The 485,644-nt window shown below is 42.0% G+C and overlaps 3 protein-coding genes, 2 long non-coding RNA genes, 2 other non-coding genes and 1 pseudogene across 26 annotated transcripts; 3 read left to right on the forward strand and 5 right to left on the reverse strand.

The window, feature by feature from the left end:
* Positions 1–70,991: 70,991 nt before the first annotated feature.
* On the reverse strand, positions 70,992–138,625 carry LOC105465201 (glutamine--fructose-6-phosphate transaminase 1). 3 transcript variants are annotated; one of them, XM_011713476.3, is made up of 21 exons: positions 138,436–138,625; positions 134,430–134,507; positions 125,178–125,285; positions 120,911–121,018; positions 113,889–114,014; positions 109,517–109,575; positions 108,267–108,401; positions 106,423–106,484; positions 104,395–104,474; positions 104,164–104,217; positions 99,339–99,444; positions 97,159–97,322; positions 94,876–94,971; positions 91,115–91,212; positions 87,485–87,605; positions 86,946–87,103; positions 79,093–79,207; positions 78,719–78,846; positions 77,685–77,852; positions 76,365–76,526; positions 70,992–75,706 (listed from the first exon to the last, which is right to left on the reverse strand). In XM_011713476.3, the coding sequence occupies exons 1-21, from the start codon at positions 138,440–138,442 to the stop codon at positions 75,662–75,664; spliced, it is 2,178 nt and encodes a 725-aa protein (XP_011711778.1). In that variant the 5' UTR covers positions 138,443–138,625; the 3' UTR covers positions 70,992–75,661. The 3 variants fall into 3 exon arrangements, with proteins under 3 accessions (XP_011711778.1, XP_011711780.1, XP_011711779.1); XM_011713478.3 differs by lacking the exon at positions 134,430–134,507; XM_011713477.3 differs by lacking the exon at positions 104,164–104,217.
* A 9,462-nt stretch (positions 138,626–148,087) lies between these two features.
* Positions 148,088–191,617, reverse strand: LOC105465440 (NFU1 iron-sulfur cluster scaffold). Of its 6 annotated transcripts, none has more exons than XM_071076841.1 (8): positions 191,352–191,504; positions 185,345–185,448; positions 178,671–178,806; positions 174,372–174,438; positions 170,255–170,369; positions 160,400–160,460; positions 152,682–152,856; positions 148,088–148,281 (listed from the first exon to the last, which is right to left on the reverse strand). In XM_071076841.1, the coding sequence occupies exons 1-8, from the start codon at positions 191,411–191,413 to the stop codon at positions 148,237–148,239; spliced, it is 765 nt and encodes a 254-aa protein (XP_070932942.1). In that variant the 5' UTR covers positions 191,414–191,504; the 3' UTR covers positions 148,088–148,236. The 6 variants fall into 6 exon arrangements, with proteins under 6 accessions (XP_070932942.1, XP_070932945.1, XP_070932943.1 ...); XM_071076844.1 differs by having other exon boundaries at positions 191,264–191,397; XM_071076842.1 differs by lacking the exon at positions 191,352–191,504 and adding an exon at positions 191,210–191,319.
* Positions 191,618–197,778: 6,161 nt separating this feature from the next.
* LOC139357888 (uncharacterized) lies at positions 197,779–204,356 on the forward strand. The gene is made up of 4 exons (XR_011611838.1): positions 197,779–197,951; positions 199,351–199,409; positions 200,363–200,461; positions 204,282–204,356. It is a non-coding gene; the product is annotated as an uncharacterized lncRNA (long non-coding RNA).
* A 5,188-nt stretch (positions 204,357–209,544) lies between these two features.
* LOC105465203 (AP2 associated kinase 1) lies at positions 209,545–432,734 on the reverse strand. Of its 13 annotated transcripts, none has more exons than XM_071076849.1 (22): positions 432,402–432,734; positions 393,470–393,868; positions 310,248–310,366; positions 294,987–295,095; positions 293,086–293,228; positions 285,262–285,383; positions 283,528–283,609; positions 282,912–283,044; positions 280,049–280,152; positions 277,879–277,958; positions 273,682–273,836; positions 271,479–271,771; positions 267,083–267,358; positions 261,863–262,095; positions 260,011–260,168; positions 258,176–258,280; positions 248,177–248,272; positions 234,427–234,528; positions 232,557–232,658; positions 230,767–230,877; positions 228,696–228,806; positions 209,545–218,062 (listed from the first exon to the last, which is right to left on the reverse strand). In XM_071076849.1, exons 2-22 carry the CDS (start codon positions 393,630–393,632, stop codon positions 216,936–216,938), a joined length of 3,924 nt encoding a protein of 1,307 aa, XP_070932950.1. In that variant the 5' UTR covers positions 393,633–393,868; positions 432,402–432,734; the 3' UTR covers positions 209,545–216,935. The 13 variants fall into 13 exon arrangements, with proteins under 13 accessions (XP_070932950.1, XP_070932951.1, XP_070932952.1 ...); XM_071076850.1 differs by lacking the exon at positions 432,402–432,734 and adding an exon at positions 404,408–404,502; XM_071076851.1 differs by lacking the exon at positions 432,402–432,734 and adding an exon at positions 394,169–394,327 and having other exon boundaries at positions 261,863–262,092.
* On the reverse strand, positions 272,895–273,026 carry LOC112423734 (small nucleolar RNA SNORA36 family). Its single transcript, XR_003014295.2, has one exon. It is a non-coding gene; the product is annotated as a small nucleolar RNA SNORA36 family (small nucleolar RNA).
* On the forward strand, positions 349,369–350,958 carry LOC105465202 (UDP-GalNAc:beta-1,3-N-acetylgalactosaminyltransferase 1-like; annotated as a pseudogene).
* LOC112423741 (small nucleolar RNA U13) lies at positions 425,228–425,331 on the forward strand. Its single transcript, XR_003014302.1, has one exon. It is a non-coding gene; the product is annotated as a small nucleolar RNA U13 (small nucleolar RNA).
* Positions 432,735–456,610: 23,876 nt separating the features above from the next.
* Positions 456,611–468,475, reverse strand: LOC139357710 (uncharacterized). The gene is made up of 3 exons (XR_011611314.1): positions 468,401–468,475; positions 460,085–460,209; positions 456,611–456,699 (listed from the first exon to the last, which is right to left on the reverse strand). It is a non-coding gene; the product is annotated as an uncharacterized lncRNA (long non-coding RNA).
* Between the last annotated feature and the right edge of the window lie 17,169 nt (positions 468,476–485,644).

A 485,644-nucleotide genomic window follows, 5' to 3' on the forward strand; every position in this document is an offset into this window, starting at 1 on the left:
TACAACAGGACACCTGTAAATGTAAAAGACTGGTGTGGAATTAATGATAATCTGCATTTCCAGCCAAGCTCCTGTGGAGATATTCCATGCAAACCTAAAGTGTGGTTCATAAATAAGATGAGCAGAAGCATCCACATTCATCTGACATTGCAGGAAGGGGCTTCTCCAGGCTGGGGTGGACTGTTCAATTCTTCTCCTTCTAAATGGTGGCCAAGATGGTGGGTCTCAAACCTCAGGTGAATAAATCTATCCCTAAGGGGAGTAATGTGGGTCTCAGTCATCTCTCCAGGAAGAGAAATTCTTTTTCCTACTTCAGTCAAATGGGCATTGTAAGCATTTGCCACAAATAATCCTTTCTGATACCATACACTAGATTGCCTTCCCCACTCTGGGCAGAACTGGGTGTTATGAGCATTTCTGGCCATTGTCAGTGCCTGTGTTATATCTGACCCCAGTGATGTAATCACTACAAGAAATAAGACTGCAGAGCTCCAGGAGATTTTGATTCCACCTCCTATACTTGTCAGACACTTTCACTTGCCCCATGAAAGCTTCCTCAACAAATGCTCACTCTCAGCAGACCCTGGCCACTCTACGTGTTACTTCTGTGACTGTTGGTTTTCAGTGCATTCTAATGTTTAAATCAGCGTTTTTATAAGCTCCTTTAACATTTGCTTTTATGAGCTCCTTAAAAGAGAATTATCTCTATTTAATCTTGGACCATTAGTAAAAACAAAAAGTGATCCTATCACTATGTCTCAGTGTGATTAATTTTTTTAAAAAAATTTAACTTCCTTAGCAATTTAGGAATAGGGAGGAAAAAAGCAACATCATTAACCTGATAAAATGTATCTACACGAACCTACAGGAAATGTACTTAACATAAAATATTTTTAAATATTACCTTTAAAGTAAAAAAGAAGGCTGGGCGTGGTGGCTCATGCCTGTAATCCCAGCACTTTGGGAGGCCAAGGCAGGCGGATCACAAGGTCAGGAGATCGAGACCACAGTGAAACCCCATCTCTACTAAAAATACAAAAAATTAGCTGGGCACAGTGGCGGGCACCTATAGTCCCAGTTACTCGGGAGGCTGAAGCAGGAGAATGGCGTGAACCCAGGAGGCGGAGGTTGCAGTGAGCCGAGATCACACCACTGCACTCCAGCCTGGGTGACAGAGCGAGACTTGTCTCAAAAAATAAAAAAGAAAATAAAAAGGAAAAAGATTTCAACCATCACTATTATTGTCTACCTTTGGTCCTAGCCAGTGCAATAAAACAAACAAAATGAAAAAGTAATTATAATGATCAGGAAGAAAAAAACTGATTATTTGAAGTAAATATAATTTACTACCTAAAAATTCCATGGAATCAACTTAAAAATTCTTAGAACTAATAAGAGAGTTGAGGCCGGGCGCGGTGGCTCAAGCCTGTAATCCCAGCACTTTGGGAGGCCGAGACGGGCGGATCACGAGGTCAGGAGATCGAGACCATCCTGGCTAACACGGTGAAACCCCGTCTCTACTAAAAAATACAAAAATCTAGCCGGGCGAGGTGGCGAGCGCCTGTAGTCCCAGCTACTCAGGAGGCTGAGGCAGGAGAATGGCGTGAACCCGAGAGGCGGAGGTTGCAGTGAGCTGAGATCCAGCCACTGCAGTCCAGCCTGGGTAACAGAGCGAGACTCCGTCTCAAAAAAAAAAAAAAAAAAAAAAAAAAAAAAAAAATAAGAGAGTTGGCCAGGTACATGGTAAACACTATCAATGATCAGTTAGGAAACAAGAAAAAATTATTCATTCATAATAGAAAAAATTATATGTGTGTATGTGTATGTATAAATTAACCAGAAATTAACTATAAATAAACCTAACAAAAAATGTGCAAAACTTATGGAAAGACAATTATAAAACTTCAATGAAATATTCTTAATAAATGGAGAACTATACTACATTCTTGGAATGTAGTATAGTTCATTCTTGGAATGTAGTATAGTTCACTCTTTTCCATTCATGGAAAGAGTTAATATTGAAAAGAAGTCAGTTCTCTCTCAAACTCAACTCGTGTCAATTTAAAAAAAAAAAAAAAACCGCTAGGAAGATGTTTACTTTCAAATACCGATTCTAAGTTTTAATTAGAAAAGGAAATGGACAACTATAGTTAATATATGGTGATAGAACAGTTTTCAGAAACAGACCTGTAAATAAATGGAAGTTTAGTTTATCATAATAGCATTTCCAAAACTAATTCTTTAATAAACGACTACGTAATTGGGAAAAACAAGATGAAATTCCTATCTCTGCTACATACAAAAATAAATTCCAAATGGATTAAATAAAAGCAAATGCATGCCAAGTTTTCTTGCTTCTAATTAACAGTGACAGTGTCCCTTAGCAACACTGTCTTATGAATGGAAGTTTCTTATAATCTTGCCAATCAGACAGATCTCATCTCCCAGAAAAGAGTGGAGAGAGAAGTGGAAGGGCTGAAAGGAATTGTCTTCTAAATGAGGCAGGAATAAGGAGAAAAAAGAAAAAGGGTCCTTCCACTGCCCACTCTCTGAGACTACAGTGGAACGTACATTACTGTAACCTCTCCACTAACAATCTCACGCAGAGGGTGCCTCTCACATAGTAATCAGTGAAAAAACTATAAGTAGTTATAAGTAGTTAATGAGTAAATGAACTTATAAATGAAGAATCTCAATGTTTCCAAATGCTTAAGCAAATCAACAATAGACATGGAAGCTGTGTATGGGACAATGTTTTCTTTCAGGAGCCAAAGGTAATAAACAAATTCCCCTTCTCTTATTGCCTTTGTGGAAATATTCCAAGTGCTGACTCTCACCGGGTGATATTGAATGAATCCCTCTGAAAATTCATTAGCTTTGTCAATTTACTGGATTACTTTTCAACGCATACACATTCTTCCGCAATCTTTGTCTGTTGAGGTTAAGTCCCTTTTGCATTTGGCTTGAAAGGAAAAATAAGAGTCAATGCCAGGAACTTGGGGTAGTTGCCAGAAGAAAAACAGTGCCAGCCCTGGCAGTCGTCAGAAGACTGAACTCCAGTTTATCTCATCTGTTTATCAAGTGTCCTGTCACAGGACCGGATCCCCTGCCATTCTCTGAATGCGTAGAGCAAGACTCAATGGTTGGGTTATGGTTCACTGAGGAAACAGTAAGATTCCAGAATCAAGAGTCAGGCTGTTGTGATACCTATTAATGTGTCCATAAACAAGGCAGCTGTTGATCTGTAGATTTATGTTCTGATATTTCACAACTGCCAGAAAGGGCTTTGTTCAGTCTATGAGAAGGAGGTTTCCTCTCTTCTGCCCACTGAGCATGTGATCTGTTAATTCAGTCACAACTACTGCTGGCATTACTCATAGACTATAGAAACTGATGCTCACTTTCTTTTTTCTTTTTTTTTTTAATTAATAGATTTTATTCTTTAGAACAGTTTTAGGTTTACAGAAAAATTGAGGACATCATGCAGAGAGTTCCCTTATATTCCCTCTTCCCTGCACACAGTTTTTCCTATTGCTAACATCTTCCATTGGTGTAGTACATTTGTTACAATTGATGAATGAAAACTGACACTTTTTTTTTTTTTTTTTTTTTTTTTTTTTGAGACAGGGTCTTGTTCTGTCACCCAGGCTGGAGTGCAGTGGCACAATCATGGCTCACTGTAACCTCAACCTCCTGGACTCAAGCATCCTCCCACCTCAGCCTCCCAAGTAGCTAGGACCACAGGCACGTAGCACCACACCTGGCTAATTATTGTATCATTTTTTTGTAGAGAAGGGGTTCGCCATGCTACCCAGGCTGATCTTGAACTCCTGGGATCGAGCAATCTGTCCACCTCAGCCTCCCAAAGTGCTAGGATTACAGGCATGAACCACCACACCCAGCCCACATTATTATTTACTAATGTTCATAGTTTAGTACATTAGAGTTCATTCTTTGTGTTGTACAGTTCTATGGGTTTTGACATATGCACACACATCCATGTATCATACAGAGTACTTCCACTGCCCTAAGTATCCCCTGCACTTCACCTATTCATCCATCCTCCTCCTCGCCCACAAACCCTGTAAACCCCTAATCTTCTTTTTTCAGACAAGGTCTTGCTCTGTCACCCAGGCTGGAGTGCAGTGGCCCAATCATGGCTCCCTGCAGCCTCAACCTCCTGGGCTTAAACAATCCTCCCATCTCAGCCTCCCAAGGAGCTTGGGGCCACAGACGCACACTGCCACGCCCAGCTAATTTTTTTAATTTTTATTTTTGGTAGAGACGGGGTCTTGTTATGTTGCCCAGACAGATCTCAAACTCCTGAGCTCAAGAGATCCTTTTGTGTCAGCCTCCATGACTTTTTTTAATGCCTCCATAATTGGCAATTTCCAGAATGCAATATAGCCGGAATCATTCAGTACATACAATTATTGAGTTGGCCTCTTTCACTTAGCAGTATGCATTTAAGTTTCCTTTATGCCTTTTCATTGCTTCATATTCCATTTTTTTTAAATTACTGAATATTTAATTATCTGGATGTATCACAGCTTGTTCACCCAGCCACCTACTAAGGAATACTAAAGCCTACTTTCTAACTGCTTTGAACAGCCCATAGAGAGGAATCAGTGGGGAGGTTTGTGTTTTCAATAAAGTATTCTAAGGTTTTTTATGTGTGTATAAGATACGGGTGGTGAGAGGCGAGTAATGCACGTCATTCATTTTCCCAGCACCAAAACAAAACCTCTTAAGCATTTTAATTCCCTTCTAGTCATTTTATGTATATTAATTTTAACATTGAAATTATACTATAAACGCAAGTTTCTACCTTGTATTTTTTTACTTAATATTATAAAAATATATAGGGAGAGTGTAGGTATTTTGCTCTGATCCCCTCTTCAAGGTATTTTCCCCTGCTACCCACCCCCAGCTGCTGGGAATAGCAGCTACTGGCAGCTCACAGCTGCCTCCCTCACTAGGACTCACTCTTGGCCTTAGCCAAGGTTATGCCCCTCCCAGGGTGGGCCCATGGCCAGTGACCAGCTAGTGCTTAACACAAAGGCTTGGCGGCCCCCTTTCCCCAAACTGGGGAATACTCAGAAGAGCCATGCCAGCTCCAGAGGTCAGCTGAAGCTTCCATTGTAACTGTATTGCAAATCAGCTTCTCCTTCCACTCAATCTTTCTTTCTTTAATTCTAATCTCTTGAGAGCATTTCCTAATACAGCTCACCAACTGGGTCTGTTCCCAGGGATCGAATACAGTTGTTACCAGAAATAGTCCTTAGAAGCAGACTCTTTCATTGAATTATAGATCACTTACAGCAATTACTTCGGCAATGGGGACCCCATCACCTGTGGTAGGTGGGGGATGGATAGCCCTTAGAATCCTGTGGTGGTGCAGTTGTTAAAACTTTCACAGGTGGTGAACTGGGATGGGATACCAGTAGAAGGAGATGCACTCGCTGGTGCAATGTATCTGGTATTCAAAAGGTATAAGAGATGGTAAATATAAAGGCTATGGAATTTGACGGCCATTGCTATGACTTGATTCATTGAAGAAAGATACGACAGACTCAGGGTAATTAATCATCAATTCAAGGAAAAATATGAAAATTAGAAGGTCTCTTAGGAAGCATTTAAGGAAACCTCAACCTCCTACAGGTGGAGGGCAGCAGAGCAGAGATCCAGCTAAGGACTTAATCATAAGAGTAGTGGAGCTTCTGGCTGGACGTGGTGGCTCATGCCTGTAATTTCAGTACTTTGGGAGGCTGAGGCAGGGGATCATTTGAGGTCAGGAGTTTGAGACCAGCCTGGTCAATATAGTGAAACCCCAACTCTAGCCAGGCATGGTGGTGTGCACCTAAAATCCCAGCTACTCGGGAGGCTGAGGCAGGAGAATCGCTTGAACCCAAGAGGTGGAGTTTGCAGTGAGCCGAGATCACACCACTGCAATCCAGCCTGGGAAACAGAGACTCCATCTCAAAAAAAAAAAAAAAAAAAAAAAGAGTGAAGCTTCAGAGAGAGTTGAATTCCCAACACCAGCAGGTCTCCTGTGTCAAATTTGGGGCCCTACTAAGGAAGCAGTGGGACCCTGATTCCCCTACATTTGTTGGGACTACAAAAGAAGCCTACTCCCATTTGTTAGAAGATACTGCCTTGGAAGTCTTAGCTAGAGCAATCAGACAAGAGGAAAGAAATAAAAGGCATGCAAATTGGAAAGGAAGAAATCAAATTATCCTTGTTGCAGATGATATGATCTTATGTTTGGAGAAACCTAAAGACTCCACCAAAAAACTATTGGAGCTGGTAAACAAATTCAGTAAAGTTGCAGGATACAAAATCAACATACAAAAATCCATAGTATTTCTACTTCTCAACAGTGAATAATATGAAAAAGAAATCAAGAAAGTAATCCCATTTGCACTAGCTACGAATAAAACATCTAAGAATTAATCAAACAAGTGAAAGATCTCTACAATGAAAACTATAAAATATTAATGAAGGAAATTAATGAAAGAAAGATGGCACCAAAAAACGGAGAGATATTCCATGTTTATGGATTGGAAGAATCAATATTTTTTAAATGTCCATGCTGCCCAATACAATCTACAGATTCAATGCAATCCCCATCAATATACCAATGACATCTTTCACAACGATAGGAAAAAACAACCCTAACATTTATGGAAGCACAAAAGACCCAGAATACCAAACTCTCCAGAGCAAAAATAACAAACCTGGAGGAATCACATTATCTGACTTCAAATTATACTATAGAGCTATAGTAACCAAAACACCATGGTACTGGCATAAAAACAGATACATAGACCAATGAAACAGAACAGAGAACTCAGAAACAAATCCATATATCTACAGTAAACTCATTTTTAACAACGATACCAAGAACATACATTGGGGAAAGGACAGTCTTCTATAAATGGAGCTGGGGAAACTGGATTTCCATATGCAGAACAATGAAACTAGACCTCTATCTCTCACCATATACAAAAATAAAATCAAAATGACTTCAAGAATTTAAGTTGTCAAACTATGAAACTACTAAAGAAAACATTGGGGAAACTCTCCAGAATATTGGACTGGGCAAAGATTTCTTGAACAATATCCTACAAGCACAGGCAACCAAAGCAAAAACAGACAAATGGGAACACATCATGTTAAAAAGCTTCTGCAAGGCAAAGGAAACAATTAGCAAAGTGAAGAGACAATCCACAGAATGGGAGAAAATATTTGCCAGCCATCCAGCTGACAAGGGATTAATAATCAGAATATATAAGCAGCTCAAACAACTCTATAGGAAAAAAATCTAATAATCCAATTAAAAACATCTGAATTGACACTTCCCAAAAGAAGACATACAAATGGCAAACAGGCATATGAAAAAGTGCTCAACATCACTGATCATCAGAGAAATGCAAATCAAAACTACAATGAGATGTCATCTCACTCCAGTTAAAATGGCTTTTATCCAAAACACAGACAACAAATTCTGCCAAGGACGTGGTGGGAATTGACGTTGTTGGTAGGAATGTAAACTAGTACAACCACTATGGAGAACAGTTTGGAGGTTCCCCAAAAAACTGAAAATAGAATTATCATAAGATCCAGCAATCCCACTGCTAGATATCCACCCAAAAGAAAGGCAATTAGTATATCAAAGAGATATGTGCACTCCCATGTTTTTGCAGCACTATTTTCAATAGCCAAGATTTGGAAGCAACCTAAGTGTCCATCAACAAGCAAGTGGATAAGAAAAATGTGGTACATATACACAATGAAATACTATTCAGCCATAAAAAAGAAAGAGATTCTGTCCTTTGCAACAACATGCATGGAACTGGAAGTCATTATGTTAAGTGAAATAAGCCAGGCACAAAAAGACAAACTGCATGTTCTCACTTATTTTGGGGAGTTAAAAAGAAAAACAATTGAACTCATAGAGACAGCAGAAAGATTATCAGAGGCTGGGAAGGGTAGTTGGTGGGAGGGAGTAAGTGGGAAGGGTTAATGAGTACAAAAATATAGTTAGACAGAATGAATAATATCTAATATTTGACAGCACAGCAGGGTGTGTGGTCAATAATTCACTGTACATTTTAAATAAGAGTATAATTGGATTGTATGTAACACAAAGGAATGATAAATGCTGGAGGTGATGGATACCCCATTTACCCTGATGTAATTATTACACATTATATGCCTGTATCGAAATATCTTGTGTACTCCATAAATATATATATATATAACTACTATGTATCCACAAAAATTAAAATTTTTTTAATTTAAATTTTTTTTAAAAGATAATGTTTCCTTTTCTGCTTGAAAATCATGCAGAGCCGGGCGCGGTGGCTCCAGCACTTTGGGAGGCCGAGACGGGCGGATCACAAGGTCAGGAGATCCAGACCATCCTGGCTAACCCGGTGAAACCCCGGTCTCTACTAAAAAATACAAAAAAAAAACTAGCCAGGCGAGGTGGCGGGCACCTGTAGTCCCAGCTACTCGGGAGGCTGAAGCAGGAGAATGGCATAAACCCGGGAGGCAGAGCTTGCAGTGAGCTGAGATCTGGCCACTGCACTCCAGCCTGGGCGACAGAGCGAGACTCCGTCTCAAAAAAAAAAAAAAAAAAAGAAAAGAAAAGAAAATCATGCAGAAACCTCAGATGAGGCAATTGCCTTGCAGACAATGCTTGCCCCTCTTGGGATCGACCGCCACCTACCATCATGACAACCAGACCAATCACAAGGGTGGAATCCCAACACGGTTCAACTGGCAAAGTGCTGCTAAAGGAAGAAAGAATCGGCACACCAGAGGAGCTATAGGACATGGCTATCATGTTCCAAAAGGAGCCAGGAGCATGTGCCTGGATCTGAACCCCAAGAAACCTGGATCAACGGGGAGTAGGCGAACATAACGTTGAATGAAGGAGTTTGTCAATGTGGGAACACTTTCCTGAGACAAATGACTTTACACTCTGGCAAGGACCCTGGGAGAAGGTACTAATATGCCAGGATGGATTTTGGAAGCTTGGAAACAGTAATGACCTACCCTAAGTGGATTAGAAAAGCCAGAATTTCTATGGTAGATGGAGGAAGAAGGGATCAAAAGGCTTGGGGAAGTAGGTGCGGCTTAATGTTATACTAGTAAGACAGGAAAACCCACTGACTGACTATGCTCTCTAGTAGGTCCAGAGGTACTCCAGTGACCAGAACAGTAAAAAATGCACTGGTAAGGGAACACCAGCATTGCTGAGAAGCTCAGTGGGGCTGTCCTCTGTAGGCCAGGGTTGATGGTAAGAGAAGCTGCTGTAGAAATAGGATCTCTGATAGTAATAAGAAGTATAGAATCCCAACATGTTAGAGTCCGAATGGAGGTACTTACCCATCAGAAGTAATATGGGTACAATTATCGTAAGACCACAGTAACAAGTGGGGGACCCAACCCATAGAAGGTATGGAGATGGTTAACCAGACACAGGGTCCCTAGGGGCAAGATAGATGGGCAGCCAACAAAGGAGTTGTTTAAACAATCAAAGGAACCAAAGATGGATGAGGAAGCTGAGGACAGCCACCCCAATAAACAAAATCACAATCTGTTGCCCAGTTTCTGGATCTAGCAAGTTCTCAGACCAGAAATTCACTGATGAAGGAGAGACCATTTTCTATAAGAATAAGTCTTGCCACACCATGACAACTGTATCTAGTAATAATTCCTCAGCCTTTCCCCAAAGACCATCTATTTGGTACTCACAAAATGGGGAAGGAGGATTTTCCAGACTTTTTGAGGATTGTCAGAATTAAGGTACAAATTGACATTGATAACCAGAGACCCAAGGCATCACAGATTATAGACCCTTGTTCGAGAAGGGACATATGGGGGCTAGGTTAAGTAAATGGAGTCTTGACCCAGGTTCACACTGGGAAATGAAGAGAAAGAGTACAAAGAGAGAAATTTTACAGCTGGGCCTCCGGGGGTGCCATCACATATTGGTAGGACTGTGATGGGGACGTGAGCCGCAAAACCAGCAAAGTTTTTATTAGGGATTTTAGAAGGAGAGGGGATGTAGGAACAGGGAGTAGGTCACAGGATCACATGCTTCAAAGGGCAATAAAAGATCACAAGGCAGAGGGCAGAGCAAGATCACAAGGCAAGGATGAAATTATAATTACTGATGAGGGTCCATGTCCCACTGGGCATGCATTGTCTTGATAAACATCTTAACAGGAAACAGGGTTCGAGAGCAGACAACCCGTCTGACTAGAATTTACCAGGCTGGAATTTCCCAATCCTAGTAAGCCTGAGGGCACTGCAGGAGACCAGGGCGTATTTCATCCATTATATCAACCGCATAAGACAGACACTCCCAGAGCGGCCATTCATAGAGCTCCCCCAAGGAATGCATTCCTTCCCCAGGGTTATTCCTTGCTGGGAAAAGAATTCAGTGATTTTTCTCCTAGTCGCTTTCTGCAAGAAGAAAAATATGGCTCTATTCTGCCCGACCCAGCAGGCAGTCAGATCTTATGGTTATCTTTCCTTGTTCCCTCAGAATAGCTGTTATTCTGTTCTTTTTCAGGGTGCACCGATTTCATATTGTTCAAACACACATTTTACAAACAATTTGTACAGTTAACGCAATCATCACAGGGTCCTGAGATGACATACATCCTCAGCTTACGAAGATGTCAGGATTAAGAGATTCAAGACAGGCATAGGAAATTATAAAAGTATTAATTTGGGGAACTAATAAATGTTCATGAAATCTTCATAATTTTTGTTCAGAGATTGCAGTAAAGACAGGAGTAAGAAATTACAGAAGTATTAATTTTGGGAACTAATAAATGTCCATGAAATCTTCACAATTTATGTTCTTCTGCCGCAGCTTTAGCCGGTCCCTCCATTTGGGGTCCCTGACTTCCTGCAACAAACTTCTGTGTTAAAATATAAGAATAAAACTTCACAACAATAACAAGATTAGAAAGGGGGATGGTCAGTAAATCATTAAGCATGATAAAGTCTTTGCCTTGGTTATAGAGACAAGATAAAATACCAAGTAACTTTGAAATATTAAAATAATTTAAACTCATCTTTAAAAATTAAGGTACTCATTAAAAGAATAGCAATATAATTATAGCTTTCAAATTGGCAAAGAAAAAAAGAAAGAGAATATAGATAATTTTATGAGTCTAATAGCAGACAGGAAAAAAGGCAGGGAAGTAGTTAAAAAAAAAAAAAAAAAAAAAGATGGACTATTTCTAGCTGGAGATGCTAGCATTTCTTAATCTCCCCTGAGGCTAAGGTTTGCATGCAAGTGAGGTTACACATCATTTATACCAGTTGAAGAGTGAGAAGATAGAAGACAGCGGCCATGTTCCTGCAAACTCGTTGGCTGTCTTCACTAACACACAGAGTTGTGGCAATGGCAGGCTTGACTTCAGCAGTTATTCTATGTCTGTTCTCCAGCTTCTTGGGTCCTGAGAGGAAATTGGTACAGCAAGGGTGGTTTCTTGATTTTGGCACAGCCAAGATGGTAGCCTTAAAATATTGGTCTTCTGTTGAGTCAGTTCTATATTCCTCAAGGAATCATTCTCGAAAATGCCTAGAATCAACTCTTTCAGCCAGGCCAACAATCTTAGAGCATCTAATTCTCTATGCTCTAGCTCTTTCTGTTTAAGAGCACCTAGAACAGACTCAGTGTCCTTAACAAAACCCTAAGAGATAAATGTGAGAGGAAGTAGCTTCCAAGAAGATATGAAAGCCGTAAGTTTGTAATGTACCTAAATATCATACACTTGAAATATGTACAGCAAAAACAGAGAATTTCAAGGAGAAATTGTCAAACCCAAAATGATCAGAAATTTTAAACTTATTTCTATTAGAAATAGATAAGCAATATGAAAATTATTAGGGTATAGAAATTTCAAATAACACAAATAAGTAAGCCTGGTGTAATAGAGCTGCATGGAATCACACAATTAACAAATAGAGAATAAGCATTTGTTTTCTTTTTTTTTTCAAGAATATGTAATTTTCTTTTTTTCTTTTTTTCTTTTTTTGAGACAGAGTCTTGCTCTGTCACCCAGGCTGGAGTGGCAGTGGTGTAGTGGTGGCTTACTGCAGCCTCTACCTCCCAGGTTCAAGGAATTCTCCTGCCTCAGCCTCCTGAGTAGCTGAGACTACAGGCGCGCACCACCATGCTTGGCTAATTTTTTGTATTTTTAGTAGAGATGGAGTTTCACCATGTTGGCCAGGGCGGTCTCAATCTCCTGACCTCATGATCTGCCCGCCTCTGCCTCCCAAAGTACTGGGATTACAGGCATAGCTACCATGCCCAGCCAAGAATATGTAGAATATTTATTAAAATCTGCCACATTCTAGATGTCAAAAAAATTCTCAACCAATTTCATAACAGACAGTGCAACCTGGCTATAGTGCAGTTAAGTCATAAATTAACAATAAAATAATGTTTTTAAAATTTATGCTTGGAAAAATTTAAATAAATTCCTAAATAGTTAAAGGATGAGAGGAGGAAACTACAAAATACTGTACTGAGAAATTATCAAAGAACCACACATCCAAACTTATGAGATGAAGTGAATTTGTAGCATTAAATCCATTTATTATAAAACATAAATGATTTAAAATGAATGAGTTAAACATTCAAGTCAAGAATCTATGAAAAGAAAAAACAGTAAACTTGTTATGAGTAAACTAATAGCATAAAAAGTATTACTAAACAGTGAAGACCAGAAATAAATAAATATTGAACTTAAAAAAGTACAGGCCGGGCGTGATGGTTCATGCCTGTAATCCTAGCACTTTGGGAGGCCGAGGTGGGTGGATTACCTGAAGTCAGGAGTTCAAGACCAGCCTGGCCAACATGGTAAAACCCTGTCTCTACTGAAAATACAAAAAAAAAAAAAAAAAAATTAGCCGGGTGCAGTGGTGCCTGCCTCTAATCCCAGCTACTCAGGAGGCTGAGGCTGGAGAATCGCTTGACCGGGAGGTGGAGGTTGCAGTGAGCCAAGATCGCACCATTGCACTCCAGCCTGGGTGACAGAAAGAGACTTTGTCTCAAAAAATAAAATAAAATAAAATAATTGAGTAAATCTAAGGAGAGTTTTAGGAAGAAAACAATAAAGATGGGGACAGAAATTGATGAATAAGAAAACAATAAAGTCCATGCACAAAAACCAAAAACTGGCTCTTTAAAAAAATTGTTAAAATGGTCAAACCTCTAGCAAGAACAAACATGAATAAAGAGAAAATGTACAAATAAAAATATTAGGCTCTAAAAAGGAGATATACCTATAGAAACAGCAGAATTGTTTTAATTACATAAAAACATTTTAAAACCAATGCAAATAAATTTGAATACTTAGGTAAAAGGGAAATTTTCTTATAAAAATATTAACTAGCGAAAATCGCTCTGCATAGGAAACCTTTAAAAAGTGATTAAATAAATTAAATAGAGGCTGGGTGCAGTGGCTCACGCCTGTAATCCCAGCACTTTGGGAGGCCAAGGTGGTGGAACACTTGAGGTCAGGAGTTCAAGACCAGCCAGGCCAACATCATGAAACCCGTCTCTACTGAAAATACAAAAATTAGCCGGGCATGATGGCGGGCACCTATAGTCCCAGCTACTTGGAAAGCTGAGGCGCAAGAATCACTTGAACCCCGGAGGCAGAGGCTGCAGTGAGCTGAGGTCGCGCCACTGCACTCTTTCTCTAAAATAAATTAAATCAGCAATCAAAATATCTTCCCTGCCCTCACAAAAATCAGTCCCTCAACTCCAGTTATCAGGTTTGGAAAAAAAAAAAAACACACACACACACACACTGAATAGATTTAAGTTGGAGAACAACAAAAAATATGCTTTGTAAACTCTACATTGCTGAAGACAGAATATTCCAGTACCTTGAAAGTAACAACCCTTCTTCCTCCCCTCTTCTACCTTCCTACCTTTTCTTCTAGATTTTACCATTTATGGACATATCCCTAAGTAATACATTTTTCAATATTGCATTTAATTTGAAATTTCAGTGAACGGAATCACACTGTCAGTATTCTTTGCAACTTGCTTCATCCCCTTAACACAGCATTCATAAGAAACAGCCATGTTTTGTTATCACAGAATGAATATAATATTCATTACTACTAAATTAATAAAACATAATTTATTTCTGCATTCTCTTCTCAATGAGCATTTGGGTTATTTCTAATTCAAACAATGTTGTGGTTTGCAATGTTGTACCTGTCTCCTAGAATGTCTCTAGAGCAGTACTATCTGAAAGAAAAACAAGGTGATTCACATGTGAGAGCCACATATGTAATTTTAAATTTTATTTCAGCTACATTAAAAAGTATGAGACAAAATTGATTTTAACGCTATATTTTATTTAAACCAATATATCCAAAATATTATCATTTTAACTTATAATCAATATTTTTAAATGAATGTAAATATTTTTAATTTTTTCATAATCTTAAAAATTCACTAAGTATTTATACTTTCATCACATGTCAGTGCAGTCTAGACATATTTCATGGACTCAATAACCACATGTGGCTAGTGGCTACTGCATTACACAACATAATAGTTGAGTATATGCCAAAAACTAGGACTGCTGGGTCATAACATATGCACGTTTTCAACATCAATCAATAATGACCTTTTTTTGTTTCAGTTATGGTACCAATTTACACTTTGACCAGAAGCTTTTAAGAGTTCCTGTTATTCCATACCCAATACCCATGTCAACATGCCAGACCCATTAATTTTTACCAATCTTTTGGGTACATACTAACAATTCATTGTAGCTATAGTTCAAATGTTCATTTCTCTGGTTCCTCATGAGTTGTACAATCTCTTTGAGTGGTGCCTGGCTCTCTGTGTACCCCCTCTACGCCACCATGCCTGTCAACTGTTCCACCCATTTTCCTATTGGGTTGTTCATCATTTTCATATCAATTTTTAAGGGCGTTTATATATTCTGGATACTAATCTTTTCACTGTTACAAGTGCTGCACATATTTTCTCCTATTCTGTAATTTCTCTTTCCACTGTCTTTAAGATACCACTGATAATGATATCTCTTTATTTTAATGTAATCAAATGTATTAATCTTTTTCCATATGAATTGTGGATTTTCTTTTTAAAAAATCATTTTCTACCCCAAGATTGTAAAGAAATTCTTCTGTATTTTCTCCTAAAGTCTTTCTACGATTCTAGATTGACAGTTATTTTCTCTCATAATATTGAAGATTTTATTCCATTGTCTACTGAATACCATTTTGCTGTGGAAAAGTGAACTGTGGGTATTGTAGTTCCTTTGTATTAATCCATCTTTACTCTCTGGTTATTTTTAGACCTTTCTATGATTTTAGTGTTCTTCGGTTTCACTATGAAGGATGAATTTGTTTGTAGTGTTGTAAATTCATCGGACTCCCTGAATCTGAAGTATGCATGAATGTTTCACCAATTAGGAAAAATTCTCAGTTATTATGAATTCAAAAATTGCTGATCCTCTCCTCTCCTTCTAGAACTCCAATCAGATATATGTTAGACCTTCACGCTCCATCATCCATGTCTCTTAACCTTTCATATTTCTACTCTTTGCCTCTCTACATGCATTTAGGAAAGTTTCTTCAGCTCTATATTCCTATTCATAGATTTATCCCCTCTAATTAGCTTTCTCTTTAAGCCATCATGACAGCTCATGTCCCAAAGTGAGACTGTGCTGAGGCAGAGGGAGGAGAAAGCCTGAATTTAAAGGAGGCAGAATCAATGAAGCTGGGGAATGATGTTGTGGACTGAGTGAGCTATGTGAGGGAAAATGTCCAATAATGGGGTGCAGGCAGATGCACCCACCAATAGCTGGTGCTCATCAGTGTCATCAGAATTACAAAGATATGCCAACTACAAACAATAGATTAACAGAAGCTCTTGGAGAAACAATACTCTGTACAATAGAGTGGCCTGAGCAAGCATAAGAGTCCAAGCTGCCCAGTTTTATATATTAACTTCAAGTTGGGAAACGAAAGAGCAAATAAATCAGCTGCAATGTGAACTCATTTGATGTATTCAGATTTGTTAAAATTCTACCAATATGTATTGGTATAAACCCTCTAGAACTGCGCTGTTCAATGCAATAGTCACTAGCCACATGTGACTACTCTAGTGAAAATATATGAAATGTAAAATTTGGTCCCCAGTCACACTAGCCACATTTTGAGTTCTCAGTAGCCACATGTGGGTAATAGCTAATGACTACTGTAGTACACAGCATGGATATAGAACACGTTGATCTTTGCAGGAAGTTCTAGAATTCTGCAGAAAAGATTGAACATCACTGCTATAGAAGCTGAAGAGCTCATTATTGATGAAGACAGTTGTAATTTTTTATTTTGTAGTCTTTGACTCATAGAAAAAAATCAGGCAAAACATAAGAAATAGCCTCATAACATGAGAAATAGCCTCAATAAAACCCAGACATTCCACTTCCTGCTGGGTTCAATACCCGGAGAGTGCCTTGTGCCAAATTGGGAGAGATTCCTCAAAAAACAGGAGTAGAAAGAGCATAGGGATTGTTGCAAACATTGTGGAGAAGCTCCTGAAATTCCTCTGTCCTCTGACTTTGACTTCGTGGTTGACCCGCATTTTCCACCACCCTCCACCCCACCTCTGCAGTGTGGAAAATATTGTTCATATTTCATTCATTATACAGAATGGTTTGGCAAGAATAAGACTTGACCAAGACGAACTTTTAATAATAAAGCCTGTAATAATATCCAAGGAAATGAGCAAATTGACCTAACCATCCAAATAAGGAACTCAAGGAGTTAGAGCTTTGAGTTATAAACTGGAAGGAAATTGTGAGACACTGAGCTTGCAGGGCCTATAATCCCTTCACGTCGGAGTTGACCAAGGCTGATTGCTCAATGTAAGGTTAAGTTAACACTGTCTGCAATCTCCAATGGATATCCTAAATAAACTCAAGTAGACTCAGAAAAAGTAGAGTTTGATATCATTTATGCAACATTTAAAAGCATGCAATGCAGTCTAGACAATTATGTTATTATGCAAAACAATGCCAGAGATTGTTTTTTAATACAGTATATTCAATAAAAATAAAAACACTTGCGTGGTAATAAACGTCAGCTTCCAACAGTGGTGAGCTTTAAAGAGAGAGGAGGGAAGACATCAGGAAGGGAGCCAGCTTCAACTGTGTATGTTAATATTTCATTTTCTTTAAAAAAAAAAAAACCAAATGCAGGGATGGCTACATGTTACAATAGTCTTACAGGACTATTTATAGGTACAGAGGTGTCCGTTACGTTTTTGTTTTTGTTTTTGTTTTTTAAAGACAGGGTTTCACTCTGTTGCCCAGGCTGGTCTTGAACTCATGGGCTCAAGCAATCCTCCCACCCCACCCTCCTGAGTAGCTGGGACTACAGGCAGACAACACCACGCCCGATTCTAGTTACATTATTCTTTGAATGTTTCTGTTTGTTTAAAAAATTTTCTGGCAAAAGAAAAGTTAAATAAAACAAATTCCACTTCTCCCCGTTAGTATTTGTATGATATTCAGCTTCCTTTTTTTCTTGTTGCAAACAGGTCTAATCTAGTACCTGCTAGACGGGCAGTCAAGAGAAGTTCAGAAGAGGAACTGTGCCGCACACAGAAGACAGCCACAAACCACTCAACGCACCCTCAGGGAGTCAGCCCACTGGAGGGCGCTCGCTGGTGAGCCCGGGGCACAGGGATATGTGGTGGTGCAGACCAGCCAATGGGACATGTGGTGCGCAGTCGCCACGCTTTGCTCTAAAGTATGAGGCCAGAGGTGGTCCATTTTCCTTGAGACTGGAACAGATTAGAGCAATGAAGCTGGGTCCTGGTGTTCCAGTTAAAACAGAAAGAGGGTTTGGATCTGTAAGCCTCTCTGCTTATTTTGGCTGGCCAGGCTTCCTATTTCCACATCTGTTCACAGGTCAGGGGAAGCAAAATATGTGGATGTAAATGTTTGCAGTGGTTCTAACACATCAGCACTTCAGGAAGCCAGATTCCGCCCTGCAGATCTATATGGGCTGACCGCCACCTGCAGGGACAGGCAGTCCGCCTGAGCGGACCAGAAATTGCTGAGAGAAGAGAGGTGAGTTGGGAATGGTTCCTGCCTTTTCCTCATCCACCTTCTATGGCACCTTTGGTCACTCAACTCAATCAAGTATCTTCTCTTCACTCCAACACTTCTGAACGCTACCCTCCTTGCCACCCCTTATCTTCTGTTATCCCTAAAGTCATCATATCTGGGAAGATTCCTGTCTCTATCACTGCCTCACGACTGGCCTCCTCCTCCAGCCCTTCAGGGACCTCTCCCCGAGTCCTCAGTCTCACGTTCCACAGCCCCAGAGGCATTACTGGAATCCTCCCAACTCCTCCCCCACCCACACCCCTCCGCCCCTCCTCAACGATACCATCAACCAAGTTCTCAGGCACAGCACTCAAACATTCTCATGCTTTCCAGGACTCTGAGCTTGACTCTTTCCATAATACATATTCTCGTCATATCCATGCCTATGATTTCAGTTTTCTTTATGAGCCAGTGACTTCTGAATCTGTACCTCCAACACAGATGTCTTCTCAGCATCCCAGACACATCCTCCCAACCAGTTCTGGGCATGACTACCTGGAGAGTGTGCAGTCACTTCAGTTGCACCATGCTCAACACTGAGTCATTCTCTTTCTCCTCTCCAAACATGCTCATCTTGCATTCTCAAATTTAGCAAACTACCAGTGGCTCAGCCACCTAATCCTGACCCTAATTTTCTCCTAACTCCTACATTCAGTCGGTGACCATGTTCTGTTGATTTGACCTCTGACATAACTCAATGACCTCTTCCATTGCTGCCCTTTCCACTTCTACATTCAGGAGCCGTCATCTATTGCTGGTACATAGAATAATCCTTCCCTAACTTGCTCTCCGCACTCCCTGACTCTGGTCTAACACTCTCTCAAGTGGTGGCTCCGGAGTTATGGCTGTAAAACGAAGCACTGATCATTTTATTCACCTACCTTAAAGCCTGTGTGCAGGAACAAACCCAAACTCCTTACTAAAACACTTATTATCTTTCCCTAATCACCAAAGAAATGCTAATGAAAACCACCATGAGGTATCACGTCACCCCACTCAAAATGGATTTCATAAAAAAGACAAGGAATAACAGATGCTGGCAAGGATATGGAGAAAGGGGAACCCTCATACACTCTTGGTGAGAATGTAAATTGTTACTCTCTATGGAAAACAGTATGGAGGTTCCTCAAAAAGCTAAAAATAGAACTACCATATGATCCAGAAATCTCACTACTGGGTATATATGCAAAAGAAAGGAAATCAATATATTGAAGAGATACCTGGACTCCCATGTTTATTGCAGCACTACTCACAAAAACCAAAATATTGAATCAACCTAAGTGCTCATCAGGGAATGAATGGATAAAGAAAATGTGTATTATTCGTCCATAAAAATGAACAGGACATGAGATCTTATATTTGCAGCAACATGGATAAAACTGGAGATTGTTATGTTAAATGACATAAGCCAGGCATGGAAAGACAAATATCACATGTTTTCACTCATATTTGGAAGCTAAAAAAGTGAATATCATGAAGATGAAGAGTAGAATGATGGTTAGCAGAATCCAAGAAATGTAGAGAAGTGGGGAGGGATGAAGAGAGGTTGATTGATGTGTACAAAAATATAGTTAGATAGAAGAAGTAAGACCTGGTGTGAACACTATTTCAAAACAGAAGAGAATAATTTAAATGTTCCCTGCATAAATAAAACATAAATGTTTAAGATAATGAATATCCCAATTACCCTGATTTGAAAATTAAACATTATATGAATGAATCAAAATATCACATGTCCCCAAATACGTGCACCTATTATGTGTCAAAAAATAAAATGAAATAAATAAGACCGTATCACTTAACCCCTGACAAAAACAATGAACTCTAAGCCAGACTGCCAGGGATCAAATCCCAGCTTCCTGGCTTATTAACTAAGGGACCTTAAGGTCATGTAAGTCTGTGCCTCATTTTCCCCATCTATAAATATAAATAGTGATTGCACAGGTATGATGTGTTGGCTGCCATTATTAACTCTCCAGTCTCACTTCTCACCATTCCTCCACAAGTACCCTATGCTCTGTCCCTAAAATCACCAAGTTCTGTCATGACTACACACTGAAGTACTTGCTGGCTCATTTGCCTGGAATGCCTACCTTCCCCCTTGTAAGCCTGGATAACTCTAATTTAAAGCTTAAATATTACTTTCCCTGTGAAACCTTCCCTGATTTCTCCAATTCTGGTATATCTCTATCATACCACTCATAGTAAAATCCTATTATTTAGTCTCTACCCAACCCCCACCTTCCTGACAGGAAGGAACCATGACTTACTCATCTTTGTTTTTCCAGCACTTTGCACAAAACCATATACGTAGTAGATTCATGGTAGCTAATAGCATGAATAACTTAAAGTGGGGAACCTGGGCCTCAAAAATACAAATTGACTAGCTAACTCTTCTCAATACTTTTCCAATCTTCCATATAACAGCAGTGCCACAGCTAGAAAGAATGACAGGACGTAAAAATGCATTGAACTATATAACTAGAACCCAGAGCTGTCAAGGAATGCAACCAAGATCTTTCCATTACACCTGTTGAAACTAACAGAGTTTCTAATTCAAGATAGCACACTGCCTTGCAAGATCACATTAAAATGACAGTAAAAATATCTAAAAGTCCATCACCAGAAAGAAAGTGGGAGTAGTCACCAAGGGACAACAGATTTCAATAAATTTCTGAAAATAAAAAACAATACCTAAGGAGCTGACAAAAGATGAAACAAGGTAGAAGATGCTGGAGCCTATAAGACTGATGAGTGGGGGTAGGGGGCAGCTACAGAGGAAGACCCCTGTCCTGAACAGCCCCGGGGAGACTCCCAACTCAGAAATGCCAGGTGCTAGGGTGGGAGTGGGATGAAGGGCTGAAAACAAAGAGATCAATGAAAGTCTATATGTAGAGCAGTCGTCTTCAATGCATCTCCTACCTCCACCATGCACAGAATTCCTAGCAGGCTGGTGTACTGTAATAACCACCTCCCTACTCCAAACAAAGCACAAGGTTCTTCTCTTTGGGAGGGGTAAAACTGGGAAAAGCTATAGCAGCCAGTGTAGGGCATTTGGAGTTTTCTTGCTAAGGTTCAACTTCCTGCCCACTGTCCTTAAAGGAAAGCCTACATGTTGACAAGCTCCGCTTCCACACACAGATTCACAATCACCTTTTCCTATTGCCTTATTCTCAAATATAACCAAACAACTAAAACCTCATTAGACACTTGAGGGAAGCCTATACTATGAAATAGAAAGACCAATGCAAACAACCAGAAATGGGTAATTCAAAGGCAGAAGAGAAGGAGATCTCTAACTAATGTACTCAGAGAGATTTGAGACAATGTCACACAAAATAATAACAAAAGACTATTAATCTAAGAAACAATCTAAGAAAAGAGAAAAAAATCATCAGAATGATTGAAAAATAATGTTTGGAAAATTTTCCGTCAGGCAGAACAAAAGAAAATCTTAATTTAAAAAAATATATATAACACAGGGCTGGGTGCTGTGGCTCACGCCTGTAACCCCAGCACTTTGGGAGGCCAAGGCAGGCAGATCACAAGGTCAGGAGTTTGAGACCAGCCTGGCCAATATGGTGAAACCTCATCTCTCATAAAAATACAAAAATACATTAGCTGGGCGTGGTAGTGGGCACCTGTAGTCCCAGCTACTCAGGAGGCTGAGGTGGGAGAATCGCTTGAACCCAGGAGGTGGAGGTAGCAGTGAGCCAAAATCACACCACTGCCTGGGCAACAGAGCAAAACTCCATCTAAATATACATACACATATATATGTGTGTGTGTGTGTGTGTGTGTGTATATATGTATGTATATATATGTGTGTGTGTATATATATACACACATATATATATGTATATATATACACACACACATATATATATGTGTATATACACACACACACACACACACACACATATATGACAAAAAGAACCAATCCAGAAATTTTGACTGGTAAAAAGTCCCAAAGGAAAAGGAGAATATAGGAAAAAGGAGAATTGTTTTTAAAATAGTACTCCAAATCCCCAAGTTGAAAGACACAAGTCTTTAGACTGAAGAATCAACCAAGTACACTGCACAAGAGAATGGATAGAGGAAGACTGATAGCTAGACAGATAGACAGATAGACAGACATATTGTGAAATTTGAAGATCCCCCCAAGGATAAAGAGAAAATGCTAAAAGCATCCAAAAAAGGTTTTAAAAAGTTGCCTACAGGAGAACAAGAACTAGATTGGTATGAGATCTCTCAACAGAAATCTTTGATTCTAAAAAGCGGTGGAACAAAGCCTTCAAACTCCTGAGAAAAAAAATCAGTATCAACTTAGAATTGTGTACCGAGCCAAACTATCAATCAAGCATAAAATCAGGACAAAGACATTTTCAGACCTGGAAGGAATGAAAAATTTACTACCTTTTAATGAATACGCTTGATGATATAGTCCAGCAAAATAAGGCAATTCAAAAAGAAAGGATAAGACACAGGACCCAGGAAGCAATAGATCCAATGCAGGGGGTTAAACTTCCAACCTCCACCTCCCAGGCTCAGGGGATCCTCCCACCTCAGCCTCCTGAGTAGCTAGGTGCACACCAGCACACCCAGCAAGTTTATTTTTGTAGTGATTGAGTCTCACTATGTTGCCCAGACTGGTCTCAAACTCCTGGGTTCGAGTGAATTCAAAGGAAACTCTAAGGAATTCAAAAAACTGAAAGGAATGTTTAAAGGCATAAACTCACAAAGAAAAAGAGATGACAGGATATCAAGGGTAGGAGAAAGAAAAAGATGAAAATATTCCAAAATTGATTGTGGTGGTGGCTGCACAACTCTCTGAATATACTAAAAGCTACTGAGTTGCACATCTTAAATGAATAAATTGTATAGTCTATAAATTATATGTCAACAAATCTGTTTCAAGAAAAGACGAGAGGCCGGGCGCGGTGGCTCAAGCCTGTAATCCCAGCACTTTGGGAGGCCGAGACGGGCGGATCACGAGGTCAGGAGATCGAGACCATCCTGGTTAATACGGTGAAACCCCATCTCTACTAAAAAGTACAAAAAACTAGCCGGGCGAGGTGGCAGGCGCCTGTAGTCCCAGCTACTTGGGAGGCTGAGGCAGGAGAATGGCGTGAACCCGGGAGGCGGAGCTTGCAGTGAGCTGAGATCCGGCCACTGCACTCCAGCCTGGGCGACAGAGCGAGACTCCGTCTCAAAAAAAAACAAAAAAAAAAAACAAGAAAAGACGAGAATGTGAGATGAGAAAATAGCAACAAAATTTCAGAAATTTAATGACAGATGGACGAGTGATAAATAACCGGAGACCCCCCCAAAAAAAAACCTGAATTCCAAGCTCACCGTAGAGAAAGCCTCAATGAAGCATCATTTACACCTTGGAGGAAACAAAAGATATGGAATCCAGGGACCTTGGGAAATAGGAGTGAGAGAGGGGGGAAGATAGGAGGTTGACAAATTAAGAATCAGTGAAACCCTCGAATGCCCTCCTCCATGCCACACAACGGGACAGCTACCAGTGGTGTTTTTGTCATCACATTAACATAAACAGAAACACTGCATAAACCAAGATATCTGTAACTCTATGTGAGAAGGATGAGGGATGGGAAGTGCATATTTAGTATGGTGGGGGCCAAGGCAGTTAGATAGAAGAAAGTTAAAGCCTCGTCTTTTTTTAATGGGAAGTCAATAGTAAATGCCTAAAACTAAGTAATGAAGAAATAGCATTGCAAACAAATCATTTAGCAATATGGAAGAAAACATCACACTGCTTGAAAGTGATGGCCTTCAGGAAGTGAGACAGTGGTGGCGGTTGGAAGAGGGGAGGCAGAAGACTGCTTTTTTTTTTTTGCTTTTTTTTTTTTTTTTTTTTTGGAAACAGTCTCACTCTGTGCCCAGGTTGGAGTGCAGTGGCGCAATCTCGGCTCACTATAACCTCCGTCTCCTGGGTTCAAGCGATTCTCCTGCCTCAGCCTCCCAAGTAGCCGGGATTACAGGCATGCACCACCACACCCAGCTCATTTTCGTATGTTTAGTAGAGACAGGGTTTCACCATGTTGGCCAGGCTGGTCTCAAACTCCTGACCTCAAGCGATCCACCTGCCTTGGCCTCCCAAAGTGCTGGGACTACAGGCGTGAACCACCATGCCCAGCCTCCCCCTCCTTTTCTAACAGCTTGAGATATAATTTTTTTAGTATACTGCAGCATATATTTCATGAAAATATGATGTCAGCAAAGTGGAAGAAAGAACATCAACATTTTTGAGTGTATGTCAACACAGACAATATGTAAAGAAACAAGAATTTTTCTGTATATGTGACTTTATAGACCAAAGACAGTACTCTGTGTTATTCTAAGAGCAGTGACTATTTGGATAGTAACTGTTGTGATCAATAATTAATGCCACATGTCTATCCATTTAGGGATTATGTGTCTTCTCAAAGCCCTCGCAAATTGCTTTATCTGCCTTATAGGACTGAAATCACCACATCACATTTTTCATATTGCTGAAAAATGTCCAGCTCTGTATTGAGATATAATTTACATACTGTAAAGTTCACCCATTTAAAGTGTACAACTCAATGGGTTTTAGTATATTCACAGAGCTGTGTAACGAACACCATAGTCTAATTTTAGATCATTTCATCCTCTGATAAGAAATGTGATACTGCTGTTTTAATAACAAGCCTTGTAAGGCATGGTAAAATAAAATAAAATAAAAACTAAATTAAAAGAAAGAAACCATTAAGAGTGGTTTCCTGTAGGAAGGAGAACATGGGGTGTTTGGTGATGACATGAGAAATGGAGGTTTTCATTGTTGGCCTTTCTGTAATATTTTATGCTTCTTTAAAAACCATTTATGTGTGCTGTTTTGATTTTATAGTTTTCTTTAAAAGTTATAAAAATTCCTTAAACACAAACTTAATGGAAAGTCAGGGATTAAATTAGTGGCAGTGTTTGCCAAAGCCCTTTGGAAGTTGAAAGCGCTCTGCAGATTTGAGGAACTGTTGTCATTCCAGGATCACAGCAGAATTGGGTGGGGAAGAGATCACACAAGGTCAGCAACTTGGGAACTGGGACAGGGCCACATAACACCTGCTGGAAGGTGGCCACCAGCTGAGACGATGGGGCTGTCCCCACAACAAAGACCCCTTTTTGGCGATCCCTGGGACTCAGGGGCCAGTGAGCCTGTCTTTGGGGAAGATAAGGCAGAGGGCCAAACCTCAGGACACGTGAGTGTGGCATGTCCATGACCAGAGACCAAGGCCAGGTTTGTGACATGACAAGGTATCAATGATCTAAGTATTAATAGAAAGAGAACTGTGGCATCATCTCACCCAGAACCATCTCTCCCCAAATAGCAGGTTCCACTTTTCTTGAGATTAGGTCCATTTTATGTTTTACATTTTCCTTTACTTTTCAGAAAAATGGCCCCAAGTGGGACTGCCTTTTTTTAATTCCAAGGAACACCACCGGCCACATCAGCACTGTTCTTGCCTCTGCCTCCAAGCTCTGTTTCTCATCTGACTGCCGAGAGAATTTGCTGTTGCTCTGCCAGCAAAATGTCTCTGGGAAGAAAGGAATGGAAAATGTGAGGAAATTTCCTTCCAAAATCTTAAAGAATCCTCGCTCAGCATAACCAGTGAGAATCAGCTGCGCAATAAACCACACCAGAAAAAAAGGAAAAGGCAATTATAATTCCTCAGTGCCTGGTGCCCATTCAGATTTACAGCAGGACCTCTCTTCATGGATCCCCAAAAAGGTTACCATGTTGAGGGAGGGCTTCCCAAATGGGACCGAAGACATGAATCTCTTAGGCGAGGACCCTCACTGGGGAGTCCTGACACCCTGGAACCTGAATAAGGAATTTGAAGACTTGGACTTGGGGCTGGAAATGGTAAGGCTGTTCTCAACCTTCAGACCCTGATATGCCTGCCCAGTCATGACCATCTCTCACTTGTCCCTGGTATAAACCCCACCACCACCTGTTCCCAGGCCGTCAGCGGCACAGTCTTTAGGAACCCGCCAGGGGTATAACAAATACACCCCAGCAAAGCTTGTCTGTTTTTGTTGCTTTGTTGTTGTGTTTTTGTTTTTTGAGATAGGGTCTCACCCTGTCACCCAGGTTGGAGTGCAGTGGCACAATCAAGGCTTACTGTAGCCTCGACCTCCTGGGCTCAAACAATCCTCCCACTTCAGCCTCCTGAGTAGCTGAATACAGGCATGCACCACCATGCCTAACTTTTTTTGTTTCATTAACAATCATTCATTCTTTTATTTAATTTTTTATTATACTTTAAGTTCTAGGGTACATGTGTACAACATGCAGGTTTGTTACATATGTATACATGTGCTGTACCCATTAACTCGTCATTCACATTAGGTATTTTTCTCCTAATGCTATTCCTCTCCCCTCCCTGCACTGCACAACAGGTCCTGGTGTGTGATGTTCCCCACCCTGTGTCCAAGTGTTCTCATTGTTCATTTCCCAGCTATGAGTGAGAACATGCAGTGTTTGGTTTTCGGTCCTTGCAATAGTTTGCTCAGAATGATGGTTTCCAGCTTCATCCATGTCGCTACAAAGGACATGAACTCATCCTTTTTTATGGCTGCATAGTATTCCATGGTGTATATGTGCCACATTTTCTTAATCCAGTCTATTATTGATGGACATTTGGGTTGGTTCCAAGTCTTTGCTATTGTGAATAGTGCCACAATAAACATACGTGTGCATGTGTGCCTTTATACTAGCATGATTTATACTCCTTTGGGCATATACCCAGTAATGGGATCGCTGGGTCAAATGGTATTTCTAGTTCTAGATCCTTGAAGAATCACCACACTGTCTTCCACAATGGTTGAACTAGTTTACATCCCACCAACAGCGTAAAAGTGTTCCTATTTCTCCACATCCTCTCCAGCATCTGTTGTTTCCTGACTTTAATGATTGCCATTTTAACTGGTATGAGATGGTATCTCATTGTGGTTTTGATTTGCATCTCTCTGATGGCCAGTGATGATGAGCATTTTTTCGTGTGTCTGTCGGCTGCATAAATGTTTTCTTTTGAGAAGTGTCTTTTCATATCCTTTGCCCACTTTTTGATGGAGTTGATTTTTTCTTGTAAATTTGTTTAAGTTCTTTGTAGATTCTGGGTATTAGCCCTTTGTTAGATGAGTAGATTGCAAACATTTTCTCCCATTCTGTAGGTTGCCTGTTCACTCTGATGGTAGTTTCTTTTGCTGTGCAGAAGCTCTTTAGTTTAATTAGATCCCATTTGTCTATTTGGGCTTTTGTTGCCATTGCTTTTGGTGTTTTAGTCATGAAGTCCTTGCCCATGCCTAGGTCCTTCTGGTATTGCCTAGGTTTTCATGGTTTTAGGTCTAACATTTAAGTCATGCCTAACTAATTTTTAAATTTTTTGTAGAGACATGGTCTCACTATGTTACCCAGGCTGGTCTCAAACTCCAGTCTCGAACTCCTGAGCTCAAGCAATCCTCCCACCTCAGCCTCCCAAAGTGCTAGGACTATAGGCATGAGCCACTGCACCTGACCTGCATTATTTTTTTAACCAGGACAACCAAGTAAAAGCTGTTATGAGAATGGGACATAGGAGAGGTAGATTTTGACTGGGAGGAAATTAAAACCCAATAAGAGACCTTACAAGGAGGGCAGCCCTGATAAGGAAACGTGGAACCCTGCTTTAGGCAATACTAAGTGGAAGAAATAACTGAAGGAAATGGAACTTAAGCAATCCAATGTGGTAAATAACCAATAGAAAAGAGAAAATGATGCAATGACTGGCAGCTCATTTTTTCTTTATTTCGTTTCATTCATTCACAGCCATTTTACTTGGAAATAAGAAAATGTATATGCGATATAAATATGCAAGTGAAGTACTGAGGACGATTTTCAGAATCTTGTTTGTAGATAATTACACCCAGGTGAGCCTCTTCTCCTGAATGTCACCTTGAATTATAAATGCCTCTCTCTCTTCTATCCTCTTAGGCAATGAAGATACATGGTGCAGAAGTTTTGAAATCAGCCATATCTGGCTGAAAGTCCTGAATCTGCCACTGAGTGGCTGTGTGACCTTAGGAAAGTCCCTCCACCTCTCTAAGTTCAGTTTCTCCATCTGATTCATTGTAATGAGAGCTAACACTTTCCTGATCATTTTCTAGGTACCGATGTTGTAAACCATCTACATCGATCAACTCTTTTCAACCTCATGACAAACTAATGTATATTGTTAAGGGTTGAATGGTATTCCCAAACATTTGCATGTTGAAATGCTAACCCCCAGTAGCATAGAATGTGGCCTTATTTGGAAATAGGATTGTTGTGGAAGTAATTAGGTCATTTAAGATGACATTTTACTGGAATATGATGAGCCCCTAATCCAACATGACAGGTATTCTTACAAAAACGGGAAATTTAGGCTGGGCGCAGTGGCTTATGCCTGTAATCCCAGCACTTTGGAGGCTAAGGCAGGCAGATCATGAGGTCAGGAATTTGAGACCAGCCTGGACAATATGGTGAAACCCTGTCTCTACTAAAAACACAAAAATTAGCCAGGTGTGGTGGTGTACACCTGTGATCCCAGCTACTCAGGAGGCTGAGGCAGGAGAATTTCTTGAACCCGGGAGGCAGAGGTTGCAGTGAGCTGAGATCATGCCACTGCACTCCAGCCCGGGCGACAGAGCAAAACTCTGTCTCAGAAAAACTAAAATAAAATTTAAAAATTTTTTTAAAAAAGGAAATTTGTACACGAGACACACACATAGGGAGAATGCCACGTAAAGATTGAAACTATTTTGCCACAAGCCAAGAACTCCCAGAAGGTAGGAGAGAGGCAGGAAACAGGTGTTTCCCTGGGGCCTTCAGAGGGAGCACAACCCTGCTGACACCCTGATCTTGGACTTCCAGCCTGCAGAGCTGGGACAATAAATTCCTGTTGGTTAAGCCACTTGGTCTGTGGTACTTTGTTATGGTAGCCCTAGCAAATACATACAGTCATGCATGGTATAACAGCATTTCCATCAGTGCAAATCATATGTTCAATGATGGTCCCATAGATAAACAGTACTGTATTTTTACCATACCTTTTCTATGTTTAGATATGTTTGGATAAATACCTACCATTGTGCTATAACTGCCTACAGGATTCAGCACAGTAACATGTTGTACAGGTTTGTAGTCTGGGCATAATAGACTATACCCAATAGCCTAGACGTGTAGTGGGCTATAGCCACTAGGTTTGTATAAGTACACTTCTTGATGTGCATGCAATGGCAAAACCGCCTAATGACACATTTCTCAAAACATATCCCCTTTATTAAGCAACCTGTGACTATATATATAGTCAGCACTCCATTTCCACAGTTCCACATTTGCAGATTTAATTAACCATAAATCAAGCATTCAGAAAAACAAAACAATAAAAAATACAAATTTGAAAAACTATACAGTATAGCAAGTACTTACATAGCATGTACATTATATTAGGTATTATAAGTAATCTAGAAATGATTTAAAGTATAAGTGAGGATGTGCATAGGTTTTAAGCAAATACTAAGCCTCTTTTTTTTAATTTGAGAGAGAACCTCCTCTGTTGCCCAGGCTGGAGTGCAGTGGCACAATCTCAACTCACTGCAACCTCCACCTGCTGGGCTCAAGTGACCCTCTCTGCCTCAGGCTGCCAAGTACCTGGGATGCCAGGTGCTCACCACCACACCTGGCTAATGTTTGTATGTTTAGTAGAGATGAGGTTTTGCCATGTTGCCCAGACTGGTCTTGAATTCCTTGGCTCAATTGATCCAACTGCCTCAGCCTCCTGAAGTGTTGGGATTACAGGTTTGAGCCACTGTGCCTGGCCTAAGCCATTTTATATAAGGGACTTAAGCACTGATAGACTTTGATATCCATGGAAGATCCTGGAACCAATCCCCCCATAGATACTGAGGGACGACTGTATGTATATGTGTGTTACTACATTTCCGTTTTACAGATAAGAAAAAACCCAAGAACTTAAGGTCACACAGTAAGTAAGTGAGCTGAGAATTAAACATGATCAAAACCTTTACCTTAACCCTTACATTACATGGTAGTGGTACTTCACTTGGTAGGATTGTCATAAAGACCAAGTGAGATAATTCATGCAAAATGTTTAGCTCTGTGACTAGTACATATTAAGCACTCAACACATTCTACTATTGTTTGTTGTGGTGGTTCTATATCCAGAATTATACATTTAATATTCATCACAAATTCTGCAATTGAGGTTGTATTATTCCTATATTATAGATTTTTAAAAAGTAAGACTCAGAATTAATGACATGACTGGGATTTCAAAGCAAGTTCTTGCTCCAAAGAACTGTCTTGTTCCAAATCCAAAGTAAACCACCCCTATTTTCTATTTATTAATCTCCTTCTAATTCTATTCTAGAAAAGAATTTCAATCTGCCCTTGTTGAAAAAATTCCAGACAAGCTAGATTGTGGTGGTTCTTTTGGAGGATTATGATGAGAGACAGGTGAAGAGGACCCCACCCCTGAGATGAAATGGGTCTGGCAGGCCTCGAAGCTGCTTGGATCTCTGCAGGTCTAAGTACTAGTTTACGTGAATTATAATAGAGTTAGGCCTGGCTAGAGGACCCTACCAGAGGATATAAACTAAAACCCATTATGCTACTAAAAATAAACTACCAGAATTGAGTCAGAGAAAAATCTCTCCATTAAACAGGGCTTGATGAAATTCTCACAAAAGTTCAACTCAAGACCCAAAAGACACAAGCAATGAGAAAAAGATAAACAAATTTGACTCAAATAGAATTTTTAAAATATTTTTAAGCAGAGGAAACTCTAAGGCATCATAGGCAAATGCAGCCTGGGAGTTGGCATTCGCAGTGAGTATGACTGACAAAGAAGTGGTATCCGGAAAACGTTTTTAAAGCTCTACAAGTCAGTAAAAATAAGAAAAACGGCTCATCAGGAAAAACTGGGCCCAGATGTTCAGGCCTCCACCATAAGATCACAGGAGGGTTTGCATTTCACATCCTGTTTCTCAAGAAATAGGGCCTACGCTTCTGTATTAGTCCTTTTTCACACTGCTATAAAGATACTACTCAAGACTGCGTAATTTGTAAAGGAAAGAGGTTTTTAATTGACTCACGGTTCCACTTGGCTGGGGAGGCCTCATGAAACTTATAATCATGGCGAAAAGGGAAGCAAGCGTGTCTTACATGGCAGCAGGGGAGAGAGATAGTGTGAGAGTGCAAGAAAAGCTACCATTTATAAAACCATCAGATCTCATGAAAACTCACTATCACGAGAACAGCATGGAGGAAACCACCCCCATAATCCAATCACTTCCCTCCCTCCACACATGGGGATTACAATTAGAGATGAGATTTGGGTGGGGACACAGAGCCAAACCTTATCACCGAGCAATCTGCTCCTAGGTGTACATACCCTAACCCTCCAGGAGACATGAATCAGAATGTTCCCTGCAGCATTATTTGCAATAGTAAGCAATAAAAACACCTAGATGGATAAACAAATGGTGGCATATTCATAAAAATGAACTAGAGATAGTGATATCTGCATGGATAAATCTCATAAATATTCAATTTAAAAAAGCAAATGGCATTTATTATATCATTTACATTATATAAAGTTTACAAAGATACAAAACAATGTTATATATTGTTTAGAGCTAACAGGATACGTAATCAATCTATGAATATATACAGAAACATGGTAACACCAACCTCAAACTAGATGGGAGGGCAGGTAATGGGATGGGGAGGGGATACAAGGAGTTTTAAATGCATTGTTTTAAATACCTTAAGCTAGATGGTGGGTGCATCGGTATCCATTAAATTATTCTCTAGGCTGGGTGCAGTGGCTTATGCCTGCAATCCCAGCACTTTGGGAGGCCAAGGCGAGCAGATCACTTGAGGTCAGGAGTTCGAGACCAGCCTGGCAAACATGGTGAAACCCCGTCTCTACTAAAAATACAAAAATTAGCCAGGTGTGGTGGCATGTGCCTGTAATCCCAGCTACTCAGGAGGCTGAGGCAGGAGAATCCCTCGAACCCAGGAGGCAGAGGTTGCAGTGAGCCAAGATTATGCCACTGTACTCCAGTCTGGGCAACAGAGCAAGACTCCATCTCAAAAAAAAAAAAAAGGCCGGGGGCAGTGGCTCACGCTTGTAATCCCAGCACTTTGGGAGACAGAGGCGGGCGGATCGCAAGGTCAGGAGATCAAGGCCATCTTGGCTAACACGGTGAAACCCCGTTTCTACTAAAAATACAAAAAAATTAGCCAGGCATGGTGGCAGGCGCCTGTAGTCCCAGCTACTCAAGAGGCTGAGGCAGGAGAATGGTGTGAACCCAGGAGGCGGAGCTTGCAGTGAGCCAAGATCACACCACCGCACTCCAGCCTGGGCAACAGAGCAAGACTCCGTCTCAAAAAAAATAAAAATTAAAAAAAAAATAAATTATTCTCCAAACTTTTAGTAAGTCTGAAATTTCTCATAATTAAAAAAATGTAAAAACTTTTCTAATGAGAATTGTAGGGCCAGAGGCACAGAGGGTTCCGGGGGAAACAATGTTCAATAAACGGCAAGCAGCACCTTTTTCCTGTGTCAAGTCTATTGGTCCTGCCAGGTGCCAGGAGCTGGAGGGTGATGAAAATGTTCAGACTCATCGCTGCCCTCAGACTGCTTGTGATCTAACTGGATAAGAATAAAATCAGTGGCAATGCCAGTCAAGAGTGAAGCAACAAGGCCACAACAATATATGGCAGTTGCTCACCAGTCACCAGCCCACAGGAGCAGAGGCTCCTGGGACATCTGGCCACAGAGAAGTCAACACAACTGGCCCCTAAGCTGCAAGCTTCTTGAAGACATTTGAGTCCCTGTTCCCTCCCTACCCACATCTCCTTACCTTTTATGATTGGTTACATTTTTTGTTTTGTTTTGTTTTGTTTTAGAGACGGAGTCTCGCTATGTTGCCCAGGCTGGTCTCAAACTCCTGGGCTCAAGCAATCCTCTCTCATCAACCTCCCGAGTAGCCAGGATTATAGGCACATGCCGTGCTGTTGGGGAAATTTTAATTTTTTATTTTTTATTACGATATATTTCAAGCATATGAAAAGGCACAGATGTAATGAACACCCAAGGACATCCTAGACAACAGATGTTAACATCATTTGCATTTGTTTCAGATATATTTTATAATATATCAACATAGATGAAGCAAATCCTCACACCCTGACCCCAAGTCTTCCCCTTCCTTCCCACTCCGAAGGGAACCACTGTCCTAACACTATTTATCTCTCCCATGCATACTTTTGGATCTATAAACACAGAATATTGTAAGACAATGTAGTAAAACAATGGATTTCACACTTTTTACCACACTCAATCCATGAAAGCATTTTATACGTTGACCCTGTAAACATGCACGTGCGCACACACACACACGTGTGTGCATATACGTAGACATATATACCTGTGTATGTGAGCACATATGTAATCTGAAACAAAATTTTCATGAAATAACACTCTTAACTACTTGCAGTACGTTCCGATATTTTTTCTTTTTCTTTTCTTTTTTTTTTTTTTTTTTTTTTTTGGAGACGGAGCCTTACTCTGTAGGCCAAACTGGAGTGCAGTGGTGCAATCTCGGCTCACTGCAACCTCCGTCTTCCAGGCTCAAGTGATTCTCGTGCCTCACCCTCCCGAGCAGCTGTGACTACAGGCACACACCACCACAACCAGTTAATTTTTTGTATTTTAGCAGAGATGAGGCTTCACTATGTTGCCCACGGTAAGTGCTGGGATTACAGGCATGAGCCACCGCGCCTGGCACTTTTATTTTTTTTCTTTTTGAGACAGAGTCTCGCTCTGTCATCCAGGCTGGAGTGCGGTGGCGTGATCTTGGCTCACTGCAAGCTCCGCCGCCTGGGTTCATGTCATTCTCCTGCCTCAGCCTCTCGAGTAGCTGGGACTACAGGCACCAGCCACCATGCCTGGCTTTTTTTTTAGTAGAGACAGGGTTTCACCATGTTAGCCAGGATGGTCTCGATCTCCTGACCTCGTGATCCGCCTGCCTCGGTCTCCCAAAGTGCCATCGTGCCCGGCCCTTTTATTATTATTATTGTTTTTTTTTTTTTTTTAAGATAGTCTCACTCTGTTGCCTAGGCTAGAGTACAGTGGCATGATCTCAGCTCACTGCAACCTCCACTTCCTGGGTTCAAGCAATTCTCCTGCCTCAGCCTCCCCAGTAGTTGGGATTACTGGCATACCCCACTACTCCCAGCTAATTTTTGTATTTTTAGTAAAGACAGGGTTTCACCATGTTGTCCAGGCTGGTCTCAAACTCCTGACCTCGAGCAATCCACCTGCCTCAGCCTCCTGAGTAGCTGGGATTACAGGTGTGAGCCACCACACCCGGCCTGATATTTTCTTTCTATTCTAATTTTATTTTATGATGTTGGCAGAAACCTACTAAATTGATTTCATAAAATACAGATAATTAACTTTTTTTTTTTTTTTTTGAGACGGAGTCTCACTCTGTCACCCAGGCTGGAATGCAGTGGCACGATCTCAGCTCACTGCCACCTCTGCCTCCCAGGCTCAAGCGATTCTCCTGCCTCAGCCTCCTGAGCAGCTGGGATGACAGGCAAGTGCCACCATGCCCAGCTAATTTTTTGCATTTTTAGTAAAGGCAGGGTTTCACCATGTTATCTAGGCTGGTCTCAAACTCCTGACCTCAGGTGATACACCCGCCTTGCAAAGTGCTGGGGTTACAGGCGTGAGCCAACATGCCTGGCCCATAATTAACAATTTGAATGAAAAATAGTTTTCCATTATAATCCTATTTTACAGCTTATTCTTTCACTCCTAATATTTTGAGAAACATCCATTTTGAACATGGAGATCTAGTTCGTTCATTTTAGCATATGCATGATACTTAATATTTTATTCTCTTATTTATGGATAATTAGATTATTTATATTTCACATATTTTCACTATGCCAAGATGTCCTACAGTGAATTTTCTTGCACATAAATACAGAAGTTTTTCTAGAATACATACCTGGAGTGAAGTTATTTGAGTTAAAGCTTGTACCTCTTCAACAGTAGTAAATAACTGTTAAATTTCCCAAGAAATTGGGGTATGAATTTACATTGCCTTCAGCACTAACAAAAAGTATTTCCCCCATCTTAACCATCACTTAGTGCTATTAGACCTTTTTTTTTTTTTTTTTTTTTTTTTTGAGACGCAGTCTTGCTCTGTCACCCAGGCTGGAGTGCGGTGGTGCAATCTCAGCTCACTGCAGCCTCTGCCTTCTGGGCTCAAGCTATTCTTGTGCCTCAGTCTCCCAAGTAGCTATGAGTACAGGCAGGCCCCACCATGCCTGGCTAATTTTTGTTTTGTTTTGTTTTGTTTTGTTTTGTTTTGTTTTCAAGACAGGGTCTTACTCTGTCGCCCAGGCTAGAGTACAGTGGTGCGATCTCAGCTCACTGCAAGCTCCGCCTCCCAGCTTCAAGTGATTCTCCTGCCTCAGCCTCCTGAGTAGCTGGGATTACAGGTGCCAGCCACCATACCTGGCTAATTTTGTATTTTTAGTAGAGATAGGGTTTCACCATGTTGGCCAGGCTGGTCTCAAACTCCTGACCTCAAGCGATCAGCCCGCCTTGGCCTCCCCAAGTGCTGGGATCACAGGCATGAGCCACCGCACCCAGCCGTTGCTTTAAATTTTTGTCAATCTGATAGTGGGAAATGTTTTTTTCTTTTATTTTGCATTTCCCTCCTTACTAACAAAGTAAGCTGCTTTTCATGTGGCTATTGCCCCCTCAATCTTTTCTTTGAATTGCCCATTGGATTGCCTGTATCTTTAGCATTAATTTTTAGGAGTTTCAATATATTCTGCACACTGATTTTTATTAGCTATATATACTGCAAGTATCTTCCCATTTCATGAAGTCAAATTTATCAAATTTCTTTTTTGCCTGTGCTGTCCAGTTTAAAACATTTTCCATATCCTGAAGTTATAATTAGTCTATATTTTCTTAACATTTTAAAATTTTACATTCTATACTTAGATTTTAATCCAGCTGGAATTGTGTATGTATGCATGTACACACGTGTGTATGTATAGTGAGGTGGGAATCCTATTTTTTTTTCATAGTTTATTGGTCAAGACCAATTTATTAAATATTCTTTCTTCATGCTGCTTTGAATGCTCCTTTTGTCATAAACCAAATTCTTAATATACGTAAGTCTTTTTCTACACTCTCCAGTCTGTCCCACTGGTAGCTTTTCCTATTTCTATGCCAATATTACACTGTTTAAGTTTCTACAGCTTGTAAAATGTTTTGAAATCTGAGAGGGCATATTTCTTATTACCAGCATTATCATGATTAAGATTTTTGAGATTTATTACTGTTTCCTCTTTTATATGAATTTTTGGACCTATTTTGTCAAGTTCTGTGAAAAATTCTTGGGCATTTTTGTTGGAATTGAATTAACTTTGATTTGGACAAAAACTGACATTTTATGTATCAAGACTTTTTATCCATGAATATATTTTGTCTCCCAACTACCTGGTCTTGTTTTATGTCTTTCAAAAAATTGTTTTCATCTTTTCTTTAAAGGTCTTATCCTCATATTTCTTTCTAGAAGTTCATAGTGTTTTCATTGTATTTTTTATTGCTCTATAATAGACGTGCATATTGTTTTTGTTGTTGCTATTGTTATTTTAAATGTTAGTCATAGGGACTAACAAGAAAGTGGACTCTACAGTCTCTACAGCAACACGGGAGTGGAGGAGGCAAAGTTCACTCTGACTCATCATGTTGAGGGTGACTGATCATCAGGCACATTTAGTACCAAAGTTCTCGAACATAGATGCTTGAATGTACATCCTGCACGATTTCCTTGTAATGTTCTTTTTCCATCCCATGACTCTACTCAAATTCTCCATTCACTATCTCCCAAGGACCCTACTGGTACAGTATTCTCAGTTCCTTCCATTATCATGTTGTTATAATAGAAATGTTATTTTTGTATCCTGGGTAACCCAGTTTGGGGTCTGCATTGTTTTTCCTTCATGATAATCCTAATGCTAGCTGGCGTATTTTATAAGGCAATATCAACTGTACTAAGTTCAGTGGGCTGAAATATGCAAGAACAAGATGTAAGCATTCTGTTTCCTCTTTCCAAGGCCTATATTTTGGAGTTTTTTACTTTGAGTTGCTTTTTTTAGTGGCTGGTGGAGGCGTTGCTGAATTGTTGGTGTTGTGTGTTTGTGTTTTATTTTGGTGACAACCTGTTACCCTCAATTTTAGTCTACTTATTTCTAAAATCTGAACATAAACACAAATATGTTTTATTGTCAATGTTACTCCCATTCCTTTTCATAATGTATTATTATTTCATTGTGACTTTTTTGTTTTTTATTTATTTGTTGAAACAGAGTCTTGCTCTGTTGCCCAGGCTGGAGTGCAGTGGCACAATCACAGCTCCTTACAGCCTTGACCTCCTGGGCTCATGTGACCCTCCCATGTCAGCCTACTGAGTAGCTGGGACTACAGGTGTATACCACAACACCAGCTAGTTTTTTATTTTTTGTAGAGACGGGGCCTCCATATGTCACCCAGACTGGTCTCCAACTCTTGGGCTCAATTGATCCTCCTGCCTCCTGCCTCAATCTCCCAAAGTGCTGGGATTATAGGTGTGAGCCACCACACCCAGCCTTTGTATCTCTTTAATCATTTAAACATCCCTGTCTTTGATGGTCTCTTTCAAAATGTTTTTCTATGATCCAGAGTTTGGGGTTGCTGACCTCCCTACAAGTGTCTGAAAACTCTTGTTTACGGTGGGTCTATCAGATATATTGTAATTTTTTACTGAAAGCTCATCTTCAACTGAGTTTGATTTTTCAATGGAAATGTTTTATGACCGGAGTGATTTTCCATCTATGTCAGCATGTATCCTCAGCAGTAACATTCATGGGCCCACTCTTCACATGCATCTCTTATTTTATGATGCTGGTAACTGAGAGACAGTATAAATTCAGTCTTGAAACCTCTCAAAGCATAAGCTTGGGATTTTACTTTCTCACAAAAGGATTTTATTTTTTCACCCAGAACCTAAGCACAAGCAAACTTTCTTGGCATCTTCCCGATTCAATGGGTGGATTTTTTGTCCTAGTCCCTCTTTCCCTAGGAGTTCAGTCCTGCAATTGCTCCAGCTTTTCGCTTTCTTGTTTAGGCTCGTGCATGGCACTAGCCCAAGCCTCTGATTCTCATCTCTGCGTGGACCTTACGCCAGCCTAATAACAGCACAGACAGACACATCCACACCCCAGGTCTGCTGTGGTGCTGCTCATCACTTCCAGCTATGTTTTTCCATTCCCTCTTCAGTCCCAGCAATTGGACTAATTTGGTTTCCTTTCATCCCGCATTTCTGTGTGTTTGGAGTAGGAGGGTTCCACATCAATCTGCTCCTCTCCAGCCCCCTTTTCCTCCTCAGAGGCCCTGAAAACCAACCGGGCCTTAAAACCTCTGATAGAAACCAGAATCAGATGCCTGTGGGGTCTAGGGTAAACCCTGCCTGCAGAAAGTATCTCCAGAATTTGGCTGAAATCTTTCTGGGAAGAAGAGACTGGGCTTGTTTGATTATTAACTGGACAATTTCTTGCTTAACAATTACCTTTCTGTTCTTGTGCTGAAACAGAACCAGAAAGCTTCTTCCCTGCCAATTTCAGGGATGAGATCATCTTTTGCAAGGCCCTTGGAGAGACATTAAGTCAGGGATCTTTTGCAAAAGAAATGCATGTGGCATGTGAGATTTGAAAGAACTATGGGTCCTTTCCTTGACAAACAAACCCAATGGGGTTTTGTTGTTGTTGTTTTGGGTAGGAAGCTTCCCAGTTTTTTGTTTGTTTCTGCTTTTAAATAAAAATAGTGATGAGCCAGGGAGATTGGCCCTTTGTGGAGGGAACATGTACCTACATGGGTGCAGGCTGAAGAGTCACAGCTGAATACTCTGGCAGTATTTGAAATTGTTTCTTTCAAACAGGATTGGTGTACAAAGTCAAGAGGAAAGTCAGCAAGTATCTCGAGAAAGGACAGTCATGGAAAACAGAGCCCAGATTTTAAAATCCATGAGGGAGACACACACCTCACAGACTCTAAGTAATGGCTTTCTTCCACATAGACATGAATGTTTAAAGACCAGCGAACACCACCCCTATGCACTCAGGCCTAAGCTTAATCAACCCAAGGCTAAGTGTGCAGAAATCTTAATAGAATTCCTGGCTTTAGATTTACTGACATCTTCCCTCCATGGTCTTGCGCCAAGGAAAAGTTTGGGTAGTCTGTTATCCACACCTTGGTGTGAATTTAACCCAATGTATTATTTGTCCAAAGATGTTGTCTTTGAAGATTATAATCTCAGTGAGATAAAGATTTGCCTAAAATTATATAGTGCAGAGCAAGACCCTTCAACTCCGAATCCCAAGTTCTTTCCTTAGGGAAAACGGGATGGAGCCTCTTCACTGGGCTATGAGGTCCAGCCAAGCCTGCAGTCTCATGCTTTCTCAGACTATGGGTATGACTGCTCTGAGCAAGCAGTGATGATAAACGCGCCCAGGGTCCATTTCTGCCACCTCAGCCTCTGAATTCACGTCTCCCACAAGTCACTTCTTTCCTCTAATGGACTTCTACTTCATGATAAAATGTTTTTAGGGAACCATTAGCCAATTCCTTGCTATCCCTTAGGGATCTTTCAGCATCCCGGGGAAACAACCAAAGGAATTTTCCTCAAACAATTTCATTCACATCAGTCCAAATCCCAATGTACTAAACTCTCAGCAGGGTGTTAATCTCACTAAGAGATTCTGTAAAGTTGCTGGAACCCCGTCCACAATTTCTGCTGACGGGTAGGTCTGTGGGCCCATGTTTGTAACGCATGACCCCACTTCATCCTGAGGTCAGCCAGAGCCAACAGTCAAACCACATGAGGATTCACGTGCTTCATCCCTCACCAGATACCAGTTAGGAACAGATGAGGGCCGACAGAGAGATCCTGGAGGACAAGTAATGACCCCACAAAGGCAAAGACCCTCACAATTACAATGCATTTGGTGTTGACTGCTGCCACAGAAGTGGTTGTGAGGGTAGAGGGAACGAGCAAATGCATGAAGGGCAGCCACATGGTGAGAGCAATTAGGAACCATGTAACATGGTGTCTTAGTCTGTTTGGGCTGCTGTAACAAAATACCACAAGCTGGGTAATTTATGAACAACAGAAAATGTATTGCTCACGGTTCTGGAGGCTGAGAGGTCCAAGACTGTGGCACCAGCAGACTCAGTGTCTGGTGAGGGCTCTCCATGTCAAAGACGGCACCTTGTTGCTGCGTCCTCACGTGGTGGAATGGGCGAGGCAGCTCCCTTCAGCCTCTTTTATAATGCCTCTAACCCCAATCATGAGGGCTCTGACCTCATGACCTAATCACTTTCCAAAAGGCCCACCTGTTAATACTATCACATTGGAGATTAGCATCCAACGCATGATTTTTAGGGGCATATCAACATTCAGGTCATAGCACATGGAAAAGGCCGCCTGGCTTACCTCACTTTCCATTTTTCTCCAGATACTTCTTTTTTATTTTATTTTTGAAATAGCATCTCTCATTCTTCACCTAGGCTGGAGTGCAGTGGTGCAATCACAGCTTATTTGCAACCTTGACCTCCCGGGCTCAGGTGGTCCTCCTACCTCAGCCTCCCAAGTAGCAGAAACTACAGGTGCATGCCACCATGCTCAGCTAATTTTTTGTATTTTTAGTAGACATGGTGTTTCACCATGTTGCCCAGGCTGGTCTTGAACTCCTAGACTCAAGCAATCCACCCACCTCGACCTCCTAAACTGCTGGGATTATAGGCATGAACCACCATGCCTGGCCTTCTCCAGATATTCCTGATTTTCCTCCTTTTAACAGCTAAACTTACCACACCTGCCCTTTGCCCCTTCACTCGCAGGTGGAGATCTGCCTCCTCCATCAGTGAAAAGATGATCACCCAAGAGGAGATCAGCTGGTGCCCTTCCCTGTGCCAAGTCCTTGTTTCATCACTCGCTATCCCTTCCTTCTCATCTGCTATAAAGAAAACATGCCTCCTCCTTTCCAAAGCTGAGTCTTCCATGTCTTGTGTTGATCCTGAGGCCTTGGAACTCTGGGATTCTTCATCCATCATCCACTCTCCCTCTTTTGCATCTTCAATCTCTCCATCTCTGACAGGGCCTTCCTCTCTGCCTGCAAACGTACTCCAGGGTCTCCAATCCCAAATCCCTTTCCTCAATCCCAGTGTTCACTCTGGCTACTGCCTGGCTTCCCTCATTCTCTTCATAGTCCAACTTTTTGGAGGAGTCGTCTAATACTTTCTCAAGCCTCATTCATCTCTCAGTTCACTATGCCCATCATATCGGAAATATTTTGAGAATTGCCCTTGGGAAACAGAGCTCTCAACTGCAAAATCGGATGTCCTAGTTCCAATTCCTTCTCTTGCAACATCTAGCATTGTCGACCATGTCCTCTCTATTGGTCATTGCCAAACACAACACAGATGGCACATACAAGCTGGTTGCTCTGCCCAAACCAGCCCATACCTCTATAAACAGTCCCCTCACTAACAAGGAATGGTGCAGTATAGAAGGGCCAGTAACAGAGAAAAGCTACCAGCACCAGAGAGAGGGAGCTATGTTGAGAAGAACTCCCACTCCAACAAGCTGGGGCCTGCATTGGAGGGTAAGGGTCAGGGAAATACACACCCCAACCCACTCGTTTCCTTCCAACACCCTCCTGCAGGGCTCCCCATTGGCTTGAACCCAACCAGAGTCCAGAAGGTGAGAGAGGCATTGCTGACAGCTCTAAAGGTGCTCCCCCCAGGCTGCCCAGCACAGTGAGAAGAGCTGGGAGTGGCAGATCTCGAGGTAAGCAGGAGGAAGCAGCATGCCCCACTCTTCCTACTGATTCTTCTCGCTTGGTTTTTGTCACACTGACTCTTCTGGAAAAATCAGAGTGCCTCAAATGCAACACATCCAAAATAAAACTCATCTCCTCCCCTCACACTTTCGCCCACATTTCCAATCTCCACTAACGGCAGGCACCTGTACTTCTTCACAGCCTTGACAGCCTTGCATTAGAGACATCTCCTGGGAGTTTGTTAGAAATGGGGACTCTCAGGCCCTACCCAGATCTACCGGATCAGAATCTGCATTCTAATACCACACTCGGGGGCTCATGCACGCGTTAAAATCTGGAAGTGTTAGTTAAAGTACATTTCACAACCACTTCTCCTTTCCTTTTCACATTGTGTTAGCACATGCCAAAGTCAGAGGCTTAATATTAAAACAAAAAGAAGTGTCAGGCACAGTGGCTCACGCCTGTAATCCCAGCACTTTGGGATGCCGAGGTGGGTGGATCACCTGAGGTCGGGGGTTTGAGACCAGCCTGACCAACATGGAGAAACCCCATCTCTACTAAAAATACAAAATTAGCTGGGCGTGGTGGCACATGCCTGTTAATTCCAGCTACTCAGGAGGCTGAGGCAGGAGAATCGCTTGAATCCAGGAGGCCGAGATCGCACCATTGCACTCCAGCCTGGGCAACAAGAGCAAAACTCCGTCTCAAAAAAAAAAAAAACCAGAAAGAATTACATTAATGGGGGCCTTGTGGAATCCTCCATAACCCCCATTTATTGCTTTGGACTTTGTCAGAGGATGCTGCTTTAAGGATTGTGTGCTTGTGGACTTGACTTTGTGCCTTCTTATTGTTTTATGAAATCCATACCTATCCCCTTGTTCCTTCTTGCCTTTACCCTTGGAGGATCATGAAAGGCACCTAGATTGCCCTTTTTGTGTAAAAAATAAAAGACTATGTTGAATATTCAAAATGAGAAGCCCATCATTTGAAAATGTTTCAGATGACATTTGCCATGTAGAAATACGTCACCCAGTTCAATCGTGTCAGGATTTGTATCTGTCCAAGTGTCAGTTTCCTCATCTACAAAACGGGGAAACCACAGTAACTCCTTTATAAGTGTCTATAAGGATTAAATGTGGCAAAATATGTAAAATATGCCCTCCAAATGGACAATGTTCAAATATTCATTGAATAAAAAAAGGAAGGTATTTAACACATCTGAGGTCAGGTGCGGTGGCTCATGCCTGTAATCCCAGCACTTTAGGAGGCCAAGGCAGGTGGATCACCTGAGGTCAGGCGTTCAAGACCACCTGGCCAACGTGGTGAAACCCAGTCTCTACTAAAAATAAAAAAATTAGCCAGGAGGTGGAGGTTACAATGAGCAGAGACTGCGCCACTGCACTCTAGCCTGAGAAACAGAGTGAGACTCCGTCTCAAAAAAATTAAATAAAATATCTGAGCTTCAGTTTACTCAAATGTAAAATGAAGACTATAATTCCAAGTTCAGTAAATGTTCATTCTTATACTCTCCCGCAGCCCACACACATGCTCACACACGTACATACACGCACGCTCATGTGTGGACACACACACAGGCATGCACACAGGCGCACACATGAGCACAAGCACGCACATACACATGCATGCACACAATCAAAACCACATGCACATACACCACGCACAGAACAGCAGGAACTCTAGCTGCTTTCCCCTGATGTCTCCTGCCCGGCTGCCTGCCCTCTGGAATCACTCTCCTGGATGGCCGCAGAGCCTCCACCCAACACAGCCACCGCTCTCCAGGTACCTCCCCTCCAACCCTCTTTCCACACCAGCCACAGTGAGCTTTCTAAAATACAACCCTGACTGTTTCATGCTTGCTTGAAACCCTCACACTGCAGCTGGGCCAAACCCATTCTACACCCCCATATGCATTATGTCTCCTGCCTGGTCCCCCCTCCTCTGAGCACCCACAGTAGGGGACACAAACCTCTGATGTCACCCTGTCTTTCTCCCTTTAGACTGCAAGCGCTGCTCCAGGGCAAGGACCTGCCACATCTGATTTTGTGGTTTCAGTGTCCACTACCCCAAAGGCCAGAGCACAGCCAGGGCTCCAGAAACGCTGTTGCTAAATGCTGGTTACAGCAGAGCATGAGAGGTGCTGCCCTCCCACCCACCCAGTCAACGCAGCCCCAGGATCCCCAGAGCGCACAAGAGACACGAATTCTACCAGAAGGACCTCATCGCCTCCTGTTCCCAATGGCAAAGTGAGCACCCGGACATTTTAGGCCTTGTCCTGTGAGTTTGGAACAGCAGCGCCGAGCACAGAATACACGGTGTGGTCCTCTCCAGATGCCGGCTCCTCTGTCTGCAGCAGCCCTTGAATGCCCCACCCAGAACTCCCTTGTTCAACCCTCCAGCCGTGCCTGTGCGGGGAGGCTCCTGAGCGATGCCCGACCCCTCCCTGCTGATCCCACACACATTTTCCTTCTCCTTCCTTCAAAGCAAAAAAACAACTGCCCTTTCCAAAAGTCAGGAATGCAGGGTGAGGGCGGGGGTTGCTTGACTGGAAATAAAGATCTAGACTCCCTTTCCATAGACTGAGCACGGCCGCATAAGCAGCACCTCCTGGGCACCCCACAGAGAGTAGGTCTGACCAAGATGCCACGTAGGTACCAGCATCACAGTGCCCCATGAGTGAATGGTCAAAGAGAGTGAAATGAGTAGAGGTGGACGTGAGTCAAAGCAGGCTCTATCTATCACTGCTGCCTGCAGGAAGAGGCCACAGCCTGTCCTCTCCATCTGCCTCCTCTATGACAGGTCCCATCAATGCAAATGCTGTAACACCAACATCGAATTTACATTTACCTAGAGTAAGCCTGCAGTGGCCTGACACTGTGCAAGAGAATTGGGAGAGGGATAGAGGGAGGCTCCAAACATGAGGCCTGACCAGGTTTCTGCCCTCAAGTATCTGTGAGCTCTACCCAGGACTGTGCAGCAAAGTGGAGCTGAAAGAATTAGACAACAAGGCTTTCCCTGGCGAGGCTTCTGTCTCACTGCAGGCGGGGCGTAAGGCCCACATGAGGGCAATGAAGATCCCTATGAGGCAAGATGGAACCAGGAGCCAGACTGCAAGCCGCAGACGCTGCCTGCTCGCGAACTTCAGAGGAGAAAGGGAAGTCAGGCAGGAGGAGCCAGGAAGGTTCATGAAGGCGCACCTGCAAGGATGGATGGGCTGGTAGGATGCGCTTTTCAGATGGGGGACAGCACATGCAAAGACACAGAAGTGTGATTTGTCATGTGTGTCTGCAGGAAAGACAGACTGTCCCCATGGACATGGACGCTTGCTCATGGCATTGGTTAGGACTTATTTTGACTGATGATTCACTTTGAAATCAGCCCTGCCAGGGCTCCATGTGGCTTAGGAGCCTGGATAGGGTAAGTCGTCTTCCTTGCCCAGCCGTGTAAACAAACCACAGAGCAAGGCCAAACCACCAGGGCGAGTCAGAGCAAGGAGAGGGAAGGCAGCCGTAAGAACCACTGCGCTTTTCCTCTTCAGAGGCCAAGGAGAAACCCTGACCCTTCACACACATGCGCAACTTCACCATCTGTTTCTGAAAATGCTGAAATCAACACAAGTGGGAAAGACAGCTACCGGGAAAGGCAGGGGGAACTGCGCAGACCTGTGTCTGCTTATTTCTCCACCTCCTAACCTCTGTTGATTTGACTGATTGACCAAAGTTCCCTGCAAGATGAAATATCCAAAGCCAAAAAGAACTCAGTGTCTATTTAGCAAGTGTGGTGGGAAGCTTCTAAAATGACTACCAGTAACCCCCAGCTCCTGGTATTTGTGCCCTGGTTAGTCTCCTCCCCTTGATGGGGGCTAGACCTATGGACCTGCTTCTGATCAAGAGAATACAGCAAAATCGTGCTTGGGGTGTAAAAGACTGACCACCCTCCCGCTCACACTCTCTCTGGCCCCTCCAGTGTGCCTGCTCTGGCTGCTACTGTGAGCTGCCCTACAGAGAGGCCCCCACGGCAGGGAACTGAGGTGGCCTCTGGCCAACAGTCAGCGATGAGCTGATTCTCTCCAACACTCAGCGAGTGCACTTGAAGGAGGATCCTGCCCTGGAGAGCCTTGAGATGACTGCAGCCCTGGCTGAGGCTTCAATTGCAGCTTGTGAGACCCTGAGCCAGAGAACTCTGTCAAGTCATTCTGTATTCCTAACCCACAGACACTGTGAGATAATAAATGTTATTTTGAACCACTAAGTTTCAGCGGAATTTGTTATGCAGCAAGAGATAACAAATACCTTTGAATCAGGTTTTCGGGTCTAATCAACAAGATCTTGTGTGTGCCTGAGCTAATGGCTTACGGTTGATAGGATCAGAAATGTCCCCAAATCTCAGTCTCTTCCCCATCTTCATTGTTAATTAGCATGTCTTCTAGTGAGTTATATTTTTATTTTTATTTTTATTTTTATTTGAGACAGGGTCTTGTTCTGTCTCCCAGGCTGAAGTGCAGTAGTGCAATCAGGGCTCACTGCAGCCTTGACTTGACTCCCTGAGCTCAAGTGATCCTCTCGCTTCAGCCTCCCAGCAGCTGGGACCACAAGCGCACATTACCACGCCTGGCTAATGTTTATATTTTTTGTAGAGACAGGGTCTCCCTCTATTGCCCAGGCTGCTCTTGAATTCCTGGCCTCAAGTGATGCTCCAGAGTTGGCCTCTTGAAATGCTGGAATTACAGGCATGAGCCACCTTGCCTGGCCAAGAACTGCTTTATATTTTGTTTGTAGACGTGCCGGGTGAAGCAGAAATTTCTACATGACACCAGACGTTTTCACATGTAGGCAGACACTACAAGTCCCTTTGGAGTAAATCTTTCTCCTCACAGGAATCAGCGGACTCACAGTCCTAGGCTGGGGTCAGAGTCAACAACAGCTGACCAGGAAGGATGCTGGTTCATATGTCCTCCCCCAGGGAAGCTCCTGGTCCTGAGGAAGGGTGTGACAGAACCCTGGGTGCTTGACAAGGCTTTCCCCACCCTGAGACTCCTTGACAGGCAGTGTTCTGGAAAAGGGTAGAGCAGCGTGACCTTGTCCCAAGGGCAGAGCCCAACCTCTTGTCCCAAATCTGGCAACATGGACAGGATGGTCTTCCCCCAAGATCAAAGCAGGAAAAGACACCAAGGACTCTGAAAAGGAACTTAGGAGGGAAAGAGAAAGGAGGTGTTTTGTTTGTTTTTGGAAGGGCGGGGGATGATGATCTGGACTTGATAAGGAAGCCGAGGGTGGTGGAGAAGCCTGGGCCCCCTGGACCTGGGGCTGAGACCAGAACCTTCCAAGACCCTCCCATTCCAGAGGGACGTGGAGCTCTGGGCACTCCCGTCTTGGCAAGGTGTGAGGCTTTGCAGGCCAGTGACAAAGCTTGTGAATGTGACCTCAGAGAGGTAACACATAGAGCCCAGCATGGGACTTCATGAGTTCAGTTCTAGGCATAGAGCTTAAGGTGACATCCAAGCCAAATGTCCAATGCTTGAACAAACAAGCCTTGTAAGTATGAGGGTTCAAAACTGAAGATAAGGAGTTTTTTATTATGGTAACATACACATAACATAAAATTTACCATTTTAAGTCAGACAGGGTGGCAGATAGTTCCAATTACTCAGGAGGCTGAGGTGGGAAGATTGCTTAAGCCCAGGAGTTCGAGACTAGCCTGGGCAATATAGTGAGATTCCAGAGACCCTGTCTCAAAAAAAAAAATACCATTTTAACCACTTTTAAGTGTATAGTTCAGTAGTGTTAGTATATTCACACTATTGTGCAACCGTCACTACCATCCACCTCCAGAACTCTTCATCTTGCCAAACTGAAAAGTCTGTCTGTACTCATTAAACAATAACTCCCCATTCCCCCTCTCTCCAGCCCCTGGTAACCTCTCTTCTACCTTCTACTTTATTCTCTATGAATTTGCCTGTTCTAGATACCTCGTATAAGTGAAATCATACAATATTTGTCCTTGACAGACACAATATCTGTCTGACTTGTTTCATTTAGTATGATGTCTTCAAGGATCATTCATGTCGTACCATGTGTCAGAACTTCATTGCTTTTTCAGGCCGGGTGCGATGGCTCACACTTGTAATCCCCGCACTTTGCATTCATGTCGTACCATGTGTCAGAACTTCATTGCTTTTTCAGGCCGGGTGCGATGGCTCACACTTGTAATCCCCGCACTTTGGGAGGTCGAGGCGGGAGGATCACCTGAGGTCAGGAGTTCAAGACCAGCCTGGCCAACATAGTGAAACCTTGTCTCTACTAAAAATACAAAAATTAGCCAGGCATGGTGGCGGTCACCTGTAGTCCCAGCTACACGGAGGCTGAGGCAGGTGAATTGCTTGAACCCAGAAGGCGGAGGTTGCAGTGAGCCAAGATGCCATTGCATTGTGCCATTGCACTCCAGCCTGGGCAACAGAGCAAAAACTCCGTCTCAAAAGAAACAAACAAACAAAAAACACTTCTATTCCATTGCATGCATACACACCTTTTGTTTATCCATACATCTGTTAATGGACATTTGGGTGGTTTCCACTTTCTGGCTATTATGAATAATGCTTCTATGAACATGGGTGCACAAATGTTTATTCAAGTCCCTGCTGTCAATTCCTTGGGGTATATACCGAGAAGTGGAATTGCCAGATCCTATGGTAATACTATGTTTAATTTTGGGTGAATCGCCAGACTGCTTTTCATACACACTGCACCATTTTACATTCCCACCAGCAATGCACAAGAATTCCAAATTCTCCACATCTATACACTTGTTTTGAGTTTACTTAAAAGAATGGCCATCTTAAGGAGTGTGAAGTGGTTTTTATTTGCATTTCCCCAGTGATTAGTGACGTTTAGTATTGTTTCATGTGCTTATTGGCCATTTGTATAAAAGATATGGATTTTTTTGAGTTGTCAGCAGATAGATGCCAATTAAAGTCATGGGTGGCACCCATGGCTGCTTTCCCATCCACTTATTACCTTCTCCTTCTTTCTTATTAACATCACGACCCCTGATTTTGTTTTGGTCTGCACTGTGCCCAGCTAAATGACTCATTTCGTATGACACTCTTGTACCTAGGGCAGGCCACAGGACCTGGTTGTGAAACGGGGGTGGAAGGCACCAGGAGGCCTCCTGAGATAACCTTTACAAAATGTAACAGACTCAGTCGGCACCCTACCTTTGCCTCCTGCCCTTTTCCCTTTTTCTTCCTCCTGCCTGGAATGTAGATGTGATGCCTGAGGATGTGGCAGCCATCTTGCACCACAGGGAAAATAGCCACACATTAAAGATGGCAAAGCAGAATACAGAAGGGGCCTAATGAGCCCTGGACTTGGCTAGCCTGGAGACTCCCTGCTCCATTAGAAATTAACCTCCTATTTGTACTGGCCACTATTTGCTTGGTTTCTGTTACATGCAGCTAAACACAATCCTAACTGGTTTATCCTAGAAGTGGATCTGCTCAGAATAAGCATAGGGAGTGGAAGGAGAAAATAACATGAGAGTGCTCTGTGAAATGCTGAGAGATAATACAAGGCAGAAAAGGGCCCAGTGTGGTGGCTCACACCTGTAACCCCAGCACTTTGGAAGGCTGAGGTGGGCGGATCACTTGAGGTCAGGAGTTCGAGACCAGCCTGACCAATATAGTGAAACCCCGTCTGTACTAAAAATACAAAAAAAAAAAAAAAATTAGCCAGGCTAATTACAGGTGGGTGCCTATAATCCCAGCTACGCAGGAGGCTGAGGTAGGAGAATTGCTTGAACCCAGGAGGCAGAGGTTGCAGTGAGCTGAGATCGTGCCATTGCACTCCAGCCTATGCAACAAGAGCAAAACTCCATCTCAAAAAAATAAATAAAGGAAGGAAGGAAGAAGAAGGCAGAAAAGGAGTCATTCATAGCAGGGGCTGACTATGAGCAACTATAATTAATGTGGAAAACATTACAGGCTATAAAAGCAAATAAATGAAGGACACAGAGTATTCCAGGAGAGAGTGTCAACATTGATGGGGGCCAGCCCCTCCACACCTGTGGGTGTTTCTCGTCAGGTGGAACAAGAGACTGAGAAAAGAAAGAGACACAGAGACCAAGTATAGAGAAAGAAAAGTGGGCCCAGTGGACTGGTGCTCAGCATATGGAGGACCCACGTTGGCACCAGAGGACCCACGCCGGCACCATCTCCGAGTTTCCTCAGTATTTATTGATCATCATCTCTACCATCTCAGAGAGGGGGATATGGCAGGACAATAGGGTAATAGTGGGGAGAGGGTCAGCAGGAGAACATGTGAACAAATGTCTCTGTGTCATAAACAAGGTTAAGAAAAGGTGCTGTGCTTTCATGTGCACACACATAAACATCTTGGTACATTAAAGAGCAGTACTAGTCTCACCTGCAGCCTTAAGGTGGTTTTCTCCTATCTCAGTAAATAGAACATACACCGAGACATTCCATTGCCCAGGGATGAGCAGGAGACAGATGCCTTCCTCTATCTCAGCTGCAAAGAGGCCTTCCTCTTTTACTAATCCTCCTCAGCACAGACCCTTTACGGGTGTCGGGATGGGGGATGGTCAGGTCTTTCCCTTTCCATGAGGCCATATCTCAGACTATCACATGGGGAGAAACCTTGGACAATATCTGGCTTTCCTAGGCAGAGGTCCCTGTGGCCTTCTACAGTGTATTGTGTCCCTGGGTACTTGAGATTAGAGAGTGGTGTTGAGTTTTAACAAGCATATTGCCTTCAAGCACTTGTTTAACAATGCACATCCTGCATAGCCCTAAATCCATTAAACCTTGAGTCAACACAGCACATGTCTCTATGAGCACAGGGTTGGGGCTAGGGTTACAGATTAAAAGCATCTCAAGGCAGAAGAATTTTTCTTAATAGAGATCAAAATGGAGTCTCTTATGTCTACTTCTTTCTACATAGACACAGTAACAGTCTGATCTCTCTTTCTTTTCACCACAAACCTGCTGGAAGCTATAGAGACAGCCAGTAGGGGAGGCTCTGAAAAGAATGAATTCAACCAAAGGAGACCACTAGTCTCAGAAGAGTGTCAGGAAAGATCTGTACTGCCTAGGGTTGAGGGGTGAATGGGAGTGAGGAAAAAGGGAAAAGAGTTTAAGGAAGAGGAAGGGCAGGTGCTAACAAGGAGTGTGCAGCATGTACAGTCAAAGGAGGTGTTTTTTTAAATGAGAAGCCCATGACATGCTGATGGATAGAATCCAGAAGAGAGGCAGAGGCTGACAATTTAGCAGATAACACAGAACTGTCTCCTTCCACAACAATAGAATCCCCTGGCTTTTAAGTGGGCATTTAGTTAACCAACTAGAATCTACATTACCCAGCCTGCCATACAGCTAGGTTGCTCATGTGACTTATTTTGAGCCAATGATATCTCAGCAAAAGTTAGGTGTGCAATTTCAAAGCTATTTCCTTGAAGACATCTGCTATGGACACATCCTCTCCCTTCCTGTTGGCTGGGAAATTGCAGCAACTGCTTTTGACCTTCAGATTTTAAGCAGACAAATTGTACTGTATGAAAATAATACCTTTTTCATTGAGATGGGGTTTCACTATGTTGCACAGGCTAGTCTCCAACTTCTAGCCTCAAGTGATCCTCCTACTTTGGCCTCCCAAACTGAAAATAATATCTACATAAAAAATAATTAAAATGAAATAGTGATCCTTCATTTATAACAATAAGGAAAGAAAAGAGTGGTTGCCATTTTTCAAGATCTATTTTGTAAAATAAAAAGCTGGGAAATTTTTATGAATCCCCAATTTTTTCCAAAATTTTCAGGGCTGAGAAATTAACAAGTCTGAGAACCATTGTATTCATTATCTATAGCTGTATAACAAATTATTCCCAAATTTTGCAGTTGAAAATAGTAAACATTTATTTTCTCACAATTCCTGTGAGTCAAGACTCTGAACTGGTGTAGCTGGGTTCCTTGGGCTCAGGGTCTCTGATGAGACTACAATTGACTGGGATGTGGTCTCATCTGAAGGCTCACCTGAGGGAGGAGGGCTCACTTCCAAGCCCTTCATGTGGTTGTTGGCAGAATTCAGTTCTTTACAGGCTATTGAAACAAAGAACTCAGCTCCTTGCCTCATGAGTCTCTCCACAGGGCAGCTCACAACACAGTAACCAGCTTCCAGCAGAGTGAGCAGGTCAAAGAGCAGGAAGGGGCAAGCAAGATGGAAGACAGGGTCTTTTTAGTGGCCTACAGTGTCTCCTGCTGCCTGCTTCCTCCTCCCAGATGCAGGAGGGCCAGGTTTGGCAGGGTGGTGAGCCTTCTCCAGTGTGACAGGAGAAAAGGAGAGGCTAGGAGCCACCATGCCTCTTTGTGTAGGTGAGTTAATGGGAAGCTGAGGAATGGTGGACTGCTGGCTTTCATTTTCACCCCAAATTAGGGCAGCCACCCAGAATTGAGGGCAGGCAGTTGTGGAAGGGGGTGGTAGGAGATTTGAGAGGAATGGGGAGCTTTCAAATAGTAGGGTGGAGAACAGGAGACAGATGAGAGGAGAGAAAGCCATGGAAAGTGATGCTCTAGCTTGGACCCAAACCTGGAGAATTTTTAAACTCTGCATAAGCTGTACTTCAAGGATCCAGCAGTTTATGTCCATATGAGTTGATGCCTAAATTCACCCCAGAGTCAGATTTGCCCTTTTCTAGGAAAGCCATCTTGAGTGAAGCCAATGCCCACGTTATCCCTGAAGGTAACTGTGAAGCCTCCAGGAATCTGAACGCAGATGTTCCAGGCAGACATGAGCGCTGCCTGATCCAAGGGTGGGTGGAGGGAGGGAATGGACTGTGCTCCTGACATCCCCTGTGCCCAGCTGATACCCAAGTGTGTTGATAGCAGCGGTGGCTCTGTGGAGCCTGCAGGGCCCAGCGTGGGGCTGTCGCTGAGGATGGAGCTACTGTCCCTCTCCCTGTCCACAACTGGATGAACCCCACTGTCAAGTGTCCTAGACACAGACAGACCAAGGCACAGAAATGAGAGGATCTGAGTCCCGGGCTGTAGGAAAAAGGAATTTCCTCTTCTCTTTGGGCCTGGGGACAAAGTAAAGGCTGTCCCAAAGGTGAATGGAAGTCCTCATCCTCTCTCCTGAATATAGAGAGGCAGACAGAGCCCTCTCTCTGGGGGGGAGACGATGGCAGCCACAACTCTGTGGGAGTCCCCATCTCCCCAAGGATGATCCTATGGCCCTAGCAGACAACACGCTGGGAGGTGGATTGCCCCGCACTGCCCTGTGCTTGTCCAAGCCTCCAGGATGGTCCTGCTAAATATTTCAGCCTGATCTCAGCTGTGTTACAGGACTTTGGAGAAAAGCCTACTCATCCCCTTGCCCAGAATACCAGAAGGGACAGCAGTGTCCCTCTTCCGGCCCAGGGCAACCACGTGCTGACACGATGCAGAGGCCAGAGTCCAGAGCCCAGGACCACACATTACCAGTTCTTCTAAGACAGCAGGCTGAGGCAGGCCTGGGGAGTCGAGGCATACTGGAGCAGGGGGTGGGGCGGGGGAGGTTGGAGGTGAGGGTCCTGCGTGGGCAGGGGGCATGTGAAGTGGATTGAAATCGGAGCTTATATTAGCAGGTGACTGCTGAGGGTCACATGTACTGGTCAAGTAATTACAAGCTGGTCAGGCACTGGGGTGGGCGATGAGGGGGGCAGTCTAGACTGAGGCATGGCCAACCCATTTGTGCCTGCAGTTTTGTGTGACTGGGAGACCCCACTGGCATCTCCTAGCGCAGCTCCTTTCAGATAGCTCTGCAGCCAGACCTCAGACAAGCTGCCAGTGCGGGTTAGAGGGAGATGTGGCCACCTGAGAGGCTGCGCGGCTTCCCTTTCTCCACCAGGGCCATCGCTCCTGGAGCAAGAAGCCGGCATAAGTGAGACCTCGAGTTCCAAAGCGACCTCAACACCAAGGAATTCCGCCCTGTTTTGAATAGCCAGAACCAACTTCCAAATCAATGCAAAATCCACTCACCTAGGGGCCTCGTCTTAGCTTAGCCCTTGTCACCCCCAGCCCGGGACCCTGAGGTGACAGCAGCTCACCTCAGAGACGCCAACATTCTTTTCTGGTCCCTAATGCGCTGTGGACAGGGAAACAACCCAGCCTCGCTGACCTCAGCCATCTTCCTGTGCCAAAAAAGGGAAAGGAGCCAAAAGGAAGAGAGGCGGGAGAGACCGCATTTTAAGGAGAAAGATATTTACAGATAGGCTCCCTCTCCTGCCTTCAACCCCTGAACTATAAAGCCTTGAAACGTTGCAATCTGCAATCAAATGTCAGACACAAAACCTTCCGGCTGGAGGTGCAGCCGTGCCAGCTTCCTGAATTCTCTCCTCAAAGTCGGCTGCGTGGGGATTTAAACTCATTTAAACTGGTGGGCCTGGGACAGGCTGTATCCACCAAAAACCAGGAAAGGGAGCGGGCGCGGGGCGTGCACCGCTGTAGGAGGGCTCTATGTGTGTGAATCCAGGCTCCGGGTCCGCACGCCCACCTGGGGCGGTGGTCCAGCCGCCAGGAACCCGCTTCCCAGCCGCTCCCCCTCACGCAGGAAGCCGGGACTCTGGGCCCAGCTCTCCCGGACCACGGCCACGTCCTGGTTCCAGCTACGGTGGCAGAAAGAAGCCACAGAAACCCAAAGGACAGGAGGGGAAACTGAGCTTTCCGCGTGGGTGCGGCTGCCCTTGACACCCGCTTGGGGGCTCCGCAGGGCGAGGCAGGGTGGCCCGGCGCTGAGGGTGGAAGCGTGAACCTCCCAGCAGAGCGAGCGGGGAGAGGCCGTCCGGAGAAATGCCCCGCTGGCCCGACTGTGGCCCTCGAGAAAGACGCCTGTCCCGTGAGCACCGCCCCTTCTGTGGTCTCCAGACGCCCCCCTGGGATCACTGCGCGCCTCTGCAGCTTCCCCACTCCCGGTCCCAGAGCCACGCCCGGGTGTGCGGCTGACACAAGATACCTCAAGGCCGGAGCCCCTCTGCGACCCCTGCTTCCGAGGGCAGGGCCCCGGGCGCCTGCAGCCTCTTCCGCACCGAGCTCGGCGGGTGCGGGTCTGGAGGCGGGTCTGGGGCTCCTGGCATAGGTGGAAGTGGTGGCAGGTAGGAGGCGCTGACGGGACACTACTGTCCCTGCCTTCCAGACAGCGTCCCGGGACGACTGTGCCGCCAGGGCCTAGAAAAGTGCCTGAAGCCCAGGGGCCGCTCTCTGAGGGAGAGGGTGCCGATCTGGGAGAGATCAGAGAGCGGGCAGAGGAACTTGGAGGGGACCATCCCAGAGTGGGGGTTGCCCACAGGGTGTCCCTTGGGTCCTGCCCTAGACTGCGCTGGATAGGATTCTGCACACCCCACATTCCAGCTTCCCAAGGCCATTGACGCCCTGTGTTTGCAGGCATGGCGCGCCCCGCAGAGCGAGAAATGTAAGGAAGGGCACAGGGCCAGGACGCGTGGCCACCTCTTACTGCGCTTCCTCCCGACTCCCGCGGGCTTCGCCGCGTCTGTGCTCGTTCAGGCTGGGAAGGCGCTGCCCCCGTGTGGCCGCTGCCCGTCTCCGCAAGGCTGTCGTGCGGGGCGCTCCTCCGCTGTGACCAGCGCCTCTCTGTTCGTTTGTGTGACCCCATCTCCGGCTCACACCCACCTGGGGTGGATATGGCGCGGGGGTGGAGGTCACAATAACACCACAAAGTAGCATTTTTCTGGTTCGGCTCCACCTGGAGAACTTTGGGTTCTGCGGACCCCCAAAATTCCAACCAATTAAAGAGTAGTTCAGAAATTCCAGGAGTCTGGGCCACTGTGGCGGTCACCATCTTCTCCTGCTGAGGGGCTGAGGAGCCCATTGCTGTCCCTCTCTTCCCAGTGCTCTCAGTGCTGAACTCCAGCATGCCCCTGTGGAAGGCCCCGCCACGAAGCCTGGCTGCTCCACGCTCCCTGGCTCGGGCATCCTCAAATCCCTCTTCCTCTCTGGCAGTCAGTGGTTTCTTTACATCAACTGGGGGCCCCTCAGCCCCCTCCTGCGGAGGGCCCCCAAGGTTAGACTCTCCGATGAAGACCCCGCTCCATTTACACGGTGGTTTTGTTTTACATTTTTAAGCAACAGTTCTCTCAGATATTATTATCATTATTATTATTATTAACAGAGAAAACATCACGTGGGTATAAAAGAAAAGGCAGAGAATGAGGACTAGACCCCAGCTCTGGTGTGCTCCAAGCAGCGCTGTGCCCCCGGGGGTCTCTTGGGTGACTCTGTTTAACAGGGGATCACCTGTTGAAATAGATGCCTGTGGTGTTCATGGCAGGGGACATGAGGATCTTTTAGTGCAGAAGAAAGTTTTAGTGGAAAGGAGATGGTGGAGCAGTGAATGAGAGGGTGACCCTGTGGTATGTGGTCCCAGCCCCACTCAGCGCAAGAACTGAGCCTGGTAGTACCTCAGGAGTAGCGGCTGTGGGGTGACCAGCTTGCGGGGCAAGGCCATGGGCCCTGAGGAGAGGGCACAACAGGTGCAGATGATTGCTAACCCAGACCAGCAAAAGACGTAATGGGCTTGTACCCAAACACACACGCAAACTCCTAGAAACTTTGAGAAATGCCTGTGGCATTTGGAGTGGTGGAGGAGGACACCAACGTCCTGTCGTTATGAAGGATCCCAAAGCTGGGGGAATGAAGCCAACATATGGACCCACAGATTGGCTGCTGCTGGCGATAGTCAGAGGTCATGGGGATTCTGTCTGGGATCACTGGAGTCCTGATGCTCTGTCTACCTACATCATGCACATGTGACACCCTTGGAGTAGAACCAGTTTATTCACAGGGTAACCCTGGCAGTGGCATCCAAAGAGAATTCTGGAGCTTGCAGCTAGGAGGGACCCTCAGTACTCCCTGCTGGCTCTGGAGACCCCAGAGGGCAGTGAGGGGACAACAACTGAGAGGCCCTCCTGGGCTGCTCTGAGCTCCTGGGCAGGTCTAGAGAGGTGGCTGGATGTTCCAGAGGGAGGAAAAGGTGAGTGACTTTGCCCAAGCTGGCTGGCATTTCTCATCACTCTATGTTCCTAGAGAAAGGATGCCTGAGAACACTCAAACTCCTTAGGTCAGACCCAACGTATCTGAACAGACAGAGTCTTCCTAGAGACTCTGGGGAAACTATGGAGTGGGGGGTCACAGGAACTATATCAGATGTGCCAGAATCTGGGATACAGGCACACAAGCTGGGTCGGTGATTCCTGAAGCCAGGTTACCCCAGCCTTTCCAGTGACACGATCCAGTCATAAGTCCCCTTTTGTGCTTCAGTTCCATAGAGTAGGGTTTTTGTTACCCATAACCAGAGGAGTCCTCTCACAACGCAGGATTTGTTAAGTCTTCCCACATAATTAGATATGGGCTAACAGGAAGTGGACATCTCAGGCAGTGGTAATCTGAAGGCTGCGGTGCTACTCAGAGAGGTGTGGTAGGTGCTGTGCAGGTTGTATTGGGAGTGTGAACTGAATTATCGTGGCAGTGTCTACTTCTGAATGCTGGGTGTGGCTGGCCCAGGAGACTCTGGACCCAGGAAAAGCCTGTTTTGCATTTTCTCCTACAGGTTGATCTCTCTCACAAACACTGAGTACCTCTCACCCCGCACTTCAAGATACCAGCACTTAACACTTAATTCTAGTGTATTGGGTGCCTGAAAACAGCCACATGCAATAATAAGACTCTCCCCAGTTCCAAATGGCATGAACTAGCTACACACAAAGAGAGGGAAGAGGCCCCTGTGGATTGAGGATTATTAAATATGAAGTATGTTTGTCAGGAAAAAAACCTTTGTTTATATAAACAGTAGAAGCGCCGCCATGGTAACCCTGTTGGGTTTGCTCTGCAGCCCATAAAGGCCTCAGAGCCAAATTACCACCTCCTTTTTCATTGCTAGCCTACATTTTTTAAAAAACATCTCCAGCCAAAATTCCATGATCTGCCTGCTTGGTTTCCAGGCTCAGAAAATATCATTTAAAAAGGACTTGGGAACCAGTTAGAACTGCTGCCAATGCTTCTAAATGAAAGCTCATTTCTCTCACACACACTCTCACACACAAAGACGCATTTTGTTTGCCAAACTACAGTATGCTTTTCCTTTTTTATGTAACCCAAGTTTCCTTGGGCCTCCCAAGCCTGCAGGGCCGATGAAATGACACTAACATGTGACCCACAGGAACCAGATCCCATGGGCTCCAGGTGTTTCTCCCACTTGCTTGCAAGGGCCTTGGCTCCTAGGAGGTCTCTGAGTCCTCTGGGTCGTATGCCTGGACATGGCCCTGAACAAATCCACTGCCAGACACAGGGCGGCTTGTCTCTGCAGCAGGGCCCAATAGGGCCCGCGTCACCTCTGTACTGTACCTGGAAGTCAGGGCACTTGATGATGGGTGAGGAGGGTGCTTCGAGGAGAACCCTTCACCTCCTTGTGCTACACTCAAGAAACACGCCCCAAACCAGGCGCTGTGCCCACTGCCTCACAGGCATTGTCAGCAGATGATCTTAGCGTTTACTCACATGCCCCTGCCATCCAAAGATCCCAGCCACAGACCGCAGGGCTGGTCCCAGTGGTGGCAGGTGGCCCTTCTCAGCGTTAAGCTTCCTCCTGTGGCTGAGGGCAAACTCATCATTTCAGCCCTGCAGGAATCTCCTCAGGCCCTCACCCCAGGAAGTCTTTTGGGTGGCCAGGCAGCCCCATTCTGACATGTCCAAGCATGTCTATTTCCACTTAGCCTCAAGTGGGATCCCTTCTCCATCCTCTCCATCCGAGACAGCCCATTCGAGAAGGCAGGCGGGAGAGCCACCCTCTCCGTGTGGCCGCCTGAGGCTGCCGAGAAGCCAAGCTGGGCCCGAGCTCTGGGGGAAAGGATTGCTCCACTCCAAGGGAAAACTAAATTGACATCAGATTATTTTCCTACATCTTTTCCCACTTTTTAATATTTGCCACATTGCATTCCACATTCCAATCTCCAAAAGGATGGGAGCGTTAATAATATAAAAGAAAGAAGTGAAATTAACTGGACTGTAGAACTTTTATTATTTTCAAGCATATAAAGCATGAGATTTATGGCTGAGCATAAAGCATGGCTTTGACTTGAAATGTTCTCCTAGAGATACATTAGGGAAACAGCCTGATAGGGAAGCAGACCTGCGGAGATACAGTGATGTTGCAATAAGCCAAGGTAAAGTTATTTACTGAGTTTGGTCAGTTTTGGTATTTCTCTGCTTCTCTTACTTGGCTTGCCATAGTTTTGCTTACTTTTCAACGTTTTTAAAGTTCTTCATTTAATAGAGAATTAGTAATGCTGTCTCTGTCTCTTGATTTTCTGCTTCCCATTCACATTTCTGATGAGTAAAACACCTTCCACATGTTACAGGTGTTACATATGTTCCATATATTACAGCATTAAAAGCCCTTTTATAGACATTCTTTCAGTGAATACGTGTGTAAGATCTTCATTTGCTTTTTTACACCTCAACTCAGGCTTCAATTCACACATTTCCAACTCAACCCAGGGTAGATGGGGAATCAAAGCGACTTTTAGATAAGGGCAAACTGGCTTATTCTGGTGTTTCAATCCAAACATAACACTGAGAAAATGACGTCTCTCTCTTTAGCTCTAGCACCAATTGAGGAGCAGGGAAAGAGAAGCTAAATAAAATTTTAGCATAAGTCCGGACTTTTACATCATTACTTTCTTCAAAGTGTTATAAATATATGAGCAACTATGTGCAAGGTACTTTTGCCTGTATTATTCCACTGAGATCCAGGTCTGCACGAGCACACAGTGCTCCCTCCCATACCAAGGTTCGAACAATAGATTTCAGTGGTTCTGTCCATGTATATAAAGAGAAAGTGGTTCCTAAACAAATTTCAATGAACATTTCCCCCTCCAGGAAGACAGAGAGTCGTGGCTACTGCACACTCTTGCCTAAGGTTGTACAATGGACGCAATAAAACTATGAGATCTAAAGACGATGTTTCGGCCAGGTGTGGTGGCTCTCACCTGTAATCCTAGCACTTTGGGAGGCCGAGGCAGAGGGATTGCCTGAGCTCAGGAGTTCGAGACCAGCCTGGCCAACATGGTGAAACTCTGTCTCTACTAAAAATACAAAAAAAAATTAGCCAGGCGTGGTGGCAGGCACCTGAAATCACAGGTACTTGGGAGGCTGAGGCATAAGAATCGCTTGAACCAGGGAGGTGGAGGTTTCAGTGAGCCAAGATCACGCCACTGCACTTCAGCCTGAGTGACAGAGCGAGACCCTGTCTCAAAAACAAAAACAAAAAAAACCCCTACCTCTTAGCAAACCAAGAAGAAGAAGAAGAAAAAAAAAAGTTCTTAACCTGATAAAGAGTATCTACAAAAGTCTACAGTAAATATAATGATAAAATGCTGAAAGCTTTCCTTTGAGATCAGGGACAAAACAAAGATGTTTCCATTACCATTTCAGTTCAAACTGTAATGGATGCCCTAGGCAGCACTGTGGAGCAATTTTTTTTTTTTTTTTTTTTTTTTGAGATGGAGTCTCACTGTGTCTCCCAGGCTGGAGTGCAGTGGCATGATCTGGGCTCACTGCAAGCTCCGCCTCCCGGGTTCATGCCATTCTCCCGCCTCAGCCTCCCAAGTAGCTGGGACTACAGGCGCCCGCCACCACGCCCAGCTAGTTTTTTGTATTTTTAGTAGAGACGGGGTTTCACCATGTTAGCCAGGATAGTCTCGATCTCCTGACCTCGTGATCCACCCGCCTCGGCCTCCCAAAGTGTTGGGATTACAGGCTAGAGCCACCGCGCCCGGCCAAGGAGCAATTTTTTAAAAGTACATAAAGATTAGAAGAAAATAAACAAGTGTGCTGTTATTCACAGGTAATATGAGTATATACCTAGAAAAATCCATTAGAATTAACAAGTAAGTTTAGCAAAGTTGCAGCAAACAAAAATCAGCATGCCAAATTTCATTGGATTTTCTATAACAGCAACAAACAGCTTTTAAAAATAATTTTAAGAACAACAGAAAATATCAAATACCTAGGAATAAATACAACAAAAGATGTGCAAAGTCTCTGAATTGTTTCCTGTGGCTGCTGAAACAAGTTACCACAAACTTGGTGACCTAAAAACAACAGAGATTTATTCTTTCACAGTTGTTCTGGAGGCCAGAAGTCCAAAGTCAGTATCACGGAGTGGATGCTGGTAGGGCCGCACTCCCTATGGAGGCTCTACAGGAAAAAGCTCTTTCTTGTCCCTTCCAGCTTCTGGTGGCTGCTGGCATTCCTTGGCTTGTGGCTGCATCCCTCCAGTTTCTACCTCTGTGGTTAATTGCTTTCTCCTTTTTGTGTCAAATCTCCTTCTGCCTCCCTCTTACAATGATACCTACAGGGCCCCACCCAAATAATCCAGGAAAATCTCCCCATCCCAAGATCCTTAACTCAATCACATCTGCAAATACTCTTTTCCATATAAGGTAACATTTACAAGGTCCCAGCATTAGGACCTGATATCTTTGGAAGTCATTATTTAGTCTACTACAGACTCGATGGATAAAAATTATAGAAATGTAGAGTCATTAATGAGATATATAAGCAGAGATGTGCTCAAACCATACGCGCAGCCTGGAAGGCTCAACATTGTAAAACTGCCAATTCTCCCCATATTCATCTATAAAATTAAGGTAATTCCAATAAAAACCTCAGCAGTTGTGTAACTTGACAAGCTGCTTCTAAAATCCTTATATAAATTGAAAAGAAAAAGAATAGCCAAGATATTCTTGAAGAAAAACAATAAGCAAAGGAGGGTTGCCCTACCAGATATCAAGACTTCTTATAAAGCTACATAATGGAGAGAGTGTTGAATTGGTATAGAGATAAATAGCCCATGGAAACAAACCCACTTATCAACACTTGATATGAGAGGTGACATTGCAGAGAAATTGGGAAAGGATGGGTTTTTTGATAAACATGCTGGGAAATAGGATATCTTCATTAAAAAAAAAAAAAAAAAAGCCTTGTTTTTGTTTTTGTTTTTTTCTTTTTGAGACTGACTCGCTCTGTCGCCCAGGCTGGAGTGCAATGGCATGATCTTCGCTCACTGCAACCTCTGCCTCTCAGGTTCAAGCGATTCTTGTGCCTCAGTCTCCTGAGTAGCTAGGATTACCCGCACCCACCACTGTGCCTGGCTAATTTTTGTATTTTTAATAGAAGACAGGGTTTTGCAGTGTTGGCCAGGCTGGTCTCAAACTCCTGACCTCAAGAGATCTATCCACCTTGGCCTCCCAAAGTGCTGGGATTACAGGCATGAGCTACCATGCCCGGCCAAAAAAACACAAACAAACAAAGAAAAACAAACAAAAAAGGTAAAATGAATTCCTACATCATATCAAACTTAAAATCCATTTCAGGTGAACTAAAAATCCAAGGATGAAAGGAAAAGCTATAAGGGTTTTAGAAAACAATACAGGAGAATGTGTTTAAAACCTAGGAAAGATTCCTTGAACAAGTTACATAAAAACACAAATCATGAAGGGAAAATAGGTGATCAATCTGACTATATTAAAGTTAAGGATTTCTATACAATACCAAAAAAAGAATGAAAAGACAGGTCACAAAGTGGAGAACATATTTGCAATACACAACAAAGAACTAGAATTCAGAATATGTAAAAAATCCCTCCAAGTTAAAAAGTAAACAATAAATCGGGCGACAGAGCAAGACTCCGTCTCAAAAAAAAACAAAAACAAAAAAAACAATAAATCATCCAATTTTTAAAAACTGATTTTAAAAAGATTTGATTAGATTTATCACAAAAAAAAGCAGTCAATACACATATGAGAAAATGCTCAAATCATTAATAATCAAGGAAATATAGGCCGGGTGTGGTGGCTCACGCCTGTAATCCCAGCACTTTGGGAGGCTGAGGTGGGCAGATCACGAGGTCAGGAGATCGAGACCATCCTGGCTAACATGGTGAAACCCTGTCTCTACTAAGAATACAAAAAATCAGCTGGCCGTGGTGGTGCTCACCTGTAGTCTCAGCTACTTGGGAGGCTGAGGCAGAAGAATCGCTTGAACCTGGGAGGCGGAGGTTGCAGTGAGCTGAGATCGTGCCACTGCACTCCAGCCTGGGTGACAGAGCGAGACTCCTCTCCAAAAAAAAAAAGGAAATATAAATTAAAATCATAATGAGAGACAAGGATGTATTCATCTGGCAAAAGTTTTAAATGCAAATTGAAACTTTTATCATTTTATGGTAACAATTTTTGTCTCTAGTAATGCTTTTTTAAACTTTTTGTTTGAGACAAGGTCTTGCTCTGTTACCCAGGCTGGAGTGCAGGGGTACAATCATAGCTCACTGTAAACTTAAGCTCCTGGCACAAGTGATCCTTCTACCTCAGCCTCCTGAGTAGCTGGGACCACAGATGCACCACCACACCCACTTAAGGGTTTTGGGTTTTTGTTTGTTTTGTAGACATGGGGAACTCACTATGTGGCCCAGGCTGGTACAAACTCCTGGGCTCAAGCGATCCTCCTGCCTCAGCATCCCAAAGTGCTTGGATTACAGGCACGAGCCACTATATCCAGTCTCAAACTGTTTTTATTGTGGTAAAATATATATAACATAGAATTTGCCATTTTAACCATTCTTCAGTGTACAATTCAGTGGCATCAATTACATTCACAATGTGCAATGATCACCACTATTCATTTTCAAAAGTTTTCATCACCCAGCATGGTAACTGTATCTATTAAGCAATAACTCCCCATTTTTTCCTCCTTCCAGCCTCTGGTAACCTCTAATTTACTGTCCCTATGAATTTGCCTATTGTAGGTATTTTATATAAATGGAATTATATTTGTTATTTAATGTCTGGCTTATTTCGCTTATGTTTTCAAGGTTCGGCTATGATTTGGAGTGTATCAGGACTTCACTCCTTTTTATGACTCAGTAGTATTCCATGGTGTGTACGTATCGCATTTCGTTTACTCATTCATTGTTGGACACTTGGATTGTTTCCACCTTTTGGCTGTTGTAAGTAATTCTGATACAAACATTGGTGTACAAATACCTAAGTTTCTCTTTTCAGTTCTATTGGGTATACACCTAGGAGTGGAACTGCTGGTTCGTATGGTAATTCCATGTTTAACTTCTTGAGAAGCTACCAAACTTTTCCATGGAAGATGCACTATTTTCAAATAAATCATTTTCACTTACAGCCTATCTCATCATATTCATGTAGCTCACCATCTTTCCTTGGTTTGGGATTTGCCTGGTGTACCTTTTTCTAGCCTTTCACATTCAACTTTTCTGTGTCCCTGTGTTTCAGATGTCTTCTATACTTGTTGTGATTATTACAAATGTACATGGATTTTCTAAATTCCATTTTTTTCTTCTGTCACTTTGGAAACTATATTCTCTAGTTATAATCTTTTAGTTTTCATAAAAGTTTAAATATCCATATTTAACTTCACAAAGTCACAAGTTATCTTTATCCTCTTGCCACATCATAAAAAGAGCCTTATTAACTCTGCTCATCTACTCCTAAGTTACAATATTATTGTCCAGCATTTTAGTTCATTATGGATTGTTTTATAGCTCCTAAAACATTACTGTTTTACAGTTAGTGCTTTAGACTTACCCTCATTTAAAAGTGTTTTCTTTTGTTTTCCTCACCATTCTTTATTAAAGAGCTGGGATCTTGCTATGTTGCTCAGGCTGGAGTGCAGTGGCTATTCACAGGCATGACCATAGTGCACTACAGCCTTGAACTCACTGCCTTAAGTGATCCTTCTGCCTCAGCCTCCTGAGTAAGTGGGACCACAGGTATGTGCCACCACACCCAGTCACCATTCATTATGTTGCATCTTAAGCCTTTGTGGGATCATTTTCCATCACCTTAGCATTTATCTTTGGAAGATTTTAGTGAGAGTCCCAGTTTTTATTCATCAGATAACACATTTTCCCATCAGTCTTCAAATTCAGTTTCATGAATTATTTTTTCAGCACTTTGAAATAGTTCCATTGTCCTTGTTTCCACTGGTGCAGTTGGGAAATAAGCTGTCCGTTTAATAATTGACTTTTTGTGGGTAGTCTTATCTCTCTGGCTGCTTTTTAGATCTCTTCATCTTTTGTGTTCAGTTTCAAAACAATGTGTTTAAGAATGCAATTTCCTTTAATCAGCTTAAGATTTGTGAAGCACTCTAAATTCTAGGATTTGCCTTTAATCTGGCCTAGAAAATTCTCTAAAAAGTAAAGAAGCTTTGACTTTTCTCATTTTCTATCACTCTCTATAGTAAATGCTGCATTCTGGATTATTTCTTCAGACCTATCTTTTTGTTCACTAATTCTCTCTTCAGCTGGGCCTAATCTGTTCATCCATTCTAATTTCAATTGTTATATTTCATTCTCAGTCCTTCCTCACATCTGCCTTGTCTTTCTTTATTGTCTTATACCTTTGTCATATATTTGATTCCTCTTATTGCTTCTGATACAGTCAGCCCATTGTATCCATGGGTTCTACATCCATGGACTCAACCAACCATGGATCCAAAATATTTGTTTAAAAAAATATAAAATTACAACAATAAAAAATAATACCAATTTTTAAATACAGTACAACTATTTACATAGCATGTACATTGCACTGGGTGTTCTGTTTTGTTTAGAGACAGGGTCTTGTTCTGCCATCCAGGCTGGAGTGCAATGACATAATCATAACTCACTGCAACCTTCAACTCCTAGGCTCAAACAATTCTCCTGTCCCAGCCCCCTGAGTAGGTAGGACTACAGGCACAAGCCACTGTGCCTAATTTTTTTATTTTAGTTTTTCTAGAGATGGTGTCTCATTACGTTGCCCAGGCTAGTCTCAAGCTCCTGGACTCCAACAATCCTCCTGCCTCAGCCTCCCACAGCACTGGCGTTGCAGGTGTGAGCCACTATGCCTGGCTATATCAGGTATTATAAGTAATCTACAGATTGTAGAGATGGAAATAAAGCTTCCCTTCTTTCCTCTCTGAAGGTTTGCTGAAACGAGCTGATGACAGATTAACAGGAGAAAAGGCATACAAATTTCATACACACATGGACATGGGAATCCCACAAATATGAGACTCAAAGCAAGGACACATGGCTGAAACTCAAACACCCTCTTTATAAGGAAGAGGAAAAGGTTTCATCTTTATAAGGAAGAGGTCTCATCATGCTACTCAGATGGCATGCAGTTTAAAACTTATTAATTGAAGCCATGCTTGTAATCCCCTAGGACTTTGGGAGGCCAAGGCGGGAGAATTGCATTCCCGTAAGTATTCCAAGACATAATAGCTCAAAATCCAAAATCATACACATGGGAGATAAGATACTACAAATGATAGGATCAAATTTGCCAAGACTGCAAACATTTTAGGCAGTCCTCCCGCCTAAATGCCTCCCACCTCATGGGGAGCTGTAGGCAATTTTGGAAGGGTAGTAAATAATTTCTAGGGGAAATGAATCAACCTGGGAGGCAGACATTATCTTATAAATGATTATCTTAGAAAACTGAATATGATCAGCAAATTACAGGAAGGTGAGGGGTGGAACTACATTGTGAACAAAGGTTGCCTTATGCAAATAGTCTTTCAGGTAAACTCTCAAAGCTGCTCTCAGAATAGATGAAAAGTCTATCTGGGCATGATGACAACTTTTAGTCTCTTTCTCTTCTCCACTGGTTTATCTTTCCTGATTATAAGACTCCTAGAAAGAGGGCTCTTAAGACAATTGCATTTCTTTGGAAGTAGTTTCCTTAGTCAGATAAAGAGATTCTAGAGAGTCTCTTCTTTTGAGTGGGGGAGAATTGCCTGAGGCCAGGAGTTTGAAACCAGCCTAGGCAGACATAGCAAGACCCCATCTCTACATAAAGGAAAAAAATCAGGTGTGGTGGCATTCACCTGTAGTCCCAGCTATTCAGGAGGCTGAGGCGAGAGGACTGCCTGAAATGTTTGCAGTCTTGGCAAATTTGATCCTATCATTTGTAGTATCTTATCTCCCATGTGTATGATTTTGGATTTTGAGCTATTATGTCTTGGAATACTATTGGGAATGCAATCCTCCTGCCTTGGCCTCCCAAAGTCCTAGGGGATTACAAGCATGGCTTCAATTAATAAGTTTTAAACTGCATGCCATCTGAGTAGCATGATGAAACCTTGAGCTGTCCCACCCAGGACATAAAACACCCCTATGTCCAGTGTCTCTACCCTTATACACTACCTGTCCATTAATCACTTAGTAGCTATCCTGGTTATCAGATCAAAAAAAAAAAAAAGTATAAATATAAATAGGGATTGGTACTATCTGTAGTTTCAGGTATCCACTGGGGGTCTTGGAATATATCCCTTGTGCACAAGAGGGGATGACTGTATATAAGACTTTTACATCAAGAGAGGTTGTGATTGAGAGGAATAATATCACACAGAAATGGACAGAGTAATTTGTGTAACTTCTTATCTCCTCTTCTTGGGAAGAGGGTGAGTGTGTCTTCATTTCAAAAGGGATAGCTGCTGCATGACAGGCAGAATCATGATAGTCTTTTTTTTGAGTCGGAGTCTCGCTGTCGCCTAGGCTGGAGTGCAGTGGCGCAATCTCCACTCACTGCAAGCTCTGCCTCCCGCGTTCATGCCATTCTCCTGCCTCAGCCCCCCAAGTAGCTGGGACTACAGGGGCCCGCCACCATGCCCGGCTAATTTTTTGTGATTTTTAGTAGAGATGGGTTATTGCCATGTTTTTCTTTGGAAATTTAAACATGAGTTCAAGGGTGAGTCTAGATGTGTGTTGCAAAGGGTGAACTGTGCTGGACAATGTCTGCTGAATATTCTGTACTAATAAAAAATTAGCTGCATGTACTGGAGCATACCTGTGGTCCCAACAACTTGGAAGGCTGAAGTGGGAGGATAGCTTGGAGCCTAGGAGGTCAAGGCTGCAGTGAGCTATGATCATGCCACTGCCTTCCAGCCTAGGCAACTGGGAGAGACCCTTTCTCAAAATAATAATAATAAAAATCAGCAGTATCTTCTCATAGAACTAGGAATACACAAACTAATTTATACAAATCTGTCCCTGCTGAGAAGACACAAATCATTTAAATTCCCAGTGTCATGTCAGCAAAGTCAATTCTGTATTCAAAGGCCAGCTTATTTTCACCACTTCAAGCAACAAAAAAATACTACATATATGAAAAAATTTCTAAATTAGTTTTTTTTTTTTTTTTTTTTTTTTTTGAGATGGAGTCTCACGCTGTTGCCCAGGCTGAAGTGCAGTGGCGCGATCTCGGCTCACTGCAAGCTCCGCCTCCCGGGTTCCCGCCATTCTCCTGCCTCAGCCTCCTGAGTAGCTGGGACTACAGGCGCCCGCCACCGCGCCCGGCTAATTTTTTGTATTTTTAGTAGAGACGGGGTTTCACTGTGGTCTCGATCTCCTGACCTTGTGATCCGCCCACCTCGGCCTCCCAAAGTGCTGGGATTACAGGCTTGAGCCACCGCGCCCGGCCTAAATTAGTTTTTTTCAAACAAAGAAATGCTCTAAACTTTAGTTACACCACATGGGTCCAAGTTAACAACCAAGAACAAAAGATAGAAATCCTACAAAGATTCCCGACACTTCCTAGGTTTCTGCATAGCAGCAATGAAAGGAAATTAATAATAAATATTGGATTTACATTTTATTCAAAGAATACAAAATTAAGAAAGAGCTCAAATTCAAAGCAAATATGCTTGATATTTCAAAACAATTCTACATACAAAGTACAATAGGAAAAAAACCAAAAGGCCCCATAAATTAGAGTGGCTAGACACATTCAAGTCTAGCAGAAAGAAACTTGGAATTTAATGCAATGTTATTTCTCTTGCCTAGAAGCTAAAGCCTTAATTGTCTCAGGTATCTTCCACCTCCTTATGGGCATTACTTGAAGACAACAATGGAGCAAGCTTTTTAATGAACTTGCCATAGTAAAAAACCAATAACAGACGCCACACTGGAAAGAGGACAACAATGTAACCTAAAAGGGAGCTACTGGCAGAAATAAAAACTAGTAATACTGATAACATCTAGACCTTTGCAGATGTTTAGAGTACTGTACAATCTTAAATTATTATTTATCAACCTTTGGGTCTCACAAATTAAGAATGTACTAGGTAAGAATCAAGGAGTTATACCCAGTTCACAATACTGTTTCCTTCACTTGCCCTTTAGATATAAAGGATCTGGAATTCTCAATGAGTGTTACATGGTTTGGGAATTCTGGAAATTTTCCTTCCATGACCTCCCTATACTTATCTCCATTTCGAAATACACAAAGCTGAGTGCCAGAGGCAAAAATTAATTCCTAAAGATCCAAAGAGTATACAATACTTGTCAAATCTGGTATGTCTGGGCAGGACGCGGTGGCTCACGCCTGTAATCCCAGCACTTGGGGAGGCTGAGGCGGGCAGATCACCTGAGGTCAGGAGTTCGAGACAAGCCTGGCCAACATGGTGAAACCCCGTCTCCACTAAAAGTACAAAAATTAGCTGGGCACGGTGGCACGCGCCTGCAGTCCCAGCTACTCCGGAGGTTGAGACAGAAGACTCACGTGAACCTGGAGGGAGACAGAGAGAGACCAAAGACTGGGCTGAATTCTACAAGCAGACAAAATAGCACATCTATCCATTCAAATCACCCTGGCATAACTGTCTCCTGAAAAACATAGCAAGTACTATAACCACTAGGGATGGACTCTAGCCTGCTGTTCATAAAAGGATTCTGTAAGGGAATCTTTGCTCTATAATGAACAGACTGCTAGATATTACAGAAACTTTAGATTGTCTTGCTACTCACTGACCTTAATATTATCCTTCTTTTGGCCATCAAATTGCCTTTTTTTTTTTTTTTTTTTTTTTGAGACGGAGTCTCGCTCTGTCGCCCAGGCTGGAGTGCAGTGGCGCGATCTCGGCTCACTGCAAGCTCCGCCTCCCGGGTTCACGCCATTCTCCTGCCTCAGCCTCCCGAGTAGCTGGGACTACAGGCGCCCACAACCGCGCCCGGCTAATTTTTTTTTTGTATTTTTAGTAGAGACGGGGTTTCACCGTGGTCTCGATCTCCTGACCTTGTGATCCGCCCGCCTCGGCCTCCCAAAGTGCTGGGATTACAGGCGTGAGCCACCGCGCCCGGCTTATTATCCTTCTTTTGCAACTATTAATTCACTTAAAAATTTTAATCATTGCATACCCTGTAAGCTTCCTATAAACAACATGTTATTGCAAAATGTTTAAAAAGATGTGAGAAAATATCTGTGGAGTGTGGTATCAGAAAAGGCAGAGCCCTTGTTTTAGCTAATGATTCTTTCCCAAACTGGGAGGTTGGGGTAGAGACATGTGGCTTTTGGTAATACATAGGCAGTGATTTCTTACTCTTAAAATCAACAGTAATGAATAAAGTTTTGACATGAGAAATGTTTACAACTAAAATAGACATTGACTACATTCTTAGTACAATTTTTAACATAACTACAAATGTGTATACGCTTCAAATATTAGCAAATTGCTTCAAAATGAAATTCTAAGTAAGTTTTTGGTAATTTATTCACAGTTCAGGCTTACTCACTGGACTTAACAAGACATGAAGAAGAAATGACCAACTGGCTCAGTAAACTAAACATTCATTTCAAAAAACACAAAACTGAAACAAAGCAAAGATTATTCTAAAATTTCCACCTCTCAAGAAGTGTAATTTAAACAAATACCAAAAGCTTTATTTAAGCAAAAACATATTCAATCACAGAACATTCGAAAAGCTAACAGGATCATTTCTACATTCATTCTGAAAACAGTGTAGTAAGAAAGGTAATTTGAGAATTTCCAAAGATGTTCTCGCTAGCCACTATTTATGGTATATAACATAACATTTTGATATCAAGCTATTACAGACTTAAAAGTTAATATGGCATAATTTTACAATCGTGCTTTCACTATGATTTTTATTTTAACCCTGGATATTATCAGTTTGAAGCTAATATTATCAGTCCTATTGGTTGTCACTGTCACAGATCTGAAGATATGTTTAAATTCATCAAGCTAGGAAGATACCAAAATATTAACAATCTTTAAGTATAGTGAGAAAAAACTGATTTAAGTGCTAACATTTCTAAACTTGAGACTCTAACAGTAAAAACAAAGCAATCTGAAACCTGTTTCCATGGGTAAAACACTCTGCCTGGTATTCTTGTACACAAAATTTACTAAATATGTGAATATCATAAAAAGAAAATAACATTCCCTTCAATTTCTTTGGCCTTCACAAATTCAATGTGACTATGATCCTTCTCAATAATACTTTCAATGACATTGTGCTTCTTTAGAAAAAAATCACTTAAGTTGTAGCGTACAATAGTTTACATTAGTTCTTTTGTTGCTATGGTATATCCTAATTTTTTTAAAAGGGAGGAAAAAACCCAAAGAACTTCTTAAAATGTTTGTTAAAGCAAACATTTCAGTTGGTTTCCTTTCTTTGAAGAAGAATAGAAATAAATGTCAGAGGAGTATTACTAAGGAGCCAAAAACAAAACAAAACAAACAAGCAAAACAAAAACAAAAACAAAAAAAACTCCTTTCCTCCCATCCTCAGAACTAACTCAGAACAAGAGATCTGTATTCAAAAAGATAAAACAATCTCACCTCAGAAACTACCTCCTATGAAACCTAAGAGAGAAAACCTGTAATAGCTCTCTTAACCAACAGCCCCATCTCCACATCACCAAGCACCAGTTCTCTTTGGGTAGTAGTAATGCTTGTTTTTCATCTTTGCATATTAAGGAGTGTTGTTTACAGATTTATGGGTCATTTGTAGCTTACTTTGCAAATACCTTTCACTTCTTATGAAACACAATATGCCCCCAAACATGGACCATTATTCAAGCAGACAAAATCACTCACTCACAGCACTTTAACAACCCACCTCCACTCCATCTTCCCATTCTCTCACCCTATGCCTTCCAATGAACCTAGTCGTTGCTAGTGATGAGTCCACCTGGAGACAAACACTGCTTTAAAGATGATGTAATTTTCAATGCCTACCACAGTGACTTTCTCATAATAGGTATTAATAAACACTTGTTGACATAGTTATAATAAGCTAAAAATAGTTAACATTAATTTTTCCCTTTATCTTTTATTCTTACGGCATAGAATTTTTTTTAAAAGATTGAAAAACTGATTCCAATGTAATAATCATTTACTGGGCCACATGCTAGATGACAGACATGCCTCCCTGCCTAAAAAGGGCTCAGAGGGTAAGGAATTCTCAGTTATACATGAGTGAATTAAAACTTTAAATGTAGTACAAAAAAGAACTTTTTATATGAAGGATTCTTTATGTAGAGTATCTTTTTTGAAAAATCAGATTTTCTTATTCTATATTACACTGGTTTTAACTGGGCATGGTCACTTTAGTAGTGTGCCTCATTACAATGTCTCTTTTATGTTAAGAACTTATAAAAGCATTTAAAAATCACTACTCAAACGGGATAGAGAGTAAGAAGACAGGAGAGAAGGAGAAACCATGTTTTTTGTTTTGAGTCAGGAGGGTCTCACTCTGTCACTCAAGCTGAAGCACAGTGGCGCAATCACAGCTCACAGTAGCCTCAAACTCCCAGGCTCAAGTGATCCTCCTACTTAAGCCTCCCAAGTTGCTCAGACTACAGGTGCAAGCCACCATGCCAAGCCAATTTAAAAAAAAAATTTTTTTTTTTTTTTTTGAGACAGTCTTGCTCTGTTGCCAGGCTGGAGTGCAGTGGCGCGATCTCACCTCACTGCGACCTCCATCTCCTGGGTTCAAACGATTCTCCTGCCTCAGTCTCCCAAGTAGCTGGGACTACAGGCACGTGCCACCACACCCAGCTAATTTTTGTATTTTTAGTAAAGACAGGGTTTCACCATGTGGGCCAGGATGGTCTCGATCTCTTGACCTCGTGATCTGTCTGCCTCGGCCTCCCAAAGTACTGGGATTACAGGTGTGAGCCACAGCATCCGGCCAAAAATATTTTTGTAGAGACCAGGTCTCACCATGTTGCCCAGGCTATTCTCAAACTTGAGCTCAAGCAATCCTCCCACCTCAGCCTCCCAAAGTGGAGACTGGTATTACAGGCTGAGCCTCTGCATCCGGCAGAGAATCCATGTTTGTCTGGAAAATATCACTTCTTTGTTCTTAATTTTGGTTTTCGATATTCAGTTTAGAACTTACCCTAGCTTTCAGTAAGTGTGTGTGTGTGTGTGTGTACACATGTGCTTCATAGAAAGACACACAGAGAGGGAGACAGAGATTATGCACGCTAATGATTGATTTCACACATTAGTTTTAACTTAGAATGCTGAATCAAACTTTAAACTATAAGAAATGCTACAAACCCACATGAATCATGTTTGTAAAATGTTAATATACCAATCATAAGAAATGATACTCGCGCCTGTAATCCCAGCTACTCGGGAGGCTGAGGCAGGAGAATGGCGTAAACCTGGGAGGCGGAGCTTGCAGTGAGCCGAGATTGCGCCACTGCACTCCAGCCTGGGCGACAGAGCGAGACTCCATCTCAAAAAAAAAAAAAAAAAAGAAATGATAATATACACACACTAGCTGACTTACACAAAATAATCTTAGAAACAATTAAAGTAGATTAACATAGCTATAATAGCTATATATATATATATATAATGTAAATAGTGACCCTATTTTATTCTTAAAAAGATCAGGTTTCTAGTCACCATGTATGAAAGTCCTTCCAAATTACCTCAAAATATAACAAATCTTTCTCTAACCCTAATACACAAGCAGAATTCTATGCTTCTCTGGCAACAACAATAACTATTAGAAAATCTTAACCTCACCAAGAAGTTCAAATGAGAAAAGAAAGGAAGGAAAAGACTTAGCTTACTTAAATAATTGTGCTAAATAGCTTACCTTCACAATTTAAAAGTAAAAAACTTTGAAAAAGAAGGACTTCACCAAAAACAGACACACTCTCCTATAGCCTTGAAGATCTGGCCAGAAAAGCTCCATGAAGAAATCATTACTCATAATTTTGGGGGTATCAAATAATAATATTCTACTTTAAATATTTTAATCCAAATTGTCAACTTCCATTTCTGACACCTATAAGCTGAACATACCCCAGTATCACTTTATTTATATCTTCTTTATTCCTAAATATATTTCAGGGGTAGAGCACGGAAAATACAGAGAGAAAAATACCTAGAATGTAATACTAAATTTGGTGGCTATCAGTGTAAAGCATACATACCTTTTTCTGAGCTTAGCCTACCACATATACTGGAAATGATGAGGTCAACGACCTGCAAATCTTCCAAACAATCACAAATAACTTCCAAACTGGCACTAAGGGACTAGTTTTACGCAACAATGCAGTCAAGGGAAGTTAAAATTAACTATAGGAAATTCTTCCTTGTGACAAAGTTTAAGAGAATACTGAATATATCAATATTAATTTAATAGCAGCTCTGTGTTGTGATTTTAAAGAACAAGATAAAATATGTCATTTAGCAGTCATTTAAAAAATAAAAGACTACAGATACAAGGAAATGAAAACCATTTTTAGGAGATGAAAACACAAAGAAGTAGGATACCCAACATGTACACATCCCATCTTCAAATTTAAAATCATATTGTCAGTTGTCCAAAGCAGCTCAAATTTAAAGTTTGTGCTACAAAATTGTGCAAATATGTTAAGGATTGGAGACCCACCAATGCACTACTATAATATTTTGCTTCCTAAATTTCTTCCACCTACAGGTAATAGACAACAAGTCTGAGAAACTAAGGCTAACCAAACTTAGATATAAATCCTACCAAGAAAATTTTTCAGTTTTAAGTTTTACGGTTTGATTTAAAAACAAAACAGAAACAAATTTCAAAATAAATCACATCTTATCTTTATATAACTTGGCAAAACCTTCCCTAACTGTCCAAGTATGAGCATACAATGCCACTGGCTTTAGATACTCCAATTAAATGCACTACTCTTTCATTGGTCTGAATGAAGCATGGTGAAACAAGCACAAATTTTTAGAAACATACTGTCTTCTCACATTGAAGTGGAGGGTCCAGAAATGCAACACCCAGCATTCTTTAAAGAAAATAATAGCTAAAATCTTTCTGATACAGATTCCAATAGATTCCATCATTCAAAGTCCTCCACAAATTACTGGAAAATGTAAGAGGTAACTTCACAAAAATCACATATTGAGTGGAATAATTATAACTGATATATAAATAAGGATTTACTAAAAAAGGCTTCAAGGGGTGATATTTTAAATCAAGGTTTTAAATACAAAAGGTGTCTTGTGTTGCTTAATTGTACAGTTTCGTACATTTTGTACAGATATTCTTCACTCTACAGTCACAGATTTGGCAAGATTCCGTGGGAAATCAACCTGCAAAAAAAAAAAAAAAAGCAAGATTTGAGGGATTATACAGACTGGGGAAGGGGGGTTGCTATAAGCAAATTATTTTTGTTTATAAAAACAGAAAACAATACAATCATTAACCATCTTTATTACAGACTACAAATAATTAGATTAGAAAATATAATCACATAATGTGTCCTGAAAAAAACTGAAATTGGTAAGGAAAAAGCATGCTAAAGCTGCCAGTTCACACAGAAAGAGCTACTGTGGTCCTCTACAGAAGTAGTAGCCCTCACAGGGGTCAGTAAAAACAAAAGCACAATGTTTTGGTTGCCACAATGTCTGAGAAACCAGGAACGCTAAAAAGTCTTCAATGTGTGGGACAGTTCCAAACAAAAAAGAACAGTCTTGCCAAATGCCAACAGCTGCCCTATTAAGAGGCATGGGTTATATTAAGAAAACAGGTGGAGACTACCCAAGGTGAGTCACAATCTTGGAGGTGAACCCCAAGTTCCTTCAAGTTCTATGGGTAAGAAGATGTGATGTAACCTACAAATTGGGCCATGAAAATATAACAGGTGACAGATATTTCTCAAACACTATTGTTAAAATTTTAGGAGAAAAAAATCAGAATGTATCCAGGTAAAAAACCATCCCAAGATTTCTGCAGCGGTAGATGACTTACATCATAGCCTCTCAGCACAGCAAGGTGGAAAGCCAGCAGCTGTAAAGGGATCACGCTGAGAATGCCCTGCAAGCAGTCTACCGAGTGGGGCACCTTGATTGTTCTTTTTGTATTCTTAATGGTCTCAGTATCCTCCTTATCACAAATTACCACAGGCCGCCCCTAGGAAAGAAAATCACACACATACACAACATCACTGGTAGGCAAAGGCAGGGCTATAGCTTATGAATGTGCAAAAACTGCACTGCATAATCCACATGAAGCCTCACTGACAGACTTCTTTAAATTCCTATGTAACAAATCTGAGTGTTATTACTTATAGTCGAGGAAACAGAAGCTTTATGGGATCCAGTAATTTGTTTAAACTCATGCAACTAAGAAATACCAGGCTTAGTACTTGATTGCAGGTTTGCCTAACTTCAAAGCTCAAGTTCATTACCACCACATTGTGCTTAGGGAATAGTATCTGTTAGAATTTATATATAAAGCCAACTGATGTGAAGAAAACTCCATTATATAATATTAAAATAAAACCTAGATGTTAGGTTTCCCCTGAAATATATCACGTGTGTTTTTTTTTAATTTATTTTATTTACTTTTTTAGAGACAGGGTCTCACTCCTGGACTCAAGTGATCCTCCTGCCCCAGTCCCCAGAGTAGCTGGGACTACAGTCATGTGCAGCTGCACCCAGCTGAAATATATATTTAAAAATATTTTTAAATACATTTTTAAATGTTTTAAAAGTATTAAATTAAAAAGGAGCAGCATATGTTAACTGAAAGAAGACAGGATGTGGAGACCAAGACCTCAGTTCTGGTCTTGGTTCTGCTCAATATGAGATCTATGACCTTGTTCTTCTCAAAACTCTAAGTATCTGGGTCGGGAGTGGTGGTTCATGTCTGCAATCCCAGCACTTCGGGGGGCTGAGGCAGGTGGATCACTTGAAGTCAGCAGTTCAACACCAGCCTGGCCAACACGAAACCCCATCTCTACAAAAACACAAAATTAGCCAGGCATGGTGGAGTTTGCCTGTAATCCCAGCTACTCAGGAGGCTGAGGCAGGAGAATCACCTGAACCCAGGAGGCAGACGTTGCAGCGAGCCAAGATTATGCCACTGCACTCCAGGCTGGGTGACAGAGCAAGACTTCATCTCAAAAAAAAAAACTCTAAGTATCTGAATCCTCACAAGTAAACCTCAAAGGCTGTATTCCAAAGTAAATGAGTTAACACGTGTAAATATGTTTTGTAAGTCATTCAAATAAGCTAGCGTAACTCCCCTCTTTGATCCCCAAGGTGTTCTCACAGTCCCCCGACTCACCTGCCGAGCAACCACTTGCTGAAGAGCATTCTGACACTTGGCGTAAGTGTGATCTCTCATGATGATCATGATCACAGGCATCAATTTATCCACCAAAGCCAGAGGGCCATGTTTCAGTTCACCAGCAAGGATGCCTTCAGAGTGCATGTAAGTAATTTCTTTGATTTTCTAATCAAAGGAAAGAACCAAATTGGTCTTCAGTCCACTTTTCAAAAATCCATGTTTAAGTAAATATTACACAAAGCATCTGATATGTCAAGTCACCGTCTATTTATCCAAAAGTATTAAAGGACCACTGATCTATAAATATATCTAACAAGTTAATAGATCGCTATTTCCATATTATCAACAAGTAATTTGAAGTTTTAAAGCTCCACAAGGACTTTTTAAAGATTTTAGATTATCATGAACATATTCATATTTCTGGGTAACTTTTCTTTCTTTTTTTTTTTTTTTTAAAGACAGAGTCTCGTTCTATCGCCCAGGCTGGAGTACAGTGGTATGATCTCAGCTCACTGCAACCTCCACCTCCTAGGTTCAAGTGATCTTCCCGCCTCAGCCACCCAAGTAGCTGGGATTACAGGCATGTGCTACCACATCCAGCTAATGTTTTTGTATTATTAGTAGAGATGGGGTTTCACCATGTTGGCCAGGCCGGTCTCGAACTTCTGACTTCAAGTGACCTACCTGCCACGTCCTCCCAAAGTGCTGGGATTATAGATGTGAGCCACTGTGCCCAGCCTGACCTCAATTAAATTTCTTATCTACAGAATTTAATCCTTATTCATATTTGAACAAATTAACCCAAGTTACTTGCTAAATCCAAGTTTATCATGCTAAAATGTACTCTTTTTGATTTTCACTTCTGAACAGAGTTCTCTGTTGCACTTTCTCAAAGTAAACAGACCACAATGCATAAATATAGAAGCATTTTTAAAAATTCTACCTGTTTCATTCATTTAATGTAAAAGTATGACTATGTGTCAGGTCTGCAAGTCAATGGACTGATATTAATTAGAAATGAGAAAACTTACCAGTGCCCCTTCAAGACAAGTAGCATAATGATAGCCTCGTCCCATTATCAGAACTGACTTCTGATGATAAAGCTCTGTTGCTAGTTTCTGAATTTCATCATCCATGCTCAGTACTTCCTTAATCAAATCTAAGAAGTAATATTAGCAAAAAAAGGACAATAAACCAAACAAATAAAATAACAATATATTGGTAACAACCAACAAAAGACCAGTGTTTCTATTCCTCTGTGCTATCAATCAGTATGGGGTTTTTTTAATACATCAGAGCAAAAGTAGAAAGATCTTATTGACTTGCTTCAAGGATAAGAAGAGAATTTTACCTATTACCCACTCCCTTAGGACAACAAAAGTATAATATATGAGTATCTTTGTACCAGGCAGCCGTTTCAATCCAAGCATGATCTCTTTGCGTCTTTCCTGCATGGAGATCCGATCATCACACATCATAAGGGCGAACATCACAAGGGATACAAACTGGCTGGTATAAGCCTGAAACATCACAAAAAAGCAAGACAATTAGTTGCAGCCGCATCTTAAGAATTTAGAACTTTTAATTTTAAAAAGCTGAAAATAAAATTCCCATTGGTTTTATGGTATACATTCTCTATCTTTTAAAACTACGTTAGGGCCAAGCACGGTGGCTCACGCCTGTAATCTCAGCACTTTGGAAGGTTGGGTGGGTGGATCGCTTGAGCTTAGGAGTTCGAGACCAGCCTGGGCAACATAGCAAAACCCTGTCTCTAAAAAAAAATTTAAAAATTAGCTGGGTGTGGTGGTGCACACCTGTGGTCCCAGCTACTCAGGAGGATCACTTGAGCCCAGGAGGCAGAGATTGCAGTGAGCCAGGATCGCACCACAGCACTGCAGCCTGCGACAGAGGGAGGCCCTGTCTCCAAAAACAAAAATAAAATAAAAAAATAAATGTAACTACCTTAGTAACAGTGAACTGAGTCAGTACTTAGGAAATCACTATTCTCCTTTTCTGAATTTTGAACAAATGACATAACCTTTATTTCTTAGATACAAAAGCCAAACGCCTTATAAATCCATTGAATGCTTATAAAATTCCTAATATCCCTAAGAAAGGAAGGAAAAGATGAGTAAATCAGCATGTGCCTAACCAAATTTAGTTTTTGGTGTAAGTCAAAAGGCAAGTACTTGATAAACTCTCCTTGGAGTACTTGCACTGGTATTGTTGGATTTTTTTTTTTAATTGCTTTTTGATTTTCACCTTTGCCTATTGGCTGTTCCTCACTCCCAGTTTTATTTTTTAAGTTTGGCATCAAAAAAAAAAAAAAGGAAAGAAAGTACAATTGTTGAAAAGTAAAATTATCTTTACTCTCATCTGTTAATATAATTACATTAATAATATGCTATTAATAACACTTGTGAATACTGCCTTAAAGTTTTTACTGTTTTTCTTTTTCTTTACATAGTTAAGAAAATTAATTACTAGCAGGTACAATTTTATAACTTGCTTTCACTCGTAAATAATAGTACAAGTGTATTCCCAAAACTGAACTGTCAAGTTACATTATAACCTTGATCAGTTTTCATCTCTTTAGGCCTCAGATACCCCATCTGTTAAATGCACCTGACACTTATAAGATTATCATGACAATTAAATGAGACAAATGTAACACATTCAGTTCTGTATAATGCCTGGATATACAGGCTCAAAATGTACTATAAATTTTATTGATGACAGCTTGAACTAAAAGACAATTATTTTCTTAGGATACAGAATTGTACATATTTTAAAACTCACAATCCTACTGCCAACACTATTTTCATTCTTCCTAACTTTATGTGAATGTGAGATGTGCCTGGTTTGTCAAGTACTGTGAAATGTTGAGAATTATCTCTTTAGCAAATTTTTACCATTTTGACTGCTGGACAATGAACCTTCAGTACTATTTTAACATACATATCTTGAATCCTAAAACTAAGCTCTTTTTTCATGTTTGTTGACCATTTATATTTTCTCTTTTGACAACTGACTTTGTTGTTCCTCACCTGTTTTTCAACTTGAGTTTTTTTCAAATTGGTTTTAAGAAGGTAGTTATTGTTATGTCTCAAATATTTTTTCTCATCATGGACTGACCTTTTATATTGGTGTTGACATAATTTTTAGACTCAGATAATCCTTCCATATCCTAACATAAGCTAAGTATTATTAAATTTTCTTACTTCTGTTGTTTTCATTGTTCCTTTTTTTTAGTCTGTTTGAAATTAATTTTAGCGCAAGTTGAAGGAACACTAATTCTATCCCGAGATACGTCATTTCTTTACAATCTTTCCATTTAAAAATATAGTATTTTCTTCAATTTGTGCTAGGAATTTAATGCAATTTACCTCTATTTATCACTTTGGCCACACGCTCTAAATTTTTACCTCTATTATTCATTGTTTACTTTTTTCTAGTAAGTCTTTTTTTTGCGGGCGGGGGGGACACAGTTGTGCTCTTGTTGCCCAGGCTGGATTGCAATGGCGTGATCTTGGTTCACTGCAACCTCAGCCTCCTGGGTTCAAGTGATTCTCCTGCCTCAGCCATCCCAAGTAGCTGGGATTACAGGCACCCGCCATGATGCCCAGCTAATTTTCTTGTATTTTTTTAGTAGAGACAGGGTTTCACTATGTTGGCCAGGCTGGTCTTGAACTCCTGTCCTCGAGTGATCCGTCCACCTTGGCCTCCCAAAGTGCTGGGATTACAAGCGTGAGCCACCACGCCTGGCCTCTAGTAAGTTTTTCTTTTTTTTTTTTTTTTTTTTTTTTGAGACGGAGTCTTGCTCTGTCGCCCAGGCTGGAGTGCAGTGGCCGGATCTCAGCTCACTGCAAGCTCCGCCTCCCGGGTTTACGCCATTCTCCTGCCTCAGCCTCCCGAGTAGCTGGGACTACAGGCGCCCGCCACCTCGCCCGGCTAGTTTTTTTGTACTATTTAGTAGAGACGGGGTTTCACCGTGTTCGCCAGGATGGTCTCGATCTCGTGACCTCGTGATCCGCCCGTCTCGGCCTCCCAAAGTGCTGGGATTACAGGCTTGAGCCACCGCGCCCGGCCTAGTAAATTTTTCTTAATGGTAGTTCTGATTTTTTTTTAACCAATAGTTATTAAGAAAAACATTTTTATGTTTCAGATATTTGAGGTTTTTACTTACATCTCTTTTATTAAAACAGTAGGTTATTGTGCTGTTATCAGTTACAGTGTTTTACTTTTAGCTTCAGGAAATTTATTCTAAGGGGTGTGTGTGTGTGTGCGCGCGCGCATGCGCGTGCACATGGATTATATGCTGAATTTCTATTACTCTTCTCTTGATAAGGGATTAGTCCATTAGTGATTTCCTGGCATGATGTGGATAATGAGACTCCCTCTATAATAAAATCACAGTCTGGTAACTCCCTATCATCCCAATAGTTAAATGAGACTCCCTGTTTCCTCTTGCTGGACTTCCCAGCCTCCAGCTGCTCACATGGTCCTCCACAACTGCCTCCCTGTACACCTATTATATTCTACCAGCAGATTCTAATCTTTTCCCATAATACTAAAGTGAATTTGAAGTCCTCCACCTCCAAGACTAATGAGCACATCTATACTCTAAATTCCAGTCTCTTCCAGTCTACTTCTTCCTACTGTGGTTTACTTTCAATAAATCAACTAATCACAAAATATACTACCAGGTCAGAGGTATCTTGGACCCCTGGGATACTTAAACTGTTTCCAATCCAAACTGATCAGATAATGAGTATTCCAGTTCCTGTAGCCCATAACTAAAAATGTTATTCTACAAACTAGTGTTTATTTGTTTGAACTGAAACCATCTGAACACTAGTTTTTAAGTACAAATATTAAACAGAGCAACTTTAATCCATATGTTTTTCCATTGCATTGCTATTACAGTTTAATTTCTAATTTCAATTTCATATTTTTAATTTCATCAATACATACTAGGAAACCAATTATGAGGAAAAAGAAGCTATACCCTACATTTAGAATCTACTGAGGTTTCAAAGAGTTTACCAGGAAAATGCTGACTCTGAAATGTTAAACTTGGTTTTTCTTTTTGTTCAGCCAAAAACAAAGTTACATTTTTATTTTTTTTAAATCAACAAAAGTCAGCACTTTGGTGAAATTCTAAACACCTGCAATAACATATAAAAACTGCTGAACCTACCATTTATACCCATCAATTACTCCAGAGGTATCAAATTATCCATGGTCTGACACTATGAGAAACTCAGTAAGATCCCTCTAATCCTGACAGTTTTTCAGGCAAAGTTGAGAATTTATAAGCAAGATCACAGAATTCTACTAGCTCCATCACTGGGCCCACGGATTAGGATCAATAATTAACTATTTGGCCAGGCGCGGTGGCTCACGCCTGCAATCCCGGCACTTTGGGAGGCCAAGGTGGGTGGATCACGAGGTCAGGAGTTTGAGACCAGATTGGCCAACATGGTGACACCCAGTCTCTACTAAAACTACAAAAATTAGCCGGGTGTGGTGGCGGGTACCTGTAATCCCAGCTACTCAAGAGGCTGAGGCAGGAGAATCGCTTGAAACCGGAGGGCAGAAGTTACAGTGAGCAGAGATCACACCACTGCACTCCAGCCTGGGCAACAAGAGCAAAACTCCATCTCAAAATAACAATAATAATCATAGTAATAATAATCAACTTTTTTCAACATCCATTAACATAAAAACTTTTATTTGCCATCTGGAATGGTCTGTGACTAAATAACCCAAAACGTATTGTAAGTAGCTAAACCCAAAATGTCTAAGACAGTTGAATAAAATTACTTTAGAACCCAAGAAAAATGAAAGTAATACTAAATTGCCATACTTACTAAATTTTTTAAGAGTCATTTTTGAAAAAAATTAAAGTCTGTACTAAAAAGACGCTAATTTGTCTTATACATGTGGTAACCATTGCGGGTAATGGGTGAAAAGTACATAAGACTTCTCCGTACTATCTTTGCAACTTCCTGTATAGTTATTTTAAAATAAAAAGATATTTTTTAAAAATGCAGTAAGAACGAACTACTGACACAAATAACAACACGAACAAATCTCAAAAACTTTAGGCTCAGCTGGTCCAACAGCAGAGGGTCATCAGAACTCATTAGCGTTACTAAAGTTGGTATACAATACCTCACTGCTAAATTTAACTGGTTTTATTTAAAAAACAAACTTCGGGCTAAATGAAAGAAGCTAGACATACAAAACGTGTTATACAACTCCATTTACAAGAATTTTCTGGAAAATGCCACAATACAGCAAGAGAAAACAGTAGTTCCTGAGTATGAGGCTGGAGGGTAGGCGTGAGGATTGACTATAAAGAAACACAAAGGAATATTTCAGGTGATCATCTTCTAAAACTGGATTGTGATAACAGTTGCACAGCCAAATGAATTCACTAAAACTGTACACTTAAAATTGGTGAATATGCTATGGTAGAAGCTAGATGGTGGGTATACCAATGCTAATGTATTATTATTTTTTTTAAGATAGGGTCTCACTCTGTCATCCAAGCTAGAGTGTAGTGGTATGCTCATGGCTCACTGCAGCCTCAAACTCCTGGGCACAAGGGATCCTCCTGCCTCAGCCTCCTGAATAGCTGGGACTACAGGCATGCACCACCATGCCCTGCTAATTTTTGAATTTTTTATAGAGATGAGGTCTCACTATGTTGCCCAGGCTGGTCTTGAACTCTTGGCCTCAAGTTGTCCTCCCACTTCAGCCACCCAAAGTGCCAGGATAACAGGTGTCTCATAAACAAAGGAATGAGAAATATAAAATATATATATTTCCCTTGGCAGCTCACAATTCCAGAAAAGATTAAGTCAATGGCATCCATCCAATCAAACAATCCCATACCCCACATACACCACGTTGTAGCCCTTGTTTCACAATCTGTTATAAATAAAGAGGCTCTGAGATTCCAATCCCCTAATCAAATCGTTAAGTGCTACTAAAGGTGGCTGTCATTTACTCAGCAACAGGATGGAAACCCAAGTACAAACATGTAACACATTTTAATTACCACATGGAGAAAATTCAAGTTTTAGCACTCTGTAAATTATAGTGTTAGCAATATCAAAATACCCAAGAAATAAAAATCTCACTCAAGAGTTTTTATGCCTATAACACCAGCACTTTGGGAGGCGAAGGCAGGCAGATCATTTGAACCCAAGAGTTAGAGACTGGCCTGGGCAACATGGTAAAATTCCGTCTCTACAAAAAAATACAAAAATTAGCCAGGCATGGGTGGTGGCCTGTACCTGTAGTTCCAGCTACTCAGGAGGCTGAGGTGGGAGGATTGCCTGAGGCTGGGAAGGCCCAGGCTGCAGTAAGTCATGACTGCACCACTGCACTCTATCTACCCTGGATGACAGAGAGGAGAGACCCTGTTTCAAAAAAAAAGGGCCAGATACAGTGGCTCATGCCTGTAATTCCAGCACTTTGGGAGGTCGAGGCAGGCAGAGCACTTGAGGTCAGAAGTTCGAGACAAGCCTGGCCAACACAGTGAAACCCCATCTCTACTAAAAATACAAAAATTAGCCAGGTGTGGTGGCAGGTGCCTATAATCCCAGCTACCTGGGAGGCTGAGGCAGAAGAATCGTTTGAACCGAGGAGGTGGGGGTTGCAGTGAGCTGAGATCGCGCCACTGCACTCCAGCCTAGCCAACAGATTGAGACTCCATCTCCAAAAAAAAAGGAAAAGAAAAGAAGAATTTTTATGTAAGAATCACAAACTTTCTACAAAAAATTCTCTATGAGAATCTTTGAGGGAAAAACTCAAATGCGGTTATGCACACCTTAACATTGTCTTCCACAATTCTTTAATTAAACTCAAATCCACCAATACCCCAACATCTTATTAGATAATCAGCAAGAAATATCAAACTTAAGCAGAAAAATACTGAGAAAACAAAAATGTGAAATCATAAAAAGTAACACATTGGGCAACATAGAAAGACCCGGTCTTTAAAAAACAAAAAACAAAAAACAAAAAAAACTAGCCACACACAGTGGTGCATCTGTAGTTCCAGCCACTCAGGAGGCTGAGGCAGAGATCACTTGAGCCCATGAATCTGAGGCTGCAGGGAGCTATGATTCCTGTCACTGCACTCCAGCCCCAGCCTGGGTGACAAAACAAGACCCTGTCTCTAAATAACAAACAAACCTAAAACCGCCAAAAACACCTGTGGAGGGATAACATCTCTTATATTTATACAACTTTCTAAGATTTCCTATTTTTATTAGCCTCCTAAATTTATGCATATTCCAATTCCAAAGAGCAAAGTAGTCTTACTAGGCTTTCAAAAAACAAGACAGCACCTTTAAACCTCCCCAGAGCAATATCTAAAGAGAAACAGATACTGTCATACAATACTCATTAAAAAAATTTTTTTTAATTGCCAAATTTTAATTTTTTTTTTTTTTTTTAGATGGACTCTCGCTCTGTCACCCAGGCTGGAGTGCAGTGGCATGATCTCGGTTCACTGCAACCTCCACCTCCCAGGGTCAAGTGATTCTCCTGCCTCAGCCTCCCGGGTATGCTGGGATTACAGGCACGTACTACCACACCTGGCTAATTTTTGTATTTTTAGTAGAGACGGGGTTTCACCATGTTGGCCAGGCTGGTCTTGAACTCCTGAGCTCAAGTGATCTGCCCAGCTCAGCCTCCCAAAGTGCTGGGATTACAGGCGTGAGCCACCGTGCCCGGCACTTGCCAAATTGTATACCAAAGGTGTATTCCTCCTTACAAATTTTCAGAGGTAGTATGTACATTTTTACATTATTTATTAGAAACCATAAATAGGTAAATAAAAATTCCAAAAATGGTTCAAGTGGATGTTTCTAATTTGTTACTTTTCGAATTCCAGACTATACTTCATAAAAGAAGAGGATGTTATATACTTGTTATGTATCTTACTGTGCCTAGCAGGAGGGCAGTAAGTGATAGACAAGGATAGCCAGCAGAGACCTTTTCAAAATGGACTTACATTATATACATAAGTCCCTTTTAAACTCTAAGATTAGGAGGAGGGAGAGAATGACAAGTCTTTTATCTAACTGACCCTTAAGTCCTACAGTATTTACAATGATTAGTAAAATGTGTGAGTTCTGTAACTGTTAAAAAAAATAAGACACAGACTAGTCTATAGACTAGTCTGCTTCACTGACACTATGATTAAATAATCATCAGAGAAATGAGTCAAGAATTTACCTTTGTACTGGCCACACCAATCTCAGGACCAGCATTAATGTGAACTCCACAATCTGTCTCCCGTGATATAGAACTGCCAACTGTGTTTGTGATCCCCACAGTTAAAGCTCCTCTCTCCTTACAGTACCGAAGACCCATCAAGGTATCTGCTGTCTCACCTGTGCAAAAAGTAGGACAAGCATAACACATACAGAACAGTTTTAGCATATGCTGTTTCTTAGCAGCAAAAACAAATTGACCACACTTTCAACAATATTACTTGTTTTAAATAAAATACAAAACATCCATTTAATAAATTTATAAAACTTTAATATGGGCTTGTCAGCATCTCCCTTCTGTCACTGAAAATCCAGCTCTTTGAACATAAAAGGTGTTCATTTTTACTAATTCATAAAGAATTATGTAATATTAAAATAAATCTGTGTTCGTCAAGTCATCTGCAATGCCAGTTTATCTTTAAATATCAGCTTTTGCCAAGATATGCTAGAATTATGAAAAGAATCACTTTCCTTCCCTTTAAGTCTTTAAAATTAACACACCTGATTGACTAAGGAAAAAGCAAACATCATCTCGAAAGACTGGTGTGTTTCTGTCCAGGAAGTCACTTGCTAGTTCCACCATCACGGGCAACTCAGTCAGCTCCTCAAGAACTTGACGTGTCTGCAGAGAAAAGATTACTTGGTCACAGAAGTTTCCTTCAAATACTCTTTCATTGGACTTCTTTGGATTCAATGTATAGTTTTTGCTTTTTCTGATTACAAAAATGACATGTTAGAAAATAAAAACAACCTAGATTAAAATATTTTTTAAAAAAATCAAAATCCTACCAATTGAGATAAGCACAGCTAACATTTTACCATCAGTCTCTTTAAACAACTATGTATACATTCCTTTTTTTTTTTTTTTTGAGACGGAGTCTCAGCTCACTGCAACCTCAGCCTCCTGTGTTCAAGCGATTCTCCTGCCTCAGCCTCCTGAGTAGCTGGGACTACAGGCGTACGCCACCACACCCAGCTTAGTAGAGATAGGGTTTCACCATGTTGGCCAGGATGGTCTCGATCTCCTGACCTCATGATCTGTCCACCTCGGCCTCCCAAACTGCTGGGATTACAGGCGTCAGCCACCGCTCCTGGCCACATACATTCATATAAAGAAACATACTCATACATATAAAACATTGTGAGAAGTGGAAAGGGCATGGTTCTGAGTCAGCTTGTATGTTATCTCTAACTACCCAATTCCTAATCTTTAAAATGAAAATTCATGTAATACCCATGTCAGCGAGGGTTTTCAAATCAGATAACAGATGTACAAATATAGAGAGAAAAATTAAACACTTTAAAAATACAATGTATTCATAAATAGGACCATTTCCCAAAAGTAGTCAATATATTTTAGAAATCTTGTTTAAGAAGGCTATTTTCAACCTTTGTGGGATGGGGTAGAGGGAATGAAGTAGGGAGCAGTATTCCTCTGTGCAAAAGGTAGCTTAACCTTCATTTCAGTAAATTTCCATTCTAATTATTTTTACACTAAACATCAGAAAATCAAAAACAACAGAAAAATTAACTTTTAGGCAGCAAAAACTTTAAGCTCAACCAATGTATACATTTAGTGTTGCTTTAATTCTAACTCTAGAGCTCACCTATCCTGACAGCCTTTCACCAGCCTCTTCAGGCAAGTGGTCCTGCCCATCTCTCACCCATCTCAGCTTTCCTCCTTCTCAGCAATAAAGAACTTAAAGGTGCCATTATTTCATAGCCCTTTAACTTGAGCTTGCCCGCAAATTTGAGCAGAATCGTTTTATCTGGTTCCCCAAAAAATATTAAATAACTTTGATTTGGCATTTTTTAACAATATTACATCATGTAAAGAAAGTCATTGAAGATAAAATGCTCCTTTTATTGTTCTTTTCCACTAATATATTTTATTCATTATACATTAAGTTACTGACACTAAAATGCTAAATGTTTTCCTACAAATAAATGTAAACCAAACCTTTTCACCCAGTTTATAATATAAATGTTACACTGGAATCATATTCTTCAAAATAAAAAGATGGGGAAAGAACAGAGAAAGATAGAAATCTGGAGGCTTACCAGATATTTAAAAGTAATAAACCCCAAAAAAGTAATCTCAAGATTTATCTGTGCTAATTAATAGTTTATTCTTTTAGTTGGGGCAACTTTTTTTTTTTTTTGGCTAAAGATGGGGTCTTGGTTTGTTGCTCAGGCTGGAGTGTAGTAGCTATTCAGAGGTATAATTATAGGGCACTGTAGCCTCGAATTCCTGGTCTCAAGTGATCCTCCTGCCTCAGCTTCTGAGTAGCTGGAACTACAGGCACACAACACTGCACCCAGCTGCAAACAATTTTTTATAAATACACAAAATGACATATTTCCATCACAATAGAGTAACTTAATGCTATAAATTCCACTGAATGCAACTACAAAACCTAGAGAAAATTAAAATTTTGAAAAGCATACTAAGTAGGCCATACTTAAATCATTTATGCCTAGTGTTCCATCATTGGAACACTAAGCTTGTGGGAGTTATTTATATCCTACTACTCAAGGTCATGGCCAAAGTCTGATTTTTCACAAACAAATTTTGCAACCTCTGGCATAAATGGGTTAAGAATGACTAGAGTGTAGTCAGTTATTATTCAGGACAGAGAGAGATACTAAAAAAAAAAACATGCAAATGTGTCATGAAACAACAACAAAAATGTAAAACAGGATAAAATAAATGTTACTATTTTGTCTGATAAACCACAGGGGGATTTCTAATGTTTGTTAACTATAGTAGTCTTGGTATCCACAAAACAACAAAAAATCTTAGAGAATGCTAACAGAGCATATAACTGCTGCCCCAAAATTGTCTTAGCATTAGATGAAGCATTTAATTAAATTTGCTATTTCTGAATAGAGGGCTCATTCAGTAATAGATCTAAGCCACCAGTAACGTGTTTACGTCTTTCTTCTTCCCGTGTTCAAAATATTTTTTTTTTTTTGAGACAGGGCCTGGTTTTGTCCCCCAGGTTGGAGTGCAGCAGTGCAGTCTAGGCTCACAGCCTCACCTTCTCGACTCAAGCGATCCTCCTGCCTCAGCCTCCCAAGTAGCTAGGAGTACAGGGAGTTGCCACCACACCCCGGTAATCTTTTTTTTTTTTTGGGTAGAGACAGGGTCTCGCTATGTTACCCAGGCTCAAACTCCTGGTGTCAAGTAATCCTCCCACTTTGCCCTTCCAAAGCACTGGGATTATAGGTGTGAGCCACTGCACCTGGACAAAACAATCACTTTTTCAGACCTCTACCCTTCAATATTACATAGACTTTCTGTTTAGGACCATATAATTTTAGGGGAGGAGGGGAGGAGGTATATGGTGTAGTCTTTGAAAAGAGCAAAGTTTGTTGAGATGCAAGGGCAGGTGACCGGATAGTTTCACTCACTGCTTAAATAAATGGCTCCTAATAAATATTTATGACTCAGCAAATAAAAAAATTATGTCGTGAACTTTGGAAATCAATCCTAAAAGCAGAAATTGAATGTAAAGGCCTTCTGTTTATAAGAGTTGACATCAGCAGCACGTAAACTCTCTCCTTCTAAGGAAACTACATGTGGAAATACCCTCATATACCTATGCTTCTGCACTGACAATACACGTTTTTGATACTGAATTTCAGCTTCTAAAAGAACAATTTAAAGAATAAAATCTGATTTAAAAAAAAAAAAGGCAGACTGCCTTTCTTTGCAGTAATGTGCCCACAAAGTAAAACTGCATTGAGGTTTACACATGATATAGGCCATCTGTCTAGGGCAAGTGAACAACGCTAAGCAAAACCCAATGACTGCTCTTATATATATAGGCAAGCTCCCTAGGCTACAAGTCTAGGACAGCACGGAAAACTTTTCCCGTCTTGGCCTTTCATGAAGTCTGTTGCAGAAGGTCTATCTGTGTATCTAGGGACCTTTTCTACAGATCTTCCATTGATAAATAATTCCAAGCAGCTGGTAAATTTCTCCCCTTACCTTCTGTTTTTATCACAAAAGTGAAAAGATAACACATTAACAAACGATAGTTTTACATAGTATGTTATTAGAGCTACTACTTGGTCTATAGATATTCTCTAATATTCAACATAATTAAAACTTTAAAAAGCACTTACTGCTACACCAGCATGGTAACTTGTGCCACAAGCAATAAGAATCAAACGCCGGCATCTCTGGATCTCCTTTATGTGATCCTTCAAACCACCCAAATTCACTGAAATAAAAGTTTGTGTATATAATTATTTAGCAAAGAACCATGTGAACTAGGCAATCGCATTTTATGAGTATCCACTGCCAATATGATAAAGAATATGGCTGTTTTAAAGAATATTCCTCTTGGAAAGCACAGTTCTCTGTAATTTTGAAAAGTAAATTAAATAAGTCACAACTTAACTGGGCCCCCCAAACTTGTAACTGACCTTACTCACCTCTCTACATCCCCACACAATTACAGTATTTATTACATTCTACCTTAGTCAGTCATTTTTACGTTCTTCTCTTTGAAAGTTATCTTAAAGGCAAAAGTAGAGGGACACAGAAAACAGACCATTAGATGTTGAGGGCTGGAGCTGGAGGAGGCGTTGACAACAATAGGGTGCGAGGAAATTTTTGGAGTGACAGAACTGTTCTACATCTTGACTTTGTAGAGGTTATAATTATGACTATGTTGTAGAGGTTTGTCAAACTTAGAGTTTTATACTAGGAATGATGAATTTTATTATATCTAATTATGTCTCAATAAACCTGTCTGGGAAAAACATGATCTCAGTTACGTTTATTTCCCCTCTGGTGCCCAGAAAGGTGCTCTGTAGAGTAACAGAAACCCACTCTCTCTCAGTCTTTGCCATCCTCATTCCCCTAATGCTTCAGTCAAAATGCTTGATTGTTCTGATCCCTCCACATTTATCTTCAAACCTAACATCTCTCCCTGGACAACAGCAATATTCTCCAATTCTCTCTTCTGTTCTCCACCTCCTGGAGTCTGCTCTCCATATGCTACCAGAAGGATCTTTTACAGTGATCCTTTAAAAACATAAAGACCCTCCAATGAAGTCTGTCCTCTTTTTCGTTTTCAGTTTCTATAGCTATTTATATGTTGTTCTCCATGTGTCTTGTCCAGAAATCCTTCCACACAGGCTAGTTTTCTACCTGTGAGAAATTCCCATTCAACATTCATTCAACTGCTCAACTAAAATTCCCTAAGCACCCTCCAAGTAAATACAGTGGTCAAGGCACTGAGAGCTTCTGGACTCAAACAGTTCCAAATCTGGCTGAGGAGAATGACAGGTACCTCCTCGTGGGCCTCATCCTGCTGCTCTCTCTGAACCATTTTCAGTCTGTCTACTCTGCCCCTGCTCTCTTCAACTCCCCCTTTTTTTTTTTTTTTTTTTTGAGACAGAGTCTTGCTCTGTAGCCCAGGCTGGAGTGCAGTGGTGCAGTATCGGCTCACTGCAACCTCCGCTTCCCAAGTTCAAGCGATTCTCCAGCCTCGGCCTCCTTAGTAGCTGGGATTACAGGCGCAAGCCACCATGCCCAGCTCATTTTTTTCTATTTTTAGTAGAGAGGGTTTCACCATGTTGGGTAGGCTGGTCTTGGACTCCCGACCTTGTGATCCACCCACCTTGGCCTACCAAAGTGCTGGGATTACAGGTGTCAGCCACCGTGCCCAGCCAGCCCATCTTCTTTTTTATCTTAGTTATACTATAAAACCAAGGTACGTGTTTTACTTTTTATCTTTTGAATAATTATATGTTCTCCTTTTTGAATTTCAATAATGAAAGAAGGTATGTTTCTCTATTTTTAAAAATTAGCAAGTAGGAAACAAAACCAAACAAAATAAAAAGTATTACTAGCTTCCCAAATAATTTATAATCAAATCCAAACTACTTACTTTGGCCTTCAAGTCCCATACGACCTGTCTCCTGCTTACTCTGACCTAATACCCTAGCACATCCCCTCTCACTCAGGCCACACCAGCCAGACTGGCCTTTTCTTGCTGTTCCTGCACTAGACCAAGCCTGTTTGCGTACCTCTGCCTACAGTGTTTTCCACAGACCTTGGCATTAATTACAAATGTCTGGGAAGAAAGGAAACAACAGTAAAGGGCTTGATCAGGGTCAATCAAAGGCAAAGACTCAACATAAAAGCAAAGAAAAAAAAAAAAAAGGCAGACCAACTACCAGAAAGACCTGTACTGCAGATGATGACAAAGAATGACATGGATGTAAGCCAGTGAGATTAGCTGGCCACAGTGTTTCCTTAATATTAGTCCTAGAAATATCTGGTGGCTAAGGAGAGTTGGGATAGTTCTGAAAGGAGCTGTCCAAAGCTCTAAATTTGATGCTTTTGAGAAAAGCCTGATCCCTGTTGAGATGAGGTAGGCCATCACTACAGGCAAAAGAAAGAATGCCTGATGGACAGGGGAGGGGATGGAGAGCACTTAGAACAATGTATACATGGGAACTAGTTTGGTTCAATAAATGACTAACAATGTGACCTTTGGCAAACTGAAAGCCTCAATCTCCTCATCCTAACAACAAAAAAGATGACAGCTATCCTGTTTTATTATAGAACTTTTATGTACATAATACAGATATAAGCACTCTTTATGTATTTATTTATTTTTTGAGACAGGTCTTTCAACCAGGCTGCAGTGCAGTGCTGGAGTCAGAGCTCACTGCAGCCTCAATCTACAGGGCTCAAGCAATCCTCCCACCTCAGGCTCTTCAGTAGCCAGGGCTATAGGCACCCACCACCACACCCAGCTAATTTTTTAAAAAATTTTTAGTAAAAACGAGGTCAGGCTGGTCTAGAACTCCTAAGCTCAAGCAATCCTCCCGCTTTGAGTGCCCAAAGTGCTGGGATTACAGGCATGAGCCACTGCATCCAGCCAAAAGTACTTTTTAAAACCGTGAACTTCCCAAAGTTTGTCTCATTTTCTCATTTTCTTCCCCTATAAATCTTTTTCCTGGCCTCATTTCCATAAGTACCATAAAAGAATTTACTGCTGTTCTCCCAGTTCCTCTAGCTCAACCATCTTCAACAACCCTCTCTGTCTACAGAGGCAGATACGATTCCTCTGGTGGTGGATGCCTGTAATCCCAGCTACTTGGGAGGCTGAGGCAGGAGAATCGCTTGAACCCGGGAGGTGACAGCTGTGGTGAGCCAAGATGGCACCACTGCACTCCAGCCTGGGCAACAATAGCGAAACTCCATCCTAAAAAAAAAAAAAACAAAAAAACAAAGGTGTTGTACTCTCACCTTTACCTTAAAAATGCAGGAGGGTACAGGATATCCAAAGGCATCATGCAAACACCTGAAAGACCTCTGGGGAAGTTCACACTTTTACTTACTTATACACTCAGAAAGGAAACCTAGACTAGGCAGATACATGTAAGCTGCCCAGCAACGGGATCAGGTCTCATTCTTCTTAGAATTCACAGTACCTAGGACAGTCCCTGGTACACAATGGGTGATCTACACATAAAATTTACCATTTTAACTATTTTTAAATGTACAATTCAGTGGCATTAAGCACATTCACATTATTGTGCAACCATCACTACAATCCATCTCTGTAATTTCATCATCCCACAACTGAAACTCTGTACCCTTTAAATAGTAACTCCCCATTTCCCCTCCCCACAGCCCCTGGTAACCATTAATCTACTTTCTGTTTCTGAGAATCTGACTATTCTAGATATCTCATATAGGTAGAATAATACACTAAAGAACTTTTTCCAAGATGGCTGGGCTCCACTGACGGCTGACAGCTGTAGCTGTTCTACATGGCTATTAAGGGCAATGAACTTTCAGGTTGTTAATGGCACCTCCTACAAGAGACACTGAAATAATAAAATAATTCATATGTAATTACCAGTATAGTCATCAAAGTTGACTCTTCCTCTCATTGTGTTCACGACAGACTCTGGCTGCTCAAATATTTCCTTCTGCATAAATGAACTGAAGTTGCCTACAGTAAGAGAAATCACATAATTAGAACAAAAACAAATCAAAGAATAAGAAAAGATTTGTAAACAACCAAAAGTCCCCCTCCTTTAATAAAATCTTGGTAAATAAAATATAACAAAAGGTCATGCAATAGAAAACTTATTTATACATGACTGCCTAAAAGATTGGGTGAATATATTTTACTCTATGTGGAAAAAAGTAAGAGTACAAGTCACTTTTAATTAACTACATACTTGAAATGTGCAGTTAAAACAAAACAAGTGAAAGAGACAAGCCTTTTTTTTTTGAGACGGAGTCTCGCTCTATCACCCAGGCTGAAGTGGAGTGGCGCAATCTAGGCTCACTGCAATCTCTGCTTCCTGGATTCAACTGATTCCCCTGCCTCAGCCTCCTGAGTAACTGGGACTATAGGCGCGTGTCATTACGCCAGGCTGATTTTTTGTATTTTTAGTAGAGACAGGGTTTCACCATACTGACCAGGCTGGTCTTGAACTCCTGACCTCATGATCCGCCCACCTCAGCCTCCCAAAGTGCTGGGATTACAGGCGTGAGCCACCGCACCAGGTCAAATGAGACAAGCTTTAAGTTTTGGAGTATAACCTACATTCAAACTGCGGTTCTATCCTTTACTATCTAAGCTGGGGAAATTATTAATCTATAAAATAAGAGACCAGTTACTTCACAGTATGGATTGCAGTATGGATTAATAAAGCAAGAAATCTGACATATATGTAGAGTCATGCAATAAATGTTATTTCTTATTTTTACTTTTTTTTTGAGACAGGGTCTCACTCTGTCACCCAGACTGAAGTGAAGTGGCAAAATCACCGCTCACTGCAGCCTCAATCTCCCGGGCTCAAGTAATCCTCACACCTCAGCCACCTTAGTAGCTGGGACCACAGGCACACACTATCATGCCCGGCTCATGGTTTTGTTTTGTTTTGTTTTGTTTGAGACAGAGTCTCACTCTGTCACCCAGGCTGGAGTGCAGTGGCACAATCTCACCTCACTGCAACCTCTGCCTCCCAGGTTCAAAAGATTCTCCCACCTCAGGCTCCCCAGTTGCTGGGACTACAGGTACGTGTCACCATGATCATAATTTTTTTTGTATTTTCAGTTGAAACAGGGTTTTGCTATGTTGCTGAGGCTGGTCTTGAACTCCTGAGCTCAGGCAATCTGCCTGCTTCGGCCTCCCAAAGTACTAGGATTACAGGTATGAGCCACTGCACCCGACCTTTTTTTTTTTTAATTTTTAGTAGAGACAGGATCTCACTATGTTGCCCAGGCTGGTCTCAAACTCCTGAGCTCAAGTGATCCTCCTACCTTGGCCTCCCTAAGAGTTGAGATAACAGGCATCAGCCACTGTGCCTGGCCAATGTTAGTTTCTATTCCTACCACAATCCCATCAGTATAATAATAATTATAATACTTAACAGAAGCAAATATTACATACGACTAAGTGTGTCAGACACTGTTTTAAGGACTTTATATATAGTAGCTTCTTTTTTTTTTGAGACAGAGTTTCGCCCTTGTTGCCCAGGCTGGAGCACAATGGCGCAATCTCGGCTCACTGAAACCTCTGCCTCCGGGGTTTCAGCCATTCTCCTGCCTCAGCCTCCCGAGTAGCTGGGATTACAGGCATGTGCCACCACACCCGGCTAATTTTGTATTTTTTAGTAGAGTTGGGGTTTCTCCACGTTGGCAAGGCCAGACTGGTCTCAAACTCCCCACCTCAGGTGATCCGCCCACCTCGGCCTCCCAAAGTGCTAAGATTACAGGTGTGAGCCACTGCACCCAGCCATATAGTAGCTTCTTAATCCTCAAAACAACCTTAATGAGTTAGGCTCTATTATCCTCATGTTATATATAAGAAAACTAAAGCACAAAGAGAATAAAAAGGAACAGAACATGAACTATATTTATGTTTCTAAAGTATCTTTAAAGTATCAAGTGTTAATAATCTTTTTTATAATGTTAGAAACAAATCATTAATTAGTTTGAAGATGATTGTAAAAACAGCAGATAATTTCTCTAAAGAATCATCCCTTTTCCTAGGGTTGTCCTTTGCCTAATCATGTGGAAGATTCCACTCACACCATTCATTACTAGATTCAATATGCTAGGAAAAGAAGTAGAATATATTCTTTCCATTAAGGACAGCAAGCTATAACATGACAAAAACTTTTACCCTTCATGATCTGCTGGAGTTCCATCTGGAGTGTTTGCACAGCTCGTCCAGGGTGATCTCCTGCAGTTCGTTTAATTCGATGGATAGAAAGACGTCCATCCACTACTGCTGCAACATCATCATCTTCTAGAAAGATGACGCGATTGGTGTGTTCTATGACAGCACTATAACATTTTCAAGGAGATATTACAATCAATAACCAAGGATCATCTCTATAAATGAAACTATCATTTGGATACAAGAACCAAATTTCAATATAAACTCTATCACTCTGCAGTATCTCGGAGAATTTTCTGGTTACTAATGCCATCCCCTACAGGAAAGTATGGGGAAGGTGGTCATTGTGGACAAAAAATAAAAGGATCTCTGCATAGTAACCTAAACCAAATAGATTAGACCAGAAAGCATGGTTGTTTCCTCCTCATTCTATCCACTACCAAGTCCTGAAATTTTAACTTCCAAATACTCTCAAAGCTTCTATATCCACCACCAGACAAATTCAAGCTCCCATCAGTTCTTTGGCTGGACCACTGCAGCAATCTCCCAATTAGTCCACCCACTTTGTCTCTGATCTCTCTCCATCCATTCTCCATTTCTGCCAAAACTGATATCAAAGGCAACAACTCCAATGAAGATTTCTCCTTCACTCAACAAACCATTTGACAGCTTCCCTTTGGCTCTTAGAAAGACAACAAACTGGCCGAGACAGGCAGATCACGAGGTCAGGAGATCGAGACCATCCTGGCTAACGCGGTGAAACCCCGCTTCTACTAAAAAATACAAAAAACTAGCCGGGCGAGGTGGCGGGCGCCCGTAGTCCCAGCTACTCGGGAGGCTGAGGCAGGAGAATGGCGTAAACCCGGGAGGCGGAGCTTGCAGTGAGCTGAGATCCGGCCACTGCACTCCAGCCTGGGCGACAGAGCAAGACTCTGTCTCAAAAAAAAAAAAAAAAAAAAAAGAAAGACAATAAAGTGCCTTACTGTAACCCCTATACCTCCTTCTCCAGCTTCATCTTCCACCAAGCTTCCTCTCACTCTCTCTATTCCAGCCACACTCATAGCCATCCTAAACTCTCACAGGCTGAGCCATTTGCAAAAAATGAATGTTCCTCCTTCTACCTCTTAACCTAATTAACTCCTAATCTCTCCTTAACTCTCGGTTCAAACATCATTTCCTTAAAGAAATTTACCCACCAAGGGTAAATCACCCTGTTACTAGCATTCTGCAGCTCTTGTCACAGTTGGAATTCTACACTTGTGTGATCATTGTTTAAAATTTGCCTCCTCACTAAGGAAGAGCTTCTAAGGACAAGTAATAGTTTTATTTTTACTCACCATTATCTCCTGAGGTTAGCATATGGCTTCACTCAGAGTGTTCAATATGAATGTATACATGAATGAGAAAAGGCTGATATGTTTCTGTAATTCCAGTGTATTTAAGCCGTAACTGTCAACTGTGTAATCTTACACATCTTAGCCCTGACTACACACCTTACACATCTGTAAAAATATTAAAGAGTAAAGCTTGTTTTCCCACTGAGATAATACATTCCCTGATGCCCTAAATGGCATTATTTTCTCATTTTTATTATATTCTGTTATTTTCAGGTATAGTGAATGACTCAAATACTTGTTTGCAATTTGGGTGATTTTATTTTATCCTCATTACTATTTCATTTATAAATGCATTTAAACATCCCCCTGCATTTTCTCTCAAAATGTCTTAGTCTACTACTATCCCTTTATAAAAGTGATTATGCTGCAAATTAATTCCAAATGTAAAATATGAGTATCTACATTACACTAAAACTACAATAGTTTAGCAACTATGCTATAACAATTGGGATACTAACTAAGCCATTTTACTCTTCAATCTAGAATCTCCTGCCTTCAAAACCTAGATAAGGCTCCTGAAATAAGAAGGAAAAAAATGTAAGAGTTCTAAAATAAATACACTGGAAAAAGTCTCAAGGAGTATATGTGTTCTTGGTAAACTGACCTACACTCTTTGAAATGACAGAAAAAGTGTCCTTATAGCCCCATCTCCAAAATGGTCACCTATATTTCTTTAATTAAAATAGTTGCCTCATAGAGCACAACTAGACTGATACACAATGACATCTTGGTTTCCTGTAGAATGAGAAGTTTTACTAAAAATGTCTTTGAATCAACTAAGCTCACCTTGCATCAGAAGCAAAGTAATACTCCACTGCTTTTTCCTCCACCGGGAAAAGGCAGGTTGTGCTGTCCACACGAGAGAGATTGCAGCTTCCTTTCTTGTCTTTGCCTAAAGCATATAGTTAACATGAATTGGCAAACATGTAGAAAATCACGTACAATGTAGAAATATGCATAATTTTCTACAAAATCAAGAAAAAAATCATAGCAACACAAAACAATTTCAGCAAATTTAAAAAGCCAAGTAGGTCACCTCATTTCCATGCAATAAGCCAGTAAGAACAGACAAAAAGTGTACAGTGAAGTAGCAACTATCAAAGAGTGCGTGGCAGGTAAAAGTGCTACATTATATGTTTTTTTAATATAATATTTCTTTTCCAGGTAAAAGGCAAGTAATTCCTTAATATTAGCTGGTTTTTTTCATCAAAAGTGTGTATAATTTTAGCTTTATACAAAACCTGATGATCTTAACACATAAGTTTGTGTACCTATAATTATCACAAAATTACATTTAAAATATCAAAATTGTGCAAGGAAAAATAAAATGAATACAGTGGCTCATGCCTGTAATCCTAGCACTTTGGAAGGCCAAGGCAGGAGGATCACTTGAGGTCAGGAGTTCGAGACCAGCCTGGCCAACATGGTGAAACCCCGTCTCTACTAAAAACACAAAAATTAGCCAGACATAGTGGCAGGCGCCTATAATCCCAGCTACTTGGGAGGCTGAGGCAGGAGAATCACTTGAACTCAGGAAGCGGAGGCTGCACTGAGCCAAGACCACACGCCATTGCATTCCAGCCTGAGCAACAGAGTAAAAACTCTCTCAAAAAAAAAAAAAAAAAAAAAAAAAAGAAGAAAAAGAAAATGAAGGCTAGTGGCAAATTAATTTTATTATTTCATAACAAAACCTCACTAGATTTTAGCAGCAAGTCAGCATAACAAATCAAGTTGCAGTCTACACTAATTCTGATTTTAAAACAAAACAGATGCATATCACTCTCTAATCATGGTATATCATATGTGGCACCCACTGTCAGGGACAAAATTTATAAACCAAGAAACTCTCCCTTCTTTAACTTGGGTTTTCTTTTTTTTTTTTTTTTTTTTTTTGAGACGGAGTCTTGCTCTGTCGCCCAGGCTGGAGTGCAGTGGCCGGATCTCAGCTCACTGCAAGCTCCGCCTCCCGGGTTTACGCCATTCTCCTGCCTCGGCCTCCCGAGTAGCTGGGACTACAGGCGCCCGCCACCTCGCCCGGCTATTTTTTTTTTATTTTTTATTAGAGACGGGGTTTCACCGTGTTCGCCAGGATGGTCTCGATCTCCTGACCTCGTGATCCGCCCGTCTCAGCCTCCCAAAGTGCTGGGATTACAGGCTTGAGCCACCGCGCCCGGCCTAACTTGGGTTTTCTTATACTTCCTTTAAGTCAGGATAAAGTAGGGTCTTTTTGCAAAGCTAATATCCTTTTAATTCTTGTATTTCAGATTTATGACATCTCTACTTAATTTGTCAAGACATTAATTTTTTTCATCAAGACTGGAATACTAAAGTTTTATAAACTGGCCTAATATAGGAAAAAAATCTATTAGTTGAAGACTACATAAACGTCCTAGAGACAAAAATGCACCTTTCTCCAAGGCCAGGACATAACAGAACTATGGACACAACAGCCAGAGAATATCACAAGTATACTTATAAAAACTGCTACTTTACCTATCCTCTTAAAATGTACATATAAAGACAGACTTGATAATAATTATTAGAAATGTACATTCAAATGTGCTAATTATCCTGAGTTGATCATTATACATTGTACACATGTATTGAAATATACACCAAATATATAATTATATATTAAAAACAATAAAAGTCAAAAAAAGCATATTCAAAGTTTTCCACCATCTGTGATTATGTTTTAGTGATGAAAACAAACTAACTTTTCCCACTCATATTTAACAGCAAAGATGCCAAACTTTGAAAAATAAGTATAAGATGACATCCAAGAAAAAGTAACATTATAGAAAAATAACATAATAGTGTTTGCCAGGGGCTGGGAATGGGACAAGGGTTGATGACAGAGGGAAAGTTGAGGGAACTTATTGAGTCATGAAATTGTTCTGTATCTTGATTGTGTTGGTAGTTATGCAACTTCACATCTGACAAAACTCGTGAAACTACATGAAAAAGAGTAAATATTACTGTATGTTAAAAAACAGAGGCCAGGCTCTGTTTTTTATTTTAAAAAACAGAGGCTGAGCCTGGCAGATCATTTGAGGTCAGGAGTTCAGGACCAGCCGGGCCAACATGGTGAAACCTCGTCTCCACTAAAAACACAAAAAATGAGCCGAGAGTGGTGGAGCGCGCGTGTAGTCCCAGCTATTCCAGAGTCTGAGGTGGGAGAATTACTTAAACCTAGGAGGTAGAGGTTGCAGTGAGGTGAGATTGTGCCATTGCACTCCAGCCTGGGTGACAGAGCAAGACTTCGTCTCAAAAACAAAAACAAAAAAGTGAATTTAAAAACACATAAAAAGAGAGCTCAGCATTTTAAAAAAATAAATGTGGCCAGGTGTGGTGGCTCACGCCTGTAATCCCAGCACTTTGGGAGGCCAAGGCGGGAGGATCATGAGGTCAGGAGTTCAAGACCAGCCTAACCAATATGGTGAAACCCCGTCTCTACTAAAAATAGAAAAATGTGCCGGGTGTGGTGGCACATGCCTGTAATCCCAGCTACTCAGGAGGCTGAGGCAGGAGAATCGCTCAAACCCGGGAGGCCCAGGTTGCAGTGAGTCGAGATCACACCACTGCACTCCAGCCTGGGCGACAGAGCGAGACTCCATCTCAAAAAAAAAAAAAACAAAAAACGACCTTTGCTTATAAAATGTCCTGCGAGGCTTCAGTTTCACTGTGTTTTTTCTCCAAATACTGATAACTTCATTCTTCAAATAACAAAGTATATTTAATTAAAATATGTTTAAAAATTTGAGTCTGGGCACAGCAGCTCACGCCTGTAATCCCAACACTTTTTGAGAGGCCAAGGTGGGCGGATCACCTGAGGTCAGGAGTTCGAGACCAGCCTGACCAAAATGACGAAACCCCGTCTCTACTAAAACTACAAAAGTTAGCTGGGCATGGTGGTGTGCACTGGTAGTTCCAGCTACTCTGCAGGCTGAGGCACAAGAATCACGTGCACCCGGGAGGCGGAGGTTGCAGTGAGCCAAAATCACGCCACTGCACTCCAGCCAGGGCAACAGAGCGAGACTGTTTCAAAAACTAAATAAATAAGGTCAAAAAATTTGAGATATCAATGTCTGTTTAAATGAAAAGAACACCTCTGGGCTGGGCACAGTGGCTCTCAGCACAGGCTCTCTAGGCACCTGTGATCTCAGCACTTTGGGAAACTGAGGCGGGTGGATCACTTGACTCCAGGAGTTTAAGAGCAGCCTGGGCAATATAGCAAGACTCCAATTGTACAAAAAATTTACAGTTAGCTGGGAGCCAGGCACAATGGCTCATTTCTGTAATCTCTGTAATTTGGGAGGTTGAGGTAGGAGGATCCCTTGAGCCCAGGAGTTTGAGACCAGCCTGGCCAACAGAGCGAGACTTCCTCTTTACAAATAAAAAAATTGGCTGGGGGTGGTGGCACATGCCTGTGGTCTCACCTACTTAAGAGGCTGAGGGGGAAGAATCACTTGAGCCCAGGCAGCCAAGGCTGCAGTGAGCCATGACTAAGCCATTGCACTCCAGCCTAGCTGAGAGAGCAAAATCCTGCCTAAAAATAAGAATTAACTGGGTGTTAGCCAGATGTGGTGGCTCACGCCTGCAATCCCAGCACTTTGGGAGGCCAAGGCGGGCGGATCACAAGGTCAGGAGAATGAGATCATCCTGGCTAATATGGTGAAACCCCGTCTCTACTAAAAATACAAAAAAAAATTAGCCAGGCGTGGTGGTGGGCGTCTGTAGTCCCAGCTACTCAGGAGGCTGAGGCAGGAGAATGGTGAACCCAGGAGGCAGAGCTTGCAGTGAGCCGAGATCATGCCACTGCACTCCAGCCTGGGCGACAGAGCAAGACTCCGTCTCAAAAAAAAAAAAAAAAAAAAAAAAAGAATTAGCTAGGCGTGATGGCACACACTTGTAGTCCTAGCTATTTGAGAGGCTGAGGCAGGAGGATCGCCTGAGCCCAAGAGTTTGAAATTGCAGTGAGGTATGACCACACCACTGCACTGCACTCCAGTCTGGGCAACAGAGCAAGACCCTGTCTCCTCCTGCCATGCTATTTAAAAAGTAATATGGAAAGTTACATCAAAGTAAATAAATAAGAAAAACAAAAAATAAACTTTACACATAGACAACAAAAGAACAATCACTACAAATTCAAATAAAGCCAATCAAGATAGCAAATGTAAATCCAACAGTAATATGTCATGCATAAAATAAAGACCATTTAAACATATTTCAGTTAAAAGTTAGGCTAAATGATTCAAATAACTACCACTTAGTTAATCTATAATAACCTAGCACACAATGCTCTTCTCCTAATCCAAGCATATATCCTACATGATTTTAAAACAAAGGAAAAAATAATTTACAATTTCAACTATTTTCTCAAATTTCAGAAATTTTAATGAAATTATTAAAAGCACTTTCTAAATGCCAAAAGCAGACACGCAAAATATACTCCGCAAATTAGAAAAATGTCAAAATATGCTTCCCCATAAAATAAGCACATTTTTAGAGGCCCAGCACATTCATTCACTTGAAGAACAAAAGAATTAGTAAAGAATAAACAAAAGAGGATAAGATCCTCCCCATCCATGCAGAATGCATTTCCCACCTCTTTCTCCCTGTGATCCCCACCGTGTGAATTTTGATCCAATCTGAGTCCTAGCTAAGGATACACAACAGAAAAAAAATTCTAATCATCAGAGAACTCACGAAACCAAATCTTTTTCATGTCTAGACAGAACTATATATACATATGCATCTGACCAAAGGGGCATTTATTCCAACTTAAGGAAAATAATTCTTCATATCTACTGCACTCCATTTGTAGAGGTAATTTTACCTGTTCTGTAGAGTATAGGAATGTGATCAGTAGAAAGTTTATGTTCACTCCGTACAGCAATCAACAGAGGGCTACCTCGCCTGTAAATTGCAAGAACAGTTAGAATTAAATCATTTTTATAAATAATGGACTAATGATATAAAATGTAATGGCCAATACTCTTCAAATGTTTAAATTCTCCCCCCAAGCTCAACTTCAGATATAAGAAAGAACTAGATAAAAATAATTTTTTAAAAAAATTCTGCATTGGGCCAGGTGCAATGGCTCACACCTGTAATCCCAGCACTTCAGGAGGCCTAGGCAGGCAGATCACTTGAGTCCCAAGAGTTCAAGACCACTCTGGGAAACATGGCAAAACCCCATCTCCAAATTAGCCAAGTGTGATGGCACGTGCCTATAGTCTCAGGTACTTAGGAGGCTGAGTAAGGAGGACTGCTTGAGCCTGGGAGGTGGAGGTTGCAGTGAGCCAAGATCACACCACTGCACGCCAGCCTGGGTGACAGAACAAGATCCTATATCCAAGAAAAAAAAAACCAAATTCTGCATCAGGGGTCAGCAAACTGACCTGCAGTCCCAGGGTTATTTATTTTTATAAATAAAGGGTTTTTATTTGTTTGTTTGTTTTTTGAGAACGGCCTTGCTGTCTCCCAGGCTGGAGTGCAGCGGCGCAATCACAGCTCACTGCAGCCTTGACCTCCTGGCCTGAAGTGATTCCCTTGCCTCAGCCTCTGAAGTAGCTGGGACTACAGACATGCACCACCACACCCAGCTAAATTTTTTATTTTTTATAGAGACGGGGTTTTGTCATGTTGCCCAGGCTGGTCTGGAACTCCTGGGGTCAAGCAATCCACCCACCTCAGCCTCCCAAAGTGCTAGAATTACAGGCATGAGTCACCACGCCCAGCCTAATACAGGTTTTTTTTTTTTCTTTTAATTTTTAAAATTATTTCTTTTTTTAATTGACAAATAAAAATTGTACTAAACACAGTTATTTTGGAACATAACCATGCCCATTCTTTTACTTATTTTCTGTAGCCGCTTTCACACTACAACTGCAAAGCTGAGTAGTTGCTACAGAGGCTACATGGTCCAGAAAGCCTAAAATAGTTACTATCTGGTCCACTCCAAAAAAGTTTGCCAACACCTGTTCTGTAACATGGTATTTTAATTTTTTTCCTTTGTAATGTTAAATGGAACATTCCTTTCAATTGTGCACAGAATGCCAATATATGAACATGTAGCACCTTCTCCTTAGTCACCCTGTTTTCAGATTAAAAATATCTCTCTCTTACCATATCTTAGGGCACCTCACTTAGGACTTCAGGATCAGGCCTAAATATCCTATTAAGAAGCAATGATGGTACAATTATCTAGGAATCTGTCTAGAATACATGTTTCAAAAAATACAGAGAAAGCTAACATTTTAACTTTATTAGATAATATTCAATATCCAAATTCACAAAGTAACCTTGGTGCGCCCAACAAAGACAAAAGGCCAATTAAATGCCAAAATGTATTTTTTCTTTTTTTTTTTTTTATTTTTTCAGACAGTCTCGCTCTGTAGGCCCCAGTGGAGTGCAATGGCACAACGTTGGCTCACTGAAACCTCTTGCCTCCTGGGTTCAAGCGATTCTCCTGCCTCAGCCTCCCGAGTAGCTGAGATTACAGGCATGTGCTACCACACCCAGCTAATTTTTGTACTCTTAGTAGAGACAGGGTTTCGCCATGTTGGCCTGGCTGGTCTCAAACTCCTGACCTCAGATGATCCACCTGCCTTGACCTCCCATAATGCTAGGATTACATGTCTGAGCCACAGCGCCCGGCCTGTATTTGCTTTCTTAAGGGATTCTGTTAAATGGAAGAGTGGTAAAACAACAGACAAGAAGCAGCATGTGAAAATATGCTCACATGAATATATCTAATAAAGGGCAGAGCCTTTATAATAAAGGGTCATGTATAGTCTATGAAGAATAAACATGTAACTCAAATATGTTGAAATACATTAGTCATTGTTAGAGGTGTACGTACCTTGTGCCAACTGCTTGCCCAGGAAAATGAACACTTTTAAATACGAGTGCAAAAGCACCTTCCTATGGAGGGAAAAAAATGCATTAGCAATATTGACTATAATCAATTATCAAGTCAGAAATGCCTAGAACATACTGGCTTCAGCACAGAAATTTTTTGTTCACACAAATGCTCTTTTATACCAGTTTACAAACAAGTCTAAAGTTTAAGTAAACACTCCTAAGCTTCGGTGTATCCAAGACCCACTTTTTTTTTTTTTTTTTTTTTTTTTTTGAGATGGAGTCTCACTCTGTCACCAGGCTGGAGTGCAGTGGCATGATTTTGGCTCACCGCAACCCCCGACTCCCTGGTTCAAGCGATTCTCCTGCCTCAGTCTCCCAAGTAGCTGGGATTACAGGCACGCGCCACCATGCCCAGCTAATTTTTGTATTTTCAGTAGAGACAGGGTTTCACCATGTTGGGCCAGGATGGTCTCAATCTCCTGACCTCATTCATGATCCACCCGCCTCGGCCTCCCAAAGTGCTGGGATTACAAGCATGAGCCACCACGCCAAGATCCACTTTTTTAACCAAGCTTATACTCAAAATATGCTCAATAGATAACAACTCCAAAAACAGATCATTTAAAAAGTCATCCTTTGTACAGGTTATGAACCTTCTCAACCGATATATCCTATCTCCATCATCTACCTATGTCATCATAATAGTATGGATTATCAGAAGAAAGACAGAATTAGAAAAGATCCCAAGATCAAAATCCAAAACGTATTCTCTACCCTAGTAATTGTACACCACTGTTAACTTCCACTCTTTCTGACCTTGATATTAGAGATATAAATATATACAATTATTAACATGCACACCACAGAAATCCATCAACCTGAATCCTCAGGGACAGGGCTTACAGGAATCAAGAACAGATAAAAGAGGAACATGAAGTAGGAGAGGGAAGAACCACCCTGGAACACAAACTGGATTATACGATGAATAAAAGGCAAAGCCTATTAGAAACAAGAAAAGGCTGGGAAAGCACACAACTCTACTCTGCCTTGGGTAAAGGGAAGGAACAGGCCTCTACATTCTCCATTTTCCTGCTTCCTCCTTTTGCTACAGATACAAGATTTGGGTGTAGGTGGGAGGGAAGTGAGGGTTGGACCTTAGTTGTGAAGTTAAGGACTTTTAAGTGGGAAAGAGTTATGAGTGGGGAAGGGAGATGTAGGTATCTCTATGGATTTGGACATTTGTAGATCTTTGATGTCTTTAATCTTTAATTAGGAATGTTGGATGGAATCAAAAAGAATACTGCTTTTCTCATGGGCTTGGAAATGCTTTTCTATCTATAGAAAAGCCTTCCTTCAGGGCCAAGGAAAAGTCCCCAGAAAGAAAAATAAGTAGTTGACTCTGTTGGCTCAGAGACAAGCAGGCATTATCCCAGAATATAAACTGTGAAGCTCCCATTGTGCTAAGTTATTGGTTGAGAAGAACACTCAATGAGCAAGAAGCAAGGGAATAACTAATCCTCCATTGTGTGTACTGTGTACATGTCCACGTGTGGTGTGTATGGATGTGTGTATATATGCATAATTGTTAGACACACTTTGATTCTGGATTATTTTTCATTCTCATGACATTAAACCAGAATGAAGCAAGCAGAATTTCAAGTGGAGGGTTGGGGGGGAATCAATAAATCAATCAATCTCCCAAAATTATTCAACCTGAATAGTTATATGAGAAATAAAAGCCAAAAAAAACAATAGCACAGTTCCTGCTTATCAAACTTAATTTCCAGAAAGTTTCTCATGATTAATGTTGGCATAATTATCTTTTAAAGTGTGGCTTAATACCAGTTGTTGGATAACTCTCTCCACCAAGGTAGTAAAGCTGGTATCTTGACTTTCCTGATTGTCATACATATACTTAACGAGCTTGGCAATTGTCTCTGTATCTGTTTCAGATTCGAAGTCATAGCCTTTGCTTTCCTGTAAATAGAAAGAAAAAAAGATACAATTAAAGAAATATTCATGATATAAAAACCTTTTCTACAGAATTGTCCCCTCAAATATTTCACTAATTTCTAATATTCTTTGAACATCATATCCCATTATACAAAATTAAAGTCACCATCTGATTAGAGTGACTTCAAAACAGTGTTGTACTCTGTGTAACTGAACATAGACTTAACTTACTATCCAATAAATAGCCATTAGCTGTATGTGACTATTTCAATTTAATTAAAATTAAATAAAATTTAAAATTCAGTTCCTCAGTCATACTAGCTCAACAAACACATGTGGACAGTGGTTACTATACTGAATAGCCCAGATACACTATGTCTTCCATCACTGGAGAAAGTTCAATTGAACAGCCCTAAGAAAGCACTCATGCAGGTCAACATTATGACCACAACAATACAGTATATAGCTATTTAGGACACAGAACTTTCATTTAATTTGTACTGATTCTTCTTGTATTAATATGTCCTAGGAACTTTAAAACATGACAGAATCTCTCATAATGCAAAAAATGTCTCCACAAAATTCCAATTTTATTTGAGCTTTTGTCATGTACATTACAGTCAAATACTAATCATTTCCTTTTCTTTTTTTTTTTTTTTTGAGACAGAGTCTAGCTCTGTTGCCCAGGCTGGAGTGCAGTGGCCGGATCTCAGCTCACTGCAAGCCCCGCCTCCCGGGTTCACGCCATTCTCCTGCCTCAGCCTCCCGAGTAGCTGGGAGTACAGGCGCCCGCCACCTCGCCCGGCTAATTTTTTTTGTATTTTAGTAGAGACGGGGTTTCACCGTGTTAGCCAGGATGGTCTCGATCTCCTGAACTCGTGATCCGCCCGTCTCGGCCTCCCAAAGTGCTGGGATTACAGGCTTGAGCCACCGCGCCCGGCCCATTTCCTTTTCATATCAAAAAACAGAATTGTTCCACTGTTAGCAAAGAAAAGTCCAATAAACCACCATGCCCTTGGAATTGCCCAAGGAATTACTTGATGACACCTATATGGTGTTGCACATCCCAACAACCAACCCCACTGCTCTCGTTAGAAGTATTCTCAAAGACTGGTGTCTTTTGAGGTCACCTTACTTACCAAAAACTTTTTCAAGTCTTTGTAGTTGGTGATGATTCCATTGTGAATAACAATAAATTCTAAAAGAGCAAGTGTTGATGACAGAAAAGTTAGAAGTCTGATAAACCTAAAATAGCTATTACTGTAACTGGATGTTTTTCAAGTTAAAAATTTGTAACACGCTATACTATTTATGTTATTTAAAACATAATTACATCTACTTCTCAGTATCAGATTATCATCACGTAGATCAGCAGCATTGTTTATGTGGCATAGCCAAAGCACACAGTGCAGGGGAGGTGGGTACAGTGGGGAAATAAACAGGAGTCCAGAGATAACAATTTCAGTTGTGGCTAAGCTAATAATAAAATGTTACCATGAAAGGAGCAAGTTTATTGGGTCTGTTGCCTCATTTGCAAAATGAGAGAGCTGAACTAAATATTATTATTTCTCTGTTCATTCATTCTTGAGTATAAGTTTAAAAAGAAGGCCTTTCAAACTAAAATAATCTGATTTACACTAAATGAGTTTAAGAACTAGAACTAAGGAATTTGCTAAGAAAAACCAATCAATTCTATAGTTAACTTGTTTGAGATCCAGGTAAGTCATAGAATGTCAGAGAAATAAATGTTAACGTATCATTCCAAGAGAAGATAGATATGATCTTGGGATAATTATCTTCTTTTTTAACTAACTTTGAAAACTGTAAGAACAGATAATCAAGAGTTGACAATATCACTATTTGTAGCCACTGATGGTACATAAAAACTACCAATCTGGCTGAGCGCGGTGCCTCACGCCTGTAATCCAGCACTTTCAGAGGCCAAAGTGGGCAGACCACATGAGGTAAGGAGTTTGAGACCATCCTATTCAACATGGTGAAACCCTGTCTCTACTAAAAATACAAAAACTTAGCCAGGTGTGGTGGCATGTGCCTGTAAACCCAGCAACTTGGGAGGCTGAGGCAGGAGAATCGCTTGAATCTGGGAGGCAGAGGTTGCAGTGAACCAAGATCACACCACTGCACTCCAGCCTGGGCAACAGAGAACCAAAAAAAATCCTGCCAATCCTGGATTTATTATTCAGAGTTCATTTCAGTTAGGAGAAAAATTACTGCTAAATTAAATTTTATATTAAATTATCAAAATATATATATATATTTTTTTTTTTGGAGACACGACGTTGCTCTGTCACCAAGCTGGAGTGCAGTGGCTCAATCACGACTCAATGCAGCCTTGACCTCCTGGGCTCAGGTGATTCTTCCACATCAGCCTTCCAAGCAGCTGGGATTACAGCTGCTTATACCACACTCAACTAATTGTTTTATTTTGCTGTAGAGAGTCTCACTACGTTGCCCAGGCTGGTCTCCTGAGCTGAAGCAACCCTCTCGCTTCATCCTTCCAATGTCTTGAGAATATACGCATGAGCCACTATGCCAGGCCAAAATGTTCTTTTTTCTTTTTTGAGACAAAGTCTTGCTCTGTCGCCCAGACTAGAGTGAAGTGGCAAGATCTCGACTCACTGCAACCTCTACCTCTCGGGTTCAAACAATTCTCCTGGCTCAGACTCTCAAGTAGCTGGGATTACCGGTGCGTGCCACCATGCCCAGCTAATTTTCGTATTTTTAATAGAGATGGGGTTTTGCCATGTTGGCCAGGCTGGTCTCGAACTCCTAACTTCACGTGATCCACCTGCCTTGGCCTCCTAAAGTGCTAGGATTACAGGCATGAGTCACCACACCCGGCCCCTCACAATGTTCTTAATATACGTAAAGATCTGACATTTTGGCTGACAGTAATTAGAAACCAAATAATAAACATTTTCACTAGATTTTTGAGAGAAGATGTAAGCAAGTACTAAAATAAATTTATAAAAAAACTTGCTGGGTGTGGTGGCTCACGCCTGTAATCCCAACATTCTGGGGGGCTGAGACAGACAGATCACCTGAGCTCAGGAGTTCGAGACCAGCCTAGCCAACATGGTGAAACCTTGCCTCTACTAAAAATACAAAAAATTGTTGGACGTGGTGTCGGGCACCTGTACCTAACTACTTGGGAGGCTTGAGACAGAAGAATTGCTTGAAACCGGAAGGCAGAGGTTGCAGTGAGCGGAAAACATACCATTGCACTCCAGCCTGGGCAACAGAGCAAGATTCCGTATCAAAAAAAAAAAAAAAAACTTAATTCTAGAACAAAGAGATTCATAAATAGCTAATTTAAAGGCCTTAACTTAAAGCCAAATTCTCAAAACATAATCTAGATGTAAGTTTTTGGGAATCTTTCATAAAGGCCTTGTCAGTGTCAAAAGTCTAAATTATTGCTACCATTATGATCATATTCAATAGTAATTATTGAAGCACAAGAAGCCTAAATAGGCAGCTTCTGAATTAAATTAAATATCAGAAAGGGCTGGGTGCAGTGTCTCATGCCTGTAATCTCAGCACTTTGGGAGGCTGAGGTGGGAAGATTACTTGAGTCAAGGAATTTGTAACCAGCCTGGGCAACAAAGCAAGACCCCTATCTCTACAAAAATAAATTAGCTGGGTGTGGTGGTGCAAGCCAGTGATCCTAGCTACTCAGGAGGCTGAGACAGGAAGATCACTTGTGCCCAAGAATTTGAGGTTACAGTGAACTATGATCCCACCACTGTACCCAGCCTGGGTGGAGGAGTAAGACCCTGCCTCTAAAATAAAAGGAAAAAAACAGGGAGGGATAAATACACACATATACACTTTTGTATGTATTCTGTACATATTTCCTTATTTTTAAATGAAAGAACAGACTCAATAATTGGTGAACGTTATCTACACAGGGAACAAGAGGAAACAGAAGAGTCTAGACTTGTTTTGTTGAGCCAGTCTCACTCTGTTGCCCAGGCTGAAGTGCAATGGCGGCAATGGTGCAATCATGGCTCACTGGAGCCTCAACCCCCAGGTTCAGGTGATCCTTCTGCCTCAGTCTCCCGAGTAGCTTGGACTACAGGCGCATGCCACCATCAAGCTAATTTTTGTATTTTCTGTAGGCACAGGGTTTCACTATGTTGCTCATGCTGGTCTCAAACTCCCAGGCTCAAGCAATCCCTCCATCTCAGCCTCTCAAAGTGCTGGGTAGACTTCTTTTAATATGTCTTGTTTTAAAGATGTTACTTCAGAATTATGTAAATATTTTAAATAATCATAAATAACATCTATTTTTAAATAATACCAATCCTTAAAATTAAAAAACAGGCTGCTGCGGTGGCTCACGCCTGTAATCCCAGCACTTTAGGAGACTGAGGTGGGCGGATCACAAGGTCAGAAGATTGAGACCATCCTGGCTAACACAGTGAAACCCCGTCTCTACTAAAAATACAAAAAATTACCCGGGCATGGTGACACACGCCTGTAATCCCAGCACTTTAGGAGGCTGAGGTGGGCAGATCATAAGGTCAGGAGATCGAGACCATCCTGGCTAACACAGTGAAACCCCATCTCTACTAAAAATATAAAAAATTACCCTGGCGTGATGGCACACACCTGTAGTCCCAGCTACTTGGGAGGCTGAGTCAGGAGAATTGCTCGAACTCGGGAGATGGAGGTTGCAGTGAGCCAATATCACACTACTGCGCTCCAGCCTGGGCGACAGAGCAAGACTCAGTCTCAAAAAATAATAATAATTTAAAAAAAATTTTTTTTAAACATATTAAAGTAATATCCAGCCAGTAGCACAACTGCATGGAGAAAGACTATTCCAAGTAACTCTAAAACACAGTAATTTGGTTATACATTTCTAGAGAGATATGCCCTAAGGACAAAACCGATAACAAAAGTTCTCAGCCAGGAGCAGTGGCTCACACCTGTAATCCCAGCACTTTGGGAGGCCAAGACAGGAGGATCACTTGAGATCAGGAGTTCAAGACCAGCCTGGCCAACACAGTGAAACTCCGTCTCTACTAAATATACAAAAATTAGCCAGGCATAGTGGACAGAAAGGGTCTCATTCTGTTGTCCAGGTTGGAGGGCAATAGCGTGATGTACGACCACGGCTCACTGCAGCCTCTACCCCTTGGGCTTAAACAATCCTCCCACCTCAGTCTCCCAAGTAGCTGGGACTACAGGCATGCACCACCATGCCTAACTTATTTTTTTATTTTTTGTAGAGATGGGGTCTCACTATGTTGCGAGGGCTGATTGTGAACTCCTGGACTCAAGCAATCCTCCCAACTCAGGCTCCCAAAGTGCTGGGATTACAGGCATGAGCCAGTACTCTCAGCTCTGTATACTCTCTACGACTTCTGAATGTTTGAAATTTTCCAAATGAAAAATAATTAAAATAATGAAAATCTAAGAGCCTTCTTTCTGCCCCCATTATTAGGCTTCTACAATCATTCCAAAGCACGAAAAATCTTTCCATACCATTATTTTTATCAGAGCGCTGGGGGTGGCTATTGACAGGATTGGGTTCTCCATGTGTTGCCCAACGGGTATGAGCTATTCCAAAGTGTACATCAAATTCTATATCCAAATCCATATCTTGTTGCTCTGAAGAATATGAAAAGAAAAATTTCAGTATTAAATCATGCTGCAGAGATAATGCTATAAGCTATATTTAAATATAATTATTACAATGCTGCTCTCTTGGAATATACAATCACTGAAACTAAAGATCAGGTATATTCAAAATAGTGATTAAAAGACTTAGGAGGCGAGTGCAGTGGCTCACACCTGTAATCCCAGCACTGTGGGAGGCCAAGGCAGGCAGATCACCTAAGGTCAGGAGTTCAAGACCAGCCTGACCAACATGGGAAAACCCCGTCTCTACTAAAAACACAAAAATTGGCCAGGCATGGAGGCACACGCCTGTAGTCCTGGCTACTCCGGAGGCAGAGGCAGGATAATCACTTGAACTCAGGAGGCGGAGGCTGCAGTGAGCTGAGATCACACCACTGCACTCCAGCCTGGGTGACAGAGCGAGACTCCACCTCAAACAAAAAAAGGACTTAGGAACACATTGTAGGTCTGTATCAAGACATTTCATGTACCCAGTAAATATATACACCTACTATATACCCACAAAAATTAAAATTGAAGATAAATAAAGACGTAGGAGTTTATGCAACTGAAATACTGAAGGCAAATGGTTTCAATAACAACCAAAAAACTAATATAGAATTAAAGCAAACACAACAAAAGTTTAGTAACGGATAAAGTTAGGTGAAGTATATACAGGTAATAATGTACTATTCTTTCAAGCTTCCTGGAGATACGAATACTCAAGAGTTAAGGACAAAACCAATTAATGTAACTTTTTAAATCTGTATTTAATTCTTGCCTTAAAAAATCATTATCAATTTAATTAAACATGTATGTAAAAATAAATTCATTTTCCCAATGACACACAACCTTATGACTGCAATTTCTTTGGTCTCTGGTGAGAGTACACACATCTCACAATATAAACTGCAATTATGGAGTGCCTCCAAAATCAAATAGGTATTTGAGAACAGAGCAATGCTATGAAAGTATGGGGCTACTGGGAAATCAGCATAAGGCCAATGTTCCTTTATCTCGAAAAGTAGCTGATTCAGCCGGGTGCAGTGGCTCACACCTGTAATCCCATTTCGAGAGGCTGAAGTGGGAAGAACACAAGGTCAGGAGTTCGAGACCAGCCTGACCAACATGGTGAAACCCCGTCTCTACTAAACTACAAAAATTAGCCAGGTATGGTGGTGCACGCCTGTAATCCCAGCTACTCAGGAGGCTGAGGCAGGAGAATTGCTTGAACCCAGGAGGTGGAGGTTACAGTGAGCCGAGATCACACCACTGCACTCCAGCCTGGGTGACAGAGCAAGACTTCCTCTCAAAAAACAAACAAACAAAAAAAGTAACTGGTTCTTAATTTATTTTTCATATAAGCTATCTTTTCTTGGGGCTTCTTAAAAAAAAAAAAAGGACGGCCGGGCGCGGTGGCTCAAGCCTGTAATCCCAGCACTTTGGGAGGCCGAGACGGGCAGATCACGAGGTCAGGAGATCGAGACCATCCTGGCTAACACGGTGAAACCCCGTCTCTACTAAAAAATACAAAACAACTGGCCGGGCGAGGTGGCGGGCGCCTGTAGTCCCAGCTACTCGGGAGGCTGAGGCAGGAGAATGGCATAAACCCGGGAGGCGGAGCTTGCAGTGAGCTGAGATCCGGCCACTGCACTCCAGCCTGGGCGACAGAGCAAGACTCCGTCTCAAAAAAAAAAAAAAAAAAAAGGACAGCTCCAGTTATTAACTAGTAATGCTCTTAATTTCCTAAATATAAAATTCATTTGGCTAAGAACCCAGATAACAAAGTTTATCAGAATTAGGTCTAAATTAAGAGCAAACTCGCTGGGCACCATGGCTCATGCCTGTAATCCCAGCACTTTGGGAGGCCGAGGCAGGTGGATCACCTGAAGTCAGGAGTTCAAGACCAGCCTGGCCAACATGGTGAAACCATCTCTACTAAAAAAATTAGCTGGGTGTGGTAGCGCACGCCTGTAATCCCAACTACTCAGGAGGCAGGATAATCAACTGAACCCAGGAAGGGTAAGTTGCAGTGAGCCAAGATTGTGCCACTGCCCTCCAGCTTGGGCGAAAGAGCAAGACTCCGTCTCAAAAATAAATAAATAAATAAATAAATAAATAAATAAATAAATAAATAAATAATAAATAAGTAAAACCACAATGATATATTCTGTTGTACTATTACATTTATGATGTTGTCAACCCAGCTTCCACTAGAATTCGAGTTCTACAAAAACAGCAGCCTACCTTATTATTTTTGAATCCTAAGCACTAAAAGGTATACATGGCAGATACATTTTTGTTGGATGGTTCAATCAATCAAAGAATAAAATCACACATCTATTCTTTCCTGGCTTAACTGTGCTCTGAATAATTAAGGCAACCTGATAAATGACCTCAAGAAAAGTACAGGATTACTACTTACCATTATTCAACAGGCTAATGCAAGAAATGAAAACATTTCTTTGACTACTTTATATATATATATATATAAATATATATATATATATTTTTTTTTTTTTTTTTGAAACAGAGTTTCGCTCTTGTTGCCCAAGCTGGAGTGAGTGCAATGGCACAATCTTGCTCACTGCAACCTCCGCCTCCCGGGTTTAAGCGATTCTCCTGCCTCAGTCTCCTGAGTAGCTGGGATTACAGGCGCGCACCACCACGCCTGGCTAATTTTTCTTATTTTTAGTACAGACAGGGTTTCACCATGTTGGCCAGGCTGGTCTTGAACTCCTGACCTCAGGTGATCCGCCCACCTTGGCCTCCCAAAGTGATGGGATTACAGATGTGATCCACTGCGCCAGGCCTGTTTGACTACTTTTTAAAGCTAACTATAATTAAAGCAGTATCTCCCTGCACATGCTGGCAAGCGATACTGGAGAAAGTCACAAGATTCTGTATATTGAATCCATTTCAAATTCATGGTAATTACCACACCTTTATTTCACTGTTGCCGCAGGGACATTACTGAATGTCTAGTAAGAAAAAACTTATTGCTATGACAATAAGCACATTTCCCACAATAAATATTTCATGTCATATAAATTAATCATGACTTTGAATCCTTGACTCCTCCTTATTGTCTGTTAACCCGTTTTAAAGCCCTTTGCTGAATCTTAAGTCTAGATAACCCCCACACTCAGTTTCTCTTCTCCCATCCACTGCAAAGCAATACTGAATAAAGTCAGAAAATTCTGTAAATTAAGACCCTTTCAAATTCATGATAATCAGCATATCTATTTCACTGTTGCTACTTAGGAAACATGTATCCAAGTTCCTTATTCATTAAACTGATAGCTCAATCCAGTTCCCCGACAGCTCATCATATCTTTTCTATTCTCTGTAAAGCTCAATCCTACCTGCAGTCCCTCAATTTCCACTTTACTCAGCTTTTGTCCTCTCACCTGGTAATTATCTGCTTTAAGTTTGTCTTTTACCTTTGATTCCTAAAGTACACTCTTTCTTTTAAAGGCCAACTGCTTGCCTATGCCTTGATCTTCTTGGGCCGTACTGCTTCAATAATTTCCGCATTTGCATCTTCCATCTTAACCTACCTCTACTCCCACGGCTCCTCGCCCTCTGCCTGCTTTTTCTCAGATGTCATCTTCCCTTTTTAAAAAAAATACTTAAAACATATTTAAATTTGCTGGGAATAATGAACACCCAACTACCCATACTCAGAGTTAACGAAACATCTACTCATTTGTGCTTTACATATTTTTTAGGATCTAAAATGTAAAAAATCAATGTGGTATATGAAAACTCTAAATAAATAAATGTAAAAAAAAAAATGCAATTGATACCTCCTTTATATCCCCATTCCATTCATTTCCTCCTCAGAGGATTCTCAAGTCGACAGTCTTACTATTCATGCCTTTTAAACTATGATTATGTTAACATAAGACCATAAATGATAGTATCATTTTGTGTTTTTAAATGTGCTATACTTTACATACCAGGAATTATCCATGTTCCCATATGCAGAACCAGATTCAGTGCACTTCTTTCAAAAGCTACATATGGTCATTCACTATCATATACAACTTATTTTTTGTTGTTTTTGTTGTTGTTCTTTTGTGGAGATGGAGTCTCACTCTGTTGCCCAGGCTGGAGTGCAGTGGCGTGATCTCAGCTCAATGCAAGATCTGCCTCCTGGATTCAAGTGATTCTACTGCCTCAGCCTCCCCGACTAGCTGGAATTACGGGCACACGCTGCCACACCCGGCTAATTTTTGTATTTTAGTAGAGATGGGGTTTCACCATGTTGCCCAGGCTGGTCTCAAACTCCAGAGCTCAGGCAATCTGCCCACCTCAGCCTCCCAAAGAGCTAGGATTACAGGCGTGAGCCACCACACCCGGCATACACAACTTATTATATCATCCCATTCCCTTATTTATAGACATTTAGGCTGTTTCTAATTTGTGACAATGAATCTTGTTGTCATGTCACCTTGTTCATTGTGTTTCCTTCAAGTATGTATCCAAGAGTGGAAGTGCTTAGTCTCAGGGTATAGGCATTTCCCATGTAGATATTGCCAGATTGCTCTTCAAAGTGATTTACCAGTCACAAATTCACCAGTAATAGCTGCAAGTTTCCATTTGTAGCTAATAAATTCAATCAATACTTATTTTGCATGTATTGTAGGGTAAGATTAGCTAGGGGTTGGCCAGGCACAGTGGCTCAAGCCTATAATTCTAGCACTTTGGGAGGCCAAAGAGGGTGGATCACCTGAGGTCAGGAGTTCATGACCAGCCTGGCCAACATGGCAAAACCCCATCTCTACTAAAAATATAAAAATTAGCCAGATGTGGTGGCATACACCTGTAATCCCAGCTACCTGGGAGGCTGAGGCAGGAGAATTGCTTGAACGAGGAAGCAGAGGTTGCAGTGAGCCGAGATTGTGTCACTACACTCCAGCCTGGGCAAGAGACCAAGAGTCCATCTTTTAAAAAAAAAAAAAATTAGCTAGGAGTAAAGCAGACACCCAAATAATTACGCTTCAAAAACAAACCAGTTGGCCAGGCACAGTGGCTAATGCCTGTAATCCCAGTACTTTGGGAGGCCAACGTGGGTGGATCACTTGCAGTCAGGAGTTCAAAACTAGCCTGGCCAATATAGTGAAATCCCGTCTCTACCAAAAATATAAAAATTAGCCGGGCATGGTGGCACAGGTCTATAATCCCAGCTACTCGGGAGGCTGAAACAGGAGAATCGCTTGAACTTGGGAGGCAGAGGTTGCAGTGAGCCAAGACTGTGCCATTGCACTCCAGCCTGGGCATTGCAGCAAGACTCCATCTGGGGGAAAAAAAAAAAAACAGTTTACTGGGAAGAGGCATGTTTCAATATGTTGACATTGAATAATGGTGATTCTGTTCACAATCTGCCTTTATAACGTCCCGTATTTGTCTACCAATACTGTAAATAAAAAGGATTACTATCAGGCTGGGCACAGTGGCTCACGCCTGTAATCCCAGCACTTTGGGAGGCCAAGGCGGGTGGATCACCTGAGGTCGGGAGTTCGAGACCAGCCTGACCAACATGGAGAAACCTCGTCTCTACTAAAAATATAAAATTAGCTGGGCCTGGTGGCACATGCCTATAATCCCAGCTACTAGGGAGGCTGAGGCAGGAGAACTGCTTGAACCTGGGAGGCGGAGGTTGCGGTGAGCCAAGATCGTGCCATTGCACTCCAGCCTGGGCAACAAGAGTGAAACTCCGCCTCAAAAAAAAAAAATAAAATAAAATAAAAAGGACTACTATCATTCAAACCTGCCATTACTATTCTTATCTTTCTATGCTATTCTACTCAGAAGGTCCTCCCTTCACATCTTCACTGACCAAATATAATCAGCATCCATTCCCTATGTAATCCCAGTCTCGTCAACTTGGGCAACTCTCCCCTGAATCTCACAGCAATGTCTGTTCTCTCCTACAGAACCCACTATATCAGCCTGGTATACAGGATGCAGAACACACAGCAGATATTTATACTATTGTTTTTGAAGTGTAGTTATTTGGGTGTCTGCTTTACCCCTAGCCAATCTTACACTACAATACAGGCAAAATAAGTATTGATTTAATCTGTTAAACAAGTACTACAAAGCTAAATGTATGGCTTATATGTGGGGAAAAAAAAAAGACAAAATCCATCATTATCCTCTACCTGTACTCTTCCACAATGATTATGATGGCATTCATACGAGTAGGTACATAAAATACTTGCTGTTTCCAGGGTTTTATGGAGAATTTTAAAAGTATTTTTTCAATCAATCTACTTCAAAGTTTGTTTTGTTTTCAAGTTTCTTGTGAAAAAATAAAATGTGTAAGCATAATGTTATGACCTAAATACTGAGAAGTAAATCCTCTTTGATGGGGCAAACATCTCTGACAACTCCTTGTGCCAGAGACGAAAACTATGAGGGAAAACATGATACTTACCAGATTCTATCAGACCTACTCAAAGATGCAACGTCAAAATTGACTACATCCAAGCTAGGCATTTAATTCAAAGTGAAGACAATTAGCAAGTGAAGACATGTGTATAAGGGCATCACTAGAAATACCTTTTGTCCTATAGAAAGCTCTTCCTCAGGAATGGTGGCTCTGAAGATACTTCATTTATTATTCAGAGCTTGCACTGAAGGTATATACCTAACTAATTTCCTTCCCTAGTTGCAATGATTATTTTTCAGGCTCAGGTACATTTTAAAACTAGTCCAGACAGTAACAAAACTACTTTTCTTTCCTCCCTTCAATGTTACAGACCATTATCATTAAAATGGGTCCCAAAATATGGGGGGAGGGAGCAACTTGGTGGAGAATGGGGAGGGGAAAAGGAAGAGAAGGGGAAGGGGGACAAAAATCAACTTAAGTACGTTACTGTGAACTTCTTCATCCAGTGCCTTAACTTTTCCTTTCTTCTTAATAAGCTGGATTTTGCAGGCATTGGCTTCCCAATCTTTGTCATTGCCTCCATCAAATCCCACACCTAAACCATCATGAGGTAAAAAAGCAAGATTTAGAAACTGGCTACTGATAAAATTATTAATGAGGCAAAATTTTTAATTAAAAAATATATTCTCATCTAATTAATTCACTTATTTATCAATTCAACATCTACTGAAAACTTGTTGTGTATCAAGAACCAGGATAGCCGCTACACACAAGAACAAAAATAACTCCATTCCTGTCCTCAAATTTCTAAGTCTATCAAGAAGACAGACAAGGAAAAAATAATTCAGCATAATTATGAATTATAATAAAAATACTATAGGTTACAGTTGGGATACAATGCAGAAATGCAAAATATGGGCACCCACCTCAGAAGGTAGCTAAGGAAGGAAGGTCATAGAACACATCTCTTAAGAGTCTCCTTAAGTTGCTAACAAATTTGAAAAAGCTACCCTGAAGATACTGGGAAAACACTGTCCTTTAAGCAGACAAGTGATTCGGCAAAAATGTTTAGCAAAGCCCTTCTAGAAACAGTGTAGAGAAAGAACTGGAGGGAGAGAAACAGAAGGAAGAAACCAGCTGTCAAAAGCTACAGCTACAGCAAAGCAAAAATGAAGAAGACCTGAACTAAACAGTAGTAATGCAGACAGAGATAAATGATATTGGGAAGTGGAACTGACTGAATGTAAGTGAGAAAGCAGAAGTCTGGAATACCTCAAAGGACTTGTAGAATGGCTCCAAGGACTTGTTGAATGATTCTCAATAAAAGGGACATAGAAAAACAGTGGGCATGCCTGTAATCCCAGCTACTTGGGGGGCTGAGGCAGGAGAATGGCTTGAACCCGAGAGGTGGAGATCGCAGCGAGCTGAGATCGCACCACTGCACCCCAGCCTGGGCAACAGAGTGAGATTCATCTCAAAAACAAATAAAAAACAGAGTGGGAAGTAGAGTGAGGACTGCAGTGTATTCAGCTTATTTTTCTTTTTTCTTTTTTTTTGAGACAGAGTCTTGCTCTGTCACCCAGGATGGAGGGCAGTGGCGCAATCTCGGCTCCCTGCAACCTCCACCTCCCAGGTTCAAGCAATTCTCCTACCTCAGCCTCCCAGGTAGCTGGGATTACAGGTACATGCCACAATGCGTGGCTAATTTTTGTTTGTTTGTTTGTTTTTTTAGCAGAGACGGGGTTTCACCATGTTGGTTAGGCTGGTCTTGAACTCTTTACCTCAAGTGGTCCATCCACCTCAGCCTCCCAAAGTGTTGGGATTACAGGCATGAGTCACCACACCCGGCCTCAGTTCAATTTTTGAACATGCAAAGTTTAAAATATCATGGTCTATCTAGGAAAAAACTTCCAGGAGGCCTAGAATACAACTTGGGAGATACATCTAGATTAGAAGAAACATATCTGGATTAGAAGTCACCAACATACTCACACACAAAAAAAAAATTAAAATAAAAAATAAAAAGAAGAAAACAAAGAAGGTACCAACATATATTAATAGAAGGTTGATGGGCTGGGCATAGTGGCTTACGCCTGTAATCCCAGCACTTTGGGAGGCCGAGGTCAGGGGATCACGAGATCAGGAGATTGAGACCATCCTGGCCAACATGGTGAAACCATCTCTACTAAAAATACAACAATTAGCTGGGAGTGGTGGCAGGTGCCTGTAATCCCAGCTACTCAGGAGGCTGAGGCAGGAGAATTGCTTGAACTCGGGAGGTGGAGGCTGCAGTGAGCCAAGATCACGCCACTGCACTCCAGCCTTGTGACAGAGTAAGACTTCGTTTCAAAAAAAAAAGAAGACTGATAAAGTCAGAGCTCACCCATGAAGACACCAAATAAGAGAAGTGGGCCTAGAAAAGAATCTTGGCTGGGTGCAGGGGCTCACGCCTATAATCCCAGCACTTTGGGAGGTCAAGGAGGGTGGATCTCCTAAGGTCAGGAGTTCAAGACCAGCCTAGGCAACATGGTGAAACCCCATCTCTACTAAAATTACAAAAATTAGCCAGGGGTGGTGGCGCGCACCTGTAATCCTAGCTACTGGAGAGGCTGAGGCAGGATAATCACTTGAATCTGGGAGGCAAAGGTTGCAACAGTGAGCCAAGATCACACCATTGCACTCCAGCCTGGGTGACAGAGCAAGACTCATCTCGAAAAGAATCTTGAAGAACATTAATATTCGAGCTGTAAGTAGAAGAAAGGAGCCTCCAAAGCAAACAGAAAAGAAGTAATCTTAGCATCTTAGGAAGAGAATAAGGTGTGTTGTCAAAGAAGTTAAGGAAGGAGAGAATTTTAAAAACAAAGGAGTTGAGGAACTGACTTTCCATTACTAAGGAAAGTCAAGGAAGACAAATGCCCATTCCATGTGCCAATGTTAAGTGTACAAAAAAGAGTTAACATAGCAGGTGTGAAACTGCTATCCTTAGAAAGGCCTGTTTTCAACATTGGCCCTTCACTGGTATCTAGAAACTTGGTTTTTGGAAGGATTCCTACCACCCTAACCAAAAGTATCTCACTAAGCAAACTGTGCAAACAATGTGGTTTCTGCTGAACATCTGCTCTTCTTTTGGGAGTCTAGATTTTGGTACATGCTAGGCAGAGGGTGCCTATGTGACCAGCTCCCAACGAAAACCTGAGGCACTGATCCACTGGTGAGCAACTTGTGCCTAGCTTTCTCAAGACTTCACTTCATGCACCTTCTCCCTTAGCTGATTGTGCTTTGTATTCTTTTGCTATAATGAAACATAGCCAGGCCGGGCGCGGTGGCTCACGCCTGTAATCCCAGCACTTTGGGAGGCCGAGGCGGGCGGATCACAAGGTCAGGAGATCGAGACCACGGTGAAACCCCGTCTCTACTAAAAATACAAAAAATTAGCCGGGCACGGTGGCGGGCGCCTGTAGTCCCAGCTACTTAGGAGGCTGAGGCAGGAGAATGGCATGAACCCGGGAGGCGGAGCTTGCAGTGAGCCGAGATCGCGCCACTGCACTCCAGCCTGGGCGACAGAGCGAGACTCCGTCTCAAAAAAAAAAAAAAAAAAAAAAAAAGAAACATAGCCATGATTACAACCAAATGCTGAGTCCTGTGAGTCCTCCTAGGGAATCATCAGATTTGCGGATGGTCTTAGGAACCTCTGACACAATTGAGGGAAGGAGCTAGGGTAGAATATAAAGTTACCAGAAAGTTATGTTTATGTGTCACTTATTTAAGATAGAAGAGGGTGGAATCAGTGGTTTGCCTGTAATTCCAGCACTTTGAAAGGCCAAGGCAGAAGGATCACTTGAGGCCAAGAGCTTGAGACCAGCCCAGGTAACATAGTGAGACTCTCATCTCTATAAAAGTTTCTTAAAAATTAGCTGGGCAGGCCGGGCGCGGTGGCTCATGCCTGTAATCCCAGCACTTTGGGAGGCCGAGGCGGGCGGATCACAAGGTCAGGAGATCGAGACCACGGTGAAACCCCGTCTCTACTAAAAAAAATACAAAAAATTAGCTGGGCACGGTGGCGGGCGCCTGTAGTCCCAGCTACTCAGGAGGCTGAGGCAGGAGAATGGCGTAAACCCAGGAGGCGGAGCTTGCAGTGAGCCGAGATCGCGCCACTGCACTCCAGCCTGGGCGACAGAGCGAGACTCCATCTCAAAACAACAACAACAACAAAAAAAAATTAGCTGGGCATGGTGGCGCACAGCTATAGTCCTAGCTACTTAGGAGGCTGGGGAGGGAGGATTGCCTGAGCCCAGAGTTCGAGACTGCAGTGAGCTATGACCGTACCACTACATTCCAGCTTGGGTGCCAGAGTGAGACCCTATCTCAAAAATAAATAAGAAAAAAGAATCTGAGGCAAGTTTATATGCCAAAACATGAAAACAATGGAGAAAAATTAAAGTTACAAGAAAGAAAAAAGAATTTACAGAGTAAGACCTTCATGAACTTTGTTTTACCACAATAATGCCCCATATGATGCTTTTACAATAATATTCTTAATAGAAGATCATCATAAGCAATACTCCACATAAATGGTAACACTGTAGAGACTACATAAATAAATCCTTTAAATATGATTAAAAAACAAAAATTCTTCCAATTTACATTTACTCAAAACAAAACAGATTTTAATAGTCTAGTCTCCTAATAATAATAATGAAAATAATCTCTATTTAAATAATCATGCAAAATCCATAGTATTTTTTTAAAAGTACCAGCAGAATCATATCCTCTGTACTCCAGTCTCTGAAGGCCTTTGATTAGGGTCTCCAAGATTTCTCGTCTCGTTCGAGGAACATGGTAGTTTAAGTAAGCAAATATACCTGCAAATAAACAAATATTTAATGAAAAATTCTGATTTAAAAATCAAAATTAGCATAATTATGTCAAGTATATGAAAAAATGTGACGTCAGATTCTGCCTTTCAAACAACATTTCAAACCGTTTAAAGTCAATGGAACGGCCGGGCGTGGTGGCTCAAGCCTGTAATCCCAGCACTTTGGGAGGCCAAGACGGGCGGATCACGAGGTCAGGAGATCGAGACCATCCTGGCTAATACGGTGAAACCCCGTCTCTACTAAAAAATACAAAACAACTAGCCGGGCGAGGTGGCAGGCGCCTGTAGTCCCAGCTACTCGGGAGGCTGAGGCAGGAGAATGGCATAAACCCGGGAGTCAGAGCTTGCAGTGAGCTGAGATCCGGCCACTGCACTCCAGCCTGGGTGACAGAGCGAGACTCCGTCTCAAAAAAAAATAAAAATAAAAATAAAGGCAATGGAACTTTTTCAAGGGAGAATTTCTCATAAGTATAAAAAACTAAAGTAAACATGTCAAAATACACGTTTACAATTTTTTCAAAGAAGCTTATAAAGCTGGCTCCTTATTTTCCAAGACTGCCATTTTTGTCGAGTGAAATTTAATTTTTTTAAAAACCAATTAACAAATTTATAGTTTATGTCCTATATACAGAGCATTTCGTTTCAAGAAAAAAATTTCTGAAGTAATTTAAGCAACATACAGGCCCTAAAATCTATACCAATGAGATTAATTTTGCTTACTTCCAATAACCATGCTATCAGTGACATTTAAGAATAAATGATGGGGCCGGGCGCGGTTGCTCAAGCCTGTAATCCCAGCACTTTGGGAGGCCAAGGCGGGCAGATCATGAGGTCAGGAGATCGAGACCACCCTGGCTAACATGGTGAAACCCCGTCTCTACTAAAAAAATACAAAGAAATTAGCCGGGCATGGTGGCGGGCGCCTGTAGTCCCAGCTACTCAGGAGGCGGAGGCAGGAGAATGGCATGAACCTGGGAGGCGGAGCTTGCAGTGAGCCGAGATCGCGTCACTGCACTCCAGCCTGGGCAACAGAGCGAGACTCCGTCTCAAAAAAAAAAAAAAAAAAGAATAAATGATGTGAAAAATACTCACCCCTTAAATAATTACGTAAAATAGTAAAAACTGACCAAATATATAACTATCTTAAAAGAAAACTGCTTGAATTACTTGTTTATCATATTAGCAAATGACAACCAGGTAACAACTCTAGAAAATTCACAGAAAAAGAGCAATCATGTGGAAAAACAAAACTAGAAATAAAAGGAGTAATACAATGTGAACTGAACCAGACAAGCAAAGAAGTAACAGAACACAGGTAAGGGAAATCCACATTTTAGGAATGGCAGCATGGGCATTATCTGAGGTTTTCCATGGCTATGCTTTGGCCAGAGCGGACACAGCTTTAATGTATCAAAACTGAAGACTAAAATATTTTAAAATACAAGTTCAAGCTGCTTATTTTAAAACTTCCCTTTTTCTTAACTACATTTCACTGTAATTCTGATTCATAAGATGTTTAAATTAATTCTGTGAGACAGAACTCCCAAATAACTAGTCTTCATTTCCATCTGAAAAGAGATATTTACTTCTATAGTGTGAATCTATTGAAACATTTCAGCATACAAAAATAGCACATTGTTGATACCCAACAGGAAAGCCATAACATATATGCTGATCACCATGATCAATACAGTGCAATTTTCTCAAATAAACTATTATGCCCTAAAAAAGAGAAACTCACACATTAAAATCCAAAATAACCTGAAACAACGGTTTCAACTCTCCCCAAAGAAGTAGTTCCAGGCCAAACACTTACAGAAATCCTGTATTTCATTCAGATTAAAAAAAAAAAATACACACACATCTTACATTTATATTTTTTAAGCTTTCCTGTAATGTACAGTCATCTTACTTTCACAGCACGACCACCCTGTAGGGGAGGGTAGAACATCTATCTTACCTAATTCAAAAGTAGAAAATGAGTTAACTGATATCCCAGAGATACCCACAAATAGCATTCCCAACCTCAAAGCACAGCAATTAAGATAAGGATAAACAACATGCTGCTTAAGGGTATTTCTAAAGTAAGAGTGGTAGCGGCACAGCCATGTGTAGCTTCAAACTTTCAATGGCTACTCATGATATAAACACAAGAGGACAGTAGAAGAGTCTCAAGACCAACTCCACCCATTTAATTCAGAAGAATGAGTCTCTGGTTTTTGTTGTTACTTCTGTTCCTTCATAAAGTATCTGTAATATGAATAAGCCAATAACCCATTTGTAAATCAAACTTTGCACTCTTCACCCATGGGTCACTGATATTTGAGAAAGATTAAACACCTACAGATAACTATCAGTTAAGTATTTTAACCAGGCAATTAAAAGACAATACACAGAACACAAATCTTTCCTAAAACAATACTTTAATACAAATGTGGGCTGGGTGCAGTGGCTCACACCTGTAATCCCAACTTTGGGAAGCTAAGGCAGGCGCATCACCTGAGGCCAGGAAATCAAGACCAGCCTGGCCAACATGGCGAAACCCATCACTACTACTAAAAATACAAAAATTGGCTGGGCATGGTGGCATGCGCCTGTACTCCCAGCTACTTGGGAAGCTGAGACCGGGAGAATCGCTTGAATCCAGGAGGCAGAGTTGTAGTGAGCCGAGATCGCACCACTGCACTCCAGCCTGGGAGACAGAGTGAGACTCGTCTCAAAAAAAAAGTGTGAAAAAAACTGAATCTGAACGAGTCCCACCACTGTGACTGCATCAGCTAGAGTCCTTTAAAGAAGGATACAATCTAGCTGATTTGAAAACACAAGCCTGTCAAGGATTGTTTGCAGTCTGTCCAGAGCTGACAAATTCTAATAATGCAGTACATCCAGAAAAACTCACTCCTAAACTCTCTCTTTTTTAAGAAATCTAAGTCTGATAGTTAAAGTAAAAATGTAAGCCGGATGGTAAAAACGAAAGTGTGATGGTAAACGATTTAAAGATTAAATATGTATATTAATTTGTTAAAACCATTTAAATGCTAATGATATAAAACTGTTTTTAAGACAACTTATAGACTCTACTTTTTTTAAAAGATTAATGCAGCAGGGCTGGGTGGCTCATGCCTGTAATCCCAACACCTTGGGAGGCCAAGGCAGGTGGATCACACGAGGTCAAGAATTCAAGACCAGCCTGTGCAACATGCTCAAACTCCATCTCTACAAAAATACCAAAATTAGCTGGGCATGATGGCAGGTGCCTGTAATCCCAGCTACTGAGGAGGCTGAGGCAGGAGAATTGCTTGAACCTGGAAGGCAGAGGTTGCGGTGAGCTGAGATTGTGCCACTGCACTCTAGCCTGGGCAACAGAGCAAGACTCTGTCTCAAAAAAAAAACTTAATGCAATATTAAATTCACTGTTTTTAATAATGTAACTCAACAACAGCATTCAACTTTGATAATACTTCTAACTTCAATCTCCTTGGTTTATAATGGCTCACTATATGAATCTTGAGAGCCGAAGAACATTTTGGCTGAGTGCTGTGGCTCACAACTGTAATCCCAACACTTTGGGAGGCCGAGGCAGGTGGATCACGAGGTCAGGAGTTCAAGACCAACCTGACCAACATGCTGAAACCCTCTCTACTAAAAATAAAAAAAAATTTTTTTAAAAGCCGGCTGTGGTGGCACATGCCTGTAGTCTCAGCTACTCGGTAGGCTGAGGCAGGAGAACAGCTTAAACCTGGGAGGCAGAGGTTGCAGTGCACCTAGACTGTGCCATTGCACTCCAGCCTGAGCAAAAGAGCAAGACTCCATCTCAAAAAAAAAAAATAGAGCTACAAGAAGGAAGGGGATTAGCCTCAGACATACCTGATGAGGAAAATGGGAGCTAAGAAGTTAAACCTGTCAGTTTCATAGCCCTGTCCCTTGACAGCACTGCTAGCCCAAGGCATTCCACCTGTGGGGCTACTGGGTTAACTATAATCTTGGGGTGCCGAAGACAATATTGGCAGCAATTCATCAGGCACGCAGGGCATGTTCACAAGGGAGGCATTCACAACTCACAATGATGCTTGTTAGAGCAGAAATCGTTAGTTTGACCTCTATTTTCAGGTCTTTGACTTGTCTTATCAAAACTCCCAATAAACAGCTCTTTTTTTTTTTTTTCCTGAAACAGAGTCTCGCTCTGTCGCCAAGGCTGGCGCCATCTCGGCTCACTGCAACCTCTGCCTCCCAGGTTCTAGCAATTCTCCTGCCTTAGCCTCCCAAGTAGCTGGGATTACAGATGCTGCCACCATGCCCGGCTAATTTTTGTATTTTTAGTAGAGATGGGGTTTTGCCATGTTGGCTAGGCTGGTCTCGAACTCCTGACCTCAGGGGATCCACCCGCCTCAGCCTCCCAAAGTGCTAGGATTACAGGCGTGAGCCACTGCACCCAGCCTAACATCCCAATAAACAGTTCTTAAGTAAGGTAATGGCAGAAGCCTAAAATCAACTTTCCACCACTCTTCGGTAATTGCTCTAAGAGCACACACAGTAGCTGCATAAGCATAGATGTATACAGCATAGTAGCTGTATAAGCACCCCCAAATCAGCATGTACTTCACAAGTGTAAGCTTTCTTACTAATGGAATATACTTGGAATAAAATAACTCCCTAACTGAAGGAGATGCTTGAACCTACAGGCATCATTCTCAGAAAATGGCAACTTAAATTCAATGACAAAAAAGCATTTATGAGTACCTTGCTAACAAAATTTCAGAAGCAATCTGGATCACAGACTAGACACACCTGGTTGAAAGCAATGTAGCTGCAAATAAAGACTGTTAAACCTTATTGAAAAGAAAACTAAACACAACTGACTAGTCAAATTATTAAAATTCCTATGCCTGGTTGCATTTATGTCCTTATGAATAGGAAATATTATTTTTATATATTTTATCATTTGACAGCTTCAATATTTTGGGACCCTAAACATTGTAACTTATCAGTGATAAGTGTTCAAATTCATTCTCTAAACTTAAAACTTCTGAATCCTAAATCCACCTACAATGTCACTTAAATTCTAAATTTGTTTTATTGTTCTTATAATGCTAGTCACAAATTAATTCATCATCATCATTAAAGATTCAAACTAGGCCAGGAGCGGTGGCTCACGCCTGTAATCCCAACACTTTGGGAAGAGAGGCAGGAGGATTATTTGAGCTCAGGAGTTCGAAACCAGCCAGGGCAACATAGCAAGACTCTGTCTCTATTAAAATTTGAAATAATAAATAAAGATTAAAACTATACAGATGCTACAGAATTAATTGTAAAAATCTCTCCTTTCTGTCTCCATACAGGTTCCATCCCCTTTCTCAGAGATAGCTGTTAATTCCATACACACAGTCCCAGTCCTTCAGCTATAAATTTTTCTACAGGCCGGGTACAGTAGCAGACACCTGTAATCCCAGCACTTTCAGAGGCCAAGGCGGGAGGATCACTTGAGGGCAGGAGTTTGAGATCAGCCTGGGCAATACAGGGAGACCCTGTCTCTACAAAAAATAAAAACTTAGGCATGGTGGTGCATGCCTGTAGTCCCAGCTACTTGGAAGGCTGAGGTGGGAGAATCACTTGATCCCAGGGGTTCAAGGTTGCAGTGAACTAGTCAATATTATAATTATGGAATCACATTCTACATTTAAGATTTCTTTAAAATTAAGTATTATTTGAGATACTTTATTTTCTTTTCACCAGAGGCTCTGCTCTGTCACCCAGGCTGGAGTACAGTGGCACAATCCCAGCTCATTAAAACTACCACCTCCTGGACTCAAGTGATCCTCTCATCTCAGCCTCCCAAGTAGCTGGGACCACAGTGTGCCTGTTATTTATTTGTTTATTTATTTATTTATTTATTTTTTTCAATTTTTGAGATGGAGTTTTGCTCTTGTCGCCCAGGCTGGGGTACAGTGATGTGATCTCAGCTCACTGCAACCTCTGTCTCCCAGGTTCAAGCAATTCTCCTGCCTCAGCCTCTGGAGTAGCTAAGATTACGGGTGTGAGCTACCACGCCTAGCTATTTTTTTATTTCTTGTAGAGATGTGGTGTCACTATATTGCCCAGGCTGGTCTCGAATTCCTGGACTCAAGTGATCCTCTTGTTTCGGCCTCCCAAAGTGCTGGGATTACAGGCATGAGCCACTGCACCCAGCCAAGATACATTTTCTACAATCCTAAAAGCATACATAAAGGCTGAGCGCAGTGGCTCATGCCTACAATCCCAGCACTTTGGGAGGCCGAGGCAGGTGGATCACTTGAGGTCAGGAGATCGAGACCAGCCTGGCCAACATGGTGAAACCCCGTCTCTATTATAAAAATACAAAAATTAGCCAGGCATAGGTGACGCATGCCTGTCCCAGCTACTCAGGAGGCAGAGGCAGGAGAATCACTTGAGCCCGGGAGGTAGGGCAGAGGGTGCAGTGTGCTGAGATCGTACCACTGCACTCCAGGCTGGGCAACACAGTGAGACCCTATCTCAAAAAAATAAAAAATTTAAAAGTAAAATAAATCGCACATACAAAAATAACATATGAAGTGAAACAATTAAGACTTTCAATTATTTGTGTGTTTTTTTAATCGGTTCATGTCTCCCCTACTTTATTGTAATTATTGCCACTAAAAGGGGCTCCATGACACATCTCTTGCACATTTAACATTCTGGAGCTCAAATCACTAGTTTAAGTCCTGACATCTCTAATTATACACTCCCTCACAGTCTACCTATGTCATCATCCTTCTTGAGGAAAAAAAAAGCATGCACTTCCTGCTCACAATCTTCAAATATTCCGTCTCTCTCTATTCTCTGACCATTCACACCAGACGACAATTTTTCATCATTCTGCCAAGTCAAACCCTCTGGGTCCACTGTGCTGACTCCTGGTCTCTGAGCATTCTACATTGAACTATGACAGCCACGCAGAACTCATCTATCCATTTCAGTCCACTTTCGGATGGGCTCTCCGAACTGCTGACCAATCCTATTAACTCATCACTTGCTTAACTTTCAAATTTCTCCTAGATATTATTTTAGAGTCTAAGCTACATACTACTCTCAAATCCTCATTTTCTCCTCCCAGCTTCTTTTTCATTTTTGGTAGATTCTTACTTTATAGAATTTTTTTTTTTTTTTTTTGAGACAGAGTCTCGTTCTGTCACCCAGGCTGGAGTGCAGTGGCGCTATGTGAGCTCACTGCAACCTCCACCTCCCGAGTTCAAGCAATTCTCCCACCTCAGCCTCTCGAACAGCAGCTGGAATTACAGGCGTGCGTTACCATGCCTGGCTAATTTTTGTACTTTTAGCAGAGACCAGGTTTCACCATGTTGGCCAGGCTGGTCTCGAACTCCTTACCTCAGGTGATCTGCTCACCTCGGCCTTCCAAAGTGCTGGGATTACAGGCGTGAGCCACTGTGCCCAGCCAGAATTAAAGTCTTCATTTTCTTTTTTTGTTTTTAAAATATAGAGACAAGGTCTTACTATGCTGTCCAGGCTGGTATCAAACTCCAAGCCTCAAGTGATCTTCCTACCTCAGCCTCCCCAAGTAGTGAGTTTACAAGGGAGAGTCACTGCCCCTCACCCATTTTCTTTTCAACAGTTTAACAACACATATATTAAATACTTCTCATCCTTCCTTGTAACCTCAAGAGAGATATATTACACATACTACTCTCTGGAGCTAGCCTCTCCCCTACTTGTAACTTTAAAAAACAAAAAAAAAACAGCCCTGCTCTGTCACCCAGTACCCAGGCTAGAGTGCAGCAGCACAATCATAGCTCACTGCAGCCTCAAACTCCTGGGCTCAATTCTCCCACTTCAGGCTTCTAAGTAGACTGGACTACAGGTATGCACCACCACACCTGGCTAATTTATTTTATTTATTTATTTATTTTTTTAATAGAGATGGGATCTCACTATGTTGCCCAGGCTGATCTTGAACTTCTAGCCTCAAGTAATCCTCCTGCCTCAGCTTCCTGAGTGGCTGGGATTATAGGTGTGAGCCAAAGCACTGGCTACTTATAACTTTTTTTTTTTTTTAATTGAGACATAGTCTCACTCTGTCACCCAGGCTGGGGTACAGTGGCATGATCTCAGCTCACTGCAACCTCCACCTCCCAGGTTCAAGCAATTCTCCTCCCTCAGCCTCCCAAGTAGCTGGGATTACAAGTGCGTACCATGACACTTGGCTATTTTTATATTTTTAGTAGAGATGGGATTTCGCTATGTTGGCCAGGCTGGTCTCAAACTCCTGACCTCAAGTGATTCGCCCACTTCAGCCTCCCAAAGTGTTGGTATTACAGGTGTGACCCCTGCTCCGGGCCTTACTCATAACTCTTGAGGAGTGTTTCTCCAACTTTGTAAATACAGAACTCTTTTGTTAACATCAAAATATTCTGAGGCTCCTTCACAACAATGGGTTAAATGTTTATTATTCAATGATCTAGAACAATTTTTATTCAACTTACAGACAAAGTTATAAGCATATTAATAAGCAATGAACACCCTTTAACAACTTCAGGGCTTGTAGGTCAGGAACCACAGCTCTAGAATTCAACTTCTCAACACTCCCAGAGGACTTCAATCCCAAAATCCTCTTCTTTTTCGTATTACTTGCAGCCCTCTTCCTGAACACAAACTGAGACCCTTCTGCCTTGACATATGCAATTTATCTAATAATTTCTTCATAACCATATCCAATTAACTTCTCTGCAGTATTACATATGAATGATGTTTTTCTATTTTTACAGACTCTGTCCAAGGCAATATACTACTTTGGAACTCTTTTGCCTTTAACCACTGTTCTTTGGTCTGTTTTCCTGGCACTTCTATTTTCTCCTTCAACCCTTCTGGTAGTAGTTCTCAAACTATTTCCGCCTCCATTCACTGACGGGTAACATATGCCATCAATGATTACCTCTCACAGTATACTAATTCTCTACAAGCTGGCCCTATTCCTCAAAGTAAAAGTCCTGCCCCATCACCCAGAACATTCCTGACCTAATGCAGATACCCAAAGCCCAGAGTTCTCCAGTCCCTAAATTTCTACTCATTCTACTTGTGGTCTACGACATGGCAATGAACAATGACTGTGTATTTTCACCTGAAGCTGTTGCATGTGCATTCTTTCCTCTGATCAGGCAGCAATTCCTTGAAGGCAACTCTCTTATTTTAGTCATCTCTGTAAAGGGCAGAGTGCCAAGTATAAAGCCATCATTTCAAATATCTGCAAGTATCTTCTAACACTTTCTAGGCACCTGAAATATACAGTCAAAAAATTCCCAAACCACAGAAACAGAACACTATTTCACCAGATGCTAAAAAGGAATGAAGTAAAGAAAGGTTTCATAATTAAAGGTTTAAGAACTACCTGGTTAAATAAAGTTAGGTATATATTTAGAACTTTCTAGAACCTTTAATCTCGCTAATTGTGAATCTCCAAGAGCAGAATTTCCCAAACTTGTGTTACAAAACCCTTTCCCGCCTTCTACTGCTCATTACCAGAACCTATTAATCTCCATTTCCAGGGGACAATTGAAGAAATGTTTATTAAGCAATTATTTTCTCTCACAACTTCTTCATATCCAGTATGGTATGTAAGGATATGTTAATAGTACCGGTTTTATGACCAATCCTAGCAGCCAATCTCAGCATTCCTCAATTATCCCCAAAGCCATTAGACAGTATAATTACAAAAACCTTTTGAAAAATTCATTTTAGGATACTTTAAAATTGCAAGTTCCTTTACTGCTTTTAAAAAGGATCTCATTTGCAAACATTCCATTTTATTTATTTTTATTTATTTATTTATTTATTTATTTATTTTTGAGACAGAGTCTCACTCTTGTCACCCAGGCTGGAGTAGAACGGCAAGATCTCAGCTCACTGTAACCTCCGCCTCCTGGGTTCAAGCGATTCTCCTGCCTCAGCCTCCAGAGTAACTAGGATTACAGGCGTGCACCACCACGCTCAGCTAATTTTTTAATATTTTTAGTAGAGATGGGTTTCACCATCTTGGTCAGGCTGGTCTCAAACTCCTGACCTCAAGTGATCCACCCACCTCAGCCTCCCAAATTGCTGGGATTGCAGGCATGTGCCACAGTGCCCAGCCCAAAAATTCCATTTTATATACACCATCGGATCAGAGGGGTATAACCCCACATTTATAAAAACAATAGCAGAGTCTGTTAAAAGCTAGGGATAGCTTAAGTGACTTGACACTCAGCAAAACCAAAAATAATACAAATAAAAAGGACAAAGTATACTTCAAACTAACGAGAAAAAGGAAGATAAAATAAATTTGGAAAATAGACACTATTCTTCTCTGGGAGATTCTCAATGCTTATTATTAATAATACATTAAAGATTCTAAGAACTCCAATCAAAAAACAAAACAAAACATTATCACGCGATTTAATATGTTGCTTCCTAAATTTACCAGACCATAGGATCTTTTTTCCTAACACTTATTAACAACCCAAAACAAGCTGGTAAACATTATTATATCAGTTTCAACAGTGTATCTGATTGAAAAAAGCATATCAGAATCTTCAATTGTCATTCTTCTGCTTCAACATTGTACAACGTTGAAATAAAATAATCTTTTAGGAAAATTTAACTAGGGCCGGGTAAGGTGGCTCACTCCTATAATCCCAGCACTTTGGGAGGCCAAGGCAGGTGGATTACCTGAGGTCAGGAGACCAGCCTGGTCAACATGGTGAAACCCCACCTCTACCAAAAATGCAAAAATTAGCCAGGTGTGGTGGTACACCCCTGTAATCCCAGCTACTCGGGAGGCTGAACCTGGGAGACAGAGGCTGCAGTAAGCCACTCCAGCCTGGGCGACAGAGTGAGACCCGTCTCCCAAAAAAAAAAGAAAGAAAAAGAAAAACTTAACTAGATAGCAAGTAATCAGAAGGTAAGCTTCCAGATTTTCCCATCTATTCTAATTTTCACTCCATTTCTCTGCTCAGGAATTTTAGTTCAATGATTAAGATGTGGGAGGAAAATAACGACACTCATCTTCTTATCTTTCAGAATTTACATTAGAGAGAAAATAAATTCTGAACCCTATCCCTAGAATCACGCAAAACTGTGGTATGACTTAATAAAAGCAGGACCTCAGAAATGCCTCAAATACTCACTTTTTATTTCTTCAATACCTGTTTCCTCAGCAGTAAAATTCTGTGGAATGGAGACACAGACTATGTGAAAACTCCCAACATTTAGTCTCCACCCTAAAGGTATCTCCCTTATCTGAACCTGATTTCCATATCTGAGTTATTTTTTGATTTTTATTTATTATTTTTGAGACGAGGTTTCGCTCTTTTTTGTCCAGGATGGAGTGCAATGGTGCGATCTCGATCTTGGCTCACTGCAACCTCCACCTCCTGGGTTCAAGCAACTCTCCTGCCTCAGCGTCCTGAGGAGCTGGGATTACAGGCGCGCACCACCACGCCCAGCTAATTTTGTATTTTTAATAGAGATGGAGTTTCACCATGTTGGCCAGGCTAGTCTTGAACTCCTGACCTCAGGTGATCCGCCTGCCTCGGCCTACCAAAGTGCTGGGATTATAGGCGGGAGCCACCACGCCTGGCGCTGATTTTTTTTTTTTTTTTTCAATAAGTACTTTACGTTTTTTTTCCTGGACCATGATGAAATGACCTGCAACCAGAATGTCGAGTACTTGATGAGGACACACCCCGTCATTCAGGAACAGTTAACTAGCAAAGGAAGCACACTGGAGATTGACCAGTTTGCAAATTCACTACTTCGCAGCTCCAAAGTAAATGCAAAGCCATTCTAAGCAGACGCTGCAAAAGTCTGATTCTGAAGTCAGCTCTACTCTAATAATTTCAGTAAGCTATTTATAGGTGTTTCTGTTTTTATGCGGGTTTTTTTAAATCTCCTCTAAATTTAAACCTGGTCCTCATTTTCAGAAGCTGAAATGAGCATAAATACAGGAAATATATACACTAACGAGTACAATCCACCTCCTGTTCAGTTCCTTCGGGCAAAAGGCTGCAAATAAGAAGTCTCCGAGAGAGTTTTCAATTCTCTTACAATGGTACTTCCCTTTAAAAAAAAAGTGTTCTTTCTTCCAGGGATAAAGTCAGTTGTAAATTTCAGTAAGAAAGGTAAGAATACAATTATTTTTACTGGCAATAGCCAAGTTGAACACCAATTTTAGAGGACATCAGTCATGTCAGACACGATTCTCAAAATCTCTTTCACTAACACTTAGGTAATAATAAACGACTCTCAAAACATGAAATAAAAGACCCTAACCTTAATTCTTTAACTGCTCTAGCAAAAGTATTTGTTAAACTTTCCATAGCTAGTATTTTTAACGGGTGCATATGCAAGGGATAAATGATGTTTTTCATAGTTGGCATTCTAAAGGGGTATACATCCAAGGTATAACTGATATTTTTCAGAGCTGGCGTTTTTAATGGGTGTACATGCAAATGATAAATTATGTATAACCTATTGCCACAGACATTTGAAGGACTCTTCCACTAGAGGATCAGGTCTAAGCCCATTAACCAAATTATTGATTAGCAATTATTTCTGTTGAGACAAGGGATGGCAGGAAGTATCACGTTTAATGCCATTATCGTGGCTCTAGCTAGGGTCTGCTTTCTATCGGGCCTGCCTGAAAACAAGTAAAATATTTTTTGAAAGGTTTTTAGAAAAATGCAAGATAAGTTCAACAGACCTCGCCCAATGTTCCACAGGTTGCCTCACTCACCTGGTGGGCCCTTTTGAAGGCACCCCCTCCACACCTCAATTCCCTCAGCCCTTTCCCCCTTTTTCAATAAAGGCGTCTCTCTCCCCTCTCCGTTCCTTCTCCGCGCAAAGGCGCCCGCTGGCCCCCAGCGGAGGGGGCCCGCCTCCCTCTCAGGTGCCTTTCTCCCGGCCGCCACCCTCTCTCCCGCACGCGGATGCCGACCCCCGCCCCCGCAGACACCACTGGACGCCCCTTGCCCATCAGCTAGACTTCGCACCCTCCACATTCCCGCTTCCGCCCGTCGCCTTGGGCCTTAACGGCGCCCGCACCGCACCCCAGCGCCGCCCGGCAACACGCCCCCCGCCCCCGGCCCCCTTACCACACATGATGCCGGAGACACGGCCCGCGAGGCCAGGGGCGAGTGGCTGGCGGAATCGGGGGTGCACACACGAGCTTCGGTGGGCAATCTGCTGGCTCGGGGGCCGGGGTGGCGCCGACACGACTCCCTCGGGGATGCGACGGCCAAGGCAACGACTGCCTTCTCCCCCTCCGAGGCTCCGCCAGCAACCGCCGCCAGGCCCCGCCCCTCGGCGCGCAGCGCGCCGCCGCCGGTAGGCCCCATTGAACCGCTCACGCGCCGCTCACGCGCAGGTCCCGCCTCCCAGCGCTGCCCCGCCCCCCGAGCCCACGCAGGCGCTGGACTGCTGGCGGCGGAGACGTGGCAGTAGCTCGTGGCAGTGTCCGCCTGGAGTTCCTGGAGACGCCCTCACTGGGGCGAGCCGCGGGAGGCACCAAGCCGAGAGGGAGGGAGAAACTCAGCACCTGGCTGGGAATGACGGAAAGAGAAGGATGGAATTGTTAGCAAAGCAATAGCTCCGGGTGCGCGCGCAGTGCAGCCCCAGGCCCCACGCTCCAGCACTGCACGAAGCGGAGGAAGAAAGCAGGAAGTCTCAACAGGGAATCCTGGGGGACATAGGCTAAAAAAAAATTGCAAAGAATTGGGTAAGGTGGGAGGAGAGAGAGAACAAAATTCTTGACTGCAAAGCCCCAAAGGGTCAGCCTCTCTGGTGATAAGCAATTCAATTCCATGTGTAATATGCTTGGCCCCTAAAAGCCCTCCGCATCCATTGCCTCCATAACCCTCAGTTTATTGTGGAAGGGTAGAGGAGGAATGCAAGGCTCAACTATCCGACTGTGAGCCTGGACGTAAGAAACTGCTGGCCCACCTCCTCCCATGGCCTACCTGAGAGGGCTAGGAATTCCCTAGCTTTAACAGCCGTGCGTTTGACTTATGAACGATTCGTTCTATGAATTAATGCGCCATGTCTGACAAGAGAGACTTGATTAGAGAGGGATGATGTTTCTCAATTTATTACCTGGGCATTTGCTTTAAACAGCCTTAAATGGTATCTTCAGTGAAATGTAGAGTTATCAGAACTCTATAATGGCTCTAGAGTAGTATTAAAAACGTTCATGGCACACAGAATTCCTGGAGTGCTGACTGCTGTTCTTGTGTCTGGTCTTATCCGTCCTTCCAGCCCGATACACTCCCAACAGTCTCAACAGGTAGTTCCTGAACTGGGCCAGGATTGTCAAATCTTTTGCACACTTTGGTTACTCTGCATGGAATGCCCACCCTATCTCTGTTTAGATGCTACTACTTCAGGAAAGCCTTTTTTTATCTCCCCTAGACAGATTTAGAGACATGCATTAACCTCTCACTCTTTGAGCCACTCACTGTAAAGAAATATGCTTTGATATCTTATGATTTTCTGTATTTTCCCACTGGGCTATAAGTTTCTTGAAGCTAGAACTAGATTTTACATACCCAACACTTTTAGACCACAGCACAAAATAAAAGATCAAATTTATTTTGGAATGAGTGAAAAAAGTCCTATTTTCTTAGCAGAATTAACCTTCTATGGCTGGTTGTATGATTAAGTGATCATAAAGCTTTCAGTTTTTCTTAAGGGGAAAAATGCCTTTTATCACTTGCCTCAGAGAGGCTGAAAAATGTCATTAAGCATTTAACTAAAAATGTAACTAAGCAGAGGATTTCTCACCTAAAAGCCCTTTTAATATTTCAATCCCCTAAGTCCCTAGATCACCCAGAGCAAAGTTAAAAAAAAAAAAAAAAAGAAACAAACAAAAAAACCAGTGAGCTTTTTGGTAATACATTTCTTAATTCAAGAAACAAAAGACTGTGGATATACATCTAGCCTAAGAACCCTCATCTAAGGCTCTGGTAGGAACTCCGTTGTATTACCTAGAAGCCAAGGTATGGTTCCAATGCTTAAGCAACATCTTTGTGCACTGGCAGCAAACCTGTCAATGCCACAAAGAAAATGTCAGTAGTACCACCAGAGTTCTCACGCTCCAACTATAATAATCTATTTAACCCTTCGCTTTCCTTTTCTGCATGCTACTCCATCACAATGACTATCAATTTGTCTTATCTATCTCCACTCAACAAGCTATTTTGGAAGATATTTATAAATAAGTTGAGAAGAAGAAAGTAGTGTTGAGAAGAAGAAACTAGTGTTACAGGTCTTTTAAAATTTGTCTAAATACAAATTTTTAAAAGTTTTCAGTAAAGACTGGAAAGTCCCTAACTCAAAAAAAAAAAAAAGTTAAAAAAAAAGTAAATAAAAAAACAATTTGACAAAAAAGAAACTTTGAAGGACAGTATTTTCCCAACTCAGCCTTGAAGAACCTCATTAACCCAACACAACAAAGAACCCTTTGTAACCATGTGCCAGTTAAGATACACACTTTGGGTGCTTGACCTCCCTTTATACAGAGCTCCACCTTAGTTGGGCCTTTGGGAATAAGGCCTGGAAGAGAAGAAAATAAATGATCTATGAAGGAAAGGAGACATCTGCGTCTAATTCGAACATCTGAGGGAATGGATTTTCTCTCCTGATCAAAACATTCTGAAAGACAACAAAAAAAGTAATGATGGCAAGGGGGTGTCATTCACCATCTCTTTATGTAAGTACATTTCCCTGTTCATAGATTCAGTCCCATTGGATCTGATGGCTGAAGGCCATCAGAGCTTCCAGTTGCCATTACTAACGCAATGAAGAACCTTGATTGAAATAGCTATAGTCATTTTTGTTAACCTTTATGTGAATTCCAGTAATAAATAGCAATAAAATTATGAAAATAAAAATTCCTTTGCATAAGAATTTTTGGAACTACCAAATGGGGAGCTAGGGCACATATGTCCTACTTTTTAGGGAGCTTTGCGGAGAAATGTACCCCAGTGGACAGAGAAGATGGTAGCAAGTATCAAAGGAAAAAGAAATAGGTTGAGCCCCTGCGGCCTATGAAAAGAAATGAGGACAAGAACAAAAGGCACCAATCAAGGTCTCAGAAAGACCCCGTGAGTGAACCCCATTAGCCTCCCACAATTCATCCCACACACGCTGGCTCCAGAGGGACCTGTCAAAAATACAAATGTGATCCAGTTTTTCCTTGCTTCCAATTTCGTGGGTACTCTTCACCCACAGGATGAGTACTGGGTTTCCCAATTCAGTGGCAGCACTCCTACAGAGAAAAGCTCTCACAGAGCTCTTCAAGGATGCAGCTCTCACAAATTTATTTCTCACAGTCATGGCGAAAGATGCGCCTAGAGGGCAGAGCTTTCACTGACAAACAATAAATAGAAGCCCACTCAAACTAGATGAAGAAGGGGATTTACTGGCTCACATAATTGGAATAGACAGCAATACAAACAGCCTTCAGCACATCTATACCCAGGGACAGAATGTTGTCAGAACTCTTGAACTACCTCTCTGACCTCATGGACAAGGAAATAACCCTTAAATAGGTCTGCAATCACATCTTTATAGTTTGCAGCCCAAAAGGAGAGAGAGGCTATTCCTCCATCCTTACTTTTTATATTCTAGACAAGGATTCTGGCCAGTCCAGTGTGACTCACATGCCCCACTCCTGTGGCAAAGAAGGCAAGACACTGTGATAGGACAGGTCCACCAGAGCCCTGTAGAGTCATACAGCCACATATGGCAAGAGGGAGCAGTTATTCAAAGGAAAGAGGAAGGTGTTGCTAAAAGAAGAACACTAAGAAGGCACACAAAAAAATATGTCCACCACATCAAGCAAATATGACCTGATTGCCACCCAGAAAACCTCAGGCTTGAGGACAAAGGATGCTGACTCCAACTAGAAGTTGTGCCCTCCCCAATACTCCTCTCCACGGTAGCTCCAAATTTTTCCAGTAGGCAGAAGCTGGGGCAGAGTTTTCTAGCTCTGCGAGAAAGAAACTCATTCTACTGCCACGAAAGTCAACAAATTGAAAACCATGAGATTAACTGGTCCTATCTTTAACCTACTATTTCTGTCCTGTAAGATGTGAACAGAGCCACAATAAGGGTGAACCATTCAGGGAGCTGCCTAGAACTGAAAGATCACTTGAAACGTAAGGACACCGAAAAAGTACTATTTTCTAGGGTTTCTTTCAAGGGATACAAAAGTTGCTTCTCTATATCCTATAAGCCCCTAGGGAATAATCACAGATAACACTGATATGGCAAAATGGAGTATATGGCTAGGATTTCCCAAGAGGGGTGCAGATTCCCTCTGGACTGGAAAGCAACCAGCTTCATATTCCTGCACAAAAAAATGGACACACATGTTCATACCACTGCTTTTGTCTACTGTGGTTCTAGACTCTTGCCCATTAGTAAGCACCTATGAAAGCAAGGAAAGCTTCTCCCCTCCCTCAAGTAGGAATACTCAAGAGGGGTATGGGCCCAACTTCCTTAAGACAGAATAAAATAGCTATAATGTACATAGGCCTTGCAGCCAGAATGCCAGAGTTCACGTTCCTGGCTTTTCCACTCAAGTTGCATGGCAATGGACAATGTACTTTTCCTTGTACCTCCATCTTCCAATTTATAAAAATGGAGACAATAGGCCAGGCACAGTGGCTCATGCCTGTAATCACAGAGCTTTGGGAGTCCAAGGCGGGTGGATCACTTGAGGTCAGGGACCATCCTGGCCAATATGGTGAAACCCTGTCTCTACCAAAAATACAAAAATAGTCGGGCATGGTGGCACATGCCTGTAATTCCAGAAGAATCGCTTGAACTTGGGAGGAGGAGGTTGCAGTGAGCTGAGATGGTGCCACTGCACTCCAGCCTGGATGACAGAGCAAGACTTTGTCTCAAAAATAAAAGGGGGGGGGGTGCGGAGGAGGGACAATAGTTGACAATCGCATACGATTAAATGACTTCATAAATGTAAGGTGCTTAGAACAGTGTTTGTGAAAACCTCAGGCTTGAGAACAAAGGATGTTCAATGAATACAGGAACATTGAATGTTCAATGAACGTTTGCTATTTTTATATATGTTGCTCTCATATGACTGTATGTCATCCTGTATAGGGCTTCATCTTAATTTTGGTTAGTGAAAAATCCTCAGGCCAGGCGTGGTGGCTCGCGCCTGTAATCTCAGCACTTTGGGATGCTGAGGCAGGTGGATCACTTGAGCCCATGAGTTGCAGATCCACCTGAGCAACATGGTGAAATCCTGTCTCTACAAAAAAAAATAATAATAATAATAGCTGGGTGTGGTAGTGTGCACCTATAGTCCCAACTACTTGGGAGGCGGAGGTGGAAGAATCACTTGAGTGTGGGAAGTCAAGGCTGCACTGACCCACAATCACGCCACTGCACTCCAGCCTGAAGGCAATAGAGTGAGACCCTGTCTCAACAACAAAAAAAAAGAAAAACCCCCCAAATGCCTGGCGTACTCTTGACCAATAATCTTAGTTTCAAATACTTATTGAAGCATCCTATATTTACAAAGTGTTTTCAGGATATTTCATGTAAAATATTTTATAAAAGCTGGACATGGTTGTGCATGCCTGTAGTCCTAGCTACTTGGGAGGCTGAGGCAGGAAGATGGCTTGAGCCCAGGAGTTTGAGGCTGCACTGAGCTATGATTGCACCACTGCAACTCCAGCCTGGGTAACAGGGTAAGACCTCATCTCTATTTTAAAAAGAAAAAGAAAAAATAAATAAATACAAAATATTTTTTTTTTTTTTTTTTTTTTTTTTTTTTTGAGACGGAGTCTCGCTCTGTCACCCAGGCTGGAGTGCAGTGGCCAGATCTCAGCTCACTGCAAGCTCCGCCTCCCGGGTTCCCGCCATTCTCCTGCCTCAGCCTCCCGAGTAGCTGGGACTACAGGCGCCGCCACCTCGCCCGGCTAATTTTTTGTGTTTTTAGTAGAGACGGGGTTTCGCCGTGTTAGCCAGGATGGTCTCGATCTCCTGACCTTGTGATCCGCCCGTCTCGGCCTCCCAAAGTGCTGGGATTACAGGCTTGAGCCACCGCGCCCGGCCAAATACAAAATATTTTATACATTTTGGGGGTTTCTTGTATGTTTGGTTTTTTTTTTTTTTTAATTTTTGTTTTGGCTAAACACAACTAATAGTGATTATTAGTCTTTCTTTGGGATTATATAGGGAGAAATTCAGTATAAATATTCCAAAATAAAAACCATTACCTGATTAAACTTAGTATTTGAATAGTGGTTCAATTAATTTAAAAATACAAGTTAATTTGTTTTTGTTTTGACATGGAGTCTTGCTCTGTCATCGAGGCTGGAGTGCAGTTGCGTGATCTCAGCTCACTGCCACCTCTGCCTCCCGGGTTCCAACGGTTCTCCTGCCTCTGCCTCTGCCTCCCGAGTAGCTGGGATTACAGGGGCCCACCACCATGCCCAGCTAATTTTTGTATTTTTTTAGTAGAGACAGGGTTTTACCATGTTTGCCAGACTGGTCTCGAACTTCTGACCTCAGGCGATCCACTTGCCTCAGCCTCTCAAAATGCTGGAATTACAGGCGTGAGCCACTGCAGCCGGCATGTTTTCATTTTAAGGTTGACATTTGGCAGTTTACCACAAATGAAAAATTGGTAAAAGTATTTACCAAGTCCTCCATCACTTACCAGTCTCTCCGAATGCAATCAGCTTCAAGTTACGGAATACCTGATAACAGTAGCTAAAACAAGAAAAACATTTATCTCACGTCATATAAACTCTGAAAATGAGTGTAATTCTTAGTCTGGCCAAAAGGCCAACAATGTCTTAAGGATCCAGGCCCTCCCTTTTTTTTTCCTTTTTTTTTTTTTCTGAGACACAGTCTTGCTGTCGCCCAGGGTGGAGTGCAGTGACATGATCTCACCTTACTGCAACCTCTACCTCCCAGGCTCAAGTGATTCTCAAGCCTCAGACTCCCTAGCAGCTGGGGCTACTAGGTGGCATATGCCACTGCACCAGGCTAATTTTTGTGTTTTTAAGTAGAGATGGGGTTTCACCATGGTGGCCACACTGGTCTCAAACTCTTGGCCTCAAGTGATCTACCCGCCTGGGCCTCCCAAAGTGCTGGGATTACAGGTATAAGCCACCGTGCAAGGCCAAGGATCCAGACCCTTTCTTTGCTCTTTGCTATTCTCAGTGAACAAACTTTTAGTCATGATTACAAGTTGACTATCATTGCTTTGAACATCACACTCTACAGTGTACCAAGCAGGAAGAAAAGGAATGGAGAAAAAAAAGGGGGGCCTTCTTAGAGATTAACTCACATACACACTGTCTTAACCAGGAAAGACAATCTTTCCAGAATTCTCCAACAGACTTTCTCTTCCAGTTTACTGGCCAGAGCTAGGTCATATGGCTACCCACAGACTAATGACTTGGAAAAGAAAAATGGAGTTAAAGTGACTGGTTTAATCATAACTTATCCCCTGGGACTGAGGTGAGACCTACTGAAAGGGCCTTCCTTAACAAGAAGTGAGGGTATATGTGAGGGTAGGCAACCAAGAGTTTCTGTGGCATTCTCTATACTACCACTGCCTACTTGTGCACCATTTTCACGTTATACTCAAGCCATACTTAGCTTCTTGAGGTTCCCAAATACATTTCACACTTACAATTCTGATTACACTACTCTTTATGCCTAGAATCCCACACCTTTCCTCCTTGTTCTTCATGGCTGTTAATTTTGTAGAAAATCTTTCCAATACTTTGGCTTCTCAATTGAAGAATTTCCTGATGTTTTTTTGTTGTTGTTGGTTTGTTTGTTGAGACAGAATCTCGCTCTGTCACCCAGGATGGAGTGCAGTGGCACAATCCCAGCTCACTGCAACCTCCGCCTCCCAGGTTCAAGGGATTTTCGTGCCTCAGCCTCCTGAGTAGCTGGGATTACAGGCACATGCCACCTCACCTGGCTAATTTTTGTATTTTTAGTAGAGACGGGGTTTCACCATTGGCCAGGCTGGTCTCGAATTCCTTACCTCAAGTGATCTGCCCACCTCAGCCTCCCAAAGTGTTGGGATTATAGGCGTGAGCCACTGCGCCGGGCCAATTTCCTCTCTTCTAATAATCTAACCCTCCACCCAATTCAGCCTCTTATTTCATGGTCACATCCAAGATATGCCATTACTTGCATCTCATCTACCATGTCAATTTCCTGTAGCTTCAACTAAAGGGCAGGTTAAGTTGCCTTGCTTATGAAGCAATTCCCAGGGTCTAAATTAAATTCATACATGATATCTCCAGGAATGAATTCTCCAACCCTACTATTTGGTTCAGTGAACCAAAGGATAAAAGTAAAAACTTCAATTCCTAGCACTCACAACTGCTAGAGTTCTTCCTGTTTCCATGACTATCTTAATCTCCTTAATTTGAGGGACTAGAATTCCAGAGATGCAATTTATCACTACTATTTCCCATCTTTCCTTTCCCTGTATTTTCTATTAACTGCAGTCTCTGAATTACTATAGAAAAATGAGAGAGAACGCTAAATCACTCTTTCGGCTACCTGAAAAAGCAGCACCCCTAGAGTAGAAAGATAACAGTGCACATTTCTGGCATGGTACAGATTATGGATCTCTGAGTCAGAAGCCAGTGGAAGGACCAAAGCAGCTTCTTCTCTCTTCTTCAGCAATTCTGATTCATAAGGTAAAGGCTGGGCATGCTGAGGCAGTTTTTCTAATTCAGCCATCTCCATCTTAACCAATAGAAACTGTGTCCGGATTCTAGAAGTTAGTTTTTGATCTTTTGCGTTTGTTTTTGAGATGAAGTCTCACTCTGTTGCCCAAGCTGGAGTGCAGTGGTGTGATCTCAGCTTGCTGCCACCTTCGCCTCCCGGTTTCAAGCAATTCTCCTGCCTCAGCCTCCTGAGTAGCTGGGATTACAGGCATGTGCCACCATGCCCGGCTAATTTTTGTATTTTTAGTAGAGACAGGGCTTCACCATGTTGTTCAGGCTGGTCTCAAACTCCTGACCTCGTGATCCGCCCACCTCAGCCTCCCAAAGTGCTGGGATTACAGGCATTAGCCACCACACCGGGCCATTTTTGGGATTTTTTGGTCTTAAGTTCTTCGCTACTTAATTGAGGGCTAGTAGCCAGATACTATTTTTAAAACAGAATTGTTTAGCTGGGTTTTTTTTTTTTTTTTTTTGAGACGGAGTCTCACTCTGTCCCCAGGCTGGAGTGCAGTGGCTGGATCTCAGCTCACTGCAAGCTCCGCCTTCTGGGTTTACGCCATTCTCCTGCCTCAGCCTCCTGAGTAGCTGCGACTACAGGCGCCCACCACCTCGCCCAGCTAGTTTTTTGTATTTTTTAGTAGAGACGGGGTTTCACCATGTTAGCCAGGATGGTCTCGATCTCCTGACCTCGTGATCCGCCCGTCTCAGCCTCCCAAAGTGCTGGGATTATAGGCTTGAGCCACCATGCCCGGCCCTACCTGTTTCTTAAGCTAAAAACTTCATTAAAAATAGTTTTAGATATTTTGCAAAAAGCCATTTTAGAATATTCTGAAAAGCATTCTGTTTCTTCCTGTATGAAAAAAGTAAATAAATTAGATGGGGAGGAAATGTATTTTAAACTCCTTCACACATATGCAAAGGAGCCATGGGAAATGAGGAACAAAAATAAAAATATCCTTGGATAAAATCCACATGTACAGAAGATGATTCAAGAGGTTATAAATAACTCATATGAGGTAAAGCAAACATGTAATATTTATATATCATTCTCTGAAGAGCATATTTTATTAATCTTCAAGTTCCTCAGCATATTAATAATAAAAACTTCATATATATCATCAACAAGTCTGACTGTTGTGCCCAAAGAAAATCCAGATTATTTTAAGGTGAGTTTGCTTCTTTTTCATCCGATTCGTCATCCATAACCTAAAACCAAAAAACAAAGACAATTTAAGAATTAAGAAAATGATTAGATTTTGCTATTTTCCTGATTTTACTATTACTTCTTTACCTGATATACTCTGTAACGATGCATGACAAGCCAGTAAGAATAAATCTATTAACAGCCCCAAAGAACAAGGTTTTAATCATAACCTGGTATCCTAAAAACATAAAAGCAAATTAAATATTTGGAAATTAATTAAAGCATTGATCACTTCTCCTTGTCTCAAAGAGGCTACCCACAGCAGAGTCTCAGCTGGGCAGAAAAGACTATAAATAATTAACTGGGACCAGGCACGGTGGCTCATGCCTGTAATCCCAGCACTCTGGGAGGCCGAGGCAGGTGGATCACGAGGTCAGGAGATGGAGACCATCCTGGCTAACACGGTGAAACCCCGTCTCTACTAAAAATACAAAAAATTAGCTGGGCGTGATAGCGGGCACCTACAGTCCAAGCTACTAGGGAGGCTGAGGCAGGAGAATAGCGTGAACCGGGGAGGTGGAGATTGCAGTGAGCCGAAATCATGCCACTGCACTCCAGCCTGGTGACAGAGCGAGACTCTGTCTCAAAAAAAAAAAAAAAAAAAAAAAAAATTAACTGGTATTCTCTATCCATAAGACTAACGTAATTGACTTTTTCTTTTTTTCAAAACCATCTTATTTACTTAAATATATTCGGCCGGGCGCGGTGGCTCACGCCTGTAATCCCAGCACTTTGGGAGGCCGAGGCGGGCGGATCACAAGGTCAGGAGATCGAGACCACGGTGAAACCCCGTCTCTACTAAAAATACAAAAAATTAGCCGGGCGCGGTTGTGGGCGCCTGTAGTCCCAGCTACTCGGGAGGCTGAGGCAGGAGAATGGCGAGAACCCGGGAGGCGGAGCTTGCAGTGAGCCGAGATCGCGCCACTGCACTCCAGCCTGGGCGACAGAGCGAGACTCCGTCTCAAAAAAAAAAAAAAAAAATATATATATATATATATATATATATTCTGTGGGCCGGGCGCAGTGGCTCAAGCCTGTAATCCCAGCACTTTGGGAGGCCGAGACGGGCGGATCACAAGGTCAGGAGATCGAGACCATCCTGGCTAACATGGTGAAACCCCGTCTCTACTAAAACTACAAAAAACTAGCCGGGCGAGGTGGCGGGCGCCTGTAGTCCCAGCTACTCCGGAGGCTGAGGCAGGAGAATGGCGTGAACCCGGGAGGCGGAGCTTGCAGTGAGGTGAGACCCGGCCACTGCACTCCAGCCTGGGCGACAGAGCGAGACTCCGTCTCAAAAAAAAAAAAAAAAAAAAAATCTGGGCCAGGCACGGTGGTTCACGCCTGTAATCCCAGCACTTTGGGAGGCTGAGGCGGGTGGATCACCTGAGGTCAAGACTTCAAGACCAGCCTGGTCAACATGGTGAAACCCCTGTTTCTACTAAAAATATGAAAATTAGGCGGGCGTGGTGGCGCGTGCCTGTAATTCCAGCTACGGGGGAGGCTAAGGCAGGAGAATCATTTGAACTCGGGAGGTGGAGGCTGCAGTGAGCCAAGATCACGCCACTGTACTCCAGCCTAGGCAACAAGAGTGAAACTACGTCTCAAAAAAAAAAAAAAAAATCTAGATTCTGGCTCTGATCTGAGACAATCAATAGAAAAAGAATTCTTTCATAGGATATCTTTTCGGTTGAGTAAAAATTGGTATTTATTTCCAAGAAATTAATATTTTACGAGGCCGGGTGCGGTGGCTCAAGCCTGTAATCCCAGCACTTTGGGAGGCCGAGACGGGCGGATCACGAGGTCAGGAGATCGAGACCATCCTGGCTAACACGGTGAAACCCCCTCTCTACTAAAAATACAAAAAAACTAGCTGGGCGAGGTGGCGGGCGCCTGTAGTCCCAGCTACTCGGGAGGCTGAGGCAGGAGAATGGTGTAAACCCAGGAGGCGGAGCTTGCAGTGAGCTGAGATCCAGCCACTGCACTCCAGCCCGGGTGACAGAGCGAGACTCCGTCTCAAAAAAAAAAAAAAAAAAAAAAATTTACAACCAATTTCAACAATACCCAATCCAAAAAATTTTGTCAACCAACTCATATTTTAGGCAGAATTATTCCTTAATTTGGAATAATATTCCCAAATACTTAATACAAAACATGTATAGAACATTTGTAAGGCACACAGCTAGTTGTTGCAGAGGAATACAAAGACTTGGATATGATTTCAGGTCTCTTAGGGAGCTTCCACATAAACATAAAGCTAAAACAGATACAGAAAGCCACATAAATATAAAACCAAAACAGAAGCTTTGGACCTGTCAAAAAGAACTTAATTCCAAGTGGGGGATTGATAAAAACTTCAAAGAGGAGATGGCATGTACTGGACCAAAACGATGGTGTGGAGGGTAAAGCAACTCCATCTTGGATGCTAATCTGCCACATTGACTAACCTCAGTTCTAGGAATGCCTCTGAGATTTCTATTTAATTCTGCCTTTAGGTAAAAATAACCTTGATGTTATCCTAAACAACACATACTTAGCATAAATCTTGCCTTTAAGCAAATTATAGGCTATTAGGCAAATAGCATTCTTGCGTTTTCCAGAAGGGCTGACTTCAATTGTCCTACACATGTGTACTACACATGCTTCTGAAGCATGTGTACACATTCCTCCTAGGCTATATACGCCCTGAGTCTAGGGGGTAACAATGCGGGGATCCATCATCTTGCAGCTGCCCGATAAATGGCTTCTGTTCCTCAGTCCCTATTAAATCTTTCTTTCTGACCAACTGGATTTGTCAGCCTCTTTCTTCAGCCTCTCATCAGCTCCCTAAGACTTTGGGGAATAGGTCTATATAGACCTGCTCACTGTGGAACAGATGAATTTTAATACTACCCAAGGATGAGTGATTCCCAATGGAGCCCTTAAGGGCACAGAATTACCTGAGGTGGTCAGGCGTGGTGGCTCATGCCTGTAATCCTAGCACTCTGGGAGGCTGAGGCGGGCAAATTGCCTGAGCTCAGGAGTTCAAAACCAGCCTGGGCAACACGTTGAAATCCCATCTCTACTAAAATACAAAATACAAAAAATGGTGGCATGTGCCTGTAATCCCAGCTACTCATGAGGCTGAGGGATGGGAACTGCTTCAACCTGGAAGGTGGAGGTTGCAGTGAGCCGAGGTAGCATGTCACTGCACTCCAGCCTGGGCAACAGAACAAGATTCTGTCTCAAAAAAAAAAAAAAAAAAAAAAAAAAGAATGAATTACCTGAAATTCTGTGGGTTGGAAATTTCTAATTTCCACACATCCCTTCACTCCTTGATAATCTCTCTCCATAAGGCCATGCTTTTTGGTTGAGAATCACTGCAGTATTAAGAGTCATTATTACTGATGACAAGGTGCTGTGTTATACTCCTTAGGTATGTTGGCAAAAAAAAAAAAAAAGTTGATATTGTGCTATACATAAAGCTTTAGAATTCTATTCAGTATAATGACAAACTACGATTTCTAATGGGCTTCTTGCTTGCATATTTAAGAATACGTAGATTAGGCCAGTTGTGTTAATCCTTAATCCCAGCATTTTGGGAGGATCACCTGAGGCCAGGAATTCAAGACCAGCTTGGGCAACATAGCAAAACTGTCTCTACCAAAAAAAAAAAAAAAAAAAAAAACTGGTAAATATGATGTAGTAGAGTTTTTCCACTAAAGATTTCTAAATCTCATCTATAAAACACTGTGTTACATGTTAAACCTTTTTCATAATTTTTGTGCAATCAGGACAGCAATATGCCCTCTGAGTCTCTGTGACCTTATGTGCAAAATGGAAATGACTTAATGCACTGTATTACTAGAAGATGAAATGAGCAAAATGCCTGGCACATAGTAGGTTCTCATAACACTAAAGTTACTTCTTTTTCTTTCTTTTTTTTTTTGAGATGGAGTTTTGCTCTTGTTGCCCAGGCTGAAGTGCAATGGCGCGATCTTGACTCACCACAACCTCTGCCTCCAGGGTTCAAGAAATTCTCCTGCCTCAGCCTCCCGAGTAGCTGGGATTACAGGCATGCACCACCACGCCCAGCTTATTTTGTATTTGTAGTAGAGAAAGGGTTTTCTCCATGTTGGTCAGGCTGGTCTGGAACTCCCTACCTCAGGTGATCCGCCCACCTGAGCCTCCCAAAGTGCTGGGATTACAGGTGTGAGCCACTGTGCCCGGCCTAAAGTTACTTCTAAAATAAGAGACTTCAAGTCTGATAAAAATTGCAACACAAAAATCTAGCCCTTGAAGAAAAAGCTAGGTCATGAATTTCTTTTCAAATACTTGCCTTAACATCTATTTCCAGCCTTTGTATCTACAAAGAAAAAGAAAAAAATGAAAAAAAATCTAGACCTGTCATATAATATTGGCATACCTGTTCTACGCCTTCTACCTCTGGAATATAAAACTGCAGCATGTTCTGAATTCCATTTTTCAGAGTAATGATTGAACTAGGACAGCTAGTACAAGAACCCTGGAGTTTCAGCTGTACGATGCCATCTTCAAAGCCTTTATAGATTACATCCCCTCCATCTTCCTGCACAGTTGGCCTGTGAGGTCAAAGAATATTTATGACATATTCTTTAAAATACAAGTTTTCATTGAAAAAATTTAATACAGCTCAGAGCTTACATTTTATATTAGTAAAATTCACAAAGTTAAAGCTACTTTTATAATAGAGAATAATAACTGTGGCTAAGTTTTATTTATAATTAATTTTTTTTAAATCTCAGGTAAAATATCAAAATTCACTCATACAAATATTTCCTCCACTTACCACATTTTATCTTGCTTACTAATATCTTTTTAAGGCTGGGCATGGTGGCTCACACCTATAATCGCAGCAATTTGAGAGGCCAAGGTAGGAGACTGCTTGAGCCCAGGAGTTGGAAGCTGCAGTGAGCTATTATCAAATCACTGCACCCCAGCCTGGGTGACACAGCGAGACCCCATCTCTAAAGAAAACTTTTTTAAATAAAACGATATTTTAAAGCACTTAACATTTCAAATTTCCTAATAATTATTGTGATTACCTAAAACATACTCAGTCACTTGTTTTGAGTGAAGGAGAAGTGAGACTGTCATATGCTGGCTTAATTTTCAGGTAAACTTTTCACTGAAATACAACATTAACACAGAAAAATGCTTAAATCCTGTATGTACAGTTCACTAAGGTTTCACAAAGTGAACACACATTTATAACCACCCAAACCAAGAAAAACACCACACCTCCAGAAGTCCCCTTTGGGCTTCCCTCCAATCACTCCCCACAACCAAAATGCAGCCATTATCCTAATTCATATCACCACTGATGAGTTTTGCCAGTCTCTGAACTTTATAATTTACAAATATAAATTCTATTTATAAATCACGTAGAATTACCCTTTTGTATCTGGCTTCCTGTGCTCTTTGTGAGATTCATCTATGTTGCTGAGTATAGTACTAGGTCATTTACTCTCACTGCTGCATAGTATTCCATTAAGCACATATACCAGAATTTATTTATCCATTCTACTGTTGATAGACATTTAGGTTAATACTAGGTTTTGGCTTTTACAAATAGTACAGTTATAAAGATTCTTAGAAATGTCTTTTGGTATGCATATATATTACTACTGGGAATATACCTGAAAGTGAAATTGCTGAATGAAGAGTATGAATATGTTGAGATTTAATAAATACTCCCATATAGTTTTCCAGTTATATAAACTTACATTTCCACCAGCAGTGTATGAGAGTTTCTGTTGCTCCACATCCTCACCAACAATTGGTGTTGTCAGTCTTAATAGTTTTAACTATTCTACTGGATTTGTACTAATATTTAATTGTAGTTTGAATATTCATAATAACTAATGAGGTTAAGTACTTTTTCATGTTTAGTGGCTACTTATTTTCTTTCCTTTTTTTTTTTTCAGAGACAGAGTCTCACTCTGTTGCCCAGGCTGGAGTGCAGTGGCACGATCTCAACTCACTGCAACCTCTGCCTCCGGGGTACAGGTGATTCTCCTGCATCAGCTTCCCAGATAGCTGGGATTACAGGCATGCACCAATACCCCCGGCTAATTTTTTTTTGTATTTTTAGTAGAGACGGGGTTTTACCATGTTGGCCAGGCTGATCTTGAACTCCTGACCTCAGGTGATCCGCTCACCTAGGCCTCCCAAAGTGCTGGGATTACGGGTGTGAGCCACCATGCCCAGCCGCTATTTGATTATCTTTTGCAAAGTACTTGCTGCAGTCTCTGATTGTCTTTTTCTTACCAATTTGTACAAGTTATTTATATATTCTGTCATATAAACACTGTAAATATCTTCTAATCTGTACCTTGCCTTTTGACTGCAAATGACACTTTTTAAACATCTCGCTTTGTCACATAGGCTGGAATACAGTGGCATGATCACAGCCCACTCAATGCTACCTAAAACTCCTAGACTCAAGGAAGCTTCCCCTGCCTCAGCCTCTTAAGTAGCTGGAATTAAAGGCATAAGCCACTGTGCCCAGCCAATGGCATCTTCTGATGAAGAGAGAGTCACAATTTGACTGTAGTCCAATTTATATGTATTTTCCTTGACTTTTATCTGATTTTCTTTGAGACGGAGTTTCGCTCTTGTTGCCCAGGCTGGAGTGCAATGGTGCGATCTCAGCTCACCACAACCTCCGCCTCCTGGGTTCAAGGGATTCTCCTGCCTCAGCCTCCCAAGTAGCTGGGATTACAGGTGCCCACCACCATGCCTGGCTAATTTTTTATGTTTTTAGTAGAGAAAGATTTCTCCATGTTAGTCAGGGTGGTCTCAAACTCCCAACCTCAGGTGATCCACTCACCTCGGCCTCTCAAAGTGCTGGTATTACAGGTGTAAGCCACCGTGCCCGGTCTTTATCTGATTTCTTGTGTCCCGTTGGAAAAAAAAATTGCCTACCTGAAGGTCATACAAATATTCTATTTCTTTACTTTTCTCTTCTCTTTTCTTTTCCCCTCCCTCCCTCCCTCCCTCCTTCCTTCCTTCCTTTCTTCCTCCCTCTCTCTTTCTTTCATTGTAGAGATGGGGTCTCACTATGTTGCCCAGGCTGGTCTCAAATTCCTGGGCTCAAGCAATCTACCACCTCGGCCTCCCAAAATGCTAGGATTATAGGCATGAGCCACCATGCCTGGCCCCTATATTTCTTCTAAGCAGTATATAGTTGGTTTTGTCTTTTCACATCCAATATGACAATCTTATTTTTGTACATCAAACCATTGTCATTTAAATGCCAATACTTTTGAGTTTATATTACCATTTGCTGTTTCCTATTTTATATCATTTTGGATTGAGGAAGTATTTTTTATTCTATTTCTCCCCTCCATAAGTTTGATTTCTTTTTTTTTTTCTTTTTTTTTTTGGTGAGACAGGGTCTTGTTCTGTCTCCTTGACCAGAGTGCAATGGTGTGATCACAGTCCACTGCAGCCTCAACCTCCCCAGCTCAAGCAATCTTCCCGCCTCACAAACAGCTGAGACTACAGGTGCACACCACCACACCCAGCTAATTTTTTAATTTTTTGTAGAGACAAGGTCTCACTATGTTGCCAGGGTTGTCTCTAACTTCTGAGCTCAAGCAATCCTCCTACCTCAGCCTCCCAAAGTGCTGGGATTATAGGCATGAGCACCATGCCCATCATCTTATGCTTCTTTCCTATATCTTCTATTCTCTTCTCTCTCTGTGCTTCAGGCTGAATATTTTCTACTGACTTAAATTCCGGTATACTAATCTTCTCTTCAACTATGTCCAATCTAATGTTAACCTAATCTAATGAGTTCTTAAGTTCAGTCATTATAATTTTAGTTCCAGGGTTACTAATTCTTTTTCTTTTTTTTTTTTTTCGAGATGGGGTCTCACTCTGTCACCCAGGCTGGAGTGCAGTGGCGTGATCTCGGCTCACTACAAGCTCCACCTCCCAGGTTCACACCATTCTCCTGCCTCAGCCTCCTGAGTAGCTGGTACTATAGGTACCCGCCACCACGCCTGGCTAATTTTTTGTATTTTTAGTGGAGACGGGGTTTCACTGTGTTAGCCAGGATGGTCTCGATCTCCTGACCTCGTGATCCACCCACCTTGGCCTTCCAAAGTGCTGGGATTACAGGCATGAGCCACTGCACCCGACCACTAATTCTTTTTTTTTTTTAATAGATTCCAGTTCTCTAATGAAATTCTTCATCTTGCTATTTTTTATTTTAATCATAGTTCTTTAAACACTATGATAACTCCAATATCTAGGTTACCTATGAATCTGTTTTACTTTCCCTTGGTTTAGTTTCTAGATATGTCTAGCAATATCTGACTGAATTATGAACACTGTGTATGAAACACTGAAGTGACCTCGGATTATATTTCATCAGAAAGGATTCACCTGGTTGGGTGCTGTGGCTCACTCCTATAATCCCAGCACTTTGGGAGGCTGAGGCAGATGGATCACCTCAGTCCAGGAGTTTGAGACCAGCCTGGGGAACACGGGGAAACCCCATCTCTACAAAAAATACAAAAATTAGCTGGGCATGGTGGCACATACCTGTAGTTCTAGCTACTCAGACAGCCAAGGTGGGAGGATCACTAGAGCCTGGGAAGCTGAGGACACAAGTAGCCATGAGCATGCCACTGCACTCCAGACTGGGCAGGAAAGCGAGACCCTATCTTAAAAAATAATAACAATTTTAAAAAAAAGGATTCATCTTATGTTTTGTCAACAGCTCATCTACTCTGGAATTAAACTGACTTAATACTGGCCTACAGTTTTGTAAGCTTACTATACCTTTGATGTGCCTTCATTTCAAGAGTATAATTCTCCGGGGAGCCTAATCACCAAGAGCTTAGAATTTTTTTTTTTTTTTTTTGAGACCGTCTCGCTCTGTTACCCAGGCTGGAGTACAATGGTGTGCAATCTTGACTCACTGCAACCTCTGCCTTTGCTTGCAATTCAAGCGATTCTCCTGCCTCAGCTACCGGAGTAGCTGGGATTTTTCACAGAGACGGAGTTTCACCATGTTGGCCAGGCTGGTCTCAAACTTCTTACCTCAAGTGATCCACCCACCTTGGCCTCCCAAAATGCTCAGATTACAGGCATGAGACACCGCACCCAGCCAGGCTTGGATGGTTCTCAAGACCCAACCTCCTTGACAGAGTCTAAACTCCAATTTTTGTCCCCGACCCCAGCACCATAAGACTGTCAAAAGTCTGCTCTGCCTTCCAGCTACTTTTTTTTTTTTTTTTTAAACACTTCTTTAGCCCCTTTTACATAGCTACAATAAGTAATTGCCTTATGGGGGAAAATCTGAGTATTAGGATTACTTTTCTTTCTTTTTTAAGTAATTATTACTGTGGTTTTTTTTGTTTTGTTTTGTTTTGTTTTGAGACAGAGTCTTACTGTATTGCACCCAGGCTGGAGTACAGTGACACAATCTTGGCTCACTGTAAACTCCACCTCCCGGGTTCAAGTGATTCTCGTGCCTCAGCCTCCCAAGTAGCTGAGATTATAGGAGTGTGCCACCACACCTGGCTCATTTTTGTATTTTTTAGTAGAGAGACAGTTTTGCCATGTTGGCCAGGCTGGTCTTGAACTCCTGACCCCAGGTGATCCACCTGCCTCAGCCTCCCAGAGTGCTGGGATTACAGGCGTGAGCCACCCTGCCCGGCCAATTAATTATTTATTTATTTTTTTTGGTGGAGTCTCACTCTGTCACCCAGGCTGGTGTGCAGTAGCATGATCTTGGCTCACTGCAAGCTCAGCCTCCCGGGTTCACGCCATTTTCTTGCCTCAGCCTCCCGAGTAGCTGGGACTACAGGCAACCGCCACCACGCCCAGCTAATTTCTTGTATTTTTAGTAGAGACAGGGTTTCACCGTGTTAGCCAGGATGGTCTCGATCACCTGATCTCACGATCCACCCGCCTTGGCCTCCCAAAGTGCTGGGATTACAGGCCTGAGCCATCGCGCCCAGCCTCCAATTAATTATTCTTAATTCAGAAAAATTATAGATATTTACACGTACAACATGATGTTTTGAAATATGTAGGCCAGGTGTGGTGGCCCATGCCTATAATCCCGGCACTTTGGGATGCCGAGGAGGGTAGATCACCTGTCAGGAGGTCGTGACCATCCTGGACAACATGGCAAAACCCTGTCTCTACTAAAACTACAAAAATTAGCTGGGTGTGGTGGTACATACCTGTAATCCCAGCTACTCAGGAGGCTGAGGCAGGAGAATCACTTGTACCCGGGAGGCAGAGGTTGCAGTGAGCCGAGATCACGCAGCACTCCAGCCTAGGTGACAGAGCAAGACTCCGTCTCAAAAAAACATCTGTATACACCATGGAATGACTAAATCAAGCTAATTAACACATACATTACCTCACATACCCGTTTTTTGTGTCAAAAACTTAATAACTACTATCTTAGCATTTTTTTTTTTTTTTTTTTTGAGAAGGAGTTTTGCTTGGCACCCAGGCTGGAGTGCAATGGCGCAATCTTGGCTGACTGCAACCTCCGCCTCCTGGGTTCAACCAATTCTCCTACCTCAGTCTCCATAGTAGCTGGGACTACAGATGCCCACCACCACGCCTGACTAATTTTTGTATTTTTAGTAGAGACGAGGTTTCAACATGTTGGCCAGGCTGGTCTTGAACTCCTGACCTTAGGTGATCCAACCGCCTCGGCCTCCCAAAGTACTGGGATTACAGGCGTGAGCCACCGTGCCAAGCCACAATTTTCAAGAATACATTGTTACTAACTATAGGCTTACTTGGCTGGGTGCTGTGGCTCACATCTGTAATCCCAGCACTTTGGGAGGTTGAGGTGTGAGGATCACGAGGTCAGGAGTTCAAGACCAGCCTGGCCAACATGGTGGAATCCCATCTCTTCCAAAACTACAAAAATTAGCTGGGTGTGGTGGCACGTGCCTGTAATCCCAGCTACTCAGGAGGCTGAATGTGAAGAACTGCTTGAACCTGGCAGGCGAGGCTGTAGTGAACTGAGGTTGCACTCCAGCCTGGGCGACAGAGCGAGACTCCGTCTTAAAATAAAAAAAAACTATCTCAAGAACAGAAAACCAAACACCGCATGTTCTCACTCATAGGTGGGAATTGAACAATGAGAACTCTTGGACACAGGAAGGGGATCATCACACACCGGGACCTGTTGTGGGGTCGGGGGAGGGGGAAGGGATAGCATTAGGAGATATACCTAATGTAAATGACAAGTTAATGGGTGCAGCACACCAACATGGCACATGTATACATATGTAACAAACCTGCACGTTGTACACATGTACCCGAGAACTTAAAGTATAAAAAGAAAAACAACAACTATAGGCTTACTTTTCTTAACTTCCCTACTCTCTAGGATCTTGGTCCTTGAAATCAAGATTTCACTGGTAACCCAGAATTTTAATTTTTGTCTTCCCATCTAAATAAATTTTCTGAGAGCCCAGTGGTTTCTCCGATTCTTAGCAGCTGCCCTCTGCCCAGCTTCTTCTACCCCCTATGTAGCAAGGTACAGCAAATGCCTGAAGGGAAAACTCAGTGAGCTTCCCTTCTCTCCAGGATCTTGGCACCTCAAATCTTGCTTGCTTTGGCAGCTATCTAATGCTTTCAAACAAATTCTTTTTACTGTACTTTATCCAGCTTTTCTGGGAGTTCTCAGCATGACTATTGGTCTGCTACAAGCAAAAGTAGAAGCCTGCTGTTCTCCACTCATTTAAATTTATTTTGTATGGGCAATACACTGAAAATAGGTACTCATTCTCTCTTCGCAACCTTTCCAAACATTCAGTCTTTTTTTTTTCTTTTTAAGAAATTTGGTATTATAACAATATCGAATCTAAATTGAGACTGTGAAGAATACATTTCTTCATTGAATATGTTTAAAAACATTGGATGTTTTAAAATTTTGAGCAAATGTAGTGAAGATACAGGCTTTAAATTCGATTGTCATGGTTACCTGCTGTGGTTTACATTAACTTGCACTTATTTTGAAAATCTACTATAATCTCATGGCCAATTAAAACTGTATTGCTATAATGAAAAATGCCTCCGAAGCACTTGAATTCAGGTAGAGAGAGGAGCACATACCGTATTCTAGTATCTAACAATTCCTTAATCATTGCCACAACTTCATCATCTTCTTCAGATCCTAGAAATAATTACATATAAAAACATCAAGAGTAGAAATTTTATAGCCATGCAAGTACAAGTATTAAAACAGAATGATTTCAACTACATGGTTCATTAAAAACATAAAACTATAGAACATGTAACTTGGTATGGAGATATATTTTGGGAAACTGAAGAGAAAATCATTCATGTGATTCTCTGAAGAAAAATTTGGGAATACTGATCAACTCAACATTTGGTGATAAAGATGAGTACACTAAAACATCTTGGTATACTAATGATGTTAGGGTTTGAAATTTTAAGCCAGTAAATATGCAGATGTTCTCTGTTCTCAAGGATTGAAAGTATCAGAGAAAAGAAACTGAATTTTGATGGAAACTTTGAGACAAAAAGGCACACCTATTTTGCAAGTTAAGTTACATCGTCAGTTTCTCAACTTACTGGTTTTCAAAATGTCAACCATATTAAATATAGATGTAAGCCTTCTGGAAATTTCTGAAATGTTTTTTTTTTTTCTTCTTGAGACAGCGTTTCACTCTGTTGCCCTGTCAGGAGTGCAGTGGTGTGATCACAGCTCACTGCAACCTCAACCTCCTGGGCTCAAGCAGTCCTGCCTCAGTCTCCCAAGTAGTCTGGGACCACAGGTGTGAGCCACCACACCCAGGCAATTTTTTTTATTTTCTGTAGAGATGGGGTCTCGCCATGTTGCTGATATGGTTTGGCTGTGTCCCCAGTCAAATCTCATCTTGAACTGTAGTTCCCATAATCCCTATGTGTTGTGGGAGGGAGCTGGTGGTGGGTAATTGAATCATGGGGATGGTTACCCTCATGCTGTTCGCGTGATAGTGAGTGAGTTCTCACGAGATCTGATGGTTTTATAAGGAACTTTTCTCCCTTTTGCTTGGCACTTCTCCTTGTTGCCACCATGTGAAGACTCACATGTTTGCTTCCCCTTCCGCCATGATTGTAACTTTCCTAAGGCCTCCCCAGCTATGCTGAACTGTGAGTCAATTAAACCTCTTTCCTTTATAAATTACCCAGTCTCAGGTATGTCTTTATCAGCAGTGTGAGAACAGACTAAACCAGTTGCCCAAGATGCTCTTCAACCCCTGGGCTCAAATGATCCTACTGCCTCGGTCCCCCAAAGTACTGAGATTACAGGCACGAGCCATGCCAGGCCTCTGAAATGTTCTACACATCTTCTGAGCAAAAAGTTAGCCTTTGAGAAAACCAAAAATGTAGAGATTTCATATCATATTATAACAAACACTAGATTCTGGCAACCCCTAAAATTAAATTACATTGAGTTTTTAAAGAAAAGAAATAAAACATGGCTTATGCCTGTAATCCCAGCACTTTGGGAGGCTGAAGTAGGCACATCACTTGAGGTCAGGAGTTCCAGACCAGCCTGGCCAATATGGCAAAACCCTGTCTTTACTAAAAATACAAAAATTAGCCAGGTGTGGTGGTGGGTGTTTGTCATCCCAGCTACTCAGGAGGCTGACAGGAGAATCACTTGGACCCAGATGGCGGAGATTGCAGTGAGCTAAGATTGCACTACTGTATTCTAGCCTGGCTGACAGAGCAAGACTCTATCTCAAAAAAAAAAAAAAAAAAAAAAAGAAAGAAAGAAAAGAAAAATTTAAAAATTTAAAAGGAAAAGAAAACACACAAAAGGTGGTTCCCACCTATAATCCCAGCACTTTGGGAGGCTGAGGCAGGCAGACCACCTGAGGTCAGGAGTTCAAGACCAGACTGGCCAACATGGTGAAACCCTGTTTCTACCAAAAATACAAAAATTAGCTGGACGTGGTGGCACATGCCTGTAATCCCAGCAACTTGGGAGGCTGAGGCAGGAGAATTGCTTGAACCCAGGAGGTGGAAGTTGCAGTGAGCCGAGATTGCACCACTGCACTCCAGCCTGGGCAACAGAGTGAGACTCCACCTCAAAAAAATAAATAAATAAAAATAAATAAATAAATAAATAAATTTGTTGGGGGAAAAAACACAAAAGCTAAAACTGTCTTAGATCAGTAAACCTAAATTCCACTTCCCTACCATCCCTTCCATAGACAATCACTATCATGAGTTAGGTTTATATCTTCCCAGCATGTGTTTACATTTACATGTATAAATTAACACAAATGAGATCATACTATACATACTATTCTATATCTTGCTCTTTTCTATGTAAAATATCTGAAAGGTCATTCCCCATTGGCATATACAAATATGTCTCAATAAAATAGGTACACAGTAACTTTTATATAGATTTGTCTTTGGCCAGTGTCTTATTTCAGTTGTTTATACAGTTTGCTGCTATTTCTAACAATCCTGCAACATACTTGCTTATATAAATATATATCAAAAGGCCGGGCTCAGTGGCTCACACCTGTAATCCCAGCACCTTGGGAGGCCAAGGTGGGCAGATCACTTGAGGTCAGGAGTTCAAGACCAGCCTGGTCAACATGGTGAAATCCCATCTCCACTAAAAATACAAAAATTAGCCGGGAGTGGTTGCGGGTGCCTGTAATTCCAGCTACTCCAGAGGCTGAGGCAGGAGAATCACTTGAACCCAGGAGTCGGAGGTTGCAGTGAGCTGAGATCACGCCACTGCGCTTCAGCCTGGGTGAAAGAGTGAAACTCCGTCTCAAAAAATATATATATACACACACACACACACACACACACACACACACACACACACACACACACATATACACACAGATACATCAATGTACTTTTGCAATTATATTTATGAGATAAATTCCTACTGGTGGGATATTTCAGTAAACAGGCTTGTGCTTTTTTTTTTTTTTTTTTTTTTTTTGACAGAGTTTCACTCTTTTTGCCCAGGCTGGAGTGCAATGGCAAAACGTCAGCTCAATGCAACCTCGGCCTCACAGGTTCAAGTGATTCTCCTGCCTCAGCCTCCTAAGTAGTCAGGATTACAGGTACCTGCTACCACACCTGGCTAATTTTTGTATTTTTAGGGGGGGGGGGTTACGCAATGTTGGCCAGGCTGGTCTCGAACTCCTGACCTCAGGTGATCCACACGCCTTGGCCTCCCAAAGTGCTGGGATTACAGGCGTGAGCCACCGCGCCTGGCCTAGCTTGTGCATTTTTAATGTTAGTAGATATAGTCAAATTACTCTAAAAAAGTTATAAGTTTACATATGGATCCATAAAGAACACACGTAACTGTTTCATGTAGTACTAAAAATTTTCATAAATGGTACATTTATAAATGTACATACATTTGAATTTTCCTTTTTCACTTAATATTTTCTTTTTTATGTTTCTATGTTGCTATCTCCCAATCTAGTTCATTCCTTTTAACTGCTGGTATAGTTAAAAAATATTTCAGTGAACATGTTTCTACATGTTGCCTTGTGCATATCTCTAAGACTCTTAAGATATACATCTAAAAATATACCTGTATCACCTAAAGATAATTATACAAATGTTTCTGCATGTCATAGTCTACTTAGTGTTGCTATAAAGGAATACCTGAGACTGTGTAATTTATAAAGAAAAAAATGTTTATTTGGTTGATTCTGATGTCTAGAAAAGTTGAAGACTTGGCATCTGGTGAGGGCCTCAAGCTGCTTCCCCTCATGGAAGAAGGGGAGCTGGCCCACGCAGAGATCACATGGTGAGACAGGAAGGAGATGGTCTTAGTGGGACTCTTCTTAGCACTCAGCTCTCAAAAGAAGTAATAGAGTAAGATCTCACTCCCCTCCCCTCCTACCCCCGGCTTTTCCAGAGGGCATTCATCTACTATTGAGGGATCCATCTCCATGACCCACTCACCTCCCATTAGACTCTACCTCCAACACTGGGGATCAAATTTTGGCATGAGATTTGGAGGGGACAAACGTAGAAACTATAGCAGTGTATATATGTGTGTATGCACATATAAATGTTTTTGTAGTCAATGCATATTAACATTGATGAACTACTAGAACTAATGAGTGCTAATCTTGACAGATATAAGATCAATATACAAAAATCAACAGTATTCCTATATCCAACACCCCAAATTAGAAAACATTATTTTAAAACATACAGGGCCGAGTGAGGTGGTTCACACCCATAATCCCAGCACCTCGGCAGGCCAAGGCAGGCGGATCACCTGAGGTCAGGAGTTCGAGAGCAGCCTGGCCAACATGGCGATACCCCATCTCTACTAAAAATACAAAAATCAGTCGGGCGTGGTGGTGGGCGCCTGTAATCCCAGCTGCTCAGGAGGCTGAGGCAGGAGAATCACTTGAACCTGGGAGGCAGAGGTTGCAGTGAACCGAGATCACACCATCGCTCTCCAGCCTGGGCAACAAAGCAAGACCGTGTCTCAAAAACCAAAAAGCAGATACAGGCAGCATGGTAGAGTGGTTAAAAGCATTAACGCTGGAGCCAGATTGCCCAAAGTTTGTATCTATCTCTGCCACTTACTACCTGTGTGACCTTGAGCAAATTACTCAACCATTCAATGCCTCAGTTTTCTCATGTGTTAAATGTGATAACAGTTCCTATCTGATAAGGTTACTTTAAGAATTAAGTGAGTTTATACTTGTAAAGTGCTTAGAATTGTGCCTGAAATATCGTAATCAGTATATCTAAGTGCTTACTAAACAAAATAAGAACCTTTATGACAACAAAACCTATATGGTACCTAGAACTAACATGAGCTCATACCAAGAAAAGAACATAAGTCTCAAGTAAATGGGAAAATTTGGGGATGAAAAAATATCAATGTTGAAGGAATGTTAATTCTCCCAAATTTAATCTATAAATATAATGCAACTTCAACCAAGCTCTTGACATGGTTTTTCAGAGACTTTACAAGATGATCAATAAATTTACAAGGAAGAATAAAGTGACCAGACCACCAGAAAGTTTTTTTTATTGAGGAACTTTTTTTTCCAGATATTATCATATACTATGCTAATTGTTACAGAGATACTGTAATTAAAACTCTGTATGTTATTAAAACAGGAAGGCCGGGCGCGGTGGCTCAAGCCTGTAATCCCAGCACTTTGGGAGGCCGAGACGGGCGGATCACGAGGTCAGGAGATCGAGACCATCCTGGCTAACCCGGTGAAACCCCGTCTCTAGTAAAAAATACAAAAAAATAGCCGGGCGAGGTGGCGGGTGCCTGTAGTCCCAGCTACTCGGGAGGCTGAGGCAGGAGAATGGCATAAACCCGGGAGGCGGAGCTTGCAGTGAGCCGAGATCCGGCCACTGCACTCCAGTCTCGGCGACAGAGCAAGACTCCGTCTCAAAAAAAAAAAAAAAAAAAAGGAAGAGGGCAAAAAGACCACAGGGACAAAAAACATCTTAGAAAAAGACCCATGTATAATATTATAAATTCATGAGGAAAGACTGGGATACTTGATTAGCTATTTAGAAAAAGATGAAATTATATTTTAAACTATACAGAAAAACAAATCCCACAGTGATTAAATATGTAGGTGTAAAAAATAAAACTTTAAAAAACAAAAATACATACACATTTGACAATATCTTTGTGATAGAGAAAGGAAAAACTTCATCAACAACAAATACAACAGTATCAGCAAATACTTATGGAGCTTTATGTATAGTCACTCTTCCAAGTGCTTTACACTAAATAACTTACTAAAACAAGGTACAAAAGGCACAAACCACAAAGGAAAAAGATGAACAAATGTAACCACATTAAAATGAAAATTTTCTGTATGACAAAAGACATCATAAACAAAATGAAAAGTTAAGTCACAGTTAGGGAGATATCATTTGCTAAGAAAATACCTAACAAAGAATTAATATTCAGAATATTTATATATATATACAGAGAGAATGAGACCTTTTTTTTTTTTTTAAGAGATATGGCCTAGTTCTATCAACCAAGATGGAGTGTACTGGCGTGAACATGGCTCACTGCAGCCTCAGCCTCCTGGGCTCAAGCGATCTTCCCACCTCAGCTTGTCAAGTAGGAGGGACTACATGCACGCATCACCATGCCCAGCTAATTTTTGTGTTTTTTTGTAAAGACAGGGTTTCGCCACATTGCCCAGGCTAGTCTCAAGTTTCTGAGCTCACAATCTGCCGCCTTCACTTCCCCAAGTGCTAAGATCACAGGTGTGGGGCATGGTGTCCAGCCCAGAATATTTTTTAAAAACCTGCTTAAATAAATATAAAAAATACATATGGGCCAGGTGGCGGTGGTTCATGCTTATAATCTCAGTACCTTGGAATGCTGAGGCAGGAGGATCACTTGAGGCCAGGAATTTGAGACCAGCCTGGGCAACATAACAAGATCTCATCTCCACAAAAAAAATTTTTTTTTTTTTTTTGGGACGGAGTCTTGCTCTGTCACCAGGCTAGAGTGCAGTGGTGCGATCTCAGCTCACTGCAACCTCTGCCTCCCGAGTTCAAGCGATTCTCCTGCCTCAGCCTCCTAAGTAGTTGGGACTACGGGAGCGTGCCACCATGCCCAGCAGATTTTTGTATTTTTAGCAGAGATGGGGTTTTACCATGTTGGCTAGGATAGTCTCAATCTCTTAACCTCATGATGTGCCCACCTTGGCCTCCCGAAGTGCTGGGATTATAGGCGTGAGCCACTGTGCCAGGCCTCTACAAAAAAAAAATTATTTATTTTTATTTTATTTATTTTTTTTTTTTTTGAGATGGAGTCTCACCCTGTCGCCCGGGCTGGAGTGCAGTGGCACAATCTTGGCTCAATGTAACCTCCACCTCTCAGATTCAAGCAATTCTCCTGACCCAGCCTCCTGAGTAGCTGGGATTACAGGCACATGCCACCATGCCTGGCTAATTTTTGTATTCTTGGTAGAGATGGGGTTTCACCATGTTGGTCAAGCTTGCCTCAAACTCCTGACCTCAAGATCTGCCCACCTTGGCCTCCCAAAGTACTGGGATTACAGGCGTGAGCCACCATGCCTGGCCAAAAAATTTTAAAAATAAAAACATTAAACAGGCATGGTGGCAGGAGTCTATAATCCCAGCTACTTGGGAGATGGAGGCAGGAGGACTGCTTAAGCCTGGGAAGCTGAGGATGTAGTGAGCCATGATCATGCCACTGCACTCCACCTTGGGTGACACAGCAGGTCACTGTCTCCAAAAAATAAAAAGACACGTGACTCAATTTTGTTTTTAAGTAGAAAAGATAAAAATAGAAAATTTACTGACAAGAAAAGTAAATGGCCAATAAACATATGAAACTCTTCACACTCAGTATTAATCAAGGAAATGCAATTAAAACAAGATATTGGCTAGGCGCAGTGACTCATGCCTGTAATCCCAGTGCTTTGGGAGGCTGAGGCAAATGGATCACGAGGTCAGGAGTTCGAGACCAGCCTGGCCAACATGGTGAAACCCCGTCTCTGCTAAAAATAGAAAAATTAGTTGCGCATGGTGGCAGGTACCTGTAATCCCAGCTATTCGGGAGGCTGAGGCAGGAGAATCGCTTGAACCCGGGAGGTGGAGGTTGTGGTGAGCCGAGATCATGCCATTGCAGCACTCCAGCCTGGGCAAGAAGAGTGAAACTCTGTCTCAAAAAAAAAAAAACAAACAACAACAACAAAAAAAACAAGGTACCATTGTATACCCAACATACAGGTTAAAAAAAAGAAAGAAAAAGAAAGAGAGACACTAAATGATGACAAAGATCAAAGATGTAAGAACACTGAAATTCTTACAATATACTGCTAATGTGCACTTAATTAGATCAACATATGATATAGCAATTCCACTTTTAGGAACATAGCCTAAAGAAGCTCTCAGCCAGGCATGGTGGCTCATGCCTGTAATCCTAGTACTTTGGAAGGTCAAGGTGGGTGGATCCACCCACCTTGTTTGGGATCAGCTTGGCCAACGTGGCAAAACCCCGTCTCTACTAAAAATACAAAAATTAGCTGGGTGTGAAGGTGCATGCCTATAATCCCAGACACTCAGGAGGCTAAGGCAGGAGAATTGCTTGAACCTGGGAAGCGGAGGCTGCAATGAGCTGAGATCATGCCACTGCACTCCAGTCTGGATGACAGAGCAAGACTCTGTCTCAAAAATAAATAAAAATAAGGCCGGGTGCAGTGGCTCATGCCTGTAATCCCAGCACTTTGGGAGGCCGAGGCAGGTGAATTACGAGGTCCAGAGTTCAAGACCAGACTGGCCAACATGGTGAAACTCCGTCTCTACTAAAAATTAGCCAGGCAGGCCGGGCGCGGTGGCTCACGCCTGTAATCCCAGCACTTTGGGAGGCCGAGGCGGGCGGATCACGAGGTCAGGAGATCGAGACCATCCTGGCTAACCCAGTGAAACCCCGTCTCTACTAAAAATACAAAGAAAAAAAAACTAGCCGGGCGCGGTGGCGGGCGCCTGTAGTCCCAGCTACTCGGGAGGCTGAGGCAGGAGAATGGCGTAAACCTGGGAGGCGGAGCTTGCAGTGAGATGAGATCCGGCCACTGCACTCCAGCCTGGGTGACAGAGCAAGACTCCGTCTCAAAAAAAAAAAAAAAAAAAAAAAAAAAATTAGCCAGGCATGGTGGTGGGCGCCTGTAATACCAGCTACTTGGGAGGCTGAGGCAGGAGAATCACCTGAACCCGGGAGGCAGAGGTTGCAGTGAGCTGAGATCATGCCACTGCACTCCAGCCTGGGCAACAGAGCAAGACTCCATCTCCAAAAATAAATAAAAATAAACAAACAAACAAACAAACAAAGAAGCTCTCCACATATTCACAAACAGACTTGCATAAGGATGCGCACTATAGAGATGTTTTCAATAAAAAATTAGTATAAAACTTTACTTGAACATAAAGGAACAAATTAACTATACCTTATTCCTATAATGAAATGCTATCCAGCACGTAAGATGAGTAAACTAGAACTATATTTTTTGAAATGGATATATTTCAAAAATATCATACTTAGTGAAAAAGGCAATTAGAAAGTATAACACAAGATATTTAAGGTTGGGCACAGTGGTTCATGCCTATAATCCCAGCATTTTGAGAGGTTGAGTCCAGCAGAACACCTGAGGTCAGGAGTTCAAGACCAGCCTGACAAACATGATGAAATCACCTCTACTAAAAATACAAAAATTAGCTGGGTGTGGTGGTGCATACCTGTAATCCCAGCTATTTGGGAGGCTGAAGCATGAGAAACACTTGAACCTGGGAGGTGGAGGTTGCAGTGAGCAGAGATCGCGTCACTGCACTCCAACCTGGGTGACAAGAGTAAGAGTCTGTCTCTTAAAAAAAAAAAAAAAAAACAGATATTTAAAACTTAAGAACAAAAACTAATACTATATATTCCCTGCAGAGACTTACATGTATAGTATAAAACAAACCAAGTTTCACATATCTCTGAAACTAGAGAGGGAAAAGGGATGGGGGTATAGTGGTTTTAGCTGTTTCTTTTTTTATTTACTTTATGCTCTAGAATCTGACACTGTATGTTTAATATTTTATTTTAAATGAGTCTAAAGCAACTGTGGCAAAAGATAACATTTGTTTTGTTTTTCCCAAAAGCCCATTCTGTAATTTAATTAACATTTGTTAGATATGAGTGGAGGGCAAATTGGTAAACATGATATTATTTTCTGCATGTTTGAAAATTTTTGTAATTGAAAATTTTGGTTTTATATAGTAATGCCAATTTATACACAAGTTTTCAAAATGATATATAAATCTGCAGAGCTAAATATATTAAATGATAGAATTCTAGGTTCCTATGACTTCTAAAATCAAGGTAAATGTGAGGAAAATAGAAAAGTCTAAAAAAAGGACAAATTTTAATTACTCAATACAACATGTTACCTGCTTCTCCTGAAGGTGTTTCCTCAGTAACTAGGGGTAAGCCAGATGCAAAGAAGTCCATGATTGTTGCATAAATATCTGGTTTCAGTAAATTCCAGTCTAAATCTTCATTTTCCTATAAACATTGAAAGGAAAATGCTGTATTTGCAGGCAAGGGCAGAGACCCATACAGAACGCTACCTTATACCTCTTTTTTTTTTTTTTTTCTGAGGTGGAGTCTCACTCTGTTGCTCAGACTGGATGGAGTGCAGTGGCATGATCTTGACTCACTGCAACCTCCACCTCCTGGGTTCAAGCAATTCTCCTGCCTCAGCCTCCCAAGTAGCTGGGACTACAGGTGTGTGCCACCACAGCTGGCTAATTTTTTGTAGTTTTAGCAGAGATGAGGTTTCACCATGTTAGCCAGGATGGTCTCAATCTCCTGACCTTGTGATCCGCCTACCCCGGCCTCCCAAAGTGCTGGGATTACAGGCGTGAGCCACTGCGCCCAGCCCCCTTATACCTCTTAAGAATCTTTTCCTGGCCAGGTGTCGTAGTTCATGTCTAATCCCAACATTTTGGGAAGCTGAGGCAGGAGGATAGCTTGAGTCCAAGAGTTCAAGACTAGCCTGAGCAACACAGTGAGACTTCATCTCTTTTCATATTTTTACAAATAATAAATAAATGGAAAGGAAGAAAGAAAAAAGAGAGAAAAGAAGCAGAAAAAAGGAGAAGAAAGGCAAGCAGGTGGGCGAAGGGAAGGGGAAGGGAAAAGGGAAAGGGAAAAGAAAAGAGATAAAAATAAGAAAAGAAAAGAGTAAAGGAAAAGAAAAAATATCTTTTCCTATATACACACTATACCTACGCAATGGCAACCACTTCTGGAGAATGTATATTAGCTCCACATCTTAAAGGGTCCTGTTTAAATAAATTTCAGAAGATAAAATCTTAAAGATTCCCCCATTCATTAACTAATTCATTCACTTATCAAACTTCCGTTGTTCTAATTTGATTTAAATGATTAAAAGACATTTTTCGTGATGTGAAGACAAAATATTAAATGGATTTTCTGTCTTTAAAGAGGATGATAAAGAGATACCCATTCTCTTAAAAAAATAGGATGTAATTGCTTGACCAAGTATACAGAACAGTCTACAACTATTCAAAAAATTTACTTACATATATTACTTAAAGGGTATGAAAGAAATTTGGCTGGGCGTGGTGGCCCACGCCTATAATCTCAGCACTTTGGGAGGCTGAGGCAGGTGGATCGCCCGAGGTCAGGAGTTTGAGACCAGCCTGGCCAACATAGTGAAACCCCGTCTCTACTAATAATACAAAAATTAGCCAGGCGTGGTGGCAGAGGCCTGTAATCCCAGCTGCTCCGGAGGCTGAGGAAGGAGAATCGCTTGAACTTGGGAGCCAGATGTTGCAGTGAGCCGAGATCACGCCACTGCCCTCCAGCCTGGGCGACAGAGTGAGACTCCGTCTCAAAAGAAAAAAGAAACAATATAGAGATAGTACATAAAAGGTGACATAAATGGGGACTGCTAAGGTTATAAAAGTAAAACTAGTGAAATAGCTTAGTGATTGGGAAAGGAAACTAGTTCTAGGTAATAAATCATTTGGAAAATAAATCAGAGTGTTACCTCAGATCTTCAGTAAATAGTAGACTCTACTAAATAGGATAATATTGGTAATAAAAATAAGAAAAACATCCTAAAGTTGTCTGAATGAGAAAAAAAGGCAGCATATAAGCTGCAAATATACATATACATTTCGAAAAAAATAACACAAATTATGCATAAAGAAATCTAATTATCAACTGGAAATCAGAAGTAGAAACAGGTGATTGCTGAAGACATTCAGTAAAATGTGATAGTCCATGATGAGAAAGGTTACTAGAAGAAAACAAAAAAATCCAATATTCCGTCTATTAAATACCAACGTGGGCAGGCGTGGTGGCTCACACCTATAATCCCAACATTTTGGGAGGCCGAGACAGGAGGATTGCATGAGCCCAGGAGTTCAAGACCAGTCTGGGCAATATAGAAGGACACTGTCTCTACAATTAAAAAAAAGAAAAAAGAAAAAAAAATTAGCTGGGCATGGTGGCATGCACCTATAGTCCCAGCTACTCGGGAAGCTGAGCTGGGAGGATTGCTTGAGCCTGGGAGTTAGTGGTTGCAGCAACCCATGATCGCGCCACTATATTCCAGCCTGGGAAACAGAGCAAGATCCCATCTATATGGATGTGTACATAGATACACACACACATACATATATATGTATCAACATATATATACCCTAACTTGGGATATTATCTATTGGTTACGTCATTTCACTTAAGAAAAAATTGCAGAGCTAGGGCAATTTCAAATAGGGTAACTAAATAATGAAAGTAAGAGAGCTAAAGGATGACTTACTAAATCTAATCAAGAAAAATAGGAAAAGTAAAAAAAACAAAAAAAAACCCTTTAAGATATAATCACATTTTTACCTATAAAAATTTACATATAGCATAGGCTATATGTAAAAGAACTAAATAACTTTTAAAAATAAATATATAATTTCCCACTTATAACTAGTTGTAAGTATTAGATAACATATATAAAGCACTAGTGCCATATCTGACATTGAATATATTAAAAAAATGCTTATCCCTTCTTCCCCTTAAAAAATATGGAAGAAAGAAAACTGGAGAATGGGGGACTGGATGTGGCGGTTCACACCTGTAATCCCAGCAGTTTGAGAAGCCAAGGTGAGCAGATTGTTTGAGCTCAGAAATTTGAGACCAGCCTGGGCAACATGGCAAAATCCCATCTCTACAAAAAATACAAAAATTAGTTGGACGTGGTGGTATGCACGTATAGTCCCAGCTACCAGGGAGGCTGAGGTGAGAGGATTGCTTAAGCTCAAGAGGCTGAGGCTTCAGTGAGCCTAGATCATGCCACTGCACTCTGACCTGGGTGACGGAGTGAGACTTTGTCTCTAAATAAATAAATAGGTACAAGAGAATACTGGACTAGATGACTAGATTTAACATGTCACTAACCCAGTACGTCCACTTTTTTTTTTTTTTTAATTTTTTTTTTGAGACAGAGTCTCACTCTGTCACCCAGGCTGGAGTGCAGTGGCCCGATCTCGGCTCACTGAAAACTCGGCCTCCTTGGATCACACCATTCTCCTGCCTCAGCCTCCTGAGTAGCTGGGGCTACAGGCACCCGCCACCACACCCGGCTAATTTTTTTGTATTTTTAGTACCGACGGGGTTTCACTGTGTTAGCCAGCATGGTTTTGATCTCCTGACCTCGTGATCCGCCCGCCTCAGCCTCCCAAAGTGCTGGGATTACACGCTTGGGCCACCGCGCCTGGCCCCCAGTATGTCCACTTTTAAGGACATAAAGAGCTCAGACTAATCCTTTCAAATTGCTTAAAGGGAGTTTAATAAATACTTGCAATTTTCACACACTATCAGGCAAGTGATTTAAGTTCAGGGGATATATGTCAATCAACAGATTTAAAAGGATACATAGTTCAAATTTAAATAGTTCATGTCCCATTAATCTAGTAGACATAAAAAATGGAACAGGCCTTTCTAGCAGATATTTCCTTGACTGTTGAAAAACACAGCATATTTTGGCCGGGCATAGTGGCTCACGCCTGTAATCCCAGCACTTTGGAGGCTGAGGCAGGTGATCACCTGAGGTGAGGAGTTCTAGACCAGCCTGGCCAACATGGCGAAACCCTGTCTCTACTAAAAATACAAAAATTAGCAGGGCATGGTGGCAGGTGCCTGCAATCCCAGCTACTCGGGGTGGCGGGGGGGCCAAGGCAGGAGAATCGCTTGAATCCGGGAGGCGGAGGTGGCAGTGAGCCAAGAGCACCATTGCACTGCAGCTGGGGGACAAGAGCGAGACTTCGTCTCAAAGAAAAAAAAAAGAAAATGAAAAAGAAAAACATAGCATATTTCGCTTGATTTTTCTGACATTTAGAGGGCAAGAGAGTAAGACCCTGTCTCGAAAATAAAAAATAAAAATTAAAGAACAGAAAAATGGAAATGTTGGAGAGAGAGGCACTGGACTCAGAAAAAAATGAAAAGTATTTCGAGTCTTATTTTATATAATCCTATGTTTACCTTTGTGACAGTGATGAAATCTGGTCCAAAGAAGACACTTTTTACTCCTTCAATCCTAAATAACTGCCTGCAAAAAAAGAAAAAAATAAGAGATACTAAAATGCTTGATTATGGAAAAGTTTAAACATACACAAAAGTAGAGAAAAGCAAAAAACTCTCCACATATCTCTTGCAGCTTTAACAATTATCAACTCATGGCCAATTTTGTTTTATAATTCCTACTCTATGATTTAGCAATCCCACACTATTTACCAAAAGAAATAAAAACACATGCTCCACAAAGACTTGTAGATAAATCTTTATAGCAGCTTAATTTTAAAATAGCCACACATGTAGAAAAATATGGAAATGTCCATCACCTGGTGAATGAATAGACTGCTATATCTATACTATCAATCATTCATGAAACAAATATTTGACACCTACTAAATGCCAGGCACTGTACAAGCACGAAACAGACTATTTTCTTTCTTTTTTTTTTTTTTTCTTTCGAGATGGAGTCACCCTCTGTCACCCAGGCTGGAATGCAGTGGTAAGATCGTGGCTCACTGCAACCTCCACCTCCCAGGTTCCAGTGATTTTCCTGCCTCAGCCTCCCACGTAGCTGGGATTACAGGCACCTACCACCACACCAAGCTAATTTTTGTATTTTTAGTAGAGACGGAGTTTCACCATATTGGCCAGGCTAGTCTTGAACTCCTGATCCCAGGTGATCTACCCGCCTCGGCCTCCCAAAGTGCTGGGATTATAGGCATGAGCCAGCACACCCAGCCTAAACAGACTATTTTCAAAAGACTACCTTGAAAAGAGATTTTGCCAACTGAACATCTGACAGAAATAATCTCTCACTAATCTATAACTGAATTAATTGGGGCTTTTTTACTTTTACATTTTTTTTTTTTTTTTTTTTTTTTTTTTGAGACGGAGTCTCGGTCTGTCGCCCAGGCTGGAGTGCAGTGGCCGGATCTCAGCTCACTGCAAGCTCCGCCTCCCGGGTTCACGCCATTCTCCTGCCTCAGCCTCCCGAGTAGCTGGGACTACAGGCGCCCGCCGCCTCGCCCGGCTAGTTTTTTGTATTTTTTAGTAGAGACGGGGTTTCACTGGGTTAGCCAGGATGGTCTCGATCTCCTGACCTCGTGATCCGCCGGTCTCGGCCTCCCAAAGTGCTGGGATTACAGGCTTGAGCCACCGCGCCCGGCCTACTTTTACATTTTTAATACAAAATATGAACTCATCCTTGATGTAAATGTTTCAAACAATAAAATTTAAATGCCCCTTGACCACCCCTACCAAATCCTGTTATCAGTTTCGTGTGTATTCTTCCAGATCTTTTTGTCAGTGCATTTGTTGTTCTGTGGTTTTTGCTTTCATATACATAATATCATATTGGACTCACTGTTCTGCAAGTTGCTTTCTTCACTTGTATGTCTCATATGTCTTTCTATGACAGTAAATACATCCCTGCACATATCTTGGGCACATGTGCAAGTAACTTCTAGGGTAGTAACCCAGTAGTGAGTTGTGGAATCATGTATGTAGTTACAGGGTTTTATTTAATAAAATAAAACAGAACAACAGAAAGAGATGAAGAAAGGAAATTTAAGACTCTATTATCTATTGTAAGGGTGAAAAAAGAGTGAAAACTATCCCATCAAACACTTGTATCTCACATATACACACACACGATGTAAAACACTTTTTACTGTGACTTATGTCAAAAAAGTACGAAAAACAGCCTGTAATTCCAATACTTTGGAAGCCAAGTAGGACAGATCACTTGAGCTTAGGAGTCTGAGACCAGCCTGGGCAACATGATGAAACCTAGCCTCTACAAAAAATACCAAATTTAGCCAGGTAAAGTGGCACATGCCTATAGTCCCAATTACTTACGAGGCTAAGGCAGGAGAATAGCTTGAACCCAGAGGTGGAGGTTGCAGTGAGCCAAGATCATGCCATCACACACCAGCCTGGGCAACAAAAGTGAAACCTTATCTCAATAAATAAATAAATAAAAGTTTAAAAATAAAATACGAAAAACAAACACTCTAAGGTATATTCTGAGAAGTGATATGTTTAAGTAAAAAGAAAAAGTACTTATTAATTATAAATTTTAAAAACAATTCCAGAGCTTAGCAAATCCCTAGGTTCCTTAAATGAGACATATAAAATGGCTGTATGTATAGAAACAGTTACCTAAGCTCTGTTTTCCGAGTATCCCTGGCAATCAGATTGAGGCTTCAGTTCCCAAAAATTTCAACTGATGCTGACTCTAATATTCTTTATTATTAACTTCTCTATCAGTTAAAAAGAGCTTCATCCCAACAATTTTATCATTTGTGCTTTTTTTTTTTTTTTGAGACAGAGTCTCACTCCGTGGCCCAGGCTGGAGTAGAGTGGTACAATCTCAGCTCACTGCAAGCTCCGCCTCCTGGGTTCATGCCATTCTCCTGCCTCAGTCTCCTGAGTAGCTGGGACTACAGGCGCCTGCCACCACACCCGGCTAATTTTTGGTATTTTTAGTAGAGATGGGGTTTCACTGTGTTAGCCAGGATGGTCTCGATCTCCTGACCTCATGATCCGCCCACCTCGGTCTCCCAAAGTGCTGGGATTACAGGCGTGAGCCCCCGCGTCCGGCCCTATGCTTTATAATCTCTAACATACAGTAGTCCCCCCTTATCCCCAGGGGATCCATTCCAATGGCCCCAGTGGATCCCTGAAACTACACGTAGTATTGAACCCTGCAAGTACTATGTTTTTTTCCTATACATATATATCTATGAAAAGTTTAATTTATAAATTAGGCACAGTAAGAGATTAACCACTGATAATAAAATAGAACAGTTATAACAATACGCCAGCAATATGCCAGCATCACTACTTTAAGAGATGGCTACTAAGTAACCAATGATGTGGCGACGGCAGTGGGGGGGGTCAGCAGAGGGGAGGGCACAGGCAGACAGATAATGTATATGACATGGATACACTGGAAAAGGGATAATTTATGCCCTAGGGAGGACAGAGCAAGATTTCACCATGCTACTCAGAAAAGCAGCACAATTTAAAACTGATGAATTTTTACATTTCTGGAATTTTCCCTTTAATATTTTTAGACTATGGCTGATATTGGGTAACTGAAACCGGGGAAAGTGAAACCACAGATAAGGGGGGACTACTGGTTTAAACATGCCTTTATCTGGTGAATTTTAAAACTGTCCCTACTGACTAGTTTTCATTTACAGTTCTGAATAGAGTATTTTAGGAATTACTCCACCTAGAAAGAACTACAAATTCAACTACCCTTATGAATAAAATAAGCAAGTTCTCATTATTCTTAAAAATCAGATTTTTAAGATCTGAAATGGAAATTTACCATATTTATCAATTTGATGAATATTTTTTCTTAAGTAAAAACATAAGTTTTTATTTATTCATGCTATAGGTCTCTCAAATATATCGCTCTTCAGGAGAAAATTTTTTTAATATCAACTCTCATTTTTCTTTTCTGAGACAGGGTCTCACTCTCATGCCTAGGCTGGAATGTAGTGGCACAATCATGGCATCACAGCTCATAGTTTCCTTAATCTCCTGGGTTTAAGTGATCCTCCCACCTCGGTCTCCCTAGTAGCTAGGACTACAGACACGTATCACCACACTTGGCTAATTTTTGTACTTTTTGTAGACAGGGTTTCACCATGTTGCCCAGGCTGGTCTCAAACCCCTAAGCTCAAGTGATCCCCACCTCCTCAGCCTCCTCAACATGTTTGGGGTTTTTTTGAGACAGGGTCTCACTCTGTTGCCCAGGCTGGAGTACAGTGGCACCATTATGGCTCACTGCAGCCTCAACCTCCCAGGCTCAAACGATCCTCCCATCTCAGCCTCCCGCATAGCTAAGACAAGAGGTACACACCATCACACCCAGCTAAATTTTTGTGTGTGTGTCTGTGTGTGGTAGAGATGGGATCTCTGTGTGTGTGAGTGAGTGTGTGCGTGTGTGTGTGTGTGTGTGTGTGTGTGTGTGTGGTAGAGATGGAGTCTTTCTATGTTGCCCCGGCTGGTCTCAAACTCCTGGACTCAAGCAATCCTCCCACTTCGGCCTCCCAAAGTGTTTGGATTACAGGTGTGAGCCACTGCAACATGCCTTATTATTTTTTTTTAATCTCTCATCTGAAAAGAAATTATTCTCTACACTTAAAAAAGAATGTGGTGCACACAGAAATGCAATAGTTAAATAAAGTTGTCTTAACCCCAAAGTCAGTTATTTATGTTTCTTGGTAAAAGCAAATGAAAACAGTAATATACCTAGCCAGAGGGGAGCGAAATGCTGCAGCTGGGGTGGGAAAATCCATGGTCCTTGTCTCAAGAACTGGTTTTCCTGGTATAAACTTTAAGCTGTTGGGATTTGGAGTATCCTGTGTTTGAATAAACATGTATCTCACTAAAAAAAGGAAAAAGAAGAAAATGTTATTCTAGAAAAAAACAGTTAACAAGTTTATGGACTATGACATGCTCATTTGCACAGAACCAGAAGAAATAAGAAAAACTGGGGAAAAACCCAAGACTTTACTGCCCTGATAAAGCATTTATAAAGATAAGAAAGAAATATATCAATATATAGCCGGGCACAGTGGCTCACACCTGTAATCCCAGCACATTGGGAGGCCAAGGCGGGTGGATCACGAGGTCAGGAGTTCAAGACCAGCCTGGCCAAGATGGTGAAACCCCATCTCTACTAAAAATACAAAAATTAGCCAGGTGTGGTGGCAGGCACCTATAATCCCAGCTACTTGGGAGGCTGAGGCAGAGAATTGCTTGAACCTGGGAGGCAGAGGTTGCAGTGAGCTGAGATTGTGCCACTGCACTCCAGCCTGGTGACAGAGTGAGACTCTGTCTCAAAAAAAAAAAAAAAAAAAAAAAAATCAATATATTTAAGTGTGTAGAGTTTTCTATTAATCTCTGGTGTTTTGTTTTCTGGGGTTTTTTTTTTTTTTTTGAGACAAGGTCTTGCTCTGTTGTCCAGGCTGGAGTGCAGTGGCACAATCACGGTTCACTACAACCTCAAATTACTGGGCTCAAGCAATCCTTCCATATAAGCCCCAAAAGTAGCTGGGACTACAGGCGTGCATCATCACACCTAATTAATTTTTGTATTTTTTTGTAGAGACAGGGTCTCACACTGTTGCCCAGGCTGGTCCCAAATTCCTGGACTCAAATGATCCTCCCACCTCAGCCTTCCAAAGTGTTGGGATTAGAGCGTGAGCGCTGTGCCCAGCCAATACTCTGATTATTTAAATAACTGTGTTATGAAACAGATTCCAGAAATAGTCTACACTTAAGTCTTATATATATTCATAATTCAGGAGTCCTATACATATTCTATTTGGTGACTTTGTACCAATGGCTATCATAACCATAGATCACTTATTGCTGACATTAACACAGTAAAATGCTACATTCTCTTCTTTCCAAAGTGCCACCATTATTTTAAAGACAATAAAGTTAGCAATTTATAATAGTAATAATAAATATTTATTGTGTGCTTATTATATGCCAAATACAGAGTCAAAGGCGGTTTTTTTTTTTCTTTCTTTGAGGCGGAGTCTCACTCTGTCGCCCAGGCTGGAGTGCAGGATCTCGGCTCACTGCAAGCTCCACCTCCTGGGTTCATGCCATTCTCCTGCCTCAGCCTCCCGAGTAGCTGGAACTACAGGCGCCCACCACCACGCCTGGCTAATTTTTTTTTTGTATTTTTAGTAGAGATGGGGTTTCACCATGTTAGCCAGGATGGTCTCGAGCTCCTGACCTTGTGATCCGCCCGCCTTGGCCTCCCGAAGTGCTGGGATTACAGAGGTGAGCCACCATGCCCGGCCAAAGGCTTTTTAAAAAAATTTTTTTGTGGAGGTGGAGTCTCCCAATGTTGCTCAGGCTGGTCTCAAGCTCCTGGCCTCAAGTGATCTTCCCACCTTGGTCTCCCAAAATAAAGTGCTGACATTACAGGTGTAAGCCATCATGTCCAGCTCTGGGGCCAAGTGTTTTATTTATTTATTTTTAATTAATTATTATTATTTTTTTTGAGACAGAGTTTTGCTCTTTCGCCCAGGCTGGAGTGGAGTGGCACAATCGTGACTCACTGCAACCTCCACCCCTCGAGGTTCAGCTGATTCTCCTGCCTCAGCCTTCTGAGTAGCTGGGATTACAGGCACAAACCACCATGCCTGGCTAATTTGCTAATTTTTGTATTTTTCAGTAGAGACAGGGTTTCACCATGTTGGCCCAGCTGGTTTCGAACTCCTAACCTCAGGTGATCCACCCGCCTCAGCCTCCCAAGTGCTTGGATTACAGGCGTAAGCCACTGTGCCCGCCGACTCTTTTCTTACAATATCTTTTTTCTAGGACCATGATTAGATTGAGAATTGATTCACTAAAGCAATAAAGAGATAATACAATCTTTAATTTCCTGTCTTGCTATTATGACAACAGCTTGCAGGACGAAAGGACAGCATTGGCGTTTTAATAGTTTTAAAACTATTAAACAGACCTGATTATTCATTATGAAAATGAACCTTCTGGCAGGGGGCAGTGGCTCATGCCTGGAATCCCAGCACTTTGGGAGACCAAGGCGGGTGGATCACAAGGTCAGGAGTTCCAGACCAGCCTGGCCAACATGGTGAAACCCTGTCTCTACTAAAAAAATACAAAAATGAGCCAGACGTGGAGGTGTCTGCCTGTAACCCCAGCTACTCAGGAAGCTGAGGCAGGAGAATCGCTTGAACCCGGGTTGCAGTGAGCTGAGATTGTGCTATTGCACTCCAGCCTGGGTAAGAGAGAGAGAGTAGGTCTCAAAAAAAAAAAAAAGAAAAGAAAATGAATTTTCTGGCCGGGCGAGGTAGCTCACGCCTATAATCCTAGCACTTTGGGAGCCAAAGCGGGCAGATCACCTGAGGTCAGGAGTTCCAGGCCACCCTGGCCAACATGGTAAAACCCCATCTCTACTAAAAATACAAAATTAACCAGGTGTGGTGGCGAGCACCTGTAATCCCAGCTACTCAGGAGGCTGAGGCAAGAGAATCACTTGAACCTGGGAGGCAGAGGTTGCAGTTAACTGGGATCATACCATTGCACTCCAGCCTGGGCCAAAAGAGCGAAACTCCATCTCAAAAAAAAAAAAAAAAAAGAAAGGCTGCGCATAGTGGCTCACGCCTGTAATCTCAGCACTCTGGGAAGTCAAGGCAGGTGGATCACAAGGTCAGGAGTTTAAAACCAGCCTGGCCAACATGGTGAAAACCTGTCTCTACTATAAATACAAATGTTAGCCAGGCATGGGAGCGTGCGCCTGTAGTGCCAGCTACTTGGGAGGCTGAGGCAGGAGAATCACTTGACCCTGGGAGGTGGAAGTTGCAGTGAACTGAGATTGCACCATTACACTCTAGCCTGGGCAACAGAGTGTAATGAAAAAAAAAAACAGAAAAAAAAAAAAAAAAGAAAATGAACCTTCTGAGTAAAAATAAATCCTCCATCTTACAGCAGTATATTTAAATAGATTGACAATCGTATATAACAATTAAAATTTATTCAGTGCCTGGGCGCGGTGCCTCATGCCTGTAATCCCAGCACTTTGGGAGGCCAAGACAGGCGGATCACCTGAGGTCAGGAGTTCGAGAACAGCCTGGTCAACATGGTAAAACCCTGTCTCTACTAAAAATACAACAATTAGCCAGGCGTGGTGATGTGCACCTGTAATCCCAGCTACCCAGAAGGCTGAGGCAGGAGAAATACTTGAATCCGGGAGGGGGAGGTTGCAATGAGCCAAGATCCAGTCACCATACACTCCAGCCTGTGAGACATAGTGAGACTCTGTCTCAAAAAAAAAAAAAAAATTATTCAGTGCCTATCATGTGCTGGGCAGAGTGCTAAGCACTTTACAGGTATTATATCATTTAATCCTTACATGCTTTCTTTTTTTTTTTTTTTTTTTTTTTTTTTTTTGAGACGGAGTCTTGCTCTGTCACCCAGGCTGGAGTGCAGTGGCCGGATCTCAGCTCACTGCAAGCTCCGCCTCCTGGGTTTACGCCATTCTCCTGCCTCAGCCTCCCGAGTAGCTGGGACTACAGGCGCCCGCCACCGCGCCCGGCTAGTTTTTTTGTATTTTTAGTAGAGACGGGGTTTCACCGTGTTAGCCAGGATGGTCTCGATCTCCTGACCTCGTGATCCACCCACCTTGGCCTCCCAAAGTGCTGGGATTACAGGCTTGAGCCACCGCGCCCGGCCTACATGCTTTCAATGAGGTACTGTTTTTATCTTGTTTTATAATAAGGAGACTAAAGGTCACTCAGCTACTAAGTGACAGAGCCAGGATACAAAGCTGGACAATTTTGTAGGTGCTGACTTTCTTAGCCACCGTACATATTGCTAATCCTTATCTAACATTGCCAAGCATAATAGGAAAATACATTTAAGGTCAGTCTTCCTGTTCTAATTTTCATATCACCTATTTTAGGAGAGAGAATAAAATACCAAAAAGCAACAGTTTTATTTTAAATTTGGAAGAGTTTAAATTTGGCAAAACATATGGTTGGTACAAAAATGCTTTTCTTAGCCATTAGGGAAGAGGTTCTAATTTGACAACTGAGAGTCATTTTTGCACTTTGCCATGCAGTTCCAGCTAGCTGAAGTAAAACCATTTCGTGGATAAAGAAAAAAATTAAAGGTGAACTCCTATACATTTTGCTTAAGTCATTGTCCTAATCAGACAACCAGACAATTCCTAAAAAATGAAAAAATAACCGCAATGTCCAAGTACTTCTTTAAAATATGTATATTTCTAGTAAGACATTCTTCTGAAAATCTATAAGGGAATGATTTTTCAATGACACATTAAAGAAAGGGCTGCAAACACTTTCTGTAAATAATCTTCTAACTCTGGTTCTGAACCAATCATTTCTTGCAGCTTGTATTAATAATTTATTGCTAACCAAAATCTGCACACAGTACTCTACCAATATTTGAAGAATTAAATCTGGCTTTGGCTGGGTGCATCAGCTCACACCTATAATCCCAGCATTCTGGGAGGCCAAGGCAGGAGGATCACTTGAGGGTAGAAGTTTGAGACCAGCCTGGGCAACACAGATCCTGTCTCTACAAAAAACTACAAGTTGTTGTGGCATGTGGCTGTAATCCCAGCTATATGGGAGACTGAGGCAAGAGGACTGCTTGAGCCCAGGCATTAGAGGATGCAGTGAGCCAAGACAAAAAAAAAAAAAATCTGGCTTTATTCTACGCAGTCAATTTGAGAAAAACTATACCTGCAGAAAGCAAAATTTTTAGAAATCCTTGAGGGTAAAAACTACAAATGCAAAAAAAAAAAAAGTCATTTAAGAGCATGTACTCTATACTATCTAAAGTAGAAAGTATGAAGATGAATGACATAATCACAGAACTTTTTACTTTTGACAATAAAGGCGCGCACCACCATGCCCAGATAATTTTTGTATTTTTTTGTAGGGTTTGACCATGTTGCTGAGGCTGATCTCGAACTTCTTGGGCTCAAGGGATCTGCCCACCTCAGCCTCTCAAAGTGTTGGGATTACAGGCATGAGTCACCACGCCAGCCTATTTCTTCCTATTATGCTTGGTACTAATAGGTACCTAAGGAGGTAGACGTAAACTCCCCCAAAATACAGATTAGTGATGCTTAAAGTCAATATCAATGACTAAAATTAATGGGTTTCCTATTTGAAAAGCCTATATGACCACATATTTCAGTCCTACAAAGTTTAAAAGTCCAATTAAAGTGGTTTAATCAGCTGAGTTACTCAGTATTTACAATATTTATATCTAAACTATTCTGTGATTCAAGCAGTCAGGCAAGTCTGCAGGAAAGTGCTCCTCTTCTGGCCCCTGGCTACTGAAGGGGTAAGGTCTACCCTGATTTAACTCATGCCCTTAGCCAGAATCAGCCAGAGTATGGCCACCAGAATGTGTTCAAGCTAGCAATGGAAAGGAGAGGCTGAATTTATATGCTTACAGGTCCATAACACATATAGGTGTACATTTACATACATGCACACATGCAGACACACATACCCTCTCCCCTTAAAACTTCCCTAACTCTACATTATGGTCATCACACTTCAAATTATTTTCAAATCATATCTATTTCCCAAATTAAAGAAAATCAAGTATGTATCTTGTTAACAATCAAGATTATTAACAAAACCATAGTAATTAATTTTGACAAAAAAGTTTTTATTTCTTTTTTTTTAATGTAATGTTCTAAGGTCTGGATAAAAGCCAGAAATTTACTGATTTTAAGGGTATACTTATCCAAAAAATGTAAAGCACTAGCTTGAAATACATAGAATTCTTTGAAACACAATCCCCATTTGAAAACTTCTTTTTGAGACAAGGTCCCACTCTGTCACCCAGGCTGGAACACAGTGGTGTGATCACGGCTCACTGCAAGCTTGAACTCCTGGGCTAAAGGGATTCTCCCACCTCAGCCTCCCAAGCAGCTGGGACTACAGGTATGCGCCACCATGCCCAGCTAATTTTTTGTATTTTTTGTAGAGATGGGGTTTCGCTGTATTGCCCAGGCTGGTCTCAAACTCCTGGGCTCAAGCAATCAACCTGCCTCAGTCTCTCAAAGAACTGGGATTACAGGCATGAGCCACCACACCCAGTCAGATTTTAACTTCTACAATATTTTCATTTTGGAAATCATTTGTTGAGCAACTTTTGTGTTGCAGTGGAAGTGTTATACAAGATACTGAGATTTCATAGATCTATTGGACAATGTCCTTGCAAAGAAATTTTCTACTTAGAAGCCTATAAGAAAAATATGGCTTTTTTTCCTACATTCTTTCTATAGGCTTCTAAATAGAAAATATACACATTCTCATCTTTTATGATCCACAAAATCCTAACACAGTTCCATTAGTTTCTGAAACACAACTGCTTTAAAAGAGGTGAAATTTTACCTGGGTTACAAAAGGCTGCAGGTAGTGGGAAAAGTGGTCTTTGTACAAATTGATGCAGAGGCTGTTTCTTAATGGTGTATGGATTCTTCAACGTATGACAGAACCTATATTTAAAAGCACATAATGAATGACATTTTAAGAGCTCTAATCTTTTAAAATTGGTTTCTACTTCTCATGTATAAAAAAGACCTATGTAAAATTTAAACATAACCAGCAATAGAAATAATTAGAGAACTGACTTTTCATTTTCCATCTACCTTATTTCCACTTACTTAGGCAAGCAATACCTATAAACAATTCAAAATCAGATAGAGCTTAAATGGAAATTCCTACCCTTGATAACTGGGTGTGCACAGGATAATATAACATCCAGATATAAGAAATAGAATTGGGCCGGGTGCAGTGGCTCACACCTGTAATCTCAGCACTTTGGGAGGCCGAGGCAGGTGCTTCACCTGAGGTCGGGAGTTCAAGACCAGCCTGACCAACATGGAGAAACCTCATCTCTACTAAAAATACAAAATTAGCTGGGTGTGCTGACACATGCCTGTAATCCCAGCTACTAGGGAGGCTGAGGCAGGAGAGTCGCTTGAACCCAGGAGGTGGAGGTTGCCGTGAGCCAAGATAAGCCATTGCACTCCAGCCTGGGCAACAAGAGTGAAACTCTGTCTCAAAAAAAAAAAAAAAAAAAAAGGCCGGGCGCGGTGGCTCAAGCCTGTAATCCCAGCACTTTGGGAGGCCGAGACGGGCGGATCACGAGGTCAGGAGATGGAGACCATCCTGGCTAACATGGTGAAACGCCGTCTCTACTAAAACATACAAAAAACTAGCCGGGCGAGGTGGCGGGCGCCTGTAGTCCCAGCTACGCGGGAGGCTGAGCCAGGAGAATGGCGTGAACCTGGGAGGCGGAGCTTGCAGTGAGCTGAGATCCGGCCACTGCACTCTAGCCTGGGTGACAAAGCAAGACTCCGTCTCAAAAAAAAAAAAAAAAAAGGCCGGGCGTGGTGGCTCACGCCTATAATCCCAGCACTTTGGGAGGCCAAGGTGGGCAGATCACAAGGTCAGGAGATCGAGACCACAGTGAAACCCCGTCTCTACTAAAAATACAAAAAAAATTAGCTGGGCGCGGTGGCAGGCGCCTGTAGTCCCAGCTACTTAGGAGGCTGAGGCAGTAGAATGGCGTGAACCCGGAAGGCGGAGCTTGCAGTGAGCTGAGATCTGGCCACTGCACTCCAGCCTGGGCGACAGAGCGAGACTCCGTCTCAAAAAAAAAAAAAAAAAAAAAAAAACAAGAAACAGAATTGTATCTACATTAGTAATTTATAACCCATAGTCCCAGACTCTTGGTTATGCACAAAGGAAGCAAATAACTATAAGCTTTTTTCTTTTAAAAAAAAAATTTAGGCCAGGCGCGGTGGCTCAAGCCTGTAATCCCAGCACTTTGGGAGGCCAAGACGGGTGGATCACGAGGTCAGGAGATCGAGACCATCCTGGCTAACACAGTGAAACCCCGTCTCTACTAAAAAATACAAAAAACTAGCCGGGCGAGGTGGCAGGCGCCTGTAGTCCCAGTTACTCGGGAGGCTGAGGCAGGAGAATGGCGTAAACCCGGGAGGCGGAGCTTGCAGTGAGCCGAGGTCCGGCCACTGCACTCCAGCCTGGGCGACAGAGCGAGACTCTGTCTCAAAAAAAAAATTTAGAATTAGGCAATAGAGTCACATGGTTCAAAATTGATAAGGATAAAAGCATATATAGTGGAAGTCTCCCTCCTTTCCTGTCCCTTACCACGTTTCCCTCTCTCAAGATAACCTGTATTACCTGTTTTGAAAAGTATTTCAATACTTCAAAAAATCTAAAAGAAAGTATACTATTGGGCTGGGGGTGGTGGCTCACACCTGTAATGCCAGCACTTCGGGAGGCCAAGGAAGGTGGATCACCTGAGGTCAGGAGTTCAAGACCAGCTTGGCCAACATGGTGAAACCCCGTCTCTACTAAAAATACAAAAACTAGCTGGGAGTGGTGGTGGGCGCCTGTAATCCCAGCTACTTGGAAGGCTGAGGCAGAGGAATCACTTGAACCTGGGGGGTAGAGATTGCAGTGAGCCGAGATCGCACCACTGCACTCCAGCCTGGACCAAAGAGCGAGACTTCATCTCCAAAAAAAAAGTATACTATTGTCCTTTTTGTTTTTGAGATGGAGTCTCGCTGTTGTTGGCCCAGGCTGGAGTGCAATGGCAAAATCTCGGCTCACTGCAACCTCCGTCTCCCAGGTTCCAGCAATTCTCCTGCCTCAGCCTCTCAAGTAGCTGACATTACACGTGCCTGCCACCATGCCCAGCTAATTTTTGAATTTTTTTTTTTTTTTTTTTTTTTTTTTTGAGACGGAGTCTCGCTCTGTCGCCCAGGCTGGAGTGCAGTGGCACGATCTCAGCTCACTGCAAGCTCCGCCTCCCGGGTTCACGCCATTCTCCTGCCTCAGCCTCCCGAGTAGCTGGGACTACAGGCGCTGCCACCACGCCCGGCTAGTTTTTTGTATTTTTAGTAGAGACGGGGTTTCACCATGTTAGCCAGGATGGTCTCGATCTCCTGACCTCGTGATCCGCCCACCTCGGCCTCCCAAAGTGCTGGGATTACAGGCGTGAGCCACCGCGCCCGGCCTAATTTTTGAATTTTTTAGTAGAGACGGAGTTTCACCATGTTGGCCAAGATGGTCTCGAACTCCTGACCTCAGGTGATCTGCCAGCATCGGCCTCCCAAAGTGCTGAGATTACGGGCATGAGACACTGTGCCTGGGCCCATCCTTTTTTTTTTTTGAGATTGAGTCTCACTTTGTTGCCCAGGCTGGAGTGCAGTGATACGATCCCGGCTTACTGCAACCTCCACCGCCTGGGTTCAAGCAATTCTCTTGCCTCAGCCTCCCTAGTAGCTGGGATTACAGGTGTATACCATCACACCCAGCTAATTTTTTTATTTTTAGTAGAGATAGGTTTCATCATCTTGGCCAGGCTGGTCTTGAACTCCTGACCTCATGATCCACCCGCCTCGGCCTCCCAAAGTGCTGGGATTACAGGCGTGAGCCACCACGCCCGGTCTCTAACTTTACTTTACTCTTATAGAGAAAACATAATTGGCTATTTTTGATGGCTTTGACAAACTGAAAACAAAGGAAGAAAAGAAAAGCAAATATTACTGGAAAAGGAAGTAAAAGGAGACTTTAGTAGTGAAAATTCTTAAAATCCTAATGCAATTTACTTTAAAATCCAGTTTACTTGAAAATATCATCGCTCTCCATTACAACTGCCACTTCATAGAAGTCATGGAAAAATTTTAAGCACAAGAGTCATTTATAATTGCCAATGGGTTCAGATACTGCTAATTCATCAATACAGGGGATTTGCAATAGTTTAATTCACACGGAGCCAGCTGCAAGGGAGACTGGAGTTTCAGCACTCAGTCTCTCTGGATCTGAGTCTAGGGGTTTTCAACGATAGACTGGCAGGCCAGGGAACGGGTGCTGCTGATTGGTTGGGGATGCAATCATAGGGTTGTGGAAAATGGTCCTCCTGAGTGCTCAGTCCGTTTATGGGTGGAGCCACAGAACCAGTCAGAAATGCAAAAATCTGAAAAGGCTAATCTTGGGTTCTACAAGAGTGATGTTTCCTGCAGGAGTAATTGGGGAAGTTGCAACTCTTATGACCTCCAGAATAATGGCTGGTAATCATTTATATCTACACCTTAGCAGAATTCAGGCTTCTCTCATCCTCCCAACCCAATGGTCTTTCATTAGCCTTACAAAGGTGGTTTAATTTTGGGAAAGGGCTATTATCATTTAAACTATCAACTTAATGTCTCCCAAAGTTAGCTTGGCCCAAGCCTGGGAATGGGCTGTTGTCTAGAAGTTAAAGTCAAAATGGTGGTTGGTTAGAACGGTCTTTCACTGTCATAATTTTCTGTTAAAATGTTTTGCAAAGGCAAAAATTGTGATCATACACAAGATCACATTTATCTAATTATTTGCTGCTTAAAATAGGCAAGAAGCAACAAGGGCTGTCACATTTTTTTCTCTACCAAAACTGGAATTCTTCTTGTGGAAAAGAATGAGTGGGCACCAATGAAGTATTAATAGAATACAGATGAACTTTTTCCAACCTTGGGTAATCATTATATGCCATTGATAAGCAAAAGACTACTTTACTGGGATACTGTGGGACTCTAACCCACATAGTTTCTTAGACGCTATTGGAGAGATAAAAGTATTGGAACCGAGGATTCAAGAGAACAATGGAATCAACACTGAATGGGAATCAAATCATCTGTGAAGTCCTGACTGCCACTCCCCACACTAGCTCCAAACAGTGTTGATCACAGTAAGAGCTGTCACGCCTTTATTTATTTATTCTGAGATGGAAATAATCTCGCTTTTCTCGCTCCGTTGCCCAGGCTAAAGTGCAGTGGCGTGATCTTGGCTCACTGCAACCTCCACCTCCCTGGTTCAAGCAATTCCCCTGCCTCAGCCTCCCGAGTAGCTGGGATTACAGGCACACACCACCACGCCCGGCTTTTTTTTTTTTTTTAATATATATATATTTTTAGTTTTACCATGTTGGCCAGACTGGTCTCGAACTCCTGACCTCAGCCAATCCGCCTGGCTTGGCCTCCCAAAGTGCTGGGATTACAGGCGTGAACCACTGCGCCCGGCACACCACTTTAAATTATATGAATCTATTACAGCACTCATGACTGTCATTATTTGTTAACATATTTTTCTTGCTAGACTGCATACTCATTAAGGGGAGAAACTATCTTCATTTCCAGCTGCTAGCACAATGGCCTCACTTCTTCATCTCCACAATGAGATTAAAGTCGCAGCTACCTCATAAAGAATCCAGAGAATCCATGCAAAGTGCTTAAACCAGTGCTAGGCCATGCAGTAAGTGCTCAATAAATGGCAGCTGCTACCATTATTTAATTGGTGCCCAATAATTACTAATTGAGTGAAGTTCAAGGTTTGGAGTAAAAATGCCTTTTTCTATAGTTCAGTATCTAAATCTGTGAATACTCTGGAATTTGGAAATACACTAGAAGAATAATATTCTTATCCCTTCAGCCCAGGGAAAAAGCAGCAGAATGAATAGAGGAAGCACATTCCGACATACAGGTTTAAAGTCTTGTTTTTAAACTAAGAGTGGATTACATTATTCAAGGAAGACATCTACTCAAACACAGGAGATAACTAACAAAAAATTCTACCAACTTAAATCTTTTTAGGATATACATTTAAACTTCAAGAGCACCATTAACACTAAAATGTCAAATACTCAAGAGGGCAAACTCTTGTAGGCCATTTTCTCCAGACATAAAATTAAGGTACACCTACATAAATGTTCTCTTAGCAATGTTCACAGAAGTCTTTGAAACTCAAAGGTACGGCTCAGGGAAGGGGGAAAAACAAGGGAACAGAGTGGGCTTAATGGTGATGGGTGCAGGGAATCTAGGGGTCTGAATTCTCGTCGGAGTTCCATCACTTAGAAACTGTGTGACCTTGGACATGTTACCTCCTCTTTCAGGGTCTTACTGGGAAAATGAGGAAACGAGACAAGGTATTTTCTTCCTTTCTGTGTGACATTCTGATTCTGTTTACAAGAGGAGGGAATGCACCTCGTAAAGGGCCTGGGGGCGGGAGAGGCACACGATTTAAAAACAGCTCCTCCGTTCTGGCTCTACAGCCAGTCTCTACAAGCTTCCATACCGCACAGAATCAAGCACTGGGTCTCTAAGCCTGAGACGAAGCTCCACAGAGTCCGCCCGGATTAGGACACAGAAGCGCCGAGCTCCCGCACCGACGGCCATACACCTCAGGGCTCACCCCCAACTGCGGCGACAGGGCGGACCCGCCGGCTCCATCAGATGCACTACCCACCCGCCTCGAGAGGGTCTGCAAGGCGGCGACCGCTCCGCTGGCTAAGCCCAACGGCACACCTATTCGGAGCTCCAGGCTCTTCACCTACCGCCTGCGCAGCCCCGCGGCAACAGCCGCAGTTCCCCAGCCCCGCCTGGCCGCGGTCGCCATCTTACTCCGGAGTGCGCAGGGGTCTCCCTGACAGCACCACAAAAGATCTGCGCAGGCGCAGGCTGGCCGGTAGCTGGGCGGGCACTGGGAAGAGCCCACCCTACCGGCTGCGGGCGGCCCTGCTGCGGCTAAGAGCCGTGGCCTACACTCCGACGTTTGCAGCCTACTGCGTCACCCTGACCAAGATAGGCCAGGAAACCTTTGCTGTTTGCGCCGGCGCCTGGTTAATTAACGCAGCACCCTGAACGCATGCGTGTTTCCGTCCATACTTTGCTTTCCCTGCTGGCTGGGTTCTTAGCAGGTGCTGGTGCTGCGGTTGCGAATGCTGTTTTCCGTCCCTAAACCTGACCCATTCCCTCAGTCCTGAGTAGGACCCTACTCAGCCTCCAGGCCCAGCTCAGTGACTGCCCCCAAAGACACCCCAGAGCATTCCCTCTCAAAGGTTCTCGCATTTCTCCTGCCCTTTTCCCATGGGTCTGATGTGGACCTGTGTCTAACCCTTCCTCATAGCTGTGCTTGTCGCCTGCCCCTTCATCATCTTGGACCAACCCTCACAGAGCACGTATCTGGCACAGTGCTACCCTCCTCTGGATTAACATGAGCGTTTGACTAGTTTCCAGAGCAGAGTGCCAAAGCCCATTCCTATTCTTCCAGAACCTTCCTGGAGTGTTCAGTTTTCTCTAGGACAATGGTTCTCAAAGTGCGGACTAGGGGCCAAAAAAAGCAGAACACGTTAGAAATGCACGTTAGAAATCCTGGGCCCCACTTTATACTTACTGAGGCACAATCTCTATAGGTGGAGACTGGAAATCTTTTTGTTACTTGTTTTTTTATTTTTTTATTTTTCTAGAGACAGGGTCTATCTCTGTCGCCCAGGCTGGAGGGCAGAAGTGCGATCATAGCTCACCAAAACCAACTCCTGGGCTCAAGTGATTCATCCTCCAGCCTCAGCCTCCCAAAGCACTGGGATTACAGGTGTGAGCCACCGTGCCTGGCTATTTTTAGTACTAGTAGTAGTAGTAGTAGTAGTAGTAATAGTAGTAGTAGTAGTAGTTTTGTAGAGAAGAGGCCTCTCTATGTTGCCTGGGCTGCTCTTGAACTCTGCTGGCCTCCAGTGATCCCTCTTGCGTGGGCCGCCAAAAGCTCTTAGGTTACCTCGCCCTGCCTAGTAATGTTTTAACAAACCCTTCCCGGGATTCTGATGCCAGCTAAAATTTGAGAATCACTGTTCTGGAAGACAGAGGACTGGTTTCTAGAATGGAAACAGGTTGTTGAACAGGTTGAGGCCACACCTAAGCAACCCTAGTAATTTCTATGGCCCGGAGACACATCTAAGAGGGTGGGTGGGTTTCAGGCCTGCAGCTTGCCCCGGCCTGGACACTGAGTGGGCTGTGCCTCCTCCCAGTTTGGTTCATTTCCCAATGCTGCGTACTTGCTTTTAACCACTAGTGGTATTCCCCCCCACCCCCACCCCGCCACACACACACACACACGCGCACGCGCACACGCACACGCACACGCACGTGCATTCTAGACTGCAAAGCAGTCCAAGCCTCTCTTGTTGACCCTGAATCAAGAATAAAATGTGGCTCTTCCACCTGGGAACAATCGTTCTTCTTGGACTTCAATTTTTCCCTCTCTTATGGATTCCTTATCATAAGAAAAATCCTGCCTTGCCCCAAATCCTCTTCCACTGTCTTTTCTTCCCTTCGAAGCCAAGTGGCTCAAAAAAATTGTCTGCACTCTTAGTCTCTAGTTTTTCACTTCCCACTCCTCAAACTCCTGAAACAAGGCTTCTGTGTCCCACCATTCCTAGGGCCTGCTCTAGTCAAACCACCCCACAGCCTCTGTGCTACTAACCTCAAGGACCGTTTTCCATCCTTTCTTGACCTCCACAACATCAGAGGCTGAGGAGCTCTCCCTCCCTTTTATAATCTCGTTTCTTGACTTTCCAGGAACCACAAATTTTCCCTATTTTCCCTGCTACCTTTTTGGTTAGTCCTCCCAGATTCCCTTGCAGGGTTTCATCTGCTTGCCCCTCAGTGTTGGTGCTTTTTGGGCTCCCATTCCAGGCCCTGTTCTCTTCCCCTTCTTTTGTGATTAACAAATTTCACTAATTAGCGTTTCTTTCTTCTTTTTTTTTTTTTTTTTTTTTCTGAGACGGAGTCTCGCTCTGTCGCCCAGGCTGGAGTGCAGTGGTGTGATCTCGGCTCACTGCAAGCTCTGCCTCCCGGGTTCACGCCATTCTCCTGCCTCAGCCTCCCGAGTAGCTGGGACTACAGGCACCCGCCACAACGCCCGGCTAATTTTTTTTGTATTTTTAGTAGAGACGGGGTTTCACCGTGTTCGCCAGGATGGTCTCGATCTCCTGACCTCGTGATCCGCCCGCCTCGGCCTCCCAAAGTGCTGGGATTACAGGCGTGAGCCACCACGCCCGGCCAACTAATTAGCATTTCTGTCAGCCACTAGAATATGTTTCTCTCTCTTGCAAAAACTGGGTTAACAAAACATTTGTTTTTGCCAATTATTGATCACTTACATTAAATGAAAACAAAGCAGATTAGAAACAGTGTGTATAGGATGATCTCATTTATATAAAATTGTGTGTCTGTGTGTGCTTGTATATGTGTGCACAAGAGGTATCTGGAAAGCAGATTGTCAGTTTTCTCGCCCACAAGCTCATCTTTATTTCCTTAAATATGATAAATTATTTCTCACCTTAGGGCCTTTGCATAAATTCTTCCCTCTACTGGGAATGCCTTTCCCCTCCTCTTTTCTTAACTCCCTTGTACTAATTCCCCCAGGTTTGCACCTAAATATCCCTTCTTTAGGGGGCCTTCCCTTTGCCTCATTCCATCTCAATCTAAATTGTCTCCTCTGTCAGCCTCTCTCAAAACATGCTTTTTCTTTCATAACACATTCTCACAACTTGAAATGATGGATTTGGATACTGATTAATGATCCTTTCCCCTGCTATACTCTAAACGTATGAAGGACATGTCAGTCTCTCTTTTTTTTCTTTTTGAGATGGGGGGTCTCACTCTGTCATCCAGGTTGAAGTGCAGTGGTACAATCATAGCTCACTGCAGCCTCGAACTCCTGGGATAAAGCAGTGCTCCTGCCTCGGACTCCTGAGGGACATGTCAGCCTCCTTACTTTTGTATCCTTAGCACCTAGTATGTGCCTGGCATACAGTAGGTGCTCAAAAAGTATTTGTTGACTGAATGAATGGAGTCATCTCAACCCTTTGTCAAATTCAGTACACTTTTTCATGCTGTGTGAGCGTTGTGTGGACAGCAGAAAGGGGAAGTCAGGAAGGAAAGGGTGGTCCGGTCCAGTTCACCCCTAGCCTGGTTCTGTGCCAAGCCAGGGTGCCGCATTTTATGGAGAAGACTATATCCAGTAGCATGTGAAACTAGGGACAGCAGCCAGGAGCGGAGGTGAAAGAGCCTTTCCTTCTTCCCACATATACTAGAGAGGGCGACTCTTTAGGAAAAAGAACAAATACAATTTGAGATATCTGTAGCTCTATTTATAACCCTCTGTAACACATACAGATACACATACACACACAGCATTATACATACATTTATAATAACTGATAGACAACTGATACTTTCTCTAATATTTTAGCAAAGATGTTTTATTGGTTGACTAAGAAGATTACCAGACTATGTGACAAGGACCAAAAGGTCATTTACTCATACATCTATTCATGAATGTTAATGAATAGAATTGTGGCAGACAACCAGGTACCTCGCAATATCTATTTCCCCCTTCTTCCTTACTTGTGACCACTGATTTTGTTCAGATAGCAATGAGTCCAATTTAAGAAATCTATTTCTCAGCCTCCCTTGCACGTAGTGGGTATAAACTGGCTCTATGGTTCGGTTCTGTCCAATGAGAACAATGAGAAAGTCAACCAGAAATTTCACAAAGCTTTGCTAAGGTGAAAGATTGCTTGAGCCAAGGAGGTCAAGGCTGCACTAAGCCGTGATCATGCTGCTGCACTCCAGCCTGGCTGACAGGGCAAGACCCTGTCTCAAAAAAAATTTAAAAAATAATAATAATAATAAAAGGCCAGCACTGTGGCTCATGCCTATAATCCCAGCACTTTGGGAGGCTGAGGTGGGTGGATCGCTTGAGCCCAGGAGTTTGAAACCAGCCTAGGAAATACAGTGAGGCCTCATTTCTACAAACAATATAAAAAAAGAAAAAGTATCAGGCCCAGAGAGGCATTTAAAATGTAGTAGCAGTAGACGGCCACGGTGGCTCACGCCTGTAATCCCAGCACTTTGGGAGGCCGAGGCGGGCAGATCACGAGGTCAGGAGATCGAGACCATCCTGGTTAACATGGTGAAACCCCATCTCTAGTAAAAATACAAAAAATTAGCCGGGTGCGGTGGTGGGCACCTGTAGTCCCAGCTACTCGGAGGCTGAGGCAGGAGAATGGCGTGAACCCAGGAGGCGGAGCTTGCAGTGAACCGAGATGGTGCCACTGCACTCCAGCCTGGGCGACAAAGTGAGACTCCATCTCAAAAAAAACAAAAACAAAAACAAATAAAATGTAGTAGCAGTAATATCTCATTCACCCTTGAGCTAAATAATAACTTCTTGAAGTCACTTGCTATGTATGCAAGAATACTGGCTGAGCATGGTAGCTCATACCTGTAATCCCAACACTCCGGGAGGCCGAGGTGGGCAAATCGCTTGAGCCCAGGAGTTTGAGACCATGCTGGGAAACATGGAGGGTTTACAAGCATGAGCCACTGTACCTAGCAGAATAAAAACATGTTATCTGAGGAGGGTGAGCCCCTTTAAATTATCAGGGCCATTGACTAGCCTAAAAAAAAAAAAAAAGGTATCAGCGCCAGGTGCTGTGGCTCCTGCCTGTAATCCCAGCACTTGGGAGTCTCTACAAACAAACCCCGTCTCCACAAAAAATTAGCCAGACGTTGTGGCACATGCCTGTAGTGCCAGCTATTTGGGAGGCTGATGGGGGAGAATTACCTGAGCCTGGGAAGTTGAGGCTGCAGTGAGCCATGATTGCACCACTGCACTGCAGCCTGGGTGACAGCGTGAGACCCTGTCTCAAGAAAAAAAAAAAAGTCGAATGAGAATACCTGATGAGCAACTTTTGTAATTGTTCCCCTCCCCTGATTTGTCTCTTTTTCTTTAAAAAGTTGAGCCTCTCCTTTGTTCCCAGAGCACTCTCCAAGGCAACCTGGAACTATGGCCAGGGCTACAGTCCTCAACCTTGGCCCAGATAAATTCTCTATATTAATTTTGCCTCAGCTTCTTCCTTTTAGGTCAACATTTGCTTAAGGTACTGTTTAATTAGGTTTTCTGTTACTCAGAGATGATCAAAATCCTGTGTGGAGTGATATTAAGATGAACAAAACAATTCCTGGTCCCAGGGAGCTCCTGGAGAAGATTTGTAAATCAACGAAGGCGCTAGGGGAATAGAATGCTATGTGGGGGACAGGAAGCATTGTCAAATGTGAAATGGTGCTTAACTTTCTTTGGGTTATATTTATATGAATGTGTTATTAATATGTGTTTCAAAATTGTGTGAGATTCCTGTAATTCTGGTATGTCTTAGTATATGATATCAGTAATAATTATGATTATTATGTTAAATTGTTGTGTGCCACAGAAATAACCAAATTTCCTTGTTAATCGTGTCTTTAACCATGGCTGTTCTAAGTTTTGTCATCCACAGACAATTGTTGTTTTACTTTGATTCTTCTCAAAAAGGAGTTTATAATGAGCTGCAGTCCAAAATTTTCTTCTTTAAGGAAATTCATGGGAAGGACTCTAACAAGTACTCTTGAATACAAGTTTCTGATAACTTTGGAGATCATACCGTTGGACTATGAAAATGCCTTCCAGGACTTTAATTAAAAAGCTGATGTATTCATGAGGATTTCTAATCCAACATCAAAAAGAACAAGAGTTAATTAATGGAACTAAGCCAATAGAATATTAAAGTCATTTTTGTATGTGTGTAAAGTGATTTTTTATGACTTTTTTGTTTGAAACATTACTGATAATTTTTGTTTTGTTTTTTCAGAAGCAAGAAAACTTTTTTCTGTTGAGCTATTTATAGCTTACAACAAGTTGGGTAAAATGTACCTTTCTGATCAAAATTTGAAGCATATTCTTTTTCTCTAAATTTCTCCATAATTTGGAAACTATTTGTGAGATTCCTTTTTTTTTTTTTTTTTTTTTTTTTTTTTTTTTTTTGAGACAAGGTCTCGCTCTGTTGCCCAGGCAGGATTGCAGTGGTGCAATCTCAGCTCACTGCAGCCTCAACTTCCCAGGCTAAACTGATCCTTCCACCTCAGCTTCCCAAGCAAGTAACTGAGACTGCAGGTGCCCACTACCACACCCAGCTAATTTTGTTTATTTTTTGCAGAGACAAGGTCTCACTATGTTGCCCAGGCTGCTCTCAAACTCCTGAGTTCAGGCAGTCCTCCTGCCTCAACCTCCCAGAGTGTTGGGATTACAGGCATGAGCCACCACACCCGGCCTATTTGTGAGTATTCTTAATATATATAGCAGTATAGTTATTTGCATAACTTCAAGAAGAATCTGTTTTCTTTTGTAACAGGACAAAATTTGAGACACTGGTTATTTTATCAAGGCTTTGACTAGAATAGCATTTTTTTCAGATATACTCAGACTGCTTTGAGGAATTGACATTGATTTTATAGAGCCAATAAAAAGCCCTTTGGAAAGTCTGGCCTGGTACCATGTCTATCCAATTCCTTTACAAAGTTCCTGACCTGTAATAAGTAAAGAATGTCACTTTCTGGCCGGGCACGGTGGCTCAAGCCTGTAAGCCCAGCACTTTGGGAGGCCGAGACGGGCGGATCACGAGGTCAGGAGATCGAGACCATCCTGGCTAACACGGTGAAACCCCGTCTCTACTAAAAAAATACAAAAAACTAGCCGGGCGAGGTGGTGGGCGCCTGTAGTCCCACCTACTCGGGAGGCTGAGGCAGGAGAATGGCATGAACCCAGGAGGCAGAGCTTGCAGTGAGCTGAGATCCGGCCACTGCACTCCCGCCTGGGCGACAGAGCGAGACTCCGTCTCAAAAAAAAAAAAAAAAAAAAAAAGAATGTCACTTTCTGACAGGCCCAGGAACCTCAAGTTACTTTGAGATCTCAAGAAAAGTGGAATTCACCCCCAATTCATACAGGTATCTAGAGGCACAGATAAATCCTTGGCTTGGCTAACCTCAAGAGGCTTTTAAAAAGTCAAATCTGGGCCGGGCGCGGTGGCTCAAGCCTGTAATCCCAGCACTTTGGGAGGCCGAGGTGGGCGGATCACAAGGTCAGGAGATCGAGACCACAGTGAAACCCCATCTCTACTAAAAATACAAAAAATTAGCCGGGCGCGGTGGCGGGCGCCTGTAGTCCCAGCTACTCAGGAGGCTGAGGCAGGAGAATGGCGTGAACCCAGGAGGCGGAGCTTGCAGTGAGCCGAGATCGCGCCACTGCACTCCAGCCTGGGCAACAGCGTGAGACTCCGTCTCAAAAAAAAAAAAAAAAAAAAGTCAAATCTGCTATTCCTTATGAACTGGTTCCAACAAAGCGAATTTAAAAGGAGTCTATGTGGTCAATCACTATGCTTATGGCATTGTATGCAAATAATTAGGCCAGGTACAAGACTAAAACTTATTTTGCAAATAAATCGGTCATACTATGATTTATCCTTGATAAAAATGGGAAACTGGAGAAAGAAAAATTATGTTTCAGAAGAAAACTATAGTATACCTGTTATTAGATTCTAGCCTTATTCATTGTTTTTGAGTTTTTATTATTTGCCTATATTTGGACTGGATTCAGATTTATTTCCTGGCTACAAGTCTCCAAACTAACATTTTCAACTTTTTCTTCCATTTTCTTGTTTTGGAATTGTTACCGGAAAGGGTTCCCGATCCAGACCCTACGAGAGAGTTCTTGGATCTCGCATAAGAAAGAATCCAGGGTGAGTCTGTAAAGTGAAAGCAAGTTTATTAAGAAAGTAGAGGAATAAAAGAATGGCTACTCCATAGACGGAGCAACCCCAGGGCTGCTGGTTGTCCATTTTATGGTTATTTACTGATGATATGCTAAACAAGGGGTGGATTGTTCGTGCCTCTCCTTTTTAGACTATATAGGGTGACTTCCTGACATTGCCATGGTATTTGTAAACTGTCATGGTGCTGGTGGAAGTGTAGCAGAGAGGATGACCAGAGGTCTCACTTGTCACCATCTCGGTTTTGGTGGGTTTTGGATGGCTTCTTTACCGCAAGTTGTTTTATCAGCAAAGTCTTTATGACCTGTATCTTGTGCCGAGCTCCTATCTCAACCTGTGACTTAGAATGCCTAAACGCCTGGGAATGCAGCTCAGTAGGTCTCAGCCTTATTTTACCCAGCCCCTACTCACGATGGAGTTGCTCTGGTTCACATGCCTCTGACGAGTCATGAGAAATTAAAACTATACTTTTCTTAAAGCCCTACAAGCAGAAGCCAGAGAACTTAAACTTTGGGAGAAATAACAGCAATTTATATATAAACAATCTTTGTGCCTACTGAATATGAGCTATGCAAAGGGTTCACTTAAACACCTGATTCAAGCCACAATCCAGGAAAATCTGTCAGATTGTCACTGCAATCTGAAAATGCTTCAGATACTCTAGAAAAACGAGTCTATAGACTGCTTCAGACATTATAACAGTGTCAATGTACAACTAAAAGAGTTAGGGAGATGATTGCCCAAATAATTGCCTTAATTGAGGAGATAATTAGGTAGCCTGAATCAGGTTCCCGGATTCCTTTCCCTTTGTTGCTGTTATTTGGCATTGCTTCTTTAGTTTCTCCCCCATCTCCGTGGAATGAGGCTTCCTAGCAACTTAGAATCAGATGAAACATACAACCACAAACTTGTGTCTTCTACAGTGTTTTCTCTGAAAGATTTCGAAGAGCGAGAACATGTAATGGAAAATTTAAAAAATTTCGGGACTTCCACTCCTTATTCCAAAGAGAAAGTTAACCCTGGTGAGTTATGCAACCCCCTCTTGCAAATGAATAGCTGTCACTAGCATTATGCGTTAGCCAGATCCCCATGGAAAGGTAAAAGGCCTCAGGCATCTCCGAATAACTTCCCCACAGATCATGCATAAGTAAATTCTTTGCCAGCCTCCCATAAACAAGGACATGCCAGTTGTAACTTTAGGTTTCCAGTGTATCTGGCTCCTAAAACTAAAGTCTGTTCCATTCTACACTGATAATGTTGATTACAAGCTTATCTTCCCAGGTGTAAAACAAAGACAAATGAGATCAGTCATTCTTCCAGCTACCCAAACATGTTTGCATAATTGATTCTTCCTTTAATCCTTTTTTTTTTTTCTTCAGACATTCATCTTATCTTATGTAAAATGCAGATTTACTGGGCACTAACTGAAGTCTCCTAAGAATGTAACCATTCACCTTTACAACTACCTGCCCCTCTTCCTACGTGCCTTCCTTCCCTTTAAGAAAAAGTATAAATACGGCCGGGCGCGGTGGCTCAAGCCTGTAATCCCAGCACTTTGGGAGGCCGAGACGGGCGGATCACGAGGTCAGGAGATCGAGACCATCCTGGCGAACACGGTGAAACCCCGTCTCTACTAAAAAAAATACAAAAAACTAGCCGGGCGAGGTGGCGGGCGCCTGTAGTCCCAGCTACACAGGAGGCTGAGGCAGGAGAATGGCGTAAACCCGGGAGGCAGAGCTTGCAGTGAGCTGAGATCCGGCGGCCACTGCGCTCCAGCCCCCGCGACAGAGCGAGACTCCGTCTCAAAAAAAAAAAAAAAAAAAAAAAGAAAAAGTATAAATACTAAACCTCCTGAAAACCTCTTTGGGGAAACAGCCACAAATGCATCTGTGGCTCACGTTTTTTTCCCTGACACTCCCTGAAGCTGGCTTAATAAACCTCAATGGACTGAGATACTTGCCTCAGTCACTCATTCTGGTTATCATTCCCAACATGGATGTCAGCAGTGGCAATAACTACTAGTTCTGCCCCTTCCTCTATGGTATCACTTGCCTAAGCACCATATAGACAGGCCACCTTTATCTTCTTGATTTTATTCCTAGTGCCTGGCATTTAAGAGATACTCAAGATATGCTTGCTAAATTGAAACCTCTCTGAAGTTCTGTAGAACTAATCACCTTCTAATAAATATATTTTATTTCATTATTATGCTAATTATTTTAAATAAGTTTCCCTCTGTAGAATGTATGCCCCACAAAGGTAGAGATATTTGCTTATATTGATAACCGATGCATCTCATATGCCTAGAACAGCACCTGCCATTCAGTAAGCGCTCCATAAAAACTTCTTAAGGCCCAGCGCGGTGGCTCACACCTGTAATCCCAGCACTTTGGGAGGCCGAGGCGGGTGGACCACGAGGTCAGGAGATGGAGACCATCCTGGCTAACATGGTGAAACCCCGTCTCTACTAAAAATACAAAAAATTAGCTGGGCGTGGTGGCGGGCACCTGTAGTCCCAGCTACTCAGGAGACTGAGGCAGGAGAATGCTTGAACCTGGGAGGCGGAGGTTGCACTGAGCAGAAATCACGCCACTGCGCTCCAGCCTGGGCGACAGAGCAAGACTCTGTCTCACAAAAACAAACAAACAAAAAAACTTGTTGAATGGATGAGCCTAACTTTCCTAATCTGTAAAATGTAGGGAACAATACCTACTTAAAATAGTTGAGTGATTAGAGAAAATGCATTCAAAGTGCCTTGAACTGAGCTTGTCACATAGGTAGTTACAATGATGCTGTTGCTTTATTTTCCTATAACACTTTTAGACCCATTCCTGATATTCTACAAGGAGTGACATCTGAGGTCAGCTGACTAACCTGTGTTCTTCCTAGAAATGAAATGGATTTGAGTATTTCTGCTGGGCTGATGTGTCAGGTGCAACAAAGAAATATTTACCTGAGGCATGGTGAACCCTTCTGGGAAAGAATTCATCCTGGGGAAGAATTCCTTTCTTGAGGAAAGAGTCAATTCATATGTTTGATCCAAGGTCAAGGGGCCCAGATACTCAGACTGTCTTCTGACCAGCCCCCATGAACTCTGCCTCAGGCTCAGGGAGAGTGTTTGAAATAAAGATGACACAAAAGAAGGAAGTTGTTTCATTAAAACATCTAAGACTGTGTGAGCCCTGAGCCCAGGGTCCTGCTGCTTTCTAGCCTGTGAAAGGAGAGGGGCATGCTGTACCCCAGTGGGACCTGTGGAGCACAGTTAACTACTGACTGGATGTCAGGGTCTGAAGCAGGCTGCACCAGCCCCCATCTGGACAGGGGAAGTGGGAAGACATTACACCATAGGTGCCTTGGCCTTGTTAAATAAAATTATGGGAGGTCACTGTTTTGGACTGAGCTCCTGTACTAGGCCCCAACAGACCAGACCAAACCAAAATGGAGTCACTCATGCTAAATGCCACGTAATCAAACTGAAACTTGTAGGTGACAGACCCCAAAACAGACTCGTTTCTTTTTTTCTCCTGAAAACAGGAGATTCCAGCATAAGGAAGTCCCCCTCTGCCGTAACTCTTACAAAAAAGTAACCTGATGTTACCCAATCAGGTTTCTTTCTATTGTTCCGTTTCTTTGTTCCCATCTTACAAAACCCACTGTTCGGGCCGGCGCGGTGGCTCAAACCTGTAATCCCAGCACTTTGGGAGGCTGAGGCGGGCGGATCATGAGGTCAGGAGATCGAGACCATCCTAGTTAACACAGTGAAACCCTGTCTCTACTAAAAATACAAAAAATTAGCCGGGTGTGGTGGCAGGTGCCTGTAGTCCCAGCTACTCAGGAGGATGAGGCAGGAGAATGGCGGGAACCCGGGAGGCGGAGCTTGCAGTGAGCCGAGATCACGTCACTGCACTCCACCTAGCCTGGGTGACAGAGAAAGACTCTGTCTCAAAAAAAATAAATAAATAAAAATAATAAAAATAAAAAAATCCATTGTTCTACTATTTCTCAGTGAAATTTGAGACCAAATAACTCCATGTATGATGGTGACAGAATGACATCAATGCCTAAAGTTTTGGTTAATCTCTCAAATTGAGAGGTTGTTCAAAAGGGGGAAATTGTTTTTTTTTTTTTTTTTTTTTGAGACGGAGTCTCGCTGTGTCTCCCAGGCTGGAGTGCAGTGGCGTGATCTCGGCTCACTGCAAGCTCCGCCTCCCGGGTTCACGCCATTCTCCCGCCTCAGCCTCCCAAGTAGCTGAGACTACAGGCGCCCGCCACCACGCCCGGCTAGTTTTTTTTTTTTTTTTTTTTTGTATTTTTAGTAGAGACGGGGTTTCACCATGTTAGCCAGGATAGTCTCGATCTCCTGACCTCGTGATCCACCCGCCTCGGCCTCCCAAAGTGCTGGGATTACAGGCTTGAGCCACCGCGCCCGGCCAGGGGAAATTGTTATGTTTGGCCTAAAGCTGCCTCCTTGCGTATTTTAAGTTGGGTTTCTCTAGACACAGTGAACTGTAACCCAACTTGGTGTGTAAACAGACTCTTGTAACAAGCAGTGAGTCTCAGTCACAGGAGCCAAGCTTCACTCAACCACAGGCAGTCAAAATGTTCAAACCAGGTCAAATAAGGTAAATCCCCAGCTGTCACCAGTTGAGCTGTTTCTGTTCCTCACTTCTGTTTTCTATAGATCACTTTCCTTTTTCTGTCCATAAATCTTATCCAACCATGTGACAGTCCTGGAGTCGCTCTGAACCTATTCTGGTTCTGGGGGCTGCCTGATTTGTGAATCATTCTTTGCTCAATTAAGCTCTGTTAAATTTAATTTGTCTAAACTTTTTCTATTACCAGCCTTCTGGGGCTGATCTGGTCTCAGGCAGCAGAGCAGTTGAAGAAGCAAATGAGTAAATGGTAGCAGAACAGAATCTGGCCGGGCGCGGTGGCTCAAGCCTGTAATCCCAGCACTTTGGGAGGCCGAGACGGGCGGATCACGAGGTCGGGAGATCGAGACCATCCTGGCTAACACAGTGAAACCCCGTCTCTACTAAAAAATACAAAAAATTAGCCGGGCGAGGTGGCAGGCACCTGTAGTCCCAGCTACTCAGGAGGCTGAGGCAGGAGAATGGCATAAACCCGGGAGGCAGAGCTTGCAGTGAGCTGAGATCCGGCCACTGCACTCCAGCCTGGGCGACAGAGCGAGACTCCGTCTCAAAAAAAAAAAAAAAAAAAAGAACAGAATCTGTTCCAAGCACACATGATCCCAGGAATGGACGGAGAGAGATGTCAGTCATTGGAGTTTCCACAGAGAAGGTGGGAGCAGAGACAGAGCCACATTGTACTGTGAGGTTGGTGAAGGTCTCAAAAAAGGATTAAACAAATAACATCGAAGATAATACCTTTCATTTATCACTCTAATTATATACAGCCCCTTCTAATTGCCTTTGGTTTGTTGATTGAGAGGGGAAAATATCTTCTTTCTTAAATAATCCAGAATAAAACTTTTAAGTTTTTAAGACACAGTCTTGCTCTGTCTTCCAGGCTGGAGTGCAGTGGTGTGATCATGGTATCCTACAGCTTCAAACTCCTGGGCTCAAGTGATCCTTCTTCTTCAGCCTCCTGAGTAGCTGGGACTAGAGGTGCACACCACAGTGCCCAATTATTTTTTTTTATCTTTATTTTTGTACAGACGGGGGTCTCACTATGTTGCACAGGTGACTCTCAGAACTCCTCAAGTGATCTTCCTGCGTCAGCCTCCCAAAGGGCTGGGATTACAGGCCTGAGCCACTGTGCAAGACCTGGAATAAACATTTTAAAAACAAAGTTCCTGCTTTTGTATTTTCCAAAATTTCTCTGCAAGCTTTGTAGCTTTTCTACTAGTTTTTTTATTTTTTATTTTTATTTTTTATTTATTTTTTGAGAAGGAGTCGCCCAGACTGGAGTGCAATGGCATGATCTTGACTCACTGCAACCTCCACCTCCCAGGTTCAAGCCATTCTCCTGCCTCAGCCTCCCGAGGACCTGGGATTACAGGCATGTGCCACCACAGCCAGCTAATTTTTGTATTTTGAGTAGAGATGGGGTTTCACCATGTTGGCTAGGCTGGCCTTGAACTCCTGACTTCATGATCCACTCACCTCGGCCTCCCAAAGTGCTGGGATTACAGGCGTGAGCCACCACGCCTCGCGCTCTTCTACTATTTTATACCTAATAATTATCCCAATAAACAACAAATTCTGATTTCCTTCATCAAATTGTACTTCTCCCCTTTTACCTCCAAAGCCAGGTGTTCCTAGATTTGAGATCTAAGAGAACACCTGGGAACACCTGGTCATTCGGGTTTGTAGCTATGTATATGTATATGTAGCTGGAGGGCTACTTCTTCTGGCTGTGAAGGGTGTGCCCTGTTTAACGATAGGGGCCACAATAAAACAGGATGCAATGTGAGTCGTTCCCCGGAGTTACCCAGCATGGTAGCCCTGTGGAACAGGGTATGGAATGGGACTTTCCTGCTGTCTTGGAGTTTTGGCTTAAGCCTCCAAGTCAAGGACACTGGGTGATATCAAAGGCCTCTAACATTTTAAAGTGGTTAGGCTTCCTGAAAGATGTTAAAAAAAAAAAAAAAATGGTGACACCTCCACCCAACCCACCCAGGTTGTGTAAGACAAGGCAACTGAGAATCATCCCGAAAGCCCCAGGGTGCCTCTGATTAGAGCAGCGTTAAAGTCTCACTCCCTGACTGCGGGCTTCCTGACCTGCGGAGACTTTTGGCTCAGTCTCCCCAATTACTGGGGTAAAATATGGTAAGGCGGTCCTTGGAGTGTCCTCGGGAGTTTGGGGATGAATTCCAGAGATGGGAGGTGGATCCAAGTAGCCCACAAGTGGCACAGCAAAGAGAGAAGGGACAGGAGACAGGCTTGCACCCTGATATTTGGTGGAACAAGGATGCCAAAACTTTCCCATGGGCCAAGTGGGCACGGCAGAAGCAAGCCAGGGTGAGCTTTCCTGGAGGGATTCTGCTAATGAGGGGCGCTAGCAGGGAAGGGGACCCCAGCTTGCTGAGTAAAATGTACTTATCAGGGGCAGGAGGTAAGAGGAGCAGGTTGCAAGAATTAGAGCAGGAGTCAAATCAATTTTCTGTAAAGGGCCATAGGGTAAATATTTTTGTCTTTGCGGACCACATGGTCTCTGTTGCAACTACTGCACCCTGTCCTTGGATAGCAAAAGCAGCCATAGGCAATACATAAATGAAAGAGTGTGGCTGTGTTTCAGTACAGAAAGTCTTGAGTTTCACTTCCTGTGGGGAGGAATATAACTAATAATAGATGTATTGAAATTCTGTGTGAGAGATTTTTCTTCCCCATTTATCCTGTTTATTCAATCACTTTTTATATCAGTATGGGCTCATGGATGTTTATCCTATGTATTATAATCTAATAATATAATGTTTATTTTATTGCTCAATTTGTTCTAGCTTTGACCATTGGGAGTTCTTTCAGGTTGGCTCTTATGTTCCTGTGACTCTTTATTTTTATTTTTTTTGATAGAGATGGGGTTTCACTGTGTTGCCCAGGCTGGTCTCGAATGCCTAGCCTCAAATGATTCTCCTGTCTTGGCTTTCTCTATGCTGGGATTACAGATGTGAGCCACCATGCCTGGTCTATATATATATATATATATATATATATATATGTAGAGAGAGAGAGAGAGAGACACAAGGTTTTCTCTGTCACCCAGGCTGGAGTGGTGGCATGATCTTGGCTCACTGCAGCCTCAAACTCCATGGCTCAAGTGATCCTCCCATCTCAGCCTCCCAAGTAGCTGGGACCAGAGATGTGAACGAGCACACTCAGCTAATTTTTAAATTTTTTGTGGAACCAAGGTCTCACTATATTGCCCAGGCTAAAATTTACCCCTTAAACGTTTTGTTTTGTTTTAAGTGGGGTCTCACTCTGTTGCCTAGGCTGGAGTACAGTGGTGCAATCTTGGCTCACTGTAACCTCCACCTCCCACCTCAGCCTCCCAAGTAGCTGGGACTACAGGGGCATGCCACCACGCCTGGCTAATTTTTATATTTTTTTGAGGGATAGAGACAGAGTTTCACCATGCTGCCCAGGCTGGTCTCGAACTCCTGGGCTTAAGCAATCCACCCACCTTGCCCTCCCACAGTGCTGGGATTACAGGTGTGAGCCACTATACCAGGCACCAGCTTTTTTTTTTTTTTTTGACCCAGAGTCTCGCTATGTTGCCCAGGCTGGAATGCAGTGACACGATCTTGGCTCACTGCAACCTCTGCCTCCTGGGTTCAAGCGATTCTCCTGCCTCAGCCTCCTGAGTAGCTGGAATCACAGGTGCATGCCACCACGCCTGGCTATTTTGTATTATTAGTAGAGACAGGGTTTCACCATGTTGGCCAGGCTGGTCTCGAACTCCTGAGCTCAAGAGAGCCACCCACCTCAGCCTCCCAAAGTGCCGGGATTACAGGCATGAGCCACTGTACCCGGCCTCCATTTTTTTTTTTTTTTTTGTTGAGACAGAGTCTCGCTCTGCCGCCCAGGCTGGAGTGCAGTGGCCGGATCTCAGCTCACTGCAAGCTCCGCCTCCCGGGTTCACGCCATTCTCCTGCCTCAGCCTCCCGAGCAGCTGGGACTATAGGCGCCCGCCACCTCGCCCGGCTAGTTTTTTGTATTTTTAAAGTAGAGACGGGGTTTCACCATGTCAGCCAGGATGGTCTCGATCTCCTGACCTCGTGATCCGCCCGTCTCGGCCTCCCAAAGTGCTGGGATTACAGGCTTGAGCCACCGCGCCCGGCCCCCATTTTGTTTTTTTTTAAGCTCTTTTTAACCTTCTGACACTACAAGATGCTCCTGGTTCATCTTATATATTTCCTCTTGTCCTAGAATCAGCCATTTCTCCATGGAACCCTGGCTCTTTTTATTAGAGAATGGTATTTAAAAACCATGACTGAGTGCTAGGTGTGCTTGTTGTCCATTTACTCTTCACTGTCTTATTCCTTTATCTGTTCCTTCTCTACAGATTGTTTCTCCTCTGCTGCTGAGCTTAGCTGCTTGAGCATTCAATATGCCCAAGTGCTTCTCCCATTAATTCTTCACCCATGTCCACACCTGGGCTGCATTCTGAAGGGAATATGTCTCTTTTTGGGTCCCTAGGCTAACCTTATGTAACAGCAGGTTGACGGACTACTTCGTCTCCTTCCATGTAAACTCACATGCTAAACTAAGCCCTCTAGATCTTACTACTCAAATATAAGAAAAGAGGAACTCAAAGAAAAATACATAAGAGGGGAGGGGGAAAGAACTTTGACTTCAATCTAGAGAAGCAGATCTAAACCATCTGCTGCTCATGGCTTTCCCCTGGGGTCTCACCCTGGTTCCTCCCACTTGGGTGTTAAGGGGTAATATAAGGCACCTCCTTGGTCTATTAACCAACCAGCCTCAGGGGCAAAAGTGAGGTACAAAGAAGTGAATGCAGAGCCCACCTGTGGGAACTTGTACTTGCAACTCCTGTGTTCTCTACATGGAAGGCAGGGCACACCTTAGCAGAAGGCTCAGTGACAGTCTGAAAAGGGCTTCCCCCAGAGCAACTGCGGAGGCCCAGATAGAAAAGACTGTGCTTTTGCTTAATGCTCACTTGAAATAGGAAAAGCATAAGAACTTCACATTGTAGAATTTGGTGGGGTATGTATTTAGGTCTTAAATTTTCAGAAGTGGGTAACTTTGGCTTCACCCTTGCATATAATACCAGAAATCTTTGGATTCCTGGGTCTTCTTCAAACGCCACCTCTGCAAACTCAGCAGAGGTGTTACCAGTTCTCCCTGAATCATAACAAAGTCAAGCTCATTAAAGTTCAGGCAAATAGCACTCTGTGTTTTCTGAAATTTGGAGAGGAAATAGGCAGGCAGATTCTCCTTCACAATATGGATTTTAAAAATAATTCTTAGGTGTATTTTTTCCTAAGACTTCTCTCTTTATGTTAATGCTGGTCTCTCTTCAGGAGTATAAAAGTATACTACTAGGCTTCACACTAAGTGAAAGATACCTATGGATCCCTTCAATCCTAGAGAGATCTGATTTAAGAAATTGCACAAAGCATAAATCATTTAATTAGGTCAATTTTAATAAAGGGTATAGGAGTTTACAACTCAAAACAATTCATAAAACCTATCAGATACATACGATAAATCACACCAAGAGTGCAATAACATCAATCCAATGGTCTGCAAATAAGAGGTATCGCAAACATTAAGATTGACTTTCATGTTTTCCCCCCCTCCTTTCTCTTGTTCACAGCCCAAGATTATGTGTACATTGTTTTCCGAGGCCTGATGACCTCAATATTCCTTCTGGCTGGGGAGACCTCCTCATTCAGTCCATTCCAAATAGTCAGCAGAGGGAGTTCACCTCTTCTCCACGGAATGAGCATGGTCCTTGTCCTTTATTATTTGGTTTCTATCTCCTAACAAATGACATTAAATGTTCCCTCATTCAAAACATCTTGTGGGCCTTGTGGTGTTCTGGTCACTGCTACCCTCCCAGTGCCACACATGAGCCCTCAGGGTGAGCCCTACAGAGTTTCATCCTTGTGGATAAGAAGATGTGTACTTGGGAACAAGGCTAAAGCCATGGCCGATTTCCCCAACCTTTTATCGAGAAGAACTCCAGCTGTAACTTTGAGAGTTTTTGGCAAAAGGAACCAGATTTACTCATGCCAAATACCTATGGTCAACTTCTCAGTACTCTTTGGATACCTTTATTAGGAGAGCTTGAATTAACACCATGGAAGAAAGCATGATGAATGAGCACACACACAGACACACAAACACATATACCCCATTCACACTCAAACAGGAATCTCCAGTAGACTCAAAGAATACAGCTGGTTTGCCATTTCAGAGTGAAAGGCGCACTGTCTCACCCTGCCCCCAAAGTCTAACCTATCCTACTTTAACTGGTATAAATGGGTAAAAACTATTTCTGCAATTCCTTGCTAAAAGGAATCAAATGGATCCCTTTAACATGTACATATAGTTCCATTATAATGCAATGCAGGTAACACTAACTTGATTTCAAGAACATTGTCAAAATCGGGGCACACATCCTTCTGTTAGAAATGGCTGGGAGACAGCTGAGAATAAATTTATGGAATTACAAATTATAGGAATACTAGACTAAGTCAAGAATGGTTAACACGTAGCCATTTTTGCCAGCTATTCTAGGGTTCCTTCACACATAAACTTGACGCTACGTTCCGGGAGAGGTACCTCCGGGTTGTCACTACAGAGTAAGGCTGGGGTCCTGCCAACCTTCCTTCATCCTTCTTCTAGTTCATAATAGGGAAGGTGAGCCATTTCATTCATTCATGATTTGTTTTGTTTTGTTTGAGACAGGGTCTGGCTCTGTTGCCTGGGCTGGAGTGCAGTGACACGATCTTGGCTTACTGCAACATCTGCCTCCCATGCTCAAGTCATCCTCCCATCTAAGCCTCCCAAGTAGCTGGGACTACAGGTGTGCACCACCATGCCTGGCTAATTTTTGTATTTTTTGAAGAGACGAGGTTTTGCCATGTGGCCCAGGCTGGTCTTGAACTCGTGAGCTCAAGCGATCTGCCCACCTCAGCCTCCCAGAGTGCTGGGATTACAGGTGCGAGGCACCACACCCCATCCATTTCATTCTTATTTGGTGAGATTGTCACAGTCTTGGCTGAAACTTAAGAAGAAAGCAATTAAAGTTAACATGATCATTCATCATGCACTTATTGATATGCTCAAAATAGGGGAATGTCAAGTAAGGAAATGAAGTGGGAACAGGAGCAAGGGAGGTAAGTCAGGAAGACTTCCAGGGACTTGAACAAAAACAATTCCCAACCACATACTACTTTTTCTTTTCAAGCATTTTGAAACTCTTCTTTTCCTTTATTGATGTTTTCAGTAACAAATTTGCAAGTGTTCTTGGTGGTTAAAAAAACAAAACAAAACTACAAGTATCAGCTGAGAAACAAAGAAAAAACTAAGAATTTAAATTAGATGATTCCATTTAAAGTTTTCAGTGTTTACTCCTTCAGGTGGAACATTAGAATTCAGGGGTGGTTTGGACATTAACAAGGTACTCCTGCCTCCTCAGAAGCTACGGTCTTTTCTGCAGCTCTCTTATGTGCTTCTCATCAAAATAACTTCAGTCCCACATTTCTCGGATAAAACCACATCTGTGTTTTTATCCAGCAACCATTTCACAGTTGACTGGCATGTGTTCTCCAATTTCAATTCTGAACACACAACAGGGAATTTTTCTTTATTAAAGGGACCCAAATGATTTTAAGTTGTATTCTTCCTGCTAGAGAATTGAGGAGCATCCTTCTCTAATTCCTATAATAAAATTTCCTATGTGATATACTGCATATATATTATATCTGATATATGTTTTGATTATTTTTCTTTATGGAAGCAAATACAGAATTTCCATTGTCAGATCACTCTGATGATTATAATCTGCTTTCATTATGCATCAGTGAAATGTCCACCAAGTAGTTGAAAACACTGATATACATGTATTCTAAAACTTACTAAATAAATAATGGGCCAGTAAGATACCAGTATCTTTCTAGAACATTCAGAAAGAGATCTTAGTTGCCAGAGAAAACTCAGATACAACATGGGCCTGTAAACACATACACTCTAGTCTATAAATATGACACTTTTCAACTCAATAATAAGTGGGCCCAAAACAATATAGGGTGTATGACCTAGACTCCCTAGGTGCTGCTCAGCAGCTGCCTCAGCATCAAATTGTGTTCATCCCATTTTCTAATCTAACCAAGTACTTGGAACTAAAGGGCTGTGTGTAGCCCAAGAAAATGATATATTAAATATTTTTCACCACATATGACATCATTAATTCAATACTGCCTGTTAGTCAATTAATGTGGATTCTTTCAGGGTTCATCAATGCATGTGTGGCTTGATGGTTTATGAATAAATATATTCTGGCTCAATGCTTTCCACTGAAATGAAAGGTCACAAGTTCTATGTTCCCTATCAAATGTGTAAAGCAAAAACACAACAAACGAAAACAACAAAGTACAGTCGTTTGATTATATACAGTCATGTGCTGCATAACGATTCCATCAATGATGGACCACATATACCATGATGGTCCCATACGATTATACCATATTTTTACTGTACCTTTTCTATGTCTAAAATGTTTGGATACAGAAATACCATTGTGTTACAACTGCCTACAGTGTTCAGTACAGTAACATGCTGTACAGGTTTGCAGCCCAGGAGCAATAGGCTAGACCATATATCCTAGGTGGGTAGAGGCCGTACCATCTAGGTTTGTGTTAAATACACTCTGTGACGTTCACACAATGACAAAATAACCTAAGGATGCATTTCTCTGAATGTTTCCCTCATCATTAAGTGGGGCATGATTGTATTTTTTTTCTCTTTAAGGAAATAAGACCCTACTGTAATACAAGTCGGCAGAATCTAACAGCTACTAATAATTAATGTAATCCACAAGTCAAAATTTTTTCGTGCATCACCAAAAAAAAAAAAAAAAGTAATTCGTATGTGTTTGCATCCATTTCTGTATTCAAAGAAGGTATGTAGAGTCTCCACCCATCATGTCGCCAGTGACAATTTTTTTTTTTTTTTGATACAGAGTCTCGCTCTGTCCTCCGGGCTGGAGTGCAGTGGCCGGATCTCAGCTCACTGCAAGCTCCGCCTCCTGGGTTCCCGCCATTCTCCTGCCTCAGCCTCCCGAGTAGCTGGGACTACAGGGGCCCGCCACCTCGCCCGGCTAGTTTTTTGTATTTTTTTAGTAGAGACGGGGTTTCACTGTGTTAGCCAGGATGGTCTCGATCTCCTGACCTCGTGATCCACCCGTCTCGGCCTCCCAAAGTGCTGGGATTACAGGCTTGAGCCACCGCGCCCAGCCCAATTTTTTTTTTTTTTTTTTTTTTTTTTTTGAGACAGAGTTTTGCTCTTGTCACCCAGGCTGGAGTGCAATGACACAATCTTGGCTCACTGCAAACTCTGCCTCCCCAGTTCAAGCAATTCTCCTGCCTCAGCCTCCTTAGTAACTGGAACTACAGGCATGTGCCACCACACCTGGCTACTTTTTGTATTTTTAGTAGAGACAGGGTTTCACCATGTTGGCCAGGATGGTCTCAAAAACTCCTAACCTCAAGTGATCCACCCACCTCAGCCTCCCAAAGTGCTGGGATTACAGGCGAGAGCCACTGTGCCTGGCCTCCAGTGAAAAATTTAAAAAGGATACAAGCTCATGCTCGACAAAGTATTCAATTATGCAGTAAAATCACCATGATTTTATTCTGATTTGCACCTTGAGAATTAAAATAGTCACTTGATTAGAAGGGAATTATCAAATAACCAAAGGAAAAACATTTTGCTGGGCTGTTACAGAGATAATCCTGAATATTTGGAAAGGGGAATTAGAATGACCTCGTACTTTAAGAATTTCTGGGCCAGGTGCGGTGGCTCACGCCTATAATCCTAGCACTTTGGGAAGCCAAGGTGGGCAGATCGGGAGGTCAAGAGTTCGAGACCATCCTGGCCAACATGGTGAAACCTCGTCTCTAGTAAAAATACAAAAAGTAGCCAGGCGTGGTGGTGTGTGCCTGTAATCCCAGCTACTCAGGAGGCTGAGGCAGAATTGCTTGAACTCGGAAGGTGGAGGTTGCAGTGAGCCGAGATCGCGCCACTGCACTCCAGCCTGAGTGACAGAGCAAGACACCATCTTGAAGAAAAAAAAAAAAGAATTCTGAGTGGGGGTGAGAAATATCCCTGAATATTTCTTAGCTCATGTTTTTGAGAGTTTCACTTGATAATGACCATGGGAAGAATCTGGGGTGCAAAGTTCCATGTGCATTAGCCAAAATTATTCATTCAACTAGAAAGACAATTTTGCATCCACTAATACATAAAAATCAGAAATGAGAATTGGGAAGAAGCATATTCTTAGAATAAACATTTAGCATCCACCAAAGTGAAAGACATAGGTGTATGGCACAATTGAGATCTTAGTTGGAAAACCAAACCTTGGCACAGTGCCAATTATTTATCTTTTAATCTGGACATTTGAAATAGGTAGAGACCAACCAAAAAAGGAATAAGTGTTGAAAAGTAGCTGCTCATATTTTACTGCCAATATTGCTCAACTTTAAAGAATATCACACCTAATTAACCGCAATACAATTGGGCATTCAGACTTGATTCTTAGATGAATTTCCAATAATTTTTAAATCATTGATCTGGCTTGGTAAATAACTCTCCAAACGTCTACAGCTAATGGAAAAATCACTTAACCTTTGCTAGAAGTGACAGAAAGCATTCAAGTTGAAACCTAATGCAGCAGTTCTTTCCATTAAGTTGAACTGCCTTAGCAGAAATCTTCCCATTGAGATACAGCCTTTATTTTTATTATTATATTTTTGGAGACAGGGTCTCACTCTGTCATCCAGACTGGACTCACGACTCACTGCAGCCTCGAACTCCCGGGTTCAACTGATCGTTCCAGCTCAGCCTCCTGAGCAGCTACAGGCATATGTCACCATACCCAGCTAATTTTTTTATTATTTTATTTTTCAGACTCGCTCTGTTGCCCAGGCCGGAGTGCAGTGGTGCAATCTCGGCTCACTGCAACCTTTGCCTGCTGGGTTCAAGCAATTCTCCTGCCTCGGCCTCCTGAGTAGCTGGGACTACAGGTGTGCACCACCACATCCAGCTAATTTTTTGTATTTTTAGTAGAGACGGGATTTCACCATGTTGGCCAGGCTGGTCTCAAACTCCTGACCTTGTGATCGGCCCACCTTGGTCTCCTAAAGTGCTGGGATTACAGGCATGAGCCACTGTGCCCAGCCTATTTTTTTTTTTTTTTTTTTTTTGTAGGGACAGGGTCTCGCTGTGTTGCCAGAGTTGGTCTTGAACTTCCTGGGCTCAAGTGATCCTCCCGCCTCAGCCTTCCAAAATGCTGGGATTACAGGTGTGTGGCACCGCACCTGGCCAGCTTTATTTTAAGGCACTAATAACAAAGGGTATGAAAAAAGCTAGGAATAAGTCAGATCTTTCCAGAAATAAAAGACAATTAAAAAAAAAAAAACATCAGTTAACCTGTCTGGCCTATTTCAACATCTAAAGAGGACAGAGAACGTAAAAGTTTTCATGCCTCCATGACTCGGGTCTTTTCCATCCTCCCAAACACTTATTCCCATGTCTCAGATTTACGTTTCCTCAAAGGGCAGCAGAGATTTGGCAACAACAACCACACAACAAAACAACCCGAAACAAGCAAGCCTAGTTTGTAGCCTCGTCTTACGATGGATGAATTCCCTAATGCTGGCATTTAGCCCACATACTCAGAGGCCGGAACTGTAACAAGATGTTCTTTTCTAGTGTCGTGAGGGGAAAATGTATAAGGGACATTAATTTTTCACAATCAGGTAAATAGAATTTGTTAATAGCAAAACAGGAAATTCTGGAGAGAAAAAAAGATGACTCTGAAACATCAGTTCCAGCAGCATTTTCCTACACCTTCCAACGTATTCCATTTTGCCATGAGAAGAAAACTAACTAAATAAAATGGGGTTCAAGTCAGTTAGGTGAGCAAACACCAAAACACGAGTGATTTGATTGTGGAGGCAGGCATGATGGGGCAGGATTTCCCTCAAGTAGAAATGCTTCCTGTGCACACACACGCATACATGCACACACAAACCTGTACACTCATACTAATTTCAAAAGCATGGATGTGCGGAAAGCCCTGCCAGCATGACTAGATAATGAGGCGTTATCCCATCTGCCTGTGTCTCTACATAGGCTCTGACGTACATTCCACACCCACAGACACCCATGCACAAGGGCCAGTCTGCTCGCGCACAGACCGAGAAACAGATCCAGACTCCTAGAGCTTCTGCTTCCACAGGAATGAATGATTAGTAACTGCAGGATTATACTTCCTGTTGATGTGCAGGGTTTTCGTCTTGCTCTTCTTTCCAGACATCTCCCCTTTCCAGGAGCACTAAATCTTAATTTAGTGGAGGGACTAATCTTGATTCTTCGGCGGGCATGACTTAGAACAGGAGCTACAGGAATTAAAACTAGCAACAATAGGGCCCCTTTGGGATTGGGGTGAAGAAGTATTTCAGGATTTAAACAGTTTCCAGGGGTGGGGGGAAGCAGAGTTCTTGCTGGAAGGGGATGACCTCTGTGAAGGATATGAAAATGCCTACAAGTCCAGAAATCAATATAAACAAACTAACAACAACAACAAAAAGACCATAACTTAAAGGGGCTTCAACTAAATATCACTGCAACTGAGTTTGTTGACTCAAGAAATTCTGCTCTGACGCAGGGAATTGAAAGATAAGAACTGATAATATTTCTTCTTCGGAAGGCTCAGCTGGGAGTGCCGTGGCAGGTATTAAGGGTGGGACAGAGACAAAGGCTTGAGGCTCAGGTTTTGCTCCTAGGGTTTCTTGCCTGATTTCGAAGGGAAGGGTGCTAAAGCAAATGGATCAGCAGCTGGCAGCTCCGTAGTCCTGGAAGAAAGAGATGTGATAGAAACAGACCCAGCTATCGACTGCTTGTTGGTCTGTGAAACAATTTTGTAGGCAGCAATGGGCTGGGCTTCTGGACTTGGCTCATCTTCTGGGCTATAGTGACGGGAATACTTGGATAAGGACTGGGGGCGGAATGGTTTGCCAGCCACGGGGCCTGAGACAGCTTCTTTCTGGAGCTGAGGTCCTTTGTTTCTGTCATTAGGATGACCCCCAGATTCCAGGCAGGATCCCCTGGGAGAGATGCTGTCCAGATGGTCTGCTGCTTGCACAGAATGGGAGAGGAGGTTAGATTGTTGCACAAAACCAGCTGTGGAATACTGAGTTTGGACAGAGGTGTACACAGCTCTCTCACGGCCCGAGGGCACGGGGATGTCACCTGTCTGACCGAGGAGACCGGTCTGTGCAGGTAGCTCCTGGGAGGTGCTCTGGATAACTGTTAACTCATCCATGCTTTTCTTCTTAGTGAAAGGAGCTCTCAAAAACACGTCCGACTCCTCTGGCTGGGAAGGAGCCACACTGCTCTTGGAGACAAATGGGGCTTTGGAGAAAATGTCCATGTCATCATTTGGAACCCTTGAGCTCCTAAAGGGAGCTATGGCAAAAACATCTGGCTCACTGAGCCCATCCGTGGCTGGCTGTGTGAGGGCTTGAAACTGGTTCTTTCTTCCACCTTGCACTGTCTTTGCTTGCTCAGTAGAGACCTCTGGTGGAGCGAATGCAACAGCTCCTCCCAGCTTCCCCTGGGGGGGCCTGCAGCTCTCATCTTCTTCTTCAGACTCCATAAGGAGAGGACGAGACCCACTGCAATCCAGCATATCTCCTTCAAGGTCAGTCCCTTCCTCTTCGCTACTGTGGAATGAGCTGTTGCTTGAAGGGCCATCTCTGGCCAAGTAGTCAGATTCTAAGTTGTTCTGAGTCTTTGTGCCAGGTACTCTGGAGGGGTCTGGATACAGGGGAAGGCCTTTAACGCCCAGTGATTCTTTAAAGTGCTCTACAGTTATTACAGGACAGGGACTGGACTCTCTCTGGAGACCTAGAAAAGCATAAAATGCAGAATTAATGTGTAGGTCAATTCAACTCTATTTGGAACATTTAATGGTCAACCCGCGGCAAAAACATTGTGGGACCAAATAATAGATGTTGAAAATGCAAAAGGAAAAACATAAAAATAAAAGTCAGGCAAGGAAACTGCACACAAACTGGAACACAACCAACCACTGTCTCACGTTTTGGAACATGATAGGCACAACGTACAGGAAAGGAGATGAAGATGTTAGGCACACAGACATTCAGCGTTAACTATGCAATGCTCCTACACACAGGGCCAGGCACGGACACCTGCTCTACCTGGCACTGGCTCATTATGGAATGAAAACAAACCCAGTCATTCATCTCCACATATACCATGACAGTTTTGGATTATGTAGAAACACTGTCTGGGGATGACTCAATTCAGAATCTGGCATGTGGCCATCTGCACCACATGCAGAGGGACAAACTCTGAAAAGAAGCAGAATGTGGCTGCTTGATAAATGCAAGTTTACTTGATGACTTACATCATAAGCACTACTCAAAGAGCACAAGAGTGCCCAAAATATTAATACTGAAGGTACCTTCTGAGGGGAGCATACAGCATCAAAAGCAGACCAAATAAATCACCTTCAGCTGGAGTTGCCCCAGAATTTTGTTTTCAGTCTTCTAAGTTCATAAAGAGCTCCTCTGCTTAAATGAATCTGTCATAAAGTTATTTAAGCAGAAGGAGTAAAATGCATGGGTCATTACAGAAGCATTAGCAAACTCCAATATACTAGTCTATTTCTATCTAGGTAGAGGTGCCTCAGGGTGCTCTGGCTTTTAAAATCAAATAGACAATGATCAGAATGCAAGAGAGCTTACCTTCCAAGAAACATTAGCAGGTTAGAAGGATGCCATTGGGCACATGTTAGCAAGAGGGCAGGAAAAAGGCATATGTAACTAAGCAAGAAGAATCCAGAGAGAAGGTGGTTGGGGGTAAAGGTATCATTTCACCATGGGCTCAGTAAAGAGATACTACTGGAGTTGCCCAGCCCACCAGGATAAGAATATTAGATACAATGATTTGGAGCCATAGATGACCTAGAACCTCTGTAGAGATGGAACTCAATGATCCCCTTCCCATACTGACCCTCTCCCCTCCTATGCAAACCATTAGCTAGCAGAAATTTCTGCCAAAAATTATCCCCTGCTAAAGTTTCTGCTTGAATTAAGCACACAGACCACAGGAGAAGAGGCATTAAAATCAGTTTATTGGGAAACCAGTCACTTAAGAGACATTACATTGTAAAGAGAATGTAGAGAGAGGTCTGAACATTTTATAAGATACTGTACAAAAATACTATGTTTCTCTGAATCCTATAACTTTTTAGCAGTGCTTCTTTTTAAACAGTTCTGACCTTAAATATTGTTTTCAGAAACAAAACAAAAATGTGTTTGTCCTCCATTTTTATTTTCCTTTCTAACAGTTTGAATGCATTCAGTGAATTCCAGATTGGAGCGTTAAGTTAAATTCTGTACTTGTGCCAAATGGCTTTCTGAATAGTATTTGAAGAATAAGATTTTGAAGAGAATAAATTTTTACTTGCATTATAATTTTAATATGTGCAGTTACATGGTGATATGAAAGCATCAGCAGGAAATAAACAGAATACCTTCTCCCTTGCAATTTATGTGGACAGACATAATCCTAGTTTCTCAGGCAAGCATATTGATACTAGATTTGTCTCGGTGATACCAAGATGATAATTTCTGGGAGGAAATTCAAATAAAAGGGAGAAAAAGAAGTTTTCCAAAATAAGGTTTGCAGAGCCTTAAAGAAGGACAAGAGGGCCCTAAAACTCCTTAAACCACCTTCCTCACATAGTATCTGTTGGACAAAGTTTTCAGTTGCCAAAACAAAAGCACAATTTCTCATCTTCCAAAACTACCTTGAAAGTTAATGTTATTAAGCTTGTTCTGCAGGAGAGCAAAATATCTCCTAGGAAAAAAAAGCCAGCGACCAACTCTGGCATCATACGGGTCAATAATCCAATGAACATTAGTTTGAACAGAATCAGTGCTTTTTGGAAATTTAAACTGAATTCAGTCAAAACAATTTGTGCACAGAGACCGGCAAAAAGCAGCTATCTATTGAACCAGGGGCACTTTGGATGCCTGAAGTGCTAGATTACGTTTTGAGAACTGGGAAGTACCAAGGGGTGTGTGTGTGCCCATATCCAGAGTTGGAGAGGATGGAAGAACATGTCTAACCCATCAAAATTATTTGTTAAAAAGTAGGTTTTTGGTCAAGAACCCACTTGGAAAACCTTCCAACTCAGAGCATATTCTATGACCTTCATGATGAGTAATGGGAAAATCAGACTTAAAATTCCAACAACTTTGAATAATTTACAAAAACAGTCACAAAAACACCAGAATATCAAGTTTGAAGGGAAAATTAGTCTCCTGTCCTTCAAAACAAGGACGAGAGCTATTTCCTATCTTTCTTTCAGCATCAACAGGCTTTGCAGGAATGTAAACGTACATTTAAAGGGTTCTCCTGAGAAGGCCAAGTCCCTTAACCTTTCTATTCTTGTTAGAGGAGGGATGGTGTGGCCGAGGCGGACAGCAATCACACTGTGCAACTCTCCGAGCCTGGCACTCTGAAGGGCAAAGAAATGCCAGAGAATATGGGGGAAACCCAGACCTCCACATTCCCTTAAGGAATTCTGGTGGTGGTAGCACCAGAAACAAGGTAGTCAAGAGATAGGAGAAATTCCAAATAGAAACAGAAGGTAACTATTAAATCTTGTTGGCAGATGAAAGTCTTTGAGTACGTGAATGTGTTCTTACAGGGAAAATGTGTTTTCAGGATGAACAGTTCCTTTATATGAAGGTAGCATTGTGCCAACAAGGAAATGTGTTTGAAGCAGTCTCTCTACTAGCATTGAAGGATTTATACTAACCTAACCACATGCCTTGGCCCAGTTCCTTTGGTAACCAATGGCATGTCACAGCAGATACCCTGTGGCCACAGAGCTCAGTAAACACTGCCTGTTGCACCTCAGGGGCTAAAGCCCAGGGCCTGGCTTCATAGTCTGCACAGGGTCTTACTTATCATGGAGCCTAAGGTAGGGTTTTGTTATAATTCCCTCAAACTGGGTCATGCCTCTTTTTATTTTGGTTTCACACATAAAATTAAGCAAGAAGTTAAAACACACTTCTTTTTCTTGCTCTGATGTAGGACTGTGTGCCAGGTTAGGGATGTTGACACGTTCAATATGGGTAAGTGCATATTAGTCTATTTTGAGGCTCCAAATTATATAGATTTCAGCAAGAACTCACATGCTTCAGGGAAGAGAAGGAGTTCCTAAAATACCTGATGACTTGGCAACTATCCTCACCAGCTCCCTATTCACTTCCAAAGCAACCCAAAGTGCTGAATCATTTAGGATGGGTTTCCCCTGACAATTCCATCTGACTGACATAGTGAAGGTCATCAGAATGCTCCCTACAGAATCAAAGTCTGAAGACCTAAATGTCAGGCTGGATATTCCTTAATGAAATACATCACGCACAACCGGAAGTTTACTTTTCCTCATACCAAAATCTGAAATAACGGTTACAGGGAGTATCAAAGACATAATTCTTGCCAAAAACAGAAAATGAAGACTTGGAGTATTGAGAAGAAGCCTTCTCATATGTTGTTAGTAAACAGAAAGCAAACTATCCCTTCATAAGAACTTGGAAATGCAGCAGCAATTGAAACTTAAAATCTCAGAACCAAAACTAGGGAAATCAAGAGACATACATCAAACTAATAATTACCATGACCTTCTAGCTCACATAATAAAATCAAGCATTTGGTTCCACCATATATTGGGTAGCTGCGTTAAAACCCACGACTGGGAAATGAGGGACCTGATGGAAGCCAAAAATGGCCAGCTGTGCCTCTCAGGCCAATGAGGCAATTAAATGAGTGAGCTTTCTCATTGGGGATAAAATTAATCTTGCCAACACAAAATGTTTAATTAAGTTGGCCTGGGTATATTAGGGATTAAGTTAGAGGAGGAAGCTGCAAGCCTGTGCTCCATTTTACAACCCTGTGTCTGGACATATCCAGCGCAGGCTGGCAGGCGTCGTCTTCTCCTTGACCACAGGGGTTTTATTCTCTGGGGTAGCCATGACTCATTAATATGTCCTCAGTGTGTAGCTATACTTTTCCTGTGCCCAGGTACTTATATTCACTCAACACTGTGACTAAATCCTTTCTGCAAAAAGGTGGGTTTTCAGTTCAGGAAAAGAGCAACTTCTGTTATTTACGTCTCTAAACATCATGCTCCCATTTGAACAGATAAAGGTCTTTATTTTCCCTGTATGTTTACATAAGAAATTTCTTTACAGACTTTTTTTTTTAAATACAATACTTGTGCAGCAATGTTCAAATTTCACATTTTTACTGCGTATCTTCATGTACAACTGTCTGCTTTGTCGTCTTGGGAAGGACGGGTTAAAGACCTATGATAAATACACATCCACATGACAAAGGAGAGTGCAGGGCAGAGTAGAATACTCACAGGAAAAGAGTAAATTCAGGACACTATATGAAAGTGTGAACCAAGAAAGTGTCTTTCATTCTAGCAACTACCACCATCTGGTAACTTCTTTGCATAGGTTAGCATTACCCAAGGAGCCTCCCTATCCCATATTAATGAAAGGAAATCTGGGAGAAGCAAAAGAGTTTTCTTGTTATATATTTTCTGGGACTCATTCTGATTTAAGAAACCTAAGCATGTCCAACTTCAGAAACATTACTAGCGTGGAAAAAGAAAAGGCTGACTTTGTGTTGATAAAATTATAGCCTTTAGAGAGGAATAAAAAATAGCGTTGCAGTATCTGGAGTGTTTCAGGAAAGATTCCATTCTAAATATTCATGTGATAGTTTTTCTGTTCTGCCAGGCAGCCTCTAATTTGCTTAACCCAGCACACTGGGCAATCCTATCATTTTCTTTTTTTTTTTTTTTTTTTTTTGAGACGGAGTCTCGCTCTGTAGCCCAGGCTGGAGTGCAGTGGCCGGATCTCAGCTCACTGCAAGCTCCGCCTCCCGGGTTCACGCCATTCTCCGGCCTCAGCCTCCCAAGTAGCTGGGACTACAGGCGCTGCCACCTCGCCCGGCTATTTTTTGTATTTCTTAGTAGAGACGGGGTTTCACCATGTTAGCCAGGATGGTCTCGATCTCCTGACCTCGTGATCCGCCCATCTCGGCCTCCCAAAGTGCTGGGATAACAGGCTTGAGCCACCGCGCCCGGCCCAATCCTATCATTTTCATCCCAAAGCTCAAAGTTAGTGGCTATGGGAGCCTGATAATCTTACAGACTGAGAAGGTTAAGGACTCTGGGAAATCACAGAAAAATCTTATCAAGAGAGACTGTATTTTGACCCAAGGTATCTATAGCACGTATTTATTCGGCTGAGTGCAGATCCCTCCACATCACAGGCTGTCAGCCCCAGAGACCCCTTCATTCCCATAGCACTGCCGAAGGCAGAACTGTTCCTGACCTGGGGAAGGTTATATTGGTTGATCAATTATCTGTCAGGAGAGTAGGAAATAAGTATTCAAAACAAACAAAAGTATTAACAACAAAACAAATATTACATCTTGAGAAAAGTAGGTTCGTTTCTTGGGTTTGTTTTTCCACAAGTATTAGCAGTCCAAGTTCTGTAATTCTGATTCGGGAAAAGTAAAGTCCAATATCAAATAACACGGAACAAAGTGACAACTTCTTTCAGAGGTGTTTTAATCCCCATATCTTTCCATTTTTTAAACCGTTCTAAACACTAGGGAATCACAGAAGTTTCCTTATTCAGAAAATTAAAGAAATTAAGTCTTAATCATGTTCACTTTCTATTATAAGGTCCTCTCTGAGAATTTTTTGTGGATTATTCTTTTTTACCGTCTTCAACAGTAACCATTCTTCATCTTACAGGGTTGAATTTGCTTTCTGGAAATGGTTAAATGTTACTCAGAACCAAGAGTAGTAGAAAAGGTAGATAAAGAATGAATACACTTTCAGATGCTTTCTCAAAGTTATACTAATTAAATAATGTAACTGATTTTCTTATATCTTATTACCTTCCTTGATATTATTTCTAAGGAGAGGAGTTTCAAAAATAACTTTAAGGATGGCAGCATCATTAGAATAAGTATTAACTTCTTAAGTAAAACTAGATGACATTGAAGGGAACAACACTTAATTAGATGTCAAAATTCTGATATGTCTGCTAAATAAATCATTAATTATAACAATCATAATCATACTTAGAAGTGTCCACTTAAGCCTTATCTCCTCTGAGGGATGTATTTTTGAAAACACTGGGACTCATTTGAATGTTGTAAAGGGAAAAATCAATTTGTGATGTTTTCTGCTATAGTTATTCCTCTTACATAGCTGGAATAAAAGCAAATCAGAAACATATGCTTATAGTATTTGCCCGTTTTAAATTGGTAGATCCCTGATTATACATTTAAAAAGAAATCTTCTGATACCATTTTATTAGAATAGGTAGGTGTGTGTGGACGCATGTGTTTCTGTAATACTTAAAAAGGAAAATCTCTAAGACTATGATTTAGGCTTCTATTCAGATACCAAGAGAAAGCAAGTTAGTAAAAGCCCATTATAATTCTTTAAAATGTAAACACTGCTGCCATAATAGCAGGAACTACAGAAGATAACTGAAGAACATCAGGATTATATAAATCCTTCATAGCCCTTCTAAACATAATAATATATACTTAGGTCCCTATACTTCTATAATCTTAAAGACCATCTAGTCCAAACCCATTGTATAACTCTAAGGAACAGCAGCTCTGAGAGGTGAAGTGCCTGCTGAAGGTCACTCAGCCAGTGGCTGGCAAGGGCCAGGATGAGATCCCAGGTGGCCTGTCCTGCCCAGGCCTCTTCTCCCCCGACCCTGTTCAATCCAGCTCAGGTCCCACACCTGTAAAATGAAGAGGATGGTGGACTAGAGGATGGTCTCAAAGGTCCCTTAGTAGCTCAGGCTATGATTCCACAGGTACTAGGACACTATGCTCAACTCAAAGAAACTCTTTTAGCTCAGGGATGATGCTCTAAACCAAGGAAGGCTCCGTTTACCAAAGCACTCACACGTGTTCCTTAACAGAAAAACAGTTCTCCCCTTTGAGGAGGCCTTACTCTAAATAAGCCCAAGATGATTTCTTGTCATTATCTCCCTCAGGCTTCTACTACCGCCTCTGGCTTCTAGTCTGCTCATTTTCATTAACTGCCTCCATTAAGCTTTACTGAGCCAAATGACTAGATAATATATCTCAATGTAATCATGGGTAATGCATGAAAAGAACAATTTAGAGATACCTAATTTCTAAACTGTATTCTTCATAGTTTCAATTAAATTGAGAAACTAGATATTTCATTATATTTCTAACATGTATATATGAAAAAAATCAAATATGAAAACATAGAACTCAAACATTATTCTTATTTAAAAATAAACATTTCCTTCATTAATTTATACATTCTTTCTATGTCCAGGAAAGAGAATACAATTCTGACCTGCAGCAATTTTCCTGTCCATAAAGGGGTAAACCAAGTCCTATTTTCACTGCTATCCAACCACAGAGAGCCCTTCGTGGATATCTTTCGCTTTTTAATCCTCGGCAGGAAGCTTGTGCCTCTCTCAGTTTTAGAAATAATCTGTTATCATCTAGAGGCCTTTACCTAGCTCATCTTGTTTCAGCCAGCACGGGAAGTATTCATAGACAGAAGGCAGGCTGGAAGATTCAGACTTTTCCTCCAATGCTTTTCAAAGGCTGCTCGCACATTCCTAGGGTCAAACCTTGCCCTCCAGAATGCAGTGTTTTATACTGTTGTCGCCGGTAAACTTTTTCCCCCCTTAAAGTGCAAACATGGGGAAGAAGAAACAAAAGTACTAGATAGCAAAACAAGCAAATGGACTTGGAATTTTATTTGTACAAATCTGATTAACTGAGAGTTTCCCTTTTGATGATGGACAATGGCACTAGAGGAAGAGAACAAGACTGGGGTTCTCTGTGCCCACTTCTTTTCAAAAGGGTGATGTTATAAAAGTGCTTTCCACATAAGGAAATAAAATACACTTTAATGAGTAAGTGGTGAGTAATGGATAATACAGAGGGTGACCATGAGGCATGTTGTCATGTTAGTGCAGGGGCCTTTATTTATTTTACGAACAATATCCTAAAGTTAATAAAGAACTATGCTTTGTTTTATAATTATTTTTTTAATCTAGGAAGCCAAGGAAAACCAACTGAACATATTCCATTGGCTGCAGCCTTCAATTTAAACATCAGAAAGAAAGGTAAGCTGGGCACACCCAGATTGTGTCCAGCTTGTCAGCACACTTATTTCCGATTATCTGAAAATAAACAACATGCTTATTCTAGAGACAGATGACCTGCTGAAAGCTTATAGCAACACACAAGTCTATTCAAAATGATTCCATATGTTACACTGTAGGATTGCTGTGTAGTTATACAAGGGGAAGAGATCAAAACCCTGTACAGACACCTGATATCAGACTTGAAATGCCAAGTGGAAACAGAACTATTCAGCATCTTCATTTATACACAATTTACAATATTTGATTCAAAATAAAAATCACAAGAAAAATACATCTGTTTCTGCTACAATTCCTTCCCCTCCCCATCCTCCCCCCACCCCCACCCCAGTGAAAAGTCTTCTAATAAAAGGTATCATATTACCACCACTGTCTTGTTTTGGTCTAATTCTGAGATCCCACTTGGAACAGTTAACATGAAAAGGAATGGCAATACTTGGGATTTATATAACGTACACATTTTATCCAAGGATCTCAAGTACTTGCAGTCACGTCTCCAGATCTGAGAAATCACGGTTCAATGGAAGCCAGAAAGCTGGACGAATGCTGGGCAGGTTGCATGGGGTGTAAAATCCCTTGGCTAAGTCTATGATCAAACAAGGTCAAAGTTGGTTGGCTAAAGCTGGGCTCAATTTCTCTTCTCAAATGTATACTACCAGTCAGTAAGTTTTACCCTTTCTTAAACCACACACCCATCTCCAGGCTAGTGCCTAGAGTTAAGACCAACTGAAGTAGCCATGTCCTCATGATAATGCATCAGGATAAAAAGCAAAAACAGGGAAATACATTCATCAGCATCTGGCCAAAGGAGACAGGGGTTGGGAGAATTGATTTGGGAGGCCATTCCTAGCAAGAACGAGACAAAAATGTCAATTCACTAGTTTCAGTTACAGTTAAGCTTTTGGTGGAGTCGATTCCAGCAGAGGTGAAGCTCATGGCATCTAGCGCTTGATTTAAGATAATGCTATTGAAGAAGGGTAATGAGAAAACACAGCAAACTAACAAGGAGGAACTGGCCAAGGAATATCTGGAGGGCCAAAGTGATTTTCTTTCCTTATCATTTCTACAGGAGAAGGCAAGGGGTAGGAGAAAAGGGCTGGAGGGCCCCTTAGTTGCAGATTTTTTTTAAAAAAATCATTTTTTTCATAACTCCGTAATGAAAATGTATTTTACGGTATGAAGGTTACAGAACTGCATCTGCTACTGGGTCACGGCTACAGGTCTATCAGCTGATCCACCAGCAGTAAAGACCTGGCTAGGTTGGGAAGACTGGACTCAGAGCTCCCACTGCTGTTTCTAGAGTGCCCACCTGGAAGTGGAGAGATAGGAATTCAGTACAAAACATAGAGGGTTAAAGGTTTAGATGTGCAGAGCAAGCAAAGAAGAAAAACCAAACCAAAACCAAAACCAAAACAAAAACAAAAAACAAAAAAATCAAACCCTAGAGAAGCAATAGTTTACATTTGCAAACCCTTACATGTTGATTTTGAAACACATACGTTAGCTGTCCACCACCTCCCACCAAAAGCTCAGGCACTCTGTGCACACCACAGTATAGGCAGGACATCTTGCAAAGAGTCCTTGCAAAAGTATTTTCAAATCAATACTTTTTTTTTGGTTGAGAATTGCTGGCTATATACTAACTTCCTGATAATATCAAGCCATCTCCCTTTGACAAAGTAAAAATCAATAATTTTTGCTTTGGGGAGAAACTAGTTATTAAGATACTGCAATAAGAACATGCTTTAAAAAATAAATTGATGGTCCCATGGCAGTTTAGTGTTTTATGGCATGTTCAAATGATTTTCATCCATCAAAGTTGAAAAAGGATGCTCCATGAATGTCAGAAAGATGTGAATGATACCAAAACACAGCTGTTAATCTCTTTGGGAAAAATATTTATTACGGATTATTCTAATCATGATAAAAAATGTGATGTGCTTTTGATATATACCTTCAGGTTTCCACTGACTGAAGATCATTTTGCTTTTGGCTTCATGGTAAAAACTAACTTTTGGCCAACTGTTAAATACTTCTCTCTAAATAAACACCATGGTCAAACTTTAAAGATACCTATCTCTATCTATCTATACTGGTCCAGCCTACAATGATTCTCATTACTCCCAATGTCCTTCATTAAATGTTGATGCTTTTCTTCCCCCTTGCAGATTAGGTGCATGACTATTTTGAAGAGAACTGAGGCCAAGCTCTTCTCTTTTCCCCATCCTTTTTCTTACCTTGTGGGTTTTTGGTTATCAATACAGGAATAGGGTCAAACTCATCTTCAGCCACCTTGTCCGAGCCCTCAGGGACATCAAAACCTGAGATGAGATTACTATCTTCTGCAGCTTAATACAGAATGCAAGTACACAAGCAGAAACAACAGAGGTAGAGATTAGCAAATGAGAGAATGTGAAAGAGGTACAAAGATCTCAACTGTACAGCCCTGTTATTTCCAAAGGTGAAAGTACTCATCTTTCTGAGTTGAAATAAAAGTAGCAAAACTGGAAAATACAGAGATATAGAAAAAAATGCTTTAGAGTTGGTCATGTTAAGACTTTTATAAATGATTAGGGAGAAGGGTTCTTGGAAGAATTCTAATATTTATAAGCCATTAATTATAATTATTGTGAGGTATCTCTTCAATGTCACTAATCCACAAAGGCATAGGAATAAGTCACTTGTCTTCACTGGGGGAACAGAGGCCTAACAATATTCGAAAAACTCAAAACTGGGACGGCGGCGGGGGCGGGGGAGGAGGAAGAGAATTGGTGGCTCTCTAAGAAGTAACCACTGTATGTATACAAGGCAAACAAAATACTGCTGGAAGGACTCACTGCACTGTGACTGGGAAAAAAAGACATTGAAACAACTCAGACGCCTCAGGGAATGTTGAGGCACAAGATTACACATACTGAGGCCTCAAGTAGAAGGTTTGTTAGAATAGTCTTATCCATTCTAATTAAAGTTATCCTACCCGCAAAGCAAGTGCTAGCTGAGCACCTATTTTGCAAATGATGCTTCTCTGTAATTCTACATTGCTGCTGACACACTCCTGCCAGACATCACTGTCTAAATAGGTAACTTCCCTCTACATCACCTATAAAAACATAATCATTTTAATGTTATCAGGGGTAAAAACAAAAACTCAGCTATTACCATTGCAAACCACAGGGGTGATTATTTTTAGTCATCCTGGGGAGTTTTCCTTCTTGAATTTTCTCCTGAAGGGACTTAAGCTCTTCCTTTTCTATGCATTTTTTCTTTCCAGAAGACTATTTTCCCTACCCAATCACAGAAAGTTCAGTAACAAAGTAAGCCAGGCATTGAGCCTGATACTGTCACAAACTACTCATTGAATAGAATCTGATTCAAGCTACCTCTGTCCAGCAGGATTTCAGACCACTATTAACCCAAGACTAAAAAATGAAATGGTAGATTAGAAAGAGAAATCCAGTAACCAATCATGACTTGAAGGTGAACTTCTACAAGTTCAAACTTACAGGACTGACTTTTGAGGAAAGATGCTTATTTCTTTATTGCAGTCATCACTATGCAATAACTTTGAATCAGATATGATAAAACCATTTTACATCTAAGGCCAACAAGCATCATATTGATCATTATAAGCAGATAGTAGATAGTTACTTCAACCATCTACTTGAATTGATTGCAAAGATACCTAGCTTTTAAAGGTAACATGGAATATGTGCATTCTATGTTCTTGCCAGAAAGCAATACTTTCACCAATCTGTTGTCTAGGTCTTTTTTTAGATTTAATTTTATTTATTTTTAGTACCTGTCTGCTATTTTTTTTTTTTTTTTAAGACAGAGTCTTGCTCTGCTGCCCAGGCTGGAGTGCAGTGGTATAATCATGGCTCACTGCAGCTTTGCCCTCCCGGCCTCAAGCAATCATCCTACCTCAGCCTTCCGAGAAGCTGGTACCATCGGTGCATGCTGCCATGGCTGGCTAATTAAAACATTTTTTTGTAGAGACTGAGACTCCGTATGTTGTCCAGGCTGGTCTCAAATTCCTGGGCTCAAGTGATCCTCCCACCTCAGCCTCCCAAAGTGCTGGGATTGCAGGCCTGAGCTACCATACCTGGCCTATTGTCTAAGTCTTAGTAAATATTCTCACTGAGAGGTATTATAACACAGTATGTAAGAGTACAAACTCAAGTTTTCCATATAAGGAGGTAGTTTTAAAACTTCACTAGTAAAGACTTTTGATAAGAAAAACTCTCAAAAGTTGTTTAGTTCTTTCCCCTCTAAGGACACATGCGGGCCTGAGAAGAAGAAAGCATTTACCTTTATGGACTGGAGCAGAGATTGCTGTGGGGGCAAACTCTTCCAGAAGGTCAGTAGTAGGGTTAGAGAGCAGAGAACAATCAAGCAGGGAATCTTCCCCGGTGAGAGAATCTGAGTCCAGATTCACAGCATCCCAGGTCAGTGATGGCATTAAGTGGCACACACAACAATATCATGAGATTAGATCTTAGCCTTTAAGTTACTGCATTTACACATTACACATACAAGCCAAAGTGGGAGAAAGAAAACCAAAAGAAATCTGTGAAGCCTTCTGGATTTTCATCTACAGAAACATGTCTTTCTAGATTCCTCTTAACATTAATATAGAAATAGAGGAAAATTTTTTGCTCAGAGGTTGCTGGTTAAACAGGTCTGTGATTTGGATGCTGAGCTAACTTTAGCACCTCAGTTCTTAGTGAATGCCATTTGGGAGAAAAAACTTTACAATTAGACTTTCACTTAAAGTTTCCCTAAACACTCAATGAAAGAAGTTACCATAGGACGAAGTATCCAAACTGATTAGGAGAGGGTTGCCTCTGGCTTATTATTAGCAGAATGCGACAAGATTAAACAGTACCTTCTAGAACCAGGTTCCCACCCACAATGCCTCTTACTAGTATTCTTTACATTGAAATTGGCCCTTTGAACATGATTTTGATTTCAGAAAACCAAGACAAAAACTCAAAGTATTTTTTTTTTTTTGAGATGCAGTCTGGCTCTGTCCCCCAGGCTGGAGTGCAGTGGGGCGATCTTGGCTCACCGCAACCTCTGCCTCTGGGTTCAAGTGATTCTCCTGCCTCAGCCTCTCGAGTAGCTGGGATTACAGGCATGCGCCACCACACCCGGCTAATTTTGTATTTTTAGTGGAGACGGGGTTTCTCCATGTTGGTCAGGCTGGTCTCAAACTCCTGACCTCGGGTGATCCACCCACCTCAGTCTCCCAAAGCGCTGGGATTACAGGTGTGAGCCACCACACCCAGCCTGAGTTTAAGCATTTTAACACAGGGATTGTTTTCTGAGAAAGTTTTCTAGGAGAAAACATTCAAATGAGAACAAGGAAAATAAATCATATTGTCTTTGGAGGTATTTTTTTTTTCACCTGCATGAATTTATCCACACGTTTCCTAGGCTTCTAATTGTTTCTATCCAAGTTTGAAAACCAGATACTTTTATCAAGGGAATTATGGACCCAAAAATAAAAAAAAGGTTACCAAATCTGTATTTGTGGGCAGTTAAGAAATTCTATTAAGACTGTAAGACTGAATTTTGAAATCAGGGTACAAGCAATATTAGATCTAGGGAAGACTTCAACTTTGCCTACAATTTAATAGCAAATTACCTATACAAGATTAAAGCACTATGCTGGGAACAGAACATCAATATATAGAAGATGAGCTCCATGGCCATCACTGACATTGGTAGACTGGAAAGATGCACAGCAATCTGGAGGGTTAAGGGTGTCCTTACAGCTCGGTGGAGTTCTTTAATTAAGGACATAGAGGGATCCCGCCACCAGTGAAAAGAATCTTGAATAAAGAAATACTGTAACCAGAGAAAGCCCAGAGATTACTCCACAGAGAACATGGCTCCAAAAAGTACTCAGTTCTTTAGCAAGGAAATATATCCCTCAACCTCTAGAAGCTGGGGCTGTAACAATTCAGAGTGCCCATTTCAGCAGGAAGTACCTGGGCTGCAAAAGAAGCCCGGGATCGATCGAGTCACGTGAAAAGACTGGCTCAGAGGTTCACCGCACCGACCAGTCCCTGCAGCTGCAGAGACCCCTGACTGACCTGTGCGATTCGAGGTCACAGATTCCGTCTGAGATGGGAGGCGCTGGGGAACTGGGGGCTCCAGTCCTGGGATGAGACTCTCAACAGCAACGTCAGCTTTTTCTTTCGTAACAGAGCATTAAGAAGAGGAAAGGGTAAGGGAAAGGGAGTCAGAAGTTTCTTTAGGAAATTCTGTGAAGCTTTCTTCTTTTTTCAAATTCTCATTTTTTGAGATGGTGTCTCGCTCCTGAGCTCAAGCGATCTCTCCCACCTTGGCTTCCCAAAGTCCTGGGATTGCAAGCGTGAGCCACAGCACCCAGCCGTGTGAAGGCTTTCTTTTAACAGGTCTCTAAAATGCCAGTCTCAGGCAAAGTGGAAAGAACAGTAAGTTCCTTTATTTCTGCTGCTCTGAACGTCTAGGCTTCACTGAGCATGCGTGTGCAAGGCGAAACACTGCGGCCAGTCTCACTGATGATCAGTTCTCATAAACAAATTTGGAACATAAGCCGCTCAGCAAACCTCTTCCATGTCAGAAGAGATGGGCTGAAAGGCACCTTAATTTTTTCTGGTAATTTTGCTTTTATTAAGGGATAAACCTGGGGATAAATATCCTCTGTGCCATGTGAAGGCCATTAATCCATCTCAAACCCCATCCCAGGATGTAGCTGGGAGGCTTTTTACACCATGTGACACCCCTCAGCTGCAGGCCTACCTCTATGCAAGGTCATGGCACTTCTGAGTTCTAGGACTTTCTGCCCAAAGGCATTATTAGGTGTCTCATAATTGGACCCTCCTGAAGTACAGGGGCCTTGAACATTTTGCAAATTTGGCCTGCCTTGCTGTTGGAACACAGGGAAATGTGAGACAGGAAGCAGACCAAGCCCCTGCCCTGGATTCTATTTATGGGGCTTAACCAGTGGGCAAAATGTTTTCTCAGTTACTGATACTTGGTATATACACGGACCTTATAACATTTTAAAAATTTTGTTTAAGATGGGTCTCTGTCACCTAAGCTGGCGGGCAGTGGCATGATCAGGGCTCACTGCAGCCTCAAACCCCCTGGTTCAAAGCGATCTTCTGTCTCAGCCTCCCAAAGAGCTGGTAGCACAGGTGTGTGCCCCCAAACCTGGCTAATTAACAATTTTTTTTTTGTAGAGATAGGGTCTTCCTATGTTTCCCAGGCTGGTCCCACTGCAGCTGGATGTACATGGGCCTTCTAAAGAAGAATCTGGGCTGGGCATGGTGGCTCACCCCTGTAATCCCAGCACTTTGGGAGGCTGAGGTGGGTGGATCACCTAAGGTCGGGAGTTTGAGACCAGCCTGACCAACATGAAGAAACCCTGTCTCTATTAAAAATATAAAAAGTAGCCAGGCGTGGTGGTGCAAGCCTGTAATCCCAGCTACTCGGGAGGCTGAGGCAGGAAAATCGCTTGAACCTGGGAGGCAGAGGTTGCGGTGAGCCGGTATCACGCCACTGCACTCCAGCCTGGGCAACAAGAGCGAAACTCTGTCTCAAAAAATAAAAATAAAAATAAAATAAAAAAAGAAGAAGAATCTGCTAAATTTCATTAAGTTCAGCAAAGGTAAAGTCTAGTTAGAAACCAACTTTTTAAAAGTTTTTCTAACTACATGTGAAACTTTTCACATTCCTCCTCATTCATAAGAGATCCACTTTAGAAATCTTAAGGTATTAAGAAAGGCAAAAAATAGACGCTGTACCCCTGAAAAGCAGGGAAAACACTTCATTTGGAGTGATACAAGTGAGATTAAATAGCTTTGGCTTCGGGGGTGGCAGGGCTATTCCCTGGGGACTGGTTAACTAGGTACTTGTCATTCTTGAAACAGGCACACATATCATGCATGACTGAAGAAACAGAGATGATGACTTTACCAATTACAGCATCGGAAGTGCTACCAAAAGGATCTGTCATAGGCAAGAGGTCAGGGAGCAGAAGAGAAGTGTCAGGAGATTTGAGTCCCTCAATTAGTTTTTCTACGTTGGGCAGAGAGACAAAAAGAAAGCAAAAATGTAATGAGATATTAAAGCCAGCGGATCATTCACTATTCTCTATGCAAACACATTTTAGGGGGGTCAATATTTGGTATAGATTCACCATAAAAATTAATGCTATTAATATCTTAACAACAGGCTTTCAAAATTGGCAGTTTAAAAATGATCACTTCCTCAAGTGAAGTAGTCACTTTGTAAGGCATTCCAGATGCTGCCCTGGCTGTGTCTGCTTGTTTTTATCTGAGGTGTAATTTGCATATAATAAAAGTCACCCATTTTAAGTGTACAACGTGGTTAGTTTGGACAAATGTATACATTCACATCATTACCACTGAAATGATGCAGAACATTTCCAAAACCTGAGAAAATTCCTTCATACCCCTTTACAGTCAGTGCCTTCCTCTCACCACAGACCCTGGTAACATTTTACAGATCTGCTTTCTGTCCCTACAGCTTTGCCTTTTAAAGAATTTCCAGTAAGTGGAACCATAGAGTATGTAGTCTTTTGAGTGTGGTTTCCTTCCTGTGGCATAATGCCTTTGAGATGAAATTCACCTGTGTGGTCGCAAGTATCAATAGTTTGCTCTGTTTTTCTGCTGGGTCCTGTTCCATTGTATGGCTGTACCACACTTTGTTGATCCATTCACCAACTGATAAACATTTGGTTGTTTCCAGTTTTTAAGCTAGTAAAAATAAAGCTGCCATAAACATCTGCATATAAATATTTGTACGTTCATTTTCCTTCCTGGGCTTAGTTTTGAATCTCTCTTTTGGGGGGTTGGGGGGGACTTTATTTAGAAACAGTTTATAACTCACCAAGACAATCAATTCAACCACACCTAAGTTGACTTCAACGATCATTTATTGTCTGCCAATTGTGCACCTGTGACATGCTGGCAGTCATATTATTCCATGGTCAAATCTCACAAAATTCACTTAAGCCCGAAAATGGATTACTCTTGATGTCTTCTGGCCAAGAAATAAAAGGACGCCAGAGCCACCAGACTTGTCACACCTGGTAACTTAAAATGATTCTTCTAGCCCTGATCCATCAAGAACCCTCTATTTACCTTTAAGCTATTAAAGGTAAAGCATTAACTTGAAACAATAATGAATCATAGAATCTTACAAGAGGAAGGGAATTTAGAGCTTATATTTCCTGTTAAGAGGAGACTTAGATCACATAAATTCTGTAACTTGCCCAATGAAAGGCATGTCAACAATGTTCTTTTAAACCATGGAAATGTCATTAAGATAACTAAAATGAAAATGTTTGTTTGAGAAAAGTGACTTAAAGTCCAAGAACGTGTATATAACGTTGTAATAAATCTGTATTCTTCTAGGCCATTTGGGAATTGAGATAAGCAAGAAATAAATTGATATTCATGGAAAAACAGGAACCAAATTTTAGGTGATCTTCAATTTAGGTGATCTGTAACTACACAGGTCAAACAAAAGAATGGATTTCAGAATCTTGGCAAGATAATTTGCTTTAGTATAATTAACACACTGCAGAAAAAGACTTACATGTAAAGCCAATTCACCCTCTCTGGAGTCTATGGAATGTAGGTAACTTTGAATTAAATGACAATAAGCTACATTTCTCATTTATATCTCGTTTATATTTTTAAAAAAAGAAAGGACAGCTGGGCGCAGTGGCTCACGCCTGTAATCCCAGCACTTTGGGAGGCCGAGGTGGATGGATCACCTGAGGACAGGAGTTCGAGACCAGCCTGGCCAACATGGGGAAATCCACGTCTCTACTTAAAATACAAAAATCAGCCGGGTGTGGTAGTGCATGCCTATAGTCCCAGCCTGACCAACATGGCGAAACCCTGGGGCCTCTACTAAAAATACAAAAATTAGCCGGGCATGGTGGCACGTGCCTGAAGTCCCGGCTACTCAGGAGGCTGAGGCAGGAGAATTGCTTGAACTCAGGAGGCGGAGGCTGCAGTGAGCCAAGATTGTGCCATTGCACTGCAGCCTGGGTGACAGAGTGAGACTCTGTCTCAATAAAATAAAATAAAATAATAAATAAATAAAAACAAAAAAAGGAAGGAAGAAAAAAGGAAGCTTTTCAGTTGCAGGAAAAAACCCTCACAGGGCACTAACCAAGTACACAAGTATAATTATATTAGCATTAACCTTATACTATATATGACATTATAAGATGTGAAAAATATCTCTAATAATTTTCAGCATACTGGTAAAAATAAGATGGTTTTCCTAAAAAGTCTAACTTTGCATTGTTCCAAACACTAGTTTTTGCTTCATTCCTCTCTCCTCAAAAAACTGTCACTTAAAAAAATGAAATTATTTGCTTCTTTTAACTTAGCACTTACATATTTGCAATCTTGGAAAGCAATGGATAAAAAGTAAAGAACCAAAATTACTTGCTTGTCTTTCATACAGCAGTTTATCTTGGTGCAAAACCTCAGGCTAGCATTCTTTCAGATTCTGAATTCTAGCCTCTCTGGTGACATGTTGTGACTCTGGCACAGTTCCTTAACCTTCTGACATTATCTCCTCATCTGTAAAATGGAGATGCCTCCCCCTACTTTTTTGTACTTGTCACTCAATACCATCTCCTCTAAGCTTTTCCCCACCTTCCTGCTGCATCAGGAATCTTCTGGAGCACCCTGCACTCAATTCTCTTGCAGCCCTTAAACATGACTGAAGGTAGGGAAGGGTCTTACGAACCTTTGTATCCCAGTTCTTGGTTTCCCCTCAGATGCCCTGCCACATCTATGCCTTTTGGCTTGACTGGGGAGGTGGAAAGAACAGGAGTTGAAGAAGAATCTCCCTCTTTTCTTTTTTTCTGAGATGGAGTTTGACTCTTGTCACCCAGGCTGGAGTGCAATGGCACAATTTCGGCTCACTGCAACCTCCCCCTCCCATGTCCAAGCGATTCTCCTGCCTCAGTCTCCGGTAACTGGGATTACGAGTGTGCACCACCACACTCAGCTAATTTTTGTATTTTTAGCAGAGATAGGGTTTCACTATGATGGCCAGGCTGGTCTCGAACTCCTGACCTCAGGTGATCCACCCACCCTGGCCTCCCAAAGTGCTGGGATTACAGGTGTGAGTCACTGAAGTCACTGAGCCCAGCCTTTCTTTTTTTTTTTTCTTTTTTTTAAAGAGAGAGGAGGATAGTGCTCTGTCACCCGGGCTGAAGTGCTATGAAATGATCACAGCTCACTGCAGCCTCGAACTCCTGGGAAGCTAGGGCTACAGGCATGTACCACCATGCTCGGCTAATTTTTTTTATTTTTCATTTTATTAGAGATGGGGTCTCGCTATGCTGCCCAGGACAGTCTTGAGCTCCTGGCCTCAGTTAATCCTCCTGTCTCAGCCTCCTGAGTTGCTGACATTACAGGTATAAGCCACTGAACCTGGCTCAAGAATCTAATATTTTTATAAGTCATGAGCAAAAAGGCATGTGGGAGGGTAAAGAAGTACATCAGTGTACACGTGTTGTGTGGTGAGACAGAACGGTGTAAACTGCCTAATTTAGGGAGGCTTGTTTTCTGACCAAACCTCAAAGTAACAGGCTATTCACATAGATAACTTGTATGGTCACGGCTGCTTGGGAAATACTCAAATACAAGAAATGTCGGAGGGAGGAGCTGCAGACAGAACAATACCAGGTACAAAGCTGGGAGTGAGAGCACAGGCCACGTCTATGTAAGGTGGACAGCTGTGCAAAGAGCTGCTTGGACTCCCAGGATTCTCACAGGGAGGGAAGGTTCCCAGTGACTCAGTGGGCCTTCAGGTGCCATCACAATGATGGACATCACTTACATTTGTAGAGCTTAATATCAAATATTTTCATTCATTATTCAAAAACCCCTGGGTTTGAGAATACTAACACAGTTTAACAGAATGAAGATCAGAGACCATGAGAATGTGTGACTTGCCCAAAGTCACAGATTAGACATGGTAGAGCCTGGACTTGTCTTTGAAGTTCTCTCTGTATCTGTCTAGGGGTCTGCCTATCTCCATCAATAAAGGAATATGAGTCTTCACATAGACATGGTCCCAGGGACAATGGTAATGTTATCAGGCAGGTTAGCACTGGAAAGAACCTCATATCTTATGTAATTCAGCCTTCTCATTTATGAATGAAGGAACCAGCTCCAGAAAGTTAAAGTAACTTGCCAAAGATCTCACAGCAAGTAAGCAAGAGAGCTAGCTAGCTGATACTAAGACTCAGATATTTGACCACACTAGAGATTAATTCTTCCAGTTTAACTAAAGTTTTGATTGCTTAAAAATGAAAGGACTCTTAGAAGAGGTCACATCTAAAGCTATTACTGGTCATTTTTGGCCATTGTAAATGAAGAACTTGAGAAAAGGATATAATGGGAGGCGCAAGAAAGGCTATAGGATGCTGACAGTCTGTAACTCATGGAGCCTGGAGGCCTTCCATCTGCATCAAGGGCTGGCCCTGATATCCTTTGTTTTATAAATTCTGTCCTTTCTCTTACAGTTTAATAGAAACACACTGAAGCCAAGTATCATGATGAAGAACTGCACGGAGAAGAATAGCACAGAGAAGAGAGTGGTGAATGTAGGAAACTGTAGAAGTGTTTCTTAAGATCCAAAAACATCAAACTTCACATCAGTATATCATGACTTAGTGCTGTCTAATGAACAAAGATCTTTTTTCCCCATGAGTTATGAGAAGTAGCTTCTTTGGTTGCAAAGGCAAAAGCTATTCTTCTGGGACAGTTCACACCTGAAATGTACAAAGACTGACACTGTTATTCTCAATTATATAAGGGGACAGACCAACAAAACCCCCAAATTATTTATAAATTGTATTTTAGAAATGATTTAATCTTCCTAAGAAATGTTTGTGAAAAGCAGTGGACAATTCTGAAGAGAAGAAAATGGTCCAGTTTTGCATTAGTTTTTGTTTGTTTGGTTTGTTTTGTTTTGTTTTTGAGACGGAGTTTCGCTCTTGTTGCCCAGGCTGGAGTGCAATGGCACGATCTCGGCTCACTGCAACCTCCACTTCCTGGGTTCAAGCGATTCTCCTGTCTCAGCCTCCCGAGTAGCTGGGATTACAGGCGCCTGCCACCACACCCAGCTAATTTTTCTTATTTTTATTAGAGATGGGTTTCGCCATGTTGGTCAGGCTGGTCTCAAACTCCTGACCTCAGGTGATCCAAAGTGCTGGAATTATAGGTGTGAGCCGCTGCGCTCGGCCAAGTTTTGCATTAGTTTTTAGGCTTACTCTGATATTTTTAGAACTGACTCCAGACTCTAAATGTGTGTGTGTGCACGTGCGTGCGCGTGTATGTGTGTCTGAGGGAGGTGAACAAGGGTTGAATAACTATCGGGTACAATGTTCAGTACCTGGGTGATGGGATCAGTTGTACCCCAAACCTCAGCATCATGCTATGTACCCAGGTAACAAACATGCACACGTATCCCCTAAATCTCGAATATAAGTAGAAGTTATAAAAAAAGATAGAGAGTATCATTTTATTGATTTATTTTTACTTTTTATTGTGATAATATACATTTTAGGGATTTTAGCTGGGGCCTGCAAAATCCTAAAAAATAAAGAGCAAAAGAGCCTGAATTTAAGTTGCCTGATTTTTCTTTTTTTCTTTTTTTTTTTTTTTGAGACAGAGTCTTGCTCTGTCGCCCAGGCTGGAGTGCAGTGGCCGGATCTCAGCTTACTGCAAGCTCCGCCTCCCGGGTTTACGCCATTCTCCTGCCTCAGCCTCCCGAGTAGCTGGGACTGCAGGCGCCCGCCACCTCGCCCGGCTAGTTTTTTGTATTTTTTAGTAGAGACGGGGTTTCACCGTGTTAGCCAGGATGGTCTCCATCTCCTGACCTCGTGATCCGCCCGTCTCGGCCTCCCAAAGTGCTGGGATTACAGGCTTGAGCCACCGCGCCCGGCCGAGTTGCCTGATTTTTCTAAGCAATTTTCTCAGCTGTAAACAGATTAAGAACTACTTTAAAGTGTTGTTGGGATTAAAAGGGTGTATTTATCAGAATGAATGCGTGTATAAATAAAGCGTTTGGTACATAAAAGGGGATTAACATCTCTTTTAAGTAAGAGGACTAGATGGGCTAGGGGGGTCACTAGGCCACAGGTGCCTGTGATTACAGTAATGAATATGGGTCAAGCTCCATATTTTACTCAAGTGCCTTGGGTGAGAACAGAATAAGCAGAACTGTTAGAATAAAGTGAAAGGTGGGGATGAGGCAGGATGGTCTAACAGAGAGGTAGACAAGGTACTAAGAAACAGGAGATCTGTTCTGCACTAAGTGTGTGTAGTACTTTGGGCAAATCTCTTACTCTCTCTAGATTGAAGTTCTCTTATTGACAAAATGAAGATTAAACTGGCCAGGCGGAGTGGCTCATGCTTGTAATCCCAGCACTCCTACCTTAGCCTCCAAGTAACTGGAACTACAGATGCATGCCACCATGCCTGGCTAACTTAAAACTTTTTCTTTTTTTGAAAAAATGGGGTCCCTGTATGTTACCCAGTCTTGTCTCAAACTCCTGGCCTCAAGTGATCCACCCATCTCAGCCTCCCAAAGTGCTGGGACTACAGGAGTGAGCCACCATGTCCAGTCCCTCTCTTAAAATATCAAAAGAGATGCTGGCTGTGGGGCTCACCCCTGTAATCCCAGCGCTTTGGGACACTGAGGTAGGTGGATCACCTAAGGTCAGGAGTTCGAGACCAGCTCGGCCAGCATGGTGAAACACAATCTCTATGAAAAATACAAAAATTAGCCAGGTGTGGTGGCGCACGCCTGTAATCCGAGCTACTCGGGGGGCTGAGGCAGGAGAATCACTTGAAGCCAGGAGGCGGAGGTTGCAGTGAGCTGAGATCGCACCACTGCACTCCAGCCTGGGCGACAGAGCGAGACTCAGTCTCGGGAAAAAAAAAAAAAAAGAGGACAGGTACCTACTTATACAGGCTAATAAAACCAAGGGCTTGCTCAAGGCCCATTCTGACTCTAGTTAAGAATATGACCAGGAGGAGCAGAACAGGCTGAACGGACAGACATGGAAGGGCCGAACACGAGCCCCACCAAAAAAGAGGACGCAGCTGCTCCAGCCTTGTGGCTTTGAAATTTATGTTCTGTCTGATTTGGGGTGTAAGCCCTGAAGTCTCATGATGAGAGATTATGTTTTAAAACTCTAGTCACCCTAAAAAAGAAATAAAATAAAACGAAATCTAGTCACTCTAAAGAGTTCTTAGCATTGAGAAACCATTTGTGACATCTGCAAGTTGGAAGCAAAAGTCAAACATCATGCCCCATTCCAAGCTCATTTTAGGGAATTAAATCTGCAGAAAGATAAGCTTTCAGAGTAAAAACACATATTATGACCAACCTTGGACTTCTCAGTATCACTAGACTGCAGTTGGAAATGAGGAAGATGCCAGGCCAAAAGTTATGAGAAGAATACCCGTCTTGATGACAAACCATTGAGAAAACACAGCTTCTCTTGCTTAACTTCTCAAGAGATGATGAAGTACCATAAACCAAGAGGCACTTTTTTTAAAAAAAGATTTTAATTCTAAGAAGCAACACTGATGGGGCAATGAATGCCTTCTTGCTTAGTCTGTGGAAAACCGAGATCAGTACTGCAGAGTTGTTATAAAAATCGTTTCCTCAAATCCTTGTGCATTGTTGGTGGGGATGTAAAATGATGCAGCCTCTATGGAAAACAGTGGTCCTCAAAAAGTTAAAAATAGAATTAGCATATGATCCAGCAATTCCATTTCCGGGTATATACCCAAGAGAATTGAAAGCAGGATCTGGAAGAGATATTTGTACACTCAATGTTCACAGCCACGTCACTCACAAAAGACAAAAGATGGAAGCAATCCAAGTGTCGATTAACAGAGGAAAGGAGAAAGAAAATGTGGTATATACATACAATGGACTATTACTTAGCCTGAGAAAGACAGAAAATTCTGACATATGCTACAACATGAATGAACCTTAAGGATACGATGCTAAGTGAAATAAGCCAGTCACAAAAGGACAAATACTGTATGATTCCACTTATATTCGGTTCCTAGAGTAGTCAAATTCATAGATACAGAAAATAGAGTGATGGCTGCCAGGGGCTGGGAAGAAGGGAAAACAGAGAGTTGTTGTTTAATGGGTACAGAGTTTCAGTTTTGCAAGATGAAAAAAGGTGGGTGGATGGATGGTAGTGATGGCTGCAAAACAATAAGAATGTACTTAATGCCACTGAACTGTACACTTAGAAATGGTTAAAATGGTAAATCTCATTATGTACATTTTACTACAATTTAAAGAATGATTTAAAAATATTGTCCCCAATTTTCAGAGAAAATTCCTCAATCTTTCTAATATATATCTATGTGTGTGTACATACACACACACACATTTTTTGAGAGACAGGGTCTCGCTCTGTCACACCCAGGCTGGAGTGCAGTGGTGTGATCATAGCTGATTGCAGCCTCAAACTTCTGGGCTCAAGGGATCCTCCTGCCTCAGCCTCCCAAGTAGCTAGGACTACAAGCATGCACCACTATGCCTGGCTAATTAAAACAATTTTTTTTCTTTTTTTTTTTTTTAGAGACAGGGTCTCACCATGTTGCCCAGGCTGGTCTCAAACTCCGGGGCTCAAGTGATCCTTTCACTTTGGTCCTGCAAAGTGCTGAGATTATAGGCATGAGCCTGGCCCAGCCTCTTTTCTACCATATTTTAAAACGCTGGTACTACTTGTAGCTTATTTGTTTCCTAATGCATACAGAAGGCAAATAAATGGACAAGCAGCATTTGAGCATCAATGAAATACTCTGAGACTCACTAGCCATGCATCATTTGGCAGCTTTGTAAGCATACAAATGTTCATGGCTATGATTTTCATATTCCAGACCTTCTAAGAAAATTGGTTTTATAGTGCTTTGAAAAATAAAAACGTTCCTTAAAACAAACCAGTGAACCAACCTATAATTATCCAGTGCCCTTTACCCATAGTTTGACAATCACTGTATCCAGGAAATCTATTTTAATGGCTCTCAGTTGTGTAAAAGTTAAGGGTCATAAGAGCAAGTTTAATTTCAACAAGAGAAAAATATCACTTTATGATAACTAGGACTGCCCCACTGGGAATAGGGATGTAGAACCAAAGTTGAAACAGCATTTCCCATCTTTATAGTAATTTAAAATTCACATAGAAATTTCAAATATATGATTTCATCTAAACCTTGAGAACACCCCATGAGGTAGGTTTTAGTATTGCCAATTTTAAGGATAAGAACGCACAATTTAAGTGATTTGACCACAATCACCTAGCCACTAATGGCTAGAACTCAGGTCTAACAGTTTCAAATCTATTTTTATATTTCCCAAAGCCTTGAATTTAGCTCTCTGGTCAAAGGCTTTATTGATCTAGGAACTGTCCCAAAGATAAAAGAAACATCCACTGTTTGGGGACTGTGGGCAAGAGAAGGAATGTGTGGCCGAGCACAGTCAGAACAACACTAAGGCCTCACTTCCTCACCCACACAATGAGGGCGTTACTTGACATTACCACCTACCACTCCCCAGTATCTGTAAGATCAAAGGTACTTGTATGTGATCATTTTAAAAGTATAAAATAAAAATGTTAAAAGTCATTGAAAGGCACGGTCTTCAGGAGACTAAGAGTCCATGAGTCTTTTTTTTTTTTTTTGAGATGGAGTCTTGCTCTGTCACCCAGACTGGAGTGCAGTGGCGCAATCTTGGCTCACTCCAATCTCCGCCTCCCGGGTTCAAGCAATTCTTCTGCTTCAGCCTCCTGAGTGGCTGGCACTACAGGTGCCCACCACCATGCCCAGCTAATTTTTGTATTTTTAGTAGAGACGGGGTCCCACCATGTTGGCCAGGTTGGCCTTGAACTCCTGACCTCAGAGCTCTGATCCACCTGCCTCATCCTCCCAGAGTGCTGGGATTACAGGTGTGAGCTACCACGCCTGGCCAATTCTTTTTTTTTTTTTTTTTTTTGAGACAGAGTCTTGCTCTGTCGCCCAGGCTACAGCTACAGGGGAGTAGTGTGATCTCAGCTCACTGGAAACTCCTCCTCCAGGGTTCAAGCAATTCTCCTGTCTCAGTCTCCCGAGTACCTGGGACTACAGGCGCATGCCACCATGCCTGGCTAATTTTTTTATTTTTTGTAGAGACAGGGATTTCATCATATTGGTCAGGCTGGTTTCGAACTCCTGACCTCAGGTGATCCCCCCGCCTCGACCTCCCAAAGTGCTGGGATTACAGGTGTGAGCCACCACACCCAGCCTCTCAGGATTCTTATCATCAGTATAGCTGAGAGTAGATGAATATGTATACAAAACAAAGAAAGAAAACCAGGCAAAAAAGCTGACTGGTGTCCATAGTAGGCTGGTGGTGTGACAGACTGCTTGCTTTTTGCAGTGTAAAACCAAATTTGTAGTTTCCCCAGGTTCCAGAGACACGGAACCCTGAGCCCTTTCCTCACTCAATATTTAAAAATGTTAAAAAAGGATGCAGTGGCCTTGATATAGAAGCTGTGTAACTGAATGTGCTAGAGGCTGAATGTTAAAATAAGCAGAATAGTCAAAGCCACCGTGGGTAATATAATATACTTAGCACAATTCTGCAGGACACCGTGAAAGGACGGGGCTAAAGGACCTGCTGAGCCTTAGCTACTATTCTCATCAGCCCAGGGGCTGGCAGCTGCCTGACACTGTGGGCTGTGTCTTCCTTTATTCACTCTCAAAGAGTGGGTGTGCGGGGACTGCCCAGGAGTTGGCAGAGGTGCAGATGGAAGGCTATGGAGCCAGTCGTCTGGTGCCTGGGAGCTGGGATAGAAATGGAGGGTAATGGGGCCACCTAAAGGCTTCCAGCCTCTGGTTTTATTTCATTCATTTGTCTGATCTGTAAATACTCACTGAGTGAATACAGGCAGTGTCCTTGGCACAGCTGATAAAGGTGGTAAATAAGACAGATGAGGCCCCACCCTCAGACAGTGATAAGATGAGGAAAGATGGACTATGTCCTGATAAGGGCTATGAAGAAAAAGTGCCCAGGCATGGGAGTGCCCGTTGGACCACAGTGGGCCTTCTGAGCAGACGGCATTTAAACGGAGACCCACAAGTCGAATGACACAAGGGAACAAAGCTGAAGGGAAGGCTTTCCAAGCTGAGCACCAGCAAGTGCAAAGTCCCTGGGGTGGGAATGAGCTTAGCTTGTTGGAGGAAAGACAAGATGGAGAGGAAGAGCGCTATCAGCTGAGGTTAGAGGGGCAGGCGAGGGCCACACCACTTAGGGCCTTGCAGGTTGCAGTAAGCAGCCTGGATTTTATGCCCCCTCAGTGATATGAGAATTCACCAGCGCACAGAAGAGTTAACTGTCTACCTTATGTTTTCAACAGATGAGTCTGGTCTGACAGAGCAGAAAGTAAATAGCACACTCCTGGAGTTCTCTATTAAAATGTCTCATTTTAGTTGATCTTTCCACTGAAACCCAAGAGAGGTGTTGGCTTAATTGGTATTAAAGTGTATACCAGTAACATTTCAGCGGGAATCCACAGGGATGAAAGAAGCATGGAGAACCAGGAGACAGGAAAGATGACAAGAAGGCAGGCAGGATGGCAGCCAGCTGGCTCTGGTGGCCCCAGACGCATTTCCACAAGCTGGAGCCGATTTCCTGAGCCACCTGGGGCATGTGCCTGGTTCTTCAACCCTGATCCAGAGGACTCCTGTGACAGCTGCACAGGACAGTTACTTGTCTGAGGGCCCTCATCCTCTGCCCTGTGCAAAGAGGCCTTCCTCCTGGCTTCTGCAGCCCATGAGCTACCTAAGCAACAGCAAAGCAAGAACCTGAAGGGGTGTCAAAATGAGAGTGCCTCCATCACCTCTTTCCCTTGTCTGATCCCATGATTACCAAAACAGGGAGGAAAAGACAGTCAGCCCCAGCTGGAGTTTACAGCCCACACTTTTCTAACCTTCTGTTCAAAATGAACTTGTCCAAGTACCGCCAGGCATACCTGAAAAGTGCAAAGGAAGAAAGCGCCTCTATTTCTTTTTTTTTTTTTTTTTTTGAGGTGGAGTCTCGCTCTATCGCCCAGGCTGGAGTGCAGTGGCCGGATCTCAGCTCACTGCAAGCTCCGCCTCCCGGGTTTGCGCCATTCTCCTGCCTCAGCCTCCCGAGTAGCTGGGACTACAGGCGCCCGCCACCTCGCCCGGCTAGTTTTTTGTATTTTTTAGTAGAGACGGGGTTTCACCGTGTTAGCCAGGATGGTCTCGATCTCCTGACCTCGTGATCCGCCCGTCTCGGCCTCCCAAAGTGCTGGGATTACAGGCTTGAGCCACCGCGCCCGGCAAAGCGCCTCTATTTCATTCCTTCCTTTCTTTTAACTACCCTGTATTGAATCATTCCTTAGTGGTTTTTGATATTTTTAAGCTACATCTAGGTCCATTAAGCTATACAGTTAGAGTACCACCTGATCAAGGCAAGTGTTTGCTTCTCCTTAGAGGGGTAAACAAATTTGTCTAAAAATAAAAAATAAAAACTGCCTTGGTACCCTAGCTGCAGTCTGTCTTAGTAAGTGATGGTGGGAAGACTTCGTAAAGGATATGAACATCACAATCACTCCAATCTTGAAGCAAGCAATCAAATACCTTTCTTATTTGGGGAGAGAAAAAGAACCAAGCCAGTCCTATCAGTTCAAGGTCAAGAGTTGGCAGGGGCAACAACGGGAAAAAAGGAAAAATGATCAGAAGCAAAACAATTGTCAACTGCTTCTAAGGAGCTGGAACAATTTGCTTTTGTGAGGAGACTGACAGATAAGAGAAAGGACGGCCACTCTTTCCCACATCACTCCTCCCACCAAAAAGAGTAGGGGAGGAAAGCCGGAAGGAAAAGTTTTGGCAACCTGAACTCCAAATGGGAAGCATCCAGTCACTGTTCCAAAAGTTCTTTCCATCAGAACACACCAACCACTTTCTACTTTTTAGACTGCTACTTAAAATTGAGATATGGTGGACTACAAGAGATATTGAAACTCCTGCAGTCCAGTGCACTTCACTGATGAAGATCCAAGCCCAGAAGGTTTTTCAGGTAGGGGCAGAGGCTGGAAGGGAACCCAGGTTTCCTGACTCACATTCCCTATTAATTATTATCACATTCCCTAATTTTTATTATGTGTTTTTATATTATAAAATAAAAAGACATTATAGAAATGTAAGAACTGAACAAAAGTCATCCATAATCCCATTATCACGCTATCACCACTATTCACATTTTGTTCACTTTATCATGTGCTTACAGGCTCCCCGCCATTGTTATAACCATGTTGGACTAATGTTCTTTCCAATACATAGGCCCCTCATGTCACCTTTAACACCATCAAGGATGAAAAACTGAACACTGATATAATATGGAAATCAATCTGGTATAACCTGAACCGATTTTATCTTTGCTAAGGGCTAGTACCCTCCAAGACAAGTTTACCCCTCTTATTGAGTAAAACTATGCAACAGCAGCCTATTATTAGGGCTTGGAATTCAGATCCTTTTCATGGGGTGTTTAAGGCAGAATTTTCCATAGGGCCTGGGACATGCAAATCAAGCTGTTTAACCTCAGAACATTTCTATTTACCTACCTGGTGCATCAGGTACTTGAAGAGGAATGAAAGGATCAGACACACTTAGAAGTGGGAGGCCAGAGTCCACAGTCTGCCCACCCTTCCTTTTTTCAGCTGGAGTTAGGTTGGAGGGGAAGGAGTCAGGAGAGAAAAAAAGAGAAAAGCAAAAATACCAAGTAAATCTAGGTAAGTTTACCCTCTATTAATGCAACAGCTCAAACTACAGAGTAAGTCTAAGCCTAGAATAAAAGGGGATGAGTGGCTGTAGCCCAGTGAACAGCAAAGTATCTATGAGATATTCAACCTGGTCCCCTCCCCGACATTTTTTTTTTTTTTTTGAGACGAAGTCTCACTCTTGTCCACCAGGCTGGAGTGCGATGGTGCAATCTTGGCTCATTGCAACCTCCGCCTCCCCAGTTCAAGCGATTCTCCTGCCTCAGCCTCCTGAGTCGCCCACCACCACACACAGCTAATTTTTGTATTTTTAGTAGAGACAGGGTTTCACCATGTTGGTCAGGCTGGTCTTCAACTCCTGATCTCAGGTGATCCGCCTGCCTCAGCCTCCCAAAGTGCTAGGATTACAGGCGTGAGCTACCGTGCCTGGCTCAGCCTGGTCCTTGTAACATATTATGAGATGCAATTAACAATAAAACCAGGGTATTCATATGTCTGAAATTCCACTTCTTTCTTGGATATACTGCAATCTACAGTATCTCTTTCAGAATGTCTAGAGGAGGTATTGTGCATATCACACATTTTAGCACATAAACAAACATTAACACTATCTGTTTTGTAATCTAGCATGTATATAGGTACTTCCTGTGTGTCTATCACCCTCTTGAGGTCCTTTAAGGACTAAGTCCTACTATATCACCTTGATGTCTAATACAGTGATAGGCAGACACACAGAAAGCGGCAGAAATAGACTTCTTGCCTATTGCAAAGTTAGACAAGCCCCAATCTCTGTACTATATTTAACATACAATTGGCATTCATTCTATATTTGGCAAAATATAGATTTACAGAAATCTATACACCCTATGGAATAACAGAGCTTGACGTGGTCTCAGAATTTTCTGGCGCAATTTTATTTCCCATAAAAGAAAATGAAGCCTAAAAGTTAAAGACTAGCCAGAGGTAGGATCAGAAGCCAGGTTCCTTGGTTTCCACATGATCATTCTTTTTATTTTCTTTTTTCTCTAAGAGACTGGGGTCTTGCTATGTTAACCAGGCTGGACTTAAACTCCTGGGCTCAAGCGATCCTCCCACCTCAGCCTCCCTAGTAGCTGGGGACTACAGGCACACACCACCACATGCAGCTTTACATTATCATTCTTTTCTTTTCTTTTTTAATTTTTGAGACGGAATCTTTCTCTGTCACCCAGGCTAGTGTGGTGCAATCTTGGCTCACTGCAACCTCTGCCTCCCAGGTTCAAGCAATTCTCTGCCTCAGCCTCTCTGCCAGGTGGCAGGCGCCTGTAATCCCAGGTGCCTGCCACCACACCGGGCTAATTTTTGTATTTTTTAGTAGAGACAGGGTTTCACCATGTTGTCCAGGCTGATCTTGAACTCCTGACCTTGTGATCCACCTGTCTCAGCCTCCCAAAGTGCTGGGATTACAGGTGTGAGCCACTGTGCCCGGCCATACATTATCATTCTTTACTCTGCATTTTAGTATTCAGTTTGTTCATTAATTAAAATCTCATTTTGTTTGTCAGCTGTCTTTCTAGAAAAAAAAAAGCCTCATTTTGTTTCTATAAAGTGGGTTTTTAAAAAATGTTTTATTTTGAAGTTATACAGAATCACAAGAAGTTCCTGCACATAGAGTCCTGTGAACCCTTCAACCAGCTTCCCCCAATGATGTCTTATATAAACTGTAGCCGCAGATCACCAACACCGGCACAGTACTGTGGCCCTAGGCTCCTCGGTGCTCACCAGTTGTTACGTGGCCCTATTTGTGCATGTGCGTACTGTTCTTTTCTTCTTCCCTCAGTGCCGAGGTCGCCCATACCTCTGGCTCTGGGACCCCACCCGCACCCTCTGTTCCATTCTCCCTCCACATCACCCCACCCCACCCCACTCATGTCTCTCTGCCTCTTTTCATCTCGCTGCCTGGACATCCCTGTCTTTCTCAATGACCCCTGAATCCCTCCTTCTCAGCCTGAGTGGTGCCGGGTTAAATTTGGAAATCGTAGGGCTCAGCATCCCCTCTACTAATCCCCTTGGCCTGGGCCATCAAATGTGGGACATTTCTTTTCACCTCTCTTGGCCTCACTGTTGTGTCTGTAAAATGGGCTTGTGGAGGAGTCAAAGTGCTGGGCATGTGTGGGCATCACTGGCAGCACCTCCGTGGGCACCTGGCTCTGATTTCCTTCTTTCCCTGTCTCGGACTTTACCTGTCTCTGAATCTTGGTCTCTCTCCAGTTCTGCCTCTGGCATGAGGAGGATGCTCGGATGCTCTGGGGTCTACTGGGCAGCTGTGATGAGGTGGGAGAGTTTCCACCCCACCCACCTCTATTCCACATTTCTCGTAGTCAGTGGCTGACCAGGCCTCCTTCTTCTCACCTCCCCTGCCCCCGAGAGCCCAGTGCCCCAGTCCCTTGCCTACTCAGTACCCAGCATCTCTTGAATAGACTCTGCCACTGTCACAGCAGCCACCTCTGCCACCCTTAATGCTACCTCCTCGGGGCCAGCAAGATGTAGTCTGAGATGCATGATAAAGTGGAAGGCAAAGGTGGGACTGCTGGATGGACCGGCAACCTTTCCAGCACCTGGAATCTGGCCGCCTCCTTTGCATCCTGGCTTCAAAGACATATGGGCTTTCACTCCAGAGGCCCTTGAAATGTGGGAACCCAGTGCCCCGGGCCCAGACACGGAGGAGGCAGCATGTGTGATGCCCACCATTCCCCAGGTGTGCAGGAACCTCCCAGCCCCAGCTCAACTAGATGGGTAACAGGCAAGGGCAACAGGGACAGACAGGGGTGTTAATGCCGAGATGTGGCAGAAGGGAACGGGGAGGTGCAGTGGCATCCCCTCAGTGGGTAACCTCCTCCGTCACCTCTACAGCCATGTCCTACCCAGTGGTCGGTCAGCCCCAGTGTGCCAGCAGTTGCCACCAGACCCAGCTCAGTGACTGGCACACTGGACTCTCAGGACTGTGAGCATCTGCCCTCTTCATCTCCAGGTCTGCCCTGGGAAGTGGGGATGGGAGGCAAGGTCACCTCCAACCCCCACTGACACACTACCAACCCCACCTTTCTTCTTTGGACTCTGAATTCCCACTCTCTATCCCTCAGCCCTTCTTTGGACTTCCAACACTCCTTGGGATCCTAATCTCACACCTTCCAACGCTCAACTTCTTGGACCTTCAACCTCCTTCTAGGACCCCCAACTCCTCATTCAAACCATATTTCTCAACCTTTAAAGCACTCCCTCCTGGGGCCCCTAGTTCCCTCTGGGACCTTCACTTCCTCCAACCTGTGTGTATAGTTCTTTGCAACTTGACTCTATGTATAGATTAGCTTGAGCACCACTGCAATCATGATACAGAACTGTTCCATGAAACCAAAGACCTCCTCATTCTACTCCTTTGTAGTCACACCCACCACTTATTCCTGTTACTATTCTTTGGAAACCACTACTCTGTTCTCAGTCTCTATAATTTTGTTATTAAAATGGGTTTTAAACTAAGTTTCTTTAAAGGTAGGAGGAGGAAAAGAAAGATAAAATAACTGCTTCTAAGTCCCTGAAATATTTTAAAATGACACAATGAAACATATTTAAAAGAAAAAAAGCAAACTGCAAAACTGAATACGTGGTGTAGGTCATATTTGAAAAAAATTTATATGCAGAAATAAAATTCTAGATAGAAATACTGTAAAATGTCAGCAAATGCTCTTCTCTCAAGGTGGGGTTATAAGATTTTATTTTCTTTACTTTGGGCCTTATTCATTTCTCCACATTTTTATAAATGAATATGTGTAACTTACACACAGGAAAACATATGAAAATAAAGAGGCACCACGTGAAGTTTTAAACGTTTGCCTGTTTTTCCTCCAATGTATAGACACAGTCCGTCATTTTTGCAGCTTTTACCATACAAATGTTTAATATAGCCCCGTGCCATCCTCCTGAACCCATTATGAAATTTCCTGCTTAGTTTCTCCTTTGATCAGTCAGAAGGTTTAAAATCTGTAAACAGTCTGAGTTCAGTTAAAAAATTTATAGAAAATGCTGTCATCCTGCCCTTTGTACAAATGAGAGCAAATGAGTTCCTGGCATCTAGACATAATTTTCTTTCATTTGTAAAGAATGAAGGTGTCACAGAAAGGAAACATTTACACTGCAAACAAGAGAGAGGGGAAAATATCAAATGTTCATAGTAAAAGACTGGATAAACTGAGGAAACTATGAAGACACTTTTTAATGTTTGCAAAAGCTTAGTGTTGCTGGTTTATGAGATTCCTGAGACGTGGATATAACTACAGTTTTTGATCTGGGCTACAGGTACAAATCTCTATTCTGTCATTATCCAGCTGTGCCCTTGAGCAGGTGGTCTTTGTGAGGATCACCTGAGATAATGAGCAAGAAAAGTGCTTACCCAGTGGGTTTAACATGTCTCATGTGCTTGATACATGTTCAATGTTATTACTGTCATAACTTTACTCAAATATGTGTTTGTGGCTGTGCCTTTAAATCCCTTAAAAAAATACACACACACACACACACACACACACACACACACACACACTCACTCAATTGCAGCCTTCAGAGTAAATATAAAGTAGTGGAAAGGCAGAAACAAACAAACAAAAAAACTCATTAAAAAACAGCTCACACAAACAATGAAACATAACCATGTGTAATAGATGAGAACTAGGCATTAAAACTGGGGTTGGTAGGGTGAGCAGACGGAAAATGATCAGGGACCTCGATTGTTAACACTGGTGAATCCAAGGTCCTAAGCTTTGGCACAAAGCAACCCTTCTTATTCATTTAACACATCTGTATGGAGCCAAACATTGTGCCAAATTCTGGGATTCGGCAGCAAAGAAGACTCTCAGGGCTTATTCTGTGACCCTCTTTCCAGACAAACTATATCCTACCCAGGTCCATGGCTAATCATCATTTCGATGTTCTGTTTCAAGGACAACAGTCAGTGCTTCACACATTTGATATGTTTGGTCAACTATGTGGCATATCAAACTTCAAGCAGCATGAACTGGTTTTGGAACATTTTCAAATTTCACCAAAATATCAATATACTTATAAAATTTACACAAACAAAGCTAAAAGTGAAACAAAAATTTTAAACTACTTAATAATGAAAAGCATAACTCCAAAATAATAATGAGACTATCATACGAAGATTTATGAGCTATGGTTAAACTCCACACAACTCCGTTTTTTTTTTTTTTTTTTTTTACTAGGGAAATACACACTTGTTAGAAAGCATTCTCAATAAACAGAGTAAACTTCAAAGGTTGAAGTGAGGCAACCGGAGAAAGAGAAAACAGGACATTGGAATATTTTCACATGACAAAGCCTCCCTGAAGATTATAATTAGCCTCCCTCCCCACTTTTGCGCTGGGTGAAAATGACTGTCAAATTGTGAAGAAAAACTCACAGCCCAAGTACTTTATTTTTTAAAAAAGAATTTGAAAATATATTACTATGCGTTCCTCTTAATATCACCAAAGCAAATAGAAGAAAAACAAGAAAACGGCCAGGCACGGTGGCTCATGCCTGTAATCCCAGCATTTGGGAGGCCGAGGTGGGTGGATCACCTGAGGTCAGGAGTTTGAGACCAGCCTGGCCAATATGGTGAAACCCCGTCTCTACTAAAAATACAAAACATTAGCCGGGCATGGTGGCGTGCACCTGTTGTCCCAGCTGCTTGGAAGGCTGAGACAGGAGAATTGCTTGAACCCAGGAGGCGGAGGTTGCAGTGAACAGAGATCCCACCACTGTACTCCAGCCTGGGCAACAGAGCAAGACAATGTCTCAAACAAACAAACATGAAAATGTAATAAAGATGGCCGGGCGCAGTGGCTCAAGCCTGTAATCCCAGCACTTTGGGAGGCCGAGACGGGCGGATCACTAGGTCAGGAGATTGAGACCATCCTGGCTAACACGGCGAAACCCCGTCTCTACTAAAAACATAAAAAATTAGCCGGGCGAGGTGGCGGCACCTGTGGTCCCAGCTACTCGGGAGGCTGAGGCAGGAGAATGGCGGGAACCCGGGAGGCGGAGCTTGCAGTGAGCTGAGATCTGGCCACTGCACTCCAGCCTGGGTGACAGAGCGAGACTCCGTCTCAAAAAAAAAAAAAAAAAAAAATGTAATAAAGATAAAAGCAAAAGTTAAATAATAAAAAAGAAAACAGAAGATTGTATAAATTTAAGTGTTGTCTCTGAAAATATAATAAAACATCCAACCTCTAGCTACAGTTACCAAGAAAAAGAGGAACACAAATACATACAATTAAAATTAATGTGCATAGATATTAAAAGATACATACATATTGTTGTACTTTAATGAAAAATTTTATAACCGCAGATGATTTTCTAGGAAAAGATAATATGTGACATATGAAGAACACTTACAAAATGAATCTAAAAGGCAAAGGACACAACACAAATCTCAAAAAACTAAAAATGGGTCAGTAAATAAGGTTCTCTGGCTGGGCGCGGTGGCTCATGTCTGTAATCCCAGCACTTTGGGTGGCTTTGAGGCGGGCAGATCATCTGAGGTCGGGAGTTCGAGACCAGCCTGACCAACATGGAGAAACCCCGTCTACTAAGTAAAGTACAAAATTAGCCTGGCGTGGTGGTTCATGCCTGTAATCCCAGCTACCTGGGAGGCTGAGGCAGGAGAATCGCTTGAACCTGGGAGGCAGAGGTTGCGGTGAGCCGAGATTGCGCCATTGTACTCCAGCCTGGACAATAAGAGCAAAACTGTCTCAAAATAAATAAATAAATAAATAAAATAAAAATAAGGTTCTCTGTCTACCGTCTTTGGCCTGGGCTGTGCTGGGCTGGGTGGAGAAATGGCAGGGAAAATGACTCTCATTCACCATTAATTGAAACAAAATTTATATAGCTTTCTTAGAGTACAACTTGAAAACATGTATAAAAAACCTTAAAATATACATACTTTTGATTTAGCACATAGTCTCTTAGAAGTTATCTTAAAGAAACTGCAAAGGATATAAACAAAAATTTAGCTTCAAGAATATTTATATGGTGAAAAATTGGTAACAATGCAAATATTCATAAAAGAGGATATTAAATAAATGTTACCATTCTTCCACAAACAATCATATTGTAGATTAATATTTATTGACATGGAAACTGCTAATTTCCAGAGGACATTTAAAAATGAATAACAAACTGGGCCACAGGCAGCCCTTCAGTATAGTTTACATCAAAGACTGCACAGGCCATACTGGTCACGGTGCAATGAAAACATAACATGAGTAAGTTTTGGTTAAAGAAGAAATTGAAACTTCTATTTAAAAATATCCAGAAAATAAGAATAAGAGAATACTACATATCAAATATTATGAAACGACAACGTTCTACTCACAAATAAATTTATGAGGTTAGAAAAACTACTAACATTCCTAAAGAAAGCAGGCAGAAAGAATATATGATAAGGTTAAAAGTAGACACTAATCAGTATAATTAAAAAGATCACTTTTAGAAGCATGCCAAATTCTATATCTTACAAAGAATACTTTCAAAAACTCACATTCATTGCTGAAGTATTTATCATAGTAAATACTGAAATAAAGTTAATGTTAAGAAAGGTGCGATTGGTTAAATACACTAGGATATATCATACATCTAGTGTATCCTAGAAGTTTTGTTTTTGTTTTTTTTTTTTATGAGACAGGATCTCACTCTGTTGACTAGGCTAGAAAGCAGTGTTGCAACCTCAGCTCAATACAACCTCTGCCTCCTGGGGTCAAGGGATCCTCCCACCTCAGCCACCTGAGTAGCTGGGATTACAGGTGTGTGCCACCACGCCCAGATAATTTTTATATTTTTTGGTAGAGACCAGGTTTCACCATGTTGGCCAGGCTGGTCTCAAACTCCTGACCTCAAGCGATCTGCCCACCTCAGCCTCTCAAAGTGCTGGGATTACAGGCGTGAGCCACCACGCCTGGCCATATAATGGAATTTAATGCAGGTACTTTTTAAAAATTATACTTTAACAAAATTAGCTGGGCATGGTGGCACATGCCTGTGATCTCAGCTATTCGGGAGACTGAGGCAGGAGAATCATTTGAACCTGGGAGGTGGAGGTTGCGGTTAGCCAAGATCACGCCATTGCACTCCAGCCCCAGCAACAAGAGCGAAACTCCGTCTTAAAAAAAAAAAAAAAAAAAAAAAAAAAAAAAAAAAAAATTATATTTTAGGGGCTTCTTTAATGACGTAGGAGAAATGTGCCAGGTTCATTAAATGAAAAAATTAGGCTTCAAAATATGTCTATAAAGATGCATATCAGGTTGGGTGTGGTAGCTCATGCCTGTAATCCCAGCACTTTGGGAGGCCGAGGCAGGCGGATCACTTGAGGTCAGGAGTTTGAGACCAGTCTGGCCAACATGGTGAAACTCCATCTCTACTAAAAATACAAAAATTAGCTGGCCATAGTGGCACACACCTATAGTCTCAGCTACTTGGGAGGCTTGAGGCATGAGAATCGCTTGAACCTGGGAGGCAGAGGTTGCAGTGAGCTGAGATTGTGCCATTGCACTCCAGCCTGGGCAACAGAATGAGACTCCATCTCAAAAAAAAAAAAAAAAAAAAAAAGATGTATATCAGAGTCTGAGAGTCTTAAGCAGCGGGCCAAAGAGCATACAAAATTGTGGTCATGTGGCCAGGCACAGTGGCTCACACCTGTAATTCCAGCACTTTCGGAGGCTGAGACAGGCAGATCACCTGAGGTCAGGAGTTCAAGATCAGCCTGGTCAACAAGGTGACATGCCGTCTCTACAAACATACAAAAATCAGCCGGGCATGATGGCAGGTGCCTGTAATCCCAGCTACACTGGAGGCTGAGGCGGGAGAATCACTTGAACCCGGGAGGCGGAGGTTGCAGTGAGCCAAGATTGAGCCATTGAACTCCAGCCTGGGCTACAGAGTGAGACTCTGTCTCAAAAAAAAAAAAAAAAAATTGTAGTCATGTGTATTTTGGTCAGGGAGACAGACCTACAACTTTGATTAGCTTCACAAAGATATCTGTGCCTCTCAAAAGGTCAAATGCCACCAACAGACATCAAGATGGTATCCCTGGGCTATCTCTTGGTAGTGAGGTCATGGAGAATTTTAACTTTCTTCCCTATGAATTACTAACTTTTATACAATAAAAATGTATAATTTTTTATTAATAGAAGGGAAAAGTTTGTCTCTTATGATTGCTTCTATACTTTTAACAAAGTCTCATTAAAAGAATACCTCCCTCCTTTTTTAGAAGTCTCATTAAAAAAACACCTCTCTCCTTCTTCCCAACAGCACGTGCACGCGCCCACACACACACACGCACACACACACACGCCCACACACACACGCGCACACACACACACGCCCCCCCCCCCACACACACACAGAGTTTAGAGGAGTGTTAGATATAACAGAACATTTAATTTTTAAAATTCTTCAAGTCATCTCAGAAACCTAAGAAATGACAAGCAATGAACATTGGGTGTTTCTCAAATCTAGAAATACTTGTTTAAGACGTGCCTGTGGACTAGAGAGAACAAGTCCTGCATATTACTGCCAGACTGTCCTGCCACTTTAATTTAAAGTGGTCCTGGATCTTTATCTCTTTTTGATCAGAAACCTTTTCAATTAAAAAAAGTAAGTTTTAAATTAAATAGACCATGAAAAAAAATATATATACACGTTACTGCCAGGATTTGGGTTTCACTAGCATGCTAGAGATATCTGTGGAGTGAAAAACAGTGTGAAGGTAACAACAGTGAACCTCATGTTTCAGCTATTTGCCATACTAACCAGTTCCAGCAGAAAATGAGGTCGTAGCAAAAGCATCACCTTGGGTTGATTGAAAGCCTGGGATCAAACTCTCAGCTGAGCCTCCAAGCTTCTCGGGATGTTTGCCTGGGGAGACAAAACACCACTCAGTTCATTCTAGCAGAATCTTGTGAGGCACACACACGGCAGAGGCGAGGGGCATTCTCTGAACTGACTTCTGGACTTGACTACTTTTACTGCATTATGGCGACACATTCAAAGGTCCTTGTCTAGTCAGTGCAATAACTGAGAGAACAGCTGAGAAAAAAAAAAGGAGATTGTTAAGAATCAAAAGAGAGCATATCATCAGTTTGGCAAGATGAAAAGGGTTCTGGAGATTGGTTGGTCGCACAACAGTGTGAATGTACTTAACACTACGGAACTGTACATTGAATGCCTCCCGCCCTCACTTGTAATCTATCCACTTTATATAGCTCTAATGAGTTTGATGATCTGCTTTCCACATTGGAAGCAGTTTAGGAGAGTAAATGAGAAGAGGGAGCAGTGGAGATGGCAATAATGAGATGTTATGAGGGACAAGCATAATGACAGTAGCTTAATGTGAAAGCTGACAGCTGAACAGTAAGAAAAGGGAGAGGAAATTAGTAAAACTCAGGGGCTAGTTATTTGGGTGCAAAAATACTACAGTTTTCAATAGTCTAGGTAGGTATTTCTATTTACAGTCCAGAATAACAACTGGTATACATAACAATGAAACAAAGTTGCCAAAGAAAGTTAAGTACTATGCCCTGTCTTCTGTTTAAAAAAGCAAGAAAGTAATAGGAATTTTTTTTAACAGACAGGGTCTCACTCTGTCACCCAGGCTAGAGTGCAGGGGTAAATTCATAGCCCACTGCAGCCTTGACCTCTTGGGCTCAAGTGATCCTTTCGCCTCAGCCTCCCAAGTAGCTGGGACTACAGATGTGTGCCAAGATGCCCAGCTAATTTTTTAAATTTTTTGTAGAGATGGGATCTTGGCATGTTTCCCAGGCTGATCTTGAATTCCTGGGCTCAAGTGATTCTCTTGCCTCAGCCTCCCAAAGCACTGGGTTACGGGCGCAAGCCACTACAACTGGCCTTGGAGTTTTAAAAGATTTCTATTAAATGACAGTTAAAGCCAAAATGTTTGGCCAATAGTTCATACCACTCAATTGGTTCTCATCACTCCTTTACCCTGTGCCCTTATCTACATTGAGAGTACTCTTTTTATTAGAGTACTTGCTAACATTATTAGAATTATTAGAATTATGCATGTTAGAATTTGTTCCAAAGTGTGTGCATGTGCCTCTGTGTGTGTGTGTGTGTGTGTCCTGCCTTCTAAAGTAGACTGTTCTTCAGGCAGAAGTATATCTTCTATTTATTTAATAATCTTTCTGTGTAATACAGTAATACAGAACTCTGATCATAGTGAAAGAAAGATTCAGTGTCCATGTGAAGGCACATTCATGGACAAGCGGTGCCAACTTTCTGGGACAATAAACCAACCTAGGATGAGGGAAGCATCACACTCCTCCAAGGAGGGACCATGCCTGATGCTGTTATCCTGGACTATGTCACAAACCTTTCCTACAAGTTTCTTCCCTAAGCATCACACTCTCCTTGCTGCCACCCACAATAGATCAGGATTTCCTGAAGATGAGGACTTCAGGGCCATGGTAAAAATAAAAACCAATTTGTATGCATACTTTGAAATCAAGCCTTATGGAAAGGCCCAAGCCTACGTTTTCACATGCATACCCTTCTAGAGTTACGATTCTTTCTCATTCCTGGTTATTTCTTACAATCAAGAAGCACAAAAAAAGACACAGCTTACTCACCTTCCCCCAGCTTGGCAAAGTCCTTGTTTAGCAGTTCTTCAGCTGTGAGTTTGGAGAAATTATCGTCATCGAAGGGATTCCACGTAGAACCTTCTGAAGGATTATAAACGTTTTGTTGAGAGGTCCGAGGAGAGCCTGATGGAGTGGTGGTTGCAGACCTAGGTAGGTTCCCACCCCCACGAAACAAAAAGATATAAAAGTTGAACAAAACAAAAAGGGTCAACTTATTTTCTCTTTGTTTCAGGATCAAATTCTTTTCCAGGTCAAACCTTCATTTTCCAGGTCAAACCTTCATTTTCCACCACAGTATTTTTTTTTTTTTTTTTTTAAGGCAGAGTTTTGCTCTTTCACCCAGGCTGGAATACAATGGTGTGATCTCGACTCACTGAAACCTCCGTCTCCCTGGTTCAAGCGATCCTCCTGCCTCAGCCTCCCGAGTAGCTGGGATTACAGGCGCATGCCACCACACCTGGCTAATTTTTGTATTTTTAGTAGGACAAGGTTTCACCATGTTGGCCAGGCTGGTCTTGAACTCCTGATCTCAGGTGATCCACCCGCCTTGGACTCCCAAAGTGCTAGGATTACAGGCGTGAGCCACTGTGCCCGGCCCACACTGTTTTCCTAAAAGGGCTTTCCACAGCACCTGAACAATTTCCACAGATACCCATTCCACTTTATGAAATGAATGTCTCTTCTCCTTCATGACTCACTACCTCCCACTACTTTCCTTAATCTCTTGCTTAGCTTTTTAGTCTTATCTGCAAGTTGTTTCAGTTCAGGATCTAAAAGCAACCTGTTCTTAGACTTGTGTACCTTGTGGTGACCACTATAACATCTATAATAACTGATCCCTAGAGGGGCAGGAAAGAGGTCTAGTTAGGCTGCCTCTCATCTCTTAGGATCCAGCATGCATAGAGTTAAGGGCCACCATCACAATTAAAAAGAAATAAAGACAGTTAACACTACTTTGTGCATCTAAGTATCATTATATTATTTTCTTATAAAGTCTCTCTTAACTTCATTGAAAGATGTTAACTTTAGAGCGCATGGTTCCAAGACAGTTAAGGGTCTGAAATTGCATTTACTCAATACTCATCAAAATCTACTCGTCAGGCACGGAACCAGTCACTGGGTTTCCAAAGGTCGACTAAGACATGGTTGTTGTCACAAACCAGTTCAATCAGACATACAAATAATGAATGACAATACAATGTCATACAAGCTCAAAAAAAGGTTCAGATAGCAATTATACATCATATCAGAGAAGGGTCAAGGAGAAGTCACCCTCTGACATGGATCTTGATGAATAAATGAACATTCCCTAGGTGGGCAAGGAGGAGCGTGGCAGTTCCAGGAGAGGGCACAGGAGGAACAAAGGGCTCAGGAAGGTGAAGAGTGGCAGGTCTGCCTGTGAAACACAACAGGCCCTCTGTGTTAAGCAGGGTGCTCAGCTATCATCTGACAGGTAATGAGGAGCCAATGAAAGATTTTCAGCATGGAGAGACTCGGTCAGATCGAGAGTTCAGAAAGCACACTGTAGAGCATGGAACAGGTGAGAGAATGAGAACAGTGGGCCAAGTAGGAAAAGACTTCTTAAGATTAGTATGGCCCATGCACTAAAGACAAATTCACAGTTGCTCATTAAACACAAGTACGTGCAAGATGTATGTATGTACATGCAAGAAGCCAGAAAAATAAACAAACCAGAAATAATTAAACAAACACACACAAATACACACCACTGTATTTGCATTACACGCATCTACACGCTTACGCAAAGAATCACACACTAGCAGCCGCAGGCAGACCTCGCTCACAGAGGTAAGAACGACAAAGAGGAAGCACCACATACTTGGACTTATTGAGACTGGCCTCAGCTGCAGCTGCCTGGAGCAGCTGGGTTGATTTGCTGGCAGGGACCCCAAAGACGGCACTGTGGGTTACGTCACTGAGAATACGCCTGTGCCCAGCACGCTGGGTTTTGGGGGATGAGGGTGGAGTGAGAGATCCAACTTTCTGTCCCTGGACGGCAGGAGGTGGGGTTGTCTGAACCTTTGGCTGTTGTCTTACTGGGGCTTGAATCTGCTAGGAAGAGAGATGGAAAATGTTTCATTAAATTAAAAAAAAAAAAATTAAAGGAAAAACAAACAGAAAAGCGTAACAACAAAAAATGCCACATAAGCGCTAACATGAGACTCAAATGGCTAATTTTATCAATAACGCCCAGAAAGAAAAACCCAGGCTTTGACAAACTGTGCTGCAACTTTGAGACTGATAATAACATGGTATTTGCCTGATACACATACATTTCAATCTTCATCAGCAATAATATGCAGGGTAACCATATGTTAACCATATTCAGCCCAAAGTATAAGAATGCAAAAGCTATTTCAGGTGTAAACATCTAGAATTTACCATAAAGGACCACGTTCTACTTCTGGAGTCACACACAAACTCATTCAGAATGCTTCCAAAGGGCAGGCAATAGATCCTATCACTACAGGTAGAGGCCAATGAAGACATATCTCCAGCGAAACACATTTAAGCTGAATGATTTCTGCTGAGATCCCTCGCTCTCTGCCATAGCGAGACCACAGGTTGGGAGTGAGTCAGAGAGAATTCTACCGTGATTAATAAATGTTACTGCTTGTTTGTTTTAAACTTTTATTTTAGGTTCGGGGTACACAAGCAGGTTTGTTATACAGGTAAACAGGTAAACTCGTGTCACGGAGGTTTGTTGTACAGATTATTTTGTCACCAAGGTACTAAGCCCTAGTACACAACAGTTATTTTTTTGGATCCTCTCCCTCCTCCCACCTTTCACCTTCAAGGAGGCCCCAGCGTCTGTTGTTTCCCGCTTTGCATCCATGAGTTCTCATCATATAGCTCCCATTTGTAAGTGAGAACATGTGCTATTTGGTTTTCTATTCCTCCAATAGTTTGCTAAGGATAATGGCCTCCAGCTCCAACCATGTTCTTGCAAAGCCTCCATCCTCCTTCTCTTCTTTTTACGGCTGCTTAGTATTCCATGGTGTATATGTACCACATTTTCTTTATCCAATCTCCCATTGATGGGCATTTAGGTTGATCCCATGTCTTTGCTATCATGAATAGTGCTGCAATGAACATACACATGCATGTATCTTTATGGCAGAACAATTTATATTCCTTTGAGTATACACCCAGTAATGGGATTGCTGGGTTGAATAGTAGTTCTGTTTTTAGCTCTGTGAAGAATCGCCACACTGCTTTCCACAATGGGTGAACTAACTTATACTCCCATCAAGAATAGATAAGCATTCCCCTTTTTGTTTTGTTGTTAAGGCTCTTTATTTCATTGATGGGATGGGTATACAAGATCCTATTTCTGTGACAACTCCTAAGAAAATATATAGCATTAGTTTAGTGGGATTAACTTGTTTCAATCTTCAGTGTGGACATAATATTGAAGAACTGGCAGAGAATATACTAAGAAGAAAGAAAAAAAAAAAGGTGCTGATGATGACTGAGCTAATAATACAAGGACTCTCGTGATATGGGCCATTTTCAAAACAGGCCAAACTGCCACCACAGAACAACATACAGATGAGACATCCTTGTGACCACATGAGTGGTCCTTAAGCATAAGTCACCTATATTAAGGAAAATGAACAAAAAATGTTAAGAAAGCCACCCAACCCCTTTCCTTTACTCTAACAACCTAGAGATAAAATAACTTCAGATATAAAATGCCCCAGGGATTTCACCATCCCTTCCCTCCAGTCCCTCCTCTCAGATTAGAGTGGCTACTCCAAGTGGCAACTCAGTTCACCTGCAGTATCAGTGTCTATAAAGGCAGGCCCTGAGAGAGTTTAAGGAAACTAGACTATCTAGATACCCGGGTCAGGATGCTTCTAGCTTGGGATATTGACTGCCCTCATCTTGTACTCAGGACTTGGAAAATTTATTTAAGGCAGACTATGTACACGTGTCAGCATTCCATCCACTTTACCAACAGGCTGAATGTTACAATATAAGGTTCTAATATCAATCAGAGGTTAGAAGGGTAACAAAGTTGCCCTGCTGCAGGAGAGGCCAAGTGCTCTGTGAAGACGACCACAGCTCCAGCTCCACAACTTCCTCTGGGGGTCCAGAGTGAGCTGTGCCTGTAACAGCTGGCTGAATACTACCACCACACATAGGGGTCAGAGGGCTTTGAGGACACACTGAATTGGCTTATTTCATGAGACATTCATTAATCTGTAAAGAATACTAAACTGTTGGGTCCTTTTATTTTGAAGAGTCCAGTGACAACTCTATTCCGAGATGAAGGACTGGAGGGAAGGGATGGTGAAATCCCCAGGGCATTTTACATCCGGAGTTGTTTTGTCTCTAGGTTGATGGCATAAAGGAAAGGGGTTGGGTAGTTTTCTCACCACTCGGACAACATTTTTCTCTTCTGTTCTCCAAATGCAGCACACTGAAGATCAGATGCCTCCTTCAGGACATCTTGCCCTATAACAGCAATCTACAGACACTAAGTGGTTTGTATCTGTCCAGCTACACCTCCCAGCAACCCTGGCAGACAGTTGTACTTCCACTTAGAATCAAAGAATGTGAGAGTTTAAAGGGACCTTAGAAAACGTTGATTTCAACTTCTGTACTGAGGACAAGAGCTCATTCAAGGTCACAGTGTTAACTGGAACCCATGTCTCCTGACTGTGGCTCAGGACTCTTTTCTGCACCATGATGCCATCCCAGGATTGGAAAGTGGGAGGAGGGAGAGAGAGACCATAGGAGACGGAATACAAAGACTCAGATGTTTATCTTGCTGAAGATTTTAAAAAAATAAAATATGTAATTATAAAAGGAGTATAATCACATCAAGAAATGTAAGAATATAGAAAAGAGACTTCTATTCCATCACTCTAATACAACTAGATACAATTCTTATCTTTTTGGTGCCTTATACTTTAAGTCTCTTTTCGGCCGGGCGCGGTGGCTCAAGCCTGTAATCCCAGCACTTTGGGAGGCTGAGGTGGGCGGATCACAAGGTCAGGAGATCGAGACCACAGTGAAACCCCGTCTCTACTAAAAATACAAAAAATTAGCCGGGCGCGGTGGCGGGCGCCTGTAGTCCCAGCTACTCAGGAGGCTGAGGCAGGAGAATGGCGTGAACCCAGGAGGCGGAGCTTGCAGTGAGCCGAAATCGCGCCACTGCACTCCAGCCTGGGCAACAGCGTGAGACTCCGTCTCAAAAAAAAAAAAAAAAAAAAAAGTCTCTTTTCAAGTATATGGTTTTTCCATAATTTCACAATTCCTTTAACATTACCTCATGAGCATTTCTTTTCATACTCTTGTACAGACTTTATAACCATGCTTTTTAATGGCTGCACAGTTGGGTTCCTCAGCAATTTAGGCTGCTTCCATTCTTTGGGCTATTATTAAGAAGACTGCAGTAAACATCTGGGGCACATGGCCATTTTCCCTTTGCTACTTATTGCTTTAAAATGGCTACAGGGTACGCTTTACCTTCACTCACTTGCTTCTCTAGATTAGCCCTGCCAAGAGTCAGCGGAGACAGGGGTGGGTCAAAGCTGAGAAGCTCTACGGCTCCTGGCCAAAGCATGTTTCCTCTCTGTCCCTAAAACCAACTATCCCAGAGCAAAGTGTTCAAAGTATTTGTTCATCCAGAGAACATGGAGAAGGTTCATAATTCGTTCCCAAGAAAGTGGACACTTTTGTCTAGGAAAAGCACAGGGGAACCTTGTAAGAAGTGTAGTCAGTAGTAGTTGATCATTTTATCACCCTGGATGAGCATCTGTTATCATTAAACTTAAACACAGATCAGGATTCTTTGATTATTGCCCCAGCTCCACAACCATCAGTCTGTATGTCTTGGGCAATCACTTTCTAGTCTATGCCTCAGTTTCCAATTCCATAAAACGAGGAGACTGAACTGGATAATTAAGGTCCCTTCTAGCTACATCATGCACTAATTTTTTTAAAAACTCTGTTTCCATGAACAAGAGGAACTTTATCTCTTGTTAAAAATACAGAGACTCACTGTCTACTCCACGCCTGCAGGAAGTCTGAGTTGTTTTAGAAACGAAGGTGTAAAGACACTAAACACACACTTAGCTGAGACTTAAAGAAGACAATCTACGGGCACTGCTTCCTTTCGAAGGGATGTAGGTTTTCTGTTTAAGATGGGAGACAAAACTCTATTACAAATCCATCCTCAGAAAGACGGTTTCTTACTTTTCCTTTGTTTGTCTAGTGGTTGGACTTCCCTGGGAGTAACAGGGTAGCTGTGACACTCTATCAGCTGGGTATGCAAAATGTCTTTTTCTAACACCATAAATTTTTCTATCACTATCACTCAGAAAAATATGACTACGGAAAAAAAAATCCACTTATTAAAGGCTAAAGCATGATGTGCCTGTGTGTGTTGAAACTGTAGAGGACAATTAGACGAGGGGTTCTGATGCCATACTCAGCCAATATCTAAAAGTGGACATGCCCAATTTCTAAATTGACAGGACGGCTCAAATGACTGGATACTCAGATGCTCTGGTACCCAGGGTGATTACACCAGGGTGAACGGTCCCAGGTAAGCAGGCCCTTGACAGGAGCTGCAAGGTAAACTTAAATAATGTGATTAATAATGTCATCCAAGACAAAGAATAAACACAACATGGAGGACTCAGGGCCTGGAAAGGGCACAATGGATCAAACTGCCCCTTGAAGAAGAGAAAGGGATTAACTTTAATCCTGCCTAGGTCCTTGACTGTTCAAAGTGACAGTGAGAGAGATGACGAACAGATCTTCCTGCTAGCCTAGTTTCAGAGAGATAAAAATTACGAAGGTTCTTCATCAGCAGCCTAGAATGATTTTTTTAAAAACCTCTATCTTCTACAGAACATCTCATACTATTCTTGGATATATCAAGGACAGATCAAATATTTGAACCACCCAGGTGGGAAAGCATCCTGACCCAACATCCGCTGCTGCCATCTTTCCCACCCTTTCCCTAACTCTCACTGCACACTCCTCCACTGCTTTTGTGCTCTGAGCTCTGGTTGATTCTTACCGCTGGCTCCTGGGCAGGGGCTGGCTGTGGGGCTGCAGCTGGCGGTGGCTGGGGCTGCTGTCCTGCTGCCACAGTGGGCTTTTGCTGCAAGGCAGCCTGCTGAGTCATCAGCTGTTGTTGATGCAGGGCTGTGGCCAGCTGTTGCTGTTGCTGTTGTTGTTGTTGCTGCTGCTGCTGGTAGAAATTCTGCATTAGCTGCTGTTGAGAGCCTCCCTGGGACACCACAGGGAACTGAGCAATTGCTGGTTGCTGGGTTGCTGGATGTACTGCCTGAAACTGAGCAAGAAATGAGAAGATGAATAAGGGCTTGTCCCAGAATAATAGTCACAAAAGACAAATGTCTCAGTAACAATGAAGACCAGTGCTAAAGCCAAAGGCAAGGGCAAGTAGAAAAGTCTTGAGGCTAGGCCTAAAATCTCATGATGGAGACCTCAGGGCATTAAATACAACACAGCAGCAGTCCCTTACACTGCTAGGCTCCATCCATTGCACCAGGCTGCCTCCTGCACTACAGACTGGCCTTCCAAGTGGGTTTCTGGGCCTTGCCTAAGGGAAGCTATCTGACTAAACATCATGTGACTCCATAAGCTAGAGTATAGCAGGAGCTAATAAACGATCTCCTAATCATAGAGGTAATCCTTCTTATACAGGGATTTAAAGCAGCCAAGATTAAAATGCTTCCCTACCTGAATAGGTTGAAGCAAATGATGACACAGAAAAGAATAACCTAAATGTTAACTCAACTATTCAGACTCATCTCAAGTCTTACTAAAAATTATTTCCCAAGAGCTCTATTTTTATTAAACTTCCTTAGTACAGTCAAAATAGCCAGTATACTCTATGAAGCTTCTTTTTTTGGTGTTTGTTTGAGATCATGTCTCGCTCTGTTGCCCAGGCTGGAATGTAGTGGTGCAAGCAATCTCGGCTCACTGCACCCTTGACCTCCTGGGCTCAAGTGATCATCCCACCTCAGCCTCCTAAGTAGCTGATATCACAGGTGCACACTACCATGCCTGGTTAATTTTTTTTCTTATTTTTCGTAGAGACACAGTCTCACGATGTTGCCCAGGCTGTCTTGACCTCCTGCGCTCAAGCAGTCCTCCTGCTTCGGCCTCCCAAAGTGCTGAGATTACAAGCATGAGCCGCTGTGCCTGGCCCACACTTCTTATATGTCTCTCTAATCCCCACTGTTAGGGGCTATGTGCTACATACACAAACAGAGATCAAAATAAGGGCCTGCCAATGAACTAAGGTCAAGACTGTATCTGTGAACATCCTGTATACTTTATGTAGTTACTAGAGTCAATTGGGAGGATACTGTTTGTCTACTGGGGCAAGGTTAAAGGGTTAACAAATTAGAAGACGTCAAAAAAAAGTAGCTGCCTACTTATAACAGCAAAATACTGGAAACAACCCAAATGTCTATCAACAGGAGACTGGCTGATTAAATAAACTATGATAGATATATCCTGAAGGAAATATCTAATAGAATACTCTCAAGTTGTAAATAATAATGAGCAATACCACTATACATGAGTTGGCGGGGATGAACTTTTGCAGATTTAACTTTGAAACTATGTAAATGCTTTACACATCCACAAAACAGAATTAAACTAAAATTTAAAAAGTAATAACTAAAAATCAAAAGCAAAACAATGCAAATAAGCCGGTGTATCAAATTGGTAGCTGAACGCTCCAGAAAATAATGTGCTAATCATTCTAAGGGTAAAATGGGCAAGGAAATCTTAAACTGTTTTCAGTAATCATATGGTTATTGCTATCTTAAAACGATAGAACAATTAATTATGTTAATGCTGTTAAGAATCAAGATTTCCAGATGAAAACACAACAAAATCCAAGAAGTTAAACAGAAATCCAGTAATTCAATATCCAAATTAGGAATATAAATCTCAATTCATAATGCCTATTCTCTAACAAAACAAAACAAAACAAAACAAAACATATTTTCTAATTGTCCACTGAGAAGGCCTAGAAACAACAACCAATCCATTAGGCAAATGGTATCTCTAGCATCAAAACTGTGGTTTCTAAACATTATTTCCACTAAAAAGAAACAGAGCTCCTAAAAAAAATGGATGATTTCAAGTCGAGGGCAGCATGATCCTAGATAGCAAGGAAATCATTAAAGACCACTGGAGTTACCAGACTTCCACTGGCCAACGTTGGGGCAATCTGAGCTTTAAAATAAATAAATTTCTAAAACCTTAATATGCCAGGCACGGTGGTATGCACCTGTAGTCCCAGCTACTCAGAAGGCTGAGGTGGGAGGATCGCTTGAGCCCAGGAGTTCTGGGTTGTAGTGTGCTATGCTAGTTGGGTGTCTGCACTAAGGTCAGAATCAGTATGGGGACCTCCTGGGAGTAGGGGACCACCGGGCTGTCTAAGGAGGATTGAACCAGCCCAGATTGGAAACGGAGCAGGTCAAAACTCCAGGGCTGATTAGTAGTGGGATCCTGCCTGTGAATAGTCACTGCACTCCAGCCTGGGCAACACAGCAAGGCCCTATCTCTAGTAAAAACAACAAAAAAACAATGTATTCAAAGATATCAAATAAGTTAAAATCTAAGAATTCCTAATGATACTAAACTAAACAAAACAAAAACCTCACTGTTCACCTTTGGACGGTAAGAGAGAACAAATTTATTACTCTGAAAACTAGTAAACAAAGGGAAGAATCAAGTGTTTTTCCTGCCCTTTCTGTACAAACAGTACCTCAGGGTAACTAAAGAGTTGATGAAAAAATTTCTTCATGGAAAACGTCCAGCCCTCAAATGAAGAGGGAATGTTAGACTATCATTGTGCCATCCCTGATGAATTAAGGAACTTGGCAAATGATCAGTGATGGCTGCTAAGCTAATGGGGAGCATTAAACAAATGGATCAGACAGACAACACCTCAATACACTGATTGATCTTTTTTTTTTTCCTTTTTTTTTTGGGAAACACAGTCTTCAGGGAAATCTGAAAGTAAACGTTCCCTGATCTTAATATCAGTGAAACAGAGGCTAGTGAGACATTACAGACCTCCTGACATGACGCAACAGGAAGAACAAAGAACTGTCAAACTGACTCAAATACTGAGTAAGCCTTGAGAAATTCCCAGGTACATGGAAGATGATCAAACATATCAAATGACACCACAGGATGCAATCAGCTAAACCCAGAATGCCAAAAATTCCACGGGACAAATAATCAATTTTCTCTGAAAAATTAGATGACAAAAAGCAAAAAAAAAAAAAGAGAGGAACCTATGGATAAAAGGGGACTTAAAAGATATATCAGCCAGCCGCATAGGCTAATGCATGTAATTCCAATGCTTTGGGAGGCTGAGGTGGGAGGATGTCTTGAGGCCAAGAGTTTGAGACCAGCCTGGGCAAAATAATGAGACCCCATCTCTATCAATAAAAATTAGCCAGGCATGGTGGCACATGCTTATAGTCCTAGCTACTTGAGAGACTCAGCTGGGATGATCGCTTGAGCCCAGGAACTGGAGGTTGCAGTGAGCTATAACTGCACCACTTCCCTCCAGCCTGGGAAACAGAGCAGACCCCTATCTCCAAAAAAAAAAATAGATATACTCATCATTATAAAATGAATACATTCATAGCAAAAAAAAACGTGAAAAAATATATGAAAAGATAATGGAAAACAATATAGACCAACTAAATACATTCTGTTAGTATTGGATACTGATTCAAACAAGCCAACTTAATTATGAGACATCAGAAACAGTTAAACACTAATGGATATTCGATAATAAGAAACTATTGTTATTTTTTCCTCTCTTATGATAACGGTGTTACAGTTATATTAGAAAAAAGAAGAAAAAAAAGTAGTCCTTAAAAAAATAGCTTTTTTTTTTTTTTTGAGATAGAGTCTCGCTCTTGTTGCCCAGGCTGGAGTGCAATGGCGCGATCTCAGCTCACCACAACCTCCACCTCCTGGGTTCAAGCGATTCTTCTGCCTCAGCCTCCGAAATAGCTGGGACTACATACTTGCGCCACCACTCTCAGCTAATTTTTGTATTTTTAGTAGAGACGGGGTTTCACCATGTTGGCCAGGATGGTCTCCATCTCTTAACCTCGTGATCTGCCCACCTCGGCCTCCCAAAGTGCTGGGATTACAGGCGTGAGCCACCGCACCCAGCCAAAAAATAGCTCTTGTACTGATGTCCCTCAATCAGGTGACGGATTCCTCGTGGCCTGAGAAACAGGGTGAAAGGGGTGTGAGTGACAGATCCGCTTCCCAATGCTTTAGTATCTACATCTATGAGAAACGGTGATGTAATGGCTCTTTGGGAAGATACCTTTACCTAGTGGGTTTTTCACAGTCATGACTCAGATATGCAAGCAAGGGCCACACTCTGACCACCTTACCTGCTGAGTCTGGGCCTGCTGCTGCTGCTGGTAAAACGTGCCTGCCGGTTGCTGCTGTGGTGGTGGTGGCTGTTGTTGCTGCTGCTGTTGCTGCTTGAGGAAGAGTTGCTGCTGGTGCTGGGGTGTGGCCTGGGCCTGAGTGGGCAGACCCTGGGCCTGAGTGGAAGGCGTCTGCTGTGGAGCGGGAGGAGCCTGTGGCTGCTTGGCCTGAGTTTGTGGCAGAGGCTGGCTGGGTGGCGCTTGGGGTTTTGGTTGGGGAACACTGGCTAAAAGGCCAGGCTGATTGCTGGATCCTGCAATGAGAATAAAGTCCATGTAAGGGTTCCAAACTCTTCCACAAAAAAATGGCTTTCTGTCTTGCCAAAACAATTAATAAGGGGTGACAAGTGGGCAGAGTATCCCCAGATTCATGTGCTCCTCACTGTCTTTCCACATGCTCTGTCCCACCTGGAATGTCTTTCTTGCTACATTATGTGTTACAAATTTTTCAAAACAAGGTTCAATATTGCCTCCTTAAGAAAGTCTTCCGTTATTAGTCATCTCATTTAGTCAATTACAAATGTAGTTGGCACCCCAAATGTCTACATATTCAGCTGGCCTTTGGTACATATGCACAGGCTTTGCCCCTCTTGGCATGCAGCATGACAAAATCATTCCCTGGTGTTTTATATGTAGCTTATCCTAGTTGGAGGCCTGGCTATAAGTAGATGGCCACCAAATTCCCCAAAAGCAGCTTCCTGGTACGGTTCAGTTATTCGATATTTTGGATCCATCCTTTTTATGAAACAAAGCTCCCTCATCTCATTAGAAACAGCATGCCAAAACATGAAGGGTGGTAGATACTTCAAGAGACAAAGCATTGAAGAAACAATATTCTTCTGTGAATGTCAAAAGAGAGGAGTCTTGTTTCTATTTTTTTTTTTCAGGCATACATGAAAATAATTCAGTTTCTTTGTATCTCAGCCCATCAGACCCCAAACTTCCTAAAATTGAAAGTAACGCCGGGCGCGGTGGCTCAAGCCTGTAATCCCAGCACTTTGGGAGGCCGAGACGGGCAGATCACGAGGCCAGGAGATCGAGACCATCCTGGCTAACACGGTGAAACCCCGTCTCTACTAAAAAATACAAAAAACTAGCCGGGCGCGGTGGCAGGCGCCTGTAGTCCCAACTACTCAGGAGGCTGAGGCAGGAGAATGGCGTGAACCCGGGAGGCGGAGCTTGCAGTGAGCTGAGATCCGGCCACTGCACTCCAGCCTGGGCGGCAGAGCGAGACTCCGTCTCAAAAAAAAAAAAAAAAAAAAAAAAAAAAAAAAAAAAAAGAAAGTAACTTGTCTGCTAGTCCAAGCTCTTGAGCCTCTTCAGTCCTGTCTCTTCCAGGCATCTTTAACTGCTGATGTATTAGACCCAACCAGGCATTTTTGTAGGCTGGGAGGCAAATGAATAAAATAATGCTTTCTACCCAATCATCTCCCCTAGCCCATTTCAATGTCCCAAAGTTTAATTAACAGAACAGGGAAGCTGCCCTGGACTGAACTCAACACTTTGGAAGAGTCTTATTTCTTTAAAAGCAAAGGGAAATATATGAAATAAAGAGGGAGGATAAGGTTCCAAACTGCAAAACTTAGGGCCAAGTCTAGAAAAAGAGACAACGGGCTTTAGTGGTCTTGGAGATGTATCTCAGAATTCAAGAAGGCCTCCCCTTTTGCCAGCCATTTGCCATACAATTTCTTTTTTTTTTTTTTTTTTTTGAAATGGAGTTTCACTCTTGTCACCCAGGCTGGGGTGCAATGGTGCCGTCTCGGCTCACTGCAACCTCTGCCTCCCAGGTTCAAGCGATTCTCCTGCCTCAGTCTCCCCAGCAGCTGGGATTATGGCGCATACCACAATGCCTGGCTTTTTTTTTTTTTTTTTGGCAAAACAGGGTTTCATCATGTTGGCCAGGCTGGTCTCGAAATTTAACTCCTGACCTCAGATGATTCACCTGCCTTGGCCTCCCAAAGAGTTGGGATTACAGGCGTGAGCCACCACGCCTGGCCACTGCCATACAATTTCAACGGCAGCTGCCACCTGTTCCTCAAGGAACACTGTTATCTCTGTGTGCCTCTGGATTCCAATCCTAAAGCAAACCAGGCTTTCCAAGACTTTCCTGTTGTCCAGAATGACAAAGAGGTGTACTGAGTTTCAAACCAATCTGGATAGAAACCTGCAGCCTGAGGTGGGGGCTGAACAGTGGCCCTCTTCCGGGGCGTCAGGGCGGGCTGGATGGGAAGGATTCCTGGGTTCGGCTGAGTCTGCCCAGCTTTAGGCCTCTGGCGGGGTGCAATTGAAGTCTCTGTGGTGGGAATGGGATCTGTCAGTCTAGAAAAGGAAAAGAGAAAGGTTCATATTAAAGTACGCAAAAAATGGAAGCGGGTGGGCAGCGGACACAGCGCTTCCGCTTCCACATCCACCTGAACCTTCCAGGTCTGCTTAATCGATGCTTCCCAAAGGATCTCCCACAGGATGCCACAGTTACTAGACCTTCTGAAAACAGGCTTGGTGGGCAAATAAATTTTTAACACACTGATCAAAATATATTGAGTGGCTCTCCTTCTAGCAGAACTTTTCATGTGTGAATATGCAAGAAGAATCTCAAAAAGAATGCTATGTAGAATGCATTCTCTTTGCATTCTCTAAGCATTCTCAAGTTTATTTCATCTTGTGGCCCTTTTACCTAGTACCTCCTAGGATTTCCCAAAATACCCTTTGGGTGATAATGTAAAGAGGGGTTGGAGGCACGTGGTTTTCAGATGCAAAGAGAATTCAAACTTGGCTGCAACTAGCTGTGAAAGTGGTCTTTCTACAATGAAAAGCATGCAGATGAGTGAATCCCACATGGCAACTGGAAGGAAAAAGTAAATAATTCAAGTCAAAGGATTTAAAATTGGGAAGTGTGACAGAAACTCCATTTCTTCCAATATACATACTATCTTTTTTCCACAGTAACAAAAGTTTTAACTGGGCACAGGGTCACCCAGAGTAAAAATCACATTGCCCAGTCTCTTTTGCAAATAGGTGTGAACTCGTTTCTAAGTCCTGGCATTACATGAGATGTAAGAAGATTATCATGCGGCAGTTTTCATCAACCATAATAAATAACTGGTTCAAGCCTTCTGTCTTCTTCTTCAACTATTCCTTGATCCTGCTGCTAAGAGCAGGAATGTTGCCATATTGATCCATGCAGTCAGGGCTACACTGTAGGAATGGTGACGTGGTTAGCTTGAAGAAGTCTAGATCCCTGAGGGCTTCATGGAGCAGAACTGCCATGCTGGCCTTGGACTACTTACCTCCAGATTTTGTTTACTCGAGAGAAAAAAATAAACATCTATCTTTTATACACAACTGTCATTTTGGACTTGCTGTAACTCACAGCCAGACCGACACTTTCAAACTAATATAGGGAAGACTGCTTGCTCCTTGTGAGGGTGCAGAAGCCCAGGTGCTAACTTTCACGAATTTACAGTAGTCCAGGCAGCAAGTTACTACCTACCTGAGATCAGAGTTGGCCATCCTTTGAAACTCCACTTTAGAGAGTATAACTGGGCTTAGGCCAAAATTAACAAGTTTCAAGAATATTTCCAAAGCATATGTTTTGTCAAAATATTTCCAAAACAGCCTCCATGAATGTAAAACAGGAAGCAAAGCAGCTGGCCTCATGTCCTACCTCCAAGCTCCATCCTAGGCCCAGAAACTTTGCACTGGCAACCTGTTAGAGGGATGCTCTTGTGCTGGCTGGGGAAGTGGTGACATAAAGGCTATCACATCTGGGGGGCTATAACTTGGGCAAGGGAGGTGGGAAGAGAAACGGGACATGTGCTGGAGAAAAGAAGAAAGGTGTAAGAGAGAAAAAGCCGGCCGGGCATGGTGGCTCACGCCTGTAATCCCAGAACTCTGGGAGGCCGAGGCGGGTGGATCACTTGAGGTCAGGAGTTTGAGACCAGCCTGGCCAACATGGCGAAACGCCATCTCTACTAAAAATACAAAAATTAGCCAGGTGTGGTGGCACGTGCCTGTAGTCCCAGCTACTCGGGAGGCTGAGGCTGAAGAATTGCTTGAACCTGGGAAGCGGAGGTTGTAATGAGCCAAGATCACGCCACTGCACTCCAGTCTGGGTGACAGAGTGAGACTCCATCTCAAAAAGAAAAAGGGGAAAAAAGAAAAAGCCAAGGGTGAGGGAGGTGAACAGGCTTCTGTAGAAACCCAAACAGCAGAACCTCCATATTGATCATCTCTTGAGGGGAACATCTTAGAGCAATGGGATCTGGAGCCGAAGAAAACTATATTTGAGTTCTAGTTCCTCACTAAGTAACTGTGTGATAATGGGCATGTCACTTTCCCTCTTTCAGCTTTGGGTCCTTTATATGTAAAAGGGAAAAACACATATGCCTACATCATAAGGCAGATGTGAACATCAAATGTATCAGTAACTACGAATCTGTTTTATTAATTGTAGAATGTCCAAAATATTAGTTTGTATGGACTTCAATGTGTCTGTTTTGTGGAGTGGAGTGGGGAAAGGGATCATTGCTTAGCCTCTGCACATATCATGTTTGAGCCTACTACGAGACAGCCATGAGCACAAAAGACTAAGCTACTTAAATCAGCCCAAAAACAACTCCCAAAGAGGTGAGCATGGCCAAATTAGTGAAAGAAATGGACAGACTACAAAGTAACAAGTTTTGTTTGTTAAGCAAGTTTGCTACGTTCATTAAAAATCAAAGTCTCACTATTTTAGAGGCACATCTAAAATAACTTCATGTACACAGTAGACATTTAATAAATATTAAAGAATTTTTTAAGATACAGATGTTATTTTAGTGTTCTATTAAAATTCACATATTCCCATCCAGAATACTTTGTTGATGCAGTTTGCTGTTAGCACTTCCTCGCCATGGTGGTATAAAAAAGAGGAGTATAAATAACTCCTGTGCTACCTCTAGAATCTGCCATTTGGAAGGTGTGGCAGCCATGCGAATGTGCCTTGTAGACCTTCACCTACAGGGAGCATAAAACCCCGATGCCCAGATGCTGCATTCCTAAAATGCAGCACTAAGTCCACCACTGCTGTGGTGTTTGCCCTGGCGCCATGCTTCCCATAGGTTGCTGCCAGCCCTAACCTCCAACCCATGGGAATTCCTAGGAGATGAGGGACTATCTGCTGGCTGACTGGCACAAGGACCCCAACACCTTTGGTGAGTCTTATGTAAGTTATGTGACAGTCTAGGTCACTTCACCCATGCTTCTCCTCCCTCTCTCTGGGTCAGACTTGCACTGCCTTCTGATGGCGCTCCCAGGCTTTCCTGACTCCCTCCCTGTTTTCTCTCACGTGGGCATTTCCCCAAATAACATCTTTGTTTAATCCTCTTTTGGCATCTGCTTTTTGGAAGAACCTAGGTTCAATAGACTGTGATTAGCTAAGACCCGGAGAGTCTTCTGCTGTTCATGGACCTGGTGCTTTGACCTGCACTTTCCTAATGTAGTTGGAGCCATAGAAAGTAAGAAGGAAAGGGAGGCTGAGTATTAGAGTGGTGAATGTGGCTAACCAAAAGTCAGGACACATGTTTAGTATACTTTTTAAAAATTTTAAAAAGATTTAATTTAAAATTTTAAAAATTTAAAAAGGGTCTCGCTGTATTGCCCAGGCGGATCCTAAACTCCTAACCTCAAGTAATTCTCCTGCCTCAGCCTCCAGGGTAGTTGGGACCATAGGCACGTGCTACCACGCCTGGCTAATGTTTAGGATACTCTTGTACTAGCAACAATTTTTTTTTTTTTTTTTTGAGATGGAGTCTTGCTCTGTCACCCAGGCTAGAGTGCAGTGGCGTGATCTCAGCTCACCGCAATCTGCACCTCCCGGGTTCAAGTGATTCTCCTGCCTCAGCCTCCCAAGTAGCTGGGACTACAGGTGTGTGCCACCATACCCGGCTAATTTTTGTATTTTCAGTAGAGACGGGGTTTTGTCATGTTGGCCAGGCTGGTCTTGAACTCCTGACCTCAGGTGATTCACCCTCCTTGGCCTCCCAAAGTGCTGGGATTACAGATGTGAGCCACCACGCCTGGCCATACTAGCAACATTTAAAGTCTGCTGTTGCCTCATCTCTGAATGCCCCGAGCCTATTCCCATGCAAAGAAAATAGCTTTAGAGTTCTTGATTCTCTTTCAAATGTAGATCACAATGTTTTATGATATTCCTTTTTGGATTCCCAAAGAACAGTTTCTGCCTAGGCAAGACAGAGCTTGCTTTCCTGATCTGTGAAGCCCCTGGTCACGACAGCATACGTAAGAATCAAGAAACACAGGCATCCTTCCCTGCTGCTGTGGCAATCCAAGGAGGACATGTGCTCACGAAGGCATTTCTTACCTGGCCTTTGGCTGGGTCTTTTTTGCAGCTGCCTCACTGGCTTTCACTGGTTCAGGAAGCTTTGCAGGAATGGGAGAGTTCTATAGAATTGCAAACAAAACAAAACAAAAAAAGGACATCGTAGATTTCTTTGTTAAAGAATAAGCAGCCTGATTGGGACTGAGAGCTGATGGAAACACATTTTGGGATCTTCTGGAGCAGCTTCCAGGCCCTGCGGTCTGTCTGGTAGAGGGAAGGAAAGTTAACCAAATGCATGTCAGACTCAGCCATAGTCCGGGAAGAAGAGGAGAGAGTAGCTTGTGTGCAGCACACATTCCCCGATTATTCTCTACCTTCTGTACCACGCTGAGTCACTGGGGCTTGATCTCAGTACACTTCTCCTGTGCCACAGCTTAGAAGTGATGCTATGAAAGGAATGGGAAGGAAAAGTCTGCAGCTGGTATTATTCTGGATCCCAGACAGATCTTCGTTCGAGCTTATCAATGTGTCAAACCAGGGTGCACGGAGTCTGCTAGTCAGAATGCTCAGAGAAAACCACAGCCACCCCTGTGTATGGCTGCTGAGCCAGTGCCCTTTCCAACACGTGAGGCACTACTCAGTCCGCAAGCCAAGGAGAGTTCCTCTGGCTTGAAATCTGCACTATCCATCTAACAATACCTCATGAGGGAGCACCAGCTAGCTGTCCCTAACCCTAAAACAGGTGCTTACCACTACTGAGTACCAAACGACATGAGACTTGTGAGGTGTACTTTTGAAAAACTAGCTACCAATCTGAATGCTTCCACTTAGATCTCACATTATTTAACTTTACGAATGGAAAAGTGGGACTACAAAAGAAGAAAGTCATGTTTGGTTACTGCACACTATCCCTCGTTTTAATCTGGGAAACCCAACACATAATACTAGCTATAAAACTGGCCTTTTAGGAGGGTCCTCTCGCTTCCTTCACGTTTCCAGGTGAGGGGAGATTTTTCTGCTGGAAAACTTCTAGCACTTCCTCTTCTTCAAGCATTCGTCTCCCAAAGGAGAAGAGTTGACTTCTGTGACTGATAAGACTGTGGAAAAACTGAGCTGGTCCAGTTTGCTGTTGCCCTCCTTCCTTTAGAGAAGAGCCGGTCCCCCAGGAATCAGGTGTTTACATCTCACTCATGTGGGTCTAATGCTAGGGAGCCTGACTGGTCGAGCTGCATCTTCTGACTCAAGCTTATTAGTAATAAAGCCAATATTCTGAGCTCCACCTGGATGACCCCACATCTGATTTCAAATGTGAGAGTGAAAGAGGAGTAGCACCCTTAAGCCCCAGCAGTGAAATCAAAAGTTCATTATTCGAGGAACTAGCAAGAAAATTTCAGGTTAGAATCTATTTATTATAGCATCTATTCACAAAATGTTTAAGAAAAATAGATCACAATATGACATGAAAAATATGCAAGGATTTTTAGTAGAGACGGGGTTTTGCCATGTTGGTCAGGCTGGTCTTGAACTCCTGACCTCAGGTGATCCACCCTCCTCAGCCTCCCAAAGTGTTGGGATTATAGACATGAGCCACCACGCCCAGCCGTATTATCAACATTTGAAGTCTGTAAAAAGGACATATGCAAGCATTTTACTCTGAAAACTGTGAGTGCAGAGTTTAGGATTACTAAATGTAGAAAACATTCTTATGGCTTGATGTGCTGGAAGGACAGAGAAAGAGGAGTGTGAGTTATAAATGGCCAACAGCAGAAGCAAAATCAAGAAAGCTCTGCTGCAAGGAAGGAGAACAGGGACAGGGGGCGTAGGTTCTAACAGGCATGGGGGCATGTCTAAGGCCTTGCCTCAGGAAAGCAGCCTGCCTAATCACCTCCAGGTGACTACAACAGGCATATGGCTCTTAGAGAACTAGAAGAGTTGACAGACATGAAGTTGGTCAATCTTCATTCAGAGTGTCCAACTCAATCCCTAGGGCATTTTTTTTGTTCAGTACAATTGCTTCAGTTTTATAATTAAATTCCATGGGAAAATTGGATTCCCTTTATGGCGATTGCTTCACAATTAGCTTTGCTTGAACGCCCCCTAGTAGATAAAGCAAGGGACATCTATATTCATTTAAACAGTTGATTAACACCCCAGGAACTCAAAATGGCAATCTGATAATGTTTAGTCCCTTTAAGTAGCACCATTCACGTACCTGTACATTTGGAATTGGGCACTCTTTCTTGAGTAGCTTAAATGAGAAGTAGGACACCTGGTAAATATCCGGCCTTTTGTCAGGGTCTGGTTCCAACATATATCCTAAGGCAAACATACGTGAATTTATTTAATAATATTCCAACAGTTATTACACTAGTTAGGAAGCATCATTACTCTCTCTATTCCCAATGTTTTGTTTTTAAACTTTTATTTTTCATAGAACTCAGACAGTATAATTAGCCCCTTTTCTCCCCCTGAGAAAGAGAAGCTCTAATGTTCCTGAAATATTTAATATCTATAAGAAAATAAAAATAAAATATGTGGATTGTAGCAAAGATACTTAAAGTTCATATTCTATGCTTTGCACCAGAGGGACTCAAGCTCTCAATATGAAAGTTACCACCTTCATACTTTGAAACCTAGGACGTTACACCATCTTACCACTCAAGCTCTCAATATGAAAGTTACCACCTGCATACTCCAATACCTAGGAGGTTACATGGTCTTACCATGGGCTTCCTTGGTTCATCTTATCTTACTAAATGAATGATTATTCTTAATAATTATAACCAAAACCCAAATTTCATGAATTTACTTATTCTTTTGTTGGAAATATTAGCTGGTTTCCAGATTTAAAAAAATTACAAAGTAACATATGCATATTTACTTTTCCTGTGACCTATAGATCAATTGTCTATTTCCAGGTCCTCTAAGCTTCTGCCTCCCTGAGCCTGGAAAAATCCTTAGGAGGAAAAAAAATCCTTAAGAAGACCACAAACATACACATATATATGCAAACAACAACACAAGGCAGCTGACTGCTTAAATAATAAAGTGAATGCTCTGGACACTAAGTTCCAAAAAGATCAGGGAGGCTGCAGCCTTGTGACCGCCTTGCAGAAGAGGCAGAGCTTGAGCTGGCCCTTGAAGGCAGGACAGAAGTCAGTCAGGGGGGAAGCAGTGAAAAAGACATTCCAGTTGAGAGAACAGTCTGAGCAAAGAAGGACGTGGAGAAAGACAAGAGAGTGTCTTGCTGCAAGTAAACAGAGGAGCCAGAAGGACAGGGTAGAGAGAAGGCTGAGTGGGTGGCATGCAATCAGAATCAGAATCTTAAATGCCATGCTAAGAAGCTGAGCCCTACTGTGGGACCATTGGCAAGCCGCTAGTTTCCTAATCAGGGACATGAGAGGTGGTGTTTTATAAGAGGAAACTTTTGGTGAGGGTGTGCTGGATGGGTTGAAGAGAGAGAGAAAAGCTGGTGACCAGTCCAACAGTAGAGGCATGAGCTGACAGAGTCTGTATATACTATGGTGACAGTGATGTACGTATAAAGAAAATAGTAGAAACTCCAAAAAAGGAATATGACTGAGAAAATGATTGAACCTTTCCTCTCTCTTGCTAGCTGGATCCAAAGAAATCTTAAATTTCACTTTTATAGGCTTCAATGGTGATACCACTGAGAGAAACTGAAAAGAGGGCAGGGGAACTAGGTATTGAGGGTAAAAAGAAGGAAGGAGGGCTAATGATGATAAACTTAATTTTAGATCTGTGCGTTTAGGGTGACAGTGGAGTTGCCAAATGTTCTGCAAGCAGTTTGGGAAAGATGTCCATGGTATAGATATTCATAAAGAGTTGTTTTTCCCAATATGAATTTACTGCATAAATGTTTTAAAAATTATCAAAAAAAATACTAGTCTAATATCAAAGTTGGCCATTTTCCCATATTTCCTACCAATCTCACTTACATACCTGGAATTCTAACATGAATATAATGCTTTATCTCTTAAAACAATTCAACAATTATTAAATGTCATAATCTAGTCCTTTAAATATTCCTCCTTTTTTTGTTAATAAATGGAAGAGGCTGATTGACAAAACTGGCACAATGGAATGGGCAGCACCTTAAAAGCTGTATCTATGTTAAGTGGATAAGTTATCTACATTTTCTCAGTTTCAGTTTTCTCATTTGCATAATGGGAATAATTATACTTAATATATAAAGGATTTTAAGAATTAAATGAGGCATAAGTAGGCCCTCAACAAATGTCAGATGCTCCACTCACATTTGCTGCTTCTATTTTTTCCAGTATATCCCCATGCAGGACCCAAACTGGGTTACTCAAGATTTATAATCAATCCATAACAGTTAAAACTTAGATGTTAAGAGTCTTGACCAATGTGGAAAGATGATAAAAATCTCTGCTTCTTTAGCATTTTAGTATAGGGGCTTTGTGCAAAGATTATTCTTTTTTTTTTTTTTTTTTAAAGATTACTTATTCTACCATCTGGTTAATGAATGTTAGTACATATGCTTGCTATGATGATACCAAATAGTGGGGAATCTTAAGACTATTTTTAAGAAAGCATTGAGTTTAGATGCATCTTATCAAAATCCCGTGATTAACCTAAATGAGAGGAAAAACCTGGTTCCATGGAGTTATATAGTCTTAATTATGTATTCACCCCAGTGAATGCACTGCAATCATTTTCATTTGAATTGCTTCCAGTTTTGCAAAGATGAATTTCTTATCACTTGATATGAGTCAGCTGGACTCCTTTGGTACCGGAGCTTTCATAGAGACTGCAACAGAATATAGAAGCACTATTCTGCTCCAGGCAGTTAGGATTTCTGCTTGGGTGGCTGGGCTCAGGTGTGAAACAGAACTTCAGATTTCTAGCAAAAAGACCCACCACTCTAACTAGACACTGTTACATTGTCTTTGAGTTCCCAATCATTATTGACTAATTTCTTTACCTTTGCATCTAACTCATTACTCCTGGAATCTAATCCCCCTTTATCCGCCAATTCATTCTTTGTGATCAGAAATAAAAATATGAAACTAGAAGCTTAAAATACTTACTAATTAGGCAGTGCATGTCTTGAGAATATCGAGAATTATCAGGAATTGTGAAGTTTCCATCACAAATTGCCACCTGACTCTCCCCAAATGGTAAAGTGAAGTAGCATAATTTATACAACAAACATCCAAGAGCCTAAAAAAATAAAGATAGCAGATTGCTACTAGTGGTTTATTTATCATGACTCTAAATGGATCTAATGAGAAACTGGCACCATTCACATTTACTAGCAGATATAAAAACTACAGACTATTAATATATTAGAAACGTGAGTTTTAGAACCCAACACCACTGTTAGCAGCTGAGTTACAATATTTCTACCATTATTACCAAATTGTGCTCCAGTAAAGAATAAGTATTTACCTGTTTTGCTCTTAAGAACCAGTAACATATGCATGAAAAAAAAATCTAAATAATTTCCACAGAGCTTGGAAGTAATTTTCTTTATCATGCTTCAAGAAGCAGTGGCTGGTATTCTCACATCAAGAACCTTGAGGGGCAAGTAGACAATGATATGGTATGGTAGCCACCATGCTATAGCGCTGTGTGCATTAACCTTGGGAATTTACAGTCAAGACTGCTGCTATCTGAGGTATGGATAGGTTACTTGACACCTACCCAAATGTCTGCCTTCGTAGTGATGATTTTGCCACTGTACAGGTTGACCATTTCTGGTGCTCGATAAGACAGCGTTGTATATCTACAATCAAGAGATTCATTTTTTGTTAAATATGTCAATAGTATAATTAAAAACCAGGAGCAGCAGAAACACTTTTTTTTTCTTTTTACATTAATAGAATCCCTGGGAGCAATCTGCAGAAGACAGTATGAAATATTAGTACAGATAAAATGAAAGACTGTCCCTGGTACAATCATATCATCACACCATGGCCCTCTGGCAGCAGTCCTCCTAGTCTACGAACATGTGGGGACTCAGATACTAATGCATTAAATAATTTCTTTTTTTTTTTTTTTTTGAGACGGAGTCTCGCTCTGTCGCCCAGGCTGGAGTGCAGTGGCCGGATCTCAGCTCACTGCAAGCTCTGCCTCCCAGGTTCACGCCATTCTCCTGCCTCAGCCTCCCAAGCAGCTGGGACTACAGGCGCCCACCACCTCGCCCGGCTAGTTTTTTGTATTTTTTAGTAGAGACAGGGTTTCACCGTGTTAGCCAGGATGGTCTCGATCTCCTGACCTCGTGATCCGCCCGTCTCGGCCTCCCAAAGTGCTGGGATTACAGGCTTGAGCTACCGTGCCCGGCTGCATTAAATAATTTCTAAAAGCAACTTTTCTTGGTCCTCAAATGACAAAATCTTCTCTTACCAATTCTTATTCTGATACTATATTTTGCCAATTTGTTGTTTTAAAAATGGCCTTTACATGTGGCTCAACACAGAGATGTAATACTGACTGTGGTACTCTGGAGAAGAGCAGAAAGTGGGCCCTGGCTGGGGTGAGGAGTGGATGGAATCAAGAGCCCTTCATCTTTGCTCCTGGAATCAGGTTGAAATAACAGTTTTATCTCTCGCTCCAGAAAAAAGTAGTATAAGCACATCCTCAAAGTGAGTGTCTTGGTGTTACCAAGCATGTGATTTATGCTGCTTTAGTCTCTAGATCCCAGATGGGACAGGTCTAGGCATCCCTCAGGGCCTTGGGTCAATCAGTGTCTTCTTGCCCCAGGCATGGTTGTCTGGGGTGATGCATGAAAAGGACAGAGAAGATCAGGATGTAGGTGTGCAGGCTAGACTGTTGACTTATTAGTAGTAATAGTGAGTGCTGTTACCTGTAAAAAATCCAACAATGTGGACATGAGGAGAAAATGGGTCAGGCTCTTATTGGAGTCACAAATCTAAATAAGCTTTTTCTCGTGAAAGTCTGTGATTCAGTATCTGCAGAGACTTTAATAACCTACTCACCATTATTTCCACTTAGATTGCCTTATGAGCAGGAAGGAAGGAGCAATTTAGGGTTCAGTAAAAAGCACATCTGTTTGACTGATAATGTCATGGCTGCTGTGATCATACTTAAAAACATCCTAGTACTTTATATTAGAGTGTGTGCACCTCTCAGCTTTTTATAGGCTCTGTGACATCATAAATCAAAACATTTATGTGCAATGACCACAGGACCACTGATAAAGAGCTCTAAGAGTCCTTCCTTTTACTCTGATGTATGCTTATAAACCCCTCCTCATTCTTCACTTAAAGGCAAACAACCCAACTGTGACCATGATGCTCTGAGACGAAGGACAACTATCACCATTCTCTCCCCACCCTGATCTTCTCACCCATAAGCTGAAAGTAAAGTTGCTCATCTGATTGTGGACAAAACTCCATGAAAGGAGAAAAAGCTTACTTCTTAATCTCATCTTCTACTGCATTGACTCCCTCAGTTTGTGGATTCTGGAATTTGTTGGTGGCACTTCCAAAGTCACACAGGACATAGTGGCCTCGGTCATGCAAGAGGATATTTTCAACCTGAAAAACATTCCCCAACCACCCATTCCAAGATATCATTTAGTAATGCACGTGAAAATTTGGTTTCACAGTCACATAAATAAAACGTTTTATTTCTGGCAGTCTCATTAATGTGCACAGGAAAGTTATTCCTCTCCAAGTATCTCAACAGGGGTCATCCCAAGTGGAACACAGGAGATGCAGAGTAACAGGGAAAAGTGGGTGGAGAGGGCAAAAAGAGGAAACTCCACAGTGGGGGATGCAAGAGTGCCATTTTTGTAAATTTCAGCCACATTTCTCACCTCTGCAGAAACCGTCTTCATACTTTCAAGCCTCTGACCTGTGCCTTTGCTCTTGCTCTTCTTTTAGGCCAGGATGCCCTCCACAACCCCTACCTCCTTAGCCAGCTATCAAAATCTCGTTTTAAACCCCAGGTCAAATGCCATGTCCTTTTTGAAACTTTCAGGCTCCCACTCAGATAACATGTCACTCTTTCCCTATTGTCCTTCAGTATTTCATTCTCTCATGATATGAATTACTTCACTCGGACCTTATAAGTACTTATATAAATGTCTTTACTACACTAGGTTAGGATATTCAGAATTAATACTGTTTATGTTTCAGTTACTTCTCAATGTGATAAAATGCCTGGGGATAAATGGGCAGTTTTCCTGTTAATGTATTGCCCTAATTTTTTAAATAAATGAATTCTTTGGGCAGTGAGTTAGGAGTTCTAGGCAGCAGGGAGCTTATAACGCCCCAAATCTAGAGAAATCCCTGGTATCAAAGGATTCTACTAATGAAATGACAACTCCAAAACAGTGGACACTATGTACTCAAGGTATACTGATTTTTGGTCTAGATGAACTGAGCTGACTAGTATGCTGGAGGACAGGCCTGGCTATGTGTGGGGAGTAAAATGGCAGCCAAAAAATCTTGTTAGGCCGTTAAGACTGTAGTCTCCATTGTCTTTTGTCTTCAGCCTTCCAAAGACTGACCGCCTTTGGAAAACAAAGGCAAGAGTAGACTATAAGATAGTCTACTCTTAAAGATAAGCTCCTCAAAGATAAGCATCATCTTGTAATCATATTCTTGGTCTTCTCTACCTAATGCCTAACAAAATGCTTGGCATAAAAAATGTATGTTGAATGGAATAAACCAAAAAACACTGTGTATGTGTGTGCATGTGCGAGCAAACCTGGTCTGTCAGGGGCAAGATATGAGCCACCAAATATCCAGGCCATACTACTGTACTGCTACTGATTCTTTTAAAAACAACCAGTCAATTATAATAAGCTCTAATTTCTATACTTGTTTCTATACCTTCTTTTAATTCTTCTAAGAATTACATTAAGTATATTTTATAGTCTGTATCTGCCAATTCCAATATTCGAAGTGTCTGCTGCCAACTGATTTGCAGTTTATTGTTTCTTATTCCTACTAAACCTTGCTTATGGTGGTGTTGGGAGGAGTTTTGTTGTTTCATTAACTTATGATCCTTGGAACTTAATCTGTACAAAGCTTGTGAGATCTGGGTTTAAAGTCTATTGTTCTTCCAGAGAGGATACACTGATGTAGTTGGGGGCAGTACTGCCCTGGAATTACTTTAATCTATAATTTTGACCTTGGAATTTCCAGCCACATAGGTAGTTTGAACTACGGCCATCAACCTTCACAGGTATGTTCCATGATTAACAATTCTTAAGCGTAGGGTTATGAATTAAGAATGATTAGAAGAGATTCGTTCCTTTGAGATAAGGCTGAGGCAAGCAAATATTTCCATCATCTATGTCTTTTTTATAAAGCTTACCAGTTTAATCTACTTATACAAAGTGACACAGTCAAGCTTCCTGAGCATATACACACTTTAGGAATTCAAAATAATTCCAACAAAACAACACTAATGTTTTCAATCTAATTTAGAGGTTATAAAAATAACAGCCATCATTTTCTGAGCTTTATTATTGCCAGTACTACTGTACTCAGCATTTTACATGGATTATCCCACTACATCCTCATAATCCCAATATGATTATTATCCTTCTCTCACAGATGGAGAGAATGAGGCTCAGAGTGATTAAGTCACTTGCTAAATGTCACACAGCTAATAGTTGGTACAGCTGGGAAGTGAACCTAAACAACCTCACTCTAGAAAGGACAGGCAATTATATTCCCACTACAGGAAGCAGGTTAGAAGCAGAGCAATTAATAAAGGCCCCCATCCTTACTTCCAACTATAGTAGGGGTGATGACACTTGTTTAATGCATTGGGTGCAAGCTTAAGGACAGGACTTTCTATTGTAGGGGCAGAAATGCCCCTACAATAGAAATCTAGTTAATAAGGAATCACGTGTCTAAACACTAGCCAGGCTGATTTGTTCCATGTCTCCTAAGCATTCCATACATAATCTAATTTTTCCTTTTATTCAATTGCTCCTTTTATTCAACTGCTCACTCTCTACTCAAGTTGTAACTCCCGAGAAAAACCTTTCACGACCAGTCCACAAAATCTACAGAATTGAAGGCCTTCAGGCCAAATCAAACCATGCCCACTTGTTAGTTACCTAAAGTTTATGGCTGCTTTTAAACTCTGACAGCAGAGTTGAGCAGTTATGACGGACCTAAAATATTTATTATCTGGCCCTTTGTAAATAAATTTTGTAAACCTTTGGTAGGTAATAATCACTGAAAATCATTTACAATTCGGCAATGTTTCTTTCACTGTGGGTTGGTATTTAGCTTCTTATGTATTTACGCTTGCCTTCCCAAGTAAGACTACAAAGCTTTAGAGAAATGCCTGTGTGTCTCCCATAATGCCTTGTCCAGTGCCGTACACATGCCAGGGACCCTTAAATGTTGCTGATGAAATCACTTATTCAGCATCATTCAGCAACAATCTTCCTCCTCGGCCTCATGCACCTGGCAGGGCTCATGTAAAATCATGCTTCTCCTATTGGATGTGTGCACTCCCTTTCTGAATCAGTTTCTACACTTCTAATGCTGGAATGTACATCTAGAAAAGCTCTTATTACCATACATTTATCAAAGAAACACGTTTCACACAAAGGATAAACACGAAGGATAAATGCTTGAGGTGGTGGATACCCTACTCACCCTGATGTGATTATCACACATTGCATGCCAGTATCAAAATGTCTCATGTAACTCCTATATACACCCATTATGTACCCACAAAAATTCAAAACTAAAAAAACAAAAGAAACACGTTTCAACTCCTACTATATGCCAAGAACTTTTCTAGGCTCTAGGGATAAGGCTGTCAACACAACAAAGTCTATCCTCTCACGGAGCTTACCGTTCAAGTGGAGATAAGAAGAAAATCATTATACTTGCCCGGTAGTGATAAACATTATGACAAGAAAGCAGCGGGTGAATGTATGTACGGTGAAGGGGAATGCTATTTTAAATAGTATAGTCAGGGAAGGTCTCTCTGAGGGGAAAAGAGACCTGGATGAAGAAGGAGCAGCCATGGGCCATCTCGGGGAAGAGCACTCCAAGCAGAAAACAGCAGCACAAAGGCCCTGAGACGGGAGAGCGCCTGAAGGGTCTGGAGCACACGGGCAGGTCACGGTGGCTGGAACAGTGCTGTGCATGGCACCAGTACTGCAAAGAAAGCTGAAAACATGGGAAAGGACCTATTATGAACCAGTGCTGTCAGAAAAGGGGAGACAAGAAAATGTGGAGCCGTGGAGGAAGTGAAGGACTTACAAAAGTGAAACCAATAACAGGAACAAAGCATAAAAAACCAGAGTGATAGTAACAGTAATAACTAATAGCACTTATTAAGTGCCAGACACTGCTCCACAAACTTTTAAAAACCTAGAGTATTTCATATAATCCTTACAAAGCCTTGTTGTCTCCCTTAACAGATTAGAAAAAAGAGGCCAGAGAAGCTACCTAACTTGTCTGAGGTCACAGGCTGGTAGGGCAGGATTTAGGCTCAGGCCACCAGACTGCCAGCACCACACCCTCACTCACTGTGCTGATGTGCACTGTGCCATTAAGGGGGATGGACAGTTGAGATTGGTGAGGAAGGAGGAAGGAGAAAGGGAGAGGACCAGAGAAGCACACAGACAGCAGACTGGGGAAGGGCACTCGGGCGCCACTCAGCATTTTTCTCAGGTCAGCAGCACACGAAGACAGCCATTTTAGGAAAATTAGCTTGGCAAAATTGAGGGAGAAGGAGAAGGAAGGCAACGACAGCAGGTACAGCAGTCTGGGTGTGAGATGACTCGGGCCGGGTATAGAGAAAAATCAACAGGGATGGAAAGGGATAAGTGGGTATGGACAGATTATGTGAGATTAAGAAGGTAGAAAACCAACTACACAGTCGTACACCACTTTCTGAAAGCTTCAGAGAATTTGCAGAGGGACTTTGTTTTTGGCAAAGTCCCTTAGGGTGAAGCTCAAGATTGGTCACCACTGCTTTCAATCCCGAACCTTTCCATTCTTTGAGAGTGTGATGCTGCTGACCTCATTTCCCAGCCTCTCAGCTTAAGAGTGCTATTGAAGTTGTCACTGTCAAATTCTGCTTACAGCTTTAGCAAAAAGATCTAGAAGGCTACCTCCTACTGACCTCTTCATCTCGATATTCCAAACAGGTATGGCATTAGACATTTCAGTCAGAGAATGTATTGCCACTGCAAAATTTGAAAGATTAGATGAATGCAGGTTTTCAAACCTGTGTTTCTAAAAATGGGACAAGAATCTTCATCCTATTATACTTCATGAGATCAAAATCTCTATTCTGACAAAAGAGGAGACATCTATGACTTTTTCGACATGAATGTGCTTGTTAAGCCTTAACCCTTTCTTCTCCTTTCTTAAGTGCTTGTACAAATAGCATGGTATTCAACAGAATAAAATGGGAGTGAAAACCCGTGGCCTCCGTTCTGGTTTGATCACTCAACTACCTGTGCCGGTCACAGCCTTTCTGTGCGGAGGTTTCCCCACTGGTAAAGAAGAGGGCTGGCTTCGGTGACCTTTCCAGATCTACAACACCATGATCTGCAATCCTGATCTTTGTCTTTCTCAGAGAAATGAAAATTTAAAATGAGGAAAATGATTAAAGTGTTAAAACAATGTATTAGAGGAGAGATCTTCAGTATAATAGAACAGCACTTCTGGTACGGTTATTTTTAGAACATAAGCTGCTTAAGGACAGGGACCACTTTCAGTTTATTTTGTCTGTCATTGGAAAGAAAGACTGCACAGGCAGCAGAGAGGGCAAGGGGGCCTTCCTCGGTTCTGCATGTGAACCAGCAGACCCATATGCAGAGCGGCACTGGCTTCACAAGGCCCACGGTAGGCCTGGCCTGTGCTCTTTCCCACATCCTACTAACTTTTATTCACAATGGCATCTCCTCACCAAATGGAAATCCTGCTCACAGAGAAGCAACTAGCATTTTCTCTGGAAAACAGGAAAACAGAGAACTCTTTGGCTCTGACTGTTGCTAGAACTGTGGTGGCTGGTTCCCACAGTGACATGGAGCTCAGAGTGGCTGAGACTATGTGATGCAACGACAGAGCCAGAGTGAACAGGAGCACTTGGGGACGTTTCACTCAGACCTTGGGAAGCTGCAGTTGCAGCAGGCAACTGTAATTGTCCGTCACAGACATACTAGCAGACAGCAATAAAATCTAACGTGCTAATGAAAGGATCTAGATGGCATCGAGTGTAAGATCTGGGGAGTCAACGACTAAAAACAACAGCGACCAGGACTTCTCTGCAACAATCACAATCCAGGCCTCTTCCCATGGTCCCTATATCCAAGGTAGAGGAGAAAGAATCTCCTGAACCAGTGAACAAATTGGCAGCATGACTGATGATCTTCAATATTGATGAAAACACAACCACAGAGTCCAATACAATCAGCTCTCCTTATCTGTAGGTTTCACATCTCCCTCCATGCAACCAACCATGTATCAAAACCCTCAGATACGGGGGACAACTGTGTGTGTTCTCCACCCGCAGATGGTTCAATCTGCAGATGTGGAACCCGTGGATACAAAAGGCCAACTACTGTGTGTCCAGCCAGCATTGCGCTGCCTCCCTCTTAGGAACACTGAGGTGCAAGGGGTAAAGCACTGAGGGCTGGCTGGGGAATGGAGCCTGGTAACCTCACTCAGCCTTTCACGCCGATTTGCTCCGCATTCCCCTGCTGAAACATCTCGTGGGCTGTTCAGTGCCGTGAAGGAGGCGGCTGGGGTCCGTTGCCTTAGCCCTCCCACCAACCTACTCAGCATCTCAGGCAAGACACTGAGCTCTGTCCCCAGGGTCCCATCACTGGGTGATGCTGACCCAGCACCTCACTGTAGCACAGGGAATGTCACCGGGCAGTGCTATCCTGGTAACTATGTAAGCTGGACAGGTGTTATTTACTGGTATGACATGATTATCATTCAGGCTTCATTTAATCCACTAAGTGTTTAAAAATTAATATAAAGAGGGCTGGGCATGGTGGCCCATGCCTGTAATCACAGCACTTTGGGAGGCCAAGGCAGGCGGATCACTTGAGGCCAAGAGTTCGAGACCAGTCTTGCCAACATGGTGAAACCCTGTCTCTACTAAAAATACAAAAATTAGCTACGCGTGCAGCAGGCACCAGTAATCCCAGCTACTCAGGAGGCTGAGGCATGAGAATCATTTGAACTCGGGAGGTGGAAGCTGTAGTGAGCCGAGATTGTGCCACTGAGCTCCAGCCTGGGCAAGACAGCAAGACTTCATCTCAAAACAACCAAAAAAACAAAGTTAATATAAAGGAAGACTCTGAGAACATGGGAATATTACTTTCTAAAAGGATCCTCTGTGTCCCTCTGCCTCTTCCCCTTGTCCTCACCTCCGAGCCCTTTCAGGCATTTACCCTGCCAGGCATGTGCCTAGAGATTGACAAGCACTCCCGCATTCAGCCTCAGCACCACCCTAACCGAGCGGGCACTGTTGGCTCCACTTTACAGATGACGAAACTCAGGCCCGGAGAGGCTAGTGATCTGAGGAGAAAACCAAGGAGCCTGGGAAGGGGGAGCTGGGGAGAAGACACTGTCACAGGATTCAAATTCTGGCACTGTCCTTCCTAGTTATATGACCTTAGGCAAGTCACATAACCTCTCTGCTTCTTAGTTTCAACTATAAAATGTAACAAAGAATGTCTCCCCCTGAAGAGACACTGTACATAAAATGTAGTAGAGTACATGGCACATAATTGGTGCCTGATACATGCTAAGTTGAACCCTAACAAGGTGCCAATTCCATTCAACAAACACTGTCAAGAGACTACAATATGAAAGGCACGGTGCATGGTGATGGCAATTAGGACAACTAAAAAAAATCAATTCGTTGATTTTGCAAAATATGAAATAAGACTTTAAAAACCAAGCATCATTGTTTACTAAGTATTTAAATTAAAAGTATTATTTTTCACAATCCTGAAAAAGTTGGGGGAGTATATCAGGAAAAACAGAAACAACACAGGCTCAGGCATTTGATAATTATAAAGAATTTCTGGAGGCTACTTAAGTAATAAAACTTATACCTGTACTGTACTTTTTCCTTTGTTATTTTCTCTCCTCAGGCAGAATATAAACATAAAAACAGGGACCATACCTTACATTTCTCTCACATCCCCACAGTATCTACTCCATCCCTGGGGCAGACAGAAAATATTCAGTAAGAATGCACATCATGAAAGAGCGTGGTCTGTACCTTCAGGTCCCGGTGGATAATAGGGGTTTTGCATTGATGCAGGCGGGCAACAGCCTCACAGGTATCACAAAATATCTGGAGCACTTCGTTCTCTGTAAAGCCTGTTTGCAGGCGCTGGTTCATCAGGTTTACCACCTGGCCACCTGAGGGGGTACGTACAGGACAAAGGAGAGGTTATAAACATTCAGACTTGTCATTTAGTCTAAGAGAAGTGGTCTGGACTAACCACTGACTGAGCCAGGATTAAAACCTAGTTGTCTTGACTCCCAGCTTGGGGTTTGTTTTCTTATAATTCAGTGTCTCCTCTAATGTATCAAAAATCGTTTCTTTATTTTATAAAGCACCCCAGATGTGAGCTGCCCTCGTTATGTCTTCGAGATTAGTAGAACTGATAATATGGTCCTGCTGTAGTTGCCTGGTTATACCGTGTCCATTGTGTATGAGACATGGCCACAGCCTCAACTTGCCATATCTTTTAGTAAGAATCAGATGGCACAACAGGTCCAGGGAACAGGAAGAAGATGGTTTTATAGTCTGAACTTCAGGAACAGCTTAGTCTCTCTGGCTTCACTACTTACTGCTTGGCTTGCAGAAATGGTACCGCCAACAATTAATCTCCAGGACCAAAAGATTGATGCCCTCACTTGCAACATTATCCAGATGCCTGGATGCTCCTACTGCCTGATCTCTAAACATTTTAGTATCCAAAAACGAATGAGCAGGAGGAAACAAACAGTCAAGTTCAAATTTGGTGGTACTTTAGGAAATCAGGTAAATAGTTAATACAGTAAGGGCTGAAATTACTGGTTAACATCACATATTTTTGGGATTAGCAACATATTTAATTTATGGATAGTATCTTTTTTTTTTTTTTTTTTTTTTTTTTTGAGACTGAGTCTCACTCTGTTGCCAGGCTAGAGTGTAATGGCATGATCTTGGCTCACTGAAACCTCCACCTCCTGGGTTCAAGTGATTCTCCTGCCTCAGCCTCCCAAGTAGCTGGGACTACAGGTGTGCACCACCACGCCCAGCTAATTTTTGTATGTTTAGTAGAAATAAAGTTTTACCATGTTAACCAGGATGGTCTTGATCTCTTGACCTTGTGATCCACCCGCCTCAGCCTCCCAAAGTGCTGGGATTACAGGCGTGAGCCACCGCGCCCGGCCTATGGATAGTATCTTAAGTGTAGGGAAAATGTTAATGGAACTAAGGGTGATTACAAAACACAGCACCAAACAGTAAGGCACTGACCTAAGCCAAACCTCCAAACAATGGTTCGATAAAATGCAATTAACTATGAAAAAAATTCATGCTACAGTCTGAATTTCCCAAGATAAATGTTTTTGAAACTTGAAGCTTTCAATGACTTTACTCCACTGTTAACAGCTGCATCATTTGAATATAGCCTCAACTTACTAGGAATTATAGCTTTAGAGCAAGGAGAGGAGGGTCACTTCCATTAGACGAAAAGGATTCTTTTACCCCGTAACACATGAATGATGGTAAGTGGGAAAGAGAACACACAAGTGAGGGAGTTGGGGGAAGCTGTACTGTTTCTTTTGTCCATCTGGAGTTGAGTCTTTATTATGCGCCTTCATCATTTGTTATATAGCATCACAAAGAACATTCATTCTCATTCTTATACATCCTCATTTATAAACAAACACCAAACCTTCCTAAACCCAACAAAAATGGAGTTTTATATTATCTACACTTTCAACTGTCTGTACCATTATAAGAATAACAAAGAGTTGACAGCAGACTGTATCTTTTAGTTTTCTCATCTGTAAAACCAGAACATACTATAGAGTGCAGTGCACATTAAGTGAAATGACTTGCCTAACCTTGACAATCAAAATGCTAGAGAAATGACAGCTTAAGGGGATGGTTCATATACATACCTCTACAAAAGTCCATCAGAATGAGCACTTCCCATACATCACCGCTACTCACATTGTTGATACTAGAATCAATGTAACCCACAATATTCTTGTGCCCTGACAGGTCCCTCTGTGAACAAGAGATGAGAAATATATTGTTAGTTTCAGATGCCAATAGGACAGAATTAGCCAGTCAGTTCCATTAGCTCAGATAATTTAAATACAGAGATGATACAGGGTTGACAGAGAAGACTAAGGAGCAGGGTCAAGAACAGGTTTCCAGTGGTCCCTGAGATTCACAGCTAGATCTTCAATAGCAATTCCATAACCCCACTAAACCAGAGGACACTCCAGAACCTAAATTCTAGAGTCAAATACACAGAGTGCCTACTTGCTTACTGCATCAATGCTCCATGTAAACTAGAAGCAAAGACTCCCCTCTCCAGAAACACGGCAGGGGGGAAAGAGTAGAGACCGTACGAACTACTTAAATATATTAACTTCTAATTAAGAAAAATAAAATTGATGTTTTTCCTGGTTTTAGGGGACAAAAATTAATTCAACTTGACTTTTAAATAGTTCATACTGTTTTCTCCCTTTGGGAAATCTACCAAAAAAAAAAAAAGCTATTTACAAAGTCTTGAAGGGACTACAATAGCATCCAGACCTAAGCATTTTGCTCATAATTAGGCCTTTCAAGCCAACCAACTGGGATATAAGATGGGCATGTTTCCAGCTCTTCAGTTGGAACTGCATGTGATCTCTCAGGGCTGCTTGGATGAATTTATTCATCCAACCAACATTTGTTGAGCACTTCCTATGTGTCAGGACCCATCTAGGAACTGGAAATGGCCTCACATTTTGGTATAGTCCTTTCAACATCTCCAGAGAGGCAGCTCTTTGTAACGATCATGTTCAAAACCAAAGTAATTAAGAAGTAAGTTGAGGAAAGAAAAAGAAGGCAAGCTGGGTGATATGATTTTTGCACAAATGCAAGGTAAGGTTTTATTTTTTACACTAGTTTTAATAAATTGTCCTACTTTTGTTTCAAAAGGGTGAGGGGGAAGGAAAACTTGTGGTCCCCTGAGAGTCACCATACAAACTTAGCAATTTGGACAGTGAGAACAGAAACTACCACCACTCTAATTAGATTCAGCTGTTTACAGTGAAAAACAAATTTCATAACAAAACAAGAGAAAACCCCACGGTATGAAGTGAACACACCTGAACCCTGGGCATCAAAGTTAAAACTCATTAGAGCTTTCCTCTGAGTGATGGATTGTGAATGACTATTGCCTCAAAAATGGCAGATGCAACAAAAGTTCAGACAAAAGTAGAAAGGCTTTGGAACTGGCAGATGGAAGTCACCGGAGACTTACGTGAGAGTAGTTTCAGAGAACGGATGGGATGGTGGTGAGAATGAAACTGGATTGCACAGAATGGGAGTTGAGTGAGTAGGGCCAGGGTCTATAGATTTCTCTTGCAGAACATTTGTGCCTAAGGCAGCAGCACCGAGGAGAAAGGGTGTTTAGGATGGGAAAAAACTGAGCACCAGAAAGAGGAAGGAGTCAAGAGAAGAGAGCTTTAAGATACAGGAGAGGATGATGATAATTGACAGAAAAAGTCCTATAAGTGGAAGGGTGGGATTAAGAGTACTGTTCGAGGGACTGGTCTTAGGGTAACTTTTTTTTTTTTTCCCCTGGCAAGCAGGAAGGAGGCAAGGATGGCTGTGCATGTTGATTTAAGGCGGAAGAAAAAGAGAACTCAAGTGAGTTCGGATCTGTTGTTTTATTTTGGTAGAGAACAAGGTCATTTCCTAAATGTATAGGAATGACAAAGAAGTTTGATGAGACAAAAGACTTAGAGCATCTGCTTTGGATAATAGATAAGGGAGATGATGAAGCTAACACACATTCTCTAGAATTCAAGTTTTTCCCAAACAGAAAATGATTTTGGGACTCACATTTTAGTGGCCTATCCTTCCCTCTGCTTTTCCATCTCATCATCAACCCATCCAGAACTCATTTCCATTTACACATTCCTGAAAGTAGAAGAACTGGAGAGAAGTTCTTTGCAACCAAAATAAAGATCATATCCTCCAAATATTCAAAGATGAATGAAAGACTCATGTCCTTACATTGAACTATTTGAAAAAGAATCAGCAATGTTGCCTCCGAGTTGGTCTCATCCTAAGAGGACTAATAAAGCATCCGGCAGAAAGCAAAAAAATATTGGTAGAACCATGCTATGGTTTGAAGGCTTGTGTCCCCTCCAAAATTCACGTTAAAACTTAAACCCCCAATGCAATAGTATTAAGAGATGGGGCCTTTAGGGGGTGATTAAGTCATGAGGGCAGAGCCCTCATGAATGGGATAAGCAACTTTATAAAAGGGCTGGAGGGAACTAGCTAGGCTCGTTTGTCCTTCTGCTTTCCACCATGTAAAGACAAAGCATCCCCTCCAAAGAAAGCAGCGCTCAAGGCACCATCTTGAAAGCAGAGACCAGGCCCCTACCAGACACTGAACCTGTCAGCACCTTGATGATTTTGGACTTCTTACCCTCTAGAACAATAAGAAAATAAATTTCTCTTCTGTATAAACTACCCAATCTCAGGTACTTTGTTATAGTAATACAGATGGACTAACACAAGCCAACAGGAGGTAAAGAGGCATTAAAGGACCAAAACTGGATCATCAACATCTGCAGATGGCACCTTGCCAAGATGTTTGCCAAGATGTCTGCTGAACAGTTCAAGTCCGAATTGCTGTTCATTTTCTCTTCTGCAGATATCCTGAGATACGTCCAAGCAGAAAAGACCCCCTCTTTGGAGAGAGACAATGGCATTTGGCTTTAATGACCTGATGATGCAGCAACATCTCAGATTTTAGAGTAAAACTCCACTAGTTTATAACTCTGATGGAGAAGATCTGTTTGAATGGCTGTGAAATGTAGAAAAGGTCAAGAGAAAATCTTACCACAAGTTGAGCATGACTCACATTTAAGGTACACTGGCAGTAGCTCCTGCCCTGTTCTCAGCAGCAACAGGCCAGAGAGGGCCAAGCTTTCCTCTGATTTTGGTTAGAAGACCAGATCCAGACTTATAGAACAGAAATGGATGGAGCAGTATAGAATGGAAGCACATAGGGAATACCTCAGCTACAAACCGCTTACTCAGAAAAAGGCAGGATGAGGGAAAGATGCTTTGTTGCCCTTGCCTACAACTATTATTTGGAGTACCAGAATTATGATGAGTATTAGTCAAAATGTGGTTTTCAGGGAAGTGGGGAACGTTCAGTTAAACCATAGATAAGATCACTACTACATGATTTAAGCAGTGATAAGTTTAAAGAGTTTATGTTATTTTAAGTTTTATTTTTAAACCATCATTAAACAACATTAATAAAGTATTGAAAAACTATTAGAAGACCTGCTTTATTAAATAGATACTTTTAAATGGTTTGTAGTTACCTTATTAATTTTCTTATTTAACTGCTTGAAGCAGTGAAAAACCTTTTTCATAAATACATGCAAAAGCTACCAGTTTTGAAAACCAGGCCTTCAACCCAGGTCCTATAGATTATCACAAATCCCAAGTTTATCTGGCACCTTAATTAATGGTGCTTGAAGCGCAGCATGGTATACTATCTCTGGCCTCAAAATTCCTGTGACAGAAGAATTCCTAGTAAAGAATCTTAAGGTCTTATGAAAAAAAGGGAAGATTCAATTTCTAAGTATATCTATTTATGTTCAAGAAAACAAATATAGCATTCTAAATTGCCCATCAATAACATGCCACTCACTTCAAAACAGTAAAAATGAACATTGCACATAACTATATGTCATTAGCTCAGGCTACCCTTCCTTGGATCTTCAGCATGACATGTGCAAATCCATGATGATGGAAATTTGCTTACTGCTTGCATTTGCAGATAGTACATTTTCAAAGAAGCATCGTCTACCTGCTTTGACCCTCCTTTCAAACATTCAACGTTTTCTGACTTTATGACTCAGCACTACTGCTGTCTACTTCTGGGATCACATTATGGTTCCACAGAACCTCTTAAGCAAATTTCAGCTTCTTCTTAACTTAAAGATGAAAGAAAGCAGTTCTAAGGTCTACAATTAGTTTCTCTCAAGATTGCTTTTTTTTTTTTTTTTTGATACGGAGTCTTGCTCTGTCACCCACGCTGGAATGCAGTGGCACGATCTCAGCTCACTGCAACCTCTGTCTCCCAGGTTCAAGTGATTCTCCTGCCTCAGCCCCCTGAGTAGCTGGGATTACAGGTGCATGTCACCACTCCTGGCTAATTTTTGTATATTTAGTAGAGACACGGTTTCGCCATGTTGGCCAGGCTGATCTCGAACTCCTGACCTCAGGTGATCCACCCACCTCAGTCTCCCAAAGTGCTGGGATTACAGGTGTGAGCCACTGTGCCCAGCCACCAAGACTGCATTATAAATGTCTTCTGCTTTACTATTCCCTCTCCCCTCTTCTCTCTATAATCCTAAATTTCCTTTATAATTCTTTCAAGAGGAGTTATTTACTGGCAAACAAAAACTATCAAGTCCAGTGCAACAGTAAAACAAAAAGCATTTTGAGATCTAGGCTGGCCTTGGAGTCTATTGGAGACCTTTTTGGACTTCTGCTATATAAGAAGTTCCAGTTATTTTTATCTTCTCTATACCCATGTTTATTCTACCTTTCCAAAGTGTTTTTTTTTTTTTTTTTTTTTTTTTTTTGAGACAAAGTCTCACTGTCACCCGGGCTGGAGTGCGGTGGTGTGATCTCAGCTCACAGCAACCTCCACCTCCTGGGTTCAAACAATTCTCATGCCTCAGCCTCCTAAGCAGCTGGGATTACAGGTGTGCATCACCACGTCTGGCTAATTTTTTGTATTTTTAGTAGAGACGGGGTTTTGCCATGTTAGCAAGGCTGGTCTCGAACTCCTGACCTCAAGTGATCTGCCAGCCTTGGCCTCCCAAAGTGCTGGGATTACAGGCATGAGCCACCATGCCCAGCCACCAAGATTCCATTATAAATGTCCTCTGCTTTACTACTCCTTGGTGCAGAGCTTATAGGCATGAGCCACTGTGCCTATCCCCTTTCCTAAGTCTTACTCATTAATTAATCTTGTACTTACTAAACAGACCCTTAAAGTCATCTAGAGTCTAATTCTAGAATCATGCTGCTCAAACTTTAATATTTGTATGAATTACATGGGAATCCTGTTAAAAAGCAGATTCTAATCCAGAAGCCCTGGGATAGGCCTGAGATTCTAAGTTTCTAATAGGTGTGTAACTATGTTGCTGGTCAATAACCCTTAAAGAAGCAAAGATATAGAGCAGTGCTATTCAAAATGTGGTCCACAAACATCTGCTGGTTAGTAAACTATTACCAGAAGGTAAGGAAATAAGGAGCTTGCTCCAGGACATAAATCAATCAAATCACTAAGCTCATTTTTTCCCCTCAGCAAGATCTTGCCTGTGAGGGAAGCAGTTCAGTGATTTATATTATGGCACAAGATTCTCTGAGTAGTATTGGTACATTTATACTCAACTGATTTTTGACAAGGGTGCCAAGACAATTCAACAGGTGAAGAATGGTCTTTTAAAAAAGTAGTGCTCAGACAAGTGGGAATTATTTGGATCCCTACTTCACACCATATACAAACATTAACTCAAAATGGATCAAAGAACTAAAAATTCCTCAAAGAAAACATATTTGCAAATCTTTGTGACTTTAGATGAGGCAATGGGTTCTTAGATACAACACTTAAAGCTCAAGCAATCAAGCAAAAAGCAGATAAATCACACTTTGTTGAAATAAAAAACTTGTGTTTCAAATGGCACTACTAAGGAAGTCTAAAAACAACACATAGAATGGAAGAAAATATTTACAAATCATACATCTGATAAGGATTTAGTGTTCAGAATATGTAAAGAACCCTTCCAACTCAACAACAACAAAAAAGACAACCCATTGTAAAAATTAGCAAAGGATCTGAATAGATATTTTTCCAAAGAGCATATACAAATGGCCAAAAGCATATGAAAAGATGATCAACATCATCAATCATTGGGGATATGTAAATCAAAATCACAATGAAATACCATTTCACATCCACTAAGATGGCTATAATAAAAAACAAATAATAAAAAAAACTGGCAAGGATGTGAAAGTTGGAATCCTTTTATATTACTAGTAGGAATATAAAATGATGCAGCTGCCAAAACAGTCTGACAGTTCCTCAAAAAGTCAAGTTATCATATGACCTAGAAATTTCACCCAAGAGATGTGAAAATATTATGTCCACACAAAAATTTCTACACAAATGTTCATAGCAACATTATTCACAATAGCCAAAATGTGAAAATAACCCAAATTCCATCAACTGATAAATGAATAAATAAAATTTGGTATATTTGTACAACAGAATATCACAAGCCACACAAAGGAATGAAGTACTGATACATGCCATGACATGGATGAACCTTAAAAACAATATGCTAAGTGAAAATAGACACAAGAGGTCAAATATTGTATGAGTCAATTTATATGAAATATCTAGAATATGCAGTAAAAAGATTAGTGGTTATCAGGCTGGGGAGAGGGGGAATAAGAAAAGACTGCTAACAGGCTGGAAGTTTCCTTCGGGGGGTAAGAAAAAAGTGTTCTAAAATTAGATAGTGGTGATGGTTGCACAACCTTGTGAATATACTAAAAATCACTGAACCATATGCTTTAAAAGGGTGAATTTTATCTCAATTTGTATACACACAAAAGTAACATGACAGACTGGGAGGAAAATACATTTTTGTAAGTCAACACACAGGAGGAGAAAAGCGTAAGAAAAAAAAAGATCCTTTGAGTAACACTGATCTAGAGCAACCAGGCAGCCCATATCTGAATCCCCACTACAGCCTTTTGACAAGCTGTTTCTTTCTTTCTTCCTCTCTTTCCCTTCCTTCCTTCCCTCCCTCCCTTTCTTTCTTTCCTTTCTTTCTTCCTTTCCTGTCCTGTCCTGTCCTTTCCTTTCTCTCTCTCTCTCTTTTTTTTTTTTTTTGAGACAGAGTCTTGCTCTGTCATCAGGCTGGAGTGCAGTGGCGCGATCTCGGCTCACTGCAACCTCCGTCTCCCAGGTTCAAGTGATTCTCCTGCCTCAGCCTCCTGAGTGCTGGGACTACAGGCATGCACCACCACGCCCAGCTCATTTTTGTATTTTTAGTAGAAATAGGGTTTCACCATCTTGGCCAGGATGGTCTCGATCTCTTGACCTTGTGATCCGCCTGCCTTGGCCTCCCAAAGTGCTGGGACTACAGGCGTGAGCCACCGAGCTCAGCCGACAAGCTGTTTTCTTAGAATAATACCACTTCCTTAGGCCCTCAGCCAATCTACAGATAGCCCTCACCATTAGACAGTTCTTCCTTACCTATCTGGAATCTTCCACCTCCTGATTTTCTAGATTGTCCTCTCCAGAGCAAAATTAGCAAGTCTAGTTTATTTTTCCACTTTCTAAGAAGGTGAGGCTGGGCGCGGTGGCTCACCTGTAATCCCAGCACTTTGGGAGACCAAGGTGGGTGGATCACTTGAGGTCAGGAGTTCGAGAACAGCCTGACCAACATGGTGAAACCACATCTCTACTAAAAATACAAAAATTAGCCGTGCGTGGTGGCACGCGCCTGTAGCCCCAGATACTCAGGAGGCCGAGACAGGAGAACCGCATGAACCCAGGAGGTGGAGGTTGCAGTGAGCTCCAGCCTGGGTGACAGAGTGAGACTCAGTCTCAGAAAATAATATAAATAAATAAATGAGAAGTAAAATATAACAAACAGGTGAAATAATATTATTTAGACTGAGTTTTCTTTTCTCCATGTGAAACATCCCCTCTTTCTCTGACATGGTTTTTAAGACCATTTTGGCTGCTCCTACATTGATGTGCTTTGCTCTGCTATATTCTTTTTATAAGAATGGCCCCAGGAAATGAATGAAATACTTCAGGCTTGGTCTGACTCATGCAGAGTAGACAGCACTATCACCTTCTATAATTCTATTAATGTAGCTAAAAATTACATTATTTTTGTCTTTCGGCACCCACATCATACTATACATGCATTCTGAATTAATTGACCACTTAAATACCTAAGTCTTTTTCCACTTATGCTGCTTTTAATCTCTGCCTCCCAAGAACTATGCTTGTAAAGTTGATTAAAATTTCAAGTGTATGATCTTACCTTATTATTTCACTTCATTAGAATCAGTCCACTTCTCCAATTTGTAAGAACCATTTTGGAGCCTGATTCTGTAACTCAATGCAGTTATTACATCTTCCAACTTTATAAAGGCACGTAATTGATCATTGTATCTTTTATTTCTTTAAGCAAGTTATTTGTTAAATATAAAATAACATAAAATTAATGGTAAGCCACAATGCTTTCTTTTTAGAAAGTTTCCTCCAGATTAATATCAAACCACTTATCAGAAACCTTTATAACCAGTAGCAATTCAGCCTAGACTCTTCATTTTGCTGACAGATGTCTGGTGAGTGTCCTTATCAAAACACCTGGCCAAAGTCCACAGATACTGGATCTACTGCACCCCATGGAGCTCTCTATCCAGACATCTTCCCAAAGGAGAACGGGATGTTGTTATGACATGGTTTGTTCTTACTGAACCTGAAGACTCTTTGGATCTCTGCTTACTCATCCAAGTGACTACAAAACAGCTTAAAATATCTTTTTCTTTCTTTTTTTTTTCTTTGAGACGGTGTCTTGCTCTGTCACCAGGCTGGAGTACAGTGGCGCAATCTCAGCTCACTGCATCCTCTGCCTACCAGGCTCAAGCGATTCTCCTGCCTCAGCCTCCTAAGTAGCTGGGATTTCAGTCGTGCACCACCATGGCCAGCTAATTTTTGTATTTTTAGTAGAGACAGGGTTTCGCCATGTTGGCCAGGATGGTTTCGATCTCTTGACCTCATGATCCGACTGCCCAAAGTGCTGGGATTATAGATGTGAGCCACCGCGTGCCCGGCCTCATTTTTTTTTTTTAATTTTTATTTATTTATTTAGACGAATCTTGCTCTGTTGCCCAGAGCAAGAATGCAGTGGCACAATCTTGGCTCACTGCAACTCCCACCTCCCTGGCTCAAGTGCTTCTCTTGCTTCAGCCTCCTGAGTAGCTCTGATTACACGTGTACACCACCACGCCCAGCTAATTTTTGTATTTTTAGTAGACACAGGGTTTGGCCATGTTGGACAGGCTGGTCTCAAACTCCTGACCTCAAATGATCCGCCTGCCTCGGCCTCCCAAAGTGCTGGGATTACAGGCATGAGCCACCACACCCAGCCGTCATTCATTTTTAAAGGATGTAATGTATTAACATTTAAATAGTACATAATACTAGACAATTTTTTTCCTACTGCAATCCCCATCCCCTATAGTGAACCACTTTTATTGTTTCTTTCTTTCATGTTTCCTGTGTTTTTTCAGGCAAATTCAAACAATTATGTATTATGTATACACACACCCGCCCCCCCAACTTTCTTACACAAAAGATATAATCAAAGCATCTGTGAAAATAATCTGTGTTTTCACTTATAGGTGGGAGCTGAATGATGAGAACACATGGACACATAGTGGGGAATGACACACACTGGGGCCTGTGGGGGGTGGTGGGGGGAGGGAGAGCATCAGGAAGAACAGCTAATGCATGCTGGGCTTAACACCTAGGTGATGCGTTGTTACGTGCAGCACCCCACCATGGCGCATGTTTACCTATATAACAAACCTGCACATCTTGCACATGTACCCTGGAACTTAAAAGTTGAAGAAAAAAATAAAATAATCTGTTCCAGATTCGTGTCCAGAACAATCCTGAGCTTCCTACTGTACAGGATCTATCTTCCACCCTTTGTAGAATAAGAAACCATTTGTCTGCTTTGAATCATCTGATCTCTTCTCTTCGAAGCAAATCCTCAAACATCACTGGTGGCAGCTTAGTGTCTTCATTATCAAGCTCAATGAGGATGTAATCCATCTGGGCCAGGAGATGTGAACACAGAACAGCCTTGACGCATCTGGAGCTTTAGCTGTTTCCTATCACTGTTCTTACCCCTTTAGGTCTGAAGGTAATTAATCTTTTCCTGCTTTCAGGCAAAGGGATCAGAAGTCCAAAACCTACCCTCCAAATGTCCATCAGAAGTCAGACCCCTTCAACTCTATCAGAGCACACATCCCAGATGGATCAAAGAACTCAGACCAGACTCCAGTACATGGTGGACAGCATTTATCAAAATAAAACGTGAAACCACTCGGTGAAACCGCTAACAGTTCTCTCTGCGTTTGGATACAACATGCCCATCATTCCTCCACTGAAAGTACAGAGAGGAATCTGCTTGAGTATTAACACCCAAGCTTCAGCATATTACAGCATGTTACATCTGATTCCCTTCACAATTCCTACAGTCGCTGAGAGAGGTAGGGCTGGGGTTACGGCTTCTATCTGACAGAAGTCTGAGACTTAGTGGGCTTAAAAACGTCACATAGGACTTCAGATTTAAAACAGTAAGAAATTTTTAAAAAGTGGGAAGATTCAGTCCATTTTAAAACTTATTTAGCTACAGTAATCAAGGCTGTGTGGTATTGGTAGAAGGATAGGTACATAGATTAATGGAAGGGAATAGAGAATAGAGAAAGGCCTGGAAATGGACCCTGACAATTAAGTTCAACTGATTTTTAACCAAGATATTCAATGACAGCCTTTTCAATAAATGGTACTAAGAGCAATTAGATATCCATGAGGAAAAAATGAACCACAACCTAAGTCTCATTATGCAAAACTTAAGTCAAAATGGCTAGGTGCAGTAGCTTAAGCCTGTAATCCCAGAACTTTGGGAGGCCAAAGCAGGCAGATCACTTGAGGTCAGGAGTTTAGGACCAGCCTGGCCAACATGGTGAAACCCCATCTCTACTAAAAATACAAAAATTAGCTGGGCATGGTGGCGCGTGCCTGTACTCCCAGCTACTCGAGAGGCTGACGCAGGAGAATCGCTTGAACCTGGGAGGCAGAGGTTGCAGTGAGCTGGGATTGTGCCACCACTTCAGCCTGGGCAACAGAGCAAGGAGACTCTGTCCCCCCACCCCCCCAAAAAAAAAACTCAAAACGGATCATAAGTTTAAATGTAAAACTATAAAACTTAAAAGAAAATCTTCAGAATTGAGGGCTAGGCAAAGATTTCTTAGGTTTGACACCAAAAGCACAATCCATAAAAAGAACAATTAATAAACTGGACTTCACCTAAATTAAAAATAAAAGAAAAACAAAAAAGATCTTAGAGTCTAAAAGTCTGGTAAATAAAATTAAACAGGATGGTTGGAATATAGAGCTGAGGAAATCTGGAACGTGAAGCAAAACGACAAAGAAATATAAAAAGAAGGGAGAAAACAAGAAAATTAGAAAATCAATTCAGGAGAACCAATATGCAAATTATAGAAATTTCAGAAAAAGGGGGAAAAAATGAAACTAAAACATCCCCCAGAATGCAAGGATATGAGTTTCTAGATTGAAACGGACCACCAAACACCTAACGTAATAAATAAATGCACACGCAAAGGCGTATCAAGAAAACATTAGAAACAAAGAGAAAATTTGTAAATTTCCTTGTAGAAAATATGGGTCACTCCCAACAGACTAGACATTAGAATGACTTAGGATTTCCCAAGAGCAACACTGAAAGCTAAAATATAGTAGAACAGTGCTTTAAAAAATTTAAATGAAATGATTTCCAACTCAGAATTTTGTACTCAAACTATGATGTGCGAACATAAAATAAAGATACTTCTAGACCTGAACATTTTTTGTTTTTTGTTTTGAGACGGAGTGTAGCTCTGTCACCAGGCTGGAGTGCAGTGGCACGATCTTGGCTCACTGCAACCTCCGCCTTCTGGGTTTAAGCGATTCTCCTGCCTCAGCCCCCCAAGTAGCTGGGATTACAGGCACACACAGCCACGCCCAGCTAATTTTTGTATTTTTAGTAGATACGGGTTTCCACCTTGTTGGCCAGGATGGTCTCCATCTTCCGACCTCATGATCTGCCCACTTTCGCCTCCCAAAGTGCTGGGATTACAGGCGTGAGCCACCGCGCCCAGCCTAGACCTGAAGTTTCAAAAAAATATATCTATCATGCATCAAAAAGCTACTGAGGCTGGACACAGTGGCTCATGCCTGTAATCCCAGCACTTTGGGAGGCTGAGATGGGAGGACCACTTGAGCTCAACAGTGTGAGACCAGCCTGGGCAACATAGCGAGACCTTGTCTCTAAGGCAAAAAAAAATTTTGCTGGGTCTGGTGGCATGTGCCTATAGTCCCAGCCACTTGGGAAGCTGAGGCAGGAGAATTGCTTGAGACCAGGAGATGGTGCCTGCAGTGAGCTATGATCGTGCCACTACGCTCCAGCGTGGGTAACTGAGACCCCATCTCAAAAGAGAGAGAGAGAAAAAAAGATACTGGAGGATCAGCTCCAACAAAATGAGGAAGTTAGCCAAAAGAGGAATTACCAGTTCTAATTAAAAAAGAGAGGCAAAGGAAATGTCCAGGAAATTCCAAGATTCGACTATAAATCAGGTAGAGAACAAAGAGCCCAGGTTCCTCAGTCAGGAGACTGAGGGAGAAATCTTGAAGATGATAAAATAGACACCATTAAATGCATCTAAAAAATCCAAAAAATGGTTTACACAATTTATGGAAAATTGGGAATTAAACTGTTAAATAGTACAAAGAAAACTCAGACCAAGAGAGGGAAAACAAGACAATTAATAATTTTAGTGAAAGCAAAGTTATATAGGAAAGGCAGAGGAATCATAGTCCACCAGGAATTCAGTTGAAATAGTTTTCTTACATAATAATGTAAAAACTAATATTCATATAAACAACATATTGCCGAAGTTTACTGGTGTTTTGGAAGAATGGAAGATGAGAATACTGCAAGTATTTGGGGAGAGAGGCAAGCAGCGAATAAGTGACAGTTATGTCTTTACTTCCCATAGGAGATAATGCCTAAAATGGAAGAAAAATCAAGAACTAGCAATATTAACATGTTATTTAGAAAGACATCAAAAGAATCACCTAAAGTGGTTGCCTCTGGGACCCTGTAATGGCATAGGAGCTCCCCTTGGGGAAGTGCTTGATGTTTTTTGTAACAAGCTTAGCTCACCTATTTGAATATTAAAGCTTTGAAAGAATATAAACTAAAAACAAAACTCTCACAGCTAATACGCGTCTGGGCCAAAACTTGAACCTGTGTGATTTAACTCTTAATCAAGCCCATTAATTTGTGAGCTCCTCATGGGCCTGTGCTTCTTCGTTCCTCCACTACAATGCCTGCCTAGCACAAGTAAGCGCTCAGTGTGTTTTTAAATAAGGAGGAGAAAGTGAAATCATGCGATTGCTTTTGTAACACAAGTCAATGAGCAAGAAGGGCATTCTAGATAGAGGAAACAGCAGAAGCAAAGACAGGAAACAAAGTGTGTGAGAGCTGAACAAGCGCGGGCAAGGAGGGAGGAAGACAAGTAATGAGAAGCACCCAGAAAACCCACTGCGTGTGTGACGGAAGATACAGCAAGAACAGGAATCCGGAGCTATGTGCAGGGGAGTGGAAGGCATTGGTGCCTTACAGACAGGCCCACGTGGTCTTGACTGTATGTATATGGCCCTTGGGAGTTGGCTGGTGTGTCGTGCAGTGCTGACAGTTCCTTCCCACATAGTTTTGGCTTTCTAAAATCTAGAGTAGTGCCAGGCTGTCTAACATTCTGAGTACTTTCAGTAGTCCAACTACAGCCTAACTAGTTATTCTAAGCAGCCACTGAAAAGGCCACTTACGGTGAACATGGGCAAGCGGAGCCTGGTGGGATACCTACAACGCCACGCTCTCCATTTTTGGATCCCTTTTTGCTATTTAAAAAGCATTAAAATCCAGGGCATAAAAGGAATCATCATCTCTAGGTGAACATATGTATCTGCTACTATCATCATTCTAATATGAATTTCTTCCAAAGTTTATTAAGCATTTACTTCATGTCAAGCAGTGTGTTGGAGCATACAATTTCTGATTTTAAATAACTTACTCCCTGATAGCAGAACTGCTTACAACATAACATGTTAAGCAAATAATTGGTATAAAACAAAAGCACTGTGGAAGCACAAAGGAATAAAAGACTATATATTCAAAGTTTCTTATGTATAATGTGCGTATACTATTACATATTATTATTATATTACTTATCAGGTATAATATTATGTATAATGTCAAACAGAGGTAAAAGAAAGATGCTACTCTAACAAATTCCCATAAAATAATTCTGCTTCGATCACCATCAACTCTTGACCAATCTTATTTATCTTCTGAACCCACTCATTGTTCTAAGGACTTTATATTATTTCCTCCATATATATTTCAGCATGTATATCTAACACATAGGGACTCTTTCTTTAAACATATAAATCTGCATCTTGAAAAATGAGTAAGTTTTAAGAATTGAAGTCTAATTAACGTAATAAAATGTGCAGATTTTAAGGTGTTCAACTGAGTTTTGACACATATGTGTAACCACTATCTAAAACAACACACAGAACATTTCCATGGCCTAGAAAGTCCCCGTATACCACTTTCTAGTCAACTTCCTGCCCCTGAATAACCATGTTCTGATTTCTATCTCCATAGATGATGTTGCCTGTTCTTGGACTTCTATAAATAGATTCAGAGAGTATATATGAGGTTTCTAGGTTTTGGTCTAGGTTTCCAGGCCAGAAAAGGGGGAAAGCATTCCAGGTAAAAAGAACTACATGTAAAAATATTAAGTTGTATAAGGATATGTTCACAGGATTTTGAAGAGCTCAGGATGGTTGAACTGAGACTGGGGACTGGTAGCAGAGAGAGAGAGACAAGACCAGAAGAAGAGGCTCATTGGAAAGTTAGGCTTTCTGGATTAAATATCACAGTTAATTTGTGGGAACCATGTTGTTAAGTAAGATTTTCCCAATGCCCAAAATGATTTTTCTGACCTAAAACTGGTCAGTTCTCTCAATATGCTCCTTTCTCCTCCACCCTCCAGCTGAGAGTGACCAAGGCAAGGGTGGTGTCCTATATCACATGGCTGTTCAGTCCCATTTTGTCCAGAGGCCTCTGTACCACCTCAGGGAAGGGAACAAACCCCGTTTGACTTTCTTATGAGAGAGTACAACCTCTGCCTCCATTTTAAACAGTCCCAAGTCCAAGGGGCAGCCTTACCATTATCTGGATTTCTCTCTTGCACACCTGGAGATCATGCTCATTGTTGACAAACATGCGTTTCAAGGCACATTTCATCCCATTGCTTGTCCTCACCAGAAATACAATAGCAAATCCACCTGTGAGAGAAACACACACAAGCTCTTTTGAGTCAATGTTCAAAAAGTCAGTCAGATGACTGTGGTGGCTGGAGGTTGCCGCTGTCACTGCTAATGGTACTGATGCCACTGCCAGCCAGCCTTTAGGGCTAGCCTGTTGTAGAACACATTCTTAGATTCTCAGAACTCGGAGATATTACTTGTGGGAGGGGATGGCAAGAGTCAGAGAAATTGTTTCCAAACACCTATCTCAGCATAACAAAAGAATAGTAATTATTTTCCAAATAACCTACAAACGAACAGATAAATGGGCGAAAAAAACCCAACTACATTACAACTACTATCCTATGTACACTTTTTTTTTTTTTTTTGAGACAGAGTTTCCCTCTGTGGCCCAACCTGGCATGAAGTGGCGCGATCACTGCTCACTGCAGCCTCGACCTCCTGGGTTCAATCGATCCTCCCACCTCAGCCTCCCGAGTAGCTGGGATTACAGGTGTACACCACCACTCCTGGCTAATTTTTGTACTTTCTTGTAGAGAAGTGCTTTTGCTATATTGCCCAGGCTGGTCTCAAACTCCTGGACTCCCACCATGGCCTTCCACAGTGCTGGGATTACAAGCAGGAGCCACTGCACCAGCCTTGTCTCGGGTATTTTGATGCTTTTGTTTAATTCTTAACACAATTCTGTGAGTTGTGTTATTTTCCCCTTTACACAATTACCAGCTGAAGAATACAGAGGCTCAAAGAGATGTGATTCAAACCAAAAACATTTTTAAAGACGTTAAGTGGAGCACACTTTCCCTCATACCAGAGAGGCTAGGAAATTATTTCACTAATTGCTAAATAGTTGTCAATTAATTTCAAGAATCTCCTCTTTTTTTCTTCTCATCCTATCACTCAATTTGAACCTAAAAACAGACCTAAAGATTCCTTCTGCCCTCCCTGCCTCCTGGGCTATTGAGAAGATACATGATATGGGTAAGAAAGTGCTATTCCACATAGCATACACAAGGCAAGTATGACACAATTAGTGGGGAGACTTTTTAATGTCCACACTGACCTTTCTCTAAAAGACAGTTCACAATTCATTAATAGAAATATATAAGCCAGGTGTGGTGGCTCATGCCTGTAATCCCAGAACTTTGGGAGGCTGAAGCAGGCAGATCGCTTGAGCTCAGGAGTTCAAGACCACCCTTGGCAACATGGCGAAACCCTGTCTTTACAAAAAATACAAAAATTAGCCAGGCATGGTGGGCATGCACCTGTGGTCCCAGCTACTTGGGAGGCTGAGCGGGGAAGGATGGCTTGAGCCTGGGAGGCGGAGGTTGCAGTGAGCCGTGACTGCGCCACTGAACTCCAGGCTGGGTAAGAGACCCTATCTCAAAAAAAAAAAAAAAAAAAAAAAGAAATGCATATAACTCTACAGAAATTCTCAAGTGCTCTAAATTTGTTACACCACATCACAGCATCCCCAAATTCTTAGAACCCTAACCTCAACTTCACTCCTAAAGCACTATATGAGGTGTTCAATGCCATTGGTGAGAGGAGTTAGATAAAGTGAGGCAAAACTGTCAAAGTTGAAGACTTTGGAATAAGTAGCAGTTACACTGGACACTCAGTCCATCTGCCTGCCTTGTACGTTGTCATCATTTAGCTTGAATATCCTGTCCATTGACTCTGTTCAGCAAAAAAATCAGTATGCTATTCTTGCTCAGAGCTGGTCAATAATTGTATAGAGGTGAACACAGAGGGAAGTCTTCAGTATGGGAATTTGTATAGAGGTTATGATGTAGTACTGGCCTAGGAGCCACATGCAAAATTGATACAGATCAATAAACAACCATTATAGAGATCTTCGGCCTCTGAGAAATAAAGACTTGGGTCCTGATTATGCCCTTTGAATTCCCTCAAGGCTCAGAGGCACTTTAGTACCTGTCTGTTGATGCCCATGGCATTTCCTGCTGCATCTTTACACAGTTATTCTTTTCAAGTTAGCTTGAGTTGGTTTTCGTTACTTGCAACCATAAAGAGCCTTTATCATAAAGCACTGTTGAATGTTTTCATAAAATACACACCTAATTTTGTAAAAAGATAATGTAATGGGCTTCGGTTCCAAATGTGGACTATGATAATGATTTACCAGAGACTGCATGTTTGTGCATTTCCTGTTATAATATTCCTCAGTATTCAAATAAACACTAAAATTTACTATACAATCTTTAATTTCAACTGTCATCTCTCTAATCTTTGTACCTCAATAACATTTTCCATTTTCAAAAGTAGCATTGACACTTAGAGATCTTATCTCTCTCTCTCTCCCTCTCTCTCTCTCTCTCTCTCTCACACATATTTCTTAATTCTAAAATGCATGTTTTTTACATTTTGCTTTCAAGGGTATCAGAATGTCTTGTAATAAACATGTGCATTTAAAGCAGTGGTATTTATCTTTTCTTCCCCCCACTCCCTGCCAAAGTTATTAAATCCATGATGTTATCTTATAATTAATTAGAACTGAGGAAAGTAGTAGCATAAATTGCAAAATTTCTATGTATGTTCATAATTGTTTTGTAAATAGTATAAGTAGGATTCATTTCATTGATATTTCAAATTTTTTCAAAATCACAGAACTACAGACTTTGCAAGAGTAGCACTCCTAGAGAGCATTAAGTCCAAGTGTTTTGCTTTATGCATGGACAAAACAAGTGAGGCTTAGAAGTCCCATGGCTAGTTATGGGCAGAAGCTGGAGTGGTTCACTCTCCTAGAAAAACCATGTGATACCCTTTAGGTAAAATGGAAACAGCTGACAATGTTGTGAAACAAAAGGTGGGAATAGGTATTTCCTACACTTCAGTGCTGCCCGGCACTGCTGAAGGACAGGGCAATTCCTTCAGATGCTGCAGTTCGAGATAACTACCACCAGATGGGAGCAGTGCAGTTTTCTTTGTAGGTAGCAAGATGACCTTCTCAGCCAAGACTGAAGAAATGGGTCAGTCGCCTACCACACAATCCAGTAAGCACAATGGCTGACGAGAGCCAGCCCAGATTCTCAAAGCCTATGACCATGATAAATCTAAAAGCAAATTAGTGAATCACTTTACTTAACACAGATGAAGCCACACTGTCAAGCATCTATGCCTATAAAGGGGCTTATCTGCAGATGAGAAGCATTTAAATCATGAGATCAAAATCCACGCCTAACAGGATTTGTCAGTCTAAAGATGTTGGTCACTATCACTGTGTGGTTGGCCAAATGGAGATGTAAACTACGAGGTTAGAAGAGGGAGAGAGTGCCATTCAAGACACTTCTCGTGCACAGCCCCATCTGCCACACCGATCAGGGTGATGAGATTCTCAGCCAGAGCTTAAGAGGGTTCAGGCTATTATGGAAGGAGGCTGTCAACAGAGAAGACTGTCAATAGAGGTGTTTATTTCAGCCTGATTTGCATCCCAAGATCCTGATTAAATGGGAAAACCTAATGGTTTGGACAGAGGTAAGAAAATCTTAACATTCAGTAGCCTGTGTCAGTCTCTCTGCCTACTGACATTTTTTGAAACACTCAGATAATCTCATCCATGAATCTACTGATTCAAAAAGATAAAAAGGATATGATCTATTATGTGAAGCAAGCAAGTGAAGTAGGCAGCGTAATTTTGACATAGACATGCTTTGCCTATTAAATACGTAGGATTTTTTTTTTTATGTCCACAAGAAAACATGTTTTCTCCCGTTTTCCCTAAAATATACAGCATTGTTGGTCTAACTTTCTCCCCCTAATTGTTGATGGAGATGTGGATGGCTATTTATAGCTCACCATGAGTTTAGAGGTTTTGTCTGTTTGGTTTGCCTCTGGATTGTCATGCCATAAAATAGTGTTTAACACACAGTGAGCATTCAATAATGAACTAACTCTCCACTTAAGGTTTCTACAGAGGACAGAGAAGGCTACACACAGATAGTGGTAAAGAATATGGGAAACTAATGTGATGGCTCATGTAACAGGATGGCCACCATGCAACTCCAGATCATTGTTGCCATGTGGGAATGTGGACCTGGTTTTGTCAGATCTGCTAATTTCTAAAAATGAGCTAGAAACCCAAAATTGTATGTGAAATCTCCATATTTAAACACTGGCAACAAGTCACCTTTTAAATTAATGCTGTTCAGGTCACCATAGTGTAGGGGCTAAAGAAAACACATCTGAAAAGCTTTAGATAATCTCCGAGCCTCCAGTTTTCTACGTCTGATCTAGTCTAACCCCTTCATTTTACTCAAGACCAAGGAGGGGAAGTGACACAGCTCATGTTCCACAAAGTAAAAAGATGATTTGCAAATGAATTCCAACATATATATAAATATTAGCTCAGACATTCATTACCACAGTTCTTGTCTTTCTTCCCTCAAGATGAGTTTATGGAATACTCCTCCCACCCAGCACGTGTATACGACTTATTTTAAAGGCATTTCAAAATAAATTATTTCATCTGTATTCACACAACGACTGAATGAGGTAGGCGAGCAACCTATCATACTCATTTTCCCAACAGGGAAGACATGCAGAAAGATTAAGTTCCTTTCACAATAACGCATAGAGCTAGTTGGTGGTACAGTTCAGATAAGATCCCTCATCTTCAGAAATTTTTATTTTTATATCAACTTCACATATAATACAATGCACCCATTTTAAGTGTACAGTTCGATGAGTTTTCGCAACTGTATATACTCACACGAGTGGCTGTGGTGACAGCCAATCCATCACTGCAGATAGTTCTTCAGGTACCTTTGTAGACAATCTCCCCTACCCTCCCTCACCATCCCATGTATTAAGTAACTTTGGATCTGCTTTCCATCCCTATAGTTTTGCTTGCTCTAGAATAAATGGAATCCTACAGTATATGCTCCTATGGTCTGGCTTCTTTCACGCAGCATAACATTTCTGAGATACATCTTCATTGTTACATGTATCAGTAGTTTTCGTTTTTTTGGTCAACTAGTAGTCCACTGTATACATATTACACAATTAGTTTATTCATTCACCTGTTGAAGGACATGTGAATTGTTTCTAGCTTTTGGCTATTATGAATTAAACATTCATACAGAAGTCCTTTTTATGGACATAGATAATTATTTCTCTTAGGTATATATCCAGGAATGGAATTGTTGGGTCATATGGCAAGTGACTATTTCCCTTTATATATAAGAAACTGCCAAGCAGTACTCCACAGTGGTTGTGCTATTTTACACTCCCAGCAGCCACATACGAGAATTCCAATTGTTCCACACCCTTATCAACACTTGGTATTGTATTTTTCATTTTAGCTATTCTAGTGGATGTGTAGTGACATCTTGTTGTGGTTTTAATTTGCACTTCCCTATAGATCCTTCAACATTTTAAACTCCTAGGATTAGCTGCTTCCCATCACTTTCCTGATAAAAGATTTTAATAAGCACAGGATCATGGAGTCACCAATGAAATTACTGAGATAACTTAGACTTCTACCTGCTAAATAAGCAAAGATGACAGAAGTGCCTAGTTCTCTGCAGGGAGAAGACAGTGAGTGAGAATTTGTAATACACAGAGGAGGGTATTACATAAATTCTAAAATCTCTTTTAGTTCTGATATCAACATGAGATCATGGTCTTCAAACTTTTAAAAAACAAGGACAGGCCAAGCATGGTGGCTCATGCCTGTAATCCCAGCATTTTGCAAGGTCGAGGTGGGCGGATCATGAGGTCAGAAGATCAAGACCATCCTGGCCAACATGGTGAAACTCTGTCTCTACTAAAAATACAAAAATTAGCCAGGCATGGTGGCGTGCGCCTGTAGTCCCAGCTACTCGGGAGCCTGAGGCAGGAGAATTGCTTGAATCTGGGAGGAGGACGTTGCAGTGAGCTGAGATCATACCACTGCACTCCAGCCTGGGCGACAGAGCGAGACTCCATCTCAAAAACAAAACAAAACAAACAAACAAACAAAGACAAATTAGCCAGGTACACTGGTGCATGCCTGTAGTCCTAGGTACTCGGGAGGCTGAAGCAGGAGGATTGCTTGGGCCCAGGAGGTTGAGGCTGCAGTGAACTATGATGGCACCACTGCACTCCAGCCTGAGCAACACAGCGAGACTCTGTCTCTAGAAAAATAAATAAAGTAAAAGATTTAAACACCCTCCTTGGGAGCCTCACTATAATATTCAATTCAGCAATGGGGCTTTGGAAGAAGAAGCAAGCAGTATATCTCCTGGCTCTGTATTCAAATACTGAATCATGCTAGAGGGTGCCAAGTCCCAGGGGCTGTTCTGAATGAATCAGGACACCAGTGACTTCCACTTTGCAAGGAAAAGTGAGGGAGGGGAAGTTAAGGTGAGCAGGAAGAGGAGAAAAATACCAAAGTGATTATCTGAGAAGTGATGGCAAACAGCTGGGCGGACAATGAGAATGATTAGACCAGGAATATGAGACAAAGAAGCCCATCATGGTGCCGAGACAGGAATTCTGGGTTTGCTGCCAAAGAGGTTTGCTGGATATTTTAAAATCGGGCCTATATTCTAGGCACTGAAATTGCCAACTGTTTATATCTTGCAGGTAAAAGGAAACTGCGCTTCCTAACATAAGTCCTATATACACTTTTGGGAATGGAGTCCACTTGTCTGAGAAGGAAAGATGACACAAGCCAAAAGAGCTGGAGGATACCAAATGAAGAAAAAACGCATCCAGGCCCATTGTCAGCTCTTTGTTTTCCAATTTTCTGCCCTACAAACTCTTGGTTTCTCTTTTAAAACAAGGTGAAACTCAACAGATGCTGCTCACTTAATGCAGAAAACAAGCATAAAATAATAGTCTTCTAAAGCTTTTCTAAGGAATCAGACAGATAACTCAGTTAAGGTGGGTTTCATCCAGGAGACGTACATGAACACTGAACAAGTTGCTGGATCTCTCCGGCCTTCATTTCCTCATGGGCAGAAATTAAGACTAAATTAGGCTGGGCGTGGTGGCTCATGCCTGTAATCCCAGCATTTTGGGAGGCCAAGGCGGGTGGATCACCTGAGGTCGGGAGTTTGAGACCAGCCTAACCAACATGGTGAAAGAAGGTGTTCCCGCCTTTCCCTTCCACCGCCACCTCCCTGTAAAAACCACTTTGTATTTGTATGACACATTACTTATCACAAAATCCTACATCTGGAATATCTTCTTGAGATCAAGAGCACAAACCCAAAAGCCTGAAGAGGCCAGGGAGATCACACAAAGGAGTGAAACAGTCCAGCTGTAACAAAACGTATGGAGGCTGTGTGATGACACAGACTCACTGTCAGGAAGATCACAGGGAGGAGTGGGGCCAGTGGCCCTGAGAAAGTTCATTCCCCTGCTCATGGGCCAGCCACTCCTCAATGCCAGTCAGTCACTGTCACGAAGGAGCGTGGGCTAAGAGTTGTCAAGCCTTTTGATTTCTAAAAACAGCTGGATTTTTAGGTGAGAGCTCCTGATTTAAAAATCAGGCAACAAACTTTTAAAAATCTCTTAAACCTTGTGCAGTTTAATGAAAACATATTTCTAAGCTAGGACTGAACCAGAGAGCCCTGCTTCCATCTTTATAAGGGCCTGTGAAGTCAGCAGGTCATGTACTACAACCTCCACTTGACCAACTGGGAAACTAAGACACAGAGAAAAGCCTAAGCATTCTCCTTAGTACTGCCACCAAGTGGCAGGACCAGGGCTAGACTGCAGGAGTGCCAACTCCTGGTGTCCCCCTCTCAAGCTGCTGTCCCCTTCCTGTAGCAGCAGATCATGCAGGAACACCTCCACTCCCAAGGAAGGGAGAAGAGAAATGGCACCGTGAAAGGAAAGAGGGACTGCCCACAACTCTGCCTGTCTAGCTGATCAGGTGGGAGAGTGTCCTCTCCATGGTGAGATCTTGGGTGCTGTTCAGGTGACAGAGTATCCTCTCCCTGGTAAGAACCTGGGTGCACTATTCAGGTGGCAGAGTGTCCTCTCCATGGTGAGAGTTCAGGTGCACTATTCAGTGGGAAAGTGTCCTCTCCACGGTGAGAACCTGGGTGCTCTATCCACAGCACCTGTGAGCTCCCACAAGGAATGACCCCCAAGAGGCTGATCAACACCCATCCACAACTTACTCACATCGAAGACAACTTTGCCAAAAGCTTCGGAAGGAACAAAAGTTTTCAAAACTCTAGAACAGATGGCAAGGAGCACAGCAAAGCTTTTTCCAGGAGAAAAGGTCAATGCAAAGCATGTGTCAACACTGATTTCAGTGGGGGCTTGGGGTTTGTTTTTTAATGTCAATCTCTCCTCACTTGCCTCAAATTAAAAATCACCATGTGCCAGCTCCTTCTGGGGAACACGTCAAAGCAGTCCTTTCCCCAGGCAGACAGAACACCCAGATGGGGAATGACTTGAGGTTTTCAACTCCCTCTCTCCCCACTCAAGCTGTGGGCACAAAATCAGAGACTGGCAAACGGTGGTGGTGGTGGAGGTGCTACAGAAACATCAACAGAACCCAATCGAGGCCACAGCCCAGGCTGAACATGGCACACTGGCCTGGCTATTGGTTCTTCCTCTCCAGGACTGTAATGATTGATTGGGGAGGATCTCCAGCTCAGGAGGTTCTTCTTAGGGGTTTGGCAAGTCTTCCTTCTCCCCTCAAAACAATTTTCCAGGAAAAAGACTTGCCTGGAACAAAAGGGAAGAGTTTAAGAAATCAAGTTGGTTCACATACAAGTTGGTTCTTGTTGATTACTACACCTAGAACCATAGTACACTGGGCCTGGGCTATCAGCTAAGGCTGACCAAGAAAGGGCCTTTCCACAAGCTACCCGCCCCTACCTTTGCCTTATACTGCTGCCACAGAGTTAGCTCTCTGGCAAATGTCGAGAGATTCGCTGAAAGACATCAGAAACTGAATATCATTTGAAACTTCGCAATGGCTTCTCACCCCTCTTAGAATAAAACTCCAAATACTGACCAAGGCCTACAAGGCCCGGAGTGATGTGGTCTCTCTTCAAACTAGCTCATACACCTCCACCTTCCAGTGCTCACTCGGTTCCAGCCACAAGAGCCTTCCTTCTTCTGCAGCATTGCTTATGCTCCAATCTGCCTAAGGATCTTTGCACATGCTTCTCCCTTTGGCCCTTTCACCTCATTCTTGGCCTGAGCCAATCCTAGTAATCATCCTTCAAATTTCAGGCTAAACGTTACTTCCTTGGCTAAGCCTTTCCTGACGGTCCCTGGCCCTCACTCCCATATGATTAAGTTCTTTGGTATACACAGCACCCTCTACTTTCTCTCCAGGACATACTATGAATATAATTTAATACTTAGAGGGTAATTCCTGGTTGCATGCCTTCTTCCCCCGTACACTCTAAACTGCACAAGGGCAGGGACGATGACTGATTCACTGTGGCATCTCTGTCACCCAGCACAGTGGCTGCTCCACAGCAGGTTCTCAAGCGTTTGTTATACAATGTGTTTGCCGAGTACCATAAAGGATACCAATAAAAAATTTTAAAAAACCAACAAAACTACAATGACAGCAACAACAAAAACATTACACAGTCCCAGATCTTCAGACGGTCAGAGTCCAGTATGGGCTAGAAGGGACGTATATTAAGAGAACATCCTCTTGGTGAAAAGGTGGAAAAACCCTGCACTGCTCGGCCTGGCATAACTGAGCAGTGTGAGACAGGACCGACTGAACCCTGGGCCAGGGCAAGTGCTCAAGGTGGAACTTTAAGGGGAGCTTCACAGAAATCCCTGTGCTGTCACAATAATAAACACTTGTCCTACACACTATTGCTTCTTTCAAAAATAATACTTGTGCTGGAAATCAAAACGCTTCAGTTGAGAGGGAAAAGAAATCAAACACCCCCATGCTCAATCCTGAAGCATCCCTTGCCTAAAGGAGTGGAGAGCCTCTTGGCATAAATTGTGCTCATCCCTCTAATCCACCAGGGCCACAATCTCTAGTAAGTGATGAGCAAACAGAGCAGCAGAGGTCAGCCGGAGGGAGCAGCATCGGTGCTCAGATGTGTCAGTCCCCACCCATGCTACAGACCTTCAAGCTGTGGCTCTGATCATTTCAACCAGGACACCATATGTTAGTGGACTACATTCTCCAAAAGAGAATGGGAGATTCAGCAAAGCTGAAGTTCTGGCTGACATTCTCTCAGTTCCCAAATGTTAATTCGAGAACATTCCAGTTCAACTTCATGCTTCAAAGCTTACATAGTTTTCCACACTTACTGCTTTTGTAGAAAGATCGGGTTAAGTAACTGTGAATCCTGAGCACTTTCTAGTGTAATGATGTGAGTTTAGTAGCCAAGTTATGGAATGCGCACTGGCATCAAAGGTACATAAATGTTTTCAACCTTTTTTTTTTTTTTTTTTGAGACAGGGTCTCGCTCTGTTACCCAGGCTGGAGTGCAGTGGTGCAATCATGGCTCACTGAAGCCTTGAACTCTCAGGCTTAAGTGATCCTCTCAGCTCAGCCTCCCAAGTAGCTGAGACTACAGGTGCATGCCACCACATCCAACTAATTTTTAAATTTTTTGTAGAGACAGGATCCTACTATGTTGCCCGGGTTTGTTTTCAACTCTTTAGGTTTCATCAACTGGTCTCCAGACACAACCACTTTTTCCAGGTCATCCTATTTTGCCCTGACTCTCCCACGTTCTGAAAGATGGGCTCTCATGCTGGAAAGCAGGCTGTCATTTTCTTAGCTCCCAGTCATTAGTTACAGAGCATTCTGACTTAACTTCGTGTTAAAGACTTTCCTCTGACATTCAGGCTATCTGACCACACTACTGTCATCCATCAGCCCCTAGGTTGTGGTCCTTCAATCAGGACTGGGCACCAGCTCACAATATCCTCCCCACCCCAACTCCCACCATTGCCAAGTTGATTTCACTGAGTCTTAAGAACTCTATCCCCAAACCCAGAATCCATCCCTTCTACTGTGCCCCTGATGCCCCTTAGCTCAGGCCTTCCTGTTTTCTTACTGAAAAACTAAAATAGAGTCATAAGTTTCCGTGCCTCCAGTCTCTTTGTAAAACTCCTATGGAATAACTCCTCTTAAAAGCATTCATTAGTCCCTTTGAGCCAGAGAAAAGCCCAAATTCCTTAATGCAGCAGAATATAAGAGCCTTTATATGTTTCCCCATTTCATTATGAAACATTTCAAACATAAAGTTGAAAAGATCAAACTGCAAACATCCATACACCCACAACTTGTAGAATCTACAAGTGTTAACATTTTGCTACACTTCTTTTATCAACTGTTTATCATCCATCTATCCAAACATCAACTCATCTCATTTTTGATGCATTTCCAAGTCAGTTGCAAACCTTAGTGCACTTCACCCTAAATACTTCAGCATACATATCTTTAGTGTTCAGGGCTCATAGTTCTTTTTGGGGATAAGGGTAAATAAAATTTATTTACAGTGAAATGTACAAATCTTCAGTGTGTTATTGGATGAGTTCTGGTAAGTGAATACACTCATGTAACCCTAATCCCCATCAAAATATAAAACCTTTCCATCTCACAGAAAGTCCCTCAGGCCCCTTTCCAGACCATTCCACCCAAATCCTCCCACAGGCAACCACTGTTCTGACTGTTTTCATGTATTATTAGTTTAGCCTACTTTAGAACTTCATAAAAATAGACTTATATGGTATGTACTTTTTTGTATAAGGATATTTTACTCATCATAAACGTTTATATTGTTGAATGTATTAGTAGTTTGTTAATTTTCATGGCTGACTAGTATTTCACTGGTTGAATAAATCTGTCTGTCCTCTCCCTTACAGATGGACACTTGGGCTATTTCAGACTGGGGCTCTTATAAAGAGAGCTCTAAGAGCACTCTTGTACAAGTCTTTTTGTGCCATGTTTTTATTTCTCTGGGGTAAATACCTAAGAGGAGAAGTGCTGGGCCACTGGAGAGGTATATATTTAATTTTATAAGAAAGTGACAGACCTTTTCCCAATGTGACTGTACCATTGTATACTCCCACCAAAAATGTAAAACAGTTCCAGTCCCTTTATAATTTGAATACTGCCCTCTCCTCACTCAGCCTCATCTTTCAATACTCCCTCTTCCCCACCTCTGCTCCTCCCAACCCAACAAACTTTCAGAACTTTAACCTTTCTGCTGCTTTATTCTCAGGAGGTTCACACATGCTGTTCCCTCTGCCTGGAATATCCTGTCTCAGTCTTCTGCTTGATAAAATGAGTTTACAATTGTTAAAATAATACCTCTTTTGCAAAGTCCTCCCTGTCCCTGCCAGTCACCCGAATTTTCAGATTACCATACATGTGGCCTGAAGCTCTATTTCGTTGCACTTATCATAATGTATTCAAAACGTATTGTGATTACCTTGGATGTGTTAATCTCTCCATTAGACAGACAAGGCAAAGAGGGAACCATTCTCTTTTCTGCCTTAGAAATGATACTTGTTATTTCTACCAGTGTAAGGATTTTGAATACTGTGAACCCATAAAAACAACATTCTAGACTGTTCTCTAGGTAGGGCACCTGAAAAACGAGTCACCGAAGAAATAAAACTGGCAAGGAGAGCTTCTTGTTTATCTTGGAATCCTCAGGGCTAATACAGTGCTTAGCACATGGTAGATGATTAATAGATGTTTGGTAAATTAATAGCACATCCAATCATGTTGTTTCGCTACTTATAACTCTCCTCTAGCTCTTGATCATCTACAAGATTAAGTCTCTTAATATGATGTACAAGGCCCATCATAGTCTGGAACCCACAGTGAACTCCTGAGAGTGCCTGGCCAGTGTCCTCTGATGCCTCTGTGCTTTTCTGTATGTACTCTGTATTGGAATGCCCATCCCCTCTTTAACTGGTAAACTCATAGCTCTAAGTCTAGGTGTAGATCAAACCAGGACTTCTCCGTGAACTTTCACCCAACAGAATGCCCACCCCCATGCCCACCCTGATTTCTTTTACTCTGATTATATCCCACTTATATGCATTCCAGTCTTTCTCGCTAGGACTATATTCTCTCACAGGGCAAGGATTTTATTTTTATTTACTGTAGGAAAAACAAGCCTAGTTTACCATACTCTTCACCCTATGCTAAAATAATGATTAGAGATGCATTATATCAAGTGACCCCCTTTCCCTCTCACAGCTAACTGGACCAGAAGTGGACACCTGGAGTGCATTCTCCCTTGAGAATCTGAAGTGATGACCCAGGAACCGTAATCAAATGGTGCTACACAAGCATGTAGACTAGGATGATGGCTGCTAATGTCAGCCATGTGTGTTCCAGAGAGAGAGACAGAGAGGCGGACAGAAGAGCCACCTGGTAACTTCCAATACCCACAAAATCTAGCTTCACTTCCTGCTGTTGGGTTCTGGGAGGTTCCCTTGTATTTATCCAATACATTCCTTCTTAATTTTTAAATTTGAATTAAATTTCTGTTCCTTGCACCCAATGACTCTACGTCACCTTGCACTAATATGTCTGTAGAACGTATGAGCTCAATAATGCGAGTTTCAATAATTTTAACAATTACAGGCTTTAATAGAAACTACCCAGAACAGAGTATTAAAATATAACACAAAAAATTACACTTGATGAGTTAGAATTTTTAAGATAAGGACTAGATTTACATTAAAACGGTACTTGCATTAGTGTACAAAGACCAAGGAGGAAAAATGGTCAAATACCTGTTTGGGAAAGGACAGACACAGAGAAGTGGACAGGGGTACACGGCTTGCATTGTTACCTTTCTTGAGTTGACGGATCAGTGTTAGGGAGGACAGGAGCCAAGATCTCCACCACTCACAGCACTCATCTGCGAAGATGGTTTTCACCTGGGATTATCAGACAGCAATCAGAGAGAAAAGGACTAAGCCCTCAACTGGGAGGAAACACATAGGCTGGAGTCTTTCATATCAGATGAAATAAAAGCCCAGCCACAGACAAACCTGGCAAGGCCTGTGAAGAAGGTAAGTTTCCAATAAGGACCAGGAGCATGCCAGCACCAACTGATAAACCGAATTACATCGGGGAAAACTTAGTCCGCCTTTGGTGTGAAACCAGGGTCAGGACTAGGGTGAGGGGAGTGAGGCACTTGCCCTGAGCACAAAAGGACAGACTCAGAATTATTTATTTTTTTCTTGGTCTTGGGCTGCGGGGTGGCTGGGCACAGCACTGTTACTGATCCTGTCTTTATTTTAAATTCTAACATTTTGTTCACCATGGTTGTTTGCATTAATTTTTATTTTTAAAAAACTGAGGCCAGGCATGGTGGCTCACACCTGCAATTCCAGCTCTTTAGGAGGCTGAGGTGGGCAGATCACCTGAGGTCAGGAGTTCAAGACCAGCCTGGCCAACATGGAGAAACCCGTCTCTACTAAAAATACAAAAATCAGCCAGGTGTGGCACACAACTGTAATCCCAGCTACTTGTGAGGCTGAGGCAGAAGAATCACTTGAACCCGGGTGGCAGAGGTTGCAGTGAGCCGAGATTGTGCCATTGCACTCCAGCCTGGGCAACAAGAATGAAACTCTGTCTTTAAAAAAAAAGCATACAAATACTCTTTATCTTGATTACTGAGTTTTGAGTGCCCCCTTAAATTCTGCACTTGAGGCGAGTGGCTCACCCCAGTCCTGGCTGTGTGAAAATGCTGTCTGCAAAGGAGAGAATCTGCCCAGGCGTTGGTCTCTGTGTCGTCCTCTCACTGTGCTTCCAAAAGACCTGAGAGGTCGAGACATTCCCCCAGGTAAACAGAAACCTAGTGAACCTAGTGACTCCAAGGAAGTGAAAGCTGGGTAATAGGAAGAGAAACAAAACTGAGGAGTCAGTTTCTGGCTCTCAGTGGAAGCTCCAGCGATGCAGTAAGTTCCAGGGACGGCCAACTCAGCCCTCTTGGGCAAAGCTGAGATCAGACTTGACTCAGGCTCCAAATAAAACAGAAAGAAACCCAGCTTCCCTGAAGCAGAGACCTAGCATTAACAACCTAAAAACCAAATGAGTATAAACTCATCAACTAGATTGATAACAAATGAGTACCAGGCAAAACAGAACAGAGACAGAATGTGGGTTGGGGAGGAAGGTTGGTTGGTCTTCCAATAACCAGAGTCTCGGGGGCCTCAACAAAGGGTTGAAGAGAGAGGCCACAAGGTCAGTACAGAGCAGTCAGAAGCCTAAGGAAAAAATATCTGAAGCTTAATTAGGAAAGGGCTCATTCACTCAGAAGCCACGACAGGGCACCAGGACAAACCAAAATGTCACAGGGTTTAGACCAGATTTATGCCAAAACAAGGAGGAGAAGTAGCTCTGAAGAAGAACAGGGGATCCCACCTGACCTGGAAGGAAGACAAGGACCATTCCACCCAAGTATCTAACGCTACTGGTAAGGCTACATGTCAAAAAATGTTGAGAAGAGGGAAAGGAATGAGAGCTGAGTAATCCATAAGCAAGCAGTCTCAGTGAGGCAGAAAGACCTCTGGCAGAATGTTGGCTGGTATCTGCCTGGAAAGCAATGTGGCAATATGTATAAAAGCCCAAAAGATCTTTCAACCCCCAAATTCCACTTCTAGGAATCCATCTTAAGGAAATAACGTGAAATATCCACAAAGTATGTACAAAAATAGTTAAGACAGGCCGGGCGCAGTGGCTCACACCTGTAATCCCAGCACTTTGGGAAGCCGAGGCAGGCAGATCACTTGAGGTCAGGAGTTCGAGACCAGCCTGGCCAACATGGTGAAACCCCGTCTCTACTAACAATACAAAAATTAGCTGGGTATGGTTGCTGGTGCCTGTAATCTCAGCTGCTTGGGAGGCTGAGGCAGGAGAATTACCTGAACCTGGAGGGTAGAGCAGTGAGCTGAGATCATGCCACTGCACTCCAGCCGGGGCGACAGAGCAAGACTCCATCTCAAAAAAAAAAAAAAAAAGTCAAAACAAAAAAACTATAAACATAAAAAATAGAAGTCACTTAAATGCCCAATGAAAAGAGATTAGAGCCAGGCATGGTAGTTCAGGCCTGTAATCCCAAGCACTTTGGGAGGCTGAGGTGGGTAGATCACTTGAGGTCAGGAGTAGGAGTTGGAGACAAGCCTGGCCAACATGGTAAAACCCCATTTCTACTAAAAATACAAAAATTAGCTGGGTGTAGGGGTGCACACCTGTAATCCCAGCTACTTGGGAGGCTGAGGCAGGAGAATTGCTTGAATCTGGGAGGCGGAAGCTGCAGTGAGCCAAGATCATACCACTGCACTTCAGACTAGGTGACAGAGTGAGACTCCCTCTCAAAAAAAAAAACAAAAGAGAGAGAGAGAGAGAGAGAGAGATTGGGGCTGGGCATGGTGGTGTGTGCCTGTAGTCCCAGCTACTTGGGAGGCTGAGGCAGGAGGATCACTGGAGTCAGGGAGTTCAAGGCTACAGTGCACAATGATCCTGCCTGCAAATAGCCACTGCACTCCAGCCTGGGCAACAAAGCAAGAGTCCATCATTTAAAATAATAATAATAATAATAATAACGAGAGAGAGAGATTTGGTTTAAAAAAAAAAGTCTGTTGATACAAAAGAACATTCTATAGCTAGTAAAATATTGAATATTAAACGTACACAACGGGCATGGTGGCTTATGCCCATAATCCCAGCCCTTCTGGAGGCTGAGGCGAGAGGATTTCCTGAGGCCTGGAGTTAAAGAGCCCAGTGATCATACACTAAACTATGATACATACATAGTTTATACATTGAACTATCATTGTGCCACTGCACTCCAGCCTGGGTGACAGGGCAAAATTCTGTCTTTACAAAAAAAAAAAAAAAAAAAAAAAAAATATATATATATATATATATATATATATATATATAGCAAGAAGACTAAAAAAAAAAACCACACACAACAAAATCCTGTGACTGAAACAAAACAAACAACTTCTAAGACTGAGTTATTACCTGAGGATGATGATGTATTTCCTATAATGACCATATATTATCTTTTTTTTCTATAAAAATACATTTTTGGTTGTTTGTTTTTAGAAAAAGCTGTCCTCTAAACTTGAGGCTTGTTAAGAAGGCGACCCTCCAAGAAGGACCCGAAGCACACTAGCACCAATCAATGAACCGAATTATGTGAGGGGAAAACTTCCTTTGTCTCTGGTGTAAAACCAGGGCCAGGACTAGGGTAAGAGGAATGAGGCACTTGCTAGGGGCACAAAATTTAGAAAGGTGACGAAAAAACTTAGTAGTCCAGATAAATACTATTTTACTGCAATATTTTTTAAAAATTGAAATTAGGGCAAATAAAATCCAAAATAAACAAATTTCAATTTTTTTTTTTTTTTGAGACAGAGTTTCAACCTCTTGTTGCCCAGGTTGGAGTACAATGGCGTGATCGCAGCTCACTGCAACCTCCGCCCACGGATTCAGGCGATTCTCCTGCCTCAGCCTCCCAAGTAGCTGGGATTACAGGCACGCGCCAACACATCAGGCTAATTTTTGTAATTTTAGTAGAGACGGGGTTTTGCTACATTGGCCAGGCTGGTCTCGAACTCTTGACCTCAGGTGATCCACCCACCTCAGCCTCTCAAAGTGCTAGGATTATAGGCATGAGCCACCGTGCCCAGCCACAAATTTCAAATTTTTAAATAAAGACAGGATCAGTATTTCAGTATTGATTTTTCTTTTTGCCTCAGGCTCCAATATGGCTGGGCTCAGCACAGTTACTGATCCTGTCTTTGTTTTAAATTCTGATACTTTGTTCATGGAAGACTTTTTGCATTAATCTGTTTCTTGCTTACTGTAATCCTGATGGGCTGATTTCCTAGAAAACGTTTCTACCCCTCCATCATGGTGAGCGCAGTGGGGCGCACCAATGCCTGTCTGCTCTAATGCCAGCCCTAAACAGGAACAAAAGAAGAATGAAAGTAGCCCGGAGAGGGGAATAGCCTGGTCTAGAGAAACCCACACACTCTCTCAGGCCCTGCCAGACCACAACTCCTACAAAACCCTCCTCAATCTCCACTAGCCCAAGCGCTCTCCCCCAGTGACTTTCTGGGATTAAAATAGAAAAATCCATTAAGAAAATATACAATATATAATGATTGACAACCCCTCCCTAACCACAAGGGGAGTGATAGTCTTTAACAGAATACTATTTTAAGATACATATATGTTAACAATTATGCTTAAGGTTTTTTTTTTAAACTTTTATTTTAGGTTTGGGGGTACATGTGAAGGTTTATTAATTATGTAGGTAAACTCATGTCACAAGGGTTTGTTCTACAGATTATTTCATCACCCAGGTATTAAGCCCAGTACCCAATAGTTATCTTTTCTGTTCCTCTCCCTCCTCCCATCCTCCACCCTCAAGTAGACCCCAGTGTCTGCTGTTTCCTTCTTGGTGTTCCTAAGTCCTCATCATTTAGCTCCCACTTATAAGTGAGAACATGCAGTATTTGATTTTCTGTTCCTGCATTAGCTTTATGCTTGAGTTTCAATGGAGGTATAAACATATAAGCATTCCAAAAACAAGTGAATCAGAGTAAATTAAAATGATTAGCTCAATTAACCATGCTTATGAGAGGTTTACCAAAGTCTAGGTCCACCTGGTAGCATTTCCGTACATGCCTAGAAAAAAATGGCCTCTAGAGCCTCATTTCTACAAGATCAAATAAATGACCATGGAAGTGTCTCCACCTTAGACAGTGGTCTGAAAAACTGCTCTGGTAACAACACAAATATAATCCAAATATAAAGAGGAAGAAACATACAGGCAATGTAATTCTCCATGGCATTAAGACCACATGGCCTAGTGCCTACCAGACCTTCACATCTTCCAGCTACTTTACAGCACATCTGTTTAGGACACATCCAAAAATAGCACTATTGAGATTCAGCTCTGCGCCAAGTACTTTCACATGCATTATCTAATTGCATCCTCATGACAAGCCTGTGAGGCGAGTATTATTACACCAGTCCTGCCGAGGGGGAACCAACTGCAGGTTCACTCTGAGCAGCAGAACCTCCGTCTTCTGCCCAAAATCTGGTTGTTTGCCCAGTGCTCTTGGCCTGTGCCTAGCCGGCTCATTTCTTAAAGCCCACCGACAAAAGGATCCTCCAGCATGTTCTACCCATCACTCATCAGAGACTCAAGGCCCAGTTTACCAATAAGGAAAATGAGACACCACATGGCAAGAAATTCACCTGACTTTCCACTGTCTGATCTCCGACGCCACGTACTTAAGAGGGGGCACTGTGCCATCCTGAGGAACTAGACTACTCTGTAGAATTTACTCCCCCGCTGTGAGGGAGAAATGGTGCCCTAACACTCATTCCAGGTGAAACCTCCCCTCTACCCTCCATGACAGGCAGAGCTGAGTGGCGATATGGGAGAGTGCCAAGAACTACTGGGACACAGTGGAGATCATTTCCCAGACCAGGCTGTGGTAGGGATTTCGGCTACAAAGATTGAGTTACATTCTTTCCCTCCTGGCCCTAACCCCTACTCTTGTCCTTTGTACTTGTCTCAACAGCTGGAAGCAGGGTGCAGCCTACACTGTGCCAAAACAGGAGACCAGGGCAAGATCTCTTTTAATCCTCACTCACCACAACTGTCCCACAGAAGGCAGGAGGGACTCAGACCAAGAGCCAGCACATTCCCATGGGGGCTAGCACTGTAGGTTGGGGAGGGAGCAGGGATGGTGGAGATGGTGGACTTATTCTTAAATTCTATTTATTTTCACCATTCCTGGGTATTCCTTTCACCTTCATCTTCACTAAGGCACTCTAAGAAATTCAGTCTCCCAAGACAATGTGGTCTGAGGTGGAAGGAAGGGCCAGAGGTGGAGAAGAGGAAGAATTCATTGCATTCTCCACCCTCTTCCCTCCCTCAGGCTGTAAAAGGAAACAGGGCCACCTCACCTCTCAGCTTTCAAGCAGTAATTAATTACTACAAGTCCAGGGCTTTAGATGAAGTGAAAAATGGTTAGCATTAGACAAAATCAGATCTTGCACACATCCCGATAGGGTTATATTAGTAAGAAGACGTGATGGGGGTGCGGAAAATGTTTTCAGTGAAATATAGAATAGAAAGATGCCTTTAGGCTTTTCTCTGAATGCTGAATAGTAAGAGATGCTGACTGTGGTCAGACCCTGCTTCATGGCAATTAGTGATTCAATCCTAAGGAAACCTGAGAGTCCGATGCTGAGCACATCAACAACCTGGCTCAGACTAGAGTTCAAATGCAATGAGATCTCGCTTGCAGGTGCACCACCTCCTCCCCAACTCCCACTGATCTATGCAGCACAGCTATCCACTTTTTTATCTGAAGCTATTTTCAGGGTCAAAAATGCCATTTAAAAATCTCTGAACACTGAGAGGAGCCACCATTCCTCTCTTTCCACCACCCCAATCTACCAACACTCTCAGGTCCTAAAACGTCCCAAATCCCTCAACGTTTACATTCCCCGCTTCTGAGTCTCCTGTATCTGAAGCCCAGCCTGGCTTCCCCTCCTGTCTCTAGGGCCCATCACTTCCTGTTTAGGGACTTCACTCCCTGAAGAAACTGTTCCCTCTCTACTGCCTTTCTCCCACTAGTGTTTAAACAAGCTTCAAGTCTCTCTGATCATAAAAAGAAACAAAAATATCTTCACCTCTTTCTTGATCCAACTAGCTACCACCCCTTTCCTCTCTTTCACAAACAGACATTTCAACCTGTCTATTCTCTCACTCTCTCCACATTCAGAAACCTCTCATGAAGTAGATTCTGCCCTCTCCAAGGCCCAGGACCTCCATGTGGCTCAATCAAGTGGATGGTTTTCAGACAGTACCTTGTGTGACAGCTACTGAGCACTTTTCACTGGTGACATTCTTGAATCACTCTTTCTAGCCAGGCGTGGTGGCTCATGCCTATAATCCCAGTACTTTGGGAGGCCGAGGTGGGAGAATTGCTTGAGCCCAGAGGTTGAGACTAGCCTGGGCAACATGGAAAGACCCCATCTCTACAAACAATACAAAAATTAGCTGGGTGTGATGGTGCATGCCTAGAGACCCAGCTACTTAGGAGACTGAGATGGGAGGATTGCTTGAGCCCGGGAGGTGGAGGTTGAAGGGAGCTGAGACTGTGCCACTGCACTCCAGCCTGGATGACAGAGCCAGACCATGTCTAAAATAAAGAATTTTAAAAACCACTCTTTCCTTTGGGCTTCCAAAGAAAAGGACATGACATGCTCAGTATTTCCCTACATCTCTGTCTACTTCTTGATCTCCTTTAGAATTGTTCGTCTTCTTCCTGTTCCTTAATTGCCAGTGTTTCCTCAGTGTTCAGTCCTGAGTCATCTCTGTTCACTCTATAAATGCGCCCTGGCTGATTTCACCCATTAGGCATTTAAATATCCTTTAATTACATTCATAATATTGACAACTATCTCCAGAGGTCCAGACCCATATATTTGACTTTCTCAATTAAGTTGATAAACATTTCCACTTGTAATTTTCACAGGCACCCCAAACTCAACATGTTTAAAACTGAAATCAAACCCCATGTGTCCCCTCCACACATAACTCCCAAACCTCCCTTTCTGGGCTCCCCAGTGCTGTGACTACCATCTACCCCATTTCCTGTCTTCAGCAACTCCATCTCCCCGATATCCAACTAACAACCAAACCTTGATGATTTGTCTCCATCTCTCTCAAATCTGCTAACTTCTGCCCATACTCACAGCCATTGGCTTATTTCAGATCCTCCTCATTTTTCTCCTAGACTACTAGAATTTCTTAGTGTACTTTCAGAACAGAAACCTTTGGTGGGGATCTGTGCAACTCAATGATCCACCTTTCTCTGGACATCCCCTCTCCTCCACCAGTTATGTTCGTACTAAAGAATACCCTTTCCCCATCCTTGCCAGACTTCATGGGACCATCATGGACATCTGATCCACACTGGGAAACTCAGATTCTCTCCTGGAAAAGTGGAATTTGGTATAAGTATGTGCAGACAACTTAAACTACAGCAAGTGAAAAGTGGGAGCTGTATGGAAACCAAACAGAGCCATAGGAATATTGAACAGAGAAAGCCTATCTGCAGAAAAAAGAAGACCAAAGCAGGAGCAGAAAAAAAAACCAGAGATGAGACAGAGAGAAACATTCCTGATGGCCTTTTTCTTCCTAATTTCAGACCCTTGGCAAGGGTTGGTAGCACTTTTGCTTCAGGTTCCATTAGAGACATCCACCAACTTGTCTTTTTCACATTTCCCTTTTTATTTCAGCTCGTTTAAGTAGATAACTGTTACGTGCCCACAGAGTGTCTTGGTTAATACATTTGAATCCACTCACTTCTTCTCACTTGATCTCAATCCTCCCATCTATAAAACCAGAAGACTGAATTACATGAACTCTATGAAGGCTTTAATGCATTACATTCTTTAAGCAGAGTTTGTGTGCTTTTTCTATATTCAGTCTAATATGCAAAATGATGGTCACCACCAGGCCAAGGACAGTCAAATGCATATTTAGGGTTGCGGTTTTTTTTACAAGTTTTTAAACTATGCAAGTTTACAAGCAAATTAATAAACATGATTTTTTTTTTTTACAGAAGTACATATAATACATGCTTTATATATTACTTAATAAGTAACTTATGAATTTATCTAGAGCCTGTTGAGAGGACAAAAGGTTTTGTTTTTTAATTTTATTTATTTATTTATTTATTGAGACGGAGTCTCACTCTGTCTCCCAGGCTGGAGTGCAGTGGCACGATCTCAGCTCACTGCAACCTTCACCTCCTGGGTTCAAGCAATTCTCCTGCCTCAGCTTCCTGAGTAGCTGGGATTACAGGCACACACCACCACTCCCAGCTAATTTTTGTATTTTTAGTAGAGACGGGGTTTCACCTTGTTGGCTTCTGACCTTATGATCCACCCACCTCAGCCTCCCAAAGTGCTGGGATTACAGGAGTGAGCCACCGTGTCCAGCCAGTTTTTTTTTTTTTTTTTAACTGTGCACTACAATCAGTGTGGCATTGTAGAGTGAATGTATTTTTTTTTTTTTTTTTTGCAATAAGGATGAACAGTGAAAAGTATTCTCTAAATGTCTGAAAATGGCTCATTTGAAAATGGACTGGCCCACCTGCAGAGCATCAAATGAGATTGCTAAATTGCAGAGCAATGTTTTAATTCAGAGCTTCAAAAAAGGGAGTAATTTAAAAATGTACATTTATGATAACAGGTTGAAAACTGACACAAAACACTTTCTTTATGTTAAAAACAGATCTTTCCTGGGCTGGGCATGGTGGGTCATGCCTATAATTCCAGCACTTTGGGAGGTCGAAGTGGGAAGATCACTTGAGCCCAGGAATTTGAGACTAGCCTGGGCAACACAGCGAGACCCAGCCTCTACAAAATAATTTTTTAAAAACGTAGCCAGGCATGGTGGTGTGCATCTGTGGTCCTAGCTACTCAGAAGGCTGTGGTGGGAGGATCGCTTGAGCCCAGGTGGTTGAAGCTGCAGTGAGCCATGATTGCGCCACTGCATTCCAGACTGGGTGACAGAGTGCCCTGTCTTAAAAAAAAAAGTGCATTTTTGAAGATAAATCAGTGTTGTGTGAAAAAACACTTTTTTAAAGATAAATTTTGGCTTTTGCATTTTGTAAAATTCATAAGCTACTTATATTAAGTATCTAATTTACAAAGTACGTATTACATCACTGATAAAGTACTTAGTAAATAAATAGCTAAATGCTGATAGAGTCTGATTCAGCAAGCCCGAGTGGGGCCCTGGATCTATTTTTTACAAAAGCCTCACAGACAACAGAGATCATCTGCCAGTTTGAGGAACCACTGTCCCAGGATGGGGAAATATTTCAGATCTCTTTGAAATAAGAAGTAGAAACTGCAGTATACTGAGAACACTTAGAATAGAATCAGAGTATCTCCATACATGAAAAACCTCCGTGTGTGCGTATTTGTGCACACGCGTGTGTGTGTGCATGCACGCGTGCATGCACAAGACTAAATTAAATAAACCCTACCAGTGGTTTGGGGGTGGGAGAGGTGGTGAGGAAGTTCACTCATGCTGGCTCTTTTGGTCTAGGGAAGGAAGCTAATGACTTTGCAAATTCCTATTCCCCTAAAAAGACCTGCCACTGGGGGGTGGGGGTGGAATATCATAACCCACATTGTAAATGGCTATTCAAGATCCTACAGAGAAACCTCTTGCTAGCTCTCTGCTCAAGCTAAAGTTTGAACGTTAAAAAAAATCAAGTGAAAGACACAAGGTTAGTCCAGGCTCCACAAATGGTGTCCAACAAGAAGTGTTGGTCAAAGGGAAGAGAAGAGACAGACTCAGATGTGGAAATAAAATTTTCTGTTCCAAAGTCATTGCAAACTTACAGAAAGAATGCTGATGTCTAGCATCTCAAAACTCTTCCCTGGAGCTCTGAGGACTCTGTTGCTGGAAGTTAAGACACCAGTGAGAGCCCCATATTACCCCTACAGGGTTATATCTGTAGACGGTACAGTTACACCCACCGTGATCATGTGTAACTGCCACAGCCACAGAACTCCTGGCAGCAATTCAAATAAAATTCCACGTGAGAGATACCAAAAGGCAACAGAAAGAACCATCAGGAGTCAGGAGGCCTAGTTGTAGTCCGAGTTCCACAAATAACAAGCTATGACCTTGAGCAAGTCACTACACTTCACTGGCCCTCAGTTTCCTTATTTATAAAGTAAAAGCGAGGGACATAAATATCTCACCTTTGGAGCTGGATATTTCCCACATTTTGGTGATTCTTCAGGGATACGAAATATACCAAACAACCTCCGAAATTCTATACAGGGATTTGAATTACGAATTCTTTAAAAGACAACATTGCTGTCATACTGGAGGGTGGTGGTGAGCAGAGGACGGAAGTAAATTAAAAGAAGCTCCCTGACAGGTGGGAAGTAGAGGCAGGAATTAGCAAAGCATTACTTCCTTGAGCATATTCACTCTTTATGCTCCAATCACTCTGATCTCCCTAATATAGGCACATTTTTGAAACCTGAAGGCAAAGAGATTTTCTGTTAAAGATTCTCTGAGTGTTCAGGAAGTTTAATAATTTCCTTGAAAGTCACTCCTTGTATGTCTACTGTACAAGCAGTGCAAGCAGTGTGTCCACATCCTCCTGGGTCTCAGCCTCATGGCTGACAGTCCAAAGAGCCCGTTCAGCGTTAGAGCTATACCCTTAGTGGGACCAAAGACTCACTCTTTTCAGCTGCCACTTTCTTGACACGTGTACAATTTTTCCATCTGATTCTTGACCCTGAGTCAAGAGGCAACTCATTAGGTGCCCAGAGCATTGCAGTTTGTGTTTCTATTCTAAGTTGACTTCGTTCCACTTTTTCAAGTTTCTGGATATTTTTTCAAGATACAGATCTTCATCCACTGCACAAAACGTCCACTTAAAAAAATAAAGCAATTTCTTACTCTTTCTCCTGAATGGAAAAAAAAAAATGTCTTAGTTGTCTCTCCAGGTAAACCTGGGGTCTTAGCCATGTTCTGACAGCCAGCTTCACCTGACCACCCTTCCCTAGTAAGGAACCTCTTCTACAGACTAATTAACCTTCTACACTGCTCTCCAAGCTAATGGGGAACGTCTGCTTGGAGCCCTCCATGGCTGCTTCATCTCCCTTCCCAAAAAACCCACCTGCCTCCTTCAAGAAAGGCCCTAATGATTCTGGTATAGCTACCTTCTCTCCCTACCCTCTTTAACAATCTAGCATCTTCCTTAAAAAACACAATCAGGGAATCCTAACCAGGCAGGCGTGACTCCTAAGCAGATGGCAGGCCTCATAATTAGGTCATTACATAATACCTCTTCTCTAACTAGCTTCTTTCCACCTCATTCCAAGACTCTGGGTTGATGAGCTTTACACTGTGGTTACTTTAATTATAATTCGCTCTTGGGAACTCGGTAATACCATGTTTTGATAAAAGAAAAGAAACAGGGTAAGAGTATAGGAAAGTCAGAGTCAGAAGGTTGCTTTCAGCTTCAGTTTTGAAGAGTCCAGACTTGTACAGGTAACTTTTTCTCTTGGTGCCTCGGTTTCCCAACTTGTTTCAAGTTGGGAACTTGACTCAAGCCCATCCCCAGTTGCACTGGTTCTAATACAGGACTCAAGCGTAAATGTTAGATCACATGACATGATTTCTAAGGGACACTACATCACATTTAGGTGTCAGGTCAGGCTCTTGGTGACTCACCATTGAACTAGATTGCACAAGGTGGTGTCCTCACGCACACAGGCAGCGGCTGGTCTCAGTAAGATCCCAGGTCAGCATCAAGTCTTTGAACTCCCTCAACCTTCAACCCCAGGCACTCAGAGACCTTGATGACTCACCAAGAAATCTAAAGCCTTCCACCTCACTTCCAATGCAGCATCCCCACTCTGGTCTCCCTCCTTCTCCTGGAGCTATCCACACTCTAAAAATCACTGTTCCCTTTGCCCAACTACTACACTGCCATTCTTACCAATCTGTTTTTAGGGATCCTGGGTCTCATACCTGTCTCATATCTGTACGAATAGTCTACAGTGAACAAAAGTCATCTACATACATGTTCCCATTTCCTGATCACAATAAACCCAAGTTATCATTTTGTAGATTCAAAAACTGAGATCCAGGTAAGTGTTATCCAAAAAAACAACATTAAAAACTCAAGCTTTAACTGAGGATTATAAAAAGAGACTATTCTATGAAAAGGAGAGATCTATGATCTCCAACTGGCATAACATATAATGAGAGATATTCTTTTTTAAATTATTTTTTGTAGAGATGGGGTCTCACTTTGTTGCCCAGGCTGGTTTCAAATCCCTGGCTTCAAGCAATCCTCCTAGCCCGGCCTCCCAAAGTACTGGGACTACAGGTGTGAGCCACTGCGCCCAGCCTGGAGGTATTCTTAAGCTAGAGGTCCATGTCCCCACACCACCTCTGACTCCCCAAGGACCTCTGGTTAACATTTATGTTTGGTCACTGAGTTTTCCAAGTTCTGACACTGGACTGGGATAGTGGTTAGGTCGGCCCGTGGTTCCAATGGGCTGGCCTAGGAGCTTGGTGCCTGCCATCACTGCAATTCTCAGACTCCAATACCTAACACTACCCTCCTCTCTAGAGTCCTGTATCTCTCCTGCATCGTTAGAGGCAAGCCTTGAGTTCTAAAACTACTGAAAAATACCAGAAACCAAATTTAAGAATCACTTACCCAAAAAATATGTTTGGACTAGATCAAAAGTTTTACATACAATGTGGCATATGGTACTAGGAAAAGAGGATGACCTTTCAGAAGGTAGGTTCCAGGGTTTGATTTCTAGCAATGATATTTGTTTACATAAACTTGAGAAAGCCACTTAACATCTAGAAGCCTCAGTTATTATCCATAGTTTACAGATGTACAAACTTTCTCCCCCAAAGCTATTGAAAAGCACCAAAGAAAAAAATATACAAAAGTGGGCCTAGCACAGTGCTGGGCAAACACCACTTCCCTCCACCTTCCCTCTGGCACCACCCTCTGCCTGATTGGGAAAAACTCCGAAAAATATGCAGTCTACAAGAACACTGTGAGATGAACCAGAGGATTATGAACTCATTAAAAAGAAAACCAAAGAGATCAGGGTGACCACCAGTGGGGCAGGTTTTGTCCAAGCACTACATTTCTAAAATAATCATTATGCAGCTTTTTCAGGCCTTTTCCAGGTGAGATGCTTAAAAATGAACTGAGAACAAAGCAGTCAACTGAAAAGTTGTGGGCCTATGAACCTAAGGCAAAGTGGGTGGTTGAATACCAGGCTGGTAATGAGGCAGAAAGGCAGGCAGGGGACTTTTGGCACAAGGGAACCATGGGCTTTGGAGACAACTTACCACAGTGTTAAGAGGAACCATTTACAGAGCTTCAGGATCTCAAAGAGGGCCTGGCAATGATAATATTCAAAAGGCTTAAAAACACAAAAGACATCAGGAAACCTGGGTTCCAATTGTGGCTCTTCATTAACCAGCTCTGTGATCTAAGGCTAAAAACTCTTCAAAGACAAGGAAAGTATTTTTCTTTGCATTTTCTGAATCACCTAGAATAACAAAGTCAATGCTGGGTAACTACTGAATGAAGGAGTGTCTGGCTTCTGAGATCTCTGGGCCTTAGTTTCCTCTCCTATATCACAAAAGAGTTGGAAAGATTATCTCTAGGGCCACTCCCAGGCTCATGTTCATTCCATTGCTCTCATTCCATTGAGAAACACAGACAAGTTTCTCAATCCTAACAGCACATCAGAATCACCTTGGAAGTTTTTAAAAAGATAATTCTCCAGTTTCCCAGCTGGAACCTACTGAGATTCAAAATCCTGAGGGTGGTGGATTTGTGGGCGGCGGGGGGGTGGGGGGGTTAAAATCTGCACAGGTGAGCCTAATAGGCAGCTAGCTGTGAGAACCAATGCACCATGCTTTCAAATGCTTCAAGGAACAAAGGACTTGAGGCTGGGTCCTTCTTCCATATCTCCTGCCTTTCTGCCCAAATCAGCAGTCTTCATTTTTTTTTTCTTTTCTTTTTTTTTTTTTTTTTTGTGACACAGTCTCGCTCTGTCGCCCAGGCTGGAGTGCAGTGGCACGACTTCGGCTCACTGCAAGCTTTGCCTCCCAGGTTCACGCCATTCTCCTGCCTCAGTCTCCCAATAGCTGGGACTACAGGCACCCGCCACCGCGCTGGCTAATTTTTTGTACTTTTAGTAGAGGTGGGGTTTCACTGTGCTCTCGATCTCCTGACCTCGTGATCCACCCGCCTCAGCCTCCCAAAGTGCTGGGATTACAGGTGTGAGCCACCGCACCCGGCCAGCAGCCTTCATTTTCTAAAGTAAACCTGCCTCATTTCTTTTCCTTAAAAAAAAAAAAAAAAAAGACTTAAAGAGACGGTCTTGTTCTGTTGCCCAGGGTGAATGAAGTACAGTGGTATGATGACAGCTCGCTGCAGCCTCAACCTCCTGGGCTCAAGCAATCCTTCCATCTCAGCCTCCCGAACAGCTGGGACTACAGGGGCTTGCCACCATGCTCGGCTAATATATATATATAATGTATAATATATTATATATAATATATATAATATTATATATATTACATATATAATTATATATTTATGTTATATATATATATATATATATTTTTTTTTGAGATGTTGTTTCACTCTTGTTGCCCAGGCTGGAGTGCAGTGGCGGGATCTCGGCTCACTGCAACCTCTGCCTGTTGGATTCAAGTGATTCTCCTGCCTCAGCCTCCCAAGTAGCTGAGATTACAGGGGCACACCACCAGGCCCAGCTAATTTTTGTATTTTTAGTAGAGACGGGGTTTCACCATGTTGGCCAGACTGGTCTTGAACTCCTTGACCTCAGGTGATTGACCTGCCTCGGCCTCCCAAAGTGCTGGGATTACAGGCATGAGCCACCATGCCCAGTCGCCCAGCTAATATTTTTAAAATTTTTTGTAGAGACAGAGTTTTACTGTGTTGCTCAGGCTGGTCTTGAATTCCTGGGCTCAAGTGATCTTCCTGCCTTGGCCTCCCAAAATGTTGGAGTTACAAGCATGAGCCACCGTGCCTGGCCTCATTTCTTTTTTCTTTTTTTAAAAGTTTTTGTAGAGACAAGGTCTCACTATGTTGTCCAGGCTGGTCTTGAACCCCTGGCCTCAAGCGATCCTCCTACCTCAGCCTCCCCAAAGTGCTGGGATTACAGGCATGTGCTACCATGCCCAGTCAAACCTGCCTTATTTCTAAGGAGCAAGACTTTGGAGTTAGATAAGGGTTCAAATCCCAAAGCCAACACTCCATAGTAACGTGACCTGAGTTCACATATAAAATGAACAACCATCCCCTGTTCCACAGAGTCAAGATTATGTGAGACAGCATCATAAAGCATCCGGCACACATCCAAACACAGAGGCTCTTAACAAATGTTCATCGCTATCTCCTCCACTCCCTAAGTAAGGCCCTTTCCTAAGTGAGGCCCATCAGGTGGGTACCTGACATCACCTGCACCTTCAGAAAAACTCTAGTTATGGGAACTTTTGCTGATATAGGACACGCTCCACTTTCAGTATTTGTCATGGACATCAGTTTCCCCATCCCTTATAGTAAGAAAGAAGAGAAAACCCATTCTTTTAACTAAGAACTCCCTCTCTGTTATAACCATTTGTTTCAGCAATAGGTGGCTTCAGGTGATGCAGGTATCCAGAAATCCTACCCTCCAAATGATCAAAGCAGGCCTAGTCCTGGATGCCTGTGACTTCTGAGTGTTTCTGAAACCATCTGTGGGTGCTGAGCCAATTGCATCATTTTGTTACTCCTCAGTTCTTACATTTGTTTTATACTTGCTACCACAGCTACATGATTTTTTTTTTTTTTTTTTTTTTTTTTTGCTTCTTTTAATGGAGGTTTTTAAGATGTCTGCTTTAAACAGGCTGGTGTTATTGAGTTCCTCTGCATTATTTATTTTTATCCAATGGCACACGTGATCTGTGGATCAAGGTTTACTATTGTTAGGACTATCCCAGTACATTATGTAGGAGAATATTTTATAAAGAGCTCAATCTGGATCCTCTACAGAATAAATGAAAGAACTGCTACCAAAAAGGCAGCCTCTGATTTTCAAAAGAACTTCCGTTGCTTTTTAGATGCCTTTTAGAAAAGAAGGAATCCATCTTGAGAGATATATAAACAATATGCTCACATGGTTCAGAGGAAGTCAGTCTTCTTTCAGAGCCTGATCACAAGGCCATGACTAGTGTCAGCTGGGGTTAAAGATCAAAGTTCAGGTGAGAAACCAGAGTTTTCACTGAATCCCTTGGTCAGAGATGTGGCTGACTGGAGAGGATTTGCACAGTCCTTAGACCAGGAAACAAGGTGGCACTAGGTGGAGATGGGTCAAAGTCAGGAAATAAACTGAACAGAGTTCCAGAAAAGCAGTGGAGCATATACAGGACAAAGCTGAAAATATAATGATTGGACTCTGAAATCAGGTAGCAGTCAAGCAACGAGGCAGAGAGTCAAGACCTAGAAAGATCAGCAGGAAAAGGAGTCCTAGGGGCTGTGAACAGAATAGATGCAACACTGCAACTCAAAGAAAGTAAAAGAGTATTGAGGCCAGGCGCAGTGGCTCAAGCCTGTAATCCCAGCACTTTGAGAGGCCGAGGTGGGCAAATCACCGGAGGTCAGGAGTTCGACACCAGCCTGACCAATATGAGGAAGCCCCCGTCTCTATTAAAAATACAAAAATTAGCTAAGCGTGGTGGCGCATGCGTGTAATCCCAGCTACTCGGGAGGCTGAGACAGGAGAATCTCTTGAACCCGGGAGGAGGAGGTTGCAGTGAGCCGAGATAGTGCCACTGCACTCCAGCCTTGGCAACAAAGCAAGACTCCGTCTCAAAAAAAAAGTAAAAGAAAAAGAAAGTAAAGGGGTATTGGGTCCGAAAAGCTGATGGAAGTATCCTGAAAGCAGGGAGCAATCCCTAGGAATGATATTCCTTGAGCGTTCAGGTATAGATAACAGAGCACCTGGAGTAGGGGTCGGGCACAGGGAAGTGAGCAGCTCCTACTTTGTTTTAAGGTAGCTCCATTTTATCTCCACAGAAGAAAGTCAAGCAAGATAATAAAAAGAGAACACGGTCCAACTGGTTCTGATTAAAAAAAAAAAAAAAAAAAAATCATAGAAGCTAGCTCTGCCAGGCCAGGGAATAAGTCAAAAAACCTCTGAATGGCTCTGCTCACTAGGGACAACCAGCAATGGAAGCCAGACGGGAAGATAAGCTGGGAGCTTCGCTGTCACTGTATGAGCTCAGGTAAAAACAAGACTCAATCCTCTTCCTCCAGCAGAGCACATCATGTCATTCTCTACAGTCTCCACACACTAGACAAGGCGCATTAATGTCCTAGTCACTTCGGTACATATCAGAAACGTGAAAAAAGAGGCCAACTGGAGCCTGCCCCTAAACCACCCAGTTTTCATTGGTATTATGACAAAGCCCTCTCCGTAGCAGCAGAAATGCTGAGGACGTTGGGGGCTTTGGTTAGCAAAGATGCCTGAGAACAGAAGACAGCACACATTCCAAGAAAGCTACACAGAGAAACTGTTTTGATCAGTCTGTACACCCACCCCCAGACTGCCATTCCGCAGTGCCTGTCCTTCCTGGAGGACAGAGCCAGGGCAGGAGTGATTCAGCATAAGCCATCCCCACTAACCTTGTACACAGCCTACTTAATATAGCAGGTTTAGATGTCTCAATACTTTAACTGGCAACACTGAGATTCTGCATATTGCAGATATAGGAGCAAATCAAAAACCATTTTTAGATTTGCACAATTTTTCTAGTTAGGATTCCCAATATCAATACATACTATCTTTGGCTTAACCATCTACTAACTGGAAAAGTCTCAACTTCTCTGAAGCTTCATTTTCACAGTTGTAAAATGGGAATAAGTATATCCTAACAATCTTAAAATTAGTAGGAAAATCAAATGAAAGAAATCATGAGAGATTTAATATGGCAATAAAATGTACTGTCTCTTCCAATCTCCATTCCCACTTCCCCAAAACACAAACTTTATTGGAGTGATAAGACATGAAACATTGTGAAAAAATATAAGCCTACATTAAGCACCTACTATGGAAAGATGAATGTTAGCTGGATTGGTAGGGAAAGGTGTTTTTGGGAATAGATTTCAGATGATTTCTGAAAGACTGGTAAGATTGGAAAAGGCAAATCTCTTTTCTAGGTCCATATTGTATGGAGCATTTATTTAAACTGTAGTTAGAATATCTACAGTTAAGGAGTTAACATTATAAATATCACCACAGTCACTCTCTATGACTTTTAGAAATACAGAGATTTAGGCACAAAATGGAGAAAGAACTCAATTCAAAAGGTCACAACAGCAAAGAAGAAAATGAAGCCCAGTTCAGCACCCAAGCTCAACAGGAGCATGAAATAACTGGTGATCAGTCAAAACCAGTAAGGTCTACTGATCAACACCACTGTGACCCTACCCAAGAGATTTACCATATGCCACCAAGGCATGGAAGTATCATTCCTACAAACCATGGTAAACCAGGGAAAGAGAAATCAGACTATGTTGCAGGATGAAGTCTTCATAAAAGACTCATAAATCACTTTATTCTGGAGCCAAAGGGGTTAAAGTTGGTTCTATATATATACATATATATATATATATATATATTGTTTGTTTGTTTGTTTGTTTGTTTTGAGACGGAGTCTTGTTCTGTCACCCAGGCTGGAGTGCAACGGTGTGATCTCGGCTTACTGCAACCTCTGCCTCCTGGGTTCAAGCGATTCTCCTGCCTCAGCCTCCTGAGTAGCTGGGATTACAGGCGCACACCACTACGCCTGGCTAATTTTCGTATTTTTAGTAGAGACGGGGTTTCACCATTTTGGTCAGGCTGGTCTCGAATTCCTGACCTCGTGATCCACCCGCTTCAGCCTCCTCCCAAAGTGCTGGGACTACATGCGTGAGCCACTGAGCCCAGCCTGTTCTCTATTTCAAACCACAAAGACCACAGCCAGTTTAATGGAGCTTAAATTGCAAAGTTGGAACAAGATGTCACCAAGGCATCTGCTGACAATTTTCCTAACATTTTTATTAGTAACTCCCAGTTACCCTCTCCTGGTTCTTCTAGTCCACAGAGAGGTCAATAAGAGCAAATGAGGAAGTAAAGAAGAAGAACCAAGATCTTTTGTTGCAGTTTGGAATCCAAAACTGCAACAAAAGGAAGACTGCTCCAAATTCCCAGTTTCTCCAATGTCTAGACTAGAATACAATCTTCAAGAAATGGTCTACTTGAGTATTCCACTCAGCCAACGACTGATCTCTTGTCCTGCCAGTGTTTCTTATTGGGTATTGCCTCAACCCACTTTAAGGTTTATCATACCACTGCTTCTCAAGAGAGGCTAGTTTTGGCCCAAAGAGGGCAAGGGGCAATATGTGGAGACATTTTTGGTTGTCACAACTGGGGAGACAAGGGGTGCTGCTGGCATCAAGTGGGCAGAGGTCAAGGGATGCCCATAACCTAATAATGCACAGGACAGTCCCTCACGACAGCGGTCTATTTAATAAAAATGTTTGCAACTTCTGATTTAAGTGTCGAAAATAAAACTGTAAAACTATTAAAAGAAAATTACAACTGTACTATAACTTTGGAGGTAGAGACGGTTTTCTATAAACATAACATGAAAAGAGTAACCAAAAATTTGATTCATTTCTTCCTCATTAAAATGTGAAACTTCTCTGTGGCAAATAAAACAAAACCCACAAAGTTAGCGGCAACTGAAAAAAAGTTTCAACATCAAAAATGTTACACAAAATTCAATAAAGTTCTACCCTGAGATTCACAGTTCTACCCTGAGAATCACAGATTTGGCTTATGATAATTGGATTCATTTAACATCTCTTCTTCAAATTATGAGGCATTTCTTCACATTCATGAAGACTTATATGAATTTTGTACACTCCATGAACAAGTGAGCATCTTAAGGCTCATCATGCCTGTGTACTGAACAGTTACTGTGTTAAGTTCTTCTCTTACAGAACCAGTGTTTTGCTAGTTTATAAGCCTGAATAACTTTATGCATCACATTCCCTAAAATGAATTTTCTCATTGACTTTAGTTTCTACTGCGGTTTGCATTTTTAGTATTAAAGACTAAATTACATAAACATTAATTTAAAAGAATTATAACATCAAATACTGGCAAGAGTATAGTGAAATAGAAGTGTGCTTTGATAATATACATTGGAAGCATTCAGAAAGTAGACATCCATTGATCCAACAATTATTTTGGGACTCTGATGAAATATAGAAGTATGTATATTTAAAGATGCTTTATGCAGTGTTAATAACCAAAGTTGGAAACCTAAATATTTAGCACTAGGAAATTGACTAACTAGATTATGGTATATCCATGCAGCCTTAAAATAAACATGTATACTCAGTGATACGGAAAAATGTTCACAACATATTATTGAGTTTTAAAAAACAGGCTTTACAAAATAGTTAAGAGGGTATACTTTTTATTGTGTATTTTTACCCAAGTAAATTTTTTTTTAAATAAAAAAGCAGGCTTCATGTTCTCACACATAAATTTGGTATATATGTTATATAACATGTATTTTATATAATATGCAAATATATCTTATTATATACTATCTTTATACATAGAAAAGGGCTGAAGAGCTAAATACCATACCAACGTGCCACAAGTAATTAAATCTATGGGTGATATGAGCAGTTTTATATATTTTTTCTTTCATGTTTCTAAATATTTACAATTAATGTGAATTAGTTGCAGTAAAAGTTTTCAAGATAAGCTACTATTTACATCTCAATGCTCCAAACTGCATACTGGATAAAATTCCACCTTTTCTAGTTAACTGGAGAAATCGTTACAAACATTTATTACCCGTTTTTCACTCAATGCTGGGATGCCTCAGAGGCTACTAGGGTATACAATGCTGCTTCCCTCACTCATTAGGTAGCTCCAGACTGTAATTCTTTTAACTCCTCCGCCAGCTTTAATATTTCTGTCTTTGACCTTAGTGGCTCTTGCCATTGTTCACTACTGTCAGGTTGGTGTCCTTCTCCATTTTAATGTATTGCTTTTAATTCAACAGTAAATCAAAAGTATAAGAACTCATTAATAAAAATGAGAAAGAAAAAAAGACTGAGGGAGGGGACAGGGTCTCTCCTAAGGTACAAGTTGGAATCGGCTTTTGTGAGCACTTTCTACTGCCCCCAAATTTTTCTTTGGGAAGGGGAGGGGACGTAGTGGTATATCTCTAAATTCAAAGCGAGGTTTTAGCACAATTGTTCAACTGTCTCCACCGTAACACATACATCCAAAGACATTCAAAAATAAGACATATGCCCATGGACATCTGGCGCCCAAGTAAGGTCTTTAGTTCAAGCAGGAGGATCCTGTGGACTGTGTGTAGCCCCTTAGGGCAAGAGCTGTACCTCCACATAATTCTTTGTAACTCAAGAAAACTTACTGAAATTTGAAGGACAGTCATGTTATCATGAGGATAACTTTGAACTTACTTTTTTATTTATATGAATGAATTTCAAAATAAATGATTTGCAATTCAGTGCTTTATACTTAACCACATGACAGAGGTGTGTGGTAACACATAGCAGAGAGCCATGTTTTCATGGTTACTACTGCCAGGAATGTGGCTATTGAAGAAATAGAACACTACTATGTCTAATTTCCACAGGCCGAAAGTGAGGCCTCTTGTACCAAACAGTAAGCCAGGTTGTGAATGCAAAGAAAATGTTCTTGAAGGAATTTTTTCTAAGTGAATATAAACTCAAGATTTTATTGTCTTCATAATAAAAGAAAAGGTAACACTTAGAACTGGACCGCTTAGCCCTTTCTCTTCTTATCTCCTCCCAGTTCAGAATGTTTGCCTCTTTTAATAGCCAGCATTCTCTCAGATCTGCAGTTGGGCTCAACACACTCAAGCCTTAGCACAATCTTCTTTGTAGTTTTAGCCTTTTTCCAGAAAATCAGCTTAGTTTGCCCACCATAGCACTGTGCTTCCTGTAATAATGCTGCTTTCCCTGGGCATACAGAGAATCCTTGCCCTTCTTTACTATGTCACTTTGTGGGGTTAGTGCTTGCCACACTTCTTACAAAAGTCCAGCGGGTTTTAGGAACGTTCACCACGTTTGCGTGAGCACTATCAGCATGGAAAAAGTTAGGATTTTGTTTCTTTTTGTTTTGTTTGTTTTTGAGATAGAGTTTCACTCTGTTGCCCAGGCTGGAGTGCAGTGGTGTGACCTTGGCTCACTGCAACCTCTGCTTCCTGGGTTCAAGCGATTCTCCTGCCTCAGCCTCCTGAGTAGCTGGGATTACAGGCAAGCACCACCACACCTGGCTAGTTGTTTTTGTATTTTTAGTAGAGACGGGGTTTCACCAAGTTGGCTAGGCTAGTCTCGAACTCCTGACCTCAAATGATCCATCCACCACGGCCTCCCAAAGTGTTGGGATTACAGGCATGAGCCACCATACCCAGCCTCTTGAAGGAAATTTGAAGAGCTACATGAATGATATGGATAAAGTTTTAGTGTGCTGGATATAAGATCAAACCAGCCAAAACATTCTCTTAAGCCAAAGTCTAATCTAGAGCTAGGCACTACTAACTCTCTTCAATTCTATAAGGCTGAGGAGGTAAGGAAGCTCCAGAAGAAGTCTGAAGCCAGCAGAGGTTGGTTAATGAGGTTTAAGGCAAGAAGTCATCTCTATTACATAAAAGTGCAAGGTGAGGCAGCAAATGCTGATGTAGTTGTAGCAAGTTATCCATAAGATCTAGATAAGACCATTGATGAAGGTGGCTTCACTAAACAACAGATTCTCAACAGAGATGAAAAGCCTTATATTGAAAGAAGATGCCGTCTAAGACTTTCATAGCTAGAGAGGAGAAGTCAGTGCCTGGCTTCAAACCTGAGAAGGTCAGGCTGATGCTCTTGTTAGGAACTAATGCACCTGGTGACTTTAGGTTAAAGCCAGTGCTCATTGGCCAGTCTGAAAATCCTAGGACACTTAAGAGTTATGTTAAATCTATTCTGCCTGTGCTCTATAAATGGAACAACAAGGCCTGGATGACAGCACATCTGTTTACAGAATGGTTAACTGAATAATTTAAGCCCACTGTAGACTTACTACTCAGGAAAAAAAAAAATTCCTTGCAAAACATGACTGCTCCTTGACAATGCACCTAGTCATCCAAGAGCTCTGATGGAGATGCACAAGGAGATTAACGTTTTCATACCTGCTAACACAACATACATTCTGTAGCTCATGGATCAAGGAGTAATTTTGACTTTCTTTTTTTTTTTTTTTTGAGACAAAATCTCACTCTGTTGTACAGGCTGGAGTACAGTGGCATAGTCTTGGCTCACTGAAACCTCGGCCTCCCGGCTGCAAGCAATTCTCCCCACCTCAGCCTCCCCAGTAGCTGGGATTACAGGCAGCTGCCACCACGCCCAGCTAATTTTTGTATTTTTACTACAGACAGGATTTCGCTATGTTGGCCAGGCTGGTCTTGAACTCCTGACCTCAGGTGATCCGCCCACCTTAGCCTCCCAAAGTGCTGGAATTACAGGCGTGGGCCACCATGCCTAGGGAATTTTGACTTTCAAGTATTATTATTTAAGAAATACATTTCATAAGGCAATAGCTGCCACAGACAAGAGATTCCTCTGATGGATCTGGGCAAAGTAAATTTAAAACCTTCTGGAAAGGACTCACCATCTTAGATATCACTAGGACCATTCATGCTTTTCTGGAGCATGGCAGGAGCTGAGCCACCAAACCTCAGGGAGTGGGCCTCTGTGACTAGCAGTTCCCTGCTCAGGTGAATGCTGGAGGAGCCTGGTGGGGCCGTGGGCGATGCGGAAGAATGCTGGGGTATGTGGTGGTGAGTCCAGGCTGAAGCTGCTTGTTGGCCACCTTGTCTTGTCCCAGGGTGCACTCTCTGCCTTCCATTGCCCACAGGAGTGGCTGGGGGCTTTTGCCATGGTGGCGGGGGAGTAGAAGGTGAGGGTGTTACCAGTGCCTGTGTTTAGGAGGTGGCTGTTTTGTTAGGAAAAGCTACTACAAAGGGAAATATTACCAAATTGTGTCTTTTTTTTTTTTTTTTCCTGTTTTCACTGTGTTCACAGCAAATCTGAGCGTTTTACTTAAAGCGTGGAATACAGAAAACAACAAAAAACTTCAGCTAGTGCTTTAATCTCATCTGAAATTCTACAGGTGTGTGTTTTATAAGGAGTATATGGCAGAATTTTAAGCCAATCTGAGATTCTCTGTTTTTTGGTAGCATTATTTTTGAAAACTACATACTGCTAAATGTTCAACTGGTGAAACTGAAAGTATTTCATTGACAGGAAATTAATCAAGAGGAAGAACCTGCAGCTCGCACGCTTCTGAGCTGCTGTGGATGGCTCCGGCTCTCTGGACAGCCCCAGCTCCCTGGACAGCCCTTCCAAATAGGATGTCACAAGGATCCCTCACATGGGGTCTCCTGTTGCTATTGCTTCTGAGTTTCCTTGTGATGTGTTACCTCAGCCTTCCCCCACTACAATGTGACAGAACATGTAAACTGGATGTGCTTTTGGAGTATGAGACAATTTACAGACAATACCTTCACTTTGCATTTTGAGAGCATTCAAACTGCTCTCATCAAAACCCATTTCTGTACCCAGTGCAATGGCTCATGCCTGTAATCCCAACACTTTGGGAGGCTAAGGCAGGAGGATCACTTGAACTCAGGAGTTCGAGACCAGTCTGGGCAACAGAGGGAGATCCCATCTCTACCAAAAAAAAAAAAATTTTTTTTTTTTTTTTTAAAAACAGCCAGGCATGGTGGCATGCGCCACTAGTCCCAGCTACTCGCTGGGAGGATCGCTTGGGCCCAGAAGGTCAAGGCTGCAGTGAGCCATGATCATGCCACACTGTACTCCAGCCTGGGCGACAGAGTGAGATCCTGTCTCAAAATCAACCAACCAACCAACCAACCATTTCTCATCATCCCAGTAACCTCCCATCCCTCAAATATGAAAGCCACGCAGGCCACTGGAGTTACTTGAGATGAAAAAAAAAAGTGTTGGTGGAGATAAGAGAGTCTTACGTTATATCTGAAAGGGAAGACAAAATGTTAGCACTGTGCTTAGAGGGTGAACACCTTCTTTATGATGACATAATGCAACCAGATGTTTTGGATACATATAATAACATGACCTTGAAAATCATTATGGTATTCAGGTGGGTAACTGAGTTTTGCCCCAATGCCAAGTACACCCTGAATACAGACACTGATGTTTCCATCAATATTTGAAATTTAGTGAAGTATCCTTTAAACTGAAACCAGAGAAGTTTTTCACAGGTTATCCTCTAAGTAACCATTATTCCTACAGAGGATTTCACCAAAAACCCCATATTTTATACCAGAAGTATCCTTTCATGGTGTTCCCTCCATACTGCAGTATGTCGGGTTATATAATGTCCAGAGGTTTGGTGCCAAGGATCTATAAATGATGAGTCACGTAAAACCCATTAAGTTTGAAGACGTTTATGTTGGGATCTGTTTGAATTTCTTAAAAGTGGGTATTTATACTCCAGGTTCTCACTCTAGTGCCCAGGCTGGAGTGCAGTGGTGTGATTTCAGCTCACCGCAACGTCTGCCTCCTGGGTTCAAGTGATCCTCCCACCTCAGCCTCCCGAGTAGCTGGGACTGCAGGTGCACACCACCATACCCAGATAATTTTTGTATTTTTTGTTGAGACTGGGGTCCTGCTATGTTGCCCAGGCTGGTCTCAAACTCCTGAGCTCAAGCGATCCACTTGCCTCAGCCTCCCAAAGTGCTGGGATTATAGGTGTGAGCTGCTACGTCCCACCCCTTTTCTTTTTATGTATAGTTGATGTGGATGTCTATCAACTCAGATGTGTGATTGCAGCCCATGACTTTTCTTTCAAGGAGATCATCACTTTTTGGTAGATTATGCTAAGGAACATCACATGCCATTATTAACTTCACATTCTACCAAAAGCCTGGAGAAGGACATGACACTTTGTGGAAAGTGTTAAAGTTGTGGAAAATTCATGGGGAGGTCCATGTGCTAGCTTACACTGAACTGAAACTCATGAAGAACCCATAAACTAGAAACTGGAGGATTAAGGTAGGATTTATTTTGACAAAATTCAAGTCAGGCTCTTTAAAGATGATATTCAAAAGAATTAAATATAAAGTAATTGGTGGGTTTTGCTAATGAAACTAATAAGACCAAACAATTTGAACATGTCCATAGACTAGAATTTCTTAAAAGTGACAGTGAATTATAAGCTCATTAGTCCATAATAAGAAAGCAATGTAGAGTTTTATTGAACAATCTAGTCACTTAATCTTGTGTATAACTTATGTGGATTACTAATTAAAAAATATATATAGTTCTGTGTAAGAAAAAAAAACTTCACTGAAATTATATCAAACAAAATTTCATCTGTTTTTGGTCATTTAGAAGGTCCTTCACGATGTTGCAGTATTTCAGAGTTATCAATTATTATTCAATATTACCTCAAACTTTCTGGGTCTGTAAATGTTATGACAGTTTCAATACCATATAAATAGAATAGCAAATCACTCTTTACATCTGATGCTTTTCCAGTTATTTCACTGATTATTATTGATAGTTCCATTAATGTAAAGTCTTAGGTTGTTATTGTGTGTCAGTAATCTCTTGGACTTTGTTAAATATTTTACTGTGGTAATAGAGAATTAAAGCAAGAAAAGCCTTAATTATTGCCTTGTTTTTAAAAATATAGTCTGCAGTGTGTGTGTGTGTGTTTGTTGTTGTTGTTTTGAAACGGGGTCTCACTCTGTCACCAAGGCTGGAGTGCAGTGGTATGATCACGGCTCACTGCAGCCTTGACCTCCCAGGTGCAATCGGTCCTCCCACCTCAGCCTCCTGAATAGTTGGAACTACAAGTGTATGCCACCACATCCAGCTAATTTTTTTTTTGTAGAGACAGAGTCTCACTATGTTGCCCAGGCTGGTCTTGAACTCCTGGGCTCAAGGGATCCTCCCTCCTTGGCCTCCCAAAGTGCTAGGATTACAGGCATGAGCCACTGGGTCCAGCCTCCCCAATGTTTTTAGATGTCACTGTCTCATTTTTCCACCTGGAAATTAGGAATAATATAGAACACCAGGCAGTATGTTTCCTTTTGGAAAGCACTTTGAAGACAAAAAAGAAAGGAGAGACTCCGATGGCTAGAATATTATGAATATTCCAGGATTGAGTTGGAAAGAGAAGACTGAAGATCAAAGTTGCATTCTTAACCTGTCTCAGTTTTTTCATACTAACAATCAGTTTGTGAATAAAGAGGAAAAAAGGAAAAAGGAAAAAAAATTCATGATTCATGAGAAGTCAAAATACCAACATTAATAGGAGTTTGGAAGAAGCTGATTCCAACTCTCATGGATGACTTTGAGGGGTTCAGGACTTCAGCAGAGGAAGTAACAACTACAGATGTGGTGAAAATAGCAAGAGAACTAGAATTAGACGTGGAGCCTGAAGATGTGACTGAATTGTCGCAATCTCACGATCAAACTTGAACGGATGGAAGTGGCTTCTTATGGATGGCAAAAAAAGTGGTTTCTTGAGGTGAATCTACTCCTCATTGTGATGCTGTGAACATTGTTGAAATGGCAACAAAGGATCTAGAATTACATCAACTTAGCTGATAAAGCAGCAGCAGAGTTTGGGAGGGATGACTCCAATTTTAAAGAAGCTACTGTGGGTAAAATGCTATCAAACAGCATCAAAAACTCCAGACAACTCTTCCTCTTCTTCATGAAAGGAAGAGTTAATGGATGTGGCAAACTTCATTGTTGTCCTATTTTAAGAAACTGTCACAGTCACGCCAACTTTCAGCAACCACCACCCTGGTCAGTCAGCAGTTATCAACATCAAGGCAAGACCCTCCACCAGCAAAAAGATTACAACTCACTGAAGGCTCAGATGATTGTTAGCCTATTTAGCAATAAAGTACGTTTAAATTCAGGCATGTACATTTTTTAGACTTAACACTTAGTAGGCTTAAAACACTTAGTAGACTATAGTACAGTGTAAATATAACTTTTATATGCACTGGGAAACCAAAAAATGTGTGTGACTCGCTTTACTGTGACATTTGCTTTATTGCAGGGGTCTGGAACCCTGCAATAGCTAAAGTGTGCCCAAGTATACCACTGGGTGTTTTTAACATTTCTTCATATTATACACAGTTCTGGACTCTCTGACATATTAAAAACTGCTTGTGTGACTCATACAACTGCAGCCTTAGCATTGATAGCATAAGCTGTGTAACTGGGCTCAGTAAAGAGTTGTCTGATAAGATGAGTCTGTAGCCAGAAGCAATGCTTGTTTATAGGTGATTCAGCACACCGGCAGTTTATTGGGACTCCAAATGACAGCATCTTAGAGGCAAAGACAAAGGATGAAAGAGCCAAAGATAGAACAGAGCCATCGGCCAAAGCCCCAAGGGGCACTTATGACCAGAATAAACTGGGTGGACCCATCTTGAGCCCTGGGTGACCAAAATAGGAGCCCAAGGGTTACAAGCTACAGCCAATCACTATTCTCAAGAGTATGACTAGATTTCAGTTAACCTTTGCAAAGACAAAACCCAAAGACCGTAAGTAGTGAGTTAAAAAAAAAAAAAAAAAAAAAAATTGGCTTATCTGCCTAAATGGACCGAATGGTTCACTTTCTCTTGGCTTCATTCTAGCTCCAAGGGGTAGAGTCTATTCACTTTGCACGTCTCAGTTTGTTGCTTCAAATGGATGGATATTAACATTAGGACATGAAAGTTTGGTAAGGAACAGGATTTATATACAAAGTATCACCCTAAAAATTACTTACTGATTACAAAGTGAAAAATAGTAACTTAACAGTGGAGAAGCCTGGCAGATACCAGTTAACTAGATGATTTAGGTTGGTTATCAGTGATGGGACAAGTAGGCATCAGGACCTCTTGTTATGATGCACCTAGAAAGACACATCATTGCAGTATCCCAGTCAAAAACACATACCTTAAATCTAAGCACAGGGAACAGCAAAATCACTCAAATTAAGGAACATCCTATAAAGTAGAATTGGCCTGTACACTAAAAATGTCAAGGTCATGAAAGACAACGTAAGATTAAGGAGCTGTTCCAGATTAAAAGAGATTTAAAAGACATGACAACTAAATACAATGTTTGATCCTAGATTAAATCCTGAACTGAGGGAAAATGTTTTTCTTTTGCTACAATGGACATGACTGGGACAATTAGTAAAATTTGAATAAGCAGATAACAGTTTATATCAAAGTTAATATCCTGATTGTGACATCTATACTTTGTTTTTTATTTAGATTTTTTTAAGGAAATATACACTAAAATGTTTATATTATATACTGTAAATAATTGTAAAGGGATATTATATATTATATGGCTGACTTTTAAGTAACTCAGAAAAATATGTGAATAAAGATGGAATGATAAAACAAATGTAGCAAAATATTAATCATTGGTGAATCTGGGTGAAGAGTATATGGGAATCTTTTATATCATTTTTCTACTGTTTATGTAACTGAAATTCTTTCAAAATGAAATGTTTAATTAAGAAAAGAAAAGGACAAGAGGAGTGAAAAGTCCAGCCCCCTGAGGCGTTCCTGGCCACAGAGACTCAGGGTTCCGAGGCTGGCCTTCCTCCTTTGATACTGCAGTGACAAACAGGATGAGCAAAGACCTGGGAGCTGTGCAGATCTGGGTTCCAATCATTGTGCCTCACACAAACTAAGCTCACTAAAAAAAGATGGTATTTATTATTTCAAATTTTTAAAAAGCAACAGAAAAATATGAAAGGCTTCCTCATTTATTTTATGGAGCAAGTTAAGTACAGCCCTAATACCAAAACTCTGGCATTCAGTACAGGAGAAAAGAAAACTGTATATTATCCCATTTACAAATTACTAGTACACTGAATCAGGCAGTACATTAAAAGAATAGGACACCATGGCAAAATCAAGTTGGTTCAGAAAAGTAAGGATGAATGGATGGAGGGATGGACAAATATCAAGAAATTCATTAAAATAATTTATCAGTTATGGAAGTCAAAAAAGACAAAGACTTAGAAATTCAATAAAGAGGCATTTTCAATATTTGAACATCTTTTCCTTACTTTTAAATGTTTATTTTTCCAGTGGGACTGTTTGTAACTTTTCTGATTACAAAAGTAATCATGATTATTGTAAAAATTTTCAAGTAAGGCAGAAGTGGGTAGAATAGAGTTTCCTCACAGTCCATAACACTGTGGAGTCTTTCCAGCTTGTGAAAGCATCTTTACAAGTAGGTAGATCTTGAGCCAGCAAGCAAGACACAGAGGAGAGAGAGAGAACCCTATTCTGAGAACAAAAGGCAATTCCTCTGTTAGTTTGCAGGCTCTCACAAAGCATACCACTGATAAAATGGAGTCCACACTATCACCTCCCTTTCCATGATCTTCCCCCTCCTGCCTAACCAGCCATCACTCCAGAAGGTCACAAATCCACATGTGAGTCACTTCAGAGCAGCTCTCCTCACATGTAGGTTCTCACCACTCAGATACTATCCATCCTCAGCTATGAAGGGCTCTGTGTAGAAAGATAACAGGGTACAAAATATAAGATTTTAAGAGAGAACATTTAGGAATACAATTTGAAAGATGGGGAAATTAGAGAATTAAGGAGATACCGTGCAGAATTAAAATCATCATCATCATCATCTGCTTTGCAGACTACACAGTGTAAGAAGCATATTATTTAGAGAACATTTGTGTTTAAATTCTCCGGTGTTTCAGGAGTTGGCAGCAGGTTTTCAGAACTCAGACATCATTTGAGTCATGGAGAGAATTGGAAGCCTGATGCACTGATGCTGTTTTCTATCTGTGGCTGAAAAATGAGGCATTTTCCGATAATAAGAGATACAGAATCCAAGAGGAAGCATACCCACTTCCAGTTTCAAATAACTTCCCTTGCAAAAGGCAAAGATCCTTCTGAAACTAGGTTAGAGAGTCTGATCTCATCCCTTCAGAACAACCAGAGCTCAAGGTTGCAGTAATCTGACTCTCCTGTGTTATTTTGACCAACTTCATAAAAACAAAAGCTACCTTTGATGCACCTCAATGCCTAGTCAACTCACCAGAGAATCAAATATTAAAAATTAATCAGGCTGGTCAGACACCATTCAATGTCAGGCAGCTTTACACAGGAGATGGAGCTCTGGGGTGACGCAGAGTGAATGCTTATCTTTCATGTTGTCATGAACTTGTACGATTTAGCTCACGGCCTATTTCTTCTCCTGGTCATGTCTAATTCTGGGTGGGCAGCTCTGCAAAGGCTGAGCAGCCAAGCTTCCATGTGGCCTCATTGCTTTCATGCGGCCTCATTGCTTTCATGCTTCTCCTCTCCAACTGTTCCTCTCCTCCTCTAGGTCACGACACCTCCAAATGCTCATTGCTAACTCATCCTCTCATCTTCTTGCCTCACCATAGTATCAGTGGACAAAATCCACAAGCTCGTAAGGTTCAAAGCCATCACCTCTATTCTGAAGTAGACACTGAAGGAACATGCGAGCTGACACAGGGGTGGGATTTCACAGGATGGAAAAAGAGAGGGACACACCAGGCTGAGGTAGAGACTTTAAAAACATGCAGAGGATGACTGGGGAAGTGGCAAGCGGTCCAGTGGGGCTGCACCTTAGGATCCAATACAGCTCTAGCTCTGGCACTGCTTCTCCCGGGTGCCACATCCCAACTGCACCCCAGCCTCTCTGCATGGAGTCCCTCAGATACCTCACACTAAACATACCCTAGCCAAAACCTTTCTCCTTCTTGACTCTAAATTTTGGCTAATGGAGCCACCATGCTTTCGGTCAGTCAAGCTGAAAACATAAGTCACCTCAGACTCTTCCCTCTCTGTCTCAACACACAGTACTTCAACAATTTGCATCAATGCTTCTCCAAAATGCTCTTGAATCCATTCCCTACTCTCAATTCTTCCCACCACTAATTTCAGCCTTATGTCTCACCTGGGCTTTTACAGAGCCCCAGCATGTGCCACACAAACTCCCACTCTTCCCTGGAGTTAGTCCAGTCCTTGTGTCACCATGAAGCCCTCCCTACCCCAGCAGTTTGTCCCCTTTTTCGTTGCTCTCACATTGCTGTGTACCTACCTTTACTACTAAAAGCCAGCACACAGAATGATCACTACTTAAAACATGTCTGTTTCCTCCATTCAACAGCAAATTTCTCAAGGGTAGACACTGTGTTTTGTAACTTCTGAAAAAGATGCCTCCCAAGCATCTTACATGGTATGTGAACATAGCATTTCACAATGAAATCATGGTAAACTAGTGGAAACCCTAACTATTCTCCCTGCTCTGCCTTTTCCTTCTTATGCATTTTTTTCTAACTTTTTATTTTGAATTAAGTACAGATTCACAGGAAGTTGTGAAAATAGTGCAGAGAAGATCCATGTACCCTTCATCCAGTTTCCCCCAATGGTGACATTTACAACATCAAAACCAGGAAACTGCCACTGGCACAATCTACAGAACTTATTCACTCCAGGCTGAGGCAGAGACTTTAAAAACACGCTGAGGATGTTTTACACCAGTTTTACATGCACTCATATGTATGTGTAGTTGTATGTAAATTTATAATGTGCAGATTTGTGTAACCACAACCACAGTCAAGATACAGAAACTGTTCCATCACCACACAGATCCCTTATGCTGCCTCTTTATAGTCATCCTCCTCCCCTATCTTCCCCCCGGCCCCTACACTGCCCCTAATTCCTGGCAACCACTAATATGTTTTCCATCTCTTCTACGGAAACTTTCAACAGTGTCCCATTGCCTAGAGAAGAAGGTTCATAGACCTCATCTGTGGCATTCAAGGCCTTTAGGATGTGATCTAGAGCTACTGCTCAGCCCATTCCTCCCCTCCACCCCCATAAACTCACTATTCCAGCTACGCAGGACAATTCACGGTCCTAGGAACATGCTTTGCACTTTCCTCCCTTTGTATCTTTGCTCATGTTGTTTCTATGTCTAACCTTCTCTCCCTGCTTATTCACTCAGAAGAGCCATCTTTAAGGTTCAGCATAAATACCATATTTACAAAAAGCTGCTTCCTGATTTCTACCATCCCCAAGCAACTGTTTTTTCTCATCTCTGTAATCCCTCTCTTATAGCACTCAAGTCACAAGATTATTGTGTGTCCATGTCTTCCCCACTTGACCACGAACCAACTGAACACAGGGATGTGTATTATTCACTTTTGTCTTCACAAGACCTCAGCAGTTTGACTCCACAGACTTTCGCAAATCCTTCCCTTGTACTACCTGTCACTCGCTGCACTTAGTGCTGGAGATAAAGATAAATATCCCCTGATGAGACTTACTAGGGGCTAGTACCTCAATGTCTGACTCACTGAGGATACACACAGCAACTTCTTGAATGAATGAATGATAAAAATCTGGAGGTCACTTGAAAACATAAGGCTCAGTGATCTAGAACAGACATACATCAACCTGCTGCCGCTGAATGACACTAGAAGCCACCAATCATTGATCACTCAATAAATGCTTACAAAGTGACTACTGCATGACAAGCACCTCTCTACGTGTTGGAGATACAGGAATAAACAAAACTGACACAAATCTCTGCCCTCATGGAGCTTGCACTCAAGCAGGGAGACAGGCCATAAAATAAATACATACATTAAAAAGTAGGTTAGAGGCTAAGTGTGGTAGCTCACACCTATAATCCCAACACTTTGGGAGACCTAAAGGGAAAACTGCTTGAGCTCACAAGTTCAAGACTAGCCTAGGTAACCAGGTGAAACCCTATCTTTACAAAAAATACAGAAATTAGCCGGGCGTGGTGGTGCATGCCTGTAGTCCCAGCTACTTGGGAGGCTGAGGTGGAAGGATGGCTTGAGCCCAAGAGGCAGAGGTTGCAGTGAGCCGAGATCGCACAACTGCGCTCCAGTCTTTTCTCAAAAAAAGAAAAAAAAAAAAAGTGGGTTAGATTGTGATAAATGCTATGGAGAAAAATAAAGCAAGAAGGTTTGACAGGGAGTGTTATGTGGGGGAAGAGGGTGAAGAATTTCAAATTAAGGGTCAGAGAAGGGTTCCCCAAGAAGGTGATATATAAGCAAAACTGTGAAGGGGCGAGTGGGCATAGCATGGGGCTATTTGGAGGAAGAGAACCCCAGGGAGAGGGAAGGACAGGCAGGAGCACACCTGGCATACTCAAGGACTAAAAAGAAGGGTGGAGTAGGTGAATATCAGAAAATGAGCTCAGTAAGGTAAAGGTAGAAGGAGGAGTCATCGTATGGCCTTGTAAGAAACAGGAAAGACTTTGCCTTGATTTCTGATGATGCTTTAATGCTTTATCTCTTCTACTTTTCTTTCCCATGAGTATTTGGTTATTCTCTATGACCCCCACAAGCCCCCAAAATGGTACTCAGGAATAAAATAATTTATCAAACACAGATAACGACTACTGCTAGCTACCGGATACAAAATCTATTAAACATGATCATCAAGAGGTGGGACAGTATCATTAAAGCCTTCTAGATTACACTTATCATAAGTCAACCTATTTCTAACTCAGTAATTTTTTTAAATTGATTTTTCCTTGAATCGTAAGAGTAGTGATACAAGAGAAACCCTCTCCTCTACAACTCAATCAATCAGGCCAGTGGTTGGATCATCCAGCATGTGGGCAGAGATTAGCCATGACCACTCAGCTTGCTGTGAGCAGACAGATGTTCTACAGCAGGGAGGGGGAAGAGCCTGATAATCTCATCAGGTGGAGCTGGTCAAAAGAACTGTCTTATGGGACCTCTGGGTACAATGGCAACAGGGGAACACATGTTTCCTGCCCCCAGGTCCTTTTAAAATAAACTAAAGGCACATAAAAATAGAGAAAAATATGCATTTGGGTTGGAAACCAGGAAAGATGCCATCCCACCTGCCTAGAACTTTGAAGAATATCTGCTAGATTTAGTCAAGATGGAGCAGGACCAAAGAAGGCCCAGCTAGCTTTCTAAGAAGCAATGTGTCCTGGCAATAAATGCAGGCAGCACCTGCAGGACACAAAAGAAGGCTAGGTCAGCAGACACAGAACTGCTATAACACAACCCAAGGCCCATACCAACAGCCTTCCTCAGAGCCTTGAGCAGATATTCACCCACCCAGCTCCTTGCCCAGGCCAACAGCTTGGCAGAGAGAGTGGCACTCAAGGGCTGGGTCTGGCATGGGCAGCCAGTGTAAACTCAGTCAACCTAAAATTTCCCCTTGTTCCTTCATTTGAATATGAAGAAGACAGAAACTCACAATTATCTCTCTAAGAATTCATCTCCCATGAGATTATGGTGATGACTGTAAAACTATGTTCAGAATAAGATTTAAGGAGTCAGTGTAACTATGATACTTAAGTAAGTGGTTTTTAAAAAGGGATTTCTGAAATAGGAAAGACTGAATGGAAATTAAAACTTTGAATACTGGTTTAAATAGTAATGGAGGAAAGGAACAGCAAATTGAAGACTATACAATCAAATTGGAAAAGCAAAACAAATTCCCCAAGAACTCAGAAAAATGTCAGAAGACAAAAATGAGGTAGAGATTAATTTTAACACAGGACAGAGAAAGAACATGGCAAATTAAAAGCTTGGGCTTAACAAAAAAACTTCTTAGAAATAATAAATTCAGCAAAGTTGCAGGATACAAAATCAGTTACATTTCTATATACTAACAATGAACAATATGAAAGGGAAATAAATCCATTTCATTTACAATAACATCAAAAACAATAAAATAATCAAGAATAAACTTAACTAAGGAGATGAAAGACTTGTACACTGAAAATGACAAAACAATGCTGAAAGAAATTAGAGAAGACACATATAAAAGGAGATATCTTGTGTGTATGTGGATTGGAAGACTTGTTGTTAGGATGTCAATATTATCCAAAGCAATCTACAGGCTCAATGCCATCCCAATAAAATAGGCTGGGCACAGTGGCTCATACCTGTAAGCCCAGCACTTTGGGAGGCCAAGGCAGGCAGATCACTTGAGGTCAGGAGTTCAAGACCAGCCCGGCCAACATAGTGAAACCCCATGTCTACCAAAAAACACAAAAATTAGCTGGGCATGGTGGCAGGTGCCTGTAGTCCCAGCTACACGGGAGGCTGAGGTGAGAGAATCACCTAAACCCAGGAGGGGGAGGTTGCAGTGAGCCAAGATCGTGCCACTACACTCCATCCTGGGTGACAGAGTGAGACCCTATCTCAAAACAAAAAGAAAATACCAATAAAATGAAAAATCCAGGCCGGGCACGGTGATTCAGGCCTGTAATCCCAGCACTTTGGGAGGCTGAGGCAGGTGGATCACCTGAGGTCAGGAGTTTGAGACTAGCCTGGCCAACATGGCAAAACTCCATCTCTACTAAAAATACAAAAATTAGCCAGGCACGGTGGCAGGTAAATCATTTGAACCCGGGAGGCTGAGGCAGAAGAATCATTTGAACCTGGGAGGCAGAGGTTGCAGTGAGCCAAGATTGTGCCACTGCACCCCAGCCTGAGTGACAGAGTGAAACTCTGTCTAAAAAATAATAATAAAAATAAAAAATAAAAAAAAATCCAACCTAAAACCCACATGAAACCTCAAGGGACTCTGAATAACCAAAACAAATCAGAAAAATAACAAAATTGGAGGTCACATAACTTCTGATTTTAAAACTTACTACAAAACTACAGTCATCAAAACAGTGTGGTACTGGCATAAAGACAGATATAGAGACCAATAGAATATAATAGAGATCCCAGAAATAAACCCTCACATACATGGTCAAATGATTTTTCAGCAAGGGTGCCAAGACCATTCAAGGGGGAAAGGATAACTTCTTCAACAAATGGAGCTGGGAAAACTGGATACCCACATGCAAAAAAAGGACCACCCATTCTTACCTTATGACTACATAAAAATTAACTCAAATTGGATCAAATATCTAAAAAGTTAAAACTACAAAACCCTCAGAAGAAAACATATGGGAAAATCTTCATGACATTGAATTTAGCAATGACTTCTTGGATATGATACCAAAGGCACAGGCAACAAATGCAAAAATATGCAAATGGCACTATAGCAAAAATTAAACACTTTTGACTTATCAAAGGACAACTAGCAAAAGAGTAGAAAGGCAATCCGTGGAATGGAAGAAAATACTGTATTTACAAATCATACATCTGATAAGGAGTTAACATCCAGAAAATATTAAAAATTCCTAAAATTCAATAACAGCCCTATTAGAAAAATGAACAATGGACTATAAATAGACATTTCTCCAAAGAACATATACAAATAGCTAATAATAAGCACAGGAGAAGATGCTCAACATTATTAGTCATTAGGGAAATTTAAATCAAACAACAATGAGATTATCACTTCACACCCACTAGGATAGCTATTACTAAGAAAAAACAGCAGAAAATAACAAGTTTTGGTAAGGATGTGGAATAATTGGAACCCTTATGCATTGCTGATGGGAATGTAACATGGTGCAGCTGCTGTGGAAAATGGTATGCCAATTCCTAAAAAAATTGAGCACTGAATTACCTTATGATCCAGCAATTCAATTTCTGGGTATATACCTGTTATGGCTAATATTAGGTATCAACTTGACTGGATTGAGGGATGCCTAGATGACCGGTGAGGCAGTTTCTGGGAGTATCTATGAGGGTGTTGCCAGAGGAGATTGACATTTGAGTTGGTGGACTACAAGAGGAAGACCCACCCTCAATGTGGGTGGGCACCATCCAACTGGCTGCCAACACGGCTAGAACAAAGTAGGCAGAAGGGGGATAAATAGCCCGCAGAGTCTTCTCGCCGTCTCTCTCTTCCCATGCAGGACTCTTTGCTTCCTCTCCTCCTGCCCTTGGGCATCAGACTTCCAGATTCTTCTGCTTTTGGACTTTGGGACTTGTACCAGTAGCTTCCTGGGGGCTTTTGGGCCTTCGGCCTCAGACTGGGGGCTGCACTGTCAAACAACATTGAGACTTCCTTGGTAAAACTTATACAGCACACGGTTTAGAGTTGGTTGTGAGGCTTTCAGGTTTGGACTGAGCCAATATTGGCTTCTCTCTCCCCAAGCTTGCAGATGGCCTATCATGGGACTTTGCCTTGTAATTGTATAAGCCAATTCTCCCTAATAAACTCCCTTTATATATACATATACCTTATTGGTTCTGTCCCTCTGGAGAACCCAAATACAATACCCAAAAGAACTGAATGCAGGGTCTTGAAGATAGATACGTATACCCATGTTCACAGCAAGATTTCTCACAACAGCCAGAAGGTAGAAGCAATCCAGCCATCCATCAACAGATGAATGGATAAGGAAACTGTGGTATAGACACACAATGGAATATTATTCAGCCTTAAAAGGGAAGAACATTTTGACATATACTATAATATAGATGAAATTTGAAGACATTATACTAAGTGAAATAAGCCACTCACAAAAGGCAAAATACTCTATGATTCCATTTTAGATGAGGTATCTATGTAGGCAAACTCATAGGGACAGAAAGTAGAATGGTGGCTGTCAGGGGCTGGGGGGAGAAGAGGAATTGGGAGTTAGTGTTTAATGGGCATAGACTTTCAGTTGGGATGATGAAAAAGTTCTGGAGACGGATGGTGGTCATGAGTGCACAATAATGTGAATATACTGCACGTTGTGCACATGTACCCTAGAACTTAAAGTATAATAAAAAATGTTATTCAACTGGGGATTTATTAATATATAAAGTCTTTCATCTGTTATAGAGAAAAAAAATGTGAATGTACTTAATGCCATAGAACGGTACACTAAAAAAGGATTAAAATGGTAAATGTTATATTATGTATTTTACCACAACTTTTAAAAAAGGTCTTAGGTTTAGAGTCAGCAGTCCTTCTACCTGTTAGTAGACAACTTTGTGGCAAGTTGCTAAAACTTTCTCAGAGGTAAAATGAGGTAACAATAGGGCTGTGGAGACAAATGAGATAATTCCAATAGGCACTTACTACATAAGCACTAAAAGTCAGCTCTTATTATTATGAAGAGGACTATGAGAACGGCACAGCTGGCTCTAGACATTTCACCAGAAAACGACAACAGTTGTATTTCTGAATCATTATCTAGGGAAGAATGTTTTCACATTGTTTGATATTTTATGATAAAGGTTCTTTCTAGTATCTTCTCTATGGCCCTTGCCCCCTTCACCATTCAACTCTAAACCATGTGCTGTGTAAGTTTTACCAAGGAAGTCTCAATGTTGTCTGAGGAGGCAGGCCAATCCTTGGAAAATGAAAAACTGGTACATTCATACCAAGATGGAAGACATGAGCCCGTTTATAGAAAGCAAGTCAATGACCATCTCCCAGTTAGTCAAAGCCTTCAAAGGCTCTGTGTCCTCCACTTGACTACGACATCAACTTTATGTTTTGGTCAAGGTTAAAGTATTATCTGGAGAACTGCTGACTAGGCTTCTGGACCTTTAGAAGTATCAGTGTCCTTAAGAGAAAGCAGCATTTTAACAAAGCAGGTTAGCCATGTGAAATGGCCTGAGCTCTAGATCTGGAGACCAGGAAAATTCAGTGTAAGTGGGTAATTCAAGGTCTCATAAGGCCCATCACCTCCCTCAGTCCAATGGCTCACTTTAAGACAGGCATCTTGTCAAGGAAGATGAGATGCAAGCATCTGAAAGCACAGACTTTGTGCAATCCCAACAGCTCCTAGAGTCACACCCCAAATCATGGGGCCAATGATCAAGACCCCAGGAAGAGGCGAAATCACTTCCAAGCTACAGCACCATGACACAGTAAGAAATATATATTTGGTCTTTGCCCCAATTCCTGACACACAGCACCTAAAACCCTTGTAGTAATTTCCTGAGTGGCAGGGGTGATAGGAGCATCTTTTGTTAATATTTGGTCTTAGTCCCTGTTTCCTAACACAAAAGCTTCTAAAACCCTTGAAATCTCCAGAATGCGAAGAGTATCTTTTTGTTAAGTGAATGAAATGGCTAGTGGCTGGGCTTCCTAGGTAGCTTCTGGATGGGGGCTGGTTGGCAGGGAACTCAACCATGTGATTAGAAGGTTAGAACCTTAAGTCTTACCCCTAGCCTCTGAGGAGGGGCAAGAGCTAGAGATGGAGTTAATCAACAAGAGCCAATGATTTAATCAATCATATCTATGTAATAAAGCCTCCATAAAAACCCTAAACAAAGGGGTTTAAAGAGCTTCTAGACAGCTCCCTATGTGGAGGTACCTGGAAGGTGGCATGCCCAGAGAAGGCATGCAAGCTCCATGCCCCTTCCCCTATCCCTTGTCCTATGTAGCTCTTACCTGGTTGTTCATTTGTATCCTTTATAATAAACTGATAAACATAAAGTATTTCCCTGAGTGGTGTGAGCCACTGTTGCAAATGATCCAACAGGAGGAAGGGGTAATGGAAACCCCCAATTTGTAGCTAACCTGGTACCAGAGGCTTGCAACTGGCATCTGAAATGGGGGCAGTCTTGAGCCCTTAATCTGTAAAATCTGATGCTAACTCCAAATAGATAGTGTCAGAATTAATTTGAATAGTAGGTCACCCAGACAGTGTCTAGGAAGTTAAAGAATGGATTATTAGTGTGGAAAAAACTTAGATTTGGTGTCAGAAATGTGAGTAGAGGAAATGGTTTTCCTTCTGAGCACCCTGATCAGGTGAGTCAGCTCAGAAGACAAGCAACAAAGAATTCGTTAACAAAGGTTAAAATTACTAAAATGCCTACTTCTTTTCACTTATTGTCCATGAAGAGGAGAGAGAAATACCAAAGAAACACAAAATACTGGTGAGAAAACAGGCTGAAAACAAAGGCAAGGAAGGAGAAAGGGAAGAGGAAGGGCTCATAGAAGGAAGGCAGACATGGAGTCACACAGGGACAGGTGTAATAGCTGGAAGGAGGAGTCTAGTAAACTAACTCTCATGAAGCCAGACCTGGTCAGGCCATTCCAGTCCTACCCCGTGGAGCTGGCATTTCAAGCTGAGAGCTTCCCGAGGGTGGCAGCAACAGTGCAGGGGCCCAGGTGAGGGACTGAGTCATGCCATTCTCCATGGCATTTTGTTTCCTTCTCTCCCAACCAGGAAAACAAAAACAAGAACAAAAACCTTTGCTCCCAACACCCTGTCTCCTTCACCACTCTGGTAAGTTGAATAATGGTTCCCCAAAAGAAAGGTCCATGTCCTAAGCCCAGAAACCTGTAAATGTGACCTTATATAGAAAAAGAGTCTTTGTAGGCTGTAATTAATTGAAAGATCTCAAGATGGGGGTCATCCTGGATCATCCCGGCAGGCCCTGAATCTAATGTCCTTAGAAGAGACACTCAGAGGAGAGATGCGCAGAAGAGAAGGTCATGCAAAAACTGAGACAGGGCCTGGAGTGATGGAGCCACAAACCAAGGAATGCCTGGAGCCACCAGAAGTCACAAGAGGCAACGAATGTTTCTGCCCTGGAGCTTTTGAGGGAGCACAGCCCTGTCAACACTTTGATTTCCCACTTCTGGCCTCCAGAACTGTGAGAAGGTTAATAAATTTCTACTGTCGTAAGCCACCCAGTTTGTGGTCATTTGTTACTGTGGCCCTAAGAAATTAATATGACCCCAACCACGAGGGAAAAAACAAAACATGTTGCTGTCCCCTTTCCTCATGGACACCACCAAAAACCTTCTTCCTTCTAGGGTCTTCACTTACATAGTCTACCAAGGAAACCGCATGCCCACTGGTGCTGTGCTTTCCATGTGGACTTCGACCTCAGCTTAGCCACTCCTCAGAACTTCACAGAGAAGCCCCGCAGGCCAGAACAGTTCAGTCCTGCTGGGCACTCAGCTGACCTCGTGTCACTTGGGCTCTGATCCTTATGAGAGACACAGAGGATGGGAGGCAGGGTATGTTATTTTGCTTTTTAACCCAATACCATTTAACCAAATGGAAATACAATTCCCATCTACATGACTCAAAAGATAAAGACAGACCACAGTGGAAGACGTTTTAAGAACGGGCCTGGGGAGTTTCTAGAGGAACCTCCCCAATCCTCCTTCCTCCTCACTCCTGGGTCTTGCTTTCTCTCATTTATTTTCTTCATTTCTTTCTTTCCTGTTTCTTTTTGGCTATGAATTTGCTCCTATATGAAAGAAACTATACTCGCACACAAAGAAAGTGGAAACCAAGAAATTGTGACAGTCAACCCTACTGCACTGGCTTCAACTCCTATACTTTTACAGCTAAATTCACTTCCGGGACTTGAAAACTTACTGGTGGGAGTTCAGTGTCTGCCTTCCCCACTAGACTGTAAGCTCTAGCAGAAAAAGGCCTATACCTGTTTTGTTCATCGTAATTTATGCAGTGCTTTCAACAGTGCCATTATGACCAGGGGTTTAAAATGTGTTTGTGGAATTACCAGTCTATATCAAAGGTTAAATACTAAAATGGTAAATTTTATGTTAAAGCTAAACATAGTGACTGGGCATGGTGGCTCATGCTTGTAATCCCAGCACTTTGAGAGGTCAAGGCAGGCAAATCACCTGAGCTCAGGAGTTCGAGACCAGCCTGGGCAATATGGCAAAACCCTGTGTGTACTAAAAACTCATTAGTGGGTACCACTTTCCTTTTCGGGTGATGAAAATGTTTTGGAACTAGACAGAGGTAGTGGTTGCATAACATTGTTTGGTTTTGGTTTTTGGTTTTGTTTTAGAGATGAAGTCTTGCTGTTGTCCAGGCTGGTCTCAAACTTCTGGGCTCAAGTGATCCTCCCGCCTCAGCCGCTTGAGTAGCAGGGATCACAGCCACCAGCCACCATGCTCAGCTGCACAACATTGTTAATGTACTAATGTTAATGAACACTGAACTGTTCACTTTAAAATGGTTGATTATGTCACGTGAATTTTGCCTCCATTTTTAAAAAAGAATGAAAAGAAAATGGTGAAATAAACTTGATTTTGCCATTAACAATAGAGTTCAAAGTAAAGTATACATAAAAAACTTTTTTTTTCTGACTTAATCACCAGAGTACTGCTGGTGGGGCCCAGGGTGTAAATCAGGGATTCTCAACCTGGACACTCATGATGTCGAACTGTGTAAGTCCCTGTTGTGGGGCCATCCCCGTCCCATGCACTACAGGATGTTCAGCAGCATCCCTGACCTCCATTCATTTGATGCCTGTAATAGCCCTCCCTGAGGCGTGACAATCAAAAATGTCTCTAGATATTGCCAAGTGTCTCCTGAGGGGGCAAAATAGCCACAATTGAGAACTACTGGTCTAAATGGAAAAAGCCTCTCTAGCAATTACCAAGAATTTGTTCTTTTTCTATCCCTTGTATACCTGCCAGTGTGACTCACTGTTTCCTGCCAATCCTACCAGCCACAAATGACCTATCTGTGAACTTCTGGCACCTGGTTATAATTCCCTTTTTCTAACCCCAAGTTCCCCCAAGCCACCCAGGAGGGACCCACATGCTGCTTTCTGCCTGTGCCACTTGCCAGGCCACAGATTATCCAGGGGCCCTCATCCTATCCCCAGTGCACAGTAACAGAGCTCCACTAGCGCCCACAAGACAGAAGGATGTCCTTAAGGTATAGGTCAAGGAAAACGCAAACCTACTGGTTTGACAAGTAGAACAGAGCCTTCCTGTGCCCAGGCCCTCATTCTCCATTCTCAATCAAGAACAACAAAATTCCAAACCATCACATCACCTCCAAACAGGGTAACAGGTGAAATGAAAAGGTTGAAAACCCCTGTGCCTAGAAGATATAGGTGAATATCCAAGGAATTCAATTATATCTAACTTTGAGGAACGCAATCAATTCACATCGAGTTGCTTTGACATTAATCTTTCAGAAAACCCCACAAGCTTGGGAGGAGAAACGGATTCTAATCCCAACTGAACCAAGTTGTGTAGCTTTGGACAGGCCATTTAATCCTCTGGGCATAGTTTTCTCCTTTGCAAGATCTGTGAGTTAGGCTGTTTGAATTCTAACTTTAATGCATTAATTTAATACCTACTTCCTAAATACCTACTTATTAAAAGCATATAAATAGATGAGTGAGAACCTAACCCTAACCATACCCTTAAGGAGTCCAAGTTGGGTCAGGGATGAAGGGAGAACGGCTTAGAAGACAGATAAATAAATCATTACAGTAAAATGCAACAAATCCTAAAGAGGTATGTGCCGCATGCTCGAGTGTATGAGAGTGCAAACATCAGGAACAACTAATCACATGGAAAAGAAGTCCACAGACATTCCCAGCAGCATGCTGTGCCTGCGCCTGTGAAGGGATACAGTGAAGCGCTGGAAGCATTATGGGTATAGAGGAGGCAACATTTAATGGAGATGCCTCTGCTATTCTGGTTTGTGAACACCTAGAAAGAATACACAAGGAATAAACCATTTCTAACTCAAAGATTAGGCTTCTTGGCTGACAGAGTCATACCTCCTCCTTTATCTCAAGGCGGCAGAGCAAAGATTCAGGGAAGTAGTCCTTCATCATTCAGCAACCTCTGAGGTGAAGGGCTTCACTAAGAATTAATCATTAGTCTAGTGATAAAAAAGAACCACGAGGCAACCCACCTGACCAGGAGGGCGTAAAAGTGAAAGGTGAGCAGGAGCTCCCAGCAATAAAATACAAAAAGCAAATTCAAAACCAGCTCCTAAAGATGCCTCTACAGTGACCACTCAGGTCTTTTTGTCACAAAGCCAAGACCGAAAGGAGAAAAAAGAATTCATATATACTTAAAATTAAAAATAAGTAGATATATAAATAAATATATAATACTCAATATATTAATATATAAGTAAAATACATGCAAAAGAAAAATTGGTTCCTTTTAATAAGAGGAAATTAAGCTGCCAAATAAATGCCACAAATTATAAATACCTAACAATAAAAACAACTTAGCTCCACAATCAAGCCAAAGGATAAATCATCCAACTTGCTCCATCCTGCTCCTGCACCAGCCAATATCACTTGCATCACTAGCCCTCCGATGCCATATTTTCCTACACCCCAGTGGCTCAGGGCAGGAGGTCAGAACTTTCCTTGCTCTCCTGAGTTGACTCCAAACCATCACTCCTCCACCCTCATGTAAAAATTCCTGCTCCTTTGAGCTCATGCCACGTGGCTACACTGGCTTCCACCCTGCCTTGCCTTTGTACTTCCCCCTCTGGCTCAGTCTCTAACATTCACTGATGCCTACAGCATCCTGGCTTCTCTCCACTGCAACTCCTACCATCTTTCCGGGTGGTCTCAAAATCCACTTATTCCTAAACTGCAGCCTCCAGATTTCTTCATAACACTGACCTCTGGTCCTCTCAATGACCTACATCCATGGCCACCCCCTTGACCTTGTCAACACAAATGTCAAACGTCAATCTCCCCCATTCTGACACACCCTCCAAGCCTTCCATTCTCTTAGGCTTTCATTCTGGCCTGACCATCCAGTCCTCCATGCTCTGACTCTTCCATTTTCTTCAATCAACCAATCAACCCCCTGCTTGGACAGGCTTGTCTCCCTATTCTGGCCCTATGGTTGACCATCTACACTGCTCCTTTGATTTCTGTGCACCCCTAGCATCCCCTCACACCTCCCCAACCTTGAATCAATGCTAAATCCACCTGCTCCGTTCCTAACCTCAAATCACACAGCCTTGTAAGACTGCCTCATGGTGTCCATCCTGGCCTGGGTCCTTTGCTTGTCCTTGGTTAGTTCCCTCTCCCATTCTCCTCGATGACTAACCCAACCCTCAGGAGTATCCTCAGCCCCATACTTACCATTATCCTCGGCAGACAACTTTGCCTCCTTATTCCAGAAAATTGAGGGTATCTGTTATGATTGCCTTCAATTCCCACCCCACCCCCAAGGCTTCCCACTACAAACTTATCTATATCCATACAGATTCACTCATCTCCTCCTGTCTCAGAGTGTGAAATTTCCTTCTTCTTTTCCAAGGTTCAGCCTTGATCTTATTCATCCATCCACCCATTTAATCAACAAATATTTACTGTGTGCCTATTCTATGACAGCCATGGTTCTAGGCCTGTGAATAAAACAGACAAGCTCATAAAGCTTAAGTTCCAAAGAGGAGAGACAACACACAAACAAGCAAGTTATATAGCAGAGCCAAAGCAGGGAAGGGGCAGGGAGCACTGCGGGGAGGGAGGAGCTGCACATTTTAATAGAATAGTCAGGGAAGGACTCTCTCAGAAGGTGACATTTAAGCAAAATAGGTGAGGGAGAGCAAGCTTTGGGGCTACCTAGAGGACACATTCCACAGGCAAGGGGAGCAGCAAGCAGAAGAGGCCTGAACAGGGAGGTGCAAATCTGCCCTGCTTTAAGATCACGTCATAAGAAGGAAGCCAGAATGGATAGAGAGCAATAACCAGAGGAGAAGAGTAAAATAAAAACGCAGAGAGGAAAGGGTGGGGCAGAGCATAGCACTTTCTAGGCCACAGCAGGATTTGCAGTTTTACTCTGAGTGAGATGGGGAATCACCGGACGGTTCTGAGCAGAGGAGTAACTAACATGAAATGATTTGCACTTTAAAGGATCACTCTGGCTACTGTGCTGAGTAGACTGAGGAGGCTCAGGCAGCAGTGGAGAGACCAGTGAAGAAACAGCTGCCATCATCCAGGCCAATGACAGGCTGGCCCAGAGAGACAGCAGCGAAGGCAGTAAGAAGTGGCTGGACCTTGGCTGTATTGTGAACATAGAGCAAACAGGATTTTCTGATAAACGGAATGACAAGAGGTTTTTGGCCTGAGTATCTAAAAGAATGGAATTGCAATGTTTAAAAATGAAGACTACTCCATTTCCTCCTGTCTCCTCTGGGACCTTGCTCCATGAGGAACTACCCTCACTTCTGTTTTAACCTCAATCTCTCCCCTGACCTCCTCTCTCTATCCTGGTGCCTTCCCATCAGCCTTCTGATATGCTCAAGCATCTCCCAAGCTACAATCTCTCCCTTTCTTTTCTTATGGAAATTTCTCAAAGAAATAGTCTAGACTTGGTGCTCCCACTCACCAACCCACTGAACTCTATAATTCCGTTTCCATCACTCTTCTGAATGCTCTTGCAGAGGTCAATGCCACTCCACTGGCCAATCCAGAGGACACTTTCCAGTCTTTATCCTACTTGACCTTTCTGGGATATTTGATCCTCTTTACTTCCAACTTTTTAACTGTGTTGGATCCCATGTCTGCGAGACACTGCAGTCTACTGATTCTCCTCCCACCTCGCTGGACATTCCTTCTCTGTCACCTTTAAGGGCTCTCCTTACTAAGCTACCCCTTAAATGTTGCTAAGCCTAAATTCCATGCTCAGCCCACTACTTTCCTGACTCTTGACTAGTGATTTTCAAACTTGAATACAAGTATCCCCGCATGGACAGCTTCAAACAAATTAATGTCATGATACTTAACTTTCCTAGGTATCTTTCCTTAAAATGATCTGCCCAAGTTTCCCAAAGCCCTTAGCCAACTTTAATGAAGTAAAATGTTTAAAAAGCATACCCTTTGCCCAACTCTCACTGTGGTGTATCCACCAGGGTGTAAAAAACACCACAGCCCTGTAATATACACTCATAGTACTTCCTGTCTTTCTCTGACATGTGTATTTCTTTTAAGGAGGAAGCACGGTGTTAGGTGATATACTGGTCCATGCTGGGATGTTCTGAATTCAAGTATATAGTAGAGTCGAGTGGTAGGAGTAAAGGCAATTTTGGTTGGGCGTGGTAGCTAGTGCCTGTAATCCCAGCACTTTGGGAAGCTAAGGCATCACCTGAGGTCGGGAGTTCGAGACCAGCCTGGTCAACATGGTGAAACCCTGTCTCTACCAAAAATACAAAAAAAATTAGCCGGGCACGGTGGCACACACCTGTGTGTGCCTACTCTGGAGGGAGAGGCAAGAGAATTGCTTGAACCAAAAAAAGCAATGGAGGTTGCAGTGAGCTGAGATTATGCGACTGCATCACTCCAGCCTGGGTGACAGAGCAAAACTCCACCAAAAAAAAAAAAAAAAAAAAAAAAAAACAAAAAAAACAGCACAGGCAATTTTGACAGACCTCACATGAGATGAAGAGAAGCCCTAGTAGAAGTCCAGCTGAGCCCTCAGTCAACCCACAGAATCATGAGCAATTATACGCTGCTGTTGGTTTAGGCCACAAGGTTTTCTGGTGGTTTGTTACACAGCAATAGATGACTAAAACACAATCCAAGCACACTACAAACTGATCATGGCCAACTATGAACATGTTGCCTCCCCTCATTAAACCTGTATTTTCCCTCTTTCAACCTTCCCCCTCTGCTGTGTAACGCAGCTCAGTGGGTGCCACTTCCATCTCACCCTTAGTTAGGCACTCAAACCGAAAGCCTGGAATCACTCTTGATTCCACACATCCCCTCCACTCTGAATCCAACCAGGCACCAAGGCCTGATGGTATGACCGCCAAAATATTCCTCGTCTGCACTTCTTTCTGTTGCTATCACCACTCTGCCACTCAGACCCTCACAGTCTTGAACCTGGATCACGTCAACAGCCTCCAGACTCGGCTCCCTCTGGCACCCTCCAGAAATCTAACTCAACTGCTTTTCTGATCATGCCAGCCCCTCTGACAGACTCTGAATGGAGGGCTGCGTGCTGTGGCTCATGACTGCAAGCACTTTGGGAGGCCCAGGTGGGAGGACTGCTTGAGGTCAGGAGTTTGAGACCAGCCATGGGCAACATAGCAAAACCCTGTCTCTACAAGAAAAAAAAATATTTTTTAAACCCCACAACTCTGAATGGCTCCTATACTACTCAAAGATAAACTTCAGACTCAGGCTGTCTGTGATCGAGGACATGCCTTTCTCCTCAGGCCTTTCCAAGGATGGCGGCCAACAAAAATCATAAAGGAAAAGACTGACATACTTGATAGCACAAAAATTTAAAATATCGACAAAAAGCCCACCATTAACAAGGGAAATGACAAAATAGAAAAAAAAAAACCTGCAATGTATATAACAAAGGATTAATGTCTTAAATATGTAAAGAACTCCTATTAAATCATTAAGAGACAAGTGCCCTAACAGGAATATAAGTAACGGAACGTAAACAAAAATTCACCATAAAATAAATACAAAAAACAGAGAGGGAGGGAAGGAAGAAGGCAGGGAGAAAAAGAAAGAAAAGAGAATGAAGGAAAGGAGGGAGCAAGAGGAGAAAGGGAGAGAGGGAGGGAACACGTTTAACCACATAAACAAGATGGAAGTATATGCAAGTTTAATTTTTCTGGCGGCCAGTTTGTAATTTGCATCAAAAGGTAAAATAAGCATATCTTTTGATCCAGCCATTTCGCATCCAGAAATTTATTCTAAAGAAATAATGGAACGAGTACTCAAAGGCTTAAAAAATATTCGTTACAGCTGTTTTGTAATATCTATAAAGTAACATAAATGTCTAAAAATAGGAAATTGGCTAAGTAAATTGCAACACCTCCAAACAATGGACTAAAATTGATGATGCAGACCTTTAACACAGAAAGAGAGCTGCAATCTATTGCTAAGTGAGAAAGCAGATTATAGGGGATGATGTGGAGTATATTCTTTTTGTAAAGTCTTGAATAATATATAATATCAAAATATTTACAATGACAATCTATGGGACTATGGGTAACACTTTCTCTTTTTGTCTGGCTTTATCTTCTAATCTTTCCACTATCATAATAGATTAATTTGCATGTCCAAAATAATTTTAAGACTTCTTGATTGCTTTCTTCCATATCAACCAAAGATTATACAGTATATGGAACGAGCATTCATTTCATTGCTTCAAGTTTTCTAGTTCCCAACTTTAACCTCATCTGAGAGTCTCTAGAAGGGCCCTATTGAGACATAAGCACATCCAGCACTGAACAGTAAATTACAATCCTGGAACCCTCTCTGTGGCTTCCATAAATAGAAATGGAATAACCAAAACAATATTATAACAGTGCCTAGAACAATGCCTTACATTGAATGTGTGGGGCAGAGACTGAAGAGGGAGGGTTGGAAGAGTAAGGGAAGGGATTGCAAGAAAAAAGAAAACAGAAATAAGTTGAGACTCTCCAGAAAAATGGTTATAAACACATTTCATTAACAGTAAGTGTCAAATGGTAAGCCATTATCTCTTCCAAACTCAACCTTTCTAGAATGTGAGACATAAAAAAATGGTTTCTGTGCCAACAAGAGACATAAAACACATCTATCTTGATCACAGACAAGACCCTCGAACTCTCACTAAGAGCCTCTTTATTGTCACACATAGTTCTAACAAGCTTAGTCATCCGGTGTCCAGTCCACAGCAGATTAAAAGCAGCAAATTAGAGGAGTAGTGCTAATTCAGGAAGGCACATGGATAGCAGCAAGAAAGACAGCTAACAGTCTCATAAGGAAGCAGAAACCACCATAAAACACAAACATGAAATTCAAAAAGATAGCAATCCAGGGCCATTTCATTGAAGACCAAGCTCTCTGTCTCATCTGTATCAAGCAAACACCCTAACAGATCTATAACAAAACAGTAACACTCTAATAAAATGCATTCGTAAAAATTAAAGAACCATAAGATGTTAGAGCTGGAAAGTAACTTCACTATCTAGTCCTCATTTGACACATAGAGAACCTGGTGGACAGAACTGGGAAGCAATGTGTCAGAGTACAGTATGTGGTGAGGTCACTAAACAGGTTCAGTTCAGGAGTACTTTCCACTTATGTCACGCTGCCTCTGTGGTATACATTCCAGAAGACAGGAAATATATGTATAACATATTTCAAAAACGGAAGACAAGAAATATATGTATAATATATTTCAAAATAGTAAAACTTTAAAAATTGATACACCTTCATGGGTCAGGAAAATCTCTTTTCCAACAATGAGTTGTCTCAAATGGACTCTTCATAAGACCTGGCCATTCTTCTACCTATTCTTTGTCATTTCTTCTCTCCACAAACCTAAGGAACTCCTCCATATCCTTTCTCCACTCTTCTTAAATCCGATTCAACTCCATTCACAGCATTCAACAGAAAACAGAAGCAAGAACTCCCTCAACTTACCAAACCTCACCAATTTCTCTTCCTCTGTATCTACTCCTTCTCTCCTTCCTTCCAGGTCAGTGAATGACGTACCCTTTCTGCTGTCCAAGGTCATCTCTGTTAGTTGAGTTCATGACCTCGCCTGTGACCTCCCATTCCTTCTTTGGGTTACTATATCAGTGATCCCCCAGTACTGTATTTTCAACCTCTTCCTCTCTTTGGTTGCTTCTGCTCTGCCTAATATACTCAAGACTTGTCCATTATTACAAAAATTATATCATTATTAAAAATAATACAATTATTAACAAATAATAATAAATTCTGCCCTGATTCAGCATCCACCTCCCTTCCCAGTCGATCATCAATTTCACTGCCACCTGGACTTCAGTCACTGCTCCACAGAAACTGCCAGTGAAGCTCACAAATTACCTCCATATTTCCAAATCCAATGAACCCTTATCTTGATGTCTGTAATGAGTTAATACACCAAAGTATCCATTCCCTCCATTTTAAAATTAAATTAATTAAAATTTTTTTTTTTTTTTTTGGAGACAGGGTCTCACTCTGTCTCCCAGCCTGGAGTGAGGTGGCACAATCACGGCTCACTGTAGCTTTGACCTCCCGGGCTCAAGCAATCTTCCCACCTCAGCCTCCTAAGTAGGGGGACTATAGGTGCATTCCACCATGCCTGGCTTTTTTTTTTTTTTTGAAGAGACAGAATTTTGCCATGTTGCCCAGGCTGGTCTTGAACTCCTGGGCTCAAGCGATCCCCGCCTGCCTTGGCCTCTCAAAGTGCTGGGATTATAGGCATAGGACACCAGGGCACCCAGCCCCTTCTTCTTTTAATTTTACTTAGTATTTATTTTTGTCACTTCACATCCTCCTGATTCTACCGTCAATCATTCTTTCTGCCTCCTTCATGGGCCTACTCTTTCATTCAACTGGTTTCCACTGAGCTCTGCAGATGTGCCAGGCACTATTCTAGACACTGGGGATCCAGCCATGAACAAATCAGACAAGATTCTCATGGAGGCCAAGCACGGTGGCTCACACTTGTAATACCAGCACTTTGGGAGGCCGAGGCAGGTGGATCACCTGAGGTCAGGAGTTCGAGACCAGCCTGGCCAACATGGTGAAACCCCGTCTCTACTAAAAGTACAAAAATTAGCTGTGCATGGTGGTGGCAGGTGCCCGTAGTCCCAGCTACTAGGAAGGCTGAGGCAGGAGAATTGCTTGAACCCAGGAGACGGAGGTTGCAGTGAGCCGAGATTGTACCATGGCACTCCAGCCTGGGTGAGAGTGAGACTCTGTCTCAAAAAGAAAAAAAAAAGATGCTCAAGGAGCTGAAATTCTAGAGGGGGGAGTGGGAGTGATAAATAAAAAATAAGCAAGAAAATCTGCTAATACACGCTACACAGTAAAATAAAACAGGATTGGTTCCTTACATGACGACGGTAAAGGATGGCCTCTATGCAGTGGGATTTAAGTGAACCCTGAATGACAAGAAGCCAACCAAGGGAAGATAAGAAGGAAGAACATTCCAGGAAAAGGTACCAGCCAATCCTTAGACACTAAAGAAGAAACTATGTTCTATGCTCAAAAAAGATGAAGAAGAATCACTGTGACTAAAAAGCAAGTGGTTGAGGGGAAGAGAGACACAAGCTATTGCAGGGGTTTGCAGGTCAGTGTGAGGAGTTTGGATTTTATTCCAGATGGACTCCTCTTCCTCCACACAGTCTCCTTATGAGATCTCACTCTATTTCAGTTTTCATTCCTATCTTGTGGTTTTATGACAACTCCCACTCAAACTTTTCTCTACAATGCAGGCCACTTCTATCCAACAGCATCCTGAACTACATCCGTACTTGGATTTCCACTGGTGCCTCATTAAAAAGTCCCTAACTGAAGCCCATCTCTTTTCCTCAAACACTACTCTTTCTTCTTTTTATTGACACCATTATCTACCCAGTCACTTAAGCCAATAGCCCAAGATCCAATTAGCTTTCTCTCATCTGCAACATCTAATTATTAACACTGATTTTTCTAAGTTTAAAGGAAAGTTATTAAAAGAAGGAAAGTAGAAAGAAAGGAATGGAATCTTCCACCTCCAGTAATACCTCCCCGTGAAGACCATACATAGGCCAAGGTTAACAATCCACCTCAAAACTGTTGTCTTGGCTGGGCGTGGTGGCTCACGCCTGTAATCCCAGCACTTTGGGAGGCCGAGGTGGGAGGACTGCTTAAACCCAGAAGTTTGAGACCAGCCTGGGCAACATAGCAAGACCCAATTTCTTTTTTTTTTTTTTTTTTAATGTTTTCTTATCCCAGCTACATAGGTCTAACACTTCAGTCTCATCAACCCTATCTCATTCTCCCTCCCAAACAGTGACAACAAAAACCATAGAACTTAAAAACCATGTTTGCACTAGAAGACACCTTCAAGATCACCCAGTGATCTCCTTATTCATGTAAGACAAGCTCAGAGAGGGGAAGTGATGTGTCCAAGATCACTGAGAAGGAGACCAGATAACCTACTTCCCTTACCTCATCCAGTTGTTCATCTGTGTTCTATGAGCTAACCCTAGAAGCAGGATGTGATGGTAGACTTGAACAACACTCTGTCATACCACCTTAAAGATCACCCCATAATTGCTGGGTGAGTAGACAGCCACTTAACTAACCCATTTGATGTTATACTGATTCTAACACTATGATTTTAAAAGACAAAGAAATACTTCATCTTCTGAGGAAGTCTCTATTATCTAAAATTAACTTTTTTTCAAGGAAATTCTCATCATTGGTGAGAGAGCCACCTAGAGCTGACCTTTCAAAAATGTTGTACAGCTCACAGCAAACCACCACACAGAATTTGCTGTTGATCCCTCTTTTCACTCCTCCTCTCTGAAACTAGCATGAACAGGAAGAAATATGTTTGTTCCCAGAGGTACACACAGTGCTCAACTACAGGCACCACCTCTCTAGACTCATTTTATAACTCAGCTGCTTAGTGCCATACTTATCAGTCTTTTAAAAACCATATCCTCTTTCATAAAAATGAAAATCTCATGTCTTCTCCATACTCCGACCTCTTAAGTCTACAATGTGCCTCTTTGGAGGGTATACAGCCAATCCACATCCTCTTTGAGGTTCTCTCCTTTTCTGGCTGGACCTGGAGTCAATCTATACATTTTCAAATTATATATTCCCTTCCTATTTGTGACCTGTCCCCATGCTCACTACTCCAAATACAAGCTGAAAATCACTGTCCTAATTTACTGCAGGCCAATGCCAATCAGAAACTAGAAAATGAATGTATGCTTTCCTTAAAGATGAATTTCAGTAATATCTGAGTTTTTGACACATGATCTAATCTCCATCTTTACAGTATAGCATTTAAATGGTTTAGAGTTCCTTTATATGGTTAAGATACACCTTATATCTCTACATTTGAGATCAATGGTACCAGACGCCGAAAATTTAATCCAACCAATAGAGCTTCACATAGCTTTCTGAAAGATGTTCCACTTTGCTTTGGATTTTGTTATTTCTCAACTTTACTGAAACTCTATAAGATTCAATAGTTCTCATTGTAATAAGCTAGGTGAAGTCCTCAAACACAGATCTGTTATACTACTGGAATGGGGAAAAATAAGGGAGGTTTGTATATCTCAAATCTGTCTGGTCTCTCCTGCCTGCCCAGTGAGTTTTAATTAGTACTGATTTACTGTAATATTCATCCAGTGAATTCATTCTCCAGTACCCACTGTTGCCATGTTCAAATTTAAGAGTACTCAACTGGATACAAAATAAACCTAAGGCAATAACTAATTATCTAACACTAGAAAGTAGATACAAATGAAATAAATAGTAAAATAACACTTTGAGGTTATGGGCCCAAAAAAGTTAACACAGCCAGCAAAAAAGACAGGCATCCAGAGGCAGCTGTGGTGAAAACCCTAGGCTAGGTAAAATAAATCTTAGGTAGGAATAAGGTACGTGGGTGGGGAAGGAGGAGATATCCCAGCTGCGGGGAACACCATGAGTAAAGAACTGGAAAGAACTAAATCCTTGGTACAAGGATGATGAGGAGGGTGCAGGCCTGGCAGAAGCAGCAGACCTGCGGCATTAGCACACAAGCATTTAAATTGGATAGGCAGCAGGCGCCAGGCATTCCTGGTGGGTAGAGAGGCCCATCATACTAACAACAACTTGATAGGTTAAGAAAAACTCCCTAAAACACAGGTAGCTTTCAAGAGGTGAGAGTTCAAAAATAAAGAAAATATCAAACTACAATATTTCTCTTTCTCTTTTTCCTATTCTTCATCTGGGGGTTTGTAGGGGGAGAGCAGGGGAGAGGTGAGAGAAAGCGGGGGTGGAGAGAGAGAGAGAGACGCCTGTGTGTATTTCTAAAACTCTAGCTCCACCAGGTTATACACAGAGCGATACAAATATGGCCTGATAAAAACAAAATTCATGCACCTCAATACTAAGAGTCACCATTTACAGACGGCTAACTAACATACACCAGGCACTGTGTGACGTGCTTTGCATACATCATTTAATTCTTACAACAACCCATGCTTTTGCATTTTACAAATCTACATTTTATAGATGAGAAGACTAGATCTCAGTTAACTTTTCCTAACATCACAGGGACATGTCCAGGATTCCAGCTAAGGGCTATTTACCTTCAATTCTCATGCTTTTAAACCATCACGCACAGTACTAACCTTGAAAGTCTTCTCCTAAGGAGAACATCATAGCACTCCCTTTATTCCGGGCGAAGGGGAGGAAAGACAGTATTGGATATCAGGTTTTCCAAAATCATTACTGAGTTACATCTGGTCAAGCTAAGATTTTTCTCTACAGCCAAAAAGCCCAATGAAATTATTTCTTCCAATGCTGTCCCCTTCTACTCCAACACCAAGATTCCAAGGCTTCTAAAAAGAGCAGAGGACCAAGGTCTGTGGAACAGGGTTGGGTTACCCCAGGGGAGATTAAACAAGTCTAACACACCTGTAAAATAACTAGCACTTCCTGAATCAATCAGATTCACTGACCAGAGAAAATAAACAAAGGTACTAGCAGGAGACTTGCCATCTCAGGAAATGCTGCTCAGGCCCCAGTCCTCCAGGAAGGACCCAAACTACAATGCCTTAGTTCCATTCCTTCTTCCTGTCCCCATAGGTAATAAAGTCATCATTTTGTTCTCAAATTCATGCTCAGAACCAAAAGGACAATAATCTTTCTCTTACCCTAAAGGTTCCAGTACAATCGCTGTCAGTGTCCTTGAACGCATGCAGCAAACAAATTATGTGGCATTATGTTGCTTTCTACAGGATTCAAGTCCTAGACGACAGGTATCATTATTTAACATCATTATAATGACAAATGATAATCTAGCGTATGTTTAGCCTTCTGGAATAATAATAGATAGATACCATGAGCTCTTTGGTCCAATAATCTCTCCGCTTTTCAGACAAAAATAACAAAGCTTCAGTTGGCACTGCCATTCCTTGTCTGCCAAGGTTAACACAGAGCCCAAGGAGAAAACTGACCAGCTCAAGCTGATTCACCCACAGCAGACCTCAAATGAAACTTCGAATTTCAGGAACTTGTCCTCTGCCAAGGTGGAAGTCTCATTTAAAAGGAATCCTCTTTCCTAACAATTACTTGTGACTCAACAGAAGTGGGATTGTTTTAAGGGTGCAGTGGCTAACACCTGTAATTCCAGCACTTTGGGAGGCTGAGGCAGGTGGATTGCTTGAGCCCGGGGCTTCAAGACCAGCCTGGGCAACATGGCAAAACTCCACCTCTAGAAAAAATACAAAGATTAGCCGGAGTGGTGTGCGCACCTGTGGTCCCAGATATTCAGGAGGCTGAGGTGGGAGGACTGCTTGAGCCCGGGAGGCGGAGGTTGCAGGGAGCTGACATCACCCCACTGTACTCCAGCCTGGGTGAAAAGTGAGACCCTGTCTCAAAAATAAATAAATAAATAAATAAAGTATACATAATAGGCTAAATAATAAAGATAATAGATCAATAATAATAAAAATAATAAAGGAGGGAGAAAGCAGGTATAAAATGCTACAGCCAGTATCACCTTACAAGCTAATAGTTTATTATTCTTGAGTGATTAAATTCACAGCAAATGAAAAGGCTTTTTTGCTTTGGGTATAAACACAGAACATCTGAATTATTTATGTAGGCCATTTTGTTCCTCAAAAAAGACCAAAAACATTGCAATACTTACTTCAACTTTACCAACAGAAGACCAGAACATATACAAACATGCTGAACTACACATGTTCCCTAAAACAGGCAATTTTGCCCCCCAGGTGACATTTAGCAATGTCGAGACATTTTTTCATTGCCACAGTAGGTTGTGTATGTATTATATAATTCCGGCATCTAGTGGGTAGAGGCCAAGGATACTGCTAAAGATCCCATAGTACACAAGACAGCCCTCCACAACAAAGAGTTACCCAGACCGAAATGTTAGTAGTGCCAAGGTAGCACAAATGACTGTTGACTAATGTGGGAAGAGACAGGAGTTCGGAGTTGCTCAGAAGGGCCTAATTGGCGGTGTGACTTTAGGCAAATCACCTAATTTTCAAATTTGCTTTCTTAGAATCAATGAACTAGCGCCAGGCGCAATGGCTCACGCCTGTAATCCCAGCACTTTGGGAGGCCGAAGTGGGTGGATCACGAAGTCAGGAGACTGAGACCACCCTGGCCAATACAGTGAAACCCCATCTCTACTAAAAATACAAAAAATTAGCCAGGCGTGGTGGCAGGCACCTGTAGTCCCAGCTACTCGGCAGACTGAGGCAGGAGAATGGCGTGAACCCAGGAGCTTGCAGTAAGCCGAGATTGCGCCATTGCACTCCAGCCTGGGCAACAGAGCGGGACTCCATCTCAAAAACAAAACAAACAAAAAAAATTTTTCAATGAAATAGCAATCTTTCTCAACCTATTATGGTTAAAAATCTTTGCATAATTTTCTGCACAAACTAGCTACTTGTAGAAATAAACCTCTAGCCAGGCATGGTGGCTCACGTCTGTAATCCCAACACTTTGGGAGGCCGAGGCGGGCGGATTGCCTGAGGTCAGGAGTTCCCTGGCCAACATGGTGAAACCCTGTTTCTACTAAAAATACAAAAATTAGCTGGGTATGGTGGCTGGCTCCTGTAATCCCAGCTACTCAGGAGGCTGAGACAGGAGAGTCACTTGAACCTGGGAGGCGGAGATTGCAGTGAGCCAAGATCGCACCAATGCACTCCAGCCTAGGCCATAAGAGCAAAACTCCATCTCAAAAAAAAAAAAAGAAAAAGAAGAAGAAGAAGAAGAAATAAACCACTAAAAGTAAGGTAGAATGGCAAGTCTTTGTAGGCCCTGGTTGAGGGGAGCTGTAATAGTACTCTATCATTTACTGAATATGGACTTTGAGCTTTAAAAAAATTCCCCCCATATTCCCCTATCTGAGTGCTTCTGGTTTGAATGTATGAATCCTAATCACCAAGGTACTAGGATTCAAGTTACTAGAAGGTGGAGCCTTTGGGAGGTGATTAAGTCTTGAGAGGGGAACCCTCATGAATGAGATCAATGCCCTTATACAAGAGGCCCCAAGAAAAAAGAGAAAGAAAAAGGGCAAAAACAGGTCCCAGAAAGCAGCCCTGTCCCTTCCACTATATGAGGACACATCAAGAAGTCAGCAGTGCTGGGCGCTGTGGCTCACGCCTATAATCCCAGCACTTTGGGAGGCCAAGGCGGGTAGATCATGAGGTCAGGAGATCAAGACCATCCTGGTCAACATGGTGAAACCCCGTCTCTACTAAAAACACAAAAAATTAGCTGGGCATGATGGTGCGCGCCTGTAGTACCAGCTACTCAGGAGGCTGAGGCAGGAGAATCTCTTGAACCCGGGAGGCAAAGGTTGAGTGAGCCAAGATGGCGCCACTGCACTCCAGCATGGTGACAGAGCAAGACTCTGTCTCAAAAAAAAAAAAAAAAAAAAAGGAAGAAGAAGAAATCAGTAGTCTGTAACCCAGAAGAGGGCCCTGACTAGAACCTGACCATCCTGGTACTCTGATCTTGGACTTTACAGCCTCCAGAACTGTAGGAAACACATTTCTATTGTTTATAGGCTACCTAGTTTCTGATATTTTGTTACAGCAGCCCAGAGGAACTAAGCCAGTGAGCAACCTCCAAATGCTACGGAAGCATTATCTGACTTGAAAAGCTCATAAGGAGATTCAGCTGGAAAGGGTTGGTTATTAAAGGTCAACAATGTTATGAGAGGGCTGGGCACGGTGGCTCCCGCCTGTAATCCCACTACTTGGGGAGGCTGAGGCAGGTGGATCACTTGAGGTCAGGAGTTCAAGACCAGCCTGGCTTACATGGTGAAACTCCACCTCTACTAAAAATACAAAAATTAGCTGGGTGTGATGGCACATGCCTGTAGTCCCAGCTACCCGAGAGGCTGAGGCAGGATAATTGCTTAAGCCTGGGAGGCAGAGGTTTCAGTGAGCCAAGATTGTGCCACTGTACTCTAGCCTGGGTGACAGCAAGACTCTGTCTGGGGGGGAAAAAAAAAAAAAAAATATATATATATATATATATATATATACACACACACACACACACACACACACACATATATATATATATAAAATATTATGAGAAAAGATCCTTTGTACAAGGAAGAATTTTAAGGAAGAATCCTACACTTGTAGCTAGGAGCCTTGGGTTCAAGTTCATTCAATACTACTTCTTGCCAATATAACTTTGAAGAAGTCATCCAACCAATGTCAGCCACTGTTTCCTCATCTGTACAGCTGGAGTAATAACCATGCCTTCTACCTCTGCAGGGATGATGCAATCACGAAATGAGAGGATGTAGATATAAGGCTATTTCGCATAAGAGCAGCTTGTCCTGCCAGTCAAAGAGGCAGCAAGGTTTTACTACGCATCTCAAACGTTCTCTGTCTGAGATGCTATAGCAAATAGAGAAGTAATGGAAGACTTGGCTCCTGCCCTGCTAGTTGGCATGGTATGACCAACACACAAGAAACAAGTGAACCCCACAAGGCAATTCCATATTTCTTGCAGTGCTGGGGTCTGTGGTGCAGTCTCTAAACTCTGGGTTTGAGGAAAGGAGATCAGAGAGGACTGCAATGGTTATGAAAGATTTCGTGAAGACAGACTATTCTTAACTGAGTCTTTCTCTGTAACCGCACCTTCATGGAACCTTGCTGCATCAAGTTCACCATCTTTACCTGTGTTCTAGTCTTCTCTTAGTAATGTAAGTATTACAATATTTTTGGTCTTTTTTTGAGGAACAGAAAAAGGTAGAGAACCACTGCTCTAGACCACAATGGTCTCAAAACAGTAGTGCACGAGATGATAACGCACTGGGGTAGACAAAGAAAATAAAGGATCTTCTATTTTTATTTATTTTCATTTTAAAAAGTAAGATTTTCCAAGTAAAAAGGCAACCCACAGAATGTGAGAAAATATCTGCAAATCATGTATCTGATAAGGAATTAATGCCCAGAATATACAGAGAACTCCTAAAATGACAAACAACCCAATTCAAAAATGGGCAAAGGACTTAAATAGACATTTTCCAAAGAAGATATACAAATGGCTAATAAACACATAACAAGATGCTTGACATCACGAATTACTAGGGAAATACAAATCAAAAGTGTAAGAAGATACCACTTCACATCTATTAGGATAGCTACTGTCACAAAACAGAAAACAAGTGTCAGTGAGAATGAGGAATAACTGGAACCCTGTGCACTGTTGATGGGAAAGAAAAATGGGTACAGCTGCTGTGGAAAACAATACGGCAATTCCTCAAAAAATTAAAAACAGGATTATCGTATGATCTAGCAATTGCATTTCTGAGTATATACCCAAAAGAATTGAATGCGGGGTCTTGAGGAGATATTTGTACACCCATGTTCATAACTGTAGCAGCATTATCCACAATAGCTAAAAGGTAGAAGCAACCCAGTGTCCACTGATGAATGATGAATGTGGCATATATATATATACAATGGCATATTCCTGAACCTTAAACAGGAAGGAAATTCTGACACACGGTACAAAACAAATGAACCTTGAGGACACTATGCTAAGTGAAATACACCAGTGACAAAAGGCCAAATACAGTAATATTCCACTTATATGAGGTACTCAAAGTAGTAAAAATCATAGAGACAATAAGTAGAGTGCTGGTTGCCAGAGGCTAGAGAGAGGTGGGAATGAGAGTCGTCATTTAATAGGTACAATTTCAGTTTCACATGATGAAAAGAGTTATGGGAATGGATGGTGGTGATGGTTGCACATTATGAATATATTTAACATCACCTAAATGTACACTTAAAAATGATTAAGATAGTAAATTTTAGGTTATGTGTATCTTACATTTAAAACTTTAGAAAAAATAAAATTTTGTTCTTGTTAATATATAACATATGGCCCAACACTAGCCCTCCCATTCAGTTCATGTTCACTCACATGTCCACTATTGAGGGCTGATGGGGTGACATCTTTACAGCACACTGAGATATAGTATAGTTCATGTGTGCTTGGTTAAATGGATTCGCTGATTACATTGTTTTAAATTAATTAATCTTCACAAAACAAACTAGAGGCTTAAAAAGATTTCTACTAAAAAAAAACTTGGATTAAAGATAATGCAATCAAAAATGAGTAAGAGAATGGCAGAGCTGCCATATCTGTTCCTAGTATACTCTTCATGCATAGTCACACTGCAATGTAGACACAATCACAATTGAATAAGTTAACCAAAATCTTGTTGAGATTATTTAAAATATAGATTTGCATCCATTATCATTTATGATGAACTTCATCCTAAGTATATAATGTGACTTCAGATATCAGCTAATGATAGCAGGACATGAATATAACTTACAAATAAACAAGCATACATACATGAAGATATGGCATGTTTTTTAACTACAGCACTATTCTATCCAAAAAGTTTAGAGACTACTGCTCTAGACCAACACTGCCCAACAGAACTTGTGATGATGAAATATTCTTACCTGTGCTGTCCAAAACTGTAAGCACTAGCCACATGTGACTATTAAGCAATTGAAATGTCATTAGTGTATCTGATGAACTGCTATTTTAGATAATTTATTATTTTCTTCTTTTTTTTTTTTTTTTGACACAGACACTGACTCTGTTGCCCAGGCTGGAGTACAGTGGCGGCATCGCGGCTCACTGCAACCTCTGCCTCCTGGATTCAAGCGATTCTCCGGCCTCAGGCTCCCGAGTAGCTCGAATTACAGGCACACGCCACCACGCGCGGCTAATTTTTGTGTTTTTAGTGGAGACAAGATTTCACCATGTTGGCCAGGCTGGTCTCAAACTCCTGACCTCAGGTGATCCACCCACCTTGGCCTCCCAAAGTGTTGGGATTACAGGCGTGAGCCACTGCACCTGGCCTATTTTAGATAATTCAAATAGCCATGTGTGGCTAGTGGGCTACTGTATTGAACAGCACAGCCCTAGGCCACTAATAGATTATCACTATCTCAAAACATACAGCTCCCCAGTAAGCTGCTTTTGTGTCTTTGGCCATGTTATTCTGTCTGCCTAGAATGTTCTTCTACCTTGTCCATCTAGCAATAAGTCCTCATTTTTGAAGACACACCTCAAATGTCACCTTTCTTTAGCTTTCCCTGACTACTCCCCAACTCACAAAATTGTTGCCTTGGGTCTGTTCCCCAGCCCTTTTACATGACTCCAGCACAGCACCTGCAGCTATTTGCTCACATATCTGAAGTCCTGTGATTGTGAGGTCCTCAAGGCACAGCCATGTCTCATTTATCTCTGCATGATACCTGGCACATAGTGAATGCTCAGTAACATTTACTGAATAAGGCAGTGAATTAACTGACAAACCTTGATCTCCCAATTCATAATGCAGTATTCTTTCCACCACACCAAAATATGGTTCCATAAAATAGACCGGAGGTGAGTCTCTGCTAGCTCACAGTGCTAGATGCTACTTTAATAGACGACACGTTTCTATTATTATCATTTTTTTCTCTTTCAGATGCAAATGTCACAGTTACCTCCTAAGTAGGCTCAGAAGGCATGCATCCTTCAAAGGGTGCAAGATGAAGGTGGTACTAGTATCCTTTCCGAAGCATCAACATTCAAATATTGCAAGTTAAAATGACGGCTCTGATGCAGTAGTACTTTTTGTGTGTTTTGTTAGTATTTATCAAACCTTTCTTGTGTACTCTACATGGCGTTTCAGCTATCAAGGTGCAAGTGTATGTCACCCCTCATACCCTCCCACTCAAAAGCCATGTGAAACTGCTGCTCTCTCTTCATTATTATTTCTTATTAAATGAGCTTGACTTTGTTAGAAAGACTGAAAGAAAGAGTTTGACCATGGCAATTGCTTATTCTGGACTTCATTTCTGAATTCTAGATTTGGTTATATTTAGCAAAGCTACAACCGTCATCATGCCCAAAGCCAGGAAGAAGACACCATTCACAAACCACCCCCTGAAAATCTGCAGTTGCCTCTAAAAAGCCAGACTTCCCAGCAGGCAAAGACATCTGAAGTGGGAGGGATCAAATTGGTGTTTGCGTCAAGAGAAGGTCTCAGGTGCTTATAACTAAATCTCTCTGCCTGGCACTCAAGGTTCTCCACAAAATTCGTCCTTCTTTTTCTCTCCAATGTACCTTCTGCTCTGGTCAAACATCCTCATTATCTCCCCTGTTCATAACTTTCGGTAACACTGGTCAATTCCCTTCCCTGCCTGCTTCTGCTCAAGCTTCTAGCCTCTTATCAAACCTTCTGGGACCACTCTTTCCCCAGACACTCGCTGCTCCCTTTCCCCACAATTGGCACAGGGCTGAGGCACAGGAGGGAAGCCGTGCATTCTTGGTATCTATTCATCAGTCATTCAAAAGGTCCAGGGCCACTGAAGAAAGTAAGCAGCAAGCACCTCCAGGGAGCAACTTAAAGAATTTCATTCTACCACTCCGTGTCCTCTGTCCTTCTTTCCTTGATTCTGGGGAGGAAATGTGTACTGATGAAAATGGTAACACTAGTCAGTATTCTCAAAATGTATCATGCTGTTTCACCACTTTGCCTATGCGATTCTCTCAGCCTGAGAGGGCCTGGGTAACCCCCATCTGAAACATCTGCTGGGCAATTTCTATTCCTGTTCAAACTTCATGTCACCTGCGAACTCTCACCCCCAGGCTCTTTATCATAACATCCTTTGCCACCTAAGGTATGTATGTCAAAGGCCACGCTTAAGTGCTGGACACTTATCTCAGGTGTTGAGCTCTGTTAAGAGTCAGGCCTGTGTCCCATCCATCTCAGGATCTCTGGAACCTAATACAGTGCCTGCCACAAAGAGGCACATATGTGTTTCATATTGATACCACCAACACATTAGAATTAGGTGCCTTTAATGGAATTTTTGGTGGTTTCACACACATTTTGAAGCCTTACTAGTTCGCTATGTAGGTGGGAGAAATTATCAAAGTTTATTGATGTGGACATTTGGTACTTCTCATCAGCCTTGGACCTGGATTCCTTGAATATAAATTAGAAAACTGCTCTGAGGAGCCATCTAGTCCACCTTATAGCTCCAGAATGTTGTCTTGAATACAGTAATAAATAAATAAACATTTATTGTTTAAAGCTTAGATATAAGTCCTCGTATAGCTAAGGAAGTATGATAAAAGCACAGCTTCTCAAGCCTTCCTTGAACATTGCTCCAATTTTCCCATTGAGCTCATTCTGGAAGCTTAAACCAAATCTTCCCTTGACATCATATGCCTATTAACTTAGACATGATTTAGCATCTCATCATGGCATCTTCGCTGAGAAAGCTAGAAAGAAAATATTCTCCCTGGCACCCAGCCTAGAAATAGCCATATTCCTCTAAACTCATAACTTAAAGCCTTCACTTCCCCCAAACAGCCCCTGCTGGACTAGTTAGTGAAACCAGGCCAGGAAGGCTGATATACCAGGGGAGATATGGCAGTGCGGCATCTTTTTGTCTTGCCCAGCACCTGCTCCTTGGGGTTCTTGCAATTCCTCACGAAAAAGCACACACCAATACCCACACTAGAGAAAAAGAGATCATCAGTGGAATGTGGCGGTAATCTGGTCTGTGTTTTGAAGGCTCTCACACCACTCCTCCCTAAACTGCCTGGCCACTGCTCTGGGCACCCAGGGTACAACTCCCATGGTCCTTAAACCACTCTGGCTGGGACTGTAGACAGGTCAGCACTGGGGGACTCACAGGGAAGAGGGCGCAGGGAAGGAGCGTGGCTACCCAAAACATCTGTTAAGCCTTTAAGGAGCTGGTGAGGACTCTGCAAAGAACATCTGGCTCTATCCCCTAACAATGGGGGAAAGGAACTGCTTCAGATTGCTGTAGCTCAACTAGCTTTCACATTGCTCCCACTCCCCTTTAACACACACACACACATACACACACACACACTCTCTCTCTCCACATATATACATATGATGTATAATGCTGCTGGTAGGTAATGGCTACTATTTATTGAACACCTGAAAACGTGAATTATATATATTGCCTCATTTAATCTTCATGACCAGCCCATTAGGCAGTGGTTCTCAAAGTTGACCTTGCATCAGAATCTCTCCAGGAACTTATTAAGCCCCACACTCACAGCCTATGTAGTGAGGCCTAAGAATCTCCATTTCCAACAAGCTTGCAGGTGATAAGGATGCCCCATTTTGAGAACCACTGCCACAGGGAAACAGAGATTCAAGAGTGGTTTGGAATGTCTTGCCTACAGTTCCACAGCTAGTAAAGAACAGATCCGAATTTGAACCTAGATCTGTCTGACTCTATAGACAGTGCCGGTAACCATGCTACTGTATGTGTGAATGTATGCCTCATCTTCCCAAATTCATTGGCAGAACCTTAAAGGCAGATTCAATCACACTTTAGACCTCCCTTATTCATCTCAGAACTTCATACGGTCTTTGGACTTGGTAGGTGCTACATAAATACTTTGTATACTGGCTCCTACATTTCTACATACTTCTAAGAACCACAAATTCAAACTCAACTTAAGCCAAAGAACACAAAAAGGGCAGCATAGCCAGACCCAGTTTTACGTGACATTCTCTCTTGCTACTCCGTCTTTGCCCACAGTGCCACCACACTAACTCCTACTCACTCTTCAGTCACTTCCTTCAGAAAATGATCCTGGGCTCCCTAAAACTGGGGGCCACTGCACCCTAAGTTTATCTCTATGATGGTATTTATCAATCCACTATAACTGGCTATTTTCCATCTTTTAAAGCAGTTGGTAAAGGCCAGCTCTGGTTTAACAGCATATCCCAGAACCTAGCACAGCACCTGGCACTTCACAGGCAACTCCATAAACTGCTGAATGAATAAATGCAGAGCTGCAAGTCCTAAATTCCATGTAAAAATATCACAATACATGATGCGCAGTTCTCAAGGATGAATCCCAGAGAAGAGGAAGGCAGCCTAGGTAACAAAGACCAATTTTGCCTTTTCTCTTCCCTATCACTCTTCTCACACTTGGAGAACATGCACCGCTTAGGGCAGCATCATCCTTGATGAGACAACATCCTAGCTGAACAAAATGCTCGTGGGCTATAAGGTCAGCAGAGGCCATTCAGAGGGGAGGAAAGTGCTCTGTGGCCCTTCATTTCTCCTGATTTCTCTCTGACACACTCTCCTTTTCACCATTTCTCCACCCCACTGCAGTTAAGGGCTTTGGCACAGGGATGAAAGAGACAGATCAGACTCAAGGTGCGGATCTGGCAGCGGGCACAGAAGCATCTCCCAACCTGCACCAAAGCCCACAGGAAAGATCCAAAGGGACAGTGACTCAGGCCCCAGATAAAGCCCAGCTAGAGCAGTACTGAGATTAGAAGAGCAATAATTTCACACGGACATTAACTGTCAGGCATCTTTTTTAAAAATCGTGTTTTTAAAGTATAGGCTTCAACTCTATTCCCAGAAAACTGGGCCCTGCTGAATCCAGTGCTTACACAAGCTGAGAGCCAAACACAGTTTCCTCCTCTTCCAAACCCACCCACCAGCCTGCAACACCCACCATGGTAAGCATTTCCCAGGCCCAGGTCAGGACCCTTGCTTCAACTTTAGTTTGCAAAACGCCCCTTTTTAAAGAGGCCTCTTAGCTTTCTCTCTTCCCTCAGTAATAAAACTGTTCCCTTCCACCACCATGTTGCAGTAATAGAGACCTCTCCCTTCCTCCAACCCCTCTCGGTCTATAACACAACCTACAGCAGGTCGGCCCCATCCAATTAGTCTGAACTGCTTCATGCCAAGGAAATTGCTGCTTTTATTAAAAATAAAAGCACACTAGGCAGGCGATGGGCTGTGAAAAGTATGAGTCTGGCATAATTATGAAGGTCGAGGTTAAGGTTACCAAAAGAGACATGCAAAGCTTTCCCGAAAGCCTGGAGGAAAAAAGATGTATATCTACGCGAGTATAGATACACAGATGAAACACAGAGGAATTTACACAGCAGATCTAAATAACATGCTCTCTGACAGTGAAAAAACAAAATCAGAGCCACTCTCAAGTAATTTTTCTTTTGGTTTAAAAAAAAAAAAAAAACTAAAGCGAGAGGAAGAGGGGCCTACTAGACTGAGTTCAGAATAACCACATTTGTTTTATATAATTTTTGTTATCTTTGCTATATCCTGGGGACCCGATTACAGTTGGGTCAGGAAACAAACCTACTAGTGAAATCCACCAAGAGCCTTGGCCCTTGGAAAAACACGTTCACATTCTCCGAAAATCCTCCCTTCCTTCCAATGCCTGCTCATGGAAGTAGGAAAGTTGGGTAGGAGACGGAGAAACCCCTCTCTTCTTAAAAGTCCCCCCATCCACACCCTTCAGCCTTCACATCAAGATTTTAAGTTTTAGGAGGATGACAAGCCCATCACCCTGCCTTTGGCATAAAGCTTTACACTTTCACACATACATTTTCTTGTGTGATCCTCAAAATTTGGCTTCTCAATATTAAAAAAATAAAAATAAAAGGCCACTAACGTAAACAATTTCGGCAACCTCCCCACACCCCCATAAGCCCAGTCACTTTCAAATCTCAATTTTAAATCTCTCAAGGACAATGACTCACAGGGCAAGTGAAGGGGGAAGGGAGGGTCAACTGGTCAAAGCCCATTCATACATGCAACAACTAGAAACCACAGTACTGCAGCATCAGCACAAGATTTTAATTTACGGCGCATTGAGCCACACCGTACCTTCCGCCAACACCTCGTCCACTGTGACCTGCTGTCGCCCGATGCCAAAGACTCTTCCGATGTAGCCACTGCCCAGGCCCGAGGTGCTGCCCCCTCCTCCGCTAGAGCCGGAGCCCAGGCCAGAGCCGCCCTGCTCTCGCCGGGAGTCGAAAAACTTCTTCATCTTGCGAATAGGGAGCAGCAAAGCAAAATACCGATGGTTTCTAGATTTTTTTTTTTTTTTTTTTTTTTTTTAAGAAAAGAGATCCAAGGATTTCTTCTCGGATTTCAGCTCGGAGAGGAGCCACCCGAATCCGGCCGTGGGGGTGGGGGCTGAGGGAGGATGCCTATAGGAATATGCGTGTCAATCGCGCGGCGGGTCCCCTCCTCCTCCAGAAAGCGATTCGTGTAAGTTTAAACCTGTGATGACAGAGGAAGAGAGAGAGGATGAATCAGTAACACACTTAAAAATTCAACCGCTGAGTCCTAGGGGGAGCAAAAGCCATCATCCTGGGGAAACGCTTCATATATTTTCCTGGCGAGAAAAACCCTGGGGCTGAAAACGCGACCCCGGCCCCAGAACCCGGGATCCCCGAGCCGGGAGCTCGGAAAAAGGAGGGATCCGAGCTGCTGGGGCAGCGCCGACCCTCCCGGGCACTGCCTCCCGCTCCTCCCGGGTCTCCCCGCCGTCCCTCGAGGCAGCATCCTGGCAGCACCCACTTGAGACGGCTCGGCGGCCGGCGCCCAGCTACCAGCCCCGCGACATTGTCACGGCCGCCGGGCCGGCCTGCGACGCAGAGAGGAGGCGGCGCTGCAGCGAGAGCCGGGGCCGCGCTCGGCTCCAGCCCGCCCGCCAGCTGATCCCGGGAGCGCCGGGCGGAGACTGACCCGCCGCCCCTCCCCCGCGCGCGCTCCCGCCCGGCTCCATCCACCCAACCAGGAAGTGAACCGCCGCCGGAAGTGCCGCTTGGGGCGGCGCGGCGAGGGACCGGGGCCTCTCCTGCAACCGCCGCTCTGTCGCCACAGATGGGAAGGAGTAGACGGCGAGAAGAGGACCGGGCGAAGGGGGTCTCAGTGCAGACAGAGTTCTGGAAAAGACTGTTGATATCACCCGAGCCGCAGGGCAAGCTGGGAAAGGTAGCTCGGCGCAGTCCGGCGACTGGACTACAAATCCCAGCATGCTCCTGGAGGAGCGGGCGAGGCGCAGCCGTGGCCTCCACGGCCTGGAAGGAGGTTTGTGGGGTGGCGCGTATATGGGGACTCGGCAATTTAAACACATCCCGTGAAGAAACTGCCAACGACTAGGTTCCCCGCCGCTGTATGTTCCACTCTTCTGGAGCCATCTTATTTGCGGCCTGGCCTCCTGGCACAACGGATTCTGGATTTTGTGGTTTCCGAACGGATCGAGACTGACATCCGAAGGACGCCAGCTTAACCGCTTAGACCCTAGTGGGTCCTGTGGGTTTCCCGACGTCACCTGGGCTGAAATGGAAGCGAGAAGTGATCGGGAACATTGTGCTGGCAGTTGGATCCGGCTGCACCGGAGCGCCAGCCTTAAAATAAGTAAAACCGATGCCCTTCGCCCCTAACCTCAAAAGCTGCTTTTGCGTCTAGAGGTTATTGAGAGCCGGCTCTGCGGTCAGCTCTGAGCTAGGCGCTGTGAGAACGCTCAGTAAGACAGTGTCTCGTCTGAAAGTGTACAGGCGAGATTCAAACCGAGAAACGGCCAAAGGTTGTGTGCAAGGCAGATCCTAGGATACCAGAGGCCCAGCCCGTTGGCTTGACCTCAAACTCGGGGGCTTTTCAGCCCATGCTGCCCCTTAATTTTTCCTCCTTTGCTGACGCTGTGGGTGCGTCCCAAAGCCTGACCTTCACTATCCCCCTTGCACACAAGAACACTAACCCTAACCTGACCAGTTATTTATTTCTCACTTCAAGATTCTTCCACTGATACTTATGTTTCCCTGATACCGTCCAAGTGCTGAGGGTGGGGATGGACTCTGTGATTTGCATCTGCCAAATGCAGAAAATTTGGAAAGCCAGTTGGTACACTTTTCCGACCCTAGATTTCCTGATGGATGATGCTGAAGAGTGGCAAGTTCCTGCCAAAAACAAACAAAAAAACCTGCCATGATTTACTGATATGATTTTTCTAACCCCTGAATATGGGTTATTGTTCATTTCCGCCCGCTCTCCCCACTCCCTAGTGCTTGTCTCAGAATTTTTTTCAGCGGTATTTGAGTAGAGAAGGGTGCCCCAGGGAAAAAAATGGTTCTTGCTTTCTCCATTCTGAATACGGAGCTGAGCTCTGACTGGGCTAACAGTGGCGTTTGGTGCTGCTGCTGCTGCTGCTGCTGCTGCTGCTGCTCCTTGTTTAAAGTAGTGCCATTGTAATTAAACTCCGTGTAGAGATAGCATCTTTTCTTCTGGAGAGAGTCTGTGTTGTCACCTCAGTTCACAAATTCACGAAGCCACCTCCAGGGTGAAATGCAGCACCTATTCCCTCAAACTAAGCCCACGAAGACATGTTCTCTGCACTTTCCTTAAAAGGCCAGATTTTTGTCTAAGGAAGTTTGAAACAGACCTTAAAATAGATGAGAAAGCTCTTTTTGAATTAGACTCATTGACCCCCATTTTTCTCAGCACTTATTTGTCTTGACTTTTTTTTAAAGAAGCTCTGCTAGGTCCTAAAATCAATCTGATGCTCAGTTTTTACCTTTCTAGACTTTCTTGTTACCAGACTAGTCCAGGCTTACACAAATCTCAAGTCTTACTTCAGTGATACAAAAACTCCCAATACGCTTAAGGTAGCTAACATGCATTTATTGAACACCCACATGAATGCTTTGATCAGAAGCTGAGGGAAGAGGTTTAAAAAACAAAAATCAGATGACTAGATTGCTTGCCCTCCATTCCCTCACAGACAAATAGCAATTATAATAACAAATCCACAGTTTTTCTTGCTTTACATATATTAAGTATATAATGCTCAAAGGCACCCTATGAAGTAAAGTACCACTATTATACTCATTTTATAGGTGGGTAAGTAAAGCAAAGAGATTAGTGACTTACCCAAAGTCACACAGTAAATAGCAAAGCCAGGATTCAAACCCAAACATTTTAGCTTCAGAGCCCAGTTCTTACCTAGCTATACTAAACTGTCTACTTAGAGCAAACATTAACTGATTAAAAGACTAGTGAACAGTTAGGAACCTATGCACAAGCAGCATAGGACCAGGAGACAGGAAACCTCTGCCATGTCATAGTTGGGACCTTAGACCACTTGTGTCACTGGGCTTATTATCTCAGTTATAAAACCAGAGGTCTTGCAACTCTTAGTAATTTTTTAGTTCCTGAGTACAAAATAATGAACAGATCAACCACTATAATCTCAAAACTATCACACTTTCTGTAGAATTTGTCCCACCCTGCTTTGCATTCCTATTCAACTTTTAATGTATATTGCTGCCTCAACCAAACACCTCAAAGCCAGAGAACCGTCTTCCACTTATCTCCTTGGGCGTCCAGTATAATAGTTTACATAGAGTGTGTTCTTAGCAGTACTTAAATAAAGTAAATAATTTACTTTAAATGTGACACAAAACAGAGCTATCTGATTAAGGTGGAAAAATTGATTTGAAGTATCCTAGATGTGTTTTGAACTAGGTGTGGAAGACGCTATGGGTAAATATTCAAAGGGAGTGGGAAAAGAAAGTGACATTTACTATTGTTACAATAGCGATCTTATAACTGATGGAACAGACTCTTTGAGGCAATAAGATGCCAAAGTATAAACAAGACCTAAGACTATGTCAGGCAAGGGTTAAGTCACACATCCCTACACTTGAAGAGTAAACCATCTTCTAACTGCCACAAGGTTTTTCTTTTTCTCTGGTAGCTAAATAGACACTGGCCTGGAGATAAGCAATATTGAAACAATTGTAACTCACTGACCGCCATATGCTGACTAACTGTATCCCCCCAACCCCTGTTCCACAAACCATAAGTATAGCTTTGATTGGACAAGAGACAGATTTCAGTAACATCCTAGTAAGACACTACCAACCACAGACTGGTTCTGGCTGGTTTTCAGAGGCCGTGCACTGAGTACCTTCATGTCCTCTGCTTCACCTAGTTGTAATGCATTTAAATGTTAAATCTCCACCCCAAAGAGAACATAGGACATATATAACATGCATGTTTACTCACTATGCATGCATGTACTGCCCCCTGCTTTGTGAATAATCAAAGCTCCTGTAAGTTCTTAAATGTGTATTCTTAGCCAACTCATTGGGCATAAATTTGTGTTCCACTCTTTCCTCCCTCTAAATACCCGCTTTCAGTGCCAGAGTCTGCACTTCCCAGCCCATCAGGATCACCAACCTGCAGGCTGCAACTCTTTATAAGAAATAAAGCTCTCCTCTCGAAATTTATAAACCTTGGGATATTTCACTTAACACTATGTATCTTCCATATGCTAGTTACAGAATTAAAAAATATATGTATTATCTTGTTTTATTGTTTTATTTTAATTTTATTTATTTTATTTTTTATTTTTTTATTTTTTTTGAGATAGAGTCTCACTCTGTAGCTCAAGCTGTAGTGCAATGGCACGATCTCGGCTCACTGCAACCTCTGCCTCCCAGGGTCAAGTGATTCTCATGCCTCAGCCTCCTGAGTAGCTGGGACTACAGGTGTGTGCCACCGTGCCTGGCTAATTTTTTGTATTTTAGTAGAAACAGGGTTTTACTATGTTGCCCAGGGTGGTCTCAAACTCCTGAGCTCAGGCAATCCACCCACCTTGGCCTCCCAAAATGTTGGGATTACAGGCGTGAGCCACTACGCCTGGCCTATTTTTTTTTTTAATAATTATATAAAAAATAGAGATGGTGTCTTGCTTTGTTGCCCAGGCTGACCTCAAACTCCTGGACTCAGGTGATCCTCCCACCTCGGCCTCCCAAAGTGCTGAGATTACAGACGGGAGCCACCGTGCCTGGCCAATATTATTTTATTTAATCTTCATGTTTGCCTCCAAAGTAGACAGTATTATCTATTTTATCAAAGAAAATACTGTTATAATATTATTCCCAATTTTATAGATGAACATGAAGATTTTGTTAGCAGATGAACATGTATGGTTTGTTAGGTTTGAAGGAAATGATTTGACCTGTGGTACACCTAAATCATGTCACCATAAACCCAGTGTGCTGTATCTTTGAGGAAATCAAAGGAAAGGAGACCACCATTAATTAAAATCCTTAACTAAGTCCAGCACTATGTTGGGTATTTAATCATACCATTTAACCCACACAATACATCTATGAGGTGTGCATTACTTTTATTGGTGTGGAAACAGAGGTTGAGCAGGGTTAGAGTCTGTCACCTGTTTCTACAAAACATCTTGAAAAGGGCAGAGCCAAGACTGACCTCAAAACCCACATCATTTTCATTACACCATATAGGCTTTCTGTGTTGCTGTCTTTTAGCGAAGTGGAAATTGTTAGAAATGCAAATTTTGGAGCCCCATCCAGACCTACTGAATAAGAGGGAGGGGCAGAGGCAGCAGTTTCTGTTCACAAACCTTTCAGGTAATTCTAACACACATTCAAGTTTGAGAACCACTGTTTAGCAGACGCGAACTTATAAGAACCATGTCCTTTTTAAAAAAATGACAGTTTTTGCCCGGGTGTGCTGGCTCACGCCTGTAATCCCAACACTTTGGGAGGCCAAGGCAGGTGGATCACCTGAGGTCAGGACTTCGAGACCAGCCTGGCCAAGATGGTGAAATCCCGTCTCTACTAAAAATACAAAAATTAGCCGGGCATGGTGGCATGTACCTGTAATAGCAGCTCAGGAGGCTGAGGCACGAGAATCACTTTAACCCAGGAGGTGGAGGTTGCAGTGAGCCGAGATTGCACCACTGCATTCCATCCTGGGAGACAAGTAAGACTCGGTCTCAAAAAAAAAAAAAAAAGACGTTTCTTGATCTTTTTATTTAAATTTTAAATTTTATTTTCTTTTTCCTTTTTATTTTCCTTTAATTTTTTTGAGATGGAGTTTTGCTGTTGTTACCCAGGCTGGAGTGCAATGGCGTGATCTTGGCTCACCGCAACTTCTGCCTCCCGGGTTCAAGTGATTCTCCTGCCTTAGCCTTCTTAAGTAGCCGGGATTACAGGTGTGCGCCACCACGCCTGGCTAATTTTGTATTTTTAGTAGAGACGGAGTTTCTCCATGTTGGTCAGGTTGGTCTCGAACTCCCAACCTCAGGTGATCTGCCCACCTCAGCCTCCCAAAGTGCTGGGATTACAGGTGTGAGCCACCACGCCCAGCCTAATTTTCTTTTTTAAACTGAGCCTTGTCTTCTTATTTTCCACTTGATTTGGGTTTTGAATTTTAAGAAAGTAATTATGTGCTCATTGAAGAAAGTAGATAGAAGAAAATAAAAGTCAGCTGTAATTCTACCACTCAGTGATAACTGCTATTGACATTTTGATCAATTTCCTTTTAGCGTTTTTCCATATATAAGTACATTTTTACTATATTAGATCACATTGTATATTTAATTTTTTTTTCATTTCATAGTTTCCTATTTCATTGTATATTCTCCAAAATATTCTTTTAGTGGCTGCTTAATAATCAGTGCTTTACTGTCAATTTTTTTTAAATGTTGCTTTTTATGTACAATTAGAATGAATATTCTCTTGTATGCTTCTTTGATTTTCTTTCTTCTTCTTTTTTTTTTTTTTAAGACAGGGTCTTGACCTACCACCCAGGCTGGAGTGCAGTGGCACAACCTCAGCTCATTGCAGCCTCAACCTCCTGGGCTCAAGCAGTCCTCTCAGACCACCATGCCTGGCTTTTTAAATTTTTTTATTTTTGTAGAGACAAGGTTTCACCATGTTGCCCAGGCTGGTCTTGAGCTCCTGAACTCAAAGCAATCCACCCGCATCAGCCTCCCAAAGTGCTGGGTTTAAAGGTGTGAACCACTGCGCCTGGCCTGATGTTGGTTTTTGTTTTGTTTTGTTTTGTTTTGTTTGAGAAGGACCCTTGCTCTGTCTTCCATGCTGGAGTGTAATGGTGCAATCTCGGCTCACTGCAGCCACCACCTCCTGGGTTCAAGTGATTCTCCCGCCTAAGCCTCCAGAATAGCTGGGATTACAGGCACCTGCCATCATGCCCGGCTAATTTTTGTATTTTTTGTAGGCACAGGGTTTCACCGTGTTGGCCAGGCTGGTCTTGAACTCCTGACCTCAGGTAATCCACCCACCTCAGCCTCCCAAATTGCTGGGATTATAGGCGTGAGCCACCACGCCTGGCCCCCTGATTTTCTTTCTAAGGCTATGTTGTTATAAATGAAATAACTGGGTCAAAAGGTATGAATGTTTTTACAGCTAGAGAACCAAAGTACCCTCCAGGAGATTGATACTGATTTGTTCTCCACTCACTGATCCAGTAAACAAATATTTATTAAGCACCACGTGCAAGACTTTAGAAAGTTTATTAAAATAAACAAGATAGTTAACACTCCTTGCCTTCAAGGAGCTATTGGCGGTTTTTGTTTCCTTTTTTTTCCTTTGAGACAGGGTCTTGCTCTGTCACCCAGGCTGGAGTGCAGTGGCATGATCATAACCGGAGGCTTTCAAGGGATCCACCCACCTCAGCTTCCTGTATGACTGGTGCACAGCACCACGCCCAGCTAATTATTTCTTAATTTTTTGTAGAGACAGAGTGTTGCTATGTTGCCTAGTCTGATGCTGAACTCCTGGCCTCAAGCAATCCTCCTCCCTCGGCCTCCCAAAGTGTTGGGATTACAGGCATAGCCACTGTGCCTGGCTAGAGCTTTTGATCTTAAAAGAAGGCATTAAATCCTAACTATTTCCATACCCTTGCCAGCTCTGAGTTTGTGCAGTTTGAAAAGAAATCCATTTCGTTTTGTTAGGTAGGAATAGTGTTTATTGTTGTCATTGTTTAAATTAGTGAGGTTGAACAATTTTTCCTGTTCATTTATTTATTCATCAGTTGTTTATTAAGAATCTATTATATGCTGAAACAGTGCTAGGCACTGAAATATGATAAAGAAGATGGACATGTGTTTTCCTTCACAGAGTTTATAATCTAGTAATTATTGGATGTATATATTTCTTCATTTCTAAATTGTATCCTTTTCCATTTTTCCACTGGAGCATTTATTTTTAAGAATTGATTTGAGAGTGCTCCTTTATTCAATCAGTATGTAATGAACTACCATGTACTAAACAATATGGTGCAAAACAGGATAAACAAGGTTTCCCTTCCTAGAGAGCTCATGTTGGGGTCAGGGCAAAGAGAACACAATAAATAAGCCAGAGAGTCAAGACAAATGTCAGATACTGATTAATGCTGTGCAAATAATTATACTAGAATGATGTGATAGTGTCTGAATGACAACTTGAGATTGGATGTTCAATTCTTTATTAATGACATTAATTGAAACCTATTATCACATAAATGGAAAATCCTTTTTCTCCAGTTTGATATTAACCTTTTTTTTTTTTTTTTTGATGAAGGGTTGTTTTTAAAACTTTTTTCCTGGTTATGATAATACATAATCATTTTGCAACATTTGGAAACATATAAAAGCAGAAAAAATAATAAACCTCAGTTGCTTTCATTACTTATAAGTAAACCCTATCAACAGGTACTTGGATATCCTTTCTGCATTTTTCAGTGTGTGTGTGTGTGTGTGTGTGGTGTGTATGCATGTGTGTAATTTTATTTGATAGAGAATATAATCTACCACAACTTGCTTTTTTCACTATGTGCAAAGAAGCTCTGTCAGTTGCTGGGAATAAAAAATGACAAAATTATAAATAAAAATAGGCATGATACATGCCTATTTTAAAAATCATAGATTTCTTTAACTGGCAAGGGAAGGGGTCATGGAGGCAGAAGGGTGGTTAGGACATAAATGTTAATCAAGTAATCACACAAATATATTTAAAATTAGAAGGTATAGATTTTATCTCATTAACTATTGTAACCCCAACCCATAAAACAGTGTTGGGAATCAGTGGTTTACTGTCATTCATTCATATTTTGCATTCTCTCATAAGTGTGGAACTATTCTCTGTATTTGTTATTATGTCCATTTCTTGTTCCTAATTTTATAAATTTATGTTTTCTCCCATTTTATTTTGATTAGACCAACTGTTTGTTGCCTATATTTTCTTTCTTTCTTTCTTTCTTTCTTTCTTTCTTTCTTTCTTTCTTTCTTTCTTTCTTTCTTTCTTTCTTTCTTTCTTTCTTTCTTTCTTTTTTTCTCTTTCTTTCTTTCTTTCTTTCTTTTTTTGAGACAGAGTCTTGCTCTGTCATCCAGGCTGGAGTGCCGTGGCGCAATCTCGGCTCACTGAAACCTCCAGCCACCTTCCAGGCTCAAGCGATTCTCCTGCCTCAAGCCTCCCGAGTATCTTGGATTACAGGCATGTGCCACCACACCCAGCCAATTTTTTATATATTTAATAGAGACCCAGTTTTGCCACGTTGGCCAGGATGGTCTCGAACTTCTGACCTCAGGTGATCCGCCTGCCTCAGCCTCCCAAAGTGCTGGGATTACAGGTGTGAGCCAGTGTGTCTGGTTATGTTTGCCTATCTTTTCAATAAAAAATGTTGTTAGATATTTAAAACTCAACTGTAGAAGTTTTTTTTATTTTCTTTGTTTATGTGTCATTTTTCCTTTGGCTTTATTTTGGTTTATTTTGCTATGTCTCTAGTTATTCAAATGTTTTATTTGTTGTTTTCCTTCTTGTTTCAAAATAAAAGCTAAAGCTAAGAGTTTATGACTCTCAATAAATGTAGCTAAAGCTAAAGAGTTTGACCATCTAAGGCTAACAGTTTGACTCAATAAATACGGCTTTCACACGTCACAGAAGTTTTAATTTTTCTGTACTCATATTTAAGTTCTAAATACTCCAATTACAGGTTACATTTTTTAGTTCCTCTTTGCCCCATGAGTTATATAAAGTCATGTTTACTTTTTTATGTTAATTTTATATGTTTACTTTGTAAACCTGAGAATAATACGAATAGTGGTTAAGAGTACAGGTCCTGAAGTCAAAACTGCTGTGTTTGAACCCCAGCTTTGTCACTTACTGTAATAATCAGGGTTTAGTCAGCAAAGCAAAAATCACATTAACTATGTCAAACAGAGGATTAATACAAGGAATTGGTTACACAGGTGCTGGATGACTAAAATAGGAAAAACTGAGAAGCTGAGGTAAGCAGAGATGAATAACTGCAGGAAGAACCTACCGCCTTTCAGGATTGTAAGAACAAAAGGAAGAAGTCAAGTTACTAGAACCTAAGATTTCAGAGGAGAGGGCTCAGACCTCAGAGGGGAGGCACTATGCACCTGGCATTTGGACCGCAAAGGAACAGAGGGTCCCCCACCGGACCCCAGCTGAAGATTCCTCTGAGGGAGTGAAGCAAGATTCCTGCTGGTAGTGGCCCAAGATGCTGGAAGCGGCCAAAGATACTAGGAGCTAAAGCCAACTTTCTGCCGCTGATGGCAGAACAACACTAGAAAACAGGAAGGCTGAGCCTTCTTACTCCTTCCAGTTCCCCTTCAGTGCCTCTTATTCGCAGAAAGAGGAGCCGGGATGTCTGGGAAATAGTTTGCAAATTCCAACCTCAGGATCATAGCATAGAGACAATAGTCAAATAACCAGTACGCTAGCTGTGTAACCTTAGGCAAATGACTTTATCCCGTGCCTCAGTTTCCTCAGCTGTAAAATAGATATATTGATGGTACCAACGTCACTGGGCTGCTCTGAGAAGCAAATGAGGTACTTCAGGTAAAGCATTTAGACCAGAGTGTAATATAAAACACTTAAAAATAAATGTTAGTGGCCTGGCAGTGGCTCACACCTATAATCTCAAAAAATACAAAAAATACAAAAATTATCCAGGCATAGTGGCACGAACCTGTAATCCTAGCTGCTTGGAGGACTGAGGTTGGAGGATGGCTTGAGCCCAGGATGTCAATGCTGCAGTGAGCTGTGAACCATGCCACTGCACTCCAGCCTGGGTGACAGGGCAAGACCCTGTCTAAAAAATAAATAAATAAAATAAGTGTTAGCTGTTGTTACTATAAAATTATGTATTGTCTTTCAATAACTTTTTTTTTGAGACAGGGTCTCATTCTGTCACAAAGGCTGGAGTGCAGTGGCATGATCACGGCTCACTGCAGCCTCAACTTCTCCAGGCTCAAGAGATCCTCCCGCCTCAACCCCCAAGAAGATAGGATTACAGGCACACACCACCATGCCTGGTTAATTTTTGTATTTTTAGTAGGAAAAGGTTTCACCATGTTGCCCAGGCTGATCTCAAACTCCTGCGCTCAAGTGATCTGCAACCTCCTAAAGTGCTGGGAGTACAAGCATGAGCCACCATGCCCAGCCTGTCTTTTAATACTTTTTCACATTTGAATTCTGTTTTGAGGCTGGGTGCAGTGGCTCACGCCTGTAATCTGAGCACTTTGGGAGGCCAAGGCGAGTGGATCACTTGAGGTCAAGAGTTCGAGACCAGACTGGCAAACATGGTGAAACCCTATCTCTACTAAAAATGCAAAAAATGAGCTGGGCATGGTGGTGGGCACTTGTAATCCCAGCTACTCGGAGGGCTAAGGCAAGAGAATCGCTTGAACCCAGGAGGTGGAGGTTGCAGTGAGCTGAGAGAGAACCACTGCACTCCAGCCCAGGCCACGGAGTGAGACTCTTAAAAATAAATAAAATCAAATAATGAAATGAATTCTGTTTTGAAACCACAGTCATAAAATATATTAATACATTTCTTTGTTTGCCTTATTTTCATTCCTACTGAGAGTTCTTTTATACCGTGATCTTTGAGTTGGGTCATCTTTCAGACAGGTTAGAATATCTCATCAAGTAATTTTTTCAAGAAAGCTATGTGAGTGTCCTTTTGTTGTCTTTAAAAGTGAAAATGGGTTGGGTGGGTGACTCACAACTATAATCTCAGTGCTTTAGGAGGCTGAGGCAGAAGAATCACTTGAGGCCAGGAGTTGTAGATCAGCCTGGGCAACAAAGTGAGACCCTGTTTCTACAAAAAAGTAAAAATAGGGCCGGGCACGGTGGGTCACGGCTGTAATCCCAGCACTTTGGGAGTCCGAGGCAGGCGGATCACGAGGTCGGGAGATTGAGACCACCCTGGCTAACACGGTGAAACCCCGTCTCTACTAAAAATACAAAAAAAATTAGCCAGGCATGGTAGTGGCGGATACCTGTAGTCCTAGCTACTCAGGAGGCTGAGGCAGGAGAATGGCGTGAACCCGGGAGGCAGAGCTTGCGGTGAGCCAAGATCACACCACTGCACTCCAGCCTGGGCGACAGAGTGAGACTCTGTCTCAAAAAAATAAAAAGAAATAAAAATAAGTTAGCCAGGCATGGTGGCCTGCTGCCTGTAGTCCTAGCTACTTGGGAGGCTAGGAAGGATGATCAGTTGAACCCGGGAGTTCAAGGCCGCAGTGAGAATGATAGCACCACTGCACTCCAGTCTGGGCGACAGAGTGAGACGCTGTCTCATAAAAAAATAATAATAAGTGAAAAGAGCTTCTGGAGAGCTGAAGACATGGAGGTTACTAGAGGGTGCCATGCCTTAGAGGTCATGGAAGCTCTGCACCCCTTCCCATGCCTTGCCGTATGCATGTTTTCATCTGTATCCTTTGCAATAACCTTTTTCAAAAGACCCATAAATGCAAAAGTCAACAATACTAGTTTAATTGGAATGGGCTACACTCAGACTCTGAGGCTTGGTGTGAAGCTTCCAATGTCTGCCTGGTAGATAGGTGGGAAGAGCATTACCGATGGATCACTACTAACTTGGGCTTGTCCTGGAGTTGGAAGCTTAAAGAAACCCTTAGGAATGGATATCATATTTGCTCTTAATATATTTCATTGTGACCAGCAGGCTTTTCCCCTGACCAAGAAGGTGATCAAAACAAAAGATGATCTAAACAAGAACTGTATTTAAAATATTTAATACTCTGGTTTCTCTTCAGATCATATAAATCTTTCACCTTTTAAATATTTAGTTACTTGTTAACTAGTTTATCATTGAGCTGGTTATCGATCTAGTTACCCATCTCGCAGTTGTGCAGTCACCTCTACATTATTTAAACAATACATATATGCGCTACCCACCAATAATGAAATAGTTTTCATAAGAAAACTACAATTGTGTGCATGTTTGTTTTTAACATCCCTTTAAATGATCATTAAATGAGACTATTACCATTGAATGAGATGGATCAGTATGTGTTTTTAAATGATGTTAACATTTCTTTGTTAAATTCAGCCGTCATTAGGATTACTTTTGATATCCAAGAATATTACAAATTATGAATAAAACAAAGTATACATAAAATAAATAAGTAAATAAAAGAGAAGATACATTGGCTAGGTAAAGAATTCTTGGATACAATTTTTCCCTTCAAATTTTTATGTCTTCATAAAAGAAGACATATGTTTATTGTTGAGTCTAAAACCTTACTTATCTTTGTTCCTTTGTAGTAAATTTTATTGTAGGATTTTTTATTCTAAAAATTTAAAACTTTCACAAGAATAGGTCTAGGCAATAGATTCTTTTAATTCTGTTCACAGATTGAGATGTTTCTTCTCCTCAGGGCGAAGAAGCTGGGCATGGTGGCATAGTCCCATAGTCTTAGCTGACCATAGTCATAGTCAGGAGGCAGAGTCAGAAATCCAGTCGCTTGAGCCCAGGAGTTTCAGGCTGCAGTGAGGATGATCGCACCAGTCCATTCCTGCCTGAGCAATAAAGCAAGACCCTGTCTCAAAAAACAAAACAAAAAAACCACCTATATCATAATTTTGGTTAGATTTTTGTTAGGTTAGATTAATAATCAGTGCTTGCCTTATTGTTTTGGGTTTGTTTGTTTGAGACTTTTCTGTGTTTTTTTGTTTGTTTGTTTGTTTGTTTGTTTTGCCACTGGCTCTGTTGCCCAGGCTGGAGTGCAGCGGCGCCATCTTGGTTCACTGCAGCCTCTGCCTCCCAGGCTCCAGCGTTTCTCCTGCCTCAGTCTCCCGAGTAGCTGGGGCTACAGGTGCACGCCACCAGGCCCAGCTAATTTTTGTATTTTTAATAAAGATGGGGTTTCACCATGTTGGCCAGACTGATCTCGAATTCCTGATCTCAAGTGATTCACCCACCTCAGCCTCCCAAAGTGCTGGGATTACAGGTGTGAGCCACGGCACCCAGCCTGACATCATTGTTAATAAGTAAACACTATTTACAGCTGAGCTATGTAGTAAAGTCTATTTATTTTCTTTTCTCATATAACATTTTGGAGCTAGTAACTGTCTTTCTTTTCATTCCTTTAGTTTCCTATACACTTTCACTACCTTACCTTCAAACTCTTCACCACCCATCAAGATGTTCATTCACATTAGATATTCTATCAATTTCATCTTTCTATAAGAATCTAGGAGCCTTCTGACCTGCCTCAATCTGATATGCCCTCCAGGCCTGATATGCAGTTGACATCTTATGATTTCCCTTCACCATCATCTTGGGAATCCTCTTTGCTTTCTTCCTGTGCTGGAGCCTCTGTTTTTGTGTCTTGTATCTTCTTGGTTTCTCCTCATTTTGATGCAGCACATCTTCAGTGCTATGTTGAGAACAGTGTACAGAAGGTAAACGTTTTTAAATTACCATGTCTGACATGTTTTCCTACTACTCTGACACTTGATTATTTGTCTAGTTTGCAATTTGAGAGTGGAATTTTCTTTTTTTAGAATTGTGAAGAAATTGCTCTGTCATCTTCTAGGTTTCAGTGCTGTTCTTGTGCAGTGTAAAGCCGGTCTGACAACTGATCCTCTGTGTGAATCAGTCTCTCTCCCTCTCTCTCTCTCTCTGATGCTCTGTTTGTAGGGTATTCTATTTGTCCCCACCATTCTTCTAGAAATGCACATCCTTCAGTTCTGGACATTTTCTTGAATTACTTCATTCATTGTTGATTTTTACCCTGTGTTTTCTTCTGTTTTCTCTTCCTGAATTTTCTATTGTCCATCTATTAAAAATATTTTTGTTTTGTTGTTCTTCCTGAAATATTTCCTTGCCTTTATCTTCCAACTCTTCCATTGAATAATTGATATATTTATCATTTTTAAAATTTTAACAGTACTTTTTTCTCCCTTAAATACTTCTTTTTAACGTTTTCTCCTTACATGGTTTCTGTTTCCTTCAGTGCTGCTTATTTGGTTGGTTTACTCTCTATATTTCATCTTCAAGTCTTTCCTTAACATTTGATAATCCTTGGTTATCCATATTTAAAACCGGGAATTTGAGGCTGTGCATGGAATTCCAGGCTGGGATCACACCTGGAACCCCAGTACTTTAGGAGGCTGAGGTGGGCAGATTGCTTGAGCCCAGGAGTTTGAGACCAACATGGACAACATGGCAAAACCCCATCTCTACGAAACACAAAAATTAGCCAGGTGTGGTGGTGCGTGCCTGTAGTCCCAGCTACTTGGGAGGCTAAGGTGGGAGGATCGCTTGAACCTGGGAGGTGGAGTTTGCAGTGAGGTGTGATCCTGCCACTGGACTCCAGCCTGGGCACAGAGCAAGACCGTGTCTCAAAACAAATACAAAATAAAACTGAGGATTTGAAAAGCTGATTGGAAATAGTGCTTAGGTATAACTTATTGACTAGAAGGGACACTAGAGGGTGAACCTCAAAAGTTGATTTCCTTAGACCTGGACTTGTCAGAATTCCCCAGAGAAGATGCTTTCAGTGTTCTGCATAGGAGGCAAAAACCGATCACTTGTTTTGGAGGACCCAGTTCCGGAGAGACCCAGGGGAGAAGCTAAATCATTTTTCACTCGTTTCTTTGCTGTCCCTCTTCCAAAGGTTTAGTGCTGTTGTCCCCTGTACTATTTTCTTGTCTTCCAGGGTTTACGCCCTGAAGATCTCATTCTCTGCATCAGTGCTGAACTCTGTCTCTCAGCCTTGCCCTGTGTTCCCCCAGAGGAGGAACTCTAAGGTACTTTTTGCAACCACTTCCTGAGCCTTTTGAAGACTCAGTGATATGGATCAGGTTTGTTCTCAACTCTCTCTGCTACTGGCTTTTGACACTACCTCCTCTGATCTGCTAAATCATTTTTCACTCGTTTATTTGCTGTCCCTCTTCCAAAAGTTTAGTGCTGTTGTCCCCTGTACTATTTTCTTGTCTTCATGGGTTTATGCCCTGAAGGTCTCATCTTCTTCTTTGGAACAACAACCATGTACATGTCAAGTCTCCATTCTCTACCCTTTGTGTCTATGATCTCATCTGTTATCATTTTCTTTTCTTTTTTTTTTTTTGAGACAGAGTCTCACTCTGTTGCCCAGGCTGGAGGCTCGATCTCGGCTCACTGCAACTTCCGCCTCCCAGGTTCAAGCGATTCTTTTGCCTCAACCTCCCGAGTAGCAGGGATTACAGGTACCCACCACCACACCTGGTGAATTTTTGTATTTTTAGTAGAGACGGGGTTTCACCATGTTGGCTAAGCTGGTCTTGAACTCCTGACCTTTCAGATGATCCACCCACCTTGGCCTTCCAAAGTACTGGGATTACAGATATGAGTCACCACATGGCTCCCTTTTTTTTTTTTTTTAAGACAAGGTTTTTTTGTTTGTTTGTTTATTTTGTTTTGAGATGGAGTCTTGCTCTGTTGCCCAGGCTGGATTGCAGTGGCACAATCTCAGCTCACTGCAGCCTCTGCCCGCCGGGTTCCAGTGATTCTCCTGCCTCAGCCTCCTGAGTAGCTGGAATTACAGGCACATGCCACCACACCCGGCTGATTTTTTTTTTTTTTTTTTTTTTTTTTTGAGACGGAATCTCACTCTGTCGCCCAGGCTGGAGTGCAGTGGCACGATCTCGGCTCACTGCAAGCTCTACCTCCTGGGTTCACACCATTCTCCTGCCTCAGCCTCCTGAGTAGCTGGGACTACAGGCGCCAGTCACCACGCCTAGCTAATTTTTTGTATTTTTTAATAGAGATAGGGTTTCACCATGTTAGCCAGAATGGTCTCCATCTCCTGACTTCGTGATCCACCCGCCTTGACCTCCCAAAGTGCTGGGATTACAGGCATGAGCCACCGCGCCTGGCCCAGAATTTAAAACTACATTAGAAGCAGTGAAAAACTGAGTGACCTGGACAGCAAACTTGAGAAGCTCTCTCAGAAAGTAGAGGAAAAGAACAAAGAGATGACGATGTTAGCCAGGCATGGTTCCATGTGCCTAGAGTCCTACCCACTTGGGAGAATGAGGCGAGAGTATTGCTTGAGCCCAGGAACTCGAGGTTACAGTAAACTATGATCACACCACTGCACTCCACCCTGGGGGACACAGCAAGGCGTATTTGCTTTCTTGGAGATGTTCATTACCTGGTCTAGTTTATTTTGATTCTTACTTGTCTTACCTCCAGCTCTCCCTTTTTACCTCAATCTGTATATTATCTCTTTTTAAGTATCTATTTGTCTTTTTGTTTGTTTGTTTGTTTTTTGGAGACAGAGTCTCACTCACTCTGTTGCCCAGGCTAGAGTGCAGTGGCGTGATCTCAGCTCATTCCAGCCTCAGCTTCCTGGATTCAAGCAATCCTGTCTCAGCCTCCAAAAACACTGGGATTACAGGCATGAGCCACTGTATTCTTGGCCTTTTTATTGAATTTTTATTGCAAACATAAAGTTGATTTTTTTTTTTTAGATGAAATCTCACTCTGTCACCCAGGTTAGAGGGCAGTGGCGCAATCTCAGCTCACTGCAACCTCTGCCTCCCAGATTCAAGAGATTCTCCCGCCTCAGCCTCCCAAGAAGCCGGGACTACAGGCCCATGCCCAGCTAATTTTCTGTATTTTTAGTAGAGACAGGGTTTTGCCATGTTGGCAAGGCTGGCCTCGAACTCCTGAACTCAAGTGATCCACCCACTTCAGACTCTCAAAGTGCTGGGATTACAGACGTGAGCTACCACGCCCAGCCTCTTCCTCATCTTGAGTGTTGTGTTTTCTTGTTATATGCTGTAGAATCTTCTCATAAACCTATGAGATGGTTGTAATTTTTTTCTGTTTACTCATCCTTAGATGAGCAGTGTTGCTGAGTCAATCTTTCTTTTAAGGAATTTTAATAGGTTGTTGCGAGAAGCCTTAGGGACCTCTAGTCAGATGGCTTCTTAAATTAGAACTTAGCCTTTTCATTTTGAAAACCGGTTGTGTTGACTGGAATGGGCACATTAAAGAATTGAACTAAGGCTGGGTGTGGTGGCTCACGCCTGTGATCCCAGCACTTTGGGAGGCTGAGGCAGGCTGATCACTTGAGGTCAGGCGTTCGAGACCAGCCTGGCCAACATAGTGAAACCTTGTCTCTACTAAAAATACAAAAATTAGTCAGGCATAATGGCAGGTGCCTGTAATCCCAGCTACTCGGGAGGCTGAGGCAGGAGAATCAGTTGAACCCAGGATGTGGAGGTTGTAGTGAACCCAGAGAGCGCCACTGCACCCTAGCCCAGGTGACAGAGCAAGATTTCATCCCCCGCAAAAAAGAAAGAATTGAACTAAGATGTCCTTGTTATACTTGACATAAAATACAGAGTGGGGTTCCTGAAATGGTCAGAGAGAGCAGTACAAATGTTCCTGCCCTATCCTTAGTGAGACATGGATTCTTAAGATCTTTCTCCCTTAGTTCACAGCCTCTTAGTTGGATGTCCCTGTGTCACAGAACACATTTTGGCTATGGGGTGTGATCTGTGTCTGAGGAAAAACAAGAAGCTACACATCATCCACACAGGAGCCAGATCTGGAACTCTGGATTCAGTTCTTCAGGACTATTTGAACAATCACTAAACACTAGAGTAAAGGATGTCCTACTAGAAGTCTTATTCTGACTCCTAAAACCATGCTACTCAAAGTGTTGATCCACAAACCAGTGCCGGTCCTTGAACTTTGTTACTGGTCCACAGTTAGATAAGTACAGAAATGGAGAATAGACACGTGCAGTATATGTAAATGATATATAACTTACAGTCCAATTGAGATGCTTTGGGAGTGAAAGGGGGGACAATGAAAATTATGCTAGGACAAAAATAATTGACTGAACTGCCCAGGTAAACTGGAACATATAGTCACCTCATCCTTAGATTTCACCAGCAGTAGAGTCCTGGGGACACATGAACCAAATGCCCTCCTGCATTTCTCTGTTCCTGAGAGGAAAATACCCTCATTCCCGAATCCCAGCCTCCATACACTTCTTAGCATAGCCTAGCAATTACCCCGGGCCCCTTGTGACACCATTTCCTAAACCAGCCTTGGAAACTCATTTATGATTGGACACTATGTCTTTCCCTCTTGCCTAAGCTGAGAACTGTAACAGTGACTGTCTTTCCCCTAGAAGGTATTTTGGAGGGCTAGGCACCAGTCCTTAGCCGTGCCTCCTTGTGAAGTCTTAAAATATGATGCTTGGTTCCATATGAAATTTAAAGTAGTTTTTTTCTAATTCTGTGAAGAAAGTCAATGGAAGCTTGATGGGGATAGCATTGAATCTATACACTACTTTCGGTAGTATGACCATTTTCACAATATTGATTCTTTCTATCTATGAACATGGAATGTTTTTCCATTTGTTTGTGTCCTCTCTTATTTCCTTGAGCAGTGGTTTGTAGCTCTCCTTGAAGAGATCCTTTACATCCCTTGAAAGTTGTATTTCTAGGTATTTTATTCTCTTAGTAGCAATTATGAATGGGAGTTCACTCATGATTTGGTTTTCTGTTTGTCTATTATTGGTGTATAGGAATGCTTGTGATTTTTGCACATTGATTTTATATCCTGAGACTTTGCTGAAGTTGCTTATCAGCTTAAGGAGATTTTGGGCTGAGACGATGGGGTTTTCTAAATATACAATCATGTCATCTGCAAACAGAGACAATTTGACTTCCTCTCTTCCTATTTGAATACTCTTTATTTCTTTGTCTTGCCTGATCGCCCTGGCCAGAACTTCCAATACTATGTTGAACAGGAGTGGTGAGAGAGGGCATCCTTGTCCTGTGCTGGTTTTCAAAGGAAATGCTTCCAGCTTTTGCCCATTCAGTATGATATTGGGTGTGGGTTTGTCATAAATAGCTCTTATTATTTTGAGATACGTTCCATCAATACCTAGTTTATTGACAGTTTTTAGCATGAAGGGGTGTTGAATTTTATCGAAGGCCCTTTCTGAATGTATTGAGATAATCATGTGGTTTTTGTCATTGGTTCTGTTTATGTGATGGATTATGTTTATTGATTTGCATATGTTGAACCAGCCTTGCATCCCAGGGATGAAGCTGACTTGATTGTGGCAGATAAGTTTTTTGATGTGCTGCTGGATTCGGTTTGCCAGTATTTTACTGAGGATTTTTGGATAGCCAAGACAATCCTAAGCAAAAAGAACAAAGCTGGAGGTATCACACTACCTGACTTCAAACTATGCTACAAGGCTACAGTAACCAAAACAGCATAGTACTGGTACCAAAACAGATATATAGACCAATGGAACAGAACAGAGGCCTCACAAATAATACCACACATCTACAACCATCTGATCTTTGACAAACCTGACAAAAACAAGCAATGGGGAAAGGATTCCCTATTTAATAAATGGTGATGGGAAAACTGGCTAGCCATATGCAGAAAACGGAAACTGGGCCCCTTCCTTACACCTTGTATTATACAAAGATTAACTCAAGATGGATTAAAGACTTAAATGTAAGACCTAAAACCATAAAAACCCTAGAAGAAAACCTAGGCAATACCATTCAGGACAGAGGCCTGGGCAAAGACTTCATGACAATAACACCAAAAGCAATGGCAACAAAAGCCAAAATTGACAAATGGAATTTAATTAAACTAAAGAGCTTCTGCACAGCAAAAGAAACTATCATCAGAGTGAACAGGCAACCTACAGAATGGGAGAAAATTTTTGCAATCTATCCATCTGAAAAAGGGCTAATATCCAGAATCTATAAGGAACTTAAACGAATTTACAAGGAAACAACAGACAACTCCATCAAAAAGTGAGCGAAGGATATGAACAGACACTTCTCAAAAGAAGACATTTATGCAGCCAACAAACATACAAAAAAAAGCTCATCATCACTGGTCATTAGAGAAATGCAAATCAAAACCACAATGAGATATCATCTCATGCCAGTTAGAATGGCGGTCATTAAAAAGTCAGGAAACGGCCGGGCTTGGTGGCTCAAGCCTGTAATCCCAGCACTTTGGGAGGCTGAGATGGGAGGATCACGAGGTCAGGAGATCAAGACCATCCTGGCTAACATGGTGAAACCCCGTCTCTACTAAAAAATACACACACAAAAAAACTAGCCGGGCGAGGTGGCGGGCGCCTGTAGTCCCAGCTACTCGGGAGGCTGAGGCGGGAGAATGGCGTAAACCCGGGAGGAGGAGCTTGCAGTGAGCTGAGATCGTGCTACTGCACTCCAGCCTGGGCGACCAAGTGAGACTCCGTCTCAAAAAAAAAAAAAAAAAAAAAGTCAGGAAACAACAGATGCAGGAGAGGATGTGGAGAAAGAGCAATGGTTTTACGCTGTTGGTGGGAGTATAAATTAGTTCTACCATTGTGGAAAACAGTGTGGTGATTCCTCAAGGATCTAGAAACAGAAATACCATTTGACCCAGCAATCCCATTACTGGGCATATACCCAAAGGATTATAAATCATTCCACTATAAAGACACATGCACACGTATGTTTATTGTAGCACTGTCCACAATAGCAAAGACTTGGAACCAACCCAAATGCCCATCAATGATAGAATGGATAAAGAAAATGTGGCACATTTACACCATGGAATACTATGCAGTCATAAAAAAAGATAAGTTCATGTCATTTGCAGGAACATGGATGAAGCTGGAAACCATCATTCTCAGCAAACTAACACAGGAACAGAAAACCAAACACCACATGTTGTCACTCGTAAGTGGGAGTTGAACAATGAGAACACATGGACATAGGGAGGGGAACATCACACACAGGGGCCTGTCGGGGGGTAGGGAGCTAGGGGAGGGATAGCATTAGGAGAAATACCTAATGTAGATGATGGGTTGATGGGCGCAGCAAACCACCATGGCACGTGTATACCTGTGTAACAAACCTGCACGTTCTGCACGTGTATCCCAGAACTTAAAGTGTAATTTTAAAAAATATACATGATGCTTGGTCATAACTACTGAACTACTGAATACAGTATTGACCCCAGTTCATTAGAAACTTCAGAGTTTAGTGCTTCTCTGCACATATTTTCCAAATACAACATACAGCAGTTTTGGGGTTTTTTTTTGATGAACTCTCGTTTTGTCCCCCAGGATAGAGTTTAGTGGCCTGATTTCCTCTTACTGCAACCTCCGCCTCCTGGGTTCAAGCTATTCTCCTCCCTAAGCCTCCTGAGTAGCTGGGACTACAAGCATGCGCCACCACGCCCAGCTAATTTTTGTAGTTTTAGTAGAGATGGGGTTGCACCATGTTGGCCAGCCTGGTCTTGTACTCCTGACCTCAGGTGATCTGCCTGCCTCAGTCTCCCAGAGTGCTGAGATTACAGGTGTGAGCCACTGCACCTGGTCATTAGTTCTTGCTGGTGTAACAGGAGGGCAGAGATTAGGCCACAGTAGAAATATACAGCCTTTCTGCTGGAAACAACTGTGAAATATCATACACTGTGAACTATTACAGTGGTTTTCCAATGTTTTTGCTGATACAATCACTACATTAATTTTTTTTTTTTTTTTTTTTTTTTTTTTTTTTTTTGAGATGGAGTCTCTCTGCTGTCCAGGCTGGAGTGCAGTGGCACAATCTCGGCACACTGCAACCTCTGCCTCCTGGGTTCAAGCGATTCTCCTGCCTCAGCCTCCCAAGTAGCTGGCATTACAGGTGCCCGCCACCACACCCAGCTAATTTTTGTATTTTTAGTAGAAACGGGGTTTCACTGTTTTGGTCAGGCTGGTCTTGAACTCCTGACCTTGTGATCCACCCACCTCGACCTCCCAAAGTGCTGGGATTACAAGCGTGAGCCACCGTGCCTGGCACACTACATTAATTTTTAACACCTTGTACTCTCTCATATATTTTAAAGTTGACATATAGAAATTTCATCACAACTCTAAATGATTACAAAGGATATAATTTTTGGCATCTTATAAATAAAAGAAAACTTATATTACTATTTTTATGTATGCAATGGAGACTAAATATCACATATTCGATGGACTATATTCACCATCATCATACTTATTCTCCAACAGTTAGAAAGTTCACGTTATTGCTTTTTCTACTAGAACATATATTTTTGCTTCCCCAAATATTTTATTCTAAAGTAATAATTTTATGCTGGGAATTCTTTTATTGGTTTTATATTATAATTCTCTATGATCAAATATGGATATACTTTTAAATTTAAGCTTTTAACTTCCTGTGAGTATAAGTCTCTAAGTGTTAAAATTTTTCTTCTGGATTGATTTATGCTACTTATTAACTTTATACAATTGATTAGAACAATATATGTATAATACAAATTTTGATAATCACAAAAAATAAAAACATACTGGAAATGCATTTATTCACAAGGTGAATGGGGATTTAAAAATTTTTGTTCACTAATTCTATCAATTCTATGCCTATTTAAAAATTTTTATAGATATAAGCATTGGGGTAACTTGTTCAATGTATAAGTGGATGAGGCTTGAAGAAGTTCCCTTTAATACTATTACTTATTTCTTTGCACCCCGAGATATAAGCAAAAATATTCAAAGGTTTTATTTTCAAAAATTATTCTTAAAAATGTATCAACTTTAACTTCAACAATCCTCTTTAAATTCTATCAAAAACAAAAAAAAATAAACAGGGCACAGTGGCACACACCTGTAATCCCAACACTTTGAAAGGCCGAGGCAGGAGGATCACTTGAGCCCAGGAGTTGGAGACCAGCCTCGCCAACATGGCAAAAACTCGTCTCTACTAAAACTACAAAAAATTAGCTTGCTGTGGTGGCACACTCCTGTAATCCCAGCTACTTGGGAGACTGAGGCAGGAGAATTGCTTGAGCCTGGGAGGCAGAGGCTGCAGTGAGCTGAGATTTGCACCACTGCACTCCGTCTCAAAAAATAAATAAATAAATAAATATAAAAATAAAAAGCAAACAATAGAAACCTCTCCTTGCACAAATTTATTCCCCAGCTGTTGAGGCTGTTCATACCCTCACTTTCTAGGAAAGATATCAAAACAGTTTCACCAAGATTTAACAAATGACTGCTATTATTTCTCTTAGCGGTACTTTGTTTAACCCAGTATTCTCAGAGAGAGTTCAGAAAATAGAAATAATATTCACTTCAAAGCACCTTTTCAATACAATTATTTCTTGGTAAAATGCTGTTCTTATAATGTGATTTAAATTTATTATTATTTTTTATTTATTTACTTTTTTTTGAGACGGAGTCTTGCTCTGTCGCCCAGGCTGGAGTACAGTGGTGCCATCTTGGCTCACTGCAACCTCCACCTCCCTGATTCAAGCGATTCTCCTGCTTCAGCCTCCAGAGTAGCTGGGATTACAGGTGTGCGTCACCTTGCCCGGCTAATTTTTTTTGCATTTTTAGTAGAGACGGGGTTTCACCATGTTGGTCAGGCTGGTCTCGAACTCCTGACCTCGTGATTCACCTGCCTTGGACTCCCAAAGTGCTGGGATTACAGGCGTGAGTCACCGTGCCTGGCCAATCTAAATTTATTTTTGTCAAACCTGAGGAGATGCAGATTTTGCTCATTTAGTTTATGAAAACAGATCTAGTTAGTAAAGTCAGTCCTATTTGTGAAACAAACCAGGTAAATCAGGGTTACTTTGTGAAAAAAAGTCTAACTTCTTTTTTGTCTAAGTTGATTTGCAATACAAATATGTGTTCATATATGTTTCAAGAAAGATTATAAACCATTGGAAAATAAATTAGAGATAGCATCTAGAAACATTAGTAACGACAAGATGAAAGTTAGACTGCTCTAATGTAATTGGCTTCTCCACTTTATGTTATAAACCAAGATGAAAAGAATATGCTATTTATTACTTATTTTGAAACAATGCACTAAAATGTGTCACTAAAGTTACAAGTAAGTCATTAAGTGAGGAGTGTGATAAAAGGCATTGTATGCTTTTCTTATTTATTTATTTACTTTTTTATTATCTCTTCTTTTAGAGACAAGGTCTTGTTCTGTCACCTAGGCTGGAGTGCAGTGGTGTGATCAATAGCTCACTGCAGCCTTGAACTCCTGGGCTCAAGTGATGCTTTTGTTACTATGTATGGCATGTGTCAAATACAAGTATTTGGTTTTCAGAATAGTTAAGTAAGAATCATGTATAAAAATCAGCAATAGAGCAGGGCATGGTGGCTCACACCTGTAATCCTAGCTCTTTGGGAGGCTGTGGCAGGAGGATTGCTTGAGGCCAGGAGTTCGAGACCAGTCTGGGGCAACAAGGTGAGATTTTAAACGTATAGCTTTCGTGCTTGCAAGAAAGAAATGTAAGTTGGCAGGTGACAGAAAGGAAGCAGGTCTTGAAATCAGAGGGAAAAGATTCCAGCTATCATTGCAATTGCTGGGGGTAATGGGGGCTCGGGAGAAGATGCCGTAAGTCAAGAACTTGGATTTTAAGGCATACCTAGAAATAAAGCACCTAGTCCTGGGCCTGCTACAGACAGATAATCCTGTGTGAAGCTGGAACTCTCAGAGTGGCACCCTCAGTGAAAGGAAACGTAGAAAAAAATCTACTCACCAGCCCAGAGAGGTGACAAGAAAATAGATATTTTCTTGTCTATCTGTATGTATGCATGTATGTATGTATGTATGTATTTCTTGTCTGTCTTTATATATGCAGAAGAAAGAGTAAGAAAAAAGAATTTCTGTGGAGTCATTAAAAACCCAGACCTGCTTTTCACATTGCTTTTGACTTTGCTTTATACTCTCCTTGTGGTCAAGAAACCCTTAAATTAAGAAGTTAACATAAAAATTGATTCTGGGCCAATGGTAAACCCTAGAGGCACTTACAGGAGCAAACGTAACATCACTGTGGATACTCCTTCAACCAAGGTCACGTGAAGGTCTCATGGACTAAAACAAATCAGTGTAAAAAAGAGTTCATAGAAAAACAGCATAAAACACAAGAAAAAAAATCACCCATGAGCTCAGTTAAGAGAACAAAACAAGAGCATTGGAGCCTTAAAATCCTGAAATATTAGACTAACATTCTAAAAGGCGATGTAAAATAAATATTGTTTAAAATAATTACAAATGAAATCAGAAATCAAAACCCTATGATTAGGAAAAAGAGTGTATGAAGAAACAACAGGTAAATCTAGAGAACTACCAAAGGGAAATTTTAGAAATGAAAGACATAATCACCGAAATTTAAAGCAAATGGTTAAATAGCAGATAAGACACAATGAAAGAGAAAGAACCAATTAACTAGAAGATAAATCTGAGGCTATTTGCCAGAAGGGGGAGAGAGAGAGAGAGAGAGAGAGAGAGAGAGAGAGAGAGAGAGAGAGAGAGAGAATGAGTGAAAAGTTGAGATATGGAAGATAGGAACATACTTAAAATAGAAGGGAGACATAAGACAGATAATAGAAGGGAGGGGGCAAATGACAATGACTGAGAATGTCCAGGACCAAAAAAAGATGTAACTCTTCAAATTCCAGAAGTATAAGTCCTAAAAGCATAAAGAAAAGCAAATCCACATATAGCTACATTTACTGACAAAGACATGCAGACGGACTTAAGAACTCAAAGAGAGGAAATATAGATTACTCACAAGGAAATAGCAATTAGACAGACAGAAGACTTCTCATGACAACAATATAGGCCAGAAACAAAGGATTAATGTCTTCAAAGTGGGTAGGAAAATATAAAAATAAAACTAGAATTCTGTACCCAGCTAAGCATACTTGAAGCATAAGATGAAATAAAGGAAGCTTCAGACAAAAAAAAAAAAATGCTGAGAAAATTTAAACTCATAGACCTTTCCTAAAGGAGCTACTAAAATTTGTATTTCAGAATGAAGAAAATCAAACTAAGGAAGAAATGCAATGCAAGAAACTATTATTAAATGAAAAAGAGTAACAAGGCACAGTAGCTCATTCCTATAATCCCAGCACTTTGGGAGGCTGAGGCAGGAGGATTGCTTGAGCCCAGGAGTTTAAGACCACCCTGTGCAAGATGATGAGACCCCAGCTCTAGAAAAAACAATGCAGTGAGCTATGATTACAGTGAGTTATGATCTTGCCACTGCACTCCAGCCTGGGTGACAGAGTAAGGTAGATCTCAAAAATTTTTTAAATCTCACAAGGACAAGGGAAGAAGAGAGAAAAAATAATAAGAGTTTGGAACCTGGAAAGCAAACAGGTGATAACTGACTTAGCAGATCTGAGAAAGCCGACTTTCAAACCAGAAGTAGGGAAAACCAAGAAGCAACATGACAGTAGAATTTCTTGGGATAAGAGAGTTTTTTGCACTAGATGCATCTGAAAGTGGGTGTGTAGGTGAGACTAAATCCAGGATGATTTCTTGTAAGTCTGTACAAGAAGCAGTGAGCCTCCCCAACACTGCACAGTGGCCACGGCTCCTCTTCCGCCAGGGCGGATGATTGGAAGCATGTTGTCTGAAGAATCATGCAGGGCTCTCTGGAATGGGGACACCAGATGTAGTCGAGGTGTTCTGGTTGTCTAAGGTTGCCTAAAAACCACCCCAACACTTGAAGATGACTTAAAACAATAACCATTATATCTCATGATTTTCTGGTTCTGAATTTGAACTGAGCAATTCTTCTGTTCCACTTGGCATCAAGAAAGGTCACTTGGTGTTATCCAGCTGGCAGATGGGCCAGTCTGGAGAACTCACATATTGGGTACCATGATAAGAAGAGCTGGAAGGTTGGTCTCGACTGGCACTGTCAACTAGAGCGTCTACACATGCCCTCTTCACATGGCAGGCTCAGGGTCAGATTTCCTTCATGAAGGCTCAGGGTTTCCAGAAAGGATACTCCAAGACATCCAGGCAGAAGGTACAAGACTTCTTATTATGCAAGCTTGGAAGCTGATGAACGTTATTTCTGTTGCGTTCAATAAGTCATGCCTGTCACTAGGGCCAGCCTAGATTCGAGGGAAGGGGATTAGGCTCCATCCCTGAGTGGGGAGGGGTGGGAGGGTGCAAAGAACTTGCAGCCATCTTTCATCAAGGCCAAGAGATGAACACAAGACTAGGGCTACTGTACTGAAATTGAAGAGCCACATGAAACTTAAGATGATATCTACTGAGCTGCTTGGTATTCTTCCCACTTGGCTCCTAGAACTCTGGCAGCCAGGACCAAACTCACTAAGATGGAGAGTTTGGAATACTCTTCTCTGGGGAATCTAAGAGGAAAGATCTGAAGAGATGTAATCATTTATGCAATGAAACTGGAGGAACCTGTTGGTCAACTCACCCTTGTCAAGCCCCACCCACTTACACACGCACTCAGGGCTTCCAGGCAGCTTTGCAGATCTCACTCTTAGGTTTGCGAGATAAAATACAGGACACTTAGTTAAATTTGATTTTCAGTGAAACACCAAGTAATGTTTTACTAAAATATAAAATACTCATGTACTATAAGTATGTCCTAAATACTGAATGAGACACACCTATACTAAAAATTGTTTGTTGTTTTATCTAAAATTCAAATTTAACCAGATGTCCTGGTTTCTTTTTCTTTTCTTTCATTCCTTTTTTTTTTTTTTTTTTTTGCTAAATATGGCACACTTAAATAAGAGCAGAGAGCCAAAGGTCATCACAATATAAGGGAAGGATCTGACAATAAAGATAGAATCCAAAACACACTAACAAGGAAAACAAAATGAGGAAGAAAAAGACTATGGGGAGAAGAAAACTTTGAGAAATCTACTATTGAGCTTCTCTGAGAAAGATCAGATAAAACAGAAATGCTGGGCATGGTGACATAAGACTGTAGTCCCTGTATTCTCCACAGGCTGAGGTGGGAGAATTGCTTGAGCCCAGGTTGAGGTTGTAGTGTGCTATTATCATGCCTGTGAACAGCCACTGCACTCTAGCCTGGGTGACATAGAAAGACCCTGTGTCAATAAAAAAAGAATAAGTACTCTAAAAAATGAACACTCAGAGAACCAAATGGAGTTCTTTTAAATTAAAAATCCGACAGCAAAAACGAAAAACTCAGCAGAATGTTAACAAGATAAAGTTAGAAAATATCCTAGAATGCATAGGCAAAAGGCAAAGAGAAGGGAAAGAAATAAGAAAGGGTAAGATCAGAAAGCCAGCCCTGGACATCTGGGAAACAGGGGAAGAAATGAATTAGATAATTTAATTATATATTTTGAGAACTAAAGAGCATGAATTTCCACATTGAAAGTGCTCACTGAGTACAGTGCAATGGACAAAACCAGAACCACAGCAAGGCACATTGTGATAAAACTTCAGAAGACTGTGGACATAGAGAAGATCTTACAAGTACCCAGGAGGAAATGAAGTTTCACATAAAGGATCCAGAATCAGAATGGCATCTGATTTCTCAGTAGCAACGCATGAAACTGAAAGATAATGGAATAATGTATTTAGAATCTGAGGGAAAATAACTTCCAACATAGATTCTCATACCCATCAAAATGTAAAGCGTGGGGGTAAATGGATTTCAGACACGTACAATTTCAAAATATTTATCTCCCATGTACCTTTTCTCAAGAAGCTTTCAGATGGTGAAAGCTTTTCCACCAAAATAAGGACATAAACCAAGAAAGCTTGTGTGTGTGTGTGTGTGTGTGTGTGTGTGTGTGTGTTTTTTAATGAATAGCAGAATGAACAACTGAAAATTGAATGGTGGGAAGGGTAATAAGCTAACACTATAGTTACAGCTTTCTAATTTGTCTTAACTGTAGAGTACACCTAACATTTACTTACTATGTGCACTTACTATGTGCCAGTCACTGTTCTAGGTGCTTCACATCAATAGTATCAATCAGTTAATCTTCACAACAGCACTATCAGTTAGATTCTTGCATAGAGTAGGTGTCAATAAGTATTACTATTGATGGTATACAATTGTCATTAATTCAACAAGTCACATTAAACTTCCTGCGGCAGACTGTATTTTTCAAAATTGGTTGCAATAATATGTTCAATCCTATGTGCTCTTCCAAAAACCCTACCCCCCACCTCAATCAAGAGATGGCATCTATGTCCTTTCCCCTTGAACCCAGGTAGGCTTCTTGGATGGTTTTCTGTGACTGCACCTCTAAAGTAATGCTATGTTGGCCAGGTGCAATGGCTCATGCCTGTAATCCTAGCACTTTGGGAGGCTGAGGCAGACAGATCACTTGAGTTCAGGAGTTCAAGACCAGCCTGGCCAACATGGCAAAACCCCATGTCTACTAAAAATACAAAAATCAGCTGAGTGTTGTGGTATGCACCTGTAATCCCAGCTACTCAGAAGGATGAGACAGGAGAATTGCTTGACTCTGGGAGGCAGAGGTTGCAGTGAGCCAAAATTACACCACTGCACTCCAGCACGGACTGAATAGGTATTTCTGCAAAGAAGGTACATACATGGCCAACAAACACATGAAAAGATGCTAAACATCATTGATTATTAGGGAAATGCATACCAAAGCCACACTGAGATACTACTTTACAGCCATTAGGGTAGTTGTAATTGAAAAAAACAGACAATAACAAGTGTTGACAAAGATGTGGAGAAACTGGAACTCTCATACAATGCTGGTAGAAATGTAAAATGTGCAACTGGTGGAAAACAGTTTGCCAGTTTCTCAAAAGGTTAAACAGTATCACCAAATGACACAGGAATTCCAGTCATAGTGATATGCCCAAGAGGAATAAAAGCATATGTCTGCAAAGAAAACATATACACAAATGTTCATAGCAGCATTATTCACAGTAGCTGAAAAGTGGAAACAACCAAAATGTACAGTAACTGATGAATGGATAAACAAAATATAGATTATTCATACAATGCAATATTATTCCACAATAAAAAAGAATTAAGTACTGATACATGCTACAACATGGATGAATCTTTAAAGCATTATGCTAAGTAAAAGACGCCAGTAACAAAGAACCACATAAAATATAAAACATCAGGCTGGGTGTGGTGGCTCATGCCTATAATCCCAGCACTTTGGGAGGCCGAGGTGGGAGGATCACCTGAGGCCAGGAGTTCGAGACCAACTTGGCCAACATGACGAGATCCTGTCTCTACTAAAAATACAAAAATTAGCTAAGTGTGGTGGTGAACACCTGTAGTTCCAGCTACTCAGGAGGCTGAGGTGTGAGAATCACTTGAACCTGGGAGGTGGAGGTTGAAGTGAGCTGAGATCACACCACTGTACTTCAGCCTGGGCAATAGAGTGAGACTCCATCTCAAAATAAAATAAAATAAAATAAGCAAGTCTATAGAGATAGAAAGTAGGTTAGTGGTTGCCTAGAGCTGTGGAGGCAGATAGGGTGGGAGGGAAATGAGAGAGACTGCTAATGGGTACAGGATTTTCTTTTGAGGTGATACAAGCATTCCAAAATTGATTGCGGTGATGGTTGCACAACTCTGTGAATATACAAAAAACTATTGAATTGTACACTTCACACAGGTAAACCGGTATGTGAATATCTCGACAAAGCTATTGAAAAAAAGAAAGAGATCCTTTTGTAGTTCATGGGCATAATGATTGGGTATTCACACACATGTGTGAGATGTGCCACACTCAAATCTTGTTATGACCTCAGCACATTACCCATCTGACCTGAAAAAAAAAGAAAAAAAGAGAAGTCCCATAAAGATGTTATAGATTGATTTAGTCTAATGTACAAAATACTCTGGCCTATCCGTGTAGAACTGGGCAGGATACCCTGTGATGTGATGTAGGGGGATGCTGTGGCAACACTTATGTCAGTTCTTCTCTCTCTTTTTTGTCTCTTTTATACTTTTCTTCTCCTCTCCACACAGCATATTATCTATTCTTTGTTATCAGTTTTCTTTTTTTTGTTGTTGTTTTTTGAGACGGAGTCTTGCTCTGTCACCAGGCTGGAGTGTAGTGGCCAGATCTCAGCTCACTGCAAGCTCTGCCTCCCGGGTTCACGCCATTCTCCTGCCTCAGCCTCCCGAGTACCTGGGACTACAGGTGCTGCCACCTCGCCTGGTTAGTTTTTTGTATTTTTAGTAGAGACGGGGTTTCACTGGGTTAGCCAGGATGGTCTCGATCTCCTGACCTCATGATCCACCCGTCCCGGCCTCCCAAAGTGCTGGGATTACAGGCGTGAGCCACCACCCCTGGCCCATTATCAGTTTTCTATTGACCCAACAACGTGGATAACAAAACGCCTGAAGACTCATTCTCATTGCTCCCAAGGCCATGGCAGCTGAGCCATTCTTCCTATCTAGATGGGACTTGCTGCTGCACATGGAATCAGCAGTTGATCTCAGCTGGGCTCTCTCATGTATTGGGGATTGACTGGAACTTGTGGGACTAGGATGGTCTCTGCTTTTCTCTGCGTGTCTTTGCATTCCTCCAGTGGGCTAGCTGGGACAAGCCATCATGCTGGGGGAGAGATGCACTACTGAGCATGCAGAAATGCACAGGTGCTTTTCAAGTCCCTGCTCGTCTCATGTCTGATAACATTCCATTGGCCTAAGTACACTCCCAGAGGAATGTTCAGTAACAGGAGGAAGGGACAACAAAATTACAAAGCAAAGAGTGTGAAGCCAGGTAGCCTTTAATTGGGGCCATCAATACAATGCATGGACTGGTTTATAAGTTCATGCTTATCTGTTTTATAAACTCTAGGTTGTTTACTAAAGATTATGAATTCAGTTATTTCCCCCTCCAAGTGAAATTTTTTTTAATTTTTATTTGTTATTACAGAAGTGTAAGGAATGAGTAAGAGAATATAGACAAGCTAAATGAAGACAAAGAAGTACGATATATGGCATGGTGGCTCACGCCTATAATCCCAGCACTTTAGGAGGCTGAGGTGGTAGGATTGCTTGAGCCCAGGAGTTAAGACCAGCCTGGGGCAACATAGTGAGACCCTGTCTCTACAAAAAATTTTTTTAAAAAACGTATGAATTGTCCCTTTCCTAGAGGCAATCACTCTTGAGATATAGTCTTCCAGATATTTCTCTCTACATTTATATATAGGTAAATATACACATATATGTCTTTCTCATTATATGTATGTATAGATACATACATATATTTGTATAATGATAAATATTAATTTAGAACCGTCATTTGATCTTGATGAAGTTAGGTTTCACTAAGTGATATGTAAAACGCACCTTCTGCATGTGGAAATTCATTGTCTCCAGGCACAGCCGTCTTATGCTGTATATAACTTCTGTCTGTGGAATGAGACACTTTGGCTTCTGATCAGGCTTGTCTTCTGGTATTCATGTGGTTGGTAATATTACCACATGTCCCACAAGATGGTAAACGTTGACACACAAACGTTATATAGTCATCATGTATTTTCTTGAGAAATTAAAATTATTTATTTAAACATATACGTTATTTCCATTCCTTTTGAGCCTTTTTTTTTTTTTTTTTTTTTTTTTGAGACGGAGTCCTGCTCTGTCGCCCAGGCTGGAGTGCAGTGGCGCGATCTCGGCTCACTGCAAGCTCCGCCTCCCGGGTTCAGGCCATTCTCCTGTCTCAGCCTCCCAAGTAGCTGGGACTACAGGGGCCCGCCACCACGCCCGGCTAATTTTTTTTTTTTTTTCATTTTTAGTAGAGTCAGGGTTTCACCGTGTTAGCCAGAATGGTCTCGAACCTCCTGACCTCGTGATCCGCCCGTCTCGGCCTCCCAAAGTGCTGGGATTACAGTGTGTGAGTCACCGCGCCCGACCTTTTGAGCCCATTTTTGTCAAACAATTTATTACCAGTATAAGGGTGTAACCAAACAAATTTTTGTTTATAAAGAATCATAGGGCCGGGCGCGGTGGCTCACGCCTGTAATCCCATCACTTTGGGAGGCTGAGGTGGGCAGATCACTGGAGGTTAGGAATTTGAGACCTGCCTGGCCAACATGATAAATCCTCGTCTCTACTAAAAATACAAAAAATTAGCCAGGCATGGTGGTACACACCTGTAATCCCAACTACTCGGGAGGCTGAGACAGGAGAATTGCTTGAACCCAGGAGGCAGAGGTTGCAATGAGCTGAGATCGCGCCACTGTACTCTAGCCTGGGTGACAGAGCAAGACTCCATCTCAAAAAAAAAATCAGATTTTTACCATACAATAAATACCAAAACCACTGTAACAAAAGTGTCCATGTACCTCCTATATTCTTTATTGCAGAACTGTTCAGTCTTTATTTCCTACACATAGTTTATATCATCTAATCTAGAATTTCTCATGTTTCCCAATGACTCTGTTGCCTGGCTGGCCTGGTCCTACTGTCTTGTATATCAAATAGTCATCGGGGCAACCACATCTAACACTTCTCCCACCACTACTCAAGATTGTAAAGAGTTCACCTTCCTTGCCTTATTTTACTGATAAGTGCCCAGCAGGCTGCCCTCAAAAGAGACTTAATAGTTATCTAGCCTCTGGGAAGAGTTGGGGGGAAAAGTACTGATCATTACTAGTGACATTCCAGTTTTAACCTTGTGTCACAATGAGAACTGTGTTTGCTGCACACGTGTCTTATACACTAGAGACAGGGTAGGAACTGAAGCACAAAGTAAAGGTTTACCAAACTCATTCCAGCATATTATAATGCAACTATAAATGCATATTATAATGCAACTATGAATATGTGGCTAAAAAAGGACAAATGGCCAGGCACAGTGGCTCACGCCTGTAATCTCAGCATTTTGGGAAGTCGAAGCAGGTGGATCATTAGAGGTCAAGAGATGGAGACCATGCTGGCCAACATGGTGAAACCCCGTCTCTACTAAAAATACAAAAATTAGCTGGGTGTAGTGGCACACACCTCTAGTCCCAGCTACTCGGGAGGCTGAGGCAGGAGAATTGCTTGAACCCGGGAAGTGGAGGTTGCAGTGAGCCGAGATTGCACCACTGCACTCCAGCCTGGCGACAGAGCGAGACTCCATCTCAAAAAAAAAAAAAAAAAAAAAAAGAAAAAGAAAAAAGAAAAAAGACAAAGGAGACAAATGCTAAAATAGATGGTGACTGGCCCACAGTAAACTTGAAGCAAGGTCACCCTAATTATAAAGCTATAGTAACTAAGACAATGTGGTGTGGGCATAGGGATAGACAGTTGGCAGAATAGAGAGACTAGAAATTGACCTATGGATAAATGGAGACCTGATAGATGACATATACATGGGGAAAAGAGCAAACAGTACTGGAAGATTTGGTTATCTATGGAAAAAATGAAAGTGGACCCTTACCTTACATCAATCATAAACATCAATTTGGGGTCAGGCGTGGTGGTGCACACCTGTAATCCCAGCACTCTGGGAGGTTGAAACAGGGCAGAACGCTTGAGCTCAGGAGTTCGAGACCAGCCTGGGCAACATAATGAGACTCCTGTCTCTGCTAAAAATACAAAATGTAGCCAGTCATGGTGGTGCACACCAGTAGGCTCAACTACTCAGGACGCTGAGGTGGGAGGATCACTTGAGCTCAGGAGGTCAAGGCTGGAGTGAGCCAAGATCATACCACTCCACTCCAGCATGGGTGAAAGAGTGAGAAAAAAGAAAGAAGGAAGGAAGGAAGGAAGGAAGGAAGGAAGGAAGGAAGGAAAGAAAGAAAGAAAGAAAGAAAGAAAGAAAGAAAGAAAGAAAGAAAGAAAGAAAGAAAGAAAGAAAGAAAGAAAGAAAGAAAGAGAGAGAAGAAGGAAAGAAGGAAAGAAGGAAAGAAGGAAAGAAGGAAAGAAAGAGAAGAGAGTACAATCAATAATCAATTCAGAATGGACCTAAATGTGAAAGCCAAATGTTTTAAATATTCAGAGAATAGAATGAGTAGAATAGCTTTATAACTTTGGGGTGGAGAAGGATTCCTTAAATAAAACACAAAAAGCACAAATCTTTAAAAAATGATAAATTTGAGACTACCTTAAAATCAATAACTTTTGTTTATAAAAGTACGATAAAATGTGTAAAATTACTGGCTAAAACTCAATGAAAATATCTGCAACTCAAGTAACAGAAAAGTTTAGCATCCTGAATATGTAAAGAACTCCTATGAATCAATAAGAAACAACACAAGAGAAAAAGCAATGCAAAAAAGATCTGTCAAGACATTTTACAGAATAAAAAATATGAATTGGGCATGGTGGCTCACACCCACAATCCCAACACTTTGGGAGGCCAAGGCCAGTGGATCACCTGAGGTCAGGAGTTCTAGACTACCCTGGCCAACAAGGTGAAACCCTGTCTCTACTAAAAATCCAAAAATTAACCGGGTGTAGTGGTGCATGCCTGTAATTTCAGCTACTTGGGGGGCTGAAACAGGAGAATTGCTTGAACTTGGGAGGCAAAGTTTGCAGTGAGCTGAGATTGCGCCACTGCACTCCAGCCTGGGCGATATAGTGAGACTCCATCTCAAAAATGTATATATATACACACACATATGAATTGTCAATAAGTACACAAAAAAGATGCTTGACTTCATTCATAGAGAAATCCAACACCAATCCTTCGTAAGGCATACTATCACTGCTAAAGAGTCAGAAACCAACAAGTGTTGATGAGATGTGGAGCAACTAGAACTCTCATTCACTGCAACTGAGAGTATAAACGGTACTACTAATTTGCAAAACAGTATGATATTTTATTAAAAGTGCACAAATCTTAGACTCAGTGATTCAATTCTCACGTGTTTACATCCTAGAGAAACTCCTGAGGATGGCTTCCAGAAGACATGTGGGAAATGATCTTAAAGTATTGTTTTTATAGCAAACAAACAAACAAATATAATTGGAAGCAATCCATTATTTATAGATTGGAGATAAATTGTGGGATATTCATGAACTACAGTTGCATGAATCAACGTGGTTGAATATAAAACACTACTGAGTGAAAAAAAGGTTATTATGTACTTTATTATGTATTTATTTATTTATTTATCTATTTTTTGAGACAGAGTCTCGCTTTGTCACCCAGGCTGGAGTACAGTGGTGCAGTCTCGGCTCACTGTAACCTCTGCCTGCTGGGTTCAAGTGATTCCCCTATCTCAGCCTCCTGAGTAGCTGGGTTTGTAGGTGTGTGCCACCACGCCAGACTAATTTTTGTATTTTTAGTAGAGATGGGGCTTTGTCATGTTGGACAGGCTGGTCTTGAACTCTGACCTCAAGTGATTTGCCTGCCTTGGCCCCGCAAAGTGCTGGGATTACAGGCGTGAGCCACCACAGCCAGCCTTTTATGTATTTTAAACAATATTGTGTATCTAACAAATCCATGATAGTATAATTTTGTTTATATAAATTATACCTTTCAAAAGCAGCAAAGCCAAACAACATTTTTGTGGATACCTACATATGTAGAAATAGCATAAAAACATGCTAGCAAATGCCAAAGAAGATATTCAGAATATTGACTAGGCATGGGGAGAGAGGGAAGGAAATTGGTTTGGGGAGAGGTTCATAAACGGTTTCAACAGTGTTATCACTTTGTTTCTTTTTTTAAAAACCTGAAACAATTAAGGGAACACACTAAGATTTTATGATGCTGGTGGTGGCTTTATGGAAGTCAGTATATTTTTTTCTATGTAGAGTCAATTAGTATACACAACATATGAAAAAAAACTCATCATCACTGGTCATTAGAGAAATGCAAATCAAAACCACAATGAGATACCATCTCATGCCAGTTAGAATGGCGATCATTTAAAAGTCAGAAAACAACAGATGCTGGAGAGGATGTGGAGAAGTGGGAACGCTTTTACACTGTTGGTGGGAGTGTAAAGTAGTTCAACCATTGTGGAACAAAGTGTGGCAATTCCTCAAGGATCTAGAACCAGAAATACCATTTGACCCAGCAATCCCATTACTGGGCATATACCCAAAGGATTATAAATCATCCTACTACAAAGACACATGTACACGTATGTTTATTGCGGCACTGTTCACAACAGCAAAGACTTGGAACCAACCCAAATGCCCATCAATGACAGACTGGATAAAGAAAATGTGGCACATGTACACCATGGAATACTATGCAGCCATAAAAAAGGATGAGTTCATGTGCTTTGCAGGGACATGGATGAAGCCGGAAACCATCATTCTCAGCAAACTATCGCAAGAACAGAAAACAAACACCGCATGTTCTCACTCATAAGTGGGAGTTGAACAATGAGAACACAAGGACACAGGGAGGGGAACATCACACACTGGAGTTGGGGGTTGGGAGGGCTAAGGGAGGGATAGCATTAGGATAAATACCCAATGTAGATGACGGGTTGGTGGGCGCAGCAAACCACCATGGCATGTGTATACCTATGTAACAAACCTGCATGCTCTGCACATGTACCCCAGAACTTAAAGTATACATAAAAAAAGAAAAGAAACATTTTTTTCAAAGACACACACACACACACACACACACACACACACAAAGTGAAGGAGAAAAGTGCTGACCTGCAGCTGCCCTCAGTGGGAGCTGACTTCTCCACCAACTCCCTCTCCCGCTCAATGGCCCTGGCCCAGTGCCAAACAGGACTGTGGGCTGGGAGGGTCCCCTTGGGATTCTGCACCCCCTGCAGACTAAAGCACCTGGGGAGATATGAAGCTGGACTGAATCCATCCCACCTTGATGTTCCTTACCCTGCACAAGACTTTGGGGTGAAGGGCTAGGGAGAGTGGGTCCCGTCACACATTCCCCCAGCTGGCTGCCCACCGTGCTTCTTACCTGCGGCCGCCCTGTGTGCCTCGGCGAACACTGTGTCTGGTGCAAAGGAGGTGTCCAAAATGTGTTTGCTGAGCTGACCCAAGCCATTATCAGCATTTCAGTGGGCTGGGAGGACATGAAAATAGCTGCATGATGAAGTCGTGTTTGCTGGTGCCTGTCCTGTCCTCTGCCTCTGCCAGCTCTCTCACGACATTCCTTAGGCAACCTGGCCCGTTTGCAGGAGGCTGACAGCAGGTATTCAGAATTTTTAGGATTTGGGCTTAATTTCAGATAAGCAGGATAACCTGGGCTCCCCTACAATGAAAAATAGGTTCTGCTGGTTTTTTTTCTGCCTTTTTTAACATTTCAAGGCAAGTTCCTATGCCCATCCACCCATATAAAACTTCCTTGTTCAGAAAGTCATCTGCGCAACTGGCAAAGGCACTAGCTCAGAGTTTTCTATTTTTATTCCTGTGTGTAATCAATGGGAACACACTGTGACGGAAATAAAGAATTATGAATTGATAAGAGCAAGCCATGATATTTGCTTTTGTTCCTGGGCATGCTAGTGAAGGAACACATACCTAATGTGTAGAAATACAACAGTCATTTTATGCTTCTGTCTTTTTACAGAAGCACTCAACGATTTCTGTGTTTATTTTTAGGGAGGAAAAAGAAACACTTTCAAGATTCAAACTGGGTAAGCTTGGGAAAAGTTTTCCTGCAGGCTGATTTTCTAGAAACATTGAAATATAAGACATTATCAGCCCTTTCTCCTCTAAATTATTAACCTGTGACTTCAATACCTATTCTCTGTCATCCTCTTACAATAAAAAATAATTGATTCTCCAACTCAGTAACTATTGATAATTTTTTTAAAATCTCATTTCAAAAATTGTACTCTAACATAAACTGGTTTTTTTTTGTTTGTTTGTTTATGTTTTTTTTTTTTTTGGAGATGGAGTCTCGCTCTGTCACCCACGCTCAAGTGCAGTGGCACCATCTCGGCTCACTGCAACCTCTACCCATTTCTCCCCAGAAGCACGTTATAGAAAATGGAATTCTTTGTCCTTAAGGAAGGTCATACAAACCAGAACTTCTCACCCCTAAAGAAAGCCATAAAACCTAGGAATTAACTCTCTGAGCAGCTCCCTTCTCCCCTGAAGACCCTCATGTGACAGGTATCCTGCCCTATACCTGGAGAAAATAGTGCTACTTTCGTATTTTTAGACATAATGCTATTGCACCCTTGATAGACTACAGTATGGTGCAAACACAACTTTCTCCCCCTCCTCTACTGTGAAGGGAACGTAACTTTTATATGCACCAAGAAACCAAAAAAATTTATGTGACTCGCCTTATCGTGATAATTTGCTTTATTTCGTGGTCTGGAACTGAACCTGCAGTGTCTGCAAGGTTTGTCTGTACACATTTTGCCCCTATGACATTTAGGCCATTTACAATTTCTGTTATAAATAATGTGGTGATCTGCTTCTTTGTGTACAAAGGCTTTGTCTACCTTTCAAATTATTATTTAATGAGAGTTCTAGAAGTAGAATTACCAAGTAAAGATTACAAATATTTTTACAACTCTTGGTTTATGTTGCTAAATCGCTTTTTCTTTTTTTTTTTCAGAAGGGCATTACAAATCTACACTTTCTTTTCTTTTCCTTTCTTTTTTTCTTTTCTTTCTTTTTTTTTTTTTTTTTTTTTTTTTTTGAGACGGGGTCTCTCACTCTGTCACCCAGGCTGGAGTGTAGTGCTGCCATCATGACTCACTGCCACCTTGACCTCTGGGCTCGGGAGATTCTCCCACCTCAGCCTCCCGAGTAGCTGGAACCACAGGTGCACAGCACCCTGCTGGGCTAATTTTTGTATTTTTTTTGTAGAGACTGGGTTTTGCCATGTTGCCCAGGCTGGTCTCCAACTCCCAGGCCCAAGCAATTCTCCTGCCTAGGACCCCCAAAGTGCTGGGACTACAGGCATGAGCCCCCGCGCCCAGCCCACAAATTTATACTTTCAACAGAAATATATTACACCACTGAGTAAGAATAATAAGCCCTAATATTCATGAGGCACTTAGTTTTTAACCGAGTACTAATTACTATATATGTAATAGCTCATCTTTAAAATCTTGTATACTGTTGGTGAAAAAGTTGTCTGTTGTTTTAATTTTATTTAATAGTGATTTTTTTTTTTTTTTTTTTTTTTGAGACGGAGTCTCTCTCTGTCGCCCAGGCTGGAGTGCAGTGGCCGGATCTCCGCTCACTGCAAGCCCTGCCTCCCGGGTTCACGCCATTCTCCTGCCTCAGCCTCCCGAGTAGCTGGGACTACAGGAGACTGCCACCTCGCCCGGCTAGTTTTTTGTATTTTTTTAGTAGAGACGGGGTTTCACCGTGTTAGCCAGGATGGTCTCGATCTCCTGACCTCGTGATCCGCTCGCCTCGGCCTCCCAAAGTGCTGGGATTACAGGCTTGAGCCACCGCGCCCGGCCTAATAGTGATATTTAGCTATATTTAAATTTTAAGTTATTTGTAAGTATTTGTAAGTTGCAAGCTATTTTTCTACTATGAATTGCCATCCTTATTGGTTTACATGGTCTGTTTATATATTGCTATATTGACCTTCTGTCAGGTCTGCTTTAGCTATTTTTTGAGTTGTTTTTAGTGTTTTGGTTTTATATTGATACACATTACATATTTATTAAGTATATGTAATATTTTGTGGTTTTTAAAATTTTATTTTATTAAAAAATGTTTTGTTTTGAGACGAGGTCTCAATCTGTTGGCCAGAGTGTGGTATAATGGCATGATCACTCTTCATTGCAGCCTCAACCTCCTGGGCTCAGGTGATCCTCCCACCTCAGCCTCCCAAGTAGCTGGGACCACAGGCATATGCCACCATGCCTGGCTAATTTGTTTTTATTTTTTGTAGAGATGGGGTCTCCCTATGTTACCCAGACTGGTCTTGAGCTCCTGGGCTCAAGCAATTCTCCCACCTAAGCCTCCAGAAATGTTGGGATTATAGGCGTGAGCCACCATGCCTGGCCATTTATATGACTTCTTTTGAGAAGTGTCTATTCATCTCCTTTGCCCGCTTTTCAATGGGATTACTTGAGTTGTTTGAGTTCCTTATATATTCTAGATATAATTCCCTTGTGGGATGAATAGTTTGCAAACATTTTCTCCTATTAAACAGGTTGTCTCTTCACTCTGTTTATTGTTTCCTTTGCTGTGCAGAAGTTTTTAGTTTAATATAGTCCTATTTGCTTATTTTTGTGGGGTTTTTTTCTGTGCTTTTGAGGTCTTAGCCATAAACTCTTGCCCTACACCCGTGTCCTAAAGTGTTTACCCTGTGTTTTCTTCCAGTAGCTTTTGGTTGTAGGTCTTATGTTTATGTCTTTACTCCATCTTGAGTTTATTTTTGCATATGGTGATGGCTAGGGTTCCAATTTCATTTTTCTGTAGAAGCATATCCAATTTTCTAAGCACCAATTATTGAAGAGTATGTTCTTTCCTAAATATCTGTTCTTGGCCCCTTTGTAGACAATCAGTTGGCTAGAAATAAATGGATTTACTTCCGGATGCTGTGTTCCGTGGTCTATGTGTCTGTTTTTATGCCAATACCATGCTATTTTGGTTGCTATGCTATGACCTTGTAATATATTCTGAAGTCAGGTAGTGTGATGCCTCTTGATTTGTTCTTTTTGCTCAGGATTGCTTTGGCTCTTCAAGCTCTTTTTTGGGTTTTACATAAATATTAGGATTTTTGCCCCATTTCTGTAAAAAATGACACTGGTCTTTTGATAGCAGTTGCATTGAATCTGATTATTGCTTTGGGTAGTTTGATCATTTTAAGGATGTTAATTCTTCTGATCTATGAACAAAAGATGTCTTTTCATTTTGTTTGTGTCCTCTTCAATTTCTTTCATTAGTGTTTTGTAGTTTTCCTTATAGAAGTCTTTCACTTCCTTAGTTAAATTTATTCTTAGGCATTTCTTTTTTGTAGCTATTGTAAATGGGATTACCTTCTTGATTTCTCTCTCAGCTAGTTCATTATTGGTGTATAGAAATGCTACTGATTTTTATACATTGATTTTGTGTCCTGCAAATTTAATGAATTCATTTATCAGTTCTAAAAGTTTTTGGGTGCATCCTTTAGGTTTTTCTAGATATAAGATCATGTCATCTGCAAAGGGGAACAATTTGACTTCCTCTTTTCCAATTTGGATGCCTTTTATTTCTTCCTCTTGCCTGATTGCTCTGGCTAGGACTTCCAATCCTCTGTTGAATAGGAGTGGTGCAAGTGGGCGTTCTTGTCTTGTTCCAGTTCTTAGGGGAAAGACTTTCATCTTTTCCCCATTCAGTATGATGTTAACTGTGGGTTTGTCCTATATGGCCTTTATTATGTTGAGGTATGTTCCTTCTATGCCTAGTTTGTTGGGAATTCTTATCATGAAGGTATGTTGAATTTTATCAAATGCTTTTTCTGTGTCAGTTGAGATGATCATAGTTTTTGTCCTTCATTCTGTTGATGTAATGTATTACATTTATTGATTTGCATATGTTGAACCATCCTTACATCCCTGAGATAAATCTCTCCTGATTATGGTGTATTATCTTTTTGATGTGCTGTTGGATTCTGTTTGCTAGTATTTCACTGAGGATTTTTGCATCTGTGTTCATCAGGGATAATGACTTTAGTTTTCTTTTTTTGTTGTTTTGTCCTTGTCTTAGTTTGATGTAAGGGTAATGCTGGCCTCATAGAATGAGTTAGAAAGAATTCTCTCCTCTTCATTTTTTTGGAATAGTTTGAGAAGAATTGGTGTTAGATCTTTGTAAGTTTGGTAGAATTCAGCAGTGAAGCCATCTGGTCCTGGACTTTTCTTTGTTGAGAGACATTTTATTACTGATTTAATCTCACTACTCATTATCGGTCTGTTCAGGTTTTCTTTCTTTCTTTTTTTTTTTTTTTTTTGAGACGGAGTCTGGCTCTGTCGCCCAGGCTGGAGTGCAGTGGCCAGATCTCAGCTCACTGCCAGCTCCGCCTCCCGGGCTTACACCATTCTCCTGCCTCAGCCTCCCGAGTAGCTGGGACTACAGGCGCCTGCCACCTCGCCCGGCTAGGTTTTTTTTTTTGTATTTTTTAGTAGAGACGGGGTTTCACTGGGTTAGCCAGGATGGTCTCGATCTCCTGACCTCGTGATCCGCCCGCCTCGGCCTCCCAAAGTGCTGGGATTACAGGCTTGAGCCACCGCGCCCGGCCAGGTTTTCAATATTTTTCTGATTCAACCTTGGTAGGCTGTATGTGTCCAAGAATTTGTCCATTTCCTCTAGGTTTTCCAGTCTGTTAGTATATAGTTGTTCATAATAGTTTCTGATGATCTTTTGTATTTCTGTGGTATCAGTTATAATGTCTCCTTTTTCATTTCTGATTTTTTTATTTTTTTATTTTTTTATTATTTTTTTTGAGACAGAGTCTCGCTCTGTCGCCCAGGCTGAAGTGCTGTGGTGCCATCTCGGCTCACTGCAACCTCCGCTTCCCGGATTCAAGCAATTCTCCTGCCTTAGCCTCCCGAGTAGATGGGATTACAGGTGTGCACCACCATGCCTGGCTAATTTTTGTATTTTTAGTAGAGACGGGGTTTCACCATGTTGGTCAGGCTGGTCTCAAACTCCTGACCTCATGATCCACCCACCTCGGCCTCCCAAAGTGCTGGAATTACAGGTATGAGCCACTGTTCCCGGACCATTTCTGATTTTATTTATTTGTGTCTTCTCTCCTTTTTCATGGTTAATCTAGCTAGCAATTTATCAATTTTGCTTACTTTTTCAGAAAGATGACTTTTCATTTCATTGATCTTTTGTATTATTTTTTAAGTCTGTATTTCATTTAATTTTTTATTATTTATTTTCTTCTGCTAATTTGGAGTTTGGATTGTTCTTGCTTTTTTTTTTCTTTTTCCTTCGAGTCAGAGTCTTGTGCTGTTGCCCAGGCTGGAGTACAATGGCTCTGTGATGGCTTATTGCAGCCTTGAACTTCTGGGCTCAAGTGATCCTCCCACTTCAGCCTCCTAAGTAGCTGGGACCACAAGTGTGCACCACTGTGTCTGGCTAATTTTCTTTTTTTAATGTTTTGTAGAGACAGGGTCTCCCTGTGTTGCCCAGGCTGGTCTCAAACTCCTGGGCTCAAGCCATCCTCCTGCCTCAGCCTCCCAAAGTGCTGATATTACAGGAGTGAGCCACCATGCCTGGCCTGTTCTCTCTGTTCTGGTTCCTTGAGGGCATCTTTAGATCATTTATTTGAAACCTTCCTACTTTTTTGATGTAGGTGTTTATTGATATAAACTCCCCTCTTAGCACTGCTTTTGCTGTATCCCGTAGGTTTTCATATGTTGTATGTCAATTTCCATTTGTTTCAATAAATTTTTTAAAATTTTCTTTATGATATTTTACATTTCTTCTATGTTGTGGAATCTATTGAGTTTTACTTTATGATTCATCCTTGCTTTTTAAAACATTTAATTTTATTTAATGGTTCAGTAATAATAAAAATACCCTTTTACGTGTTTACAGTATCTCACTGTCTACATACACTATTTCAAGCTTTTGGAGTAGAGACAATTAAACCAGATTCTTGTGTAAATGAGTTTCTTTAAATAACTTTACATTCTTTACATAATGGTTCTTTTGAAGCTTAACAAGTTCTTTCTCAACAACTGTATTTTTTTTCATATGGGATTGACTAAGTATGTCAAAATATGAAACAAAATAAAATGGAAAACCATGAGGTCCTTAAGTCACGTGACATACCTATATTTGGTGACATTTACAGAGATGAACGACATTATTGAGGAGTAAGGAGAAATACAATGCAGCAAATCAAGAACATGCCACTCATGTGAGAGTGAACATCTATCTCCAGGCATGAGAAAGGTCTGCAGAGTTCTTACCAAAATTCTGTCAGTGTTTATTTCTGTCTTGAGAAGTCAGATGATTTTTATGATCTTTTTTGTGCTTTTCTAATTTGTTTAATATTTTACAATAAGCATGTATCATTTTTACTAAAACAACCACGTTATTGTTTAAAACCGGAACAAAATTTTTCTACATACAGAAGGATAATAGTATTTGTCTATATTTTTTTCTGGTCTTTTAAGTGTTTATACACACAGAGAGACTGGAATAAAGTTTTCCTTAGCATTTAAATAATTTCCAAGAGATATATACATTTCTACGTATGGGTTAAATAAACACACATATATCAATAAACATATATTCTAACAAACTTAGGCCTGCTAAATGCTGGCTAAAAGTTCCTAGTGAAAAGAACTCTTAGGTGAACTATATTTTTCTAATCTGCAGACTCTCCTACTGCATAACTCTGGATGATGTCATACAAACCTCTTCCTGCATCTGGGACTCCTTCCAGCCGCTACATGTGGGAGCTTCCCGTTTTTGTTCTAACTGAGTGATGTTTACTGGAAATGGAGTCTGCTAATAAGATCTCAGTTCAGATAGCTTTGTGGGGACAGGAAGAATGATTGTGAAATGAATTTGGTCAAAAACCTTTACTTTCTCCCTTGTCATTATCTTGTTTTGATAGGTTGGCTTAGTTTTGTTTTGAAATTACCTCTTCTGAGAAACCAAAGAGGAATGATATGCGCTGTCTTCTTCTTCCTCCTCCTCCTCCTTTTCCTCTTCCTACCAAGACTCCCAACTGAGACTGTTTTTCAGTCTGTCCCTCCATACATACCTGCACACTCACACGTCTACTAGAGAGTATATGGAGACAGGCAAGAGCCCTTAGAAAGATAGCTGGGTAATGTATTACTCTGTTTTCTTGGATTTGGACGGAACTTACGACAACATTTAGATGTGAACAAAAAAGGCAAGAGGGTTTGTCCCAGAATGCACAACTGGTTATGGCAGAACAAAGTGGTGGTGAACCTAGATTTCATTATCTCTTAGCTCAGGGCCTCTGGATTAAAACCCGTAAACATTGTTCACATTTTTTTGGAACTATGCATAAGGGCAATTTAGAGTTCCAGGTAAGAGAATGCCGCATAACAAGAGTTGATTGTTTTAAGAAGTTGTTGTATGTTCAAGATCAGCTACGTAAAATTAAAGAGAAAAGCTCCTAAATATACTGAATTCTTTCATTTTTGTGGATCTCCTTGATTGTGATTTGCGAGCTCAGAAGTATTTACAGTTTTTCTCAAAAATTTTAAGATGAAAACTCTCAAGTCCAATTAATTGAAAAGCTTAAGACTACTCTATACCATGCTTCACTTTAGAAAGTAGGGAGTTTGTTGCAAATTCAAACAAGGATGTGGTGTCACAACTCATGAAAGGAATCTCTTATCAAATATCTATCCTACCATCAAATTGCCATTACATCTGCCCGAATGCACGTGGGACACAGTTGCGTCAGAAAGGCTAAAACTCCAAATAAGTTCACGTTATTCTGAAACTATCAGATTATGTGATGGATGTAATTTGGGTGTTACAATCTCTGTAGTAAAGTTCGAGGAATAATGCCAGGTATGGCTGAGTGCAGTGGCTCATGCCTATAAGACCAGCCTGGGCAACACAGTGAGATCCCATCTCTACAAAAAATACAAAAATTAGCCAGGCGTGGTGGAGTCGGGTGCACCTGTAGTCCCATCTACTCAGGAGGCTCCAGTGGGAGGATTACTAGAAATCAGGAGGTTGAGACTGTAGTGAGCCATGTTTGTGCCACTGTACTCCAGGCTGAGCAACAGAGCAAGACTCTGTCTCAAAAAAACAAAAATAAATAAAAAATAAATAAAAACCCATCAAGTAGAATGTAGGGCCAGTGTCAGTGGGGGGCATAGTGAAAACAGAGATCTTCAATTCTCTTCTGTTTCTAACTTTTGGGACAAGGACATTTTTTTCTCCACATGGGATGAGTAAGGTGAGGAGAAATAGAGAAAGAGCATAAACTTTGGTAAGCGAAGATAGAAGCCCAAGATGGAATAATAGAGTGAGAAAGAGTCCAAAGCTGCTCCAGCTATTTCGAGTCCCCAGTTTTGAAGAATGATGTCTTAGGGTCCTGAGAAAACATTGTTGTGGGATCACCAAACAATTGTCAGGGATATTTGGGGCATCATAGAAAATACGAGGGATTCCAGAGCACTGGCAACAGTGGAGTATTCTGATTTTCAGAAAGAGAAAGCAGAGCCAGAAAAAATGTAGATAATGGTCTGTAATCTCAATCTTAGGCCACAGCTCAGGTACTAGATAAAAAAGGAATGATTAAGATCCAGATGAGTTCACTAAGAACAAGTCAGGGCTAATTTATCTCTTCTATTTGACAGAGTTACCAGCCCAGGACCTCAGGGAATGCCCATACACATAGAATATTTTGTTATCAGACATTTAATAAAGTTTTTTTTTAGTAATATTCTTTTGGACAAGTCAGAGAAATATAAACTGAATTCTGGCACTCTGAATGAATTAGAAACCAGTCCATTGCGCACACAGGTGCTGGGTAACAAACTGTGAAGAAGCATGCAGTGGTGAGTCCCAGGCTGTGTCCTTCACTGTCTCCTCATAAATGCTTTCAGAATAAATACACAGAAGGCGTGCTCATCAGATTTACAGGCAACCTGAAGTTAGGGGGAATATGAATACTTGAATGGCAGAACGAAAATCCATAGACTGAATCTAAAAGGATGAAATTGAAGAGCGATTAATATGAGGTCTAAGGAATTAAATATGTTAGTGAGAATAAGTAATACTTGCTTTAGTGGTAACTAAGAGCCTTAACTCACTATGAGTCAGAAGTGTAATGTGTTTGCCAAAAAAACTAAGATTTTAGGCTGTATCCAGTGGTGTGGTAAATATTTAACAACTGGCCCTGGGTTGGGGGCGGAGAGAAGGAGGGACTTTGATTTATAGCTCTGACCAATCTCTGTAGTGTAAATACTCTCACCTTGGCCAATTTCAAGGTATTGACCTTGTGACACTGAACTCAGAGTTTGGAAGAGACGTGCGATAGCATGCCATTATGTGGTATTTTCACCACACAGACGCAGTAGATGTGATTAACCTCAAGAGGAGAGATAATAATAAAAAGCAGTAAAATTATTAGGAAGTAATATTTTAATTACTTATTACCTTTGTTTTTAAGATATCTAATTGTAGGCTTATGTAATTTAACTTTAATTTTTAAAATTATTGTTATTTTTTTTGAGACAGGGTCTTGCTCTGTTACCCAGGCTGGAGTACAGTGGCGTGATCTCAGCTCACTGCAGCCTCAATCTCCCAGGCTCAAGCGCTCCTCCCACCTCAGCCTCTTGGATAGCTGAGACCACAGATGTGCCCCACCATGCTTGGCTAATACTTTTTAAAATTTTCTGTAGAGACGGAGTCTCACTATATTGCCCAGACTGGTGTGAATTCCTGGGCTCAAGCAATCCTCTGGACTTGGCCTCCCAGAGGGCTGGGATACATTAGCCACCGTGCCCAGGATAATTTAACTTTTACTTAGAACTGCATTTGACAACTAGCTCAGAAAATTCTTGAACATTTAACTATCAGCTCTTGCAAGTTTGTGCACATGGGCTCTGGACCATGGTAACCAGAAATGTGGTCACTGGTAGAAGGGAGGTGATAACCCTGCTGTTCTCTGCATTTGTCAGGACACACCCAGATCCCTTTATTCCAGAGCACATAACTTAAAGTCACACTTTCCTGAGATCAGAGCAGAGGATGGCAGAGAACCAAAGTCATGAGTGTGTGAAACAACGGAGAGGAGCAGCGCTGTGCAGGCTGGAGCTCAAGACACTTGCGAGAGCGGTGAGGGTGAGAGGGACAGGGGAGAGCTCGTTTTCAAATATTTGAGAGGCTGTTGTATAAGGAAGGATTAGGGCTCTAATTGGTGTGTAGAAAAGGATACAAGGAGACAGATTTTCTGTTCAATATAAGAAAGACATTCTGGCTAGGTGTGGTGGCTCATGCCTGTAATCCCAGCACTTTGGGAAGCCGAGGTGGGCAGATCGCTTGAGCTCAGGAGTTCGAGACCAGCCTGGGCAACATGGTGAGACCCGTCTCTACTAAAAATAAATAAAAATAATTAGCTGGGAATAGTGGCACACATCTGTGGTCCCAGCTAGTCAGGAGGCTGAGACAAGAGAATCGCTTGAACCCAGGAGGCAGAAGTTGAAGTGAACTGAGATCGCTCCACTGCACTCCAGCCTAGGTGACAGAGCAAGACCTTGTCTCAAAAAAAAAAAAAAAAAAAAAAAAAAAAAAAAAAAATTTGGGGGGAGGGGAGAAAAAAGAAAGAAATTTCTTACAGGCAAAGCTATCAAAAGAGGAATGGACTGAAGGCAGTCCTGCGGAATATGGGCAGTGACCTTTAGGGATGGTGTAGAGATGGTTCATGCATCAAAAGAGGGAATAGGGCTAGATAATCTTGAAGATGTCCCCAAGTCTCTGCCTGATTTTTGATCCATTGTGCTTTCTAGTTACCTCAGCCTCCCAAAGTGCTGGAATTACAGGTGTGAGCCGCCGCTCCCAGCCAACAACTATCAATTTTATATCTAATCTTATATCATCTATCCTCCTATCTTCCTACCACCCATTCTTCCAGATTCTTGTGGAACAAATGCAAATGCCTGACATCATATTATTGAGTCCATAAACACGTCAGTGTGCATCTCTAAAACATAACAGCATTTTGAAAATATACCCACAATACTTTTTATCACACTTAAGAAATTAATATTGATTCTCTAATATCATCTAATATGCAGTCATTATTTAAATTTTCCCATTTGTGTCATAAATTTGTAATTTGAGCTTGCTCAAGTCAGGATGTGGGGTCCACACATCACCATGGTTAGATGTGTTTCTTAAATCTCTTTTAGGCTGTAAGTTTCCCTTTCATTATTTATTTGTTGAAGGTGCTGTGTTATTTGTCGTATAGAATTTCCCAGTCTGGATTTTTAAAAATTGCATTATGGTATATTTAACAAGTTCCTCTTTCCCCTATATTTCCTGTGATAACGCTTATGTTTGATTCCTTGGGAAGGAATGCTTTGTGAGTGATGTTCTGTATTTCTCACTAGGAGAATAGTGAGAAATACAAATAGTGAGAAATTGTGACATCAGCAGCCACTGATAAGCGTCTAGATCTGTTAATTCATTTACAATTCTAAATGGTGATCTTTTAATCTCTCATTGCTCCTTTAATTATTAGCTGGAATACTTTTATAAAGAGAAATATCCCCTTGGTTATGCTGAAGCACAGAAAATGCAAGATAAATGCTACATTACTTATGAAATTCAAAACAATGAGTTGGTTCACAAGCATCTGCCTAGGAAGACCAATGAGCTGTTTTGTTTCGTTTTAAGTATTATGATGCACTAATGGATTTAAAAATATTTGATGTGTTTCAATCAATCGCCATTGTTATTTTTATTAATATTCAACTTGGCTTCCAAGTCTTTTTGACATGATCTGACTTATTTGCTTGATTTCTAATATGACAAGATCTCTTACATTCCATATTCAACTCATGTATTTTCTGCCCCAGATCAGGAATTGGCCATTTCTCCAAAGAGTCCTGGTTCCTTTCAATGGGAAATGACATTTAGAGACCAAACTCGGGGCTGCAGGGTTGTCAGCCTACTAGGTTGATCATAGTTTCTAGGGCTTTTTAGTAGAAAGCATTAGGAAGTTCTCCTTCTTCCTTTCTTCTTCTTCCTCTTCTTTCTCTTCTTCTTCTTTTAAAATATATTGTGAGTTCATATGACATTTTCTTTTTCTTTTCTTTTTTTTTTTCTTTTGGAGACAGAGTCTCACTTTGTCACTCAGGCTGGAGTGCAGTGGCTTGACCATAGTCCACTGCAGCCTTGAACTCCTGGGTTCAAGTGATCCTCCTGCCCCAGCCTCCTGAGTAGCTGGGATTATAGGCATACACCACCATATCTGACTAATTTTTTTATTTTTGTAGAGACAGGGTCTTACTATGTTGCCCAGGCTGGTCTCAAATTTCTGGTCTCAAGTGATCCTCCTGCCTTGGCCTCCCAAAGTGCTGGGATTGCAGACATGAGCCACCATGCCCAGCCAATATGACATTTCAAACAAGACTACGAGATGTTTTTTCAACCTCGTCATTCTCACATTTATATTTTTTCTCCTTATTGAAAATCCCAATTCTCAAAGACATCAACAAAATTACTTATTTGCTTTATTTCACAAAAAAATGCAACTGTCTTACAATAACTGTTCTAACACCCACCACTAACAATATGACTATTGAAATACATTTAAGGTTGTTATGTAGTTCTTTTTGGCTTTAGGGCATACCATAATAATGAAAATCAAATTAAAGTCACTTGAAGTAGTTCCTTCCTGTGTGGTTATTCCATCAACTCAGAGTGTACATTTCAGTTCATTTGTTTCATTTTGATTTTGTTTTATAGGGATTGCTTTTCAATTAAAAATATTTTATAATTATGTAAAATGATTACAAGTTTCCGAAGTCAAATCTACAACACCAGGCACATTCAGAGGAGTGTGACTTCTATCCCAGGCCCTCTAACCTGTCTACTTCCCAACGAAGTCTTTTTTAAGAAATAAAGTTATATGGCATAGTCTTTCATTAAAAAATAAGCAAACATTTTCATATAGCAAATTCTCTCTTTTTAGATGAACAGTAACATACTATAGACAATTTTTTCTACCTTGTTTTGTTTTCACTAGCCATAAAGTCTAGGATCACTCCATATATTCCATATTGTTTTTTACAGCTGTGTAGTACTCTGCCATGTGAACTGTACATAGTATTATTTGGATTTTTTTTTTTTTTTTTTTTTTTTTTTGAGACGGAGTCTCGCTGTGTCTCCCAGGCTGGAGTGCAGTGGCGTGATCTCGGCTCACTGCAAGCTCCACCTCCCGGGTTCACGCCATTCTCCCGCCTCAGCCTCCCAAGTAGCTGAGACTACAGGCGCCCACCACCACGCCCGGCTAGTTTTTTTTTGTATTTTTAGTAGAGACGGGGTTTCACCATGTTAGCCAGGATAGTCTCGATCTCCTGACCTCGTGATCCACCCGCCTCGGCCTCCCAAAGTGCTGGGATTACAGGCTTGAGCCACCGCGCCCGGCCTATTTGGATGTTAAACACATTTAATCAAAATTAAAATTTAAGGAACTTTCAGCATGGTCAGCTGAAACAGAATTCAGGTGTCTCTCAAAATTTGTCCTTCCTATTTATTTGTTATTTATTTATTTATTTATTTACTTGAGACAGAGTCTCACTCTGCTGCCCAGGCTGGAATGCAATGCCACTATCTCGGCTCACTGCAGCCTCCACGTCCTGGGATCAAGCGATTCTCCTGCCTCAGCCTCCCAAGTAGCTGGGTACAGGCACGCACCACCATGCCTGGCTAATTTTTGTATTTTTAGTAAAGACGGAGTTTCACCATATTGACTAGGCTGGTCTCGAACTCCTGACCTCAAGTGATCCACCCGCCTCGGCCTCCCAAAGTGCTGGGATTACAGGCATGAGTCACTGTGCCCAGCCCAGTCTTTTCATCTATTTAGTGGCTCCACCCTGTTTGTGCAATTCCTACACACTTACCTCTGGGATACCCTCTCCAGCCTAAGCAAATATTCTACATTTTTCAAATGATTTTCAGACATCTAAGATTAGCCCTTTATTGGTCCATCCCCTTAAAACCTTACTCTTTTTTAGGTGACAATGCATGCTGAGGAGTTCATTTAAAGGTAATTTCTGCAAAACATTTACCCATCGCATGTCATCTCTCCTGAGTAACAAGAGGCCTTGATCACAAACTCCACCTATGCCAGGGCATCACCAGTTGCTTTATTAAGCACCATGTTTTAGTGCTGTAGTACTGTTTGTAAAACAAAGCAACTAATACTCAGAATTTATCCTGGGTTCTTATTGGGAAGAAACATCCTGAAATAACCAAGAAGTAACAATAATGGTAAATCATATGTATAAGAGAATTCTAGAGATGAAGGCTGTGGCAACAGTCTTTCTTCCCTTTTAATATTCGTTATGTGGGTAGCAGTAATATCAAGTGTACAGATATTCTGCCTTGGAGAACCACCACGTGTACCTTTCTCTTCCTGGTACAATCTTTTTTTTTTTTTTTTCTTAAACAGAGCCTCTTTGTCATCCAGGCTGGAGTGCAGTGGCACTATCTGGGCTCACTACAATCTCTTCCTCCCGGGTTCAAGTGATTCTCCTGCCTCAGTCTCTCAAGTAGCTGGGATTACAGGCGCCCACCTCCATGCCCAGCTAATTTTTGTATTTTTAGTAGAGACGGGATTCGGGATTTCACCATGTTGGACAGGTTGGTCTCGAACTCCCGACCCCAAGTAATCCGCCCGCCTCAGCCTCCCAAAGTGCTGGGATTATGGGGATGAGCCACTGCGTCTGGCCCCTGCTACAGTCTTTACACTGAAAAACAGATGCACTACCACAGTATAAAGATGGGAGTTTACTTTGGAGACAGAAGACAGGAATGAACTGCATCAAAATGATAGGCTCAAAGTTAAAATATGAGAACCCTCAGTGATTTCACACACACACACGCATGCACGCACGCACACATGCATATGCACATATGCACGCCTATAGGTTATTTCTTTAGAACTAGCCACAGAACCCACTGAAACCCAGAGAGCTGTGGAACACAATTAGAAAAGGCCTTGGACAGGAGGACTGGAGTGAGCCTTCTGAGCAGCCCAGACCTCACACTACCAGGACAGAAGTTAGCAGCATAGGAGCAGCTGGCAGGACTAGAGCTGCCTGGCCATTGTGGCTGGGCTTCCTGGCATCTGTCTTGAAGTGAAGGGGGATTGGTTACTATTCAGTAACTTCAGGTTTTTTGTTTTTTGTTTGTTTGTTTGTTTTGAGATGGAGTCTCGCTCTGTCGCCCAAGCTGGAGTGCAGTGGCGTGATGTTGGCTCACTACAACCTCTGCCTCCCGGGTTCAAGAGATTTTCCCGCCTCAGCCTCCCAAGTAGCTGGGATTATAGGCACTTGCCATCATGCCCAGCTAATTTTTGTATTTTTGTAGAGACAGGGTTTCCCCATGTGGGCCAGGCTGGTCTTAAACTCCTGACCTCAAGTGATCCACCCACTTTGGCCTCCCAAAGTGCTGGGATTACAGGCGTGAGCCACCATGCCCAGACAACTCTTCAGTTTGTTAAAGAAAATTTCAGAAGATTGCCTCAGGTGAAACCACAGTCAGGAGATCTAACATACGGCGTTATAAAATGTGAATTTGGGCATGGTGATTTGCATTATGCAATTTACCATGACATTTATAAAGTCAAGGGATTTAGGCCTATAAGTGTCCCTGAAAGATTCAGTGCCTTAGGTCTTCATTTACTGGTTTGTGCTGTGCACTTGGTTTGGAATTCCTTTTCCCTGTATCATTTCATCCTAATGAACGCCTACTTATTTTTTAAGACTCAATGCTATTACCTCCTCTACAGTTCCATAACAGTATATGTATTTCCTGTAACAATATTACATTTGTGTATTGGCTGTTTTCTACTAGGCTATCTTTTGGGAGAGGAACCTAGTCTTCACACCTCAGTGACTAACTTAAAAGACACTTGATGTTTATTAAGTGATGTCAGAGACCAACTAATCCAGTTCCTCTAAGTATATGAAACTGAGACCCAAAGGATTTCCATAAATTCAGTAATTCCACAAGTATATACTGAATATTTACAATGTGCCTAGCTCTAGGTAAGGCTAAATGTCTTTAGTATATTTTAAATATCATCTGGAGTATGCTTAATTTCCATTTGTCCAGAGATCAAAAGATAAATGCCAGCGTCTCATGAATCCTCAAAGCAATATTGAATTATGTTCAGAATTGGTTTGTATCAATTCATTTTATTATACTCTAAGTGTGTTTCACCCAAGAATACAATCTGCATACTGCTAATGTGTGTGTGAGGTGTGGGGAGGGATAGTCAGAGTGTTCAATGCCCAATTTAATGCCCAATTTAGGAAACACTGGGTTATATTAGGTTAAATAGATTCTTCCCTGAACTTTCAACATACCTGATAGTAACTAGTTAAATCTCCAAGAAGAGCATCTAATATGCACTGTTTCCCAAATTTATTTGCCTAGTGAACCTCCCCTTTTTTGTTGCTCCTATTAATAGATGCCTGCAATGCAGTTCTGAAGAACATAGAATTGGTCGGTGCAGTTCTTTGAAGAGTCCTCATCTGTGTTTAGTGAGGACTTCAAAGGGAAACTCTAAGCTCCCTGGGGAGGAAAGTGGCTGGAAGGGGAGAAGGGAAGGCCCGAGAAGGAGCAGCTGGCCAGGAAGACAGGGGAGGTAACAGGTCGCTGTCTAGGGTCTGAGAGAGGGACAGGGCCATAAGCAGGCAATGAGGAGCACGTTTCCATGTTAAGCTCAGTGAGACGCTGGGGCGCAAGCAGATGGGCTTTGGGGTCAAGAGATAAGATGTTTAACAAGGAGAGCCAGGAGCACTTCTGCAGGAACATGCAGCATGTCTTCAGGCCTCTGGGGATTCCAGAGGACATGGCACCCTGCCTGCAGGTCCCCAAGGACAGCCACATGTCGGGGCCACAGTGTCTGTGGGGGCAGGAGAGGAAGGAAATGAAGCATGCACAAAGTAGGTTACTGAGTGGTTTCATCGACATCTGTGACACCCACCCCGGGGGGTTCCTGGACATATTTGGGGTTAGGTTTAACAAGAGGAAGTAGCTATAGGGAAACAATATTTGCAGGGCCCAGTGCAAAATGACAACACAGGCTCCTGGTTTTAGAGTTAAGAATTTAATGATTGTGACAGCTGAGCATTAAACCAAGCACCAGGCCCTTCTGAATGCAGACCTCTGGACACTCGTACAGGTCACACACCCATGAAGCTGCCAGAGAGTTCTCAGTGGTCCTAAACTCCACTTGAATCTCCTGGCTACTGTGGCCTGGAAAAACCAGGTTACACATGGTTTATTTAAAAAGTAGGTCTCCCTATTCCAACGTATCTGATGATCGTGGAAACACTGTTTACCAGTTGCTATGGTCTGAATGTTTGTGTCTCCCCTCAACCCCTGCAACATTCATATTTAATTCCCAATGCAATAGTATTAAGAAGTGGGGTCTGAGGAGGTGATGAGGCCCTAAAGTGAATGGAGTGAATGGGATGACTGCCTTGTGAGAGAGAACCAAGGGCGCTTGTTTGCCCCTTCCACAATGTGAGAACACAGCAGGAAGATACCCTGTGAAGCAGAAAGTGAGCCCTCATCAGACACCACATCTGTTGGTGCCCTGACTTTGATCCAGAACTGTAAACTATAGATTTCTGTTGTTTATAAAATACCCAGTCTATGGCAGCCCAGATGGACTAAGACACCAGTCGTTCTGGGTAAGCTTGACTTTGTTATAAGATAAATTTATTTATTTGTTATTAAATTTTAAATTATTTCAGAGATGGGGTCTTGCTATGTTGCCCAGGCTGGTCTCAAACTCCTGGGTTCAAGTGATCCACCTGCCTCGGCCTCCCAAAGTGCTGGGATTAAAGGTGTGAGCCACCATGCCCAGCCTGTTATAAGATAAATTTAACCAGCTTGGGCAACAAGGCGAAACTTCATCTCTACAAAAAGTACAAAAATTAGCTGGCATGGTGGTGCACGCCGGCAGCCCCAGCTACTAAGGAGGCTGAGAGGTGGCAGTATCACTTGAGCCCAGGAGGCGAGGTTGCAGAAAGTCATGATTGCACCACTGCACTCCAGCTTGGGTGACAGAGCAAGACTCTGTCTCAAAAAAGAAAAAAAAAAAAGTACACATTAAATTCCAGGAACATATTTAATGCAGAAATCCAGGCACATTCAAGCTATTTCCATATATAGTACTCACACCACAAACAGCATCCGTTCTTCTCACGCTGAGAATCAAGGCAGATTTGCAGCTGCACTGCAGACGAGCATAACCTTTGACTTTGTCCTGGGGTTCATACCAGTATTTATTTGGTGCTGAGGCAGCACTCAGCACCCGTGCTGATTTCCCTCAAAAATGAAAAACAAACTCAGGTGGAAAATCTGGGCAAGCAGTGTCATTTGCTATTTTTGGAGATGAGGGAGCAAAAAGAAGTTGTGCAAAGTGCTGTAATAAGCAACATAGAACGGCAACCCATGAGTGTGAAATACAACAACACCCGCATGCTCTTCTTGACAGTGATTGAATGGAAGCAACGAAGTGGAGGAGAAACCAGGCTGGGGAGAGCTGGCATCCCCTTGGGAGAGGCCTTTCCGACAACGGACTGAAAGCATGAGTTTCCTTACCCTGTAAGATTAATCTCCAATCAAACAGCAATCCTACCTCTGAGAAAAAGGCATGTCTCAGAGGTTATGTGGGTTTTGATCCAGACCACTGCAATAAAACAAATATTTGGAATAAGCATGTCACACAGATTTTTTGGTTTCCCAGTGCATAGAAAGGTTATGTTTACACTATACTACAGTCTATGAAGTGTGCAATAGCATTATGTCTAAAAAAAAGTACACACCTTAATTTAAAAATACTTTGTTGGTTTAAAAAAAAAAATGTTAACTGTCATCTGAGCCTTTAGTGAGTTAAAATCTTTTTGCTAGGGGTGGATCTTATCTTAACACTGGTGACTGCTGACTGACCAGGGTGGTGGCTGCGGAAGATTGGGTGGCTGTGGCAATTTCTTAAAATAATACAATGAAGTTTGCCACATTTATTGACTCTTCCTCCCACAAAAGATTTCTCTGTATTGTGAGATGCTGTTTGATAGCATTTTGCCCACAGTAAAACTCCTTTCAAAATTGGATTCAATCCTCTCAAACCCTGCTGATGCTTTATCAACTAAGTTATGGAACATTCTCAATTGTTTCTTGTCATTCCAACACTGTTCACAGCACCTTCACCAGAAGTAGCTTCCATCTCAAGAAATCACTTTCCTTGCTCATCCATAGAAAGCAATTCCTCATCTGTTCAAGTTTGATCATGAGATTGCAGCAATTCAGTCACATCTTCAGGTACCACTTCTAATTCCAGTTCTCTTGCTATTTTCACCACATCTGCAGTGACTTCCTCCATGGAAGTCTCAAACCCTGCAGTCATCCACAAGGGTTAAAATCAGCTTCCTCCAAACTCTGTTAATGTTGATGGTTTTATAATAACATCTAGAATGGTGAATCCTTTCCAGAGGGTTTTCAATTTTACTTTGCCCAGATCCATCAGAGGAATCACTATCTATGGCAGCTGTAGCCTTACAAATGTATTTCTTAAATAACAAGCCTCGAAAGTCAAAAATCACTCCTTGATCCACGGGCAACAGAATGGATGTTGTGTTAGCAGGCATGAAAACAACATTCAGCTCCTTGTACATCTCCATCAGAGTTCTTGGGTAACTAGGTGCATTGTCAAGGAGCAGGAATATTTTTGTTTGTTTGTTTTTTGAGCAGTAAGTCTCAACAGTGGGCTTACATTATTCAGTAATCCATGCTATAAACAGATGTGCTGTCATCCAGGCTTTGTTGCTCCATTTATACAGCACAGGCTGAGTAGATTTAGCATAATTCTTAAGGGCCCTAGGATTTCCAGAATGGTAAATGAGCACCGTGTTCAACTTAAAGTCACCAGCTGCCTTAGTCACTAAGAAGAGAGTTCCCTGTCCTTTGAAGCTTTGAAGCTAGACATTGACTTCTCTCTAGCTACAAAAGTCCTAGATGGCATCTTCTTCCAGTGATGGAAGGCTGTTTCATCTCCATTGAAAAGCTATTGTTCAGTGTAGCCACCTTCATCTATGATCTTAGCTAGATCTTCTGGATAACTTGCTGCAGCTTCTCCATCAGCACTTGCTGCTTCACCTTGCACTTTTATGTTATAGAGATGGCTTCTTGCCTTAAATCTCATGCAGCAACCTCTGCTAGCCTCAGACTTTTGTTCTACAGCTTCCTCACCTCTCCCAGCCTTCACAGAATTGAAAAGAGTTAGTGCTTTACTCTAGGCTAGGCTTTGGATGAAGGGAATGTTGTTGCTGGTTTGATCTTCTATCCAGCCCACTGAAACTTTCTCCATACCGAGGCTGTTTCGCTTTCTTATCATACTTGCATTCAACGGAGTAGCACTTTTAATTTCCTTCAAGAATTTTTCCTTTGCATTCACAACTTGGCTCTCTGTTTGGCACAAGAAGCCTAGCTTTTGGCCTGTCTTGGCTTTTGACACACCTTCCTTACTAAGCTTAATCATTTCTAGCTTCGGATTCAAAAATGAGAGATGCGCATGACTCTTCCTTTCACTTGAACACTGAGAGGCCATTGTAGGGTTATTAATTGGCCTAATGTCAATATTGTTGAGTCTGAGCAGTGGAGCAGTCAGTATATAATATTTATTAATTAAGCTTGCTATTCTATATGGGCACAGTTTATGGTGCCCTAAACATTAATAATGGTAACATCAAAGATGCCTGGGGCCAGGTGTGGTGGCTCAGGGGCCGGGCAAGGTGGTTCATTCCTATAACCTGAGCATTTTGAAAGGCTGAGATGGGAGGATCCCTTAAGCCCAGGAGTTTGAGGCTGGCCTGGGCAACACAGTGAGACCCCATTTCAAAAAAAAAAAGAAAACAAGAATACTATAGATTGGGTGGTTTAAAAACAACAGAAATTTATTTCTCACAGATCTGGAGGCTGAGAAGTCCAGGATCAAGGCACTGGCAGATTCAGAGTCTGATGTGGCCTGCTTTCTGGTTCATAGATGTCATCACCTTGCTCTGTCCTCACATGACTGAAGGGGCAAGGAAGCTCTTCTGAGTCTCTCAAAGATGAGCACTAATCTCATTCACGAGGGCTCTGCTCATTCAGGAATTCCCTCCCAAAGGCTCCGCCTCCTAATACCATCACCTTGAGGATTGGGATTTTAACCTACGGAATTTTGCGGGGCACAAACATTCAGTCTATAGCAGATGGAAGATGAAGACCAGCTTTCTAGGAAGTCCCCACACGCAGAAATTTATGGAGCTAAAAAACTGCCCTTCGACTCACGCCATTTCCTTGGCTGGCCTCTTCCCCCTGTGTTTCTCCGCAGGGAGCTTTGATTCATTGAGAAGGCTGGAACAGAGTGGGGAGAGCCATGAGGTGCAGAGAGTGGGAGCCTAGGGCAGCAGAGAGGGATGACCAGAGGGCCTGGGGGCAGGAGTGTCACCTATGGAGCGAATGGATCCTGGTGACAAGCTGCGTTGTTGGCTCTGACTAGGTGGGGCACGGCGGGACTGTGCGATGGAGAAGTGTAAACTGTTATTGTCTCCATTATACAGATGAAGGAACTGAGACTCGATCATGAGGGGGACTGCTAGGATTCAATTCTGGCCCTTGTCACTCTGAGGCTTGTGTCCTTCCTGCGCTACCAAGCTTTGTCTCTGCTTCTCAAGATGGTGATACAACTACTCATTCATAAAGCTCTGTGAGAGAGTGGTGGTTTTGAGTTGTAATTTCAATGAAAAGGGGGAAGAAGAAGTAGAAAGAAACAAGGTTTATTTTTATTTTTATTTTTTGAGACGGAGTCTCGCTCTGTCGCCCAGGCTGGAGTGCAGTGGCGCCATCTCGGCTCAGCGCAAGCTCCGCCTCCCGGGTTCACGCCATTCTCCTGCCTCAGCCTTCCCGAGTAGCTCCCGAGTAACCTCCCGCCACCTCGCCCGGCTAATTTTTTGTGTATTTAGTGGAGATGAGGTTTCACCGTGTTAGCCAGGATGGCCTCGATCTCCTGACCTCGTGATCCGCCCGCCTCAGCCTCCCGAAGTGCTGCGATTACAGGCGTGAGCCACCGCGCCCGGCCTACAAGGTTTATTTTTATGTTTTGGAATACTGTTTGAAAGAATCAAAAGGAAATAAGAGAATGAGGCAGGAAAGGTGGAACAAGAGCTAAACAACAAAGCCTGGAAAATAGACTATATTAATATCTTAAAAGGCTGATGGATTGAAGGAAAGATTCGGGTGAGGGGGACAACTGAAGCTATAATCATAGGTAAAGAGGAGGGTGTAATGGTCTTTGCCAAGCGCCAGCACTGGCAGTGGGAGTGTGTGGGGCAGGGTCTAGCACTTGTGTTCACGACATAGAGGAGGACCTGGGCCTAGAGCCACTCAGTAAACTGGTGGCAGAGCCGGGTTAAACTTTGGTCTCCTTGCCCCACCTTCCAGGGCTGTTTTCTCTATTTTGTGCACTCGGAGAAGGGAGTTAAAAGATCAAAGATGTGGAAAGCACATGTGAAAAGTTAGAGGCCACCCACATAGTAAGAAACTTAGGGCCAGGTGCAGTGGCTCACACCTGTAATCCCAGCACTTTGGAGACCCAGGTGGGAGGATCACTTGAGCCCAGGAGTTCAAGACCAGCCCTGGCAACACAGTGAGACCTCATTCTACAAAAAATGAGAAATAAACAAGCCAGGCGTGGTGGTGTGAACCTGTAGTCTCAGCTACTCAGGAGATTGAGGAGGGAGGATTGCTTGAACCCAGGCTGCAGTGAGCTATGATCATGCCACTGTATTCCAGCCTAGATGACAGTGAGACCCTGTCTCAAAACACAAACAAACAAACAACAACAACAAAAAAACAAATTTAGGCTTACCACTTGAGGTGGACTTGATACTCCTAAAAACTGAGGGTTAAAAAAGAGGTGCAGGTTGAGGTGCCAGGAACAAAGAATCCAAGACTGCAGCTTTGAGGCTTTCAAAGGAAGAGGGTCCATCATGACCAAGAAAAAATTTTCAGCACATGCTGTGCAGGTACCAGAACAAGGAGTGCTATAAAAAGCCTGAAGATGGTGACCTCCAGGGAATTTAGTCACCCCAGCAGGAAGGCAGCCATTCCAAAGATGTCCCAATGCAGTATATAACAGCCACAGGCAGTTAGTTCAATTAGCAAAGTGAGCACCCAGAGAGAATGGAAGGAGAGAGGGAAAACTGAAGAAATGTATAGAAAGACAAAAAGAAGATTTAACATTATGATTGTAGACAAGGTAGCAGAAGGAAATGTAATTTTTTTTAAAAGAAAGTGGTTAGATAAAACATCCAAATGGAAACACATCTTGTAAACCATGACAAAGCTCACAGCCTTTGAATACAAAATGTCACATTTTTATTTTAAACTTAAAAAATTAAAAATGCCGGATGTGGTGAAGCATGCTTATAGTCCCAGCTGCCCAGGAGGCTGAGATGGGAGGATCTCTTGAGCCCAGGAGTTGGAGGCTACAGTGAGCTATGGCACCACTGCACTCTAGCTTGGATGACAGAGCAAGGCTGTCTCTAAATAAATAAATAAAAATAATTACATTCAAATAAAGTAAAAAGTCCAAGCACTACAAAAAGTTTTAAAAAGTCTTACTATCACTGCCACCATCCATACTCTTCCCACTATTAACACTTTATTTGTGACTGCAGAAAAATATGTTACGATTATATAGAAATTACTCATAATTTATCACATACATACACAACACACACACACTTTTAGAAATGCATACACATGGGTCGTACAGTACACATTCTGTGGCATGCTATGGCCTTGATTACATAGTCATATATCTCAGAGCTCAAACCACCTTTTCAAAATCTCTACAGAGTAGTGTGCTATATATATGGTATTACATAATTATTTTGTGAATTCACCATTGTTGGGCATTTAAGTTGTTTGAAGATTTTGTTGTTACAGCGATAGAAATGAACATACTTGGCATGTTTTTTTCTTCGGTAACCTAAGGTAAATGTTTGGCAGTGGAATCACTTGGTCAAGGGGTCTTCCTTCCTTCCTTCCTTCCTTCCTTCCTTCCTTCCTTCCTTCCTTCCTTCCTTCCTCCCTCCCTCCCTCCCTCGCTCCCTCCCTCCTTCCCTCCCTCCCTTTCTTCTTTCTTTCCCTTTCTTTCTTTCTCTCTCTTTCTTTCTCTCTCTTTCTTTCTTTCTTTCTTTTTTCTTTCTTTCTTTCTTTCTTTCTTTCTTTCTCTTTCTTTCTTTTTTCTTTCTTTCTTTCTTTTTTCTTTCTTTCTTTCTCTTTCTTTCTTTCTTTCTTTCTTTCTTTCTTTCTTTCTTTCTTTCTCTCTCTCTCTCTCTCTCTCTCTCTGTCTCTCTTTCTTTCTTTTCTTTTTTTGAGACAGAGTCCCACTCTGTCACCCAGGCTAGAATGCAGTGGTATGATCTCAGCTCACTGCAACCTCTGCCTCCCAGGTTCAAGTGATTCTCCTGCCTCAGCCTCCAGAGTAGCTGGGATTACAGGTGCCTGCCACCACATCCGGCTAATTTTTTTGTATTTTTAGTAGAGATAGGTTTCACCATGTTGGCCAGGTTGGTCTCGAACTCCTGACCTCAAGTGATCCACCTGCCTCAGCCTCCCAAAGTGCTGGGATTACAGGAGTGAGCCACTGTGCCTGGCCTAATTTTTTTTTTAATTGTGGCAAAACATACCTAAAAATTACTGTCTTAATCATTTTTTCAGTGTACAGGTGAGTGGTTTTAAGTACATTCATATTGTTGTGCAACCCTCACCACCAGCCATCTCCAGAACTCTTTTCCTCATCTTGAACTGAAACTGTATACCCAGTCAACATGAACTCCCCATTTTCCCCACTGCCCTCCCTGTCCCTCCTGCTAGCAAACACCATTCTATTTTCTATCTGTATGATTTTGACTACTCTGGATACCTTGTAAAAGTGGAATAATTTGTCTTTTTGTGACTGGCTTATTTCACTTAGCATAATGTTGTCAAGTTTCATTCATGTTACAGCATGTATCAGAAATTCCTTCCTTTTAAGGCTGAATAATATTATATTCACTGTATGGAGGTATGTATTTTAAATTTGCAGACAGATATTCTGAAATCGTCCTTCTAAAAGGTGATACCTTCACTCCCACCACAGCAAGTAGGTCCGGCCACACTTCCCCCAGCCTCACCAATCCTGCTTACTATCCAGCCTCTTCATGTTGCCAGTTTACTCCACGGAAGAGGAGTCTGGTTATTGTTTTCCTTTGCATGTATGAGTAAGGCTGGTCACCGTTTCACAGATTTATTGGCGACTTTTTCTTTTTTATTGTTCCACCTGTTGATATCTTTACCCACTGTTTTCTCTTAGCACTTTGTATGCATTCTTTTTTTTTTTTTTTTTTTTTTTTTTTTTTTTTTTTTTTTTTTTTTGAGACGGAGTCTCGCTCTGTCGCCCAGGCTGGAGTGCAGTGGCGCGATCTCGGCTCACTGCAAGCTCCGCCTCCCGGGTTCACGCCATTCTCCTGCCTCAGCCTCCCGAGTAGCTGGGACTACAGGCGCCCACAACCGCGCCCGGCTAATTTTTTGTATTTTTAGTAGAGACGGGGTTTCACTGTCTCTACTAAACCTTGTGATCTCCTGACCTTGTGATCCGCCCGCCTCGGCCTCCCAAAGTGCTGGGATTACAGGCGTGAGCCACCGCGCCCGGCTGTATGCATTCTTAATAAATTAAGAAATTAGATCTTTTATATCTTATGTTGCAAATATCTGTTCCCAGTGTATTTATCTTTTTACTTTGTACATAGATCTTTCTTCTTGCTGTTTACTTTTTATTTTATTTATGCATTTTTTTGAGATAAGGTCTCACTCTGTCACCCAGGCTGGAGTGCAGTGGCACGATCTCAGCTCACTACAGCCTCCACCTCCTGGGTTCAAGCAATTCTCTGCCTCAGCCTCCTGAGTAGCTGGGATTACAGGTGTGCGCCACCACCCACGGGTCATTTTTTTGTGTTTTTAGTAGAGACAGGGTTTTGCCATGTTGGCCAGGCTGGTATTGAACTCCTGACCTCAAATGATCTGCCTGCCTCAGCTTCCCAAACTGCTGGGATTACAGGTGTGAGCCACCGCGCCTGGCCTATTTTTTACTTTTTGTTATGGAAAAAATCTAAAATATAAAAATACATAAATCAAATATATTTAAAAAGTGGAGAAAAGAGTACTCTGCGTACCCATTACCAAGTTTAATCTCCACCACACCTCAAATTATTTTGAGGGCTAGGCATGGTGGCTCACACTTGTAATCCCAGCACTTGGGAGGCAGAGGTGGGTGGGTCACTTAAAGCCAGGAGTTGGAGACCAGCCTGGGCAATATAGTGAGACTCCATCTCTAAAAAATTAGCCAAGTGTGGTGGTGTGCACCTGTAGTCTCAGCTACTCGGGAGGCTGAAGAGGGAGGATCACTTGAGCCCAAGAGTTGGAGGTTAAGTGAGCTGTGATTGTACCACTGTACTCCAGCATGGGTGACAGAGTGAGACCCTGTCTCTTAATAAAAAATTATTTTGAAGCAGAGCCTAGACATCATCATTTCATCCATAAGTATTTTCAGTGTGTATCTCTAAAGACAAAATTCTTTTAAAACATAGCTATAAAACTATAATCATATGTATATTGTTTTTAAATATAAAACTTCATTTCTAAGCAAACTTACCAATCATTTTCTATATAGTTTCTGGGTTTTGTGCCGTGTTTACAAAGTCTTCATAACAATATTATAAATAAACTCACCCATGTTTTCTTCTAGCATTTATTTTACTCAAAAACCTTTCATTAAATTCAAAATTATTGTCCAGTGCATGCAAAGTTCTTAAGCCCTGGAGAGAGACAGAGACACGGGGTAATCAGAGCCAAGAGAGTTAATTTCCCTGCCCCTTTTCTCACCTGTAAGACATCTACTGCCATGAAACACCTTTTCAGGCCCTGTCCTCCTGTTCCCTCTGTAGACAACCTTCCCGACCTCGCTATGTGGGTCAGAGCCTCCTATGGACTCTTTCGCCTCTGGCTTCCTTTTTTTAAAAAAAAAAAAAAAAGAGTGTTATTAAAATACAATTCACATATAAAATGTACCCTTTTAAAGTATGCAATTCAGTGATTTCAGTATATTCACAGTTGTGCAATCTTTACCATTATCTAATTTTACATTTTTTTCATCACCCACAAAAGAAATCTTCTACCCATTAAGTGATCACTCCCCATTTTCATGTCCCCCCAGTCCCTGGCAACACTAATCTACTTTGTCTCTATGGATTCCCAAGACATTCATAGAAATAGAATCAAATCTGTGGCCTTTTGTGTCTGACTTTTTTATTGCTAGTACTTTTAGAGTTTCATTTTAACATTTTACATCATACCCTTGCTGGAATTTACTTTAATGAAGGAAGAGGAGTTATACAGCTTGACTCTTTTTTCTCCCACATAGTCCTGTCATAGTCTCAACACTGGTTTCTGAATAATTCATCTTTCCTCTCATGGATTAGAAATGTCACCATTACCATCTACTAAATTCTCATTTTAGTTTATTTCTGGATTTCCTATTTTATTCTGTTATCTATCTAAATCTTTGCTAGAATCAAACTAGGTTTTTTTTTTTTTAACTTATTTACTTATTTTAGTGATGGAGTCTTACTATATTGCTCAGGCTGGATTTAAGCCATCCTCCTGCCTCAGCCTCCCAAGTAGCTGGGACTACAGGTGTGTGCCACCCCACCCAGCTTAAATGTTTTAATTCTTGTAACTTCAAAATGCATTTAAATATTTAATCTAACTGCCTCCCCTCCCCTAATATCTTTCTGTTGAGATTTTCTTCCTGGCTACTCTTTCTTGTTTATTTCTACAGATGAACCCAATATTTTCTTGTAAAATGTTGAAAATACATTTTTAAAAATTTTTATTGGGACCACATTGAGTTGACAGATTAAATTCAGCCAGAATTAATACCCCTTAATAGAGATTTTATATTTTCTTTACATGGTCCTGCCTATTTCCTGTTAAGTTTATTTTCAGACAAATTGATGATAGTGTTGCTATTTAAATGAGATCTTTTCTTTCATTGTATTTTCTAACTAGCCATTTTGTACAGTAATTATGCAAAAAGTAACTAACTACTTAACTACAATTCTCTTATAATTTCTGTTAGCTTTTCTGGCAAAATAAACCACCCAATACTTAGTGTCTTAAAATAAGAAACGTTATTTCTCAACTCTGTGGGTCAACTGGCAGTTCTTCTGGTCTGGGCCTACTCGGTTTATTTCTGCAGAAAACTGGCACTTTCATTGGCCTTGATAGATGGGAGTGGCTTCACTCAGATGTCTGGTAGTTGGTTCTGTGTCAGGAGCAACAGGGATGAAGAGGCTACGTGCTTCTCATCATGCCATGGGCTTACCTAGGCTTATTCACAGAGCAGTGGTCACAGTCTCTTAAAATGGTAAAAGAGGGCAAGTTCCAACACACGAATATTTTTCAAGCTTCTGCTTGCATCATGTTTGCTAATGTCCCATTGTTCTAAAGAAAGTCACATGGTTGAGCTCATAGTGTGAAGAAATATACTTCATTTCTGAGAAGAGCTGCAAAAGATTGTAGCTGTTTTTGCAATCTCCCCCAGATTCCTAACATTTCTTTTTGGCCTATTTTCGTCAGATTTCTAGTAATTATTTGATACCATTTAAATAATAAATCCTCCTTACCTTAAGAGGTAATTTTAACTCTTAAATTATTTTCTTACTTAATCATACTGGTTAGGATTTCCAAAACATTATGAAAGTATAATATCTTACTTTAAAAGGTTACTGATGGCCGGGCGCGGTGGCTCAAGCCTGTAATCCCAGCACTTTGGGAGGCCGAGACAGGCGGATCACGAGGTCAGGAGATCGAGACCATCCTGGCTAACACGGTGAAACCCCATCTCTACTAAAAAATACAAAAAACTAGCCGGGCGAGGTGGCGGGTGTCTGTGGTCCCAGCTACTCGGGAGGCTGAGGCAGGAGAACAGCATAAACCCGGGAGGCAGAGCTTGCAGTGAGCTGAGATCTGGCCACTGCACTCCAGCCTGGGCGACAGAGCGAGACTCCGTCTCAAAAAAAAAAAAAAGGTTACTGATGGGCCTGTAATTCCAGGACTTTTGGAGGCTGAGGGAGGAGGATCACTGGAGGCCAGGAATTTGAGACCAGCCTGGGCGACATAGAGAGACTACCCACTATTTCTACAAAAAAATTAAAAAATTAGCTGAGCGTGGTGGTGTGCGACTGTGGTCGCAGCAACTTGAGAGGCTGAGGTGGGAGGATCACTCAAGCCCAATAGGTCGGGGCTGCAGTGAGCCAAGATCATGCCTCTGCACTCCAGATTGGGTGACAGAGCGAGACGCTGTCTCAAAAAAAGAAAGGAAGAAAAAGTGACTGATGGTTACCTAATAGGTCGTGGGATTATAGGGCTTCCTTTTTATTGTTTCGCTTCTTGCTAGTCTCTACTTTTTCTACAATGAATATGTGTTGCTTATATAATAAAATCGTTCGTTTGTTGGCACACCATCACTTTGGGATGGCTCAGAGAGTCCCAGTTCACCCCAAAGTGTAAGCCACAGTAATCATCCTGCTTGTAGCCAGAATCTCTGTTCTACAATTTGGAATTGGAGTGTCCTTATAATCTAAAAATTTTGTAGTTGTTAACATATTAGCACTTTTGATTTTATGATATATTCTTACATGTCTTTTAAGCACACACTTCTGGCCAGGAGTGGTGGCTCATGCCTGTAATCCTAGCACTTTGGGAGGCCAAAGCAAGTGGATCAGTTGAGGTCAGGAGTTCGAGACCAGCCTGGCCAACAGGGTGAGACCCTGTCTCTATTAAAAATACAAATATTAGCCAGGCATGGTGCCGGGCACCTGTAGTCCCAGCTACTTGGGAGGCTGAGACGGGCCAATTGCTTGAACCCAGGAGGTGTAGGTTGCAGTGAGCCGAGATCATGCCATTGGACTCCAGCCCAGGTAACAGAGCAAGACTTTGTCTCAAAAAACAAAACAAAACAAAATAAAACACATACTTCCTCAAAGTGCTATATGGTACATGTTAATTTTTTTAATTAAAATTTTTTATTAAAAAATATATACATTTGTGTAGCGTGAGAACAAAAAAAGAAAAAGCATAATATGTTCTTTCTTACTTTAATGGAGATTAAAGTATGATGCTGAATTTTTATAATGCAAAAATAATCTAGCTTTTTCTAAGATAATAAGACTCTGGTTTTTGTTTTGATTTTGGTTTGTTTGTTAAATCAGGAATGAATGTTCAATTTTGCTAAATGGCATTTCAGTATCTAGTGTGATTATTATACTTTTTCCTTTGATCTGTTAATATAGTAGTACATTGGTACAATTCCTTTTTTTTCTTGGTGGGGGAGTCTCACTCCGTCACCCAGGTTGGGGTGCAGTGGTTTGATCTCGGCTCACTACAACCTCTGCCTCCCAGGTTCAAGCAATTCTCCTGCCTCAGCCTCCCAAGTAGCTGGGATCACAGGTGCCTGCCACCATGCCTGGCTAATTTTTGTATTTTTAGTAGTGATGGGGTTTTACCAGATTGGCCAGGCTGGTCTCAAACTCCTGACCTCAGGTGATCCACCCGCCATGGCCTCCCAAAGTGCTGGGATTACAGGCATGAGCCATCATACCCAGCTGGTACAATTCCTAATATTGGACCATGCCTGCATTTCTGGAACCTCACTTCATATAAATGAAGTTACACAATATTTATTCTTATGGACTCACAACATGGTTTTCTCGCCCCCATGTTCTGTTTTCAGTATTTTGCAGCAGAGTGCCCAACATAGAACATAATTGCAAATAGTCCACTGTGCAAAAGAGGTGCTAGCACCTAGGCACAAATGGGAGACACGATTCTTTTGCTTTAAATAAATACTTAAACACAACTCAGGACCTACAAGCATCAGGACTCCAGGTCTGAGTAGTGGAGCTGACTCCTGCTTGGGCCCACAATGATGTCATGATTCCCCCCTTCTTCTCAGTGATCAATACGTGGCATCAAGTGCCAATGGTGAAACGTGATCACAATGGGCTCCTTTTCTAGAGCCTTCCACAACCCTCTACAGAACGAACTGGCCAGGATAAAGACGATTAGAATTTTTCGGGCAGTAGTCTGTAACAGTTAAGTATTTTAAGCCTGTCCATGGCGAAAACCTGTCTCTACAAAAAACACAAAAATTAGCCAGGCTGGTGGCACCTGCCTATAATCCTGGCTACTCGGGAGGCTGAGGTGGGAGGATCATTTGAGCCTGGGAGAAGAAAGAAAGAGAGAAAGAAAGAGAGAGAAAGTATTCTTCATGAGTCTCTCGGTTCTTTTACTGGGGAGACAGATGCATTTAGGTGATTTTCTTCAGCTCATCCTGCAGGACCAGCAGGTCCCTGTTTCTGAGGACCACATGCCCTTGAAGAAAGCTTTGCCCCTTTCCTCTCTGAAGACGGTCCTCCAACAATTGAGGGTGCCTGTGTACTGGAAGTCAGCTTCTTTGTGCCCGGACTGCATCTGCATCCCATCCACCTAGGCAGGCAGATCATTTGAGGCCAGGAGTTCGAAACCAGCCTGGTCAACATGGTGAAACCCTGTCTCTACTAAAAATACAAAAATCAGCCGGGAATGGTCACATGTGCCTATAATCCCAGCTACTCAGGAGGTTGAGGCAGGAGAATCGCCTGCACCCCAGATGGAGGTTGCAGTGAGTCGAGATAGCACACTGCATTCCAGCCTGGGTGATAAAGCAAGACTCCATCTCAAAAAAAAAAATAGAGTGTTATGTGTCGCTGTTGTTACTCTTTGCTCAACATACTTTTTTATTTTTGGAGCATACCACTCTTTGTTTATTCATTCTTTTTTTTTTTTTTTTTTTTTTTTTTTTTTTTTTTTTTTTTGAGACGGAGTCTGGCTCTGTCACCCAGGCTGGAGTGCAGTGGCGCGATCTCGGCTCACTGCAAGCTCCGCCTCCCGGGTTCACGCCATTCTCCTGCCTCAGCCTCCTGAGTAGCTGGGACTACAGGCGCCCGCCACCTCGCCCGGCTAGTTTTTTTGTATTTTTTAGTAGAGACGGGGTTTCACCGTGTTAGCCAGGATGGTCTCGATCTCCTGACCTCGTGATCCGCCCGTCTCGGCCTCCCAAAGTGCTGGGATTACAGGCTTGAGCCACCGCGCCCGGCCTGTTTATTCATTCTTAAGTTGACAGACTTTAAGCCAGTTTCTAGTTTGAGATAATTAAAAAAAGAGCTGCTCTGAACATTCATGTATATGTCTCTTAGAGAACATGTGTACCTATTTCTGTTGGGTATATTCCTATGAATGGGGTTGTTGAATTGTAAGTTATATGTAACTTCAACTTTGATAAATATGATAAAAATTTTTTCCAAAGTGTTGTACCACTGGTATAAAAATAGGTAGATAGACCAGTGGAACAGAATAAATAGCCCAGAAATAAAGCCAAATACTACAGCCAATGTATCATCTACAAAGCAAACAAAAACTTAAAGTGGGGAAAGGACACCCTATTCAACAAATGGTGCTGGGATAATTGGCAAGCCACATGCAGAAGAATGAAACTGGATCCTCATCTCTCACCTCATACAAAAATCAACTCAAGATGGATCAGAGACTTAAATCTAAGACCTGAAAGCATAAACATTCTAGAAGATAACATCGGAGAAACCCTTCTAGACATTGGCTTAGGAAAAGACTTCATGACCAAGAACCCAAAAGCAAATGCAATAAAAACAAAGATAAATAGATGGGACTTAATTAAACTAAAAAGCTTCTGCACAGCAAAAGAAATAATCAGCAGACTAAACAGACAACTCACAGAGTGGGAGAAAATCTTCACAATCTATACATCCAACAAAGGACTAATATCCAGAATCTACAATGAACTCAAACAAATTAGCAAGAACAAAATAAGCAATTCTATCAAAAAATGGGTTAAGGACATGAATAGACAATTCTGAAAAGAAGATACACACACGGCCAACACGCATATGGAAAAATGCTCAACATCACTAACGATCAGGGCAACGCAAATCCAAACCACAATGCGATACCACCTTACTCCTGCAAGAATGGCCGTAATCAGAAATTAAAAAATAATAGATGTTGGTGTGGATGTGGTGAAAAGGGAACACTTTCACACTGTTGGTGGGAATGTAAACTAGCACAACCACTGTGGAAAACGGTGTGTAGATTCCTTAAAGAACTAAAAATAGATCTACCATTTGATCCAGCAACCCCACTACTAGGTATCTACCCAGAGGAAAAGAAGTCATTATACAAAAAAGATACTTGCACATGCATGTTTATAGCAGCACAATGTGCAATTGCAAAAAATTGGAACCAGCCCAAATGCCCATCAATCAACAAGTGTAGGATATATACATATATCCCATGGAATACTACTCAGCCATAAAAAGGAACAAAATAATAGCATTTGCAGTAACCTGGATGGAATTGGAAACTGTTACTCTAAGTAACTCAGGAATGGAAAACCAAACATCACATGTTCTCACTCATAAGTGGGAGCTAAGCTATGAGGATGCAAAGACATAAGAATGATACAATGGACTTTGGGGATTTGGGGGAAAGGTTGGGAGGAGAGTGAGGGATAAAAGGCTACACATCGGGTACAGTGCACAGTGTACACTGCTCAGGCAATGGGTGCACCAAAATCTTAGAAATCACCACTAAAGAACTTATGTATGTAACCAAACACCACTTGTTCCCTAAAAACCTATTGAAATAAAACAATAAATTTTTAAAAATTGTAAAACAAAAAGTGTTGTACCAATCCACACTCCTCTAGCAGCACGCAAGAGTATCTGTTGTGCATTTCCTCACCAGCATGTGGTAGTATTGGTCTTTTTAATTTTACTCACTATGTTGGGCATGTAATTCTGTCCGGGGTTTTGGTTTTATTTTCAATTTCTTATTATTAGTATCCTAATATTAAGAATTTTTTCATATGTCTATGGTCTATTATATATCCTTTTTCCCCCATTTTTCCTTTGGTTGATTGTCTTTTCTTACTGGTTTGTAGAATTTCTTTATGTATTTCATATGTGGACTCTTTGTAGGCTACAGATAGTGCAAATATCTTTTCCATTTTCTGTATCTTTTAATGAATAGAAGTTCTTAATATTAGTGTTAAATTTAAATGTCAAATTAATTTCAGACTTATCAATCTTTTTATGATTAGCTCTTTTTGTACCCTATTTAAGAAGTCTCTCCTTACCTTTAATGACATTTTAATTTTAATATACTTAAACATACTGATCTTTTATGATTAGTGTTTATTAATTAGTCTTTCCTCCCTTAAAGTCCTGAAGCTCTTCTCCTATATTGTCTTCTAGAAGCTTTATTGTGTTGCCTTTCACATTTAAGTCTATGATACATCTATAGTGAATATTCATGCATGGCATGAGGTAGGGGTCAGGTTTTCTCTTCCTCATAATTATCCAGTTGTTCCAGAACCATCTATTGAAAAGACTCTCTTTAGCACTTCACAGTGCCTCCTTTGTCATAAACAAAATATCCTTATAAGCATGAATCTCTTTCTGATATTTCTGTTCTATTTCATTGGTCAATTTGTCTATCCTCATGTCAAAATTATTTACAATACATCCAAATATATAGTAAAGAAACCTCCTATCTTGTTCTTCAAGGTTGTATTGATTATTCTTGGCCCTTTGCACTTCCATCTCATCAGGTTTCAAAGAAAAAATTTGGTTAGATTTTAATTGGTTACCAAACTTAAAAAAAAAAAAAAACCTCTACTATATCTTCTGAATAATAACTTGAATATTATTTCTTTGTCTCTTAGGTCACTCGTCAGCAAAAATACATAGTGTGTCTGCTTTAGGTAAAGTAACTGACCAGGTTCAAAGATGCTTTGATATGAACCAAATCACTGACCCTCGCAAAACATGTTGCTTTAAGAAATTGCCTTCGTATGAGAGAAATCCCTATAGAAGCATCTTAAGTTCCTTAAATTTTTTCCTCTCAATAATCCCAATAGTAATTGTATCCTCCTGACAGTCTTCAGAGAGCAACAGAAATGACTTTAGAGTTAGAAATTAAAATGAGGAAAGGATACAAATTATTTACAGGATAAGACTTTATGTGCAAAATGCATCTATAAAGTTTACTTCCTGGAAGTCTGACCTGTTTGCTTAGCCTCTCTATTCTTCCTCCATTTCCTCTTTCCATTCCCAGCTTTCTTCTTAGTGCCAATATTTTCCTCAAACAAAGGCTTTTCTCATTAACTGCCGGCATTGCTTTGCCTCCAGCCCTCTGCGTCTGTGTTCTCTTTGGTCATTGTTTTCTATCAGCAAAAGCACAGAGACTCTGTCTTCTAAGTATTCAAGGCATTCCTGACTTCTCAAGATGATCTTCACAAGTCACTGAACGTAACATCAAGAACTTTTGCACATTTCAGAGTACATACACGGGAAGCCGCGTCCCAGGAATGCACATGGCAACCTCGCTAGGTAACTCATAACTCTGAAACCCATTTCAGAAAAACTGCCTGGAGTTCAAGGGAAGAGCTGGAATTATAGTTCAAAGCTTTGGGGTGGTCTGTTATGCAATTAACCAATTCACTTTGTTATTAATAGTATCACGAATCATGCTGCAAGCCAGGTGTGCTTGTAAGGGAAGCGCCAAGCACTGCTTCAACCATTTAATTATTTATGACATTTTCCCCCTTTTTAACTAAAGCATGCCTGCTGTATAAATTTCGACAAACAATAGATAATTTAAACACCAGCCATAATCTTACCACATAGATGGTATCAGTTATTATGGTGACATTCACTTCCAGGCTTTTTTTTTCTTTTTTTGAGACAGAATTTTGCTCTTGTTGCCCAGGCTAGAGTACAATGGCGTGAACTTGGCTCACCGCAACCTCCGCCTCCCAGGTTCAAGCAATTCTCCTGCCTCGGCCTCCTGAGTAGCTGAGATTACAGGCATGTGCTACCACGCCTGGCTAATTTTGTATTTTTAGTAGAGATGGGGTTTCACCATATTGGCCAGGCTGGTCTCGAACTCCTGACCTCATGATCTGCCCACCTCGGCTTCCCAAAGTGCTGGGATTACAGGCATGAGCCCCCATGCCCGGCCCACTTCCAGGCTTTTTAAATGCATTGCTGATATTATATGTAATTTTACTTTCTGCTTAAATTTATATTAAAAGTAGATTTCCGTGTCTGTAATTTTTTTATATCATTAAATGGCTGTAAAATATCCCTTTGAATCATAAAGAAATGAAGTTTTCCTTTTATTGTAACTTGTTTCCAATTTCATCACAATTATAAGTAACATTGATATGGTAATCCTTATGCATGACTCTTTGTATTTCAGATTTTTTTCATAGGCAAAATATGTATCAGATAAAGGTCTTGCATCCAGAATATATAAATAACTCTTACAAATCAATTATAAGAAGACAAATGAGTCAATTTTTCAATGGGTAAAAAAAAAAAGCGAACAGATAATTTACCAAAGAAGATATACTTAAGGCAAATAACCCCGTGAAAATATACTCCACATTAGTCACCTGAGAAATACAAAGTAAAAGGACAATGAGGTAATACTACAAATACCACAGACTAACATTTTTTAACTGACAATACAAAGTGTTGGCAATGACATGGAGCAACTGGAATTCTCATACATTGCTGGTGGAAATGAAAATGGTACAACCTCTTTGGAAAAAAGTTTATCCAGTGTTTTATAAAGTTAAACTACACTTACTATACAACCCGGCAACTCTCCTCCTAGAAATAAAATAAAATTCTACTCCACAGAGAAATGAAAATACATCCACACAAAAACCCATATGTGAATATTCAGAGCACTTAATTAATAATAGCCCAAACTGGCCAGGCACAGTTGCTCACACCTGTAATCTCAGCACTTTGGGAAGCCAGGGTGGGCAGATCACTTGAGATCAGGAGTTTGAGACCAGCCTGGTCAACATGATGAAACTCTGTCTCTATTAAAAATACAAAATTAGTCAGGCATAGTAACGCACGCCTGTAATCCCAGCTACTTGGGAGGCTGAGGCAGGAGAACCATTTGAACCCAGGAGGCAGAGGTTGCAGTGAGCCAAGAAACAACCCAAATGTTCATCTACTGGTGAAAGGATAAACAAACAATTGTGATGTGTCTATTTAATGCAATATTTCTCAGCAGTAAAAATGAATAAGCTACTGATACATGTAATTGCATAGATAAATCTCAAAAGCAGTGTGCTAAGAAGCCAGGCATCAAAGACTACCTACTGTATAAATCCATTCATATGGCATTTTAGAAAAGGCAAAACTATAGTGATATTTGTAGTTTCCTGGGCTTGGGAGTGGAGGTAAGAACTTTTTGGAATGAAGGAAATGTTCTACACCTTGATTGTGGTGGTGGTTATATGACTATATAGATTTGTCAAAATGAATTAAACTGAACACTTAAAATGAATGAGTTTGTAGTATGTAAACTGTACCTCAATAAAGCCAATTAAGAAAATAAGAAAAGGTTCTGCTATATAGTTTTTTGGGTTGTGTTTGTTTGTATGGGCAGCTGACCTAAAGTAGAACCTGAAAACAGATTGGGGAATTCAGACAGAGAAATAGGACTTGAAGGGTGTAGGGGACGGTGTCAGGATAATGATTTCTGGTTTTGGAAGTGTTAAGGAGGTTGAGTTAATGAGGGCACAGAGAGAGAAAAGAGACATAGAGAAATGTGGGGCATGGGGGGATCTCTACTGCAGCAAAAAGGAAAAAGGAGAGCAAGAAATTGAGAAAACACTTAGTTTTTATACCTAGGATTTTTGTATGTGCTGTCTATTTTGTCTCAATTTATTTTTTTTTTTTTATCTTCATTCTCTTGGTCGCTGCTTTTCCTGGGGGGTTTTAGACACCATGTGTAACTATTGTGTGCTTCCAAAGTCTTCCACTGAACAGACCACACACATACCTACAGACACACCACACACAACTCAATCTTCCCCAATGCCCCCCACCACACACACACAAACACACACCCCTCACACTAAAATAAAACAACCAAAAGAGAAAAATGGGGGGCGGAAGCAAACCAAGAGACAAGAAGGTAAAATCTGGCCCCTGCCCTAAAGCGCATTAGTTGGGAGAGTTCACTCTTGATCCTTTACATTCTGTGGGGAGCAGTAGAAAATTACCGGGTTATTCGCCCCAAATCTAAGCAGCTGAATAGGAAAATAGCTTTAATAGCCCTATTAGGACCTGGGCAAAGGACTTTTCCTTTGGGTTTGTTGTGAATGATTAAAGGTTAACGGTGGCATTTTTCTTTCAGCCTAGGGGAGGCAACCATCTCAGTAATGATGCTAATTGGATCCAACTGGGGAACTCCAGAAAGTCTCAGTAACAAATTTGCAATGGTTCTTGGCCTTTTAATATGGATTCACAAAAGATAATGAGGCTATCCTGTCATTTCTACTCTATGGATAAGGAAAGTGACATTCAGACAGACCATGGGATCTACCCACTCCCTTATAAAGAACCGGATGACCAACGTTAGCGACAGGACCTCCCGTTTGGCATTTTGTTTTCAGATGTGCCTAGAAGAAGGAGACAACATCTGCTTGGACTGTTGAAGCCTGGGTTCTGCTTGAGTTGTCAAGATATCACCTAAATCCTATCCACATTTTGTGCACCAGGTTTGTGGGCGCCTACCACCATTCATTCATTGCAGTGGCTCAGAGAGGATGAAAAGAGGACTCTTTGTGGCCAATGAAGATCCCCGACAGAGCTCAGCTGACCAGAGTGGACTGGCTTCTACCCTAAATACACATCAGGAGATTTCCCACTCTGCCCTTGCTCCACTTTGTACAACACCACATAGCCAGAGAGTGGCAGAGCTGCCGTGGGAACCCAAATGCCGTCTGACTACAAAGCCTTACTCTCAACCACCACTCTGCTGCCTCCTATTGTTTCCTGAAATCTTCAATATAGTCATTATTATGAAGTAAAAAAAAGAAAATGTAAAGGAAGGAAGGAAGGTAGAGGGAGCCCTTCTATCTCCATTATTTGTTTCCATGAAGAACTTCCGCTCCATTTTCAGGGGAGTGCTATCGGTGTAACACACTTTCTGGCCCTCTCTCTCCCATTCCTATCACTCATTCTTCCCAAGGAAGACGCGATATGTGGATGCTAAGATTGGAAGAAACCACTCGTACGTTCGATGGTGTGTTGGTAAACGTTTAGCAGCTGGCTTTGGGGCAAAGAGAAAGCCCTGAATTGTAGCATGTGTCAATCTCCATGGTGTAAAAACATTTCTACCATAGCTGCTTCCAAGTATGTAAATTGTACACCTCAATAAAGCCAATTTAAAAAGTAAAGTCAACCAGTTTGTAGAACTCTTGAGACTTTAACATTCATTCCAGCAAGCTGTTACCTGCTGGATCCAGCAACACACAACCTGTAACATGGTGAGCTGGGTCTCAGCTCTCCACTCTTCACAGACTCCAGCGTTCTCTCCCCTTTGCAGGGTTTCTCATCCATCCTTCCATTGCTTCTGCTGCTGCCTTGAAGGCATCACCGCTCTCCCCTCTCCTCCCGGGGGGCCTAACTCTCTTAACAGTTTAGGACTTTGAGGAGTTTTGCCTTTCACAAAAACAAAGAAAGAAAGGGGGGAAAAGGTTGTGTCTCAGCAGCTTTCGCTGTCTACCCTGCAGCACAAATTCCACCTGATGGAGGAACATCAGACCCTGCTGTGAAGAGGAGAAAGGGAAATTCAAATATGAAACGAGCTCTACTCTCCCCTACTCTGTCCTTCACAAAAGAATGGGGCAGAACATTCTTTAGTCTATACCTCTGTCCCACATGAGTTGCCAAAGACCGCAGTGCCTGGTGGGTGACATCTCTCCAGGCTTTTGAAGACATCTGAGCCTGGATTTTTGAGCACATTCCTGATCTCCCTACTGGGAGGCTCTTCTCCTTCAAGGTCTACCTTCTGACAAGCTCTAGCTCTTTCCCACCTCCGGTGCCTGGGTGGGCTGGGGGGTGGGGTCAGGGTGGAGATGTGAGCGCATGGTGATTGGCAGCCGCACTAGAACCCCATGGAGTGGAGAAGTGACCTTCTCCAAAGGAGGGGAGCCTACAGTTTCCGAAAGGGAGGAAGAATGCGGTGAGGACAAAATGCATCCATGCAGGATTTCAGATATAAACGACTCTGTAGAGTACAAGCACCTACTCCCGGCAACCGATGCCGGAGGAAGCGTAAGAGTATAAGAGACTGAGGCTTTGGCGAAGGCACATGACCCAAACCTCACATAACACACCACCTGCCCCAGACCAGCCAGCCTGCTGTCCACAGTGTGCCCATCAGTGTATCAAACCTCAGCGCTTTATTTCCTGGGATCCCGGCCGGGCTCCCATTAACCTCCTGTGTTTTCCCCACAGCTCCTATACATGGGAGAGGGCCTGCGTTGGGCCAGATCCCAGAGCTGGGACCTAACTTGTGATGGGATGCCCTGGGAGGCAAGCATGCTTCAGCATGTAACCGATCAATGGCCAGACACCCAGGTCCGGAGGTGTCTGAGTCAGTCAGCAGGACGTTGGGCAGGTGTAGGTTCAGAACCTCTGCAGTTTTTCCCTTGGCTTTCCCGGGGCTTGTCCACAGCGCTCCCTGCTGCCCATTCTTGGTTAACCTTGTGTCTTGTGAATCCCTCATCAGATCTGTTCATGAAGCCTAATGCAAGGTCCTCCCTCCAGGGTGACACAGTGAAGTCAAGTAACAGATGTGGAGATGCTTTGGAGAGCTTGAAACAGAAGACTACATAATGGCAATGGGCCAATATCATAAAGCCAAGATTGAAGAAGACAGGACTAAATGCCTCCCTCATCTGCAAAAGTTGCCTTATCTTTCAGTATCATCCTGTTTCAGTGGACAGAAATCAATCCATCATATATTTGAGCCCTGCTCTTATAATCAGTTAAATTTTGCCTAAAATAAGGCCCTGCCTCAAGCAGATAATGGTTTATTTTTATTTTATTTTATTTTATTTTATTTGAGATGGAGTTTCACTCTGTCACCCAGGCTGGAGTGCAGTGGCACCATCTCCTCTCACTGCAACCTCCGCCTCCTGGGTTCAAGTGATTCTCACCTCAGCCTCCCAAGTAGCTGGGATCACAGGCACACACCAACATGCCTGGCTAATTTTTGTGTTTTTAGTAGAGATAGGGTTTCACCATGTTGGTCAGGCTAGTCTGGAACTCCTGGCCTCAAGTGATCCTCCCACCTTGGCCTCCCAAAGTGCTGGGATTATAGGCATGAGCCATCACGCCTGGCCAAATCATGGTTTAGAAAAGGGAGATGGTCAAACATGATTGTTATGACTGCCATAGTACCTACTATGGGCCAGATACTTTGCCTAGGTTTTTAACCCTCACAACACATCCCTAAAACATTGTACAGATGCAAACGCAGAGGCACTAAGAGGCTTAAAACATCCCCAAAGTCACATAGTTACTATAAAGCCAGTAACTGGCTCTATGTCTATCTGACTCCAAAATCTGTTTTGTCCCCTTCTGTGCCTATGCGCAGAGGGCAGTGGGAACGTGAATGGAGGTGGAGGGAGGGGTAAGAAGGAGACATCAGTGGTCTACCCTCTTTATGTGATAACAGACTCCCTCTTTTATCTGACAGCCGCTCTCTGACAAGAGGAATACCCATTCTTTCTTCCTAGGTCAAGAAAGAGGGTCCAAGGCATGGTCAATAACAACGCTGTCCCTCAGTCATGGGCCAAGTGCTGGGCACATGTCACCAGTCAGGTTACTGTTAGCCTTTCCCATAATTTTAATAACCTGAGCCTGGGAGAAAGAAGCCTCCCTCTCTCCTGGGGTTATCAAACTGTATGTAAGTCTAGAGTTGCCTGTGAGTACAGTCTCCCCTAGCGAGAAAGGATGAGACCAACTCATAATAAGAAGCCAAAATACGTGTACATATGAGTGTGTGTGTGTGTGTGTGTGTGTGTGTGTGTGAGAGAGAGAGAGAGAGAGAGAGAGAGAGAGCTGACAGCATTGTTTGAGTGTCTGGATGTAGCCATTCCTGTGGTGGCTCCGTCTAGTCCTTACTTATATGAGTTAATACATCCCCTTTTAACTGAAGCTTGTTTGTGTTGGGTTTCTGTCCCTTAAAGTCAAGAGTCCTGAGAAATACAATATTGGTCAAAAAAAAGTATTCATAGAACAGGTGAAGCAGGAAAAAAGGGATTCACCAGAAAGATAAGAAGAGAGGCAGAGGGTGAATGTAGCAGCAGCTACACTCGAGGAACTGCGAGCAGCTCAGGATGACTTGAGCTGAGATGTGTGGAGTGGGCTAGAGAGACGGGCGAGAGCCACGTCAGGGAAGGCCTTATTTGTCAGGCTAAAACATTTAGTCTTTATGTGAGGGCAACAGGGAGCTCCCAAAGGGTTTCAAGCAGTGGTGTGACATGCTCAAGCTCGTTTTGAGAAGGTCACTCGGGAGAACGGGTCTGAGAGACGGCACAACAGGAGGGCAGCGGAATAGTTACAAGGCTGCTCCAGGAATCCAGGTGAAGAGCTCAGGATGGAAAATGACTCAACTTTTTTGACTTGGTCATTAGCCACAAGGGAGGGCAAGAACCAAAAGAGTTGTGTTTTGTTCATGTGGAGTTTGAAGTAAGTATCATACATTTAAATGGAATTGTCCAGTAGGTTTACCAAAAGAGGTGACAGAGTTGGAGATTGTTAAGTTTTTCTGAGTCATCAATTCAACTGTTTGTTGCCTGCCTACTACTGGCCAAGCAGTGTGTGGAGGAGAACACCGTCCAACCTCTGCTCCCCGGCATCACACTGTGTCAAGACAAAACATGATAACCAGAGAAACCAATCAAGAAACGAGGGAAGTGCAGGGGAGACAGTAAAGCAGCGTCATGTGGCAGAGGGGCCGGGGTGTGGGATCCATCCCTTCAGTGGTCCTGGAAGGAGGAGCTGACGCCCTGAGGATGCAGGAGGTGGCTAAAGATGAATACTCTCCAATTCATGCCCACTGAATAGGAACATGCCCATTTGAAAGCATCCATATGCATTTTGTTTGGCTTCTTGGTTTTCTTTGCCGGGCTACGTCTTCAAAGCTGGCATTGAGGTGGCAGGAGGCTTCTGTGCAGAAAACTGAGGCTGGTGCTGGAACACTCCCACCATGGCCCCTTTGTTCTCATCCAGTGCCTTTCATCCCACGCTCCCAAAGCCCATCCTGGCGCCCACCCTTTAATTGTTAGGCCTGGCTCATCGACACAAGCAGGTGGCATTTGATCATTATTCCTGCATCATAAATGAGGGTAACAAAGGCCTCTCTCTCCAGGGTATCAGCCAATATTATTTTGTAAGTTCAAGGGATCTGACTTTGAGTTGAAGCAGAAAGGCCTGATGTCCCATCCTTTTCATTTCTGGAATTACCCGTCGCTGCATCTTTCTGTTACCGCCATTTCCTCTTTAACACCACGTGTCTAACTGGAAACTTTGTTTTTCTTCGTTTCATCTTCTTTGGAATATGTTGTTCCCTGTGACCCCTCCACACAAAGCCTTGCCTCCACAGCAGGTGCCCTGAGCCCTCCTGATGCCTGGGACTGTACCTTATCCAGTTTGCTTGTCTCAGGCATGGACTAAACTAGAATGTGCCTGGATCCCTATGGGTCTTGGCCTTCTACCAGATGACAGGCAAACTAAGAGATGTACACAACTTATGCACTCCCTTCCCTCTAGAATGTTTCAGCAGGGGTCCTCTAAGTAAGAAAGCTAGAATTAAAAGGAATAGTTTTAATGGTGAAACCCTGGCTAGGGAGATGCTTGATGCCCCAAGGCTGTGTGTCTAGCTAGGTCAGGCATAGCTCAGTGCGTTCTACATTTCATAGCAGATGTTTGGTTTGGAAAGTCCCTGGCTACTTGGCTTCTAGAGCCCTCTCTCACCATGGGACTTCTCTGTGGGAGGACAGAACTCATCAATCACATTATCCAAATGTCAAGTTCCTGCTGTGTAACCCCAGGAGAACCTTGCTTCCTGTCTGCATAACAGAAGTGAGGACCCCAGATTTGCTAGATAAAAGCTTGAGCTGGTGTGGAAAGGTACCCCCAGCTGGTCAGAGTTCCCACAGAAGGCTGCCACTGGGAGACGGATTGCAGTATAAATGGCACCCCCATCTTCTGGATGTCTGTCGTTTCACCCTTCCTTCTTTACCTGACCATCTCCTAAGAGATTCTTCGGGGGATGTAATGCACCAGCCAGGAACTAAATTATATTCAACTTTCTCAAGTAGATACTATTTCAGTACATTTGGGAAATGCTTAGCCAGAATTTGAGGTCACTGGAAGAGGTCATAGAATCACTCGGGTTCAGACTTGTGGAATTACTTACACTTTCCAGAAACTGTCATGCCTTCCTTGGCTCCAGGGCTTTATACCTGCTGCTGCTTGTGGCTTGGGGTTTCCTTGTCTCCCAGCAACCCTATCCACGGCACACACATGCATACACAAACATGCACACACGTATACACATGCATGCATACACACACACACGCACACATGCATACACACACATGCACACACATACATGCATACACACATGCATGCACACACACATACATACACTCACACACGCATACACATACACACATACATGCATGCACAAACATGCACACATGTATACATATGCATGCACACACACACGTGCACACATGCACACACATGCATACACACATGCACACATATACATGCACACACATATGCATGCACACACACTCACACACACGCATACACATACACACATACATGCATACACACATACACGCACACACATGCACATGCACACACATACATGCATACACATACGTGCATACACACACGTGCATACACACATACACGCACACACATACACGCACACACATGCACATGCACACACATAGATGCACACACATACATGCACACACATACGTGCATACACATACGTGCACACACATACACGCACACACATGCACATGCACACACATACGTGCATACACATATGTGCACACACATACACGCACACACATGCACATGCACACACATACATGCACACACATACGTGCATACACATACATGCACACACATGCACATGCACACACATACGTGCATACACAGATGCATACACAGCATGGCTTCTGCTTGTCCTTCCAGAGTCTCTTGTAAAGCTTTTCCTGATATTCCAAGTCTCGAGCTAGCTACCCTCTCACACCCCCATTTTTTTTTTTGAGATGGAGTCTTGCACTGTCACCCAGGCTGGAGAGCAGTGGCGTAATCTCAGCTCACTGCAACCTCCACCTCCTAGGTTCAAGCGATTCTGCCGCCTCATTCTCCCAAGTAGCTGGGATTACAGGTGCCTGCCACCACACCCAGCTTAGTTTTTGTATTTTTAGTAGAGACAGGGTTTCACTATATTGACCAGGCTGGTATTGAACTCCTGACCTTGCCACACCCCCATTTTTACAGTTTTCTAACCATTGACTATTTTCCAGTCTTTTTTTTTTTTTTTTTTTGAGGCAGGGTCTCGCTCTGCACCCAGGATGGAGTGTGATAGTGCAACCATAGCACATTGCAGCCTCCTGGGCTCAAGAGAGCCTCCTGCTTTCAGCCTCCTGAATAGCCAGGACTACCAGAATGTACCACAACATCAGGGTAATTTTTAAAAATTATTATTTTTTGGCCGGGCACGGTGGCTCAAGCCTGTAATCCCAGCACTTTGGGAGGCCGAGATGGGCGGATCACGAGGTCAGGAGATCGAGACCATCCTGGCTAACACGGTGAAACCCCGTCTCTACTTAAAAATACAAAAAACTAGCCGGGCGAGGTGGCGGGCGCCTGTAGTCCCAGCTACTCGGGAGGCTGAGGCAGGAGAATGGCGTGAACCCGGGAGGCGGAGCTTGCAGTGAGCTGAGATCCGGCCATTGCACTCCAGCCTGGGCGGCAGAGCGAGACTCCGTCTCAAAAAAAAAAAAAAAAAAAAAAATTATTATTTTTTTTTTTTTGAGATGGAGTCTTGCTCTGTTGCCCAGGCTAGAGTGCAGTGGCGTGATCTCGGCTCATTGCAACCTCTGCCTCCTGGGTTCAAGTGATTCTTGTGCCTCAGCCTACTGAGTAGCTGAGATTACAGGTGCGCACCACCACACCTGGCTAATTTTTGTATTTTTGATAGAGACAGGGTTTCACCATGTTGGCCAGGCTGGTCTCAAACTCCTGACCTCAAGTGATCCGCCCATCTCGGCCTCCCAAAATGCTGGGATTACAGGCATGAGTAACTGTGCCCTGCCTAAAATTATTTTTTGTATTATTAATTACACAAACATTATTAATTAGAAATTATTAAATTTTGTAATTTTAGTAGAGATGGGGTCTCACTGTGTTGCCCAGGCTGGTCTCAAACTCCTGCTTAAGTGATCGTCCCACCTTGGCCTCCCAAAGTGCTAGGATTACTGACATCAGCCACTGTGCCTGGCCAAGTCTTTACCAATTGGCAATAAGTTCTCTGGTTGTCATTACAGTTCCAACGTGCCAGGCAACCAGTAAATGATCAATAAATACTGGCATTTTGGGTGAATATATAGGTTATTAGTGCTACTGTTATGCTTTGACTCTCAATCAGATTAGGAATGAGCTCCCCTCCAAATAAGCAGCAGACTAGAGACTATTTCCTGAGAATGTAATTCCAATTCGATTCAGAATTTGTTTCATATGCTCAGGACTTGGCCCTTGCAGGGCTGGGGAGAGGGAAACAAGCAATACTAATTGTAATCTCTGCCTTCAGTTTTCCTCTTTTTGAAGATAGTACTAGTGTTGGCTACCTCTTCACACCGCTTCAAATCCCCCGGTCCCTCCTCTCACTCCATTAGTGCCTTGGTGATCACTTTCACACAGGCTTTGCCAACTGTGCATGTTCAAAAGTTCATGGGTGAAGGAGCACAGTGCATCCTTGGAACTTCAAGAAATTCAGGGGAGCTGAAGCAAAGTGCATTCAGAGTGGGGAGGAGCAGAGGTGGTGAGGGGAAGAGGTGAGGACGGAGGGCTCTGCGGAGGATGCAGCACGAAGGACCTTCCAAGAGTGCAAAGTTATGTATCCTGATGGCAGGGAGCAGCCGTGGAAGATTTTGAGTAGGGAAGTGACTTGATCAGATTTATGTTTTTAAAAGATTCCTCTTGCTGCAGTATGGGAAATTGACCAGAGGAGGGCACAGCTGGAGGCAGAAGCCCAGCTGGTAATTAGACATTCTCAATCTGCCTACATGTGAACATCATTAAAGACGTACCCAGAGGAGGGGTCCAAATATCACTTTTCTTTTTCTTCCCGGTGCCCAGTGATTCCTGTGTGCACGCAGGGTTGAGAACTACTGCATACGAGGTCCTAGAAGATAACTGGTGTGGCCAGAGTACAGAGGGACTGGGGGTGAGCCAGGAGAGACATGCAGAGGAAAGGGTTAAGGTCTTCATCTTCTGTGGGCAACGACCCGCCTGTTCTGTTTCCTCCGATTCTCACCTAAGTGTTGGCCCAACTGATTTTTAAATTTGAATTCATTGCCGTTATTAAAAATGTATAGATGTCACACAAAATATACAGATTTCTGCTCCTCTAAGAAAGTTGGGAGGTCTGGCCACCCCAGGCCTGCATGCCCCTCGTGGCAATAAATCAAGCCCTGGCTGCTGCTTCCGATGTGGCATGGACTCTCCAAGCTGCCACGGCCCGGCCATTCTTTGTCAGTTCCCACCACTGCAGCCAAGAGCCAGCTGCTGTCTTTCATCTCTTCCCCAGCCGGTTTGCTCATTTAAGCGAATTGTCTAGTTCCTGTGGGGATTGGAGTCTAGATCTCAACAGCTAGACTCTACAGGGTGGGTAGGGCTGTTAAGGATTTTGTTATTTACCCTGGAAGCACTGCAAAGGCATTGGAAGGTTTCAGGTAGAGCAGCAATAACATGAGCAAATCCATGATGTTAAAAGATCGCTCTGGCTGGCCGTGGTGGCTCATGCCTGCAATCCCAGCACTTTGGGAGACTGAGGCAGGAGGAGGATTGTTTGAGCCCAGGAGTTGGAGACAAGGCTGGCAAGACCCTGTCTCAACAAAAAAAAATTGAAAAGTTAACCAGGCACGGTGGCACATGCCTGTAGTCCCAGATACTCGGGAGGCTGAGGTGAGGATGGCTTCAGCCTGGGAGGTAGAAGCTGCAGTGAGCTGTGATTGTGCCACTGCATTCCAGCCTGGGCAACACAGTGAGACCTTGTCTCAAAAAAAAAAAAAAAAAAGGTTACTCTGGATTGTTTAAACTCCAGGTACAGCAGCTATTTGACTAGACAATAAGGACGAATCAAGACCTCCCCAGTCTCCTCTGGCTCTTTCATAGAAAAATCTTTATTATATTCCTGCAATTAATTTTCAGTAGGAATGGATATTTTCACCAATAATTTTTGTCAGAAGTAACAGGAGAGGCCGGGTGCAGTGGCTCAAGCCTGTAATCCCAGCACTTTGGGAGGCCGAGACGGGCGGATCACGAGGTCAGGAGATCGAGACTATCCTGGCTAATACGGTGAAACCCCGTCTCTACTAAAAAATACAAAAAACTAGCCGGGCGAGGTGGCAGGCGCCTGTAGTCCCAGCTACTCGGGAGGCTGAGGCAGGAGAATGGTGTGAACCCGAGATCCGGCCACTGCACTCCAGCCTGGGCGGCAGAGCGAGACTCCGTCTCAAAAAAAAAAAAAAATAACAGGAGAAACAGCAAGTTAGGATGAAAATGGAATTGAACGAGAAGGTGAAAGATTTAGATTTGAATCCCAAGTGACTTCTACACTGATGCTTTTACCTTGGCTATCCTCTTCTATAAAATGGAAATAATAATATCAGACTCTCCTAAGTACCTCACAGGGGTCATTGGGAAGATCAAACAAAAAAATATGATCAGTGTTTTATAAACGTCAAAGTGATTCACGGATGTAAAATATTGTTATCATTATTCATTTATTTACCAAACTCACACCCATTCCTACTGTGTATTTGGCCTGTGCTAAGCCTGGGGATATAAAAATAAACGAGACCAACCTTAAAGGTCTGTGATCTATTGGAAGTAGCAGTGATGTAAAGACATAATTATAGGCATATACTCAAAAGAATTTAAAACAGAGACTCAAACTCATGCTTGCGTGCCAGTGTTCATGGCAGCATTATTCACCATAGCCAAAAAGTGGAAACCGCCCTTAGTGTCCGTCAACAGATGAATGGATAAGAATATGGTATGTATATTCGATGGAATATTATTCAGCCATATAAAGCAGTAAAGCTCTGACACATGCTGCAACATGGATGAGCCTTAAAAACATTACATTAAGTGAAATAAGGCAGACACAAAAGGACAAATATTATATGATTCTACTTGTGTAAAATATCAGGAACAGGCAGATTCATCGAGACAGAAAGGAGATCAGAGGTTACCTGGGTCTCGGGGGAGGTAAGAATGGGAATTTACTGCTTAATGGATACAGACTTTCCGTTGGGGGTGATGAAAAATTTTAGAAATAGTGATGATAGTTGCACAACATTGTGAATTTAATTCATGCCACTGAATTTATACACATCAAAATGTTTAAAATGGCAAATTTTATGTTATATGTATTTAACTACAATAAAAAATAGCAAACATAAATAAATGGGTCAAAGTTCAACTAAAGACACTAGAAAAAGAATGAAGAGTAAACCTAAAGAAAGTATAATGAAGGAAATAGGCCAGGCATGATGGCTCATGCCTGTAATCCCAGCACTTTGGGAGCCAAGGTGGGCGGATCACAAGGTCGGAAGATCAAGACCATCGTGGCTAACACAGTGAAACCCCATCTCTACTAAAAATACAGAAAAAAAAAAAATTAGCCGGATGTGGTGGCACGCTCCTGTAGTCCCAACTACTAGGGAGGCTGAGGCGGGAGAATCGCTTGAACCTGGGAGGCATAGGTTGCAGTGAGCCAAAATCGTGCCACTGTACTCCTGCCTGGGTGACAGAAGACTCTGCCTCAAAAAAAAAAATATATATATATATATATTTATATATATATATATATATATATATATATATAATGAAGGAAATAATAAAGAAAATACCAATGAAATAGAAAACAAACAAACAAACAAAAAATAGAGAAATTCAACAAACCAAAAGCTGATTCAGGGGGAGGTAAAAACTACTAAATAAATACGCAGTAACTATAATAAGATGTGCTAAAAGATGCTTTCCAAAGTGATATGAAGAAACTCCTCAACTCCAGAAGGCTTCAAAAAAAGACAAGCTTTTTGAACTGTGGACTAGGGGAGGAGAGCAGGCATTTTCTAGGGCACAGGATGTGGTGACGACCAGGGATTCTGCCCTGCAAGCAGAGGGACTCTTGTTCCAGCCACTATTGTTCTCTCTTCCTAGCCCAATGTCTCCAACCAGGGGACTTATGAAATATTTGCTAAATGAACAAACATTTTCCTTTAGTTCTACAATGCGTCTTTTGTCTATCCATAAATTTTATGATATAAAATTTCTTATGCTCTTTATCTATAACTTTGGATGTCCAATCCTACACTACAGTCTTCTATGACACAGCTGTGTGATGCTATTTTATTTTGTTTTCTTTCTTCCAATAGAGACAGGGTCTTGCTATATTCCCCAGGCTGATCTCAAACTCCTGGGCTCAAGTCATCCTCTCACCTTGGCCTCCCAAAGTGCTGAGATTACAGGCATGCACCCCTCACTGCACCCAGCCTGTGACGCTATTTTCCTAAAGACACTACATGAGAAGCTCCTACTCTTATTCCGTTTCAGCTGAAAGAGGCTTTCAAAACCTAGGCCTGAAAACTAAACACTTCTGAACAGTTGAAATGGGGCCGGGCACGGTGGCTCACACCTGTAATCCCAGAACTTTGGGAGGCCAAGGCGGACGGATCACCTGAGGTCAGTAGTTCAAGACCAGCCTGGCCAACATGGTGAAACCCCATCTCTACCAAAAATACACAAAATTAGCCGGGCGCAGTGGCGCATGCCTGTAATCCCAGCTCCTCGCGGGGCTGAGGCAGGAGAATCACTTGAACCCAGGAGGCGGAGGGTGCAGTGAGCGGAGATCGCACCATTGCACTCAAGCCCGGACAACAAGAGCGAAACTCTATCTCAAAAAAAAAAAAAGAAAAAAGAAAAAAGAAAAGAAAAGAAATGGATATCCATATGCAACAACGGCTATCCAAATACCTTAAGGATCCATTTGAGGGTGGCTGTACCCATCTTGTGCCCCATCTCCTAGAAATTGGTGTTTGCTGTGGGCAAATGAGGTGCCAGGAGAAGGTACTATTGCTGCCTAAGGGCTGCAGCACATGGTCGTGCAGGTTGTCCACTGTTCCTGGCAGAAGCAGGGAGGTCCGCTGAAATACAGCCAGTATGCCATTTACCAAGCCGTGCACCCGGGGGCTTCATCCACCCATCTAAAAGAAGACTTTTTCTAATTAGTACAAATTCGTCAGGCTGTTTCGGCTAATTGCAGCCCTGTGTCCCCAGCTGTCACCATCACTGTCCTGGCTAGGGGAGAGTTCATGTCTGACTCTGTCCCTTCTAAAGAGCCCCCTCAATTCTCTTCAGTGTCAAAGCATCTTTCAGAAGATCCTTTCATGCCCTTTGGTGGGTGACTAACCCACCACTGGCAGTCCACTGGAGGAGAATTACCTTTTGCCGACAGACCTTAGTTCTGTAAAAAGGCAAAGAAAGAAAGACAAGCTGGAGCAAGAAAAAAGCTCCTTCGGCCACCCTGCTCTCGCCCTGTGGTTGCTTCTTTTGCCACTAGATGGCGTCCTTGCCTAGGTACTGGAAACCCTTTCCTGATGATGGAATTTGAGAGAGGAAGCTGGGCTGCAGGGGCTGTCCGTGTGGAACGTTTAGCGGATCCCAGCTTCATCATTATGCGATTTGAAAATACCTGCTCATCCCGTCAAGAAATTTTATTGAGTGGAATAACAGTTTCACGGCACTCGTCAAGTTCATGCACAGCCTGTCTCCTTTTCTTCTCCCTTTGACTCCTGCAGTCAGCCGATGTTTAAACCCGGGAGACACAGGTCAAGACCACACGGAGCTCAGCTTCCTGACATCCACCTGAGAAATGCCAGGAGGTCTTACTGATAATATAATGGATGTCAATTTAATAAATTCTGACTCAAGGTGACATATAGGTATTTACAAAGATATAACGTATTAACATATATATTAATATCTATCATTTAGCGTTAATCATTTTAGCATCTTTTTGAGGCATTATTTATGCATTTAACTATATCTAAATGATGCCCCAAATAAATATACCATATATTTAAATATATAAATATATAAA

This window comes from Macaca nemestrina, chromosome 13, assembly GCF_043159975.1.
Source record: "Macaca nemestrina isolate mMacNem1 chromosome 13, mMacNem.hap1, whole genome shotgun sequence".
Taxonomy (NCBI): Eukaryota; Metazoa; Chordata; class Mammalia; order Primates; family Cercopithecidae; genus Macaca; species Macaca nemestrina.

What these genes read in the sequence shown, in the direction of transcription:
- LOC105465440 (XM_071076841.1), bottom strand. Translation starts at nt 191,413, where the DNA reads ATGGCGACCGCGGCCAGGCGGGGCTGGGGAACTGCGGCTGTTGCCGCG. An exon ending in TGCAGCCTTTTGTAACCCAG is followed by an intron (nt 178,807 to 185,344) that starts GTAAAATTTCAC and finishes TCCTTTTTTTAG; the next exon opens with TGAGATACATGTTTATTCAA. An exon ending in AGGTAGAAGGCGTAGAACAG is followed by an intron (nt 148,282 to 152,681) that starts GTATGCCAATAT and finishes TTTTGGTTTTAG; the next exon opens with GTTATGGATGACGAATCGGA.
- LOC105465203 (XM_071076849.1), bottom strand. Translation starts at nt 393,632, where the DNA reads ATGAAGAAGTTTTTCGACTCCCGGCGAGAGCAGGGCGGCTCTGGCCTG. An exon ending in TCTGATGGACTTTTGTAGAG is followed by an intron (nt 293,229 to 294,986) that starts GTATGTATATGA and finishes GTACCCCCTCAG; the next exon opens with GTGGCCAGGTGGTAAACCTG. An exon ending in CCCCTGCCCAGGAGCCAGCG is followed by an intron (nt 262,096 to 267,082) that starts GTAAGAATCAAC and finishes CTCTCTTCCTAG; the next exon opens with CAGATTCAAGCCCCAGTAAG.
- LOC105465201 (XM_011713476.3), bottom strand. An exon ending in AAGACTTGAAAAAGTTTTTG is followed by an intron (nt 108,402 to 109,516) that starts GTAAGTAAGGTG and finishes TTCTATTTACAG; the next exon opens with GAAAGCAAAGGCTATGACTT. An exon ending in TGGATTGAAACGGCTGCCTG is followed by an intron (nt 78,847 to 79,092) that starts GTACAAAGATAC and finishes ATTACTTCTTAG; the next exon opens with ATTTGATTAAGGAAGTACTG.